At 51.7% G+C, this 546,419-nt stretch overlaps 23 protein-coding genes and 4 long non-coding RNA genes across 63 annotated transcripts; 10 read left to right on the forward strand and 17 right to left on the reverse strand.

The window, feature by feature from the left end:
• Window positions 1-11,856: 11,856 nt before the first annotated feature.
• LOC142823096 (killer cell lectin-like receptor subfamily B member 1B allele B) lies at window positions 11,857-28,652 on the forward strand. Its single transcript, XM_075913388.1, has 6 exons — window positions 11,857-12,709; window positions 14,844-14,939; window positions 24,388-24,576; window positions 26,433-26,587; window positions 27,505-27,617; window positions 28,529-28,652. The coding sequence occupies exons 1-6, from the start codon at window positions 12,625-12,627 to the stop codon at window positions 28,650-28,652; spliced, it is 762 nt and encodes a 253-aa protein (XP_075769503.1). The 5' UTR covers window positions 11,857-12,624.
• A 1,677-nt stretch (window positions 28,653-30,329) lies between these two features.
• Window positions 30,330-42,257, reverse strand: LOC142823126 (early activation antigen CD69-like). The gene is made up of 6 exons (XM_075913504.1): window positions 42,011-42,257; window positions 37,507-37,680; window positions 35,226-35,330; window positions 34,751-34,902; window positions 32,601-32,704; window positions 30,330-32,365 (listed from the first exon to the last, which is right to left on the reverse strand). Exons 2-6 carry the CDS (start codon window positions 37,508-37,510, stop codon window positions 32,260-32,262), a joined length of 471 nt encoding a protein of 156 aa, XP_075769619.1. The 5' UTR covers window positions 37,511-37,680; window positions 42,011-42,257; the 3' UTR covers window positions 30,330-32,259.
• LOC106732923 (early activation antigen CD69-like) lies at window positions 39,191-61,379 on the forward strand. Of its 4 annotated transcripts, XM_014580387.3 has the most exons (8): window positions 39,195-39,338; window positions 39,821-40,354; window positions 43,570-44,103; window positions 44,893-44,970; window positions 45,335-45,451; window positions 45,803-45,954; window positions 49,700-49,803; window positions 50,026-61,378. In XM_014580387.3, exons 3-8 carry the CDS (start codon window positions 43,944-43,946, stop codon window positions 50,129-50,131), a joined length of 717 nt encoding a protein of 238 aa, XP_014435873.3. In that variant the 5' UTR covers window positions 39,195-39,338; window positions 39,821-40,354; window positions 43,570-43,943; the 3' UTR covers window positions 50,132-61,378. The 4 variants fall into 4 exon arrangements, with proteins under 4 accessions (XP_075769600.1, XP_075769602.1, XP_075769603.1 ...); XM_075913485.1 differs by lacking the exon at window positions 39,821-40,354 and having other exon boundaries at window positions 39,191-39,338; XM_075913487.1 differs by lacking the exon at window positions 39,821-40,354 and having other exon boundaries at window positions 39,191-39,338; window positions 43,570-44,089; window positions 44,891-44,970.
• Window positions 61,380-73,337: 11,958 nt separating this feature from the next.
• On the reverse strand, window positions 73,338-89,767 carry LOC102463407 (E3 ubiquitin-protein ligase TRIM7-like). The gene is made up of 7 exons (XM_014576131.3): window positions 89,105-89,767; window positions 88,138-88,233; window positions 86,520-86,750; window positions 83,209-83,231; window positions 82,005-82,108; window positions 80,672-80,704; window positions 73,338-77,089 (listed from the first exon to the last, which is right to left on the reverse strand). The coding sequence occupies exons 1-7, from the start codon at window positions 89,273-89,275 to the stop codon at window positions 76,530-76,532; spliced, it is 1,218 nt and encodes a 405-aa protein (XP_014431617.2). The 5' UTR covers window positions 89,276-89,767; the 3' UTR covers window positions 73,338-76,529.
• Window positions 89,768-96,969: 7,202 nt separating this feature from the next.
• Window positions 96,970-107,058, reverse strand: LOC102462928 (zinc finger protein RFP-like). 4 transcript variants are annotated; one of them, XR_012898562.1, is made up of 8 exons: window positions 105,750-107,058; window positions 104,054-104,149; window positions 102,016-102,246; window positions 101,722-101,744; window positions 100,905-101,020; window positions 99,568-99,627; window positions 97,661-98,493; window positions 96,970-97,608 (listed from the first exon to the last, which is right to left on the reverse strand). XR_012898562.1 is itself a non-coding variant. In XM_075914224.1 (8 exons), exons 2-8 carry the CDS (start codon window positions 105,299-105,301, stop codon window positions 97,982-97,984), a joined length of 1,170 nt encoding a protein of 389 aa, XP_075770339.1. In that variant the 5' UTR covers window positions 105,302-105,303; window positions 105,750-105,885; the 3' UTR covers window positions 96,970-97,981. The 4 variants fall into 4 exon arrangements, 3 of the variants coding, with proteins under 3 accessions (XP_075770339.1, XP_006128365.1, XP_075770338.1); XM_075914224.1 differs by adding an exon at window positions 105,170-105,303 and having other exon boundaries at window positions 96,970-98,493; window positions 105,750-105,885; XM_075914223.1 differs by lacking the exon at window positions 96,970-97,608 and adding an exon at window positions 100,452-100,644 and having other exon boundaries at window positions 98,231-98,493.
• Window positions 107,059-109,789: 2,731 nt separating this feature from the next.
• On the reverse strand, window positions 109,790-134,526 carry LOC102463169 (nectin-3-like). Of its 4 annotated transcripts, none has more exons than XM_075913830.1 (8): window positions 134,266-134,526; window positions 129,616-129,954; window positions 127,597-127,893; window positions 123,898-124,015; window positions 120,862-120,953; window positions 115,142-115,259; window positions 113,271-113,422; window positions 109,790-111,491 (listed from the first exon to the last, which is right to left on the reverse strand). In XM_075913830.1, exons 1-8 carry the CDS (start codon window positions 134,372-134,374, stop codon window positions 110,887-110,889), a joined length of 1,830 nt encoding a protein of 609 aa, XP_075769945.1. In that variant the 5' UTR covers window positions 134,375-134,526; the 3' UTR covers window positions 109,790-110,886. The 4 variants fall into 4 exon arrangements, with proteins under 4 accessions (XP_075769945.1, XP_075769944.1, XP_075769948.1 ...); XM_075913829.1 differs by having other exon boundaries at window positions 120,862-121,013; XM_075913833.1 differs by lacking the exons at window positions 109,790-111,491; window positions 113,271-113,422; window positions 115,142-115,259 and adding an exon at window positions 117,124-118,846.
• A 10,743-nt stretch (window positions 134,527-145,269) lies between these two features.
• LOC142823133 (uncharacterized) lies at window positions 145,270-153,027 on the reverse strand. The gene is made up of 9 exons (XM_075913536.1): window positions 152,959-153,027; window positions 152,509-152,670; window positions 152,324-152,437; window positions 151,487-151,567; window positions 150,315-150,518; window positions 149,622-149,729; window positions 148,386-148,442; window positions 147,246-147,278; window positions 145,270-146,430 (listed from the first exon to the last, which is right to left on the reverse strand). Exons 1-8 carry the CDS (start codon window positions 152,966-152,968, stop codon window positions 147,271-147,273), a joined length of 744 nt encoding a protein of 247 aa, XP_075769651.1. The 5' UTR covers window positions 152,969-153,027; the 3' UTR covers window positions 145,270-146,430; window positions 147,246-147,270.
• Window positions 153,028-161,658: 8,631 nt separating this feature from the next.
• Window positions 161,659-169,044, forward strand: LOC142823297 (uncharacterized). Of its 3 annotated transcripts, none has more exons than XM_075914227.1 (9): window positions 161,659-161,693; window positions 161,917-162,012; window positions 162,084-162,197; window positions 163,015-163,095; window positions 164,174-164,377; window positions 164,962-165,069; window positions 166,222-166,302; window positions 167,399-167,431; window positions 168,252-169,044. In XM_075914227.1, exons 1-8 carry the CDS (start codon window positions 161,684-161,686, stop codon window positions 167,404-167,406), a joined length of 702 nt encoding a protein of 233 aa, XP_075770342.1. In that variant the 5' UTR covers window positions 161,659-161,683; the 3' UTR covers window positions 167,407-167,431; window positions 168,252-169,044. The 3 variants fall into 3 exon arrangements, with proteins under 3 accessions (XP_075770342.1, XP_075770343.1, XP_075770344.1); XM_075914228.1 differs by having other exon boundaries at window positions 166,222-166,278; XM_075914229.1 differs by lacking the exons at window positions 161,659-161,693; window positions 161,917-162,012 and having other exon boundaries at window positions 162,033-162,197.
• A 769-nt stretch (window positions 169,045-169,813) lies between these two features.
• On the reverse strand, window positions 169,814-180,777 carry LOC102453083 (zinc finger protein RFP-like). Of its 2 annotated transcripts, XM_075914225.1 has the most exons (7): window positions 180,135-180,777; window positions 178,484-178,579; window positions 176,140-176,370; window positions 175,826-175,848; window positions 174,718-174,833; window positions 172,892-172,939; window positions 169,814-172,135 (listed from the first exon to the last, which is right to left on the reverse strand). In XM_075914225.1, the coding sequence occupies exons 1-7, from the start codon at window positions 180,549-180,551 to the stop codon at window positions 171,624-171,626; spliced, it is 1,443 nt and encodes a 480-aa protein (XP_075770340.1). In that variant the 5' UTR covers window positions 180,552-180,777; the 3' UTR covers window positions 169,814-171,623. The 2 variants fall into 2 exon arrangements, with proteins under 2 accessions (XP_075770340.1, XP_075770341.1); XM_075914226.1 differs by lacking the exons at window positions 169,814-172,135; window positions 172,892-172,939 and adding an exon at window positions 172,947-173,104.
• Window positions 180,778-182,300: 1,523 nt separating this feature from the next.
• LOC102453344 (zinc finger protein RFP-like) lies at window positions 182,301-198,139 on the reverse strand. 3 transcript variants are annotated; one of them, XM_075914219.1, is made up of 8 exons: window positions 198,091-198,139; window positions 194,436-194,900; window positions 193,289-193,383; window positions 191,237-191,467; window positions 190,990-191,012; window positions 189,397-189,512; window positions 187,171-187,215; window positions 182,301-186,344 (listed from the first exon to the last, which is right to left on the reverse strand). In XM_075914219.1, the coding sequence occupies exons 1-8, from the start codon at window positions 198,122-198,124 to the stop codon at window positions 185,830-185,832; spliced, it is 1,524 nt and encodes a 507-aa protein (XP_075770334.1). In that variant the 5' UTR covers window positions 198,125-198,139; the 3' UTR covers window positions 182,301-185,829. The 3 variants fall into 3 exon arrangements, with proteins under 3 accessions (XP_075770334.1, XP_075770333.1, XP_075770332.1); XM_075914218.1 differs by lacking the exon at window positions 198,091-198,139 and having other exon boundaries at window positions 193,289-193,372; window positions 194,437-194,919; XM_075914217.1 differs by lacking the exon at window positions 198,091-198,139 and having other exon boundaries at window positions 193,289-193,378; window positions 194,437-194,919.
• Window positions 198,140-199,858: 1,719 nt separating this feature from the next.
• On the reverse strand, window positions 199,859-216,913 carry LOC142823296 (killer cell lectin-like receptor subfamily B member 1B allele B). 3 transcript variants are annotated; one of them, XM_075914220.1, is made up of 7 exons: window positions 216,115-216,913; window positions 214,150-214,263; window positions 213,969-214,064; window positions 205,374-205,550; window positions 203,649-203,803; window positions 201,638-201,750; window positions 199,859-201,133 (listed from the first exon to the last, which is right to left on the reverse strand). In XM_075914220.1, the coding sequence occupies exons 1-7, from the start codon at window positions 216,197-216,199 to the stop codon at window positions 201,010-201,012; spliced, it is 864 nt and encodes a 287-aa protein (XP_075770335.1). In that variant the 5' UTR covers window positions 216,200-216,913; the 3' UTR covers window positions 199,859-201,009. The 3 variants fall into 3 exon arrangements, with proteins under 3 accessions (XP_075770335.1, XP_075770337.1, XP_075770336.1); XM_075914221.1 differs by lacking the exon at window positions 214,150-214,263 and having other exon boundaries at window positions 199,860-201,133; window positions 216,115-216,907; XM_075914222.1 differs by lacking the exons at window positions 213,969-214,064; window positions 214,150-214,263 and having other exon boundaries at window positions 216,115-216,909.
• Window positions 216,914-223,680: 6,767 nt separating this feature from the next.
• On the forward strand, window positions 223,681-231,336 carry LOC142823212 (uncharacterized). The gene is made up of 3 exons (XR_012898506.1): window positions 223,681-226,647; window positions 230,164-230,267; window positions 230,503-231,336. It is a non-coding gene; the product is annotated as an uncharacterized LOC142823212 (long non-coding RNA).
• A 1,225-nt stretch (window positions 231,337-232,561) lies between these two features.
• Window positions 232,562-289,549, forward strand: LOC102463843 (C-type lectin domain family 2 member B-like). Of its 3 annotated transcripts, XM_075913827.1 has the most exons (11): window positions 251,705-252,076; window positions 256,127-256,428; window positions 258,265-258,527; window positions 259,575-259,778; window positions 260,109-260,410; window positions 278,137-278,224; window positions 279,204-279,398; window positions 282,102-282,200; window positions 284,686-284,858; window positions 286,302-286,405; window positions 287,528-289,549. In XM_075913827.1, exons 7-11 carry the CDS (start codon window positions 279,323-279,325, stop codon window positions 287,685-287,687), a joined length of 612 nt encoding a protein of 203 aa, XP_075769942.1. In that variant the 5' UTR covers window positions 251,705-252,076; window positions 256,127-256,428; window positions 258,265-258,527; window positions 259,575-259,778; window positions 260,109-260,410; window positions 278,137-278,224; window positions 279,204-279,322; the 3' UTR covers window positions 287,688-289,549. The 3 variants fall into 3 exon arrangements, 2 of the variants coding, with proteins under 2 accessions (XP_075769942.1, XP_075769943.1); XR_012898505.1 differs by lacking the exons at window positions 278,137-278,224; window positions 279,204-279,398; window positions 282,102-282,200; ... (1 more) ...; window positions 286,302-286,405; window positions 287,528-289,549 and adding exons at window positions 232,562-232,945; window positions 236,703-241,780; window positions 242,840-243,043; window positions 243,375-243,674; window positions 261,882-261,952 and having other exon boundaries at window positions 247,418-252,076; XM_075913828.1 differs by lacking the exon at window positions 278,137-278,224.
• On the reverse strand, window positions 235,689-240,125 carry LOC102445784 (early activation antigen CD69-like). Its single transcript, XM_075913825.1, has 5 exons — window positions 239,918-240,125; window positions 238,632-238,727; window positions 238,101-238,285; window positions 237,036-237,139; window positions 235,689-236,800 (listed from the first exon to the last, which is right to left on the reverse strand). Exons 1-5 carry the CDS (start codon window positions 240,123-240,125, stop codon window positions 236,671-236,673), a joined length of 723 nt encoding a protein of 240 aa, XP_075769940.1. The 3' UTR covers window positions 235,689-236,670.
• Window positions 251,230-262,530, reverse strand: LOC142823211 (early activation antigen CD69-like). The gene is made up of 6 exons (XM_075913826.1): window positions 262,400-262,530; window positions 255,097-255,622; window positions 253,171-253,266; window positions 252,652-252,821; window positions 251,604-251,707; window positions 251,230-251,368 (listed from the first exon to the last, which is right to left on the reverse strand). The coding sequence occupies exons 2-6, from the start codon at window positions 255,254-255,256 to the stop codon at window positions 251,239-251,241; spliced, it is 660 nt and encodes a 219-aa protein (XP_075769941.1). The 5' UTR covers window positions 255,257-255,622; window positions 262,400-262,530; the 3' UTR covers window positions 251,230-251,238.
• A 3,087-nt stretch (window positions 289,550-292,636) lies between the features above and the next one.
• LOC142823206 (uncharacterized) lies at window positions 292,637-299,796 on the reverse strand. Its single transcript, XR_012898501.1, has 3 exons — window positions 299,695-299,796; window positions 297,099-297,269; window positions 292,637-292,743 (listed from the first exon to the last, which is right to left on the reverse strand). It is a non-coding gene; the product is annotated as an uncharacterized LOC142823206 (long non-coding RNA).
• Window positions 299,797-314,720: 14,924 nt separating this feature from the next.
• Window positions 314,721-333,661, forward strand: LOC112546566 (killer cell lectin-like receptor subfamily B member 1B allele C). Of its 2 annotated transcripts, none has more exons than XM_075914168.1 (6): window positions 314,721-315,817; window positions 322,709-322,807; window positions 326,269-326,436; window positions 329,812-329,960; window positions 330,569-330,681; window positions 332,140-333,661. In XM_075914168.1, the coding sequence occupies exons 1-6, from the start codon at window positions 315,733-315,735 to the stop codon at window positions 332,261-332,263; spliced, it is 738 nt and encodes a 245-aa protein (XP_075770283.1). In that variant the 5' UTR covers window positions 314,721-315,732; the 3' UTR covers window positions 332,264-333,661. The 2 variants fall into 2 exon arrangements, with proteins under 2 accessions (XP_075770283.1, XP_075770282.1); XM_075914167.1 differs by having other exon boundaries at window positions 314,722-315,817; window positions 329,812-329,966.
• Window positions 333,662-341,387: 7,726 nt separating this feature from the next.
• On the reverse strand, window positions 341,388-365,543 carry LOC102458635 (C-type lectin domain family 2 member B-like). 2 transcript variants are annotated; one of them, XM_075914182.1, is made up of 6 exons: window positions 364,680-365,543; window positions 358,587-358,789; window positions 346,773-346,871; window positions 345,471-345,643; window positions 344,752-344,858; window positions 341,388-343,654 (listed from the first exon to the last, which is right to left on the reverse strand). In XM_075914182.1, exons 2-6 carry the CDS (start codon window positions 358,660-358,662, stop codon window positions 343,495-343,497), a joined length of 615 nt encoding a protein of 204 aa, XP_075770297.1. In that variant the 5' UTR covers window positions 358,663-358,789; window positions 364,680-365,543; the 3' UTR covers window positions 341,388-343,494. The 2 variants fall into 2 exon arrangements, with proteins under 2 accessions (XP_075770297.1, XP_075770298.1); XM_075914183.1 differs by lacking the exon at window positions 364,680-365,543 and having other exon boundaries at window positions 358,587-362,136.
• A 10,672-nt stretch (window positions 365,544-376,215) lies between these two features.
• LOC112544468 (killer cell lectin-like receptor subfamily F member 1) lies at window positions 376,216-389,699 on the forward strand. 4 transcript variants are annotated; one of them, XM_075913459.1, is made up of 7 exons: window positions 376,216-376,340; window positions 377,233-377,392; window positions 378,796-378,894; window positions 383,507-383,665; window positions 385,146-385,309; window positions 387,585-387,697; window positions 389,413-389,699. In XM_075913459.1, the coding sequence occupies exons 1-7, from the start codon at window positions 376,263-376,265 to the stop codon at window positions 389,534-389,536; spliced, it is 897 nt and encodes a 298-aa protein (XP_075769574.1). In that variant the 5' UTR covers window positions 376,216-376,262; the 3' UTR covers window positions 389,537-389,699. The 4 variants fall into 4 exon arrangements, with proteins under 4 accessions (XP_075769574.1, XP_025036391.2, XP_075769575.1 ...); XM_025180606.2 differs by having other exon boundaries at window positions 385,146-385,303; XM_075913460.1 differs by having other exon boundaries at window positions 385,149-385,309.
• On the reverse strand, window positions 377,349-383,881 carry LOC142823117 (uncharacterized). Its single transcript, XR_012898442.1, has 3 exons — window positions 383,620-383,881; window positions 383,014-383,148; window positions 377,349-378,004 (listed from the first exon to the last, which is right to left on the reverse strand). It is a non-coding gene; the product is annotated as an uncharacterized LOC142823117 (long non-coding RNA).
• Window positions 389,700-396,040: 6,341 nt separating the features above from the next.
• On the reverse strand, window positions 396,041-420,069 carry LOC102461104 (C-type lectin domain family 2 member B-like). 4 transcript variants are annotated; one of them, XM_075914180.1, is made up of 6 exons: window positions 419,934-420,069; window positions 402,613-402,781; window positions 401,034-401,132; window positions 397,713-397,936; window positions 397,466-397,569; window positions 396,041-396,975 (listed from the first exon to the last, which is right to left on the reverse strand). In XM_075914180.1, the coding sequence occupies exons 2-6, from the start codon at window positions 402,698-402,700 to the stop codon at window positions 396,855-396,857; spliced, it is 636 nt and encodes a 211-aa protein (XP_075770295.1). In that variant the 5' UTR covers window positions 402,701-402,781; window positions 419,934-420,069; the 3' UTR covers window positions 396,041-396,854. The 4 variants fall into 4 exon arrangements, with proteins under 4 accessions (XP_075770295.1, XP_075770296.1, XP_075770293.1 ...); XM_075914181.1 differs by lacking the exon at window positions 419,934-420,069 and adding an exon at window positions 410,178-412,091; XM_075914178.1 differs by lacking the exon at window positions 419,934-420,069 and adding an exon at window positions 409,991-410,169.
• A 65-nt stretch (window positions 420,070-420,134) lies between these two features.
• LOC102460371 (C-type lectin domain family 2 member B-like) lies at window positions 420,135-430,013 on the forward strand. 5 transcript variants are annotated; one of them, XM_006110608.4, is made up of 6 exons: window positions 420,135-420,294; window positions 423,867-424,116; window positions 424,588-424,680; window positions 425,547-425,731; window positions 427,758-427,861; window positions 428,386-430,013. In XM_006110608.4, the coding sequence occupies exons 2-6, from the start codon at window positions 424,071-424,073 to the stop codon at window positions 428,543-428,545; spliced, it is 588 nt and encodes a 195-aa protein (XP_006110670.1). In that variant the 5' UTR covers window positions 420,135-420,294; window positions 423,867-424,070; the 3' UTR covers window positions 428,546-430,013. The 5 variants fall into 5 exon arrangements, with proteins under 5 accessions (XP_006110670.1, XP_075770306.1, XP_006110669.1 ...); XM_075914191.1 differs by having other exon boundaries at window positions 424,591-424,680; XM_006110607.4 differs by having other exon boundaries at window positions 423,912-424,116.
• Window positions 430,014-432,012: 1,999 nt separating this feature from the next.
• Window positions 432,013-443,200, reverse strand: LOC112544462 (killer cell lectin-like receptor subfamily F member 1). Its single transcript, XM_075914177.1, has 6 exons — window positions 442,653-443,200; window positions 439,916-440,014; window positions 438,457-438,573; window positions 435,550-435,704; window positions 434,395-434,507; window positions 432,013-432,500 (listed from the first exon to the last, which is right to left on the reverse strand). Exons 1-6 carry the CDS (start codon window positions 442,759-442,761, stop codon window positions 432,377-432,379), a joined length of 717 nt encoding a protein of 238 aa, XP_075770292.1. The 5' UTR covers window positions 442,762-443,200; the 3' UTR covers window positions 432,013-432,376.
• A 4,180-nt stretch (window positions 443,201-447,380) lies between these two features.
• On the reverse strand, window positions 447,381-456,280 carry LOC142823287 (uncharacterized). The gene is made up of 5 exons (XR_012898556.1): window positions 455,849-456,280; window positions 453,153-453,251; window positions 451,124-451,274; window positions 450,303-450,457; window positions 447,381-447,495 (listed from the first exon to the last, which is right to left on the reverse strand). It is a non-coding gene; the product is annotated as an uncharacterized LOC142823287 (long non-coding RNA).
• A 2,031-nt stretch (window positions 456,281-458,311) lies between these two features.
• LOC102461309 (killer cell lectin-like receptor subfamily B member 1B allele B) lies at window positions 458,312-480,986 on the forward strand. Of its 4 annotated transcripts, XM_075914174.1 has the most exons (7): window positions 458,312-459,709; window positions 465,875-466,012; window positions 469,018-469,116; window positions 475,809-475,967; window positions 476,302-476,456; window positions 478,157-478,269; window positions 480,326-480,986. In XM_075914174.1, the coding sequence occupies exons 2-7, from the start codon at window positions 465,943-465,945 to the stop codon at window positions 480,447-480,449; spliced, it is 720 nt and encodes a 239-aa protein (XP_075770289.1). In that variant the 5' UTR covers window positions 458,312-459,709; window positions 465,875-465,942; the 3' UTR covers window positions 480,450-480,986. The 4 variants fall into 4 exon arrangements, with proteins under 4 accessions (XP_075770289.1, XP_075770288.1, XP_075770290.1 ...); XM_075914173.1 differs by lacking the exons at window positions 458,312-459,709; window positions 465,875-466,012 and adding an exon at window positions 466,020-467,154; XM_075914175.1 differs by lacking the exons at window positions 458,312-459,709; window positions 465,875-466,012 and adding an exon at window positions 466,020-467,154 and having other exon boundaries at window positions 476,305-476,456.
• A 444-nt stretch (window positions 480,987-481,430) lies between these two features.
• On the reverse strand, window positions 481,431-502,152 carry LOC102461547 (C-type lectin domain family 2 member B-like). Its single transcript, XM_025183792.2, has 6 exons — window positions 501,996-502,152; window positions 493,473-493,659; window positions 488,275-488,391; window positions 486,463-486,641; window positions 484,642-484,748; window positions 481,431-482,401 (listed from the first exon to the last, which is right to left on the reverse strand). Exons 2-6 carry the CDS (start codon window positions 493,552-493,554, stop codon window positions 482,278-482,280), a joined length of 609 nt encoding a protein of 202 aa, XP_025039577.2. The 5' UTR covers window positions 493,555-493,659; window positions 501,996-502,152; the 3' UTR covers window positions 481,431-482,277.
• Window positions 502,153-516,110: 13,958 nt separating this feature from the next.
• On the forward strand, window positions 516,111-530,490 carry LOC102461789 (C-type lectin domain family 2 member B-like). Of its 4 annotated transcripts, XM_075914188.1 has the most exons (7): window positions 516,193-516,268; window positions 516,723-516,800; window positions 519,667-519,873; window positions 524,712-524,825; window positions 526,271-526,434; window positions 527,557-527,663; window positions 529,035-530,490. In XM_075914188.1, the coding sequence occupies exons 3-7, from the start codon at window positions 519,771-519,773 to the stop codon at window positions 529,144-529,146; spliced, it is 600 nt and encodes a 199-aa protein (XP_075770303.1). In that variant the 5' UTR covers window positions 516,193-516,268; window positions 516,723-516,800; window positions 519,667-519,770; the 3' UTR covers window positions 529,147-530,490. The 4 variants fall into 4 exon arrangements, with proteins under 4 accessions (XP_075770302.1, XP_075770303.1, XP_075770304.1 ...); XM_075914187.1 differs by lacking the exon at window positions 516,723-516,800 and having other exon boundaries at window positions 516,111-516,268; XM_075914189.1 differs by lacking the exons at window positions 516,193-516,268; window positions 516,723-516,800 and adding an exon at window positions 516,848-516,985.
• The last annotated feature ends 15,929 nt before the right edge of the window (window positions 530,491-546,419 follow it).

Raw genomic sequence — 546,419 nt, forward strand, 5'->3', positions numbered from 1 at the left:
CTGGGCCTGGTGCGGGCTGGGGCGTTTGTGCAACTCAGCAGGATTCATTAGTCAGAATTTGCTGTCACTGGCATTTTTCTCCTCTTCGCCCTGCAGAGACAGCCCAGCTGAGGGAAGCGGTCGCCGGCTGCTGTGTTACCCCTGCTATGGCAAAGCCGGTAGCCCTGGGGTCTTGTGGATAAATCCCTGTAATATTATATTTTGTATTAAGATCTCGTCCTGTTCTAAGATTACTGATGTGCCACACAGACAGGTACACAGGAACATGGAGACCAACAGTTAACAGTGATAGAAATGTAGCCGTGTTAGTCTGGGGTAACTGAAGCAAAATGCAGGACAATGTAGCACTTTAAAGACTAACAAGATGGTTTATTAGATGATGAGCTTTCGTGGGCCAGACCCACTTCCTCAGTTAATAGTGTGTTTCTTGGAAGTCTACACTACCTCTCCATTGTCCTCCTACGTCCTGCCTCCTTCAGTCAGCCAGGAACTGGCAGGGTCCTTGCAGCCAACTCAGTACCAGAGGAGTTCAGACAAAACCAGTCTGTCTCTGAGGGTACGTCTAAACTACATGCCTCTGTCGGCAGAGGCATGTAGATTTGTTTGTTCAGCAAAGGTAAATGAAGCCGCCATTTAAATGATCGCGGCTTCATTTACATTTACATGGCTGCCGCGCTGAGCCGACAAACAGCTGATCAGATGTTTGTCGGCTCGCCGCTAGTCTGGACGTTCCCCCTGTCGACATCAAAGCCCTTTGTCGGCAGCCCCGGTAAACCTCATTCCATGAGGAATAACGGGGCTGCCGACAAAGGGCTTTGATGTCGACAGGGGGAACGTCCAGACTAGCGGCGAGCCGACAAACAGCTGATCAGCTGTTTGTCGGCCCAGCGCAGCAGCCATGTAAATGTAAATGAAGCCGCGATCATTTAAATCGCGGCTTCATTTGCCTTTGCTGATCTGTCTAATCTACATGCCTCTGCAGACAGAGGCATGTAGTCTAGACACAGCCTGAGAAGCCAGACAGTCACGCCCCCAACTTTGCGTTCCATCGGCTGGAATTCTGCCATCCTGGCAAGGAATTCAGATGAGAGCCAAGTGCAGTGACTCAGCACAGAGAGCGATGATCACACTCCACAAAACGTTCCACGTTGGTCTCTAATATTGGAACCGAAAGCGTCCAACCCAAATCAAGGATTCATTGGGCCAGATCCTATTTGTACAAGAAAATATGAAGGCAAAGCTGAACTCTTCTGGCCTGAAGAGTTTGCATCTCACGCCAAGTAAAACAAGAGGCTGTGTGGGTGGGTGTAGGGGGAATGAATTATCCCCATTTCTTTCTCTGCACGGCTGTTTAATCACAGTTGGTAGCAGACACCCAGGGTATGTCTACACTACAAAGTTAATTCGAACTAACAGACGTTAGGCGCTACACATACAAACCTCTAGTTCGAAGGTAATGCGAACTAGCGGAGCGCTTAATTCGAACTAGGGAAACCTCATTCCATGAGGACTAAGCCTAGTTTGAACTTACTAGTTGAATTAAGGGGTGTGTAGCCCCTTAATTCGAACTAGTGGGAGGCTAGCCCTCCCCAGCTTTCCCTGGTGGCCACTCTGGCCAACACCAAGGAAACTCTATTGCCCCCCTCCCGGCCCCGGAGCCCTTAAAGGGGCACAGTCTAGCTACGGTGCCCGTGCCAGGTGCAAACCTGCCAGCACCCAGCCAGCAGACCCTGCACCTGGCACAGCACGAGGCAGCCACCGGCTGCCACCCAGCCCACCGCCTCTTCCCGGGACCAGGCTGGCGGTTCCCAGGAGCCTGCCCGGGGCCACAAGAGGTGGGCGCCCGCCTGGTCTAGTGCGGACATCGTGGACCTCATTGAGGTTTGGGGGGAAGCCTCCAACGTCCACGACCTCCGCACTAGGCACAGGAAAGTGGCCGTCTAGGGCTGGATAGCAGCCAGCCTGGCCACCCAGGAGCAGGTTTGCATGAAAATCAAGGTGGTCGAGTGAGACCCCAACCCTGAGCCCTGATCTTAGAACATAAAAACATAAGAACGGTCCTACTGGGTCAGACCAAAGGTCCATCTAGCCCAGTAGCCTGTCTGCCGACAGCGGCCAACACTAGGTACCCTGGAGGGGATGGACTGAAGACAATGACCAAGCCATTTGTCTCGTGCCATCCATTTCCAGCCTTCCACAAACAGAGGCCAGGGACACCATTTCTACCCCCTGGCTAATACCACTCCATGGACCCAACCTCCATGACTTGATCTAACGTCTCTTTAAACTCTGCTATAGTTCTAGCCTTCACAGCCTCCTGCAGCAAGGAGTTCCACAGGTTGACTATTTGCTTTGTGAAGAAGAACTTTCTGTTATTAGTTTGAAGCCTGCTACCCATTCATTTCATCTGGTGTCCTCTAGTCCTTCTATTATGGGAACTAATGAAGAACTTTTCTTTATGCACCCCTCCACACCACTCATTCTTTTATAGACCTCCTCAGTTTCCTCTATTCTAAGCTGAAAAGTCCCAGTCTCTTTAGTCTCTCTTCATATGGGACCTGTTCCAAACCCCTGATCATTTTAGTTGCCCTCCCTCTCCCACCCTCTCTCTTCCCCTCTCCCACCTCCTTTTCCCTCTATCCCCCTTCTGTTCTGAAATTTGATTTGTCCTTTTCATATGTGTTCATTTTTTTAATTGTATCCTTTGGTATATATGGTTGTGACTACTTTCTTCCGCTATTTGATCTGAGGAAGTGGGTCTGGCCCACGAAAGCTCATCACCTAATAAACCATCTTGTTAGTCTTTAAAGTGCTGCACAGTCCTGTTTTTTGTTTCTGCCTCTTTGAGTATCTCTCACACATCTCCGTTTCCACGTGGCCCCCGCATTAACTCAGTGAGGTCTTTGTCTCCCTCTAGCGGCCAGTCCATGTCAAAGATACTTAAGTCAGCAGCTGCCTTCTGTAGCACGTTGGTTTTCAATTTTTTTCTCACGGGTGGCCCCCTAAAAAGTTTCAAATGGATGTGCTGCTGCCTTTGGAAATTTTAGACATAGTTTACGGGCTCCCAAGGGATCTTCAGAGCACAGGTTGAAAACCACTGTACCTTAGCCTTTCGCTCAGACAAGAACAATCTGTGCTGTTAGATCTGGATTCAAACCTGGCCTACTCACTCCGCTTCCTCCGTCAGTGCCAGGCAGGCTGGTCACATTTCCAGCAGTAGCAGCAACCGAGGGGGGAGGCAGCCTCATTGTGCCGGGCATCAGCTGTCTTGTCTATCTGGCAAACCTCATACACACCCCTTTGTCCGTCCATCTCTCCAGATTTCTCTCTCTCACACAGTCCCAGACCTTCTGTTCCAGCTGAGTTGTGTTTAGCACACACACAGGGCAGGCTCTAGGCACCAGCAAAACAAGCAGGTGCTTGGGGTGGCACATTGGCACAGGAGGAGCAGGGCTGAGGGGAGCCTCTTGGAGGTGCCCGGAGCTGGGATCCCCGCGCCCCGCTGCTCGGAGCCTGCGCCTGGCCCAAGGGCACTGGGAGGGGAGGGCAGGGCAGGCCGGGGTGCTGAGAGGGTGGGGCGCCTGGCACCACTGAGTGGTGGCTGCTCCCAGCAACCGGCTCCCTGGAGTGGTGGCGCTGGGGCTCAGCCACAGCCGGGCCCCATCCCCGGAGCCCCGTGCCCAGCTGCTCAGAGCCTGTGCCTGACCCCAGGGCGCTGGGAGCTCTGTGTGGGCAGCCCGGAGGCGTGGCCCCCGCTGGGATGGCGGCAAGAGGCCCCCTCCCGTGCACCCTCCTTCCCCCCGCCTGGCTTGTGTGCCCCAGCCCACTGTCCCGTGACTCTCCCCCACCCTTCGCCTCTGCCCAGCAACCCCTCCTCCTGGCCCACTGAAACCCTGCTGGGATCCTGTCTCCTCTTCTTCGCCCCCTTTCCCCCCCCCCTCCCGCCTCCCACCTGGATCCCCATCTCCTGTTTGGCTCTCTAAACAATCCACCCTCCCCTTACGCTTTGGGCCCTGATCCCTCCCTCCTCCCCCTTCCCAAACCTGCCCAGGAACCGAGCCCCCTTGTGCTGTGACCTGACAACTTCACACCTGCCTGGGACCCAGGGGATTCTCCCTCCCCCTTTGTCGGAGGAAGGGGAGCTCTGGTGTTCCCAGTGCCTGTGTCCCCAAGTCTCTTCCTGTCTGGGGCAGGAGAGCTTTATTAAAACTGGAATTGTGATCCCATTTAAATAGGCTTTGGTTTCAATAATTGACCATTCAAATTAAATTAAAAATTGTTATGGCCTCAATTGATCAGAACCTATTTAAATAACTTCTGAATTAAATTTAAAAATTAAATAGAACACGTCTCCTGTCAACTTTTCAAGACATTCTACCAGTTCACTCGTGTAAGTACCCAGTTCACTAGTGTAAGTACCCAGTTCACTAGTGTAAGTTTACAACAGGACTCCTTGTCGCTTGTGTCTTGTTCTGGACAGGTGACCTGGGGAGTTGAAACAAAAGTTCTCTTCATCCCTTTGAACTGTTTCATTGTATAGTGAGGCTGAGTCTTGTCCATGGACACCAAGAATTGGACAGCGTATGGGTTGGGGTTAGAGTCTGATTATAAGGCTTCTAATAATGAAATCCCTTTGCGGAGTGAGGAGTGGGACCGGGAGCCCCGCGCTAGGGGATGTGAACAGCTGCATGCTTTGAAAGTCTTTCACGGGCTTGCTGTGGATGAACCTGACCTCTCCTTGTCCTCACATGGAGAGTCCCTGGTGCTCTCCTAGGAGATGAAAATGCCCCAGGGTTTGGGCTCCCCCTGAAGCGCCCCCCCACTCCCTCCCCAGGAAGCTGCACACGCTGCATTTGCACACGCACCCCCAACAAGCCGTGCAAGCTGCATTTGTGCGTGGACTCTCCCCGGACAAAAAAGGTGGGGAGCAAAAAAACCTAGAGCCAGCCCTGCACACACAGGGCTAACAATGGCATAAAGTCGCCTTTGTCCCCGGTTTTGAGCCATTGAGGCTGGGACTATCAAAGCTGCCTAGGGGGATTGGACGCGCTATTATTAGCAATCAATGGGAATGGGTGTTCACGTCCCATAGGCAACTGGGAAACTCCTGGCCTTACCAGTATGAGCCCCTGGAACCGTGTACCTAGAATCCCAACCCCACAGGGGTTACTGTCCCCGTTACCAGCTCCTCCTGGTCCTGGACCACCAGCAGCTGGGAGCCCCTGGTTGTTCAGTTGCTGCAGCTCTTGTTCTATGTTATATTTTCTGTGGTAACCCAGTAGCACTCGTCCCCATGCAGAAGCCAGTCTGTGGGGCAGAGCTTGCACCCGGAGCCCCCTTCAGAGAGACGGGCACCATTAATGCTCTGAGCCCTCTGGCTCCTCCCTTCCTGGGGGCAGGGATGAGATTAAAAGGGTTGAAAATTCCCTTTGTGCTCCCTGAAACCTGGGCCCGGCTGCTCCTAGCGTCGGTTAGAGCAGCGTTTCTCAAGCTTTTTTTGCTCATGGTCCCCTTCTGAGCCTCGTTTACCTCCATGCCCCCTCCCCCATAGCCGCTGTGAGTGGGAAAAAGAGGTACATAATTTACCTAATGTTCCGTTTTTTCCATGTGCCCTCCTAGATCAGTGGTCCCCAACCATTTGAGGTTGCTGGGCGCCAGGGGGCATGGCCGTTCGCCCGTCGGGTGCCCGGGGGTGGGGCCCCCCCTTGTGCGCCCGGGGCGGGTCCCCCCTGGCAGGTCCTCCCCCATAGCCCCATAGCTGCATTCCCGGGAGCGGGCCCCCCCATAGCCGTGCGCCCAGGGCCGGGCCCCCCCCCCAAGCACTGCGCACCCGGGGCCGGGCCCCCCCCAAGCACAGCGTGCCCGGGGCCGGTCCCCCCCAAGCACCGCACGCCCAGGGCCGGGCCCCCCCCCAAGCGCCGCGCGCCCGGGGCCAGCGCTCCCCCAAGTCGCCGCGTGCCCAGAGCACCGGCGGCCAATCCGCGGCACCCCCAGGGCCGGTGCTCATCATGCGCCATGCGCCCAGGGCCGGCTCCGGCACCATGCACGTGCCACGTGCCTGGGGCCAGGCCAGCCCTGAGCACTTGGTGGGCGCACACAAATGCCCCCATGGGTGCCATGGTGCCCGCGGGTACCGTGTTGGGCACCACTGCCCTAGAGGTAGGGCGTTGCCCCTAGGGAGCCATATGGCCCACAGTTGAGAATCATTGGTTTAGAGCAGTCTTAGGGCCGCTCTGCCTTCTCCATTGCTCTCATAGGGGCCCTGCACTGCAGTGACTACCCACAGTGCATTGCACTCCAGCCACACCCCAATCTGCCACTTATTTTTGGGGTTGGGAACAGTGTGTGTCAGGGGCTGTTACCCCAGCACCACACAAACCAGAGCTGCCCCTTCCCCCGGGCAGGGTTGATTCTCAGGGCCAAAGCTTCCCACTTTAAGGCTCCTTTATGCTGCCAACATGGCCTAGAAGGGTCCTGGAATAACTGGGGATGGGGCAGGGGGTTAAACAAGGACCAGGATGGGGAGGTCTGGGACAGAGGGGTGGTGGGAGGGACACAGGGCCCGGATGACACCAAATGAAATTAATGGGTAGCAGGTTTAAAACTCATACGCGAAAGTTCTTCTTCACACAGCGCATAGTCAACCTGTGGAACTCCTTGCCAGAGGAGGCTGTGAAGGCTAGAACTAGAACAGAGTTTAAAGAGAAGCGAGATAAATTCATGGAGGTTAGGTCCATAAAAGGCTATTAGCTAGGGGGTAGGAATGGTGTCCTTGGAGACGGATGGCAGGAGACAAATCGCTTGATCGTTGTCTTCGGTCCACCCCGTCTGGGGCACCTGGTGCTGGCCACTGTCGGCAGACAGGATACTGGGCTAGATGGACCTTTGGTCTGACCCAGTACGGCCGTTCTTATGCGGAGGAGCAGGAAGGGGTGTTAGGAGAGATCACCCCCCCATCCCTATCCATAAGGAAAAGTTCAGACAGTCTCCTATGAAGCTGTTACTAACAGGCTGGGGGTTCCCCTGAACAGCCACTAGGTGTCGCTGCCCCACAGACGCATCAGAGGCCCCAGGCCCACCTGAGGCAGGTGCACACAGGTGGCTGGGGGGGAGGGGGCAGTGGGATGCAAAGGGAGGGGAGGGGCTGGGAGCCAGGAATCCTGGGTTCCCTGCATTTTAGTGGGGGGGGGGGAGGAGAGAGCAACACACACTGACACCCCCACAGGCAGCCCCTCCCCCATCGCTGCCACCCCCCCCCCTCCCCATTTAGCCCCGAAGGACCCTCCAGAGTGACGCAGGTCACGGCCTCTCCCCCACGAGGGAGCCGGGCCGGAGCTGGTGGGGGCGGGGCTTTTGGCGTCTGCCCACAGAGTCACCGCGTCGTGGGGCAGGGGCCTCACCGGGTCTCCCGCCCCAGCCCCACAGCAGCAGGGCTGGGACTGCCCCCGCCCCCGGCCCGAGCCGCGCGCAGCTCAGGCGCCCCCCCGCCATCTCCAGTCTCGAACTGAGGCTGTTCCCTGACACCTTGGGGCGCTGCGTGCCTCAGTTTCCCCACCTGTCCAAGGGGGAGAACAGCGCTGCCCTAACTCGCTCGCTCTGGGGGGGGGCTACGTGCCTCGGTTTCCCCACCTGTCCAAGGGGGAGAACAGCGCTGCCCTAACTCGCTCGCTCTGGGGGGGGGGGGAGCTGCGTGCCTCAGTTTCCCCACCTGTCCAAGAGGGAGAACAGCACTGCCCTAACTCGCTCGCTCTGGGGGGGGGCTACGTGCCTCGGTTTCCACACCTGTCCAAGGCGGAGAACAGCACTGCCCTAACTCGCTCGCTCTGGGGGGGGGAGGCTGCGTGCCTCAGTTTCCCCACCTGTCCAAGAGGGAGAACAGCACTGCCCTAACTCGCTCGCTCTGGGGGGGGGGGGGCCACATGCCTCAGTTTCCACACCTGTCCAAGGGGGAGAACAGCACTGCCCTAACTCGCTCGCTCGGGGGGGGGGGGGCTGCATGCCTCAGTTTCCCCAGCTGTCCAAGAGGGAGAACAGCACTGCCCTAACTCGCTCGCTCTGGGGGGGGGGGGCTACGTGCCTCAATTTCCACACCTGTCCAAGGGGGAGAACAGCACTGCCCTAACTTGCTCGCTCTGCTGGGGAGGGAGGGTTACGTGCCTCAGTTTCCACACCTGTCCAAGGGGGAGAACAGCGCTGCCCTCACTCACTCGCTCTGGCGGGGAGGGAGGGCTATGTGCCTCAGTTTCCCCACCTGTCCAAGAGGGAGCACAGCCCTGCCCTAACTTGCTCACTCTGGCAGGGGAGGGGTGTGTGTGCTGCGTGCCTCAGTTTCCCCACCTGTCCATGGGGGAGCACAGCCCTGCCCTGACTCGCTCTGGTGATGGGGGCTGGGTCACAGATGCCGACACTGGCTGGGTTTCCAAAGGGGTCCCAGTGATTTAGGCACAAGCCCCCCCACTGATTTTCAATCCCTGCCAGTTCTTTGGACCCAGGCCCTTTGGGGCTGGGCCGAAGCCCATTGAAGTGAGAGAAGAGGGGGCTGACCAGGCTTTGGATCAGGCTCTGTGTCTCCATGGGACTCTTTGCCTGTTCTTCCACCTAACAACATCCTGTCACACTGACAAGTCCCCTCACCCCCACCCACACTGCTTTGCCGTTTCCCACTTGGCGTCCGAGAAGGGACAGACCCTGGCAGCCCCTGGGAGCGACAGAGCTGGGAGCAGAGATGCAGCGACACCCCCTGGGAGCAAGGACCCGAGCACAGCAGCCTACAGCGCCCACCTGGAGTATGTCCGATCCCAGCTGTGCCCCGCAGGTAACTCCCGCTTGTGAGTGTCTGAGCCACCCTCCCGCGGGCACTGCCAGTGAGAACCCAGCTGCTGGGCCAGGTCGTGGGGATCCTGCAGGGCAGGGACACACCGCCCCCTGCTGGCTGCACTGATCTAGCCACCACCTCCACTCGGTGCCAGGCTGACGGGCCTGGGACTGGGGCCTCTGATGAGTCTGTGGGGCAGAGATATCTAGTGGCTATTCAGGGTATCACCCACCCGTGAAGATAAGAACATAATACAAAGCTGTCCATTTTTTCTTCTGGTTTGCAAAGGGATTACACGTCTCATTACAGAGATCTCTTCCCCTTCCTGTGGTGGGGGGCAGCACTGAAGCAGAGGGGATGGGGCTGTAGGTGGGACTGGCGACCTGCCTCTCCCATCCCTAGCTGCAACAACCACCCATGACAAAGGTGACCTTAAGACATGGTTTGCCTTCCCCATTTGCGTGTGTGCTCAGCTGGGCATTGGTGTGAGTGGCGTGTAGAGGGATACCTCACTCCGATACCTCCAGAGCTCAGAGAGACAGGGGCTGTGTCTAGACTGGCCAGTTTTTCCGGAAAACCAGCCGCTTTTCCGGAAAAACTTGCCAGCTGTCTACACTGGCCGCTTGAATTTCCGCAAAAGCACTGACTTCCTACTGTAAGAAATCGGTGCTTCTTGCGGAAATACTATGCTGCTCCCGTTCGGGCAAAAGTCCCTTTTGCGCAAAATTTTTTCGCGAAAATGGCGATCGGGGCTTTTTTGCGCAAAAGTGTGTCTAGATTGGCCACGGATGCTTTTCCACAAAAAGTGCTTTTGCGGAAAAGCGTCCATGCCAATCTAGACACTCTGGCTGTGTCTACACTGGCATGAATTTCCGGAAATGCTTAAAACAGAATAGTTTTCGTTATAAGTATTTCCGGAAAAAGAGCGTCTACATTGGCAGGCTGCTTTTCCGGAAAAGCCCTTTTTCCGGAAAAGCATCTGTGGCCAGTGTAGACGCGCTTTTCCGGAAAAGAGCCCCGATCGTCATTTTCACGATCGGGGCTTTTTTCTGGAAAAGACTACTGGGCTGTCTACACTGGCCCTTTTCCAGAACAGTGTTCCGGAATAAGGAGTTATGCCCGAGCGGGAGCAGAATAGTTTTTCTGGAATAGCGGCTGATTTTGTACAGTAGAGCATCGTTGCTTTTCCGGAAATTCAAGGGCCAGTGTAGACAGCTCGCAGCTTATTCCGGAAAAGCGGCTGATTTTCCGGAATAAGTGGCCCAGTGTAGACACAGCCTTTGGGTATGTCTACACTACCCCGCTAGTTCGAACTAGGAGGGTAATGTAGGCATACCGCACTTGCAAATGAAGCCCGGGATTTGAATTTCCCGGGCTTCATTTGCATAAGCGGGGAGCCGCCATTTTTAAAACCCCGCTGGTTCCACGAGGTGTACCGGTAGTTCGGAATAGGAACCTAGTCCGAACTACCTAGTTCGAGCCCCGTGTAGCCGCGCTGCACGGGGTTCGAACCAGCGGGGTTTTAAAAATGGCGGCTCCCCGCTTATGCAAATGAAGCCCGGGAAATTCAAATCCCGGGCTTCATTTGCAAGTGCGGTATGCCTACATTACCCTCCTAGTTCGAACTAGGGGGGTAGTGTAGACATACCCACTTTTCCAAAAATGCTTTTCATGGAAAACTTTTCTGTTAAAAGCATCTCCGGAAAATCATGCCAGTCCAGACGTAGCCAGTGAGCATGGTCAGGAAGGAGGTTATTGTGGGGAGAGACACTGGAGCACAGGTGTCAGTGATCCACCATTCCTTACAGGATCCCAAACTCATCAACCCAGGTGCCCAAGGAACCATTCAACCCTTCCAGGCAGGTTCTTTTACCCTGCCTACAGCCAAGTTGCCTGGTAAGTACAAGGCCTGGTAAGTAACTGGATTCCAGGAAACGCTCACAGCTCCTCACCCTCCGTTAACCTCTGGGACGGCTGCTCTGCACCGAGTGGCCGTTCTCAGACAACAATCCCTGGAGATGCCAAAATCTCACTCTGGGATGGCAGACGCCAGTTCTGACCCCATCATTGCATCTGTGTCACTGAGCTTGCTTTTCCCAGTGCGCATCACTTTGCACATTGCGAGACAAACTGCTTTGCACAGGCTGGGGCTGCAGCCCCCATTAATGCAACCGGAAACAGGGCCAATTCACAGCAGCTGGGGATCAGGCCCTAGCACCTTCTGAATGGCTGTTAACCACCGTCACAAGGCAGCCTTCTCACCTCATTCACTGTGGTCTGACAGTGACATTTTCTGATGCGAGCTCAGGTCCTGGTTGCAGAACAGACCATCCAAGATGTCAGCCAGTTATTACTCTGGCTAGTTGGTTCCTCCATCAGCTCCTCTGCTGAACTCTTGGAACCAGGGTAGTGCTGTGGATCCGCTCCGATCCTACATCTCAGTAACTCTTTCCTCAGCAACACGCCAGGCACCACAGCAGCTCCAGGCAAATAATTCCCGGATGGAACGAAAGTCCTTTCGTGGGGTGATAACGAGACTGAAGATGGTTCCTGGTTAACACACTGGACTGAGACCTGAGAGATTTGGGTTACAAAGTTCTGCCTCTAACTTAGTGTGTGACCTCAGCAAGTCACTTAGGGCCAGACCTTCGGAGGTATTTAGGAACCCAATTACAAACTGTTAGAGAAGTGATTATCCCTTTATTCGCCACTAGTGAGGCCACATCTGGAGTGTTGTGTCCAGTTCTGGGCCCCCCACTACAGAAAGGACGTGAATGCATTGGAGAGGGTCCAGCGGAGGGCGACCAAAATGATTAGGGGTCTGGAGCATTTGACCTACGAAGAGAGGCTGAGGGAGTTGGGTCTGTTTAGTCTGCAGAAGAGAAGAGTGAGGGGGGATTTGATAGCAGCCTTCAATTTCCCGAAGGGTGGTTCCAAAGAGAATGGAGAGAGGCTTTCTCAGTAGTGACGGATGGCAGAACAAGGAGCAGTGGTCTCAAGTTACAGTGCAGGAGGTTAAGGTTGGATATTAAGAAAAACTATTTCACTAGGAGGGTGGGGGAACACTGGAATTCGTTCCCTAAGGAGGGGTGGAATCTCCATCCCTAGAGGTATTTAAGTCCCGGGTTCACAAAACTCTGGCTGAGATGATTGAGTTGGGATTGGTCCTGCTTTGGGTAGGGGGCTGGACTCAATCTCTCCCGAGGTCTCTTCCAGCGCTAGGATTCTATGATTCTATGAAATGAAATGAAGATGATTCACAGCTGAGATCAGAGCCCCGTTGTGCTGGGCGCTGAACAGACACACAGTGAGAGACAGTCCCTGCCCCAGCTGGGATCAGGGCCCCATTGTGCTGGGTAGGGACCAGACACACAAGGAGTCTGTATCACAAATAGTTCACAATCTAAATAGAAATGAAGCAGGAGGAGAAACGTGCAGAGAAAAGAAGAGACCTGCGCAAATTCACACAGCAGGTCAGAACAGGGATTAAAAACCAGGTTTTTTCATTCCCAGGCCAGTTTAGCCCCTGTGACTAGCGTTTAAAACTGCAACGGTGCATCTGAAAGCCCTGGCCCAAGACTGCACCAGTCTCAGCATTTCAAGGCCTGTGACATGGGTTTAGGGCTGCACGACTTAATCTGCCATCGCTCTGAAGGGACCCTTTGCAGTCGCATGTGAGGTGTGGAATTCCGCTCTCTGAGAGGTGACATTTCCTGGTGTGGGAGTGAGGTCAATCTCATGCACGTACATGCTGCAGTCTGTCCTGCCAACACAGCCAGGTGTGTGAGCTCTTCTCAGCAGTTTGCACCATGGCAGGGGAGATCGTCTATGCGGATCTGAACCTCCCTTCTGGCTTTCCTGGCTCCAGGGCTCCCCTTTCCGCTCAGCCCCTTGGTAAGTGGCTTTTATTTCCCGAGGGATTCATGTTAAACCCAAAGGTGGATTTTGCTTGGCAGCCTGTTGCTCTCAGTGCCTGACCCAGAGCAGGGCTGTGCTGGGGAGACCCTCTGGCCTCTGGAGAGTAGCTGGGATACTCTGGATCAGCTTTCAGTCACAGCTCACTGTTGTGTGGGGATCTGTTGGTGCAGGAGCCTGGAGAGGGGAAAGTCCATGCACCATTCGCCAGTCAGGAGGTTGCAACAGACGAACCTTCTCCAGCTGCGCCCCATCGAGCTCTAGCTGGTGGCTTGTGGAGTTGTAGACGGTCGCAGGATGGACTCAGGTTCCAGGGCCCCTAAGAAGAATAAAAACCTGCCCAAACACCTCCATGGAGGCATTGTATGAATTTAGGGTTAGTGAGATCTTTTTGTCTTCTTCTCAAGACAGAAAAAAGTCTAGAAGAGGCTTTGAAAACATGACGTGCAAGGATAGGTTGAAAGAACTGGATGTGTCCCGGCTAGAGAAGAGATGGCCAGGGCAGGGGGGCATGATACCAGTTTTCCAATGTGGAAAAAGTTGTTACAAAGCAAATGTTGAGCAACTGGTCTCTGTGGCCGCTGGAGGAGGGATAAACAGTAACCTACTTAATTTGCAGCAGGGGAGATTTAGGTGACATTTTAGGGGAAACTTTCTAACTGTGAAGAGAGTTATGCACTGAAACACGTCAGCTAGAGAGATTGTAGACTCTCAGCCACTGGAGGATTTCAAGACTAGATTAAATAAAGACCAGTTCAATAAAGGCCGAGGCAAACTTGTTCCTGGCTCAGCATCGGTTGAGGGAGGGGAAGATGGACTAGATGAGTTCTCGAGGTCCCTTCCATCCCCACGCGTCTGTGACTCTGTGACTTCACGACTGAAAGGTCAGTTTGAAATGACCAATGAAACTCAGCCGTGCAACATCACCATTAAATTCTGACAGTGGGAACAGAAAGCACCAAACCAAAGGTGTTTACAAATGGGAAAAAGTTTCCAGACACTAATGTTGCAAATGGGAAACCTTTGGGAAAATCAAATCTGGGAAAGCAAAAATAATACTAGTGATGCCGAATCCTTCCCCTGTGGCTTAGGCTACGACACAGCCTCCTCCAGCTCTGGCTAACCTGGGCCTCCCTTTGCATGTCTTTTGGGTTGTCACACACCGTAAGTTTTCTCTCAGGACTGTTCACTGGAGGGAGTCTTTGCTAGGACCTTTTACATGTTCCTCTTGGTGCTCACAGCCAATGTTCTGTTTTATTCTTAACATGCCTCCTGGGACTCACCACATTCTGTTCTAGATAACTTTAGATCAGGTGTTGTTGGACTTTGACCCATCCCAGCATTTGTTACAGATTCATTCAATTTAATGTCCAGTAGCGTTCTAAGGCCTTTGCTTTCCAATGTATGTAGACACTTGTCTGTGCCTTTGGTGGATAGGAAGGTGGAAATAACAGTTGAGTTGAATGTTCATAGTTTGGACTCTAAACTGTAGATTTGCAATGGCCAAATTCCGTTTAAACCGGTGCATGCAATTTGTAACTTTATTTCCTCCTGGATACTCAGCTGGCTTGTGTGTGTTGGCTAGGGTATGAAAATTGATGTTACATACACTGGACACAAGACAATGGTTAAGAACAATGTGTTCAAACAGAAAGAGAATCTGAAAAACAAGAAACAAATATGGTGAGGGATTAAAAAAAAGGAAGAGAGGGGAAGGTTTCTTTTTAAAATGTGGGAAATGTAAAAAAATTGGGGGAAGTGCCAATATGAATCCCCATTTTCAAGAAAATGGCCCAAATTTCATCCCCGTTGCCTTTATAAAAAACAGGCAGCTCTCCAGCCATTCCAGACTGGTCTACAGAAAAAAAGCAAAGATGAGCAGGTGCGTTAGGGTTGCCAGATGTCCAGTATTGGTTTTCCTCCGCCATCTTCGGTATTTTTTGTGAAACTATCTGGCAACACAAAGGTGAGCGGATAGGCCCTAGTTATGTAACAAACTCCATATGGGCATAGGATTCCACCCACACTGTGAGCTCAGGGCCGTATTTTTCTTTGAAACAATATTTCATACATCAGATCCTGATTGTTTCTCACCTGACGTTGGTTCTTACAGGTGCCCGGAGTCCCCGGTGGCACCGCACTGCGCTGTGGGTCGGATGGATTGGAAACCTTGTCCTGGTGATCACTCTGCTAGCGCTGGGGATGTGGGGTGAGTAGCTGCTGGCACCATGTGTATTTGTGTGGATCCATCAGTGAATCGCCCGGACTGTCCCATCTCTGCAGAATTCCATTGTGGAAACCCTCCCCCTGGCTGGTGCACATCATGATACTGCAAAGCACTTGGCAGTAAGAGAGAAACAATTAGATAGGCAAAAAGAGGAGTGTGCATGCACGGGGATAGAGGGATAACAAGGCACACATAGGAACTGGTTATACGTAAGGGGGAAATTTATGGCCATATTAGAAAAAAACGTGCCCCCCTCTTTTCAAAATTGTAAATATTCCCTAAATTATGAAGTTCAGAATGTGAAAAGCACCACAGCTGGCTGAAAAATAGAAGGAGGTGGGGAGAATTAAGTGAACGTTTCAACTTTTTTCTATTTTTTCAAGCTTGAAAGTTACATTAACATTTTCAAATAGAAAATTTCACCCCAATATTTACACTGTCTCTCCCTCTCTCTCTCCCTCTCTTACACACTGAATGGCCAACCACACACTTCATTTGGAACTGGAAGTAGACAATTGGGCAGCAGTACAGAGGAGTAACGGTAGTTTGGAATAGGACCCTAGTCCGAACTACCTAGTTCGAGCCCCGTGTAGCCGCGCTGCACGGGGTTCGAAGCAGCGGGGATTTAAAAATGGCGGCTCCCCGCTTATGCTAATGAAGCCCGGGAAATTCAAATCCCGGGCTTCATTAGCAAGTGCGGTATGCATACATTACCCCGCTAGTTCGAACTAGCGGGGTAGTGTAGACATACCCTAGCTCTGCTCCTGCACAGGGAGGAGGTTTCATTTGTTGCCCCTGCCTTCAGTAAAATCTCTCAGCTCCTACTGGCCAGGCCAATGGGAGCGCGGAGATTTTGCTAGGGGGCGGGGACAGCGTGTAAAGCTTTCTTCTCCCTGCCCAGATTGCAAAGCAATTAGCAGCCTGCTGTTTAAAGTGGTTGCATTTGCTGTGTAGCGAGGGTGCTTGCGAGGCGACCGTGGGCTGCATCCGGCCTGCTAGCTGCCTCTTGCTCACCCCTGCAGTAGAGTGCAGATAAATAAAAGGAAGTGAAAACTCCATCTAGCCCCTGGCTTGTGCACAGAGGGAGAGAGCCAAGTAGACAGGGGCAATTCTACTGTGTGGTGGCTAGAAAACATCCCAGAGCAGTGACACTCATAGCTGTAGGCTTCCTGTGCAACGGGGGGTTGATCTCCTGGGGGAATTACTGCAGAAGATCCAAGGTGATTCTAGGAAAAAGAAGCCGGCCTTGTGGACTGGTCCTTGAGATCTGTCTCTGCTGCTGACTTCTGACGTGGCCTTGGGTGACTCTCTTCTTCATTCTATGCCTCAGTATCACCACATTGGGCTGCAGATCCTTCCCTCTGTATGTTACCATCTGGGAGGTAGTCAGGGATTTACAGGCTGTGCTCTATCTGCAAGTTTTCCCGCAGTCTCTGGCAGTGCTCCCTTTATGGGACTTCACTTTGCCATAGGTGAGCCCCATGGCCCTGGGACTCCAACACCGGGCCTTTGGGATCTAGCAACCCCTTTGTTCTTCTTTGAGATCAGTGTCCCCGGGGGTGCTCCACATTAGATTGGTGCGCCGCTGCCAAGCCTCAGAGCAGAGATTTTGTAGCCGTGTCCCTGGGCCAAGCAGGTGTGCACCAGCGGTCATGTGTTGTTCGGCTGCAGGCATCGCACATGCGCAGCCCTGCTGGCTGCTTCTTCAAATTGCACTCACACAACAATTCCTGCCGTTCTCTGTCAGTAACAAGACACCTATTCCGACACTTGGGCCTTCAGGTGAACGAAACCAAATCAATGCTCTCTCCTACACAACAGATACAGCTTATAGGAGCACGCCTCGATTCGACAACGAAGGGTACATTCCTCCGTGCCTGGCTGGGGGGAAGGGGCAGGATTTGATTGAGGGAGTGCTCCCCGCCCCCGCCACTGGGGGTGCCTTGCTCTGGGGGGAAGGTGGGAGGAATGCATGTGGGGGCTGGCTTTGGGGTAGGGATGAGGTGAATGTACTGGGATGGGGAGCACTGTCACTGTGGGGGGGCTGGCTCAGGGGAAGGGGTGTGAGTGCCTTTGGGATGGAGGGTATTGGGGGGCTGTCTCTGGGGCAGGGATGGTTGTGTTGTATTTAAAAGTACAGCATGGAATCTTTTTTAGGGAAAGGCAAAATGCCACATTTACACACACACACACACACACACATGCACGTGCGCGCGTCTTGCCAGATTAGTTAGGTGGGGGAGTGTTAGAGCTAGATCAATGCTCCCATGTTGACTGCAAGATGCATAGTGCAAGATGCAAGATGCATAGTGTTTTCCCTCTCATGCAGAGAATCATCATATGCATATGCAGTTATTCATCTATGGCACCTTCTTCTGGGTGTTGGGTTTTTTTTTTAATGCTCCCCCATTCACCTTCAAAAAGGGACCTTCCAAAAGCAGGCACATTCTGCTTACTCCCAAGGCATCCATAGATCCAACCTTCTTTCAATGAGCCCACGTCACAGGTCCCATTGTTCTTATTGGTCTCGAATCTGGCTTCCACCTTTCTCCAATCGTTTTCAATAGAAACCACAGTAAAGACTAGGCTGTCTCATCACAGAGGCTCTCCTACCGGATCTCGGATTGCACACTCAGCCGGAGCCGTGGCTACCTCGATAGCTTTCCTCCGTAAAGTACCCATGAGAGACATCAGCGCAGCTGCCACACGGTCCTCCAACCACACGTTTGCAAAGCACGATGCACTTACGCAGGGACCTCTCTCCAGCCGGAAACTAGCTAAGGCAGGTTTTTCCCACCACTTTTCTGCCAGATCTGAAGTCCCTACCTCCCTAAAAGGAAACTGCTTTGTAGTCACCTAGGCTGTGTCCAGACTCAGGGGTTTTTTCGGGAAAAGTAGCCTTTTCCCGAAAAAACTTCCCCTGCGTCCAGACTCAAGCCGCGTTCTTTCGAAATTAATTCGAAAGAACGCGGCTTTTCTTTCGATGGCGGTAAACCTCAATTCACGAGGAAGAACGCCTTCTTTCGAAAGTTCCTCTTTCGAAAGAAGGCGTTCTTCAATGTAAATAGGGCTTCTTCGAAAGAGAGCATCCAGACTCACTGGATGCTTTCTTTCGAAAAAGCAAGCCGCTTTTTCGAAAGTTCAACGTGCAGTCTAGACGCTCTCTTTCGAAAGAGGCTTGCAGTCTAGACATAGCCCTAATGTGGAGCACCCACGGGGACATCTCTCTGTTGAAGAGGAGCCTCTCCTTGATAGTAACTGGCATTCTCCGGGATGAGTGTCCCTGTGGGTGCCCCGCAACCCTCCCTTCCTCCCCTCTATTTCTGGATCTCGGCCTTCCCAAGCCATGGTTTCGGGTTAGAGAAGGAACTGAGGAGTGGGGGGCTCACATATGCGCAATGCCTGCAGTTTAACAGTGCGTGACTGCTGGTGCGCACCTGTATGGCCCCAGGGACACTGCTACAAAATGAGGCTCGGCACCGACGCACAGACATAATGTGGAGCACTCACGGGGACACTCTTCTTAACATCAGTTACTATCAAGGTGAGTAACCTCCTCATCACAGCCTGACTCCCCAGTGGGTCTAATGAGTTCAGTGCCTGGTCAACACTTCACCCCTGAAGGGAGCGATGCAGTCAGCTTTCCAAATCAAGCTGATGTCGATTAGCCAGCTGGGGGGCAGCCTTTGAGGGCCGTTTGGTTAGTCTGGGAAAGCAGAGCTGAGCTCTGTGTCCCTGCCGGCAAAAATCACCTGCCTCACACCTGCTGGGGCTCCAGCTCTCTCCCTACTGGGCAACCCAATTTGTATTTCCTGGAGCCAATATCTCTGGTGACTCCATGCTTCTGTCGGTCTGGCTGCTTGAGCTGTCTGTCCTTAAGACACAGTTGCTGACTCTCCATCCAAACTCGGATTGTTTTGGACGCTGCATTGCTATGGATCCGGACAGGTTCACTGGCTCATATGTCTACACTGCAAAGTTTTTTCAAAGAAACGGCCGTACTCCTGAAAAAGCTCCAGTTACATCCCCACTGCAGTCATGTTCTTTCGAAAGATAATCAAAAGAACAGAGGGTTTTTCCGACACTGGTAAACCTCTTTCTACGAGGAAGACGCCTTTTTCCGACAGAACTCTTTTGGGAAAAGGCGTGTGTGGACAGGGAAAGGGAGTTTTTTGAAAGAAGAGAAAAGAGGAAAAAGCACAGAATGGCCCTGGTAGCCATGCTGTGCACAGCAATAACAGCTCACATGCGAGAGAGCGTCCATTCAGTGTGGCACTATCTTTTGAAAAAGCAGATCGCTTTTTCAATGCACTTTAGCAGTACAGACACTCTCTTTCAGAAGATTTTTCAGATCTCTTCCGGAAAAGCTTCTTCCAAAAGAAGCCCGCAGTCTAGACATAGCCTCAGGGACTATCCCAAAGAGCAACTGAATTCTTTTGAAATCAGTGGGGAAACTGAGGCATGCCCCTTGTTCATCAAAATATGACAGCTTCCACATTGGCAGGCAGATGCTACAGTGACTGGGGCAGGTAAAAGCACCTCCACAAATGGGCTGTGCCCCTCACCCTGGTATCAGGGCACCTGCAGGCTGTCCCTATTGCCGCTGGGGATGAGCCCTTATATTAGGGTTGTTAGTGGCTAGTCAAATAATTATTCAACCAATAAACCGGTCCCTGCCTGCTTCCCTACATGCTGCTACCTCTGTATCAGCTGGCTGCCAGCTCCACTCCTGGGGAGGGGGAGAATTTTAGTAACCGTGTAACGGCTAAGAATTGTTGGGGCTACACGAGGCACCTTGTGCAGCAGCAAACAACCCCTCTGGCTGCAGGTCCTGTCCATCAGCCTGTCGCTACACAACTACAAACCATGGCTCAGTTCCTGTGCGGTCTCACACCCCCTCCCCATGCAGCTCGGAGAGGCTCCCAGCTGCACTGTCCCTGCCTCCACTCTCTGGGGGGCGAGCTGATGGAGGACGAGGAGGGCTACACGGTGCTGAACCTAAAGCCCAGGGGAGGCCACTCGGCCATGCCACCTCCAGCCAGGATCCAAGGTACAGATCACAAACCCTGCTCCCCACCTGCAGGCTCCATGTTCCAGCAGCCGGGTCAGGGCTTAGGCTGCCACTCCCAGGAGGGCTCACAGCACGGCAGGGGCAGGGGGTGAGTTTGCATTGCCTATCTCCTAGAACTGGAAGGGGCCTTGAAAGGTCATCAAGTCCAGTCCCCTGCCTTCACAGCAGGACCAAGTACTATCCCGGACAATTTTTTGCCCCAAATCCCTAAGCGGCCTCTGCAAGGATTGAACTCACCACCCTGGGTTGCACGAGGGCTGGATTAGCCATGTGGGCAGACAGCAGTGCAGGATTTGAGGTCTGATCCCTCAGCATCTACGCACACAACAGAGAAGGGAAACAGGAGTTTTGCGTCCCAGGATCTCCAAGGTGGGGGCAAGGGGAAAACTGAGGCCCAGACAAGGGAGAGAGTGGCCTGTGGACAAGGGGAAATGCAGGGGCATGGCTAGGAGAGGAACCCAGGAATCCTACTTCCCAGAATCAATTCTTTCCCCTACCTGCCCAGCCAAGGACCAGCCCCCAGAGTCCTCACAGAGCTGAGACTGGAAGCCCTGAACTCCAGACCCCATTGCCGGCCGTCGGGAAAGGAGAGAAACCAGAAATTCTAACGCCTAGTTGCTTGCTGCTCCTCCTCTCCTCTCCCCCAGAGCCAGGCACCACCAGCCCTCCTGCTAAACCCCCAATCCCTGTCCACCAGAGCCAGGCACCCTCAGCCCTCCGGCTCTAACCCCAGTGCCCCTCCCCCAGAGCCAGGCACCCCCCAGCCCGTCTGCTCTAACCGCAATGCTCCCCGCCTCCCTCCGAGTCAGCCTCCCTCCCAGTTCCTCCCCCATTCTAATTAGGGCAGCATCTCAGCAGAGGGAGGGAGAAGCTGCTGTTCCCACCTGGCGCATGCACAGAGCGACTGCTAATAGCCCTGGCACATGGCGCAGAACTTTCGGTAGGACCAGCACAAGCCACTGCCCCTAACCCTAACCCTAACCCTAACCCCACCTGCACCTTGCCCGTCCCGTGTGAGAGCAGGGGCGGAGGCTATTGGTTTTGCCCTTCTGGTTGGACTGAGCTATGGCTGCTCTCTGGACTGGCCTCCACCAAGAGCTGGGGATGAACCCCAGGATTTGCCCTCCCTGTAACTTGGGGCCGTGTGTCTCTCGATCACAGCGTCTCATGCCCTGGCTCCTGACACACTGAGCACAACAGATACCGGCTTAGAACAAGGCAGCCACGCACACAGAGAACCTGACCCACAAGACACACAGGTGGGGTGGGATTAAAAGGCTGGGGGGAGTTTCATTGAAAACTGTGGGGACTGTAAAAGATGGAGAGAGTGCCAATTCTACTGCGCAGTTTGAAGAAAATGGCCAAAATTACACACACAGAGACACATCCCTGTTGCCTTTGCAAACAACAGGCAGCACCCCAGCCTTCCCGGCCTGGGCTGCAGAGGAAAACAAGATGAGCGGGGAGCAGACGAGCCTTGCTCGTGTAATAATCGCCCCCATCGGGGCATGGGTTTCTGCCCCTACCATGAGATCAGGGCTGCATTTCTCTTGCAAACAGTGTTGCATGGTTGGGTCCCGATAGTCTGTCACCCATGGTTGGTTCCTGCAGGTGCCCAGAGCCCTCGGTGGCGCCACACGGTGCTGTGGGGCGGATGGGCTGGGAGCGCGGTGCTGTTGGTCGCTGTGATAACGCTGGGTGTGTGGGGTGAGTAGCTGCCAGCGCTGTATGTCTGTGTGAGTCTGTCAGTGAATAGTCCGGCCTGTCCTGTCCTTCCCGCTGGCTGATGGCCCTCCTGGTACCGCAACGTGCTTGGCTGTAAGAGAGACAAGTAGATATGCAGAGAGATGGGTGTGCATGCATAGAGCTTGAGGGATAACTAGACATATCCAGGCCCACACTGGAACTGGTTATAAATAAGGGGGGATTTTATGGATATATTAGAAAAATAATTGTCATATTCCTTGAATTATGAAGTTCAAAATATGAAAAGCTCCAGCTGGTTGAAGACATGGAAGAACATGTGGAAGATTAGGTGAAAGTTCCATCAATATTTTTCTGTTAAAAAAATAACTTCAAAGTTACGTTAATATTTTCAAATTAGAAACTTTCAGCAGAGATTTAAAAGCAAACACAGTACAGTTGTGTTAAATAAAAACTACTGAAAAAAGGGAAAGGTTTTTTTTGACAACTTCAGTGAGTGGTCTCCAACCTTTTATACCCAAGATCACTTTCTGAATCTAAGGGTGATCCCAAATGTAACCTGTGCACTCCCCCAAAGTCCCACCCTGCTCAGTTATTCCTAAGTAGGAATGAGGGATCTTCCGGAAAAGGGTTTATTTTCCGCAAGATCCTGTCTAGACTGGCGCTTTTCTCCGGCAAAACCCCGAGCCGGAAAAAAGCGGCAGCCGTGTTCATGCAAATACTGCGGGGGATATTTAAATCCCCCGTGGAATTTGCAATTCCGAATGGTCTCATTAGCATCCCTTTTCCGGAAAAGGGTGCCAATGTAGACACAGCCCCAGAGTCTGCATCATACAGAGCAATGGTACCACAAGGCACCAAACTACAGCTCCCATGAGGCATTGCAGCATCTCAGCCAATGCTGTCATTGATTTTTTTTCCCTCCACAAACAAGTTTTTGATACTTTGTTTTTGCCCTGAATTGGGATGAAAAGTCAATGGCTAAAATATTGGAATTTCAGTGATTTGTTTTACTCTAGCAAAGACACATCTCAGGGAGAGAGTGAGGGAGATGCACCAATGGAGACACAGTGAGGGTCCCTGACTGGTAAAAAGAGGGTTTTGTCCTTGTTGGGGTGGGAACAAGGGGGAGGGTCACCTCTCCCCACCTGCGAGCATGTCTGTGAGCAAAGCAATGTCTGTAGAGGCAGGGAGCCCCTGACGTGGGACACTCTGACCATCAGCCTGACACCCACACAGCTGCAGCCCAGCCCCTCAGCTTTCTGTGCGATCTCACCCCCCCCCCTCCCCACGTGCCTCACGATGACACAGGGTGAGGAGGGTTACACTGTACTGAAGCTACAGCCCCAGAGGGGCAACTCACATGGTCTGTCCCCAGCCTGGACTCCAGGCTGGTCCTTGCCACCTCGAGGCCCTCTGTTCCTCAGTTTCTCCACCCTTACAGTGGTGGTGACACCCTGTGCGGTGTCTCACATGGTGTTGGGAGGCTAAAGCAAGTCAGACTCTGAAGTGCTCTGGTACCGTGTCACAAGAGGGTGCTGCTGCTGCTGCTCGGGTGATCAAGCTAAGCAAACAAGAGCTCCTGACAGTGTATTATAACCAGCTCACAGAACAAGAGATCCACAGCAGACAGACTGTACCCTTGACAAGTTTATTGCAGGCAGTTCAGGGGGAAATTTTAAAAGCACTATATGTAAATGTATATTTAGTACTTAAACAATTAAAACAAACAGTGAAAGATATTAAAAGGCATTGCAGGCATAAAAAGGCATTAAAAGCAATAATTAAATGGAATATTAACAACTTAAATTTAATTTTTAACCCAATTTAGCAGTCTAATTCTTAATCCAATTTAACACACTCACACTTTCACACACACTCACTTTCTGGGGCTGGCCAAACCCCAGATAATGTTGGTTAATTTGGTTGAGGTGGAAGTCTAACATGCACATCACGCCAATATGCTGAATTGATGGACTCTCCCTCTTTGGGGAAAATGGTATGGTACATATCCCCTCAGCAGGGGCTAGTCCAGTGAGATGCCATCCACTGGTTACACGCAGTCCAGGTGGAGTGATGTCCATTAGTGACACCCCCTTCTTTTTACTGGTGTGTCCACAACCAATCCAGAAATATCACCACGAGTGTGAAACAATGATCTGTCATTGGTTAGATTCTTCCCTTGTTACTTTTTCTTATCTGGCAATGCTGGGAATGCTGCCTCAGCCACATACACAGTTCTTTTATTTCACAGTCCTTTTTCTTAAAGTTGTAAACAAATCCACAATCCTCTGGGGCTCTCCCCTGGACCTCAGCATGGCCTCTATTCAGCTAACCTACTGTAGATTCACTCATGCACTCGTACTAACCTTTCACACTACCCATGATTCGTGACAACTCTGTGAGTGGTGGGTAACAATTTAGACAACTGCAAACACAGGCTGGGTTTGCAAAAAGGCCCAAGGGTTTAGGCACCAACTTGAGCTGATTTTTCCTCCCCTCCATCAGGGCTGCCCAAAGCCAGTGGGAATCAAAGGAGATGGGGCTGAATTGGGCTTTGGATCAGGCTTTGTCTCCACAGGATTCTTTGCCTCTCCTTCCACCTAACAACCTCCTGTCACACTGACCATCATTCCCACACACGCTGCTTCGCAGTTTCCCAGTTGACGTCCGAGAAGGGACAGACCCCGGCAGCCCCTGGGAGCGACGGAGCTGGGAGCAGAGATACAGTGACACCTCCTGGGAGCGAGGACCCCAGCACAGAAGCCTGCAGCGCTCGCCTGGAACTTTTCCGATCCCAGCTGATCCAAAGTCTGTGCCACCCAACCAAGCTGGACCCACCAGGTATCTGTGTCTGAGCCGCCCACCCCTGGGCACTGCCAGTAGAAGTGAGGATCCTGCAGGGCAGGGGCACATGGGGATCCTGCAGGGCAGGGACACTCCGCCCCTGTTGGCTGCACCGATCTAGCCCCCAGCCCCGCTTTGTGCCAGGCAGGAAATGTACCTACCTCATCTGGGTCTTGTTGTGGGGCACCAACATTTAGTGGCCATTCAGGGTAAATCCCAGCCAGAAAGATTAAGAGCGTTAATTCGAACTACCTAACCCATGCCACGTGTAGCCACGGGCAAGTAGTTCGAACTATCCGGCATTTAAAAATGGTAGCGCCCAGCAGCATGCAAATGAAGCCCGGGATATTTAAATCTCGGGCTTCATTTGCAAGTTTGAATGACTACATTAGTCACCCTAGTTCAAACTAAGGTGGCTAGTGTAGACATACCCTGAGCTAGGAGCAAATCCGGTTGTATCTTAGGGCTTGGCTGTATACAGTAGATTTAGAAATGTGTCTGGTACGGAAGCTGGAGGCATGAAGGTAAGTGTAGTGGTTGGTGGGTTTCTGGTATAGGGTGGTAGAAATGTGTCCATTATTGAATTGTACTGAAGTGTCCAGGAAGTGGTTTTCTCATGTGGATTGGTCCAGGCTGAGGTTAATGGTGGGTGGAAGTTGTTGAAATCCTTGTGAAATTCTTTTCCGTGAGTCCATGTGATGAAGATGTCATCAATGTAACATAAGTAAAGTAGGAGTATTAAGGGGCAAGAGCCAAGTTGTTCAAGGTCAACTGTAAAGATCTTGGCTTATTGTGATGCCATGCAAATGCCCATGGCCCTGACTTGAAGATACAAATTGTCTGAATTGGAAGTAGTTGTGGGTGAGGACAAAATTGCAGAGCTCTGAAATCAGGTGTGCAGTGTTGGGGACGGTGTCCCTATGTTTTGTAATCTGTCTTCATGTGGAATGTTGGTGTAAAGGATTCTATGTCCATAGTGGCCAGGATGGCATTTTCTGGTAGATTGCTGATGTTTTGGAGTTTCCTCGGGAAGTCAGTGGTGTCGCAGAGGTAGCTGGGAGTGATGGTAGCATAAGGTCTGAGGAGGGAATCGATATAGCCAGATAATCCTGTGGTGAGTGTGCCAATGATTGAGATAATGGGCTGCCCGGGATTACTGGATTTGTCTATTTTGAGTAGCAGATAGAAAGTTCGTGGTCGGGTAGTAGTGGGGAGGGGGGATGGTGTTAGTGTAAATTTGATCCTGAGCAGCATCAGGGAATTTCATGAGAAGTTTTTTCATGTTTTTTTGATATTCCTTAGTGGGGTCATAGGAGAGAGACTTGTAGAATCTGGTGTTGGTGAGTTGTCTGTTTGCTTCCTGTTCATCATCTGTCCTGTTCATGATGTCCTTTGTCGGCCTCTTTGATTATGATAGTAGGATTGGTTTTGAGGCTGTGTATAGCATTGTGTTCCGCATGGCTCAGGTTGTGTGTTATATGTTGTTTGCTGATAATGTCAGTTCAAGCACATTGGAGGGAAGCGGTCTATGTAGAAATCAAGACTTTTGTTATGACCATTAGTGAGGGTCCACACAGAAGCCTTCCTCTTGTGGGATTTGCAGGCTGGGGTGGGGTGGGGGTGAGCAGTAAGGTCAGTCAGTGTGTTGCACATCGGCGTGTTGGAAGTATTCCTACAGGCAGAGGCAGCGAAAATAGGATTCCAGATCCCCACAGAACTGAATCATATTTGTGGGGGTGGTGGGGCAGGAGGAGAGTCCGCGAGCTAGGACAGATTCCTCTGCTGGGTTAGAGTGGTTAGATAGGTTGATGATGTTGTTGGGTGGATCAAAGTATCTGTTTGGCTCTCTGCAGGGGGCTCCGGGTGCAAACTCTGCCCCTCAGACTGGCGGCCGCACAGAGACAAGTGCTACTGGGTCTCCAGAGAAAATAAAATGTGGAACGAGAGCCGAAGCAACTGCGTAGAGCGGCACTCCCAGCTGCTGGTGATCGAGGACCAGGAGGAGCTGGTAAAGGGGCCAGTAACACCCGGCTGGAGCTGCCCATGCCGGGTTGGGCCCTAATACAGAGTCCAGGGGGCTCATTTAGATGCACTTTAGGCCTGGGAGTTTCACAGCTGTCATGGGGATTTGGATATCTTTGTTCCCATTAACAGCACAGGGGGGAGGAGGAGGAGTCCAAACTCCCAAGGCGGCTTTGACAGTCCCAGCCTCACTCACTAGCCCCAGGATCAGGGTGGAAGGACAGAGGCAGCTTTAAGCCATCCTTAGCCTCCCCTGTCTGTGTGTGCCACACCCAGCCCAGCTGGGACAGAGGGGCCGGGTGTGTGAGTGAGAAAGACGGGGCCGTCCCTATCAGTCGTGTGCCCTGCGTGGTGATGGTGGGATGGCTGCTTCATGGGGTGGGGGCTGTGCTCAAGAGCTGTGGGAGCAGGAGCTGTGCGGGGGCAGATCCAGGGCAGTGCGGGGGCAGAAGCAGGGCAGGGAGCCCCTGCTCTTCCCCCAGGCCGTGTCAGCTGTGGGACGGGTTGGGGGAAAAGGCTAGAATGGGGTGGCGAGGGTCCAAGTCCAGCACCCCTCAAGGATGGCCCTGCTGGGTGCAGCCTATAGGGGGACTAGCTCCAGCATGGGGCTGGCTACTGGAGCTGGTGCTTCTGCATATGCACCGCGCAGCTGCCCAGGGCACCAAGGGACAGGGGGCAATTTGGTTCCTCAAATTTCATGGTGCCCTTAATGGCTGCATAGTTTGTGTATTGACCTGGAGTAGGAGAGAGAGAGATGTGGGTGGATGTACTGACAGATGGATGTACGGATATACAATGGGGACTGCCAGACACACAGCCCGTAGTTCTGGTGCTGGAGTTGATGACGACTTGGGCATGCGAGAACATTCTGGTCCCCAGCTGCCTGTCACACTCTCCCTGCAGGAGGCCCTCCAGGACCTGACACAAGGCAGCGCTCAGCTCTGGGTGGGACTGTCCCATCCCTCCCCGGAGAACACCTGGACCTGGGTGAATGGCTCCCGGCTGGATCAGATCCTGTGAGTGATCCCATGCTGGGGACAAACCAGTGACCCCCTTTTTGGCCCGTGACCCACCCTGCTCAACACAGACCTTTCCTCGGACCCCCCAGCCAACCAGCTTGGCTTACAGGAAAGGGTGGGGATGGGGAGTGGGGGATCTGGGTGGGAGGTTGGGTGCAGAAGTGGGCTGAGGATGGGTGGTTTGGGCAGGAAGTGGAATGCAGGTGATGGTGTGAGGTCTGGGCATGAAGGAAATGGGGGGCACTTACATGGCTCCAAGCCCCCCTCCCCCCCATTAACCATGATTTCAGCCAATGGAAGAGTTTCCTACACTGGTGTTCCCCCAGATGGGGGGAGAGGTAGCATCAGCATGTTGAGCCACTGGCCCACATTGGGAAGCTGGTGTTAGTGCTCCAAACCTGCTGGGGGAGTGGGGGTGGACTACCAGCATGGGCTCCCCACTGCATGGGGGCAATGAGCCCCAAGCCTGCGGCCCACCTGCAAGATGGTCACAGATCACACTTGGAGAACCACTGGGACAGGGACTGGGTGGAGGGCAGAGGACGAGTGGGATGATCGGTGTGAGATGATGCTGAGGTTGTTCTTAGATGGGATGTGGAGGGAGCAGAGCAAAGAGGCCAGGCCAGAGTCCTGGCATCCCCCAGAGAGTGGTGCTGGGGAGAGGGAGACACAGAGCAGCATTGGCACTGCCTGGGGGGAGCCATGGAGCAAGTCCCTGGGCTCTGGGTAGGGAGAGGCAGCTAGAGTCCCTGGCCAGGGCCTGGTCATGGTAGGGAGGGGCAACCACAGGGCAGAGCTGGAGGGAGGACAGGGCGGACGCGGATCTCATTAGCATAGGGAAGAGCAGCCACTGTCTGTGTGTGATGGACCCACAGGCACTGACAAGGGCCCTCTCCTCTGTCCCGCAGGCTCCGGGTTCAAGGCCCAGCCCGAGGGAACAGCTGTGGAGCCCTGCAAGGGAATCAGATTCATTCACAAAGCTGCACCGCTGCATTAAAGTGGATTTGCCAGCGAGACGCCGTCCCGCTCTGAGCGGGGTGCCGAGGAGAGCTCAGAGTGCGGCTTTATTATCCCTGTCACACCTGGGGAAACTGAGTCACAGACACTCATCTGCTCAAATCACGCTGAAAACTGGTGGCAAAGTGAGACATGGAACCCAGCTGTCCCAGCTCGCAGCTCAGCCTCAGCCTGTAGATACGATTCCAAGTTCTGGCTCTGCCTATTGCAGCAGGGGTGGGAGAGCGCTGCAGGGGCAGGACTGGGCTGTTGGGTGTCAGGCTTTGCTCAGTCCTGGGGACATTTCTCCCTATCCCCCTGAGAGAAGAGTCTGTCCCAGAGTCCCAATTCACGTAAATCAGCCCAGATCCAGGGTGTCTGTATTTCGCTCCTGTTAATTTCCTGGCACCGCTGTCAGGTCTCACTCTCAGCTCTGTTCCCCGGCCCCTCCACTGCTCCTGTCTAGCCTGTGACCTGACGCCCCTGTGCCCCAATGGATCGTTAACTCCTGTCACTAATGATGGGATCTCGGCTGCTGCGGTCTCTTCCAGCTCAGAGATTCACCACATAGACATGCTGCCCAGCTGCCGCCTCTGGGGGAGCTTTACAAAGAACCTTCCTCTACCTGTGATCCCAAACAGAAGCTTTCCCTGTGTGTCTCCTGCTGCTCTCTGCTCTCGCCTCCCCTGCTGGAGGAGGCGAGTTGGGATGCTCTGTGGCAGTAAAGGGGACATGCTGGAGACCGCTGGAGGCTAATGAATTCAGTGGTCCAGCAGCCAAGGAGAGAATGAACATAAGAACGGCCAGACTGAGTCAGACCAAAGGTCCATCTAGTGTCCTGTCTTCCAAAAGTGGCCAGTGCCATGTGCCCCAGAGGGAGGGAACAGAACAGGGAACATCCAGTGACCTCTCCCCTGTTGCCCATTCCCAGCTTTGGCAAACAGCGGCTAGGGACACGCTCCCTGCCCATCCTGGCTAATAGCTGTCAAAGGACTTATCTGCCATGAATTTATCTAGCTCTTTTTGGAACCCTGTTAAAGCCCTGACCTTCACAACATCCTCTGGCAAGGAGTTCCACAGGTTGACTGTGCGCTGCATGAAGAAAAACTTCCTTTTGTTTGTTTTAAACCTGCTACTTATTAATTTCATTTGGTGATCCCTTGTTCTTGTGTTATGGGAGGAAGTAAATAACTTTTCCTTAGTCACTGTCTCAACATCAGTTATGATTTTATAGACCTCTTATCACATCCCCCCTTAGTTTTCTCTTTCCCAAGCTGAAAAGTCCTAGTCCTAGTAATCTCTCCTCATATGGCAGCTGTTCCAAATGGATTAGGAAAGCTGGAGGCAGATTGGCCTGAAAACTGACCTGACAAACAGATACGAGCAGCTGGGGAAGTTACCTGCCGAAAACAGCTAGGCTTGTGAGGGCAACACACCAGAACTGGTCTGGAGTGTGGAGAAGACAGGATTGGCAAGTGCTGGCCTGTTCAGGTGTTACCCATCCAAATTTCGCTATCCCTCCTACACTGTAGGGATGCACACCTTTACCCAGTTCCTAGGGCTCAAGGTGCAACCCTGTTAATTTCCACACCAACCCTTACCCAATTCCTAGGGCTCAGGACGCATCTTCCTGCGGGTTTTACAGGATTTTTAGCCACTGAAAGAGCCTCACACAGTAATATCCTTATCCTCTATTTATTGACAGTTCCCAAACAAGCAGAACACATGTGCTGAACACACAGTGTCATGCTCACCAATCCTGTAAAGGCAGGCAGAGTTTCCCTGTTGGCCAAGCAATATCAGTGTCTCTGGATCTTAGCTGCTGCTGCATGTCAGGGTTGTGCAGGAGAGCCCTGGAAGCTCTTATCTTAGGTTGGGTCTTGGAGGTGAGTTCTTCTTAGTGTCCCGGGCTTCATTTGCATCTTGCCGGGCGCTGCCATTTTAAAATCCCCCTTAGTGCGGACTCCGTGCCCGCGGCTACACGCGGCACGGAGTAGGTAGTTCGAATTAGGCTCTCTAATTCGAACTACCGTTACTCCTCATGGAACAAGATATACCGGTAGTTCGAATTAGAGAGCCTAATCCAGAGAACATGCTTCCGTGCTGAAACATTGGCTGAAGCCTGAAGGGGCATACAAATGCATATCTGGCCTATAAATACCTTGCAACACAAGCTGCAAAAATGCCCTGCAAACATCTGTTCTCATTTTCAGGTGACATAAATAATAAGCAAGCAGCATTATTTCCTGCAAATTGAAAGCAAAGTGGTTTGTCTTTGCAACTGGCTGACCAAGAAGCAGGACTGCGTGGAATTACAGGCTCTAAAGGTTGTATACTGTTTTGTTTCTGAGAACAATTATGTAACAAAAATAATTCTACATTGGTAAACAAGAATTTCACAATTCAGAGATTGCACCACAGGGCTTATGGGAATTGACAAATATTAGGATAAATCTTTTTTACAGTAATCAAAACTAATCCTAGAAAGTTAGCACTGGACCCTTCATATCCTGGCCTGTAAGAGAAAGCAAGATATTTGAGAATGCAGAAACACATCCAAAATGTCTCTAACACATGGAAATTAGTCATCCCTGCCTGTTTAATGGGGAGATTAAACCTGCTGTTAATTGTGATTCTTTTTCTAATCTAGCTAATCTAGTTCATGGCAATCACTTGTGTTAACTGCAGATAATTGACAGCCAAACCTGCAACCAATGAAGAACCAGAGTTAGTGTCTCGGGCCATTTCTATGGGGCTGAATGGAAAGTGCTGTGTGGAAAATGCAGAAACTCCCGAGGCCTTAGGTGCTGACTCTGTCGGGCTCCGGGGTTGGAGACCCACAGGGAAAAAATGGTGGTTGCTCAGCTTCCCTATCAGCTCCCTCCTCTTCTCCAGTGCTTTCTGCTGCCCTAGTCAGCTGTTCCTTGGTGTGCAGGGGAATGGGAGGAGGATCAAGGATGAGGTGCACTGAGGGGGAGTGGCTGGGCATTGGGGGCAGACAGAGGAGAGGGTGAGATGATGAGAAGAGGCCAGTTGGGCTTTGCAGGAGGGGCAGAGTGGCAGCAGCACCTGGGGATTCAGCACCTTCTGGCACATTGGAAAGTGGGTGCCTGGGCCACAGCCAGTTGGCCCAAAGGGAGACAGAACTTGTGCGGGACCCCAACTAGGTGACAGGCTGAAACTGCAGCCTCTGCCAGACCAGGGTCCCTCTCAGTCTTCCCTGGAATCCAGGCGCTTGTGCAGCTGCTCAGGAGAGATTTCAATGCTGCTCGGCTGATTAGCAGAGCACCCAAAGCCAGGTCTCTGGTTTTGCTAGTGGTGCACATTCACACATGCCTTGCTGCACACAAAAAAATTTATTCTGCACATGGATGGAAGCGATTAGAGGGAACATTCATGGTGGACGGGCTGTTAGAATGGAGCCAAAACAGACCTCCACGTTACAGCCCTGGAGCCCCAAACAGGCCAATGGGTGGCAGAGACTCCCGGGGGGGCTCTGTGCTGTCCTTCAGTGAGCGTCTCTCTTCCTTGCTGCTGCAGTGGGGTTGAGTTCCCCATGTGCTGAAGCCGCTTGGCACAGCCCCACTGACAGGACTAGGCAGCCCTCATCCTGTTACAGTCACGTGGCTCCACCTTCTGGTTTCTAGGCTGGTTTGCTGCAGATCCATGGTAGACTGCTCCAGCAGCCTGAACTGGCAACGCTGTTGTGGCTCAGAAAAGCGCATTGTTCTCTGCCTGCGACTGTAAACCTGCAACAGCAACAAACCATAAACAACCCTCCAAAGCTGCTCAAGCAACTTCCCCAGCAGTGAAAATCCAGCCCCAAGCAAGTCACCCCAGGTCACACTGTGAATGTAGGGGGAAGCCAGTCACTCAACCCCCATTGCCCAAATCACAGGCCCAGGCTGTAACCACAAGGCCAGTCTCTTGTTTTAAATACAAGCCGCAACATTTACTGATTTGACAAAAGAAAAGGGGACTCACCAGTTGTTGAATTCGGTGCCATTTGCCCATTTCCAGGCCTGGCCCCCTTCCCTCCAGAGCCCGATCCAGTGGTCTAAGGATCCTTTATTGCGCACCAGGAAATCCTTTGTTCAAAACATAAAAGGCAATGTGCATCAGACAGCTGCATCTCGGGGTTCTCTGCAACCTACCCAGGCCACTGGGTCCAGGAGCTGGAATTCTGCACCAAGAAATGACACCCACATGCAGTGGGAAGTTTGCATGTTGCCCTGATCCAGAATAGGGACAAAATGATCAGAATTTCCCCACCAATGCAAATTCTGATTTTCAACCAGCTCTGATAATCAGCAGCTTCTGGCTCAGCTTCTCAACTGCATCCAGATCTTCAACACTCCTCCGTCCTGACCAAATCCTATGATTTTCCTGGGAGTCTCCTGTGGTTTGAGTCTTTTAACTCTCCAGCTCCTGGAGTCAGGGGATTACAAGAGACTGTCGTCGTTCATTTTAAAGGTGAGTTTCTAGCCCTTGTGGCTGCAGAGAAAACTTCTCAATGTGACCCCCTAAAAGCTGCGACACCTGGAACCAAACACTCTCAGAGCTGTTACCTTAAAGTCAACCTCATGGTTTTGAAGATCCTGATTCATGGTTTTTGAACACCTGGTTAGCAAGGCTGCTCCTATCACACAAAAGGGGCTGGGGAGCATCTGGATTCCCCCGCTGGGAATTCCCCGGGAGCAGAGAGTTGGCACATTAGCCCCACACGGCTCCAATTCAGTGCCCAGCGTGTGGGCAAGCTGGAGCGTGGGCAGAGCACTTGGAGTTCTAGCTCTTCTGGGCTGGGGGAAGTTGGATTAAATCAGTGGACTCCAACCTTTTTAACCACAAGATCATTTTTTCAATGTAAGTGCAACGTAAGATCCACCTCAAACCCAAACATCCTCGCCTCATTTCCTTCCCCCACCTTCTTTGAGGCCCTGCCGCACCTCTTCTCCGAGGCCTCATCCAGCTCATTTCATCCCCCTTCTCCCAGAACCTCACTCACTTTCAGCAGGCTGGGATACGGGGGGGGGGGGGGGTGCAGGCTCTGGTCTTGGGCCAAGGGATTTGGAATGTGGGAGGGGTCCGGGCTTAGCTCAGGGCAGGGGATTGGGGTCCAGAAGGGGGTTCAAGGTACAAGCTCTGGGAAGGAGTTTGGATACAGGGCGACTCTGATCTGGGGCAGGTCTGGGACAGGGGTTGAGGAAGCAGGCTCTGGCTGGGCATCGCTAAACTGAGATGGCTTCCGGATGGTGAAGCAGTGGGGTTGAGGTGTCTTATTCCTGCACCGCTCCTCAGAACAGCTGGCATGTACAGCAGTGGCTCCATGGCGCCATGTGCTGCCCCGCAGTTACAGGCACAGACCACAGCTTCTACCGGCCACGGTTCCCCATCACTGATCAATGGGAGCTGCAGGAGCAGTGTCTGCAGGCTCTGCCTTTCTCCGGGGCTGCAGGGATGTGCCCGTCGCTTCCAGGAGCAGCAATTCCCACAGGGATAATGACTCCAGCCACGACAGGTTCGGCAGGTTAGGACTCGCCGCTCAAAGAATGACATTGAAGCGTAAGGGAAATGAAAATGATGAAATGCACAAACCAGACCACCCCACAAAACTAACCCACTTTGCAAGCAGTAAAAGGAGCAATAACAACAACCCCCCCTATGTATGTGTTGGGTCTGGAGAGGAGAGTGAAGGGCTGCGTGTTTGTAAGAATGACAGACACACACGCATTGTGTGTGACAGAAATTTGCACTGCCACGCTCCCCCCATCCTCTTCTCTCTGTGTGGAGATGGGGTACAGGAGAGTGGGGAGGAGGGACACCCTGAAATTAGCACACCCCCTTCTCCCTCCCACACCCTGCACAGCAAACAGGAGGTTCCTACAGGGCAGCTCCAAGGCAGATGGCAGGAGCAGCATGACAGTGGTGGGAAGGGGCAACTGAAGGGTCAGCGCTCGGTAGCTTCTTGGTAAAACCAGTCAGGATCCCCTGTCAGAGGCTTTAAGATCTACCAGTAGATACCGATCAACTCCTTGGTGATCAATGGACTAAATTCAAGCAGCATCCAGGGCCAGGTCAGCCTCAGGACAAGCCCAGCCTAGAGCTGCCTTTGCTACCCCGACTCCATCTCTCACCATCTCCTGCTGCGAGTCAATCCCAGCCAGGGAGGCGCCGTGGGCTGAGCAGTTCTTCTGGCTGTCGGTCCAGTTGGCTCTAGGCTCTGAGAAATAGTAACACTTCCCCAGGTACCCGACCCAGCCATCGGGGCAGGCGGCCACTAGATAGGCTGGAGATGAGAAAGTAACAGGGTGAGAGATTTGCCCGTCTCCTGCTGTAATCAATGGCACAACCCATTAGAGACACCATAAGAAGCAACAGCCCCCCTCCTCCACTCTCTAGACCTGGGCAAGCTCAGCCTAGACACACTCCCCTTTGCAAGAGACAGGCCAGCATCTTCCCCTTCTCCCATCAGCTCCCAAAGCGATACCAGCTGTGAATTTGGAGCCAATTTCCAGCAGCTTGAATTTTGCCCCCTGCAGATGCAGATGCTGCCTGTGAGATCCTGACCGTGCAGTGCAAAGACGAGGTCAGTGCGGGCTCCACACTCACCTGGGCGGGTGCTGAGGATGATGATGACGATGATGAAAATGAGGTTGAGAACCAGGCTCAGCACGGCCAGGGGAAGTGCTCGGGTTTTCAACGCAGAGAGCCAACCTGTAACAGATGGAGCCGTTAGTGCTCCCACTGCTGCTGGGGCAGGGAGCCGGTCCCTGCATTTACCAGCAGCATCAGCTAGAACCGGCTTGTGAAGGGGGATAGTTTGCAACGAGAGGGAAAAGCTGAGAGTGAACATTTTGATTCCATATGGGAGGGAAAAGGCGTTTTGGGAGGGAAAACGCCCCTGGAAACATTGGCTTCAATTTAAGATTTTCAGAGATGTCTCCTGAGAATGTGTCCAGGGGAAAATGAGTTTGTGAAAGGAGAGACTGAGGGGAAGGAGATGGCAAATGTCCAAATCCCCAACTGATCCTTTTCCTATTTCAAAACACAAAGATTCTCCCCTCCCCCCAAACCAAAACCATGTCCCTGTGAAGGGCAGACTGGCCTTGTTTCCATCTGAGACCCTGAGAGCTTCGTTATTTTTCTAAAGGCTTTTGGAAAAGCAGTTTCCACCCTGGGGACATGAATGGGAACTTGACCAGCCTGTCGCACATGGAAGCAGGAAGCAGCGTGAACAGATTCAGCAGGGACCTCGGCTCTAAAGACACAGGCTGAGCCAGGCAGTCGACTGAAGGCCCTAGCTGATTTAAGTGTTTTGTCTTTTGAGGACTGGCCACCACGGGGAGATAAAGGCCTCACCGGGTTCCTGCCAGTTCCCCTGGGGCAGGGGACATTGTAAGAAGGCCCCAGAGAGGCAGTGGTGGTACCTGTGCTTCTCTCTCCACGTGGGGCTCTTCTGTTTGGTCTCAGGTGACTTTCCTGGGAACTCAGGAGTGGCTCCGACCTCTCAGCAGGAGGTGACCCATTCCCCATCTCTTTTCCTTGTGGAAGACGTGTGGCTCTGAAGGCGGAGACATGCTCCCTGGAACCCCCTTTCTGCAGCCAGAGGTAGCTACGGCCTGGTCACTGTGGGTCTGGCAGGGCCGGCAGAGACCCTTTTAAGGGCAGTTTCAAAGCAGCTCCCTTGTTTACAGCTCAGGCGCGGTTTGGTTACATTTGGTGATCGGGGAACCCCCCTTCCCAATATCATTTGTTGGCGAGTTTTTCCCAGATACCCTGACCAGCAAGGCTGGGTCTGAGCCGTGGTCCAACGAGCTGTTCCAAAGCTCCCCTGGGTGCTGCTTTTATCCCCAGGGCCAGCCCGGCCTTGGCAGGTGCCAACCAAACCAGCTCCACACAGAGCTGTCCTTAGGCTTTATGGTGCCCTAAGCGGGATTATTAAACTGGTGGTTATGTCTAGACTGGTGGGTTATTGCGCAAAAATGTCTGTTCTTCCGGAAAGCGTCCACACTCTCTTGCACAATAGCTACACGCTTTTTTAACCGGTGTAAGCCCTCTTGGCAGGGGCTCTTGCGCAAGAGGGCAGTGTGGACGCTCGGCAGGGATTTCTTGCGCAAGAAAGCCCTTTGGCTAAAATGGCCATCGGAGCTTTCTTGCGCAGGAGAGCATCCACACGGCCATGGATGCTCTTGCGCAAAAGCACAGCGCGCACATGGCAGTGTGGACGTGTTCTTGTGCAAGAGTTCTTGCACGAGAACCCTTGTGCAAGATGTTCTTGCGCAAGAAGCTGCCAGTGTAGACAAAGGCTTAGTGATTTCAACTCTTTAGCCCTCACCTAGGCTGGCAAAAGATTCCAGCTTCCACTGGACTAGCAAAAAGACTCCTCATAGAATCTACTTTAGGTCTGTCCTTAAAGCAGAGGGAAGGGGACAGGTGGAGCCAGTCTTTCAGCACCCCCATGGCACGCATGAAGCAGGCCGACTCAGCCATTAGGCCCTTTCCACCCCAACTCAGTTCACTCAACTCTGCCAAGGGGGAGGCTTGTTCCTCTGAGACCTCTCACAATGATGGTGTCTCTCCTGCAAGCACTGGTGTCAGATTTTACAGTTCCCACATTTAGGGGTAGCATGATTTGTGTCCCCCACAACAGCCCAAATTAGTTACAATACATCACATTCCATTCCAACAACCGATCCTCCATCAGCCCTGGCTGAACTGGATTTACAGACCCACAGGTCCGACTCCTTCCCTCTCCCTGCATGAGCTGTATTTACACATCAACAGTTAATTATCTGGCAGAGCTAAACAATTGGAAGGAGCACACCCACCCCCAGGGCAGCTCTCTCCTTTTAGCTGGCTGATAGCAAGCAGTAGTTTAGACCTTGCTTACCCATGCTCCACTTCTTCCCGTCTGTCCCGGCAGAGTGGTGCCCCAGAAATACTGGTGCCCTACACAACTGCCTATTCTGCGTATGCCTAAGGACGGTCCTGACTCCACATCACGGAATCGTCCTGTCTCTGTGTCTCTTCGCTGGTGCCTGGCGGTGGCTGGGTTGGAGGCTTCCTGTGAAGAGAATTGCTGGGTCACTCGGAGTGGCTGGGGCAGGTGGAGCCGACGGAGCTGGGGCTGCCCTGGTCTCTCTGCAGCCACTGTCGGCTGAAGGCTCCCAAAGCCCCCGACAAACACAGAGAGGCACCTGCTGGACGAGCCAGTTCCATGGGCAGAGAGTGGGGCCAGGCCCCCGGCGGGTGTGACCTAAGGCAGCCCCACTGAAACCCCTGAGCTCTGCCCCCCAGCTGGTGAAATGAGCCAGCACCCCCAGTTCTTTTTTATTCATGTCTGTTTATACCAGAATTGAGTGACTGAGGAATCAAATTAGTGGCTTGCATGAACCAAAAGAGCCAGTCGTGTGAATTCATTGTGTCATTTACTATGCTAGTCATGTTTAAACAGCACGGTAGGAAAATATTTGATATAGACACATAGGCTGTGTCTACACTGGCATGAATTTCCGGAAATGCTTAAAATGGAATACTATTCCGTTTTCAGTTTTTCTGGAAAAGGAGCGTCTACATTGGCAGGCTGATTTTCCGGAAAAGCCCTTTTTCCGGAAAAGCGTCTGTGGCCAATGTAGACGCGCTTTTCCGGAAAAGAGCCCCAACTGCCATTTTCGCGATCGGGGCTTTTTTCCGGAAAAGACTACTGGGCTGTCTACACTGGGCCTTTTCCAGAACAGTGTTCCGGAATAAGGACTTATGCCCGAGCGAGAGCAGAATAGTTTTTCCGCAATAGCGGCTGATTTTGTACAGTAGAGCATCGTTGCTTTTCCGGAAATTCAAGGCCCAGTGTAGACACAGCCATACAGACACCCTGGCATCTGTTATCCTCAGAGCAAAAAAGTGAATGACTTATGCACGTTGAAACATAGAAACATAGAATCCTAGAATTGGAAGAGACTTTGAGAGGTCTTCGAATCCAGCTCCCCTGCCTTCACGGCAGGACCTAGCACCATCTAGACCACCCCTGCTCTTAAATACCTCCTGTGATGGAGATTCCACATCTTTCCTAAGCAATTTATTCCAGTGCTTAATCACCCCAACAAGAAGATTTTTCTAAAGTCCAACCTAAACCTCCCTTGCTGAAGTTTAAGCCCATTGCTTCTTGTCCTATTCTCAGAGGCCAAGGAGAACAATTTTTCTCCCTTCTCTTTGTAACACCTGCTTAGATACTTGAAAACTGCTCTCATGTCCCCTCAATTAGTTAACAACACAGTAAAAGCAGCCTGATTGGATCCTAGTTAAATCGCACTGTGTCAATGTCATGTTCCGTAAAGAATGGCAGCAGAGACATCACAGAGCCAGGTGTGTCTTGCAAACCCAGTCTGAGTATCACCGGTGTTACAGCTTAAGAGTTTTTGAACAGACAGATTCAAAGGTTCAGTTGATGTCACATTGTGGAGCCAAGCTGGGTGTGTAAATACCATTAAAATGTGTCAGGGCGGAGCTTCGAAAGAGCCTTAAGCCCCGCCTGAGTTTGCTGCCTGGGGGCGGGGTCCAGCTGTTAGTCAGTGTCACTAGCCCATACAGTCACAGCTGAGTCAGTGTTCCTCCTCCTTTAGTGAAGTCCAGTCAGCGACCGGCAACAGCTGTTCTGCCCTGTTACCAGCCGTGATCGGAAGACGCTGGGTCCACAAAGAATGTGTGTTGGACTTTAAATACATGGTAAGAGGTTTTAATGAGACTGTTATTTACTCCTCCTTTACTCCTGCTTTACTAATTGTCTGGATTCACTTATCGTTTAGTTTAATATAACATGATAGCGGTTTTCAAATATCTAAAAGGGTGTCACAAGGAGGAAGGAGAAAATTTGTTCCTCTTGGTTTCTGAGGACAGGACAAGGAGTAATGGGCTTAAAGTGCAGCAGGGGAGGTTTAGATTGGACATTAGGAAAAAATTCCTAACTGTCAGGGTGGTCAAATATTGGAATAAATTGCCAAGGGAGGTGGTGGAATCTCCCTCTCTGGAGATATTTAAGAACAGGTTAGATAGACATCTGTCAGGGATGGTGTAGACGGAGCTTGATCCTGCCTTGAGGGCAGGGGGCTGGCCTCGATGACCTCTCGAGGTCCCTTCCAGTCCTATGATTCTATGATTCTATGATTAATATTCTTCTTCACCATCAATGGTCTCTTTTGATCATTTAGGTGAAACACTTGCTGCACATTTCTCAGAAGATTCACAGCCTCGCAGATAAAGAGAAACTGTCTGGGGTGTGGCATAAAGAGAAGTTGAGGAGCTAAAAGAACAAGCAAAGCAAAAAAGTTCCTTCCTCCAATGTCTTCCATATGACGGAAGCAAGACAGGAGCAACTCGCAGCTCGCTACAAGATGAATTGGGGTGGGGGGGGGCTGAGGTTCTAGTTCCCACAGGCAGGGCTGGATTAACCATGAGGCTCATAAGGCTACAGCCTTAGCCCTGCTGCTGGTCAGGCAGGGGATCACCTGTTCTTACCTGGCCCTGCTGGAGCCTGGTTCGATCCTGCCAGCAGGAAAGGCAAAGCAGCCCCTGCGGCTACCCCAGCCTAGCAAACAAACACCAGTCCTGGTGGGGCTGGACTGTACATTTGAAAGGGCCTTACTGGTTGTTTTAAGATGCTGATTTTCCATTAATTCTTTTTGTTTGCTTAACCCTCATGCAGTGTGAGAGCTGCTGATCCCATTGCCTGGGATAGTCCTGTGGTGAGTGCAGATGGGAGCCAGGCCAGGCCAGACAACCTCTTGAGTCCCAGGACTCTATACTTTGGCTACCGTAGTGGAAGAGCTTGGTGGCCAGATAGCCTGTGGGGTGTATCAGTGGAGGTTCACTGCACAAACTGGGCATGATCCCACAAACAACACCTGGGTTGGGTGTGAGCACAGTCACTCCTTGTGCTGAGCCAGCGCTACACCGGGAGTCGGGGCTTTCAGAACAAGGCAGCCTAAACTACAATGTCACCCAGTGTAATTTTCCCACTATTAACTTCCACTACCTCAGGAGATTTTACACTAAGGACGTTACATTTAGATTAATCAGCTCATCGAATAGTCCATCTAATTTGCATCCAAACTATTCAGTGAGTCCATGAGGCTGCTTCTGCTTTTGAAATGTAGCAAGCTCTTGCTACATTTCAAAGGCAGACTTCCCCATGCTTCCCTGCCTCACTCCCATGGAGACAGTGTTGGGGGAAACCTGCTTTTAACCCAGCCCCCCGCCAGCACTGGCTCCTGCTCTCTCCCGCCTCCCCCCCCCTTGCTGTCTCTCTCTAATAGAGGCAGCAAAAGGGGAAGATAAGAGGGGAGTGGAAGAGCGAATAGTTGAGTTACTAGTTGACTATCTGATAAGCACAGAGGCTGTGTCTAGACTGGCCGCTTGAATTTCGCAAAAGCACTGACTTCCTACTGTCTGAAATCAGTGCTTCTCACGGAAATACTATGCTGCTCCCGTTGGGGCAAAAGTCCCTTTTGCGCAAAACTTTTGCACAAACGGGCCAGTGTAGACAGCTGAGATTTGTTTTGTGCAAAAAAGCCCCAAGCGCAAAAATGGCGATCGGGGCTTTTTTGAGCAAAAGCGCGTCTAGATTGGCCACGGACGCTTTTCCGCAAAAAGTCCTCTTGCGGAAAAGCGTCCTGCCAATCTAGATGCTCTTTTCCGCAAATACGTTTAACGGAAAACTTTTCCGTTAAACGTATTTGCGGAAAATCATGCCAGTCTAGACATAGCCTACAATTAACTTAACTCTGCAGCTTCAGAGCAGGAAAATTGGGTAGGGGGCAGACGTAGCCTGACTGATTGGATAGTCGACTGGGCGCTTACATCTCCATTGTACCTCTGAAGGGCTTATGTGAACCAAAAGCTCATCGTGGTCCTCAGAAGCCATAAGAAGTGTGGAGTGGGCTTAGGAGGGCACCTGTACCAGGACTTTTGCTTTGCACTGTGGGCCAGAGGAGAGCTGAGGGCCCTTCCCCCACACTGGGAATGGGCCCCTCTTAACTTTAATCTGGCCCTGCTTAGCCACACCCCATCCTGGGGCCCGCTTTCACAATGCGCAACTGGAGACCAGCCCACGCCCTTGGCCACGCGCCAGTGTCTGTGCCTCGTGGCTGCCCGGGCTGTTTGCAGGAGAGACCCGGGCCAAGTTCCGAGGGGTCCAGGGGTGGATGGATGCAGCAGCGCCCAAAGCATCCGGCCCTGCCCCGGGTGCGCTGCGGGGGGGGGAATGCAGCTGGCCTGGGTGTTGCGACATGGACACTTCCCCATTCAGGCCAGGCCGGACGCAACTCGCCTTGCGCAAGGAAAACTAGGCTGGAGAAAGCAGAACCAGCGGGTGCCCAGCAGCCTCCCCTCCCCCTGCTCACCCAGCTCCGGCCCGGAGGTCACAGGATCGGCTCCCGGCGCAGCGCGGCCCGAACCCAGTTTCGCTTTCATTTCTGCTGCGCTCCGCTTCCCTCCTGTCCCCATGGGCCGGCGCGCTCATTGGCTGCCCTGGACCCCACCGGGGCACAGCCCGGGGACTGGGAAGTGCCGAGTCTGCGGGGCTCCAACCTCTGAGCTGCTCTGGATTGTCCAGACCCCAAAAGCTGGTGATCCCATCCAGGTGTTTGGTTGTTTTTTAAAATGCTACCAAACCATTGGTTGTTTTTTAAGTGTCTCCTATACAGACTCTGCTTTACATTACAGCTACGTCTACACTGGCATGATTTTCCGGAAGTGCTTTTAACGGAAAAGTTTTCCGTTAAAAGCATTTTCGGAAAAGCACGTCTGGATTGGCAGAATGCTTTTCCGCAAAAGCACTTTTAGACGCAGTTTTCCGCAAAAAAGCCTCGACGGCCATTTTCGCAATCGGGGCTTTTTTGCGGAAAACAGTACTGTGCTGTTTACACTGGCCCTTTTGCGCAAAAGTCTTTCGGAAAAAGACTTTTGCCTGAATGGGAGCAGCATAGTTTTTCCGGAAAAGCACTGATGATTTTACATGAGATCGTCAGTGCTTTTCCAGAAATTCAAGGGGCCAGTGTAGACAGCTGGCAAGTTTTTCCGGAAAAGCGGCTGTGTCTAGACTGGCCAGTTTTTCCGGAAAATCAGCCGCTTTTCCGGAAAAACTTGCCAGCTGTCTACACTGGCCACTTGAATTGCTGCAAAAGCACTGACTTCCTACTGTAAGAAATCAGTGCTTCTTGCGGAAATACTAATGCTGCTCCCGTTTGGGTAAAAGTCGCTTTTGCGCAAAACTTTTGCGCAAAAGGGCCAGTGTAGACAGCTGAGATTTGTTTTGCGCAAAAAAGCCCCGATCGCGAAAATGGCGATCGGGGCTTTTTTTGCGCAACAGCGCATCTAGATTGGCCACGGACGCTTTTCCGCAAAAAGTCCTCTTGCGGAAAAGCGTCCGTGCCAATCTAGATGCTCATTTCCGAAAATGCTTTTAACGGAAAACTTTTCCGTTAAAAGCATTTCCGGAAAATCATGCCAGTCTAGACGTAGCCTACAATTAACTTAACTCTGCAGCTTCAGAGCAGGAAAATTGGGCAGGGGGCAGATTTTCAGCAGCCTCTGGGAGCAGGGGTCCTAAGGGCTGCGGCCACAATGCAAGGCAATTGGGCTTGAATCCAGGTCCCAGCCGGACTTCGGCTTTGGATCTCCATCCCCATACAAAGTGGGTGTAGGTGGAAGGGGACATTCAGCTTGAGCCAGGGTTCAAACTGTCCATGGAACCCTCTGTCCATGGAACTGGCCCTGTCCAGCAGGCATCTCCCTGTGTCTGTCAGGGGCTTTGGAAGCTTTCGGTCGACAGCAGCTGCAGAGAAACCAGGGCAGCCCCAGCTCTGTCGGCTCCACCTGCCCCGGCTGTGCAGGGCTGGGGCTGGGCAGATAAACCAGCGACACCAGCCAGCCCGAGTGACGTGGTCAATTCTCTCCACAGGGACTTGCCAGCCCAGCCCCCCGCTGGGCACCGGGGAAGAGACCTGGAGCCAGGATCCTTCAGCACCTGGAGCTGGTTTGGTCGGTGCCTGCCGAGGCCTGCTCGGCCCTGGGGATAAAAGCAGAGCTTTGGAACAGCTCATTGGAAACCAGCTGAGACCCAGCCCGGCTTGTCGGGGCATTGGTGAAAACTCACCAGCAAATGTTATTGAAGAGGGAAGTTCCCAGATCATCCCACAAAGCCAAACCGTGCCCGAGCTGTAATCGAGGGAGCTGCATTGAAACTGCCCTTAGGAAGGGCTCGGCCGGCCCTGCCAGACCCACAGTGACCAGGCCGTAGCTACCACTGGCTGAAGAAACGGGGTTCCAGGGAGTATGTCTCTGCCTTCGGAGCCCACACATCTTCCACAAGGAAAAGAGGTGGGGAATGGGTCACCTGCTGAGAGGTCGGAGCCACTGCTGAGTTCCCAGGAAAGTCACCTGAGACCAAACAGAAGAGCCCCGGATGGAGAGAGCAGCACAATCCATCCTACAGGTACCACTGCCTCTGTGGGGCCTTTTTGCAATGTCCTCTGCCCCGGATAACTTGCAGGAACCCAGTGAGGCCTGTATCTCCCTCTTGTGGCCAGTCCTCAAAAGACAAAACACTTAAATCAGCTAGGAGAATAGTGATAGAGATGTAGCCGTGTTAGTCTGGGGTAGCTGAAGCAAAATGCAGGACAATGTAGCACTTTAAGGACTAACAAGATGGTTTATTAGATGATGAGCTTTCGTGGGCCCGACCCACTTCCTCAGATCAAACAGTGGAAGAAAATAGTCACAACCATATATACCAAAGGATACAGTTAAAAAAAATGAACACATATGAAAAGGACAAATCACATTTCAGAACAGGAGGGGGATGCAGGGGGGGGGAGGAAGGAAGGTAAGTGTCTGTGAATTGACGATATTAGAGGTGGGGAGAGTGGGATGTTTGTGAGTTAATGGTATTAGAAGTGTATGAAGATGGTAAAAAAATAACAAAGCTCTCAGGGTCTCAGATAGAAACAAGGCTAGTCTGCACTTCACAGGGACATGGTTCAGGTTTTGGAGAGATCTTTGTGTTTTGAAATAGGAAAAGGATCAATTGTAGATTTGGAGGTTTGCCATCTCCTCCCCCCTAGTCTCTCTCTTTCACAAACTCATTTTCCATTGGACACATTCTCAGGAGACGTCTCTGACAATCTCAAATTGAAGCCAATGTCTCTGGGGGCATTTTCCCTCCTGAAACACCTTTTTGCTCCCACATGGAATCAAAATATTCACTCCAAGCTTCTCTCTCTAGTTGCAAACTACAGTGAGCCCTCGCTACTTCGCGGTTCGACCATCGCGGATTCACGACTTCGCGGACTTTTTTCATTACGTATGTATATATTATAAAAGAAATATATCGCGGATTTTTTTAATATTTGTGCCTGTTTTAGTTTAGGGTACTGTAGTACATGCATTAAGTGTTCTGTACATTAAAGGGTGGTTTGTTAACAGTACTACGTAAAGGGAGGGTTTTAAAAGTCTGAATATACATGTTAAATAAATACGTAAATATGGTGTCCCTACTTCGCGGATTTTCAGCTATCGCGGTCGGGTTTGGAACCTATCTACCGCGATAAACGAGGGTTCACTGTATCCCCCTTCACAAGCCAGTTCCAGCCAATACTGCTGGTAAATGCAGGGCCTGTCCCCTGCTGCAGGAGCAGTAGGAGCGCTAACGGCTCCGTCTGTTACAGGTTGGCTCTCTGCGTTGAAATCCCGGGCACTTCCCCTGGCCGTGCTGAGCCTGGTTCTCAACCTCATTTTAATCAGCGTCATCATCGTCATGCTCTGCAGCCTCAGCACCCCCGCAGGTGAGTGTGGAGCCCGCTCTGAGCCTGTCTTTGCGCCTTGTGCTCAGGATCTCACTGGCAGCGTCTGCGCTTGCAGGGGATAAAACAGGGGTTGCAGCAAAGGAGCCCAGAGCTGGAAACGTGGCTCCAAATTCAGAGCTGGTGTCGCTTTGAGGAGCTGATTGTGAGGGGGCAGGTGCTGGCCACTGTTGTTGCAAAAGGGAACGTGTCTAGGCACAAGCTCAGCTTGCCCTGGTCTAGAGGGTGCGGGGGGGGGAGGGGGTTGCTTCTTACACCGTCACTGGTGGGTTGTACCATTGATTACAGCAGGAGACAGGCAAATGTCTCACCCTGTTGCTTTCGCATCTCCAGCTGATCCAGTGGCTGCCTGCCCTGATGGCTGGGTCGGGTACCTGGGGAAGTGTTACTATTTCTCAGAGGCTGAAGCAAACTGGACCGACAGCCAGAAGAACTGCTCTGCCCTCGGTGCCTCCTTGCCTGGGATTGACACGCAGCAGGAAATGGTGAGATGGATTCTAGGCTGCACGGGGTAGGAGTGGCAAAGGCGGCTCTAGGCTGGGCTTGTCCTCAGGCTGTTGCTTGAATTTAGGGCAACTTCCCCCAGCCCAGATCAGCTAGAGCTCTGAATGCTCTGCCCACACCCCATTCTCCCCACATGCTGGGCGTGGAGTCAGAGCCGTGTGGGGCTCATGTGACAACCCTCTACCTACAGGGAATTCCCAGCAGGGGGATCCAGATGCTTCCCAGCCCCTCGTTTGTGACCGGAGCAGCCTTGCTAGCCCAGTGTTCAATAATCATGAGTTGGGCTCCTCCAGGCCATGAGACTGACTTTAAAATAACAGCTCTGAGGGTGTCTGGATTCAGGTGTAGCTTTTAGGGGGTCACATTGACAAGCTTTTCTCTGTAGTCACTAGGGCTAGAAACTCACTTTTTAGATGCGAAATAGTCACTCGCTGTTGTAACGGTTGTTTTTTGAGGTAGCGTGCTCCGATCTATTCCAAGATGAGGTGTTGCATGAGTGTTGGAAAGTTTTTACCCTAGCTCAGGGTTACTCAACTTTGGAAGCCCCGGAGGCCGCAGTGATACTCACAGCACATGCCGAGTGCTGTAATTTAAGTGCGGTTGCATATACATGCCAGTATATATGAAAATAGCTTCTTTCACACTGATGGGCATGAATACAAAGCACTTCCCACAATGCCCCAGCACTTCTGGCCCCTGGGGATTAGAAACACCCGACACCCTGTACCCGTCTGCTCCAGTCACCCCAATCGCTTGCGTCTTTCAATGCTCACCCCACCTGGGAGATACCTTGCAGGAGGCATAAGGGATCTGTCGAAAAAGGCTTTCTTTCTCGACCGATCCCCCTCTAGACGGCCACTTTTTGCAGACAAAGTGCTGAGTTGGCAAAAAGTGGTGGCCATTTTTATGCAAATGAAGGGTGGGATATTTAAATCCCCACTTCATTTGCCATGTTGACCTGCCTAATCTGCATCCTTCTGCTGACAGAGGGGTGCAGCCTAGACATATCCTCTGTGTTCCCATGGGGCTGGGAACCGAGGTCAAACTTGTTTTCTGCTCGGTAGTTTTCCCAGCTCAAGGCATGGGTTTAAGGCAGTGGTCCCCAACTGTTTGCGGTTGCTAGGCGCCCGGGCATCCGGGGGCGGGGCCACTCATGCGCTGGATGTCCGGGGGCAGGACCACACCTGTGCCGTGCGCCCAGGGAAGGGGCTGCCCACACGCCCTGCACCTGGCACCGTGTATGTGCTGCACACCGGGGGTAGGAGCCGCCCACGCACCCTGCATCTGGGGCCGGCCATGCGCATGCGCTGCGCACCCGGGGCAGGGGCCGCCCATGCGCCCTGCAGCCAGGGCAGGAGCCGCCCACGTGCCCTGCGCCCGGGGCCATCACCACGCGTGTGCTGCGCGTCAGGGGGCGGGGCCAGCCCAGATGTTTCGGCGGGCATACATAAATGCCCCGGCGGGCGCCATGGCACCTTCAGGCACCGCATTGGGGACCACTGGTTTAAGGTGATAAAGTCCAGCTGCTGTTTGCGTTTGCAAGGTTCTGGGTCATGCTAAGCTGTGTACTCCAGGGATGGAAACTTCCATCCTAACCTGCTGAGTTGCAGGCCACACATCTGACTTTTTATGTGACATTCCTGAAGGCTGGAGTCATGCCACCCATCTCAGGGCAATACTGAAGACTAAGACCCATGCCACCGAGTCCCTGTGTCTAATGAGGCTTGGATGCAAATACAGGAGACCACCTTTCCATCCTGGACAAGGGCTGTGAATTCATTATGGCTACGTCTACACTGGCATGATTTTCCGGAAATGCTTTTAACGGAAAAGTTTTCCGTTAAAAGCATTTTCAGAAAAGCGCGTCTAGATTGGCAGGATGCTTTTCCTGAAAAGCACTTTTTGCGGAAAAGCGTCCGTGGCCAATCTAGACGCGCTTTTCCGCAAAAAAGCCCCAATCGCCATTTTCGCGATCGGGGCTTTTTTGTGGAAAACAGTACTGTGCTGTCTACACGGGCCCTTTTGCGCAAAAGTCTTTCGGAAAAAGACTTTTCCCTGAACAGGAGCAGCATAGTTTTTCCGGAAAAGCACTGATGATTTTACATTAGATCGTCAGTGCTTCTCCGGAAATTCAAGCGGCCAGTGTAGACAGCTGGCAAGTTTTTCCAGAAAAGCGGCTGATTTTCCGGAATAACTTGCCAGTGTAGACACAGCCTATGAGAATCCTGGAGGAGCTGGTCCTAAAGCTTCAGGAGAGAAGACTAGGCATGAAAGTTATAACGGCTCAGGATAGCTTGCTGGTTGGCAAAATGGAGCAACAGCCACCCCACTCCCCACTCCACGTTAAAAAAGTGTCCTTAAACTTCAGGGCCGGAGCATGGTGGTCCTGTTGCTCCTTTTCATTAACCACCTTTGTGACTAGAGAGCACGGAGGGGAGTGGGAAAGAGATAGTCAAAGCCTATTACCAGCACAAAGCATTCACGCTCCACCCCTTCCACCGTGGGAGGGAGGGAGGTGAGTGTTTGCCACGTGGTCTTGGTGGAGCCACTCTGGAGGGGCTGTCTGTAGTCAGGACATCTATGCCCATGGAGGTTGTGGAATCTCCATCCCTGGAGATATTGAAGAGCAGGATGGACAGACACCTGTCAGGGATGGTCTAGACGGTGCTGGGTCCTGCCGTGAGGGGAGGGGATTGGACTCAATGACCTCTCGAGGTCCCTTCCCGTTCTACTGGTCTATGATTCTATGATGGGGTCATCCTGTTACACGTCCACCTCCTCCGCCTGTAGCTTTAGACTAGTGGCAGCTTTGCAAAGCAAGTCCGGAAGGGCCCTGTAGTCTGGGGGGGAGAGGGCTGAGAACGAGGTGCCCAGGCAAGAAAGCCACTGGGAGCCCCAGCTCCTGCTTCTCTACAGGTTGGTCGTATGCTTGGCCTGATGGACTGAGAGGGGCTGCGGGATGCATGGCAGGTGGGGCAGGATCTGTTGCTGGAGGCAGCTAACTGTTACCTCTAGGATCGTAGGTTTCGAAGGGACCAAGAGAGAATTTCGCTGGGAACGAACCCTGGGCCTGGTAGTTTTCCCATAGGGCCCAGAACTGCTACTGGGGGGCCCTGGTGGGATGAGTTGTTCTCCCAGAGGAGGAGCAGCCGGTGTGCATCTGTCCAAGGCCTCCGGGACCTGCCTCTGGGGTGATGCTGCAGAGACAGACTTGGAAGGCCATGACTGTGCCCATCTGGTAGTGACCAAGGGAACACTCGGTGCTGTATCCTGGCAGCCGGGCACCCGCAGCTGGACAGGGGCTAAGCCAGGATTGCCACAGCCGATCCCGCCTCCCCTTTTGGTCCTGCCAAGCGAGGAGCGAGATTAAGGGCTGCTGCCAACTTTTATGGCCAAATGGGGCCAGACTGAGGGGCCCTTTGATGTACCGTATTTTCCGGCGTATAAGGCTACTGGGCGTATAAGACGACCCCCTAATTTTTTAGGGGGACCGTCTCCAGCAGACCAGGGACACCAGGAGCAAAGCCTCTGAGGACGCCCCGGCAGCGGGACAGCCCCGGCGCGCCTGGGCTGCCCCACCACCGGAGCCCCTCTGCGGCTTTGCAAAGCCTCAGGGGAAGCCGGCGTATAAGACGATTCCCGATTTTTGGGGGATGTTTTTTAGCATCAAAAGTCGTCTTATACGCCGGAAAATACGGTATATTGACTTTTATGTTTTGAACAAAGGATTTTCTGGCACGTAATCAAGAATCCTTAGACCACTGGATCGGCCTCCACAGGGAACCGGACCAAGCCTGGAAATGGGCCAACGACACCGAATTCAACAACTGGTGGGTCCCCTTCTATTAATTCAATAAATATTTCAGTTTATAATGAGACTGGCCTTGTGGTTACAACCTGGGCCTGTGATTTGGGCAATGGGGGTTCAGTGCCGGGCTCCCCCACAGATTTGCAGTGTGACCTGGGGTGACTTGCTCAGGGCTGGATTTTCACTGCTGGGGAAGCTGCTCCGGCAGCCGTGGAAGGTTGTTGATGGTTTGTTGCTGTTGCAGGTTTCCAATCGTAGGAGGAGCACAATGCGCTTTTCTGAGTCACAACAGCGTCTCCAGTTCCGGCTGCTCAAACTGTCAACCTTGGATCTGCAGCAAACCGGCCTAGAAACCAGAAAGTGGAGCCAAGAGACTGTGACCTGGATGAGGTGACCTGGTCCTGTCCGTGGGGCTGTACCAAGCGGCCTCAACGTGTAGGGAATTGATGAGGCTGGTTAGAGACTCGGGGGCTTCTTGCGCAAGAATCCGCAGAGCGTCTACACTGCCCGCCCGCTCTTGCACAAGGAAATTGACAGTACGGCGTGGTAAGAGAAGGCTTCTTGCGCAAGAGCTACTCTCTTTTCTAAGCCCTCTTGCACAGGAGCTCTTGCCCAGCTGGGACACACTGGATCTTGGCTGATTTATGTGAGCTGGAGCTCTGGGGAAGACTCTTCTCTCCCCAGTACCAGGGGTGGGGGTTAGGGATAAATGTCCCCAAGGCTCAGCACAGCCTGACACCCCACAGCCCAGCCCCGCTGGAACAGCAAAACCGGAGCTTGGACTCGCTTCTACAGGCTGAGGGAGGGCTGGGAGCCAGGACTCCTGGGTTCCATTTCCCGCTTTGTCACCAATTCTCGGTGTGATCTTGGGCAGGTGAGTGTCTGTGACTCGGTTTCCCTAGGTGTGACACGGGGATAACGGAGCCGCACTCTGAGGTCTCCTCCATTCCCTGCTCAGAGGGGGACGGCGTCTCGCTGGCAAATCCACTGGTGTGCAGAGTTGCAGTCTTGTGAATGAATCCGATTCCCCTTCATCAACCCACAGCTGTTCCCCTCAGCTGGGCCTGACACCGGGAGCCTGTGGGACAAAGGAGAGCGCCTGTGGGTCCATCACACTCACTCGACAGCAGCTCTTCCCTGTGCTAACAGGATCCGCAGCTGCCCTATCCTCTCCCCCAGCTCTGCCCTGGGGCCTGCCCCTCCCCACCACTGCCAGGGCCTGGCCAGGGGCTCTAAGGGCCTCTCCCTGCCCCAAGCTCAGCTCCAGCCGCCTCCTCCCTCCTGCGCTAGCCCTACCCATCTCTCTCCTGCCCCATGGCTCCTCCTCACTGGGCTGTGCCAGTGATGCCCCTCCTGGTCCCCTCCTGCCTCTAGCTGGTCTATATCTGCCCCTCTCCCTTCCCCCTCACTGGGGATCCCCAAGGCTTTAGCTCACCCCTTTGTTCTGCTCCCTCCACACCCTGTCGATGGACAACCTTGTCATCACCTCATCCCTGTTCCTCCTCTGCCCTCCCCTGTCCCTGTCCCTGTCCCCAGCCCCTTCTGCCCACACAGGGGAGGGAAAGTGACTCAAGGAATCACTCACCAGGTCTGATCCAGCTGGGATCCATCCAGCCAGGTCCAGGCCTTCTCCGGGGAGGGGTGGGACAGTCCCACCCAGAGCTGAGTTTTGCTTTGTGTCAGGTTGTGGAGGGCCTCCTGCAGGAAGGGGGTGACAGGCACCTGGTGTCCAGAATGTTCTCTCGTGTCCAAGTCGTCATCAAGTCCAGCACCAGAAATATGGGGCTGTGTGCCTGGCAATCCCCATATAGACCGTCCCTCCAGCCGTCCCTCTACATCAGAGCTACTCAACTTTGGAAGCCTTGGGGGCCACAGTGATGCTCCTAGTACAGGGATTCCCAACTTTTTTCGGTCCCCGTACCTCCTTGGCTTTTAGTAAACCTTCCCGTACCCCCTATTCAATATGAAAGGTGATAAATTCTAGACTCTAGAATCCACGACCTTTTTCATTAAGGCCGTGTCCAGACTCAGGGGTTTTTTCGGGAAAAGTAGCCTTTTCCCGAAAAAACTTCCCCTGCGTCCAGACTCAAGCCGCGTTCTTTCGAAATTATTTCGAAAGAACGCGGCTTTTCTTTCGATGGCGGTAAACCTCGTTTCACGAGGAAGAACGCCTTCTTTCGAAAGTTCCTCTTTCGAAAGAAGGCGTTCTTCAATGTAAAGAGACCGTCTTCGAAAGAGAGCATCCAGACTCGCTGGGTGCTCTCTTTCGAAAAAGCGGATTTCTCTTTCGAAAGATCCGCCTGCAGTCTAGACGCGATCTTTTGAAAGAGGCTCTTTCGAAAGAAGCCTGCAGTCTAGACATAGCCTAAGGGTGTGTCTAGACAACAGGGGTTTGTCAACAAAAGTGGTCTTTTTTCAACAAAACTATACAGCTGTGTCTAGACTGGCTGCTTGAATTTCCGCAAAAGCACTGACGATCTCATGTAAGATTGTCAGTGCTTTTGCGGAAATACTATGCTGCTCCCATTCGGGCAAAAATCTTTTTCCGAAAAACTTTTGCGCAAAAGGGCCAGTGTAGACAGCTGAGATTTGTTTTCCGCAAAAAAGCCCCAATCGCAAAAATGGCGATGGGGGCTTTTTTGCGGAAAGGCACATGTAGATTGGCCATGGATGCTTTTCCGCAAAAAGTGCTTTTGCGGAAAAGCGTCCTGCCAATCTAGATGCGCTTTTCCGAAAATGCTTTAAACGGAAAACTTTTCTGTTAAAAGCATTTCTGGAAAATCATGCCAGTCTAGACGTAGCCTACCAGTATTTACACTGCTGCTGAGTTCTGTCTACATAATGTCGACAGAACTCAGCAGTTTTGTCGACAACGGTAAACCTCATTCTACGAGGAATAACGTCTTTTGTCAACAGAGTTCTGTCGACAGAAGGCGTTATTGCATGTAAACTGTCCTTTGCGTCTACGCTGCCATGTCGACAAAGCAGCTTGCTTTGTCGACAGAACTGGATGTAATCTAGACCCTCTTTGTCGACAGAAGGTTTGTTAACAGTATCTGTCGACAAAACTTCTGTCAACAAAACCCTGTAGTCTAGACGTATCCTAACACTACTACTTTTGGAATATTTCAATAGTTATTTACCAAATATTCCTTGTACCCCCTTGACAAGCTTCTCGTACCCCCTAGGGGTACGCGCATCCCAGGTTGGACACTCCTGTCCTAGCACATGCCGAGAACCGCAGCTTAAGTGTGGTTGCATATACATGCAAATATAAATGCAAAAATATGCAAATAGCTTATTTCACACTGACAGGCACGAATATAAAGACTACACAACACGCAGGCCCCATTTAAGTCAGTACTGCTGATATGAATAAAATGCAACAGTTACTCCATTTCCACCCCTATGACAACACTTTTACTGAACAATGACAGTCCAGGAAGTTAACTCCTAAAATGCATAGAACAGAAGACCATGACGTTGATGACTTTTTTGTTTTGGCTCCTACCTGTGGGCCACATGTTGAGCCCTGCGTAAACCCAAACTGCACCGCAGGCCTCAAACAAACAGGCCACAGGCCACATACGGCCTATGGGACGGGCGTGTGTTGAGTAGCTCTGTTCTACATCTCTCTCTCCCGCTCTCTCTGCCTCTCCCGGGCCACCCCTCCCAATATGCAAGATACACAGCCCTAGGCGGCACCAAATTACCCTGATTTCATGGTGCTCTAGGCAGCTGCGTGATATGTATGTGGCAGCCCCAGCTCCAGCAGCCAGCCCCGACGCCCAGCCAGCCCCTCTACAGGCTGCACCCAGCAGGGCCGTCCTTGAGGGATGCTGAGCTCCCTGCCATCTGGGCCCCATTTCCCCACCCCTTCCTGCCCCCATTTCACCACTTTTCCCCAAGTGACATGGCCTGGGGACTTAGAAGCGCTGGCGTGGGCAGCAGAAATCAAACCTTCCCCCTCAGTCATGGGCAGCAGCGAGAAGTGGAGTGACCCCTTCCCAGGACACATGGCTCTGCTGGTTCCCAGCTGCTTCCCGGTACCAGTGAATGTGGGGGCAGCTCTGCCCTTTCCCCATGTCCCTCTTCTAGGAGCCTGGTAAGCAGAGCTCGCTGGGGCCCCTGCTACCTGCCTGCTTTGCTACTGCCTCCCCCACAGCCCTGGGACTGCCCCCCGACTCTGGCCACCACAGCTCTTGAACACAGCCCCTACCCCAATAGAGGGGAGATGTAGGTAGGGATGGCCCTGTCTCTCTCAGGGTATGTCTACACTGCAGAGTTTTTTCGGAAAAATGGCTGCTTTTCTGAAAACATTTCACTTACATCCACATTGCGTTACAACACACTTTCAAAAGTTGTGCTCTTTGGAAAAAAAAATCCAAAGAATAGAAGGGTTTTTCCAACATTAGTAAACCTCTTTCTATGAGGAAGAAGCCCTTTTCCGAAAAGCTCTTTTGCAAAAAGGCATGTGTGGATGGGGAAGAGGGAGTTCTTTTGGAAGAGGAAAGAGGAAAAAGCCCAGGGCTACGTCTAGACTGGCATGGATTTCTGAAAATGCTTTTAGCGGAAAACTTTTCGGTTAAAAGCATTTTCGGAAAAGTACGTCTAGATTGGCAGGATGCTTTTCCGCAAAAGTACTTTTTGCGGAAAAGCATCCGTGGCCAATCTAGACGCGGTTTTCTGCAAAAAAGCCCCGATCGCCATTTTCGCCATCGGGGCTTTTTTGCGGAAAACAGTACTGTGCTGTCTACACTGGTCCTTTTGAGCAAAAGTCTTTCGGAAAAAGACTTTTGCTCAAACGGGAGCAGCATAGTTTTTCCGGAAAAGCACGGATGATTTCACATGAGATCGTCAGTGCTTTTCCGGAAATTCAAGCGGCCAGTGTAGACAGCTGGCAAGTTTTTTCGGAAAAGCTGCTGATTTTCCGGAAAAACTTGCCAGTCTAGACACAGCCCAGGGGTCCTGGTAGCCACTTCATCCATAACAATCCCAGCTTGCATGTGAGGTAGCGTCCATTCAGTGCGGACATTAGCTTTTCACTGACCACACAGCTCTCTTTGCTGTGTAGACGCTCTCTTTCGGACGACGTTATCCGGAAGATCTCGTCCAGAAAAGTTCCTTCTGAAAGAAGCCTGCAGTCTAGACACACCCCACTCGCACTCCCAGCTGAGCTGGGTTCGGCACACGCAGACAGGGGAGGCTAACAATGGCTTAGAGCTGCTTCTGTCACCTACCCTGATGCTGAGACTAGTGATTTCTGTGGGTATTGTCAAAGCTGCCTCAGGAGTTTGGACCCCCCTTAGTAATCAGTAATAGGAACAGGGACGTCCAAACCAAATCCTTAGGCAGCTGTGAAAATCCCAGCCCTAAAGTGCATCTGTACCCAGGCCCAGCCCAGCAAGGGCAGCTCCAGCCGGGTGTTATCGGCCCCTTTACCTGCTCCTCCCGGTCCCGGATCACCAGCAGCTGGGAGCCCCTCGCGGCGCAGTCGCTGCGGCTCTTGTTCCAGGTTTTATTTTCTGTGGAGACCCAGTAGCACTTGTCCCCGCGCAGCCGCCAGTCCGAGGGGCAGAGTTTGCACCCGGCGTCCCCTGCAGAGAAACAGGCGCCATTAGTGCTCTGAGACTCATCCCCGGCTACTCCCTTCCTGTGCCGGGCAAGGATGGGGATAAAGAGGGTTTGAGTTAGAGATGTTCAATATCGGTTAACTGAACAGTCGACTAACTGCATGAATTCGTATCCCTTACTCGACTGTTCTATCGTCCCCTGGGGGTGGGGCCAGCAGCCAGTGCGCTCTGGACCCACTCCCGAGGAGCCCTTTGCCAACCCACGCGGCTGCCTCTGTATCAGGATTCTTTGTAAGCTGAGCCTTTGAGTGAGCACCCAGGAGAGATTCAAATGCCAACCAGCTGATTAGCAGAGCGCACACAGACAGCAGCATGTGTTTCTATTGGTGGTGCTACCCATCCACACATGCCTCAGTGCACAGGGCATTCTGCACACGGCTGGACAACATTAGAGGGAACATTGGTGAGGGACCCTTATTCCAGCTCCACACCAGCAGGACTGGTCTATCCGGGACAGGGGAGAAACCCAGGAGCCTAGGTGCCCACAATAACACCCATTTCACAGCCAGAGTGGCCTAGAAGGACTTGGAGTAACTGTGGGGTAAACTCAGACTAGCAGGGGAGGCTGGGAGCAAGGGGTGATGTGAAATGGGAGGGGACATGGGTCCTGATGTCAGAGAATGGGGTGTGTGTGTGTGGAACCAGGAGACAATGTCTCTAATAATGAGTTTTGACCCCATCTCCCACTGGAAAAAACTCCTAGATCACTTTGTATTATTTATTTAAATTTTCCCAGGTATTACCCTACAAATGGCCACTAGGTGTCACTGCCTCCAGCCAGGCCCAACTGAGGCAGGTACATTCCTAACCTAGCACTGAGTGGGGCTGGGAACTAGATCGGTGCAGCCAGCAGGGGGCAGCGTGTTCCTGCCCTGCAGGATTCCCACGGCCTGGCCCAGCAGCTGGGTTCGGGAAGGGCGGCTCAGACGTTCTGGGGTTACCTGCTGGGCCGGGCTGGCCTGGGGGGCACAGCTGGGACCGGACACTGTCCAGGTGGGCGCTGTAGGCTGCTGTGCAGGGGTCCCTGCTCCCAGGGGGTGTCGCTGCATCTCTGCTCCCAGCTCCGTCGCTCCCAGGGGCTGCCGGGGTCTGTCCCTTCTCGGATGCCAAGTGGGAAACTGCAAAGCAGGATGGGGAGTGGGGGAGGAGAATGATGGTGACTGGTCAGTGTTACAGCAGGTTGTTAGACAGGAGGACTGACAAAGCCCTGTGGAGACCCCGGGCCTGGCCCAAAGTCTGTTCAGCTCCATCTCCTCTGACTCCCCTGGGCTACTGAGCAGCCCCAAAGGGTCAGGGTCTGAAAAAGTGGCTGGGACTGAAAAATCAGCTTGAGAGGTACCTAAATCCCTTGGGCCTTTTTGCAAACCCAGCCAGTGTTTGCAGCTCTCTCAGTTACTCACCGCGCAACTCCACAGTGTCAGGGCACCTCCGAGTCTGACCGGATTTAGCCTCCCCACCCCATGTGAGACACGGCACAGACCTGTTACTGCCACTGTACGGCTAGAGAAACTGAGGCACAGAGGGCCTGGAGGTGGGGAAGTCCAGCCTGAATCCTAGGCTGGGAACAGACCATGTGATCTGGCCCTCTGGGGCTACATGTTCAATATGGCGTCGTCCTCCTCACCCTGAGAACAGCGTCACTTCCTCAGCTGAAATTGTGGAAGAAAATTGGCACCTACTAAACCATCTTATTAGTCTTTAAAGTGCTACATAGTCCTGTGTTTTGTTTCAGCTACACCAGACTAACACGGCTACATCTCTATTACTGTTCACCCTGAGTGGTGCCTCAGAGGAGGAGCTGGGAGACATGTGGGCTGGGGTGTGAGATCGCACTGGAAGCCGAGGGGCTGGGCTGCAGCCGTGAGGGTGTCAGGCTGGCGGTCAGAGTGTCTGGGTCTCTTTGCTGCTACAGTCATGGCTTTGCTCACAGACTTTCTCCCAGGCGGGGATGGGTGCCCCTCCCCCTCTAATGCTCCCACTCCAATACCAAGGTGAGGGGCACAGCCTGCTTGCTTAGAACTTTATCTGGCATCTGTCACTTCCCCTCTGTGTCCCTTGCCCACGTTCCCTGTGACGCAGGGAGGATCATGGGATTATACAAGGGTTTTAGGCACCTAAAGCTGCAGAGAGGCCTGAGGGAGGTTTTCAGAAGCACCTCGGCCCAGCTCCTCAACAGTATCCAGGTGCCTAACTCCCTTGGGTGCTGGGCAGCTCAAAATGTTTGGGAACCTAGGCCTTAGGGGCCCAATTCCCATTTATTTCAATAGGCGTCAGATGCCTAGAACAACCCCCCGGGGCTACGTCTAGACTGGCATGATTTTCCGGAAATGCTTTTAACGGAAAACTTTTCTGTTAAAAGCATTTTCGGAACAGAGCGTCTAGATTGGCACGGACGCTTTTCCGCAAAAGCATTTTTTGCGGAAAAGCGTCCAATCTAGACGCGCTTTTCTGCAAAAAAAACCCCGATCGCCATTTTAGCGATCAGGGCTTTTATGCGCAAAACAAATCTGAGCTGTCTACACTGGCCCTTTTGCACAAAAGCTTTGCACAAAAGGACTTTTGCCCGAACGGGAGCAGCATAGTATTTCCGCAAGAAGCACTGACAATCTTACATGAGATCCTCAGTGCTTTTGCGGATATTCAAGCAGCCAGTGTAGACAGCTGGCAAGTTTTTCCGGAAAAGCGGCGGATTTTCCGGAAAAACTGGCCAGTCTAGACACAGCTTAGGGGTATGTTTACACAGCAGCATTATTTCTACACTTCAAGCAGTTATTTCGATATAATGCTGAAATAAAGTGCAAGCAGAGGATTGCTTACTCTGACTCCTATGATATTCATTTCACAAGGAGTAAGAGTATGTCTACACTGTACAACTATTTTGAGACATTGGACGTATCCTGAAATAGCTACCACAGGTCGTAACGAGCTGCCCATTATTTTGAAATATTTTTCAAAATAACAGGCGTGCTATTTCGGCATCCCGGTAACCCTCTTTCCATCAGGGTGAAGGGATGTCTCAAAATAGCGTGTTATTTTGAAATCTGGTGCTGTGTAGATGCACCAAATTTCAAAATAACCTATTTAGAAATTCAGTCAAAATCAGATACGCAATGTGCATAGCATAGATTGCGTATCGTATTTCGAGTTTAGGATGTTGTGTAGACGCACCCTAAGGGAAGTTGAAGGAAGAGTGCTCTTTCTTCGACTTCCTGCCGTGTAGACAGCGCCAAAAGCCAAAATAAGCTATTTCAACTTCAGCTACACAATTAGTGTAGCTTAAGCTAATTTTGGATTTAGCCCTCCTGTGTAGACGTGCCCTAGGTGCCTCGCTGTGGTGTTAAGCACCTAAACCCTGTGGAATCCCAGCCTTACGGGATCAGCCCAGGGTCACACGGGGAATCAGTGGCAGAACCTGGAACTGGTCCTAGAGATACTGAATCCGGATTAGGACCAAAACCACTGAGCCAGCCTCCTTGTCAGAGCACCTGTGAGCTCCCGCCCAGTCCTGCCATTTTGGTGCGATCAGCCAGCTCCCTCTGACATGTTGGCCTGGAGAGGGAATCACGACATTCAGGGTATGTCTAGACTACAGGGTTTTGTCAACAGAAGTTTTGTCGACAGATACTGTCGACAAAGCTTCTGTCGACAAAGAGCATCTAGACACATTCAGTTCTGTCGACAAAGCAAGCCGCTTTGTCGACATAACAGTGTGGACGCAAAGGACAGTGTAGATGCAATAACGCCTTCTATCGACAGAACTCTGTCGACAAAAGGCGTTATTCCTCGTAGAATGAGGTTTACATACGTCGACAACACTGCTGGGTTTTGTTGACGTTATGTCGACATAACTCAAAGGCAGTGTGGACGCAGGTATAGTTTTGTCGACAAAAGTCCACTTTTGTCGACAAAACCCTGTAGTCTAGACACACCCCCAGGGGGAAACATTCCCAGCTGGCTTTTGGTGATGTCCTTTCTCCATTTATCCCCTATTATTCAAAGACCCACAGTGAGAGATAGCTGTGATCAGGGCCCTGTTGGGCCGGGCGCTGCACAGACACAGTGAAAGACAGGCCTTGCCCCCAAAGAAGTTACAAATTGTACAGAGAAAGGTAGCATGATCTCCATTTTATATTTGGGAAACTAAGGCTCAGGGTAATTCAGTGACTTGCCCCCAGTCACAGAAGGAGTCTGCGGTAAAGACTAGAATGGATTCCCAAGCCCCAGAGTTAAGTGCTGACAGCCTAAGGGGGGAATATTCAACATCTGTATGAACATGGTGTTTCTGGGGCTTCTTAAAATCTCCCCTGAAATAAACAGGATGAAAACATTGGTTAGGGGAAGAAATAGAAGCATCAGAGCAAAGGACGTTTGGAAGGTCACGCCGCAGATCTGGGAGTAGAACTCTGGTCTCTTAGGGTTCGTCTACACAGCAGTCGCTACCACGGCTGCTATTCCAAAATAACAATGCGAGTGTCTGCACAGCAATTCTGTTATTTCTAAATACATTCAAAATAACGGACAGCTTCTGTAAACTTCATTCCACAAGGAATAACACTTATTTGGAAACAGCTATTTCGGAAAAGCGGTAGTGTGGACGCTTCACTGCTGCTAATTCGAAATAGCCCCTCCTTAGGGCCATTCCTAAGTCATTATTCCCCAGTGCCTCTTGGGTCTCTAAATTGAGATAGCGCATCTGCATTAGAGGTGCCTGCCTCGGACTAATTTTGAGGCTTCCCTGTAGTGTAGACGTGCTATTTCGATATAGATATTTCAGAATCTCTCTTCCGGAATAGCTTATTCCGAAATAAGTGTGCAGAGGAGACGTAGCCTTAAGGACAAAACTCTCTTTTCACAGGGTCTCTCACTAGGTCTCCCTTGGTTCATCTACCTCTCTCTCTTGTTCTGTGTGTCTTTGATAGAAAAAACAAAGAAACTGGTCGTTCCAATATTTCAGCATTTGGTTTTGCCCCAAATTGGGCAAACTCTGAAATGTTTGTGACTCTGATCAAAACTTTCGATCCGCGCCCTGAACCCCTGAATCCCCTCTCAGCACCTCTTGCTTTCCTGCATCCTGAACCCCCTCCTGTACTGCAAGCACCTGGCCTACCCCTGAGCTGCCTCCCAGAGCCAGCACCCTGCATCCCCTCCTGCATCCCAAACCCCTGTGCCAGCCCAGTGAAAGGGAGGGAGGAAGGATGGAATCCCACTTTCTTTTAGCCAGCTCTAGTGTGTGCCAGGATCTATCTAGTTATCCCTGCATCCCCATGCACACCCATCTACCTGGGTATCTGATTGTCTCTTTGTGTGACAGCCACGTGCTTTGCGATATTAGGGTCACCAGCAAGTAGGAGGGACGGGACAGTGCAGGTTGGTCAGTGACAGACCCGCAGTGACAAACCCAGTGCGGCAGCTACTCACCCCAAATCCCCAGAACAATCACAGCAAACAGCAGCACCGTGTTCCCAGCCCATCCGCCCCATAGCGCCGTGCGGTGCCACCAGGGACACTGGGCACCTGCAGAAACCAATATCTAATGAGAGACAATCGGGATCGGGTGCATGAAATACTGTTTCAGGGCTGCACTTTGCAACGGGAGAGGGGAGGGTTCAAAACTCAGAGCATCTGTCCCAGCTCCACTCCCATATGCTGTTCCCCTGTCAGCTGTAAGTACCATGGCTGGTGCTGCCTCCTGCCCTGTCCTATACAGGTGGGCTCGAGGCCAGGGGAGTTGGGGGGAGGAGGCAGTGGCATATGCTGGTCCCACCAAATGTTACGAGCCGCACGCCCAGACCGTTAACGGCCGCTCTGTGCATGTCCCCCAGCGCCTGGCGGAAAAAGAGGCAGGTGCATTGGGGTAGAACTGTGGTATGCAACCTTTTTTCAACCGCGATCCCCAGGGCTGGGCCCGGCCGTTGGTGGCCACATGGTGCAGCAACCCCCCCAGGAAGACATCTGAGACCCCCTTGGGAGTCGTGACCGACAGGTTGCGTACCACTTGGGGAGAGCATGGGGGTTGGGGGACGGGTACTGGGTTAGAGCAGTAGTATGTCGGGGGGGGGGGGGGTCCTGGCTCCGGGGGATGAGCAGATACATTGGATTAGAGCAAGGGGGGAAGGTGCCTGGCTCAAGGGGGGGGGGGGCATTGGGTTAGAGCAGTTGGCTGGAGGGTACCTGGCTCTGAGGAAGGGGCGGATGCATTGGGTTAGGGCAGGGAGCTGGGTGTTAGAACAACTCGTGTCTCTCCTTTCCCACAGGTGGGAAGTGGAGTCTAGTGGTTATATCTGGGAATCTGGGCTTGGGGGTTCCAGTCTCAGCTCTGTGGGAGCTGGCGCTGGGCAGGACAGGCGGGGGAAAGGACGGGATTCTGGGAAGCAGGATTCCCGGGTTCCTCTCCTAGCCATGCCCCTGACTTTGCTTTTGTCCGCAGGCCAGTCATTCCCCCGTGTGGGCCTAAATTTGTCTATTGCCTCCACCTTAGAGATGCCAGGACACCAAGCTCCTGTTTGCCTTCTCTGTTGTGTGCGTAGATACTGAAGGATCAGACCCCAAATCCTGCACTGCTGTCAATCCATATGTCCAACTCAGACTCACCCCAGCCCCTGCCACCCTATGAGCCCTCCCTGGGGTGGCAGCCCCAGCCCTCACCCTGCTGATGGCACATGGAGCCTGCAGGCGGGGAGCAGGGTTTGCAATCAGTACCTTGGATCCTGGCAGGCAATGGGACGGCCCAGCTGCCCTCCTTGGGCTTTCGGTTCATCACCATGTAGGCCTCCTCGTCCTCCATTAGCTCAGATATTGTCGCCCAGAAAGCGAAGGCAGTGACAGTGCAGCTGGGAGCTTCTCCGAGCTGCATGGGGAGGGGGTGTGAGACCACAGGAAACTGAGCCACGGCCTGTCGCTGGGTGAGTGACAGGTCGATGGACGGAACCTGCAGCCTGAGGGCTGTTTGCTGCTGCAGAAAGTGCCTCGTGCAGCCGCAACAATTCTTAGACGTTACAAAGATACGAAAATGCTCCTCCCCTTCCAGCAGAGGAACCTGCAGGCAGCTGATACAGAGTCAGCAGCATGTGGGCTGGAAGGTGGAAGCAGGTTCATCAGCTGTCTGACCAGCTGCTAACAACCCGAATATAAGGAGTCATCCTCAGCCACAACAGGGATAGCCTGCAGCTGCCCTGGTACCACAGTGAGGGGCACAGCCTATTGTTTTGGCATGTTTTGATAAAAGAGGTGCGTGCCTCAGTTTCCCTACTGGTTTCAAAAGGATTCTGTTTCTCTTTGGGACAGTGACTGATACACCGAACCTGCTTGGATCCATAGCACGGCATGATCCATGTCTGGATGGAGAGTCAGCAATTATGTCTTGGCGACAAGGAGTCCGGTAGCACTTTATAGACTAACAGATGTATTGGAGCATAAGCTTTTGTGGGCAAAGACCCACTTCGTCAGATGCATGTAGTGGAAATTTCCAGAGGCAGGTATAAATATGGAGGCAAGAATCAGGCTAGAGATAGGCACAATAGAATTCTGGAGGGACAGGACAGGCTATTCTCTGATGGACCCACACAAATCAATACAGTGCCAGCGGCTACTCACCCCACATCCCCAGCGCTAGCACAGCGATCACCAGGACAAGGTTTCCAATCCATCCGACCCACAGAGCTGTGCGGTGCCACCGGGGACTCCGAGCACCTGTAAGAACCAACCTCGGGTGAGAGACAGTTGGGATCTGGTGCATGAAATACTGTTTCAAAGAAAAATACGGCCCCGAGATCACAGTGTGGGTGGAATCCTATGCCCATATAGAGTTCGTTAAATGATTGGGGTCTATCCACTCACTTACTCATCTTGTTTTCCTCTGTAGACCAGTCTGGACTGGCTGGAGAGCTGCCCATTTTTATAAAGGGATGAAATTTTGGACATTTTATTGAAAATGAGGATTAATATTGGCACTTTCCCCAATGTTTAATATTTCCAACATTTTAAAATGAAACCTTTCCCCCTCTTTTTTAATCCCGCACCACATTTGCTTCTTGTTTTTCAGATTCTCTCTCTGTTCGAACACATTGTTCTAAACTATTTCTTGTGTTCAGTGTATGTCATGTCAATTTTCAGACCCTAACAGTCACGCAAAAGCCAGCTGAGTATCCAGGCAAAAATAGTTACAAATTGCATGTACCAATTAAAACAGAATTTGGCCATTGCAAATCTATAGTTTAGAGTCCACACTATGAACATCCAACTCAACTGTTATTTCTACCTTCCTGTCCACCAAGGGCAAGGACAGATATCTACGTACATTGGAAAGCAAAGGCCTTAGAACACAACTGGACATTAAATGGAATGAATCTGTAACAAATGCTGGGATTGGTCAAAGTCCAACAATACCTGATCTAACATTATCTAGAACAGAATTTGGTACATCCCAGGATGCATGTTAAGAATGAAACAGGAGATTGGCCCTGGGCATCTAGAGGAATATGGAAAAGGGCCTAGAAAAGACTCCCTCCAGCAAACAGTCCTGAGAGAAAAAACTGTGACAGCGCAAAAGACATGCAAAGAGAGGCTCAGGATAGCTAGAGGTGGTGGACGCTGAGTCACGCCCTGAGCAACAGGCGAAGGATTCAGGATCACTAGTGTTATTTTTGCTTTCCCAGATTTGCTTTTCCCAAAGGTTTTCCATTTGCAACATTAGTGTCTGGAAACTTTTCCCCATTTGTAAGCACCTTGGCTGCGTCTAGGTTGGCATGATTTTCCGCAAATGCTTTTAACGGAAAAGTTTTCTGTTAAAAGCATTTTCGGAACAGAGCGTTTAGATTGGCACGGACGCTTTTCCGCAAAAGCTCTTTTTGCGGAAAAGTGTCCGTGCTAATCTAGACGTGCTTTTCCGCAAAAAAGCCCCGATCGCCATTTTCGCGATCGGGGCTTTTTTGCGCAAAACAAATCTGTGTAGTCCTTTTGCGCAAAAGCTTTGCGCAAAAGGGACTTTTGCCCTAACGGGAGCAGCATAGTATTTCCGCAAAAAGCACTGATTTCTTACAGCAGGAAGTCAGTGCTTTTGCGGAAATTCAAGCGGCCAGTGTAGACAGCTGGCAAGTTTTTCCGGAAAAGCGGCTGATTTTCTGGAAAAACTGGCCAGTCTAGACACAGCCCTTTGGTTTATAAGCACCTTTGCTGTTTCCATTGTCAAAGTTTAATTGTGATGTTGCACAGCTGAGTTTTATTGGTCAGCTTACTCACAGGGCATTCTATTATTTCAAATTTACCTTCTTTCCATCTTGAAGTCAGACTCACAGAAGCATAGGGATGGAAGAGACCTCCAGTATTCATCTAATCCATCATCCCTTCCCTCACCCCGTGCTGAGCCAGGAACAAGGTTGCCTAGGGCTTTACTGAACTGATCTTTATTTTACCTAGTCCTGAAATCCTCCAGTTAAAGAGTCTACAAACTCTCTAACTGACCTTTTTCAACGCATAACTCTCTTCACTGTTAGAAAGTTTTCCCTTAAAATCTCCCCTGCTGCAAATTAAGTAGGTTACTGTTTATTCCCTCCTTTAGTGGCCACAGAGAGCATGTGCTCAACATCTGCTTTGTAACAACCTTTTCCACATTAGGAAACTGGTATCATGACCCCCTGCCCTGGCCATCTCTTCTCTAGCCAGAACACATCCGGTTCTTTCAACCTGTCCTCACGTCACATTTTCAAAGCCTCTTCTAGACTTTTTTCTCTCTTCAGAACAAGACAGTTCCCTCTTCCAAAAAGATCTCACTAATCCTACGTTCATACAGTGCCTTCAGGAAGGTGTCTGGGAAGGTTTTTATTCTTGTCAGGGCCCCAGGAGTCTGAGTCCATCCTGAAACAGTCTACAACCCCACAAACCACCAGCCAGAACTTGGTGGAATGTTGTTGGAGAAGGGCCGTCTGATGAACCTTCCCGACTGGGTGAATGTAGCCTGGACCTCCCTCTCCCCAGGATCCTACACCAACAGATCTCCTCACAACAGTGAGCTGTGACTGAAAGCTGATCCAAAGTATCCCAGCTACTTCCAAGAGGCCAGAGGGTCTCCCCGGCACAGCCCTGCTCTGGGGCAGGCACTGAGAGCAACAGGCTGCCAAGCAAAATCCATCCTGGGGTTTAACATGAATCCCTCGGGAAATAAAAGCCACTTACCAAAGGGCTGAGCTGAAAGGGGAGCCCTGGAGCCAGGAAAGCCAGAGGGGAGGTTCAGATCCGCATAGATGATCTCCCCAGCCATGGTGCAAGCAGCTGAGAAGAGCTCACACACTTGGCTGTGTTGGCCGTACAGACTGCAGCGCGTACGTGCATGAGATTGACCTCACTCCCACACCAGGAAATGTCACCTCTCAGAGAGCGGAATTCCACACCTCACATGCGACTGCAAAGGGTCCCTTCAGAGTGTCTGCAGCTTCAGTCGTGCAGCCCTAAACCCATGTCACAGGCCTTGAAATGCTGAGACTGGTGCAGCCTTGGGCCAGGGCTTTCAGATGCACCGTAGCTATTTTAAACTCTAGTCACAGGGGCTAAACTGGCCTGGGAATGAAAAAACCTGGTTTTTAATCTCTGTGCTGACCTGCTGTGTGAATTTGCGCCGGTCTCTTCTTTTCTCTGCATGTTTCTCCTCCTGCTTCATTTCTATTTAGATTGTGGACTATTTGTGATACAGACTCCTTGTGTGTTTGTGCCCTACCCAGCACAATGGGGCCCTGATCCCAGCTGGGGCAGGGCCTGTCTCTCGCTGTGTCTGTGCAGCGCCCGGCACAACAGAGCCCTGATCTCTCAGCTGTGAATCATCTCCACTTCATAGAATCATAAACTCCTAGGGCTCAGGAGGGATTGAGTCCAGCCCCCTGTCCAAAGCAGAACCAATCGCAACTCAATCATCCCAGCCAGGGCTTTGTCAAGCCGGGACTTAAACACCTCTAGGGATGGAGATTCCACCCCCTCCTTAGGGAACAAATTCCAGTGCTTTCCCATCCTCCTAGGCAAATAGTTTTTCCTAATATCCAACCTAGACCTCCCCCACTGTAACTTGAGACCATTGCTCCTTGTTCTGCCATCTGTCACTACTGAGAAAGCCTCTCTCCATCCTCTTTGGAACCTCCCTTCAGGAAGTTGCAGGCTGCTCTCAAATCCCCCCTCACTCTTCTCTTCTGCAGACTAAACAAGCCCAAATCCCTCAGCCTCTCCTCGTAGGTCATGTGCTCCAGCCCCCTAATCATTTTGGTCGCCCTCCGCTGGACCCTCTCCAGTGCGTCCACGTCCTTTCTGTAGTGGGGGGCCCAGAACTGGACACAACACTCCAGATGTGGCCTCACTAGTGGCGAATCAAGGGATAATCACTTCTCTCACAGTTTGTAATTGGGTTCCTAAATACCTCCGAAGGTCTGGCCCTAAGTGACTTGCTGAGGTCACACACTAAGTTAGAGGCAGAACTTTGTAACCCAAATCTCTCAGGTCCCAGTCCAGTGTGTTAACCAGGAACCATCTTCGGTCTCGTTATCACCCCACGAAAGGACTTTCGTTCCATCCGGGAATTATTTGCCTGGAGCTGCTGTGGTGCCTGGCGTGTTGCTGAGGAAAGAGTTACTGAGATGTAGGATCGGAACGGATCCACAGCACTACCCTGGTTCCAAGAGTTCAGCAGAGGAGCTGATGGAGGAACCAACTAGCCAGAGTAATAACTGGCTGACATCTCGGATGATCTGTTCTGCAACCAGGACCTGAGCTCGCATCAGAAAATGTCACTGTCAGACCACAGTGAACGAGGTGAGAAGGCTGCCTTGTGACAGTGGTTAACAAGCATTCGGAACGTGCTAGGGCCTGATCCCCAGCTGCTGTGAATAGGCCCTGTATCCGGTCCCATCAAAGGGGCTGCAGCCCCAGCCTGTGCACAGCAGTTTGTCTTCCAACGTGCATAGTGATGTGCACTGGGAAAAGCAATCCCCGCTACACAGACACAGTGATGGGGTCAGAACTGGCGTCTGCCATCCCAGAGGTAGATTTCGGCATGTCCAGGGATTGTTGTCTGAGAACAGCCACTCGCTGCAGAGCAGCCATCCCAGAGGTGAGGAGGGTGAGAGATTCCTGGAATCCAGTTCCTTACCAGGCCTCGTACTTAACAGGCAACATGGCTGTAGACAGGTCAAAAGAGTCTGCCCTAAAGGGTTGAATAGTTTCTTGGGCCCCTGGGTTGATGAGTTCGGGATCCACTAAGGAATGGTGGATCGCTGACACCTGTGATCCAGTCTCTTTCCCCACAATAACCTCCTTTCTGCCTGTACTCACAGGCTACGCCTACACTGGCATGATTTTCCGGAAATGCTTGTCATGATTATGAGGGTTAGCCAGCAGCCTGGGGATTAAGGGTTTAACTACACCTAGCCAGGTGGAGTGACCAATAGGAATGTAGGTGGGATTTTTCAAACTGGGACAAAGGAATGTGGGTTTTTTTTCCCTCCCTTTTGTCTCTTGGAGAGAGTTCTCTGCAGCTACAGAGAGGGACAAGCATGTCTCTCGCTCTCTCTCCAATACATCATTCTTCATTTTCTGTAAGTAGGGTAAAGTTTAGGTAGTTTCGTTAGGTTTTATTGTGTTATGGATTGGGTATGGGATCTGAGCTCTGGCACTGCTTAAAAGATGTTTTGGCTTTTCTTTGTAACTAAGTTCTAGGCCCATGGAGTTTCTCCATGAGTATATTTTGTTACCTACCTCTCTAGTCATTATACTTGCAACCAGAATATTGTTGTAATAATAAAAGTTCTTTCTTTTCTTTTATTAACCTGGCAGTGGTTAATGGTGTGCCCTGATTTTTATTTTAGGGGTGAGATTTCCCAAATGATCTTTCCCCTGGTTTCTTTAGCAACATTTGGGTGGTGGCAGCGGAAGTTTTATTCCCAAGATCTAGGTTTTTAAGATCTTGGGGGAAGTTTTATACCAAAGCCTGGTAGATAAGGCTTTGGGGTACACTTGCTGGCCCCCACTTCTGCATTTATCATGCCAGAGTGGGGAAGGAGCCATGACAATGCTTTTAACGGAAAAGTTTTCTGTTAAAAGCATTTTCGGAAAAGAGCGTCTAGATTGGCAGGATGCTTTTCCGCAGAAGTAGTTTTTGCGGAAAAGCGTCCGTGGCCAATCTAGACACGGTTTTCCGCAAAAAAAGCCCCGATCGCCATTTTCGCCATCAGGGCTTTTTTGCGGAAAACAGTACTATGCTGTCTACAATGGCCCTTTTGTGCAAAAGTCTTTTGGAAAAAGACTTTTGCCCGAACGGGAGCAGCATAGTATTTCCGGAAAAGCACTGATGATTTTACATGAGATCGTCAGTGCTTTTCTGGAAATTCAAGCGGCCAGTGTAGACAGCTGGCAAGTTTTTCCACAAAATCAGATGGAGCACAAACTTACAGGTAGTCAGCTATATGAGGGGGCTTGTTAGAGGAGGGCTCTGCCTCTGAGGGACAGACCCCAGCCTCAGCCTCCTTATTCCTATCTGTGTCCCCACCCTTGGAGACACAGCCGAGCTGGGGTTACCGGCTGGGTCAGGCTGGCACAGCTGGGATCGGACACGCTCCAGGCGGGTGCTGCAGGCTGCTGTGCTGGGGTCCCTGCTCCCAGGGGGTGTCGCTGCATCTCTGCTCCCAGCTCCACTGCTCCAGGGGCTGCTGGGGTCTGTCCCTTCTCGGACAGCAAGTGGGAAACAGCAAAGAAGCGTGGGTGGGGGTGTGGGGACCGGTCAGTGTGACGGGAGGTTGTTAGGTGGAAGGACGGGCAAAGAGTCCCATGGAGACACAGAGCCTGATCCAAAGCCTGGTCAGCCCCCTCTCCTCTCGCTCCAATGGGTTTCGAAGCAATCCCAAAGGTCAGGGATTGAAAATCAGTGGGGGGGGGGGGAGGGGTTGTGCCTAAATCACTGGGACCCCTTGGGAAACCCAGCCCGTGTTGGCATCTACCACCCAGCCCCCATCGCCGGAGCGGGCAGGGCTGCTTCCCCCATGGACAGGAAGGGGAAACTGAGGCACGCAGTGCCCCAAGGTGGCAGGGGACAGCCTCAATTCCAGGCTGGAGATGCGGGGGCGGGAGGGGGGGAGGCTCCGGCCAGGGGCGGGGGCAGTGCCAGTCCCAGCCCCACAGGTGTGGGCATGGAGGGGGGGGGGGGGGGCTGTTCCATGACGCGGTGACTCTGGGCAGAAGCCAAACGTCGCCTCCCCGAGGCGGCGTCAGCACCTGCCCTGGGGTGGGAGCACGCGACTCCCAATGTTTAGTGGGACCAGCATGTGCCTCCCCCCCCCCCCCCGCCCGCACCTCCTCTGCCCCCAGCCTCGCGCTTCAGCCTGGCTCCCTCGTGCTGGGAGGTGGGTGAGGGGCTGTGATCTGCGACACTCGGAGGGATGGGGGAAGCCTTCGGGGCTAAATGGGGCCCCTGTGGGGGCGTCAGTGTGTGTTGATCTCTACCCCCCTACCCCATGCTAAAATGCAGGGAACCCAGGAGTTCTGGCTCCCAGCCCCTCCCCCCACATTGTATCCCACTGCCCCCCCCCCCCCCAGCCACGTGTGTGCACCTGCCTCAGGTGGGCCTGGGGCCTCTGTGGGGGAGTGACACCTAGTGACTATTCTGGGGAGCCCCCAGCCTTGGAAATGTTCATAACAGCCCCATACAAAGCTGTCTGGATTTTTCCTTGTGTGGGGGGCGGGTGGGGGGGGGGGGGTGTGAACTCTCATTACACCCCTTCCCATTCCTCAACGTCTGGGCCCCGTGTCCCACCCACCCCTCCAACTTGGCCCCTTGCGCACACTGTTCCCAACCTCCAAAATAGGGGGCAGGTTGGGGTGTGTGGCTAGAGCGCAGTGCACTGGGGGTAAGCGCTGCTGTGCAGGGCCCGTATGGGAGCCATGGATAAGGCAGAGCAGCCCCAAGGCTGTTCTAACCGACACAAGGAGCAGACGGGCCCAGGTTGCAGGGAGCACAAAGGGGATTTTCAGCCCTTTTAATCTCATCCCTGCCCCCCCAGTTGCAGGAAGGGAGGCGCCGGGAAGAAGCCCCAGAACATGCACAGAGTTAATGGCGCCCATCTCTCTGCAGGGGGCGCCAGGTGCAAATTCTGCCCCATGGACTGGCGGCTTCATGGGGACAAGTGCTACTGGGTCTCCAGAGAATATAAAACCTGGAACGAGAGCCACAGCGACTGCATCACGAGGGGCTCCCAGCTGCTGGTGATGCAGGACCGGGAGGAGCTGGTAAAGGGGCCGGTAACACCCTGCTGGAGCTGCTCGTGCCGGGCTGGGCCTGGGTACAGAGTGTGGGGGCTTCTTAGAGACATGTCAGGGCTGGGTGTCTTATGGGATTTGGTACATTCCTATTTCTTATTAATAACAGGGTGTGCAAATCCCCTAGGCAGCTTTGACAATCCCAGCTTCAATCATACCCCCAGATCCGAGGCAGAGAGAGGCAGCTGAAAGCCCCAGTCCTCTCCCCCTTGGGGCGTGCCCAGCACAGCTCAGCTGGAGAAGAGGGGCTGGAGAGTGGGAGAAAGAGAGAAACGTGTGTGGTGAAGGAAGGTGCATGGGTCAGGGTGGGTAGGAAAACATTGGAAAGGGAGTGTCGGGAGAGGGACAGAACGGTGGACAGAAGGTGGTTGTGTGTGGACAGAGGGACAGGTTGTGGCTCGGTCTATGGGGGATGGACACAGGTGGGGATGGGGGGCTCAGGGACAGATGGGGAGAGGAACAGAGATGGGGAGGGGTGGCTGCATACAGAGGGAGGGCTGAGCATAGTGCAGGGCAGCTGTCGGTAACTGGCAATACCAGGGGCTAGACAGACAGACGGACATAAATTCTGTGGTGGCTGAAGTTGAGTTTGCAAGACAAGGGCCCAACAGCCGGGTCTGGTCCCCAGCTGCCTGTCACCCCCCTTCCCGCAGGAGGCCCTCCAGGACCTGACGCAAGGCAGAGCTCAGTTCTGGGTGGGACTGTCCTGCCCCTCCCCGGGAAAGGCCTGGACCTGGCTGGACGGCTCCCAGCTGGATCCGACGCCGTGAGCAATTCCTTGAGTCACTTGCTCTCCCTGCTGTGGGCACAAGGTTCTGGGACCAGGTGGGGGTGGGGGGGAAGGTCGGTGGTTCAGGGGCAGCTGAGTTCAGTGTCAGGTGATGCTGAGATGCCCCAAAGGGGAGGGCTGCCCAGCTGAGAGGGGGCCGGGTGGGAGCAGACGGGGCCATAGGGAAGGGAAGGATTGTGCATCCCCAGCACAGAGATGGCAGCTGGAGACCTGAGGAGGTGGCCCGGAGCCAAGGTGTGGAGGGAGCAGGGTAAATTTGCCCAGCCAGAGCCTTGGGGATTCCCAGAGAATGGGGTGGGGAAGAAGCTAACATGGAGCAGGCAGAGGCAGGAGGGAACCAGGGGGTCAGGGTGGGCACAGCCCGGTGGGCTGCAAGACAGGCAGGGCCTAGCTCAGCAGGGAGGAGGGGGTAAGAGCAGGTCTCTGAGCTCTGGGACAGGGCCTGGCATCAGAGCCCCTGGCCAGTCCCTGGCAGTGGTGGGGAGGAGCAGCCCCAGGGCAGAGCCGGAGGGGAGGACAGGGCAGCCGCGGATCCTGTTAGCCCAGGGAAGAGCCACCGCCGAGTGAGTGTGACCAACCGACAGGCGCTGACAGGGGCCCTCTCCTCTGTCCCGCAGGCTCCTGGTGCCACGCCTAGCCGAGGGGAACAGCTGTGGGGTGGTGAGGGGGAATCGGATCCATTCACAAAGCTGCAGCTCTGCACTCCAGTGGATTTGCCAGCGAGATGCCGTCCTCCTCTGAGCAGAGCGTCAATAACCCTTTCAAAAGGAAACTGAGCCTCAATGAAACCATCAGGAATGAAACTTTATATAGCGCCTGTCATGGGAGGCTCTCAAAGCTCATTCTAGAGCTGAGTAAGACTCATCATCCCCATTACATGTGTGGGGAAACTGAGGCAGAGGTACCGGAATTGACCTGCGGTGTCTGTGCAGCGCCCGGCACAACGGGGCCCTGTTCTGAGCTGGGGCAGGGACTGTCTCTCGTTGTGTCTGTGCAGCGCCCGGCACGACAGGGTCCTGATCTCTGTATGAGAGATTTGCCCATGGCCGAAAATAAACCCAGGTCACGCTGCTTGGATTTCCCCATACATTTATATGGGGCATCTGCCCCCTTGTGGCCTCAACATGCCCAGACGAAAGGGAGAACTTGTGGCCAGCAAGACACCAGTAAGAAACTGGCCGGTTTGGTTTCAGGACCCAGCTGTGTATCAGCTGCTCTACTGCCCTGCTCTCTGGATATGCAGGTACGGCAGCAGCCTGGTACCAGTGTGTGATTTCTCCCCTGATTCTGCTCTGATGGCCGTAGATTTGCATCTCTGCTCGGGAGCCAAAGCTTGGACTTAAGACATGTGACTTGGAGCAGTCCTAGGAATGGCTCTTTATTCACCCACCTCCGCCCTGAGTAGTAACACACCAACCACCTCAGCAGCTCCTGCACCGCACGGTCCTCCTGACAGCTGATAACCACACATGATCACAGAAACTCGGTCACACAAAGGCTGTCTCTACACTGGGCCACTTATTCCGGAAAAGCAGCCGCTTTTCCGGAATAAGCTGAGAGCTGTCTACACTGGCTCCTTGAATTTCCGGAAAAGCAGTGACAATTTACTGTAAGAAATCAGCTGCTTTTCCAGAAAAACTATGCTGCTCCCGCTCGGGCAAAAGTCCTTTTTCCGGAAAACTGTTCCAGAAAAGGCCCAGTGTAGACAGCCCAGTAGTCTTTTCTGCAAAAAAGCCCCGATCGCGAAAATGACGATCGGGGCTTTTTTTCCGGAAAAGCGTGTCTACATTGGCCACGGACGCTTTTCCGGAAAAAGGGCTTTTCCGGAAAAGCATCCTGCCAATGTAGACGTTCTTTTTCCGGAAATACTTATAACGGAAAACTGTTCCGTTTTAAGCATTTCCGGAAAAAGGTGCCTGTGTAGACACAGCCAAACTGTTACACGCCCTGTCTGTCACTCACCTGTTCTACCCACTCTGGGGGACACCCTCTCTGTCTCTCTCTCTTTCTTACACACACACAGGCAGACACACACATACACACAATAGCGCACATTTCACACCTCCCGACACAGACTTGTATTGTTTTTATTTGGAACTTCCGACAATGCACATCCGTTCTCTGTAATTCCTTCATCATATGTGAGTGTAGTATTGTGACTGGCCTATGCTTTTCCTAATGTTTGTATTTCTCGCTGACACTTTAATTGTTTGAGTTCTAACCTGTTCTAAGTTGAGTAATTATCTATGTGGTCATTTTAAATATATAATTATTATGAGACGGGTCCCAGTCCAAAGCCTGCACCCGCCCCCCCCCCCCCCCCCCCCCCCCCCCCACCACTCAATCCCCTACCCCAGCCCAGGGGAAGCAAGTGAGGATGGATGAGATTAAGTAGTTAACAGGAGCCGGAGTGAGTGGGGGCAGGGCCTTGGGGGGCAGGGTGGGGGCAGGGGCTTGCTCTCCGGGCAGGGCGAGGCTGTTCCGGTTTGTGCAATGAGAGAGAACAGCAGGTTTGTTACTAAGCGGTGCCTGCAATGTGGCTGTTGGTTAGCAAGTGGCTAGCAAGGGGAAGCTGTGGGTTTTTCTGGCTGGGCAGAGGATATCGGGGGTTCCTGGCACTTGGGAACAGTTTGGGATTGTGCAATAAATCATAATAGTTGGGGCTTTATACCAACACGCTCGGCTGTGAATTGATAAATAATGAATTGAACTCAGCACTCCTGAAAACTAGACCTGAAACAGGCACAGGACACGATTTACATTAAATAATTCAACTAGCTTCATTAGACTTAAAAATGGACCTTTTTATTGATATCCACCATTGTACTGCCAGCAAATTTAGTAATATGAACATACACCAGCAAACTCTGTATTTATCCACACGTAACAAGAACCAGTTTGTGGTTAACAGATCCAGTTAATTGTTTACAGCATAATCGTGGAGATCTCCACAGGAGAAAGAAAAATGAACTACATGTAGAACACATATGTCAATTTTTACACAGTGGCGACGTCTAGACTGGCATGATTTTCCGCAAATGCTTTTATCTGAAAAGTTTTTCCGTTAAAAGCATTTGCACAAGAGGGCTTATGCTACACTGGCCCTCTTGTGCAAAAACATTTGCACAAGAGGGCTTATCCCTGAGCAGGAGCATCATAGTATTTGCTCAAGAACACTGAAAATCTTATATGAGATCGTCAGTGTTCTTGCACAAATTCAAGCGGCCAGTGTAGACAGCTCGCAAGTTTTTCCACAAAAGCAGCCGCTTTTGAGGAAAAACTTGCCAGTCTAGATGCAGCCAGTGTGTAACTCATGCAAACATCTCTGATGTGACAAAGGCAGGACATTTCAATTTTAATTCAGTGCATCTCAAGGAGTTTTCCAGGTGATCTGTTCATAGTTCTGGCATTGTCCGAGTAATTCCCACCCTTCCAGTGAGATTATTTACCTGAGGGTGGAAGAGATGACGTACTGGAAAATCCAGCACATGACGGAATTTCATCTCTTTTGCCATGACATCTCATATTGGCCAGCAAGACAAGAGAGCAGACTGGGCTTTCAAAGCTCTGTTTGTTTTAAATTGATTTGGCAACAGCCATGAGGAAACCAATCTTTTGTTTCTGTCTCCAACTGCACCTCACACAGCAAACCAGAACATTCCAGAAAGTCATAACAGACAAACTGCCCTTGCATGTGCATCCATTGGGGACATTGATAAAGGGTGTGTCTAGACGACAGCGTTTTGTCCACAAAACTGGACTTTTGTCGACAAAACTATACCCACGTCTACACTACCGCCACGTTATGTCGACAGTAAGTTGACAGAACGTGGCAGTTTTGTCGACGGCGGTAAACCTAATTCTACGAGGAATAATGCCTTCTGTTGACAGAGTTCTATCGACAGAAGGCGTTATTACATCCACACTGTGCTTTTTCAAAAGAGAATGTCTACACTCTGTCGAAAAAGCGGCTTGCTTTGTTGACATAACTGGCTGTAGTCTAGACGCTCTTTGTTGACAGAGCCTCTGTCGACAAAAGCCTGTCATCTAGGGTGTGTCTAGACTACAGAGTTTTGTCGACAAAACTATACCTGCGTCTACACTACCGCTGAGTTCTGTCGACATAACATCAACAGAACTCAGCAGTTTTGTCGACGCTGGTAAACCTCATTTTACGAGGCATAACGCCTTCTGTCGACAGAAGGTGTTATTGCCTGTAGGGTTGTGTCTAGACTACAGGGTTTTGTCGACAAAGCAGCTTGCTTTGTTGACAGAACTGGATGTAGTCTAGACTCTCTTTGTCGACAGAAGCTTTGTCGACAGTATCTGTCGACAAAACTTCTGTCGACAAAACCCTGTAGTCTAGACGTACCCCTAGACGTAGCCAAAGAGAACAGAACACAAGCAGCTTGCCTGCACTGGGAGAAGGCATTATTCTAGAAAATACACTAGCACATCCAGTACATATAGGACACTGGTACATTTGAACATCCCACCCTAATTAGGGTATGTCTACACTGCCACCGTAGTTTGAACTAGGATGGCTAATGCAGGCTTCATTTGCAAGTTCGAATGCCTACAAGGAGGTTTAATGGTAGTTCGAATTAGGAGCTTTAATTCGAACTACCTAGTCTGTGCCGCGTGTAGCCGCGGGCAGGTAGTTTGAATTACGGAGCATTTAAAAATGGCGGTGCCCAGGAACATGCAAATGAAGCCCGGGATATTTAAATCCCAGGCTTCATTTGCAAGTTCGAATGCCTACATTAGCCACCCTCGTTCGAACTAGGGTGACAGTGTAGACATACCCTAAGTGACTTAGGAGCACAAGTTCCATTGAAAATCACGGGATCTTAAGTTGTTTTGGTTCCTTTCAAAATTCCAGCCTCGCATCTCGCACACACACGAACCGCTGTATTTAAACACGTATCGGCTGCATGTGGCTAAAACGATTTTAACCCTCCCCACGCGGCTCTTCCTCCAGGGTCATAGAGATGAGGAGGGAGGGGCAAGAGGAGCCCGTTTCATGGGGGCGGAGAGGGCACCTCAGGGGCACAGGATGAGCTGGCTGGGTGTGTGCCGGGAATGGGGAAAGAGCAAGTGATAGGAAACCCTGTGACCCACCCGGAAGATGGGGCGGATTCTCTCCCCGGAAAAAGCGGCCGGTGGGAACGTGACGATCGGGTCCTCGCTGCCAGCATCGTAAAGTGTCACCCGCCCCCCTTCGCAGTCCAGACACACCCGGAGCTTCTGTGCGTGGCTCAGGGTCAAGTCAGAGCGCTCCCCAGGGGCCGTAAGCGCCCAGTAGCAACCCTGCCTGCCTTGCACAGCCCAGACCCCCTGCTCAGGGCTAAAGTCGACCCATCCCTTCCGGCACACAGACTCTCTGGCCACCCCCACAGCCCAGATCCCCCATGGCTCCACCTCCACCTCCCAGTAATGTCTCCCCGAGGTGAAGCCCTCGCGGCCCAGCACGCAGAGCTCCGTGTCAAATCTCTCCGGGGTGTTGGGCCGGGGCTGCCACGTGCGTTCCCATCGCGCACGTCTCCCGTCCTCCGACAGGACGAGCCGGGAATGCGCCGTGTCTGGATCCAGAGTCACTTCGGCTGGGGAGAGAGAATCCGAGCGTCAGGGGCAGAGCCCGGCCCTGGGGGAGGATCCGAACCTGCCCAAGCTGGGGAGCGACTCAGGCCCTCCAGGTTTCCCCCGGCTCTGTCCGGGGAGCAGCACTGAGAGCTCAGCCCCGCACCAGGGGACTCACACAGATCGGGGACAGGGGCCGGATCAGCTCTGCTGAGCCAGCTCCCTTAACCCACAGTCTGACTGGCAGACTCACAGTTCCTCCATTTTTGGGCCTGGGGGAAAGACGGGTGGGGGGAGGGCAGGGGGAAGTGATTTGAAGCCTCCTTTGTCCTTCCTTTATTCTACCTGGCCCCGGGTGCAAAGTACAGGGGCTCAGGATGCAAAGCAGAGAGCACCCACAGTGCGGTGCAGCCGGCCTGTGCCCCCGGCATGTCCCCAGCCCCCTGCCGCACCAACCGCTGGGAGCAGGATCCCTGCAGCGCCTGGACGCAAACCACACACTGACTACACCCTCCCCGGGGTCGGAGCCGCTTTCTCTGCTCTGTTCCCAGGCGCGTTAAGGCTCCTTTGCAGCACAAAAGGCCCTGACAATGAGGCCCAGGGCGTCTTTCCTCCATCGACACCCTCTCCCGCCACCCAGATGTGAGCAGAGACTCTGGCACCGTGAGACGCTCCCAGCAGATCACAGAGAATCCAGAGTCCCCTTCTGCAATGCGACACATTTCCACACGCCCCTCTCCGTACCCAGCCCCCTCCTTCCTAAAGACCAGAGCTAGCCCAGCAACAGAAACACGGCTCCTCCAGAGACCGTGCTGGCCCTCCGTGCCTGGGTAGCTGGGGTGTGGGGGAGGGCCATGCGCACTTACCGTAGATAGGCACATCTCATGCTGGTCTATTGGGGGACTTTCCAGGGTCCCCCCTTTGCTGGCCCCAAGGCTAACACGGAATTGCCCGCTTCAGGAGCTCAAATCTCATGAGATTTGTGAAATGTCCCGTGTTTATGGCCAAAGGACGATCCTGTGGGTTTTAGGCCAGTCCCTTGGTTTTGAACAGCCCTTCCCCAGGGCGTGGGCGTGTGACAATCAGCCTGGCCCATTCTCCCATCCGTACCGGCTCCTGCAGCAGGTACCGCGGCTCAGGCCCCAGCTCTAGCAGCTTCCATGCGGCCCACCCCGGCTGCAGCTCCAGTCCTGAGGAAGGTCAGAAGCTAGGGTCAGGGCTTGTGGCGGCTGCCCTGCTGCTGCTGGGACGCGGCCGCCAGCCACCATACAGCCCTAGCCTAGAGCAGCTGGGCAGCCACTTTACGGCTCTGCTGAGGTGCGGGGGGGACTCAAATTCTTGGTGTGCACTCACACAGGTGTGCACTTTAGTGTCAACCTAGGGCCCCAGCCCTGCCCAGAACAGCTGACAGGATTTCGAAGTAAAAGGAAGCCTCACTATTAGGGTACGTCTAAACTACATGGCTCCGTCGACGGAGCCATGTAGTTTAGGGCTGTAGACACTGGAAAATGAAGCGGCGATTTAAATAATCGCCGCTTCATTGACATTAAAATGGCTGCCGCGCTGAGCCGATCAGCTGTTTGTCGGCACGGCACGGGAGTCTGGATGCTCCGCTGTCAACATCAAATGCCTTTGTCGACCGCCCTGTTATGCCTCGTGAGATGAGGTCGACAAAGGCTTTTTGATGAGCGTCCAGACTCCCGCGCTGTGCCGACAAACAGCTGATCGGCACAGCGCAGCAACCATTTTAATGTCAATGAAGCGGCGATTATTTAAATCGCCGCTTCATTTTCCTATGTCTACAGCCCTCATCTACATGGCTCCGTCGACGGAGCCATGTAGTTTAGACGTACCCTTAGAGCTCTCACCTGACACTGGAAAGTTCCATGGCGAGAGAATGAGTGAGGCTTCGTGTTACTCCGAAACCACGTCTCTCACATTCAGATCGTGAGGGCCGGTCTGTCTGCTACTGGCGGATGCCGGCCTAAGCCCTTTGGACATGATTAACATGGTTTGTCTTGACTTACAGGCATGCGCATGCTGGATTCCCCACTTCTGTATTGTACCACTGGTGCATTTGCTAACGGTAATAATACGGCCAGGGGATATGATGCATATGCAATGTAAGGCTACATCTAGATTCCACGCCTTTTTCGACAGAGGCTTTTTCGAAAGTATCTTTCGAAAAAGCCTCTGTTGAAAAAGCGTCTAGACCGATGGCTCTCAACCGTGGGCCATACGGCTCCCCAGGGTCCACGCTCTACTTCTAGGGGGCCATATGGAAAAGATGGAACATTAGGTAAATTATGTACCCTTTTTTCCAACTCACAGTGGCTATGAGGGGGGCCACAGAGGTAAACGAGGCTCAGAAGGGGGCCAAGAGCAAAAAAAATTGAGAAACACTGGTCCAGACTACAACCAGCTCTGTCGAAAAAGCCAGCTGCTTTTTTAATGAGCGTCTAGACGCTCTCTTTCGAAAAAACAGAGTTTGCATGCAATAGCACCTTTTTTCAAAAGAGTACTATCGAAAAAAGGCTGTATTCCTCGTAAAACGAGGTTTACTGTGGGCGACAAAACTGCCGCGGTCTGTCGACTTACTGTCCACAGAACATGGCGGTAGTATAGACGCAGATATCATTTTTTTTGAAAAAAGGCCACTTTTTTCGAAAAAACCCTATAGTCTAGACCAGGGGTGTCCAAACTTTTTTCAAAGAGGGCCAGATTTGATGAAGTGAACATGCGTGAGGGCCGACCATTTTGCCTGACATTCTTTGAACCATTAAAATTAAATGCAAATTAACTATTTTATGCAAAGTTTATTGCAAACGGCATACTTTTCATTTTGTCACATGGATGACAAATCTAAACAGGTGTTTAATCACTCTGCCTTTCATATCTGAAGGCCAGATGAAAAAAAATCCAGGAAGCTGAAATATGTCAGGAACATTGTAAAGTACATTACATACTATTGGTAATAAAGGTTGTCTGTCAACTTTTAAGTTCAAAAAATATGAACAGGAACATAACACCAAGTATACATGTTGTGTCCAAATATATTTATAACTGATTTAGACCAACTGACATTAACTGAGATTTTACAATGTATTCATCTCAATACATATGGATTCGTTGGGGGCCATAAAAGATAGATATTGCCAAACTACCTGGGGGGCCGTATTAAACCGGAACACGGGCCGCAATTGGCCCGGGGGCCGGACTTTGGACATGCCTGGTCTAGACACACCCTAAGTGAGGTGGGATGGTCTCCTCTGATTTTCCAAAAGACTCATTTTTAAACGTGTAGATTTCTACGGACATACCCTGCTCACCCCCTCTCCTCCGCCTCAGCTCCTCTGGTGAGCCCAGGCACTACATCGAAATTCTAACTTCTAATAAGATTATTCACTGCTTACGTTCTTTTTATAATAGCAAAAAGAATCGACTGCTCTGGTTTTAGGAAAGATCTGTGTAGCCACCGCTCATGTGGCATTCAGCTCCCATCTAACGCAAAACGGAAAGAAAAGCTGAGCTGTGGTGCTGCCGATGAGCCACCGTACTTCACAGGAAAGTTTTCACCCCCCCCCCCTTTGATCCCAGAAATGTACCTTTGTGGAACGGCAGTCTAGACGACAGTGTATCTACAAGAGGGAATGAGTGAAAAAGATTCAGTGTTGAGTTGATGAACAGTCTTGTTGTTAAATGTTCTAGCACCAAAGTGAAATGAAAAGAAAAACTTTATTAAGTTACTAGCACATTTCCCTGGCACTGCTCAGCTCCTTAAGGACAGGCTCCAACCAGTGGGCTGTGGGTAGGTGTGTGCGTGTCTGTGTGTGAACAGGGAGGCCACCGAGTCTCCTACTAGGGGCTGCTCACTCTTCCCCTTCCTGTCCCCGTCAGGGAGCGAGAGCAAAGTCTGCCTCCTGCGCTCTCCAGCTACCGAGAGGGATGCAGCCAACTGCATTTTCCCTGGCTCCATGAGGAAGGGAAACAGCCAGCAACGTCCCTGTCCAAATCGGATGGGAGGGGGCCAGCTTCAACCTCCTGCCCTCCCTAAAGGGCGCCTGTGGGGGGTGGGAGGCTCAGAGCTGGGGCAGCCCCAGATGTGGGGCTCACTCCCAGCTAACCCCTTCACCTGTCTAATGATGGTCTCTTTCCTGTATGGTTTTCTGAGACGCAGTCCCATTTCAGCCAACCAAACCCTGATCTTGCTTTAAGTCCTGGTAAGAGGGAGACTGGAAAAGGGCAAATCTAGCGCCCATCTATAAAAAGGGAAATAAGAACAGCCCAGGAAACTACAGACCAGTTAGTTTAACTTCTGGACCAGGGAAGATAATGGAGCAAAAAAGTCTGTGTATTGTGATGGCGCGGGGGGCGGGGGGGAGTTTTTGGTAACCAGTGCCTATAGAGGCAAAGGTTTCTCTTTTTTTCTTTTAAGCTCTTTGCAGCTCCCCATCTTTTGCACTCTGCCAGAGTGGGGTCCAACTCTGACATAAGGTTAATGGTCAGACCCGCTAAGAAAGGAAAACCTTTAGGGGGTCAATGTAGCACTTTAAAGACTAACAAGATGGTTTATTAGATGATGAGCTTTCGTGGGCCAGACCCACTTCCTCAGATCAGGTTTTTTGATGTGAGGAAGTGGGTCTGGCCCACGAAAGCTCATCATCTAATAAACCATCTTGTTAGTCTTTAAAGTGCTACATTGTCCTGCATTTTGCTTCAACTACCCCAGACTAACACGGCTACATTTCTATCACTATTTCAGGGGGTCAGAATTCAGTTCCCCAAACCAGTGTGTATGTGTTATATTGGGAGCCGAGAAGGGAATTCATAGGTTACAAATGATTTGTTGACTATTCTCCGTTCACAATTATGTTCCTTGCCTCTGTCAATTCTCAGTATAATATATGTGAGAAAATGCCCAAAGTGACCATTTATTACCTTTGAGTGTCTTCATGATGTCTTCCAGGAATTCAGTTTCTTGAGACGATTCCCATTTCAGATCAAAAGAAAACGCCAGGTTGTGAAACTTCTCTCTCTCACACCTGAAGAAGAACAACCCAGTGTGACTTGCGATGGAGTTCATTCGGATTTGTGTATCACGACAGGGAATGTTATCACAGTGAATGGCTGTAATTCTGCAGACCTTGGAGGATTAAATGCGCCGTTGGCCCATGAATAGGTTTACTACCAGCTGGGACACTACCGGCTTCCCCTTCATTTTGGTGAGACCAATACTGGAAAACTGCATCGAGTTCTGGTACTCAGATTTTAAAATGGACATTGAAAACTTGGAGATGGTGCAGAGAAGAGCCATGAAACTGACTGAGGGTTGGTTAAAAAAATGCTTTACACTGAGGCTACGTCTACACTGGCATGATTTTCCGGAAATGCTTAAAACGGAACAGTTTTCCGTTATAAGTATTTCTGGAAAAAGCGCGTCTACATTGGCAGGATGCTTTTCCGGAAAAGCCCTTTTTCCGGAAAAGCGTCTGTGCCAATGTAGACGCGCTTTTCCGCAAAAAAGCCCTGATCGTCATTTTCGCGATCGGGGCTTTTTTGCGGAAAACACTACTGTGCTGTCTACACTGGCCCTTTTCCAGAACAGTTTTCCAGAAAAGGACTTTTGCCTGAACAGGAGCAGCATAGTTTTTCCGGAAAAGCACTGATGATTTTACAGTAGATTGTCAGTGCTTTTCCGGAAATTCAAGGGGCCAGTGTAGACAGCTGGCAAGTTATTCCGGAAAAGCGGCTGATTTTCCGGAATACGTGGCCAGTGTAGACACAGCCGTTGAGTATGGCATACTACTAGTCTGAGTACGGCCCCATACTATGCTTCTGTGCAGTGGCCAGCATAAGCACCAACTAGATTTTGCCTCCGGGCATTACCGTAGTACTACTACTCAAAGTACACGCCAAAGGCCTTAGTGCAGGGCGTGTCTGCCAGGCAGACGGATAGAGATCGCTGGATGATAAGACACAAGAAATAAATTGCTTATTGAACAGTTACCAGTTGACACCAACTTTCTAGCTGGGAGCCTGTTCCACAGTCTGAACTGCTAGGCCTTGGGGAGCCATGTCACAGGTATAAAATCCCTTCCCTGCACAGGGAAGTGAAAGGAAGAGGGAGAAGGAAGCCACCTACCTGCGCAAGGTGTCTTTGATATCCTGGAATTGAAAAAGGAAAAGGAAATTCAGCCTTCTCTGTTGGAGGTTCACGGTGAAATTATTTATTATTTAGTAACACAAACAAACCCATGAAATGGAAAAGGGCAGCAAGTGCAGGATCTGGGCCCTAGGAGTTTGTCTATGGAGCTCACGAGCTTGGTGTGTAACCCCATTTGGCACACGGAATCAGAGGGCTCAGTCGTGTGACATGTGGAACAGAGATCTCCCGAACACCCCCAGCTTTGGGAATGTCGGCAGGGGATCCGGAGGGAAGGCTGCCCCAGGCTATGCTGCCCTCCCTCCTCCCCGAACCTCCCCGGCTTTAAAGTCTCTCCCCGATATCCCCCGATATACCCATGGCGAGTAGATTACAACCCAGAAGAGCCGGGTTCAGGCCATCTGCGCATGCGCAGAACACTGGACAGCGCGGCTGACGAGCCCTGGAAATAAGATATTCTGAAATAGCGTCTGGATGCAATTATGGAAATGAAGCGCAGGATATTTAAATCCCGGCTTCGTTTGCAATTTCGAAAGTCTGCATTTGCATCCCTTTCTTGAAAGAGAATGCAAGGCCCTTCCTGTGAGCTTCCTGGCGGCCACAGGAAGTCGGGGCTGGGGGAGAACAATGGGATTGGGGAGCAGAGTCACTATTTACACCCAGGCTCAAGGCAGGGGACACGAGGAGAGAAGAATGCTGTCCCCAGCAGATACTAGTTACAACAGAGAATTTGACCCGAGAGACCAACTGGAGCAGTCCAATAAGCTACATTTTCTTTTTCACCTTTTTTCCTGATGGCCACTTAGGGTATGTCTAGACTACAGGGTTTTGTCGACAGAAGTTTTGTCGACAGATACTGTTGACAAAGCTTCTGTTGACAAAGAGCGTCTAGACTACATCCAGTTCTGTCGACAAAACAAGCCGCTTTGTCGACATAACAGTGTGGACGCAAAGGACGATGTAGATGCAATAATGCCTTCTATCGACAGAACTCTGTCAACAAAAGGCGTTATTCCTCATAGAATGAGGTTTACATACATCGACAAAACTGCTGAGTTTTGTCAACGTTATGTCGTCATAACTCAAAGGCAGTGTGGACGCAGGTATAGTTTTGTCGACCAAAGTCCACTTTTGTGGACAAAACCCTGTAGTCTAGACATACCCTTAGAGGCACATTTAGAAAATGGAAATAATTAGCAGGCTTTGGGAATTCTAACAACAACTGACATGTTCAGGCTATCCTAAGTAACAAACAGCTTCCCTGGTAAATGTCCGTTCTGGCAGAAAAAAAAATGACCATAGTCAGAGAGCTCACATATCAATTTTAATTTTACCATTGAAGAGCAGCCAAATCAGTCATAAAAAGGAAACTTAGCTTCAATGTTAGCTATTTCCATAAGTAAGGATTGGTTCTATCTTTAAGCTTTTCTAGCTAGTGTTTAGAACATGGGATATGCCAGGCTGTACCAGACCTGAGCTCCTTCTCCTCACGACCATATCTCTAAAGATGGACAGTCCTAGGGTACATCTAGACTACAGGCTTCTGTCGACAGAAGCTTTGTCGACAGATACTGTCAACAAAACTTCTGTCGACAAAGAGCGTCTAGACTACATTGAGTTCTGTCGACAAAGCAAGCCGCTTTGTCGACATGGTAGTGTAGATGCAAAGGACAGTTTACATGCAATAACACCTTCTGTCGACAGAAACTCTGTCGACAGAAGGTGTTATGCCTCGTAAAATGAGGTTTACCAGCGTCGACAAAACTGCTGAGTTCTGTCGACGTTATGTCGACAGAACTCAGCGGTAGTGTAGACGCAGGTATAGTTTTGTCGACAAAAGTCCACTTTTGTCGACAAAACTCTGTAGTCTAGACACACCCCAAGAGGCTTCTGAGTAAGGTGTAAGATATTTGTCTCTAATAGTTTGTGACTGGCTGAAGCAATGAAGCATGAGATTTAATAACACTCTTGATCAGGAGTAAGCAAAAGGGATCTGTCCCGCCAAGCAGGTTGATCCGGTCCGCAGAGGCCCTGCTGGGCCAATTAGAGGCTGGGGGTGGGGGAGAGCACGGAACTTCCTCCCACACTGCAAGGACCACGCGGCACTTCAAAGTGCTACATGCTCCTTGCAGGGTGGGAGGAGACGTCATGTGCTCCCCCGCCTCCAAGCCCTGATTGGCCTGGGAGTTAGGGGGAGCTGTGCGAAGTTTCTTCTGCCCTGCAAGGAGCACACGGCACTTCAAAGCGCCGTACGCTTGCACAGGGCGGGGGTAGGGCAAAGGAAGCTTCATGCAGCTCCCCTGCCTCCAGGCCCTGATTGGCCTGGGGGTGGGGGCAGTGCGGGAAGCCTCCTCCGGCCCATAGAGACCCTTTTACTCACTTTGACGTGCCGCGTGCTCCTCACAGGGCAGAGGTATGGTGGGGGGAGGCTTTGCGCTCCCGCCACCCGCAGGCCAATCAGCAAAGCTGTTTTCACCCTGCTCTGGCCCTGAGAGGCGTCTGCGGCACTTCAAAGTGCCACATGCTCCTTTCAGGACGGGAGGAGGCTTCCGGTGCTCCCCCGTCCCTAGGCCTTGACTGGCCTGGGGATGGGGGAACATGGGAAGCCTCTTTCCACCCTGCCAGGGGCATGGGTGCCTTGTGGGAAGAGGGGGCAAAGGAGCTCCCATACCCCCGGACCAATCATGATAGTCCAGAAGCATCCTGGCCTCACCCCATTCTGGTTTAGGCCCCACCCCTTCCGGGCAGCCCGGGACCACTTCAAAAATTTTTGAAGTGGCCCTCAGCCCAAAATTATTGCCCACCCCTGCTCTAGATATTCCCGTTATCCATATAAATATCCAATCCCTTTTTTACTTTTGCAAAATGTTTGGCCTCAACAGCATCCAGTGTCAGTGAGTTCCACAGTCTAATCTGGTGATGTATGGAAAAGTGTGCATTTGGTTCAGCTTTGAATGTGTTATCTTCTAATTCTATTGAATTTCCCTTTGGTCTTGTATAATGAGACAGGGAAAACAGGTTGGAGTCTGCCATTTTGTGAGGAGTCTTTTCCAATAAGAATTCAAAATATTTTGTTTTTCATTTAGGGCTCGATCCAATGCCCACTGTAAACACAAGAAGTATATTTCCATTGACTTTAATGGGATTTTTATCAGGCCTTTAAGGAAAAATAATCTATATTTTAGCAATATCGTATGTTCTGAACTTTCACTATTGCTCTCCAAAAGTGAAGAATTAGACGATTTTCTTTCCCTGGGAAAGGCTCTGGGGTGTTTCGAACATGGTCTCACCTGTAGGAATTTGCTCGTTGGCTGCTGGCACTTCTGCTCCATCTCACTGATCAGGGAACTGAACGAGGACAGCTCCTCAGAGAGTTTGGCCACATACTCATCCCGCCTCTTCTCAATTTCCTTATTCACCTCTTCCAGCCGGGCCAGCAGGAGTCGCTCTTGTTCCTTCAGAAACTCGAACAGTTGCTCAAACTCAGACATAATCTTCTGCCTTTCCGTTTCTAGCTGTTTCTGAAATCACACCGTTGGAACAGGAAAAGCTCAGGACAGGAACAAGGAGTGAATTATGGGACTTTTTATGAAGATGCGTGTTTGCAGATGTGAACATGTCATTGCAAAGCCTCAGAATGTAACTGAAAGAATAGACTCATGCTGTTTCTGGAGCATTCTCTAGTCTATCATGCCATGAGCAAGGAAATCAGAGCAGATTTCAAATGCAGATCTTTTACATGGCAATGTCTATCAGTGATATCACTATCATGGATCTACTCCAGAACTTAAGTGGCATCTTTCCAATTACTACAATAGGCTTTTTAGGCCTAAGTGACCAGCTTTCTGGGGCAGCAGACTCAAATAGCAGCTGCACAAATTGTCCTGTTTCAGTGAGGTAGCTGTGCTAGGTGGTGTCAGTAAAAGCAACCAGGTGTTCACTGGTACCAAACCTACTAGTCTTTAGGGTGCCATCAGATTCCTGCTGTTTTTGTCCTGTGGGGGTTATCTCTGTTGAAAACCAAGCAGGCCAAAAGCTGGGGAGGTTAGGTGGCAAAAAAAAAAAAGAAAAAAAAAAGGGGGGGGGGATTTAAAAGGGGGAGGTGAATAAAGCAAATACTTGAAATTCAGAAAATGTTTCAACTTTTGAAAACTAAAATTAAAATTTCAATTTGAAATGACAACAATGTTTGCTTTGTTCCCTAAATAGAAGAACTAGAGGACACCAAATGAAATTAATGGGGAGCAGGTTTAAAACGAATAAAAGAAAGTTCTTCTTCACACAGCGTGTAGTCAACCTGTGGAACTCCTTGCCAGAGGAGGCTGTGAAGGCTAGGACTATAATAGAGTTTAACGAGAAGCTAGATAATTTCATGGAGGTTAGGTCCATAAAAGGCTATTAGCCAGGGGATAAAATGGTGTCCTTGGCCTCTGTTTGTCAGAGGCTGGAGACGGATGGCAGGAGACAAATCGCTTGATCATTGTCTTCGGTCCACCCTCTCTGGGGCACCTGGTGCTGGCCACTGTCGGTAGACAGGACACTGGGCTAGATGGACCTTTGGTCTGACCCAGTACGGCCGTTCTTATGTTCTTATGTTTTGAAATTTCCTCTCACATTTGGAAAGTTTTGTTGCAAATGACTTTCTCTTGAAAAAAAAGTTGCTTTCTACTAAGCCCCATTCATCTACACGAAGGGTTTTCTGGTTGATAAATTACTCTCCTGTTATCAGTGAAAATTTTTGGATTATTAAAACTTCGGAGAACAATTTCGTTTTACAGTGACAATGAATGAGGAATAGCCTTTCACAGAATGGAACATGTTTTTCACTATTTCTCTTATCAACTCAGTTTTAAGTAGTGTGTGGATAATCCCTGGGCACATTTGCATGTAAGTAACAATGGCACCTACTAGCAGTTCCTGGCTTTTCTTTTCCCCACTCAGTTTAAATGACTGAATCTCATCTCGTTCCTTCTTCAAAATCTTCATACAGCTCTGAATTTGATCCTACGCAAAAAACAAAAACAAACAACCAAATAAAAAAAAAAAAAAAACACCACCACCACGACAAAATAAGAAACTAGTTAGTTTGGGTTGCTTTGGAGGAATTTCCCTCTTTTTATATTTTCATGGTTACTTAATACATAATCAGTTACGTGTGTGGTCTAGCTACCTGGCTGGAGAATCATTCTTATGCTTATCTCTCTCAATCTCTCTCTCGCTATTCGGCCTAAATGGCTCTTTCGGCCTAAATGGCTCTTTCTCCCCATTGGCACAGCCATGAGAAGGCAGATGGAGAAGATCCAACACCACAATATCCCAGTCTATGGTTAGGGCACTCACCTAGGAAGCCCAGAATGGCTGTGATTAACCTGTTTTGGCCCAGAAAAATGTGGTTCCAAAGTGCCCCAGACAGCAAAATGTATATAAAATAGGGCACATTAGCTTGAGGACAATATTTCAGGACTGAGAACCAATTAACCCACTGCAGCCTAAAAACACTTTTGAACACTGTCAAATGTCATGGAGCAGAAACATTTAGACCTCCTTAATCATCCCCCGTGAAAAATAACAGATACTGATTTCTGACTTGCCCATGTGAGAGCGATTCTTCCCTAAAACATACAACAAATAAAAATAACAGAATCAACGACAATGGGTTATGTGGTGGGTACGACCTTCACCATGCCCTGGGCAGTTTGGATCCTCCAGAAATGACTCATACATTTTAAGAGGTGACAATGAAGCTGACTACGCTTATTTCATATGCCACGTTTCAGTGAGGAAACTTCGTAAGATCCTTCTACAGTATCTCTTGTTTTTTCAATCATTATTTTATTTAAACAGCCCTCCCTGACCATTCCCACCGGTTGCTTACCCTGTAAGCCTCGACAGCTTCATCTATAGGAAGCACGCAGTGTTCTTCGTGATATTGGGACAGGTGGCAAACCATGCAAATGGGGATTTGATCCACCTGACAGAAGACATCTAAAGCCCTCTTGTGTTTCTCACACACACTCGCCACTTCTGGTTCTTTCACTGACTCCATTGTCAGCGGTCTGGAGGCTTGCACAATATTCCTCAGCTGTCTGTTTGGTTTGAAGTTCCTTGGGAGAAAGTTCCTCTGCACTCCGGACAGTGGAAGTTTGTACTCCTTGCCAGCACTGAGCGATGCAGGCTTGGCAGAAATTGTGCCCGCAATCCACACACGTGGGATCTTCAAAATAATCGGTACACACTGAACAAGTCAGTTCACTTGGGAGCGTGTGTCCTGCCTTCACGGCTGCTGCTGCGGGGAGGGGAGGAATTTAGTTCCCTTTTCTCTTCTCAGAAACGGGTTGACTCTGAAATGTGAACACCCAACGCGCATTTCCTGGGTAGTCTCCTGTTACTCTTGCGAGGCCGGAAACACCTTGTGGTCTTAGATGGCAAAGGAAGGCTGTACCACAAACACTGCAAGGGCAGCACCTCGCACGGCTGGTCCCTGCCATGGCGCAGCATTGCCACTGCAGGACGGTTGTACGAACAACAGCACCTGCCACAGCCCCACACGGCTCCCTAGAGCATTTCTTCCCGCCATCGCTGTGTCACCGCAAGGTAGGACTCCAGAGGGGCCTAGGGCATCACTTCCTTTACAAATACATATCCCAACCCCTGCTCTGAGCCCCCCAAGCACCCCAGCTCTCTCCCTGCAGCCCCTCCTCACACACACAGCCCCCTGCCCTGAGCCCCCCAACCACACCACAATACCTTGTCCTGTGCCTCCCCCCAACTCCACCAGACACTAAATTTCTGACAGGTACTGTAGCATCAAATCCGCACACCCTGGCCTCTCTCCTGGAGGGAGAGGGGGGTGTATATGAAACCACAGTACCTGTCAGAAATTTAAGTTACTTTCAGCTGTGGCTGCCAGTCGTATTCCAGCCTTTAGTAGGGGAACATCTCAGAGCAAAGTTTCCCAATTTTATTTGGCCACGGAACCCTTTTAAACTCGAAATAATTTTACGGAACCCCTAATAACAGTCTAATATATGGAGCTGAAAATGTAGACCACAAATAAGCAAGGATAATAATAAACTAATGCTAAACAAGGTCCTGAGATCAACATTGAGTTTAATTGCACCTATTTAAAAACAAAAATCACATCATATGAATTATTATTATTTTTACAATCATAAAATGTGATTGTAATGGAATTTTCTCACGGAAACTTTATTTTCGCTTGGCGGAACCCCGGAGTTCCTCAGAACACCAATTGGGAAACACTGGCTTAGAGTCAACCCCCTCCCAACCCAGCACTGGAGGCAGTAACCGTCTTCTTTTCTGCTTCCTGTTTGCCCTCTGCAATTGGTACAACCATTTCTCATCGCTGTCTTCCTAGCCGTGTCCCCACAGGGCAGCAGGGCAACTGGGAAGAGGGAAAGCAGGTGGCTGGGAGAACACATTCGGCTCACTTGTGCCAAGAGCTTTGCACGAGGTCTCTACTTAACCCCTTCAGTGTCCTGACTGGCAAAGCTACTCCGAGTGACACAAAGCCCGGGTGGGTCTGTGTTGTTTTTGAGTGAGGTATGAAATAGGAGAGTTACTCACTCTGTACAGTAAAGGTGGCTTTTCGAGACATGTCTCCCCACGGGTGCTCCACTCTGGGTACTGGTGCATCCACGTACCGGCCACCAGAGATTTCTCTAGCAGCCCCGTCCTTGCACCCTGATCGTGCAATGGCAGAGGGAAGCATGTAGTGTTTTGCAAACGTGGGGACGGATGACCAGATGGCTGCCTTGCAAATGCCCTTTAGAGGCACATTTTTGAGAACAGCAGTCGTGGCGGCCACGGCTCAGGTTAAGTGAGCTGTGATAGTGTCTAGTGGTTGTTTATTGTGGATGGTGTAACATGCGTGGATACGTGATAAGATCCACTTTGAAATCCTCTGGGAGGAGACCGCTTGGCCCTTGGAACGCTTGGCAAAGGATAGGAAGAGTCTGGATGATTTTCTCCACAATTTTGTTCATAGATTGCAAGCACTCTGCGGATGTCAAGGGTTTGCCACGCTGCTTGGGCTGGAACCGTGTGTGGCTTAGGGAAATAATGCAGGTAAGTGTATGGGTTCGTTAACATGGAAGGGAGCAGGGTCCTTCAGGAGGAATTTAGGGTGCATCCAAAGGGTCACTGTGTCCTTAGTGAAAATTTTTATAAGCGGGGTCTGCCATTAGTGCGGTGAGCTCCCCCACTCTCCTGCTGGAGGTTATGGCCACCAGAAAGGTGACTTTCATGGATAGGTGCGACCAGTGATTCTTTTCTAAGAAAAAAGGTGCTGGTACTCCGGGGGGAAAGTTGTTGAGAAAAAAAAAAGCCATGCTGGGGGCCAAAATGCCAGAGAGCGACGAGCAGGAGGCTGGCCAGTGACCAGTGGCCAGCAGGGGGCGCCAGAGAGCAGCGAGCAGGAGGCTGGCAAGTGACCAATGGGCAGCAGGGGGCACCAGAGACCAGCGAGCAGGAGGCTGGCAAGTGACCAATGGGCAGCAGGGGGCGCCAGAGAGCAGCGAGCAGGAGGCTGGCAAGTGACCAATGGGCAGCAGGGGGCGCCAGAGAGCAGCGAGCAGGCGGCTGGCGAGTGACCAATGGGCAGCAGGGGGTGCCAGAGAGCAGCGAGCAGGCGGCTGGCAAGTGACCAATGGGCAGCAGGAGGCGCCAGAGAGCAGCGAGCAGGCGGCTGGCAAGTGACCAATGGGCAGCAGGGGGCGCCAGAGAGCAGCGAGCAGGCGGCTGGCGAGTGACCAATGGGCAGCAGGGGGCGTCAGAGAGCAGCGAGCAGGCGGCTGGCGAGTGACCAATGGGAGCAGGGGGTGCCAGAGAGCAGCGAGCAGGCAGCTGGCGAGTGACCAATGGGCAGCAGGAGGCGCCAGAGAGCAGCGAGGAGGCAGCTGGCGAGTGACCAATGGGCAGCAGGGGGCGCCAGAGAGCAGCGATCAGGAGGCTGGCGAGTGACCAATGGGCAGCAGGGGGCGCCAGAGAGCAGCGAGCAGGCGGCTGGCGAGTGACCAATGGCCAGCAGGAGGCGCCAGAGAGCAGCGAGGAGGCAGCTGGCGAGTGACCAATGGGCAGCAGGGGGCGCCAGAGAGCAGCGAGCAGGCGGCTGGCGAGTGACCAATGGGCAGCAGGAGGCGCCAGAGAGCAGTGAGCAGGCGGCTGGCGAGTGACCAATGGGCAGCAGGAGGCGCCAGAGAGCAGCGAGCAGGCGGCTGGCGAGTGACCAATGGGCAGCAGGAGGCGCCAGAGAGCAGCGAGCAGGCAGCTGGCGAGTGACCAATGGGCAGCAGGGGGCGCCAGAGAGCAGCGAGCAGGCGGCTGGCGAGTGACCAATGGGCAGCAGGAGGCGCCAGAGAGCAGCGAGCAGGCAGCTGGTAAGTGACCAATGGGCAGCAGGGGGCGCCAGAGAGCAGCGAGCAAGCAGCTGGCGAGTGACCAATGGGCAGCAGGGGGCGCCAGAGAGCAGCGAGCAGGCAGCTGGCGAGTGACCAATGGGAGCAGGGGGTGCCAGAGAGCAGCGAGCAGGCAGCTGGTAAGTGACCAATGGGCAGCAGGGGGCGCCAGAGAGCAGCGAGCAAGCAGCTGGCGAGTGACCAATGGGCAGCAGGGGGCGCCAGAGAGCAGCGAGCAGGCAGCTGGCGAGTGACCAATGGGAGCAGGGGGTGCCAGAGAGCAGCGAGCAGGCAGCTGGTGAGTGACCAATGGGAGCAGGGGGTGCCAGAGAGCAGCGAGCAGGCGGCTGGCGAGTGACCAATGGGAGCAGGGGGCGCCAGAGAGCAGCGAGCAGGCGGCTGGCGAGTGACCAATGGGCAGCAGGGGGCGCCAGAGAGCAGCGAGCAGGCAGCTGGCGAGTGACCAATGGGCAGCAGGGGGCGCCAGAGAGCAGCGAGCAGGCAGCTGGCGAGTGACCAATGGGAGCAGGGGGTGACAGAGAGCAGCGAGCAGGCAGCTGGTGAGTGAGCAGTGGAGGGAGTAAGCTGCCTCTTTACCTGCCCCCCACTCAGGAGGGGAATTCTGTAGCTGCACCTCCAAACTCTGGGTCTGTCCTGAGCAACTGGGAGTGGGGTGCAGAGATGGGCTGGGCATATGAAAGGGACATTTACATTACTGGATTTAAGAACCTGAGAGGAAAAGGATGTTGCCCAACCTACTCAGGATGGGATGTTGACTCATGGGTTTGGTTATGAACTCTGCGGTGTTTTTCCCGCACTAACGTCACGTCACTTCCCTCCCTTTTACTAAAACTAGCATTACCCAGCCTGTTGTGACAGCAGACGCACACTCAGGTTGGCCTGGTTTGGTACTGCAACTTCAGTTGCAAGAGCTGTGTTCAGGTATTATCCTGGGCAGTGCTTGCATAGCAGGGTAACACGTCAATGAATGTCAAGACGTATATACATATGGCATCAACTTATTTATTTCTTCCCAGATACTTGTGGAGACAAATTGGCTCCGGCACTTTGCAGACCACAAAATACATCTTCTAAATCACCTCTCTATAAACAACATCCCTGACAATCACTTCATTTGAGGTAATCCATTACCTGTTGATTAGAGTACACCCTGATATTTTGTGGGTGTCCAACTATGCCACTGGGCAGATTTGAACCTGGGACCTCTGGAAATTAGCATAGGAGCAGCTACAGCTGAAACTATAAAACCAACTGGCTCTCAGCTTAGGCTGTAGAGTTCCCTTTTCCTTATCTCTCGCTATAAGTGGTCTAAATGCCTCTCCATAGGACAGTGACCCACACTAGGGGAACATCTACACTGCAGACTTCTTGCACAAGAACTTTTTGTGCAAGAGACGTGCTTTTGTGCAACAGAGCATCCACACTGCCATGGATGCTTTCATGAGCAAGAAAGCTCTGACTGACATTCATAGAATGGCCATCAGAGCACCTGTGCTTATTCCGCACAAGAGCTCTTGTGTAAAAAGGCTTATTCCTCGTAGAAAGAGGAATCACTCTTGTGCAGAAAGCCCTGTCTTCTGACGATCTACTCTACTTTTTCGCGTGCAAAAACATTCTTGTAGTGTGGCTGCTCTGCAAGTTTTTGCACAAAAACTCTATAGTGTAGACGTAGCCTGAGGTACCAAAGGGTTACTCATTGTTTTTAAAGTTATAGACGAACACAGCTACCCCTCTGAGACTTTTACACATATTTTTGAGTCTCCAGGGCCCCACAGGACTACTTGTTTCTAGGCTGGTGTCTCTCCACCTTCCCAGATGACTCTGCCCCTTTCAGGAGGCGGATTTCTCTTGCTTACCTCCAAGTTTCACCTCACATAAAAATTACTTGCTTATACAATCAGACATAACGATACCAAGGTGTCACAGACACACTAGACCTCCAAAATGGCTGCCTGTCTCAAGTTCAGCAGACAATTATAAAATAAATCACATGGAATATAAATATTGTATGTCCATGCCAGTGCCTGGCATATAGAGCGGTATAAACAAGTCAGAGTCTGTATGAACCATTGCTTGGTGCTGACTCGGTTAGTGTTTTTTTATGGAGCCTGTTGTAAAACTAGGCTCATAGCTAGTTGAGCTGATATATCCTCCAGAAGACCGCTCTGTTTGCCCCTGCAGCAACAACCTGAAGACACCGCAGCTGGAAGGAAAAGCATCAGCAGTAGCAGGTCTCTGCTCCTTTCCTCTCCTTTCAGAAGAGAGTCAGGGCTGTTTCCCAGGTGGGCAAAGCTGAGAAGCAGGTGGTGGCTTGGTTGTTATTTATAACTGCTGCAGAAGGGGAATCTTGACCCTTTCTGCATGCACAGTGGTATCCAAACCTGAGCAGGGTAGGGCTGCTCTAGGAAATATTCAAGGGCAGCTGCCTGGCAATGTTCCCTCTAATCTTTTCCACCCCTTTGTGGATGTCCCCCCCACCCATGTGCAGAATAAATTTTGTTACACGCGCTGAGGCCTGTGTGAATGTGCACCACCAGAAGAAATTAAAAAACCTAGCGGTGGGCTATGGATGCTACTCAGCGGGGCAGCATTGAAATCTCTCCTGCGTGACTGCACAAGTGCCCAGCTTCCAGGGAGCACCAGTCTCTGGCTGGCACCAGATTAGATAGCCATCATGCTCGAGCTATTACAGTCCTGCCTGTACAGCAGGTTCCCACACTGAGGGGGCGTGAAGAAATTCCAAGGGGGGGTGCGAGACAACCCAGCCCCCCGTCATTCCCCCCCCCCAAGAAAGAGCCCAGGCGGGCGCTACCTCCTGTGAAAATGGAGGTAGCGCCGGCTTCCTGCGGCATGGGTGGGGGGAAGTCCCATGGGAGGAGGGGAGCTTCCTGAGACTCGGACCTGGCGCATAGCTGTGGGATCCCGGGTACCAGCCGAGCTGTCCCTGTCCCCTCCCCCCGCCAAGACCCCCATGAGTATCCTGCCCCCTGCCCAGATCCCCATGTGTACCCTGTCTCCCTTTCCCCCTCTGCCCAGACCCCCATGAGTCCTGCTCCTCTGCCCTCCCTGCCCAAATCCCCATGAGTACCCTGCCCCAGGCCCCACCAGCACCCTGCCCCCTGCCCAGACTCCCACCTGTCCCCTCCCCTGGGCCCCACCAGCACCCTGCCCCCTGCCCAGACTCCCACCTGTCCCCTCCCCTGGGCCCCACCAGCACCTTGTCTCCTGTCCCCTACTCAGGCCCCACTTACACCCTGCTCCTGTCCCCTAGCCAGACCCCATCCAGCTCCCTGCCCAGACGCACCTGCCCCTGCCTTGGGGCCAGACACCCACCAGCACTCCGCCCCTGCCTCCTAGCCAGATAACCACCGGCATTGTGCTCCTACCCCCTCCCTCCTGGCCAGACACAGCTTGCTCCTGTACCCTATTTTCCACCCAGACTTTGCACCCCATCCCTATCCCATTCACTGGCACACTGGATCCCTCATTTTCGGCTCTACCTCAGAATGTAGAGGGGCCCACAAATTTCTCTAACCCTGGAACCCCAGAAGAGTTAATCTGGCTGGAGGCTTTGAACCTCAGTCCTACGTACCCTCCCCGACATGGGGCTGGGATGCCAGGGGAGGGAGGTGTCTCAGTTGGGGCCACATCAATGAGGCTTGGAGGGGTTGGGTTTTTTTTTAATCTCACTTGTGTGGTCCCTGACTGATTTTTCTGTGGGTCAGTGACCCCTGACTCAAAACAGGTTCCCTGCCCCTCCTGTAAATAGAGACAATGCTGAAACGTTTGTGTCGGACATTACATTTTAAAAAATGAAGCCAGGCCAACAAGCCCCCAAGTGGGGCCAAACCCCCATCAGGCTACAACAACAACATAACACCCCTGCATCCCCGCACAAACCCAACCCTGAGCCCTATCACACACCGGAATCCCCCGTCCTGAGCCTCGCACATCCCCAGTCTTCTGCCACAACACTCCTGCACCATCCACACACTGCAAATGTGTCCTGAGCCCATCCTACTCCCAGCCCCCCTGCCCTGAGCCTCTCACACACCTCCAACCTGAACTCCTACACCCTCATGTCCACAAGCCTGTTTGCTCAGCACCCCAACCCTCCACCTGACCCCAACACTCCCCATCCTGGAGCCCTCTCTCTGAGCCAGCATCCCCTTCTCCACCTCCTTCTGCACCCAAATTCCCTCCCAGGGCTTGCACCTTTCATCCCTTCCCACACCCAAATCCCTCCCTCCCTCATTTCAAACCTAGGATGTCCCAACTCGCGAAGAACACGCAGCATCCTCTGTCCCATGAAATGTGTTTAGTTTCTGCGATTTCTCATGTTACATTAGATTTTTACTCAAGTTTTGTGCCAAGAAAACCTATTTGTGCGTATTTTTAATTTTAAATCAAATTCTGTATACCAAGTGCTTGTGTTGATTTTTAATTACAAATTGATTTTTTTGTTAAGGGGGGGAGGGTTGGATGATGGTAAAGAAGAGGTGGTGAGGCAAGAGAGTTTCTCAAACGTCAAAAAGGGCGAGTGATGCTGAAAAGTTTGGGAACCACTGAGCCACAGTCTCCTTTGCAGTTACATTGAATGAACCTCCTTCTTTCCCATGCTGCCTGGTCTGTCCTTTGCACTCGGCATTTCTCTGCCGTGCCCTGTTTATTTTCATGGGACTCTCCCACTCTCCGGCCTTCCCTGTCACAGACCATCCCACGCAGCTGCTCCCTTGAATATATCCCTTCCTCTCCGGCTGCCCCAGGGTGGTTTTCCTGCCATAGACACTGGACGGCCTGGCTTTCCTTCCCTGTGTGGCAACATTTCACCAGGACTCGCCCTTTAGTCTGGTTTTATTGTTTACTGCCCGGCACTAGCCTGACCCCCACCTCTGCCTGTCCCCAGCCCAGCTGTGAATTCTGTCCCCTGCCCAGCTCCTACCTCTACCTGTCCCCAGCCCGGCTGTGAATTCTGTCCCCTGCCCAACCCCTACCTCTACCTCTCCCCAGCCCGACTGTTAGTTCTGTGCCTGGCTGACTCTCACCTCTACCTGTCCCCAGCCCGGCTGTGAAATCTGTCCCCTGCCCAGCCACCACCTCTGCCTGTACCCAGCCCGGCTGTTAGATTTTTCCCTGCCCAGCCCCCACCTCTGCCCCTCCTGCAGACCCAGGGGTTCTTCCCCCATGCGCCCCTCCATCCCTGGGGCTGCAGGGAAGGAGGTTTCAGGGATCATAGAGATGAGGAGCCAGGGGCTGAGTAGAGGGGAGTCCTCCACGGTCATAGATCCTGGTGTGCGTGATGCCAGAGGCTGATTTCAGGGGCACAGGTTGAGCTGGGATCCTGACCCCACCCAGACCCAGGGTCGGATTCTCTCCCCAGGGAGGGAGCCCGGCGGGAAAGTGAAGATCGGGGCCTTGGAACCAGCATCGATAAATGTCACCTGCCCCCGGTCACAGTCCAGGCAAACCCGGATCCTGTCGTTGAGACTCGGGGACAGGGGGGTCGCAGGATCTGTCAGAGCCTGGAACTCTTCCCCCCACCACCGCACAGCCCAGATCCCGCCCCGGGGGCCCAGGATGATCCCTCCCTTTCTGCCCACAGACTCTCTGGCCACCCCCACAGCCCAGAATCGCCCGTCCCCCACCTCCACCTCCCAGCAATGTCGCCCCGAGGTGAAGCCCTCCCGGCCCAGCACACAGAACACAGAGTCAAATCTCTCCGGGGGGTCGGGCCGTGGCTGCCGTCTCTGTTCCCATCTCACACGTTTCCCGTCCCTGTGCAGGAGGAGCTGGGGATGCGCCGTGTCTGGATCCAGAGTCACGTTGGCTGGGGGAGAATCGGAGCGTGAGGGGCAGAGCTCGGCCCTGGGGGGGTCGATGGTGCTAGGGACAGAATCTGCCCCAGCTGGGCCGTGACTCAGGGACTCTCCTGCCTCCCAGGGTGCTCTGCTCTGAGTGGGGAGCAGCGGCCCAGCCCAAGGGGCAGCTCACTCCCCGGCAGGGAGGGGCCGTGGCAGAGAGAAGGGGTCAGAGGGGCCCTGACACTGGGAATCTGCCCCCCTCTCCCTGGGCCGGGACCCCAGAGGGACGGATGGAAACTGCCTGGTCAGGGCTGGCTGAATCCAGGCCCCGCCCTCGGCTGGGCCCCCCCATTGAAATGCCCCTGGGTCCCAGCTGATCTGGGCAGGGTTTGTGATTCCCCCTGGGACACGTCTCCCCCCCACGGCCCGTCTGGGCTCGGCTCCTTTCCCGCCGCACTGGGGCTCTGGGCCGAGCTCCGACCTGCCCCCACCAGGCTGCTCAGCCTCCGGCCCGGCGCCCGGACCCCACAGAGCCAGCAGGGAGGGGCAGGGACCGGCCCCAGCTGGGCGGGGCGGGAAGAGGCTGAACAAGGCGAGTCCTGCCCTGGGGGTGCCCAGGCGCCGTGCGGAGGGAACGGGGGGGTCTCTGTCCCGGCCATGGCAGGAGGCTGACTTAGGGGTGACAGAAGGAAGAGGGGCCCCAGGGAGCTGAGGGGGGTCCCAGCAGGGGCTGGGCGGAGGGAGAGAGAAGCTGAGCTCACGCGGGGGGAGAGGAAAAGGGAAACAGGACCAGAGCTCTGCTCTCAGCAGCTCCCCAGCTGCCTGCCATGGGCCCAGGGCTGCCCCTGTCTGTGCCCCGTGTCCTGGTGCTCTGGGGTCTGATCCATCCCTTCCCCTAGCAGAACAGGGACCCTCCCATGGACTCCTGGGTCCTCTGCCGGGGGCAGGAGAAAGAGCAACGTCCCTGCGTGCCCCAGAGTCCACGCTGGGCACAGCCCGATAGTCACGGGGGGGAAGTGAAACTCCCCTCTTGGCCCCCCTGCACCAGAGAACGAGGGGAGCCCAAGGCAGGTTCCGCATGCGACACTGAGGCAGCTCACCTGGTCCGTGCGCTCTTAGGGGTTCCCCACTTTGCGCCCCCAGGGCAGCCGGCAGCGTGCCTGGAGGGGAAGGCAGGAAGGGGAGATTCAGGTTTGCACAGGGAGACGAGAGCTGGGTTGTCACGTGACAGACACACTCAGGCCTCCTTCACTTCCCGCCTTTTGTCGTTCCCTAGGCCCAGGTCCTGCAGAGCCGTTGGCATCAAAGACACTTTGGTCCCTGTGAGGCTCACGGGAGGCGAGGGATTGTGTGTGAACTCCTGGCTCTGGCCGGGAGCTGCGGGGCTGTTTGCTCAGCGTCTCCACACAGAGCAGCACGACGGGGCCTCCAGAGGCAGCAATCGGAACCAGGAGAAAATCACTTTATCCCAGGGGAAACTGAGGCAGGGGGCGGTGGGCTCCGTGGGCCAGAATCACCCTGTGCCGGCAGAGCAGGGCAGGGAGGCCGGAGCCAGGTCTGGCTAGGGCAGAGTTGCAGCCCAGTTACAATGGCCCCAGGTGCCTGGGCCAGGGAGCAGAGAGCCAGGGACGCAGTGTTGCACGTCCCATGTCCCACGTCTCTCTGTCCTTCCTCCCCCACCTCTTCCACTCACCCTCCCCATCCCTGTTCCATCCCCAGCCCTCTCAGGAACACCTCTCTGTCTCTCAGTCCCTCTTCCCCATACCCTGCCCAGTCCCCCATCCTCAGCTCTCTCAGTCTATGTCTATGCTATGGGGGTTTTCCAGGATAAATTAAATTAATGGAGATGCCTATCTCCTAGAACTGGAAGGGACCTTGAAAGGTCATCGAGTCCAGTCCCCTGCCTTCACAGCAGGACCAAGTACCATCCCTGACAAATTTTTGCCCCAAATCCCTAAATGGCCTCTGCAAGGATTGAACTCACAACCCTGGGTTTAGCAGGAGATATCCCGGATAAACCCAGCCGTGTCCAGGGAACGCGTTCATTCTTCCGCTTTTCTTCGCGGAAGAGCAGAGATTCCCTTTCGGGGAGCCCTGTATATTTCGTTCTGCGAGACATAAGGGCTTTTCTGGGTTGTTTCTCACTGTCACCGTCACTGTCATTGCAAAGGCTGCTTCTGAACACACAAGGGTTTGAATTAATCAACCTGAGGAGACTCAAATACTCACTAACCAGAACTTAAGAACTGAGTCACTCAAGGCAGGATCACAGCGGGTCCCAACCTGTGGGGCACAGACCCCCATCTTGGAACCCAAGTCTGTGCCATTCACCCCCCCCCCCCAGATACATGGAAGCATCATCTAATAATGAACCAATTGACCAGCACCATTCTCCTTCCAGGGTCTCACTTTCCTCTCCTCCATCCCCCCTCGGTACCTTTGAACTCCCTCAGCGTCTCCGACAGCACAATCACTTTCTGGGAGAAACCACGGACTTGTTCTTCCAATTCAGGAGCCATCTCCTCCGGCTGCTGGGCCTGCCTCTCCTCACACCTGGGGAGAAACGACGTTCCATGGTGACCCTGCAGTGGTTCCCAGCCTTTGGACCCCTTTTCCATCTATGAAAATTTCACGGACTCCCGCGCCTCCGTGGGGGAGAAAAAAAAGAAAAGGGAAAGTAAGAAAAGAAAAAGAAGGATCGGGCCCACCGCCATGGGCCCCATCCTTACTTTTAAACTTTCCACAGACCCCCTGCAGTACCGTGGTGGACCACCAGGGATCTGTGCCTCACAGGTGGGGAACCGCTGTGATCCTGCCTTGATTGACTCAGTTCTTAAATTCTGGTTCGTGGGTATTTGGGTCTCCGCGGCCAACTCCCTCCTGGGCCTCCAGGCGCTGAGGGACGGGAGGTTCCCAGGGGAAGGGCTGTAAAATCTGCCCACTAGGAATGAAACTGAGACACAAACTCCCTCTCCCCAGCTCATCCCGCACAGGTCTCCAAACAGCCTTTGGGCGGGAAAAACCCTGGATTTCTGCTGCCCTGGACTGAATGGTGCCCAGCGCCCAGCAGGGACAGGCCCATGTCCCACCCCTCAGTCCTGGGGCAGCCAGTCCCCAGGGAGGGGGCATGGGTGGAATATACCACAGGCCAGTCTGCGTCTTTCCCTGAGTAATTCCAGAGTCGTCTCTAAAAGGGCGAGGGCCTCAGGATTCCCCGGCGTTGTGCCGTGTGAGGGGGTGAGAGAGCCACCTACCTGTTCAAAGTGCTTCTGATGTTCTAGAGAGAGAGAGAGAGAGAGTTTCAGTCCCACCTGACACACACTGTGAATTGGAAGGGAGGGATTTGGCGAGTGAGGGGGAACTAGGCTTTGCCTGGCCCCAGGGCCATGGATCCCTGAGCGAATGGGGCGTTGCCATCTCAAAACAACAATTCGCATGCCGGGAAGGCACCCACGGAGCTGCCCTGCGACCTCTGACTCCTGTGCCCACCTGTTAGGAGCTGTCCTGTCTCTGTGGTGGGAGCTGGGGGATTTCCCCCTCCGCCTCACCTGCAGGAATTCACTCGCTGGCTTCTGATAAGTCTTCTCCAGCTTCCCGATCAGCTCGCTAAGTTGGAAAATCTGCTCTGAGAGTTTGGTGACAGTGTCAGTCTGTGCCTTCACGATCATCTCGTCCAGCTTCTGCAGCTGGGCCAGCAGGAGTCGCTCTTGTTCCTTCAGGAACTGCCGCAGCTGCTGAAACTCGGCCACAATCTTCTGCCGCTCGGCTCGTGTCCGTTTCTGGAAGAAAAAGAACCAAAGGATGAACATCGCCACCGCTAGGGGGATATGGATGGAGCCTGGGGCCCTTCACAGAGCGCTGAGTGTGCAGGAGAATCTCTGCAAATTCTAAGTCAGACAGTGAACAGTCTCCTGCGGTTACTAGCGAGAATTTTCTCAAGGTTTCCCCGTTTGGCCCCAGAATTTCATAAAGGACGTTTCCGTAGCTGACGTGCGTTGGATCACGAGTGGCTCATGGCCTCAGCGATGCCGATCCAAAGCAGCAGGGAGCAGGACTTGGCACCACACCTTGGTGACATTTTCTGTCTTACATTTTTTTCTGGGAAAATGCAGATTTGCTGCCAAAGAAACATTTCATGAATTACTGACAACATCAACGCGGTGTTGTGCTACAGAAATAAATACATGATAAATCAAAATATTTTCTTAATTGTTTCTAGATTTTAAAGTCTGACTTCTTTTTGCAACTGTCCTTCTGTTTTATAAAAATTATTTTTTAAGCAAAGGCTCAAGTTGAAACAAAGCATTTTGATTTTTGCCCCCCAAAAATAAATCATTTGACGAAGCAAAAAAATCAAATTTGTGACTTGCTAATAATTTTAAAAATAGATAATGTTTGGTTCAAACAATGTTTTTAATATCCTGCCAGTGAAGAAGACCTGGCATTTGCACAACTCTACTCAGAGGCTATGTCTACACTTATGCAAATGAGGCTAGGAGTGGAATATCGCCACATCTCATTTGCATAATTAATGAGGCTCCAGTTTTGCACAAGAGGCTTTTCCACAAAAAGGAGCCGTCTACATGGCTCCTTTTTGCACAAAACCCCCCTCTTGAGCAAGAGCTGTTCTGCATTTTTCCCCCAGAAGAACAGATCTTGTGCAAGAGGGGGTTTTTTCTGTGCAAAACTGGAACCTCATTAATTATGCAAATGAGGCACAGCGATATTCCACGCGTAGCCTCATTTGCATATGTTTTTCCGCAAGAAAGGGGCAGTGTAGACATAGCCAGAATCACGTTCACAGAGACAGGCGAGAAGAAACAAACAAATGAAACAGTGAGAGAAAAAGCAGACACCCACGGTGAACGGCAGGAATGGAGAAATTGTTGGGGCACAAAGGGACTACACCAGAAAGGAGAGGAGGGACAGGACTCACCACGGGACAGCCAGGAACCTGGGCTTTGATTTAGTTATTGAAGATAGAACTGACAACAGCAAACAGAGATTGCACAAGACGACTCCTCCGGATGTAACTTAACGTCCTGCAAACTCTGGCCTGAGGGAGGCTGGGAACGGAGAAGTGACTGTGTTTCGCTGGGGCTTTTGGGTTAGGGCATGGCACTATCTAATTCCGAATTCTGTCTGTTCGTTAATATCAATTCTTGCTTGTGAAGTGAGTTTAATTAAGCTAATCGTAGTTAACAGACTGTAGATCAGAATACCAGTTGACAGAAGAGTGAGACAGTGGTTTCCGACCTGTGGTCTTCGCGCCCCGGGGGGCTATGGACCATGCCAGCAAAAGACTTAGACTGGACGGAATTCAGCTGTTCACACAGACAATCGATTTTCAAAGGGGTCACAGAACCTCCCTTTGACATTTCTAAAGGGGTCCACAAATGCACAGAGGTTGGAAGCGGCTGGTTTAGGGCCCAACCCTAAAGAGGGATTCTAGGTGCTCTTTCCCCAGCTAATCAAGAGAAACCGTAATCCAGTCCCTAGATTGTCCTGGCTGCTCCTTAGTGTCTGATTCAGAATCAGCTGCTTCCAGCTTGCTACAACGGCAGGGTAATAACGCCGGGCACCTACCAGGTACTCCTGGCTGGTCTTCTCTCTGCTCCCTTTCAGTCCCAGCAGCTTTTCTCGCTCGGCTCTCAGCGTCTTCAGATGGGCCTGGAGCCTTTCCTGGAGACGCAGAAATACGTCATGGCTACGTCTACATTGGCACCCTTTTCTGGAAATGCTTATAACGGAAAAGTTTTCCGTTAAAAGCATTTTCGGAAAAAGCGCGTCTAGATTGGCAGGATCGGGGCTTTTTCACGATCGGGGCTTTTTTTGCGGAAAAGAAATCTGTGTTGTCTACACTGGCCCTTTTTCGGAACAGTTTTCTGGAAAAGGACTTTTGCCCAAACAGGAGCAGCATAGTTTTTCCGGAAAAACACTGACGATTTTACATTAGATCGTCAGTGCTTTTCCAGAAATTCAAGGGGGCCAGTGTAGACAGCTGGCAAGTTATTCCGGAAAAGCGGCTGATTTTCCGGAATAAGTGGCCAGTGTAAACACAGCCCATGTGACTAAGCAAAAAATCCAATGTGAGATTTGCTAATCATTTTAAAAATAGATCATTTTTGGTTCAACCCGTTTCTTTACTGTCCTGCCAGCAAAGCTAGGGGACAGCTGGCCCAGCACAACCACACACTGTACTCACGACTACAGGGCCCGGCAGGTTTATGGGGTCAGACACCAAGGAGTGTTTTCAGGGGGGTTGAAATTGTCAGACCATGTTACAGTAGGGAGCTGGGGTCACATACTCAGAGGCTGCATGCGCAGGGGTACCAGGGGGGAGACTCGCAGGGGAGGGAGCTGGAGGAGAGGAGGGAAACGGCGAGCATCGGGGACCTCCAGAGAGGCCGGGGCGTGGGAGGAAAGAGGGTGTATGGAGGAGGGACTGAGCCAGGCAGGCAGACACTGTGGAAATCTGGCCTGGCAGCCACCCATGATGACCTAGCTCTGGCGATTGTAGGTGTTTGCAAACACCCCTCAGTATCCCTCCCCCGTTCCCACCCCTGGTTCTTTCTTTATCTGCCAGCTGCATGTCGTGTTCATGAGGCTGCGGCTGGGACTCTCTCCCTGTGGCTCAGTAGAGGTGGGTGGGGAGGAGGCTGGGCACAGGCTGGCTGGTCCTTTCAAGGGAGGAGCTCTCACCAGGGTCCCTGTAAGCCGGGTGCTTGGGCAGCCGGCCAGGAGAGATTCCAGTGCTGTCCAGCTGATTAGCAGAGCACCCAGTCGCCCACAGCTGGCAGCAGGTGTTTCTACGGGTGGTGCACAGACACACATGCCTTGGCGCACAGAACAAAATTTATTCCACACACAGATGGAAAATATTAGAAGGCACATTGGTTGTCAGCCCCGCTTGTGACGTAGTCAATTCTCCTCCCCAGGAAGGGACAAGGAAGGGCAGGGTGAGGGGTTGTGGGATCCAACCCAGCCTGGGGTAGATAAAACAGAAGCCCAGGGAAGGCCAGAGGGAGGAGGACCCTGAGGCAGGCAGAAGAGACCCGGGATATTGTTCAGGATGATAAGACCAAACTCCAGACTCAAAGTCGTGAGAGTCCCGGCTGGGAGAGCCCTGGGAGTCCCCTGCTGCGGTGCCCTATCACCAGGCCGTCCCTGCTTCCTGTAGTCCCAGCCCTGATCCTATCGGCTAGATTCCCAGGGCGGGAGCTGCTCCCCAGTGCTCCCCTCAGTCCCACGAGGGCAGGGATCGCAGTCGGCATTTCCCTACCTGGAATTCTTCGGCAGCTTCCTCGGCAGGAATCACGGTGTGACCTCGGTGCCCCTTGGATCTGTCGCACACCAGGCAGATGGGGATTTCATCCTCCCTGCAGAAGAGTTTGAGAGGCTCCTGGTGTTTCTCACACAGTCTCTCTGCGGCACGTTCCCTCCCTGCCTGCAACCTGAGTTCTCTGGCTGCCTCCACAATACTCCTCAGCTGCCTGTTCGGCCTGAGGTTCCCCTGGGGAAAGGCCCGTCTGCACTGAGGGCAGGAGACGTCTGCAGTGAGCCCCCCCCAGGACTGCGTGATGCAGGCTTGGCAGAAGTTGTGATCACAGTCAAGAGACACCGGATCGTTGAAATAATCCAGGCAAATGGGACAGGTCACTTCATCCTGGAGCGTCTTTGCTGGATTCACAGCAGCCATGGCTTCTGGTGCAAAGTCCAGAGAGTTTAGTTTCACTTCCTTCTGCTGGGAAATGGGCGGATTGCACTTTGTATCAATCAGTGCTGCCTTTCTGGGTGTGTTCTCCTGCTCTTTCCTTTTTCTGACTCTACTCTGACTCTTTGAATGAATGAGGCCAAACTGACCGTCACTCCTCCCACACAGCTGCCAGGCAAACTTGGGACTAGGCCCTCAGGGTGCCTCTACACGGCCCCGTTACTTCAGAATACCCGCTGTTATTCTGAGATAACAATGCGAGCGTCTACACAGCCATTCTGTTATTTCGAAATGACACCAAAATAATGGGCGGCTTATTCCGACGTCTGTAAACCTCATTCCACGAGGAATAACGCCTCTTCTGGAACCGCTCTTTTGGAATACCCGCCGTGTGGATGTGCTACTGCTGCTATTTCGAAAGAGCCCCTCCCCAGGGCTATTCAAAGTCACTGCGCCCCTGGAGGATTCTGGCCTGCAGGGAGGGGTGTAGGAGGAGGTACAGGCTCTGGGAGGGCGTTGTCACCTGGGGTAGAGGTGCAAAGGGTTTGGAGGGTGACCTGGGGGGAGGAGTTGGGGTGCAGGAGGGGCCAGGGTGCAGGAGAGAGGTGCATGCTGGGAGGAGGTTATCTAAGTGTCTCCAGACCAGCAGGCTGCAGCACCTCCAAGGCAGGCTGGGCTCCCTGTTTGCTGCAGCCCCATCCTGCTGGCTCTCGACTCATCCTGGGGGAAGAGAATTGCATTGCCCCCGTCACTCAGGCCAATCGCTCAGTTCCGATTGGCTGGTTGTTTCCAGCCAATAGGAGCCGAGAGATTGCTGGAGGTCAGTTCTTATTGGCCAGCAGTTTTTGGCCACTTGGAGCTGAGTATCAGGCTGGGGGGGGGGGGGGGGGGGGACCACATGAAGCCTCCCCCTCCATGCAGAGCAGAGAGATGCAGGGACTGTGGTTAAAACCGTGGCAGCTGCGTGTGCCTGAGGGTCCCAGCAGGGGAGGGTCCGTGGGCCGGATCCGGCCAGGCCGTATTTTGCCCAGGTCTGTGCTAGATTCTTTGCTATGAGGCAAGCGGCTCGTTCTCACTTCCCAGGGGCTCTGGACCTGCAAGGGAATCACAAAATCTGACTGTGGCATGAACACAGAGCACGTTGTCCCCAGCCCCTTTCTGCCGGAGGCCCCACGACCAGCACTGCCAGCCCCAGGCCAATCAAGACCTGGGGGCAGAGGAGGGGGTAAAGTCGTTCGCTGTTCAAAGCGGCTGGTGTCTCCCTCCAGGTGCCGCGCACCCCAGGGGATGGGAGGGACCCACCAGCCGCTTTGAACAGCGGATGAATTTGCATGTTCGTCTGACCCCAGGTCTGGACTGGCTTTGAGGAGGGGGAGAGGTAGGGAGGCCATGGGCCGGATCAAACGACTTGGCCGGCCGTACCTTGCCCATTCCTGGACTATGGACATAGAATCATAGGGCTAGGCGAAACCTCAGGAGTCATCGAAACCAGCCCCCTGCCTGAAACAGGACCAACCTCAACTCAAGCATCCCAGCCAGGGCTTTGTCAAACCGGGACTTAGAAACCTCTAGGGATGGAGATTCCACCCCTTCCTTAGGGAACCCATCCCAGCGCTTCTCCACCCTCCTAGGCTATGTCTAGACTGCAAGCCTCTTTCGAAAGAGAGCGTCTAGACTGCACGTTGAACTTTCGAAAAAGCGGCTTGCTTTTTCGAAAGAAAGCATCCAGTGAGTCTGGATGCTCTCTTTCGAAGAAGCCCTATTTACATTGAAGAACGCCTTCTTTCGAAAGAGGAACTTTCGAAAGAAGGCGTTCTTCCTCGTGAAATGAGGTTTACCGCCATCGAAAGAAAAGCCGCGTTCTTTCGATTTAATTTCGAAAGAACGCGGCTTGAGTCTGGACGCAGGGGAAGTTTTTTCGGAAAAAGGCTACTTTTCCCGAAAAAACCCTTGAGTCTGGACACAGCCCTAGGGAAATAGCACACATCACCTGAGGACAGGATGCAGATAAAATGTCCTGACACCTTCAGTGACTGCGTCATGGGCCAGCTGGTTCTAGAACCCACAAGATTCAGTTCTTGATTTGAACCCACAAGAGGCCATTCTTGATATAGTCCTAAGTGGAGCACAGGATCTGGTCCAAGAGATGAATGCAGCCGGACCACTTGAAAGTAGTGTCCATAAAACAATTACATTTAACATCCCTGCAGTGGGGAAAAAACCCTCAGCTGCCCAAGAGCGTAGCATTTAATTGCAGAGAGGGGAACTACAGAAAAATAAGGAAGTTAGTTCAACAGAAATAAAAAGGCAGAGAGCCAAAACTTAAGTCCCTGCAGGAAACTTTTCGAAGACACCTTACTAGAGGCTCAACTGAAACGAACACCCCAAATTAAAAACCACAGTCGGAGGAGAACCAAAAAAAGGTGCCACAGTGACTTAACAACCAAATAAGAAAAAGAAGCAGAGAGAGATAAAAAGGCGTTTTTTAAAAAGTGGAAGTCAAATCCTAGTGAGGAAAATCGAAAGGAGCTTAAACTTGAGCAAGCAGAGCCAAGGGAAGTTCATTGTAACACCAGGCCGAGCCCGGCCACTACACGGCCTCTGCTGCCATCGTGTGGCGACCTCACCTGTAGCCGGTGGAAGAACCCCTGGGACAAAATTTCTCTTCTGGTTCCCCTGCCTTTAACAGCGAGATTCCTGCAGAGGGTCTAGGGGTGTGAGGAGGACACTGGCCAGTCACTGGGCACCCAAATCCCCCCACAGACACCCCATGCAGCCCCCTGTAAATCGCTCCCATGCCCTCAGTTTCTCCAATATAGAACTGTCCCTATGAACTCTGAGCTAAAGCAAACCCTTCATGGTACAAAGAACCAGGAGTCCGGACTCCTTGTTTCTGCTGAAGCAGACTGACCCAGCTCCGTGGCAAAAACTTTCTGATGCATTTCCCAAGGAGGTTAACTATCCTCGCACCTCTCCCACAAATCTGCTCTTCCCTGTTTCACAGGTGCCCGTTTTCTCTTGGCTTTTCCTTCTCCAGTGCCACTTTCGAAAGTGCACTTGAAAGAAGATATGCAAATTCCCATGGAATTTGCATATCCTCTTTCAAAAGTCTAGCGTAGTCTAGATACACCCACACATGCTTTTACAATTTATATCTCAATTGAGACATAACCTTGTATTTTCCATTTCCAATCAAAGCTTTCCAAGCGTCCTTTCGTATCCCATTTACATTTCTTTTTCTTTTAATTTAGATAACCAGTTTTGATCTCATGGGAAGTACAGTACTATAATGCTGTACACAGACTGTAACAGTCCTTTTTGGAAATAATTTTAGTGTAAAACTGGTTCTCAAAATCAGCTACAAGACAAACTTTCACATATTTATTCTGTTATTCCCCTAAAAATTTGTTCACTGAGAATTCTAACTTTCAATGTTTTCTTTAAAAAACCACTGACTATAACACATCTTATTGCTGAAAGGCTCGATTAAAAAAGAAAGGTATTCATTTTTGCCTATAAAAGAAAAATAAATCTTTGAAAACAAAGCTTTACGTAAATCAATGTTTTTATAGAGCAAAAATTACTTTGAAGAATTGAATTTACCCCAGACAAAGATCAGCTGTGAAACTAATTCACTTGTTTTGATCTTTAATTTGTATGCAAAAATGTACGCTTGACAAAGAAACTTCATCATAGTCTCTGGTAAACATTTTTTAATCACAAAGCCAAGACAATTGTTTTTAACTGAAACATTTTTGTATGCTAACTTCACTTTAGCTCTTGGTTCTTACATGTGTCACGGATAAAGCATTACGTATTAACATTCTGGTATTCTCAAAGACAGTAGTACAGCATTGAAAAAAGTATAAAGCAGCTCAGATACATTTAACCCAGCTTTTACAATATCAAAAGCTTGAAAATCAATTTCAAAAAAGCTTGTTTCTCCTCAAGTACAAATATAAACAACCTGAAAGTGATCAACTAATGCAATGCTTCCCATCTTACTTGACCATAGAACTCTTAAAATAAAAAAAAACACCAGGGAAAACTGGTTGACCCCTTGAAAATAGCAACCCTGGACGATCACCCGGCTCGCCCGCCCCTAAGACCAGCTCGGAGGGCGGGGTGCCTTTAATTTGTATACAAAAATGTACGTTTAACAAAGAAACTTCAGCATAGTCTCTGGTAAACTTTTTTAAATCCCAAAGCCAAAATTGTTGCTTTTAACTGCAACATTTTTGTATGGTAACTTAATTTAGCACTTGGTTCATATATGTGCCATGGATAAAGCATTATGCATTAACATTCCAATATTCTCAAAAACAGTTGTACAACTTTGAAAAAATTATAAAGCAGGTCAGATATATTTAACCCAGATTTTACAAAAGCTTGAAAATCAACTTCAAAAAGCTTGTTCCGCCTCAAGTAAAAATATAAACAACCTGAAAGTGATCAACTAATGCAGCGTTTCGCAACTTCATGTAGCCACAGAACCCTTTAAAAAAAAAACATCGGGGAAAACTGGACGACAAAAAAACAACAACAAAAGAACCAACCAACCAACCAACCAACAACAACAACACACGTGCCTGCCTCTAAGACCGTAGAGGCCAGCGGCCCCTTGAAAAATCCTGGGGCTCCGTGGCATACTATTTGGGAAACACTGAACGGAACTGTATATACCAAGTTAAGGTATCAGTGATTGCTACAAATAACGCTCCCTCCGGGATATTATTGAACCATCTATATGTAACACAAAGTCTTCTTCACTGTCATCATAACATTCACTACCCATGTGCTTCATTCCCAGGGCTCCACCTTCATAATTATCCACTGGTCTTTCATACTCTTCTTGGTATCTGTTAATATTGTTTGCATTGTTCCATTGTGGTTCGTCTGGGTCTTCTAAATCATCTATTGATATTAAACTGTTCACTGGATGTTTTATTTCTTTTTTTATAATATCAGGAGCAGAATCCACATCATCTAGTTGGAGAACATCTATTTGAGACTCTTTTTGCGTTTCTGATGGTGAAATGTAGTTCATAGTAATGGAGTCAACACGGAATATCAGTCTTCTCCTATAGCAGATAATTCCAACCAAAACACTTAAAAGTATCAGAAACAGAGCCCCACCCACTGCACTACTGATGATGGGACCCCAGTTTTCTTCCTGAATTGATGTTGGAAAATGCATTAGTTTTGGTTCTGTTGCTAAACCTGCGATGCCATCAGTTGAAGGATGCCATGGAACCGTAGGTGGTCGTGTAGTAGCAGTAGTAGCAGTAGTAGGATTTGATGGAAAGAGGACTGGGGTAGACAAGAAACAGAAAAGGCAAAGAATGTCAATGCAAGCTAAATCAGTAGAAGATTTATAAGAAAGCCAAGCTGATGAATATGTAAATGTGTTTTCTAACAACAGACAATAGCTTTTCATTTTTAAATACTAAGAAGTTTGAGCAATTATGATTTTTTAAAAATATATGTAATAGTTTTTCAATAATTCTGAATTGATTTATTTGGGGCTATAGGATAACCGGTATGGGTAAATGCTTTTATAGCACAAAAGCAATCATTGTCAATTTTTTAAAATAACCATGAATTCTCCTGAAAGAATGGAGAAGTTCCTTTTCAGTTTATGTACATTTTCTAGTTCACTATTTCCAACCAGTTTTATCTCATCAATGGAAGATATTATGTATGGCAAAGAAATACTGTTTGAAAGACTAATACTGGCAAAAGGACAAATAGCATCTTTACCATTAACTTAAACTTATATTAATCGTTTTAAATTTTGAAGTTTTCCAATGTGCCAAAACAAACTCTTAAAGAATGAAAAACATTGGGTGGTTAAGTTAACAGTAAGTAAAGTACTGATTTTAACTATTCTCCCTCAAACATTGGCTGTTTCAACAGAATCTCAAAAGCCTAAGTGGGGAACAATGAAGGAACTCAAAGGTAACTTATGTTATGGAGTTCTCTATGAATTTTTTCAAGACAATGTCAGTGTAATAATGCAACTTTAAATTTTAACCACTACTTCAGAGAAAACAATTGAACAAAGTCACTAAAAATCACTTGCTACAGAATGTCATAAATACGACATTTCCAGAATGCCATTTGGTTTTACTCTGTTTTAAGTGGTCTTTAAAAAAGTTTAAGTTTCTTCTCCCCTTCCTAATGGCATACATGATAAGTTTTATCTTGCTCTCTGAAGTTATGCGCAGAAGCCTAACATGGAATCTGCTTTTCGGGTCATCTTAGACCTTTATTTTCCTTCTGATTTTTTAAAGATGGCCTAATATGTGCAAATGGTTTAAAACAAAGTGGTTTCATGATCTCAAATTACAAAATTATACAAAGTATGTTTTTTTAAGTGCTGCATGAATTAGTGGATTCTTACCAGCTGCAAGCTTACTTAAAAATTTTCAGTTGTAAGAACTTTTATCAATTGACTCTGACTTTGGTTTACATTTTAGAGAGAATATTAAAAAAAAACCTACTTACACAATAGAAACCCAAGTATCCAGCTATCTTTAATTCATTTTTAACAGTTTGTTACTAATGAGGCAACTAAACACTGACAGTGAAACTGATGGGAATGGTTAAAGTAGCATTTAAGCTAAACAGCCTGAAATGGTAGTAACTGATCAAACAAAACTAAAAGTAAGATCCAAAAACTTCAGTGCTTCTTACAAAGCGGTATTCTAACAATTGTGTAGAATCTGTTATAAAAGTCTTTCACTAAATTAAAGAATTTATTTTCAGTACACACTTGCTCTAGAATGGTAGAGTTTACTTCTTTATCTTTAGTATGATTACTTAGAACTGGTATAGAATCTCTGATGGATTTTTTAAGTACTATGATTGACACTATCTCCTGGAAATGGTATCAGTGCTATTAATGTAATGTTCACTTCCTTTTGTTCTTCCCAGTTTTATGGTAACTTTAATTGAAGACTGAGTTTTAAACAATCCATTCTATAACATGGCTTAAAAAAGCAATATTCAATTAGACACCTGGTACAATTTTTGACACAATAATTTAACAACGCATGCTTGGATAAGTAGGGAGAAACAACAACTCACCTAATATGTAGATTGTCTTTTGATCACTTTTTTCTCCAATGGAATCGGTCACCTTACACATGTAAGTCCCGATATAATTGTAAGTCAGTGGACTGTTGAAATGCAGAGTATTGTTAAAAGACATTAAACCTTCATGCCATTGCCCATCCAACCTAAATTAGACAATATTTTGAGGCAGTTTAAGTGCTCAGAATGTACATATTAAGTTTTATATGCAAACTGTATTACCGGAATCTGGGAATTGGTTCAAGGATTACCAAAAACACCTACTACTAAGGTTAAGATAATTTAATTATCTAATTTCGAAAGTACTTGACATTTTTAATCTGCACCATAACATAATGAAGAGGAGACAATGAGCCACGTTACAGGTATCATTTTGAAAAGCAGCTTGTATAGTCTTTGTAATTATGGTTTTATATTGTTTCCATGTTGAGCAGTTTAGTCAAGCTAAAACTTGAATGTTACTGAGTTAATCTCCAATTAAATTTCATTAACATCCACTTCATTGGATGTTACAGTCTGCATTAGGTGGGGTTTTTTTAAGATCACATAAGGCCAGGTTGATTAAATTAAGCCTACTTAAAATTAAGAGCATTTACTAACTGGGTAGCATATTTTATTTTGAGTTTAGAAGATTCCAGTGAAGAAATCTGGACTTTTTAAAATTTATTTTATCATTATTAACCATACATTTCAAACAAACAATTTTAAAGATTAAACTACTGGTCTTTTTTTCTTCTTAGTGGTCCAGGAAGCAACTTGAGGATACAAGATTGTATTAAGACTGATCTGTAACGATCATGTCAATGATTATCACAACACTATTTTGGTTTATTGGAGATGCTTAAACACTTACATAATAGTTATTTTCTTTGTTTTAAACAGACCAACCATGTGAAGTTACTTTAAGTTCTTCTTTAAGAGGAAAAAAGGCAAGTTATACATTGGCCCATATGGGCTTCAGGTATCTCCCTCCAAGGGAACATACTTAACATGCAAGACTGCACATAGCAGGCAGGAGGACTCACAATAAAGCCACCCATTTCATAGGACATTCACAAAATGCATGTTTAATCACACACCAGAAAGCTACACAAAATATCACATTGCAACACAAATTGACTTACATTTTGAGTCAGGAAGCAAACCATCTTATGCATCTTATTTCCAGGAAGACACATTGCCGAACATAAGAACGGCCAGACTGGGTCAGACCAAATGTCCATCTAGCCCAGTCTCCCATCTGCTGACAGTGGCCAATGCCAGGTGCCCCTGTGCCTTATCTTTAGGACATGGTAAATTTGATAACTGAAATGACACTTCATGTTTTAGATCATTTCATTCAACAAAGATCCGGTCTTTTTGCCTCTCTATTTTAAATGTACACCCGACTAACAGAGGAGGAAGGACAGACAAGAGACACTGTCAATATCTTACACTAAGCTCAAGAAATTCAATATCACAATCAGCTGCCAAAGACGTTGTTCCATTTATGAAAATGGATTTATCCTAAAGAACTGTAATTGTTCAGGCTTCAAGAGTAAAAATTATTGTTTGTACTTTCCCACCCCACTTGCTCCTCCTGTTCCCTTTTCCTTAGGAGGGAAACTGTACAGGGCCAATATTTTTCTTTAAAACGTCCACAAATATGAATGCATCTGTCTGATTCACCAATGTGCGACATATCAATAGCAGTCATTGCTAAACAGCATTAGTCATGTGTTGAAACCAGACAAATTATCAGAAATAAAAGGGCTTTGTTTTCACTTTGTCTTACACTTTGCACACCCTTCAAAACTCTGCATTACTCAAACGATAAATGTGTACATAACCAGCAAAATTCATCTTCAGTTTTCATATACACTTACCTGGTGCATGTAATTGCCATGGACAGTGGATATGCATCAGCACTGCAGCGGAGCTGAATATGCTCTCTTCCAATAAACCCGTTTCCATCATACCCGCTTTGTGAAACTTCAGGGGCATCTATAAAATATGTGCAATTTCACATGCAAATACTCCAATGCAGTCTTTAAAAAACATGTGTGCACTGTTTGGAATGATAAGTTTACATGCTGTATTTAACTAACAGTATAGCAGTACTGAATATCCAATGAGTGGTGGGAATTCTACCCGGAAAGCTTAGTAAATTACGTACACAGGTGTCGGTCAGAGCTTTAATGTAAAGCAAACCAGTAGGCTCCATTAATTTTTAGTTATGTAACTGAAACAAGCTGAAATAATTATGTAGTCCTAGCACCAACAATGCCAGGTTTTAGTATAATACAGTTTTAACTTCAAGGCTGTGTCTACACTGGCATGAATTTCCGGAACTGCTTAAAATGGAATACTATTCCGTTTTCAGTTTTTCCTGAAAAGGAGCGTCTACATTGGCAGGCTGCTTTTCCGAAAAAGCCCTTTTTCCGGAAAAGCGTCTGTGGCCAATGTAGACGCGCTTTTCCGGAAAAGAGCCCCGATCGCCATTTTCACGACCGGGGCTTTTTTCCGGAAAAGACTACTGGGCTGTCTACACTGGCCCTTTTCCGGAACAGTGTTCCGGAATAAGGACTTATGCCCGAGCGGGAGCAGAATAGTTTTTCCGGAATAGCGGCTGATTTTGTACAGTAGAGCGTCGTTGCTTTTCCGGAAATTCAAGGGCCAGTGTAGACAGCTCGCAGCTTATTCCGGAAAAGCGGCTGATTTTCCGGAATAAGTGGCCCAGTGTAGACACAGCCCAAGTGTCCAAATACAGTGAAAGCTTTGTTAACCAAAAGTGGACTTTTGTCGACAAAACTATACCAGCGTCCACACTGCCCTTTTAAAAAGTGGAAGTCAAATCCTAGTGAGGAAAATCGAAAGGAGCTTAAACTTGAGCAAGCAGAGCCAAGGGAAGTTCATTGTAACACCAGGCCGAGCCCGGCCACTACACGGCCTCTGCTGCCATCGTGTGGCGACCTCACCTGTAGCCGGGGGAAGAACCCCTGGGACAAAATGTCTCTTCTGGTTCCCCTGCCTTTAACAGCGAGATTCCTGCAGAGGGTCTAGGGGTGTGAGGAGGACACTGGCCAGTCACTGGGCACCCAAATCCCCCCACAGACACCCCATGCAGCCCCCTGTAAATCGCTCCTGTGCCCTCAGTTTCTCCAATATACAACTGTCCCTATGAACTCTGAGCTAAAGCAAACCCTTCATGGTACAAAGAACCAGGAGTCCGGAGTCCTTGTTTCTGCTGAAGCAGACTGACCCAGCTCCGTGGCAGAAACTTTCTGATGCATTTCCCAAGGGGGTTAACTATCCTCACACCTCTCCCACAAATCTGCTCTTCCCTGCTTCACAGGTGCCTGTTTTCTCTTGGCTTTTCCTTCTCCAGTGCCATTTTCGAAAGTGCACTTGAAAGAAGATATGCAAATTCCCATGGAATTTGCATATCCTCTTTCAAAAGTCTAGCGTAGTCTAGATACGCCCACACATACTTTTACAATTTATATCTCAATTGAGACATAACCTTGTATTTCCCATTTCCAATCAAAGCTTTCCAAGCGTCCTTTTGTATCCCATTTACATTTCTTTTTCTTTTAATTTAGATAACCAGTTTTGATCTCATGGGAAGTACAGTACTATAATGCTGTACACAGACTGTAACAGTCCTTTTTGGAAATAATTTTAGTGTAAAACTAGTTCTCAAAATCAGCTACAAGACAAACTTTCACATATTTATTCTGTTATTCCCTTAAAAATTTGTTCACTGAGAATTCTAACTTTCAATGTTTTCTTTAAAAAACCACTGACTATAATACATCTTATTGCTGAAAGGCTCGATTAAAAAAGAGAGGTATTCATTTTTGCCTATAAAAGAAAAATAAATCTTTGAAAACAAAGCTTTACGTAAATCCATGTTTTTGTAGAGCAAAAATCACTTTAAAGAATTGAATTTACCCCAGACAAAGATCAGCTGTGAAACTAATTCACTTGTTTTGATCTTTAATTTGTATGCAAAAATGTACGCTTGACAAAGAAACTTCATCATAGTCTCTGGTAAACATTTTTTAATCACAAAGCCAAGACAATTGTTTTTAACTGAAACATTTTTGTATGCTAACTTCACTTTAGCTCTTGGTTCTTACATGTGTCGTGGATAAAGCATTACGTATTAACATTCCGGTATTCTCAAAGACAGTAGTACAGCATTGAAAAAAGTATAAAGCAGCTCAGATACATTTAACCCAGCTTTTACAATATCAAAAGCTTGAAAATCAATTTCAAAAAAGCTTGTTTCTCCTCAAGTAAAAATATAAACAACCTGAAAGTGATCAACTAATGCAATGCTTCCCATCTTACTTGACCATAGAACTCTTAAAATAAAAAAAAACACCAGGGAAAACTGGTTGAGCCCTTGAAAATAGCAACCCTGGCCGATCACCCAGCTCGCCCGCCCCTAAGACCAGCTCGGAGGGCGGGGTGCCTTTAATTTGTATACAAAAATGTACGTTTAACAAAGAAACTTCAGCATAGTCTCTGGTAAACTTTTTTAAATCCCAAAGCCAAAATTGTTGCTTTTAACTGCAACTTTTTTGTATGGTAACTTAATTTAGCACTCGGTTCATACATGTGCCATGGATAAAGCATTATGCATTAACATTCCAATATTCTCAAAAAGAGTTGTACAACTTTGAAAAAATTATAAAGCAGGTCAGATATATTTAACCCAGATTTTACACTATCAAAAGCTTGAAAATCAACTTCAAAAAGCTTGTTCCGCCTCAAGTAAAAATATAAACAACCTGAAAGTGATCAACTAATGCAGTGTTTCGCAACTTCATGTAGCCACGGAACCCTTTAAAAAAAAAACATCGGGGAAAACTGGACGACAAAAAAAAACAACAACAAAAGAACCAACCAACCAACCAACCAACCAACAACAACAACACATGTGCCCGCCTCTAAGACCGTAGAGGCCAGCGGCCCCTTGAAAAATCCTGGGGCTCCGTGGCATACTATTTGGGAAACACTGAACTAATGAATGGAACCATATATACCAAGTTAAGGTATCAGTGATTCTTACAAATACCACTCCCTCCGGGATATTATTGAACCATCTATATGTAACACAAAGTCTTCTTCACTGTCATCATAACATTCACTGCCCATGTGCTTCATTCCCAGGGCTCCTCCTTCATAATTATCCACTGGTCTTTCATACTCTTCTTGGCATCTGTTAATATTGTTTGCATTGTTCCATTGTGGTTCGTCTGGGTCTTCTAAATCATCTATTGATATTAAACTGTTCACTGGATGTTTTATTTCTTTTTTTATAATATCAGGATCAGAATCCACATCATCTAGTTGGAGAACATCTATTCGAGACTCTTTTTGCGTTTCTGATGGTGAAATGTAGTTCTTAGTAAAGGAGTCAACACGGAACGTCAGTCTTCTTCTATAGCATATAATTCCAACCAAAACACTTAAAAGTATCAGAAAGAGAGCCCCACCCACTGCACTACTGATGATGGTACCCCAGTTTTCTTCCTGAATTGATGTTGGAAAATGCATTAATTTTGGTTCTGTTGCTAAACCTGCGATGCCATCAGTTGAAGGATGCCATAGAACCGTAGGTGGTCGTGTAGTAGCAGTAGTAGCAGTAGTAGGATTTAATGGAAAGAGGAATGGGGTAGACAAGACACAGAAAAGGCAAAGAATGTCAATGCAAGCTAAATCAGTAGAAGGTTTATAAGAAAGCCAAGTTGATGAATATGTAAATGTGTTTTCTAACAACAGACAATAGTTTTTCATTCTTAAATACTAAGAAGTTCGAGCAATTATGATTTTTTTTAAATATATGTAATAGTTTTTCAATAATTCTGAATTGATTTATGTTTATTTGGGTCTATAGGATAACCAGTATGGGTAAATGCTTTTATAGCACAAAAGCAATCATTGTCAATTTTTTAAAATAACCATGAATTCTCCTGAAAGAATGGAGAAGTTCCTTTTCAGTTTATGTACATTTTATAGTTCACTATTTACAACTAGTTTTATCTCATCCATGGAAGATATTATGTATGGCAAAGAAATACTGTTTGAAAGACTAATACTGGCAAAAGGACAAATAGCATCTTTACCTTTAACTTAAACTTATATTAATCGTTTTAAATTTTGAAGTTGTCCAATGTGCCAAAACAAACTCTTAAAGAATGAAAAACATTGGGTGGTTAAGTTAACAGTAAGTAAAGTACTGATTTTAACTATTCTCCCTCAAACGTGGGCTGTTTCAACAGAATCTCAAAAGCCTAAGTGGGGAACAATGAAGGAACTCAAAGTTAACTTATGTTATGGAGTTCTCTATGAATTTTTTCAAGACATCAGTGTAATAATGCAACTTTAAATTTTAACCACTACTTCAGAGAAAACAATTGAACAAAGTCACTAAAAATCACTTGCTACAGAATGTCATAAATATGACATTTCCAGAATGCCATTTGGTTTTACTCTGTTTTAAGTGGTCTTTAAAAAAGTTTAAGTTCCTTCTCCCCTTCCTAATGGCATACATGATGGGTTTTATCTTGCTCTCTGAAGTTATGCGCAGAAGCCTAACATGGAATCTGCTTCTTGGGTCATCTTAGACCTTTATTTTCCTTCTGATTTTTTAAAGATGGCCTAATATGTGCAAATGGTTTAAAACAAAGTGGCTTCATGATCTCAAATTACAAAATTATACAAAGTATGTTTTTTTAAGTGCTGCATGAATTAGTGGATTCTTACCAGCTGCAAGCTTACTTAAAAATTTTCAGTTGTAAGAACTTTTATCAATTGACTCTGACTTTGGTTTACATTTTAGAGAGAATATTAAAAAAAAACCTACTTACACAATAGAAACCCAAGTATCCAGCTATCTTTAATTCATTTTTAACAGTTTGTTACTAATGAGGCAACTGAACACTGACAGTGAAACTGATGGGAATGGTTAAAGTAGCATTTAAGCTAAACAGCCTGAAATGGTAGTTACATGGCACTTCTCTTTGCTACGTAGATTCTTTACCATAGCAAGGACTATTACAGTAAGTGCTTTTCTGATTGAATTACTAACTGAAAGTCTGCCAACAATTGTGGCAATACCCCACCCACAAGAGACCACCACAGACATGGAACCCCTCAAACAAAGCAATTTTATTTTACTCCTTACCAGCTGACATTTCTGCAGTATGTCAACCCATGTCAAATTAGGTAGCATGGAAGTTGCCAATAATGCTGTCTTCAGCACAAAGGAAGGCAAAAACTTGCTCTAGAATGGTAGAGTTTACTTCTTTATCTTTAGTATGATTACTTAGAACTGGTATAGAATCTCTGATGAATTTTTTAAGTACTATGATTGACACTATCTCCTGGAAATGGTATCAGTGCTATTAATGTAATGTTCACTTCCTTTTGTTCTTCCCAGTTTTATTGTAACTTTAATTGAAGACTGAGTTTTAAACAACCCATTCTATAACGTGGCTTAGAAAAGCAATATTCAATTAGACACCTGGTACAATTTTTGACACAATAATTTAACAACGCATGCTTGGATAAGTAGGGAGAAACAACAACTCACCTAATATGTAGATTGTCTTTTGATCACTTTTTTCTCCAATGGAATCGGTCACCTTACACATGTAAGTCCCGATATAATTGTAAGTCAGTGGACTGTTGAAATGCAGAGTATTGTTTAAAGACATTAAACCTTCATGCCTTTGCCCATCCAACCTAAATTAGACAATATTTTGAGGCAATTTAAGCGCTCAGAATGTACATATTAAGTTTTACAGGCAGTCCCCGGGTTACGTACAAGATAGGGACTGTAGGTTTGTTCTTAAGTTGAATTTGTATGTAAGTCGGAACTGGTACATATTGTAGGGGAAACTCTAGCCAAACATTTCTCCAGAGCTCAGTTTTATTCTCCCACACCTCACTTCCTTCAGTCCTTTATTCTCAAGCTGAGGTGTCTGCTGAGAAAAGCCGCTCAGCGTCTGCTGGGGTGGGGGCGCTAGCTTCGCGTCTCCCTGGTCTGCTGGGGGGGGCGCTAGCTTCCCGTCTCTCTGGTCTGCTGGGGGGAAGCAGCTAGTGCGGGGTTGCCTCACCCCGTTTGTAAGTAGGGATCCGATGTAAGTCGGATCCATGTAACCCGGGGACTGCCTGTATATGCAAACTGTATTACCTGAAAAAAGTTAAATTATCTTATGTTTACTTTGATGAATGTAACTTATGTTACATGATTAAAGTTCTTTCAGTTAAAGCAGCAATATCAATGTTAAGTCTCTGGGTGCAGATCTGGGTCCCCTTTTCACTTGTTCTGTCAGAGATGGAAAACCAACGAGAAAATTAAAACACAAGCCCGCTTCTGTCAAGCCAAGTGCTCTAAGTGTCCAGTGTACAGTGGCTCGCTTATTCTACAGAAGAATGAGGCCTGGGATGCAATACTAATAGGTTAATCTCCTGCTTGGTATGAATTCAAAAGAGACTTAGGAAGAAAACCAAGCTGACTTTTTTGTATGCCCTCATGCATTCTTGATAGTGGACCCACCAAATAGTGTTCTACTGAGATACGCAAGTTCTTACTGCCCATACTGAAATAATAGTTACAAAATCTTAATGGCCAAATGAAAGAAGGAACAAATAAATGTCTGAAGGCTCAAAGTGGAAGTTTTTCAAAGAAATGAGAACTAAAGTGAGGTCCCACGGCTGCTGTTTGTTCCTAGATAGGAAAAAAAGGTTGACTAGGTTCCTGATCAATTTGCAGTGCAGAAGCTTTGTGTAGGAAGATGACCCTTGACTACCACAAAGCATAGAGAATTTCAGCTGTGTTGACATACTCTCCCCCCCCCCACTCCTGACTTCTCTCAAGTACTCCTAAGGGTACTCATCATACCACCGGTTGAGAAACACTGATCTAGTTAACTTAGAACTATCTCTATACCGGGAAGGTTCGGTGACAGAAGTGCTGTGGACATGCAAAAGTTGAAGAAAGTGAAAATCAGTCAAACTGGTTTCTTGTCCTCCCATGGTCAACAATTCATGGCCACATTGCTAGCTCCCTACTCTACACTACAAAGTTAATTCGAACTAACGGACGTTAGTTCGAATTAACTTTGATAGGCGCTACACATACAAACCGCTAGTTCGAACTTAATTCGAACTAGCGGAGTGCTTAGTTCGAACTAAGTAAACCTCATTCTACGAGGACTAAGCCTAGTTCGAACTTGTAGCCCCTTAATTCGAACTAGTGGGAGACTAGCCCTCCCCAGCTTTCCCTGGTGGCCACTCTGGCCAACACCAGGGAAACTCTATTGCCCCCCTCCCGGCTCCGGACCCCTTAAAGGGGCACGGGCTGGCTACGGTGCCCGTGCCAGGTGCAAGCCTGCCAGCACCCAGCTAGCAGACCCTGCACCTGGCACGGCTCGAGCCAGCCACCCAATGCCCCCCAGCCCTCCCCCTCTTCCCGGGACCAGGCTCGCGGCTCCCGGGAGCTTGCCCGGGACCACAAGAGGCGGGCACCCGCCTGGTCTAGTGCGGACATCGTGGACCTCGTCCACGACCACCGCACTAGGCACAGGAAAGTGGCCGTCTAGGGCAGGAGAGCTGCCAGCCTGGCCACCCAGGAGCAGGTGTGCATGAAAATCAAGGTGGTCCACTGAGACCCCCGACCCTGAGCCCTGAGCTTACAATGGCCATACTGGGTCAGATCAAAGGTACATCTAGCCCAGTAGCCTGTCTGCCGACAGCGGCCAACACTAGGGACCCTGGAGGGGATGGACCGAAGACAGTGACCAAGCCATTTGTCTCGTGCCATCCCTCTCCAGCCTGCCACAAACTTTGGGCAGGGACACCACTCCTACCCCCTGGCTAATACCACTCCATGAACCCAACCTCCATCACTTTATCTCACTTCCCTTTAAACTCTGTTCTAGTTCTAGCCTTCACAGCCTCCTGCAGCAAGGAGTTCCACAGGTTGACTCTTTGCTTTGTGAAGAACAACTTTCTGTTACTAGTTTGAAGCCTGCTACCCATTCCTTTCCTTTGGTATCCTCTAGTCCTTCTATTATGGGAACTAATGAAGAACTTTTCTTTATGCACCCTCTCCACCTTTTTGCCTCTCTATTTTAAATGTACACACGACTAACAGAGGAGGAAGGACAGACAAGAGACACTGTCAATATCTTACACTAAGCTCAAGAAATTCAATATCACAATCAGCTGCCAAAGACGTGAAAATGGATTTATCCTAAAGAACTGTAATTGTTCAGGCTTCAAGAGTAAAAAGTATTGTTTGTACTTTCCCACCCCACTTGCTCCTCCTGTTCCCTTTTCCTTAGGAGGGAAACTGTACAGGGCCAATATTTTTCTTTAAAACATCCACAAATATGAATGCATCTGTCTGATTCACCAATGTGCGACATATCAATAGCAGTCATTGCTAAACACACATACTGAGCATTAGTCATGTGTTGAAACCAGACAAACTGTCAGAAATAAAAGGGCTTTGTTTTCACTTTGTCTTACACTTTGCACACCCTTCAAAACTCTGCATTACTCAAACGATAAATGTGTACCTAACCAGCAAAATTCATCTTCAGTTTTCATCTACACTTACCTGGTGCATGTAATTGCCATGGACAGTGGATATGCATCAGCACTGCAGCGGAGCTGAATATGCTCTCTTCCAATAAACCCGTTTCCATCATACTCGCTTTGTGAAACTTCAGGGGCATCTATAAAATATGTGCAATTTCACATGCAAATACTCCAATGCAGTCTTTAAAAAACATGTGTGCACTGTTTAGAATGATAAGTTTACATGCTGTATTTAACTAACAGTATGGCAGTACTGAATATCCAATGAGTGGTGGGAATTCTACCCGGAAAGCTTAGTAAATTACGTACACAGGTGTCGGTCAGAGCTTTAATGTAAAGCAAACCAGTAGGCTCCATTAATTTTTAGTTACGTAACTGAAACAAGCTGAAATAATTATGTAGTCCTAGCACCAACAATGCCAGGTTTTAGTATAATACAGTTTTAACTTCAAGTGTCCAAATACAGTGAAAGCTTTGTTAACCGGCACTCTGTTAACCAGAAAACTTTGTTAACCGGCATTGCCCCCAGACACAATACTGTAACGTCTTCAGGCGCACAGGCCTGGCTTAATTTACCATGATCGGCTTAACAATTTTTTATGTAAGAAGTACTAATCATCTCTAACTTAAAATAGAAATGTGAGACCAACAGCCTCACATTACAAAATTACCAATATTAAAAACTTGAGTCACTTCGTTTTTCCTAAGTTGATGGGACTCTCAGATAACTGGAAGTTTTAGATAACGGGAACACCACAATCCCCAAGCGTTCCAGATAACACAGGTTTTGCAGCATATCTAATTCAGTGAAATCGAGAAATTATACAGTGTTAAGCGACGAATCGTACGTATGACATGAGAAACTTTTAGCTAATGATTTATGATGTAGTAAGTATATGCACTGTGCTTATGTAATGCTTTTAAACAAGAAACTTGAGTTTATTTTTTTTTTTTTATTTCTTTTCAAAGTGATAATGGTACCAATTGGAATCCCATCTTCCCAACTTTTCAGCCCTTCAGTATTAGTGATCTTATCCCCAGAATCTCATCTTAGCCAGCTGCAGAAAATCGGAGAGTTTTAAAAACACACTTATTATAATTCTTCTATAGCTATCCTTGGGGCAAATTCACAGTGTATTACAAAATGGGAATGCTGAAATATAATTGACACACCAATAGAAAAGCTCTCCTACAGTAAAAAGTAAAGGTAGAGAAGAGTCAGACTCAGAGTAGGACAGTTAGGGTGAGTCCAGGACATCAGGCACAATTACCTCCTCCAAACACAGGTGGCAAAAATGGGGGCGGGGGGTGGCGAGCAAAACTTGAAACTCATCTCTCTTCTCACAGAAGCCAAATCTTTCCAACTTTTACTTTAGTGTTAAGTTATGTTTGAGGCGTATTATGAATACTTATTATTGCTAGCCCAAAAAGGTTATGCTACCAGAGAGACAGACAATTTTTTTGTTATGACCATCTCTCTTCAGCACTATCAATATTGAATGTCACTATCAATATTGTTAGGATAAAGTTTTTTTCATCCCTCTCCAGACTGTGCACTAGTGGAAATCACATGTAGGTAGTAGCAGTACAAAAACTTGTCGTCTTCTCTCAACAGAATTGCCTTATAGTCAAAATTCACTGAATACTATTTACACTTTTTTTTAAAAAAAGTCATGATCATTTATTTCATTATTTATGTATCAAAGCACAGGGTTTGGAAAGAGTATTTACAGTTCTCACAACTTGCTTTTTTTATATTTATGAATATTCCATTCAAATAAATCAGATTCAAGTGTAGAAAATCCAGGACTCAGTTTAAGCTGGTTATTACAACAAAGCACCAAGCAAAACTGCTTCTCTATTCACACTCAGCACAATTTTATAAGACTACTAAGGAAGTTGTCATGAGTATGAAGCCCATACCTTTTTTATAATTTGTTTGGAAGGTGTTAAAGTTAATTTATTTCTAACTAGTATTGGAGACAAGATGTGTAACATTCTATTTTTTTCTAATACAATTACACACATTCTAATCAGCCAACCCTCTAATATAATATAGACTGCTCTGAAATTGTTGAAAGTTCATCAATTCAATGGAAGATATTTGTAAAGAACATTTTTTGATAGACAGTTCTTTAAAAGTAGAGGGTTTATCTGATGGAAAATTATTTATTGCTTGGAATAGTGGATCATAAATGTAGTCCTTTAATATTTCAAATATTTCCTGATTCCAAGTTAACAATATAACTATCAATGTCATTCTCAGATCTTAAACTTATTAAAGTATTTCTCAAGATGGCAAGAAAGTATTTCTCAAGATGGCACGAGGGCAAAAATCAGTAATTAAACTTAAGTTTAATGTTTCTTCCTGCAAGCCACGAATATACCACATTGATTACAAGTGGGAAAGCATAAAAAGAAGAAATTCTTTAAATTACTCAACATTCTATTTCTGTCAAGTGTTCACGTTATCAATTACTGACAGATGATAAATATTTTTGATAGAACAGATTACTGCAGGAGGCCTAATGTTCAGTGTGAGGGAACAAAAGAACATATCACCCTCTCCTGTGCATGCCTTAGTATACTGTGTAGGTAGCAACTGAAAATGGATGCCTAAAGTTAAATTCTGAATCTATAGGAACATAACTAAGATTCCAGGATTTTACAAAACTCAGGGCCACATAGTTCAACTTCAGGCATCCATTTTGGGGTACGCAGTCTAAAATTTGCAGCATCATATCAAAATGACAAAGTAACATACAATGTAAAGTTTTAAGAAATGAAGAATGGTAAACTAAAGTTAATCTTCTACGGAGAGAAAGTGACTGGAATTGATTTTGGGAGCAGCTCTTGTCAAAGGCAGGGGGACACTAGAGCCCATTACTACTGCGAAGTCTAAGGAGAAGCTTTAGCATATGTCTTTGAACTGTAGTTCAGATCATGGAAGAGTGAATAAAGCCACAAATGAGGAGATGCTGCGGGTGTGAACTAAAGGTTCTAAATATGCGTGACTGCATATAGGCTTCTAAGTGGAGGGACTCAGTTATCTACTCTCTCTAATACTATTAGCGTAGCGAGCGTGTGATCTGGTAAAGAGTTATCCTATAAGAGTTTTCATCACTCAAGTTCTTGGGAAATATGCTTTGTATTACCCTAACTGTGGAATGACAACCACCATTTCAAGTATTTTAAAACATTCTAGTTCTTGTTGAATGGGAAAATACATTTTGCCTACATGAAGTCCCTGGAAAGCTGATGAAGAATTAGGCTTGCCAGATGCTTTCAATCAAAAAAACCCGAACATGGTTTACATGTCTGGTATTTTCTGTTTTTTGTTTTTTGTTTTTTTTTACCGGACAGGGGCCAGAAATAACGGACTATCCAGGTGAAACCGGACACCTGGTAACCCTATGAAGAATTCAATCCTTTTGTTTTCAACATCCCAGTATGTGTCACATTTCTTAAAAAGTAAGAGTCCATGAAGAAACATGTGAGGTACATCAGCTGGTAATTATATCAAGTTAATCAGAAATTAAGATCCAATATGTCTTGGAGAATAGGGCAATAGATTGGGTCTCAGAAGATCTGGGGTCTACACCTAGGTTGACCAATGGCCTGCTGAGAATCCTTGGTCAACTCACTTCAACTCTTCATGGACTAGCTCTAATGTGACAGAACAGTTGCGAAAGCAGTAGCTAATGTGCTGTACACTTACATTGTACGTCCAACATGTAACGATATCTCATCTCCTTTTCCAAAGCTGGGTGTCTCACAACACAAGTTATGCGTCTTCCTCTGGCAAGTTTGGTGGGTTTTAGTTTGTACTGACTGACAACGGTCACAGTTTCATTGGGAAATGAAGTAGAACTGGATTCCATTTCTCCCAAATCTCCTTCCCAATCAATATCTGCAGCAGGTTTTCCAGTGGCTGCTGTACAAATGGCTACTACTGTCTGACTTTCTCCATCTATTAGAGAGTTCGGTCCCTTTGTTAGGCTCACAGTGGGTTCAACTATTGAAACAAAAAGTTATTAAGTAAGTTTTCAGTCAAGATCGGAAATGTTCATTTAACTTCATTTTCTACATTCTATCTGAATAGCTTACCACTACTAACACTTTCTCAAGAGTCCCAGGAGCTCATGATCAGCTGGGGAGTCCCCAGCTGACCCTACACTCCCTGCAACTGCCCCGTTGAATCGCTCAGAAGCACAGTTTAAGGGACAGCAGGAATCCCCTGCTGATCCAGGGCTCCATGGCTGGGGACTCTTGTGCATTTCAAAGAAGGCCCCCACGTGCAGTCCGGAGTCAGGAGAACTTCCCTCTGGCCCCAGGCTGCACGCGGAGTTCCTCTGTACAAGAGCCCTCGCTGGAGCTCTTGTACATTTCAAAGGAGGAATGCGGAAATGCTTATCGACTAGTCAAAAAGCTAGTCGGCTAGTCTTTAACATCCTTACTTTGTAGATGAATTCTTTAATTACCTGCTCCGTTATCTTTCCTGACACATAAGTGAGACTGACTGCTCTGTAGTTTCCTGGGCTTTTCTTATTTCTTTTTTTTTATAGATGAGCATTATATTTGCCCTTTTCCAGTCTTCTGGAATCTCTCCCAACTTCCATGATTTTTCAACTATGATAGCTAAAGATTCAGTTACCTCCTGGGTCAGCTCCTTGAGTATTCTAGGATGCATTTCAGGTGACCTGCAGACATCTAGCTTTTCTAAGGCTACTTCTACTCTATGAGTTTTTGCAGCAGAAAATATGCTAACGAGGAACGTATTTGCATGAGTCGTGATATCATTAGCGTATTTTCTGCTGTTTCTTTTTGCACAAAGGGTTTTTGTGCAAAAAGAAGCAGTGTGGACGTTTCCTTTTTGTGCAAAAAAAACATTTTATGCAAGATCCTTATGCCTCTCCTGGGCTTGTTGGGCTGGGAGAGGAAGACGGGGGAGTATTTTGTCAACAAAAGAGCCAGCAAACAGTGGCTACGCTGCCTGGCTTGAAGTGTACGTCTAGACTTGCTTTTACTTTCAAAAGAAGATATTCAAATTTGGCATGAATTTGCATATCTTCTTCTGACTGCTTTTTCAAAAGAGGTTCTTTCAAAGAAGAAAGCAGTCTAGATGTCGTTCTTTCGAAAAAAAAACTTTTCAAAAGAACTGTTCTTCCTAAAAAAGTGAGGTTTTCACGGTTCTTTAAAAAAAAAGGTTTTTTTGTTTTTTTTTTTAAAAGAACTGAATCTAGACTACTTTCTTTTTCGAAGAAGTTCTTTCAAAAAAGCAATCAGAAGAAGATATGCAAATTCGCACCGAATCTGCATATCTTCTTTCAAAAGTAAAAGCAAGTCTAGACGTACCCTTCGTGACAAGGCTATGCTGATACAGACGTGTTGCTAAAAGCTGCATTAGATGAACCCCATGTCAGCCAAGAGGATTTATCAAGTAAACTTGAGCCTGCAGACTAAGTTAATGCTGTTACTCCCAAAAGGCTATAAGATGCCTGAAGACTTGGTTAAGAAGCTGGAACCCACTACCAGAATTTCAAATAGCCATTTGTCAAACCACACTACCGAATTTTCAGTGTACTGTAGGAAGGTGAAAACAGCCAATAAGTATGTGGCAAAAAAGTGCATGTTAAGTAGGCATGTTGCCAAGCCCTATAAAGTTTGTTTTCCTTTTTTTTCGGAGGGTGGGGGGGGCCTGTAAAAAGTGAAAAATAAAATTCACACACATACATACCTAATACGGTTACAGTTGTTGATGCCTGAACATTTCCTAGTGGGAATGTAACTGCTTTGCATACATACTCTCCTGAATCAGAGAAGCTTATATTATTTAGGATGATAGTTGCATTGGTACGAGAGTAGTTCTTAAATGACACTCTTCCTTGGTATTCTCCTTGAACAGAAAACCCATATTCAGGATGAAGAACAGCAATGGTCCGTGTGCTTTTACCGTGTACCTTCTCCCATGAGGTTTGTATTATCTTTCCATTTATTTCAATGATGCATTTCAATGTGACATTCTTCCCCCAAACTGCTGTTACATGTGGATCAACAATTGGTCCAGCCAAGACACCTAAAAACCAGAAATGCTGTGTTAACTGAATTTCATCAAACACAAGAATCAAATCTAGAGGCTGTTGTTTTTGCATTTCATTTAAAACTTCAGTTTATTCCTCTATTGCAGGGGAGAGGAATAAAACGGCAGTGGGTTACCAGGGTTAAGCCACCGTGGGCAGCTGCTGCTATATTTAGCTGCACCTTTGCACAAACAGCTCTCAGCTCCTCGTGGCTAGGAATGGCAATGCAGCTTCAATCCACCATACCTGCAGAGGCACAGGTAAATATGGCTGTGTGGGGGGTGCAAAGGACTAGCCCTAGTGAACCGGATCTGCCACATGGGCCAGCATTTATCCACTCCTGTTCTATTGCACTGTGCTTCCCTAGAGGCAGGATTTTGGGACCAATGCACAGAAGAGTAAAATCAGTCCCTGGGTTCCTATTCTAAGCAATGTAATTCTGTGCCAATGCCCGTCACTTCCTTTGGCAGACAGTGATTTTTATGGCTTTTTATTATTGAATAATGATTTTTTAAAATACTCAAGAGCAATTTTATGGTATTAAAGGAGGTGTCAGGGCAATTACATAACGGAACAGATGTTGAAATCAGGGATATTCAATATCGGTTACTTGAATAGTTGATTAACCTCATTAATTCTTATTGATTAGTTAGCTATTCTATAGTCCCCAAGCAGGCCCTATCCGGGAGGCGGAGAGGGCTCTGAGCTCCCGGACCCAGGACGAGCTGGAACCGAGCCGGGCTGCCTGCCTGGCTCCTAACACACTTTAACAGTGAAACATTTCAACTATCAAAAGAGGCTGAAGAGAAATAAAGCACTCCTTTTATAAGTGGCTTGTGTGAAGGCTTGAGAATAATCCACTGAATGAGGCTCACTACAATAACAGGTGATTTAAAAAGCCTTTCCTCATCAACTGGTAACAAAGCCAGGCAACCGGCATGGAAATTTTCGACTCTGATGCAGATATGAACAGCAAGTGGTGCTGCTCCATAAGTTGAGCTGTCAGTATTAATACTGGCACTAGCAGCACTAAAACTGGAAGAACCAGAGCAGATACATTACAAGCAGCAGCAGGTATAAACCCAGAATATATAAACCCAGAATACATAAGTCCAGATATAAGCCCAAAACAGCAGCTTCTCTAATGATGCATTAAGCAATTCAGAGGGCTGTTAAAGACAGACTATAACAAATGGTCTGGTAGCACTTTATAGACCAGTGATTCCCAAATGGGGTTCCGTGGAACCCCGGGGTTCCGCAAAGTGATAATAAGGATTCCGCGAGAAAATTCCCTCACAATAACATTTTATGATTTAAAAAAATAATTATGATGATATTTTTGTTTTTAAATAGGTGCAATTAAACTAAATCTTGATCTCATGATCTTGTTTAGCAGTTGTTTATTATTTTCCTTACTTATTGGTGGTCTACTTTTTCAGCTCCATATATTAGTCTGTTATGAGGGGTTCTGCAAAATTCCTTTGAGTTGAAAAGGGTTCCGTGGCCAAATAAAATTGGGAAACACTGTTATAGACTAACAAAACATGAGAGGGTATCATGAGCTTTTGTGGCCACGGCCCACTTCTACAGATGACCGGAAGAAGTGGGCCGTGCCCACGAAAGCTCATGATCCCATCTCCATGTTTTGTTAGTCTATAAAGTGCTACCAGACCATTTGCTGTTTTTTAAGTTTTTCCTGTACAGACTACTCAGCTACCCCGAATCTTCCAACCTACTACAGATCAAGCTAATGCTGCAGGCAGTTGAGAGAACTGACCCAATGCCAAAAGCAAAGGAGCTAGCAGCAGACTAGCAGTTGTAATGTAGATTGTGATGCAATGTCAAGTGTGGCCAGTAGTTTTGCTGAAATCATCTGGCAACCCTAGCAATTAGTCAACTATCCGATAAGCATTTGCTTATCAGATAGCTGATTAGTCCTTTACATCCCTACTACATATTGCTCTTGACAGCTGGTAGGTGCCTATTATGTTAGGGGATTGAGGGAGAACAGACATCTCTTGGAAAGCATCCCAGAAGCAGCTAACCCTAATGATTCCCTCCTAACACTAAGGCTTAAATTCTAGTTTTGATAGAGCCTCCATTAACAGTAACTGCAAAACCACTCACCAAAAGCATATGCCATAAATTGCATTTAGAAGATGTATATGTAGAAAGGAATAAATTCTGATTTGCACTGAACTCTTTGGTAGTTTCCACAATTATAGAGCAAAAAACAGGCATTCAACGTATTCTCTCTCTTGTCCCCAGGATTTGAAGCAACAGGAAATAACACTAACAAGTAATGCCACTGTATAATTCCTCATGCTACACTTAGGTGTAAAGCTACATCCTAGCAGATTCACCTTCTGCCTCGCTTTCTGCTATTGATTTAGGACAGTGTTTCTCAACCAGTGGTACAAGTACCCGTAGGGGTATTTGAGAGACGTCTGGGAAGTACGTCAACACAACTGAAAATTGGAGAAAACTGAATTTTTGTTTTAAGTTTTACAGCACTTTATTATTTTGTACTTTTTACACCCAAAAATTTTCATCACTCACCCACTACAATTAACTTGTTTAAACAAATGTGTTGCAATGGTAGAAAAAAACCTGTGTCTCTGAAAACTGTAGGTCCTGGGAGTACTTATACTTTTTTTTTAAGAAAAAAAGGTTGAGAAACACCAATTGAGGACACCTCAGATCTTCCTCCATTCCAAGGAAGTAAGTCTTTCAATTACTCTATCATTCTAGGGAAATTATTGGCTTTATATTACAATTTTTAAATTAGTCATATTCTGGCCTTCTAGAATTTTGGCTCTGTTTCTTCCCTTGAGGGATGAAGTCCCATAACATAAGACTATCAACCACCTGTTTAAGAAATTGTAAACTGTTGACTCTCTTTGCTCAGGATGTGGAAATCCAGATTTGTAACCAGAAGACAACAGCTGTTTCTCCATCACCCAATGCCTCAACCCATATTTCTTGTTACAGACACATTCCCTTATCAACTCTGAGCTTTTCAGAACCAGATGCCATGCTTCCTAATACATTTTTTATTTCATGTCAATAATTCTAGGCTACGTCTACACTGGCATGATTTTGCATAAGAACTCTTTTGCAGAAGAGTTCTTGTGTAAAAACTCTTCCAGAAGAGAGCGTCTACATTGGCATGTGCCTTTGCACAAGAGATGTGCTTTTGTGCAAGAGCATCCTTGCCAGTGAGGACACCTTCTTGTGCAAGAAAGCTCTGATGGCCATTTTAACCATAAGGCTTTCTTGCGCAAGTCATTCATGTTGCCTGTTTACACTGGCCTCTTGCACAAGAACAGTTGCACAAGAGGGCTTATTTCTGACCGGGAGCATCCTAGTTCTGGCGCAAGAAGCCCTGATTTCACACATGAGAACGTCAGCGTTCTTGCGCAAGAACTCGCGGCCATTGTAGACAGGCAGCACGTTTGGGCGCAAAAAGCGGTCGTGTTTGCGCAAGATCGCGCCAATGTAGACACAGCCCTAGAAAGCCCCAAAGTCCTATTTGAGAACTCTTGGACACACATCCTTGAAACAAAATCAGTGAAGGCATCACCTTACAAGGGTGGGCAATACATTTTGCCCGGGGGAGGGGCCACTTCAAAAAATTTTGAAGTCGCCCCCGGCCACCCCAGAGGGGGCTGTTCCCAAACAGAAAGGAGTGGGGCTACCCCACCCCTAGATCATGATAGGTCTAGTCATAGGGGAGACCCTTTGCCCCCTCTTCCCATTAGGCCCCCCCAGGCCCTGGAAGAGACTTGGCATGCTCCCCCAGCCTCAGGCCCAGGAAATCAGGACCTGGGGGGGCAGGGGAGTGCAGGAAGCCTCCTCCTCCCCCTGCCAGGAGCACGTGGCACTTTAAAGGAAGCTTCCAGCAGCTCCCCCCTACTAGAGGTGGGGGGAGGGGGGGGGAACAAGGGAATCCTCCTCCTCCGCGCTTCCCCTCCCCCGCCCTGCGAGGAGCGCGGCGCTTCAAAGCGCCACGTGCTCCAGGCAGGGCGCTCCAGGGCCGGAGCCACCCGCTGGGGCCCTTTTGCTCTCCCCCCCCCCCCCCCATGCACGTGCAAACCCACCCCCCAGGCAGCGGGCCACGCGCAGCTCGCAGTGCAAAGGGGGGGGGCGAAAATTTTGCAGCCCCCCCCCTCCCCTGGCCGAGGCGGGACCCGAACCCCGCAGGCAGCCGGGGTGTGTGTGTGGGGGGGGGGATCCTAGCTGGGCTCTGCCCCCCCCCCAGCCAGGAGTCTCCACCCCCCCCCAAACTTTCGCCCCACTCCGCTCACCGCAGCGCAGGAGCAGCCACAGCCCCAGCAGAGCCGGGGAGGGGGCGCCGCCCGCGGAAAGCCCCCCCCGGGCTGGAGGGGGGGCGGCCGCCTGCATCCCCGCCTGCATGCTCCGGACTCCCCGACCGGCCGCCGCCTCTGTCTGTCCCCGGGGCTGCTTCGTGCGTCCAGCCCCTCCCTGCCGCCCCAGGAGGGGTGGGGGGGAGAAATCAGAGCGGTGCCCTCTCCGGGCTCCTCTTCTCTCCGCAGCCCCTCTGCTGCTCCCCCTGCTCTCTGGCCTCCCCCCCTCTGCTTCCCCCTCTGTCCTCCTTGCCCCCTTGCTGCCCCCCGGATTATTCTGCGGCTTGGACAGAGGGCGACTGCACATTGCCAAAGCCTCCCCCTCCCCCCCACATTACTAAAATAGCTTCCCCAATTATCACCTCTAATACCATTAGCTCACAGACATCTACCTTTCCCCACCTGTAATATCACTAACTCACAGACACTTACCTTCCCCCCCCCCCATCCCCCTTCTGTTCTGAAATGTGATTTGTCCTTTTCATAGGTGTTCATTTTTTTAATTGTATCCTTTGGTATCTATGGTTGTGACTATTTTCTTCCACTATTTGATCTGAGGAAGTGGGTCTGGCCCACGAAAGCTCATCACCTAATAAACCATCTTGTTAGTCTTTAAAGTGCTGCATAGTCCTGCATTTTGCTTCATCCCCCCCCCCCCCCACCCCACACACACACACACACAGAGGCAGGAGGACTCATGGGCCAGCTGAGTGACAGCCCTGTTTCCCCTGGGAGAGGGAAGGGATTCCCTAAGGCAGGGGTGCCCAAACGTTTTTCAAAGAGGGCCAGATTTTATGAAGTGAACAGGCGTGAGGGCCGACCATTTTGCCTGACATTCTTTGAACCATTAAAATTAAACGCAAATTAACTATTTTATGCAAAGTTTATTGCAAACGGCATACTTTTCATTTCGTCACATGGATGACAAATCTAAACAGGTGTTAAATCACTCTGCCTTTCATATCTGAAGGCCAGATGAAAAAAAAATCCAGGAAGCTGAAATATGTCAGGAACATTGTAAAGTACATTACATATTATTGGTAATAAAGGTTGTCTGTCAACTTTTAAGTTCAAAAAATATGAACAGGAACATAACACCAAGTATACATGTTGTGTCCAAATATATTTATAACTGATTTAGACCAACTGACATTAACTGAGATTTTACAATGTATTCATCTCAATACATACGGATTCGTTGGGGGCCATAAAAGATAGATATTGCCAAATTACCTGTGGGGCCGTATTAAACCGGAACACGGGCCGCAATTGGCCCGCGGGCCGGACTTTGGACATGCCTGCCCTAAGGCTATGTCTAGACTGCAAGCCTCTTTCGAAAGAGGCTCTTTCGAAAGATACTTTCGAAAGAGAGCGTCTAGACTGCACGTTGAACTTTCGAAAAAGTGGCTTGCTTTTTCGAAAGAAAGCATCCAGTGAGTCTGGATGCTCTCTTTCGAAGAAGCCCTATTTACATTGAAGAACACCTTCTTTCGAAAGAGGAACTTTCGAAAGAAGGCGTTCTTCCTCGTGAAATGAGGTTTTACCGCCATCGAAAGAAAAGCCGCGTTCTTTCGATTTAATTTCGAAAGAACGCGGCTTGAGTCTGGATACAAGGGAAGTTTTTTCGGAAAAAGGCTACTTTTCCCGAAAAAAACCCTGAGTCTGGACACAGCCTAGGAGAGGTGCTGACAGAAGCACCTGTACATCCAGAAACATGGTAGGCCAGAAAATGTGTCGGCTGTGTCTACACTGGCACCCTTTCCCGGAAAAGGGATGCAGATGAGGCAAGTCGGAATTGCAAATGCAGCGGGGATTTAAATTTTCCCCGCTGCACGTGCATGAACATGGCTGCCGCTTTTCCCTGTCTAGACTGGCGCTTTTCTCCGACAAAGCCCCGAGCCGGAAAAAAGCAGCAGTCATGTTCATGCAAATACAGCGGGGAATATTTAAATCCCCGCTGCATTTGCAATTCCGACTTGCCTCATCTGCATCCCTTTTCCGGAAAAGGGTGCCAGTGTAGACACAGCCGTAGTGTACAGCTCTTCACGTTGGGGGAGGGAGGGGGTATGTGGACAGGGAGAGGTCTAGTGGGTTATTAGGAAAACTATTTCCCTAGGAGGGTGATGAAGCACTGGGATGAGTTCCCTAGGGAGGGGGTGGAATCTTCATCCCTATAAGTCTTTAAGTCTCAGCTTGACAATGCCCTGGCTGGGTTGATTGAGTTGAGATTGGTCCTGCTTGGAGTAGCGGGCTGGACTTGATGACCTCCTGAGGTCTCTTCCAGCTCTATGATTCTTGGACAGATCAGCTGTGTGACAAGGGGGCTTCCTCATTCCTAAATCCTGACATGGCTCCAAATAATCCATCTGAGATCAGCAGCAGCACAACCATGCAGCAAGTGCCCATACTGCTAAGAAATGTGTTTTCTCTTTGGAAATGCTGCTAGAAGCTGGCATAAAAAACCATGTAAGTATAGTGTTTTCAGTTATTTTGTTGGGGGAGGGAAGATAAAGAGCAAAGGAAAAAAGGATGCAGTCAATGTAATAAAGTCAGGGGAACAGATGCTTACCAGATCACCAAATATTTATTTTTGTGGGGTATCACTGTATTAGGAGGATGCCAATTTTTTGGGCTGCTTTATGGTCTATTTACACAAAGATTCATGAAGTGTGGCAGCAGTGCAAGCTTTTCATATACGTCGCCTTCAGTGCGTCTAAACTTTTATCAGGGGCAAAGCTTCTAGAGATGAAGAGAATTTATTCTCCTTTTTCCATTTTTTAGTTGGCATCTCTGCTCAGCACACCAACCAGGATACAAATTTGTGCCCGTTGTAAGTGTGGTTTTGTGATGCGTCTGCCCTCCACAAAGTGGTCTGAACCTAAACTCGTTTCACATAGCCCATCAAAGACATCAAATGATACCAAGTTTCATTCATTGCTGTTCTGGGGAAACCGATTAGAACGGACATCCGTGAAAGGCATTGTATCATGTTTCCAATCCCATTAGCCATCCAGATTGCTTAACAAATAATGTTTTTGCGGAGACGCCTGTGGCTTAAAGATGAAGTAATGATATTTATAAAGTACAATATATAAACAACTCTTATGTTCCTCATATGGATGCTATAGCTGCTTTTAAATTTTGGCTTTGTTATTTGCTTTCGTGAGCCTGATCCTGCTAGGTAGCCTTTAGTTCTGTTGACTGCAGAATTTAAGGTGCTTATTGTTGCTTATATTGTATGACCCTTTGAGAAAAAGTACTTACAATAGAGAATGCTTTACATATGAGGTGTAGAATAGTTTACGAATGAACTTAATGCTTGATGATTCAAGCATTAGAGGAACCAGCGTGCAACTTTTCTGCATGCATTTATTATACCATGTAAGTAAAAGCTCACAAAGCTAAATAAAGTTTATATTGCAGAAACATAAAGATTATTAAGGTTCCTTCTTCAGACATCTGTATAGTGTCAAAATAAGATGAAGTATTAATTATTAGTTTAATGAAAGTATTATTTATCTTGTCTATCTGGCCACTGTCGGTAGACAGGATACTGGGCTAGATGGACCTTTGGTCTGACCCAGTACGGCCATTCTTATGTTCTTATATGTTCTTATGTCTAGACGTTTTTATTTGGCTAGTTATTTTTACTATAGAATCATAGAATTATAGAGCTGGAAGAGACCTCAGGAGGTCAGCAAGTCCAGCCCCCTGCCTAAAGCAGGACCAATCCCAACTAAATCAACACAGCCAGGGCTTGGTCGAGCCAGGACTTGAAAACCTCTAGGGATGGAGAGTCCACCACCTCCCTAGGTGACCCATTCCAGTACTTGACCACCCTCCTAGTGAAATAGTTTTCCCTAATATCTAACCTAGACCTCCCCCACTGTAACACTATTTGTATGTAAGTTAATCACCAATTTTCTCTTCAGACTTAAATCATATAGCTTTCCCCATTATTGAATGTTATATATTATTGGAGCATCAGATATACACTTTACTATATATCTGTTATACCTACAGTTCATCAACACATTTACTGTGCTGCACATCAAACGTGTTGATGAATTGTAGGTAAAACATATAGTACAGGCAGTCCCCAGGTTACATACAAGATAGGGACTGTAGGTTTGTTCTTAAGTTGAATTTGTATGTAAGTCGGAACTGGTACATATTGTAGGGGAAACTCTAGCCAAACATTTCTCCAGAGCTCAGTTTTATTCTCCCACACCTCACTTCCCTCAGTCCTTTATTCTCAAACTGAGGTGTCTGCTGAGAAAAGCCGCTCCGCGTCTCCCTGGTCTGCCGGGGGGGGGGGGGGGGGGGGTCGCTAGCTTCGCGTCTCCCTGGTGTGCTGGGGGGAAGCAGCTAGTGCGAGGTTGCCTCACCCCGTTTGTAAGTAGGGATCCGATGTAAGTCGGATCCATGTAACCCGGGGACTGCCTGTACACTTATCCATACAGATATTCGCCTCAAAAACTTTAGAAAAAGGCACAAATAGAGAAAAAAACACAGTCGGGCTGCGTCTAGACTGGCAAGTTTTTCCGCAAAAGCAGATGCTTTTGCAGAAAAACTTGCCAACTGTCTACACTGGCCGCTTGAATTTGCGCAAGAACACTGACGATCTAATGTAAGATTGTCAGTGTTTGTGCGCAAATACTGTGCTGCTCCCAATTGGGAAAAAGCCCTCTTGCGCAAATGTATTTGCTAAAAAGTGTTTTGCGCAAAAAAGCCCCGATGGCGAAAATGACGATCGGGGCTTTCTTGCGCAAAACCGCGTCTAGATTGGCATGGACGCTTTTCCGCAAAAAGTGCTTTTGCGCCAAAGCGTCCGTGCCAATCTAGACGCTCTTTTCCACAAATGCTTTTAACGGAAAAACTTTTCCGTTAAAAGCATTTGCGGAAAATCATGCCAGTCTAAATGTAGCCTCGTTGTCTTAAGTTTGCAAGCAATACACACAGAACACTTTGGGATTGATTTTGGCAATGCATAGGGGCCGTAGGGACTGTAACCACTTGCAGAAAAATTCCCTGCACGGAAGTCAGTTCAGACCACAATGCAACCCACTGCAACAAATCATAGCACTCAGGAAGAATCCGTGTTAGAGCATGAGACAAGAAGAAGGGTGCTAGGAGTAGAAACCATAAAGTATCTGCAGCACTAAGGCTGTGTCCAGACTCAGGGGGTTTTTCGGGAAAAGTAGCCTTTTCCCGAAAAAACTTCCCCTGCGTCCAGACTCAAGCCGCGTTCTTTCGAAATAATTTTGAAAGAACGCAGCTTTTCTTTCGATGGCGGTAAACCTCGTTTCACGAGGAAGAACGCCTTCTTTCGAAAGTTCCTCTTTCGAAAGAAGGCGTTCTTCAATGTAAATAGGGCTTCCTCGAAAGAGAGCATCCAGACTCGCTGGGTGCTCTCTTTCGAAAAAGCGGATTGCTCTTTCGAAAGATCCGCCTGCAGTCTAGACGCGATCTTTCGAAAGAGGCTCTTTCGAAAGATGCTTTCGAAAGAGCCTCTTTCGAAAGAAGCCTGCAGTCTAGACATAGCCTTAGTGCTACTGAGGTTCTTGGCAATGGCACAGCTCATAGGTTATCTGACTAAAACTGTCATAAATTAGAGCAGATTCCACCCAACGCAGAATCCAGACAGTGCTAAGGCTGCACCTTCTGTGCCTTGGTACAAAATTGTCCCATTGATCTGAATGTGACTTCTGCATACAGGTCAGATTCAGATAAAAATACGTGCATTTATAACACACAGCTTGAAAGTCCAGTTTCTTTGAGGTCTGCATTTGTTTTCTTCATCTGTTTCTTGTGGATTGCCATTAAAATGTTCCATGGAAAATACAACAAGGTTATCATACACATATAAGCACCTATGTAGTTGACAATTGTGGGGAAAATATTTCTTTCATTTAATTTTCTAGTGTAGGTTAGATATAGGCTTTCTACATTGTGTACAATATAGTGTAACATTAATCAATGGTGAAAATTACCTGTCATGTTTCTCTAAAATGTACTCATGGGTTATTCATACCCACTCAAGGAAACTGTGTTCATCCAATCTTCAACTACATTGAATGCTCACTAATTAAGAGGCCTCCCTAATTTGTAACTGAAAAATAAAACAAAGATCAGACAAAAAGTCGCTGGTGGTAAATTATTAGCAGCAATGGATATTCTACATTCAACTAAATGTGGGTGTGTATATTTGCATAACAGATGGGGGTCATTGTCAGTCTTTAAAAGTTTTGCTATATCATTTTACTTCTCTAGGAGGAATCCTTGGCTGATGTAAAGCGCATAGGCTGCATCTAGACTGGCAAGATTTTGCGCAAAAGCAGCTGCTTTTGTGCAAAAACTTGCCAGCTGTCTACACTGGCCGCTTGAATTTGTGCAACACTGATGATCTAAATGTATGATTGTCAGTGTTCTTGCGCAAATACACTGATGCTCCCGCTGGGGAAAAAGCCCTCTTGTGCAAATGCTTTAGCGCAAGAGGGCCAGTGTAGACAGGTAAAAACTGTTTTGCACAAAAAAGCCCAGATAGCAAAAATGACCACTGGAGCTTTCTTGCGCAAAACCGCGTCTAGATTGGCATGGATGCTTTTGTGCAAAAGCACTTTTCCGTTAAAAGCATTTGCGGAAAATCATGCCAGTCTAGACGCAGCCATATTGTTTTATTTTACCCCAAAACTGAGTGCATGGAAATCAGGAGAGCTCACTTAAGTGAAAGAATCTAGCCCAAATATGTGCAAACAAGATTGAAGTCTATTTCATTAAAAATAAAATGAATATTTTAAAAAAATCAGCCTAGATTTATTCTAAACTTTAGTGCCTGATTCTTCATTGTATTACTGATGCTTTTGCTACTGTAATTTAACTGAAATCAGTGTCATCTAGTACTGTACTAAAACTGGAGTAATGCCAGCTGCGAATTAGGCACACATGGTCTGATTCTTATTTACACTAAGGGCTCTTCTACCCAAGGAAATTGACTGGAATAGCTACCGTAGAATGACTGTACTGCTGTAACTTTGTATAACTCCACATTTTCAGAGCTAGCTCTAGGCATAAGCATACTAAGAAATTGCTTAGGGCCCCAAATGGCTCCAGTAGCCCCCTATTAATTATTATGATTTGTTGTGGGAAGGGGGAAATATTCTTGCTTAGGGAATCCAACAGGCTAACACTAGCATTTCTATTTGATAATTTATTCTTGTATAATTGTATAACGTTATTTTCGACTCTACTATCTTTACTCATAGGCTACGTCTACCCTGTGCATTCTTGCGCAAGAAGATATGCAAATGAGATGCAGCAATAAATATCGCCACGCCTCATTTGCATACTAATGAGCCGCCATTGTGCGCAAGGGGCTTTTGCACAAGAAGGAGCCATGTAGTGCAAAACCCCTTTCTTGCACAAGAGGGGAAAATAAGCAGTAGAAAGGCTCTTGTGCAAGGGGGGGAGAGTTGCACAAGAAGGTGCAGTATAGACGTCTCCTTGTGCAAAAGCTCCTTGCACAAAAATGGTGGCTCATTAAATATGCAAAAGTATGCGATATTCATTGCCGTACCTCATTTGCATATGTTCACCAGAATTAACAATCCACTTCAGGGTTACATTCAAGGGCTATGTCTATACTACAAGATTTTTGTGCAAAAACCGGCGGAGCATCCCCACCTCAAGCGCGCTTTTGCACAAGAAAATTGACAGAACAGAGGACTTTTGCTGGTAGAGTTATTCCTCTCCCCACAAGGAATAACTCCTTTTTTGCACTACAGCTCTTGCACAAAAGGCAGGTGTAAATGCTCTGCAGGGGTTTTTGCACAAGAAACTCCTATCAGAAAAAGCACAGGTTCTCTGATGCCCATTTTGTAAATGACAATCAGAGCTTTCTTATGCAAAAGTATCCATGCAGTGTGGACACTCCCTTGTGCAAAAGCACATTGCATTTGCAATGCACTTTGAAGTCTGGATGCACTTTTGCACAAGAAGTCTTTGCACGAGAACTCTTCCACAAAAGGCTTCTTCTGCAAAAACCCTGCAGTGTAGACTAATCCAAGGGGATTGAGCTGTCATTGATTGCCACTCTTGGATTAAACCGAAGGGGAATGAACTATCTCTCTCACCCACACAAACACAGAGGCTGTGTCTAGACTGGCAAGTTTTTCCGGAAAATCATCTGCTTTTCCGGAAAAGCTTGCCAGCTGTCTACACTGGCCGTTTGAATTTCCGGAAAAGCACTGACGATCTCATGTAAAATCTTCAGTGCTTTTCCGAAAAAACTATGCTGCTCCCGTTCGGGCAAAAGTCTTTTTCCGAAAGACTTTTGCGCAAAAGGGCCAGTGTAAACAGCATAGGACTGTTTTCCACAAAAAAGCCCCGATCGTGAAAATGGCGATCGGGGCTTTTTTGCGGAAAACCGCGTCTAGATTGGCCACGGACGCTTTTCCACAAAAAGTGCTTTTGCGGAAAAGCATCCTGCCAATCTAGACGTGCTTTTCCGAAAATGCTTTTAACCGAAAACTTTTCCGTTAAAAGCATTTTCGGAAATTCATGCCAGTGTAGACGTAGCCAGACTGCGATGGGACTGGACTTATGGACATGAATATACATAACTCAAAGGTGGTTTGAGCAAATTATTTCATGTAACCCATCCATCTTCATGTCATGATCCACTGGTTCTGTTTATCTTACGCTGTAGTATGTATCATTTGAATGTGTAAAATTAGACAGGTGGAGTGGGGAATGCTTTGTGAGTTTCAAATGTGTGAATGGGAGACATGGAGGGTGTTACCTGAAACTTCCTGATGAGACACCTAAAACAATCTTTTGTCCTTAAGGCTGAGCAGTGGTTGGAAGGGAGCAGCCTCAACTCCTTAACAAAAAGAGTAGGAAAGCAAAGGGTCTTTTGGCTGGGCTGTACCTGAAGGAAGAAGCCAGGCTCCATAGAGTGGAAGAGAGCCCTGGTTTAGAGTGGGAGCTGGAAAAGAGGTTTTAGGGTGAGTTCGTGCTGAGGTGTCAGTGTAGAAACAGCCAAGCATTTTTGTCTCTTTTGATTTGTAACTTACTTTGCTCTGCCCTTTGTAACTTACTTTGCTCACTTATTACTACTTTCATCCGACTGCTTCCACTTAATACAATACTTTTTGTTTTCTATCAAACCCAGTGTGAGCAATTGTTACCTGGGGGGGACAACCAGTGTGCACATTCCCACCCACATCCCCACCACGAACAGTGCAGCATGTCGGGGAAACTGAGGCAGACACCATCCTCCAGGAAACTATTACAGCAAATTCCCACCCTACCCCCACCACGAACAGTGGTGCATGCTGGGGAAACTGAGGCAGACACCATCTTCCTGGAAACTATTACAGCAAATTCCCACCCCCACCACGAACAGTGCAGCATGGTGGGGAAACTGAGGCACACCGTGCCTGGAAACTATCAAGAAAATTCAGGCCCAGAAGCCGCCTTCTGTGCCTCACGTCCCAGGGCAGCCATCGCATTGGCAACACCCCATGCCCAGGCAGCGCGTGGGGAAGGGCTGGGCCCAGGACTGACCTTGCCAGGCCCCTCTGGGAGACACTGGCAGGTCCTGCACCCTGGGGAGAAAAAGGCTGAGCAGCATCCTCCGTGTGCCCCCAGCCATGCCTGGTCTCTGGACCTCCAGGACTCCAGTTCCTCTTGCTGATGGAGGCTGCTGTGGCTCCGTCTGGTTTGGCACAAGCCAGGGCCCCGTGTGCAGCAGCAATGGCCCCAGCTGCTGATGCAGAACAGACAACACCCACACCCGGGCCCCTCCTGCCCAGCTGGGTCCTGTTACCAGTGGGGCCAGGACCCCCTGCACTTCCCTTCCCAAACTGCTGTGCCGTGAGTCCAGGAGGTGGCTGCTGCGCTGCACCCCAGCTACAGCTGCATTTGGCACCAGCCCAGGGGGTCCCTGCACCAACAGCCCCGCCCCGCCCCAGCGGTGGCTGCATCTCTGTCCCAGGTGAGCGACGCTGGCTAAAAAGCCCCACACCTGCCCCCATGGGATGGCTGCCTCTCAGTGCTGGGCGAGGGAGCCCGGTACGAACGGCCCCACCTCTTCCCCAGAGGTGGCTGCATCTCCGCGTGCAGGTTGTGGGGAGCAGCTGGCAGCCGATGGAGGCCTGGGTCACAGAGGGCTCTGGGGCGGGCAGCTGTCCAGAGGGGTCAGGGGCAGGAATAGGAGGGGAGTGAGAGGGCAGGTGCAGTGAGGATCTTTGGCCACCAGGTGGCGGCAGGACCCTGCGGGGGGGTCAGGCTGGAGTTCGGGGCTCATGACTGATTTTGCTGCCTGCTTGAAGACCCCCGCGCCCCCAGCTGGCTGGGCACAGGGAGGGGGCACAGTTAGGCTAAGGGACTGGCTGTCCTGCCCCCAATGACATGCTCACTGCTGCAATGAGTGTGTCCGTTCTCCGCACCCCCGGTGGGTGGGTGGGCGTGGACCAGAGACGGGCGGACGTCCTGCTTCCTGCAGGCAGGGCTCCATGAGAGCAAGACGTGGGCAGTGTGATGAGTACCCCACCCCGTTCTGGGGCTGCGGGGGTTCACCCTGGCTCCCTGAGCGAGGGTCCCCGCCCGAGATCCCTACTGGGCACGCTCCAGCTGAAGGCAGCTATAAAAGCAGGGGGAGGGGGAGCAGTTCAGCCAGGCTGGTGTTGGCTGGACTTTGTGTCCGGGAAGGGCTCTCAGGTGGAAGGGCAGGGGGGGTCTGCCGGAGGGGTCAGTACCAAAGAGGGCCGCTTGCTTTTCTCTCGCCTCTCTCAAGCTCTTTGGGGGACACAGAGCTTGGGGTGCCCTGGGGTTGGTTTCAAGTGTCTGCCCCACTTGTGGGTTCCAAGCACTTGATGGTGGCAGCGGGTCCCCCAAAATGTGGGTATTGGGATTTGGGGAAGTCTGCAGAGCCAAGGGCTGGGGTGCTCTTTCTGGCCCCCAACTTCTGTATTTATTGTGCCAAAGTGGGGCATAGCCCTGACAGGGGCTCCTGGAGGTGGGCCAGGCTGGAGATGCCAGATCTGTTAGCTCCCGGGCTGGGGGTAGCCCCTTGTTGGCCGGTGTCCCCTCCTGTCACTATCTCGTGTCCCGGGATGGGTTTGGAGGTGCTGAAGCTGGAACACTGTGGAGGGCTGGACGTGTTTGCCCAGGGCTGGGGGGTGCGGGTGTCATAGGCTCCTTCCCCACTCTGACACGATAAATGCGGAAGTGGAGACCTGCAAAAACACCCAAAACCTGATCTCTCCAGGCTGTGGTAAAAACGTCCCCCCGAAATCTTAACCTAGATTTGGGGGATAAAATCCGCTGCCACCACCCAAGTGATGAGAAGAAAACCAGGGACAGAGCACTTGGGAAATCTCCCCCCTAAGGAAAAAACCAGGACACAACAATTAACCGATGCCAGGTTAATACAAAGAAACGAGAAAACGTTTATTGTGGTGACGGCGTGTGGGGGTTCCCGATTCTGCCCCCCCGTAGCAGCGGGAACAGGCTCCACCAGCCAGTAGAACAGGGGGGTTTATTGCTTCTCCAGGGTACAGCCCAGCACAGACGTGATGTGGCGACAGGAGTCAGGGCCAGGCAGCCTCAGACCCTCGGGGTGGGGGGTCAATCGTCCCTGGACCCTCGCCCTCAGCTTCCGTTGTTCCCTTCATGTTTCCCAGCCAGCAACTGCCCCTTCCCCCCAAAATCTCCCTCCTTTGTCCCCTCCCTGCCCTCCACCGGTCGGACAGGTTGGGTCTTGGCCTAGGACGGTGACCGTAGGCAGCCGGGCTGCTGGGCCGTGCTACCGACACCGGCCAGTAGGGGTCACCCCAGCCCACACCGCCACCAGTGGATGTCCCAAGGGTACCACAGTCATCACCACAACACTCCTGTTGCAAGCAGAGCGACCAGCTAGAAAAGTCCCCCAGTGATGTCCCCGAGGGGGGACCCGCCCCGGGCCAGGGCTGGGTTACAAAGGCGAGCGCGGAGCTTTGGCGCTGAGCAGGCTGGAGCGAGGGGAGAGTCCACAGCCTGGCAGGAGATTCAGTCGGGACCCTCCGCGGCTGCAGGGCCCACGGCTCCGTCAGACATTAGGAGCTGGGCAGGGAGAGGCAGGGTCAGGCGGGCAGGGCCGGTCACACTGTACGGCTCACGGGTGCTCGGGGGAGGGGGGCTCTGACCGGGGCCCACGTGGAGGGGAACGGACCCAGCAAGCCGGTCACCCACCCCCGTGCGGCAGCCAGCCTGCTTGGGACCCGCCTTTGTGGGCGACCAGGGGTTGGCTCCCCAGCCGGCAGGTCAGAGGGGCAGGGCCTGGGGGACTCGGGAAAGGGACCCGGGCTCTCCCTGAACCTCCCCCCTCCGTTCCCCCCTCACTTCCCCTGGGTGCTGGGGTTGCACCCTGGTTGCTGCCTGGAGGGCGAAGGACAAGGCGGGGTTAGAGACTCTGTTCCTGACCCCCCCGGTCCCTCGTGCCAGCATCCCCCTGCTTCAGGTGGGTATGAGGCTGCCCCAGGTGAGAGGCTGCACTTAGCCCTGAGGTGTGGGGCGATGCAGGGAGTTGGCGGGAGTTGGGGGAGTTACACATGGGGCTGGTACCTGCTCCCTGGGCTAAGACCCTGCTCCGCCCCAAGCCTGGGCACACGGGGATGGGGCTTTCAGAAGCACCTTGGGGACTCAGGAGCCCAAACCCCAGTTAATCAGTGGGGCTGAGGCTCCTGCTTCCCCCCTCCGCCCCCTGTCAGTGTAGGACACGTCCCACCAGCCCCCAGCCGCAAGGCCAGGAGCCAGGCTAGACACCCCCAGAGCCACAGCTGGCCAGATGCAGCTGACGGGAGGGGCGGGGGGCAGACTGCTGAGCCCCAGGGGGCACAGTGAGCGGCACAGGGATGGGGGAAGGACTCAGCACTCACCCGCGGCTTGTCTGTGGTGACATCGCTACTTCCCTGCAGGGGAGACAAGGCAGAGCATGAGCGCAGTGGCTCCTGGGGTAGGACCTGGCTCCAGCCCATCCCCACGGCCCATCCCGGGGTGAGGTGACTGCCGAGTGCTCTGGAAGCTGCACGGCCCCAGCTGTTTAGTGAGCCCCGCCCAGAGGCTCAGAGCACCCACACAGGCAGGGAGCTCAGCTGACCGGCTGGGCCGTGGGGCGCCTGAGCAGCCCCACACCAAGAGCTCGTAGGGAGGGGAGATGAGGAGGGAATACGTGGGGTGGGGGGAGCTGTAGGGGAGTTTGGGGAGTCCCACCCCGCAGCATTTCAGGGGCCTGCTGCAAACGGAGACGTGTTCAGCACCATCCCCAGGGCGCAGGAATGGGGCGGGTCCAGGGGCCACGGAACAGACAGCAAGGCCTGTCCAGCCATTCTGCCTTGGGGGGTCCTGTCTGCGTGGCTGGGTCCCGCTCCCCGCTCTGAGCCCTACGACTGGGCACAACAGGGAGAGGAGAAAGAGCCTGAAGCAGGGGACTGGGGTGAGGCCTGAACCCAAGTGAGCAGGAATTGCGCCAGGAGCAGCAAGTCGGCGCCTGGGACGTGAACTCGGCACTAGCCCGGCTAAACCGCGCGGACGTGCAAACGCCTCCCGCCAAGAAGGGCCCCGTGAGAGAGAGGAAACGCTGGGGGGGGGGGGTCTCCCCTGGGCCTACAACTTCTCCCCGGGGAGTCCTGGGCCAGTGCTGGGGACGTTGCTGTGGGCTCAGGCCCTGGCCCGACTACAGAGCTCGGTGGGAAACGCCACGCCAGGGCCCCCTGCCACTCCTGCATCTGCAGCCGCTTTGTTGCGGAAAACGTGGCCCGTGTACACGGGGCCAAAGTTTGGGAAAACTTGCTCTGTTGGAGGAGTGAAACCAGGCACAGCAACTCCCCTTCCCCAGCCCCTCTGAGCCCCCCACATCCCTCCCCATGGGCACCGCACCCTCGGTCCGGTCCAATGTTCATACCACCAAACCCTACCACCCCTTGAGCCCTCTGCTAGCCCTGCACGCAGCCCCCCTGCACAGCCGGTGCCCCACTCAGACCCCCACTAGAAGGCCCCGCTCTGGCTGAGGGGCTTACCCCCGGTCTTTGGGTCACAGTCCACTTTGGGCTCGTCCTGGAAGAGTTTGCAGATCCCTGTGGCGAGAATGCAGGAGGGTATCAGGAGGGCGAAAGCGCAATTGGAAGTGCAGTTAGCAAGGGAAGTGAAGGGGAACAAGAAAGGTTTCGACAGGCGTGTCAGCAAGAAGAGGGGGATCAGAGAGGGGTTGGGCCCTTCCTGGATGAGGGAGGAAACCTAGTGACAGACGAGGTGGGGAAAGCTGAAGGACTCAAGGCTTCCTTTGCCTCTGTCTTCACGGACATGATCAGCTCCCAGACTAAGGCACTAGGCAGCGCAGTATGGGAAGGAGGTGGGCGGCCCTTGGCGGGGAAAGATCAGCTCAGGAACTATTTAGAAGAGCTAAACATACACAAGTGCATGGGCCCGGATTTAATGCACCCGAGGGTGCTGAGGGAGCTGGCCAATGCCATTGGTCACAGCTGGCAGCCAGGCAGCCCATGAATGCTGATTGGGGGAGAAAGTTTGAGGGCAGGGTCAGACCTCCCCCCCACTCTCCATCCTCTGGCTCCCCACATCCCCTCCCCCCAGTGCTGAGCATCAGGTGGGTGAGGGGCACAAGGCAGGCGGCTCAGGCCCAGGGGCTGGAAGGGGACACCAGACCTACCCTTGCCAGGCACAGGGGGGCAGCCGAGCAGGGCTATTAATGCCCAAGCCATTAACACCCTGCCCGGACACCACACACCAGAGCATTCGCTGTGTGGGCAGGGGCCCCAGGGTCCTGTCTGTGCCCTGCTGAACCTAGGACGGAAACCTGCCCCCCGCGTGGTCACGGCCCCCCTCACCCACAGGCAGGGAAAGACCCCGGGGATCCTGGCTCCCAGCCCCCCTGCTCTAACCACTAGTCCCGCTCCCAGCCTGGCACACAGCCGTGCCCTGACCCCAGTGTGTTGCTTCCCAAGCCCCAGGGCTGTTTGCACCATTTCTGGGAACTATTTGGGCTGGTCCCCCTTGGGGGCGACTCTGGGCCCGGGGCTGTTTGCCCCGTGCGGCGGCTCAGGCAGGGGGGCTACTGGCAGACCCCAGGTCCCGCGCGTCCCCTGCCGGGCGTGCACCAGCAGCTCGTGGGTGGGGGGAGAGGCGCCAGGCAGCCGCAGCGGGCGCCGTTTTGCCTGAGCCACCATCACCCTGCCCCCACGCGCTCTGTTCTGTGTCCATGTCCCTGGTCCCGCTGTGCCCCGGGGCCCTGCCCTCACCTGCGCTCTCCAGAGCATCCAGGAAGAGCTCCATGTCTTCAGGTGACCAGCTGTCCTCCCCGGCTCTGCGCTGCCTGCACAGGAGCTCTGCCGCGGCCTTGTGTTTGGCTGAAGGGAGACGGGGGGTCAGAGCCGCCTGCGCCAGGACCCCGCGTCCCTTCCCCCCCATCCTGCGCTGCTCCCAGCTCACCAGCATCGCCCCTGCACCGCCCGGGCCACGGGCCTGGCCCCAGGACAGACCCCTCCTGTCTGGAGGGAACCCGGCAGAGTCTGGAATCCCGAGACCAGCTGCTCCGCGCACACGGACCCGCCCCCTTTTTCCACCGGGCCCCGCCCCCGAGCAGCCATTGTACACTGATTGGGGGAGAAAGTTGGAGGGCAGGGCCGGACCTCCCCCCCCAGGCCCTGGCTCCCCACACTCCTCCCCCCAGCAGTGCCCTCGCCAGGCACAGGAGCTGGTCCCAGCCACTAATGCCCAAAAAATTAACACCCTGCTGGGCCTGCCCCCCCCACTGACCAGTGGGTCTAGTGTGTGGGCAGGGACCCCATGGTCCTGTCTATGCCTGGTCCGGAGACCTGCCACCCCCATGTGGTCACTGCCCCCCACAGCCAGAGGCAGGGAAAGACCCCAGGAATCCTGGCTCCCAGCCCCCTGCTCTAACCACTGGCCCCCACCCCCGGGCCTGCTCTCACCCCCGCTCTGGCCGACCCGCTCCCACAGCTCCTCCAGGGGGTGCTCGTTGTCCAGGGACTTCAGGACCGAGGCGACAGCCTTCAGGGTGGCCTCGTCCGGCAGCGGGAAGATGAACCGGAACCGGGGTTGCTGCTCCCCGCGCTGCTCCGCTCCGCCCTCCCCACCAGCAGGCCGCCGGTACAGACAGCCCGGCTTGAGCGTCACTGGAGAGATGGGGGGGTCAGAGTCACCGGCCCCCCACGTCCCTTCCCCCTGCACCTCATGTCCCTCCCTACGCTGCCCCGATTCATGGGCGTAGCCCCCCCGCAGCGCCAGGGCCATGTGGCTGCCAGCACCAGACGCTCGTAGCTGGCAGCCGGGAAGGCCACGAACGCAGATTTGGGGAGGAAGTTGGAGGGCAGGGACCAATCCCCCCCCCTCCAGCTCCTGGCTCCCCACAGCCTCCCCCCAGCGCTGCCCTGGCCAGGCACAGGGGTGGCAGCTGGTCATGGCCATTAACATCCAAGCAATTAATGCCCTGTCCGGCCTCCCCGCCCCCCCGGAAACCGGTGGATTTTCTGTGTGGGCAGGGGCCCCGCAGTCCTTTCTGTGTCCCGACGCCTCCGTGCTGGACGCCTGCCACCCGTGTGGCCTCTGGCCCCCCCATCCCAGAGCCAGAGGAAGAACGCAGGAGTCTCTCTCCCAACCTACTTGCTCTAACCACTGGCCTCCACTCCCCTCCCAGACCCCAGGAGTCGCGCTCCCAGCCTAGCCGACAGCCCTGCCCTGACCCCAGTGTTCAGCTTTCCAAGCCCCAGGGCTGTTTGCGAAGTTTCTGGGAACTATTTGGGCTGGTCCGCCCTGGGGAGCAGCCGGCCCCGCCGGCGAGGGGAGGGATCCAGGCCTGGGCGGGTTCGGCAGGGCCGGGAGGTCCCTCCCATTGGCACGATGGGCCCACGCACCAGAGCTGGCCCAGGGCACCGCTGGGGGGAGAGTCCAGCAGCGCAGGGGTGAGGACGCACCTGCCCCACGGCTCCCACCCGGCTAGATCCGGAAGGGACTGAGCTCAGGGCCCAGGAGCAGCTGGGGCAGGATTTGGGATCTTACAGCCCTGGGGGAGCGAAGGGGAGGCTGCTGGGGATGGGGGGCTGCCAAGAAGGGCCCCGTGATGCGCTCTGGCAGAACTGCTCACCCGTCTCCGTCACGGTGCTCTCGGGGCACTGGACCTCTTGATCCGCAGGCAGCCGGTACAGGGATCCCGGCTTGAGCGTCACTGGGGGGGGGGGGGGTCAGAGTCACCGGCTCCGGGACCCCACGTCCCTTCCCCCCTGCACCTCACGTCCCTCCCCGCGCTGCCCCCGACTCACCGGCGTAGCCCCCCCGCAGCGCCAGGGCCATGTGGCTGCCAGCACCAGACGCTCGCCGGTTCCCTCCAGTGCTGCCCTGGCCAGGCACAGGGGCAGCAGCCTGGCACAGCCATTAACGCCCAAGCAATTAACCCCCTGCCCAGCCTGCCCCCGCATCCCCGAGCTGTGTATTTCCTGGGTGGGTAGGGCCCCCACAGTCCTTTCTGCGCCCTGCCACCCGCATGCTGGACAGCTGCCCCCCCTGCTCAGGCCGGGGGGGGATGCGGGTCTCCCAGGCTCCGTCTGCCCTGCAGACTTTCTCCGGGGGCTCTCCGCTGTGTCTAGGGAACTCAGCTGCCCCCGACTTGTCAGGGGAGGGGCGGGCCAGGCCTGGATCCAGGCAGCGACGGGGGGGAGGGGAGGGGGCAGGGGACATGTCACAGGGCAGAGGAGGAGGCAGGGCTCCCCCCCCCCCCAACCCCCTGTGTGGGGAGAGAAGGGGATGCTTCTGCTGCCGGGCAGTGCACCACAGCAGGGGTGGGGGGGGCAAGTGATGTCAGGAAGCGGAGCAGAGCCCCTGCCCACACACATGCTGCCCCGTCTGGCGGGAGGGGGGAGCCGGGCCCCAAAGGCCATTTCCCTGTCCCACCTGCACCCCCCCCCCCCCAAGGTCCTGCACTCACCCGAGTCTTTGCTGCAGGACTGGGACTGCAGGACCCACGTCCCCTCTGGGCCGCTCCAAGACGCGAGTTGCTCCGGGTCGGCCGCCAGCCCCGGGCGGGAAGAGCCCAGGAACACTGCGGAGAGCCGGGGAGTCAGCAGCGCCTCCGGAGACCCCCCCATCACCTCCCCGCCCCCCGCTACTCACAGCTGGGGCGCGGCGCCGCCAGGACCACGATGTTCTTGTCGTCGGTGCTGCCGTCGTCGATGATGCGGCTGCCGATGATGATGCCAGTGTTGCTGATTCCTGCAGGGATGCTGCCGTCGTCGATGATGCGGCTGCCGATAATGATGCCGCTGTTGCTGATTCCTGGAGGGGAGGGACAAGAGGTTGGAATCACATGGGACCCCCTCGGCAGCCATTGGCCGGGAAACTCCCCGCTCCCCTGCTCTAAACACTGTTCCCCCCCCTGCCCCCGAGCAAGGAGAGACCCCAGGAGTCCTGGCTCCCAGCTCCCCCTGCTCTAACCACTGCACCCCACTCTCCTTCCCGAGCCAGGGGGAGGGTCCAGGAGTCCTGGCTCCCAGCCTGTCCTGCTCCCCCCCCCTTGGAACCTCCTTATGCCCCCTCCTCCTGCCACCCCCCAAGTCCTCCTACTTTGCCCCATCACTGCACACAGATGCACTTGTCCAAGCTGCACCCTAAGATGAGTGGAGGTGCTGCTGTTTATAGGGCCCTGGCTAAAGCATGGGGCGGGCGCTGGGTGGGGCAATCAGGTGGCGGGTGGAGCAGCCCCCACAACCACTTCCTCAGGGCAGTGCACCTCTGCTTCCCCTCCCCCGGGAGAGCCTCCCCGGCCCCATAAACCTGCCGTCCCTCTCTGCTGAGAGCATGGAGCCAGGCACACAGGGATGGCGAGGGAGGGAGAGGCTGAGGAAAGGGGGGCGAGAAAGGTAGCGCAGGGAGAAAGGGGGAAATGTACGAGAGAGACACCAGAGGGACTCCAGTTCCTCCTGAGTCTGCACAAAGCAGCAATGGGGTGTGTGTGTGTGCAGGGCCGGCCCGTGCATATAGGCGAACTAGGGTGCCAAGTTAAATGGGGCGCCCAACGGTGGTGCAACATCATTGAGGGGTTAGAAGGTGGGGGCGCCGATTGCATGATTCGCCTAGGGTGCCAGTTGCTGGCAGCTTGTCTAGGGCCACCCGTGTGTGTGTGTGTGTGTGTGTGTGTGTGTGTGTGTGTGTGTGTGTGTGTGTGTGTGATCCTGTGACTCACACCTGCTCGCTCTTGCCCTCCAGGCAACCCTCCAGGGGCAACCACTCGGACTGGATAAAAAGTCTTAGAAAGACTTTGTCCATGAAACTGGCATGTGCTAAGCAGTGACTCGTGTCACATATGTGGAGAGAGCGAGCCGGCCTTCCTCCCTCACCTAATAACCAGGCCTGACTTCTCATCAGCTCCTTGCAGGACTTCATGGTGCTGCCTTCCACCGGGGAGGCCGATCGGTATTGTTATCTCCATGTTACTGATGGGGAAACTGAGGCAGGGTATAATAGAAAGACTTGCCCTAGGTCCTATTAGCTTCCCTTGTTTGTCTTGGCTGTGATTCCTGGCCCTCTCTGCTTTCCTTCGGCGTTGGCTCCCTGGCCCTCCACTATATATGCTTGGAAACTTTTCCATGGAACTTTTTTTTTGGTTGGACAGAAAATGTCAGTGCGTTGAGATGGTGTCTTGGGTCCACGATGACATTCCTGGATACAGAGAACATGCCTTGGAGCACTCAGCCTGGCTGTGGGAGACATGGGTTTAAATCCCTGCTCCCCTGGCATTTTTTTGAGGTGCCTTTGGTTGGGTCTCTCTCGCACTGGTGCCTTCTTCTCGACGGAGCCATGTAGATGAGGCAGGTAGGCATAGCAAAATGAAGCGGTGATTTAAATAATTTCCACTTCATTTACATCAAAATGGCTGCTGCCCTGTGCCAATCAGCTGCTTGTCGACATAGCGCGGCGGTCTAGACAGGGATCTGTCGGCAGGAGAAGCCTTTGCCGACAGATCCTTTATGCCTCGTGAAATGAGGTTTACAGGATCTGTCGGCAAAGGCTTCCCCTGCAGACAGATCCTGCCGCGCTGTGCCGATGACCAGCTCATTGGCACAGCGCAGCGGCCATTTTGATGTAAATGAAGCGGCGTTTATTTAAATCGCCACTTCATTTCCCTTTTTCGAGTAAACTCATCTACATGGCTCGTCGACAGAGCCATGTAGTCTAGATATATGCTTGGTGTTCACACCTTCACATCAGCTGCTAGAAGTGGGCCACATCCTCTCTGATTGAATTAACCTCCTTATCTCTAGCCTGATTCTGGCCTGCATATTTATACCTGCCTCTGGAAATTCCCACTCCATCCATCTGACCAAGTAGGGCTGTGCCCACGAAAGCTGATGCTCCAATAGATCTGTTAGTCTACAAGGTGCCACAGGACTCCTCGTCGCTTTCACCTTAGTGCCTGCACCAGGTTGAGGTTGGCGCAGGAGTGGCATTCCACAAAGGATCGGCAGGTTCCTCGGATCTCTGCTCGAGTGGGAGGAGAGAAGGGGTCCTGTTGACACAGTGGTGTGCCTGATGCTGGCGAGGTAGAGGCCGACACGAGCAGACCAGTTGCTCATGATGGGGGAAGAAAAGATCCTCTCCCCTGCAGAGTCCAGAGTGGGGACGTCATAATCAGGAGTACTGACCAGCACCCGTTGACGAAAAGTTTAGCTAGTACGTCAGCATTTGTTGTTTTCCTTGTTTGGGGACTTGGAACTAATGTCTGAGCTGGCTAACTGTTCCTTTTTTCTCTTTTGTAACTAAGCCTTCGGCCCAGGGACTCTCCCTGAGTATCTTTATCAATGGTGGCTCCTTCCATCTAGCCACTGTTCTAGGCTTGTAATCATGGCTTTCTTTTGATAATAAATTATTGTTTCTTTTTTCGAATTAACCACTATTGGTTGATTTTTGTGTCATGGAAAGTCTGTCTGTGTGTGACTGCCTGAGAGGGCATCTACCAGAGACGGCTGCTTCCTTTTCTCTCTCCTTTCTCAAGCTTTTTGGGGGAAACAGAGCTTGGGGTGCCCCTGGGGTTGGTTTCAAATGTGGCAACAGATGGTGCCGGTGAAGGCTGACGGGTGCAAAGCGGCAGGAGAGGAGAGGCGCTATCGATAGAAGGCAGCTTATAGGGGGGGAGAAAGGGAGGTTTCGTCTCATCCACATGGGAGACCCCCCCCCACTGACCTCACCTGGCCAGTGCAGTGAGGGGGAGCGACAGTGGGTAACAAAGATGTGTGTGTGGGGGGGGGGGAGGAGCGTGCTATATCACCTGCACACAAGAAGTGTTCCTGCTCTGTGTCCCCCCCCAGAAAAGTGGCGTTTTCCCTTCCCCCCGAGAAGGCCCCGGGCAGGACTTTCCAGCATGATCCAGTGACCGGTCAGGGGCTGCGTTTGGCACAAGGCAAATCTGAGTTAGGCAGAGTCAGACTCAGAAACGGCTCCCCCAAGCCAAGGGGGGCATGTCACAAGAGGCCGGGGAAGGAGGCCAGGCTGGTAGCTCTGGGGCTGCAGGCAGGGTCAGGGAGCTCCCAGCACCCTCTGTGCAGGCCCCACCCCAGGGTCATCCGGCACCTCCGGTCCTTGTGCACCCAGCGCAGCTCACATTTTGCAGGCAAGGTTTTATCTTGAGAAAGAGCCGTTATTTCTTTTAACACAATTGCATTATAGGGGTCATCCGTTTTGCATGCGGGTTGTTATCTCTTTTTTCCTGTTGCTGCATAAGGAGAGGCTGAACGTTTTAAAAAAAAGGGGCCACTCGTTGAACTGATGTTTTTCACTATGGTACAAAAAATAAGTGCTTGAGTTGCCCATGGCTGGGGTCCATTTTTGTAATGGACTTTAAAATGTTTCATGCCCACAGAAATTGGGATCCAATTTTAGGTTTCTCTGAAACACACTTGTCTATGCACAGCCTTGTGTTTTGCTAATTTTATGTTTTAAGACACTCTGACTTAATACTAATACTTAGAGAACGTCCATGCATACATCCTAACGGCCAAGGTCTTCAAAAGTACTGGGATTTGGTATGCTCAACTAGAGACTCCCATAACAGCCTGATTTCTGGAGTGTGGATACAAGGTGTCTGAAACTGGTGGAGGCCAGATAGCTGAGGGCCCTCAAATCATTAGACTTTTTAAAAAACAGCCAAAGTGCTTCAAAAAGGATGGAAGCCCTATTAGATACATCTTATTAATGGGGAAACTGAAACCTGGTCAAGCAAGATATGTACAAAAAGGTTTGTGCCCATGCAGTTAGGTCAACCTAGGTTCCTAGGTAGATGTGGCTAAATCAATGAAAGATTTCTGTGATCTACTCTGTCATACAACATAGCAAATGGTACAGGCTATTACTTAACAATGTGCAAATGTGATACCTTTCTTTGATAGGATAACGAGTCTTATGAATAAGGGAGAAGCGGTGGATGTGGTATACCTAGACTTTTGTAAGGCATTTGATATGGTCTTGCATGATATTCTTATCAATAAATTAGGCAAATACATCTTAGATGGGGCTACTATAAGATGGGTGCAGAATTCGCTGGATAACTGTACTCAGAGAGTAGTTATTAATGGTTCACAATCCTGCTGGAAAGGCATAACAAGCGGGGTTCTGCAGGGGTCTGTTTTGGGACTGGCTCTGTTCAATATCTTCATCAATGGTTTAGATATTGGCATAGAAAGTTTGCTTATTAAGTTTGCAGATGATAGCAAGCTGGGAGGGGTTGCAACTTCTCTGGAGGATAGGGTCAGAATTCAATATGATCTGAACAAATTGGAGAAATGGTCGGAGGTAAACAGGATGAAGTTTAATAAAGACAAATGCAAAGTGCTCCACTTAGGAAGGAACAATCAGTTTCACACATACAGACTGGGAAGCGACTGTCTAGGAAGGAGTCCGGCGGAAAGGGATCTAGGGGTTATAGTGGACCACAAGCTGAATATGAGTCAGCAGTGTGATGCTGTTGCAAAAAAAGCCAACATGATTCTGGGATGCATGAACAGGATTGTTGCGAGGAAGACATGAGAAGTCATTTGTCCACTCTACTCTGCTCTGATTAGGCCTCAGCTGGAGTATTGTGTTCAGTTCTGGGCACCGCATTTCAAGAAAGATGTGGGAAGTTGGAGAAGGTCCAGGGAAGAGCAACAAGAATGATGAAAGGTCTGGAGAACATGAGCTCGGAGGGAAGAATTGGGCTTGTCTAGTTTAGAAAAGAGAAGATTATTGCACAAAATGTTGCAGTCCCCAAGCTGTTATGAAACATTGCACAGTGGTCACAACAGGAAGTACAATCAACAGTGAATAAATAAAGCCACTGCTTTCTATTCTACTGATTTCAGAACTTCCTTATCCTGCAGTTCCAAGTCCTCTTACAGCTGCTGCTTTTATTTATTTATGCGGGGAGGGGAGGCTGGTTTTGTGTTTTCCATGAGCTGCTTTAATGGGACCATCACCTGTTCCTTCTTTCTGGCATCTTCATTTTGCATGCAGGAAAATAAGTCACCGCTGAATCAGTCTCCAGGAAGACAGTGAAGCCATTGGCCAAAGGTCTGCAAACTGCATTTAGGTGCTTTCCTCTCCCAACTCTGCAGGAACTAATGTTGGGGTTTTCCCTCCCCCTAAATATTATTAGAAATGATTTTTTTTCTATTAAAAGGTTCACTAGCAACTCATACCTGGTGCTGTGGCTTATAACAGGCAATAATCACATAGCCTGTACCTGTTAATTCCATTATAGCAATGTAATCCGAATTTGATAGATTTGGAGGCAATCTGTTTGTTTAGAAGCAGAATGAGTAAATCCTGAGAAACTGTTTCCAAAACTCAGAAGACAAATTGTTTGTGCCCATGCCACATCAACAGCCGAAGCAAAGGAAGAGTCATTAATTACATTAATTACATTATTTGCAGATACTGACAAATTGTGTTAGATCCTGTTCACTTTATTTGGATGAGAAGTCCCAGTCAAATTAATGCAATTACTCCTCTAAGTAAGACAAGCACGGTGGGGCATATATTATTTACAACTCATTCAATATTCCAGCCCTGATTCAGCAAATGTACTTGTGCATTTTAAGCAGGTTTACATTTAAGCAGCAAATGAAGCGCGCAGAATTCTTTAATTGATTTAGTGACATCTACCTAGGATCCTAGGTTGACCTAACTGCATGGGCACAAACCTTTTTGTACATAGCTCGCTTGATCCAATTTTTAAGTGTAGACCAGGCTTCAGTTTCCCCATTAATAAGATGTATCTAATAGGGCTTCCATCCTTTTTGAAGCACTTTGGCTGTTTTTTAAAAAGTCTAATGATTTGAGGGCCCTCAGCTATCTGGCCTCCACCAGTTTGAGACACCTTGTATCCACACTCCTGAAATCAGGCTGTTATGGGAGTCTCTAGTTGAGCATACCAAATCCCAGTACTTTTGAAGACCTTGGCCGTTAGGATGTATGCATGGACGTTCTCTAAGTACTAGTATTAAGTCAGAGTGCTTTAAAAAATAAAATTAGCAAAACACAAGGCTGTGCATAGACAAGTGTGTTGCAGAGAAACCTAAAATTGGATCCCAATTTCTGTGGGCATGAAACATTTTAAAGTCCATTACAAAAATGGACCCCAGCCATGGGGAACTCAAGCACTTATTTTTTTGTACCATAGTGAAAAACATCAGTTCAACGAGTGGCCCGTTTTTTTTTAAACGTTCAGCCTCTCCTTATGCAGCAACACGGAAAAAGAGATAACAACCCGCATGCAAAACGGATGACCCCTATAATGCAATTGTGTTAAAAGAAATAACGGCTCTTTCTCAAGATAAAACTTTGCCTGCAAAATGTGAGCTGCGCTGGGTGCACAAGGACCGGAGGTGCCGGATGGCCCGGGGGTGGGGCCTGCACAGAGGGTGCTGGGAGCTCCCTGACCCTGCCTGCAGCCCCAGAGCTACCAGCCTGGCCTCCTTCCCCGGCCTCTTGTGACGTGCCCCCCTTGGCTTGGGGGAGCCGTTTCTGAGTCTGACTCTGCCTAACTCAGATTCGCCTTGTGCCAAACGCAGCCCCTGACTGGTCACTGGATCATGCTGGAAAGTCCTGCCCGGGGCCTTCTCGGGGGGAAGGGAAAACGCCACTTTTCTGGGGGGGGACACAGAGCAGGAACACTTCTTGTGTGCAGGTGATATAGCACACTCCCCCCCACACACACATCTTTGTCACTCCCCCTCATTGCCCTGGCCAGGTGAGGTCGGTGGGGGGGGGGGTCTCCCATGTGGACGAGACAAAAACTCGCCCCCCCCCCTCGCCCCCACAAGCTGCCTTGGATCGATAGCGCCTCCCCTCTCCTGCCGCTCTGCACCCGTCAGCCGTCACCATCTTTGAGAGTCACTGTGTGCACTGTCACTGAGACACCGGGGACGCCTGTTTCTGGGTGTGTCTCAACACTGCCTCTTTCCCCTCCGAAGAGGGGCCCATACACAGGCCCTTGCTGCCGACTCCCAAGGCCCCACGTGTCCAGTCTGCTCTCAATGAGACCACTTCCCGGGTCCCCTTGTTCTTTTCCGTGTTCTCGAATCCGGCTTCCACCCCTCCCCAATCCTTGCAAGGGCCCGGAGGTGCTGGCCTGTCACCCCTTCTCCATTCACCCCTCACCCACAGGCCAACCAATGAAGCAAACAGAGCACAAAGTCTCCACGATCCAAGGTTTTGATGCGAAGAGACGTTCGGCGAAGTCGTTGGGATCGCCAGGAAAGGGCACAAAGTTTCCCTATCAAAGGACGTAACACAACAAAGCTCCAGACCTGCTGCCATGTTACAAGGACCCGACACAACGTGACAATGAGCGTTCCCACCGAAAACGACCACACGGGGGGAGTGAGACGGCTCTTCAGAGGGACCTGCCTGAGTTCTGGTGGCTTTTCACTGTCACCTCCTGCTCTCCCAGACCCTAGAAAGCGGCCCTTTCCGAGTCGTCCGCACCCCCCGGCCCTGGGCAAGCACGTCCAGCCCTCCACAGTGCTCCAGCTTCAGCACCCCTGTCCCCACCCCAGGACACGAGACAGCGACAGTAGGGGACACTGGCCAGCAAGGGGGAGACACCCCCCGGGTGTCCCAGACCAGCACCACCAACAGGAGCCCCTGTCAGAGCTGTGCCCCATGTTGGCACAATGAATACAGAAATTGGGGGCCCATAGGAGCACCCCAAAACCTGCCTCTACAGGCTTCCCCCAAATCACAATACCCAGATTTTGGGGGACCTGCTGCCACCATCAAGTGCTTTGAACCCACATCTGGGGCAGACACTTGAAACCAACCCCAGGGGCACCCCAAGCTCTGTTTCCCCAAAAAAGCTTGAGAAAGGAGAGAGAAAAGGAAGCAGCAGTCTCTGGTAGATGCCCCCTCAGGCAGGCACACACGGACAGACTTTCCACAACACAAAAATCCAAGACACCACCTCAACGCACTGACATTTTCCGTCAAAAAAAAAATACCATGGAAAAGTTTCCAAGCATATATAGTGGAGGGCCAGGGAGCCAACTCCGAAGGAAAAAAGAGAGGGTCAGGAATCACAGCCAAGACAAACAAGGGAAGCTAATAGGACCCAGAGCAAACAAATAACATAGGGCAGGTCATTCAATCGTACCCTGCCTCAGTTTCCCCATCAGTAACATGGAGATAACAATACCGATCGGCCTCCCCAGTGGGAGGCAGCACCATGAAATCCTGCAAGGAGCTGATGGGAAGTCAGGCCTGGTTATTAGGTGAGGGAGGAAGGCCGGCTCGCTCTCTCTCTCCACACATGTTCCGTGAGTCACTGCTTAGCACATGCCAGTTTCATGGACAAAGTCTTTCTAAGACTTTCTACCCAGCCCGAGTGGTTGCCCCTGCAAGGTGGCCTGGAGGGCAAGAGAGAGCAGGTGTGAGTCACGGAATCACACACACACACCCTATTGCTGCTTTGTGCAGACTCAGGAGGAACTGGAGTGCCTCTGGTGCCTCTCTCGTACATTTCCCCCTTTCTCCCGGTGCTACCTTTCTCGCCCCCTTTTCCACAGCCTCTCCCTCCCTCGCCATCCCTGTGTGCCTGGCTCCATCCTCTCAGCAGAGAGGGACGGCAGGTTTATGGGGCCGGGGAGGCTCTCCCGGGGGAGGGGAAGCAGAGGTGCACTGCCCCCCGCCGCCTGCCCCAGCCTGTGACGACGGTTGCCCCACCCAGCGCCCGCCCAGTGCTTCGGGCAGGGGCACTATAAACGGAGGCACCGCTGCTCATCTCAGGGTGCAGCTTGGACACGTGCATCTGTCTGCAGTGATGGGGCAAAGTAGGAGGAGTCGGGGGGTGGCAGGAGGAGGGGGCATAAGGGAGTTCCAAGGGGGGGGAGCAGGGCAGGCTTGGAGCTGGGACTCCTGGGTTCTCTTCCAGCTCAGGAAAGGGGGTGATGGCCAGTGGTTAGAGTGGGGGGGGGGGGGCGAGGTGGGAGCTTCCCAGCCAATGGCTGCCGACTGGGTCCCGTGTGATTCCAACCGCTTGTCCCTCCCCTCCAGGAATCAGCAACACCGGCATCATCGTCGGCAGCCGCATCTTCGATGACGGCACCGACGACAAGAACATCGTGGTCCTGGCGGCGCCGCGTCCCAGCTGTGAGTAGCGGGGGGCGGGGAGGTGATGGGGGTGTCTCCGGCGGCGCTGCTGACTCCCCGGCTCTCCGCAGTGTTCCTGGGCTCTTCCCGCCCGGGGCTGGCGGCCGACCCGGAGCAACTCGCGTCTTGGAGCGGCCCAGAGGGGACGTGGGTCCTGCAGTCCCAGTCCTGCAGGAAAGATTCGGGTGAGTGCAGGACCTTGGGGGGGGGGGGGGTGGGACAGGGAAATGGCCCTTTGAGGGGGGGCAGGTGCATCCTCACCCCCACGCTGCCGGACTCTCCCTCCACCGGTGCTGTGGGCCAGCTCTGGCGCATGGGCCCCTCGTGCCGGGGTGAGGGGTCCCCTGCCCGTGTCTGGCCCCCTCCCCTCGCCGGCAGGGCCAGCTGCTCCCCGGGCTGGGACACCCCTCGCTCAGCGGGCGCCCGGCCCCACCCCTCCCCTGACAAGTCGGGGGCAGCCACGTTCCCTGGACACGGCAGAGACCCCCCGGAGAAAGTCTGCAGGGCAGAAGGCGCCTGGGAGACCCGCATCCCCCCCGGCCTGAGCTGCCACTCCGGGCTAGTGGTTAGAGCAGGGGGGCTGGGAGCCAGGACTTGTTCCCTGGCTGTAAGTGAGGGGGCAGTGCCCACATAGGGACAGCTGTCCAGCATGCAGGTGGCAGAGCACAGAAAGGTCCGTGGGGGCCCTACCCACCCAGGAAATACACAGCTCGGGGATGCGGGGGCAGGCTGGGCAGGGGGTTAATTGCTTGGGCGCTAATGGCTGTGCCAGGCTGCTGCCCCTGTGCCTGGCCAGGGCAGCACTGGAGCGGGAGGGGGGGGGGGAGCCAGGGGCTGGAGGTTGGGGGGATTCGGCGAGTGTCTGGTGCTGGCAGCCACATGGCCCTGGCGCTGCGGGGGGGGGCTACGCCGGTGAGTCGGGGGCAGCGCGGGGAGGGACGTGAGGTGCAGGGGGAAGGGACGTGGGGTCCCGGAGCCGGTGACTCTGACCCCCCCCTCCAGTGATGCTCAAGCCGGGATCCCTGTACCGGCTGCCTGCGGATCAAGAGGTCCAGTGCCCCGAGAGCACCGTGACGGAGACGGGTGAGCAGTTCTGCCAGAGCGCAGAGGAGAGCGGCCCCGGGGGGAGCAGGGAGGTGGGGCAGGGAAATTGACTTTGGGGCCTGGACGTTTTCCCAAGCCCCCTCCCCAGCCCTGCCTGGTCCTTCTCCTCCAACCTGGGACGTGTCCCCTGGGCCCTCGCGCCTGGATCCAGGCCCATCTGGCCCGGGGGAGAGGCCTCCGCCTTCCCTCTGCATCACGGGGCCCTTCTTGAGAGCCCCCCTCCCCGGCAGCCTCCCCTCCGCCCCGGGTGGGGGCCGTGGGGCAGGTGCGTCCTCACCCCCGCGCTGCTGGACTCTCCCCCCAGCGGTGCCCTGGGCCAGCTCTGGTGCGTGGGCCCATCGTGCCAACGGGAGGGTCTCCCCAGCCCTGCCGAATCCGCCCAGGCCTGGATCCCTCCCCTCGCCGGCGGGGCCGGCTGCTCCCCAGGGCGGACCAGCCCAAATAGTTCCCCAAAACTTCGCAAACAGCCCTGGGGTTTGGGAAGCAAAACACTGGGGTCAGGGCAGGGCTGACGGCCAGGCAGGGAGCGCGACTCCTGGGGTCTCCCCCTGGCTCTGGGAGGGAAGTGGAGGCCAGTGGTTAGAGCAGGGGGGTCTGGGAGAGGGACACCTGCGTTCTTCCTCTGGCTCTGGAGTGGGGGGGCAGAGGCCACACGGGGGCGTCGGGACACAGAAAGGACTGGGGGACCCCTTCCCACACAGAAAATCCACCAGTTTCTGGGGGTTGGGGGGAGGCCGGACAGGGCATTAATTGCTTGGATGTTAATGGCCATGACCAGCTGCCACCCCTGTGCCTGGCCAGGGCAGCGCTGGGGGGAGGCTGTGGGGAGCCAGGGGCTGGAGGGGGGGGGATTCGTCCCTGCCCTCCAACTTTCTCCCCCAATCTGCGTTCGTGGCCTTCCCGGCTGCCAGCTACGAGCGTCTGGTGCTGGCAGCCACATGCCCTGGCGCTGCGGGGGGGCTGCGCCGGTGCGTCGGGGCAGCGTGGGGAGGGACATGAGGTGCAGGGGGAAGGGTCGTGGGGGGCCGGTGATTCTGACCCCCCCATCTCTCTCCAGTGACGCTCAAGCCGGGCTGTCTGTGCCGGCGGCCTGCTGGTGGGGAGGGCGGAGCGGAGCAGCGCGGGGAGCAGGAACCCCGGTTCCGGTTCATCTTCCCGCTGCCGGACGAGGCCACCCTGAAGGCTGTCGCCTCGGTCCTGAAGTCCCTGGACAACGAGCACCCCCTGGAGGAGCTGTGGGAGCGGGTCGGCCAGAGCGGGGGTGAGAGCAGGCCCGGGGGTGGGGGCCAGTGGTTAGAGCAGGGGGCTGGGAGCCAGGATTCCTGGGGTCTTTCCCTGCCTCTGGCTGTGGGGGGCAGTGACCACACGGGGGTGACAGGTCTCTGGACCAGGCGTAGACAGGACCATGGGGTCCCTGCCCACACACTAGACCCACTGGTCAGTGGGGGGGGGCAGGCCCAGCAGGGTGTTAATTGCTTGGGCATTAGTGGCTGGGACCAGCTCCTGTGCCTGGCGAGGGCACTGCTGGGGGGAGGAGTGTGGGGAGCCAGGGCCTGGGGGGGGAGGTCCGGCCCTGCCCTCCAACTTTCTCCCCCAATCAGTGTACAATGGCTGCTTGGGGGCGGGGCCGGTGGAAAAAGGGGGCGGGTCCGTGTGCGCGGAGCAGCTGGTCTCGGGATTCCAGACTCTGCCGGGTTCCCTCCAGACAGGAGGGGTCTGTCCTGGGGCCAGGCCCGTGGCCCGGGCGGTGCAGGGGCGATGCTGGTGAGCTGGGAGCAGCGCAGGATGGGGGGGAAGGGACGCGGGTCCTGGCGCAGGCGGCTCTGACCCCCCGTCTCCCTTCAGCCAAACGCAAGGCCGCGGCAGAGCTCCTGTGCAGGCAGCCTAGAGCCGGGGAGGACAGCTGGTCACCTGAAGACATGGAGCTCTTCCTGGATGCTCTGGAGAGCGCAGGTGAGGGCAGGGCCCCGGGGCACAGAGGGACCAGGGACATGGACACAGAACAGAGCGCGTGGGGGCAGGGTGATGGCGGCTCAGGCAAAACGGCGCCCGCTGCGACTGCCTGGCGCCTCTCCCCCCACCCACGAGCTGCTGGTGCACGCCCGGCAGGGGACGCGCGGGACCTGGGGTCTGCCAGTAGCCCCCCTGCCTGAGCCGCCGCACGGGGCAAACAGCCCCGGGCCCAGAGTCGCCCCCAGGGGGGACCAGCCCAAATAGTTCCCAGAAATGGTGCAAACAGCCCTGGGGCTTGGGAAGCAACACACTGGGGTCAGGGCACGGCTGTGTGCCAGGCTGGGAGCGGGACTAGTGGTTAGAGCAGGGGGGCTGGGAGCCAGGATCCCCGGGGTCTTTCCCTGCCTGTGGGTGAGGGGGGCCGTGACCACGCGGGGGGCAGGTTTCCGTCCTAGGTTCAGCAGGGCACAGACAGGACCCTGGGGCCCCTGCCCACACAGCGAATGCTCTGGTGTGTGGTGTCCGGGCAGGGTGTTAATGGCTTGGGCGTTAATAGCCCTGCTCGGCTGCCCCCCTGTGCCTGGCAAGGGTGTGCCTGGTGTCCCCTTCCAGCCCCTGGGCCTGAGCCGCCTGCCTTGTGCCCCTCACCCACCTGATGCTCAGCACTGGGGGAGGGGATGTGGGGAGCCAGAGGATGGAGAGTGGGGGGGAGGTCTGACCCTGCCCTCAAACTTTCTCCCCCAATCAGCATTCATGGGCTGCCTGGCTGCCAGCTGTGACCAATGGCATTGGCCAGCTCCCTCAGCACCCTCGGGTGCATTAAATCCGGGCCCATGCACTTGTGTATGTTTAGCTCTTCTAAATAGTTCCTGACCTGATCTTTCCCCGCCAAGGGCCGCCCACCTCCTTCCCATACTGCGCTGCCTAGTGCCTTAGTCTGGGAGCTGATCATGTCCGTGAAGACAGAGGCAAAGGAAGCCTTGAGTCCTTCAGCTTTCCCCACCTCGTCTGTCACTAGGTTTCCTCCCTCATCCAGGAAGGGCCCAACCCCTCTCTGATCCCCCTCTTCTTGTTCCCTTTCACATCCCTTGCTAACTGCACTTCCAATTGCACTTTCGCCCTCCTGATACCCCCCCGGCATTCTCGCCACAGGGCTCTGCAAACTCTTCCAGGACGAGCCCAAAGTGGACAGTGACCCAAAGACCGGGGGTAAGCCCCTCAGCCAGAGCGGGGGTGAGTGCGGGGCCTTCTAGTGGGGGTCTGAGTGGGGCACCGGCTGTGCAGGGGGGCTGCGTGCAGGGCTAGCAGAGGGCTCAAGGGGTGGTAGGGTGTGGTGGTATGAACATTGGACCGGACCGAGGGTGCGGTGCCCATGGGGAGGGATGTGGGGGTTCAGAGGGGCTGGGGAAGGGGAGCTGCTGTGCCTGGTTTCACTCCTCCAACAGAGCAAGTTTTCCCAAACTTTGGCCCCGTGTACACGGGCCACGTTTTCCGCAACAAAGCGGCCGCAGATGCAGGAGTGGCAGGGGGCCCTGGTGTGGCGTTTCCCACCGAGCTCTGCAGTCGGGCCAGGGCCTGAGCCCACAGCAACGTCCCCAGCACTGGCCCAGGACTCCCTGGGGAGAAGTTGTAGGCCCAGGGGAGACCCCCCCCCCCCAGCGTTTCCTCTCCCTCACGGGGCCCTTCTTGGCGGGAGGCGTTTGCACGTCCGCGCGGTTTAGCCGGGCTAGTGCCGAGTTCACGTCCCAGGCGCCGACTTGCTGCTCCTGGCGCAATTCCTGCTCACTTGGGTTCAGGCCTCACCCCAGTCCCCTGCTTCAGGCTCTTTCTCCTCTCCCTGTTGTGCCCAGTCGTAGGGGTCAGAGCGGGGAGCGGGACCCAGCCACGCAGACAGGACCCCCCAAGGCAGAATGGCTGGACAGGCCTTGCTGTCTGTTCCGTGGCCCCTGGACCCGCCCCCGGCTTCCTGCGCCCTGGGGATGGTGCTGAACACGTCTCCGTTTGCAGCAGGCCCCTGAAATGCTGCGGGGTGGGACTCCCCAAACTCCCCTACAGCTCCCCCCACCCCACGTATTCTCTCCTCATCTCCCCTCCCTACGAGCTCTTAGTCTGGGGCTGCTCAGGCGCCCCACGGCCCAGCCGGTCAGCTGAGCTCCCTGCCTGTGTGGGTGCTCTGAGCCTCTGGGCGGGGCTCACTAAACAGCTGAGGGCGCGCAGCTTCCAGGGCACTTGGCTGTCACCTCCCCCGGGATGGGCCGTGGGGATGGGCTGGAGCCAGGTCCTACCCCAGGAGCCACCGCGCTCATGCTCTGCCTTGTCTCCCCTGCAGGGAAGTAGCGATGTCACCACAGACAAGCCACGGGTGAGTGCTGAGTCCTTCCCCCGTCCCTGTGCCGCTCACTGTGCCCCCTGGGGCTCAGCAGTCTGCCCCCCACCCCTCCCGTCAGCTGCATCTGGCCAGCTGTGGCTCTGGGGGTGTCTAGCCTGGCTCCTGGCCTTGCGGCTGGGGGCTGGTGGGACGTGTCCTACACTGACAGGGGGGCAGAGGGAGGAGGCAGGAGCGTCAGCCCCACTGATTAACTGGGGTTTGGGCTCCTGAGTCCCCAAGGTGCTTCTGAAAGCCCCACCCCTGTGTGCCCAGTCTTGGGGCGGAGCAGGGTCTTAGCCCAGGGAGCAGGTACCAGCCCCACGTGTAACTCCCCCGACTCCCGCCAACTCCCTGCGTCGCCCCACACCTCAGGGCTAAGTGCAGCCTCTCACCTGGGGCAGCCTCATACCCACCTGAAGCAGGGGGATGCTGGCATGAGGCACCGGGGTGGGGGGTCAGGGACAGAGTCTCTAACCCCCCCTTGTCCTTCGCCCTCCAGGCAGCAACCAGGGTGCAACCCCAGCACCCAGGGGAAGTGAGGGGGGAACGGAGGGGGGAGGTTCAGGGAGAGCCCGGGTCCCTTTCCAGAGTCCCCCAGGCCCTGCCCCTCTGACCTGCCGGCTGGGGAGCCAACCCCTGGTCGCCCACAAAGGCAGGTCCCAAGCAGGCTGGCTGCCGCACGGGGGTGGGTGACCGGCTTGCTGGGTCCGTTCCCCTCCACGTGGGCCCCGGTCAGAGCCCCCCTCCCCCGAGCACCCGTGAGCCGTCCAGTGTGACCGGCCCTGCCCGCCTGACCCTGCCTCTCCCTGCCCAGCTCCTAATGTCTGGCGGAGCCGTGGGCCCTGCAGCCGCGGAGGGACCCGACTGAATCTCCTGCCGGGCTCTGGACTCTCCCCTCGCTCCAGCCTGCTCAGCGCCAAAGCTCCGCGCTCGCCTTTGTAACCCAGCCCTGGCCCGGGGCGGGTCCCCCCACGGGGACATCACTGGGGGACTTTTCTAGCTGGTCGCTCTGCTTGCAACAGGAGTGTTGTGGTGATGACTGTGGTACCCTTGGGACATCCACTGGTGGCGGTGTGGGCTGGGGTGACCCCTACTGGCCGGTGTCGGTAGCACGGCCCAGCAGCCCGGCTGCCTACGGTCACCGTCCTAGGCCAAGACCCAACCTGTCCGACCGGTGGAGGGCAGGGAGGGGACAAAGGAGGGAGGTTTTGGGGGGAAGGGGCAGTTGCTGGCTGGGAAACATGAAGGGAACAACCGAAGCTGAGGGCGAGGGTCCAGGGACGATTGACCCCCCACCCCGAGGGTCTGAGGCTGCCTGGCCCTGACTCCTGTAGCCACATCACGTCTGTGCTGGGCTGTACCCTGGAGAAGCAATAAACCCCCCTGTTCTACTGGCTGGTGGAGCCTGTTCCCGCTGCTAGGAGGGGGCAGAATCGGGAACCCCCACGGGCCATCACCACAATAAACGTTTTCTCGTTTCTTTGTATTAACCTGGCATCGGTTAATTGTTGTGTCCTGGTGTTTTCCTTAGGGGGGAGATTCCCAAGTGCTCTCCCCGTGGGTTTTTTCTCATCACTTGGGGTATGTCTACACTACCACCCTAGTTCGACGAGGAGTACAGGTAGTTCGGAATAGGAAGCCTAGTCCGAGCTACCTAGTCCGTGCCGCGTGTAGCCGCGGGCACGGAGTCCGAACTAGCCGGCATTTAAAAATGGCGGCGCCCAGCAACAAGCAAATAAATCCCGGGAAATTCAAATCCCGGGCTTCATTTGCAACTCCGGTTGCCTACATTAACCACCCTAGTTCAAACTAGAGTGGGGGTATGTCAACACTACAGAGCTAATTCGAACTAACTTGGTTCGAATTAGCTAATTTGAATTAGCACATCCAGACTTAAAAACTAGTTCGAATTAGCGTTTTGCTAATTTGAACTAGCATGTCCACACCGAGTGGACCCAGAACCGAGGTTAAGGCTGGCTGGAAGCAGTGCCAGCAGGGCATCAGATTAGGACTTAGAGCGTGGAGATGCTGTCTCAGGCTAGCCAAGGGCTGTGCTTAAAGGGACCCGACCCCCACCCCGGACAGACAGTTCTCAGGGGTTCCCCGCTTGCAAAGCAGTCCTGGCTTGGAGTGCCCTGAGTGCCGACACTCGGCACATCACAGCACTCGGCCATCAGCCCGGCTGCATTTGCCGCAGGCTGCCATCCGGGGCGGGGGGCACTCGGGGGGCTGCAGGAGAGCTTCCACCCCGAGGAGCCTGCAGAGCCAGCCCAGTCCTCCCCATCGGGGGCTCGTACCCCATTCCACCTTCATCTCCTTCCACTTACCCCTCCCTAGCCCCCCTTCCTGATGTACAAAATAAAGGACACGTGTTCAAAAATAGAAACTCTCTTTATTGAACAAAACTGGGGGAGACTGGGAAAAGGAGGTGGGAGAGGGGAAGAGAGAGGGTGGGAGAGGGGAGGGCAACTAAAATGATCAGGGGTTTGGAACAGGTCCCATACGAAGAGAGGCTAAAGAGACTGGGACTTTTCAGCTTAAAAAGAGGAGACTGAGGGGGGATATGATAGAGGTCTATAAAAGAATGAGTGGTGTGGAGAAGGTGCATACAGAAAAGTTCTTCATTAGTTCCCATAATAGAAGGACTAGAGGACACCAAATGAAATGAATGGGTAGCAGGCTTCAAACTAACAACAGAAAGTTCTTCTTCACAAAGCAAATAGTCAACCTGTGGAACTCCTTGCTGCAGGAGGCTGTGAAGGCTAGAACTAGAACAGAGTTTAAAGAGAAGTGAGATCAAGTCATGGAGGTTGAGTCCATGGAGTGGTATTAGCCAGGGGGTAGAAATGGTGTCCCTGGTGTCTGTTTGTGGAAGGCTGGAGATGGATGGCGCGAGACAAATGGCTTGGTCATTGTCTTCGGTCCATCCCCTCCAGGGTACCTAGTGTTGGCCGCTGTCGGCAGACAGGCTACTGGGCTAGATGGACCTTTGGTCTGACCCAGTATGGCCATTCTTATGTTTTTATGTTCTACGCTCAGGGCTCAGGGTCGGGGATCTCACTGGACCACCTTGATTTTCATGCAAACCTGCTCCTGGGTGGCCAGGCTGGCAGCTCTCCTGCCCTAGACAGTCACTTTCCTGTGCCTAGTGAGGAGGTCGTGGATGAGGTCCACGGTGTCTGCACTAGACCAGGCGGGCGCCCGCCTCTTGCGGACCTGGGCAGGCTCCCGGGAGCCGCCAACCTGGTCCCGGGAAGAGGCGGAGGGCTGGGTGGCAGCAGGTGGCTGGCTCGTGCCGTGCCAGGTGCAGGGTCTGCTGGCTGGGTGCTGGCAGGCTTGCACCTGGCACGGGCACCGTAGCCAGCCTGTGCCCCTTTAAGGGCTCCGGGGCCGGGAGGGGGGCAGAAGAGTTTCCCTGGTGGTGCCCAGAGTGGCCACCAGGGAAAGCTGGGGAGGGCTAGCCTCCCACTAGTTCGAATTAAGGGGCTACACAGCCCTTAATTCGAACTACTTAATTCGAACTAGGCGTTAGTCCTCGTACAATGAGGTTTACCTAGTTCGAATTAAGTTCGAACTAGCGGTTTGTATGTGTAGACGTTATGAAAGTTAATTCGAACTAACGGCTGTGAGTTCCAATTCACTTTGTAGTGTAGACATACCCTGGCTGTCCCAATGGACCCAGATCTCTGCAAATCACCAGGGCTCGACAATTAGGCTAATCTACTCGCCCGCGGCGAGTAGATTAGAGCCCGGTGCGGCCGCGCAGTGCACTCAGTGCATGTGCAGCGCGCGGAACCGCACGGCTGGCGAGCAGGGCTCACCACCGCTCGCCGAGCCCTGCAAATCACCTCCTGCTGCTGCAGAGCTTCCAGCTTCTCCACAAGCCTGATGGGTTAACTCTGTCTCCTGCCACCCCCACCTCCGCCTGTCTCCAGCCCAACCCCCTGCTCTGCCTGTCCCCAGCCCGGCCCCCACCCGTGTCTGTTCCCAGCCCGGTTGTTAGATCTGCCCAGCTCCCAGCTCTGCCTGTCCTTAGCCCTGCCCTACCCTCAACTCTGCTCCTTCTGCTGCTCCAGGGAGGGGGAGGAGGTTTCAGGAACCGTAGAGAGGAGGACCCAGGGAAGGGGTACAGGGGAGTCCTTCAGGGTCACAGACATTGGGGTGTGTAAGGCTAGAGGGGCTGTTGTCATGGAGACAGTCGGAGCGTGGTGCCCCACCCCGCCCAGATCCAGGGTCGGATTCTCTCCCCAGGGAGGGATCCCGGCGGGAAAGTGAAGATCGGGGCCTCGGTTCCAGCATCGATAAATGTCACCTGCCCCCGGCCACAGTCCAGGCAAACCCGGATCCTGCTGGGGGGGTCCAGAGGCAGGGCAGTCACAGAGTCAGAGAGAGCCCAGAACTCTTCCCCCCACCACCCCACAGCCCAGATCCCGCCCTCGGGGCTCAGGCTGTACCCTCCCTTCCTGCGCACAGACTCTCTGGCCACCCCCACAGCCCAGCATCGCCCGTCCCCCACCTCCACCTCCCAGCAATGTCGCCCCGAGGTGAAGCCCTCCCGGCCCAGCACATATTCCAAAGTGTCAAATCTCTCCGGGGGATCGGGCAGTGGCTGCCGTGTCCGTTCCCATGTCACACGTTTCCCGTCCTCCGACAGGACGAGCTGGGGATGCGCCGTGTCTGGATCCAGAGTCACGTTGGCTGGGGGGGGGGAGAATCAGAGCGTGAGGGGCAGAGCTCGGCCCTGGGGGGGGTCGATGGCGTCAGGGACAGAATCTGCCCCAGCTGGGCCGTGACTCAGGGACTCTCCTGCCTCCAGGGGCGCCCGGCTCTGAGTGGGGAGCAGCCCTGAGGTCTCGGCCCAGCCCAAGGGCAGCTCGCTCCCCGGCAGGGAGGGGCCGTGGCAGAGAAGGGGTCAGAGGGGCCCTGACACTGGGAATCTGCCCCCCTCTCCCTGGGCCGGGGACAAGCGACTCTGGGCCAGGGACCCCAGAGGGAAGGATGGAAACTGCCTGGTCAGGGCTGGCTGAATCCAGGCCCTGCCCTCGGCTGGGCCCTCCCCATTGAAATGTCCCTGGGTCCCAGCTGATCTGGGCAGGGTTTGTGATTCCCCCGGGACACGTCTCCCCCCCACGGCCCGTCTGGGCTCGGCTCCTTTCCCGCCGCACTGGGGCTCCGGGCCGAGCTCCGACCTGCCCCCCACCAGGCTGCTCCGCCTCCGGCCCGGCGCCCGGACCCCGCAGAGCCAGCAGGGAGGGGCAGGGACCGGCCCCAGCTGGGCGGGGCGGGAAGAGGCTGACGAAGGCGAGTGCTGCCCTGGGGGTGCCCAGGCGCCGTGCAGACGGAATGGGGGTGTCTCTGTCCCAGCCATGGCAGGAGGTGTCCCCTGGGCTGGAGGAGGCTGGGGAGGGGCGTGTGTGGGGCTCCGAGGGGGGCATGAGGCCCGAGGCAGCTCACCTGGTCTGTGCGCTCTTGGGGCTTTCTCCAGTGCATCCGGCAGAGAGTCTGGGGGAGGGGAGGGGGAGATTCAGGTTTGCACGGGGAGCCCAGAGCCGGGTTGTCGTGTGGCAGACACACTCAGGCCTCGCTCGCTTCCAGTCTTTTGTCAGTACCTAGGTCCTGCAGAGCCTTTGGCATCAAAGCCGCTTTCGGCACTTAGGTCCCTTGGTGCTAAAGGGAGGTTCAGAGAGTGTGAGATCCTGGCTCTCACTGGGAGCTGTTTATCCCTGGGGAAACTGAGGCAGGGGGTGGTGGGCTCCATGGGCCAGATTCACCCTGTGCCGGCAGAGCAGGGCGGGGAGGCCACTTGTGACCCGCTGCTCAGTGGCTGCCAGGGCTGGGGCTGGGCTTGGCTCAATCTCAGGCAGAGTCTCCTCCTGGTTACAAGGCTCCGTGTGCCTGGGCCACGGAGCAGAGAGCCAGGGGCCCAGTGTTACACGTCCCACGTCCCTCTGTCCCTCCCCGCCCCCACTGAATCAGGCCACCGAATCCCCCACCCCCTCTGCCGGGACCCTCAGGCACATGCAGCTCTGGGCTCTGCAGCGAGGGGGGGGGGGGCTTCATTTGATCTCCCCGCCCCCAGCCCAATCCTCAGCTCCGATTGGCTGGAAACAACCGACCAATAGGAACTGAGAGATTGGCCTGCGGGAGGGGGGCAGCACAAGCCTCTTCCCCCTCCCAGAGCTGAGAGCCACATGGAGGGAGCAGCCTGCAATTTTAGGGATGTGGGGCTGCAGCAGGCAGGGAGCCCAACTTGCCTTGGGGGTGCTGCAGGGCTGCTGGCTGGGAGCTACTTAGAGCCTGCCTCTGGCACCCCAGCCCTTCCTGCGTCCCAGCTGAATTCCCTAGGTCACCCTCCAAGCCCTGTGTACCCCCTGCCCCAGGTCACAGCTCCCTCCCAGACCCTGCACCCCAATTCCCAGACCCAGGTCACCACCCCAAACTCCCTGTCAGACCCCACCCCATCTCCTGCAGCCCAGTCCCTTACCCCGTGTGCCCTTCTGCACCCAACCTCCAACCTAGACCCTGCATCCCCACCACAGCAAAGTGTGGCCCTTGGCCACTTTCCAAAATCTTGGAGCGGGCCCCACCAATAATTATTGTCCCCCTCGCCCCCATTGATGGTGATTGGCTCGGATTGAGCCTGGCGAGCCGTGTGCTGGCCATAAGGGAAATGTTTCCTACAGGGACCTTGCTCTTAAAGTGCCACGTTCCTGAGTTGCTCTGCAGGACACAGGTGTGTTGCCCACACAAGGTGTTTGCAGAGACACCCAGAGTGACCTGCCCAGGCCAGGGAGAGACGTCCAGATCCCCCCTGTGGAGAAGTGACCCCTGCACATCAGACAAGAGAGGAACTTGAAAATTGCTTGGAGAAGCAAAAACCCTCCAGCAATTGAAAGTTCCTGAGTGTGCCGTGTACAAGTCACACAAAGGGGATTGGAACAGAACTCATCCGGGTATAATCTGGATGATTATAACCAATCAGATATGGTCAGTGGTACTCCTACTATCTCAGGAGAAATGCACCATGATCCGCCTGTGCCCCAAGAGAAGGGAACTGGGCGTGTTTCTCTCTGTCATTTCTCACTCTCACTGTCACTGTCATCGCAAAGGCTACTTCTGAACAAACAAGGGTTTGAATTAATCAACCTGAGTGTCTTGGAACCCAAGTCTGGGCCATTCACCCCCAATTATATGGAAGCCTCATCTAATTATGAACCAATTGACCAGCACCATTCTCCTTCCACGGTCTCATTTTCCCCTCCTCCATCCCCCCCAGGTACCTTTGAACTCCCTCAGCGTCTCCGACAGCACAATCACTTTCTGGGAGAAACCACGGACTTGTTCTTCCAATTCAGGAGCCATCTCCTCCGGCTGCTGGGTCTGCCTCTCCTCACACCTGGGGAGACACAACGTCCCATGGTGACCCTGCAGTGGTTCCCAGCCTTTTCGACCATATGGGCCCCTTTTTAATCTATGAAAATTTCACAGACCCCCCCCCCCCCGGGTATAAAAAAAGAAAAGGAAAAGAAAAAGAAGCATTGGGTTCACTGTCACTAGCCCAATCCTTACTTTTGGACTTTCCCCAGATCCCCTGCAGTACCATCATGGGCCACAAAGGGTCGAGAGTCTTCACAAAAAACCTACCCCTCACATGGTGGGTGCAAAAAAACCCCACAACCACAACCCAAAAAAGTGTCACTGTGCCTTTAAGTCCCCAGGCTCCCTGCTCTCCACGCCCCCACCAGACGGGGCAGGAGGAAAATGGCCCAAGCGCCCTTCCGACCAAGAGAAACAGAAAATATTGGACATTTTACCGGACTGAGGCCGCAAATACCGGACACTTGGCAACCCTATAGGGGGTCTGTGGCCCACAGGTCGGGAGCTGCTGTGATCCAGCCTTGAGTGACTCAGTTCTTAACTTCTGGTTAGTGAGTATTTGAGTCTCCGCGGCCAGCTCACTTCTGGGCCTCCAGGCGCTGAGGGACGGGAGGTTCCCAGGGGAAGGGCTGTAGAATCTGCCCACTAGGGACTAGACTGAGACCCCAGCTCATCCCACACAGGTCTCCAAACAGCCCTCGGGCAGGAAAGACGCTGGATCCCTGCTGCCCTGGACAGCAGGGACAGGCCCATGTCCCACCCCTCAGTCCTGGGGCAGCCAGTCCCCAGGGCGGTGACATGGTAGAATGTACCACAGGCCAGTCTGCGCCTTCCCCTGGGGAGTTGCAGAGTCGTCTCTAAAAGGCCGAGGGCCTCAGGGTTAAATGGGTCAGAGATCTGAATCCCAAATGTGACCTTCCCGCACGTTCTGCTGTGGAGCCCTGGGGAGAGGCAGCGACAACTTCACTGCCCAGTGTTTCCCCAGCGCTGTGAGGTGTGAGAGCCACTGACCTGCTCAAGGTGCTTCTGATGTCCTGTGAGAAAGAGAGAGAGAGAGAGAGAGAGAGAGTTTCAGTCCTGACACACACTGTGAATTCCAAGGGAGGGATTTTTCGAGTGAAGGGAAACTAGGCTTTGGATCCCCTGAGCAAATGGGACTTCCCCTTCTCTAACAGCTCTGTGCCTGCGGGTCTGCACAAAACAACAATTCCCATGTCAGGAAGGTGCACACAGAGCTGCCCTGTGACCTCTGACTCCTGTGCCCACCTGCTAGGGGCTGTCCTGTCTCTGTGGTGGGAGCTGGGGGATTTCCCCCGCAGCCTCACCTGCAGGAATTCACTCGCTGGCTTCTGACACTTCCCCTCCAACTCCCGGATCCGCTCGCTGAGACGGCAAATCTGCTCCGAGAGTTTGGTGACAGTGTCAGTCCGGAGCCTCACAAGCTCCTCGTCCAGCTTCTGCAGCTGGGCCAGCAGGAGTCGCTCTTGTTCCTCCAGGAACTGCCGCAGCTGCTGAAACTCGGCCACGATCTTCTGCCGCTCGGCTCGTGTCTGTTTCTGGAAGAAGAACCAAAGGAAGAACATCACCACCGCTAGGGGGACATGGATGGAGCCTGGGGCCCTTCACAGAGCGCTGAGTGTGCAGGAGAATCTCTGCAAATTCTAAGTCACCCGACAGTGAACAGTCTCCTGCAGTTACTAGAGAGAATTTTCTCACGTCTTCCCGTTTGGCCCCAGACTCTCATAAAGGACGTGGCCATGTCTGACGTGCTTTGGATCGTGAGTGGCTCATGGCCTCAGCGATGCTGATCCAAAGCAGCAGGGAGCAGGGAGCAGGACTCGGCACTAGCCCTTGGTGATGTTTTCTGCATTACATTTTTTTCCTGGGAAAATGCAGATTTGTCACCAAAGACACATTTCACGAATCACTGGCGATGTCACCTGTTGTTATGCTGCAGAAAGAAATCCACGGCAAATCCAAACTTATTTTTGAAACTGTCCTTGTGCTTTCTAAAATTATTTTTGAGGAAATGGTCAAGTTGAAACAAAACATTTTGATTTTTGCCAAAAATAGTTAATTGGACCGAGCAAAAAATCAAATTTGTGCTTCTGTCAGTTTGTTAATATCAGTTGTTGCTTATTGTTGTCTCATGCAAGCAAGGTAGTAACAAACTTCAACAGGCCTTTATTTCCCAAAGGTGAAACCTCTTTATAAAGCTGCTGCTGCTCCCCTCTGTAGCTCTCTCAGCCCTGGACCATCTCCTCCCCCCTCCTTCCTGTTTCCTGTGCTTCCAGAATCCCAAAAGCCAGTGCTCCCAGTTCTAATAATGACAAGCAGCATCTAAAACACCACATTCCCTCCTCTCTTAGGAAGCTCTCCCAATTATAAAATAAACATTGTTCTTCTAACCACACAACAAATATGGAACAAGACACTATACTGTTGGCAGAAATATTACCCTGAAAACACTGTAAATACTACATTCCACGAGGAGTAACGGTAGTTCGGAATAGGAAGTCTAGTTCGAACTACCTAGTTCGTGCCCTGTGTAGCCGCACTGCACGGGGTTCGAACGAGCGGGGTTTTAAAAATGGCGGCGCCCCGCTTATGCAAATGAAGCCCGGGAAATTCAAATCCCGGGCTTCATTTGCAAGTGCGGTATGCCTACATTACCCCACTAGTTCGAACGAGCGGGGTAGTGTAGACATACCCTATGATTTTAAGAGATGTGAATGTATGGTCCCCTTTGCGTAAAATTCCAGGTTTTCTTGCTCTAACGAAGGAACCACACTCAGACTTAGGTTCCTTAGCACCCTGCCATTTGTCTGTGAAAGCCTTATACTTTGCTTGCTTCTGTTCAAATCAGGGTATGTCTAGACTACATGCCTCTGTCACCAGAGGCATGTAGATTAGGCTACCCGGCATAGGCAAAGAAGCAGAGATTTAAATAATCCCCGCTTCATTAAAATAAACATGGCCCCCACGCTGTGCCGACAATCAGCTGATCCGGCACAGCGTGGTAGTCTAGACGCGGGAAGCCTTTGCTGACCGATTCTGTAAGCCTCAGCTGATCGTCGGCACAGCACAGTGGCCATGTTTATTTTAATAAAGTGGGAATTATTTAAATCCCTGCTTCTTTGCCTATGCCGGGTAGCCTAATTGACATGCCTCTGTCGCCAGAGGCATGTAGTCTAGACATACCCTCAATTTTCAAAAGGGTCATAAGAACATAAGAACGGCCGTACTGGGTCAGACCAAGGGTCCTTTAGCGCAGTATCCTGTCTGCCGACAGTGGCCAGCACCAGGTGCCCCAGAGGGGGTGGACTGAAGACAATAATCAAGCAATTTGTCTCCTGCCATCCCTCTCCAGCCTCTGACAACCAGAGGCCACGGACACCATTTTATCCCCTGGCTAATAGCACTCAGAAGGCAGAACCTCCCTTTGACATTTCTAAAGGGGTCCACAAATGCACAGAGGGTGGAAGTGGCTGGTTTAGGGCCCAACCCTAAAGAGATTCTGCTAAAGCAATGAATTGTGATTTCCGGGTGCTCATTCCCTGCCTGATGAAGAGAAACCGTAATCCAGTCTAGGGCTGCTCCTTAATGTCGGATTTAGGATCAGCTCCCTCCGGCTCATACAACAGCAGGGTAATAACGCCGGGCACCTACCAGATACTCCTGGCTGGTCTCCTCCTTGCTCCCTTTCAGTCCCAGCAGCTTTTCTCTCTCGGCTCTCAGAGTTTTCAGCTGGGCCTGGAGCCTTTCCTGGAGACGCAGAAACATTTCATGTGACTAAGCAAAACATCAAATGTGAGATTTGCTAATCATTTAATATTAGATCATTTTTGGTTCAACCCTTTTTCTTAATGTCCTGCCAGTGAAGATTTTAATTATATTTCTGTTATTGTTAGTCTAAGGACTAAAGGGAGGGGAGCTGGCCTAGCACAACCACGCACTGTACTCGCCACTGCAGGGTCCGGCAGGTTTATGGGATCGGAGACACAGAGTCACAGTAATAGACCCTGGAAGTGTTTTCAGAGGGTTTGAAATTGTCGGACCTTGTTACAGTAGGGAGCTGGGGTCACATCCTCAGAGGCTGCATGCGCGGGGGCAGGGGGAGATCGCAGGGGAGGGTGCTGGAGGAGAGGAGGGACACCGCGAGCATCGGGGACCTGCAGAGAGGCCGGGGCACTTGGACGGGGGGGGACAGAGGGAGGGACTCAGCCAGGCAGACACTGTGGAAATCTGGCCTGGCAGCCACCCGTGATGACCTAGCTCTGGCAATTACAGGTGTTTGCAAACAATCCTCAATGCCCCCGGTTCTTTCTTTACCCGCCTGCTGCGGCTCATGTTCATGATGTTGTGGCTCTGGCTAGGAGCTCTCGCTGGCTGGCTTGTCCGTAGGGTGCCTGGCCCCACGGGGCTCCAATTGCTCCCTGGGGCCCAGAGAGGCCGGTGCTATAGACAAACGTGTATTCTACTAACTACCAATCATTGCCATTGCCATTAACATCAGCATGGGCACGTGGTGGGCCCACTAAATCTACAGAGAGAAATCCCAAAGAGAAACCTGCATGACTGGGACTCTCCCAGTGGCTCAGGAGAGGTAGGTGGGGGCACAGGCTGGCTGGCCCTTTCAAAGAGGAGATCTCAGTAGGGTCCCTGTAAGCCGGGCTCTTGTGCAGCACCCAGGAGAGATTCCAGTGCTGCCCAGCTGATTAGCAGCACGCCCAGTCCCCCACAACTGGCAATAGGTGTTTCTACGAGTGGTGCACAGCCACACATGCTTTGGCGCACAGAACAAAAATGATTCCACACACAGATGGAAAATATTAGAAGGAACATTGGTTGTCAGCCCCACCTGAGACATAATCAATTCTCCTCCCCAGGAAGGGACAAGGAAGGGCAGGGTGAGGGGTTCTGGGATCCAACCCAGCCTGGGGTAGGTCAAACAGAAGCCCAGGGAAAGCCAGAGGGAGGAGGCCCCTAGAGCATACAGAGGAGACCTGGGATCTTGTGAGGATGATAAGAGCAAACTCCAGACTCAAAGTCCTGAGAGTCCCGTCTGGGAGAGCAGGGCTGTGACTGGCCACATAAAATGCCACTGTGGGTCTTTTTTGGGAAACTGAGGCAGGGCTACCCCATGCCACGAGGGGCACTCAGAAGGCAGTGACCCTGCTGCGGTGCCCTATCCCCAGGCCGTCCCTGCTTCCTGCAGTCCCAGCCCTGATCCTATTGGCTAGATTCCCAGGGCGGGAGCTGCTCCCCAGTGCTCCCCTCCGTCCCACGAGGGCAGGGATCCCAGTCGGCATTTCCCTACCTGGAATTCTTCGGCAGCTTCCTCGGCAGGAATCACAGTGTGAGCTCGGTGCCCCTTGGATCTGTCGCACACCAGGCAGATGGGGATTTCATCCTCCCTGCAGAAGAGTTTGAGAGGCTCCTGGTGTTTCTCACACAGTCTCTCTGCAGCTGGTTCCTTCTCTGCCAGCAACCTGAGTTCTCTGGCTGCCTCCACAATACTCCTCAGCTGCCTGTTCGGCCTGAAGTTCCCCTGGGGAAAGGCCCGTCTGCACTGGGGGCAGGAGACGTCTGCGGTGGGTCCCCCCCAGGACTGCGTGATGCAGGCTCGGCAGTAGCTGTGATCACAGTCCAGAGCCACCGGATCGTTGAAATACTCCAGGCAAATGGGACAGGTCACTTCATCCTGGAGCATTTTTGCTGGATTCGCAGCAGCCATGGCTTCTGGTGCAGGGGAGACCAGAGAGTTTAGTCTCACTTCCTTCTGCTGAGAAAAGGGCGGGTTGCACTTTGAATCAGTCAGTGCCGCCTTTCTGGGCGTGTTCTCCTGCTCTTTCCCTTTACAGACTCTACGGCGCCTTTACATGACGTGTGACGAGTCCAGACTGACAGGGACTCCTCCAACACATCTGCCTGGCCCCAAACTTCAGCCTGGGCACTCAGGGTGCATCTACACTGCCTGCTTATTTCGGAATAAAAAAAAAAGCAGCAAAGAGGTGGCTGGACCCTCTTGCCGCCGGGTTCTCACTGCCCCTCCTCTTCCTCCCTTCCCCCCCCCTCTCCCCTCTTCCCTGTCCCCGCAGCCGCAGCCCCTGTCGGCCACCGGCACATAAGAACATAAGAACGGCCGTACTGGGTCAGACCAAAGGTCCTTCTAGCCCAGTATCCTGTCTGCCGACAGTGGCCAGCACCAGGTACCCCAGAGAGGGTGGACCGAAGACAATGATCAAGCGATTTGTCTCCTGCCATCCCTCTCCAGCCTCTGACAAACAGAGGCCAAGGACACCATTTTATCCCCTGGCTAATAGCCTTTTATGGACCTAACCTCCATGAATTTATCCAGCTTCTCTTTAAACTCTATTATAGTCCTAGCCTTCACAGCCTCCTCTGGCAAGGAGTTCCACAGGTTGACAACACGCTGTGTGAAGAAGAACTTCCTTTTATTAGTTTTAAACCTGCTCCCCATTAATTTCATTTGGTGTCCTCTAGTTCTTCTATTATGGGAACTAATAAATAACTTTTCTTTATCAGCCCTCTCCACACCACTCATGATTTTATAGACCTCTCTCCTATCCCCCCTCAGTCTCCTCTTTTCTAAACTGAAAAGTCCCAGTCGCTTTAACCTCTCCTCATATGGGACCCGTTCCAAACCCCTAATCGGGGGCACAGCCCGGGCAGGGAGGCAGGAAAGGGGTCAAGTAGCGAGTCAGGCTGAGGGGGGCAGGCCAAGCTCTTCCTGCCTTGCAGGGGCCCTGGCAACAGCTTCTCGCTTGTGCGCCGCTGCTGAAGTGGAGGAGCTGGGAGAGCGCGAGGTCTATAAAATCATGACGGGTGTGGAAAAAATGAATAAGGAATGCAGACACACTTGGGGTGCTGCAGGGTGGGGGCTCTTTAATGACATAAGAACTTGAGAGTGGCCATATAGAGTCAGACCAAAGGTCCATTCAGCCCAGTGTTCTGCCTGCTGACAGTGGCCAATACCAGGTGCCCCAGAAGGAGTGAACAGAACAAGGAATCATTAAGAGATCCCTCCCCTGTTACCCATTCCCACCCCTGGCAAACAGAGTCACCATCCCTACCCATCCTGGCTAATAAGTACTGAAGGACCTAACCTCCATGAATTTATCCAGCTCTTTCTTGAACCCCGTTAGGGTGCGTCTCCACAACAGGGCTTAACTCAAAATAAGTGAGGTACGTCAACTGCATATCTCATTTTGAAATACAGCTCTCGTCCTACAACTTCCCCTATTCCTCATACAGTGAGAGTTACAGGAGTCAGAGTAAGAAGTCCTCCAGCTTGACAGTATTTTGAAACAATTTTGAAATAACTACCTGCTGCTCGGAAGAAGTCCTCGAGGTGTCACAAGAGGGCGCTGCTGCTGCTCGGGTGATCAAGCCAAGCAAACAGAGCTCCTGACCGTGTATTATACTCGGCTCACCGAACAAGAGAGCCACAGTAGACAGAGTGTACTCTTGACAAGTTTATTGCAAGCAATTCAGGAGGAAATTTTAAAAGCACTATATGTATATGGATATTTAGTACTTAAACAATTAAAACAAACCGTGAGATACATTAAAAGGAATAATTAAATGGAATACTTAATTTAAATCTAATTCTTAACCCAATTTAACACACACACTCATACACACACCCTCTGGGGCTGGCCAGACCCCAGTAATGTTGGTTAATTTGGTTGAGGCAGAAGTCCGATGTGCACGTCACCCCAATATACTGAATCGATGGACTCCAATTCGTGGGGGGAAACGGTGTGGTACATATCCCCTCGATAGGGGCCAGGCTGGTACGATGCCATCCACTGGTTGCACACAGTCCAAGTGGGGTGATATCCATCAGTGACACCCCCTTCTTACTGGTGTGTCCACGACCGATCCAGAAATATCGTTTTTTTCACCGCTTGCCTCAGCACGAGTAAGAAACAATGGTCCGTCCTTCGTTAGATTCTTCCCTTGTTACTTTTTCTTATCTGGCAAAGCTGGAAACGCTGCCTCAGCCACATACACAGTTCTTTTATTTCACAGTCCTTTCTCTTAAAGTTGTAAACAAGCCATAATCCTCCGGGGTTCTTGCCTGGGCCTCAACATAGCCTCTCCTCAGCTCACTTACTGATGATTCACCCATGCTAACCATTCACACTACCCATGATTCGTGACAGAGGTGTCGCTCCAATTGTCCCACTAACCCAAACTTTTCTCCCTTATTCATCCATTAGTATTACAATAATATGTCATTCAGACGTGTCAGGCAAGCACTTTTTAAAGGTTAGGCAAGAGGTTTTCATCTAATCATCACTTTCAGCAGATGCGTTTTTTCTTTTTCAGAGACTCCATGCCCGGGGCCCTGACAGGTCTCTGTCCTGGGGCATTTAGACAAGCTTCCTGTTTTTCTAAATTTATACCTCAGGGATTTCACTAGAGCAGCGGTCACCAACCAGTCGATCGGGATCTACTGGTCGATCTTGGAGCCTCTGACAGGTGATCCTGACTAGTCTGGCCAAGAGGCTGTCAAGTGCCAGCACTTCAGATGCCCCTTCCCTACACTGCTGTTCATCTCCTGCCCTTTGCCTTGTAACTGCCCCTCCCGCTGGGGAGCCTCCTGCTTTCTGTGCAGGGCAGCGGAGAGAGAGGAGGGGTGCTGATGTCAAGGGGCCCCTTCAAATCTGTATCCTTTCTCCACAGAGCAGAGAGGGGGGCACAGCAGGACGTGGGATGGAGTTTGCTGGCTGCTTTAGCCCCACCGCACCACCACCCAGAAACCACCAGCAGTGCCCAGCTGGAGCCCACATCCCAAACTCCTACCCCAGTCATGAACCCCCCTTCTGCCCCCCAAGTCCCTGCCCTAGCCCCAAGCACCCCTGCATCCAAACGCCATCCCAGAGCCTGCACCTAGAACCCCCAACTGCCTGCCTCAAGAGCAGCTCAGAGCCCGTCTTACACTCCAGATCCCTACATCCAAGACCAGATTCTGCACCCCAACCCTCTGCCCCAGCCTGATGAAAGTGAGTGAGGATGGGCAAGAGAGGGAGGATGAAGTGAGCAGGGGCAGAGCCTTGGAGAAGGGGCGGGAAGGAGGCAGGGGCAAGGGTATTTATATTTGAGGTAGATCTTGGATTGCACTTCAATTCAAAAAGTGATCTCATGCTCAAAAAGGTTGGAGACCCCTGCACTAGAGATTTGGGCCTCAGGAAGGACGTGGGGTCAAGCTGCCCTCTCTGTGGCACTCAACTCCCCCCCCCCCCCCCGACTGTGGTCATGCTGACGTGGCTGGCTAGGTGTATTTATGGGCCTGCGAGCTTGGTTGCTAAAATGTAAGCAGTAAGCAATAGTGGTTCAGGCTCATTACTTGATGTGCCGAGATCTCCCTGTACAGGGGAGTGGGGGGGGGAGCTGTCGCTGCTGGGCGGCGTGTCCTGGACCCCAGAGACCCAGGCCCGGTGGAACCGCAGTCCACGGACAGAATGAAGAAAGCTCCACAGGAGTCTCCTTGGGCTCAGAGCTTTCTGGTGCTGCTCTCACTTGTGGGGCCGTGTTTCTGCCCAGGCTGCTTCAGCAAGGACACCCCCCTCCCTCCAGCAAGAGAAACAGTCACTGGGACAGGGCAAGAGCCCGATCAAAGGAGGTTCCCATGGAGGAGCAGGCGACCGCTGGCCGGGGTCAGGGGTGCAGCAAGGAGGTAACTAGGGGTGGGAAATTTTGATGAATTCGCTAATCGACTAGGCGCTGGGATTTCCACCGACTCTTCGGTGAGTCGATGAGGGCACCCGCACCTGGGCACTGCTGGATGCTTCTGACGGGTCAAAGCGGAAGCCGTGCAGGGGGGGCATCCGGCTGGGGCTTTTGCCCATGTCAAAAGTAGAACGGCAGCCCAAGTGGTGCAGGCAGAGACGGATCCAGTCCCCACTCGTGACATTCCCTGCCGCGCCTCTATCTCCCCTGCGGAGACAGTGCTGGGGGGAACCGTCTTTGGCTGACTCCCCCCAGCACCAGCTCCTGCTCCCCCACCTTACTACCTCTCTCCAATAGAGGCAGCGAGAGGGAGAGTGACTAGTCACATCACTAGTCCACTAGCCACTAAGCTTCTGCTTATCGGAGAGTCGACTAGTCACTTCCATCCCTGGCAGTGACACCGGAGCAAGAGTGTGGACACTGCAGCAAGCTGGGGGCCTTTGTCCATCCCCCCGGCACCTCTGGCCCCCGAATCCTCGCCAACCAGAGATGCATAGGAGGGGGGGCAAGCTGAGGGGGGCGTGGAAGGGGCGTGGGGCTGTAGAACCCAAGGGTGCGAGATGGAGGCCCTGACCGCTGGTCTCTGGGAGCACGTTGGGCTCCCGGGTTTCTCTCTGGGAAAAGAGGCGACTCCCCCCTGCCACGGAAAGTCCCGTTTCCACCAGCAGCGCCAGCTCCGTGCGCGCTCCCGGGCTGCAGCGACACTCGACACAGAGCAGGTCCTCTGCACCCACCGGCTGCTCCCCACTCGGCCCCGCCCCTTGCCTGCACGTACCTGCCGCAGGTATGGCTGAGGGGAGGGGGACAAGTGAGAGTGGGACATGCTGAATAGGGTGGGGGATAGGAAGAAGAGAGGTGGGGCTGGGAAGAGGCAGGGCTGGGGGTTGGCTTTGGGGGGGCAGGGTGGGGTCTGGGGCAGAGCTAAGGCTGCGCACCCCTGGGGAAAGGAGGAAGCCAGGGTGGGTGCGATTTGCCCAGGAGCCGGTTCTGTGTTGCATTGTTGAAAGGGGACCCCCAGATATTGAACCCGGCCCCTCTTGCTGCCCCTCCCCCCGCCAGGTGAGCGACAGGTGCACGGGGAGCAGCCGGCCCCGTTCTCACTGTCAGTGTGCGGAGACTCCCAGTGTCGGCCCGAAGGAATGTGTGTGGCGGGGAGATTTCAGCAACCATAGAAATGAGGAGCTGGGGCCTGGGTACAGGGGAGTTCTCCAGGGTCCTAGACACTGGGGTGTGTGACGCTACAGGGTCTGATTTCAGGGGTGCAGTTTGAATGGGAATACTGCCCACCCCACCATGAGCCAGGGTCGGATTCTCTCCCCAGGGAGGGAGCCCGGCGGGAAGGTGAAGATCGGGGCCTCGGCTGTAGCATCGATAAATGTCACCTGCCCCCGGTCACAGTCCAGGCAAACCCGGATCCTGCTGGGGGCGGTCAGCTGTAGGGGGGTCTCAGGGTCAGTGAGAGCCAGGAACCGCTCATTATAGCGCCACACAGCCCAGATCCCGCCCTGGGGGCTGCGGCTGAACTCTCCCCTCCTGTTCATCGACTCTTTGGCCACCCCCACGCCCCAGTGTTCCCCATTCCTCAGCTCCACCTCCCAGCAATGTCTCCCCGCGGTGAAGCCCTCGCGGCCCAGCACACAGAACCAAGAGTCGAATCTCTCCGGGGTGTCGGGCAGCGGCTGCTCTGCGTGTTCCCATTTCACAGATTTCCCATCGTCCCACAAGACGAGGTTGGGATGCGCCGTGTCTGGATCCAGAGTCACGTCGGCTGGGGGGGGGAGAATCGGAGCGTGAGGGGCAGAGCTCGGCCCTGGGGGGGGGTCGATGGCGTCAGGGACAGAATCTGCCCCAGCTGGGCAGTGACTCAGGGACTCTCCTGCCTCCAGGGGCGCCCGGCTCTGAGTGGGGAGCAGCGGCCCAGCCCAAGGGGTTTAGCTCACTCCCCGGCAGGGAGGGGCCGTGGCACACGTGATGCGGGGCAATGCAATGTTCTTATGTGCCCTGTGGGGGGAAGGGCTGCACCGCGGGATGGAGCAGGCCCTGATGGAGGAAGCAGCTCAGGGTTGGTGCTGCCAAGGCTGAGGCCAGGGGCGGGCGCGTGCGAGGGGCTGCAGCAGCCCAATGGGCCTGTGGCGTGTCCCTGGGTTACTGCTCGGTGCCTCTTCCCTTTTCACAAGTGTCTTTTGTTCCGCTCAGACCCAGGGCTCCAGGCTGGGGGGAGGCCGAGGGTGTTGGATACCGGAGGGGGCTGCACACTCAGGCAGGGAGTTGGGGTGCTGGAGGGGCGGAGGGCTCTGGGGTAGCCCTGGGGATAAGGGTTTTGGGACGCAGAAGGGGGCTCCAGTTTGGGGGAAGGACTCTTGGCTGGGGGGTTGGGCTCTGGGCAGGGGATGTGGGGGGCTTGGGATGAGGAATTGGGTGCAGGAGGTGGCCCCTGGACTGGAGGAAACTCAGGTTTTGGGGAGGGGGGTAGTTTGGCTACAGCTTGGCCAGTGGTGCTAAGCATCCTGCCCGGTGCCTGCCTGTCCTGGGGGACCCCGCTGTGCCCAGCAGGCCTGGCTCCGACAGGGGAATGAGGCTCTGAGGCAGCTCACCTGGGTTGTACCCTCTTTGTGCCGCCAGTGCAGCCGGCAGAGTGTCTGGAAGGGGAAGGATAAAAGAGGCGAGATTTCAGGTTTGCAGGTTTCCCCCACTCTCCCCCAGCCCCATTTCCATCCCCAGCCCTCTCAGGGACACGCCTCTGTCCCTCCACCTGCGGCTGGGGGGGCTGCACAGCCCGGGGACACCCGCCCTGCAGCCCTCTGGCTGGGAGGGACGCAAGGGCCCAAACGAAGGGATCTGGGTAAATCTGAGCCTGAGTGTTGTGACCTTCAGTAACTTTGTGCTTCAAGTGCCGTGTTCCTGAGTTGCTCTGCGGGACACAGATGTGTTGCCCACACAAGGGCTGTGTCTACACTGGCATGAATTTCCGGAACTGCTTAAAACGGAATACTATTCCGTTTTCAGTTTTTCCAGAAAAGGAGCGTCTACATTGGCAGGCTGCTTTTCCGGAAAAACCCGTTTTGCGGAAAAGCGTCTGTGGCCAATGTAGACGCGCTTTTCCAGAAAAGAGCCCCGATCGCCATTTTCGCCATCAGGGCTTTTTTCCGGAAAAGACTACTGGGCTGTCGACACTGGCCCTTTTCCAGAACAGTGTTCCGGAATAAGGACTTATGCCCGAGCGGGAGCAGAATAGTTTTTCCGGAATAGCGGCTGATTTTGTACAGTAGAGCGTCGTTGCTTTTCCGGAAATTCAAGCGCCAGTGTAGACAGCTCGCAGCTTAGTCCGGAAAAGCGGCGGATTTTCCGGAATAAGTGGCCCAGTGTAGACACAGCCACGGGGCGTGCAGACAGACACCCAAAGTGACCTGCCCAGGAGCAGTTAGTGAAGTCCAGAGTCAGTGACCCGTGCACATCGGCCTGTGCTGGGTGGTGATGAGTGAATCAGAAAAGAGAATAACCTGAAAATCGCTGGCACAGCAAAAGCCCCGACAATGACAAGTCCCTGTGCGTGCGGCGTGGGAGTCACACCAGGCACTTACTGTTTCTAATACCACGGTGATTGGAGCAGATCTAATCCAGTACAGTCTGGCCGTGCATGTGTGTTGTTGTGGGGATTGTAGTAACTCCTGACCTCACCGTATCCAATCTGCTTTACAGCGACGCTCTTTGCTTTGTGTTCTCTATGCCTGTGCCCTTCTGTGGCAACTCTGTGGGTGCCTCGGTTTCCCTGGGCCCTGCAACACTGTCTGGGGGAGGGATGGCTGGCTGAAGACGTGTATACAGCTTCTCATACCCTACGGCCAGACAACAGGGGTGTGTCGAAACTACATCCCTTGTTTGAGAATGGCAAATGAAGCCGGGATTTAGATACCCCCGCGCTTCATTTTCATAATTCCTCAAAAAATGAGGTTTACAGAATCTTGCAAAAAAGGGTTAATGTTTGAAAGATCCCCGTCTACACTGCCATCTTTTCCTGAAAAAGCCGCGTTTTTGCAGCCGCCCATTATGCAAATGAAGCACTTTCTTGAAAAAGGGATGTAGTTTTGACGAACCCGAGGAGATCACAACGTCTGCCCCAGAAGGGAAACAAAGGGTAGGCGGGGCTGACTGTAAGATGGGGAGTAGGGCAGCCATGGCCAACCCAAGGCTTGTGAGCCATATCGTCACTCCCACCTCCCTGTGCTGGTCTGGGCAGGAGAGCCATCTGGCCTCTGTCTCTTTATGCCTTTTTCATAAGGCATAAAGGATCTGATGACAAAGGGTTCTGGGGTCAGCTGATCCCTGACTAGACTACCGCGCTGTGCCGACAATCAGCCGACCGGCCATTTTTATGTAAATGAAGCAGCGATTATTTAAATCGCCGCTTCATTTTGCTATGTCTAGTAAACTCATCTAGGCTATGTCTACACTAGCTCATTAATTCGAGCTAGGTAGAGTAATGAGGGCGACCGGAGTTGCAAATGAAGCCTGGGATTTAATTTAATTGTGGAATGAGGAGTAACAGTTAATCCAAACTAAGGATTTAGTTCGGATTAACTTTAAACTGCGTCTAGGTGCGGGCAGTTCGTTCGGAGTAAGGGGGATTTAAAAATGGCGGCGCCCGGGAACATGCAAATGAAGCCTGGGATATTTAAATCCTGGGCTTCATTTGCAACTCCAGTTGCCCTCATTACCCTACCTAGCTCAAATTAATGAGCTAGTGTAGACAGACCCCTACATGGCTCCATCGACCTGAATGTCCTGAACCCCCAGTCTGTGCCATGCACCCTGTTCGGTACCTCTGAACGCCCTCAGACTCTTGGACAGCACAGCAGTTTGCTGGGAGAAATCCCGGACTCGCTCCTCCAGGTCAGGAGCCATCTCCTCCGGCTGCTGGGCCTGCCCCTCCTCACGCCTGGGGAGACACAACGTCCCCTGGTGACCCTGCACCGAGTGACTCAGTTCTCACCCGCTGGCCAGCGAGTCGCTGCCCTGCTGGGGCTGGAGTTCGAATTTCTCTAGTTCTCCCAGCCTGAGAGCAGGGGCAGCGCAGGCTCGGCTGGGCAACCTTCCCCGCAGGGACTCAGGAATGTTCCCCACGTCCGGCCTCGGGAGACCAGCTCTGGGGACAAAGGGGAACTGAGTCCCCACGGCCAATTCACTCCCAGGCCTCCAGGCGCTGAGGGACGGGAGGTTCCCAGGGGCAGGGCTGTAGAATCTGCCCGCTGGGGACTGGACCAGTGATCACTGAGCAGTCGATGGGATTTGCCGGTCGATCTTGGAGCCTCTGACAGGGGATCGTGACGGGTTTGGCCAAGAGGCTGTCAAGTGCCAGCACTTCAGCTCCCCCCCAACACTGCTGGGCATCTCCTGCCCCTTGCCTCGGAGCTGTTTCCCCCAGGGGGGTCCTGCTTTCTGTGCCGGGCAGGGCAGGGCGAGGAGGGTGCTGATGTCAAGGTGCCTCTCTCCCACCCTGTATCCTGTCTCCACAGAGCAGAGGGAGTACAAGAGGACTAGGGATAGAGCAAGTTTGCTGGCTGCTTTTGGGAGTGGTGCATGGCCAGGTAGAGGTGAACCTGCCTTACCCCACTGCCCCACCACCCAGGAGCCACTTGAGGTGAGCAGGGCCCAGTCGGAGCCCACATCCTGAAACCCTACCCCAGTCATGTGTCCCCTCCTCCACCCCAAACACCTGCCCTAGCTCTGAGCACCCCTGCAATCCAAACCCCCCCCCCCCGGCAGCCCAACAGCCTCCCCCAAGCTCAGCTCAGAGCCCCTCTCACACTCCACATCCCTTAATCCCAAACCAGAACCTGCACCCCAACCCTCTGCCCCTGCCGGATGAAAGTGAGTGATGATGGGGGAGGGATGGAGTGAGAAGGGGCGGGACCTGAGAAGGAGGCGGGGCCAGGGTATTTAGGTTTGAGGTCGATCTTGGATTGCACTTAAATTCAAAAAGTGATCTCGTGCTTAAAAAGGTCAGAGACCCCTGGACTAGATCGAGACACCAGCTCCCCCTCCCCGGCTCATCCCACACAGGTCTCCAAACAGCCCTCGGGTGGGACAGACCCCGAGTCCCTGCTGCCCTGGGCTGAATGGTGCCCAGCGCCCAGAACGGACAGGCCCACGTCCCACCCCTCAGGCCTGGGGCAGCCGGTCCCCAGGGAGGTGGCAGCTCCAGGAAACACTTGAGGTCACTGAATGGAGAATTCCAGCATCTCTGCACAGTGTGAGACCTTCAAACTGAAGTTTCAGATAAATGTGTGTCCAGCCCGTGAGCTTCCCCAACCCCCTCCATTTGGCTGTGGAGCCCTGGGGAGTTGTGGTGCTCACATTATTTCCTCGCTCATCCCCTCATACCACACAGGGCTGGGAGAGCGAGAGCCACGTACCTGCTCAAGGTGCTTCCGATATCCTGGGGGAGAGAGAGAAAAGAGCGTCAGCCCCACGCGGCACACAGGGAATAACCCATCAGACAGACAAAGGGGGCCCCAGAGAAGGGATTTAGATGTAGCTCTGTGCCTGGGACTCTGCAAAGCCCAACAGCCGCTCACGTGTCAAAGCACCCGCCGAGTTACACCCAGACCTGACGGCTGGACCCCCTGGGTGGGGGGCTGGGCTGTTTCCCCTCCGTCTCACCTGCTGGGATTCACTCGCTGGCTTCTGACACTTCCCCTCCAACTCCCCGATCTGCTCGCTGAGACAGGAAATCTGCTCGGCGAGTTTCCTGCCCCTCTCGGTCTGGTGCGTCACAAGCTCCTCGTCCAGCTTCTGCAGCTGGGCCAGCAGGAGTCGCTCTTGTTCCTCCAGGAAGTGGCGCTGCTGCTGAAACTCGGCCACGATCTTCTGCCACGCGGCTCGTGTCTGTTTCTGTGCGAAAACGGGGAAAGGGCTGGTCAGGGGCAGGGGTGGAGCCCGGGGCCCTTTCGTGGGGAGCTGAGTGTGCAGCAGGGAGACTCAGATTTGTGACATTTGTCAGGGCCCTGTGGGCTCTAGGCGGAGGTGGCTCTCCCAGCTGCCCGAGTCCCTCTGCAAGGGACGGTTCCAGGCCTGCCCTAGGCTGCAGGTTCTGTTATTCACGGGCTCAGGGGATTCAGACCCAGAGCAGCAGGAGGTGGGACTCAGCCCCACCCTGACAGAGACGGGGGGGACAGAAACAAACATGAAATGACCGGACCCAGCCGACAACCCTTCATGGGGATATTTCATTCACTGCGGGAAGGTTTCCGGGGAGAACACAAGAGCTAGACAGTAACACAATCACAGAACACTAGAACTGGAAGGGACCTGGAGAGGGCATCGAGTCCAGCCCCCTGCCCTCATGGTGGACCTACCACCATCTAACCTGCTCTTAAATATCTCCGGTGATGGAGAATCCATATCCTCCCTGGGCAATTTATTCCAGTGTTTCACCACCCTGGCAGCCAGGAAGTTTTTCCTAATGTCCAACCTCAACCTCCCTTGCTGCAGTTTAAGCCCATTGTTGCTTGTCCTGTCCTCAGAGGCTGAGAACAATTTTTCTCCCTCCTCCTTGTGACACCCATTTAGGAAACCACTCTCATGGCCCCTCTCGGTCTCCTCCTTTCCAAACTAAACAAGCCCAATTTGTTCAGCCTTCCCTCACAGCTCATGTTCTCTAGACCTTTCATCATTCTTGCTGCTCTTCTCTGGACCTTTTCCAATTTCTCCACATCTCTCTTGAAATGTGGGGCCCAGAACTGGACACAATACTCCCAGCACAGAGCAGAGTGGAAGAACGACTTCTCGTGTCTTGCTCATAACACTCTTATTCACGCAGCCCAGAATCATGTTTACTTTATTTGTCACCGTGTCACACTGTTGACTCATATTTACCTTGTGATGCACTATCATCCCTAGTTCCCTTTCTGCAGGACTCCTTTCCATTCTGTATGCATGAAATGGATTGTTCCTTCTTAAGTGACGTACAGGCAGTCCCCGGGTTACATGGATCCGACTTACATCGGATCCCTACTTACAAACGGGGTGAGGCAACCCCGCACTAGCTGCTTCCCCCCAGCAGACCAGGGAGACGCGAAGCTAGCGCCCCCCCCCCAGCAGACCAGGGAGACGCGGAGCGGCTTCTCTCAGCAGACACCTCAGCTTGAGAATAAAGGACAGAGGGAAGTGAGGTGTGGGAGAATAAAACTGAGCTCTGGAGAAATGTTTGGCTAGAGTTTCCCCTACAATATGTACCAGTTTCGACTTACATACAAATTCAACTTAAGAACAAACCTACAGTCCCTATCTTGTACGTAACCCGGGGACTGCCTGTAGTTTGCATTTGTCCGTATTGAACTTTATCCTATTGACCTCAGACCATTTCTCCAGTTTGTGCAGATCAGTTTGAATTCTGACCTTTCCTCCAAAGCACGTGCCACCCCTCCCAGCTTGGGACCATCTGCAAACTTAATAAGTGTCCTCTCTATGCTATCACCTAGATCCTGATGACAATACTGAACAGAACCGGTCCCAAACAGACCCTCTGTACAGTGTCCATACCAATGGAAATGGAAGCTCAGGGCCTGTCTACACATGGATCTAACCCAGCAATCTAGGGTCATGAAGCAACCCTAACCCATCCCACCTTCCCCAAGGCCACACAGGAGTTTGCCCCCAAACACCCTCCCTCCCCCTGCCTGTCCCTTCCGGTTCATAACCGCAGGCACCTACCAGATACTCCTGGCTTTTCTCCTCTCCCGTCGCTTTCCATCCCAGCAGCTTTTCTCTCTCTTCCCTCAGCATCTTCACATGGGCCTCGAACTGTTCCCGAAGAAACAGAAATGAGCTGGGAGGTTTCCTTGGGAGGGCGGAGGGGGTGCGGAACGGGGCGTTTTCCCACCCAAAGCCGAGTAACTGGTGGTCCCAATCACTGTGTGACATCGGGCCCCCAAGGAGAGAACAGTGTATTAATGACAGACTGGGTGTGTCATACTCTAACTTGTTCCCAATTCAGGCTAAGTCTTTTTAGTCATTAGAGAGAGATCTCAATTACCACCAAGCTTGATTGGTTCTTGAGAATGAATTTGTGGTACGGCACGTCACAGAGCGAATCGATACATTTGTGTTTGAGACGATTGAACTAACAAAGTGATAGAAATTCCAGAAGCCCCCAGGGTTTAAAAATGGGCTGGAATTTCAGCCGTGGAGCCTTTAGGATTGCCCTGATCGGACTGGCCTGGGCTCAGAGAAATCAGGGAGGCCGTTTGTCTGGCTATAAAGCTGCGCAGTCCAAGTGTAGTGGTGCTCTGTCCCTGTGCAGTCGACACTCGGGACTGGAGGAGGCTTTGTCCAGTGACAAAGAAACAGGAGGAGACTGGTGACGCAGCGAGGGCAGGGGCAGAAGTGAACGTGGCACGTCCGTGCTTTGGGTGTGTAGGGTGGGGCCTGGGACAGAGGTAAGGTTGGGCAGCCCTGGGGAAAGGAGAAGCCAGCGCCTGTTTTTACACTCGGGCTCTGTGCTTGCGAGAGGTGACCAGGGTGGGGTGCGATGTGCCCAGGTGACCGGGTGGGGACGGGAGCCAGTTCTGTGTTGCATTGCTGAAAGGGAGCCCCCAGATACTGAACCTACCCCCGCCAGGCTGGTGACAGGCACACAGCAAGCAGCCGGGCCCGTTCTCGCCGTCAGAGACTCCCAGTGTCGACCCAAAGGAGTCTGGATCTTTCCCCATGGTCCCCGGAGCTCACCCCTCGGACACCAGCCCCTTCACGGAGCTTCCTCCCTTGGAGCAGCCGCCTGGGAACGGCTGGCCCGGCATTGGGCAGGGATAAACCTGGGGCCCTTAAGGGTTTCATGAGGCACAAGCAGCAGCATCCCCTACCTGGTCCTCCTGGGCCGCCGCCTCCTCCATGGGTACCACCCTGTGGGACTTGTGGTCCCGGGATTTCTCGCACACCAAGCAGACGGCGGCTCCATAGTCCTCATAGAAGAGTTTGAGTCGTTTCTGGTGTCCCTCGCACAGGCCCTCCCCTTGCCCGGGCCCCAGCTGCCGCAGCTTCTGCACGATGTTATTCAGCTGGGTGTTGGGCTTGAACTGCCCTTTCTGGAAGGGGGCCCGGCACTGGGGACAGGTCAGGCCCCCTGCTCCCCGTTCCTCGCAGTGCCCGGTGAGGCAGGCTCGGCAGAAGTTGTGCCCACAGGCTATAGTCACCGGCTCCATCAGATACCCCAGGCAGAGGGAGCAAGTGGCTTCCTCTTGCAATTCCCCAGGCGTGGCTCTGGAGGCCATGGCAGTCGGGTGTGTGTCTGCTCTCTGATCCTTGCTCGGCCAGGCCCGGGCTTGTGCTGACAGGCAGGGAGAAGAACAAAAAAGGAGGAGACAGGAAGGGGAGGGATGAAACCAAAGTGAAACTATACAGAGGGGGCAGGGCAGAGGGAAAGGGACGGAGGGAGGAACAGGGGAAATGGAGAGAGGGGGATGAAAAGGATCACTCGGATCTGTGCTGCTGCAAGTCTGGAAGGGACGGCATGTCCCCTGCTTGGCAGGCAGCTCTGCGTGGGCAACCCACTGATGTGGGACCCAACCGTGCTGAGCCCTGCAGCTGGAGGTAACTAGTCAGTCCGATTCAGGGTATGTCTAGACTGCAGAATTTTTCTGGGATATCCTGGAAAAGCTCTACCATGTCCAAGGAACGTGTCTGCTTTTCCAAACTTTTTTTTTTTTTGGAAAAACAGGCATATTTTCCACATCTCTGTAAACCTCGTGGTATGAGGAAGAACGGATGTTCCAAAAGAGGGTTTTTTTCTGACATTTGTCTGTGTGTCGACTGGCCAACTGTTGGAAAAGCCTCGTTCAGAAGAAAAGCAGGAAAGGATAAAAAAAATTGCGGTTTGCAATTTGTGTATCATTTTCGGAATGTTCTTTGTGGTGTAGACACAGCCCCTGAGGGGGAGCGGAGTTTGCCTGTAACTAGAAACTCTTCAGAAACAACGACCAGTCCTGCAGCACCTTAGAGACTGACCACACATGAGGCCGGGGTGACGAGCTCTCGTGGAGGAAGCGGGCTGTGCCCACGAGAGCTCATCGTACCATCGACGTGTGTTGTTAGCCCTGCCGCACCTGAGGGACTGCCGGCCTGGGAAGGTCAGAGCATCCAAATGCTGTGGGTCAGGCCTCAAGGGGTTTGCAACACCCCCGCCTGGAGATGACTGGTGCACCAAGGGGACCTTTCATGGTACTCCAACACTGCCCCCTGAAATTTCCCCCCCCACTCCTCCAGGCGAGCTTCTCAGGCTTGGGGACAGGCTCCACCCTGGCGCACAACACCCTGGGTGCACCCTGTGGGGGGGCATGTGCACTAGCTCCAGGCCTATGTTTTTACAGGGAACGTTTCCCCCGGGCCCGAGTCACTGCCTCCGGCCATGTGGGAGCTGCTCCCCTCCCCCAGTCCCCACACCGCTCTCCGGTCTGCACTCAGAGCTAGTCACAAGCCAGGGGCAGGTGCGTGGCTGGCAGCCGACTGAGCTGGGCCCCTCAGGCAGGGGTGCACCCCACGAGGTCTTTGCCCCAACCTGCAGCCAGGTGCTCTGGGACCTCACATGGGAACGGGGTGACCCCCAGTTCCAATCACCCTGGTGCACGAGGGGCAGAGGGGAGGTGACTTGGGACCTACCACCTGTTAGGGGAGAGCCTTACCCAGAGGGGCCACTGCAGATTTTGGTGGGGGGAGGGAAGGGAGGCAGCTTTAACCATGATTCCAAGCGTGGGCAGGGGGTGAAGCATCCACTTGGAGAGGCAGTAGCAACCTTGCCCAGACCCCACCCCCTTCCACTATCTCCCTCCTCTGTCCCCTCCCCTAATTGCCCCAGCCCAGAGCACTGCTCACCTGTGGGGATGCTCTGAAGGGCTCCGGCCCAGGTGCTCGGGGATCTGTTCCTCCTGGCTATTTCCCACCTGCCCATCTGGCCAATTGCTCCAGCACCACATGCAGGAGGAAGTTCCTCCCATAAACTCCCCGGCTGAAATTCTCTGGCAACCCAGACCCCAGGGAAGCCGGCAAACACAGTGACTATCCTTTTTTTTTTTTAAATCGGCAGAAAAACTCCCCTGGAGACCACGCCTTCCATGATGGGTCCAGCGTCCCACCAGCCGTCTGTGACAGGGAGACTATTGAGAAAACCTCTCGTCTTCCCATGTCTAGCAGAGGGGAGCACAGGCTGCTGGCTGCATGGGGGCGGGGGGAAGAATCTCCCTGAAACCCCAGTATAGCACCTGAGCAGTGAGGCTGCATTGCGCGATATACCGGTGTGCCATGGAGAACAACAGAGTTCAAAATAGCTGCCCTTAAAAGGGCAGGCAATTTTTTTTTCCCTCAGTAACTCCTCCCGCCTCCATACCCTTCTCCCCCCCCACCAAAAAATCCTTGGTGTTTCCTCATAAAAAAAAACTTAGTTTGGTTTTCCTTGGTCTTAAAAAGTTTAAGAAACACTGATTTATAAGACTCCAGCCTCTTCTCCAGGCTGCTCAACACACCACATGACAGGACACGGCAGGCTCTCCATCCCAGCAGCTGCATCCGTGTCTGGTGCCCGCCGAGTTCAACTGAGACTCCAACTTGGTCACTAAATCTCCCTGGGAGCTGGGCCGGCAGGTTTGCAGACACTCAGAATGCCCCACACCTATGCCCCTTCCCCAGCCTGACTCCCCCCACCCCCACAACTGCTGACAGCGCTGGGAGGGGGAGTTTGTTTAGCAGGCTTCGTTCTTCGATGCACTTTGAAAGAAATATCGCCATTGCTTTTAGAGTTTTGGGCCAGCTGCTCTTCCAATTGTTCGTCCACTCCCCTGAGTATATTTTTATATTTCATTGGCCAGAGTTTAGTCTTCTTTCGATTTTCCTCACTAGGGGTCCGGCTGCACTGTGTTTGTTTGTTTTTCAAAGACAGTATGCAAATTGTGCTGGCGTTTGTATATTCTTCCATTTTCTTTTTGCAGGAGGATTTTCTGATATTTGGCCCATCTACATGGGGCCAAATTTCAGGGGAAAAAACCCCCTCTTTCGGAAGCCTCCCATACACCTCGTTTTATAAGCGTAAGCGGGGGAATGGTCCCGCTATTGTGGGGATCTTTCCTGGCTTCTATACCACCCCAGTGAAATGGGCCAGCAATAGGATCCGAGTCCCCGCTCCTACTCCTTTTACCCAAAGGCCTCCCTGGCCCTGAGGGCTCCCCTTCCACTCTCCTGAGTAGCAGAGTCCTCGAAATCCCAACAAGACTGGGCCCAGGCTTCCTGGGGCTTAAGTCCCAAGTTTGTAGTTACTTAGGGCAGGGGCTAGGGTGTCCCCTCCCGCCTGAGTCCAGAAAACAGTTTGGGGTTGCAGCAGGGACACACCCCAGCTAGGGGGATCCTGGCCCAGGGCCCTGTGAGTGACCAGGTAGGGGGTCACCCCCTCAGCGGGGCAATCCGGCTGAAACACGCCGAGGATCGCGGGGCCGGAGAGGCAGCTCCCACTTCTGCCCTGGGCCACTTCCTACCTGGTTCCCTGCAGGTTGCTTCCACTATACCCATCCAGCCTGTGGCGGCATCGGGACCGGTGTATCCTCGTCCGACTGTCCCTAGGTTTCACCAGCTCACCTCCGCCCTCCCCTGGAGTCTCCGGCAACAGCAGTGCAGGAGCCCTCCTTGCAGGTCCTTCTCCTTCAGCTGTCTCCCCTGACTGAGTCCTTCCCCAGACTTTTATAGTTGAGCTACAGCCCGGGCATGCTCAGTAGGGCTGTGGGGAGGGGCCTCTGTAGCCAGGTAACCCTGGCTGGGCCCTGTAGGTTCAGTGCGGGGCTGCCTGGACTACGGGGTGCTCTCTTCACACTGCATGCATCCTTGACCCACTGATCGTTACATACAATTCAAAGCAAATACAATTTATTAAACAGCAGCTGAATAAAAAGAAAAGAATAAGGGGAAAATGAGAAAGGTTAAAAGAGATCACAGAGCCCCGCTCTGTAGCACGGGGACATGCTGCTGCCTTTACCAAAAGCCTAGCCACCCTCCCCAAGTGAACTGAAACTGTGTTTTCCCTACCAGGAGTCCTAGTTGATGTCCTTTGGGGTTTGGACTGCTCCTGAAGCACTTGATGGTCCTCGTGACCTCTCCAGTGATTTAGGCTCTGCACACCCTGTACTGTGTCAGTCATCATTGTGACTGGCGTAAATAGGAAGACTGAACTGAGGTGTTGAAAGGCAGAGACAGAGGGGCTATGTGTATGAAGAGAGGAGCCTAAGCAATAACTTTCATAGCTGGATTTTGAGCACTCGGTGACCACAGAGCCTCAGGCTGTAAGTGGCATGTCCCCTCCCAGTTGGAGTTACAATCCTTCTCCAAGTCTGGCCTGCAGGGCCTCTTGGCTGGTGGTGTCTCCCAGCCCAGAGCCTCTTCTCCCCCCTTTGCTGGTCCCAGCTGCTCACCACACCCAGCTCCAGACTATGCTGCTTTGCCAGCCTCCAGCTGCTTGTGTTGCTCCTCTGATTCCTTTGGCTCTCTGGTCTCCGCAGGTCTGCTCCTCAGCACAGAGTCTGCGCAGAGGCGTAGCGAAGGAGGGGTGGGGGGACAGTTGCCCCCAGGCGCCACGCTAGGGGGGCACTAGGCTGGGGTGGGAGCGAAGCGCAAACTACTCTGGCCCATGTGACACTTTTGAACAGAGACCCGGGAGTTGGCTAAGTGTTCCTGGCTCTACACGCTGCGAGCTGAGGTAGCAGGGCCGGGTGGCATCAGTGGCCACTTTAAAGGTTAGATTTCCTTACCTAGCCCTCAGATTCCTCTGGTGCCTGGCTCTGAGGGGGGGAAGGGATGGAGGATTTGATGGGAGGGCACTCCTGGTGCTGGGGGGGCCGGGTTCAGGGGGAGGGGTGAGTGCATTGGGATGGAGGGTGCTGGGGGGGGCTGGCTCAGGGGGAGGGATGAGTGTACTGGGATGCGGGTGCTGGGGGGGCCTGGCTTTGTGTGAGGGGTGAGTGCATCCGGATGGGGCGACACTGGGGAGGGGCCGGCTCTGGCGGAGAGGTGGGTGCATTGGGGTTACTTACAATGTTTTTAAAATAAAGGATACTTTATAACAAAAGGAAAAACGTTAAAAAATCATAGTCTGGTTACATTTTAAGACTAACAAACATGTAGATCAGGCACGTCCAGCTTGAAGCCCACTAAGAGCCACACAAATGAAAACTGACAGCTTTCAGGGACACCAAAGAAAATGTACTTCTATTGGAAAGTTGTCACTATTTATGATTATAGATTATGTTTTGGATATATTTTATAATATTTTTTTCAGGTCTTGTTTTAATATAATACAATAATTTGACGTGTAAAATTGTTATTTACTCATAAAATCATTTTTAATGTAATTATAAATGGAAGGTACTTTTAAATTTTTTATATGATACATAACTTGTTTTGTTGAAATAAAAACAAGTATAGACCATGGTCAGTCACACAGAACAGGTTTCTGTGAAAATTTCAGATACTTTGTAAGTTTGAGATTTTGCATAAACATATAATTAGTTGTTCAATTGCAAAAAAATTGACGTATGTTTGATATAAAATTAATATACATTTTGTGATTTTATTTGGAAATAAATAAAAACCAAAACATGAACAAAATATCCCCCTTCACTGCCCCAAAGCCAGGCACTCCCATATCCCCGTTCTAACCCAATTCTCCTCTGCTCCCTCAGAGCACTCCATCCCGCTCTGACCCAGTGCCTCTTCCCTCCCCCAGACCATACCTAATGCCTAGGTCCCAGAGCCAGTGTCATTGCCCCCACACATTTCTTCCTCAGGCACTGGGGAGGTGAGAGCACAGCAGCCAGCTGTAAGCAGGCACTTGATGCATGTGCAGGGCAACCCGGCCAGCCGTGATCTGCACTCGGCCACATGCTCCAAGTGGCCAGCAGGCCGCACTTTATTCTCTTATAAAATGTAGTGGCAGGCCACAAAAAATTTCGATTGGGCCGCATGCAACCCGCCAGAAGCCTGTTTGACGTTCCTGATGTAGATGGGATCATGAGCTCTTGTGGGACAACCCACTTCCCCCCGACGAAAGCTCACTCTCCCCGACGAAAGCTCATGATCCCATCTACAGAAGGGGTGGGCAATCATTTTTGCTAGGGGCCACTTAAAAATTTTTTGAAGTAGCTCTGGGTCACTGTGGAAGGGACGGGGCTTAAACAGGAAGGGGCAGGGTTACCTACAGCCCAGCCCTGCTGAAACCGCAAAACCGGAGCTTGGACTCGCTTCTACAGGCTGAGGGAGGGCTGGGAGCCAGGACTCCTGGGTTCCATTTCCCACTTTGTCACCAATTCTCGGTGTGATCTTGGGCAGGTGAGTGTCTGTGACTCGGTTTCCCCAGGTGTGACACTGGAATAACGGAGCCGCACTCTGAGGTCTCCTCCGTACCCTGCTCAGAGGGGGACGGCGTCTCGCTGGCAAATCCACTGGTGTGCAGAGCTGCAGCCTTGTGAATGAATCTGATTCCCCTTCATCATCCCACAGCTGTTCCCCTCAGCTGGGCCTGACACCGGGAGCCTGTGGGACAAAGGAGAGCGCCTGTGGGTCCATCACACTCACTCGACAGCAGCTCTTCCCTGTGCTAACAGGATCCGCAGCTGCCCTGTCCTCTCCCCCAGCTCTGCCCTGGGGCCTGCCCCTCCCCACCACTGCCAGGGCCTGGCCAGGGGCTCTAAGGGCCTCTCCCTGCCCCAAGCTCAGCTCCAGCCGCCTCCTCCCTCCTGCGCTAGCCCTACCCATCTCTCTTCTGCCCCATGGCTCCTCCTCACTGGGCTGTGCCAATGATGCCCCTCCTGGTCCCCTCCTGCCTCTAGCTGGTCTATATCTGCCCCTCTCCCGCCCCCCTCTCTGGGGATCCCCAAGGCTTTAGCTCACCCCTTTGCTCTGCTCCCTCCACAGACTGTCAATGGGCAACCTTGTCATCACCTCATCCCTGTTCCTCCTCCTCTGCCCTCCCCTGTCCCTGTCCCCAGCCCCTTCTGCCCACACAGGGGAGGGAAAGTGACTCAAGGAATCACTCACCGGGTCTGATCCAGCTGGGATCCATCCAGCCAGGTCCAGGCCTTCTCCGGGGAGGGGCGGGACAGTCCCACCCAGAGCTTAGATGGGCCTTGTGTCAGGTTGTGGAGGGCCTCCTGCAGGAAGGGGGTGAAGTGCAGCTGGTGAACAGAATGTTCTCTCATGTCCAAGTCGTCATCAAGTCTAACACCAAAATTATGGGGCTGTGTGCCTGGCAATCCCCACGTAGACCCTCCCTCCAGCCGTCCCTCTACATCAGAGCTACTCAACTTTGGAAGCCCTGGGGGCCACAGTGATGCTTCTAGCGCATGCTGAGGGCCACAACTTAAGTGTGGTTGCTTTCACACTGACAGGCATGAATACAAAAACTACACAACACGCAGGCCCCGTTTAAGTCAGTTCTGCTGCTATGAATACAATGCAATAGTTACTAGATTTCCACCCCTATGACAGCACTTTTACTGAGCAATGACAGTCCAGGAAGTTAACTCCTAAAATGCATAGAACAGAACACCGTTATATTGACGACTTTTTTGTTTTGGCTCCCACCTGTGGGCCACATGTTGAGCCCTGCGTAAACCCAAACTGCACCGCAGGCCTCAAACAAACAGGCCGCGGGCCACATGTGGCCTACGGGATGTGTGTTGAGTAGCTCTGTTCTACATCTCTCTCTCCCGCTTCCTCTGCCTCTCCCGGGCCACCCCTCCCAATATGCAAGCTACCTAGCCATATGGGGCACCATGAAACCTGCAGCACCAAATTGCCCCTGATTTCATGGTGCTCTAGGCAGCTGCGTGGTGCATATGTGACAGCCCCAGCTCCAGCAGCCAGCCCCGACGCCCAGCCAGCTCCCAAGCAGGGCCATCTTTGGGGGATGCTGAGCTCCCTGTCATCTGGGCCCCATTTCACCACTTTCCCCCAAGTGACACGGCCTGGGGGCTTAGCAGCGCTGGCTCAGGCAGCCAGGGTCAAACCTGCCCCCTTAGTCACCAATAGCAGCGGGAAATGAAGCGACTCCTCCCCAGACCACATGGCTCCACTGGTTCCCAGCTGCTTCCCAGCACCAGTGAATGTGGGGGCAGCTCTGCCCTTTCCCCAAGTCCCGCTTCTAAGAGCCTGGTAAGCAGAGCGGGCTGGGGCCCCTGGTACCTGCCTGCCCTGCTCCTGCCCCCCCCCTCCCCCCGGCTCTGACCCGCACAGCTCTTGAGCACAGCCCCTTCCCCAAGAGAGGGGAGGTGCAGGTAGGGAGGCACTGGTAGGGACGGCCCTGTCTGTCTCAGAGTATGTCTACACAGCAGAGTTTTTTTGGAAAAATGGCTGTTTTTCTGAAAAAATTTCACTTACAACCACATTGCAGTTGTGTTCTTTCGAAAAAAAAAATCTAAAGAACAGAAGGGTTTTTCCGACATTGGAAAATCTCTTTCTAGGAGGAAGAAGCCCTTTTCCGAAAGAGCTCTTTTGCAAAAAGGCATGTGAGAGCGGGGAAGAGGGAGTTCTTTTGGAAGAGGAAAGAGGATAAAGCACAGATGCCCTGGTGACCACTCCCACAGCAATCCCAGCTTGCATGTGAGGTAGCGTCCATTCAGTGCGGACGCTAGCTTTTCACTGACCACACAGCTCTCTTTGCTGTGTAGACGCTCTCTTTCGGACGACGTTATCCGGAAGATCTCGTCCAGAAAAGTTCCTTCTGAAAGAAGCCTGCAGTCTAGACACAGCCCACTCGCACTCCCAGCTGAGCTGGGTTCGGCACACGCAGACAGGGGGGGCTAACAATGGCTTAGAGCTGCCTCTGTCACCTACCCTGATCCTGAGACTAGTGATTTCTGCTGGGCCTGTCAAAGCTGCCTCAGGAGTTTGGCCCTCCCATTAGTAACAATTAATGGGAACAGGGACGTCCAAACCAAACCGCTGGGCAGCTGTGAAACTCCCAGTCCTCTAGTGCATCTAACCAGGCTCTGTACCCAGGCCCAGCCCAGCAAGGGCAGCTCCAGACGGGTGTTACCGGCCCCTTTACCAGCTCCTCCCGGTCCCGGATCACCAGCAGCTGGGAGCCCCTCGCGGCGCAGTCGCTGCGGCTCTTGTTCCAGGTTTTATTTTCTGTGGAGACCCAGTAGCACTTGTCCCCGCGCAGCCGCCAGTCCGAGGGGCAGAGTTTGCACCCGGCGTCCCCTGCAGAGAAACAGGCACCATTAGTGCTCTGAGACTCATCCCCGGCTACTCCCTTCCTGTGCCGGGCAAGGATGGGGATAAAGAGGGTGTGAGTTAGAGATGTTCAATATCGGTTAACTGAACAGTCGACTAACTGCATGAATTCGTATCCCTTACTCGACTGTTCTATAGTCCCCTGGGGGTGGGGCCAGCAGCCAGTGCGCTCCGGCCCCACTCCCGAGGAGCCCTTTGCCAACCCACGCTGCTGCCTCTGTATCAGAGGCAGCAGCAGAGGTGCCAGGCGGGAGCAGGTCTGCAAGGGGAACCAGTTTAAAAACCAGCTCTCCTCTTGGGATGGCAGCAGCCCCTGTCCAGGGGTTGGGGGCATGGCAGGAGTCTGAGCTCCTGGATCTGGTGCAAGCTGCCTGCAAACCCAGCTTCTAATACTCTTTAAATGCAGAATCGCAATGAGGATAGGTCCCGGACCCGGCATGAACCAGGACTGAGCCAGGTTGCTGGGCATCTGCTAAAAGATGTACTGGCAGAGGGAAGTGGGGAAATGCACGTAGTCTAGAGCACTAACCTGTAAGCTTTTGCTTATCAGTTTATCAACTAAACTCTTACACGTCCAGTACGTGCTTTTCCCCTGAATCCCCTCTGTACTCCCTACAATCTGGGGCTGGGCCCTGCCTGGCTCCAGGGGGGTAGTCAGAGGAGCCTTGTGTCTGCTCTGCCTAATCCATTGCTCCCATCTGGGCCCTGGAGAGCAGAGAATTCCCATGGTGCACTGTGCTCTAGCCACACACCCTGCTCTGCCCCTACTTTGGGAGTTGGGAAGAGGCTGTTGCGCAGGGTTCCTTGTAAGCTGAGCCTTTGGGTGAGCACCCAGGAGAGATTCAAATGCCGCCCAGCTGATTAGCAGAGCGCACACAGACAGCAGCATGTGTGTCTATTGGTGGTGCTACCCATCCACACATGCCTCAGTGCGCAGGGCATTCTGCACACGGCTGGACAACATTAGAGGGAACATTGGTGAGGGGCCCTTACTCCAGCTCCACACCAGCAGGACTGGTCTGTCCGGGACAGGGGAGATACCCAGGAGCCTAGATACCCACAAAAACACCCATTTCACAGCCAGAGTGGCCTAGAAGGACTTGGAGTAACTGTGGGGTAAACTCAGACTAGCAGGGGAGGCTGGGAGCAAGGGGTGATGTGAAATGGGAGGGGACATGGGTCCTGATGTCAGAGAATGGGGTGTGTGTGTGTGGAACCAGGAGACAATGTCTCTAATAACAAGTTTTGACCCCGCATCCCACTGAAAAAAACCCCAGGATCACTTTGTATTAGTTATTTAAATCTTCCCGGGTATTACCCTACAAATGGCCACTAGGTGTCACTGCCTCCAGCCAGGCCCAGCAGGGGCAGGTACATTCCCAGCCTGGCACTGAGCAGGACTGGGGGCTAGATCGGTGCAGCCAGCAGGGGGCAGCGTGTCCCTGCCCTGCTGGATCCCCATGACCTGGCCCTCTGCTGGGTTCCCACTGGCAGTGCCCGGGGGAGGGCGGCTCAGACACACACGCGCTGGGGTTACCTGCTGGGCTGGGCTGGCCTGGGGGGCACAGCTGGGATCGGACATACTCCAGGTGGGTGCTGTAGACTGCTGTGCTGGGGTCCTCGCTCCCAGGGGGTGTCGCTGTATCTCTGCTCCCAGCTCTGTCGCTCCCAGGGGCTGCCGGGGTCTGTCCCTTCTCGGACGCCAAGTGGGAAACTGCAGGGGGGGGGGGGGGAAATGATGGTGACTGGTCAGTGTTACAGCAGGTTGTTAGACAGGAGGACTGACAAAGCCCTGTGGAGACCCCGGGCCTGGCCCAAAGTCTGTTCAGCTCCATCTCCCCTGACTCCCCTGGGCTACTGAGCAGCCCCAAAGGGCCAGTGTCTGAAAAAGTGGCTGGGACTGAAAAATCAGCTTGAGAGGTACCTAAATCCCTTGGGCCTTTTTGCAAACCCAGCCAGTGTTTGCAGCTCTCTCAGTTACTCACCGCGCACCTCCACAGTGTCAGAGCACCTCCGAGTCTGACCGGATGTAGCCTCCCCACCCCATGTGAGACATGGCACAGGCTGGTTACCGCCACTGGACTGCTGGAGAAACTCAGGCACAGAGGGCCTGGAGGTGGGGAGAACCAGGCTGGATCCCAGGCTGGGGACAGACCATGTGATCTTCCCCCCCCCCCCGCCCGTGGCTGCATGTTCAATGCAATGTAGCCCTCCTCACCCTGTGTGGTGCCTCAGAGGAGGGGCAGGGAGACATGTGGGCTGGGGTGTGAGATCGCACAGGAAGCTGAGGGGCTGGGCTGCAGCTGTGTGGGTGCTGGGCTGGTGGTCAGAGTGTTTGGGGCTCTCTGCTGCTACAGTCGCAGACTTCCTCCCAGGTGGGGATGGGTGCCCCCCCTCTAATGCTCCCACCCCAATACCAAGGTGAGAGGCACAGCCTGCCTACGTAGGACCTTATCTGGCATCTGTCACTTCCCCTCTGTGCCCCGCACCCACATTCCCTGTGACGCAGGGAGGCTCATGGGATTATACAAGGGTTTTAGGCACCTAAAGCTGTAGAGAGGCCTGAGGGAGGTTTTCAGAAGCACCTTGGCCCAGCTCCTCAACAGTATCCCTTGGGTGCTGGGCAGCTCAATATGTTTGGGAACCTAGGCCTTAAGGGCCCAATTCCCATTTATTTCAATAGGCATGAGATGCCTAAAACAACCCCCTAGGGTTATGTTTACAGAGCAGCGTTATTTCTACACTTCAAGCAGTTATTTCGATATAATGCTGAAATAGCGTGCAACCGGAGGACTGCTTACTACTCCGACTCCTGTAACCCTCATTTCACGAGGAGTAAGAGTACGTCTACACTGTATAGCTATTTTGGGACACTGGACGTATCTTGAAATAGCTACCTCACGTCGTAACGAGCTGTCCATTATTTCAAAATATTTTTCAAAATAACAGGTGTGCTATTTCGGCATCCCGGTAACTCTTGTTCCATGGCGGTTAAGGGATGTCTCAAAATAGCGCATTATTTTGCAAAATGGTGCTGTATAGATGCAACAAATTTCAAAATAGCCTATTTTGAAATTCAATCAAAATAAGATATGCAATTTGCATAGCACAGATTACATATCATACTCGAGTTTAGGATGTTGTGTAGACGCACCCTAAGGGAAGTTGGAGGAAGAGTGTTCTTTCTTGGCTTTCCTGCCATGTAGACAGTGCCAAAAGCCAAAATAAGCTATTTCAACTTCAGCTACACAATTAGTGTAGCTGAAGTTTTGCAGCTAATTTTGGATTTAGCCCTCTTGTGTAGACGTGCTCTAGGTGCCTTGCTGTGGTGTTAAGCACCTACACTCTGTGGAATTCCAGCCTTAAGGAATCAGCCCAGGGTCACATGGGGAATCCGTGGCAGAACCTGGAACTGGTCCTAGAGCTCCTGAGTCCAGATTAGCACCAAAACCACTGAACCAGCCTCCTTGTCAGAGCACCTGTGAGTCCTGCCTAGTTCTGCCATCCTGCTGCGATCAGCCAGCTCCCTCTGACATGTCAGCCTGGAGAGGGAAATGCGACATTCAGGGGGAAACATTCCCAGCCGGCTTTTGGTGATGTCCTTTCTCCATTTATCCACTATTATGCAAAGACCCACAGCAAGAGATAGTCCCTGCCCCAGCTAAGATCAGAGGCCCATCGGGCGAGGCCCTGCACAGACAAAGCAAGAGGCAGTCCCTGCCCCAGCTGAGATCAGGGCTCTGTTGGGCCAGGCACTATGCAGACACACAGTGAAAGATAGGCCCTGCCCCCAAAGAATTTACAAACTGTATAGAGAAAGGAGGCATGATCTCCATTTTACATTTGGGGAAACTAAGGCTCAGGGTAATTCAGTGACTTGCCCACAGTCACAGAAGGAGTCTGTGGTAGAGACTAGAATGGATTCCGAAGCCCCAGAGTTAAGTGCTGACAGCCTAAGAGGGGATATTCAACATCAGTATGAACATGGTGTTTCTGGGGCTTCATAAAATCTCCCCTGAAATAAACAGAATGGAAACATTGGTTAGGGGAAGAAATAGAAGCATAAGGAAAAAGACATTTGGAAGGTCACGCCGCAGATCTGGGAGCAGAACTCTGGTCTTTTAGGGTTCGTCTACACAGCAGCCACTACCACGGCTGATATTCCAAAATAACAATGCGAGTGTCTGCACAGCAATTCTGTTATTTCTAAATACATTCAAAATAACGGACAGCTTCTTCTGACTTCTGTAAACTTCATTCCACGAGGAACAATAGCTATTTTGGAATAGCGGTAATGTGGACGCTCCACTGCTGCTAATTTGAAATAGCCCCTCCTTAGGGCCATTCAAAGTAATTACTCCCCAGTGCCTCCTAGGGCTCTAAATAGAGATAAAAGCGGCGAGGAGTCCTGTGGCACCTTATAGACTAGCATGCTTCAACACTTCAGTTAGTCTATAAGGTGCCACAGGGCTCCTCACTGCTTTTGCAGATTCAGACTAACACGGCTACCCCTCTGATACTTAAATAGAGATAGTGCATCCGCATTAGGGGAGCCTTCCTCGGACTAATTTTGAGGCTTCCCCATAGTGTAGACGTGCTATTCTGAAATAAGATACAGGCAGTCCCCGGGTTACGTACAAGATAGGGACTGTAGGTTTGTTCTTAAGTTGAATTTGTATGTAAGTCGGAACTGGTACATATTGTAGGGGAAACTCTAGCCAAACATTTCTCCAGAGCTCAGTTTTATTCTCCCACACCTCACTTCCCTCAGTCCTTTATTCTCAAGCTGAGGTGTCTGCTGAGAAAAGCCGCTCCGCGTCTCCCTGGTCTGCTGGGGGGGGGAGGGGGCGCTAGCTTCGCGTCTCCCTGGTCTGCTGGGGGGAAGCAGCTAGTGTGGGGTTGCCTCACCCCGTTTGTAAGTAGGGATTCGATGTAAGTCGGATCCATGTAACCCTGGGACTGCCTGTATTTTGGAATATCTCTTCCGGAATAGCTTATTCCAAAATAAGTGTGCAGTGTAGACGTAGCCTTAAAGACAAAACTCTCTTTTCACAGGGTCTCTCACTAGGTCTCTCTTGGTTCATCTACCTCTCTCTCTTGTTCTGTGTGTCTTTGATAGAAAAAACAAAGAAACTGGTCATTCCAATATTTCAACATTTGGTTTTCCCCAAATTGGGCAAACTCTGAAATGTTCGTAACTCTGATCAAAACTTTCTGTCACTGCCCTGAACCCCTGCCCCATCCCTGAATCCCTTCTCAGAGCCAGCACCTCCTATGTCCTCCTGGATCCTGAACCCCTCCTGTACTCCAAGCACCTGCCCTAGCCCTGAGCTGCCTCCCAGAGCCAGCACCCTGCATCCCAACCCCATGTGCCAGCCCAGTGAAAGGGAGGGAGGAAGGATGGAATCCAACTTCCTTTTAGCCAGCTCCAGTGTGTGCCAGGATCTATCTAGTTATCCCTCCATCCCCATGCACACCCATCTACCTGGGTATCTGATTGTCTCTCTGTATGACAGCCAAGTGCTTTGCAGTATGAGGGTCACCACTGGAGTAGAGCATGGGGGGCTGAGGGAGGGGCACTGGGTTAGAGCAGTGCTGGGGGGGGGGGCCTGGCTCCGGAGGAGGAGCTGGTACATTGGGTTAGAGCAGGTGGCCTGGGGGTACCTGGCTCTGAGGAAAGGGTGGATGCATTGTGTTAGGGCAGGCAACTGGGTGTTAGAACTATTAGTTTCTCTCCTTTCCCACAGGCAGGCAGTGGGGTCTAGTGGCTAGATCTGGGAATTTGGGCTTGGGGGTTCCAGTCTCAGCTCTGTGAGGACTGCGGGAGCTGGTGCTGGGTGGGGCGGGCAGGGGAGAGGAAGGGATTCTGGGAAGCAGGATTTCTGGGTTCCTCTCCTAGCCATGCCCCTGACTTTCCTCTTGTCCACAGGCCAGTCACTCCCCCGTGTGGGCCTAAATTTGCCTATTGCCTCCACCTTGGAGATGCCGGGACACCAAGCTCCTGTTTGCCTTCTCTGTTGTGTGCGTAGATACTGAAGGATCAGACTCCGAATCCTTCACTGCTGTCAATCCATATGGTGCCAATCCATATGTCCAACTCAGACTCACCCCAGCCCCTGCCACATTGTGAGCCCTCCCTGGGGTGGCAGCCCCAGCTCTCACCCTGCTGCTAGGATGTGGAGCCTGCAGGCGGGGAGCAGGGTTTGCAATCAGTGCCTTGGATCCTGGCAGGCAATGGGACGGCCAAGCTGCCCCTCTTGGGCTTTAGGCTCAGCACCATGTTCCCTTCCTCGTCCTCCATCAGCTCGGGTATTGTCACCCAAAGAGCGGAGGCAGTGGCAGTGCAGCTGGCAAGCTTTCCGAGCTGCATGGTGAGGGGGTGTGAGACGACAGGAAACTGAGCCATGGTCTGCCACTGGGTGAGTGACAGGTCGATGGACAGAATCTGCAGCCTGAGGGGCTGTTTGCTGCTGCAGAAAGTGCCTCGTGTAGCTGCAACAATTTTTAGTAGTTACACGGATACTAAAATGCGCCCCTCGCCCTCCAGGGCTATGTCTACACTGGTGCGAGCTTGCATCAGAAATATGCAAATGCGGCTAAGCGTGTAATATCACCGAGCCTCATTTGCAGATCTAATGAGCCGCCGCTTTGTGGAAGAGGCTCTGGCGCCAGAAGGAGCTGTCTACACTGCCCCTTCCTGCGCAAGAAAAACCCTCTTGTGCAATGCCGTTCGTCCTGAAACTAATCAGCGTAGCGGCATTGCACAAGAGGGTTTTTCTTGCACAAGGGGCAGTGTAGACAGCTCCTTGTGGTGCAAGAGCCTCTTCCGCAAAAATGGTGGCTCATTAGATCGGCAAATGAGGCTGGGCGATATTCCACGCTTAGCCTCATTTGCATATTTCTGGCGTAAGATCGCGCCGGTGTAGATATTGCCCAGGAGTGGAGCCTGCAGCCAGTTGAGACACAGGCAGCAGCATGCGGGGTGGCAGGTGGGAGCCGGTTCATCAGTTAAGCAGTTATCTGACCAGCTGCTAACAACCCTAATATAAGGAGTCATCCCCAACTGCAACAGGGACACCCTGCAGATGCCCTGATCCCAGAGTGAGGAACACACCAATTCATGCAGATGCTTTTGCCTGCCCCAGTCAGGCAAAAAGTCACTGTAGCCTCTGCTGGCCAGTGCAGAAGCTGTCATGTTTTGATAAACAAGGTGTGTGCCTCACAAGGATTCTGTTTCTCTTTGGGACAGTCACGGAGACAGTGAACCTGTCTGGATCCATAGCGCTGCAGTGTCCAAAACGATCCCTGTTTGGATGGAGAGTCAGCAATTATGTCTTAACGACTGGCAGCCCAAGCAGCCAGATCGACTGGGATACTGGCTTCAGGAAATACAAACTGGGCTGCCCAGCACAGAGAAAGCTGAAGCCCCGGCAGCTTTGAGGCAGGTGATTTTTGCCGGCAGGGACACAGAGCTCAGCTCTGCTTTCCCAGACTAACCTAATGGCCCCCAAAGGCTGCCCCCCAGCTGGCTAATCGACATCAGCTTGGTTTGGAAAGGTGGCAGCATCGCTCCCTATGGGGATGAAGTGTTTACCTGCCATCTGAACTCATTAGACCCACTGGGAAGCTAGGGTGTGACTAGGGGGGTTTCTAGATCCCAAAGGTCCAGTGTTGGAGTCCCAGGGCCGTGAGCCTCACCTATGGGAAAGTGAAGTCCCATAAAGGGGGCACTGTCAGAGACTGCGGGAAAACTTGCAGGCAGAGCACAATAAATCCCTGACTACCTCCCAGATGGTAACAATGAAGGAAGGATCTGCACCCAACGTGATGAAACTGAGGCATAGAATGTAGAAGAGACTCACCCAAGGCCACATCAGAAGTCAGCAGCAGAGACAGGTCTCAAGGACCAGTCCACAAGGCCGGCCTCTTTTCCCTAGAATCACCTTGGATCTCCTGCAGTAATGCTCCCGGCAGATCAACACCCTGTTGCACAGGAAGCCTACAGCTACGACAGTCACTGCTCTGGGTGGGATGTTTTCTAGCCACCACACAGTAGAATTGCCCCTCTCTCTCAGATCTCTCCCTCTGTGCACAAGCCAGGCGCTAGATGGAGTTTTTACCTCCTTTTATTTATCTGCACTCTTCTGCATGGATGGGCAAGAGGCAGCTAACGGGCTGGATCCGGCCCGTGGCTGCCTTCCTGGCAATCTCACTACATGCAAACGCAGCTGCTTTAAACAGCAGGCTGCTGATTGCTCTGCAAGCTGGGCACTGAGGAGAAAGCTTTGTGCACGGTCCCTGACACCGAGCAAAATCCTCCAGCTCCCATTGGTCAATTTCCAGCCAATAGGAGCTGAGAAATTTTGCTGACAGCAGGGACAACGAATGAAACATCCTCATTCCCTCGCTCCCCTTACTATAACCCTCCCCCAGGCCAGAATCCTTTCCTATATCCATAACCCCTCCCAGACCCTGCACCCCATTCCCCTGACCCATGTCACCACTCAAACCCTCTGCACTCCCTAACCCCCTTCTCCCAGGACACTATACCCTACCAGACCTTGTACCCCCTCTTACACCCCTCCCCCAGACCAGAATCCTTTCCTGCACCCATAAGCCCTCCTGGACCCTGCACAGATCGTAACCCCCTCCATCACCCAAACTCCTTCTCAAACCCCACACTCCCTCCTGCACCCCAGTTCTCTATCCCAAGCTCCCTTCTAAACCCCACCCACTGTCCGAGACCCTGCACCCCTCCACAGAAGTGCAGCCTTTGACCACCTACCAAAATCTTGGAGTGCCTCCCCATTAAAAATTATTGCCCACCCCTGATGTAGACTCTCTGAGTTGACCACATCTCCCAGGCTACCCTGCAGATGTGGGACTCCCAAGATGCACTGCAGTCATGAGGACCCCCCCTTCCCCAGGATGCCCTGCAGGCACAGGACTCCCAAGATGCTCTGCAGCAAGGGAAGACTTTTGTCCAGCAGAACCTCAGAATTACAAATACTTTGATCATGATTGGCAGGCACCCTACATGCCCTCGCCCCACACCACCGGCCACTCCTGGGAGCTGACAGCATGGTCCCCTGGTCCAATGCATGTGTGGAGGGGAAGCCGGAGGGGGGCAGGTGTCTTGGTGAACTGCTCCAGCTGCAAGCACCTCCCCCTCAGCTCCCATTGGCTGGGAATGGGGAACTGAGGCCAGGGGGAACTGAGGGGACGGTGCTGGCAAAGAGGAGCAGCATGCAGAGGCACGTGACCTCCCAACCCTGGAGCCACAGGAGCACCCTGCACTCCAGTCCACTGCAGATCCAGAACCCTGCACCGCTCCTGCACTTCTGCCCCAATTCCGCCCCTCCTCCCAGAGCCAGCACCCCATTCCTCTTCTAGCCCCCTGCCTCAGCCCAGTAAATGTTTGGGAGGGAGACAGGGAGATAGAGTGGGTGGAGTGGTGTTTTGGGGAAGGGGCAGGGTAGATTTTGGGTTGCTCTTAAATAAAACAAGTGATCTTGGGTATAAAAAGGTTGGAGAACACTGCCTGACCTTGTCAAAAAAATAACTGTCCCTTTTTTATAGCAGTTTATATTTGTATGTGTTTGCTTTTTTAATCTGTGCTGCTGCCCAATTGCCCACTTCCAGTTCCAAATGAAGTGTGTGGTTGGCCATTCAGTACATGAGAGAGAGAGTGTACATTTTCTAATTTGAAAATGTTAATATAACTTTCAAGTTTGAAAAAAACAGAAAAAAGTTGAAACGTTCACTTAATTCTCCCCACCTCCTTCCATTTTTTGGCCAGCTGTGGTGCTTTTCACATTCTGAACTTCATAATTTAGGGAATATTTACTAATTTGAAAAGAAGGCCACAAGTTTTTTTTCTAATATAGCCATAAATGTCCCCTTTATTTATAACCAGTTCCTGTTTGCGCCGTGTTATCCCTCTATCCCCCTGTGTGCGCACCCATCTCTCTGCCTATCTAATTGTCTCTCTCTTAGAGCCAAGCACTTGGCAGTATCAAGATGTTCACCAGCTAATGGAAGGGGCTGCACAATGGAATTCTGCAGAGATGGGACAGTCGGGGCTATTCACTGATGGATCCGCACAAATAAACATGAGCCAGTAGCTACTCACCCCATATCCCCAGCACTATCACAGCAATCACTAGGACAATGTTTCCAATCCAGCCGACCCACAGAGCAGTGCGGTGCCACTGGGGACTCTGGGCACCTGTAAGAACCAACTTCAGGTGAGAGACAATCAGGATCTTGTGTATGAAATACTGTTTCAAAGAAAAATACGGCCTCAAACTCACAGTTTGGGTAGAATCCTATGCCCATATGGAGTTTGTTAAATAATTGGGGCCTATCCATTCTCCTGCTCATCTTGTTTTCCTCTGTAGACCAGTCTGGTATGGCTGGAGAGCTGCCTGTTTTTTTAAAGGCAACAGGGGTGACATTTTGGCCACTTTCATGAATATTGGCACTTTCTCCAATTTTTTTACATTTCCCACATTTTAAAATGAAACCTTTCTCTCTCTTTTTTTTTATCCCTCACCACATTTGTTTCTTGTTTTACAGAGTCTCTTTTTGTTTGAACACATTGTTCTTAACATTGCCTTGTGTTCAGTGTATGTAACGTCAATTTGCATACCCTGGCAGTCACACACAAGTCAGCTGAGTATCCGGGAGAAAATAGTTACAAATTGCATGTACCAGTTTATACAGAATTTGGCCATTGCAAATCTACAGTTTAGAGTCCAAACTATGAACATTCAACTCAACTGTTATTTCCACCTTCCAGTCCACCAAAGGCATGGACAAGTGTCTAGATACATTGGAAAGCAAAGGCCTTAGAACACTACTAGACATTAAATGGAATGAATTTGTAACAAATGCCGGGATGGGTCAAAGTCCAACAACACCTGATCTAAAGTTATCTAGAACAGAAACTGTTAAGTCCCAGGACGCAAGTTAAGAACGAAACAGAACATTGGCCCTGGGCATCTAGAGAAACATGCAAAAGAGCCTAGCAAAGACTCCCTCCAGCAAACAGTCCTGAGAGAGAGAAAACTTACAGAGTGTGATAACCCACATGATGTACAAAGGGAGGCCCAAGTTAACCAGAGCTGGTGGAGGCTTGTTCATGCCATGAGCAACAGGGAAGGATTTGGCATCACTCGTGTTATTTTTGCTTTCCCAGTTGATTTTCCCAAAAGTTTACCATTTGCAACGTTAGTGTCTGGAAATTTTTCCCATTTGTAAACAACTTTGGTTTTATGCTTGCTGTTTCCATTGTCAAAGTTTAATTGTGATGTTGCACAGCTGAATTTTATTGGACAGCTTAGTCATATGGCATTCTATTATTTGTAACTGACCTTCTTTCAGTCTTGAAGTCACAGACTCACAGAAATGTAGTGCTGGAAGGGACCTCAAGAAGTCATCTAGTCCATCTTCCCCTCCCTCACCCCGCACTGAGCCACGAACAAGTTTGCCTATGCCTTTATTGAACGGGTCTTTATTTTACCTAGTCTCGAAATCCTCCAGTGACTGAGAGTCTACAACCTCTCCAGCTGACCTGTTTCAATGCATAACTCTCTTCACAGTTAGAAAGTTTTCCCCTAAACTCTCACCTAAATTTAAGTAGGTTACTGTTTATCCCTCCTCCAGAGCCACAGGGAGCATTTGTTCAACACTTCCTTAGTAACAACCTTTTCCATACTGGAAAACTGGTATCATGACCCCCTGCCCTGGCCATCTCTTCTCTAGCCGGAACACATCCAGTTCTTTCAACCTATCCTTACACGTCATGTTTTCAAAGCCTCTTCTAGACTTTTTTCTATCTTGAGAACAAGACAGTTCCCTCTTTCAAAAAGATCTCACTAATCCTAAGTTCAAACAATTCTCCAGGGAGGTGTCTGGCCAGGGTTTTATTCTTCTCAGGACCCAAGGAGCCTGAGTCCATCCTGTGATCATCTACGACTCCACAAGCCACCAGCCAGAGCTTGGTGGGATGTTATTGGAGAAGGGCCGTCTGATGCACCCTCCCGACTGGTGAATGGTGCCTGGACTTCCCTCTCTCCAGGCTCCTGCACCAACAGACCCCACACACAGCAGTGAGCTGTGACTGAAAACTGATCCAAAGTATCCCAGCTACTCCCCGGAGACCAGAGGGTCTCCCCTGCACAGTGCACTGGGTCAGGCACTGAGAGCAACAGGCTGCCAAGCAAAATCCACCACGGGGTTTAACATGAATCCCCCAGGAAATAAAAGCCACTTACCAAGGGGCTGAGTGGAAAGGGGAGCCCTGGAGCCAGGAAAGCCAGAGGAGAGGTTCAGATCCGCATAGACGATCTCCCCTGCCATGGTGCAAGCAGCTGAGAAGAGCTCACACACCTGGCTGTGTTGGCAGGACAGACTGCAGCGCGTAGGTGCTTGAAATTGACTTCACTCCCACACCAGGAAGTGCCACCTCTCAGAGAGGAGAATTCCACTCCTCACATGTGACTGCAAAGGGTCCCTTCAAAGTGCAGATTAACTCGTGCAGCCCTAAACCCATGTCACTGGCCTTAAAATGCTGAGACTGGTGCAGTCTTGGGCCAGGGCTTTCAGATGCACCGTAACTATTTTAAACGCTATTCACAGGGGCTAAACTGGCCTGGGAATGAAAAAAACTGGTTTTTAATCCCTGTTCTGACCTGCTGTGTGAATTTCCGTAGGTCACTTCTTTTCTCTGCATGTTTCCCTTTCTACTACATTTCTATTTAGATTGTGAACTATTTGTGATACAGACTCCCTGTGTGTCTGTGCCGTATCCAGCACAATGGGGCCCTGATCTCAGCCGGGCCAGGGACTGTCTCTTGCTGTGTGTCTGTGCAGCACCTGGCACAATAGGGCCCTGATCTCAGCTGTGAATCATCTCCATTTCATAGAATCGCAGAATCCTAGGGCTGGAAAAGACTTCAGGAGGGATTGAGTCCAGCCCCCTGCCCAAGGCAGGACCAATCCCAACTAAATCAACCCAGCCAGGGCTTTGTCAAGCCAGGACTTAAACACCTCTAGGGATGGAGATTCCACCCCTTCCTTACGGAACCCATCCAAGTGCTTCCCCACACTCCTAGGGAAATCGTTTTTCCTAATATCCAACCTCGACCTCCCCCACTGTAACTTGAGACCATTGCTCCTTGTTCTGCCATCCGTCACTACTGAGAACAGCCTCTCTCCATCCTCTTTGGTACCTCCCTTCAGGAAGTTGAAGGCTGCTCTCAAATCCCCCCTCACTCTTCTCGTCTGCAGACTAAATAAGCCCAAACCCCTCAGCCTCTCCTCATAGGTCAAGTGCTCCCGCCCCCTAATCATTTTGGTTGCTCTCAGCTGGACCCTTTCCAGTGTGTCCACATCCTTTCTATAGTGGGGGCCCCAGAACTGGATGCAATACTCCAGATGTGGCCTCACTAGTGGCAAATAAAGGGATAATCACTGCTCTAACAGTTTGTAATTGGGTTCCTAAATACCTCCGAAGGTCTGGTCCTAAGTGATTTGCCGAGGTCACGCACTAAGTTAGAGGCAGAACTTTGTAACCCAGATCTCCCAGGTCTCAGTACAGAGTGTTACCAGAAACCATCTTCAGTCTCGTTATCACACCACGTGAGGGCATTCGTTCCACCAGGGAATTATTTGCCTGGAGCTGCTGTTGTGCCCGGTGTGTTGCTGAGGAAAGCATTACTGTGATGTAGGATTGGAATGGATCCAAGAGTTCAGCAGAGGAGCTGATGGAGGAACCAACTAGCCACACTAGTTACTGACTGACGTCTTGGATGATCTGTTTTGCAACCAGGACCTGAGCTCGCATCAGAAAATGTCACCATCAAACCACAATGAACTAGGTGAGAAGGCTGCCTTGTGACAGTGGTTAACAAGCATTCGGAAGGTGGTAGGGCCTGATGCCCAGCTGCTGTGAATTGGCCCTGTTTACGGTTGCATCAAAGGGGCTGCAGCCCTAGCTTGTGCAAAGCAGAAACAAAAAACAGGACTATGTAGCACTTTAAAGACCAACAAGATGGTTTATTGGGTGATGAGCTTTCGTGGTCCAGACCCACTTCCTCGGATCAAAGCAGTTTGTCTTCTAATGTGCAAAGTGATGCGCACTGGGAAAAGCACCCCAGCTACACAGACGCAATGATGGGGTCGGCACTGGCTTCTGCCACCCCAGAGTGAGATTTTGGCATTTCCAGGGATTGCACTCAATGCCCAGCAGCCGTCTCAGAGGTTAACAGAGGGTGAGGCGCTGTGAGAGTTTCCTGGAATCCAGTTCCTTACCAGGCCTCGTACTTAATAAGCAACTTGGCTGTAGCCAGGCGAAAAGAGTCTGCCTTGAAGCATTGAATGTTTCCTCGAGCCCCTGGGTTGATGAGTTTGGGATCCACAGGGATTTGAGAGCAGCCTTCAATTTCCTGAAGGGAGGTTCCAAAGAGAATGGAGAGAGGCTGTTCTCAGTAGTGATGGATGGCAGAACAAGGAGCAATGGTCTCAAGTTACAGTGCAGGAGGTCGAGATTGGATATTAGGAAAAACAATTTTCCCTAGGAGGGTGGGGAAGCACTGGGATGGATTCCCTAGGGAGGGGGTGGAAATTACATCCCTATAGGTTTTTAAGTCCCAGCTTGTTGAAACCCTGGCTGGGATGATCTAGCTGGGGTTGGTCCTGCTTTGGACAGGGAGCTGGATTCAATGACCTCCTGAAGTCTCTTCCAGCCCTGCTGCGACTCTGCATTTTGTAGAAGAAGAGGTGGTATTAAATTGGGAACAGGAGGGGAGCCTGGGACCCAGCAGTGAGAGGAAATGAGAGAGGTAATGGGAGCCTGTTATGGGGCAACGGGGATGGAAATAGAACATAGATATTGAAGAATAAGACAATCTGTGTAATGAGACGTGGACCCCCCCCCCCACACACACACATACACACACACTGGGAAAAAATGGACAGCTTTGGATTACATTCTTATGAAAATCTTCAAGGCTCGTTATTACCCTGAATAGCCCCTAAATGTCACTGCCCCACAGACTCATCAAAGGCCCCAGTCCCAGATCTAGCACTGAGCAGGACTGAGGGCTAGATCGGCGCAGCCAGCAAAGGGTGGCATGTCCCTGCCCTGCAGGATCCCAATGGCCTGGCCCAGCAGCTGGGTTCCCACTGGCAGTGCCCAGGGGAGGGCAGCTCAGACACACAAGAGATGGGGATTACCTGCTGGGCCAGGAGGCACAGCTGGGATCGGTCACACTCCAGGCGGGCGCTGCTGTGCTGGGGTCCCTGCTCACAGAGGCTGTCACCGTATCTCTGCTCCCAGCTCCGTCGCTCCCAGCGGCTGCCGGGGTCTGTCCTTTCTCAGACGCCAAGGGGGAAACAGCAAAGCAGCGTGGGTGGGGGTGTGGGGACCGGTCAGTGTGACGGGAGGTTGTTAGGTGGAAAGACGGGCAAAGAGTCCCATGGAGACACAGAGCCTGATCCAAAGCCTGGTCAGCCCCATGTCCTCTTGCTCCAATGGGCTTCGGAGCAGCCCTGAAGGGCCTGGGTCCAAAAAACTGGCAGGGATCGAAAATCAGTGGGAGATTGTGGCTCAATCACAGGGACCCCTTTGGAACCCAGCCCGTGTTTGCATCCATCACCAGAGTGAGTTAGGGCAGGGCTGTTCTCCCCAATGGGCAGGTGGGGAAACTGAGGCACAAAGCCCCCTCCCTTTCCCCCCATCTCCAGAGCAAGTCAGGGCAGGGCTGTGCTCCCCAATAGACAGGTGGGGAAACTGAGGCACACTATCCTCATTGCAAGAGCAAGTGAAGGCAGGGCTGTCCTCCCCAATGGGCAGGTGGGGAAACTGAGGCACGACCCCCCCTCCCTTCCCCCCATCGCCAGAGCAAGTCAGGGCAGGACTGTGCTCCCCAATAGACAGGTGGGGAAACTGAGGCACACTGTCCTCATTGCAAGAGCAAGTCAAGGGAGGGCTCTTCTCCCCAATGGGCAGGTGGGGAAACTGAGGCACGCTGCCCTCATTGCAAGAGCAAGTCAAGGCAGGGCTGTGCTCCCCAATAGACAGGTGGGGAAACTGAGGCACGCTGCCCTCATTGCAAGAGCAAGTCAAGGGAGGGCTCTTCTCCCCAATGGGCAGGTGGGGAAACTGAGGCACGCTGTCCTCATTGCAAGAGCAAGTCAAGGGAGGGCTCTTCTCCCCAATGGGCAGGTGGGGAAACTGAGGCACGCTGCCCTCATTGCAAGAGCAAGTCAAGGCAGGGCTCTTCTCCCCAATGGGCAGGTGGGGAAACTGAGGCACAAAGCCCCCTCCCTTTCCCCCCATCTCCAGAGCAAGTCAGGGCAGGGCTGTGCTCCCCAATAGACAGGTGGGGAAACTGAGGCACACTATCCTCATTGCAAGAGCAAGTGAAGGCAGGGCTGTCCTCCCCAATGGGCAGGTGGGGAAACTGAGGCACGACCCCCCCTCCCTTCCCCCCATCGCCAGAGCAAGTCAGGGCAGGACTGTGCTCCCCAATAGACAGGTGGGGAAACTGAGGCACACTGTCCTCATTGCAAGAGCAAGTCAAGGGAGGGCTCTTCTCCCCAATGGGCAGGTGGGGAAACTGAGGCACGCTGCCCTCATTGCAAGAGCAAGTCAAGGCAGGGCTGTGCTCCCCAATAGACAGGTGGGGAAACTGAGGCACGCTGCCCTCATTGCAAGAGCAAGTCAAGGGAGGGCTCTTCTCCCCAATGGGCAGGTGGGGAAACTGAGGCACGCTGTCCTCATTGCAAGAGCAAGTCAAGGGAGGGCTCTTCTCCCCAATGGGCAGGTGGGGAAACTGAGGCACGCTGCCCTCATTGCAAGAGCAAGTCAAGGCAGGGCTCTTCTCCCCAATGGGCAGGTGGGGAAACTGAGGCACGCTGTCCTCATTGCAAGAGCAAGTCAAGGCAGGGCTCTTCTCCCCAATGGGCAGGTGGGGAAACTGAGGCACGCTGTCCTCATTGCAAGAGCAAGTCAAGGGAGGGCTCTTCTCCCCGATGGGCAGGTGGGGAAACTGAGGCACGCTGTCCTCATTGCAAGAGCAAGTCAAGGCAGGGCTCTTCTCCCCAATGGGCAGGTGGGGAAACTGAGGCACACTGCCCTCATTGCAAGAGCAAGTCAAGGGAGGGCTCTTCTCCCCGATGGGCAGGCGGGGAAACTGAGGCACACTGCCCTCATTGCAAGAGCAAGTCAAGGGAGGGCTCTTCTCCCCGATGGGCAGGCGGGGAAACTGAGGCACGCTGTCCTCATTGCAAGAGCAAGTCAAGGGAGGGCTCTTCTCTCCAATGGGCAGGTGGGGAAACTGAGGCACGCTGTCCTCATTGCAAGAGCAAGTCAAGGGAGGGCTCTTCTCTCCAATGGGCAGGCGGGGAAACTGAGGCACGCTGTCCTCATTGCAAGAGCAAGTCAAGGGAGGGCTCTTCTCTCCAATGGGCAGGTGGGGAAACTGAGGCACGCTGTCCTCATTGCAAGAGCAAGTCAAGGCAGGGCTCTTCTCCCCAATGGGCAGGTGGGGAAACTGAGGCACGCTGTCCTCATTGCAAGAGCAAGTCAAGGGAGGGCTCTTCTCTCCAATGGGCAGGTGGGGAAACTGAGGCACGCTGTCCTCATTGCAAGAGCAAGTCAAGGGAGGGCTCTTCTCCCCAATGGGCAGGTGGGGAAACTGAGGCACGCTGTCCTCATTGCAAGAGCAAGTCAAGGGAGGGCTCTTCTCCCCAATGGGCAGGTGGGGAAACTGAGGCACGCTGTCCTCATTGCAAGAGCAAGTCAAGGCAGGGCTCTTCTCCCCAATGGGCAGGTGGGGAAACTGAGGCACGCTGTCCTCATTGCAAGAGCAAGTCAAGGCAGGGCTCTTCTCCCCGATGGGCAGGTGGGGAAACTGAGGCACGCTGTCCTCATTGCAAGAGCAAGTCAAGGCAGGGCTCTTCTCCCCAATGGGCAGGTGGGGAAACTGAGGCACGCTGTCCTCATTGCAAGAGCAAGTCAAGGCAGGGCTCTTCTCCCCGATGGGCAGGTGGGGAAACTGAGGCACGCTGTCCTCATTGCAAGAGCAAGTCAAGGGAGGGCTCTTCTCCCCGATGGGCAGGTGGGGAAACTGAGGCACACAGCACCTCAAGGCGGCCGGGGACACCCTCAGTTCCAGGCTGGAGATGAGGGGGGGGGGCGGGGCACGCGAGCTGCCAGAGGCTCGGGCCGGGGGTGGGGGTAGGGGCGGGGCCGGGGGCGGGGCCAGTCCCAATGCGGCTGCTGCGGGCGGGAGACCCGAGAGGCCCATGACGCGGTGACAGTGCGGGCAGGCGCCCAAGCCCCGCCCCCACCACGCGCCACCGTCTCCTCGCGCTTTTCCCGCCCGGCGCTCGGGCGCGTGCCCAGAGCGGCCGTTAACGGCTGCCGGCGGCCGTTCGGTGCGACTGGCACGTGCGCCCGACCTCCCCCCTCCAGGTCTCGCGCTTTTCCCGCCCGGCGCTCGGGCGCGTGCCCAGAGCGGCCGTTAACGGCTGCCGGCGGCCGTTCGGTGCGACTGGCACGTGCGCCAGACCTCCCCCTCCCCCCCCCCCCCCAGGTCTCGCGCTTCCCGCCCGCTGCTGCTGTTACGCCGCCTCGCGCTCCGGCCCGGCTCCCACATACTGGGAGGCCTCTCCGGGGGGGGGGGGGGGCTGCCTGGGGGGGGGGGGACCCCCCCAACCCCTTCTGGCCGATCTCCCTCAGATCTGAATTCAAGTGGGTCGGGTATTTTTTTCACCCCCCCCCCCCCCCCCGCCATGTGTGTGCACCTGCCTCAGGTGGGCCTGGGGCCTCCCATGAGTCTGTGGGGCAGCGACACCTCGTGGCTGTACAATGGGCTTCGCCTCCTAGGGAGCCGTGGATGTCCTATCCCTAGACTGTAGTAAGGCATTTGATACGGTCTCGCATGATATTCTTATTGATAAACTAGGCAAATATAACTTAGATAGGGCCACGATAAGGTGGGTGCATAATTGGCTGGATAACCGTAGTCAGAGAGTTGTTGTTAACGGTTCTAAATCCTGCTGGAAAGGGATAACAAGTGGAGTTCCTCAAGGGTCTGTTTTGGGACCCGTACTGTTCAATATCTTCATCAATGATGTAGATATTGGGATAGAGAGTACGCTTATTAAGTTTGCAGATGATACCAAACTGGGTGGGGTGGCAACGTCTTTGGAGGATAGGGACATAATTCAAAATGACCTTAGCAAGTTAGAGAAATGGTCAGAGGTAAACAGGATGAGGTTTAATGAAGAGAAATGCAAAGTGCTCCACTTAGGAAGGAACAATCAGTTCCATACATACAAGATGGGAAGCGACTGTCTAGGAAGGAGCATGGCGGAAAGGGATCTAGGGGTCATAGTGGACCACAAGTTGAATATGAGTCCACAGGGTGATGCTGTTGCAAAAAAAGCAAATAGGATTCTAGGTTGTCTCAACAGGTGTGTTGTAAGCAAAACTCGTGAAGTCGTTCTGCCGCTCTACTCTGCGCTCGTTCGGCCTCAGCTGGAGTACTGTGTCCAGTTCTGGGCGCCACATTTCAAGAAAGAGGTGGAGAAATTGGAAAGGGTACAGAGAAGAGCGACAAGAATGATGAAAGGTCTAGAGAACATGACCTATGAAGCCAGGCTTCATGAACAGGGCTTGTTTAGTTTGGAAAAAAGAAGATGAAGGGGGGACATGATAGCGGTTTTCAAATATCTAAAAGGGTGTCACAAGGAGGAAGGAGAAAATTTGTTCCTCTTGGTTTCTGAGGACAGGACAAGGAGTAATGGGCTTAAAGTGCAGCAGGGGAGGTTTAGGTTGGACATTAGGAAAAAATTCCTAACTGTCAGGGTGGTCAAATATTGGAATAAATTGCCAAGGGAGGTGGTGGAATCTCCCTCTCTGGAGATATTTAAGAACAGGTTAGATAGACATCTGTCAGGGATGGTGTAGACGGAGGTTGGTCCCGCCTTGAGGGCGGGGGGCTGGACTCGATGACCTCTCGAGGTCCCTTCCAGTCCTATTATTCTATGATTCTATGCAAAGGGCGCTGGGACTTGGGGCTGCACCGGACAGAGCAACCACGTGCAGGGTGCAGGGGCTGGCAGGGGCGGGGGCCACAGTCTGGCTACCCGGCCTGGGTTCACCTGCCCCCGGGAGGTCTGGCTCTGAGCAGAGGTGGGGGACAGGACTCTTGGGTTCTTTGCCCGACTTTGGGAGAGAAGTGGAGTGGAGTGGTTAGTGTGTGTGGGGGGGAAGGGGAGCCAGGGACATCTGGAATCTCTCCTAGCTGTGGGGTATAGTGGTTAGAGCAGGAGGGGGGGGGCAGCTCCATCCTGAGCTCTGAGAGAGGAGTGGGGGCTAGTGGTTAGAGCAGAAAGGGACTGTACTCCAGGACTCCTGGCTTCTCTCTCCAGCTATGGGAGGAGAGTGGCAGGTAGTGGTCACAGTTGGGGGGCCCGGGGAGGCAGGACTCTTGGATTGTTTCCCAGCTGTGGGAGGGGAGTAGTGGTTAGAATTAGTATTACGGGGGTGGATTAGGAGCCAGGACTTTGGGGATCTCTCCCATCTCTGGGAGGGTAGTGGAGGCAAGTGGTTGGAGCAGGGAGTGGGGGTGGAGTCAGGACTCCTGGAATTTCTCCCGGCTCAGGAGGGGACTGGGGTGCAGTGGTTAGGACCAGGCAAGGATTGAATGTTAGGATGACAGATAGAGGAGGTAGAATCACACCTGCTGTGGGGGGAGGAGAGACCAGAGCGCATTCAGGAACAGACCCAAATGCAGGCTGGGAATCCAGTCAATCAAGCACCAAGTGCAACAGTTGACCCCTCCTCTGGCTGGTGACCCCTCCCTCCCGCTAGATTCTTTGTGCCTTGCCCTGTCCCTCCTGCCAGCTGGGACTGGCACAGCCGAGGGGCTGGTGGGGATTTACGCTGGTGCAGCAGAGCAAGTTTGGATCATGCCCCTCAGCCAGGATCTGCCCTGGGAGGCCCCCCTCACCCATGTCCATGCGGAAGCCACGCTGCCAGCAGTGAAAGAAACTTAAAATGTCTGACAGGTCCTGTCCCATTGCACCTTGGGGTCCTGCCAGCTATGTAAATAGCTCCCTGCTGGTTTTTGTCGCAGCTCAGAACGAGAGAGAGGCTGGAGAACCTGTACGAGCCCATCAGGGAGATAGAGCTGTCGGTTTTCCCATTCCGTGATTTCTCTGCAGGAGTTTCCATATGGCCTGTCAGGGCAATGGACACATCCACCCCTAGGGAACTCCCGCTCTGCTCCTAGCCAGAGAGCTGGGCCTGGGAATGTTAAACTCTTATATAACAGCGAGGTCAAATATATTTATAGTGCAAAAGATTAGAAACTTACCAGGAACTCTTGCTTTCACCATGAACACCCTGGTTACGTTTACACTGCAGGCTTTTTGCGCAAGAACAATTGTTCTTGCGCAAAAACTTGCTGAGCATCTACACTACACGCGTGTTCTTGCACAAGTAAATTTACAGTAAAGTGTCGGAACAGAGGGATTCTTGCGCAAGAGTTATTCCTCTCCCCATGAGGAATAAGCCCTTTTGCGCAAGGAGGCAGTGTGGATGGGCAATAGGAGTTTCTTGCACAAGAAACTCCTATGGCTAAAATGGCCATCAGAGCTTTCTTGCCAACAGAGCGTCCACACTGCCATGGATACTCTTGTGCAAAATCACATGGCAGTGTGGACACGCTCTTGCACAAAACAGTTATTGTACAAGAAGCTAGGAGTGTAGACTTAGCCACAAAGTGGCGAAAACCACACTGATATCTCTAATAGCAGACACACATAGCTAGGCAAAGGCAGCAAAGCAGCACTTAAGAACTGATTTGTGCTTGGCGAAGACTAAAATTGCAACAGGATATGGGTAGTTAGAGATGTAACTTTTGGGCACCGGCTGACACGCTTCCTGCTCCCACATTGTCTGCCCTTCTGAATTTCCCATTCCTGTGGAAATGTAAATAAGTATAATTAACTAGACATGTTCAAACTCCCACCCTTTTTGCACAACTGTAAACATTGAAAAAGATGAAAAAGGAAAAAAAGTTCTTAAAATGAACATTGATCTGATCCTTCAAAATGATAAAAAAATTAATTAAATTCTGCCCAAACTAAATATACTTCCGTGGGTTCTACAGCGTTTCCTATTTTAATACTAGAAGATCTTTGTTAATATCCCTGCAACAGGGAAACTTCTCTAGTGTAAATAACTCCTGCATGATCCAAAGCCATGTTACACAGACTGTGCACTGGGGATTTGTGTGGTTATCCTGGGCTGATTTGTTAGGGTATGTCTCCACTAGCCCCCTAGTTCGAACTAGGGAGGCTAATGTAGGCATTCGAAGTTGCAAATGATGCCCGGGATTTAAATATCCCGGGCTTTATTTGCATCTTCCCGTCCGGGCGCCATTTTTAAATCCCCTTAGTCCGAACTAACTGCCCGCGGCTACACGCGGCAGTCAGACATTAACTCGACCTAAATTCTTAGTTCAAGTTAATTGTTACTCCTCATTACCGCCACGGGGGAGCAAGCGGCCATTTGGGCCCCACACTCTCCATGCAGCACGGGCCACCCAGAGGGAACAGCCAGCATTTCAGGCAACAGCGCCGCCCAGAGGGAACAGCCAGCATTTCAGGCAACAGCGCCCCGCAGAGGGAACAGCCAGCATTTCAGCAACAGTGCCGCCCAGAGGGAACAGCCAGCACTTCAGCATTTCAGCGTTACAGACTCTCAGACATTTGGCTACTATATATGGGTATGTCTACACTACAAAGTTAATTCGAACTAACAGACGTTAGGCCAGGCATGTCCAAAGTCCGGCCCCCAGGCCAATTGCGGCCCGTGTTCCGGTTTAATACGGCCCCCCAGGTAATTTGGCAATATCTATCTTTTATGGCCCCCAACGAATCCATATGTATTGAGATGAATACATTGTAAAATCTCAGTTAATGTCAGTTGGTCTAAATCAGTTATAAATATATTTGGACACAACATGTATACTTGGTGTTATGTTCCTGTTCATATTTTTTTAACTTAAAAGTTGACAGACAACCTTTATTACCAATAATATGTAATGTATTTTACAATGTTCCTGACATATATTTCAGCTTCCTGGATTTTTTTTTCATCTCGCCTTCAGATATGAAAGGCAGAGTGATTTAACACCTGTTTAGATTTGTCATCCATGTGACGAAATGAAAAGTATGCCGTTTGCAATAAACTTTGCATAAAATAGTTAATTTGCATTTAATTTTAATGGTTCAAAGAATGTCAGGCAAAATGGTCGGCCCTCACGCATGCTCACTTCATCAAATCTGGCCCTCTTTGAAAAAAGTTTGGACACCCCTGCGTTAGGCGCTACACATAAAAACCGCTAGTTCGAACTTAATTCGAACTAGCGGAGCGCTTAATTCGAACTAGGTAAACCTCATTCCACAAGGACTAACGCCTAGTTCGAATTAAGTAGTTTGAATTAAGGGCTGTGTAGCCATTTAATTCGAACTAGTGGGAGGCTAGCCCTCCCCAGCTTTCCCTGGTGGCCACTCTGGACACCACCAGGGAAACTTCTGACCCTCTCCCAGCTCCGGAGCCCTTAAAGGGGCACGGGCTGGCTACGATGCCCGTGCCAGGTGCAAGCCTGCCAGCACCTAGCCAGCAGGCCCTGCACCTGGCACGGCTCGAGCCAGCCACCCGCCAGCACCCAGCCCTCCGCCTCTTCCCGGGACCAGGCTGGCGGCTCCCAGGAGCCTGCCCGGGTCCGCAAGAGGCGGGTGCCCGCCTGGTCTAGTGCAGACATCGTGGACCTCATCCACGACCTCCGCACTAGGCACAGGAAAGTGACTGTCTAGGGCAGAATAGCTGCCAGCCTGGCCACCCAGGAGCAGGTTTGCATGAAAATCAGGGTGGTCCAGTGAGACCCCCCGACCCTGAGCTTAGAATGGCCGTACTGGGTCAGACCAAAGGTCCATCTAGCCCAGTAGTCTGTCTGCCGACAGCGGCCAACACTAGGTACCCTGGAGGGGATGGACCGAAGACAATGACCAAGCCATTTGTCTCGTGCCATCAATCTCCAGCCTTCCACAAATAGAGGCCAGGGACACCATTTCTACCCCCTGGCTAATAGCACTCCATGGACCCAACCTCCATGAATTTATCTCTCTTCTCTTTAAACTCTGTTATAGTTCTAGCCTTCACAGCCTCCTGCAGCAAGGAGTTCCCTCACCTCCTTCCACTTACCCCTCCCTAGCCCCCCTTCCTGATGTGCAAAATAAAGGACACGTGTGTTCAAAAATAGAAACTCTCTTTATTGAACAGAACTCGGGGAGACTGGGAAAAGGAGGTGGGAGAGGGGAAGAGAGAGGGTGGGAGAGGGGAGGGCAACTGGGACTTTTCAGCTTAGAAAAGAGGAGATGGAGGGGGGACAGGATAGAGGTCTCTAAAAGCATGAGTGGGGTGGAGAGGGTGCATACAGAAAAGTTCTTCATTAGTTCCCATAAAGAAGGACTAGAGGACACCAAAGGAAAGGAATGGGTAGCAGGGTTCAAACTAATAACAGAAAGTTCTTCTTCACAAAGCAAAGAGTCAACCTGTGGAACTCCTTGCTGCAGGAGGCTGTGAAGGCTAGAACTGGAACAGAGTTTAAAGGGAAGTGAGATCAAGTCATGGAGGTTGGGTCCATGGAGTGGTATTAGCCAGGGAGTAGGAGTGGTGTCCCTGCCCAAGGTTTGTGGAAGGCTGGAGAGGGATGGCACGAGACAAATGGCTTGGTCACTGTCTTCGGTCCATCCCCTCCAGGGTCCCTAGGGTTGGCCGCTGTCGGCAGACAGGCTACTGGGCTAGATGGAGCTTTGGTCTGACCCAGGACGGCCATTGTAAGCTCAGGGCTCAGGGTCGGGGGTCTCAGTGGACCCCCTTGATTTTCATGCACACCTGCTCCTGGGTGGCCAGGCTGGCAGCTCTCCTGCCCTAGACGGCCACCTTCCTGTGCCTAGTGCGGAGGTCGTGGACGAGGTCCACGATGTCAGCACTAGCCCAGGCGGGTGCCCGCCTCTTGCGGTCCTGGGCAAGCTCCCGGGAGCCGCCAGCCTGGTCCCGGGAAGAGGCGGAGGGCTGGGGGGCATCGGGTGGGTGGCTTGATCCGTGCCAGGTGCAGGGTCTGCTGGCTGGGTGCTGGCAGGCTTGCACCTGGCATGGGCACCGTAGCCAGCCCGTGCCCCTTTAAGGGGTCCGGGGCCGGGAGGGGGGCAATAGAGTTTCCCTGGTGTTGGCCAGAGTGGCCAGCAGGGCAAGCTGGGGAGGGCTAGCCTCCCACTAGTTCGAATTAAGGGTCTACACAACCCTTAATTCGAACTAGTAAATTCGAACTAGGCTTAATCCTCGTGGAATGAGGATTACCTAGTTCGAACTAAGCGCTCGGTTAGTTCGAATTAAATTCGAACTAACAGAGCGCTAGTGTAGCGCCTATGAAAGGTAGTTCGAACTAACGTCTGTTAGTTCAAACTAACTTTGTAGTGTAGACATACCCTTAGGGTGCATCTTCACAGCAGGGCTTAACTCGAAATGAGCTTCGCCACTTGAGCTACGTAGCTTATTTCGAAATTGGGAGTGCCTACAAAGCTCTTATTTTGAAACAGAGCACTCTTCCTCCAACTTCCCTTACTCTTTGTACGATGAGGATTACAGGAGTCAGAGTAAGAAGTCCTTCAGCTTGGCAGTATTTTCACACACGTTCAAAATAACTGCCTGCTGTGTAGACGCAACTAAGTGATTTTGAAATAACACTAGTTATTTGAAAATGATGTCGCTGTATAAACTAAGGATGTTAAGGACTAGTCGACTAGTAACCCCTCCGCTACCTCTATCAGAGGCAGCAAAGGGGGAGGAATAAGGGGTACTTCAAAGTGGCAGTGCCGCATGGAGCCCGGGATCAGCTGTTCAGCGCTGCCCCTTTGAAACATCACCACAGAGTTTGAAAGAGAGAGCGCCACATGGAGCCCGGGGTCAGCTGGGGACTCCCTTGCTGACCCCCAACTCTGTGCAGCATTTCTGCAGAACCCAGAGTCAGCTGAGTCCCCAGCTAATCCCGGGCTCTAGTGACATTTGTTTCTCTCCTGAATCACGGCAAAATGCAAACTTCCCACTGTGTGTGGGTGTCATTTTTTGGTGCAGAATTCCCAGCCCCTGGGCCCCCTGCCCAGTGGCCTGGGTAGGTTACAGAGGACCCAAAGAGGCAGCTGTCTAATGTACATTGGCTTTTATGTTTTGAACAAAGGATTTCCTGGGGCGCAGTAAAGGAATCTTTGATCACTGGATCGGGCTCCACAGGAAACCGGGCTAGACCTGAAAATAGGCCAATGGCACCGACTTCAACAACTGGTGAGTCCCCTTTTCTTCTATTAACTCAGTAAATGTTGCGGCTTCTATTTAAAACAAGAGACTGGCCTTGTGGTTAAAACCCAGGCCTGTGATTTGGGCAATGGGGGTTCAGTGCCAGACTCTCCCCTACATTTGTAGTGTGACCTGGGGTGACTTGCTCAGGGCTGGATTGTCACTGCAGGGGAAGCTGCTCCAGCAGCCGTGGAGGGTTCTTCATGGTTTGTTGCTGTTGCAGGTTTCCAATCGCAGGCGGAGAACAATGCGCTTTTCTGAGCCGCAGTGGGGTTCTCAGTTCAGGCTGCTGGAACAGTGAACGCTGGATCTGCAGCAAACCAGCCCAGAAAGTGAAATGAAGTCACTGTTGCCTGAATGAGGTGGCCTGGTCCTGTCAGTGGGGCCGTCCCAAGCTGCATCAGCGTGTGCAGCACTCGATGTGCTGGCAAAGAGGGGCAGCCCCAGCATTAAGGAAGAGAGACGCTTGTTGAAGGACAGCACAGAGCTCCCCCGGGAGTCTCTGCCACCCATCGGCCTGGTTAGGGCGCCCGCCTACTTTCACCTCAGCTCCCACCATTTTTACCCTGTGGGTTTTCCAGTCCCAAGCCATCTGCCAGTACAGGCAGCCTGGCGGGACAGGTGGCAGCAGGGCCTGCTGGGAGTGGACGCAGGGGATAGAAGCCCAAGCTCTGACCTATGGTACAGGGAAGGGAGGGGAAGCTTTTGACTTGGAAACTAGCAGGGAGCAGCTGAGCCTGCAGTGTCCTTCCCAATCAGAGACCCGGGATGGGAGCCGCAGGGCTGGGCCAGTCACCAGTGATGTCGTGCGGGGCTGGCTGGAGATGTGCTGTCCCTGCAGCGGTGGAGCCAAGTGACTGGGTGAGTCCTGCAGCCTGGGGGAAGGACTCAAACTCCTGCAGATGGTTTGGAGTCCCTGCTGAGAGCTCTGGGGGAATATGGAAAGAAGCCCTGGGCATGAGGAGAACAATGGACTGTGCAAGGACAGACGGGTGTGTATGTACATAGCGTGTTTATATTTGTATAGCACTTGTAATTATGAACATGTGTATAGTAGAAAACAAAGTTTTCTAACGATATATTTTTATATATAATAAAAGCATCCCTGAGGGAAGCTGATTTAATTTCGTAAACCTTAAGTCCTTATAATGAATTCCAGTGGAAACGGGGTAGGTTTAGACAGGAAATAGTTAAAATAGGAAAAGTTAAAAATCACTTAGAAACGTTAGATGTCTGCAGGTCCCCAGGGCCTGAAGAAATGCATCCTAGACCAGTGTTACGAGTACCCTGAGGGGTACACCAGAGAAGTCTGGGGGGGTACATCAACAGAAGTGAAATTTGGCAAAAAATGTCTGGGATTTTGCCCTAAAAAGTTGATCAGGGAGGGGGCGGCAGCACATGTCTGTCCAAATGAACAGGAGTGGTGCAGCTGGACATTAACAACCTCTCTGCACATGCACTCCAGTGCCTGGTGGAAAAAGCATGTGGATCTCACCAGAGCTACCACCACTGCAGCCAGGGCAGTTCCAAGCTGAGAGGCCGGGGTTCAGTGGGGAGGAAAAAAAAGTCACTTCCACGGCTGCCTCCCCTCGTTTGGTTCCTCTCTGGCAGCCTCCCCAGAGTGCTCTAGAAGCGAGGGCGGCTGAACCTGGAGATGCGCGTTACCCCAACTCTCACCCCCACCAGCAGCTAAGTACCACGCATCCTCCTGGCCCCTTCTTCTTGGCGCTGTGGAGAGGAGCGCAAAGACGGTGGCGCTGCACAATAAGCTTTGTTCCACGTCAGTGGCATAGAAAGGGGGTGGGGTGGCCAGTTGCCCCCAGGCACCACGCGAGGGGCACCGGGCTGGGGTGGGAACATTCAGCCCCACGTGGTGAGCCCGGCACTGGCAGGCCACTTGCTCCTTGCAGACAAGCCAGGGAGGCAGGGCTGGGCAGCAGGAGCAGACGCTTCAATGGTGACTGGCTTTGGGGGAGGGGAGGCAAATTGGGTTAGAGCAGGGGGGCTGGAGGTGCCTGGTTCTGGAGGAGGGGTGGGTGCATTGGGTTAGAGCGGAAGGGGAGGGGAGGGGAGGGGAGGGTTCAGTGCACTTTTTTTTTTTTGAAAAAGTGATACTTTATTTAAAAAAAGGTTGAGAAACACTATCCTAGAATACTCAGGGAGCTGATTGAGGGAGGTATCTGAGCTCTTAGCTCTCCTCTTCCAAAAGTCAGGGGCGTGGGGAGAGATTCCAGGAGCCTGGAGAAGGGCAAATCTAGTGCCCATCTCTAAAAAGGGAAATGAGAACAGGTAGCAGCCTTGTTATTTATGATCTTCCTTCCTTCCTTGCACTTTCTGGCTTCCAGTGAAGAGCCCTGGGCTGTTTGCCCTCCTCCTCTCTTCTTGGCACACGCCTGTCCACTGGCGTCTGTAGCAGCCTGTCTCGCTGCCAGGCCTGACTCAAGCTCCAGCCCGGGGGGGGGCTGGTCGGTGGAAGGGGCAACGCCCGCTGATTGTCAAACCATCTCCCAGCCACAGAAACTGCATCGCCCCACTCAGCGCAGCAGCAGCCGCTGCATCAGGCGCAGTGGTGGCGGGTTTGCAGTGAAACGGAGTTTCTTATCCGCCTTTCCACTGCCAGGACTCAGGCTAGGCCCGGAGGGTCCGTCCGTGCTGCCGAGGCGCTGGTGAGCGCGGCTTGGGGGGCGGTGGGAGCGGTACCCGGGCTGCAGGGCGCTGTCGGGGGAAAGGAGGGAACTGGGGCTGGAAGACGCGCGGCACTGGGAGCTGGATCATTCGAGGGAGGGCGTGTTGTTGGGTGGGGGAGGGGAAGGGGACTCACCCCATGGGGGGGGGGTCACACAGAGCCCAGGATAATGGGGGGGGGGGGGAGAATTTGCTTCTCTGCAGGGCTGGGACGGAGCTCCGCTTGGGGCGGGCATGAACTTGTGGGAGGTACATCTCCCACAGCAGGGAGAGGGTGAGACATACACGGAGCCTGGGGCTGTATGGGGAGGGCGGGTCGCAGGGCACTGGGCCCGGCCCCAGCTGCCTCCCCCCAAGGCGGGATGAGCGCTGCTCGGAGCTGGGTCTGTGAGAGCGGTGATCTCATGCAAACGGGCTGCCCTGGGGCTGCTCTCGTTGCGCTGTTCCGAGCCAGGGGAGCTGGAGCAGGAATGGAAAGAGAACGGTTGTGCTGCGATCTGAGGTCCCTGTCTCTTAGTCAGTGTACTGGGGTCAGGGAAGGAACCGGAGCATCCCTGTGTGTGTGTGGGGGGGGGGGGGGGGTGCACAGATCTCAGCTCCCTGCCCGCCCTTCTGGCTGCACCCTCCTCCCACCTGGGTCTGGCTGAGACACTGGACCCCCAGCTCAGCAGCTTCAGAGGGGTAGCCCAGTTAGTCTGTACAGCATAAAATCAAAAAAACAGCAAATAGTCTGGCGCTCAGATCAGCACCAGAGAGAAACCGGGCATCGCCTTTTCCTCCCCCAACATAGGGGGAGGCAGCCAACTGGACTAGAGGGAAGCGCTCTTACAAATGTGTATTACAGGCTTCCCCCTGCCCCCTCCACGGATGCCATAAACCATAGATGCCTGTTCCTACACCTGCCACTGAACTGTGGGAACGGGGCAGCTGTTGGGTATCCCCTGCTTCTGCCTTAATTCCATCCTCTCTGTGATTAGTGTGAACAAGTTCACCCGTAGAGTTCTGTGGAGATCAGGTTCTGTGCAAGTGCAAAGACTTGATAGTCCATTAGGGTTTGCAAAGTCCTTGGAATTACATACACAATTCTAAACTCAAAACTCTGGTCATCTGAAGAAGTGGGCTGTGCCCGCAAAAGTTCATGATCCCATCTACATGTTCAGTTAGTCTATAAAGTGCCACCAGACCATTTCTTGTCTTTTAAGTTTATACATAAATCTACTTGATTGAGGGGATGCAGTGGCACCCAGTGGAGACTCTGGGGGGAGTATTGACCTAGGGGTTGCAAAATCCTTGGGATATGATGTGTCATCCTAAACCAAAAGGAAAAGTTATGCAGCACTTTAAAGACTAATCTATTCTTTAAAATGCTGCATAGTTTTTCCTTTTGTTTTAGCAAGATCAGACATAGGGTACATCTAGACTACATGCCTCTGGCGATAGAGGCATATAGATTAGGCTACCTGGCATAGGAAAATGAAGCGCGGATTTAAATAATCGCTGCTTCATTTCAATTTAAATGGCTGCTGTGCTGTGCCGATCAGCTGTTTGTCAGCACAGCAGGGCAGTCTGGACGCTCCACGGTCGACATCAAAGGCATTTGTCGATTGCCCTGGTAAACCACATCCCACGAGGCAAACTGCTACACACGCAGTGGCGGGGCGTGTGCCAAGAAGGGAGGAGGGAGGGGAACAGCCCAGGGCTTTGCACTGGAAGCCAGCAAATGCAAGAAGGAAGGAAGGTCACAAATAACATGACTGCTACCCATTCTGATTTCCCCTTTTAGAGATGGGCACTAGATTTGCCCTTCCCCAGGCTTCTGGAATCTCTCCCCACGCCCCTGACTTTTCGAAGATGAGAGCTAAAGGCTCAGCTAGCTCCTGCATCAGCTCCGCGAGAATTCTACGCCAGTGCTTCTCAAACTTTTTTTTAAATAAAGTATCACTTAAAAAAAAAAAGTGCCCCCAGCCCCTCCCTCCCACTCTAACCCAATGCACCCACCTCTCCTCCAGAACCAGGCACCTTCAGCCCCCTGCTCTAACCCAATTTGCCTCCCCTCCCCCAGAGCCAGTCACCTTTGAAGCGCCTGCTCCTGCTGCCCAGCCCTGCCTCCCTGGCTTGTCTGCAAGGAGCAAGTGGCCTGCCAGTGCCGGGCTCGCCACGTGGGGCTGAATGTTCCCACCCCAGCCCGGTGCCCCTCGCGTGGTGCCAGGGGACAACTGCCCACCCCACCCCCTTTCTATGCCACTGACGTGGAACAAAGCTTATTGTGCAGCGACACCGTCTTTGCGCTCCTCTCCACAGCGCCACGAAGAAGGGGCCAGGAGGATGCCTGGTACTGAGCTGCTGGTGGGGGTGGGAGTAGGGGTAACGCGCATCTCCAGGTTCAGCCGCCCTCGCTTCTAGAGCACCCTGGGGAGGCTGCCAGAGAGGAACCGAATGAGGGGAGGCAGCCGTGGAAGTGACTTTTTTTTTCTCCCCACCAAAATCCGTCCTCTCAGCTTGGAACTGCCCTGGCTGCAGTGATGGTAGCTCAGGTGAGACCCACCTGCCTTTTCCACCAGGAACTGGGCTGCATGTGCAGAGAGGCTGTTAGTGTCCAGCTGCGCGACTCCAACTGTACATTTGGACAGACACGTGCTGCTGCCCCCTCCCTGATCAACTTTTCAGGGCAAAATCCCAGACATTTTTTGCGAAATTTCACATCTGTTGATGTACCCCCCCCCTCAGACTTCTCTGGTGTACCCCTCAGGGTACTTGTAACACTGGTCTAGGATGCATTTCTTCAGGCCCAGGGGACCTGCAGACATCTAACGTTTCTAAGTGATTTTTAACTTCTTGTTTTCCTATTTTAACTATTTCCTGTCTAAACCTACCCTGTTTCCACTGGAATTCACTATAAGGACTTAAGGTTTACGAAATTAAATCAGCTTCCCTCAGGGATGTTTTTATTTTATATAAAAATATATCGTTAGAAAACTTTACATGTTTTCTACTATACACATGTTCATAATTACAAGTTCCATACAAATATAAACACGCTATGTACATACACACCCGTCTGTCCTTGCACAGTCCAGTGCTCTCATGCCCACAGCTTCTTTCCATGCTCCCCCAGAGCTCTCAGCAGGGCCTCCAAAGCAGCTGCAGGAGTTTGAGTCCTTCCTGCAGGCTGCAGGACTCACCCAGTCACTTGGCTTCACGGCTGCAGGGACAGCGCATCTCCAGCCAGCCCCGCACGACATCACTGGTGACTGGCCCAGCCCTGCGGCTCCCACCCCGGGTCTCTGATTGGGAAGGACACTGCAGGCTCAGCTGCTCCCTGCTAGTTTCCAAGTCAAAAGCTTCCCCTCCCTTCCCTGTGCCATAGGCCAGAGCTTGGGCTTCTATCCCGTGTCCACTCCCAGCAGGCCTTGCTGGCACCTGTCCCACCAGGCTGCCTGTACTGGCTGATGGCTTTGGGACTGGAAAACCCACAGGGTTGAAATGGTGGGTGCTGAGAAGAGGTGAAAGTAGGTGGGCACCCCAAACGGGCCGATGGGTGGCAGAGACTCCCGGGGGGGGGGAGCTCTGCGCTGTCCTTCAAAGAGCGTCTCTCTTCCTTGCTGCTGGGGCTGCCCCTCTTTGTCAGCACATCGAGTGCTGCACACGCTGAGGCAGCTTGGGACAGCCCCAATGACAGGACCAGGCTGCCTCTTCCAGGCCATGGTCACTTCATTTTGCCTTCTGGTTTCTGGGCAGGTTTGCTGCAGATCCAGCGTTCACTGTTCTGGCAGCTTGAACTCGCAACCCCTCTGTGGCTCAGAAAAGCGCATTGTTCTCCACCTGTGATTGGAAACCTGCAACAGCAACAAACCATGAACAACCCTGCACGGGTGCAGGAGCAGCTTCCCCAGCAGTGAAAATCCAGCCCTGAGCAATTCACCTCAGGTCACACTGCAAATATAGGGGGAAATCAGGCACTGAACCCCCATTGTCCAAATCACAGGCCCAGGCTGTAACCACAAGGCCAGTCTCTTGTTTTAAATAGAAGCCGCAACATTTACTGAGTTAATAGAAGAAAAGGGGACTCACCAGTTGTTGAAGTCAGTGCCATTGGCCCATTTCCAGATCTGGCCCGGTTCCCTGTGGAGCCCGATCCACTGGTCAAAGAATCCTTTACTGCGCCCCAGGAAATCCTTTATTCAAAACATAAAAGCCAATGTACATTAGACAGCTGCCTCTCTGGGTTCTCTGCAACCTACCCAGGCCACTGGGCCAGGGGGGCCAGGGGCTGGGAATTTTGCATCAAGAAATGACAGCCACACGCAGTGGGAAGTTTGCATTTTGCCCTGATTCAGGAGAGAAACAAATGTCAAATGATCGGAATTTCCCGCTGACGCAATTTCCGACTTTCAATGAGCTCCGTTATTAAGCATCTCAGCTTCTTAGCAGCATCTAGACCCTGAGCACACCTGTGTTCTTAGCAACTTCTCCCGATTTTACCGAGAATCTCCTGCTGTTTGGTTCTTTTCTTAACACCCAGCTCCTGGAGATTACAAGAGTCTCGTCTTTCATTTAAAAGGTGAGTTTCTAGCCCTTGTGGCTGCAGAGAAAATGTGACCCCCTAAAAGCTACAACACGGGAACATAGCACTCTCAGAGCTCATGGAAGAAGTGGGCTGTGCCCATGAAGGCTCATGGTCCCATCTGCATGTTTCATTAGTCTTTAAGGTGCTACTAGACTATTTGTTGTTTAAGTTTTTCCAATTACAGACCAACTCGCTCTCCCCTGAAACGCTCAGAGCTGTTGTTCTAAAGTCAGTCACATGCTTTTGAAGAGCCCCATGCACAGTTACCAAATGCTGGTCTGGCAAGGCTGCTCCTGTCACATAAAAGGGGCTGGGAAGCATCTGTAATCCCCCGCTGGGAATTCCCTAGGAGCAGGGGGTTGGCACACGAGCCCCACGTAGCTCCGATTCCCTGCCCAGCGTCTGGGGAGGATCGGGGGTGGGCGGAGCACTTAGAGCTCCAGCTTTTGTGGACTGGGAGAAGTTGCCCTAAACACAAGCAGCATCTGGGGCCAGGCCAGCCCCAGGACAAACCCAGCCTAGAGCCGCCTTTGCCACCCCTACCCCGTGCAGCCCAGAATCTGTCTCACCATTTCCTGCTGCGAGTCAATCCCCACCAGGGAAGCACCGAGGGCAGAGCAGTTCTTCTGGCTGTCGGTCCAGTTTGCTTCCAGCTCTGAGAAATAGTAACACTTCCCCAGGTACCCGACCCAGCCGTCGGGACAGGCGGCCACTGGGCAGACAGCACCAGCTGAACACGGCTCACATGTCTTGGCTGGAGATGAGAAAGCAGCAGGGTGAGAGATTTTCCCGTTTCCCTCTGTAGCCAAGGGACTAAGTCTCCAGTGACACTAACAAGGAACCGACCCTGGCCCTCCACACACACACACTCTACCCCAAGGTTAGCTGAGCTTGTGCCAAGACATGTTCCCCTTTGCAACAGGGAGAGGACAGTGCCTCCCTCCTCACCCCCTACCGCCGCATGCTCTGGGTTGGAGCCACATTTCCTGCTTGGGCTCCTTTGCTGCAGCCCCAGTTTTGCCCCCTGCAGGTGCAGATGCTTCCAGTGAGACCCTGAGCACCAGGTGCAGCGATATGGACAGTGCAGGCTCCACACTCACCTGGGCGGGCAATGAGGACGCTGATAAAAATGAGGTTGAGAACCAGGCTCAGCACGGCCAGGGGAAGTGCCCAGGCCTTCAACACAGAGAGCCAACCTGTAACAGACGGAGCCGTTAGCGCTCACAGCATCCGCTCACAGGGCCAGTTCACAGACATCAATGTGGGCTGGTCGGGCAAGGCACACGACACAGGGGTATACCGCAACTCCTCCGTGTGCCAGAGGCTGCACGCCAGGACTTTCTTCCCCGACTGTCACATCAGGATCAGGGACGTGGACATGCTAGTGTCCCTGGTGGATGATGCGGCCTGGCTCATGAAGCCCTACGTGGGACACCTCAGCCCCTCCTGGCAAGCTTTCAATGCCAGGCTCAGCAGGGCTCGCATCATGGTTGAGGGGGCCTTCGGCCGACTGAAAGCCCAATTTAGATGCCTCCTCACCCACCTCGACCTCTCCCAGCACAATATTCCTCCTGTGGTGACAGCGTGCTGTCTATCTGAGGGCCTTTAAAAGCCTAAATATTTGGTGGCTGGAGGGGAGAGTGAGAGGATGAAAGAATGGTGGTGGAGACAGAGAGGAAGAAATTGGAGAGAACAATTTTGACTAGCATTAGGTAAAGGCAGCTAGGGAGGGAACCAGCCTATCGTAGGCTCCCTACCATTGAGACCTGCTGCAAAACCCCTAAATTTGGGGACTAAGGGGAGGATGCATACTCGGTGGAGGCTTGGGGAAGAGGGGCCCTTGCCACAGGCTGATATTTGGAATTAACTTTGTTGTATAAACATACTCTTTCAGAGATTTCCCCCTTCCGTGAGAACGTTATCAGTAGGGATATGAAAGTGTGAACTTGAACACGGTAACATTCACAGTTACATGCAGCGCTGTCCTTCCAGGGCTGCTGCCTCTACATCAGAGGCAGCAGCATGGCGGGAGAAGGGGTGCAGGCAGAAGCTGGTGTCCGCAGGCAGCCACCACTCCCCCTGCATATAAATGTGTAACCGGAGACCTGGGGGGTGTTTATTGGTTAGAGCGAAGCGGCTGTGTCAGTGGGAGAAGTTCCCCGCCCACCCACACTGTAACACGGTGGACATGGCCTGGCCAGAGCAGCCCACAGCTCTCCAGCCTGGCTGGCCCATTGCGCCATGCCTGCCCGTTTAAGCAGTTAACTCATTGAAGAGGGGTCTATATCTCAGATCTAAGGTCACAGGCTGCAGCAGTCTGACCTAATGGTCTGTTGAGGCCTTGGGAAGGGGACGTTGTAAGAAGGCCCCAGAAAGGTCACGGTACCTGTAGGATGGATCGTGCTGCTCTCTTCACCCGTCGGAGGGATGCTCACAGAAGCTTCTGGCTCCACCCTCTCAGCAGCACATGACTCGTTTCCCACCTCTGCTCTCTCTGACAGACGTGGGGGCTCCAAAAGTGGAGACATGGGCACTTGAACCTCCATTCTGCAGCCAGTGGTAGCTACGGCCTGTTCCCGCTGGGTCTGGCCCATTTAAAAATTTAAGCCCATTGCTTCTTGTCCTGTCCTGTCAGAGGCCAAGAAGAACAATTTTTCTCCCTCCTCCTTGTGATACCCTTTTAGATATTTGAAAACCGCTATCATGTCCCCTCTCAGTCGTCTCTTTTCCAAACTAAACAAGCCGATGGTTGCCAGGTATCCAGACAGTCCAATATTTGAGCTTTCTGTTCAGAAAACAAATTGAGAAAATAGAAATGTCCGGTATTTTCTAAATAAGATGTAATGTAGATTGTGATGTGATGTCAAGTGTGTCTGGTATTTTTGTTGAAACCCTCTGGCAACCCTAGAGAAGCCCAGTTCTTTCAGTATTCCCTCATAGCTCATGTTCTCTGCACCTTTAACCATTCTTGTTGTTCTGCACCTTTAATCATTCTTGTTGTTCTGCTCTGGACCATCTCTAATTTCTCCATCTTTTTCTTGAAATGCGGTGCCCACAACTGGACATAATACACCAACTGAGACCTAATCAGCTCACAGTAGAGGGGGAAAATGATTTACTGTGTCTTGCTCACAATACTCCTGTTAATGCATCCCAGGATCATGTTTGCTTTTTTGCAACAGCATCACACTGTTAACTACCATTTAACTTGTGGTCAACTATGGATCCCTACATCCCTTTCTGCAGTACTGCCCCCTAGACAGTCACTTCCCGTTCTGTTTGTGTGAAACTGATTGTTCCTTCCTAAGTGGAGCACTTTGCATTTGTCCCTATTAAACTTCATTCTATTGAGCTCAGACCATTCCTGCAGTTGGTCCAGATCACTTTAAATTAGGACCCTATCCTCAAAAGCACTAGTCACCAGACCCAGCTTGGTATCATCTGCAAACTTAATAAGCGTCCTCTCTAGGCCAATATCTAAATCGTTGATGAAGATATTGAACAGAACTGGTCCCAAAACAGACCCCTGCAGAACCCCACTTGTTATGCCCTTCCAGCAGGGTTGTGAACAATTAATAACTACTCTCTGAGTGGTTATCCAGCCAGTTATGCACCCACCTTATAGTAGCCCCATCTAAGTTGTATTTGCCTCGTTTATTGTTAAGAAGATCACGCGAGACCATGTAAAATGCCTTACTAAATTCTGATTTAGAAAATAGCCGACATTTCTATTTTCTCTATTTCTTTTCTGAAGAGAAAGCTCAACTACTGGGCCCCTGGCAATCCTATGGAGGCGGGGAGTTGGGCTTGAGCCAGGGTTCAAACCCTGGGGGGCTGGGGCTGCAGCAGAGACCTCCCCTGAGGGTCTTTCGGGTCAGACCCTGCTGCAAAAGTCCAGAAGTTAGAGCTGGGCAGGAAGCAGCGTTTTCAATGTTGACATGAAAATCCACAAGTTCATGTCCCTCTCCCCCGCCCCCGTTCTGATAGAAAACAGATGAGAATCCTGCTCTGCACAGTGAGATTCCAAGGGAGTTTCAGGCGGAGCTAGTGAGTCTGGAACAGGCGACGCTGACAGAACAGCCAAGGGGCTGCCAGCACCGTGGAGACAAAGACCAGGGAGCTGGGATCGGGAACTGGGCACCGCCCGCTGCTGCAGACACGGCCGGAGGCGCAGCTCCATTGACCAGCGAGGCGGGGTGCGCGGAAGAGACCCGCGGAAGCCCCGCTCGGAATTAGGCCTGTGGCCCAGGTAAGGGGGGGGCTACTCTGCCCCTCACTCCTTCCTCTACCCCCCCGCTTCATCCCCCCACGCAACCCCTTTTGCTTTTGGCCGCCTGTGCGCAGCCCTTCAGGGTCGGGTCCCTGTGGGCGCTGCCAGGACCGCCGCTGCCGGATCTCTTCCCCCCTCCCCCCACGGGGTCCCGCTCACAGCTTTCCCAGCGGCCTGGCCCTGCCCCCTGCAAAAAGCCCGGGAGTGGCTGCTCCCTCCCCTGTGAGACATGGAGATGTGCACAGGCCGCTGCCCGGGCTGGACACCGCGTAGCGAGTGTGAACCTGCCGCCCCCCCCCGTGTGTGTGTGTGTGTGTATGGAATGGGGGGAGAGTGTGCAATGTAGAAAACACCTTCCCCAGGGATTGTGTGTTGTCATGGAGCATGGGCAGCAGTAACTCGACAAGGGTGTGGTGCAGAGATGCAGGCGGGGTCAGAATCATTCGGTGGTTCCCACTTTTCGGCATCACGCCCCCTCCGCCCTTAATTTGTTTTTTTAACCCCCTCTCCTCCAACTAAAAAAAAAAAAGCAGCAACACCGAGAGGAAAGCCGGCACATGCCTCTTGCGGGTTCCGACTCCCCGCCCCCTCCGCCCCCACGGCACGTAGAAACCTTGCGTGTTCCTACCCTGGGGCCAACCCCTGGCCGGAGCCTGTCCCAGGGGGAAACACCCCACCCCTCCTGCAGCAGGGTCAAACCCCCACAGCTGCCTGCCCCGCGGCCAAACCCCCTCCACAGCACGGCATGGCCCAGCCAACCCCCCCACTCCCGCAGCGCAGCCAACCCCCACAGGCGCCTGCCCCGGGACCAAACCCCCTTCTGTGGCGCGGCCTGGCCCAGCCCGGCCAGGCCAACACCTCTGCTCCCGCGGCACGGCCAAGCCCCGGGGCCGACCAACACTCCCGCGGCACAGGGAAACCTCTGTGCTCGACTTAACCCTCCCTTACTTCACCCGTCGGAGGGATGCCCCCAGAATCTTCTGGCTCCACCCTCTCAGCAGCACACGACACATTTCCCCCCTCTGCTCTCTCTGTCAGATGTGGGGGCTCCAAAAGCGGAGACATGGGCACTTGAACCTCCATTCTGCAGCCAGTGGTAGCTATGGCCTGTTCACACTGGGTCTGGCAGGGCCGGCAGAGCCCTTCCTAAGGGCAATTTCAAAGCAGCTCCCTCGACTACATCTGAGATGGAGTTTGGATACATGGGGTGATCAGGGAACCTCTTTCAAGTAGAGCTTGATGGTGAGTTTGGCCTGAATACACTGACCAGCCAAGCTGGGTCTGAGTCCTGGTCCAACCGACTTGGGGCATCTGCACTGAAATCCCCTAGCCCAGCCCCCCAGCTGGTGAAATGACCTAGCGCCCCACTGGGGTCAGATCCCCAGCTCTGATTGATTGGCTGTGTCTGTTCTTACCAGTGATACTCAGATAATGTTAGATAATAACATGCATTCTGGCCTTGTGTTTAATTTCTAAATAGGTTTTTATGTGAATGTTGAAATGAGAAAAGAAATTAAATTAACCAGATTTGATGCTATTGGACACCCAGTAACTCAGAGAAATGTTTCAACAGGATGTGTGACGGAGCGAGGCAGCCCCGCACTGAACCTGCAGAGCCCAGCCAGGTTACCTGGCTACAGAGGCTCCTCCCTCGCAGCCCTACCGAGAATGCCCAGGCTGTAGCTCCACTATAAAAGCCTGGGGAAGGACTCACTCTGGAGAGACAGCCGGAGGAGAAGGACCTGTGAAGGGGGCTCCTGCACAGCTGTTGCCAGAGACTCCAGGACAGGCCGGAGGGGACACGTAGGCGAGCTGGTACGACCCAGGAGCTGCCTGCCGAGGAGACGCCGGCCCAGAGAGCGCAGCAAGCTGGGTGAGTACAGGGGAAGGAACCCCAGGGAACCCGGTAGGAGGTGGCCCAGGGCAGCAGCAGGAGTGGGAGTAGCCTCTGCTGCCCAGAGAACCGAGGCGCATTTTGGCTGGATTGCCTTGCTGAGGGAGTGACCTGCTACCCGGTCACTCTCAGGGCCCTGGGCCAGGACCTGGTGGAGTAGGGTGGGCCCAGGTCCCCCTACTTGGGGTGTGTCCCCGCTACAACCCTAAACTGTTCTGGACTCAGATCGGAGGTCCTTGGCCATGTCTTAAAGGGCCAGCGTTAAACCGTGTTGTGGACTCAGGCCAGAGAGCCGTGGACTTAAGAGGGTAGGTGGGAGTGGCCCGCCACAGGGTGAGAGTGACATATTGTGTTGTGCTGTGGCATTATAAAAGCCTAATTTTTCTCTTTCTATGTGTCATTCACACCACCTTTTAATGATGCTCAGTAATCATCTGGATTCACTTATCTTTTAGTTGAACTAATATTCTACTTTACTAGAGAAGCTGTGTTAGTCTGTAACTTAAAAAAATCTTAAACAACGGTCCAACGACCATCCCAGATAGATGTCTGTCTAACCTGCCCTTAAATATCTCCCGCAATGGAGAGTCCACAACCTCCCTAGGCAACTTATTTCAGCACCCTGACAGTTACTACATTTTCCTAATGTCCAACCTAAACCTCCCTTGCTGAAATTTAAGCCCATAGCGTCTTGTCCTGTCAGAGGCCAAGAAGAACAATTTTTCCCCCTCCTCCTCGTGAAACCCTTTTAGATACTTGAAAACCACTATCATGTCCCCTCTCAGTCATCTCTTTTCCAAACTAAACAAGCCAATGGTTGCCAGGTATCCAGTTTTGCACCAGACAGTCCAGTATTTGAGCTTTCTGTTAAGAAAACAAATTGAGAAAATAGAAATGTCCGGTATTTTCTAAATAAGATGTAATGTAGATTGTGATGTGATGTTAAGTGTGTCCGGTATTTTTGTTGAAACCATCTAGCAACCCTAAAGAAGCCCAGTTCTTTCAGTATTCCCTCATAGCTCATGTTCTCTGCACCTTTAATCATTCTTGTTGCTCTGCTCTGGACCATCTCAAGCAGAGAATACAAGCAGAGAGAGGGTAAGTTTAGAAGATAGGATACACAAAGAACAAGTTAAAAATCACTTAGGAAAGTTAGATGTCAGCAGGTCACCAGGTCCTGATGAAATGCATCCCAGGATACTCAAGGAGCTGACAGAGGAGGAATCTGAGCCTTTAGCTATGATTTTTGAAAAATCATGGCAGACGGGAGATTCCAGAAGACTAGAAAAGGGCAAATATTGTGCCCATCTATAAAAAGGGGAATAAGAACCACCCAGGAAACTACAGACCGGTCAGTTTAACGTCTGTTCCAGGGAAGATAATGGAGCAGGTAATTAAGGAAATCATATGCAAACACTTGGAAAGTAATAAAGTGATAGGGAATAGCCAGCATGGGTTTGTGAAGAACAAGTCATGCCACACTAATCTGATAGCTTTCTTTGATAGGATAACGAGCCTTGTGGATAAGGGAGAAGCGGTGGATGTCATATACCTAGACTTTAGTAAGGCATTTGATACGGTCTCGCATGATATTCTTATTGATAAACTAGGCAAATATAACTTAGATAGGGCCACGATAAGGTGGGTGCATAATTGGTTGGATAACGGTAGTCAGAGTTGTTGTTAACGGTGCTAAATCCTGCTGGAAAGGGATAACAAGTGGAGTTCCGCAAGGGTCTCTTTTGGGACCCGTACTGTTCAAGATCTTCATCAATGATGTAGATATTGGGATAGAGAGTACGCTTATTAAGTTTGCAGATGATACCAAACTGGGTGGGGTTGCAACTTCTTTGGAGGATAGGGACATAATTCAAAATGACCTTAGCAAGTTAGAGAAATGGTCAGAGGTAAACAGGATGAAGTTTAATAAAGAGAAATGCAAAGTGCTCCACTTAGGAAGGAACAATCAGTTCCATACATACAAGATGAGAAGCGACTGTCTAGGAAGGAGCATGGCGGAAAGGGATCTAGGGGTCATAGTGGACCACAAGTTGAATATGAGTCAACAGTGTGATGCTGTTGCAAAAAAAGCAAATATGATTCTAGGTTGTTTCAACAGGTGTGTTGTAAGCAAAACTCGTGAAGTCATTCTGCCGCTCTACTCTGTACTAGTTAGGCCTCAGCTGGAGTACTGTGTCCAGTTCTGGGCGCCACATTTCAAGAAAGATGTGGAGAAATTGGAAAGGGTACAGAGAAGAGCGACAAGAATGATTAAAGGTTTAGAGAACATAACCTATGAAGCCAGGCTTCATGAACTGGGCTTGTTTAGTTTGGAAAAAAGAAGATTAAGGGGGGACATGATAGCGGTTTTCAAATATCTAAAAGGGTGTCACAAGGAGGAAGGAGAAAATTTGTTCCTCTTGGTTTCTGAGGACAGGACAAGGAGTAATGGGCTTAAAGTGCAGCAGGGGAGGTTTAGATTAGACATTAGGAAAAAATTCCTAACTGTCAGGGTGGTCAAATATTGGAATAAATTGCCAAGGGAGGTGGTGGAATCTCCCTCTCTGGAGATATTTAAGAACAGGTTAGATAGACATCTGTCAGGGATGGTGTAGACGGAGCTTGGCCCTGCCTTGAGGGCGGGGGGCTGGACTCGATGACCTCTCGAGGTCCCTTCCAGTCCTATGATTCTATCTCCAATTTCTCCACATTTTTCTTGAAATGTGGTGCCCAGAACTGGACATAATACTCCAACTGAGACCTAATCAGCTCACAGTAGAGGGGGAAAATGATTTATTGTATTGTGAGCAAGACCCTCCTGTTAATGCATCCCAGGATCATGTTTGCTTTTTTTGAAACAGCATCACACTGTTAACTAACATTTAACTTGTGGTCAACTATGGATCCCTACATCCCTTTCTGCAGTACTGCCCCCTAGACAGTCCCTTCCTGTTCTGTTTGTGTGAAACTGATTGTTCCTTCCTAAGTGGAGCACTTTGCATTTGTCCCTATTAAACTTCATTCTATTGAGCTCAGACCATTCCTGCAGTTGGTCCAGATCATTTTAAATTAGGACCCTATCCTCAAAAGCACTAGTCACCCCACCCAGCTTGGTATCATCTGCAAACTTAATAAGCGTCCTCTCTAGGCCAATATCTAAATCGTTGATGAAGATATGGAACAGAACTGGTTCCAAAACAGACCTCTGCAGAACCCCACTTAAGCCCTTCCAGCAGGGTTGTGAACCATTAATAACTACTCTCTGAGGGTATGTCTACACTACCCCGCTAGTTCGAACTAGGAGGGTAATGTAGGCATACTGCACTTGCAAATGAAGCCCGGGATTTGAATTTCCCGGGCTTCATTTGCATAAGCGGGGAGCCGCCATGTTTAAAACCCCGCTGGTTCAAACCCCGTGCAGCGCAGCTACATGGGGCTCGAACTAGGTAGTTCGGACTAGGGTGCCTATTCCGAACTACCAGTACACCTCGTGTAGTTCGAACTAGCGGGGTAGTGTAGACATACCCTGAGTGGTTATCCAGCCAGTTATGCACCCACCTTATAGTAGCCCCATCTAAGTTGTATTTGCCTCGTTTATTGGTAAGATTATGCGAGACCATGTAAAATGCCTTACTAAATTCTGGGGTTGTGTCTACGCTGGTAGACACCGGACTGTCTGCTTCAAAACTGGACACCTAGGAACGCTACTTCTATCCCCACAGGACTCTGGGACCAGGCCCTGGAGAAGCACAACACGGGTGTAGGCAGAGGACAGGCTTGACAGATGCTTTCAACAAAAATACCAGACACATGTGACGTGACATCACAACCTATCTTCTATCTGATTTAGAAAACAGCCGACATTTCTATTTCCTCAATTTGTTTTCTGAACAGAAAGCTCAACTACTGGACCCCTGGCTACCCCCCGGAGGCGGGGCGTTGGGCTTGAGCCGGGGTTCAAACCCTGGGGGGCTGGGGCTGCAGCAGAGACCTCCCCTGAGGGTCTTTCGGGTCAGACCCTGCTGGAAAAGGCCGGAAATTAGCGCTGGGCAGGAAGCAGCATTTTCAATGTTGACATGAAAATCCACAAGTTCATCTCCCTCTCCCCCGCCCCCGTTCTGATAGAAACCCCCCTGCCCCGCACAGTGAAGTTCCCAGGGAGGAGCCAGTGAGTCTGGAAGAGGAGACGTTTGAAGAACAGCTAAGGGGCTGGTAGCGCTTTGGAGACAGAGACCGGGGAACAGGAACTGTGCTCCGCCCGCTGCTGCGGACACGGCTGGAGGCGCAGCTCCATTGAGCAATGAGGCGGGGTGCGCAGAGAGACCCACGGAAACACCCCGCTTGGAATTAGGCCTGTGGCCCAGGTATTGGGGGGGGCTACTCTGCCCCTCACCCCTTCTCCTCCCCCCCTTTCATCCCCCCACGCAACCCCTTTCGCTTTCGGCCGCCTGCGTGCAGCCCTTTGCTGCCCGGGCTGAACGCCACTTACCTAGTGTGAACCCACGGCCCCACCTTTGGGAAGGGAGTGTGGGGGGGTGCAGTGTAGAAAGCGCCTTCCCCAGGAATTGTGTTGTCGGGGTTCAATGAGCATGCGGAGTAATTCGCCACGGGATTGGCGCAGAGATACAGGCGGGTGAGGATTATTTGCTGGTTCGCACTTTTCGGCATCACGCTCCTCCCCCTTTGATTTTTTTTTGAACCCCTTTCTCCCGCCCCCACAACAACACTCGAGGGGAAAAAAACTGACCAGGGCAGCAAAACTTGATGGGAGGGGGGAGGCTGGGTCCCCCTGGAATTTCTGCACGCCCCCCCCATTTGGGACCCCTGATCAAACTCTGCTCTGGTGGGCGAGGGGTACCAGGGAAAATCCACAGCACCGAGCGCAAAGGCCCAGCGCCGGCCGGGCAGGGTCCGATTTGCAGCAAGGGGACTAGCGCGTTCTAAGGCCGTGTCTATGGGTCCCCGCCGTTCCTCCTGGGACGAGCACGTAGAAAGCCCTGCAGCAGAGCTGCACTGAACTCCTTGGCACGAAGGAAGCACTACCTGATGGCAAATTCCTGCTCCTCAGGTTAATCGCTCCTCCCCTACCTGTACCCAGCTCTTAAGTATCAGGCCAATTCTAGGAAAGGCCTGTAACTCTGGCTTTCAAAAATACTGAATATGGCTAATTGAATAAGATCTCCTTAAGGCAGAGACTGAGAAACAATCGCCTGGAGACTGTGATGCTTTGGATTCCCTCTCCCCCCCCTCCCCCCCCAACAAGGCAGCTTGGCTGGTGCTCTAGCCAGGTGGTGGAGTGGCTTCAAGGTTTCTTTCCCCCTCTTCTACACATCACTGGAGCAGGGGGGAAGAGGTCCAGGTTGGATATTAGGAAAAACTATTTCCTAGGCGAGTGGGGAAACACTGGGATGGGCTCCCTAGGCAGGGGGTAGAATCTCTATCCCTAGAGGTTTTTAAGTCTTGGCTGGGTTGATTTAGTTGGGGCAGCTCTGCTCCTCACCCCGCCCCTGGAGCTACTTTCGCTGTCGGCCCAGGCCCTGGCTGCAGGGTGGTGTCTAGGGCCTGCACTGCCCCCCCTTTTTCTCGCCCCCCCCCCCCTCCCCGTTTCTTAACCTGTCTTCCAATCACGGCTCATAACAGGGCAGAACAGCTGTTGCAGGTCGCTGACCAGCCACACTGATTTAGCTGACTGGCCAGACCCTGCTCCTCAGATGGGGCTTGGGATTCTTTCAAAGCTCTGCCGGACACATTTTAGCTGTCACACACCCAGCTGTGCTCCACTAAGTGACCTCAGCTCTACATTTGAGAGACTCTAGGAGTTTTTGAACAAACAGTAAGAGCTGTAACACCAGTGGCACTCACAAGTGAACAACATCAGAATGGCCACACTGGGGAGACAAAAGGTCCATCCAACCCAGTGGCCAATGCCAGGTGCCTAAGAGGGAGTGAACAGAACAGGGAATCATCTTGTGATCCCTCCCGTCGCCCATTCCCAGCTTCTGACAAACAGAGGCTGGGGACACCATCCCTGCCCAGCCTGGCCACTAGCCATTCATGACAAGCAGTGTGATTTAATTATTACCCAACTAGCCAATTAGCCTGTCATAACACGGGATTTCCAGGTCTCTCCTCCACATAGGTCTTCTCTCCTGAGCCTGCGGTCTCTCTTCCCTCCATCTCTCTCTCTCTCCCTCTCCCTCCTCCTACAGCCTCCCCCCCCCCCTCAGCTTTCCTCCCCCTCCTGCCTCTCACTTGAGGGACGGCGGAGCCCAAATGGCCATTCGAGCTACGCACTCCCCATGCTGCATGGGGGAGGCGGAGCCCAAACGGTCTCTTGCGCCTCTTGCTCCCACACGGCGGCCTGGCTGAGCAGCGCCGAAGTCAGCCGAGCGCCACGGCAGGAGGCGAAGGGGAGCAGGACGGTGATGTAAATGGGCACATGCTTTTTCCACCAGGCACTGGGCTGCATGCGCAGAGAGGCTGTTAGTGTCCAGCTGCGCGACTCCAACTGTACATTTGGACAGACATGTGCTGCCGCCCCCTGCCTGATCAACTTTTCAGGGCAAAATCCCAGACGTTTTTTGCCAAATTTCACATCTGTTGATGTACCCCCCCAGGCTTCTCTGGTGTACCCCTCAGGGTACTTGTAACACTGGTCTAGGATGCATTTCTTCAGGCCTTGGGGACCTGCAGACATCTAACGTTTCTAAGTGATTTTTAACTTATCCTATTTTAACTATTTCCTGTCTAAACCTACCCCGTTTCCACTGGAATTCATAAGGACTTAAGGTTTACAAAATTAAATCAGCTTCCCTCAGGGATGCTACCCTCAGTTTTCTACTATACACATGTTCTTTAAAAATATAAACACGCTATTTACATACACACCCATCTGTCCTCACAGTCCAGTGTTCTCCTCATGCCCACGGCTTCTTTCCATGCTCCCCCATCTTTCTCAGCAGGGCCTCCAAACCAGCTGCAGGAGTTTGAATCCTTCTCCCAGGCTGCAGGGCTCACCCAGTCACTTTGTTCCACAGCTGAAGTGACAGCACGTCTCCAGTCAGCCCCGCAGGACACCACTGGTGACTGGCCCAGCCCTGCGGCTCCCACCCAGGTCTCTGATTGGGAAGGACACTGCAGGTTCAGCTGCTCTTTGCTAGTTTCCAAGTCAGAAGCTTCCCCTCCCTTCCCTGTGCCATAGGCTTGAGCTTGGGCTTCTATCCCCTGCGTCCACTCCCAGCAGGCCTTGCTGGCATCTGTCCCACCAGGCTGCCTGTACTGGCTGATGGCTTTGGGACTGGAAAACCCCCAGGGTTGAAATGGTGGGTGCTGAGAAGAGGTGAAAGTAGGTGGGCACCCCAAACGGGCCGATGGGTGGCAGAGACTCCCGGGGGGGGGGGAGCTCTGCGCTGTCCTTCAACGAGCGTCTCTCTTCCTTGCTGCTGGGGCTGCCCCTCTTCGTCAGCACATGGAGTGCCGCACACGCTGAGGCAGCTTGGGACAGCCCCAATGACAGGACCAGGCTGCCTCTTCCAGGCCATGGTCACTTCATTTTGCCTTCTGGATTCTGGGCAGGTTTGCTGCAGATCCAGCGTTCACTGTTCTGGCAGCTTGAACTGGCAACCCCTCTCTGGCTCAGAAAACCGCATTGTTCTCCGCCTGCGATTGGAAACCTGCAACAGCAACAAACCATAAACAACCCTGCACGGGTGCAAGAGCAGCTTCCCCAGCAGTGAAAATCCAGCCCTGAGCAATTCACCTCAGGTCACACTGCAAATATAGGGGGAAATCAGGCACTGAACCCCCATTGCCCAAATCACAGGCCCAGGCTGTAACCACAAGGCCAGTCTCTTGTTTTAAATAGAAGCCGCAACATTTACTGAGTTAATAGAAGAAAAGGGGACTCACCAGTTGTTGAAGTCGGTGCCATTGGCCCATTTCCAGATCTGGCCTGGTTCCCTGTGGAGCCCGATCCACTGGTCAAAGATTCCTTTACTGCGCCCCAGGAAATCCTTTATTCAAAACATAAAAGCCAATGTACATTAGACAGCTGCCTCTCTGGGTTCTCTGCAACCTACCCAGGCCACTGGGCAGGGGGGCCAGAGGCTGGGAATTTTGCATCACGCAGTGGGAAGTTTGCATTTTGCCCTGATTCAGGAGAGAAACAAATGTCAAATGATCGGAATTTCCCGCTGATGCAATTTCCGACTTTCAATCAGCTCCGTTATTTAGCAGCTCAGCTTCTTAGCAGCATCTAGACCCTGAGCACACCTGTGTTCTTAGCAACTTCTCTCGATTTTACCGAGAATCTCCTGCTGTTTGGTTCTTTTCTTAACACCCAGCGCCTGGAGATTACAAGAGTCTCGTCTTTCATTTAAAAGGTGAGTTTCTAGCCCTTGTGGCTGCAGAGAAAATGTGACCCCCTAAAAGCTACAACATGGAAACATAGCACTCTCAGAGCTCATGGAAGAAGGGGGCTGTGCCCATGAAGGCTCATGGTCCCATCTGCATGTTTCATTAGTCTTTAAGGTGCTACTAGACTATTTGTTGTTTAAGTTTTTCCAATTACAGACCAACTCGCTCTCCCCTGAAACGCTCAGAGCGGTTGTTCTAAAGTCAGTCACATGGTTTTGAAGAGCCCCATGCACAGTTACCAAATGCTGGTCTGGCAAGGCTGCTCCTGACACATAAAAGGGGCTGGGAAGCATCTGTATTCCCCCGCTGGGAATTCCCTAGGAGCAGAGGGTTGGCACACGAGCCCCACGTAGCTCCGACTCCCTGCCCAGCGTCTGGGGAGGATCGGGGGTGGGCGGAGCACTTAGAGCTCCAGCTTTTGTGGACTGGGAGAAGTTGCCCTAAACACAAGCAGCATCTGGGGCCAGGCCAACCCCAGGACAAGCCCAGCCTAGAGCCGCCTTTGCCACCCCTACCCCGTGCAGCCCAGAATCTGTCTCACCATCTCCTGCTGCGAGTCAATCCCCACCAGGGAAGCACCGAGGGCAGAGCAGTTCTTCTGGCTGTCGGTCCAGTTTGCTTCCAGCTCTGAGAAATAGTAACACTTCCCCAGGTACCCGACCCAGCCGTCGGGACAGGCAGCTCCAGCCGGGCACGGCTCACGTGTCTTGGCTGGAGATGAGAAAGCAGCAGGGTGAGAGATTTTCCCGTTTCCCTCTGTAGCCAAGGGACTAAGTCTCCAGTGACACTAACAAGGAACCGACCCTGACCCTCCACACACACACACACTCTACCCCAAGGTTAGCTGAGCTTGTGCCAAGACATTTTCCCCTTTGCAACAGGGAGAGGACAGTGCCTCCCTCCTCACTCCCTACCGCCGCATGCTCTGGGTTGGAGCCACATTTCCTGCTTGGGCTCCTTTGCTGCAGCCCCAGTTTTGCCCCCCTGCAGGTGCAGATGCTGCCAGTGAGACCCTGAGCACCAGGTGCAGAGAGATGGTCAGTGCAGGCTCCACACTCACCTGTGCAGGCAATGAGGACGCTGATAAAAATGAGGTTGAGAACCAGGCTCAGCACGGCCAGGGGAAGTGCCCGGGCCTTCAATGCAGAGAGCCAACCTGTAACAGACGGAGCCGTTAGCGCTCACAGCATCCGCTGGAAGTTGCCTGTGAAGGGGGATAGTTTGCAACTAGAGGGAAAAGCTCGAGGAGTCGATGGAATTTCCATTAACTACTTCACTAGTCGATAGGCACTTCCGCATTCCTCCCCATTGGGGCTCTTGTGCATTTCAAAGTGGAAGCACTCCTCAGAATCCCCCGCTGACGCCAGGCTCCATGTGGAGCTGCCGCATTGAAATGCCGCACCACATGCAGCTGGGGTCAGCTGGGGACTGATTCTGGGCTCTGCATGGCATCTTCAGAGAACCCAGAGTCAGCGGGGGACCTCTGCCTGCTGATTCCAGGGCTCTGCGTGCTTTGAAATGCCGCGCTGGAGTCCGGAATCAGCTGGGGACTCAGCTGATCTCAGGTTCTGCAGAAATGCTGCACAGAGTTGGGGGTCAGCTAGGGAGTCCCCAGCTGACCCCGGGCTCCATGTGGCACTACTGCTTTGAAACACTGTGGAGATGTTTCAAAGGAGCAGCGCTGCACAGCTGATCCTGGGCTCCATGCAGCACTGCCACTTTGAAGTACCCCTTATTACTAGTCCTTCACGTCCTTAGTTTATACAGCAAAATCATTCTCAAATAACTAGTGTTATTTCAAAATAACTTTGGGTATGTCTACACTACGTCAACAGGAAGAGGTACTTCTCGGTGATCCTGCAGGCCGTGTCTGACCACCAGGGCCAGTTTACAGACATCAATGTGGTCTGGTCCGGCAAGGCACACGACACGGGGGTATACCGCAACTCCTCCGTGTGCCAGAGGCTGCACGCCGGGACTTTCTTCCCCGACTGTCACATCAGGGTCAGGGACGTGGACATGCCAGTGTCCCTGGTGGGGGATGTGACCTACCCCCTACAGCCCTGGCTCATGAAGCCCTACGTGGGACACCTCAGCCCCTCCTGGCAGGCTTTCAATCCCAGGCTCAGCAGGGCTCGTATCATGGTTGAGGGGGTCTTCGGCCGACTGAAAGCCCAATTTAGATGCCTCCTCACCCACCTCGACCTCTCCCAGCACAATATTCCTCCCGTGGTGACAGCGTGCTGTCTATCTGAGGGCCTTTAAAAGCCTAAATATTTGGAGGCTGGAAGGGAGAGTGAGAGGATGAAAGAAAGGCAGCTAGGGAGGGAGCCAGCCTATCGAAGGCTCCCTATCATTGAGACCTGCTGCAAAACCCCCAGATTTGGGGACTAAGGGGAGGATGCATACTCGGTGGAGGCTTGGGGAAGAGGGGCCCTTGCCACAGGCTGTTATTTGGGATTAACTTTGTTGTATAAACATAATCTTTCAGAGATTTCCCCCTTCCGTGAGAACGTTATCAGTAGGGATATGAAAGTGTGAACGTGAACACTGTTAACCTTCACAGTTACATGCAGCGCTGTCCTTCCAGGGCTGCTGCCTCTAGATCAGAGGCAGCAGCATGGGGGGGGTGGGAGAGTGCAGGCAGAAGCTGGTGTCCGCAGGCAGCCACCACTCCCCCTGCATATAAATGTGTAACCGGAGACCTGGGGGGTGTTTATTGGTTAGAGCGAAGCGGCTGTGTCGGTGGGAGCCGTTCCCTGCCCACCCACACTGTAACACGGTGGACGTGGCCTGGCCAGAGCAGCCCACAGCTCTCCAGCCTGGCTGGCCCATTGTGCCATGCCTGCCCGTTTAAGCAGTTAACTCATTGAAAAGGGGCTTATAGCTCAGATCTAAGGCCACAGACTGCAGCAGTCTGACCTAATGGTCTGTTGAGGCCTTGGGAAGGGGACGTTGTAAGAAGGCCCCAGAGAGGTCACGGTACCCGTGGGACAGACTGTGCTGCTCTCTTCACCCGTCGGAGGGATTCTCACAGAAGCTTCTGGCTCCATCCTCTCAGCAGCACACGACTCGTTTCCCACCTCTGCTCTCTCTGACAGATGTGGGGGCTCCAAAAGCGGAGACATGGGCACTTGAACCTCCATTCTGCAGCCAGTGGTAGCTACGGCCTGTTCCCGCTGGGTCTGGCAGGGCCGGCAGAGCCCTTCCTAAGGGCAATTTCAAAGCAGCTCCCTCAATTACAGTGCAGGCGCGGGTTGGCTACGTGGGGTGATCAGTGAACCCCTCTTTCAAATATAGTTTGCTGGTGAATTTGGCCCGAATACGTCGATCAGCCAAGCTGGGTCTGTGCCCTGGTCCAACGAGCTGCTCCAAAGCTCTCCTGGGCGCTGCTTCTATCCTCAGGACCAGCCCGGCCTCGGCAGTTGCCGACCAAAACACCCTCAGGTGCTGAAGGATCCTGGCTCCAAGTCTCTTCCCTGGCACCCGGCGGGGGCTTACCTGGCGGGTTCCTGTGGAGAGAATTGCCGGGTCACTCGTGCTGGCTGGTGTCGCTGGTTTATTTGCCAAGCCTCAGCCCTGCACATCCAGGGGTGGTGGAGCCAACAGAGCTGGGGCTGCCCTGGTCTCTCTTTAGCCGCTGTCAGCTGAAGGCTCCCAAAGCCCCCGACAGACACAGAGAGGTGAGTGCTGGATGGGCCAGTTCCATGGACAGAGAGTGGGGCCAGGCCCCAGGCTGGTGTGACTTGGGGCATCTGCACTGAAATCCCCTAGCCCAGCCCCCCAGCTGGTGAAATGACCTAGCGCCCCACTGGGGTCAGATCCCCAGCTCTGATTGATTGGCTGTGTCTGTTCCTACCAGTGATACTCAGATAATGTTAGATAATAACATGCATTCTGGCCTTGTGTTTAATTTCTAAATAGGTTTCTATGTGAATGTTGAAATGAGAAAATAAATTAAATTAACCAGATTTGATGCTATTGGACACCCAATAACTCAGGAAATGTTTCAACAGGGTGTGTGACGGGGCGAGGCAGCCCCACACTGAACCTGCAGAGCCCAGCCAGGGTTACCTGGCTGCAGAGTCCTCTCCCTCGCAGCCCTACTGAGCATGCCCGGGCTGTAGCTCCACTATAAAAGCCTGGGGAAGGACTCACGCTGGAGAGACAGCCGGAGGAGAAGGACCTGTGAAGGGGGCTCCTGCACAGCTGTTGCCAGAGTCTCCAGGACAGGCAGGTGGGGACACGGAGTTGATCTGGTACGACCCAGGGGATAGCCTGCTGAGGAGATGCTGGCCCGGAAGTTGCAGCAAGCTGGGTGAGTACAGGGGAAGGAACCCCAGGGAACCAGGTAGTAAGTTGCCCAGGGCAGGAGCGGGAGCCACCTCTGCCACCCAGAGAACCTTGGTGTGTTTTGGCCGGATTGCCCTGCCGAGGGTGTGACCTGCTACCTGGTCACTCTCCGGCCCTGGGCCAGGATCCGGTGGAGTAGGGTGGGCCTGGGTCCCCCTACCTGGGGTGTGTCCCTGCTACAACCCTAAACTGTTCTGGACTCAGGCCGGAGGGCCTTGGACTTAAGAGGGTAGGCGAGAGTGACCTGCCACAGGGTGAGAGTGACATATTGTGTTGAGCTGTGGCATTATAAAAGCCTCATTTTTCTCTTTCTATGTGTCATTCACACCACCTTTTAATGATGCTCAGTAATAATTTGGATTCACTTATCTTTTAGTTGAACTAATCTTCTGCTTTACTAGTGGCAGAGAGGGAGCCATGTTAGTCTGTAACTTAAAAAAATCTTAAATAACGGTCCAACGACCATCCCAGATAGATGTCTGTCTAACCTGCCCTTAAATATCTCACACAATGGAGAGTCCACAACCTCCCTAGGCAACTTATTTCAGCACTCTGACAGTTACTCCATTTTTCCTAATGTCCAACCTAAACCTCCCTTGCTGAAATTTAAGCCCATTGCTTCTTGTCCTGTCCTGTCAGAGGCCAAGAAGAACAATTTTTCTCCCTCCTCCTCGTGATACCCTTTTAGATACTTGAAAACTGCTATCATGTGCCCTCTCAGTCGTCTCTTTTGCAAACTAAACAAGCCGATGGTTGCCAGGTATCCGATTTTGAACCAGACAGTCCAGTATTTGAGCTTTCTGTTCAGAAAACAAATTGAGAAAATAGAAATGTCCGGTATTTTCTAAATAAGATATAATGTAGATTGTGATGTTATGTCAAGTGTGTCCATTATTTTCGTTGAAACCATCTGGCAACCCTAGAGAAGCCCAGTTCTTTCAGTATTCCCTCTTCGCTCATGTTCTCTGCACCTTGTTGCTCTGCTCTGGACCATCTCCAATTTCTCCACATTTTTCTTGAAATGTGGTGCCAAGAACTGGACATAATACTCCAACTGAGACCTAATCAGCTCACAGAGGGAGAAAATGATTTATTGTATTGTGAGCAAGACCCTCCTGTTAATGCATCCCAGGATCATGTTTGCTTTTTTGCAACAGCATCACACTGTTAACTAACGTTTAACATTGGTCCAGATCACTTTAAATTAGGACCCTATCCTCAAAAGCACTAGTCACCCCACCCAGCTTGGTATCATCTGCAAACTTAATAAGCGTCCTCTCTAGGCCAATATCTAAATCGTTGATGAAGATATTGAACAGAACTGGTTCCAAAACAGACCTCTGCAGAACCCCACTTGTTATGCCCTTCCAGCAGGGTTGTGAACCATTAATAACTACTCTCTGAGTGGTTATCCAGCCAGTTATGCACCCCCCTTATAGTAGCCCCATCTAAGTTGTATTTGCCTCGTTTATTGATAAGAAGATCACGCGAGACCATGTCAAATGCCTTACTAAATTCTGATTTAGAAAATAGCCGACACTTCTATTTTCTCAATTTGTTTTCTGAACAGAAAGCTCAACTACTGGGCCCTTGGCCACCCTGTGGAGGCGGGACGTTGGGCTTGAGCCAGGGTTCAAACCCTGGGGGGCTGGGGCTGCAGCAGAGACCTCCCCTGAGGGTCTTTCGGGTCAGACCCTGCTGCAAAAGGCCAGAAGTTAGAGCTGGGCAGGAAGCAGCATTTTCAATGTTGACATGAAAATCCACAAGTTCATGTCCCTCTCCCCCGCCCCCGTTCTGATAGAAAACAGATGAGAATCCTGCTCTGCACAGTGAGATTCCAAGGGCGATTCAGGCGGGGCCAGTGAGTCTGGAACAGGCGACGCTGACAGAACAGCCAAGGGGCTGCCAGCACCGTGGAGACAAAGACCAGGGAGCTGGGATCGGGAACTGGGCACCGCCCGCTGCTGCGGACACGGCCGGAGGCGCAGCTCCATTGACCAGCGAGGCGGGGTGTGCAGAGAGACCCGCGGAAGCCCCGCGCTCGGAATTAGGCCTGTGGCCCAGGTAAGGGGGGGGCTACTCTGCCCCTCACTCCTTCCTCTACCCCCCGCTTCATCCCCCCACGCAACCCCTTTTGCTTTTGGCCGCCTGTGCGCAGCCCTTCAGGGTCGGGTCCCTGTGGGCGCTGCCAGGACCGCCGCTGCCGGATCTCTTCCCCCCTCCCCCCACGGGGTCCCGCTCACAGCTTTCCCAGTGGCCTGGCCCTGCCCCCTGCAAAAAGCCCAGGCAGCGCCTGCTGCCCCCCGTGAGACACGGAGATGTGCACAGGCCGCTGCCTGGGCTGGACACCGCTTAGCGAGTGTGAACCTGCTGCCCCCCCCCGTGTGTGTGTGTGAGATGGGGGGGGGAGTGTGCAATGTAGAAAGCACCTTCCCCAGGGATTGTGTGTTGTCACGGAGCATGGGCAGCAGTAACTCGACAAGGGTGTGATGCAGAGATGCAGGCGGGGTCAGAATCATTCGGTGGTTCCCACTTTTCGGCATCACGCCCCCTCCGCCCTTTATTTTTTTTTTAACCCCCTCTCCTCCAACCAAAACAAAAAAGCAGCAACACCGAGAGGAAAGCCAGCACGTGCCTCTTGCGGGTTCCGACTCGCCCCTCCTCCGCCCCCACGGCACGTAGAAACCTTGCGTGTGCCTACCCTGGGGCCAACCCCTGGCCGGAGCCTGTCCCAGGGGGAAACACCCCACCCCTCCTGCAGCAGGGCCAAACCCCCACAGCTGCCTGCCCCGTGGCCAAACCCCCTCCACAGCACGGCACGGCCCAGCCAACCCCCCCACTCCCGCAGCGCAGCCAACCCCCACAGGCGCCTGCCCTGGGACCAAACCCCCTTCTGTGGCGCGGCCTGGCCCAGCCCGGCCAGGCCAACACCTCTGCTCCCGCGCCACGGCCAAACCCCGGGGCCAACCAACACTCCTGCGGCACAGGGAAACCTCTGTGCTCGACTTAACCCTCCCTTACTTCACCCGCTGGAGGGATGCCCCCAGAATCTTCTGGCTCCACCCTCTCAGCAGCAAACGACACATTTCCCCCCTCTGGTCTCTCTGACAGACGTGGGGGCTCCAAAAGCGGAGACATGGGCACTTGAACCTCCATTCTGCAGCCAGCGGTAGCTATGGCCTGTTCCCGCTGGGTCTGGCAGGGCCGGCAGAGCCCTTCCTAAGGGCAATTTCAAAGCAGCTCCCTCGACTACATCTGAGATGGAGTTTGGATACGTGGGGTGATCAGGGAACCTCTTTCAAGTATACCTTGATGGTGAGTTTGGCCTGAATACACTGACCAGCCAAGCTGGGTCTGAGTCCTGGTCCAACCGACTTGGGGCATCTGCACTGAAATCCCCTAGCCCAGCCCCCCAGCTGGTGAAATGACCTAGCGCCCCACTGGGGTCAGATCCCCAGCTCTGATTGATTGGCTGTGTCTGTTCTTACCAGTGATGCTCAGATAATGTTAGATAATAACATGCATTCTGGCCTTGTGTTTAATTTCTAAATAGGTTTCTTTGTGAATGTTGAAATGAGAAAATAAATTAAATTAACCAGATTTGACGCTATTGGACACCCAGTAACTCAGGAAATGTTTCAACAGGATGTGTGACGGAGCGAGGCAGCCCCACACTGAACCTGCAGAGCCCAGACGGGGTTACCTGGCTGCAGAGGCTCCTCCCTCACAGCCCTACCGAGAATGCCCGGGCTGTAGCTCCACTATAAAAGCCTGGGGAAGGACTCACTCTGGAGAGACAGCCGGAGGAGAAGGACCTGTGAAGGGGGCTCCTGCACAGCTGTTGCCAGAGACTCCAGGACAGGCAGGTGGGGACACTGAGGCGAGCTGGTACGACCCAGGGGATAGCCTGCCGAGGAGATGCTGGCCCGGTGGTCGCAGCAAGCTGGGTGAGTACAGGGGAAGGAACCCCAGGGAACCCTGTAGGAGGTGGCCCAGGGCAGGAGCCACCTCTCCCGCCCGAGGACCTCGGCCCGTTTTGGCCGGATTGCCCTGCCGAGGGAGTGACCCGCTACCCGGTCACTCTCAGGGCCCTGGGCCAGGATCTGGTGGAGTAGGGTGGGCCCGGGTGTCCCTACGTGGGGTGTGTCCCCGCTACAACCCTAAACTGTTCTGGACTCAGGCCGGAGGGCCTTGGACTTAAGAGGGTAGGTGGGAGTGGCCCACCACAGGGTGAGAGTGACATATTGTGTTGTGCTGTGGCATTATAAAAGCCTCATTTTTCTCTTTCTATGTGTCATTCACACCACCTTTTAATGATGCTCAGTAATCATCTGGATTCACTTATCTTTTAGTTGAACTAATATTCTACTTTACTAGTGGCAGAGAGGGAGCCGTGTTAGTCGGTAATTTAAAAAAATCTTAAACAACCGTCACTGTTCTGAAGTAACAATCATAGACTCACAGAACGCTAGAACTGGAAGGGCTCTCGAGAGGTCATCGAGTCCAGTCCCCTCACAGCAGGACCAAGCACTGTCTAGACCATCCCTGATAGACGTCCATCCCTGTGTTCCTTGCTGGCAGCCCTTAGGTGTCCGCCCTCACTCTTTAGGTGTGTCCTTGGCCCACTGAGTGCCATTGTCCCACAGGGCCTCGCTAACTAGCATGACCATAGGCCGGGCTCTGCCCAATGCTCAACCACATGCACTGAGTGGATGTCTTCAGAGAAACATTCACAATGACTCCAAGATCTTGCTGTTGACTAGTTGTAGCCAAATTAGTTCCCATCTTATTGTACTGACTTAGGCATGTGACTAGGGTTACCAGGTGGCTTTAAAAAAAACCCTGGACTCCCTAGATCTCAGTGGGGGGCGCACAGCTGGCAGGGGAGTGGGGCTGGCTGGTGGGGGAGGGAGGGGGAAAGGAGAGAACTGGCCAGCAGGAAGGAAGACTGGCAGGGGAGTGGGGTTGGGAGGTAGTGGGGCTGACCAGGAGGGAATTGGGGGCAGCAGGGCTGGCTGTGGGGGCAGTAGGGCTTGCTGGGAGGAATTTGGGAGGAGGAGGGGAGAACTGGCTGGCAGAAAGCAGGGCTGGTTGGTGGCAGTGGGGCTGGGTGGGGAAAATGGAGGAGGGTACCAGCCAGTGGGAAGCGGAGCAGGCAGGGAGGGGATATTGGGGGGGGGGGGAAGTGGGGTGAGAGAATCAGCTGGTGGGGAGTGGGACTGACCCGGGTGCACGGAGATCCCAGGGTGCTGCCTGTTCCCCACACTGTCCCGGGGAAGCAGGAGATAGTCCAGCCCTGGGGAATCCCTCCTGCCCCAGCCCCCCCCCCCCCATGTAATTGTGCACTGCCTGGCTGGTAGACACCGGACTGTCTGCTTCAAAACTGGACCCCTGGGAACCCTACTTCTATCCCCACAGGACTCTGGGACCAAGCCCTGGAGAAGCACAACACGGGAGCAGGCAGAGGACAGGTTTGCCAGACTGTTTTACCGGATGCACTTGACGTGACATCACAAGCTACGTTCCATCCGATTTAGAAAACAGCTGACACTTCTATTTCCTCAATTTGTTTTCTAAACAGAAAGCTCAACTACCGGACCCCTGGGCACCCCCCGGAGGCGGGGCGTTGGGCTTGAGCCGGGGTTCAAACCCTGGGGGGCTGCGGCTGCAGCGGAGACCTCCCCTGAGGCTCTTTCGGGTCAGACCCTGCTGCAAAAGGCCAGAAGTTAGAGGCGCAGCTCCACTGACCGAGGCGGGGCGCGCAAAGTGACCCGCGGAAACCCCCCGCTCGGAATTAGGCCTATGGCCCAGGTATGGGGGGGGCTACTCTGCCCCTCCCCCCTTTTCCTCCCCCCTTCTCCTCCCCCCCACGCAACCCCTTTCGCTTTCGGCCGCCTGCGCGCTGCCCTTTGCTGCCCTGGCTGAACGCCACTTACCTAGTGTGAACCCACGACCCCTGCTTTGGGAACGGGGCGTGTGTGGGGGGGGGGGGTGCAGTGTAGAAAGCCCCTTCCCCAGGAATTGTGTTTTCCGCGGTCACCGAGCATGCGGAGTAACTCGCCACGGGATTGGCGCAGAGACACAGGCGGGGTGCGGGTCATGCGCTGGTTCGCACTTTTCGGCATGACGCTCCTCACCCCTTTTTTGATTTTTTTTGAACCCCTTTCTCCCCCCCCCCCCCCCAAAAAAAAAACAACACTCGAGGGGGAAAAACTGACCAGGGCAGTGAAACTTGATGGGAGGGGGGGGAGGCTGGGTGCCCCTGGAATTTCTGCACCCCCCCCCCCCATTTGGGAACCCCTGATCAAACTCCGCTCTGGTGGGCGAGGGGCACCAGGGAAAATCCACAGCACCGAGCGCAAAGGCCCAGCGCCGGTGTAGCGAGCAAAAACACTAACTTCTCAGGATTTGCTACTTTGGGTAGCAAACCCGAACTGAGCAAACTCAGTGTCCCTCGCTGTAGCCGCTGCCCTCTCTCTGCCCTCACTGCCTCCTCAGATTTGCTTCCTCCTCTTTGGAGGTGTTTAAAATGATGAAGGGGGGCAAATTGCAGGGGGGGTAGTGTCTGGTTCTGAGCATGGGGCAGAAAATTACCGGCTGGAGGCATCAATCTTCTTTTTTTAGCTGCAGAAGAGGGGCGAAATTTGAAAAATCAGGGGGGTGGGGGGTGGTAGCCTTGGTTAAGCCCGGGTGGGGGGACACTGCCAGACACTGTGCATGGAGAAAACCCCCGTTTACGGAGGGGGACAGGTGGGAACAGTCACCCAGCAGGACAAGCCACCTGATGTCCTTGAAAATATCAGTTTTCCAGGGGCAAAGTCTTTTTTTTCTTTATTTTCCCTGGACGCTGCCTGTCAGCCCCCGAGCAGGGGGTGGGCTCCTGGGCTTGAGTTCTTAAAGGCACAGGCCTCCCAATTCCTAGACGGTCAATGCTTAGACACCACCGTTCCTCTGTAGGTGTACAAGTGTGAAATATTCTACATACAGTTCCTGTCTCAAACTCCACCTCTCACTTTTTTAGTATTTAATAGTTTTCTCTTTGTTTCTCTATCAGAAGTCACTGCATCTCCTTTCTCTTGTGTACTATGCTGATATGCTAAAGTCCCTCCCATCCACACCCTCTCCTGTACTGCAATCCCCTGACCCATGGCAGATCCCACACCTGTCCCCCAAACTCCCCCTAGCAAGCACCCCTCATGCACCCAAACTCCGTCCCAGATCCTCATCACCAAACAAGGGCAAGTATCGGAGGGGTAGCCGTGTTAGTCTGAATATGAAGAATCGTTGAGGAGTCCTGTGGCACTATCTTCAGTTCGTCTATAAGGTGCCACAGGATTCCTCGCCAACATGGCCAAGTGAAATTTTAGTGATTCCTCCCATAGTCAATGGGGACATGGGTCAGAGAACTCAGAGCAGGGGGCTCCAACATTTTGAAAGTGCAATCCAATATATACCTTATATATAAATACCCTTTTCCCGCTTCCTTCTTACCCCTTCTCCAAGTCCCAGATCCTGCACCCTCTATCCTCCCTCTCTTGCCCATCCTCAATCTCTTTCATCAGCCTGGGACAGACGGTTGGGTGCACATGCTCTGGTCTTTGCTTAAGGGATCTGGAGTGCGAGAAGGGCTCTGATCAGCTCTTGGAGCATGCATTTACTGTGGTGTTCTAGGTGCAGGCTTTGGCAGGGTATTTGGATGCATGGGTGCTCAGAGCAATGATAAGGGCTTGGATACAGGACTGGGTTCATGCCAGGGGTAGGAGTTAGTTATGTATGCTCCATTTTGTCACTGCTGGTGACTCCTAGATGGTGGTGGAGTGTGCCTAAGGCAGGCTCACCCATGGCCTTGCCCTGTAACACTACCTAAAGCTGCAAGAAAACTCCATCCCTGGTCCTGTGTTGAAAGGATACAGAATGGTATATGTTGAACCCTGACATCAGCACCCCTCTTTTTCCTCCCCTGCCGTGCACACAAAGCAGCAGACTCCCAGGCGTGGTATCAGCTGCAAGGCAAAGTGCAGGACATCCACAGCAGTGGGGGGAGGGGCATTTAAGTGCTGGCACTTGATATCCTCTTGCCCACACCAGTCAGGATCACCTGACAGAGGATACAAGATCTACCAGTATATCCCTATCTACTGGTTGGTGACCACTGCCTCATAGCGACTGTCTGTCCAGGGTCAATGTGTCATATCATAAGAACATAAGAACGGCCGTACTGGGTCAGACCAAAGGTCCATCTAGCCCAGTATCCTGTCTACCGACTGGCCAGCACCAGGTGCCCCAGAGAGGGTGGACCGAAGACAATGATCAAGCGATTTGTCTCCTGCCATCCCTCTCCAGCCTCTGACAAACAGAGGCCAAGGACACCATTTTATCCCCTGGCTAATAGCCTTTTACGGACCTAACCTCCATGAATTTATCCAGCTTCTCTTTAAACTCTATTATAGTCCTAGCCTTCACAGCCTCCTCTGGCAAGGAGTTCCACAGGTTGACAACACGCTGTGTGAAGAAGAACTTCCTTTATTAGTTTTAAACCTGCTACCCATTAATTTCATTTGGTGTCCTCTAGTTCTTCTATTATGGGAACTAATAAATAACTTTTCTTTATCGGCCCTCTCCACACCACTCATGATTTTATAGACCTCTATCATATCCCCCCTCAGTCTCCTCTTTTTCTAAACTGAAAAGTCCCAGTCTCTTTAGCCTCCCCTCATATGGGACTCGTTCCAAACCCCTAATCATTTTAGTTGCCCTTTTCTGAACCCTTTCCAAGGCCAAAATATCTTTTTTTAGGTGAGGAGACCACATCTGTACACAGTATTCAAGATGTGGGCGTACCATAGTTTTATACAGGGGCAGTAAGATATTCTGGGTCTTATTTTCTATCCCTTTCCTAATAATTTCTAGCATCCTATTTGCCTTTTTGACCGCCGCTGCACACGGTGTGGAAGTTTTCAGAGAACTGTCCACGATAACTCCAAGATCTCTTTCCTGATTTGTCGTAGCCAAATTAGCCCCCGTCATACTGTACGTATAGTTGGGGTTATTTTTCCCGATGTGCATTACTTTACACTTATCCACATTAAATTTCATTTGCCATTTTGTTGCCCAATCACTCAGTTTGGTGAGATCTTCTTGGAGTCCCTCACAGTCTGCTTCTGACTTGACTATCCTAAACAGTTTGGTATCATCTGCAAACTTTACTACCTCACTGCTTACCCCTTTCTCCAGATCATTTATGAAGAAGTTGAAAAGGATTGGTCCCAGGACTGACCCTTGGGGTACACCACTAGTTACCCCTCTCCAATCTGAAAATTTACCATTTATTCCTACCTGTCTTTGTTTCCTATCTTTTAACCAGTTCTCAATCCAAGAAAGGACCTTCCCTCTTATCCCATGGCCATGTAATTTACACAAGTATACTATAATCCAAGTATACTATATCTACTGGATCCCCCTTGTCCGCATGTTTGTTAACCCCTTCAAAGAACTCTAATAGATTAGTAAGACAGGATTTCCTTTTACAGAAACCATGTTGACTTTTGTCCAACAAATTATGTTCTTCTACATGCTTCACTATTTTATTCTTTACTATTGTTTCGACTAGTTTGCCCGGTACTGAAGTTAGACTTACCGGTCTGTAATTGCCAGGATCGCCTCTAGAGCCCTTTTTAAATATTGGTGTCACGTTGGCTACCTTCCAGTCATTAGGTACGGAAGCCGATTTAAAGGATAGGTTACAAACCACAGATCATAGCTCAGCAATTTCCCATTTAAGTTCTTTTAGAACCCTTGGATGAATGCCATCTGGTCCCGGAGATTTGTTAACATTAAGTTTTTCTATTTGTTCCAAAACCTCCTCTAATAACACTTCAATCCGGGACAGTTCCTCAGATTCATCACCCACAAAGGACGGTGCAGATTCAGGAATCTCCCCAATGTCCTCAGCCGTGAAGACTGAAGCAAAGAAATCATTTAGTTTCTCCGCAATGGCTTTATCATCCTTGATTGCTCCTTTTATAGCTTGATCATCTAGGGGACCCACAGGCTTTTTAGCAGGCTTCCTGCTTCTAATGTACTTAAAAAACATTTTGTTATTTCTTTTTGAGTTTTTGGCTAGCTGTTCCTCAAAATCTTTTTTTGCTTTTCTTATTACATGTTTACACTTGATTTGACAGTGTTTCTGTTCCTTTCTATTTATCTCACTAGGATTGGACTACCACTTCTTAAAAGATACCTTTTTGTCCCTCACTGCTTCTTTTACATGGTGGTTAAGCCACGGTGACTCTTTTTTAGGTCTCTTGCTATGTTTTTTAATTTGGGGTAGACATTTAAGTTGAGCCTCTATTATGGTGTCTTTAAAAAGTTTCCATGCAGCTTTCAGGGATTTGGCTCTAGTCACTGTGCCTTTTAATTTCTGTTTAACTAACCTCCTCATTTTTGCATAATTCCCCTTTTTGAAATTAAATGCCAGGGTGCTGGACTGCTGAGGTGTTCTTCCCACCACAGGAATGTTGAATGTTATTATATTATGGTCACTATTCCAAAGCGGTCCTGTAACGGTTATATCCTGGACCTGATCCTGCACTCCACTCAGAACTAAATCGAGAATTGCCTCTCCCCTTGTGGGTTCCTGCACCAGCTGCTCCAAGAAGCAGTCATTTAAGCCATTGAGAAATTTGATCTCCACTTCTCTTCCAGAGGTGACATGTATTCAGTCAATATAGGGGTAATTAGAATCACCCATTATTATAGAGTTCTTTATTTTGGTAGCCTCTCTAATCTCCCTCAGCATTTCTATGTCAGTATCGCTGTCCTGGTCAGGTGGTCGGTAATATATCCCTACTGATAATTTCTTATTATTATATCACCGCAGGTCCAGCCCTGCTCCACCCAGCCTCGTACAAGGGCACTGCTTACAAACTGACATACAGTAGCCCTCCTGGCACTGAGCTGATGCCATCATGCTTCTTCTTATTGTGGGCAGGCCCATGCCGCACTGTGCTACCCTGCCTAGCACCCCTCTAGCCCCCTAAACCCAATGCCACAGCACCCAGAGACCCCCACAAATTACTACGCCTATTGCCCTCCCACAGACCGCTATGCCCTGTGCCCCCACATAATCCCCCACCAATATTCATTAACTGTTCAGTTCCCCCCATATTCCCACCAGCACAACTGCAGTGCTCCTCAGACCCCCCACGCTTCACAGTGCACTGACACCCATAGATCTATCTCCCCCACTGCACATCCCCCCTTCACTTCCCACCACCTCACCAGTCCACTGTCCACAATACCAAGCCTTGATAACAGGCGAGGGTCCAGACCCATCTGTGTTACTGTGCCTGCTGCCACAGTGCCATTGTATTTCCCTTAATAAAACTCAGTTGTGGTGTTTGGCTTGGCTATTTCACAACACCAACAGAAAGTGGAGGGTTGAATCTGAAATCATTGCCTTGATACTGACAGTCCCCTTGAAAAACGGTTAGAGTCCAATCGTCTAGGCTATCCACATTAACAGGGTGGTCAGGCTAATCAGGGAGCAAGGATGCTCTTAGTTTCCTGTGCTCTGTGTGTGCTTGATTACCCTTGTTCAGACACATTTGGCCCCAGCTTAGCATAGAGCTAGTCTTGCCAGATGTTTTCACCAATACTGCGCACACTTCCCATTACGTCACAATGGACATTCCATCGTCCTGATCACATGCTGAAGACAGTGCTATTGAATCAATAATACTTTATAAATTGTTTTCGAAAATAGAAAGTTAAAATAATGGACTGACTGCCTGTCTGTTCAAAACTGTACACCTGGGAACCCTACATAGAGCATTTCTCAGAGCTGAGCTGTGGATCTGAGCAGGGCCAGAGACACAGGTGCCACAAAATCAGCACAGGAAGCATGTCAGTGTTCGTAGCAGAGTCACAGAAGCAGGCCACAGAGCAGACTTGTGCTGTATTCAAAGCTGCAACAACCAGAGCCAGGGTGGCCAGACAATCATCCATGTGAACTAGACGCAGATTAGAATCATTTCTAAGGAACAGTGAAACTGGAGATGAGTCATAGGGGTGGAGCTGGAACCATCTGGAGCCAGTTTCATTCAGGGGGACACTGGGCAGTAGTCCTAGTGTACTGAGATTCCCCCAGGCAAGAGTACAGCTGCAACATGAGAGGATTTTTCCAGCGCCAGAGCACGTGTCTGAGCCACATCATGTCCGCACTACAGCCAGGTCCTGAGATGGGGCCTGTGACTTGTGATGAACAGAAATAACTTCCCTTGCATTCCTCATACACTGTGATATCCCAGGGTATGTCTACACTACAAAGTTAGTTCGAACTAACTTTCATAGCTGCTACACGAGCGCTCTGTTAGTTCGAATTTAATTCGAACTAACGGAGCGCTTAGTTCGAACTAGGTAATCCTCATTCCACGAGGATTAAGCCTAGTTCGAACTTACTAGTTTGAATTAAGGGCTGTGTAGACCCTTAATTCGAACTAGTGGGAGGCTAGCCCTCCCCAGGTTTCCCTGGTGGCCACTCTGGCCAACACCAGGGAAACTCTATTGCCCCCCTCCCAGCCCCGGAGCCCTTAAAGGGGCACGGGCTGGCTACGGTGCCCGTGCCAGGTGCAAGTCTGCCAGCACCCAGACAGCAGACCCTGCACCTGGCACAGATCAAGCCACCCACCCGATACCCCCCAGCCCTCCCCCTCTTCCCGGGACCAGGCTGGCGGCTCCTGGGAGTTTGCCCGGGACCGCAAGAGGCGGGCACCCGCCTGGTCTAGTGCGGACATCGTGGACCTTGTCCACAATCTCCGCACTAGGCACAGGAAAGTGGCCGGCTAGGGCAGGAGAGCTGCCAGCCTGGACACCCAGGAGCAGGAGTGCATGAAAATCAGAGTGGTCCAGTGAGACCCCTGTGCCATCCCTCTCCAGCGTTCCACAAACCTTGGCCAGGGACACCACTCCTACCCCCTGGCTAATAGCACTCCATGGACCCAACCTCCATGACTTGATCTCACTTCCCTTTAAACTCTGTTCTAGTTGTAGCCTTCACAGCCTCCTGCAGCAAGGAGTTCCACAGGTTGACTCTTTGCTTTGTGAAGAACAACTTTCTGTTACTAGTTTGAAGCCTGCTACCCATTCCTTTCCTTTGGTGTCCTCTAGTCCTTCTTTATGGGAACTAATGAAGAACTTTTCTGTATGCACCCTCTCCACCCAACTCCTGCTTTTAGAGACCTCTATCCTGTCCCCCCTCCGTCTCCTCTTTTCTAAGCTGAAAAGTCCCAGTCTCTTTAGCCTCTCTTCATATGGGACCTGTTCCCAACCCCTGATCATTTTAGTTGCCCTCCCCTCTCCCAGCCTCTCTCTTCCCCTCTCCCACCTCCTTTTCCCAGTCTCCCCCAGTTTTGTTCAACAAAGACAGATTCCGTTTTTGAACACAATTGTCCTTTATTTTGTACATCAAGAAGAGGGGCTAGGGAAGGGTAAGTGGAAGAAGGTGAGGGAGGAATGGGGCACGAGCCCTCGATGGGGAGGACTGGGCTGGCTCTGCGGGCTTTTGGGGTGGAAGCTCTCCTGCAGCCCCCCCGATTGCCCCTTCTCCCCAGATGGCAGCCTGCGGCAAGTGCAGTCGGGCTGATGGCCGAGTGGTGTGATGTGCCCAGTGTGGGTACTCTGGGCACTCCAAGCCAGGACTGCTTTGCAAGCGGGGCACCCCTGAGAACTGTCTGTCCGGGGTGGGGGTGGGGTCCCTTTAAGCACAGCCCTCGGCTAGCCTGAGACAGCATCTCCACGCTCTAAGTCCTCCTCTGATGCCTTGCCGGCACTGCTTCCGGCCATCCTTAACCACAGTTCAGGGTCCACTTAATGTGGACATGCTAGTTTGAATTAGCAAAACGCTAATTCGAACTAGTTTTTAGTTCTAGACGCGTTAGTTCGAATTAGCTTAGTTCGAATTAACTAATTCGAACTAAGTTAGTTGGAACTAACTCTGTAGTGTAGACGTACCCCCAGAGAGCAGAGCCTCTGAGAGACAAGAGATGGATACAACCCGACCGACGGGGAGCACAAGGAAACAATCTCACGCTCGCTCGCGGTGAGCGTGACTGGCCGTGGTTACCACACTCTCTCTCTCACACACACGCTCTCTCTCTCTCTTTCATACGGGGATGGGGGTGGCCGACTGACCTGACCCACCCCTCCCTGCCCTTTGCTCTCCGCCCTCCGTGCCTGGCTGGGCCCCTAGGACGGACTCTCCTCTCCTGGTACCCAGTCCTCTGGAGGCAGTGGATGGAGAGTACTTGGGGTTACAGGCCCCACCTCCAGTTTTCTGAGGGGGTTCCCACCAGAAGGGGGCCAGCAGCAGCCTTTGGCACCGGGCAGGAGGAAAGGGACGGGAGCTGCTTCCCGCCATGGGGGTGAGGGGCAATGGACGATAGAGAAGGCTTGACTTGGGTCTTTGCAGGGATCGTCTCTTCCTCCCCTGCGGACGGAGGCCGCTTCTCCCTTCCTGCCCAAGGAAAGGCAGCGAACTCCTCCAAGCTGCTGCTGGCCAGAGACACAACCCAGCCACCTCCTACGTGGGCAGGGAGGGGCTAAGCCCTGAGGCTGCCTTGTGCACCAGAGTCCGGGGGCCCTGAGTGCCGAGGTCGGCCACGGGACCCCACCACTGAGCCCCCTCAGAGAGCCAGCCAGAGAGGTGGCAGCACTGGGGAGGGTGCCTGGGGCACAGAACAGCCCTGCACTGCCTGGGGGCAGGGCATAGGGAGGGGGGGGGAGTGTGTAAAGAGGCTGCCAAGCCACTGCCTGGTGGGCCGCTGCTGTGATGCTTGCAAGGTCGGGACACAGCAAGGCTGGAAATGCTTCCTCCTGCCGCTTTGCTGAGGTGTGGAGAATCTCCCTGGTGCCAGCGCTGTGCGGGGGCTTTGACTCATACAGGGCTTGGCTTTTCCTTTCCACTGACCTTGCCTAGAGCTTGAGCTTCTCCAGTGCAGCCAGAGGCAGGGGGCGGGGGAGGAAGGCGTCTGCTGGCAAGGATGTGGGTGAACTGAGGGCTCCAACCAAGTCTGGGTCCCCGCACAGCGCTGGGAGCAGGATGCACCCTGCTGGGGGAGGGGCTGTGGAGGAGCAGCAGGACTGTGGGGGTGAAGGGGCACAGCCGGGAGAGGACAGCGGGGGGTGGGGGAGAAGATGGTTGAGCCACAGGGTGACACGTATCCAGTCATTGCAGGGAGCAGCCCGTGCAGGTGAGGAGCGAGGGGGCTGCTGGCCAAGAGGAGGCACCGTGGCAGGGACGGTGCCCACAGACCAGGAAGGGGAGCAGCCGCCCCTGCACCCTGCAGCTTCGCCCGACTCCTGCCTTGCTCCCCCACCCTATCGCCAGCCTCTGGACCCCCCCACCCCCATTGCTGGGGGGTGGGCAAGCAGGGATCTGGCAGCTGCAGGACCCGCCAGTCCTGGTGGGAGAGGAGAGGCAGAAAATACAGGACAGTTTGCTGCTTTGTTAAAAATAGGTGCGGCGCTTGAGGAACGTACAGGCCTCGACACGGGGCCGCCCCTTTGGAACCAGAACCACAAAGCAGCCGCCCGCCTTGGAAATGGCGAGTAAATGCCTAAGCGTGTTCCAGAGCTGAGTCACACAGAAAGATCCCCACGCGCACAGCAGCGAATAACTTAACATTGTCCTCCTGCGCCCCTGTCCGACCGCCTCCTCTAACCGCGCCCAGCCACTGAGTTACGTCTTATTCTTGTATTCGACCCGGCAGTTCTCAGCCTGCGGGTCGCAACCAGCACTGGGCGGTGGGACGTCTGGGTCTCGTGGCTGCAGGGGGCTCAGGTGAGCAGTGGGGGGGGCTAAGGCAGCTCCCTGCCTGGCCTAGAACCTCAGGCTGCCCTGTCCCCCCAGAAGCGGCCGGCAGCAGGCCCGGCTCCTAGGTGTGTGGAGCGCCCAGGGCTCTGTGCCCTGCCCCTGCCTTGAGCACTCGCTCTGCACTCCCATGGGCTGGGAACCTGCTGCTGGCTACTTCTGGGAGCAGCCTGGTCTATAGTGCCCCCTCCCCCCCTGCACTGCTGCCTGGGAGCTGCTGGAGATAAACCCCTCCTGTCCCAACTCTGCCCCCCCAAGCCGGAGTTCCCTCTTACACCCCAAAGCTCCCCTCCTCAGCCCACCCTGCAGCCCACCCTCCAGTCCCGTTGTGTTGGGTCACGGCATCAACCGTTGTCTTCCCCGGGACATGAGAAAAAAAGTCTGAAACCCGCTGGGTCAGGAGCAGGATCCACTGGCTCTGCGTTTGCCCAGCCCAGCACAAGGGGGCAGAGAGGGGCCAGCGCCAGGAGCACCCCGGGGCTCACATGCCCGGGACAGGGCAGGGGCAATGGGGGGGGGATGTCAGGGGACGGGCGATGGAGCGAGGTAGGAAGCAGAGATGTCGAAGGTTAATGGGTTAACTGGTGAGCACTCGGCTTCCTGGTTAACTCATGTTAATCCGGAGCCCCGCTGGCTGAACCCCATGTGCCAGACAGACCCCAATCCCTCCATATTGGCTCTTGGATTCTGGCCCTCCCAGCCAGACTTATTGACACCCCCCAAGGCATCCATCTGTCCCCTGCCCCACCTCTCGCCGGCCAGCCCCACCCTGCACCTGGACAGCCAGAACGATACTGCCCCTCCCCCTTTAATTCGTTATCGATTTAAACAATTGATTTGTAAAAATAATTGAAACAGTTGACTGTTTAAATGGGATTTATGTTTAACACCATTAAACCTAACGGGAAGAGGTGGACCCGGGAAAGGCCTCAGAGAAAGGGGCAGAGAAGGGGTGGGGATTTGGGGTGGAGCGAGGCTGGAGCATCCACCAGGACAAACAAACTTAATGCACATGCTACAGATGACTGTGCACCCAGCGGCGGATACGGAAGACAGTCGCTCTGTTCCCTGGTATCCTCCCCCCGTCTGCCTGCTCCCACCTGTTGTCTCTCGTCATACACAGGTTGGACCTCCCTGGTCCAGCACCTGAGCCGTCCCGGATTAGGGAGTTTGTTGGATCAGGGGAGGTCAATGCTCCCCTGCTGGCTGCCCCGCTGCCGGTTCCTCTCCCTGGGGCTCTCGAGGCCGGGGCTCCCCACCCTGCTGTGGCCTGGCTAGTGCTGGCCCAGCCGAGACTCCCTGCCCTGCTGCTCTCTCCCAACCAGGCTTCCCAGGGGCTCCCAACTCAGGGCTTCTTCACTACTGCCAGCCCCACTGAGCCGCTGCCCTGCACTCCACAGACCCTGCACTCTCCAGCTGGTTCCCGCTCTAGGGGCTCTTTGGTCCAGCCCCATTCATCACCTTGCTGGACCACAGATGATGCCAGAGCAGAGTCCTGGATTTGGGAGGTTGAACCTGCACTTGGATTAGACCCCTGGATCCTCTTGTTCTGTGTGTGACCAGCACCCAGCTCCAGGGGGTTCTGGGCCTGGCTGTGACTCCTAGTGGCTTCTGCAACTGGCATAAAAACAAAGACACCGGGGGGAGGGAGGGGGCTGCATGGAGAAAAAGAACTGAAACTGAGTTAAAAGTCACTCCAGTTGGACTAAATGGAAACATGCGATTGCTGGCACTTATCAGAGCGCGAGTGGCAGATTCCAGTTTGACTGATTTCAGCTAAACCAGAATGAATTAATTTGGGACTGGGTCTGTCCCGGGGCCCACTCCCTGCCAAGGCGCCTCCTCCTGGTTGCTCTGGGAATTCGTTCTGTCCAGGTCCCATGTTCCCGTCTGCCTCTTGCTGAGCATCTCACCACCTCCCTCCCTCCTGCTCTGAGCTGCCTGGCACTCGCCAGGGGAGGTGTGTTAGCCAAGGGGCTCTGGGCCTGGCTGTGACTCCTAGTGGCTTCTGTAACGGGGGAGTGGCACTGAACTCAGGTTATGAGTCACTGCAGTTTCACTGGTTGCTGGCGCTTTTCAGAATGTAAGTTTAGAAAGTGACTTAAATGAGTTGCAGGTTTGGGTTCGTCTACACTAGAGAGTTAGGTGGCTGGAGCTATGTCACTCAGAGGTGTGAAAAATTCACACCCCAAGGTACAGTGAACCCAGCCTTACTTCCGCTGTCGATAGCCTGAGGCCAATGGATGAACACTTCCCTCGAACCTAGTGACCCTCTCTCGGAGAGTGGACGATCAACAGCCATGGAAGAGCCACTTTCCCTGCTATGGTGTCTACAGTACAGTCTGCACTGTTGTAGTGTTTCTTTGTGGACGCGCCCTTCCCTCCATGAGAAAGTGTGCTCTTCATTCAGCCTCCAGAGACGAGGTGGGGCTGAGTTGGGCTGCTGTTCTTGCAGGATGACGTCCCTGTAATCAGGATCTCCGGTGCTGTTGGTGGTGGGGTTTCTGCACGCTGCTGCTGTATCTCGAGGATCCTGTGTTACATTTGGCGGCTGGTGGTTTTCTCTGTTTATGTTACCATGTGACGCCGATTTGGCAGGTCTGTGAGCATTGTGGCTCTTCCTATTTGTGTTTAATAAACCCACAGCATCTGTCCCACAGTTCTTTGATATGTGTTTGCCATACATCAGCGTACATCTAGGTGCGGCAAAGCCAGAGAGCTGCTGGTTCAGTGACCGTTTGGCTTGTTTGAACCCTAAACTGGGCCTGTCCCGGGGCCCACTCCCTGCCAAGGCGCCTCCTCCTGGTTGCTCTGGGAATTCGCTCTGTCCAGGTCCCAGGTTCCCGTCTGCCTCTCGCTGAGCATCTCGCCGCCTCCCTCCCTCCCGCTCTGAGCTGCCCGACACTCGCCACGCCTGCTCCATCCTCCAGCCAGGCCACTGTGTTCCCCTTCCAAGACAGCTGAGTCTTTGCCTGGGACACGCTCTGTGGAGTCTGTTCATTCGCTGCCCAGACAACGTCACTTCCCCTGGGAGGGAGGGGAGCCCGGGCCCACCCACTAACCAGCAGCCAAGGGGGGGCTCCATCTTCAACCTTCCCCTCAGCCTTTTCCTGCTCCCTCTCCCCGGGTTTCCTTCCTTCCCTCTCTGATGTCCACAGGGTGGCTACAGGTTTCTCCGCTGCAGCCGCCTTCTGCTGCCAGTGTCCTGGCTTCCCCCAGCCCTGCTGTTCCTTCTGTGCTGGCTCCATTCTCTTTCAGGGGTGGCTTAGCCGCCCAGTTCCCTCAGCTGTGGCCTGCCCCTTCTCAGCCTCACGAGCCCCCTTCTAAGCTAGCCTGGGGGTGAGCAGGGCCCCAGTCCTGCAAGGAGCTTTGCCTGTCCAGGACCGGCTGGAGAACTTGGGTTTCTCAGTCTAAGACTGACGCCCTGCAGCTCAGCTGCATGGAAACACGATGAGGGAATTTCTCCTTTCTCTGCAGCATTTCGGTTTGGTAGGAGCCAGGTCGGCAGCCTCCTTTGGGCCGCTCAGACTGGGAATAACGACTCCCTGCACCAAAGGGCAGGAATTAGCTACACGTCTGCAGACACTTCTGATCCTAGGGCATCCGATGTAAGCGAGGAGCTGATATTAGAATCATAGAAACGTGGGGCAGGAGGGGACCTTGAGTGGTCGTCCAGTGGCTGGTCCAGCAACCTCTCTAGTCCGGCACTCTCTGGCCCAGCAACCTCTCTAGTCCGGCGTGATTGTAGGTAGCTGTATGTGCACATATCCTGGGCGTGACCAAGTTTCCCACAGTCCCATAAGGTTTTTTTGCAGTCTTGACTTTGTGTTGTGTGCTGTTCTTTAGCTCTAATTTACCCCACAATGTCTTCTCAACGCCCACCATCCACTTGTTCCCATTTCCCCTCCCTGCTCCCCTCCCCGTCTCACCTTTCCCCAATTACTCTCCTGTTCCCCTGCCCCCCATTACCCTGACATACTTCCTCCCTTGCCCCCCACTGCCCTCCTGTCCCCCTTCTCTCCTCCTCCTCCAGTGGCTAGATTGGAGGAAGGGGGGAGACCAGCCAACCCCCCCCCTCCCCCACTACTCAAGCCCCACAAGACCTCACTTCACTGTTGCCTTATGATGGTACATGGCGATGGGTCGGCTTCACCTTTGCAAAGGGGCGGGGTCTGGGGCAAAGGGGCGGGGCTAGTGACTGGCCTCCCCAGAGTTGTCTGGGGCTGGAGGCTTTGAATTAACAACATGATGGGGGCTAATTTGGCTACAACAAACCAGGAAAGAGATCTTGGAGTTATCGTGGACAGTTCTCTGAAAACTTCCACGCAGTGTGCAGCGGCGGTCACAAAGGCAAATAGGATGCTAGGAATGATTAAGAAAGGGATAGAGAATAAGCCACAGAATATCTTACTGCCCCTGTATAAAACTATGGTACGCCCACATCTTGAATACTGTGTACAGATGTGGTCTCCTCACCTCAAAAAGGATTGGAAAGGGTTCAGAAAAGGGCAACTAAAATGATTAGGGGTTTGGAACGGGTCCCATATGAGGAGAGGTGAAAGCGACTGGGACTTTTCAGTTTAGAAAAGAGGAGACCGAGGGGGGATATGATAGAGGTCTATAAAATCATGAGTGGTGTGGAGAGGGCAAATAAAGAAAAGTTATTTATTAGTTCCCATAATAGAAGAAATAGAGGACACCAAATGAAATTAATGGGGAGCAGGTTTAAAACTAATAAAAGAAAGTTCTTCTTCACACGGCGTGTAGTCAACCTGTGGAACTCCTTGCCAGAGGAGGCTGTGAAGGCTAGGACTAGAACAGAGTTTAAAGAGAAGCTAGATAATTTCCTGGAGGTTAGGTCCATAAAAGGCTATTAGCCAGGGGATAAAATGGGGTCCTTGGCCTCTGTCTGTCGGAGGCTGGAGAGGGATGGCAGGAGACAAATCGCTTGATCATTGTCTTCGGTCCACCCTCTCTGGGGCACCTGGTGCTGGCCACTGTCGGCAGACAGGCTACTGGGCTAGATGGACCTTTGGTCTGACCCAGTACGGCCGTTCTTATCTTCTTAACATGGCAAAGGGCTGGCGGCTCCCGGCCCTGGTGCTGCTACGTTGCCGGATGCCAACCCGGGGTTGCCGTGGCGATTTGAAGGGCTCCCGACTCTGGCCTTTGCCAGGGTAGCTATTGGGAGCCGGGAGCCGTTTAACCGGCATCCTGCTGCCTGAGCCCCTGCCTGGGAATTCAGTGGTGGGGGCAGCAGGATCGACATCGAAAGGGGCCGGATCTGGCCCCAGGGCCGCCCCTCGCCCGGCCCTGCGCTAGGCGCTGTACAAACACACAGCACAAAGTACAAGCTGCTCAGTGAGACTCAGGGGGCATCGTCCCCCCTCCCCGCCCGTCTCCCCTGCCCCCCAAGAGGGGGGCACCCCTGTGCTGAGGCAGGCAGCCTGTGGGGTGGCAGGACCAGTGGCTCTGGGGTGAGGGTCTCTCTCAGCAAGCGCGGGGCTGCCAGCCCGTGGGGCAGGCGTTGGTCTCCAGCCAGGGACATGCCGGGGGGGAGGTCCCAATTCCTGGGGAAGGGCTGGAGGCCCCTGGGGACTGAGAGGTGCAGGGCGCGGGGCCCGTCGCACCTGGGAATGAACCGGGGACCCCAGAGCTGGGAACAGCAGCTGCTGCTGCAGGAACCGAACTTCCCCTCCCCCAGCCTGGTCCCTCCCCCCCCCCCCCACCCTCCCCCCCCCCTCTGGCTCTGTGACTAAGGCAGGGCGGGGAATGAGTTAGTTTCTCTTTCTATCCCCATGGGAGGCCGAGTCCGTCTCCCCTGCAGACAGTGCGAGAGCATCTCCAGCGCCAGAACGTCCCCTGGACCAGCTGCTGTGAGAGCCGCTCCCAGGTGAGAGGGCTGGGGCTGGGATTGGGAGAAGAGAGCCCCAGTTGTGTGTGTGTGAAGGGGGGTGTCTGGGCCTGGGCTGCCCAGGCTGGGGGGAGGCAGCTGGGGCCAGGACCCCGCTGGGGCTGGTGAAGACAAGCAGAGTTCCTGGGAGTGGGGGAGAGGGAAAGGGAGAGAGAAGAATGTGTGTCTGTGTGAGTGTGAGACTCTCTGTGTGTCTGTGTGTGTCTCCGTGTGACTGTGTCAGTGTGTGAGTGTGAGAGTGAGAGTGTCTCTCTGTGTGTTGTGAGAGTGTCTCTGTGTGTCTCTCTGCGTGAGTGTGTCTGTGTGAGTGTGAGACTGAGAGTGTGTCTCTGTGTGTCTGTGTGTCTCTGTGTGAGTGTGTCTGTGTGAGTGTGAGACTCTGTGTGTCTGTGTGTGTCTCCGTGTGAGTGTGTCAGTGTGTGAGTGTCTCTCTGTGTGTTGTGAGAGTGTCTCTGTGTGTCTCTCTGTGTGAGTGTGTCTGTGTGAGTGTGAGACTGAGTGTCTCTCTGTGTGTCTGTGTGTCTCCGTGTGAGTGTGTCTGTGTGTGTGTGTGTGTCTCTGTGTGAGTGTGAGACTCTGTGTATCTGTGTCTGTGTGTGTCTCTCTGTGTGAGTGTGAGAGTGTCTCTTTGTGTGTCTGTGTGTGTCTCTGTGTGTGTGAGAGTGAGTGTCTCTCTTGCCCGTGAAACGGGAGTTCGAAGTAAAGCCCTAACTCGAATTAGCTGTTATTCCCCCTGCCATGTGTCTGAGGCAGCAGCACTTTGGGGAGCAGTTTCTACCTTGCCAGGGGTTTCTGAACCCTTTTAAGAACTGGGAAGGTGGGATCTAGTCATGTATCAGTGAGAACTTCCCATGCCCTGTGTTCCACGTGGACAACAGGGATGTCTCTGTGACCTTCCAAGTGGTTGTCCACAGAAACTGCCCTTTACACATTCTGGCTGTTCCCTCTTGCACTGCAGATCTGCTAATCGCTGGAGAAGATCTAGAGAGATTCCTGGCCCCGGCTGACCAGAGCTGACTGCCTGCGCTGGTTAGAGCGAGGAGACCCGCACACGTCCCACTGAGATGAGAGGAAAGAATGGATCCTGCTAGGGAAACACTGCGCACCGGCATTTATCCCAGTATCCCTGGACACCCCGAGGGAGCCAGGCCAGGTAACACAAGCCGGGTTCTCAGCACGTCCATGGGGGTCTCTGGCTTCGTGGATTGTCAGGCCAGAAGGGACCAATGTGATTTCTTGTTCTGACCCCTCCCGCTGCCACGCACCCACCGCCTGCTGCTGGGCAGAGCCCAGGCTAGTAAATCTCACCCACTGCTCCCTGCAGCCTGGGGGAGCCAGAGTTTGCAAAGAAGGTGCCAGTTTCTGTCTTGGTGCAGACAGGGTGTTGCAAATACCACAGTGCAGGTGTTGGAGGAGTTTGGGTGACGTCAGTTGCTGTCACTGGAACACCTGTGAGTGTGAGGGCAGGTGTTAAGGTGTTTGTGGTGCCTTAAATACAACTGAAAAATACAGGGAAACCAAACCTGTTCTCAGCCCCAGCTAGCCTGGGGACTGGGGTGAATCCCCCCAGGGTTAGCAGTTGGCATGCCAGGCCAGCCCACACCCCCAAAATCCAGGGGAGCAGGGCTCCTTCCTATGGAGAAAATCCGGGAATGCATGTGGGGATAGGAGCACGAAAAAGCAGGGGCCCTGGTACACACACATCCCTCCCCTCCAGCCCACTGCGAGTCTCAAGAAGCCGGCCTGCCTCTAGCAAGCGACGGCTGCATAGCCAGGTGTCTCAGAAGGGAGCCGTGTTTGTCTGTATCTGCAAAAACCACCACGAGACCTCAGCACCTTAGGGCAGGGCTGGGCGAGATGCACCAGAGGGATCCATCAGCTGTTCAAAATGCATGGTGGTCCATAGATGTTACCGTAGAACACTAGAACCGGAAGGGACCTTGAGATATCATTGAGTCCAGACCCCTGCCCTCATGGCAGGACCCAGCACTATCTAGATCAGGGTGGGCAATTATTTTTGGTGTGGGGGGGCACTTCAAGGTTTTGGATGTCACCAAGGGCTGCAATTTCCTGTGAAGGAGATGTGAGGTCTAGGGTGCAGTCTGGGTACAGAAGGGTGCATGGGATAAGGGACTGGGGTACAGGAGACGACTTGAGGTCTGAGAGGGCATTTGGGTGGCTGTGACTCAAAGCAGGAGAATGGGGTGCAGGATCTGGGAGGGTGTTTGGGTGCAGGAGAGGCTATAGGATCTGGGAGGGAGTTGTGACCTGGGGCAGGACGGTGCAGAGAATTTGGAAAGTGAGCTGGGGAAGGGAGTTGGGGTGTGGGAATGCCTGGGGTGACAGAGGCAGGGTTTGGCTGGGAAGTGCTTAACTAGATGTCTCCCAGCCACCAGCCCTGCAGCACCCCCAAGGCTAAGCGTGGGATATCTACACTGCCCCTTCTCGCATAACAAAAACCCTCTTGGCAATGCCGTTACACCAATTATTTTCAGGAATAACGACATTGTGCAAGAGGGTTTTTCTCGCGCAAGAAGGGGCCGTGTAGATGCTCCTTCTGGCGCAAGAGCCTCTTCTGAAAAAAATGGCAGCTCATTAGGTATGCAAATGAGGCTGGGTGATATTCCACACTTAGATTCATTTGCATATTTCTAATGCAAGAAGCTGTGAGTGTAGACACAGCCTAGGAGGATACATCTGCTGCTGCCTGATATTTGGGACACTGCAGAGGAATGTGCATCTGTCACATCTACACCACGGTCTTCTTTCTCTGCACGGGACTCCAGTGCACCTCCAAATGAGATTTGTGGAGGGGTGCGGTAGGGATAAGCATGGTGGTTTTTTGGTTTGTTTGTTTGTTTGGGGTTTCTTCCACAGGGCTGTGGAAGCTGAGTGTGGGGGCCGGAAATGAATCTATAGCAGGGCAGCCAAGCAAGGGGGATGACATGAACTTCCCCATCTAGCAGACAAAGCCAAAACTGATCTTCAGCCACCTGCAACAGCTCTGGGTTGTGGGTTTTTCTTTTTTAATTAGAGGTTCTTTCTGTAAACATCCTCTGAAGAATTTTTGCCCAACGATAATCTGAGATCAGACAGCAAAGCGCTCCTGGCACCCAGGTAGCGCAGACCCTGATGTAGCCACTGACCAGGGATCTACAAAGGGATCTAGGGGTCAGAGTGGACCACAAGTTGAATATGAGTCAACAGGGTGATGCTGTTGCCAAAAAAGCAAATATGATTCTAGGATGTATCAACAGGTGTGTTGTAAGCAAAACTCGTGAAGTCATTCTGCCGCTCTACTCTGCACTAGTTAGGCCTCAGCTGGAGTACTGTGTCCAGTTCTGGGCGCCACATTTCAAGAAAGATGTGGAGAAATTGGAAAGGGTTCAGAGAAGAGCGACAAGAATGATTAAAGGTTTAGAGAACATGACCTATGAAGCCAGGCTTCATGAACTGGGCTTGTTTAGTTTGGAAAAAAGAAGATTAAGGGGGGGACATGATAGCGGTTTTCAAATATCTAAGAGGGTGTCACAAGGAGGAAGGAGAAAATTTGTTCCTCTTGGTTTCTGAGGACAGGACAAGGAGTAATGGGCTTAAAGTGCAGCAGGGGAGGTTTGGATTGGACATTAGGAAAAAATTCCTCACTGTCGGGGTGGTCAAATATTGGAATAAATTGCCAAGGGAGGTGGTGGAATCTCCCTCTCTGGAGATATTTAAGAACAGGTTAGATAGACATCTGTCAGGGATGGTGTAGACGGAGCTTGGTCCTGCCTTGAGGGCGGGGGGCTGGACTCGATGACCTCTCGAGGTCCCTTCCAGTCCTATGATTCTATGATTCTATGACTTTCTCTTTCAGGCAACTGCCATGGCTGCCAGCTCAGGAAACAGGTGGCATGTACAGTCGCATTGGCGGTTGTACTTGTCGGTCTCATTGTTCCGATTGCAGTTCTGTCAGGTGAGTGGCTAATCCCGGTGTGTGTGTGATTGGTTTACACCAAGGCAGCTGCATCGCGCAGGGCAGAGAAAAATTCCATGCTTAGGTCACGCCGATCCCCGGTGTAGACTCAGGCTGCGAATGGTATGTGTGTGATACGTTTACATTTAGCTGATTGCATGGCTCAGGGCAGAGAAAAATCCCATGCTCAGAGCAAGGTGGTGAGGTCACGCCGACCCCGGTGTAGATTCGGGCTGTGAATGGTTAACCGGTTAACCAGCAAAGATCACCCACTGGTTATGGTGAACGGGCAGCCTGGCCAGGCCCGGCTGGGCTGGAACAGCTCCCCACCTGCCCACAGTGAGGCACCGTGGGCCTGTCCTGTCCCAAGCAGCCCTTGGCCACAGAACAGGGACCACTCTACATAATGGTTAACTAGTTAACTGATTAAATGGGATTTTACATGCCTCATGTAGACACGGCTGGATCAACTGAAGGATCCTTCCGCTGACCTAGCTACGGCCTCTGGGATGGGGGGATTAACTGCAGCGACAGGGAAAAACCCTTCTGTGGAGATAGGAAGTGTCTACACTCTGTCACTATAGGGGTCCGGCTGCAGAATTTCAGGGCCCCCGTGATGTAGAGATTCCCATAGTCACTGGCCCTCACCGTGTGGGTATTTGCTGTGCAGGAGGGGAATGCATCTTCCGCCTGCTCCCCCCCATAGTCTGCAATGACAAAACGGGCCCTTGGCGCGGTAGTTACCACGGCAACCCACAGCATCCCCCTCAGTGCCGTGGGACACGCACGTGAATGGAATTTTGCCTCCCAAGCCCCGCGGAGACTCCCCTGGCCTGGCCGTGTGGCTGTGCCAGTGTTATATAGACTCAGCCTTTGCAAGACTTTTCTGTCCGTGTTGGAACGCCACCTCCCTGAGCCAAATCCATCCCTAGCAGAGCCTGAGACAACCCCCCCTTTCTGCCCCAGGCCCTGCACTTGCTCTGCCTCTCCCTGGCCCCACGTTGCTGAGGTGAGGGAGGGCCAGGGTGGTCCTCTCTCCCTAGAGCAGCCTGAAAGCTGCCCTCCTCCTCCCCAGCCCCACCCCAGAGCAAAGATCTAAATACAGGAAAACAAAAAATGAATGAAGTTAAGGATCCGAGTAATGAGGTGTCAATCTCCTAGGCTGTGTCTACACTGGCCACTTATTCCGGAAAATCAGCCGCTTTTCCGGAATAACTTGCCAGCTATACTGGCCGCTTGAATTTCCGGAAAAGCAATGACGATCTACTGTAAGAAATCAGCCGCTTTTCCAGAATAACTTGCCAGCTGTCTACACACTGGCTGCTTGAATTTCCGGAAAAGCACTGACGATCTACTATAAGAAATCAGCCGCTTTTCAAGGAAATACTATGCTGCTCCCATTAGGGCAAAAGTCCTTTTTCTGGAAAACTGTTCCGGAAAAGGGCCAGTGTAGACAGCACAGTACTGTTTTCTGAAAAAAAGCCCTGATCGCGAAAATGACGATCGGGGCTTTTTTGCGGAAAAGCGCGTCTAGATTGGCCACGGACGCTTTTCCACAAAAAGTGCTTTTCCGGAAAAGCATCCTGCCAATGTAGACGCGCTTTTATAACGGAAAACTGTTGCGTTTTAAGCATTTCCGGAAAAGGGTGCCAGTGTAGACATAGTCCTAGTGTTTTATAAATATCAAAAGTAGCTACATTTCTGATAGTCCGAAGCCTGGGACAAGCCACGAGTCTCGCTTCCAAAATCATGAGATTGACTTTGGAAATCAGGTGTCTTTAAAGAGAGGACTTCAGTGCTGGTTATAACCCTGCAGCCCAAGCCTCATGAACCTGAATCAGTTGACACAGGCCAGCCTTGAGTGCCTGATTGCTGTATAGATGTGCTCTGGGAGACGCAGTGTAGGCTGTCTCCTTGGCGTCCGCATGAAATAGCCCTGTCTTTAGGCTGGTTACATTGATTCTGGGTTTGACCTACACGTGCGGTAACAGTGGCTGCTTAGAGTAAAGATCATATTGTAACTTGGGCCTAACAAATTCACCCTTACTTCCGTGCTGCTGGGCTCCCAGCTGGCAGCAACTGCTCTCCGGCTGCCCAGCTCTGAAGGCAGTGCAGAGATAAGGGCGGCTGTATCGTAACCTCCCTGCAATAGCTTTGCGGTGCCTTTTTGTGTCAGGGTCCCCCAGTTTGTGAAACGCTGAGTCTTAAGGGTTTTATGTGTTTATATTTTGACATGTTTGGCTGCAACGCCGTGACATGTAAGATTGCAATATCTTCATCCGAGAAAGACTCGATTTTTTAAAAATGTGATGACTGTGAAATTTAGGAAAATGGACTGAGAATTTGGTAGGGCCCGAATCCCAACGGATATGTGGATGAAGAAGTTTAGAGCTCTTGGCTTATTTCCATCGGGGGGGGAGGCATTTGTGTCAGGGCGCGGAGAGAATAATTCACTCTGAACCATGTGTTTCTCGCTCTCTTTCAGTGCTAGTATCTAAAACCCCGCCCCGGCTCATGCCCTGGTGCCCGGACGGCTGGCTCGGATACCAAGGGAAGTGCTACTATTTCTCCGAGGCTGAACTGAGCTGGAATGACAGCCGGATGAACTGCTCTGCCTTCGGCGCGTCGCTGGCTGGGATTGACAGCAAGCAGCAGCTGGTGAGAAGAGACAGACAGACGCAGAGTCTGTTGGTGACAGGGGCTTTGCCAGAGTGATGGCCAAGGTCTGCAAAGGACTCCGGGGCTTTGGCCCCAGGTGTCTAAAAGAGCCTGAAGCTGCAGGATGAGGACCCTGGTTGGCATCTGTGCTCCTCAGGCGCCATTTAAGAGCAAGGCCTCTCGGAGAGGGAGCTGGAGTTTCCATGGTGCCTGGGCCTAGACTGTGGAGTGGACTCGCCTGGGAGCTCAGGACCGTCCAGACCCTCCCCACCTGCTGCTCCACGAGCGAGGGGCATGTCTGTGGGCTGGCTGCTCGGGTATCAGTGTAACCCACGGAAGAGGAGACCGCGGGTTCCATGCTGTGGTGGCCCACAGTGGATCTGAGCCCTCACAGCCCCTGACTGGAGAGGATTGGTGCTTCAGCTCCCGCCAGCAGGACTAGTGATTTCTGGCTAGGGAGGTTCCCGGCGGACATCCCCGTTGTGTCAGCCAAGATGGCGGCCTGCACACACGCACGTAGCGTGAGCACCTCCAATAACAAACCCTACCAAAACAAACCACTCCACTGACACCTGCACACAAGGCCGCCCTCCCATGGGAGAGAGAAGGAATCACCTGGCTTCCTTCATGAATGGCAGATGCTCTGCTACCTGGGGAAATGGGAGACGCCCTTCCGTAGACCAGTGTGGGCACCTAGGATGGAGACTGAAAGGGGACATGTTGGCAGTTTTCCCATGCCTAAAGGGGTGTGACGAAGAAGAGGGAGAAAAATTGTTCTCCTTGGCCTCTGAGGACAGGACAAGAAGCAATGGGCTTAAACTGCAGCAAGGGAGGTTTAGGTTGGACATTAGGAAAAATTTTCTACCTGTCAGAGAGGTTAAACACTGGAATAAATTGCCTAGGGAGGTTGTGGAGTCTCCATCTCTGGAGATATTGAAGAGCAGGTTGGACAGACTAGGGATGCTAGAATGAGATTAATCAACGAATTGAATAGTTGATGGGATTTCCATGAACTATTTGATTAATCAATAATGGCACTTCCTCTTTGAAATGCACAAGAGCCCCTGCGGAGACTCTTGTGTGTTTCCAAGGTGGAACACCGCCACTGTGCCCCTGTGATTCCCTGCAAGGTTTTCCCCCAGAGCCCCTGCCTCATTCATCGTGCACAGAATGAGGCAGGGCTGTGTTGGGGATTTTCTCTGGGGTTCTCCAGCGTCTTGCTACATTCCCTGGGCAATTTTTGCACGGTGCTGTGACTGAGGAGCATTGAAGGGATGGTCTTGAGGTGAAGATGCTAAAGAGGAACCCAGGATGTTGGGTTTAAATGGCAACCTTGGCTTTAAAGATCTCAGGGAAAATTCTGTACCCACATGACTCTGACCTGCCTAGATCCCTGTGAGCAGCCCATGTGGAATCAAACTCTGTCCTTTCTTTCGGTTACAGATGTTCATGATGCGATACAACGGCGACTTAGAGCATTGGATCGGCCTCTGGAGAGGGAATCAGCAGTGGACATGGGTGAATGGCTCCAATTTCAACAGCCCGTCGTGAGTCCTTCTTTTCAGGCTGTTTTGATGGCTGTGGTGCTGAACTGAGACAGAGCCGAATTTTTCCATGTATGTAGTGAGGGGGGAGCGAGGGAAATCTGTATTAAGCACCCTGCGTGGATCCAAAAGTGGGATCTGGAAAAAAAAGGGATATGAGGATATCCATCTCCAGAGCTGGGGATGTGGCGTCTTGGGGATAGAACATGGATTTCTGTGTTAGTGGGCGGTGCCTGCTTTGCACCACTCAGCGTCACCTCGCACGGTTGTCTCCTCACACGATGCTCAGAGGACGCCATTTTTTTCTCCAAAATGGCATCCTCCTTGCCACTGGACCTCGCTTCACACCCTGTGGATGAGGCTGCGCTGTGCGGCGAAGGCTATTTTGGAGAGCAAAATGGCGTCCTCTTTGTAGGGTTGCCAGATAGTTTCACAAAAAATACAGAACATGACAGAGAAAAAATTGGTTGATCAGCAAAAAAAAAAAAAAAAGGCACCAAAGTTGTTGAGAAAAAAAAAGGTCACTGTGCCTTTAAATCCCCACACTCTCCCCACCCCCACCAGAGGTGGCAGGGGAAGAATATCCCAAGCAACCTTCCATCCGAGAAAAACAGAAAATACCGGACATTTTACATCTCTGGTATTTTCCGGGTTTTTTACCTGACACAATCTGCAAGTACCGGACACCTGGCAACCCTTCCTCCATGTACATTCAGTGCACTGGAAACCATACTGCATCATGGGAGCTGGCTTAATCTGAGCCAGGGGGAGGGGGATGCTAGATCCCTGCTCTGCCCCAAGTCCACCCTCTCTCTCCCTCAAAGCCCCCCACTCTGCTTCTTCCTCCCTCACCCTATTTTGCTCCCTCCCCCACCTCTTCGGGATACTCCCCCACTGCACCCTGCGTACCCCGGAACAGCTGCTCCAAAGCTGATCCTGGGGGCCTCCAGCGGGCGCGAGGTGCGGTGTGGAGGCCGGGCGTCCTCCATGCTGCCTGGGTGGAAATAATTCATTATAAGGGGGTCACGCTGACAAAGCTTTGGGGAGCCCCTGCCTCAGTGACGGGCAGTGGCAGGAAAGGCCTGTTGGTGGGGCTGACGACGGCTTCGTGCTCTCTCCTTGCAGGCTGCTGATAAGAGGAGGAGGGGACTGCGCCTACCTCAGCGCCAAGTCGATCAGCTCCTCGCGGTGCACCACTGAGAGAAACTGGGTCTGCAGCAAGCCCGATGCCCACACAGTCCAGCAAAGCGTGATGCTGAGGAGTCAGGAGCTACAACATCCCTGAGAGAGGCTCGTGAGGGGCTGGTAACCTGTTTGCATCCCGTGCGGCTGGCCCACCGCCGAGGTCATGTGCAGGGCTCGAAGAGTAAAGAAGTCCACACTGAATGAATAACAAGAAGTCCTGTGGCGCCTTACAGACTAATGGATGTACTGGAGCGTAAGCTTTCGTGGGCAAAGACCCACTTCGTCAGATGCATGAATGGACGCTCTCTCACATATAAACTGTGACGACTGTGGACAAAGTGACCACCAGGGCACCTGTGTTAGTTTCTGGAGGCCTCATCTTCCGAAAGAACTCCCTCTTCTGCAGCCACACGTGCCTTTTTCCGAAAAAGCTTTTTTGGGAAAAGGCTTCTTCCTCGTAGAAAGAGGTTTACTGCCATTGGAAAAACCCCTCGGTTCTTTGAATTTTCCATCCAAAGAACTCACTGGCAGTGTGGATGCAAACATTGATTTTCCGGAAATACAGCCGTCGTCAACTTTACTGTGCCACCGGACGCCTCGCTGATCACAGTGGTTCCTTCTGACCTTGAAATCTGCAAACCAGAGTCCTGACTTAAAATCCATAAGCACGGCCACACTGGGTCAGACCAATAGTCCATCCAGCCCAGCATCCTGTCTGCTGAGAGTGGCTAGCACCAGGTGCCCCAGAGAGGGTGGACCGAAGATAATGATCCAGCGATTTGTCTCCTGCCAACCCTCTCCAGCCTCTGACAAACAGAGGCCACGGACACTATTTCTATCCCCTGGCTAATAGCCATAATTTATTCTCATTCTCTAGCTTCTCTTTAAACTCTGTTATAGTCCTAGCCTTCACAGTCTCCTCTGGCAAGGAGTTCCACAGGTTGACTACGCGCTGTGTGAAGAACTTTCTTTTATTAGTTTTAAACCTGCTACCCATTAACTTTGTTTGGTGTCCTCTAGTTCTTCTATTATGGGAAATAATAAATAACTTCTTTATTTGCCCTCTCCACACCACTCATGATTTTATAGACCTCTATCCTATCCCCCCTCAGCCTCCTCTTTTCTAAATTGAAAAGTCCCAGTCTCTTTAACCTCTCTTCATATGGGACCCGTTCCAAACCCCTAATCATTTTAGTTGTCCTTTTCTGAACCCTTTCCAAGGCCAAAATATCTTTTTTGAGGTGAGGAGACCACATCTGTACACAGTATTCCAGATGTGGGCATACCATAGTTTTATGCAGGGGCAGTAAGATATTCTGTGTCTTATTTTCTATCCCTTTCTTAATAATTCCTAGCATCCTATTTGCCTTTTTGACCGCCGCTGCACACTGTGTGGAAGTTTTCAGAGAACTGTCCACGATAACTCCAAGATCTCTTTCCTGATTTGTCGTAGCCAAATTAGCCCCCATCATACTGTACGTATAGTTGGGGTTATTTTTCCCGATGTGCATTACTTTACACTTATCCACATTAAATTTCATTTGCCATTTTGTTGCCCAATCACTCAGCTTGGTGAGAAATTTTTGGAGTCCCTCACAGTCTGCTTCTGTCTTGACTATCTTAAACAGTTTAGTATCATCCGCAAACTTTACCACCTCACTGCTTACCCCTTTCTCCAGATCATTTATGAATAAGTTGAACAGGATTGGTCACAGGACTGACCCTTGGGGGACACCACTAGTTACCCCTCTCCATTCTGAAAATTTACCATTTATTCCTACCCTTTGTTTCCTGTCTTTTAACCAGTTCTCAATCCAAGAAAGGACCTTCCCTCTTATTCCATGGCAATGCAATTTACGCAAGAACCTTTGGTGAGGGACCTTGTCAAAGGCTTTCTGAAAGTCTAAATATACTATATCTACTGGATTCCCCCTTCAAAGAACTCTAAGGGTATGTCTACACTACCCTCCTAGTTCGAACTAGGAGGGTAATGTAGGCATACTGCACTTGCAAATGAAGCCCGGGATTTGAATTTCCCGGGCTTCATTTGCTTAAGCGGGGAGCCGCCATTTTTAAAACCCCGCTGGTTTGAACCCCGTGCAGCGCGGCTACACGGGGCTCGAACTAGGTAGTTCGAACTAGGATTCCTATTCCGAACTACCGGTACACCTTGAGAGGTCGAACCAGCGGGGTTTTAAAAATGGCGGCTCCCCGCTTATGCAAATGAAGCCCGGGAAATTCAAATCCCGGGCTTCATTTGCAAGTGCGGTATGCCTACATTACCCCGCTAGTTCGAAATAGCGGGGTAGTGTAGACATACCCTAATAGATTAGTAAGACAGGATTTCCCTTTACAGAAACCATGTTGCCTTTTATCCAACAAATTATGTTCTTCTACATGCCTGACAATTTAATTCTTTTTATTCTCAATTTTATTCTCAATTTGTTTCCTAAACAGAAAGCTCAAATACTGAACTGCCCGGTTCAAAACTGGACACCTGGAAACCCTATTCAATAGTGCCTTTTTTTTCCCGAAAGATGAATTTCAAAAAAAGTCATTATTCCTTGTTGAATGAGGTTTTCCGGAGTCGAAAAAACTGCCATGTTCTTTCAATGTACTTTCAAAAGAATGGGGTGGCAGTCTAGATGCAGTTAAAGTTTTTTCGAAAAACCCCCTGTCGTCTAGACACACCCCTGGAGACACAACCACATTCCCATCCTCCTCCTCCACATGAGACGTCCAGCTCTCAAAAGTGTAAAATGTTTTGAGCTGTAGCCCACACAGCTCTGTGTTGCAGCTTGAATTTATTTTCCCTCCTAATGCCACTTCATGGCTATTTTCCCATTTATATTAAGACAGGCAAGTGTTGCATTGTGAGCACAGTGACATCTGGTGGCCATGCACAGTACAGCAGGGTATAAAATGCACTAAAATAAGTCTGTTTGCTGATTTGTGACTTTATGATGCCACACACCAAGTTAAAGACTTGGTGGTTTTTAAATGTTAATTTCTCCTGCTTTGCCTCAGACAGATCAGTAACATCCACTGATGTACTTTTAAAAAACTTTTATTTGGGCGATGTTTTGGGAACGTGAGTTAGTTTGAGGGATTTTTAGGTGGTAAAAAATGATCTTTTCGTTTTTTTATTTAAAATCATTTCTTTTGAAAACGGTGCCACTATTTGTAGCAAATTTTCCCTTGAACATGTCTTGCTTTCCTTTTGTAAAATATTTTTAAAATGAAATAATTACATAAAAGTCCGTCCTGTGACTAACCTGACAAAACATTAGAATATATTTATTCTGAACCATGATTACAAATGAAGGCAATAATACAATTATTGCTTAATAAAATGAGAATTGAAGAGAGGGGGTGAGAAATTAGAGAGGAAGCAACAATCACAAAAATATGAGCAGCACAGATTCGCGGCCAGCAATTTTCTGATTTCTTTTTGGTCAGAAAAGGCCATCACGCCTGAAAGAGTTCAGGGACTGTGGTCAGCTTCCATGCCAAGAAGCAACTGCAGACCTGTCCTTGTGGGCCCTGGGTGGGGTGTGTGTGTGTGTGTGTGTGTGTGTGTGTGTCTCCACATGCTGCCCTGCCCTGAGCTCCCATGTGGCCAATAGGATCTGTAGGGGTAGTGCCTGTGGCCAGCGACACGTGGAGACCCCCGCCCTCCTCAGCTAAGGATCACTGCCAGAAGGGGGGCAGGTCATGTGTGGGAGCCCTCCAGGTAAGTGCTGCACCCCTCATTCCTTCCTGCATCCCCACCTGCTCCTCCTGTATCCTCTTCTGCCCCCAAACTCCCTCCTAGCACCTGCACCCCCTCCCCCTCCTGCACCCCAATCACTGCCCCCAGCCCAGATCCTGCACCCCACACACAAACTCCAGTCCAAAGCCTGCAACCCAAACCCCCTCCTGCACCCACACTCATTCTGCGCATCACCAAAAATTCTACCAATCCGCCATCCCTGCAAGGAAAGGACACAGCCAGAGAGTCAGTGATGGAGGAAGGGGACGCAGGAGGAAGAAGGGGGGTGTCCTTGCTACACCAGCGTCAGCAGTGCAGTGCGTTTGTCCATCAGCTTCGCCTTTGCCCTTGAGTCTCACTTGCACGTGCATTTCCCTGATTTGCACGTGCAAAGGGCGGGTCTGGGGATGCACACGCATGTCTCCGCAGGCACAGGCGTGTGGCCCAGAAACCACAACACAAGGCAGGGCACTGGCCTGTTGCAGGAATGAGTGTCTCTAAGGGCGCTATAGCGACACGGCTTCCTTCTGGCAAATCCATATGAATTCAGCAGTGCACGTTTCAGAGTGAATCCGATTGCCTTTGATCATCCCACACATGTTCATGTCAGCAGCGCCTGAAACAGGGAACCTGTTTGAGAGGAGAAAGGAAGTTGGTGAGCTGAGATCAGAACCCTGTGACTCTTCCAAAATCAGGGGAGAGGACACAATTACATCAGGGGCACCTAGATTCAGTGAAAGGAACCGAATTTTTCCTTCTCGTCCAGTTTGAGCGAATCCTTCCAGGAGCCGGGTTTAAGGTGGCTTTGTGTCGCCATCTGGTGGCTACACCATGGGCTAGACAGAGGCTTGTGAGAGCTAAGCAAATTGTTTTTTTTTTTTGCTCAAGAGTTGAACCCAAACTAAAATACAATATAAAACTGGAACAGCCGGTCGGAGTAGTGGTGGGAGAAGCTTCACCACACGTTCCCTAGCTGGGGGAAGCAGGAGGGGAAGTAGCGGTGTGTGGCGCTTGCCCGCCCGCCCCGGCTAGACATAGACTGGGAACTGATCCTGGCTCAGGTTTGCCTGACTCTGCCCAGCGAGTTTTGGGACTTCCCCCATCCAGCAGCAGGGAGCAGGTGCTGGGGGTCAGCAGAGGGGCCACAGGGCTGTGTGGGGACGGAGGACTAAACCCAGGCTGGGCCAGAGCCATCCCTGGGCTGTCGGTTCCCCACCCCTGGATGAGCTTTGCGGATCCATGTGTTCAAGCCCTAGATATATATGAAATAGGAAGCACCAGGCATCACTCACAGAGTTTGGTTCCACGTGGAATTGTCCACCCAGGTCCAGTTTTTCTCTGGGGATGTCACCCTGAGCCCAAGCCAGGCGGGGTACTGGCCCTGCGAGAAGTTGTACAGGAACTCCTGGGGGGTGAAGAGAAAAGGGGGTGGGTGAGTGACACCTGCCAACGTTCTAAGAATCTTTGCTTCAGCTGGGCAACCTGGCGCACTGTTCTCAAAACAGGCGCCTGAGTGTGTAGGGCTCAGCGACACTCGGTTCTGCTGTTACAACCCCCCAGCATTTCTCCCAACAGGGCAGCAGCACCAGTGGGGGCGCTGATGTACGCAGGGCTCAGGGCTAGGTGACACAGTGAAGTGTCTAGGGGAATTAGGAGCACATGTCCCTGCTCACCCCATTGTGTTATGCTGCCAGCTCCCTTCCTGCTTTGGGGAATCCCACCCGGAGCGGTTCATGTGCCCCTCGGCCTCACGTCTTGCTATTCGCCACGCTTGTATCCTGGTGGGGAAGGAGCATCCATGCATACAAGGCAGGAGGAGGAATAAGCCGAGGCGGGGTTGGGGGAACAGGTTCCAGGCTCTGCATCCCTGCAGCTCTCCTGGCTCTCCCCTCCCTGTGCTCCCACAAAGTGTGTGGGCGCTGATCCCACCCTTACGCTGCATTAGCATCCTAGGAGAGAAATCTTCTTCCCCTCTTGCACAGCAGGTACCACAGAACCAGTCATCACATCCAGCCCCTTCTGTTTTACTTTACCATCTCCTCCCAGTTCTGGAGCACCAGCATGAGAGCGCCCTTGGCTGAGCAGTCATCCCAGCTCGCGTTCCAGCCGGTGTTCTCTTTAGAGACCCAGTAGCATTTTCCCCGGTGTGACAGCCAGTTGATGGGGCAGAGTTTGCAGCTGAAGCCGCCTGGCGAGAGACATGGAGAGACCCTTCTGAGCCTTGTTGAACATGCTAACCACAGGTCCGAGCAAGCACGGATCCCAGTGAGATGGGGACTTGCCTTAACACCATCTGGAGCCTTTAGACTCGAGGTCTAACATTGAGCACCAGTCAGAATGTTTCCCTCTGCAACCGTTTTTCACTAGAAAAGCTGGTTCAACACAATGTTCCTTGGGAATGGTCAGTCCCAGAGCTGAGCTGGTCCAGCATCTGTTTTACTCTGCTAGGGGGAAGTTACCCCAACCCTGCGCCTTGGCGGGAGGAGACCAGCAGCACAGGGAGGTGGGGAGCACCAGAGGGCGGGTAAGCGGGCACAGTGGTACAATTAACACTCCAAAGGACAGCCTCAAGAGGACAGACCTCTGGCTATGTCTACAACTGCAGGTTTTTTGCAGAAGAGGATATGCAAATGATGCACTCATTTGCATATCATGCACGGTCATTTGCATATCTTTTTCCAATCCTTTTTGTGGTTAAAAAGCGCCATGTAGACAGGGCCATTTGTTGGACAAAAACCGTTTTGCGCAAGATCCCGTGTTCCTCAAAAATCAAGGGTTACAGGATCTTGTGCAAAAGAGGGTTTGTCTGACAAATGGCCCCATCTGCTTGGGGCTTTTTAATGGCAAAACCTCTTCCACAAAAAGGACTGGGCAAGGATATGCAAATGAGTGCACAATATATGCAAATGAGCATGTCATTTGCATATCCTCTTCTGCAAAAAAACCTGCAGTGTAGATATAGTTTCTGTGACCCAACCCAGGTCAGAGAACTACCGAGGTCCCTGCTTAGGCTGTTGTGTATGAGAGAGAGGTGGCTGACTTTGGGATTCATAGTATTATCTGGTATCAATTGGAGCTGGGTGAGAAGGCCATACAGACCACTGGACTGTGATCCTCAATGTCTGATAATATCTGTCACTAAATACAGTCTTTGTTGGAGTCCATTATACGAGTATTTTTAAGACACAGTGTCTTGGTAATTAGAGCTGGGGATAAAATAAAATAAAATAAAATAAAATAAAATAAAATAAAATATCAGCATATAGCAAATTTGCTAACTAATGCACTTTTTGGCACTCAAAAGCATTGTAATTTTGAATGGAATGTAATAAATAGTTTGGGGCCCAATTTTTATTTTTTCTGAAAAAAAAAAAGGTTAAATGGTTCATTTCAGCATGTTTCGTTTCAGCTCCTCATCTTGAAACAATATTTCAACTTCCAGTTTCACTATTATAGAAATAAATAAATTTGAAAAGGGCAGAAGGCACCTTAAAATAAAATAAAATAAAATAATAGGTTTAGGTTAAAACACTGAGCAGTCCTGTGGCACCTTAAAAGCTAACAATTTTATGTGGGTATAAACTTTCGTGGGCTTGAGCCCACTTCATCAGGAACATTGGAAGGTTCAATTTGGCAGGGCTTTATACATGCACACAAAGATGAGAGCATCACATCACTCTGGGGAAGATCAGTGTGAACCAGCTAATTAATTCAATCCAGTTAGCTGTGGCCCACGCCCAGAAGTTGATGAGAAGTTGGAAACACCTAAAGAGTGAACATTTGCCTTTTTGGGTTGACCATCACTGTCTGCTTATCCCAAAATGCAGCCACCATATTTTCAATTAATTTAAATATTTTTTTTAAAAAAATGCCCAGTTTTGATTTGAACTGTTGTTAATGTTTCTGTCTCCCACCCGTTTTTCGACTCCACCCTAGAAAGGACCAATCAATTACTCCTTCAGCAATCCTGCTCCCCATGAGAATTACCCAGTCTAACCACCGGAGGTCACTGTGCCCCACAATCCCCACGGAGAGGTGTGGATGCTGATTGGCCAGCAACCATTGTCCAAAAACTTGTCTGTCCCTAGCCCATCCCACTTCCATGGATGCCACCAGACTAGGAATTCAGGCTCCAGGATCTGCCCCACCTCCACCATGCTTGTTCAGCATCTCCCACTCACAGCTCCACCGGGATGGCTAGGAATGGTCACCCCAGCCTCTGTTTCTCTGGAGGTGGGTGACAAGGGAGGGATCACGTGAGGATTCCTGTTGTCCCCCCTCCATCTGGGGCACCTGGTGCTGGCCACTGTCGGCAGACAGGATACTGGGCTAGATGGACCTTTGGTCTGACTCAGTCTGGCTGCTGTGATGTTCACTGCAGCTGACCTGCACCCCACTCTGCCCCAGTGCCCCAACACACAGACCCCCCCCCACCCCCACTGCCCAGTGTCCTTCCCCATAGCTCCCCCCAACCACACAGGGCCTCACTGCCCAGCACCCAAACACACTCAGACCCACCCAGTGCCCTACCAACAACCCCCGCACCGCTCAGCCCCCCAAAACACACAAACCTCCCCTCCTTGTCCCCTCCCCCCCAGCCCAGCGCCTCTCTGAGGCTGTGTCTAGACTACATGCCTCTGTTGGCAGAGGCATGTAAATTAGGGTTGTAGGCAAAGGGAAATGAAGCCGCGATTTAAATGACCGCGGCTTCATTTACATTTACATGGCTGCCGCGCTGAGCCGACAAACAGCTGATCAGTTGTTTGTCGGCTCGCGCGCTAGTCTGGACGTTCCCCCTGCCGACATCAAAGCCCTTTGTCGACATCAAAGCCCATCATGGAATGAGGTTTACCGGGGCTGCCGATAAAGTGCTTTGATGTCGACAGGGGGAACGTCCAGACTAGCGGCGAGCCGACAAACAGCTGATCAGCTGTTTGTCGGCTCAGCGCGGCAGCCATGTAAATGTAAATGAAGCCGCGATCATTTAAATCGCGGCTTCATTTCCCTTTTCCAAAACAACAAATCTACATGGCTCCGTCGACGGAGCCATGTCGTCTAGACGTACCCTGAGAGACACACTCCCCGTGCCCTGCCACCGCATCAGCCCTATGGGAAGGAGGCTGTGTCTCTAGGCATGACCGGGGCTGGTGTCAGGGCAGGGAATCCTCCAATTGGCCCCTTGGGAGCAGCATGATCTGCCAGGCCAGAAGAGGGGTCTGGCTACCTGGGTTGGGTTCCCTCAGGACCTGCTTGCTGGTGATGGCTTAGCCAAACCCCATCTTCCCCCTGCCCAGCCTTCCCCATCTGCCAAGACCAGCAAGGCCTCTGCACCAGAGCCAGGCGGCCCATTGGAGGGCAGGAGAGACGGCTTGGAGCCGGAGCTGCCCTGGAATCCATCCAGGGGACAGAGAGGAGCTGGCGGGTGAGCTGAGAGGTGGGAGGGGGAGAAGGAGGAGCCAGTGGGCAGGTGGCTTCTGCTGCTTCTCTTGCTTGTTTTTTAACAGGCTTCCCGCTTGCTCTGCTGAGGTGTCGGCCTCCTCATGCTGCCCACGCACAGGGAGGAGGATGCCGGGGGCGTAGACACATGGCCGGCCCATCCGGAACAGATCACGGAGTCAGAGCATGGTGCAAGCAGAACCATCCGGGGCCCCTTCCGAACATGGGCCTGGTGCCATGGCCTGAGCGGGCCCATTGGACCCGCTCCAGCTAAGCGGTGCATGGAACCTGCCATGGGGCTCGGACTCAGTGGGCCGTGAGTACCTGTTGAAGGCCTGTGGACCACACAGTACAGGCTCTGGTTCAGGAGAGACATCAACTCCTCCAGGCTCCTGTCGGGTTCGCAGGCTGGGGATTGTCTCTGAGTAACACTGCTGCTCCCGGGCACCGATGAGGCTGCGGCGGGGGCCGTCAGTGGCGGGCAGCCCTGAAAAACTGCCAAGCAGCAATAGAGTCTCCAGCTCTCGAACTGCACAAAAATGAACCCCGTGCCCTGTCCCCTGCCTCTTCCCCAAAGGCCTCCCCCGCCCTCCTCTGGCTCGCTCCGTCTCCTCTCTCTCCGGCCACCCTCATTCGCTTGCACCAGGCTGAGGTGAGGGTTCCGGCTGGGGGAGCAGGCACTGGAGTGGGCCTGGAGATGTGGGGGTTGGGGTGCAGGAGTGGAGTGAGGACTAGTTTGGTGTGTGTGTGTGAGGGAGGTGATGGATGCAGGCTCCAGGAAGGACTTTGGTTGCAGGGGGATGGATGCGACAGGCGTGATTTGGTGGCACTGACCATAGCTCAGAGGAAGTCAACCTTGGCACTAGACCTGTTTCATGCTGATTTCTCCTGATGGCAACAGCCCGGTAAGGCTGTGAATCGTGGCAAACTATTTGGGCCAAAGGGCACCAATATTTGACAGCGGTGAAGTCCCTCCGCCCACCGGATGCCCTGAGTTTCAGGAGCCAAGCTCAGACTGGACTGTGTTCTTCTAAAGGGTACGTCTACATTGCAAGGGTATGTCTACGCTACCACCCTAGTTCGAACTAGGGTGGTTAATGTAGGCAACCGAAGTTGCAAATGAAGTTGCAAATATTTAAACCCCGGGCTTCATTTGCAACTTCGAATGCCTACATTAACCACCCTAGTTCGAACTACGGTGGTAGTGTAGACATACCCCAAATCTATTTCAGGATACCAGAGATATCCCAAAATAGCTACCCTGCATCTTTTGAATGCATCTCCTATTGTGAAATAGAGCGGACCTACTATTTTGGCATGCCCGTAAACCTCGTTCCACAAGGGATAAGGGATGTCTCGAAATTGTACATTATTTGTACAAAATGTGGTGCTGTGTAGAGACGCCAAATTTCAAAATATCCCCCTTTCGAAATAGAATTGAAATAAGATACACAATTTGTGTAGCGCCTATTTGCGTATCTTATTTCAGGCTCAGGGTGTAGTGTAGACACACCCTAACACTTTGCCCTGGAGGCATGAAGCAACCAGTCAACTACTGACAAGTGGCGCAAACTCTCAATGTTGGGCCCGATTTGGGGTTACGTCTCTGGAGAGTCAGTCAAAAAATGGAATTGGTTTTTGTTCCAATCTGGAATGAAAAGTTGCAATTTTGATTTCTCCCCAAAATGGAAATTCTGAGCAAAAGTTCTCTTCTGAACCACCCCACCAGTTGTTTTTGATAAGGCCAGAAGATTACAATGTGCTAAACGAAGAAGGCATTTTGAGAAGTCAAAACATTTTCATGAAGATTAAACACAGTGTTCAATGGCAAACATGTAACAGACTAGTGATAGAAATGTAGCCGTGTTAGTCTGGGGTAGTTGAAGCAAAATGCAGGACAATGTAGCACTTTAAAGACTAACAAGATGGTTTATTAGATGATGAGCTTTCGTGGGCCAGACCCACTTCCTCAGATCAAATAGTGGAAGAAAGTAGTCACAACCATATATACCAAAGGATACAATTTAAAAAAATGAACAAATATGAAAAGGACAAATCACATTGCAGAACAGAAGGGGGATGCGGGGGGGTGGGAAGGGGGAGGAAGGAAGGTAAGTGTCTGTGAATTGATGATATTAGAGGTGGGGAGAGTGGGATGTTTGTGAGTTAATGGTATTACAGGTGATAATTGGGGAAACTGTCTTGGTAATGGGTGAGAAAGTTCAAAGACTTGTTAAGTCCTTGTTGGTAAGTGTCGAATTTTAACATGAATGACAGTTCAGAGGATTCCCTTTCAAGTGCAGATGTAAAAGGTCTTTGTAGCAGAATGCAGGTGGCTAAGTCATTTAGAGAGTGTCCTTTCTGGTTAAAGTGGCAAGAAACTGTTTTCTCTTTGTGAGCATGTAACAGACTGCGATATAACTATAATAGCATGTTAACATGTATCTTAGTTGTGTATTTAAGAGAAAGTCTCTTATATCAGCAAAAGCGGCGAGGAGTCCGGTGGCACCTTATAGACTAACAGAAGTGTTGGAGCATCAGCTTTCGTGGGCAAAGACCCACTTTGTCAGATGCATGTCATGCCAAAGTGGGTCTTTGCCCACGAAAGCTGATGCTCCAACACTTCTGTTAGTCTGTAAGGTGCCACAGGACTCCTCGCCGCTTTTGCAGATTCAGACTAACATGGCTACCTCTCTGATCTCTTATATCAGGGCAGTCTGATAAAATCAGGACATCTGGTCAGCCTGTTTACATCCCTGAAAGGAGTGTGCATGTAGCTGGACCTTTAGATGTGGACTGTGTTGTGAAAAAGCTTGAGAATTCCTAGTCAATGAGTAGACAACATCTACGGTGAATTTCTATGGCATTAGAAACTTCACAACTTGTGTACTTCCAGAACAAACAGGATCCACACACTTACCCTGCACAGACAGACGGATCACGGCTAATGTCAGAATGCTGCAAACAGCCCCCAGAATTCCTAGCAGGAGTTTGTAGCGCTGCGAACTCGAAGGAGAATCTGTCAAAAACACAATGTTCGGGGAGAGGCTTCAATCTGATTTTTGCCTGTCGAAATACAGTCTCATGCTGTGTCTTTAGAAAGGGTTAGTTCAATAATATGTGTAGCTAGAAGGCTGACCTGGCGTTGCTCGAGTCCTTATCTCCGTTTATTTTTTGGAAAAGAAAATGCAAGTGCCCAAACTTCATTTAAATCATCGCTCTGGGGTGGGGCTGGAGAGGAGGGGGGCAGTTTGCAAGCTGCCCCAGGGAGAGAGGACAGTTCCAGCCCTCGGTCACTGCAATAGCTTGGGGCCAGTGAGATGCGCTTCTCTATGGCTGCTGTAGCTCTAGTGGGTCCAAATTCGTCTACCCCCCACGCTCCTCAGCCAGAGTGAGGAATGCAGCAAACCAAGCACTTTCCCCTCACTCCCTGACAAAGAGGAACAACCACCATTGTTCCTGTATGAATCATGGGGGGGTTGGAATTTCATCCCCCCCCAACACCTGCAGAGTGGTAGGATCCGAGCTGGGGCAATCCCAAACAGGTGCCCCCCAATCAGACCCTTTCACCCATTGTTTTCTGAGAAGCAATCCCATTCGAAGCACACCCCTTTGTCCTGGCCCAACCAAGTCCTGACCTTGCTTTACGTTATGGTCAGAGGAAGTTGCCTGCCAGATTTGGTGATTCTAGTTCTTACGTTCTTGAACAAACAGCCAAACACACAGACAGACGGAGAGAAATTAAAATTTAAATTAATTCTAATTAAATTTAAATTCTCTCAAATATATAGTAGATGGGCTACAAACTGACAGTTCAACCCTGCCTGGGATATTCACAGTACAGTGTCATGGGCAGTCTTGGGTTACGGGGTACCCAAATGTAGAGACCTTAAAGGGGCCTGATTTTCAGAAAGCACGGAGCACCTGCCTTCCGAAACCTCTCCCATTAATTCAGATCCTTCTTGAATTGTAGATACCAGAATTGGACACAGTGTTCTAGCAATAGTTGCACCAGCGCCGAATACAGAGGTTAAAATCCCTCCCTCGTTCACCTACCCAATATTCTCCTGTGTATGGCCCCTAGAATCACGTTGGCATTGCACTGAAGGATCAAAATGGAAGCTCGTGCTCAGCCGTTTGGAAACCTGTCCTCATAAAGTCTCTGTCGGGAAATGCTGATGGATCAACATTTATTATGGAAGTGTCTCAGCATTCCCTGTAAGCTGGGTACATGTGTGGCTACTCAATAGAGATTCAAATGCTGCCCCACTGATTAGCAAGGTACCCATAGCTAGGGTTTTGTGCTTTTACAGGCGGTGCACATTGGCACATGCCACATGGATGGAAAAGATGAGAGCGAACATTGGAGTTCGTCAGTTTCGTCAAAGCTAAATGAGGTTCAGGTGAGGTTCACCGGCTTTGTGGAAAACCCGGCTCAAATCTTTGCTATAGAGAAGGATTTAATTTTTGTTCTGCTGCAGAATTAAAACAAATGTGGAGAATTAAAACTATAGAAATTGTGTTGTCCAGCCAGCCCCCAAAATAAGCAGCTTTGAAAGCCTGAGCCTTTGGGAATTAAATGTCCAAATCCCATTGATTTTGATGGGATTTGGGTGTCTATATCTCTTAGCCCTGGGCGCCATTTCGAAAGAACCCCCTTAAGTTGAATTTATAACAAAGCCCGTTATTTCGAAATGACAGGCCTCTTATTTCAAAATCTGTACTCATGCTTTCCGCGGGGAATAACGCTAATTTCAAAATAACAACTTCCCAGAACAGATCAAATGAATTACTCCCCGGTACTTCCTGGAGCTCTAAGTCCAGGTAGTGTGTCTACATTAACAGAGCCTGCCTTGGACTCATTTGGAGGCTTCTTTGTAGTGGGAACCTGCAACTTGGATTTTGTAACAACTTAATCAGGAGTTATTAAGTCGAATTTAGTTACAGGCAGTCCCCAGGTTACGTACAAGATAGGAACTGTAGGTTTGTTCTTAAGTTGAATTTGTATGTAAGTCGGAACTGGCATCCAGATTCAGCTGCTACTGAAACTGACCAGCAGCGGCTGAATCAGGACGCCTGAGGCAGAGCAGCTGGGGTGCTGCCGGGTTGGTCCAGTAGCGCCGAGGAGCCGCGCTGCGGGACCAACCCGGCAGCGCCCCAGCTGCTCTACCCCAGGCATTGGCGGCGAGAAAAGCCTGGTCTGCTGGGGGGGGGGGAGGGCGCACTAGCTCTGCCCCCCCCCAGCAGACCAGGGAGACTTGGGCGGTGGGACCACCCAGACGTGCCACGGTACCGCCCGCATCCTCCGCATCTTTGCTCCGCATCTCCCTGGTCTGCTGGGGGGGAGCCCCAGCAGACCAGGGAGACGCGGAGCAGCTTTTCTCGCCCCGGAGGACTCGGGCTGTGGGACCGCAGTGCGTCTGGGCAGTCCTGCCACCCGTGTCCTCCGGGGCGAGAAAAGCCCCGTTCGTAACTGCGGATCTGACATAAGTCGGATCCGCATAACTCGGGGACTGCCTGTATTTTGAAATAATTTTCTTGTGTAGACACACCCAATGAAAAATGAATCTGTCAAGTCCAAATATTATTTTCTGAACAGGAACGGGGAAGGCCTGGTCATAGGGTCCAAAAAAAGCCAGTCTGGATAATAGCACTCAACATCTGTGCTCGTCACTCATTCTCTCCTCGAGACTTTCTAATATCCCTACCTTGGAGCCTTCCTGGGGTCCAGCACATGGCGGTTTTCTCCCGGGGTTGGAGGTTTAATACCGTGTAGCTGTCACGTTGCTGAATTGGAGGGAAGCAGCCAGATCGCTGCTGCACCCCTAGGTGGGGGTGTTGGCCCCAGAAATTGGTGTGGGGGGAGCCATGTGGGGTATTGAATAGGAGATTATTGTTTGTTGATCTTATGTACACTATTTATGTGAGTGTATAATGTCTGTGTGTGTAGGTAGGAATCTGTAATCTGTGTGGAAGCTGAATATTTCTGTGAATGTGGTTAAGCATGGCTATGGACAGGCTGAGTAGCAAAGCCCTGTGGAACAATGGTTCTCAATGGGCTATGGACACACCCAAAGAATGGGATTTGTCACCTGAGGGCAGCCAGCAGGAAACATAGAGATTGGCCTCTGACCAGGTGACTTGCTGCAGACTAGAAGAGGCCAGGAAGGAGTATAAAGAGGCCATGTGGTCGATGCCATTTTGTTCTCAGCTCAGCACTTCATCCCAGAGGCAGCATTGCAGGGATTGAAGAGCCCGGAAGACCTGTGAACCCATCCTGATTGCAGGATGTGCAATAAGAACTTTTAAACCAGCAGCTGCAACATCTCTGCTAGAGCCTGCATCGAGGACTGGGAGATTCGGTGCATGTAACGTACTGTACTTTAATAACCTTACTCTCGTGCTTTTCTTTCTTGTGATAATAAACCTTTAGATATAGATTCTAAAGGATTGGCCCAGCGTGATTTGTGGGTAAGGTCCAGAGGGTAAATTGACCAGGGATCTGTGGCTGGTTTCTTGGAACCGGACAGAACTTGTTCGGGGTAGGTGGGATTGGGTGCTAGGACCCCCCACCTGTGTATAGGCCCGGGGCCATCTGGGGCACGGATATTGCTGGGGTGTCGGAGGGGTTTTGCTCGGGAGGCTTCAGGCAGGCAGCTGAAGCGCTCTGTGAGACTGGTTTGTGGCCTGTGTGGAGAGGTCGCCAGTCAGGGGGACTGTAAAGAGCCCCGGATTTGAGCAACTCGCCCTGAGCGGACGCCCTAAGCTGTGCCCAGACACGGCCTGGTCTGTCAGAGGGTAAATTGACCAGGGATCTGTGGCTGGTTTCTTGGAACCGGACAGAACTTGTTCGGGGTAGGTGGGATTGGGTGCTAGGACCCCCCACCTGTGTATAGGCCCGGGGCCATCTGGGGCACGGATATTGCTGGGGTGTCGGAGGGGTTTTGCTCAGGAGGCTTCAGGCAGGCAGCTGAAGCGCTCTGTGAGACTGGTTTGTGGCCTGTGTGGAGAGGTCGCCAGTCAGGGGGACTGTAAAGAGCCCCGGATTTGAGCAACTCGCCCTGAGCGGACGCCCTAAGCTGTGCCCAGACACGGCCTGGTCTGTCACAATAGCCTTCATCATCCTGCATCTTCCGAGCTTGCCCAGAAAATGATGAGAACAGGCAAATGATCAGCCACTCGCTCGCCCTGTCTGGCTGCAGAGGGAGTGGTCGTGCGACGGAGGAAGTGCTGGTTCGGTCTCAAACGGTCACGCGGCCCAATGCCGCATCTTTAGGCTCCTCAATCACTTTGGAAAAGCTGCCCGCTCTGTCCCAATGACTAGCAACAAGGCCCCTTTGGGAAGGAGAGCGGGGTTCCTATCTCGCTCGGGCGGTGTCTTTTCCTTCGTCCACTGTTAACATCACAGTATGAAGTGGAATAGCGGAGTCGAACAGGAAGTGGTCTCTCTGTTGCTAGGGTTACTGAGAGTTTGTAGTAGCCTCTCTGAGTATGGTCAATCAATACCAGGCCTAGAACTATGGGGTGTGAGGATGGTTTGCTCTCTCAGACATTGCGTTGCTTGGAGACAGGGGCGGGGCGGTTTGCATACTTCCTGGCAGGAAGCCAGGCAACCACTGGGGTAAAAAAATCAAACTGGGGTCGCCTGGCTTCTCCCCACCTCAATCTTGCTAGTCCCCCAGGCCACCTCCGTAGAGGGAAGACATGGGGCAGGGCGAGGATGGAGCGAGGGCCGGGGAGAGTCAAGGAGAAGGTGGGGAAGAGCTGAAACGGGGGCGGAGCAAATCTGAGGGGGTGGAGCCTGGAACTGAGGGGGTTGTTCCGGTCTTTCCCCAGGCTGGGAGGAGGACACCCGGCCTATAGCCCCGTGACTCCTCCTTCACCAGTTGCCTCCGGCTGGATTGGGGGCTGGGCTCAAACACCCTGGCTGCTTCTGAGGTCACAGGAAACCATGAAATCTGTGGCTCCCACAACATCTGTGACAGACCCGGAGCCCTGTTTATTCGGCAGGCGCTGAACTCGCTGCTTGAGTTATATCGGGAGGCCCTTTTGCTCGGACTAATTTCGCTTTTCCATTTCCCTTGCTTATCTTTCTCCCGTCCGTGGTGTTACACGAGACTGAGACATTTGTAAGAACTTTTTTTGACAGCTAAGGAGGAATTAGGCTACATTTCTGGGCCCAGTGATTACTCCACTTTCAGTGGGCTGGATCAGAGGGCGTGAGCTGAAACTGGATTTACCTGTCCTGCTGTAGTGTAGACATACCCTCAGGGAGATGTCCCCCTCTCCCCGCTCCTTAGTGGAACAAAAAGCAGAAAATTCCCGCATGGCTACTCTATATCATAGAATCATAGAATCATAGGACTGGAAGGGACCTCGAGAGGTCATCGAGTCCAGCCCCCTGCCCTCAAGGCAGGATCAAGCTCCGTCTACACCATCCCTGACAGATGTCTATCTAACCTGTTCTTAAATATCTCCAGAGAGGGAGATTCCACCACCTCCCTTGGCAATTTATTCCAATATTTGACCACCCTGACAGTTAGGAATTTTTTCCTAATGTCCAATCTAAACCTCCCCTGCTGCACTTTAAGCCCATTACTCCTTGTCCTGTCCTCAGAAACCAAGAGGAACAAATTTTCTTCTTCCTCCTTGTGACACCCTTTTAGATATTTGAAAACCGCTATCATGTCCCCCCTTAATCTTCTTTTTTCCAAACTAAACAAGCCCAGTTCATGAAGCCTGGCTTCATAGGTCATGTTCTCTAGACCTTTCATCATTCTTGTCGCTCTTCTCTGTACCCTCTCCTCCATATGTCATGAAGCTGTTTTAAATTGGCCCGTAGAGCAGCAAGCACCACCCCCTTCACTCCTGTTTGAAACCCCCCCTCCCCCAGGACATAGCTCCCCAAGTGGGAGAAAATGTGGGCGGGATAAGCGAGCTGTAGGCGGGGCTAAAAACAGAGCCAAGGCTAGGGGGCGGGGCCAGGTGTGCGGCTGTGGGAGCTGGGCTACACCCCTCCAAAAACCCTGGAATGTTCCTCTGCACCCCCTGCAATTTCAGGACCTCTGCCTTGGGGTCTCTCCTTGAGACAGAGGTTTGGGGTTCTCCTGTGTCCATCAGACATTCGCCCCCAGGTATCGCTCTGCCTCCAAAGCTCGCCGGAGTTTTTCTGTAATCACACACTGAAAAGCAGACTGTGAAAGTATCTCTGTCCTAGGGCCGGTCTGATTTAGGGCTGAAGCCCACAGAACTCACCACAGCACCTCCAGGCTTGTGACTGACACCACACAGGAAGCTCAGAAGATGGGCAAACAGGAAGGGCAAGAGAAAGCGAGACGCAGCCGCTTTTAAACCGGGCCTCTCAACTCTGTAAAACAAGTGAATCACAGAGTCCTAGAACACTAGAGCTGGAAGGGACCTCGAGAGGGCATCGAGTCCAGCCCCCTGCCCTCACGGCAGGACCAAATACTGTCTAGACCAGGGGTCTCCAAACTACGGCCCGGGAGCCGGATGCGGCCCGCGAGGCCCTCTCATCCGGCCCGTGGAGACCTTTTTGGATTCAAAGGCAGAAGAAGTGAGATTGTTTCAAAACCCATTTGAAGCAGATGTGGCCAGTTGCCCAGATGAACTGCAGCTGGAAGTCATTGAGTTGCAAGCAAATGACCTCCTTAGGGACAAGTTCAAAATAGGACTGGTGGGTTTTTACCAGTTTTTGCCCAAGGAAGACTTTCCTAATGTCAAAACTTTTGCATCAAGGTACCTTTCAATCTTTGGAACAACATACCTGTGTGAACAAACATTTTCAAGAATGAAATACGTGAAGAACAATTTGAGAACAAACTTGTCCGATGATAATCTCAGGTCACTGTTGATGTTAGGGACAACAAATCTAAAGCCAGAAATGTCTGCTATTTTGGCATCCAGGAAACAATTTCACCATTCACACTAATACAGGTGTTCATGTGTAGTGTATGAATGTGTTATTAAATAATAACTGAATAAAATAATATTAAATAAATAATTAAAAACAACATCCATGTTTTGATTGTTTTTTATTTGGACCTCAAGTGTGTAGTCGGCCCCCGAACTGCTGTTTGATAGTTAATGCGGCCCTCGGGCTGAAAAGTTTGGAGACCCCTGGTCTAGACCATCCCTGATAGATGTCTGTACAACCTGCTCTTAAATATCTCCAGAGATGGAGATTCCTAAACCTCCCCCAGAAATTTATTCCAGGCTACAACTAGACTGACACAATTTTCCGGAAATGCTTTTAACGGAAAAGTTTTCCGTTAAAAGCATTTTCGGAAAAGAGCGTCTAGATTGGCACTTTTTGCGGAAAAGCGTCCGTGGCCAATCTAGACGCGCTTTTCCGCAAAAAAGCCCCGATTGCCATTTTCGCGATCTGAGCTTTTTTGCAGAAAACAAATCTGAGCTGTCTACACTGGCCCTTTTGCGCAAAACTTTGGCGGAAAAGGACTTTTGCCTGAATGGGAGCAGCAAAGTATTTCCGCAAAAAGCGGACTTTCTTACAGTAGAAAGTCAGTGCTTTTGCGGAAATTCAAGCGGCCAGTGTAGACAGCTGGCAAGTTTTTCCGGAAAAGCGGCTGATTTTCCAGAAAAACTGGCCAGTCTAGACACAGACCCAGTGTTTAACCACCCTGACAGTTGGGAAGTTTTTCCTAATGTCCAACCTCAATCTCCCTTGCTGCAGTTTAAGCCCATTGCTTCTTGTTCTGTCCTCAGACATTAAGGAGAATATTTTTTCCCCCTTCTTTCTTGGAACACCCTTTTAGGTACTTTAAAACTGCTATCGTGTCCGTTCTTAGTCTTCTCTTTTCTAAACTAAACAAACCCAATTCTTTCAGTCTTCCCTTCTAGGTCATGTTCATTCTTGTTGCGCTTCTCTGGACTTTCTCCAGTTTTCCACGTCTTTCCTGAAATGCGGTGCCCAGAACTGGACACAAGACTCCAACTGAGGCCTAATCAGTGCAGAGTAGAACAAAAGAATGGCTTCCTGTGTCTTACTTAATGATGCTTCCCCCACTTCAAAGAAAGAGTTGTTTCTGTGAGGTGGAAGAAAAAAATGAATCAAAAAATTGATCACAGGACAAAAATGATCCTAAAATCTGTTCCAGAGCTGATTCCCGGATGGGCACTTCTAGGCTTGGTAGTTCATAGCCATGTCTCCTTTGGCCTTGTTGCATCCATTATGGATGTAAAAAAAAAAATGCTTTAGCCCATGACACTGTTTCTTGCAAATTAAGCACTGCCTAGAACTTTATGAAGTCGTCCCCTGAGGCTTTGTCTATATTTACTCGAAAGATTAACGCTCCGGAGATTGATCTTCTGGGGTTTGATTTACCAGGTCTAGCAAGGACCCACTAAATCAAGCTCTGAAGGTGTCTCGAAGAGTAAGGGAAGTCAATGAGAGAGTTTCTCCCTTTGATCTCCTGCAGATGGGGCTTCCCCAGAAATTCTCTAGGAGTTACGTTGACTCCTTAGCTGGCGTTGTGTATCTTAAATCAAATGTCTCCCCCAGTGTAGACCTGGCCAGTGACCTACGACTAGAGCTTAGTGGACAGCCAAGTCTTTGCTGCAAGAGCAGTTCCAAATAATAATATTTTAAACAAATGGTTGGATATTAAACTATTTCAATGGATTTTTGAATTATTTTTATAACACTGAAAAAACTCGTTCTACCAAAAAGCCCTTTGAAAACAAAACATCGCAATGATTCATTTAAAAACCATCGAAACAAAGTATTTTCGGAGTTGGGCACAGGTGGGCGTTGATGGAAATAATGTGTTGAAATTTGACATGCAAGGTTTCAGAACATCTTTCTGTTGAATCTGGAGGAGCATCGTTTTCACCAAAACATATGACACTCGAAAAACGTTGCTCATCTCTCTCGGGGAGCAAACACCGTGTTGAAATGCCTTGGGACGGGCGGCGCCTACGTTGTTTGAGACTCTTTCGAAAAACACACGCCACGTAGTAATGACTTTCAAAAGTGGCGCGTGAATTCTGAGAGGCCAGGCTGTAACCCCTTTGGGTCTGAGGCCCAACGAGACCCCTTTGAAGTATTTCAGATTGGCCACTGGTCAGGTGTGAGGATCGCCGCCTAGATCTAAATAACACCGTGGGCTTGTCTGTACGGTGCAACAATGCACGTTACGGTGTGTGTGTGTGTGATTTCTACAGCATACTAACGGGTCACACACCGACTGATCTGTGTAGACCAGCCTGGTGCACATTAACGGTTTCTAGTGTGCAGGAGCAACGGGAGAAGGAGAACTGGGGTGTAGGGGGGGGAGCACCAGCCACATGACACCCCCCCCCCCAGCTTCAGCAATGGCTGGGACAACCCCCCTCCACCTCCAGGCCTCGCTACTCCCCACTTCCCGCTCTGTTCTGCTGCCTCCCCACTTCAGCTCTGCCCTCTCCCCTCCTCTTCCCTGCCCTGGCTCCGCCTCTTCCCTCCTCCTCCTCCCTTGAGCAATGCAGCCAGGGGGAATGCTGGGGCCAGGCACCTGTCATTGGAAGTGGTGGGGGGCTGACCCCCCAAACTCACCCACAGGGGAATCAGAGCAACAAGACCCCTGCTCACTCTGCTTTCCTGGCAGCATCCCTCCCGTTGGTGGGTCCCGGGGCAGTACCACCCCCTCTCCCGAGCAACTGGGAGCATAGAGCAAGCTGGGGCCACATTGCTCCACTTCCCCCACCTCCACCGGTGAGTGTGGGAGGCCAGAGTCCTGCAGCGAGGACTCTGGCTCCTCCGGCTGCCGGCCTGTAGTCCTATCTGCCCCATGGTGTGTGGGGGCCCCCCCCATGTGTCGCCCCTGCTAGTGCATTCGAATGTAGCCAGTGCAAGGTCACAACACACTCCGGAACTTTAGTGTGCACCAGCAGGGCCTGCGGGGACAACTTAGCATGTCACACGTTCACGGGCTTCACATGCCCGTACGGGCGCATTATTCCAAGGTGTAGACAAGCCCTGAGAGCAATTTTCCTTTTATCTTCCAGTCCTGCTGCCTGCTCTTCATCATGGCAAATGCTGCCAGCTGACCGTCCGGGCTAGACGAAAACGCCAACTTTCTTGGAACCCGTTTCCTGAGAAGGTTTTAATGCCGGACACAGGATTGTTGGGCGGTGAAGGCGGAGAGTGGCGAGTCGCACCTCTTGGCGATGAATACCTCACGCCTCTTCAGTGCATGGCGGAAGCAGTGCATCGACAGATTCTGTCGACAAAGCCTCTGTCGAAAAAGAGCATCTAGACTTCAACCAGTTCTGTCAAAAAAGCAAGCCGCTTTTTCGAAAGACAGTGTAGACGCTCTCTTTTGAAAAAGCACAGCATGAAGGCAATAGCGCCTTTTTTCAACAGAACTCTGTCGACAAAAGGCGTTCTTCCTCGTAAAACGAGGTTTACCACCCTCGACAAAACTTGACAGAACGCGGCGGTAGTGTAGACGCACCTATAGTTTTGTCGACCAAAATCCACTTTTGTCGACAAAACCCTGTCGTCTAGGCACACCTGCTTTAAGGAAATTATGGGTATGTCTACACTGCAGAGTTGTTTAGGAAAAAACGGCTGCTTTTCCGAAAACCCTTCACTTACGTGCACATGGCAATGACGTTCGTTCGAGGAAAAAAAAATCGAAAGAATTGAGGGTTTTTTCCGACATGGGTAAACCTCTTTCTATGAGGAAGAAGCCTTTTTTGGAAAAAGGCGTGTGTAGACGGGAAGAGGGAGTTTTTTCTGAAAGAAGGAGAAAGAGGGAAAAGCACAGGTGCCCTGGTGGCCGTTCCATCCATAGCAATCACAGCTTACTTGCGAGAGAGCGTCCATTCAGTGTGGACACTCTGTCGAAAAAGCAGGTGGCTTTTTCGATGCGCTTTGGCAGTGGGGACGCTCTCTTTGGGAAGAAGTTTTTTTGAAAGATCTCTTCCGGAAAATCTTTCTCCAAAAGAAGCTTGAAGTCTAGACGCAGCCTGAGGTGATGTGCCTTCATGAATTTTGTATCTTGCTGATTTTTGATAAAGAACGCACCTTTCCATCCCTACCATTTGCTTTCTGTAGTGCTAGAGAACGTGTCTCCGATATGCTCTGAAAGAAGGAAAGATTGGTCATTATTGCTTAAAAAATCCTTCATATTTGAGTGATAGGATTCCACATTCAGTGGGCCTGGAACCTTTACCTGCCGACCAGGAAATGGATCCCAAGTGTCTTCCCACTAGGCTTCACTGCCAGAGAATTACATTATTAATTATTACTAGAAGATTTTCCCAGTGTTGCTTAAATTAATTTTTTATATTCTTCATGTGAATCATTGCTCCGGGAGTGGGGCTGGGGAGGAGGGCCAGTTTGCAGGCCACCCCATGGAGACAGAACCGTAGGTCTCTGACACTGCAGCAGCTTGGGGGCCAGGTGAGAAACGCCTCTCCCTGACCGTGGCAGCTCCAGCGGGCACAGCCGGAGAGGGGTGCAAGTCGGAGAGGGGTGCAGACAGAGCGAGGAATGCAGCAAACGGGGCAACTTCCCCTCTTTCCTTAATGACGAACAGGAATCAACATTCCCAGACCAATTAGAGGGACGGCGGGAGCATCAGTCTGCCCCCCTGCCCTCCCTAAAGGGCTCCCAGGGGGTGGAAGGCTCAGGGCGGGAGCAGTCCCAGATAGGGGGTACCCCCAGATACCCCTTTTCACCTGCCTGGCGATTCTGCCTCTTTCCTGTTTGGCTGAATGAGAAACAGTCTCATGCCAGGCATGTCCCATTGTCCTGGCACAACCCAACCCTGGCCCGGCTGTAAGTGATGATCAGAGGAAGCGACACAGTAGATTTGGTGATTCTAGCTCTGTTTAGGAATTCTACGGATCAACAGAGAAACACACAGACGGAGAGAGAGAAAAACTCTCTCAAATAGATCGTGGATTATATACAGTGGGGCCGACAGCCACCGCGGAGCCCCACCCCTGTGCCAGGAAAGAGGCGGGGCCTCAGGCAGAAGAGGCGGAGTCAGGGCAGTCAGCCCTCAGTGCCTCTCAGAGGGTGGAACTGGGACCCCTTCCAGCCCCGAGGGCCCACCCCCCTGGGAGCGCTTAGTGCAGCACTCCAGTGCTTTGACGGCGATTCTAAGGAGCCACCACCAGGCCCGGGAGCAAGGGCTCCTTTTGCCCCCACCCCCTGTCGCAAAACGAGAGTAAAAACGAGAAAGGCGGCAATTTTTCAGCACTGGTGGTTGTGACACTTTCCTGTGTTTTTTTTCGTCTGATTTTGTCAGCGCGTCATTCGTAAGCGAGGAGTCACTTGCGGAGGGGGCGGGGGGTGCACAAGACAAATTAGACTCCTGAAAGGGGGATGGGTGCCTGACAAGGTTAGGAGACACTGGGGTAGGACCCTCCCACACACAAACACGGTCCCTTCTGATTGTAGGATGCTAAGACAAGCGCGAACAGCTGGCCCAGACCAACAGGTGGGTGCGTGTTAAGTGCCAGGGAAGCAAAAGGACAGCATTAGTCAGTTACTACGAGACACCCACCGCTTCCTGCTTCACACCCCTGTTGACATGCTGATACAATCTCCTGGATGCCCTGCTAAATATTAACACTACCCACGTACCACAGCGCTTAGCGATCAAAGGGGGCTTCCTGCCTCGCCTTGACGCTCAAAGTGCCTCAGAAATGCGAAGCCATCCCCGTAGGTTGAAGAAATCAAGCCTGGAGGATAAGATGGAGGCTTTGTTCTGGAACTCTGAAGAGTCTTGGTCTTCACAACTTCCAACGACAGGGAGTTCCACAGGTTGACTATAGGCTGTGTGAAGAATTACTGCCTTTTGTTTGTTTGGAGCCACCTGCTTCTTAATTTCATTTGGGGGTCTCCTAGTCCTGGTGTTATGAGAGGAAGTAAATAACACTGCCTTGTTTACTTTCTACACCAGGCATGCTGTTATAGACTTTTCTCCACTTCATTGTCTCTTTTCCGAGCTGAAAAGTCCCTGATTTTTTAATCTCTTCTCATAAGGAAGCCGTTCCATACTCCTCATCCTTTTTGTTCTTAACCTTTTCCAGTGCCAGTGTAAATCATTATTACCTGAGGGTATGTCTACACTAGCACCCTAGTTCGAACTAGGGAGGCTAATGTAGGCATTCAAAATTGCAAATCAAGCCCGGGATTTAAATATTCCACGCTTGATTTGCATGATCCCGGCCGGTTGCCATTTTTGAAATTTACAAGCCCGGACTACCTGCCCATGTCTACACGCGGCAGGGAAACGGGCTTTGCAGGAGGAATAACAGGTAGTTCGAGTTAGGACTTTATTTTGAATGCCCATTTCCCTGCCACGTGTAGATGCAGGCAGGTAGTCTGGGCTTGTACATTTAAAAAATGGCGACCAGCTGGGATCATGCAAATCAAACACGGGATATTTAAATCCCAGGCGTGATTTGCAATTTCAGATGCCAACATTAACCTCCCTAGTTCGAACTAGGGGGCTAGTGTAGACATACCCTGAGGGAGCAACCACTGTGCATATCTCTCTTTCATTGATAAAGAAAGTGACCAGATCCGCATGCCACATCCATTAATGTATATAATAGCAATAAGATATTTTCTGTCTTATCCTCTATTTCTTTCCTAATGATTCTTGACAGTCTGTTTGCTTTTTTGACAGCATGGAGTGGATATTTTCGGGGAGCTACCCACAGTGACTCCAAGATCTCTCTGTCCTGAGCGGTAACAGCTGATTTAGCCCCTACCATTTGATATGTATACTTGGGATTACATTTTCCATTCGGCATTTCTCAACATTGAATTTCATCTGCCATTTGATTGCCCATAAGTAGCATAGTTAGCAGACACCGAATAGGATTATTCAAGGTGGACTGGCCTGTTCATTCCTCTACAGTCGCAAGATAAAAAAAGACAGTTGTGGGGTTAGGGGGAGAGCCCTGTGCAGATACAAAATGTGTATCCACATGTGTACACACACAAATGAGCTGCTGATATTCACATTGATGGATGCCCGCAGCTATAAAGCAGAGAGCTGCAAATTTGCAGGGTTCTAGGTACAAAATTTGTATCGTCATCCATACTCACAAAAATGAGCTGTAGATAGCCGCAACCACATCTGCGGATGTGAAAACTATTTTTTTTTCAACACGCAGTCTTCACCAATGTTCTCTAACCTTTTTCCTCCTTGTGTGGAATTTTTCCATCAGCGTGCAGAATAATTGTATTATGCGCACGGAGACATGGGCGGATGTGCACCACCAGGAGAAGCTGTGGGTGTCCTGCTAATCCGCTTGGGCAGCATTTGGATCTCTGCTGAGTGGCTCCCCATGGTCACAGCTTACAGGGAACGCTAGTTTTCACCCCCAAGAGTGGAAATCGAGCGCGGACGCAGAGTAACAGCGATCTGAGGTGGGGTTCAGATCGCAAGGGAGGGCCTTCCAGTCAAGGAGCTGGCTGCACAAGCTAGCTCTGTGTGCTGGCAGCTTTCGTCACCTCCTGCAAGCATGGAAAGATGCACAGAGCCCACATAGGAGGTTAAAAAACCAGCAACCCCAAACCATAAGGTCAGTTATGGTTTAGGTGAAGTTACTCGCTGCTGTTGCAATGCTTGTGGCAAGGTGATTTCCAGTCAAGACGCCGGCAGCTGACCAACACCTGCCCAGAAACAGGCCTTGAAGTGGAGCATCTGAGTCTGCTTTAAAACTGCCTCCTGCTCTGAGTCCCGGGGAACTGGCCAGTGTGCAGGAATAAGAATGAACTCAGTCACTCACCGCTGTGCACGCCGAGCCCCTCACGTAGTCTTTGACACTTTTCATCCACAGAGCTCTTTACAAAGGAACACCAGCATCATTATCCCCCTCTTACAGCTGGGGAAACTGAGTCACGGGGTGGTGCCCACGGTCACCTCTCTCCCAACCACCGCCTCCTGAGTCTTTCTGTAGCCATGGGTTGCCCTGCCTTTCAGCGTCTACAGCAGGGAAACTGAGGCACGAGGGCTGAGGAGGATTTTTTTTGTACTGATGCTGCCTCTGTAAGTGACACACCCAAGGACACAAAGAAAGCCTGTGGCAGAGGCTGGAACCTAAGCCTTCCTGACAGCTCGCTCGGCTGTCGTTTGCGTAACTCATGACCTTTACACTTTGATCGTACAGCTGTGGGAACCGGTTAGTGTTACCCTCATCCTTCCTCCTGAGCCGGTAGGCGCCCCTGTCTCGGTACGTCACAGCTGAGTGCTCGTGGCCAGCCCTTATTTCTGAGGCACACTAGGGACTTGGGGAAACAAATTGCAATTGTTCTCCTCACAGGCAGGGCCCAGCTGCTGTCTCCTCTTCACTTCGAGCAGTGGATGGGCTTGGTAGCATGCTGAGAGGAGCCAAGTGGGCTGTCGAGCCCTCGGGGGCATTTAAAGGCGAGACGGACCCCCTCAAAACTCAGGTCCTGTGGCATGCGGCGACGGAAGAGCTGTTTCTACGCAGCCGGTTCCACTCCCTGTAACAGGGGCCCGCAGGAATAGACGATCCACCCCCAGTGGCCCTCGAGCGCATGAAGGCGTGAGAACATCGGGCCGGGCCATCCCGAAACTGTTGGGAAAGACCGGGGCGCCGTGTCCGGATTCAAGATGGCCGCCCCCAGCGGGAAACGGCAGCTTCACCGTTGACTGCTGCATCGCCCCGCCCACTTGGAAGGTAGAATATCTCCTGTCAAGACGGGCCTGGCCATAGGACAGTTCCCTGTCAGAGTACTGCGCCCCCCCTTGCTTCTGGTGTCAAATGCCTTTGAGTAGGGGATGTGAGACCAGTTAGTGAAGGAAATCCCCAGCACAGAGGTAGGAAAGAAAGTCACCAACCCACTTCCTGATTCAGGAGGCATTCGCTTGCCTCGAATTGAGATCAGCTGCTGCCCTTCCACCGTGGCCCTGGCCGGGTGCTGTCTCCCGTCGCCCCACGGACCATGCCTGAAGAAATTGTCTACGCTGATTTGGACATCCTCAAAGACTCATCCCCCGCCAGCCAACCTTCTCCCCTTAAGCACCACGGTAAGCGTCTCTGAGTTTCTCTCTCCGATGGGTGCCGAATCCGGGACTCCGCTTTCCACACCTTTTATTCCAAATTTCGCCGCCAGGGTCCACCGAGCAGTGTGGTGGGTGGCCCTCGGCACCCTGGAAAATTTGCCTGGGGGTCTGCAGGTTGTCAGTATGATGCATCCCCCTTGCTTTCTCTTTGTAGCTGCTTCCCTTTTTCTAGCCAGGGGAGCCGGGTCCCATCGCTTTACACTCCCCAGCCAGGGCAGCGAAATGCTGTGGCGGCGTGTCGGGGTTTCCCCAATCCTGCACCCCGTCTACAGCAAGAACCGATTCCGCCAGCCTGTAGAATAGAGAAGGGTTTATTGCCTCTCCAAGTTACAGCACAGCACAGACGTGGCGTGGTTATAGGAGTCAGGGAGAGATGCCTCAGCCTCTTTGGGTTAGGGGTTCATTCTCCCTAGCCCTCAGCTTACCCTGTTCCCCTCCTGAATCCCAGCCAGTCTCCTTAGTCTGTCTCCTTCATCGGTCCAGCCCAAGACTGACCTTTCCCCCAACACACCCTTCCTTTGTCTCTCCCCCGGGAGGCTGAACCTAGGTGCCTGGGTTAATACACATGTGGGTGAGTCAGTAGGACACATCACAGCGTAGGGGAACCCCGGGTTACAGAGCAGACAGCACCCCCACTATGCCACAAATGCCTGAGGCAGCGTTTATACATCATAGAAGCAGACCGTGGGGTTGGGAGTGACCTCCGGAGGTCCTCGTCTGGGACCAGCATGCGAGAGGGAAAAAAAAATAAATCGGGGACTCCGTGAGTAGAATTTGATGGTTGGATTCAGAAGGGGGAACCAAGATACTGGAGTTTGTCGGCCCAGTGTAAACCCGGTGGCCCCCGTCCTGTGCCCATCCATCTGGATTTTGATCCTAGAGACTTCGGCATAAATCCAGACTCGGGCCCATGTTCCTCGCTTCTCGTGGGGAATCCAGCGAGCCTGTCACGGCAGGTTGCACCCGCACTTGGCCGTATGGTCCCCAGCGGGTCCTTCTCGGGGGACCACGCTCTCTCGGAGGGTGTCAGCCGACGGTCAGGGCAGTGAGTGGTGTGTGTGTGTGCTATACACCCGAGACTTCGACTGCTGAGACCGGGGTCCCTTCACAGCGGGCAACCTGGAGGAGGTTGACGGGCGCCCCAACAAGTTTACAGGGAGAGCTTATTACACCTCAGATTTTTACTGCTAGGATACACGATCCCTTCACAGCAGGCAGCCTGGGGAGGCTGAGAGATGCCCCAACGGATCTGTCCCCTGAAAGCGACACGATCCAACACTCAAGCTCTCCCTATATCTGTCCCTTATGACCGGCTGAAGTTCTTTTAAATTGTGCTTGGTTCTGTTACAGCAACTGAAGGAGTCAGGTTAAAGCTTAAACAGCTACTATTTTATTGTTACAGGGTAAACTTAGCTGTTAAATGCTACTGCTGTGTTACTGATAACACAGCCACTACAAAGGACAGGACAGAAATTACACTAATAAGTCACTTACAGGTACCATGAGACCCTTTTGGTTCTCTGAGCTCTTATTAAATGCATGCAAATAGACACCTAGCAGGTATATATTCTCACCCCTGCGTTCCAGACTTGGCGTGGCCAGCGTCTTTCTCTCAATCCCTCAGGAAGAAGTAGGACGAGGCTGGGCGTCCCACAGATCTCGGGAGACAATCAATACCTGCCAGCAGGTATAGATGATAGGAGCTCAAATGGGGTGGGCTACTGAACCCCTCTTTATACCCCTTGGGTCGTGTAGGCTTCTTCCTGGTCTCAAGCGGCCAATTAGGAAAAATGGCTTTGGACGGCAAGTTTCCCACGAAGGGTGCAAAGCATAATTCACACCTGGGAAAAGGCAGATAATGGGCACCTCTGGTATGTGATGGGCGAAGATTCCTCTCCTGGGACAGTGCAGGCGTGTCAATTACTGGTACTAGCCATCAGGGCAGCGGGAGGCCCCGGGTTGTCAGCTGGCCCATTTACTGTCTGGTTTCTGTTTATGGTAGAGTCAGGGACAGGCAGCGCACCTGCGTTCCCAGGGCATCAAAGGCTGACTGCCTTTCTCTTGCTCTCTGGGGGGGCGGAAACCAAGATGGGGTTCATGTCTGGCTACAGAGGGGTTAAGCCTCTCCACCTCCTGGGACTACAGCTTTCTGGGCCTCCGGCAGGCTTGGCTGTGCCGTGGGCCCCCTCGGGGAGGCCACTCGCTCTGGGCCTGCACATCCTAAAGCAGCCTTGTTCTCTAAACAGGAGCAGCCCTGAGCCAACGTAAAACAAGAGGGTTTACTGAGCCTTGGAACATTCAGGCCTATAGGCCTGGCCTTCCTCGGCCTAGCATGTCTGAGTCTGCCCTGCAGCCTGGCGGGCCCTGACTCGTCTCTCTCTGCCCATCCCCGCCGTCCCCTCCTCCTGGCTGAGCCTCCCATAGCCCTTTCCCCCTTAACCCTTTGTCTTTTGTCCGATGAAGAGCAAAGGAAATGAATAGGCGGCAGGTTTAAAACAAGCAAAAGGGCGGTTTTCATCCCTCAGTCAACCTGTGGAACTCCTTGCTAGGGGATGTGGCTAGGACTTTAACAGGGTTCAAAAAAGCGCTGGGTAGATTCATGGAGAATAGTTCTCTCAATGGCTATTAGCCAGGGTGTCCCTAGCCTTTAGGTAGGTGGGTGACGGGAGGGATCACGTGCGGCTGACCTGTTGTGTTCCCTCCCTCTGGGGCACCTGGTGTTAGCCACTGTGAGCAGACAGGATATTGTGCTGGATGGACTGTTGGTCTGACCCAGTCGGGCCATTCTTATGTTCTGTCCAGGTAACCAGGGTCGCCTGGGGTGCTCTTTTCTCCGCCTCTCCTCTCCGCCGTCTTTTGCTGCTCCCTGCCTGGAGCCAGCTAGTCTCCGGGGGCCTCTCTCTGGCCAGACCTGGCTGTGCTCTCCACGCCGGGTCTCCCGGTTGCAAGGGGCTTCATGCTCCAGGCCGCTGGCCGGGGGCCTGAATTCTGCGCCGGTCCCCTGCAGTAACAAGCTCCCTCGCCCCTCCCCTCGTTCAGCCAGGGACACCCTGCGCCCCTTTGAAGCCCCCTCATATCCCCCCTGCCTCGCAGAGCCCCCAGAGCCGGGGGGGCGCAGGGAGACGGGCCCTGAAGCGGCACACGACGCGAGAGGGAGGCGGGCGGGTGCTGGGATGGAGGGAAGGTGGGTGAGAGCAACAGAAGGACCAAAGGAGGAGAACCCAGAGGGCTGCCAGCAGGCACCCTCCCATCGGCACAGTCTGAAGAGGAATGTCTCCCTGGCTCTTTACTGGAAGGTGAAAAGGCACCGTCAGGAGCAGCTGCGGCGTTCTCCCGGCTCAAAGGCACACGGAAAATCTGGCGTGTGAATCATCTGGCCAATCCTGGGGCACGTTCCTGGCTGTGGGGCGGGGTGTTCTAAAGTGTCTTTCTCCTGGCCATTGTGTGCAGGCGAGTGTATGCATATGTGTGTGTATGCGTATGTGCGGCATGTGTGCACATATGGGTGAGCACACGTATGTAGAGGCACACACATGTGTGGAGGCATGTATGTGCATGTTTGTGTACGCGTGTGTGCATGTGCACGTGTGGTACACACCCGCATGCGTGTGCCGATGCATGCACACATGTGGGGTTTGCACATGTGTGTGAGTGCATGCGTGCACTCCTATATATGTGTCTGTGCATGTGTGGGCATACGTGTGGTGTGTCTGTTCACATGGGTGTGTCGGTGTGCACACATGGGTGTCTGCACACGTGTGTATGCACCTGTGGGGTGGGTGTGAATATGAGCATGTATGCGTGCATTCACCCCTTCACACCAGCAGGGCAGGATGTTTTGTTCCGCTGCCCTCTGTACCAACAGCAGAATTTCCAGCAGGGTTCACACTGACAGAAACGGACGAAAACCCGCAACGAACTTAGCCCAGTGTCTGTACAGGAGTCGCTGTCACACCTGCCAGCGCAGATCTCACCTCCGAACCAAACTGCGATGTTCAGCCTCATGAGAGATCACACGTCATGCCAGCGCATAGGACGTGAGAAAGCTGAAAAGAGGCTTCTGCTGCTTAGCCTGATCTATGCTGGGTACAAGACAGACCGAGAATCTTTGAAGTACAATTCAAGGCCTAGAAGACCTGGCCTTTGAAGGAAGACTGAAAGAACTGGGTTTGTTTAGTTTGGAAAGGAGAAGACTGAGGGTATGTCTACACTTGCAGCCTAATTCGAATTAGGGCTGCAAATGTAGACATTCACAATTGCAAATCAAGCTTGGGATTTAAATATTCCACGCTTGATTTGCATGTTCCCAGCCGGGTGCCATTTTTGAAATTTACAAGCCCCGACTAACTGCCCACCTCTACACGTGGCAGGGAAATGAGTGTTCAAAATAAAGCCCCTAAATCAAACTACTTGTTATTCCTCCTGCAATGAGGTTTAACAGGTAGTTCAATTTAGGGGCTTTATTTCGAACACCTGTTTCCCTGCCATGTGTAGACGCGGGCAGTTAGCCTGGGCTTGTAAATTTCAAAAAAAAAAAAAAAAAAAAAATTGGCGCCCGGCTGGGAACATGCAAATCAAGCGCGGGATATTTCACTCCTGGGCTTGATTTGCAATTCCGAATGCCTACATTTGCAGCCCTACTTCGAATTAGGCTGCAAGTGTAGATATATCCTGAGAGGGGAAATGAGAGCGATTTTTCAAGTATCAAAAAGGGTGTCACATGGAGGAGGAAGGAAAATACTTCTTCTTAGCCTCTGAGGACAGGACAAGAAGCAATGGGCTTAAATTGCAGCCAGGGAGGTTTAGGTTGGACATTAGGAAAAACTTCCTGCCTGTCAGGATGGTTAAAAGCTGGTATAAAGTTTGTAGAATCTCCCTCACTGGAGATATTGAAGAGCAGGTTGGACAGACACCTGTCAGGGATGCTTCTAGATGGTACTTGGTCCTGTCATGAGAGCAGGGGACTTCTTGAGGTCTCTTCCCCTGCTAGTGTTCTATGATTCCGTGTTTAGATACAATTAACATCTGGCAGCTAACTGCAATTCCTGGCAGATAGCCGCTGGCTGCTTTTCTCATAGACAGGACTACTGAAATCAGAGCCACTTTTCTAATAGGTCCACTGATCCGGAAATACCAAACACCTTGGCTAGACAGTCAGTAAGGGCTGAGCTATCCTTCGGATCTAGGGGGCTCTGTGCAGTATTGTTAAACCGGTGTCACTTGCAGAGGGGAGACCGATGTTTTAGAGGTGTGAGTTTATCCTCAGCAGCATGCTAATATTTTTAAAACACATTTTAAACTGCGGCCCCATCTTCTGAGTAAACACTCGATCTGAGCCTGGAGTCGGCTGACAGTAATGAACAAGAGCGAGGGGGGTTTTGAGAGCAGCCTTCAGCTTCCTGAAGGGGGGTTCCAAAGAGGCTGGAGAGAGGCTGTTCTCAGTGGTGACAGATGGCAGAACAAGGAGTAACGGTCTCAAGTTGTAGTGGGGGAGGTCGAGGTTGAATATGAGGAAAAACGATTTCCCTAGGCAGGTGGGGAAGCGCTGGGATGGGTTCCCTAGGGAAGAGGGTGGAATCTCCATCCCTAGAGATGTTTAAGTCCTGGCGTGACCAAGCCCTGGCTGGGTTGATTGAGTTGGGATTGGTCCTGCTTTGGGCAGGGGGCTGGACTCGATGTCTCCTGAGGTCCCTGCCAGCCCTGGGATTCTATGAACTTTTTTTGTCAGTAAATTCAGAAACTCGCAGGATGCACCTGGGGGCTGCAAAATGCCCATTAAAAGGCCTCATGGCCACTTAAACCGCTCTTTAATAGTTTCAGGGTTGTGCTAATAGGTCTGGCAGGCTTTTTCACTTTTACGTTAATGAGAGCCCCGCCGGAAAAAAAAGACTCAGCAGGCTGCAGCCGCCACAAAGCCAGGGATAGGAAGAGGCGGGAGGGTGGACATTAAGACCCAGGGGTGCCACAAATTTTCAGGTGCCCTACGCAGCCATGTGTTCTGCAGATGCCTGAGGACAGTCCAGAGTGGGAGATGCCTAAGAATGGTATCCCTGTCTGACGGCTTTATGACTGGCTACGCTATCACCCTGCCTTGATTGCCGGGAGTATGGCTCTAGAAGGGTGTCACAAGGAGGAGGGAGAAAAATTGTTCTCCTTGGCCTCTGAGGACAGGACACGAAGCAATGGGCTTAAACTGCAGCAAGGGAGGATTAGGTTGGACGTTAGGAAACACTTCCAGCCTGTCAGGGTGGGGAAACACTGGAATACATTGCCTGGGGGGTTATGGAGTCTCCATCTCTGGAGATATTTAAGAGCAGGTTGGACAGACACCTGTCAGGGATGGTCTAGACCAGGAGTAGGCAACCCATTATAGGCAAAGAGCCAAGATAGCAGTGTGTCCAGTGTGTCCAGAGCTGGGGCAAAAATATTGAGCAAAAAAAAAAAAGAACTGCCCCTTTAAAAGGAGCCCCCAGTCTCATTTGGTCAAGCAAAAAATAAAAAATAATAAAAAAAAAAAAAAAAAAAAACAACCCACCTCTTCCCCTTTAAGAAAACAAATTTAAACGCTCGATGCCATCTTTAATTCTACATTTTTCATGGCTGTGCCAGATGGCTCCCTTGCCCAGGTCAGCACAGAGCCAGGAGGAGAGAGCCATTTTTGGAGCTGTGGTGGGGGGGGGGACTTCGTGAGCTGCACCCAGGTTGGGGGGACAGCCGTTTTTGGAGCCCGGGGGGAGGGGGGGAGAGGAGGGGGAGGGGCAGGCTTCGTGAGCCAAAAATCCAGCAAAGCACCTAAGTCTTTAACGCGGCCTGTAGTAATTGAACTTGTTTCACTGACTCTTTTGCATCTCACAGCTCCCCGGGAATTGGCACGCCGGCACAGACTCTCTCTGTGGATTGCTTTGGCTGGCAACATGATCTTGGCTACAACAGTAATTGCTCTGGCCACTCAAGGTGAGTAGCTCAAGACTTGCTCTCCAGGGAAACAGGACGGTCATGGTCAATGTTCCCTCTAATCTTTCCCACCCATCTGTGGAATAAATTGAGTTGTGTGCACCGAGGCGCATGAGAACGTGCACCACCACTAGAAACAAAACCCATCTGGACAGCACTCGAATCTCCCTTGGGCAGCCGCACAGGCGCTCGGCTTACAGGGAACCCTGCTTATGGCCACAGCTGACAGAAATTGTCAGCGGAGCAGTTTTTAATTGGAAATGGCTGTTTTATGAGAATAAAAGGCTCCAAGGCAAAATGAGTCAATTTCAAGGAAATTGTCACCAGAATAAAGCTCGGTTTCACTTTCCCACTTCGTTCCGCCGGCACATTTTGTTTTGATGCAGTAAACATGTTTCGCTTCTCATTTTGCTTCAATAAAGTCAAAACACTTCACCGCATAAGGGAAGACGCTTTGTTTTGCTTCCCACCCCACGTTGATTGTTTTGGTTTCGACATTGATATTGTACAAAAAGCAAAATGTGCAAATATTTCATCCTAAAGAATAATTTATTATTAAGAAATATTTAATCATAAAAAGTATAATAGAAAGAAACTATAGAAATATAAATAACAGTACAGATATTTACACTTCAGTATGTTACACACTGAATATCCTATTGAATATGTTATAAAAATGTTTTGGCTACTGTAGTCATAAGAATATCAGAGCGTCCATACTGGGTCAGATCAAAGGGCTCAGTGTCCTGTCTTCCAATAGTGACCAATGCCAGCTGCCCCCAGAACGGGATCATCAAGTGATCCATTCCCAGCCCCGGACAAACAGAGACCAGAAACACCATTCCTACCCATCCTGGCTACTAGCTGTTGATGGATCTTTCCTCCATGAAATGTATCTAATTTCTTTTTCACCCTGTTAAAGTCTTGGCCTTCACAACCTCCTCTGGCAAGGAGTTCCACAAGTGGACTGTGCGTTGCATAAGGAAAAATTCCTTTTGTTTCTTTTAAACCTGATACCTATTCATTTCATTGGGTGACCCCTAGCTCTTATGCTATGGGAACAAGTAAATAACTATTCCTTATTCACTTTTTTCACACCAGTCATGATTTTATAGACCTCTATCCTACCCCACCTTAGTCTCCTCTTTTCTAAGGTGAAAAGTCCAAGTCTTTTTAATCTCCCCTCTTACGGGACCCATTCCAAAACCCTAATAATTTTTGTTGCTCTTTTCTGAACCTTTTCCAATGCCAATATATCTTTTTTGAGATGAGGTGACCACATCTGTATACAGTATTCAAGATGTGCTCGTCCCATGGGTTTACACAGAGGCAATAAGATATTCTCTGTCTTATTCTCTATCCCTTTTTTAATGATTCCTAACATTCTGTAGTCATAAAAACATGCCTTTTTACCCTATCCCAGTGAAAGCTTTTGACATTAGCAAAACAATCTGTTCGATATTTCTGAATAGAAATTTTGTTCAGAGTTTTCTTTTGGTGAGAAATGTCAACATTTCACCTTCTCATCCCAATTCAGAATGAAAACCACTATCTAAAAAACGTTGGAAATGGAAATTCTGTTTTCCGACTCACTTTCCAGCCATGTTCCCTGGAAGCTGGGTGCTTGTGCGGCCACTCAGGAAAGATTCAAATGCCGCCCAGCTGATTAGTAGGGTGCCCACAGCTAGGGTTTTGTGTTTCTATTGGTGGTGCACCGTGGCACATGCCTGGGTGCAAAAAAATATTCCGCACATGCCTGGAAAAGATTAGAGGGAGCATTGCTCTCCAGTGATGTAGCCCCGAATTACCTGGCCTGGCGCTGTCTGCTTGAGATTTTGCTCCACTTGTTAGCAGACGACTAGATGCTTCATCCGTACCAGGGCAAAGTTTTACAAGAAAATGGTCCAGTCTGAGCTTGGAACCTGACAGGCCTTCCAAGGGGGGGGGAGGTTTTATCTTTGTCAAATATCGTTGCCCTTTTGTGGTTATTCACAGCCTTGCAGGGCTGCTGCTGTTAGGAGAAATCAACAGGAGGCAGTTCTAGTTTTGGTTTCATCTGGTTTATTAACCAAAGAAACCGCACATCCTCCTGTTTCTCTGATCGCAGGAGAAACGAACAGCAGCAAGAAGTCTCCTCGCTCAGAAATCCCCAAGCCTGCCTCTCCACGGGGCTCTGTGCCCAAGAAGTTCTGTCCCGGTGCTTCCCCTCTGGAATTCTGCCTCCCCATTGCTTCCCCTGGCTTCCCCCCAACACACCCGGGGGACAACAGAGAACCCGGCCGCTGCGTTTCCAACCAGGAAACCTCTCAGCCCGCCTGGCTTAGCTCTGATCTGCCAGACGGCCTGTTGCAGTGTGGGGTAACTTCTGCCTCCTGCAGCTGTCTCTGCCACAGAAGGGGGCTTAGCACCAACTTTTGTTGAGTGGAGGAGGGTGCTTGGCTCCCGCTGGCTTTCCTTAGCCCCGCGATTGTCTATGGATCAAACATCCCCTTGATGGGAGTTTCCAGCATCACAGTATGAGGGAAAACATTGAATGGATTGAAATATTCATCATGAACGAGGCCCTCAATTAATTAATTAATTACTTAATTAACTAATTAATTAATTAATTCCTTCCTTCCTTCCATCCTTCCATACTTCCACCTCCCTACCTTTCCTCCCCTTCTTTCCTTCCTTCCTCTTTGTCCCCACCAACAGATGCCCCTTGGTGATTTTTCACACCATCGCATTCTCACTGTTTTGACACCTAAAGAATGGTGACCATTCCAATTCCTTGTCCCTTTGCCAGGCAGTAGCAGATTTCAGAGTCTGGCAGGTCAGTTTCCTGTCCAGAGGAGAAATCGGTAAAGCAGATCTCAGGGTATTTCTCAGTGTGATTTGCTTAGTTTCAAGATAGACAGATGGAAGGGATGGGGGTGGATGTAGATAGATAGATAGATAGATAGATAGATAGATAGATAGATAGATAGATAGATAGATAGCGTGGATGGAGATAGATAGATAGATAGATAGATAGATAGATAGATAGATAGATAGATAGCGTGGATGGAGATAGATAGATAGATAGATAGATAGATAGATAGATGTGTGTGTGGGAATAGATAGATAGATAGATAGATAGATAGAGTGAATGGGGAGAGATAGATAGATAGATAGATAGAGTGAATGGGGAGAGATAGATAGATAGATAGATGTGTGTGTGAATAGATAGATAGAGGGGGTGGATGGAGAGAGATAAATAGACAGACAGACAGACAGGGGGTGCCCTGGCCATTAGGCACCCCTAGGGGTAGCTGCCTGGGGGACCTGGGGAAAGGCCTCAGAGCCCAGACACAGGCGGGATCTCACCCTGCAAGGACTGTCCGGCAGCAGCGAGTATCACCCGGGGCTCAAAACCCAGTGACCGTGATGCCCATGACATGAGCCCCTGCCACCCCCCTCACCCGGCTGCTGCTTGGCAGTTTTCCAGAGCTGCTCACCGCAGACAGCCCCCAACGCAGTCTCATCGGTGCCCGAGAGCGGCAGCGTCGCTGAGAGACTCTTCCCCAGCTGCAAACCCGACAGGAACCTGGAGGAGTTGGTGTCTCGCCTGAACCAGAGCCTGTGCCATGCGGCCCAGAGGCCTTCAGGTACCTGTAGCCCGCTCGGTACACTGCAGGGGGCTGGGTGGACAGAGGGGCTGTGTGGGGCTGGGTGGATAGAAGGGCTGGAGGGGGCTGTGTGGGGCTGGGTGGATAGAGGGGCTGGAGGGGGCTGTGTGGGGCTGGGTGGATAGAGGGGGTGGAGGGGGCTGTGTGGGGCTGGGTGGATAGAGGGGCTGGAGGGGGCTGTGTGGGGTTGGGTGGATAGAGGGGCTGGAGGGGGCTGTGTGGGGCTGGGTGGATAGAGGGGCTGGAGGGGGCTGTGTGGGGCTGGGTGGACAGAGGATATATGTGGAAAGGCGTCCATGGCCAATCTAGATGTGTTTTTCTGCAAAAAAGCCCCGATTGCCATTTTCGCGATCAGGGCTTTTTTGCGCAAAACAAATCTGAGCTGTCTACACTGGCCCTTTTGCGGAAAAGCTTTCACGCAAAAGGACTTTTGCGCAAACGGGAGCAGCATAGTATTTCCACAAGAAGCACTGATTTCTTACAGTAGGAAGTCAGTGTTCTTGAGGAAATTCAAGCGGCCAGTGTAGACAGCTGGCAAGTTTTTCTGCAAAAGCAGCTGCTTTTGAGGAAAAACTTGCTAGTCTAGACACAGCACAGAGGTTTTTTTTTTCAGAAAAAAAGACCGTTTTTCCAACAAAACTTCACTTACATTCACACTGCAATCACATTATTTTAAAAGGAAATTGAAAGAAGAGAGGGGTTTTTCCGACCTTGGTCAACCTCTTTCTATGAGGAAGAAGCCTTTTTGCAAAAGAGCTTTCGGAAAAAGGCGTGTGTGGACGGGGAAGAGGGCATTCCTTCGGTAGAAGAGGAAAAAGCACAGGTGCCCTGGTGGCCACTCTGTCCACAATAATCACAGCTTACATGCGAGAGAGCGTCTAGTCAGTGTGGACGCTATCTGTCGAAAAAGCAGATCGCTTTTCCGATGCGCTTTTGCTGGGTAGACACTATTTCGGAAGAAGTTTTTTCAGAAGATCTCTTCTGGAAAAGCTTCTTCTGAAAGAAACCTGCAGTCTAGATGTAGCCTCTGGAAAGTTAAGCTCTGGCACAGGTTTCCGAGTGGTTGTGGAAATCCCTCACCACTGGACCAACACCTGTCAGGGACGGTGTAGGTTAACTCGGCCCTGCCTCAGTGCAGGAGGCTGGACTGGACAGCCGCGGGAGGTCCCTTACAGCCCCACATTGCTGTGAGAAGTGGCCTCAGGCCAGGAGAAGATGGAGCCAGAAGCATTTATCCCACCAACGGGGAGGTCGGTCAGAAGTGGAGCAGGGAGGAGAGAGTAAAAACATGGTTCATGCCTGTGGCACCGGATCCGAGCTATCGGAGAAAGCACCAGCCAAGGGTTGGAGACACGGCCTCTTCCATCCACGTGGCCATGGAAGAAGGACATTTCTTTCCAACTCTCCCCAATGCCAGCAGTGGCTGGAAGTAGGGCAGACACTGGGTGCCTGAAGTTCTAGCCCCGGTGGGTCTGTCTACGTACAGACAAGCAAATATTTTTGTGATCTAATTTGAACACAGTTTGCTGGGCAGCCAAGGCTGATCAGAGGGGATTGTGGGACACAGCGACCTCCAGTGGTTAGCCAGGATAATTCTCAGGGTGAGCAGGTTTGCTGAGCAAGTCCGGGAAACTCTTGTCAGTTACGGTGGGTACGTTCCTCACACCACCAGGAAAGGTGAAATCCAAGAATGCTGGGGGCAGGGGACATGATATACTGGCATTGGAAAAGGTTCAGAAAAGGGCTACAAACATGATGAGGGGTTTGGAACGGGTCCCATATGAAGAGAGATGAAAAAGATTTTTCATCTTAGAAAAGAGGAGACTAAGGGGGGATATGATAGAGGTCTATAAAATCATGAGTAGTGGGGGAAAAAAGTGAATAAGGAAAAGTTATATACACATTCCCACAATATAAGAGTGAGGGGGTCACCAAATGAAATCAATAGGCAGCAGTTTTAAAACAAACAGAAATAAGTTTTTCTTAACTCGGTGCACAGTCAACCTGTGGAACTCCTTGCCAGAGGATGTGGCGAAAGGCTAGGATTTTAACAGGGTTCAAAAAAGAGCTAGATAGATGCATGGTGGTTAGGTCCATTAATGGCTATTAGCCAGGCTGGGCAGGGGTAGTGTCCCTAGCCTCAGTTTCTCTGGAAGTGGGTGACAGGGGAGGGATCACGTGAGGATTACCTATTGTGATCCCTCCCTCTGGGGCATCTGGCATTGGCCACTGTCAGCAGACAGGATACTGGGCTAGATAGACCTTTGGTCTGACCCAGTGTGGCCGTTCTTATGTTCATAAGTTCTTAATTGGAGCGAGTGCTCTATTTCCCTGCACTTCCCAGACACTGTGAGGAGCGCCTATGGCTCCCGGTTGCTGCAGTGGGTGCAGGGAGAGCAGCTCTAATTCCTTCTGCTCCACCAGCCACATCCCCCATAGGCAATTGGGGGCCCAGGGCAGGGTGGTGGCAGGAAGGGGGTGGAGCTTGGGGACTGGAGAGACTCATGAATATGCAAAATCATGCATAGTGAATCCATGAATCGCGAGGGTCTCCTGTAATTGATTTTTTGTTTCAGGGTCTGAAAAAAAGGGGGGGGGCTGGGGAGAGCAGGGAAGGCAGGAGCAAAAATAAACCGTTCAATTCAAACCAAAAATGGAGTTTTTTGAAAAATTTCAATATAGCGAGAAAAAAAATTAAAAGTTTCATTTTGGGTTGACCAAAATATTTTTATCAAACTACTTTTTAAAAATTTGTATTTCATTTTAATTTATAATTTTTATTTTGTATTTTAAGTTTTTAATTTTTTCAGGGTCCCCCCCCTTTTAAAATGTGTTTATTTTTATAATAGCCAAACTGGAAGCTGAAATACAGGTAAAAACTCTCAGCTACATCTAGACTGGCATGATTTTCCGGAAATGCTTTTAACGGAAAAGTTTTCCGTTAAAAGCATTTTCAGAACAGAGCGTCTAGATTGGCACGGACGCTTTTCCGCAAAAAAAGGGTGTGGCTCTCAGGGTTCCGTGCTGTTCTTTAGTGCTAATTTACCCCAAAATGTCTTCTAAGAGCCCAGTAAGCAGTGGAAGTGTTGGTAGACAACATTGACCTCCCGTGGTCCAGCAAATTCTCTGGTGCTGGACTAGAGAGGTTTCTGGACTAGAGAGGTTGCTGGACTAGGGAGGTTCAACCTGTATTGGAAAAAAAAATGAAACAGCTTCATTTTGGCTTAACCAAAATATTTTTATCAACCAAAAACATGATTGCAAGTGCCTGCCTCAGTGAGACTTGTGCCCTCTCGGAGCTGTGGTGAGCATGTTCGTGAAGGCTCAGAACTGTCTCTCCCCGTCTCTTGCCAGGCAGCTCTGAGTGCAAACTCTGCCCCATGGACTGGCTGTCGCACCGGGGAAAGTGCTACTGGGTCTCTAAAGAGAACGCCGGCTGGAACGCGAGCTGGGATGACTGCTCAGCCAAAGGCGCTCACTTGCTGGTGATCCAGGACTGGGAGGTGATGGTAAAGTAAAACAAGGGACTGGACAGCCCCAGGAGCGGGTGACTGGTTCTGTGGTACCTGCTGTGCAAAAGGGGAAGGAGATTTCTCTCCTAGGATGCTAATGCAGCGTAAGGATGGGAGCAGCGCCCACACACTTTGTGGGAGCATGGGGATGGGAGAGCCAGGAGAGCTGCAGGGACTAGAGAGCCTGGAACCTGTTCCCCCAACCCCACCTCGGCTTATTCCTCCTCCTGCCTTGTATGCATGGATGGGGAACAAAGGTGGGAGGCCGAGGGGCGCATGAACCACTCCGGGTGGGATTCTCAAAAGCAGGAAGGGAGCGGGCAGCATAACGCAATGGGGTGAGCAGGGACATGTGCTCCTAATTCCCCGAGACACTTCACTGTGTCAGCTAGCCCTGAGGCCTGTGTACGTCAGCGCCCCCACTGGTGCTGCTGCCCTGTTGGGAGAAATGCTGGGAGGTTGTAACAGCAGAACCGAGTGTAGCTACACGCTCAGGCGCCTGTTTTGAGAACAGTGCGCCAGGTTGCCCAGCTGAAGCAAAGATTCTTAGAACATTGGCAGGTGTCACTCACCTGCTGCCCTTTCTCTTCACCCCCCAGGAGTTCCTGCACAACTTCACGCAGGGCCAAATCCCCGCCTGGCTTGGGCTCAGGGTGACATCCCCAGAGAAAAACTGGACCTGGGTGGACAATTCCACGTGGAACCAAACTCTGTGAGTGACGACAAGCGGTTGCCTCTTTAAAAAGATCTCTCAGCATTGAGAAAAGTTCAGAAAGGGCAACCAAAATTATGAGGGGCCTGGCAGGGCTGCCATATGAGGAGAGGTTAAAAAACCCGGGACTTTTCAGCTTAGAAAAGAGGAGACTAAGGGGGGATAGGATAGAGGTCATAAAATCATGGGTGGTGTAGAGGAAATGACTATGGAAGTGCTATTGACTCCTTTCCATAACACAAGGAAAAGGGGTCACCCAATGAAATGAATAGGTAGCAGGTTTAAAACAAACAGAAGAAAGTTTTTCTTCGTACAGTGCACAGTCAACCTGCGGAACTCCTTGCTAGAGGATATTATGAAGACCAGGACTTTAACAGAGTTCAAAAAAACACTAGATAAATTCATAGAGGTTAGGTCCATCTATAACTATTACTAGCCAGCATGGCTAAGAATGGTGTCTCTAGCCTCTGTTTGTTAGAAGCTGGGAACAGGAGACAGGAGAGGGATCGCTGAATGGTTTCCTGTTCTGTTCACTCCCTACATCTGGCACAGGCCACGGTTGGAAGACAGAATACAAGGCCAGATGGACCTTTGGTTTGATACAGTATGGCCATGCTTATGTTCTATTTTATAAAAATGATATGTAACAACACCCACTGGTTTAGCTGTGCACAGTACTTGAACACACGGATCCATGTGTTTAAACAAACCACGCTACAAGGTTTCCTGAGTTACAAACTCCACTCTGTGCATTTAGACTCTAACAGCTACAACTGAGTGATTTTTTTTTGTGTGACTAGTGAATTCACTGAAAAAATAGCATTTTTTCAGGGTGACGTGAAGTCAATACAAATAAACAAATAATTGTAGCTGCCCATTTTTCTCCCCCGCCAAATTCACAATGGGCTGCTTGACTGTTTGAAATGCAGTGTTTCGGCTTTTCCTTTTAAAATGATCCTTTCTTTCAACGTGTAGCTACGTGACTTTTTAAAAAAAGATGAAAAACTGCCCAAAACAAAACAAAAATGATATATTTCATTTCATTTTGTATAGGAATGTTTTTCAATGATTATTGTATTCCTATCAGTTTCTCATTCTAGCAAGAAAAGCTGGGGGAATCAGTTTTGGTTTGAATCAAAACCATTTTTTTTATATCCAGCACTTGAACTGAATGGAAAAACCCCCCAATTATTTGCTTAGCTGTAGTAGCTCTCTCATAAGCTTCTATCCATGGTATATCTATGGGGACAAAAGTGACCCTGTGGGTTCCACGCAGCTCATGAAAGAATCCAGTCCCACTGCCCACTGGATTAGAATAGAGAACCAGTTAATCTCGTTTCCTTCACTGAATCTAGGAGCATAAGGAGAAATGTGTCCCCGATGCAATCAACTCCATTCACTTTGGCAGAGTTACACGGATCTGATCTTGGCTCACCAACTTCCCTTCTTTTTTTACAGGTTCCCTGTTTCAGGCGCTGCTGACGTGAACAGCTGTGGGATGATCAAAGGCAATCGGATTCGCTCTGAAACGTGCACTGCTGAATTCAGATGGATTTGCCAGAAGGAAGCTGTGTCTCTATAACATTAGAGACACTCATTCCTGCAACAAGCCACTGCCCTGCCTTGTGTTGTGGTCTCTGGGCCACACGCCCAGGAGGGGCTGTGCCTGTGGAGACATGCACGTCAACCCCAGACCAGCCCTTTGCACGTGCAAGTCAGGTAAATGCACGTGCAAGTCAGGTAAATGCACGTGCAAGTCAAGTAAATGCACGTGCAAGTCAGGCAAATGCGTGTGCAAGTCAGACTCTAGGGCAAAGGCGAAGCTGATGGACAAACACACTGCATTGCCGATGCGTCTAGCAAGGACACCCCTCGTCTTGCCCCTGTGTCCCCTTCCTCCATCACAGATTTTCTAGCTGCACCCCTTCGCCATGGGCGCAGCAGGTTGGTAGAATTTTTAGTGGCGCCCAGAACAAATTTGGGTGCAGGAGGGGGTTTGGGCTGCAGGCTCTGAGATGTAGTTTGTGTGCGAGGCGCAGGCTCTGGGCTGGGGCAAGGGACTGGGGCGTAGGAGGGGGTGGAGGTGCAAGACCTGTGCTGGAGTTTGAGAGCAGAATCCTAGAACACTAGAACTGGAAGGGACCTTGAGAGTCATTAAATCCAGTCCCCTGCCCTCACGGCAGGACCAAGCACCGTCTACAGCAGTGTTTCTCAACCAGACATACGAGTACCCTCAGGGGTACCCGAGAGAAGTCTGGGGGGTACATCAACACAACTGAAATGTGGAGAAAACTGAATTTTTGTTTGAAGTTTTACAGCGCTTTATTATTTTTGTGCTTTTTACACCCAAAAATGTCATTGCCTGCCTGGCTACGATTAAGTTGTTTAAACGAATGTGTTGCAATGATAAAAAAAATTGTGTGTCTGAAAACTGTAGGTACTGGGGGTATTTATAATTTTTTTAAAAGGGGTACTTTATAGAAAAAAGATTGAAAAACACTGATCTAGACTATTCCTGACAGGTGTCTGTCCAACTTGGTCTTAAATATCTCCAGAGATGGAGATTCCACAACCTCCCTAGGCAACAGCAGTGGAAAAAGTACCCCAAAAGTTACTTGAGTAAAAGTACTGCTACTTTGAAAAAAATATAATTAAGTCAAAGTCAAAGTAACTTTGGCTACGTCTAGATTGCAAACCTCTTTCGAAAGAGGCTTTTTCAAAAGATACTTTCCAAAAAGCCTATTTCGAAAAAGAGCATCTAGACTACAACCAGTACTTTCGAAAAAGCAAGCCGCTTTTTCGAAAGAGAGCAACCAGCCAGTCTGGATGCTCTCTTTCAAAAAAGCACAGTTTGCATGACATAGCGCCTTTTTTGAAAGAGCACTTTCGAAAACAGGTGTTATTCATTGTAAAATGAGGTTTTCCACGGTCGAAAAAACTGATGCGTTCTTTCGATTTACTTTTGTGCAAGAGGGCCAGTGTCGACAGCACAGTACTGTTTTCTGCAAAAAAGCCCCGATTGTGAAAATGGCGATCGGGGCTTTTTTGCGGAAAACCGCGTCTAGATTGGCCACGGACGCTTTTCCGGAAAAAGTGCTTTTGTGGGAAAGTAGCCTGCCAATCTAGACGCGCTTTTCCGAAAATGCTTTTAACAGAAAACTTTTCCGTTAAAAGCATTTCCGGAAAATCGTGCCAGTGTAGACGTAGCTTAGGAGCCCCAGGATCCACTGGAGCAGGGAGCTTAATAAATATGGGAACTTCCCGGTCAGGGAGGTGGACAGTTGCTGCTTGAGGCCTGGCCCTTGTGTTTGTCCTGAGAAGGACCCCCAGTTGAGCAGGAAGGAGGCCAAGTCCTGACCCAGCGCTGTGAGGGAGCCCACATCCGCAGGGGCTCCGTTGCAGAAGCCGGAGGTCGGGATGCAGGCAGTTGGCTGCGCCGGCGACTGGCGCGATTCCAGGTTGAACAAAGAGCGCACGAGAAGGCAGGCGAAATGCCCCGCTATCCCCACGGTGGCTGCTGCTGCCCTGCAAGGCCCACCACACGGCGAGGAGGAAGAGAACGATTCCCCTGAAGAGAACGAGGCTTTGGGGGGGCCTGTTTCACAGGCAGACGGAACGCCCCTCGGGAAAGGACCGAATTTCACAGGAGGGGCCAGAAACAAGAGGGCGCAGCCGGGGCCTTTCTCGCTGTGCTTGCCGGATGCTCCAGACACGCCGCGAGGCTGCTACAAGGGCCAGCGCTGAGAACTGACAAACTCACGGCTGGAAAGCAGGGGCCCTGGTCTCTTTCAAAGCAACCGAGGCAGGGCCGGGAGAGAGACCAGGCCCTAAACTTTGATGGCACCGGGCCCCCCTGCTCTCGTATTGGTGGAGCACGGACACCATGGGCCCCTACAGCTCCCAGCCCTGGCTTCCCCCTCACCCCTGATCCCTCGTCTGCTCTCCACCTCACGCCCAACACCTCAGCGCCCTTCTGCTTCCCTCAGACACAGCACCTGGCTCGGTGGGAGGAGCCTTTCCTCCTCCTCCATCTGCCCTCCCAGCCACCTCCACCGCAGTCTGCTTCTCTCCTCTCCTGACTCTGCTCCCACTTTTCTGCCTGTTCCTCCTTCTGCCACTCCTCGACAACCTAGAAACGTTTACACCCGGGGTTTCCCTCATCAGGTGTGGCACGGAAGCTGAGCACAGTCCTTGAATCCTTTCAGGCGTGGTGGCCTTTTCTGACCAAAAAGAAATCAGAAAATTGCTGGCCATGAATTTGTGTTGCTCATATTTTTATGACTGTTGCTTCCTCTCTAATTTCTCACCCCCTCGCTTCACTTCTCATTGTAATAAGTAATAATTTGTATTATTGCCTTCATTTTTAATCATGTTTCAGAATAAATATATTTGAATGGTTTTTTCAGATTGGTCACAGAGGACTTTTAGATAATTATTTCAATTTAAAAAATATTTTACAAAAGGAAAGTAAGAAACAACAAATATTCAAGGAAAATTTGATAAAAAATGGTGGCACCATTTTCAAAATAAATGATTTTAAATTAAAAAAAAACTGATGTTGAGAGAAGGTCATTTTTGGTGTCCCCTCCCCCAAATTCCTCAAACTAACTCACGTTTTCAAAATATTGACCAAATAAAAGTTTTTTAAAAGTACATCAGTGGATGTTACTGACCTCACTGAGGCAAAGCAGGAGAAAATAACATTTAAAAACCACCAAGTCTTTAACTTAATGTGTGGTATCATAAAGCCACAAATTAGCAAATAGACTTTAGTGCATTTGATACCCTACAGTACTGTGCATGGCCACCAGATATCACTGTGCTCACAATGCAACAAAACTTGCCTGTCTCAATATAAATGGGAAAATAGCCATAAAAAGTGGCATTAGGTGGAAAAATAAATTCAAGCTGCAACACAGAGCTGTGTGGGCTACTGCTCAAACCATGTTACACTTTTGAGAGCTGGACGTCTCATGGGGAGGAGGAGGATGGGACTGTGGTTGTGTCTCCAGGTGTCAATATAACCTGGCACAACGGGGCCCTGATCTCAGCTGGGACAGGGACTGTCTCTCGCTGTGTCTGTGCAGCGCCCGGCACAACGGGGCCCTGATCTCAGCTGGGACAGGGACTGTCTCTCGCTGTGTCTGTGCAGCGCCCGGCACAACAGGGCCCTGATCCCAGCTGGGGCAGGGTCTGTCTCTCACTGTGTCTGTGCAGCGCCCGGCACAACGGGGCCCTGATCTCAGCTGGGGCAGGGACTGTCTCTCGCTGTGTCTGTGCAGCGCCCAGCACAACGGGGCCCTGATCCCAGCTGGGGCAGAGACAGGTCTAGAGACAGTAACGATGTTCTCAGTGTGACAGTGAATCCGGCTTTACTCACAACTCCCCTGTCCATTTTGAATAACCGGGTTTCATTTTATTTCATTTCAAGGAGGTAACTGAAGGCTATAGCCACGGGAATACAGTGAGGCAAAGACACGTCAGTCTACAGATAAAGGATGTGAACAGTAAATAACATTGGGCCAATGTAACCCAGCTCTCCACTTCTTACATTTCAAAATCCAACCAGCACGTAGTGCCCTGAGGACAATATATCAAGATACATTTGGGTGAACTCAGACTAGAAATAATGTGCAAATATTTAACTGGGGGTATGTCTACACTTGCAGCCTATTTTGGAATAGGGCTGCAAATGTAGGCATTCGGAATCGCAAATCAAGCCCAGGATTTAAATATCCCACGCTTGATTTGCATTTTCCTGTCCGGTCGCCATTTTTGAAATGTACAAGCCCGAAGTAACTGCCCGAATCTTAAAAACGATTCCTCCTGCAATGAGGTTTATCAGATATTTCGGAACAGTGCTTTATTTTGAACACCCGTTTCCCTGCCACATGTAGACGCGGGCAGTTACTTAAGGCTTGTAAATTTCAAAAAAAAAAAAAAAAAAAAAAGGCGGCCGTCCGGGAAGATGCAAATCAAGCATGGGTTATTTAAATCCCGGACTTGATTTGCGATTCCGAATGCCTACATTTGCAGACCCATTCCGAAGTAAGCTGCAAGTGTAGACATACCCTAGGAGGAGCGTTAACTCTTGGAACCATTTCCCAAGGGTTGTGGTGGCTTCTCCATCATGGACAATTTTTAAAATCAAGCTGAGATGTTCTTCTACAGATTTGCTCTCCCTGGTCCAGCACCCTGGGGACCTGAGTGATCCTGAACGAGGGTATTTGCTTTAGGGGAGCTCAAGCCTTGGGCTCTCGGGGGGCTCCCCTCCTGGCCCCAGTGTGCTGCCACCAGCCTGGTGGTGGGGCTCCTTTCTGGGCCACCGGCGGGGCTTCTGTCTTGCTGCTGGTTTCCCTCTGGCTAGTAGGGCTCCGCGCTCTCAGCCAGCAGGACTCCCTGCTCCCAGCTATCGGGGCTCCGCACCCCCAACCCTACTCTGGCCGTCAGGGCTCCACGCTCCGGGCTGGGCTCCTCACCAGCCTTCGGCCTCGCTCCGGCCACTGGAGCTCCATGCCCCAGCTGACAGGACTCCCTGCTCCTAGCCGCTGGCCCACTGTTAATGGTGAGATTGAGAAATGTTGGGTTCTTTGTCGTTGCCTTCTGCTTTCTTTTCTTTAGGGAACAACCATTCTAAGCTTTTCACCGGGAGGCTGTGAACCGGAAACGTGCTTAAAAACGATCCACAATATAAAGCTGAGACATCATGTGTCTCTGGCAACCCCGGTACTTTGGAGTTTGGATTAGGGTTCAAAAAAGAGCTAGATAGATTCATGGAGCCAGGATGGGCAGGAATGGTGTTCCCAGCCTCTGTTCACCAGAAGCTGGGAATGGGCAACAGGGGAGGGATCACTAGATTATTCCCTATTCCGTTCGTTTCCTCTGGGGCACCTGGCCTTGGCCACTGTGGGCAGACAGGATGCTGGGCTGAATGGACCATTGGTCTGACCCAGTGTGGCCGTGCTTATGGATTTTAAGTCAGGACTCTGGTTTGCAGATTTCAAGGTCAGAAGGAACCACTGTGATCAGCGAGGCATCCGGTGGCACAGTAAAGATGACGACATTTATTAGGGCATAAGCTTTCGTGGGCTGGAGCCCACCTGTTTCTCTATGCTAGACTGGAAGAGTAAGGGTCTGTCTACACTACAGCGCTAATTCGAACTAACTTAGTTTGAATTAGTTAATTCGAACTAAGCTAATTCGAACTAACGTGTCTAGAACTAAAAACTAGTTCGAATTAGCGTTTTGCTAATTCGAACTAGCAAGTCCACATTAAGTGGACCCTGAACAGGGCTTAAGGATGGCCGGAAGCAGTGCCGGCAGGGCATCAGAGGAAGACTTAGAGCGTGGAGCTGCTGTCTCAGGCTAGCCGAGGGCTGCGCTTAAAGGGTCCTGATCCCCACCCTGGACAGACAGTTCTCAGGGGTGCCCCGCTTGCAGAGCAGTCCTGGCTTGGATTGCCCGGACTACCCACACTGGGCACATCACACCACTCGGCCATCAGCCCGGCTGCACTTGCCGCAGGCTGCGATCTGGGGAGAGGGGGCAATTGGGGGGCTGCAGGAGAGCTTCCACCCCCAGAAGCCCGCAGAGCCAGCCCAGTCCTCCCCATTGGGGGATCGTGCCCCATTCCTCCCTCACCTCCACTTACCCTTCCCTAGCCCCTTTTCTTGATGTACAAAATAAAGGACAATTGTGTTCAAAAATGGAATCTGTCTTTATTGAACAAAACTGGGGGAGACTGGGAAAAGGAGGTGGGAGAGGGGAAGAGAGAGGCTGGGAGAGGGGAGGGCAACTACAATGATCAGGGGTTGGGAACAGGTCCCAGATGAAGAGAGGCTAAAGAGACTGGGACTTTTCAGCTTAGAAAAGAGGAGATGGAGGGGGGACAGGATAGAGGTCTCTAAAAGCATGAGTGGGGTGGAGAGGGTGCATACAGAAAAGTTCTTCATTAGTTCCCATAAAGAAGGACTAGAGGACACCAAAGGAAAGGAATGGGTAGCAGGCTTCAAACTAATAACAGAAAGTTCTTCTTCACAAAGCAAAGAGTCAACCTGTGGAACTCCTTGCTGCAGGAGGCTGTGAAGGCTAGAACTAGAACAGAGTTTAAAGGGACGTGAGATCAAGTCATGGAGGTTGGGTCCATGGAGTGCTATTAGCCAGGGGGTAGGAGTGGTGTCCCTGCCCAAGGTTTGTGGAAGGCTGGAGAGGGATGGCACGAGACAAATGGCTTGGTCACTGTCTTCGGTCCATCCCCTCCAGGGTCCCTAGGGTTGGCCGCTGTCGGCAGACAGGCTACTGGGCTAGATGGACCTTTGGTCTGACCCAGGACGGCCATTGTAAGCTCAGGGCTCAGGGTTGGGGGTCTCAGTGGACCCCCTTGATTTTCATGCACACCTGCTCCTGGGTGGCCAGGCTGGCAGCTCTCCTGCCCTAGACGGCCACTTTCCTGTGCCTAGTGCGGAGATCGTGGATGAAGTCCACGATGTCCGCACTAGCCCAGGCGGGTGCCTGCCTCCTGCGGTCCCGGGCAAGCTCCCGGGAGCCGCCAGCCTGGTCCCGGGAAGAGGGGGATGGCTGGGGGGCATCGGGTGGCTGGCTCGAGCCGTGCCAGGTACAGGGTCTGCTGGCTGAGTGCTGGCAGGCTTGCACCTGGCACGGGCACCGTAGCCAGCCCGTGCCCCTTTAAGGGGTCCGGGGCCGGGAGGGGGGCAGACGAGTTTTCCTGGTGTTGGCCAGAGTGGCCACCAGGGAAACCTGGGGAGGGCTAGCCTCCCACTAGTTCGAATTAAGGGTCTACACACCCCTCAATTCGAACTAGCTAGTTCGAACTAGGCTTAATCCTCGTAAAATGAGGATTACCTAATTCGAACTAAGCGCTCCGCTAGTTCGAATTAAGTTCGAACTAGCGGAGCGCTAGTGTAGCGCCTATGAAAGTTAGTTCGAACTAACGTCCGTTAGTCCGAACTAACTCTGTAGTGTAGACATACCCTAAGGGAAGTCAATGGGAGAAACTTCCAGTCACCCCCCCCCCTTGCAGTGTAGACCCCTCCATAACTCAGCCTAAGGTACGTTGACTCCAGCTATGACAGTGCCATAGCTAGAGTTGGGTGCGTTAGGTCAGCTCTCTGTAGTACTGCAATTGGCTTGCTTACGGCTACAGCTAATGTGCCTTGTGCTTTGCCATAGAGCTTAAAACATCCTAGAATTGCAGGACTGGAAGGGACTTGAGAGTCTGGCCCCTGGCTCCCTGCCTGCTGTGAAGAGATGACCATTCATGACCAGCGGTGCGTCTACACTGCAGCGTTTTTCTGGAAACGCGGCTGTATTTCCGGAAAATCAATGCTTGCATCCACACTGCCAATGAGTTTTGATCGAAAATCGAAAGAACGGAGGGGTTTTTCTGATGGCAGTAAACCTCTTTCTATGAGGAAGAAGCCTTTTTCCAAAAAAGCTTTTTCGGAAAAAGTCACGTGTGGATGTGTAAGAGCGAGTTCTTTCGAAAGAAGAGACCTCCAGAAAATAACACAGGTGCCCTGGTGGTCACTCTGTCCACTGTCATCACAGCTTGTATGTGAGAAAGCGTCCATTCATGCATCTGACGAAGTGGGTCTTTGCCCACGAAAGCTTATGCTCCAATAAGTCTGTTAGTCTATAGGGGTACATCTAGACTACAGGCTTTTGTCGACAGATGCTTTGTCGACAGATACTTTCAACAAAGCTTCTGTCGACAAAGAGCATCTAGACCAAAGCAAGCCACTTTGTCGACATTAGAGTGTAGACACAAAGGACAGAGTAGATGCAATAACGCCTTCCGTCGACAGAACTCTGTTGACAAAAGGCGTTATGCCTCATAAAATGAGGTTTACCGCATCAACAAAACTGCCGAGTTCTGTCGACATTATGTCGACAGAACTTGGCGGTAGTGTAGACACAGGTATAGTTTTGTCAACAAAAGTCCACTTTTGTCAACAAAACCCTGTAGTCTAGACACACCCTAAGGTGCCACAGGACTTCTCGGTGTCCATTCAGTGTGGATGCTCTCTGTCGAAAAAGCAGATCCCTTTTTTGTGGCACTTTTGCAGTGCGGACGCTCTCTTTCGGAAGAAGTTTTTTTGGAAGATCTGTTCCGGAAAAGCTTCTTCCGAAAGAAGCCGGCAGTCTAGATGTAGGCAGGGAGACATTCTGCTACTACAGACATCAGGGCCAGGTGAGTAGAGGGACTGAACTGGGATTGAGCTGTTTGACTGGGAGATGGGTTGGAAGTAGGGGGGACTACGGCCTATAATGGCAAGGAGAAAGGAGGGTCAGGGCACAACAGGGAGGCAAGATCAAATCAGTATCTTAGATGCCTATATACAAATGCGAGAAGTATGGGTAATAAGCAGGAAGAACTGGAATTGCTAACCAATAAATACAACTATGATATCATTGGTATTACAGAAACCTGGTGGGATGGGACGCATGATTGGAATGTTGGTATGGAAGGGTACGGCTTGCTCAGGAAGGACAGACAGGGAAAAAAGGGAGGAGGGGTTGCCTTGTATATTAAAAATGTACACACTTGGACTGAAGTGGAGATGAACGTAGGAGATAGCTGTGTAGAGAGTCTCTGGGTTAAGCTAAAAGGGGTAAAAAACGAGGGTGATATCATGCTAGGAGTCTACTACAGGCCACCTAGCCAGGTGGAAGAGGTGGATGAGGCCTTTTTTAAACAATTAACAAAACTATCCAAAGCCCAAGATTTGGTGGTGATGGGGGACTTCAACTATCCAGACATATGTTGGGAAACTAACACAGCGAGGCACAGGCTATCCAATAAGTTTCTGGACTGCATTGGAGACAACTTTCTGTTTCAGAAGGTTGAAAAAGCTACCAGAGGAGAAGCTGTTCTGGATTTGGTTTTAACAAATAGGGAGGAACTAGTTGAGAACTTGAAAGTGGAAGACAGTATAGGGGACAGTGATCACGAAATAATAGAGTTCATGATCTTAAGGAAAGGTAGAAGGGAGACCAGCACAATTGAGGTAATGGATTTCAGGAAGGCAGATTTTGATAAGCTCAGAGAACTTGTAGGTAAGGTCCCATGGGAAGCAAGACTGAAGGGAAAAACAACTGAGGAGAGTTGGAAGTATTTCAAAGGGACGTTGTTAAGGGCCCAAAAGCAAACAATTCCGCTGTGTAGGAAAGATAGAAAATATGGCAAAAGACCAGCTTGGCTTAACAAGGAGATCTTGCACGATCTCAAAATAAAAAAGGAGTCGTATAAAGGATTTAAGCTCTGGATCTAGAGAGAGCCGGCTCAAGGGCGCTCAGCCAGGCTGGCTTCCCATTTCTCTGGGATGTCATAACAGCGTCAAAGCCCCCTGCCTGCACCCCCGCTTAAAGAAGGCGCGCGGGAGAGAAGGTTGTTCGAATGGCCCCTAGCAGCTGACTTAGTAGCTACTCAGAACTGGCGTCCTACAAAATAAATAAATAAATAAATCGGTGAAATGAGATCAAACGAATCAGTCCCACATTGCATCATCTAAATGCTCCTTCCTGCACGCTGAGCAGTTCCAGCAGGAAACAGCTGCCCTGGAACCGATCCCAAGGGCTGGAGCTTGGTTCAGAAAGGTAGCCGGAGCGGGCTTAGGAGGCCCTAAGGATGTGCCACTGTCCCACCGCCCTTCCTGGGGGGAAAATCCACCCGGCCCAGGCGCAATGTCCCAGATCCAAGCAGGCTGGGTTCTCCAGAGTAACAGCGAAAGAAATCCAGGCCTGTCGTGCATTCTTCGATGAGAGCAATGGCCTCACTAGAAGGGGCCAAGAAGTCCCCTAGTGGACAGCGATGGAACAACCAACCAGCTGGAGAAGACTCTTCCAGACCTTTAGATGATGCTTCATGCCCTGAAGTAAGAAAGTTTGGATACCAGCGAACCTCCTGTTCATTTCCTCTCTCCTATGAAGAATAGCCTCTAAGTTCCCTGTGTGCTTTTTTTTTTTTTTTTTTTTTTTTTTTTTTAAATAAAAAAGCCCTGCTGGCTGTTGGCTTCACAGCCATCTTGCGGCAGGGAGTTCCACTGAGTAATTGTGCGTTGTGTGAAAACACGGCTCCTTTGATCCATTTCTAGTTGTCTGATTTTCTGTTTTGTCAAGCACCCCTGTTGTTCTTGTAGCCGCAGGTGGAGTGAAAAGCAGCTCCCCAGTCGACCTTCCCCGTCCCAGTCTTTCTTCCTCCTCTCGTTCCTGTCCCGATTATCTGGCACAAAAAGCCCCAAACTCAGCCCTTGAGAGTCGCGTCTCGCCTCACATCTTTCTTGTTCCCAGTCCTTGAACCAACTCTAGCTCTGCATTGGATATAGTTGACCTGCGCTGTCCTTCTGTTAGCATGTGCCTTTTAATTGCGCAGCGACATCCGTGTTTTCTGTATTATCCCGTAGCCCGTTCCTTAAACATGCCTGTGTCTTCTTTGCTTTCCTGTCACCTACTGCATCCTCAAGAGAGGTTTTGCACCCAGCCATTTACCATGACAGTGACTGCATGCAAGGGGCTGACCTCTCTGAATGGGAAATGTGCTTGGATTTGAATGGAGGCAGCAAATCACCCTCTCTCCTCCTGAGCAGCGATAGTTAGGTGAGCCTCTAGATGAATGATCCTCATTTGTTCCTGCACGGGGCCCTATCTGCGATTGTCCCGCTGTATTTCGCTTTTCATTGGGTGGCCTGTTCCTGGTCTTGTTTTTCAGTCCGAAAGAATTGGTTTGTTTACGTTTCAGCCCCGGTGCACTGGATGCGAAAGACGCCTTCTCTAGTAGCCCCCTGTGAGCCTTTGTCAGAGATTTTTTCGTTCCTGACTCCTCTGCGTCGTGCTTTGCTGGACTGTGTAGGCATCGGGCTGGCTGCAGACCCAGTTTCTCTCAGTGGTGCACCGCGAGGAGCTGACCGACTTGTCATTGAGGTAGGCGCAGTCCCCTCCTCCTCTTATCAGCAGCCTGCAAGGAGAGAGCATGAAGCCGTCGTCAGCCCCACCGACCGGCCTTTCCCGCCACTGCCCGTCACTGAGGCAGGGGCTCCCCAAAGCTCTGTCAGCATGACCCCCTTATAATAAATTATTTCCTCCCAGGAGCCCAGGTAGCATGGAGGACGCCCGGCCTCCACACCGCACCCTGTGCCCCTGGGCTCAGCTTCTGTGCATCCCACCTCTTGAGGAGCAGCTGTTCCGGGGCACGCAGGGTACAATGGTGGAGTGGCTGAAGAGGTAGGGGAGGGGGTGGAATGGGGTGGGGCAGGAAGAGGCAGGATGGGGGGATTTCAGGGGAGAGGGAGGGTGGACTTGGGGCACAGCAGGGGCCACACATCCTCCAGGCTCAGATTAGGCCAGCTCCCATGATGCAGTGTGGTTTCCCGTGCACTGAATGTGCATAGAGGAAGGGTTGCCAGGTAAAACCCCCAGAAAATACCGGACGTGTAAAATGTCTGGTATTTTGTTTTTCTCTGACAGAAGGCTTGTTGGGGTATTCTTCCCCTGCTGCATCTGGTAGGGGCAGGGAGAGCATGGGGATTTAAAGGCACAGTGACCATTTTTTTTTCTCAATAACTTTGGTGCCTTTTTTTTTTTTTGGCTGCTCAACCAATTTTTTTCCCCGCCATGTTCTGTGTTTTTTGTGAAACTAGCTGGCAACCCTACATAGAGGACGCCATTTTGCTCTCCAAAACGGCCTCCGCCACTCAGCGCAGCCTCGTCCACAGGGTGCGAGGCGAGGTCCGGTGGCGAGGAGGACGCCATTTTGTAGAACAAAATGGCATCCTGTGGGCATCGTGTGAGGAAACAACCGTGCGAGGTGACATTGAGTGGCGCAAACCAGGCACCACCCGCTAACACAGATATCCACATTCTCTATCCCTGAGCCACCACATCCCTGGCTCTGGAGATGGATATCCGCAGATCCTTTTTTTCCTTTGGATCCCAGTTTTGGATCCTCTCAATACAGATTTCCCTTGCTTCTCCTTCAGTATGTACATGGCAAAACTTGGCTCTGTCTCGATTCAGCACCACAGCCACCAAAACAGACAGAAAAGAAAGACTCACGGGCTGTCGAAATCAGACCCATTCACCCACTTCCACTGCTTCCCCTCCTGCTCTTTCCAGAGGCCGATCCAATGCTCGGAGATGCCTTTGTATCGCATCATGAAAGCCTGGAACCGAGAGAAAGGACAAAGTTTGGTTCCACATTTCCCCGGGTAGCAGAGCATCTGCCATTCATGAAGGACATGAGGCGATTCACATGTTACACGAGAGTCCTTCTCTCTCACACAGGGAGGGGGGGGCTTGTGTGTGGGTGTCAGTGGAGAGGTTTGTTTCGGTGGGGTTTGTTATTGGAGGTGTCCACACTGCGTGTGTGTGTGCAGTCAGGGGCTGTGAGGGCTCAGATCCACTGTGGGCCATCACAGTGTGGAAAGCGTGGTCCCCTCACCCGTGGGTTACACTGATACCCGAGCATGCAGGCCACAGACGTGCACCTTGCTCGTGGAGCAGCAGGTGGGGAGGGTCTGGACGGTCCTGAGCTCCCAGGCGAGTCCACTCAGCAGTCTAGGCCCAGGCACCATGGAAACTCCAGCTCCCTCTCCGAGAGGCCTTGCTCTTAAATGGCGCCTGAGGAGCACAGATGCCAACCAGGGTCCTCATCCTGCAGCTTCAGGCTCTTTTAGACACCTGGGGCCACAGCCCCGGAGTCCTTTGCAGACCTTGGCCATCACTCCGGCAAAGCCCCTGTCACCAACAGACTCTGCGTCTGTCTGTCTTCTCACCAGCTCCTGCTCGCTGTCAATCCCAGCCAGCGCCGCACCGAGGGCAGAGCAGTTCGTCCGGCTGTCGTTCCAGCTCAGTTCAGCCTCGGAGAAATAGTAACACTTCCCTTGGTATCCGAGCCAGCCGTCCGGGCACCAGGGCATGAACCGGGGCAGGGCTTTAGATACTAGCACTGAAAGAGAGAGAGAAAAACACACAGTTCAGAGCTCATAATCCTCTTCCCGCCCCCACGCAAATGACCCCCACTCCAAGACTTTGGCGAGTGGTCGAGGGCCGCGCTCTTCTGTGGAGGCAGTGCGGGGTGTGGGATGGACGTTGAGGGCAGAACAGAGCTTGGGGTGGGGGACGGCGCCTCTCCCCACCTGCCCCTGGCTCACAGTGGTGCACAGGGACATGCAGGCCCCTGGTGCCAGCCACTCTGAGCAGCATGCAGGGACCGGACAGGCCAGGAGCCTGCTGGAGGCTGCCGTTGGGCCGTGGGTTGGACTTTCCTCAGCCCTGGTCTATAATCTGGTAACAGCCACAGCCACACGGCCAGGCCAGGGGAGTCTCCGCGGGGCAAACACCTGAAACTGTCCAGGTTTGGGAGGCGAAATTCCATTCCCGTGCCTGTCCCTCTGCACTGCGGGGGATCCCGTGGGTCGCCATGGGAACTACGGTGTCAAGAAGACGGTTCCCAGGGCCCGTTTTGTCATCACCGGCTACAGGTGGGAGCAGGGAGAAGACGCCTTCCCCTCGCCCACGGCCGATACCTGCGCGGCGAGAGCCAGTGACTATGGGGATTGCTACATCACAGGGGCCCTGCCATGCTGCCGCAGCCGGGCCCCTGTAGTGCCGGAGTGTAGCTCCTTCCTGCATCGACGGAAGGGTGTTTCCCCTCGCTGCAGTTAATCCCCCCATCCCAGAGGCTGTAGCTAGATCAGCAAAAGGATCCTTCTGTCCATCCAACCGTGTCTACACGAGGGATGTAAAATCCCGGTTAATCAGTTCACTAGTTAACCATGATGTTTAACCAGTTAATTGCTTAAATGGGGGTGGTGTGGTCCCTGTTCTGTGGCCAAGGGCTGCTCGGGCCAGGCCAGGCCCACGGTGCCTCATTGCGGGCAGGCGGGAAGCTGTTCCAGCCCTGTTCACCATAACCGGCAGGTGATCCTTGCTGGTTAACCGGTTAACCATGCGCAGCCCGAGTCTATACCGGGGTCGGTGTGACCTAACCGTCTTGCTCTGAGCGTGGAATTTTTCTCTGCCCTGTGCGATGCAGCTGTAAACCAATCACACACACACCGGGATTAGCCACTCACCTGACAGAACCGCAATGGCAACAATGAGACCGACAAGTACAACCGCCAGTGCGACTGTATATGCCACCTGTTTCCTGTGCTGGCAGCCACGGCTGTTATCTGAAAGAGAGAAGAGGCCCTTAGTTCTCCTGAGACTGGGGCACTTGGAGTCAGTGGCTACACAGGGTCTGTGCTACCCTGGTGCTAGGAGCGGTTATTGATCTAGGGCAAAGGGTCCAGAATTGTCCCTCACTCTGGATCCTCCCGTGTCTACAGCGTCACTGCGAAGGGACGGTGGTAGCGACAAGCGGGGCGGAGAGAGGGTTTTGTTCCTTTATCGCCAAGATCCCTCACCCAAGTTTGAGACTGTAGGTCACTTACACTTAACAGACACCCCTGTGGTGCACAGCTACAATACGGGCTATATCCATGCCCTGCCGAGAACTACACCATTGTGATATCAGCGGCAACGCAGCCAATCAGCTGCCTTAATCTAGACCCGATTTGCATGCAACGGTTTCATTGGTCACAAGAGGGACGACAGCACCAATGGCGGCTTACGTCGCCCAGCCGCCGTACCCACCGTGAACGGGGCTGTTTCATTCCACTGATGGCGCCTTCCTGGACTCTCCCACAATTGACACGTCCCAAGGGCGAGCGGATCCCGGCTCACAGGGGAGAAGGGATGGGAATGTGGGACTCACCCTCATTCTTCAGTGTGGGCCCCCTGCCCAGCCTGCGCCCCTCCTCCCGACACTAAGTCTGCATGTGTGCTGATTCTCGCAAGGGAGGGTGGGTTGCTCCGGGGAGAGCAGTGACTGTCTTTTTCCATACAAGACACTTTTCTCAGGCTGCCTAGCTGTTAGTTTCTTTCTAGTTTCCTCAGTGTGCAAATTAGCTCTCATACATTATGGCTGAAACTGAGCATTTTAAACGTTCTTCCTGTGTGCAGCTACCTTGCTGAACCAGGTGTGTTCAGTGGAGGACCTGGGTGTGTTTCCTTATGTAATCTTTGGCACGTGGAAGTCTCTGCCTCAGTTTCCCATCTGGGCTATGGTCGGAGAACAGTAATTCCCTCTCGCACAAGGGTGCTGCAAGAGTAGACTCATTCCCAGGCTGTGATGGGCCCCCCCTTAATGGGGATAGGGCCCAGATACGAGTTTATCTGATAGCGTAGGAGATTGGTTTATGCTGAGGGCTGATTTAGTTCCACCAGATCCAGAGGGCTCCTCAAGGACTATCTGGGTTCGTTCTCTGGAGGAACATCCCGTCAGATCTCAGATGATCAGTGGGCAAAAATTCTTCAGCGGAAGTGAGTAAAGATGCTGGGAATTTTACAGCAAAGACCTTTAAAGCAAGTGGGGTGAGCTGCCAGTGTTCCCTGTAAGCCGTGCATCTGGGCGGGCAGTTGGGAGGATTCCAATGCCACGTGGCTGATTAGCAGAGCGCCCAGTGCAATATGTCTTTATATTGGTGGTGCACATCTGCCCGTGCACCAGTGCACAAAATAAAATTTATTCCATGCATGGATGGAGTAACTCAGAGGGAACATTGTTAGCTACTCGGGTCCAACCTCAGACTACATTTTATGTTTTAATGTGAGCTGGTAGCTCATCATGCTGGCTGTGTCTAGACTGGCAAGTTTTTCTGCAAAATCATTTGATTTTGCAGAAAAACTTGCCAGCTGTCTACACTGGCCGTTTGAATTTCTGCAAGAACACTGACGATCTCATATAAGATCATCAGTGTTCTTGCGGAAATACTGTGCTGTTCCCGTTCAGGCAAAAGCCTTCTTGCGCAAATCATTTGTGTAAGAGGGCCAGTGTAAACAGCATAGTACTGTTTTCCGCAAAAAAGCCCCGATGGCGAAAATGGCGATTGGGGCTTTTTTGCGGAAAACTGCGTCTAGATTGGCCACGGATGCTTTTCTGCAAAAAGTGCTTTTGCGGAAAAGCATCCTGCCAATCTAGACGTGCTTTTCCGAAAATGCTTTTAAAGGAAAACTTTTCCATTAAAAGCATTTTCGGAAAATCATGCCAGTGTAGCCGTAGCCGCTGTGTCTTCGCTGCTATTTCACCCAAGTCAGCTAATGGGGGTTATCCACCCCACCTGAGAACAGACCTTTTCCTGCAACGTGGACAGACGCTCTCTGTGACCAGACGTGACCAGAGAGCTGTGGACCTTGGAAACCTTCCAGTCAAAATTCACATAACTGGGCAAAATGTTTCAGACATATACTTTTATGGGAAAAATTCCCAGCAACTGACTCATTGCCTCTGAAGAATTTTTGCCCACTGATCATCTGAGATCTGACAGGATGTTCCTCCAGACAACCAACCTACATAGTCCTTGAGGAGAGGAACCCTCTGGGTCTGGTGGAATTAAATCAGCCCCCAATATAAACCAATCTCCTGTGTATCTACATAAGCTCTTATCTGGGAATTACTGTTCTTGCACCATGGTATAGATGGGAAACTGAGGCAGGGCGAGACTACCTTGTGCCAAAGTTTACGCAAGGAATCACACCCAGGTCCTCCGCTGCCCAGCCTGGCCCCCAAACCACTAGGCCATGCTTCCCTCAGAAGTCAGCTCCGAGAGTGAATGGAAAAAAATTCCTCCCTCCCCCAGAAGGGTGATTGAAAGCCACAAAAGTGCCAGGTGTGAGTAGTGAAACAGGGAGGGAGGAGGAGGTTGTATTCCCAGCCCAGCAGCTGACAGGATGCTGGCAGTTCACAGGGGAAGGGGGTGGGCGAATTTCCGCAGCCTGTGGGAGAAGGAAACATGCGGCCGGAACATGTGGGCCCTCGCCTCACCTTCCCACCGACAGGGGAAATCTGGCCTCACAGAACGGCGGGAGAAAGGGACGTGGGGTGCGGGGGAGGGAGAGACACGGGGCAGATCTGTAAATGGGGGTGCAATATGAGCCCCCTCAGGATACATCATCCCTCCTCCCCCCAGACTCCATAGTCAGGATCCCAGCTGGCAGTGAGGGCCTGTGGGGGCAGTTGGGGAGGGGGGGAAGAGTGAAAACCTCCCCTCAGCAACAGAAGGAAGAGGACAGAGAGGGCAGGTGAATAGAGGGGGGAGCAAGAGGCTTTTGCTCAGCCTCTCCCTCCCCCCCAGACCCAGCCTGGCTCCCAGCACAGCAAACCAGCCACCCTGCTCCCAGCCAGCGTTAGAGCCTCAGCCCCACACGTGCGAGCTGCAGTCACTCTCCAGCCAGGGCAGCACCAAGGGGCCGACCCCCCAGTGCGGCCTGGGTCCAGTGAGCTGCCCCCAAAGGCTGCTGCATCGCAGCCCCCGTCCCGTGGGGTCCTCCCCAGGCCGGCCGAGTATCACAGCTCCGCTCAGCCTGGGCCGCCCGCCCCGACACCAACACGGGGGCGTGGAAAGCCACAGAGGAGCTATAAATATCACAGCACGAGGGAGTGATGGCACCAGCCCCTGCAGGTCAGGCGTGGGCCTGCCCCCAGGTGACACGACGCCCCGTGACAGCTTTACGCACTAGTTACACAGCGCGGGGGTTTGCCCGCTGCGTCGCTCATGGGTTTAGAGGCCACCCAGATGACTGGGCGGGAAATTTTAGCCTTCAAAAGGAAACACCCGCCGTCGCTCTTCTGAGAATCCCCGCCCGCCAGCCCTCCTTTTCTGCACACGACAGCGGATTTCCTACTCGTCACGACGCCACCGCTCTTTCCACTTGCCCTTCCCTTCTTCCCCGGAGCACCGCTGGGGTTCCCCCACCATGGCCTGCGCCCCAACAGCTGCAGCAGGGAGCTGACCCCACGCAGGAGCCGGGCGGCTGCTGTACCCTGGGCTTGCCTCTGGGATCACAGCTGTGCCGGAATAGTGGGGGCTTGGCGATAGCCCCTTCCCCCCACCCGGCCCATTGCTGGACCCTTCCTTCCCCATACACCTTCCCCCCTGCTGCTGCTTCCGCACTGCCCCACAGCTGCCTCCGCTCCCTCCCCCCTGCTGGCTTCCTGCCCTTCTCATCTCTCCCTCCCATGGCTAACCCCTTCCTTCCTTAACCGCTCCTCATTCCTAGCTGCTGACTCCTTCTCCACTCCCTGCGACCGCTTCCTGCCCTTTTCCTTTCTTCCAGTGCCTGGCAGAATTGGGCATGGAACAGACTTGGAGGAGTGATGTCTAAACCTGCAGCTCCTGCAGCGGGGAAGTGGGGCCGCAGCTAGGGAAGAGGCTTGGATCAAGCTAGTGCCCCTAAACGAGCAGCAAAGCAGCATCAGGGGTTTGGCACGAGCTAGGAGGGCAGGTTCATACCTGCGGGGCTAAGGGGACACGCCGGGCCAGGCCACTGCTCCGCTGTGATTTGTAGCAGCTCCCTCGTGATCAATGCTGGCTCAGGCGTGAACCCCCAGCTGTCGACAGAGCTATGTCATTTCTAGAACTACAGTATGTCTGTCAGAGGCTGGAGAGTGATAGAAATGTAGCCGTGTTAGTCTGGGGTAGCTGAAGCAAAATGCAGGACAATGTAGCACTTTAAAGACTAACAAGATGGTTTATTAGATGATGAGCTTTTTGGTATATATGGTTGTGACTACTTTCTTCCACTATTTGATCAGAGGAAGTGGGTCTGGCCCACGAAAGCTCATCATCTAATAAACCATCTTGTTAGTCTTTAAAGTGCTACATTGTCCTGCATTTTGCAGAGGCTGGAGAGGGATGGCAGGAGACAATTCGCTGATCATTGTCTTCAGTCCACCCTCTCTGGGGCCCCTGGTGCTGGCCACTGTCGGCAGACAGGATACTGGGCTAGATGGACCTTTGGTCTGACCCAGTAAGGCCGTTCTTATGTTCTTATGACACACTTATATGGCAGGGGCTTTCTGTTCTCCTCTTGTGTTGGTTTGGCTCTCTGGCAAGTCTGTGCAGGGACAATCATAGCGTAGAGGTCAAGGCAAGTGTCTCGGTTTGATTTACCAAAAATAATCACATTAAAAAACCCCCAAACAAACAAAAAAAACCCCAATTCCTATTTAGATCACTCAAAATTGGGCATTTACAGTATGAGCAATCAGTGGGAGTGTAATAAATTCCCCTCCTTTTGCCAATTAAACTACTATTCAGTTAGGTTAAGCAAATATTAGTTGGGACCTGTCACGAGTTAGAGACGTCTCTTTTTTTTTTTAAATCCCCAGAGTCTACCTTGGAAGGGAGGCAGTTAAAGATCAGTTTTGGCTTCGTCTGTTGGACGGGGCATGTCAGGGCATCCCCCCCTTGCCTGGCTGCCCTGCTGTAGATACATTGCCAGCCCCTGTACCTGGCTTCCGCAGCTCTACTTGGGCGCATGCAGATGCTGGCTCTGCTGGAGGGGTCTGTGGAGGGCAGCTTGGCCATGGGGGGAAGGAGAGGGGAGCTGGGGGAAAGGGGCCAGAGAGAGGGAGGAGGCATAATGGGGGAACCAACCGGCCCCCTCCTGCAGACACATCTCTGCCCCCCTGTCCACTGGCTCCCCGGACACCTTCGAGGAGCAGCGGGTGTTATTACAAGTGATGTTGGGAGAGGGGGGGAGGTGACACCCCCAGATTCCAGGGAGCAGAAGGGGCAGGACCAAGCCTGGAAGGGATGGGACCAGCCCCTTCCGATTGCTGGAAAACCACCCTGCAGCATGGCGGGCTGGCAGCTGCTTGCAGGGGGGGCTAACAGGATTGCCGGGCCCCTGGGCAAGGTGTGTATGGGGGGGTCCTGGCTCCGTATTCCCAGAAGGGGCCTCAGCACGTTTCACTGGCAACCAAACTTGGGCAGGGAGCGAGTTGGGGGGGTGGTGGGAGAGGAGCTCCCTCCCCTGCAGGAAACATGTGGCCCTGCACTGGGTGGACAGCTGGGGCTGGTGGGGACAGGCACACGACTGGTCACATGATCTCCCCTTTAAATCATACCCCCAGTGTGGAAAAAACCAATCACCTGTGCAGGGGAGCCCGTAGGGTTGCCCGATGGTTTAAAAAAAAAAAAAACCTGGATAAAAATTTGTCAAGCAAAAAAAAACCCACCAGGGAAAATTTGTTGAGCAAAATAATAAAAAAAAGAGTCGGGAAATAACCAGGGGACACCTGAGGGCCACAACGTAAGTGTGGTTGCTTATACATGCAAATATATATGCAAATATATGCAAATCGCTTCTTTCACACTAATGGGCATGAATACAAAGATGAAGGCAAGACTACCCAACACGCAGGCCCCATTTAAAAGTCAGTTCTGCTGATATTAAGAAAATGCAGTAGTTACCCAGTTTTCACCCCTATTCACAGCACTTTTAACAAGCAAGGACAGTGCAGGAATTTAACGCCTAAAACGCATCTCAACAGAAGACCAGTCTATTGACTCCATTTCGGTTTGGGCTACTAAAACACAGATCCGGACAAACTGCACCATCACCCCAAACCACACTCCATGGGCCACAAACAAACAGGCCACGGGCCACGTGTTGAGTAGCCCCGGTCTAGACCATCCCTGACAGGTGTCTGTCTACCCAACATGGTGATTCCATGGCCGCCTCAGGCAATTTTCTTAGCTGCCTTGTATTTTCGTCCCAAACTGCAGTTCTAAGGAGCCTGTTCGTGCAACTTCAACTCCTACTTCTGGTGGTTCTGACCTTGGCCTGCTCATTTCAAACCCAACGTCTGGGCCCAACGAGGAAGGAGTGGAGGCAGATTGTCTGACACCTGGAGGCCTCCCCCCATCCAGCTTTTTCTACTTCTTCCTTCCCCAGGACGTAGTCACAAGCTCCAGATCCCAGTCAGTATCCGGTGCAGCACAGAGATCTAAGGTTGCCAGATGGTTTCAATAAAAATACCAGACACACTTGACATTACATCACAATCGACATTCCGTCTTATTTAGAAAATACCGGATATCTTAGAACATAAGAACATAAGAACGACTGTACTGGGTCAGACCAAAGGTCCATCTAGCCCAGTATCCTGTCTGCCGACAGTGGCCAGCACCAGGTGCCCCAGAAAGGGTGGACCGAAGACAATGATCAAGCGATTTGTCTCCTGCCATCCCTCTCCAGCCTCTGACAAACAGAGGCCAAGGACACCATTTTATCCCCTGCCTAATAGCCTTTTATGGACCTAACCTCCATGAAATTATCTAGCTTCACTTTAAACTCTGTTATAGTCCTAGCCTTCACAGCCTCCTCTGGCAAGGAGTTCCACAGGTTGACTACGCGCTGTGTGAAGAAGAACTTTCTTTTATTAGTTTTAAACCTGCTGCCCATTAATTTCATTTGGTGTCCTCTAGTTATCTTCTCATTTCTATTTTCTCAATTTGTTTCCTGAACAGAAAGCTCAAATATTGGATTGTCCAGTTCAAAACCGGACTAAGCAGCAGTTCTGCAGAAAAGGACCTGGGGATTACAGCTGAGAAGCTGGATATGAGTCAACAGGGTGCCCATATCGAAGAAGGCTAATGGCATATTAGGTGCAACTCCCTGAAGGGGGGTTCCAAAGAGGATGGAGAGAGGCTGTTCTCGGTGGGGACAGGGGGCAGAACGAGGAGCAGCGGGCTCAAGTTGCAGTGGGGGAGGTCTAGGTGGGATATTAGGAAAAGCTGTTGCTCTAGGAGGGCAGGAAAACACTGGGACGGGTTCCCTAGGCAGGGGGTGGAAGCTCCATCCCTAGAGGTGTTTAAGTCCCGGCTTGACAAAGCCCTGGCTGGGTTGATTGAGTTGGGGATGGTCCTGCCTTGGGCAGGGGGCTGGATTCGATGACTCCTGACGTCTCTTCCAGCCCTAGGATTCTATGATAGGGAGGAGATAGAATGAGAAATCAATCAACTCTCTCCTGAAGTTACCTCTCTGGGAAGAGTCCCTCTATCCTGCATCCACCTTTAAGGCAGATGCTTACCTTAGGTAGTTAATCCATTGACAGGAGAACATGACTCACAAAGCAGAAAATATTATGCTTGATTCAGTTATATTAGATTAAAAAACAAATTAAAAAAACCAGTTGAACTGAAAAATTTCCGCATTGACTTTCGGTGGAAACATCTTATTAATCTCTACTTTAGATCTTTGAAAAACAGGATTCGGAGAGCGGTAAAAAATGAGAAAAACATGCCAACCAAAAAACCAACTCCCATAGAAACCCTAAACAAACAAACCAAAAAACAACCGCGCCTATCCCTACCGCACCCCTTCACAAATCTCATTCGGGGGTGCGCTGCGGCCCTGTGCAGAGAAAGAAGACCGTGGTCTAGATGTGACAGACACAACTCCCACTGCGGTGTCCCAAATATCAGGGAGCAACAGACGTGGCCTCCGACTGTCATACGTCTCACTGAAAAGCATCCAGGGGAAAACGAGGTTGGCCCTGGAGATATTGGGCTAGACACAGGGCGACACCAGCTCGGGAGAGACAGCAGTGATAGCAGGGGAGCAACCCCCAAACGCAGCATGTGACCCCATCCTGGAAGGGGCAGAGCCGCCTCTGACAGGCACCTACAATCTGGTTTCTTCTAACACCTTGGCAACACAGGTCTGGCTTGTTCTGTGACAACCATCACCAAAAGGCAGCCTTGGTGGAGGCTCAACAGATACCCCAAAGAGATGTTATCATGTAGTTGGTGGCTGTTGTGGGGTTGTTGAAGCTAGCGGGTGTTAACCATCACCTTTCTTTACAACACATGGTCTGGTAGCGCTTTATAGACCAACAACACATGACCATGGGATCATGAGCTTTCGTGGGCACAGCCCACTTCTTCAGATGACTGGAGTCATGAGTTTAGGATGTGTAGATCCAAAATAAATAGGAGAGAAGTGGTGAGGGAGGGGGGTGAGGGGGAAAAAAGGAGGAGGGTGGGAGACAGAGTATAGAAAATCAGGAAGGTAGAGCTGGGAATCAGTAAGGGTATGTCTACACTACAGCGCTAATTCGAACTAACTTGGATACAATCAGCCAATAGGAGCTCAGAGATTAGCCTGAGGGAAGGAGGCAGCAGATGTGGGGCTGCAGCAGGCAGGGAGCCCAGCCTGCCTTAGGGATGCTGCAGGGCTGCTGGCCAGGAGATGCCTACGTAAGTGCGTCCCAGCCAGAGCCTGCCTCTGCTACCCCTGCTCTCCAACTCCCTCCCCCAGGTCACCATCCAAATCCTCTGCACCCCCGTGCCCCAGGTCACAACTCCCTCCCAGACCCTGTACTCCCTTCTACACCCCCTTCCCCAGGCCGGAATCCTCTCCTGCACCCAAACACCCTCCCAGATCCTGCACCCCATTCTCCTGCCCCTGATCACAACCCCCTCCTCCACCCAAACAAACACCCTCTCAGACCTTATGCCATCTCCTGCACCCCAGTCCCCATGCGCTGTTCTGTACCCAGCCTCCACCCTAGACCTCACATCTCCTCCACAGAGAAGTGTGGCCCTTGACCACTTTCCAAAATCTTGGAGTGCCCCCCCACCAAAAATTATTGCTCACCCCGGGTTAAACTCAGGTAGCTCAGGGTATGTCTACACCAGCCCCCTAGTTCGAACTAGGGAGGCTAATGTAGGCATTCAAAGTTGCAAATGAAGCCTGGGATTTAAATATCCCGGGCTTTCTTTGCATCTCCCCATCCGGTCGCCATTTTTAAATCCCCCTACTCTGAACTGACTGCCCGCAGCTACAGGAGGCAGTCAAACGTTAACTCGAACTAAGTCCTTAGTTCGAGTTAACTGTTACACCTCATTCCACGAGGTATTGAATCTGTTAAAAGGATGAACCCCCGGCAGGAAGGGGTTGTGCAGAGCAGAGATGAGATATCAGGAATAGCAGAGCGGAGATGAGCTATATCACGAATAGCTGAGCTGACACTATGAATTGCAGAGCAAGGAAAGCAATGCAGCATTGCCAGGGTCAGCCAAGTGGTGAGAGGGCGAGGCACCGCAGACCTGGGTCATTGGGCCCTCCTTGGGCTGGCAGCCTGAGAGCCCAGCTGGAGAACTGGACAGGACTGGTTTTGCAGCCCAGGATGACCCTGGGGCATTGGCCCAAAACTTTTCCCACTGGAGCTGGAATCCTGACAAGGGCAAACAATGCAGGACTGAGACAGCCTGAGGTAGGCCTGAGTGGGGTATTAGGACCCAGAAGCGGAGTCACCCTGCCACACTATTCTATATCCCTGGCTCTGTAATTTCCACTCCAACGCAGCTGATGAAGTGGCTTTTACCACAAAAATGGATGCCCCAATAAGTTTGTTAGTCTCTAAGGCAGGGAGGGGCAATTGTTTTTCAAGGGTGGGGGCACTTTGGGAATTTCTGAAGTGGTTGTGGGCTGCCCCAGAAAGGGTGGAGCCTTGGGCAGAAGGGGCAGGACCAGGAGGCTTTGTTGTCCACGGATCCTAATTGGCCTGCGGGTCAGGGAGTACGTGAAGTCTTAGCACCCTCCACCCCCCACTCGTTGTCTAGGAAGGAGTTCTGCAGAAAGGGATCTAGGGGTGATAGTGGACCACAAGCTAAATATGAGTCAGCAGTGTGACACTGTTGGGGGGGAAGGGAAGCCAACATGATACTGTGTTATCAGGAGAGTTGTGAGCAAGACACGAGAAGTCATTCTTCCGCTCTACTCTGCTCTGGTTAGGCCTCAGTTGGATGACTGTGTCCAATTCTGGGCTCCTCATTTCAGGAAAGTTGTGTAGAAATTGGAGAAGATCCAGAGAAGAGCAACAAAATGAGTCAAGGTCTAGAGAACAGGAGCTGTGAGGGAAGACTGAAAGAACTGGCCTTGTTTAGTTTGGAAAGGAGAAGACTGAGAGGGGACACAGGAGCGGTTTTCAAGTACCTAAAAGGGTGTCACAAGGAGGAGGGAGAAAAATTGTTCTCCTTGGCCTCTGAGGATAGAACAAGCAGCAATGGGCTTAAACTGCAGCAAGGGTGGTTTAGGTTGGAAGTTAGGAAAAAGTTCCTAACTATGATGAAACACTGGAATAAGTTGCCTGGGGGGGGGGTTGTGGAGTCTCCATCCCTGGAGATATTGAAGAGCAGGTTGGCCAGACACCTGTCAGGGATGGTCTTGACGGTGGTTGGTCCTGCCATGAGGGCAGGGGGCTGGTCTGGGTGGCCTCTCAAGGTCCCTTCCGGTTCTAGTGTTCTACGGTAACATCTATGGACCACTATGAATTTTGAACAGCTGGTGGTTCCCTCTGGTGCATCTTGCCCAGCCCTGCCCTAAGGTGCTGAGGTCTCGTGGTGGTTTTTGCAGACACAGACGAACACGGCTCCCCTCTGAGACACCTGGCTATGCAGCCGTCACTTGCTAGAGGCAGGCCGGCTTCTTGAGGCTCGCAGTGGGCTGGAGGGGAGGGATGTGTGTGTACCAGGGCCCCTGCTCTCCCATGCTCCTATCCCCACATGCATTCCTGGATTATCTCCATAGGAAGGAGCCCGGCTCCCCTGGATTTTGAGGGAGCAGGCTGGCCTGGCATGCCAACTGCTAACCCTGGGGGGATTCACCCCAGTCCCCAGGCTAGCTGGGGCTGAGAACAGGTTTGGTTTCCCTGTATTTTTCACAGTTGTATTTAAGGCACCACAAACACCTTACGCCTACCCTCGCACTTGCAGGTGTTCCAGTGCCAGCAACAGACACGTCACCCAAACTCCTCCGACACCTGCACTGTGGTCTTTGCAACACCCTGTCTGCACCAAAACAGAAACTGGCACCTTCTTTGCAAACTCAGGCTCCACCAAGCTGCAGGGAGCAGTGGGTGAGATTTACTAGCCTGGGCTCTGCACAGTAGCAGGGTGGGTGGATGGAGGAGAGGGGGTGTCAGAATAGGTCCCATTGACAATCCACAAAGCCAGAGACCCTCATGGACATGTTGAGAACCAGGCTTGTGTTACCTGGCTTGGCTCCCTCGGGGTGTCCAGGGATACTGGGATAAATGCCGTTGCATAGCGTTTCCCTAGCAAGATCCATTCTTTCCTCTCGTCTCAGCGGGACACGCACGAGGCTCCTCGATTTCACGCGCTAACCGGTGTAGGGAGTCAGTTCTGTTCAGCCGGGGCCAGGAGTCTCTGTGGATCTTCTCCAGCAATCAGCGGATCTGCAGCACAAGAGGGAACAGCCAAAATGTGTAAAGGGCTGTTTCTGTGGACCACCACTTGGAGAGTCACAGAGACATCCCTGTTGTCCACCTGGGATATGGGGCATGGGAAGTTCCCACGGGCAGATGACTGGATCCCACCTTCCCAGCTCTTAAAAGGGTTCAGAGACCCCCGGCGAGGTTGAAACTGCTCCCCAAAGTGCTGCTGCCTCAGACACATGGCAGGGGAAACTGAGGCAGGAGCCCATTGGCACTCTGATGAGGATCCCTGGATACAACTTCTCCCATGGCATGATAGCCTGGCTTTTCCCCCCAAGCACAGCCCGTCTCCCCACCAGGCCTGCCCTAGCCTCTCGTAGTCCTCTGATGCCTTCACACGCAGTCATTGCTCACCCCCCCACACTTTCTGGCGGGAGGGGGAAGTCAGGCTGCGGGGGAAGCTTTGGGGTGAGGAGGACTGTTTGCGGGAAGAGCTGGTACTCAAAAAGGGGGGACCCAAAGCACCAGGCTTGCCGTGCATTCCTGCCTCAGTTTCCCCACCTGTGCTGCCTCCGTGCACAATGGAGCCTTTACGCGCCGATGCCTCCGCAGAAGGGGACTGAACTCCCCACTCTGCACCCTCGCCCCGTGTGCAGCCCTGCGCCCTCCCACACAGCAGCCCCCTGCTCACAATCCTCCCCCAGGTATTCCCTCCCCAGGCACTGACACTGCCTTTAACACTCCTCTGATTCCTCCTAGGTCACTCTCTGACTTCCAGCCCTCCCAGAATTGTAATTTCCCAGAATTACAGCCCGCCTTTTTCTTTTGGTTTCTGAATGGCGAGGCAGGAAAAGGCGGGATGGGACTTGTCTTCCTGCTTTGGGCATTTCCAAATATAGCCTAGGAAATAATTTTGAAATAAGAGCCCCCAAGATAACTGTTTCGAAAGAGAGGTGTCCACACTACAGGGGAGACTCAAAAGTAGTCTGGGGCAGGCTCCCTCTGGCTGTGTCTACACAGCAAAGTTATAAGGGCTGTTATTCCGAAATGACTATGTGAGTGTCTACACAGCAATAGTGTTATTTTGGAATCATTTCAAAATAAGAGACAGATAATTCTGGCTTATGTGAACCTCATTCTATGAAGAGTAATGCCTCCTCCGAAACAGCTATTTTGGACTAGGGGCTGAGCAGACATCACTTCTGCTATTTCGAAATAGCCCATCCCCCGGGGCTCTAACTCAAGATAGCACGTCTACATTAGGGGAGCCTGCCTCGGATTAATTCTGAGGCTTCCCTGCAGTGTAGATGCTCTGTTTCAAAATAAGCTTCTTCGGAATAACTACTCCAGAATAGCTCATTCCAAAATAACTGTGCAGTGTAGACGTAGCCTGAGGGTACATCTGCATTGCAAGGTTCTTTCAGAATAACTGACGTCATTTCGAAATAACGTAGTGTAGTTCTACACTATAATATCGAGCTGGAGGACTTCATTTTCCAACTCCTGTAACCCTCATTTCACGAGGAATAAGGCACCTCAGAGGTAGTGTTCTCCCTTCCACTCCCTGTCGTACAGACAGTGCCAAAAGCCGAGTTAAGCTATTTCGACTTCAGCTACGCATTTGATGTAGCTGAAGTTGCTTCGCTTCATTCAACTTTTGACCTTCTGTGTAGACGTGCCCTTAATGTGGACACACTACCTCGACTTAGAGCCCCACGAAGCACCGGGTTGTAATTACTTTGAATGACTCTGGGGAGTCGTTATTTTGAAATAACAGCCCTGGGGTGTCCACATGACTGCTAGTTTGAAATAACTATTCCGAAATAAGCGTTATTCCTCGTGGGACGCAGGAGTTATTAGTTCGAAATAACCAGCCCCTCATTTCGAAATAGGGGGCTGGGTAGTGCGGACGCGCCGCTTGTTATTTCGAAATAACTACCTGGTGTAGCTCCAGGCTGAGACCAGCCATTCCCTCAGGGTGAGGAGAAGCACCAGACACTTCATTCTGGAATATTCCCTCCATGCACAAGGCACCAGGCCAAACACCCTTTCCAGGAAAAATGGTTGAAACTTTGTTGACCCTGGTGTTTTCCAGCCAAACAAAAAAAAGGGGAGGGGAAGGGGGTTGTCCAAACCTAAGGGGAGTTTTGGAAGAAAGAGTCATTTGGAGAAACACTTCCCAGCAGGAATTTTGAAAGCGCTTTCATTTGGGATTTAAAAAACCTCCTTTACTAAGATTTTGTGCTTCTACCCCTCACTGTTGGCACTGAAGGCAGGAGAACAAACAGCATCTTTGGATCCCCCCCACACATGCCTGAAATATATATAAAAAAATAACAGGGGGCAGCCGTGCAGAGCTGGGGTCTGACTTTGGAGGGTAGACAGGCTGCAGTCTCATTTGCGCTCCGGTCAGAGAGTGGCGAATGAGCTGCAGGTTTGAGTCCAGAGGTTGGCTGGAACTTGCTTTGGGAATGATGCTTTTTGTCATGTTCCCTCTCACCTGCCCCCTTCCTGGTGGCCTCAGGGTTAGAGATGTTCAATATCGGTTAATTGAACAGTCGATTAACCTCATGAATTCTTATCGGGTTAGTTGACTATTCTTTAGTCCCCAGGGGTAGGACCAGCAGCCAATACGATCCAGCCCCACTCCCGAGAAGCCCCCTACCACTCCACGCTGCTGCCGCTGTATCAGAGGCAGCAACGTGGGATGCCAGTTTAAAAACCAGCTCCCCTTGTGGACCAGCTGCCTGTCACCCCATGCTGCTGCCTCTGATAAAGAGGCAGCAGCACAGGGTGGCAGCAGCCCCTGTCTGGGGGAAGAGAGGGTCTGTGCTCCCAGAACTGGCATGAGCAGGAATTGAGCCGGGCTCCCTGTCTGCCTGGCTCCTAATACACTTTAAATGCAAAGCCGCAGTGGGAGTAGCTCCTGGACCCATCACAAGCCAGGACTGGGCTGGGCTGCTGGCCAGCCTGCTAAAAGATGTACTGGCTGGGGGAGGGAGGGAAATGCGGGTAGTCTAGAGCATTCACCTATACGCTTTTGCTTATCGGTTAATCGACTGCCCTCTTCCATCCCGACTCAGAGCAGCACAGCCCAGGGTACCATGTCTGGGGGACTAGGGGCGCAGTAACCCCCTTCCCAAGTTGGAGCCCCTGGATTTCATACGGATAGTGAGGCAGCAGCACGGAGGGTGACAGGGGAGGCTGGAACCAGTACACATGGGGAGTTAGCTTTTAAGCCGGCTCCTGAATGCCAGCTCTGTGGAGCCACCTGGCCCTCTTTGCTCCCCCCACAGAGGCAGGGGGTGGCAGGAGCCAGGGCTCAAGAGGCACCTCCCCACAAGCACTGGCTTTGTCGAGTTGTCTCCCCCTCCCACCGTGCTGCTGCCTCTGTATCAGAGGCAGCAGCACGGACGGAGGGGGCAGGTGGGATGCTGATGAAGTCTCTGTCTGCAGGGAGCTTAGGCCCCCTATGGACAGTGTGGGGCAGCAGGGGGCTCCTTGTGAGCGGGGCCAGGAGCACACTGGCTGCTGAGCCCCACCCCCAGGGACTATGGAATAGTCGTGTAACCACGATGATTGTGCGCAGTTACACAATTGCTGGATGAATCCACATCTCACACCCCTAGTTTTTGCAGCATTTTCAGGCCAATGGGGTGGAGGAGGATCCCTTCTTGTCGGTTTAGACAATAGATCTGGGGCCCAAAGCTTCTCTGGGTCACTTCTCATGCCAACTGCCCCCTGGCGTCCCCACGCACCCAGGCCAGGGCTCCTCGCCCCACCCACCCACACTCCACTGAGCACGTGATTCACCCAGGGACCCCCCCCACCCTGCCTGAGCAGTTACACTGTGACTCAGTGGGTCACCCCCATCTCCTGGTGTCTCATAGGGGGAGCCCCTTCCAACTCCTTGCCCTCCCATCCCCCAATCCAGCCACTCCTGGCAGGGGTGACTGGTGAGGGGTGACACAGAGGGCCACCAGCCATGTGACCCCCCCCCACACACACTCTGCTTCCCCTGATGCTGCCGGTGAGTGCAGGGGGCTGGACCCTGACTGTGGGCACCAGCCGCTGCCCCAGAGACTCCTGCCCATGGCGCTGGTGGGTGCACCTGCCCCCTTGGGCCCCCGTGTGCCCCCAGCAGTCCTGCCACCCATCCCCCAGGGCCCCAGCCTCAGACTGAGCGAGCTCCGAGGGCCGCCAGCCCCATGTGACCGGGGGGCGCAGGAACAATCGGCGCAGGGGGGCGCTGAGCCCAAAGCAAACCCCGGAGAGACGGGGACTCCTTCAGGCCAGGGGAGCTGCCAACACCAAGGCCAGTCCCAGCAGCAATGCTCCCCCACACACCACCCACCCACCGGCCGCTGCTCTCCTGTCTGGCTCTCGGCCAGCTCACCGTCCCCTCCAATGCACACACCAGGCCAGACCCTGCCAGCACGGTGCAGCAGAAAGAACGTGGATACAGCACACACACACACACACTGACACACACTCACATGTACACACAGACACTGACACACACAGACACCCCCACACACACAGAGACACACACACACACGCAGAGACACACAGACACAGACACACAGACACACACACACACTGACACACACTCACATGTACACACAGACACTGACACACACAGACACCCCCCCACACAGAGACACACACACACGCAGAGACACACAGAGACACAGACACACAGACACACACACACACTGACACACACTCACATGTACACACAGACACTGACACACACAGACACCCCCCCACACACAGAGACACACACATACACGCAGAGACACACAGAGACACAGACACACAGACACACACACACACTGACACACACTCACATGTACACACAGACACTGACACACACAGACACCCCCCCACACACAGAGACACACACACACACGCAGAGACACACAGAGACACAGACACACACACACACTGACACACACTCACATGTACACACAGACACTGACACACACAGACACCCCCCCACACACAGAGACACACACACACACGCAGAGACACACAGACACAGACACACAGACACACACACACACTGACACACACTCACATGTACACACAGAGACACACACACACACACACACAGAGAGACACACAGAGACACAGACACACAGACACACACACACACACACTGACACACACTCACATGTACACACAGACACTGACACACACAGACACCCCCCCACACACAGAGACACACACATACACGCAGAGACACACAGAGACACAGACACACAGACACACACACACACTGACACACACTCACATGTACACACAGACACTGACACACACAGACACCCCCACACACAGAGACACACACACACACACACACACACACACGCAGAGACACACAGAGGAGACACAGACACACACACTCACATGTACACACAGACACTGACACACACAGACACCCCCCCACACACAGAGACACACACACACGCAGAGACACACAGAGACACACACACACACTCTCACAGACACACTGAAACACACACACACAGACACACTCTCACAGACACACTAAAACACACACACACTCACAGACACACTGAAACACACACACTGCAACACACACACAGAAACACACACACACACAGACACACACACACTCAAACACACACACACACACACACAGACACACTGAAACACACACACTCAAACACACACACACACACACACTGGAACACACACAGAGAGACACACACACTCTCTTCTCTCCCTTTCCCTCTCTCCCACTCCCGGGAACTCTGCTTGTCTTTACCAGCCCCAGCGGGGTCCTGGCCCCAGCTGCCTCCCCCCAGCCAGGGCAGCCCAGGCCCAGACACCCCCCTTCACACACAACCAGGGCTCCCAATCCCAGCCCCAGTCCCAGCCCTCTCACCTGGGAGCGGCTCTCACAGCGGCTGGCGGAGGAGATGCTCTTGCACTGTCTGCAGGGAACCTGGCTCAGCCTCCCACTCGGCGATGAAGTGAAACTGACTCACTTCCTCCTGAGCTGGCAGAATCTCCGGGCCTGCGGTTCCCCAGCACGTCGGGCCAGTGGGCGGGCGCGGGGCCAGTCTGGCCAGGCCTGGGGTCCCTAGAGCCCCCAGAATGGTCCCTACAGCAGCAGCTGCTGCTCCCAGCTCTGGGGGCCCCATGTTCATTCCTAGGTGTGATGGGCCCCGCGCCCTGCACCTCTCGGTCCCCAGGGGCCTCCAGCCCTTCCCCAGGGATTGGGACCTCCCCCCCCCGCCATGTCCCTGGCTGGAGACCAACGCCTGCCCCACGGGCTGGCAGCCCCGCGCTTGCTGAGAGAGACCCTCACCCCAGAGCCACTAGTCCTGCCACCCCACAGGCTCCCTGCCTCAGCACAGGGGTGCCCCCCTCTTGGGGGGCAGGGGAGAGGGGCGGGGAGGGGGGACGATGCCCCCTGAGTCTCACTGAGCAGCTTGTACTTTGTGCTGTGTGTTTGTACAGCGCCTAGCGCAGGGCTGGGCGAGGGGCGGCCCTGGGACCAGATCCGGCCCCTTTCGATGTTGATCCTGCTGCCCCCGCCACCGAATTCCCAGGCAGGGGCTCAGGCAGCAGGATGCCGGTTAAACGGCTCCCGGCTCCCAATAGCTACCCTGGCAAAGGCCAGAGTCGGGAGCCCTTCAAATCGCCACGGCAACCCCGGGTTGGCATCCGGCAACGTAGCAGCACCAGGGCCGGGAGCCGCCAGCCCTTTGTCGTGTTAAGAACATAAGACCGGTCGTACTGGGTCAGACCAAAGGTCCATCTAGCCCAGTACCCTGTCTGCCGACAGTGGCCAGCACCAGGTGCCCCAGTGGACCGAAGACAATGATCAAGCGATTTGTCTCCTGCCATCCTTCTCCAGCCTCTGACAAACAGAGGCCAAGGACACCATTTTATCCCCTGGCTAATAGCCTTTTATGGACCTAACCTCCATGAATGTATCTAGCTTGTCTTTAAACTCTGTTATAGTCCTAGCTTTCACAGCCTCCTGTGGCAAGGAGTTCCACAGGTTGACTGTGCGCTGTGTGAAGAAGAATTTTCTTTCGTTAGTTTAAAACCTGCTACCCATTAACTTCATTTGGTGTCCTCTAGTTCTTACATTATGGGAACTAATAAATAAGGGTATGTCTACACTACAGCGCTAATTCGAACTAACTTAGTTCGAATTAGTTCATTCGAACTAAGCTAATTCGAACTAACGCATCTAGAACTAAAAACTAGTTCGAATTAGCATTTTGCTAATTCGAACTAGCATGTCCACATTAAGTGGACCCTGAACCGGGGTTAAGGATGGGCCCAGGTGGGGTGTTGCAGAGGGAAAAGTGGGAGACACAGATGATGGGCAGTGGGTGAAGGTAGGGCTGGGGGGGGGGGCAAACCCTCCACCATGTCCCCAAGCCCCACCCCTTCTGCCCAGGCCCCGCCCCCCTCAGGAGCCAAGCTGTCCCTGTTTCACTCCCAGTATCACAGGGTATGTCTACACTACCACCCTAGTTCGAACTAGGGTGGTTAATGTAGGCAACCGAAGTTGCGAACGAAGCCCGGGATTTGAATCCCTCTTGTTTTTATATAGTTCAGCAGGTGATGTTGACAATTTGTATTTTAAAGGTAACAGACTTTTAACTCTGCAGATTCAGCATCATAAATTGCTGTGGGACTCCCCCCAGCCTCTGTAACTTCCCACCACTGTACCCATCTAAATGAATAGTGCCAGAAAATGATACTTCACACCAGAACTGCGAAATGATTCCAAAAAAAGGACCTCTGTGACCAGAGAGATTACTAGGGAGGGATGAATGGGGCAGCCCCTGGAGAACCAGTCTCCTTGTCTCTCTGCCTACCCCCCCTGCGGGCGTCTCCGCTCCTCCTGCCCCTCCCTCCCTCCCGCCAGCAGAGTAGGGGTTCACCCTGGCCTCCCCCCAGCGTAGAGCAGCCAGCGGGCCCCTCTGGTCAGCTTGGGCTGGCTCCTGAACAACTTGGTGTCTCACATTTCCAAGTGGGAACATGGACAGGAGATCCTCGCCCACAGCTGTGCTGCCCCCCAGTGCCTCCCTCCCTGCCCCCCCACCATGGTCAGCCTGCCCCCCCACGCCACTCCTTGCCCCCCACGATCTGCCTGCTCTGCCCCCACTGTCCCCTCCTGTTCCCCTGCCCCAACCTCCCCGCTGTCCCTGTTCCCCATCATCCCACAACCCCCAATGTGCTTCTGTTCCCCTCCCTCCTCCTCCCTGTCACCCCTCCCACACACTGCCTGCCCTGCCCCCACTAACCCCTCTTGTTCCCCTGCCTCCCCTCCCCCCATTCTCCTCCTAGTCTCCTGCCCCCAACCTCCCCCGTCCCCTTCCCCTCTTGTCCCTCAGCCCCCATCATCCTCTTGTTCCCATTTCCCCTCCCTGCCCCTCATCTCACCTTCCCCCCAACTACCCTTCTGTTCCCCTTCCCCCCATTACTTCCTCCCTTCCCCCCCCCCCACGCCCTGTGCCCCTTCTCCCCTCCCCCTCCAGTGGCTAGATGGGAGTCAGAGGAGACCAGCCAAACCCCCCCCCCCCCCACTACTCAAGCCCCACAAGACCTCACTTCACTGTTGCCTTTTGATGGTACATGGCGATGGGTCGGCTTCACCTTTGCAAAGGGGCGGGGTCTGGGGCAAAGGGGCGGGGCTAGTGACTGGCCTCCCCAGAGTTGTCTGGGGCTGGAGGCTTTGAATTAACAACATGATGGGGGCTAATTTGGCTACAACAAACCAGGAAAGAGATCTTGGAGTTATCGGGGACAGTTCTCTGAAAACTTCCACACAGCGTGCAGCGTCAGTCAAAAAGGCAAATAGGATGCTAGGAATGATTAGGAAAGGGATAGAAAATAAGACCCAGAATATCTTATTGCCCCTGTACAGATGTGGTCTCCTCACCTCAAAAAAGATATTTTGGCCTTGGAAAGGGTTCAGAAAAAGGCAACTAAATTGATTAGGGGTTTGGAACGGGTCCCATATGAGGAGAGGTTAAAGCGACTGGGACTTTTCAGTTTAGAAAAGAGGAGACTGAGGGGGGATATGATAGAGGTCTATAAAATCATGAGTGGCGTGGAGAGGGTGAATAAAGAAGTTAGGGTATGTCTACACTACAAAGTTAGTTCGAACTAACTTTCCTAGGCGCTACACTAGCGCTCCGCTAGTTCGAATTTAATTCAAACTAACGGAGCGCTTAGTTCGAACTAGGTAAACCTCATTCTACGAGGATTAAGCCTAGTTCGAACTTACTAGTTCGAATTAAGGGCTGTGTAGACCCTTAATTCGAACTAGTGGGAGGCTAGCCCTCCCCAGCTTTCCCAGTCTCTTTAGCCTCTCTTCATATGGGACCTGTTCCCAACCCCTGATCATTTTAGTTGCCCTCCCCTCTCCCAGCCTCTCTCTTCCCCTCTCCCACCTCCTTTTCCCAGTCTCCCCCAGTTTTGTTCAATAAAGACAGATTCCATTTTTGAACACAATTGTCCTTTATTTTGTACATGAGGAAGGGGGGCTAGGGAAGGGTAAGTGGAAGGAGGTGAGGGAGGAATGGGGCACGAGCCCCCGATGGGGAGGACTGGGCTGGCTCTGTGGGCTTCTGGGGGTGGAAGCTCTCCTGCAGCCCCCCGATTGCCCCCTCTCCCCAGATCGCAGCCTGCGGCAAGTGCAGCCGGGCTGATGGCCGAGTGGTGTGATGTGCCCAGTGTGGGTACTCCGGGCACTCCAAGCCAGGACTGCTTTGCAAGCGGGGCACCCCTGAGAACTGTCTGTCCGGGGTGGGGGTCGGGACCCTTTAAGCACAGCCCTCGGCTAGCCTGAGACAGCATCTCCACGCTCTAAGTCCTCCTCTGATGCCCTGCCGGCACTGCTTCCGGCCAGCCTTAAGCCCGGTTCAGGGTCCACTTAATGTGGACATGCTAGTTCGAATTAGCAAAACGCTAATTCGAACTAGTTTTTTAGTCTGGATCCGTTAGTTCGAATTAGCTTAGTTCGAATTAACTAATTCAAACTAAGTTAGTTCGAATTAGCGCTGTAGTGTAGACGTACCCTCTTGTAGACAAACCTGAAACTGCACCTCATTTAAGTCACTTTCTAAACTGATTTGAATAATTCCCCCTGCATAGACATTCTTGTTTTGAGTCCCAAGTTGATTCATTCTGGTTTTTCTGAACCGAGTCAAACTGGAATCTGCCACTCGCATTCTGAGACACGCCTGCAACCACGGGTTTCCATTTAGTCAAACTGGAGTAACTTTTAACCCGATTTCAGTTCCATTTCTCCATTCAGCCCAGCTCCTGGTATCTTTGTTGTTATGACAGTTGCAGAAGCCAGTAGGAGTCAGAGCCAGGCCCAGAACCCCCTGGAGCTCGGTGCTGGACACACACAGAACAAAGAGGATCCAGGTGTCTAATCCAAGTGCAGGTTCAACCTCCCAAATCCAGGACCCTCTGCTCCGGCAACATCCGTGGTACAGCAAGGCCAGGGATGTTGCTGGACCGAAGAGTCCCCAGAGCGGGAGCCAGCTGGGAGAGCGCAGGGTCTGTGGAGTCCGGGCTGGGACAGCAGCCGCTGGGCAGGGGGAATCCTGGCGTCGGTGGGGGCAGGCAGCATGGGGGCCAGTGGGGTGAGGCCGGCTGGAGATCCCCTGGCTGCAGCCAGGCATCCCCGGCTGGGGAACCCCAGGAAACTTCAGAGAGCCAGTGGTGGTTGGCCACAGCCGGGGAATCCCCCGTGGCAGTGAAGCAGGCTTGGCAGCCCCGACTAGGGAACCCCGGCGGTAGCGGAGCAGGGCAGTGGCTCAGTGGGGCTGGCGGTAGCAGAGCAGCCCTGAGCCCCTGGGAAGCCTGGTTAGCAGTGGGCAGCAGGGCAGGGAGTCTCGGCTGGGCCAGCACTAGCCAGGCCACAGCAGGGTGGGGAGCCCCGGCCTTGAGAGCCCCAGGGAGAGGAACCGGCAGCGGGGTAGCCAGCAGGGGAGCATTGACCTCCCCTGATCCGGCAAACTCCCTAATCCGGGACGGCTCAGGTGCCGGATCAGGGAGGTCCAACCTGTGTATGACGAGAGACAACAGGTGGGAGCAGGCAGACAGGGGGAGGATACCAGGGAACAGAGCGACTGTCTTCGGTATCCGCCGCTGGGTGTACAGTCATCTGTAGAACGTGCACTGAGTTTGTCCTGGTGGACGCTCCACCCTCGCTCCACCCCAATCCCCACCCCTCTGCCTTTTCCTCTGAGGCCCTGCAGCTTCCACCTCTTCCTGTTGTGCTTAATGGTATTAAACGTAAATACGATTTAAACTGTCAACGGTTTCAATGATTAAACCATTAAACCCCTAAAGAGGGAGGGGCAGGGTCGTTCTGGCTGGCCAGGTGCAGGGTGGGGCTGGCCGGCGGGAGGAGGGGCAGGGGACAGATGGATGCCTTTGGGGGGGGGGTCAATCAGTCTGTCTGAGGGGGCCAGGATCTGGGGGCCAATGTGGTGGGATCAGGGTCGGTCCAGCACGCTAGGGTTCAGCTATCAGGTCTGGGGATTAATATGAGTTAACCAGGAAGCCGAGCGCTCACCAGTTAACCAATTAACCTTCGACATCCCTGCTTCCTACCTCGGTCCAACGCCGGTCTCCTGAGCCCACTCGCCTGCCCCCCATTGCCCCTGCCCTACCCCAGGCGTGTGAGCCCCGGGGTGCTCCTGGCGCTGGCCCCTCTCTGCCCCCTTGTGCCGGGCTGGGCAAATGCAGAGCCAGGCGGATCCTGCTCCCGACCCAGCGGGTTTCACACTTTTTTTTCTCATGACCCAGGTGAAGACAAAGGTTGATGCTCCTACCCGACCCAACAGGACTGGGATGCGGGCTGCAGGGTGGGCTGAGGAGGGGAGCTTTGGGGTGCAAGAGGGGCTCCGGCTTTTGGGGGGGGGAAGGAGGGGATTCCCTCAAGCGGCTTCCAGGCAGCTTCCTGCCTCTCCCGGCACCACAGACCAGGCTGCTCCTAGACGCAGCCAGCAGCAGGGTCCCAGCTCATGGGAGTGCGGAGCGAGTGCTCAGGGCACGGAGCCCTGGGCGCTTCCCTCACCTAGGAGCCGGGCCTGCTGCCGGCCGCTTCTGGGGGGACAGGGCAGCCTGAGGTTCTAGGCCAGGCAGGGAGCTGCCTTAGCCCCCCCCACTGCTCACCTGAGCCCCCTGCAGCCACGAGACCCGGACGTCCCACCGCCCAGTGCTGGTTGCGACCCGCAGGCTGAGAACCGCCGGGTCGAATACAAGAATAAGACGTAACTCAGTGGCTGGGCGCAGTTAGAGGAGGCGGTCGGACAGGGGCGCAGGAAAACAAGGTTAAGTTATTCGCTGCTGTGCGTGTGGGGATCTTTCGGTGTCACTCAGCTCTGGAACACGCTTAGTCATTTACTCACCGTTTCTGCCCAGAACCCTAAGGCTGGAGGCTGCTTTGTGGTTCTTGTTTTTAAAGAGGCGGCCCCGTATCGAGGCCTGTACGTTCTGCAGGTGCTGCAACTTTTTTTAAAAAAAAAGCCACAAACTTTTCCATATTTTCTGTCTCTCTCTTCCCACCAGGAGTGTGGGTCCTGCTGCTGCTGGATCCCTGCTCGCCTGCTGCCCGCCTCCCAGCAATGGGGGGGATCCAGTGGCTGGCGATGGGGGTGGGGGAGCAAGGCCGGAGTCGGGCGAAGCTGCAGGGTGCAGGGGCGGCTGCTCCCCTTCCTGGTCTGTGGGCACCGTCCCTGCCACGGTGCCTCCTCTTGGCCAGCAGCCCCCTCGCCCCCGGCTCGTTTCCAGCCTGGACTGGCTACTCCCTGCGATGGCTGGATACATGTCACCCCTACAGCTCATCCATCGGCCCTGTACATACCCCCGCTGTCCTCTCCCGGCTGTGCCCCTTCACCCCCTCAGTCCTGCTGCTCCTCTGCATCCCCTGCCCCTGAAGGACCTGGGAAAAAGAAAAGCCGGTAAATCTTCTAGTTACCTGCAAGACCTGCCACCAATTTCAGACCGTGCCTCCCGCCTACTCACGGAGAGAGCCCAGAGCAGCCGATTCATCCCCTGCCGACCGGCTCCCTCCCCAGCAGTTAGACACGACCCCAGGTACCAGCTCAGGGTTACTCGGCCATTGTCCAGAGCCATGCCGCCCCGCAGGCCTGGTCCCCTCCCCGCTGGAGGGAAGCGACAAAGCTCTGCTGAGAAAGAGCCCGGTTCAAGGAATCGGTAAGACCGAGAGCTGTGCAGCTTGTGTCATTTCCCTAGAACAAGTGGGGAATCTGAGAAACTCAGAGCACGAAGCCAAGTCTTAAAGGCTGGGACCTTTCTAAAAAGAGCAAAACAGAAACCAATAGAGAAACCAGAACACCCTTCTGTCAATCCCCTCAATGCTGACCCATAGACCCTACACCCCACTAACTCAGCGCAGGCCTCCCCTGACCCCTTGCAGCTCAGCCAGTACTCCATAATCCTGTCCCACAGCCCTCCTATTACCCTGGCCCTGGGCTCTCTGCCTTCTTCCCAACTCGGCCAATGCCCTTCAATCCCAACCCACAGCCCCCCATGGATGTTCCCTCTAATTGAGTTTCCATTCATGCGTGAAATAAATTTTGTTCCATGCACCAAGGCATGCACCGATGTGCACCACCCATCGAAATACTCGCTGCTGGCTGTGGGCACTCTGCCAATCAGCTGGGCAGTGTCTGACCTCTACCAGGCGGCTGCCCAAGTGCTCAGCTTACAGGGAACGCTGTGCCCCACTATCCCAACCCCTGACTCTTCACAGCCCTACCTCACAGCTCCGCCAGTGCCAGTGTTCCTTCTCACATTTTCTAGCCTTGGGCGGGTTGAATTTTCTTATGTGCTACATGAATATTGCAGTTGTGTGTCAATGCACACCACCACTACAAAGAAAACACACACTATATATATTTTACAACCCCCCCCCCCCACACACACACACATACATACATATATTTTAAGCAGTCCCTATGTTGGAATAAAATATTGAAACAAGACACTTGAGTCTGGTTGCTGTGAGATATCCTTAGGGTGTGTCTAGACTACACGCCGGGGGTCTATGGACCATACATTGGGAACCACTGGTCTATGTGGTCCCCCCTTCACATGTGCTGGGGTGTCACAGAAAAGGGTGGGACCGGGGAGGGAAGTGAAAGGCGGGAGGGCTCAGCCTGGCACTAGTGTGTTATGGGGAGGTGATGCCGGGAGCCAGCAGAGCCGGGCAGGCTGGGCTGGTTACTCAGGGTCCCCTGAAGGGTGGGGCTTGGAGGAGTCACCCCAATTCGCTGGACCCCAGGGAAGGCTTGGTCTGCACAGCACTGCCCACCTTCCTGCTTCTCTGCCTTTGCTTCCTGTTGGGGGTGCTGCAGAATCTCCCTCCCCCCCAGCCCTGCCCCGACCCTGATGCGCCAGCTGTGTGCCCCCCCCCCCCCCCGGGAAAACCTGCCAGAGGAACCCATCAGCTCCCTGCAACTGAGGCCCCGCCCCTTCCAGAAGGGCGGAGCCAGGCCTCTCTACCTTTCTTGGGGCCCATAGAGGCTGAAATCCCCCCTTCTGCAGGGGGTCAGAGTTAAGGGTATTGCGAAACCACAGGCATTTTTCTGCATTTGGTAACAGCAACATCTTCATGAGGTGGGCAAGCTACGATCCGCCAGGTCGTTAATTATGTATTTCCTACTCTGGTGGGCTGGAACAGATGCACATGCTGCGGGGGCTTAGCTGGTTTCAGTGGCATTGAAGACAAAAGGAAAATCAATGTGGGGGTCTCTGGGCTGTTTGGCTCCCAGGTTTCTCACTTCTAGCCTCATGCAGGCTCGATGACCTGCAGGTTGACTGGTGACGATGGGCCAAGAAATCACAGCGGTGGGAGAAAGGGAGGTCCAGACCCCTTGTGGGGGTGCAGGGGAGACGAGTGGGGGCTCCGCTGTGGGGGGAGGGGAAATTGAAGGGCGCCCAAAGCTCCTGCCATGGGGGGGTGGCAGGCAGAGCCCCAGTCGTGGGCAGGAGAACAGGGGCCACACACGGCCCATGGCATGCGGGACAGGAGGGAATGAGGTGATCAGAGCTCCTGTGTGACCCAGACACCCCTTGGCAAAAGGTGGGGGTGTGCTTAGGGCAGGGGGAGGAGGGAACGGGGGGGGGGGGACAGGGATCCTGGCATGGGGGGCAGGGCTGCAGGGAGTCCTGGACACAGACGGGTGGTGCAATAGGGTGGCTGGTTTTCGACAGGAACGCCTGGTCAAACAGGAGACCTGCTGGTGCCCATCAACACAACTGACAGGACACCCAAGGTGCAGCCGGGGTGGGGGGGGGGGGAGGCAGAGCAGTGGTGGGTCACCTCACACACCATCCCTCCACCAAGGCGGTGTCCCACCTGTCACCTATCCCAGGTGGCTGCAGCTCCCAGCCCCGGCCCTGCAGGCAAGTCCCTCCCAGCCAAGGCGGAAGTGGACGGGAGAAGGGAAAAGCAGCATGTGGCGGGGAGATGGGGGAAGAGGAATGAAGAGGGGAAGCATAGGGGCGGGGCCTCAGGGGAAGGGGCGGGGCCTATGGAGGAGAGGCGGGGCTTTGGGGAAGAGGTGGGGCAAGGGTGGGGTTTTGGGAGCAGAGACGATTCTGGCACCCCTGCGAGCGTGTTTGGTTTTTAAGTATTACCAAGTTGGCAGCTCCCAGCGCCTGCCCAACTCTCTGTCCAAATTCGCAATAAAGCATTGAAAGACGAGATCCTTGTCAGAACAGCCTCACGCTCTGTCATTTTAGGCCAGCTATTTAGGGACCCTCCCCACAGAACCTACTAGCAAGTGTAGCAGCCTACACCCCACCACATCCTGCCCGCACCTGTGTCTCCTCCCACGGGGACACCAATAACTGCCCTGCTGTGGTTTCTAAGTGCCGCGTGTGAAGTAGCCTCTCTTGGCTACACAACTCAGCAGGACCCACCTCAGAGCCACCGTCTCCTTTTCCAAAGGGACCCAGGAGCCTGTGGCTCAGAGCAAGTCACTGGGACGGAGGGGGCTGGTTTCCAAAGGGGTTTAGGCACCTAAAGATGCAGAGAGGAGCCTAGTGGGAGTTTCACAGGTACCTAAATACCTTAGGCGCTCCCAGCCCACAGCCCCTCCCTCCGCTATCTCAGCCCTGCCACCCTCCGCACACCCCGGCTCTGCTGGTGCCCCCCAGTCTCCATCCGCCACCTCCCCCCTGCTATACCAGCCATGGGCTCCCCCCACAGCACCCCCAGTCTCAGGCCTCTGCCCCCCGCACCTCCAGCCCTGGGATTCCCTCTGCCCCCAGCATGGCCAGTGCCCCCCAGCTGTCCCAGCCCTGGGCTCCCGATTCCCCGGCTCTGCCAGTGCCCCTCAGTCCTGATCGGCATGGACACGGAGCCAGAACTGGGCAATTGAGCGCAGGGGCGAGCAAGCGTGTGTGTGCCCCGACCCCCACCCTTGTCCTCCTCATTTCTTCATCCCCAAAGATTTGTGCCCCGGGCAATTCCCCTGCGTGTTGCACCCTTTGAAGCAGCTCCAGGCCCCTTTGAAGCGCCAGCTCTGTCCTGATTGGCTGGTGTCAGGGACTCTCTGTGAGGTCATCCCTGTCCTCCAATAAGCGAGGTCCGGCCACAGGCCTTTGTGATGTCATAGTCACCCCCACCCCTCCCTTGTTAGGCTGGTGTTCTGGCCCTGGCCGTCCCCTCTGGCTGTTTGAGGGGTTTCCCCTTGGAGCGCCCCACTGAACGGCAGCTGGGTCTGGGGGCTGAGCGGGCTGGGCCGTAATGCCCCAGGGGCTGCTCCCTTGGCCCCACCCAGCTTTTCATTCACTAGCAGAGTGTAAGGCCAGACTAGACCATTGGAGCATCAGATTTGCCCCCTGCACATCTCAGCCCCCGTGTCTCCCAGTAGTTACCCTGTCCTCCACCCCACACCAGACAGACCCCACTGGTCACAGCCCCTCACGGACGTGTGATCTGACCATCCTGGGTGCAACCTTCACCGCCGGCAGGGGACCGAAAACAGGCCTGAAAGTCTTGCCCAGCGCCTGGCGCTGGGGGGAAGTGACGCCGCACTAAGGACGGATCGGATATTTTGCCTAATTCGCCTGCCAAACTCCACCCTGAGCTTTGGCATATCGGGCCGTGTCCGGAAACCCGAGAGTCCAGAAATCACCGATCTTCATAATTCAGCTGGGCAATTTAAGCAGAAGCCACATCTTTAAGAGGCCCTAGCCTGGCAAATATGTATGCACAGGGTGAACCTGCCCCACATCACTAGCCCTGCTGGCTTCCCTGGCCCCATCATTTTGTGTGCATTATGGTAGCACCATCACACCAGGCCCATGCTACAAGACCGGGTCATAGCCGCCTCCTTTGTGCATGGCCCGGCCAAAGGGACACAGGGAAAACACGGCCCCTGAGAGCTCACGGTCCAAGCCGTCCCGGCCGACTACTCCCCTGCACGAAGCTAACGCTTCCATGTGTGCGAAGGCTGGGCCAAAGAGGTCATGGTCACCGTGGGGTTTTCAAACCAACACTTGTGGAGGCCAGATCTTGGTGGGGCTCAGTTGGACGCAGTTCCATTGGGGTCAGTGGGGCCAGATTCCCAGTGGCTGTCAATCGACTGTATCTCTATTGGGGTCAATGGGGCGACATTCCAGTTGGCTGTAGGTCAATTGGAATCAATGGGGCCGGATCACCCAACTGGTGAGACGCTTCGTTGACTTCAGAAGAGCTGTACCAATTCACACCAGGAGGGGACTGGCCTTTGATGTGTGTTGCACAGTTAGATACAGGCGATGGGTACTGTAGGCAAGGGAAGGCTTTGCCTTCCCAAAACCACCTGTGCCACTGGCTGTCTGGCTGCCCCAGTGGTCTGGCCACCTGGTGGGGCCATGGGGCTGGGGGCAGTAACTGGGAGCGGGGGCCAGACTTGATACCACCGGGGGAGGAGGTTGTGGAAGGGGCGGGGCCTGAGGCAGAAAGGGCGGGGCCTGAGGTGGAAGGGGCGGGGCCAGAGGTGGAAGGGCGGGGCCAGAGGTGGAAGGGGCGGGGCCAGAGGTGGAAAGGGCGGGGCCTAGGTTTTGCCTTCCCCACCTGCGCCTTCACCCACCGCCCATGTGGTGAGATCAGGGCTTCTGCCTGCTGGGAGGTGCAGGAGGGTGTGGGGACGGCATCAAGACCAGCCCCTCATTCCTTGGCTGCCCTCGGCCCTGCCTGCAGCTTGCGACTTCTGTGTCATTTATGTCAAGGCCTCAGGGTCAGTTTTGCCCCGTGCTGGCTCCTTTTGCCTGCCCCCTCACTGAGCTTTCTGCCCCGACCCATCCTCTACAAGTGCCGGGCCTTGCAGGGCGCCAGCAGGTTGGCTTGTTTTGTGCGACTGAGTTGAGCCTGTGGTTTGGCAGCTTGAGACCAGGCTGGTACTTCCTGTTTACCCTCATTCGGACAGGCCGAGGCTGTGGTGGAGGCAGCGGGGAGTCATTGGCTTCTTCTCTTCTCGTCATTCGCTGGGCAAGCTTGGAAGATGCAGGATGAGGAAGGTTACACAGTATTAAATCTCCAAGCCCAGGAGAACTCCACCGTCCGCCTGACCCCAGGCCAGATCCAAGGTACGGACTTTAACAAATTTCTCTTCACGAGCGTGTTGCAGGGAAAGAACGAGGGATGCGTATAGCTCTTGAGCGCTATTCTCCACACTGGCTTTTCTTTGGCCCCGCGACCAGACCTTCCTCGTTCCTGTCCAGAAATGGATATTCGTCTTTTGCAGTTGAGATTTTCAAAACTGCCTAAGAGATTTAGACACCCAGAATCCATCCCGATCAATGGGATTTGGACCTTCCATTCCAATCGGCGCCCGTTTTCCAAGCTGCTTCGTTTCTGGCCGGACAACGGGGCATTTCTGAAAAAGGTCGAGGTCTCCGCGTTTGTTTTAATTCTGCAGCAGAACAAAAAGCAAGATCCTTTGATAAGCCAGGGACTTGAGGCTGGTTCCCCCGTATCTCAGGGCCACGCTTCACACACTCCTGAATCCAGCGGTGAAAGGTAACGGTTCTTACAAGTACTGTCCTATCGCAATGCGGGGTCCTTGCCCCGGCTCAGCCGGCACCTGCCAGAGCTGCGCACTGCGGCGCACCCGCTTACTTTCACCTCTGCCTGATTCTTGACCAAGCTTTCATGAAACTGATTCTCTTTCATGAGATGTTTTGATGAATCGGCATTTTCTGATAAAAAAAAAAAAATCTGTTGGTAAATTCTTGACCAGCTGACTGTGAACCCCAAACAGCAGGAGAAAACCAAACAATAATTAGTCACAAGGGATCAGCTGTGTTAGTCTGTAACTTTAAAAACTATGAAGTGTCACCCTAGAGATTAACAAATATAGAGAGGATCATGATCTTTCGAGGGAGAAACCCACTTCGTCAGATGAGTCGGACTGGGAATAACCAAACACGAATGTGACTCTTGGATCCATGAACAAGAGCATATCGAGTAGGTGAAGGAGAGAGAGGGTTTTACCTCTGTATTTGGCACTGGTGGGCCTGCAGTGGAATTCTATGTCCAGTTCTTTTAACTTATCATTCAAGAGCAAACTGCATAAATTGGAGAGGGTTTGGCTAGCAGCGGGGCTCAGCGCTTTCTGAAATTCAGAGCCCTTGGTGGTGTCTAAATTTGGGTCCCCGGAATCCCTAGTCCCTTTTGAAAATCTGCACCCATCACTTGAAAACCTGCTGCCGCATTTTCTTCATTGGACTGTAGTAGAGTTCATTCGGGCTTTCGGGGGGAAAATATCAAGCCAAGATCAGTTGTGCAAACTGTACTGTACATTACCGCATGTAGGGCTGCATTAGAAATTTCAGTGTATAATGTTGTGAAACCAGGACTTTAATGGGCTAGCTGGACCTTTGGTCTGATGCCGTATGGCTGTTCTTACATTACATTACAGGTATTACTTAACAACGCCTATCGACATAACGTGAGCCCATAGTTTCTCACCAAACTGCATTTTTTACAGATTCCTCTTCAATGTCCCAGAGCTGCAAACTCCCACTAGGGATCCTGGGGGCTGTTTGCCTCATTTTGGCATTAGCCGTGATCCTTCTGTCAGTGCCAGGTGAGTGTCTAAATCTTGTCTGCTTTGTAAACACATGGGTGGGGGAGGAACACAGCTTCAGTGTTTTCTATGGAGCTACTGAGGTGACTCACATTTTTCCACAGCACAGAACATCTCTGAAGGCATCTCTACATACATACTCTTTTTTGGTGGTGTGTGGAATAGAACACTGACCGACCCAGGTTGTCTATGGGCAGAATCAAACCTGGGACCTCTGGAGCTCAGTGCATGAGCCTCTGTCTACAGCATGAGCTAAAACCCAGCTGGCTCTCAGCTAAGGCTGTAGGGCAGGCGTATGGTTTTCTCTGTAAATCTAGACTACCCTTGGCTTCTGAAAGAAGCTATGAAAATTAGGCATGAATTTGCATATCTTCTTCAAATCCCTTTTTCAGAAGAAGTTATTTTAAAAAAGCAGTCTAGATGAGGGGGTTTCATGCAAAAAAACCCTTTTTTGAACCCTTCTGCCTCAAAAAAATGAGATTTCTTTTTTAAAAAAAGGAGGGGGTGCGCGAAAAACCCCGTCTAAATGCTTTATAAAAAAAAAAAAAAAAAACCTCTCCCGAAAAAGAAATGGGAAGAAGATATGAAAATTCATGCCTAATTTGCATATCTAGACCGAAGGTAGTCTTCTTCTAGACCTAGCTTAAGTGGTCTTGGTGCCACTAGCCAGTGCAGGCGACTAGGGAGAAGACATGCTGAGCCTGGTGGGGACGTACCCAGGTGTACCCTCTCCACGGTTCCCAACTTGCCCTGGTGGTACCTCTCCCATAGACAAAGCTACAGCAGCAGTGTCGTGTGCCCCTGTCAGAGGCTTCGGAAGTGGGGAAAGACTCTGACATTGGGAAGGCAGCGGTGAAAAGCTCCGGCGGGAGCCTTCCCCGGTTGCTGGAAAAGACTCCAGTGGCGGGAAAAATCTCCAGAAATTTCCTGCTATGAGCCTCCGCCCACCACTTCCTCCCAGCCAGAACCGTTCCCTGACCTGCCGCTGTGCAAGCTAGCCTGGATACAGCTGCCTTTGGGTGTGTACACAAACCCGACGCACCGACATCGGTGTGCACAGGATAGACCTGCCCTCAGGGGTGTATTCGTGTGTAACCCGCCCCCTTCCCGTCTGGCACTTTGTCTCCCTCTAGTGGTGATGGGGAACATACCAAGCTCATGGGTCAGTCTCAAACGGTCTCTGTGCAACACAAATAAGCCACACTTTGATTAAAAAATAAGGAGTTTCCATCTGCACTAAGCAACACCTGCCTTGAAAGGTATTTTCAAAGGAAACTAAGATAAAATATACAGAATAATCAACTATTTTGACTATTGCATGGCTGTAATCTGACGTGTCAAATACGCACCACTGCCATGAACATGTCATGGGACAGGGTCAAAATAATAAACAGGAAAAAGCAAAATAAAGGTGTGAAACTAAAATTAAGGTTTGACACAACATGTCAATTTTTTGGAAAAATAAACTTTAATTTTGCGACGTTTTGTGCAAGCCATATTGTCAAAAATCAATAACATTTGGCAAAAACAAAGTGTCGAAAAAACGGCATTTTTTACAACAGAAAATTGTTTCCAAGAAAAGTTTCCAGCGAGTTTGGTTGATGACTCTGCTGCAGCCTTAGCTAGTCAAACTTGGACTCTTAGCTCAGGCAGGAGAGACTTCCTCTCTGTAGACCTAGATGTTCCAGGTTCGAGCCCTGCTACTGATGACCCACTTATGGGGCAGGGGTTACACACAGTCCCTTATGTTTATAATCCCTGTGGAATGCCAGACAGGCTGTGTCTAGACTGGCCAGTTTTTCCAGAAAATCAGCCGCTTTTCCAGAAAAACTTGTCAGCTGTCTACACTGGCTGCTTGAATTTCCACAAAAGCACTGTTTGAAATTTCCTACTGTAAGAAATCAGTGCTTTTTGCGGAAATACTATGCTGCTCCCATTCAGGCAAAAGTCCCTTTTGCGCAAAACTTTTGCGCAAAAGGGCCAGTGTAGACAGCTCAGATTTGTTTTCCGTGAAAAAGCCCCAATTGCGAAAATGGTGATTGGGGCTTTTTTGCGGAAAACCACGTCTAGATTGGCCACGGACGCTTTCCCGCAAAAAGTGCTTTTGCACAAAAGCGTCCGTGCCAATCTAGTCGCGCTTTTCCAAAAATGCTTTTAACGGAAAACTTTTCCGTTAAAAGCATTTCCAGAAAATCATGCCAGTCTAGCCACAGCCGTATTGTTTAAGTGGAAAGGGGAACATTAGGAAAATAATGTAATTTAGCATAGTAATTTAGCAGGTAGAAGCAAGCAGGTTTAGCCTTGAGTGTCTGGCTTTTCCTACCTCAATTACTCACTAATTCATGGGTTACAAATTGAAAAGTGCTATCCCATAAGAACATAAGAACATAAGAGCGGCCGTACTGGGTCAGACCAAAGGTCCATCTAGCCCAGTATCCTGTCTGCCGACAGTGGCCAGCACCAGGTACCCCAGAGAGGGTGGACCGAAGACAATGATCAAGCGATTTGTCTCCTGCCATCCCTCTCAAGCCTCTGACAAACAGAGGCCAAGGACACCATTTTATCCCCTGGCTAATAGCCTTTTATGGACCTAACCTCCATGAATTTATCCAGCTTCTCTTTAAACTCTATTATAGTCCTAGCCTTCACTGCCTCCTCTGGCAAGGAGTTCCACAGGTTGACAACACGCTGTGTGAAGAAGAACTTCCTTTTATTAGTTTTAAACCTGCTACCCATTAATTTCATTTGGTGTCCTCATATTCAGAGACTGCATCACTGGTAACATCATAGCCTCTGAACAGGAAATGGTTAGGCACCATTTCAGGTAAACACCTATGTCTGCTTTTAAAATCATGCTTCAAAGGTTTCCTGATTAGGGTCCTTAAAGAGACACTGTCACCTTTAAATTTCATCCATTTAAAAAAGGGAAAGTGAGTTAAATATACCACTGCTATTTGGTTCTCATGACAAACAAGACTTTTTACAGTTCATTAGTCAGAATGTTCAGATGGCTCCTTTTTGGACTTAGACTTGTTGCCTGCAAGTTGGCAGCTGTTAAATGGATGGGGAAGTTCATACACCAGGGCTGTTGAGTCAGGCTCTCAGAAGACTCAGGCACAAGTTATTGGATCCGTTCCAGTTGGGTCAAAGTTTTTAGAGGGCTCCCAACAACCATAATAGCTAGAGATGGACTGAGAAAATGCTCTGGAGAAAAACTCAGTGGCTATGTCTAGACTGGCACGATTTTCCGCAAATGTTTTTAACGGAAAAGTTTTCCGTTAAAAGCACGTGTGAAAAAGAGCTTCTAGATTGGCACGGACGCTTTTCCGCAAAAGCACTTTTTGCGGAAAAGCGTCTGTGCCAATCGAGACGTGGTTTTGCGCAAGAAAGCCCCAATCGCCATTTTCGTGATCGGGGCTTTTTTGCACAAAACAATACCGCGTTGTCTACACTGGCCCTCTTGCACAAAAGCATTTGTGCAAGAGGGCTTTTGCTTGAATGGGAGCAGCATAGCATTTCCGCAAGAAGCACTGATTTCTTACATGAGATCGTCAGTGTTCTTGCAGAAATTCAAGCGGCCAGTGTAGACAGCTGGCAAGTTTTTCCGCAAAAGCAGTTGCTTTTTGCGGAAAAACTTGCCAGTCTAGATGCTGCCAGTGGTCTGTCCATGCTCCCCTACTTTGGGAAGTCTTTACAATGTTCTTATGGTGAACAATACAGACCCTGATAGCTATGGAAGAACAAATTAACATCCTAGACTCCATTCCCAGAACTGGGCTGTGCGTGTTCGTTAAAAGATGGAATTCTGGTTCGGTGGGAAATTCCGAGAATTTGAACTGTTGATTCATTCCAAATTGGAATGACAAGCCAACATTTTGGAATTTTCCACGGGTAAAAATTCCATTTTTTTTGACTGAGAACTATCAAGTTGGTCTGAGTAGGCTGAAACATTATAAAGCAACATAAAATAAGAGATCAAGTACACTGAATATTTAGTATAAAATATAACATATTCACATTTACTGCAACGTAAACATCTAAATGAATCAAAAGTATAGTCATAACAAAATGCTTTTACCGGATGGAAAAATTGTGAAACAAAACCTGTCTAAACAATACCGTTAGACTTTTTCCGCTTCCAAAATTTCACCGAAACAGACGAAGTCTGCAATATGGTTCAATGTGGATGACACCGCATTTTCCTGCATTGTTCCATCTGGGTTCTTTGGACCCGCTCTGCTGAGAACAGAGATGCTAACACCAAAGAAAGAAATGAATGAGGTGCAGGCAAATTGGCAGGGGAGACCAGAGAAAATAATTTACAGCAAAACATTACAGAGCTAGCTGGAAATAGACAAGAGCAGACGAGAAAAACATGAAGGCGCTAAGAGATGACGACAGGTAATAGAAAAGGGAAACGGAAAAACGGACACACTCCAGTTTCACATTTCTATGTAAATAGGAACAAAATAGACTTTGCCTCTGCGCTTTTCACAGTTGCGTGTCTTTCTCCAAGGGGCGAGCTGGGCTTCATGTTCTTAGTGGTTTCTCCCACCTGCGATAAGGGAAGTCAGTTCTCTGTCCCCTGTTCACACGGATGCCGTGTGGGAAGTTTTCCAGGGCAGCTCTCACAACGGACAGACGGGACCCCCGCCAAGCACCCCTGTGGATGGGGAGTCGGGACAGAGAAGACCAAGCAGCAGCCCTGAGGGAGTCCTTGCTCACCTGAGACAGAATCTGTGCCAGTTCCAATCCCAGGACAGCGCAGCAGGTACCTCCAGCGCCTCTCGGGCCTGCGCCGTGCCCCTGCCTAGCTCCACCTCTGCTGCTGCCGTGCATCGCTCAGGGCTCCTCCTACACCAGTTCCGTCCTGCAGCCGGGCCCACGTGGGCCACCAGCCCCCTCCAGAGCTGCTCTGCCTTGGGGACCTGCAGCCCTGCTCCCCACAAGCATCTTCGCATGGGGTGGGAGGAGCAGCAGTGACACCTAGTGGCCAGCCAGGGTAGCTCATACAGTAATTCCTCACTTAACACTATCGATACGTTTCAGAAAATGATCGTGTTCAGTGAAAACGTGCTATGCGGGGTCAATTTTCCCACTGAAAATAATGGAAAAGATGGGGGTTGCGTGGTGTCTATTGGGACCGGGACATAAGGTTGGGGGAGACAGGGGACTGGGTTACAGCACGGAGGGGAGGTGTTTGGCTCTGGGGAAGGGAAGGGGAGGAGAGGGGAGGGGGATTGGGTTAGGAGGATGCCCCTGTGACGGGTCTGCCGGGACCCACACTGCGTCCGGTGAGGGGGGGTCGCCAGGGAACGGCGCGGCGAGTGGCGAACCCTCCGCCACTTTGCAGGGAGGCGGGGGAAGCCCTGAGCAGCCGCCGGCAACAGGCCAGCTGGGGAAATCATGTTTTTCCGGGGACGGTCGTGTAATTCAAAAAACGTTCCCTAAAAAAAAAATTGTGCCATCGTGAAAACGTGTCACACGGGCATGTGTTAAATGAGGAATTACCGTATAGTTCCACTCCTGGCCCACACCTCAGCCCCATGACCTCATAACCCACCCATGGCCTGGCTCCGGTTCCAGAGGGGGGTGCACAGAGGGTGGGAGTCTCCAAATTTTGAAGACTGCGTCTCTCCTCAGTGGTGAGGCTGGGATGTTTCAGAAAAGGGAGCAGGAACCCAGCCCCGTGTGGGCAATTTTGGGTTCCCCCCCTTCATCAGGCAGCTGGTGCAAATCGCTCATCGTTTCTGGAGCCTTTTTCTGATTTTTTTTCCAATGCTAAGATAAAGGTTGTTTTTTGTTTTTTTTCTTAAGAGGAAGCAACCTCATCTGTATGCAGAGTTCAAGACGTGGGCTTCCCATGGATTTATACAGAGGCAATAAGATATTCTCTGTCTTATTCTCCATCTTGAAGGCCCATCAAGCGTCTCCGTCATTCTACACACAGCGAGAGATAGGCCCTGATCCAGCAGGGATCAGGGCCCCGTTGAGCCAGGCACTGCACAGACACAATGAGACAGTCTCTGCCTCAAAGAGTTTGCAAGATAGATAAACAAAATAATACGACCCCTATATGACAGATGGGGAAACTGAGGCACGGGGGGAGTTGCCCTGCCTTTTCGCAGGTCACACGGCAGCAGGGAAGCCAGATTACCCGACCTGCAATCAAATCCCCAAACGTAGAGTTTGGGAAGCGTTGAACCAGGATGTGTCTTCACTCCCATTAATACTGCATTCCTTCCCCCCAGCAGGGGCCTCTGAGTGCAGACTCTGCCCCATGGACTGGCTGTCTCACAGCGGACAGTGCTATTGGTTCTCGAAAGGGAATCGGGACTGGAACGGGAGCAAGGAGGACTGCTCCAGGAAAAGGTCTCGCCTCCTGGTGATCCAGGACCAGGAGGAGATGGTAAATGTGAGAGAGAATGTGTACAACTTATACCTAAAGGCTGTGTCTAGACTGGCCACTTTTTCCGGAAAAGCAGCTGCTTTTCCAGAAAAATTTGCCAGCTGTCTACACCGGCGGCTTGAATTTCCACAAAAGCACTGACGATCTCATGTAAGATTGTCAGTGTTTTTGCGGAAATACTATGCTGCTCCCATTCGGGCAAAAGTCTTTTTCCGAAAAACTTTTGCGCAAAAGGGCCAGTGTAGACAGCAGAGATTTTCTTTTCGCCATTTTCGCGATCGGGGCTTTTTTGCGGAAAAGCGCGTCTAGATTGGCCACGGACGCTTTTCCACAAAAAGTGCTTTTGCGGAAAAGCATTCTGCCAATCTAGATGCTCTTTTCCAAAAATGCTTTTAACGGAAAACTTTTCCGTTAAAAGCATTTCCGGAAAATCATGCCAGTGTAGACGTAGACAAAGTGTTTGCTCCCCAGCTATGTTGCTCTGGGGTGTGAAAAATCTCTCTTGCGTTACACCTGATCTGAAAACTTATCGGTGGTGGAGAAGCCACAATAGCCATGGGCAAATAGTCCCACTGGTTAATTACCCTCAATTGTAACAATTTACACCGTATTTCCAGGGTGAGTTTGTCTAGCTTCGTAGAATCCTAGGGCGGGAAGAGACATCAGGAGGCATCAAGTCCAGCCCCCAGCCCAAAGCAGGACCAATCCCAACTCAATCATCCCAGCCAGAGCTTGGTCAAGCCGGGACTTAAACACTTCTCGAGAGGGAGTTTTCACCCCCTCCCTAGGGAACCCATCTCAGTGCTTCCCCACCTGCCTAGGGAAATCGTTTTTTCTCATATCCAACCTCCCCTTTCCCCCACTGCAACTTGAGACAATTCTCCTTGTCCTTCCATCTTCCACCACTGAGAACAGCTGAACTTCCCACCGCTGGAGTCCCACCTTTCTCTGCTAGGCTGAGGACCCCATTATTAAACATCTGTTTCTCAGGCAAGTCCTTCCAGACCGAAATTAAGTTACCTCTGAACCGTCCCTTTTTTAAGCTACATAATAGAACCATAGAACACTAGAACTGGAAGGGACCTCGAGAGGTCATCGAATCCAGTCCCCTGCCCTCATGGAAGGACCAAGCACCATCTGGACCATCCCTGTCAGGTGTCTGACAAAGAAGCCTTTCTTGACCGGCACAGGTAAACCTGGTTTCACGAGGCATACCTGTGCCGGTCAAGAAAGGCTTCTTTGTCGGCGCGGCGCGTCCAGACTGCCCCGATCTGCTGACAAACAGCTGATCGGCAGAGCGGGGCAGCCATTTAAATTTAAATGAAGCCGCGATTATTTTAATCGCGGCTTCATTTCCCTCTGCCGATCTGGCTAATCTACATGCCTCCATCGACGGAGGCATGTAGTTTAGACGTACCCTCAGTCTTCTTGTTTCCAAATGAAACAAGCCCAATTCTTTCAGTCTGCTTTCATAGCTCATGTTCTCTAGACCTTTCATCATTCTTGTTGCTCTTCTTTGGTCCAGTGGGCTTAAACTGCTGCAAAGGAGGTTTAGGTGGGACATTAGGAAAAACTTCCTGCCTGCCAGGGTGGTTAAACACTGGAATAAATTGCCTAGGGAGGTTGTGGAATCTCCATCTCTGGAGATATTTAAGAGCAAGCTAATCAGATATCTATCAGGGGGTACGTCTAAACTACATGCCTCCGTCGACGGAGGCATGTAGATTAGCCAGATCGGCAGAGGGAAATGAAGCCGCGATTAAAATAATCGCGGCTTCATTTAAATTTAAATGGCTGCCCCGCTCTGCCGATCAGCTGTTTGTCGGCAGATCGGGGCAGTCTGGATGCGCCGCGTCGACAAAGAAGCCTTTCTTGATCGGCACAGGTATGCCTCGTGAAACCAGGTTTACCTGTGCCGATCAAGAAAGGCTTCTTTGTCGGCGCGGCGCGTCCAGACTTCCCTGTTCTGCCGACAAACAGCTGATCGGCAGAGCGGGGCAGCCATTTAAATTTAAATGAAGCCGCGATTATTTTAATCGCGGCTTCATTTCCCTCTTCCGATCTGGCTAATCTACATGCCTCCGTCGACGCAGGCATGTAGTCTAGACACACCCAGGGATGTAGACAGTACTGAATTCTGCCATGAGGGCAGGGGGCTGGACTTGATAATCTCTCAAGGTCCCTTCCAGTTCTAGTGTTCAATGATTCTAAGTTCTAGGGTGTTCTTTGGGCCGATGGCTTTTACCGCAGGCTAAATTCATGCTCCTGCCTTTCTCCCCAGGAGTTCATACAGAAGGTCACACAAGGGAAATACCCTGTTTGGATTGGCCTTACCGTTACCTCCCCAGAGGGGAGATGGACCTGGGTGGATGGCTCCAGCTTAAACCCAAATCTGTAAGTGTTTCTTCCTGTTAAATATTTCATATGCGTCTTATGGAAAGCGTTTAACTAAGTAACTTGGGACATTTGTGGAGTTACTGGGGCTCAGACAATCTGGATTTACGAGCAGATGCCATTCATGACCTCGGCCAAGTCTTTTAAACTCTTTGGGCTTCCACGCCCCATCTGTAATAAGGACTAATCGTCCTTTGGTTGTTTTGTGTATTTAGACTACATGCCTCTACAGGAAAGAGCTGCCTCTTATTAAGTGTATAGCCAAAACACCCCGCACAATGAAATTCTGATCTGGGTTGAGGCCTCTAAGCATTACTAGAACACACATAATACAGAAAACCAGGGGGGTAAATCCCATAACTCTCTAGGAATGTCTAACTACAGCCGCTATAGTGTAGCGGTTATGATGGTGCGGTTCCAAATTGTAGGCACTTAATACACTGATGGAAGGGGGTTTCCCATCACTTTAGAGGGTCCGCTTCTCTGAAGAGTGAGTAGCTGGGTCTATGGAGGTCTATGGAGGTTTTATTTTATCAACCTAGATTGACTTAATGATGTTGCACTGGACGTGACATTGTTCACAGCCATGAGATGCATGGGTGAGTCAATCAACTTTTTTAAATGAAGACCAGGCCTCTTGAAACACAAATTCCATGAAATGGACACGTGGCAGGTGAATGAAAAGTGGGGGGTTTTCTCAGTTTTTGATGGAAAATTATCACAACATTTCATCTGAACGTCACTTTGATTTATATGATATATTGCGTTACAATATAACTGTCAAAAGATTTTGAAACATTTCAATAAGGGCTCTTTTAGATGGTTCCAAAAGGTGATTTTTGGAAACCTCATTTCGCAGTAAATTTCAGTGTTTCGTTCTGACTTAGAACAGTAACGAAAAACCCAACAACAAATTTATTGTGTGAATATCCCAAAATTCAGTTTTCTAGCCTCTTCTAGTAATGAAGCTGGATCTACACTATGACGGGAGACTGATATAAATTATGTAACTTCTGTTGTGTGAATAACTTAGCTGAAATTGACGTATTTAGATTTACTTACTGTGGTGTCTCTGCTACGGTGTGTCAACAGGAGACCTCCTGTTTATTCCTCTTGTGTTTCTTGGCCCAGGGAAGAATCGGTGTTGATATGAGAGTGATCAGCACTCAATTGATCAAGTCTATACTAGCCTCAATAAATCAACCACCACTGGATTGATCGCTGTCCTGTCAATCTGGTTGTTAGTGAAGACAAGCCCTAAGTAAAGTCCATTATCAGGAATTAAAGGTGATTTTGAATGTTAGGCAGGCAACTTCCTCTTGAGTCTCAGCTATTCCTGAGTCTTCTAGGTCTGAAAACAGGCACACAACTGAATGAACGAAAGGTCTGCATTTTACGCATTTTTCTGGTCCAGCCACTAGGAGGAGACAAAGAGCCACAATCAGCAGAAATCGTATAGTAAGCTATCTTCTGACACGTGCTTTCCCACCGCCACCTCTAGGGGACAGCCATGAATTCAGTCCCCAATTGCTCTCTTGGGAACCAGACATGATGGGAGATTTGGGACATTTGTAATCTTTTAGGGGAAATTGCAGAGATAATGGAAAACTGTACAGTGAGCTGTTCCTTAGATTTACAATCAAGAGAAGCTCCTTTGGGCCTTTGCTTGAGAAGTCTAAATTTCTAACAGGATTTTCCCGTCCTTTGTCCCGCAGGTTTCCGGTATCTGGCCTGGCTGTGAGGAACAGCTGCGGGGTGATCAAGGGGAACGAGATTCGTTCTGAGATGTGCAGTGCTGAATTTAAATGGATTTGTCAGAAGAAGGCTGTCCTGATCTAAGCAGCGACAGCAGGGAGCCAGTAGCCTTAAAAATAATAGATCCCTAGAGATAAAGGCCATTCTGTCTGCTCTGATCTCCTGCATAACAAAGGCCAGAGGATGTCACTCAGTAAAAAGCGGCTAAGGAGAAAGCCACATGCTCCTCCAAGTCCTCTGAAAGGTCCAGCTCCCCCCTGTGATCCAGGGAGAATTTTCTGTATTATTTGTATATTGTGTCTTTGTGTGCCTCAGTTTCCCCCTGTATGCTGCAGCGCCACCTAGGTGGTAGAAAAGGGCTAGCTACTCTGCAGGGCTGGCTGATCCCTGTCTCCAAAATGGGGGCCCATGTCATTGGAAAGCCCACAAAGACAACAGCAAAGCCAACCTTCAAGAGATTTGCTACCAAGCAACGTACGACCACGGACGGCCCATTCCACCCCAGGAAGCCAGCTATGGTTGACCAGCTGCACAACAAAAGACTGAGCTGGGGCCAGAGGGGACTGGCCTGAGAAACTGAATGAAGAGGGTGTGGTGGGGTCAATCCCACTGCTGACATCACGTGTGGCAGGGTCAATCCCACTCCTGACACCACGTGTGGGAGGGTCAATCCCACTGCTGACACCACGTGTGGCGGGGTCAATCCCACTGCTGACACCACGTGTGGCAGGATCAATCCCACTGCTAACACCACATGTGGTAGGGTCAATTCCACTTCTGACACCACGTGTGGTGGGGTCAATTCCACTGCTAACACCACGTGTGGCAGGGTTAATCCCACTGCTGACACCATGTGTGGCAGGGTCAATTCCACTACTAACACCACATGTGGTGGGGTCAATCCCACTTTTGACACCACGTGTGGCAGGGTCAATCCCATTCCTGACACCACGTGTGGCGGGGTCAATCCCACTGCTGACACCACATGTGGTGGGGTCAATCCCACTGCTGACACCACATGTGGGAGGGTCAATCCCACTGCTGGACTCCAGATCCCCGCTCAGTGCACAGACTGGCAGCCTTGGTACTGTGGCACTTCTCCTGCTTGCTCTTGCCGAGGTTTGAGCTTTTGTCCTTCGGCTACAAAGGGTTTGGGGGGCAGGCGCCCCCTGGTCAGCTTGGGCTGGGTAACCAGTTCTTTCCAGCTATCAGCTGGATTCTCAGGTTGCTGCGGGGGGCGGGGGGAGAAGTGGGGGAGGAAGGGAGCCCCAAAATCCCTCACTGGAGCTCCTCACCCCCCTCGCTGTCTCTGGCAATGCTGGTTTTCTTTTTTCTTTTTCAGTTTTTCTGGTTCTTCCCTTATCTGTTGTGGTCTCCTCTCCCTCCAACTCCCCCCCACCCCTCCCAGCAGGGAGCGCTTCTTTTTAAAAGGCTCCATGTCAGCCTGGAGTGAGATCAGTTCCTGATAAGCCAGGTGCTTGCTGCCTTTCTCTCTCTCTAACCTAGCCCTCTCTGGCCTGACCCTGTCACGAGGGACAGAGCCGGAGCCAGTGGCTGGGACTCCTAGCCAATCAGAGCATGGACCATGCTGGAACTTTCTTTTCTCTAGGTTGACCATTGACTCAACACGGTGTCCCAGGCATCTAATAAACCCTCCAGCTCTTGCCACACTGGCTGAGTCACGGCAGGTGTTCCCTTGAGGGCTACAAGTCATATGAACATAAGAACGGCCGTACTGGGTCAGACCAAAGGCCCATCTAGCCCCGTATCCTGTCTGCCGACAGTGGCCAGCACCAGATGCCCCAGAGGGGGTGGACTGAAGACAATGAGTCTTCCTCGGGTGCCCGTCTTGGGTGATTGTGGGGGAGGAAGCTCCCAGCATGAACTGGGGGTGACTTCAAGGTTCAATCCTAGGAAGTGGAGAAGGCAAAGAGCTTACCTTGGGACGGAGTGAGACCCTCTGGGACTCTGGCAGGCTGAAGGGGTCCTCCCTGCACTATTCCAAAAATACTGAATGGAGAATTGTCTTTGGAGGGCTGTGGGACCCCGAACAACCCTCCACTCCGTCTGCCCCAAGCCGTGCCCCTTCCTGACCCTGCTCTGCCCTTTCCCCGATCACCCATCTCCTTTCCTCATGAATAACACTGGGAGTCGGCGAGGCAGGGCAGAGTGGGACTGGTGGTCTGGCTAGCAGCTCCCTACACTGCCCAGACCCCACATCCCCAGAAGTGTGGGGCCTCCGAAAACCCAGAAAAATGACCATCCTGAACTGTCCAATGGATGGGAGGGGCCTGACTGCATGTGTGGATCCATGACAGCCCTCCATAACCACCATCCAGCACACAGTCAACCTGTGGAACTCCTTGCCAGAGGATGTGGTGAAGGCCAGGACTTTAACAGGCTTCAAAAAAGATCTAGTAGATTCATGGAGGTTAGGTCCATCGATGGCTATTAGCCAGGATGGGTAGTAATGGTGTCTCTAGCCTCTGTTTCTCTGGAAATGGATGACAGAGGAGGGATCACATGAGGATTACCTGTTGTGTTCCCTCCCTCTGGGGCACCTGACACTGGCCACTGTGGGCAGACAGGTCTAAGCTAAATCCGCCTATTTTGTTTTCAGTCAATAGCACATAATACGGAGTCCTCTTTGCCTCGGTTGCTAGCTTTAACGTATTTCTCCTCCTACCTCTGCCCGGCCTGTCATCTAAGGCAGCTGCCTCCACTCAAACGTTGAGCTGGCTCATTGCCCATTGCTAAGGTCCAGGGGTGAGTGTTGAACGGAAACACGGGACTCCCCCAGAGCGGGGAAGGGCGGGGGCAACCTCCCTTTGCGCCCTGCTCTGCCCCCCGCTCTCCCGAGCAATGCATCCTGGGGGGATTAGTGGTGGGGGGAGGCAGAGCAGAGGAATGCACCCCCCAGTTCGGTCTGCTCCCCCCGAGCAATGCATCCTGGGGGGATTAGTGGTGGGGGGAGGCAGAGCAGAGCAATGCACCCCCCAGTTTGGTCTGCTCCCCCTGAGCAATGCATCCTGGGGGGATTAGTGGTGGGGGGAGGCAGAGCAGAGCAATGCACCCCCCAGTTTGGTCTGCTCCCCCCGAGCAATGCATCCTGGGGGGATTAGTGGTGGAGGGAGGCAGAGCAGAGCAATGCACCCCCAGTTTGGTCTGCTCCCCCCGAGCAATGCATCCTGGGGGGATTAGTGGTGGGGGGAGGCAGAGCAGAGCAATGCACCCCCAGTTTGGTCTGCTCCCCCCGAGCAATGCATCCTGGGGGGATTAGTGGTGGGGGGAGGCAGAGCAGAGCAATTCACCTCCCAGTTCGGTCTGCTCCACCCGAGCAATGCATCCTGGGGGGATTAGTGGGGGGGGGAGGCAGAGCAGAGCAATGCACCCCCAGTTTGGTCTGCTCCCCCCGAGCAATGCATCCTGGGGGGATTAGTGGTGGGGGGAGGCAGAGCAGAGCAATGCACCCCCAGTTTGGTCTGCTCCCCCCGAGCAATGCATCCTGGGGGGATTAGTGATGGGGGGAGGCAGAGCAGAGCAATGCACCCCCAGTTTGGTCTGCTCCCCCCGAGCAATGCATCCTGGGGGGATTAGTGGTGGGGGGAGGCAGAGCAGAGCAATGCACCCCCCAGTTCGGTCTGCTCCCCCCGAGCAATGCATCCTGGGGGGATTAGTGGGGGGGGGGAGGCAGAGCAGAGCAATGCACCCCCTAGTTTGGTCTGCTCCCCCCGAGCAATGCATCCTGGGGGGATTAGTGGTGGGGGGAGGCAGAGCAGAGCAATGCACCCCCAGTTTGGTCTGCTCCCGACTCCATCGCTCTGTTCCCTGCCAGTGAGTGCAGGCACCCGGCTGGGAGAGCAGAGATGTTGCTTCCCTTCCTACGCTGCTACCGGTGAGTACAGGGGGGCCGTGGTCCCCAGCTCCTCCACCCTGGTTAGTTTCCAGCCCTTTACCCCCTCACCCATCGCAGTTGGGGGCACGCCCCCTGCCTCCCACACTCCAGGGGAGGAGGCAAAGGCTGCATGGGGCTAGCTCCTTTGGGCAACTTAAATTCCCCCAAACCTGCCCACACCAATGATTTGGCCAGCTGCTAGGAAAATCCCCCTCTTCCTTCCAGCGGGACACAGCCCTGCACAACGGGACGAGGCAAGGAAGCGGACGCCGGGCAGGAAAAGAAACCAAAGCCAAGAACCAACATAAAGATTATTTATCTACATAAAGTGCTGGGGGAGGGGGGTAACAAAAACCACTGAAGGGTTCAGGAGCCGCTATGGTTTGTCACAAGTCCACGAGTGAATTCACTGAGCCAGGGCGAAATAGGGAAAAGTCTCCCCAAGTCCCTCTCAAGATAGCAGCTTGCGGGTGGCTGGCTGGGACAAGAGGGTGCAATTAAGCCGGGCCTGTTGCCTGTTCACAGTTTGGTCTGGGTGCCATCGCAAACACAGGGCCTGAGTCGCCGTTTCCTGAAACAGCTAGTTGACAGCACTGCAGATGGGATGTAAGATTTGGTTTGTACCTAAAAATCAGACCGACCTAGCTGCACCTCTTCGGGCTCGGAAAAATGCTACACCCCATGCAGTAAGGCACCATCGATGATAGATGTAGATCGAGAGAAGAATTCTCTGAGGGTACATCTAGACTGTGTTGCTTTTTTGGGATACCGAAAGCAGGGCTTTTTTTATGATGGTACTGCCCAGTACACAGTACCGGCACCTCCAGACAGAACTCAACAACTTTTCCCCTGGGCTGTGTCTAGACTGGCAAGTTTTTCCGCAAAATCATCCGCTTTTGCGGAAAAACTTGCCAGCTGTCTACACTGGCCGCTTGAATTTCCGGAAAAGCACTGACGATCTCATGTAAAATCATCAGCGCTTTTCCAGAAATACTATGCTGCTCCCGTTCGGGCAAAAGTCTTTTCCGAAAGACTTTTGCGCAAAAGAGCCAGTGTAGACAGCACAGGACTGTTTTCCGCAAAAAAAGCCCCGATCGCGAAAATGGCGATCGGGGCTTTTTTGCGGAAAACTGCGTTTAGATTGGCCACGGACGCTTTTCCACAAAAAGTGCTTTTGCGGAAAAGCATCCTGCCAATCTAGACGCGATTTTTCCGAAAATGCTTTTAATGGAAAACTTTTCCGTTAAAAGCATTTCCGGAAAATCATGCCAGTGTAGACGTAGCCCTGGAGTACCAGCACCTTTTTTCTTTTTCTTTTTTTTACAAAAAAAGCACTGACTCGTAGTATCCCGAAATAGCAATGTAGCATCTTTAAAAGCACCCGCTATTTCCCGAAATAGCAGGCACGCTATTCCAGCATTCCTGTCACCCTCGGGGTTACGAGATTTGTCAGACTAGTGCCTTATTTTGAAGTGTGGCCCTGTGGAGACAGAGCCAAATTTCAAAATAAGCTCTTTCGGTTTAGACTCGGAATAAGTTGCGCAATTTGCGGAGCGTGAATTGCGTAGCTTCTTCCGACAGAAGGGTGCTGTCTAGACGCACCCTCAGAGAGGTGGATTAAATACACGACAGTGGTCCCTGAAAGCTGAGCGCTTGGGCGGCCTCTCAGGAGAGATTCCAGTACCACCCAGTTGATTAGTTTAGCGCTCACAGTGAGCTGCCTGTGTTTCTACTGGTGGTGCACATCTGCACATGCCTCTGTGCAAAGAACAAAATTTATTCCCCATGAGTCTGGAAAAAAAATTTAGAGGGCACATTGGTACACGGACGGCAAAATCTGAAGGAGGTGTCTATGCTGCAGTGCTGTATCTGAGTCACGTAATGTAGCCATACGTGGAGTTCTGCTGAAAGTCCAAGAGACTCAAGCCAGCGGAATGGGGCCTATGACTGTAGCCAGACAGGAATCCCCTTGTAACATCCATTTTTGCTTGCCTGGAGCATACAGGGCACACAGAGCAGAAGGCCCAGGCTGTGTGACCGTGAATGGCTATAAACAGAGATATGCCAATTGCTGACCAAGAGGCTGCCAAGGAGTGCCCTTGACTTAACCCATATTGATACGAACACACATCCATCCGCGGGGGGAGGAATCTCTCGCCCAGTAAAAAAATGTCTAGTGCTCACAATTTAGTTATCTCTCTTGCAAGTGTAAATTAACTTGAAACTTGCTTGTAAGAACTGGCGCCACAAAACGGACCAGTAGAATTCGGCATCTTAGATAAGAAAGAGAATACGGGCCCCCAGGGGTATAAAGATAGGTCCAGCAGCGCATTCTCTTTGAGTGTCAATCTACCATCTATCTGCTGGTCGGATTAGGTGTTTGATCTCCCGAGGTTCCAAGGGGACGCCCACCTCGTATTCGTCTTTCCTAGGAATTGAGAGACCGGCCCTGGCCTGACACGCTGGAGTCGAGAGGCACAGAAAGGGGTAAAAATTGTACCTGGATGTGGTCCTTTGTTTAAGTATATATATACATAGACTTAGAGCTCTTTAAAGATTAAGCTGTCACTTGGTACCATTATTTCTATTTTCTACCATTATTTCTATTTTCTATCTTTATTTTCTTTGTAACCATTTTTAAAATCTGTATTTGTTAGCATTTAAGAAATAGAGCAATAGCCATTGTAACCATATGCTTTTATAAGTCTTTTAATAAACCTGTAACTGTTTAAGCTTTAACCTGACTCCTTCAGTTGCTGTAACAGAACCAAGCACAATTTAAAAGAACTTCAGCCGGTCATAAAAGGACAGACATAGGGAGAGCTTGGGCGTTTGGATCTGTGTCACTCCCAGGTGACAAGATCCGTTGGGGCACCTTTCCAGCCTTTCCCAGGCTGCCCGCTGCGAAGGAACCCCTGTGTTCTAGCAGTTAAAATCTAAGGTGTAATAAGCTCTTTCTATATAACGGGGCGTCTGTTGGCCTGCTGGCCACCCTCTGCGACGGGACCCCGGTCCTAGCAGTAAAGACACGGACGTTAAACCTTTTCTCGGAAGCATACACACACACACTGCCCTGACCGTCGGCTGACAATGACCTTGATTGGCGCCTCCCTGTGACTGCTGTAAATATCCTCATAGGAGGGAACAAGTCCATGTGACTCGGCAGTCCCGTTTGCACCCTCTTCCGAAATAAGCTAAAACGGCCAGCCAGCCATCACCGCCCAACATAGCACCAGAGAGTCGCCTCGGTATTGCTCTTCTCAGAGATAGTCTTTGTTTACACAGCAGCCCGGAGTCTGGACAGCTACAATGATGTTATCAGTGTCCTGCAGGGGGCGCTGTAACATTACAATAGTGCAAATTATTGTACTCGTGACTGGCCTGCTCTTGCATATGCAGCTAGCACCACTGCAAAAGCAGATACCAATTTAACCATAGCCTGACCTTGGTCCCCCTTCAACCCTCCCATCGCTGCAAAGCACTAGGCTGCAGCACGCCGGCTGTTTCCTAGCCCTTCGCGTACGCGTCGGGGTAGGTGCAGATCCAGTTGCGTCGTGTGTGGCACCACGAGGAGCCGACGGCGTCGTCATTCAAATAGGCACAGTGGCCGTCCGCTCGGACTTCAAACCTGCAACACAAGCACAGGTTGTGAGTCCCGGCCTGACATATGGCATGGCATTAAAGCAAGCTGCTGCCTTCCCAACATCCTCCAGCAAGGAGTTCCACAGGTGGGTTGTGCATCTGGGCCCAGCATGCCTTTGTTATTCATTTTAATATCAAATTCAGCTCATTTCATGATGCCCTCCCATGCTGGCAGCCCTGGTATTTTTCTAAGGAGGGCAAATCTTCAGGCTGAATGGGAATTAGACTAATGGCAAGATATTTGCAGGCCTTGATCTCAGCTGGGGCAGGAACCGTCTCTCTGTGTCTGTGCAGCGCCCAGCACAATGGGGCCCTGAGCTCAGCTGGGGCAGGGACTGTCTCTCGCTGTCTCTGTGCAGCGCCCGGCACAACGGGGCCTGATCTCAGCTGGGGCAGGGTCTGTCTCTCGCTGTCTCTGTGCAGCGCCCGGCACAACGGGGCCCTGATCTCAACCCTTAGAAAGAGAGCAGACTCACAGGGTGTTGAATTCTGTCCCATCCACCCATCTCCAGGGTTGCCCCTCTTCCCTCCACAGGCCGATCCAGTGCTCGGAAAGGCCTTTATAGCGCAGCAGGAAAGCCTTTGTAGGAAAGAAAAAGGAAGGCGTTATTCCTGGATGGGTCCCTCTTACTCTCTGCTGCAGAAGCTTTCCACATAGTACAGGACTGTCTCTACGACACTGAGACTGACTGTGCATGCCCCTGGGAAGAGACCCACATTCACCTGCCTGCACCCGGGCCGTTCTGTCGTCTGGGGGCATCTCACCTTCTCCTGGGCGGTGTTGATCACAGCCAGGTTGGCCCCAAAGGAGGAGCAGTTGCTCTGGCCGGTGTCCCAGGTTGCTTCGGCCTCTGAGAAATAGTAGCATCTCCCTTGGTACCCGATCCAGCCGTCCTGGCACCAAGGCCCAGCAGGGGAGGCCGCAGGAGCAAAGTGAAGTATCAGTGCTTGGGGGGGGGGGGGGGGGAGAGAAAGTTATAAACACAGTGGGGACAGAGACTCATCAATTATATGCAAAGGGAAGAATTTCACCCCCACACTTTCATAGAACCAGAGAAAATTCAGGTTGCAAGAGACCAGCCCTCGGCCAAGGGAGCCCATAACACCACGCCTCTTTATGGGGGGGGGGGGGGGACTGTGTGCTCCCAAAGGGGCGGGACCTTGAGGGGAAGGGGCGGGGCCAACAGCAGCCAGCCTTTAGCATGGCCTGGAGTGTACCATTCCAGACCCCCAGACCTCAGTCCTTAGAGCTATTTGAAGCATACCACGAGGCGTTCTTGCAATTTAAAGAGTATGGGGCCCTATGGGGAGTTGCCTCCTTCCTCTCCCCATTGGTGGGCCTGCCCAGTGCTCATATCTCTCTCTCTATATATTTTTTTAAAGGAAAGGATCTTATTTTTAAGTGGGAAAAAAACGCATCTGAGTGAACGTTGCGGCTTAAGAACAAAGGATTAGCCTCACTGAATCAGCTAGCCCAGTATCCTCTCTTTTGACAGCAGCCAAGGGCCAGGTGCTCCGGCGGGAATGAATAAAACAGGGAATCATCATGATCCATCCCCTGTCACTCATTCTCAGCTCCTGGCGGGTGGATGGTTAGGGAGCGCATGAATTTTCATCCTTGATTATCATGGCTAATAGCCATGGATGAGCCTATCCTCCATGAACTTAGCTAATTCCTTTTGAACTCACTTATATTTTTGGCCTTGATAACATTACAACATCCTCTGGCAAGGAGTTCCACAGGTTGGCTACATCGCATGAAGAAGTACTTCCTTTTGTTTGTTTTAAACCTGCTGCCAATTCATTGCATCACATTACCCTTAGTTCTTGTGTTATGTGATGGGGTAAATTATACTTCCCTATCTACGTTCTCCACACTAGTTGTCATTTTATAGATCTCTGTCATATCCACACCTTAGCTATCTCTTTTCTAAATTGAGCAGTACCGGTCTTTTTATTCTTCCTTGTATGGAAGCTGCTCTATACCCCAAATATTTTTTGTCCTCGTTGTCTGCACCCTTTTCCAATTCTACAGCATCTTTTTTGAGTTGAGATGACCAAGACTGCATGAAATATACCACAGATTTATTTAGTTTCAATATGAGATATAATAAGACAGAAACTCTCTTTCCTAATGGCTCCTAATTTTCTGTGCTATTTTTTTGACACATGGAACAGCTATTTTCAGAGAACAAGCCAATAGGACTCCAAGGTTGACAGCATGTAGTCAATCTGTGGAACTCCTTGCCAGAGGAGGCTGTGAAGGCTAGGATTATAATAGAGTTTAAAGAGAAGCTAGATAATTTCATGGAGGTTAGGTCCATAAAAGGCGATTAGCCAGGGGATAAAATGGTGTCCTTGGCCTCTGTTTGTCAGAGGCTGAAGAGGGACGGCAGGAGACAAATTGCTTGATCATTGTCTTCGGTCCACCCTCTCTGGGGCACCTGGTGCTGGCCGCTTTCGGCAGACAGGCTACTGGTCTAGATGGACCTTTGGTCTGACCCAGTACGGCCGTTCTTATGTTCTTATGTAAGATCTCTTTCTTGAGTGGCAACAGCTAATTTAGATATATAATTTGGGATGTATAATTGGGATTTTTTTTCTAATGTGCATTTATTTTGTATTAATCAATGTTGTTTACTACATGCCTGTCTCCTGTATTATTACAAAAATAAAGCTTCAAAGGGGTAGCTGAGTTAGTCCGGAACAGGAAAAATAACGAATAATCTTGCAGCCCCTCAGACTAGCAAAACATGTAGATGGTATCATGAGCATCCGTGGGCACAGCCCACTTCTTCAGATGAAAAAATAAAGTCCAGCCACAAGATGGCCCCAGAGCCTCATCGCAAAATTGCACTAACTATATCCAAGAAAAAGCTTCAGATGGGTAGTCGAATTAGTCTATACAGGAAACATTTAAAAACCAACAGATGGTCTGGTAGCACTTTAAAGATTAACCAAACACGTAGATGGGATCATGAGCTTCTTCAGATGACCCACAAAAGCTCATGATCCCATCTACATGTTTTGTTAGTCTTTATATTGCTATTAGACTATTTGTTGTTTTTTAAATATAGATCTAATAAGAACGGCCATGCTAAGTGAGAACCAATGGCCCCTCTAACCCAGTAACCTGTCTTCTGACAGGAGCCAGTGCCAGGTGGCCAAGATGGAATGAACAGAACAGGTGACCGTCAAGGGTGTGTTTAGACTACACCTCTCGGTTGCTAGAGAGATATAGATTAGGCACATCGAAATTGCTAATGAAGCAGGGATTTAAATATCCCACGCTTCATTAGCATAAACATGGCCACCGTGTTTTTTTCAACACGGAGTTTTGTGGACAAAAAACGGCCGTCTAGACGTGGCTCCGTCGACAATAAACCCTTTTTCGACAGATCCTGTAAACCTCATTTTTGGAGTCTTAGAGGATCTGTCGAAAAAGGGTTTATTGTCAACAGATCTGCATCTAGATGGCCGTTTTTTGTCGACAAAGCTCCATGTTGAAAAAAAGTGGTGGCCATGTTTATGCTAATGAAGTGTGGGATATTTAAATTCCCCGCTTCATTTGCAAGTTCGACGTGCCTAATCTACATCTCTCTGTTGACAGAGAGGTGAAGTCTTGACACACCCCAAGTGACCCACGGTTTTAATTCATGCCACTTCCCACTTAGCAGTCTTCCTATCTCAGCACCAATACTCCCTCTAATCTTTCCCGTCCACACAGATTTTTTTCTGTCCATTTGTGGAATAATTGTATGTGCACTGAGGCAGGTGTGAATGGGCACCACCACTACACACACACAACCTGGTAGTCGGGCAGCACTGGCATTTCTCCTGAGTGGCTGCACAAGCACCCAACATGCAGGGAACACTGCTGAGGACTGGCGCCCATGGAGAATAGCACAGAGCTGGCATGAAAGGCAACAGCTGGCGCAAGTCTCTTATATAACTCCACTATAGCCCAGAAGAGAGAAAACCATGTGATTGAGACACCTGGGCTGAACGGACAACAGAAAGGAGAGAGGGGCGCTGAATTCTCACCAAATAAAACCACAGTGATGATGACAGCAGCAACGACCAGGAGGATAATGAGGAATTTACGCGAACAGTGTTTCCAGGGCTCCGCCCAGCGCCAACCATCTGAAAGAGAGAAAGTGTCCCCCGGAGGAGGCGGATGTCAAGACCCAGCAGGACAAATGCCAGCATTTCAGCTGCCAGAGAGGGCCTTTAGTTCAATAGCTCATTGTTCTGGCCCAGGGTCTCTTGGAGCTGTGACCCCGAGTGTCCCAGGAGTGATAAGCTCCCAACTATAACGGGAGGAAAATGTGTCTTGTGGTCTCTGCCTTATGCCCTACTACCAGCTGGCCAGATTCTCTCAAGCCAGGTCTACACTAAAAGGGAAGGTTGAATCAAGATACACAACTCCAACTACATTAATTAAGAAGCTGGAGTCAACATACCTTGTTTTGAGTTTCCCCACCATGCCCACAGTAGAAAGCCAATGGGAACAAATGCTTCCATCAGTTTTCCTTACTCCTTGCAGAAGCAGGAGTTCCAGCCACTGACAGGGCATACTCTGAGTTTGATTTAGCAGGTCTTGACTAGACCCACTAAATCAAACTCCAGAAGATTGATCATGACAGTGTTGATCTTCCATTCAGTGAAGACGTGGCCTTGGACACTGAGCCCACAAACCTAGTGGCACTACTTTGTCAGAATGCTTTGAGACGAGCCATGGGGGGAGAGAGATGTTGGAAAAATGACTCCCTTAGGAGAAGAAGCAGAACACATTCGATATTTAGTGTCCCTAAAGAGCAGAGACATTTCCACAAGACGGACAATATTCCCTTTGCATATTACAGGCCAGTCATGTGGGCAACGTTGATTTACACCTATATGGCACTAGAAGGAATTACACAATAGACCAGAACCACCACAATAGACCAGGAACACCACTGCCAAATAGAGGGGCGGAATAACGTCTTGTGTCCTACATGATATTCCCTAGTTTATTCATCCTAGAATCTCATCAGCCCTTTTAGCCACGGTGTTGTATGGGCAGCTCAAAGAATCATAGAACACTAGAACTGGAAGGGACCTTGAAAAGTCCAGTCCCCTGCCCTCACGGCAGGACCAAGCACCATCTCGATCATCCCTGATAGATGTCTATGCAACTGCTCTTAAAAATCTCCAGGGCTGGGGGGGGGGGGGGGAGGTTGGGTGCAACGGGGCTGGCTGGGGGAGATCGGGAGGAGGAGGGGAGAACTGGCCACTGGAAACAGGGCTGGTGGGGGCAGCGGGGCTGGCCGGGGGAGATCGGGAGGAGGAGGGGAGAACTGGCCTCCGGAAGCAGGACTGGCGGGGCTGGCTGAGGAAGATCGGGGGGAGAAGTGGGGGAAAACCAGCTGGCCGGGAGGCGGTCGGGGGAGTGGCGGGGGGAATGAATTGGCCGGTGGACTTGATGACCTCCTGAGCTCTCTTCCAGCTCTCTGGTGCTATGATTCTCCAACGTCAGCCATTTTTTATGTTTCAGGTTTCTGTCTCACCATAGTTATTTTCTTGGTAGAGATGGGTCTTCAATTTGCCTCTCCCTCCAGTCTTTACCCGACCAGCTGTTTACCTGGTTTTCCTGTCTGCTCTTGATCTCCATTGCGATTAAGATGCTCCTCAGTGGAATTATCCCAGGGTCTTCTCTGACCGAGACCCATAGCCTATGAATACTGTGCTCTGGTCAGCTCTCTGTCAGGCCGACGCTGTGTTTAGAAGACACACGTCAGTGATCTGAAGACCTGAAAAGCAAGATTTAAGAGTTGAAGCAAACTGTTTTGACAGTACCTCTGACCGCTGGGGCAACTCAGCCCTCAGAACCACCTTCCAGCCCTCAAAACCGCCCGGAACACACGGTGAAGTGCTCCAGCGGCGATGTAAAAGGCTCCGGGCTCTGTGCCGCTGCTGCTCTTTCGAATTCTGGGTCCTAGAGCAACTGCTGCCTTGGTCTCCCACTCCCGCAAGAGTGTGATGCAGTTGCAAAAAAAAGCAAACATGATTCTGGGAGGCATTCACGGGAGCGCTGTGAGTCAGACAGGAGAAGTCACTCTTCCACTCTACTCTGTGCTGATTAGGCGTATTGTCATGAATCATGAATGGTTAGCATGAGTGAATCATAGAACCATAGAGCTGGAAGAGACCTGAGAAGGCCATCAAGTCCAGCCACCTGCCCAAGGCAGGACCAATCCCCATTAAATCAACCCAGTCAGGGCTTTGTCAAGCCAGGACTTAAACACCTCTAGGGATGGAGACTCCACTACTTCCCTAGGGAACCCATTCCAGTGCTTCACCACTCTGCTAGGGAAATAGTTTTTCCTAATATCCAACCTGGACCTCTCCCACCACAACTTGAGCCCATTGCTCCTTGTTCTGCCATCTGTCCCCACTGAGAACAGCCTCTCTCCATCCTCTTTAGAACCTCCCTTCAGGAAGTTGAAGGCTGCTCTCAAATCCCCCCTCGCTCTTCTCTTCTGCAGACTAAATAGACCAGTGGTCCCCAACCTTTCGTGGCTGCCGGGTGTCCAGGGGCAGAGCCATTCACATGCTGTGCTTCCAGGAGTGGTGCCACGCATGCGCCACGCGCCTAGGGAATGGGCCGCCCATGCGCCCTGAGCCCAGGACCGGCACCACGCATGTGCCACGCACAGGGACCGGGGCCAGCCCAGATGTTTCGGTGGGCGCACATAAATGCCCCGGCGGGTGCCATGGCGCCTGCGGGCACCACGTTGGGGACCATTGAAATAGACCCAACTCCGTCAGCCTCTCCTCGTAGGTCATAGGCTCCAGCCCCCTAATCATTTTGGTTGCCCTCCGCTGGACCCTCTCCAACGCATCCACATCCTTCCTGAATCAACAGTAAATAAACTGAAGAGAGGCCATGCTGAGGTCCAGGCAAGAGTCCTGAAGGATTATGGTCTTGTTTACAACTTTAAGAAAAAGGACTGGATGAAAGAGAAGAACTGTGTATGTGGCTGAGGCAGCATTTCCAGATAAAAACAAGTAACAAGGGAAGAATGTAACCGAAACAAACCATTGTTTCTTACTCGTGGTAAGGTTAACAAAACGGGGTGGTGAAAAGACACCCGGTCTTCTGGATCACTCGTGGACACACCAGTAAGAAGAAGGGGTTGTCACTAACAGACATCACCCCACCTGGACTGTGTGCCGCCAGTAAATGGCATCTCACCGGACTGGCCCCTGCCGAGGGGATATATACCACACCATTTTTCCCCACGAGTTGGAGTCCAACAATTCGGCATATTGGGGTGACGTGCACATCAGACTTCCATCTCAGCCAAATTAACCAACATTACCTGGGGTCTGGCCAGCTCTAGAGGGTGTGTGTGTGAATGTGTTAAATTGGATTAAGAATTAGGCAGCTAAATTGGGTTAAGGATTAGATTTAGACTGTTAACTATTCCATTTAAACATTGTTTGTAATGCCTTTTAATGCTTGTAATGCCTTTTAATGTCTTTTAATGCTGTTTTAATTGCTTAGTATTAAATATACATACACATATAGTGTTTTTAAAACTGCTCCTGAATTGTGTGCAATGAAACTTGTTAGAGGGATGTTTAAGATACTGTGGAAGACTCTTTTGTTCTGTGAATGCTGAACCGAATGCGTATTATGATACGGTTTCATCAACCAGATCACAGCGCCCTCTTGTGACAATGTTGTGTCCAGTTTTGGGGACTACGTTTCAAGAAAGATGGAGAAACTGGAGAACGTCCAGAGAAGAGCAACAAGAATGATGAAAGGTCTAGAGAACATGAGCTATGAAGGAAGACTGAAAGAATTGGGCTTGTTTAGTTTGGAAAGCAGAAGACATGATAGCAGTTTTCAAGTATCTAAAAGGGTGTTGCAAGGAGGAGGGAGAAAAATTGTTCTCCTTGGCCTCTGATATAAGAAGCAATGGGCTTAAACTGCAGCAAGGGAGGTTTAGGTTGCACAGTAGGAAAAACTTCCTGCCTGTCAGGGTGGTTAAACACTGGAATAAATTGCCCAGGGAGGTTGTGGAATCTTCATCTCTGGAGATATTTAAGAACAGGTTGGATAGACATCTATCAGAGATAGTCTAGACGATACTGGGTCCTGCCATGAGGGCAGGGGGCTGAACTTGATGACTTCTTGAGGTCCCTTCCAGTTCTAGTGTTTATGATTCTGAGTTGAACAGCCCTGTAGGTGCGGAGGAACTTCAGGGCCTGATCTCACTCAGCAACTCTCTGCTGAGCCAGGGCAGCTGCGAGCAAGGTTCAGAGCACACAAATCTTTGCACAACATCTGTGCCACGGAGATACCCTGCCTAAGGAGGGACCAGAGGCTACGGGGGTGGGGAAAAAGTGTACTCTGCATCCAGTGCCCTGTGTTCTGGAGGAGGGTTCGAACCCCAACCAGTCCTGGACAGATCTTGTTGTGCCCTGTCTCTGGATGCTACTTTAACAGTAGCTTGTGGAAGTCACATCTGGCATGTCACATAGCGATCTCCCTCTCGCTGTTCTCAGGCTGTTCTGCTCGACAGCCTTCAACTTACCACAATTTAAAGCTAAGACCAAGAACTAGCGTCACAGCTATCACCTCCAGAATAAGGCCCTGTCTATGTTAGAGATATTTTATTTGCACTAGTCCAGCTACATTTGCAAATCCCTCCGAAACCTGCTGCTTTGGTGCAATTTATCTACTGTTACAGCAGAGGAAGGCCTTGTCCACAGATGGCATTGCAGAATATATTAAAAAAATAATTGCAAACGAGTTATTCATTTGCGCTTTAAACCATTGTGCTATAAAGTGAAACAGCAGCCCACAAAAGGGTCTGCACTTGTTTATTTGATGGTTGGTCTATGATTTAGGCTTATGAGGCTATTATTATACAAGTAATCAGAGCAGATGGAAAATTTTCAATGGGAGAATTTTCCTTCTGATCATATTGATTCAGTAAAAATCAAACTGTGCTGCAGGAACATGTCAATTTCAAGGAAAAAAAATTAGGAAAAAAATCAAAATGATTCTTTTGGACAAGGCCATGTTTTATTTCAATTTTTGATTTTGAAATCATTTTTTGTTTCAAAATCTCAGATTCTGATCTAAGTTATATTAAGAAATACAGCTGAAATTGAAACATTTCTATTGGTTCAAAATGTTTTGATGGATGGAAAATTTAGAGTGTGAAATTTACATCCCATTTTGGAATGAAAACACTTTTCTAACTACTGCACAGCTCTGCAAATAATAATAAATGGTTCAGCTTAAAGGGACAAAGCCTTGTGTGTAAGACACTGTAAGACAAGTTTAAACTAAATTACTTGTCCATATAGGGATTTTTACATTATTCTGTAGCAGCTCTGAGAAATTAACAAAATTTAAAGGAGGAAAAGAGTGATCACCCTAAGGAAAAAAGGAAAAACAATGCTGAAGACAGGAAGATATTTCCAACTGCACTCCTAGGACATAAAATGCAATATTAGACCACTCTTTTAATATTCACTCTCAATCCTATTAGGGATTAATTATTGTAATCAATAAGTAGTCCTGTGTCACCTTAGGGCATGTCTATACAGCAGGGCTAAAGCCAAAATAATCTACACAACTTCAGCTATGTCAATTGCAGAGCTTAAGTCTTGTCTACACAGCACTGCCTTTGACTTTCCTTACTCTTCCTAAAATGAGGGTTACAGGCGTTGGAGTAAGCAATCCTACAGCTTAACATTATTTTGACATTATGTCAAAATAACTGCCTGCAGTATAGATGTGGACTAAGTTATTTCAGAATAACATCAGTTAATAACATCACTTCCTCAGATACTTGAAGGGAAAGGCAGGCAGGGATACAGAGATAGGAGAGTAACATCAGGGCTAATTAAATCAGGGTGGATATGGTCCACTTCTAACAGCAATGAGAAGGTGAGAGTCCCGGAAGGGGGAATTATTTATTGCAACGAGGCAACTGTTACGGTGTCAAAATTGCACATGAACTCCCGTTTCACACTGTAGCATGTTTTCGGTGTGTGTGCGTTTGTTTTGTTTGTTTGCCTAAGAAGCTTAGGTTGGTTTAAGGACATTGCCCCGGGGCATGACATTTTGTACAGCCTTGAGTGACATCGTTCAGGGAGCCAACATTTGTAATGGGGGCCTGGGACGTGATACTGACTTAGCTACCTGCACAAGAAGTGTGTGTGTGTGGGGGGGGAACCTCCAAACATCCCTGCCTGAATAATGCAGCCAGGCCAGTGCAACACTGGGGGTGGACGCTATGTCCGCAGAAAAATGCACCCTTTAACAGAGCTGCCATCATTGGGGGGGGGGGGGGGGGCTCCTCTGAGCCCTATTGCCTCCCCCGACTGCCCCATTAGCAGTCACCCTTTGATTTTCTCCCCTTAGGAGTCTTCCATTGGCCTCCCATTTACTGCCCTCCCCTTGGGGAGCTCCCATTGACCCCCCCCTTACCAGCCCCCCCACTGGGGATGTTCCCTCTAGCCCCCATTAGCAGCCCCCCTTTAGGAGGGAGCCTGCCCCATTAGCAACCCCCCATTAGGAGCACCCCCTTGGCAGACCCCTTAACAGCCCCCCCAAGTGTCCCCCCTTGGCAGCCCCCTTAACAGCCCCCCCAAGTGTCCCCCCTTAACAGCCCCCCAAGTGTCCCCCCTTAACAGCCCCCCCAAGTGTCCCCCCTTGGCAGCCCCCTTAACAGCCCCCCCAAGTGTCCCCCTTTGGGAGCCCCCTTAACAGCCCCCCCAAGTGTCCCCCCTTGGCAGCCCCCTTAGCAGCCCCCCCAAGTGTCCCCCCTTGGCAGCCCCCTTAGCAGCCCCCACAAGTGTCCCCCCTTTGGGAGTCCCCTTAACAGCCCCCCCAAGTGTCCCCCCTTGGCAGCCCCCTTAACAGCCCCCCCAAGTGTCCCCCCTTTGGGAGTCCCCTTAACAGCCCCCCCCAAGTGTCCCCCCTTGGCAGCCCCCTTAACAGCCCCCCAAGTGTCCCTCCTTGGGAGCCCCCTTAACAGCCCCCCAAGTGTCCCCCCTTGGGAGCCCCCTTAACAGCCCCCCAAGTGTCCCTCCTTGGGAGCCCCCTTAACAGCCCCCCAAGTGTCCCTCCTTGGCAGCCCCCTTAACAGCCCCCCAAGTGTCCCTCCTTGGGAGCCCCCTTAACAGCCCCCCAAGTGTCCCCCCTTGGCAGCCCCCTTAACAGCCCCCCCCAGTGTCCCCCCTTGGCAGCCCCCTTAACAGCCCCCCCAAGTGTCCCCCCTTGGGAGCCCCCTTAACAGCCCCCCAAGTGTCCCTCCTTGGGAGCCCCCTTAACAGCCCCCCCCAGTGTCCCCCCTTGGGAGCCCCCTTAACAGCCCCCCCAAGTGTCCCTCCTTGGGGGCCCCCTTAACAGCCCCCCCAAGTGTCCCCCCCTTAGCAGCCCCCCCCCTTGGAAGCCCCTCCCTTTGGGAGGCTCCCTCACTGATTCTGTCACCCCCTCCCCCACGCACACACTTGGTACGCTCCCGCACTACCCCTCCCCCAATGGAACGCTCCAAGTCGGTTCGAAGACGGGGAGAGAGAACAACGCCCGCTCGCCTGCCCTCGCCCCCGGGTCCCGCTTTTTTTCTCCTGCGCATGCGCACTAGGCCGGCTCTGCGCGGGAAATGTATTTAAGCCAGCGCCATCTTGGCGCGCGCGCGCGCGCTTTCCTAGTGGGGGGGGGGGGGAGCGATCGAGGGGGGAATCCTCCAGTGACGTAACGTGACGCACCCAATCCCTCCTTCTCAAGGAGAGGGGGCACCTAGGACCCGCCCTTGCTCCGCCCCCTCCCCACGTGCCTCTGTCCCCCCCCCCCGCATGGGGCGTGCCCCCACAAAGCACCCCCCTATCTGGCTGCACCCCCTCCTGCATTGGGGCGTGCCCCTCAAGCACCCCCCCCATCTGGCTGCACCCCCTCCTGCATTGGGGCGTGCCCCTCAAGCACCCCCCCCATCTGGCTGCACCCCCTCCTGCATTGGGGCGTGCCCCTCAAGCACCCCCCCATCTGGCTGCACCCCCTCCTGCATTGGGCCGTGCCCCTCAAGCACCCCCCCCATCTGGCTGCACCCCCTCCTGCATTGGGCCGTGCCCCTCAAGCACCCCCCCCATCTGGCTGCACCCCCTCCTGCATTGGGGCGTGCCCCTCAAGCACCCCCCCATCTGGCTGCACCCCCTCCTGCATTGGGGCGTGCCCCTCAAGCACCCCCCCATCTGGCTGCACCCCCTCCTGCATTGGGCCGTGCCCCCACAAAGCACCCCCCCATCTGGCTGCACCCCCTCCTGCATTGGGACGTGCCCCCACAAAGCAACCCCCCCATCTAGCTGCACCCCCTCCTGCATTGGGGCGTGCCTCTCAAGCACCCCCCCATCTGGCTGCACCCCCTCCTGCATTGGGGCGTGCCCCTCAAGTACCCCCCCATCTGGCTGCACCCCCTCCTGCATTGGGCCGTGCCCCTCAAGCACCCCCCCATCTGGCTGCACCCCCTCCTGCATTGGGCCGTGCCCCTCAAGCACCCCCCCCATCTGGCTGCACCCCCTCCTGCATTGGGCCGTGCCCCTCAAGCACCCCCCCATCTGGCTGCACCCCCTCCTGCATTGGGGCGTGCCCCTCAAGTACCCCCCTCCATCTGGCTGCACCCCCTCCTGCATTGGGGCGTGCCCCTCAAGCACCCCCCTCCATCTGGCTGCACCCCCTCCTGCATTGGGGCGTGCCCCTCAAGCACCCCCCTCCATCTGGCTGCATTCCCCTCCTGCATTGTGGTGTGCCCCTCAAGCGCCCCCCCATCCAGCTGCATCCTCACTGCATTGGTGCATGACCCACAAAGCACCCCCCCATCATCTTGCACCCCTCTTCATCGGGGAGTGCCGCACAAAATGCCTCCCCCCCCCATCAGGATGCATTCCACATGCGCCATGAATGACCCCTCTGTCAGGAGGCACCCCGCTTCTCTCACCTCCCAAATCAGAGCAAGAAGCAGGGCAGGTTCTGTAGGAGCCCCCCCTTGCAAGTCACGGATCCCAGGGTATCTTCACTCCCAGGCATTCGCGAAATATACGACAAGTCCCGTGCGCTGCGCACGCTGCCCGGGCTCCCCTCCTGCAGCCTGAGACACACTGAATGCAGCTGGCCTCTCTGCCTACCTTTAAACTCTCTGTCACACCCATATATTTCTGCTGGCATGAGTCAATCGCAAACTTCTTAGAAACTTTGTCTAACAGTGTCAAGAAAGAGGAAAAGGGTTAAAGAAAGAACCGCCGGTGTAATGACAAAACAAAACCAAACTGAAAGATTCAACCTGTGCTTAACAAATGAGGGATCTAAAATCCTTGCTTCCCCTCCGGAAGCTATTCACCAGTATAAGCCTGTGATCCCACCTACGTGTTTTTGTTAATCTTTAAGGCGCTACTAGGCTGGTGGTTTTAAGTTTTTCCTGTTACAGACTAACTTGGCTACACCTCTGAAGCTCCTCGCCGCTTTGGCTACACCTCTGAAGCTTTTGCCCATTTATAAGGTAATACAGAAATCCCAAGAATGTGTCTACAGCACATACCGAGGGCTGCAGCTTACCTGTGGGTGCCTATACATACAAATGTATATGCAAGTGTGGAAGCAGGCTCCTAACATAAGTGGAGGCAGGTCAAAGGGGAATACTGAGTGGGGGCAGGATAAGCATGTTTAGGTGGGAAAAGAAAAAACTGTAACATGTTTGGCTCTTAGCCAAACATGATAGCTGCTGTATCCTGCCCAGCAACAAGTTTGGGCATGTCAAGTAGTGGTTGTTTACTGCGCTGTATAAAAGAGTTCACCTGGCTCTGTCCAGTAGCAATCCCCTTGTCATTTCTCCACAGCACTGTGTAATAAAGTTCGGTTCATCGGGTCTTCGGCCTCTTGACTTTTCTCCAACACAAGTATATGCAAATAGTTTCTTTCACACTGATGAGCACTAATACACAGATCAACCCAAGACTATACCACACACAGGCCCGATTTAAGTCAGTTCCAATGATAATAATACAATGAAATATGTATCCGACTTCCACCCATATGACAGTCCAGACATTTAACTACTAAAACGCAGATCAACAGACGATCATTATATTGACTAGTTTTTTGGTTTGGCTCCCTCCTGTGTGCCACAAGTTGAACCACGTATAAATCGAAATCACCCTATGGGCTGCAAATAAATAGGGGTGGGGTCCACAAGCCACGTGTTGAGTAGCCCTGATCTACCTGAGTGACCTGAGTGGATGATTTTTTTGTCTAACTTGCTCTTAACTATCTCCAAGGATGGTGCCACGGCGCATGTGCCTTGTCAAAGGGGGGGGGCACGAAATTTCACTGCCCAGGGCCCCGTAGCACTCTTATCTGCCCCGTCTACAGCCCTTATCTACATGGCTCCGTCGACGGAGTGTAGACATACCCATAGTGTCCAAGTTATTAGCGAGCAAACTTACAAACCTTCTTTTTTATATAGTAGATTTTCTCTGATTTCCATCAGGAGCAGCTGACATATCTATGACAGTGACATGTTATTGAATTAGACGGCACTGAACTGAAATAGACGATTACACTGAAAGCTGATCATCGTTTGTGGCACAGTCTTAAGGAGCAGGTCCCGTCTCTAGGCGAAGGCTAGCCAGAAATGGCTGTCTCCTGGCTCTCATCCTATCCGCTGGGTGAAGAGAGCTATTTACCCACCCTTAGTGCTTTGAGTGTACCTCCCATCTGAGGCTGCTAGCACTGTTGCTGTCTGATGGGGTAGGCAGGGGGATTTCTACACGTTCAAGTTTCAAGCTGTTGCTGCGAAGTGCTTTAATGCAGCAGTGTGGTCACATGGCAGGATGCTGGGCGAGAGCTCTCCCATCCCTCATGGTAAACCACTTTCACAAGGGGAGTCGTTTCCACAGGCTCTTCTCAGCACTGGTTTTTCACACCCCCTGAGACAGAAAGTTCTTATGCAGTACCTTGTTGGTATGGAAAACCCCTGACATGCACAGGCTGTCTCTCTTCCATTGAAACAAAAGACAAGACTATGCAGCACTTTAAAGACTAACAAGTTGGTTTAGTAGGTGACGAGCTTTCGTGGGCCAGACCTACTTCCTCAGATCAAATAGCGGAAGAAAATTGGCACAACCAGTATCACTTTGATATATATGGTTGTGCCAATATTCTTCCACATATTGATCTGAGGAAGTGGGTCGGGCCCACGAAAGCTCGTCACCTAATAAACCATCTTGTTAGTCTTTAAAGTGCTACACAGTCCTGTCTTTCGTTTCAGCTACACCAGACTAACACGGCTGCATCTCTATCACTATTCTTCCATTGGAGACATTTGAGAACCTCTTTAAAGACTATGGGTGAGAAATGAGAGGGTGTGTGTGTGCACAGAACAGTATAGACAGCTCTCCGGCTGCCCTGCCACAATGCAGTAAGATCCCCGACATGGGGGGATTCGCATATCCCATAGCTGAGGGGCAGGAAGGAGCTGCTAATCACAGTCCTCCGTACAGCCCTGTTAGCCAACACAACTTCATGCTCAAGCTAGGGCCTCCAGGGTTCTCCAGTGACCTCAGGAAGCAGCGGTTCCTTTTCCAGCCGTGGTGGGAAATTCTAGGAGGAGCAAAAGCCCCCTCTGTCCTCCCTAAGTGGCTTCCTACTCCCTCCGCCCTGAGAAAAGGCCACATTTATATGCATTGGGAGCCAGGAAAGGCATTACATGTTACCAAAGAGTTCATCTGCCAGCAGCTGTCTGCTGTGGGCTGGAAACCGTTAATCCTGCTGCCCAGGAAAGTTTGAGGCAGGCCCAGCATGCACAAGAGTTGATTTGTGGCTGTCACAGCTAGGGTTGCCAGGTGTCTGATATTCACCTGGACAGTCCAGATTTTCATCTCCTGTCCGCTAAAAAAAATCAGAAAATACCGGATACGTAAGATGTCTGGTATTTTCTGATTTTTTTCCCTGTCCAGGAAGCAAAAATGCCAGGCACCTGGCAATCCTACCAACAGTCAGCGCCCGGCCTCCCCCTCGACCCCCAAAACCCCCAGTCCCCCGACTCCATGCTTACCTGGTTCTGCAAGGCTGCCGGCACCAAATGGCTGCCAGCAAAAAGACCAAGGGGAAGCAATGACTCCCCTGGGTCTTAGTGCTCAACTTGTCCCCTGTTCCTATCCCTGCACTCACTCTTAAAGGGGACATGCTGTTTTATTTTAATTTTTTTTTTTTGCGCTTAATAAGTCTTGGGAGTCCTTTTTTTTGCTCAACAACTTTGGTTTCTTCTCCCCCTTTTTTTTTCTTCAACAGAATTTTTTTCCCAGTGGTTTTTTTTTTTGGGTGGGGGGCGGGTGTTTGGTATTTTTGTTTCAATCATCAGGCAACCCTAGTCACAGCTGATTATCCTAGTCCTATGCACCCATTTTTCTTTCTGAGGCTCAAGGAGCAGCTAGGATGGGTTGCACTCAGGGAGGGGGTAAGAAGAGGTGGAGCCAGGGCAGGAAAAGGCAGGGATGAATTGGAGTGGGGGAAGTGCCGGACCAAGCCATACTTGCACCCTGGGCAGTGGGCGCACAGTGGATGTGCAACCCTGCCCTCGGGCGCCAACCTATGGGGGACACCTGATTGACATGGTAAGGGGCACCGTGCATGCATGGCGTATGTGCAGCCCCGCCCTCTGGCGTGCAGCACCCAATAGCACTTCAATCAGGCACCCCCCATAGCTTGGTGCCCCGGGCAGCTGCCCATCTAGCCCGCCCCCACTTAGTCCAGCCCTGAGTGGGGGCAGGGCCTAGGGTGGAGATGTGTGTGTGTTTGTGTTTCAAGTATAAACTAAGGCAGCCATTTCTTCACCCAGAAGATAACAGAGTTATTCAGAACTTTGTGTAAACACCACAAAACCACAAAAAGAAAAACCCCATAAAAACTTCTTCCATTCAGCCCATTCACAAATGAGTAATCAGCTGAGGAAGTCAAAGAACAGCCTCCCATATCAAAAACAGCCTTTCTAGATGGTAAACAGCTTGAAACTGAGATTTCTTTTTTCTCTTGTTTGCTAATGCGATAAAGTCCTAGTGTGGGTACTTGGTGGTTTTCACACATGTTAACAGTATGGTGAGGGGAGGGATAGCTCAGTGGTTTTCAGCATTGGCCTGCTAAACTTAGGTTCTAATAGAGATGTTGCCGTGTTAGTCTGATCTTGCTGAAATAAAAGAAAGGACCATGCAGCACTTTAAAGACTAACAAGATGGTTTATTAGGTGATAAGCTTTCGTGGGCCAGACCCACTTCCTCAGCTCAAATTCTGGAAGGCTACGTCTACACTGGCATGATTTTCCGGAAATGCTGAAAACGGAACAGTTTTCCGTTATAAGTATTTCCGGAAAAAGAGCGTCAACATTGGCAGGATGCTTTTCCGGAAAAGCACTTTTTCTGGAAAAGCGTCCGTGGCCAATGTAGATGCGCTCCGATCGGGGCTTTTTTGCGGAAAAGACTACTGGGCTGTCTAAACTGGCCCTTTTCTGGAACAGTTTTCCGGAAAAAGGACTTTTGCCCGAACGGGAGCAGCATAGTATTTCTGGAAAAGCAGCTGATTTCTTACAGTAGATCGTCAGTGCTTTTCCAGAAATTCAAGGGGCCAGTGTAGACAGCTGGCAAGTTATTCCTGAAAAGCGGCTGATTTTCCGGAATAAGTGGCCAGTGTAGACACAGCCGAAGAGAATTGGCATGACCATATATACCAAAGGAATACAATGAAAAAAGTAAACACGTTATTAAACTGACAAATCAGATTTAGAACAGAAGGGGGGTAAGGGGAAGGAATAGTATCTATGAGTCAATGAATAATCAGGGGTGATAATTGGGGAAGCTATCTTTGTAATGGGTAAGATAATTAGCATCTTTGTTAAGGCCCATTCGTAAAGTGTCAAATTTAAGCATGAATGACACCTAATAAACCATCTTGTTAGTCTTTAAAGTGCTACATAGTCCTGTTTTTTGTTTCAGCAAGACTAGACTAACACGGCTACATCTCTATTACAGTTCTGAAGTTTCTCTTTGAAGTCTGGTGTTAAAGTCTCTTTGAAGTAAGATACATGTAGTGAGATTGTTAAGACTATGCTCACCTTGGCCAAAATGAAAAGAAACTGCTTTTTCCTTGTGACGGTGTCTGATGTCTGATTTGTAGGCATTCATTCCTTGTGAAGATAGTCCTTTCTTTTCTTTCAAACTTAGGGTTGTGAGTTCAATCTTTGAAAAGGCCATTTAGGGATTTGGGGCAAAACTGTCAGGGATGGTACCTGGTCCTGCTGTGAGGGCAGGGAACCAGACTTGATGACCTTTCAAGGTTCCTTCCAATTCTAGGAGATAGGTTCATTTCATTTCAAGTGCATGACCAGTTCATATATACGAACTGTCTTGGCCACTTTGGGATGTTACCATATGTTTGCCAGTTTGGTAACAAATCCTTTTTTCCTGATGAAGACAATGTCATACGTGAAAGCATTAGCAATGAAAGGGCTGAAAGTGACCTTGAGACATTTGCGGGCCCACTCCCCTCTCCCCCAGCGGGAGGCAGGATCAGGTAAAACCAGACCATCCCTGACAGGTGTTTGTCCAACCTGTCCTTAAACATCTTCCCCCGTTGGGGATTCCACAACTTCGCATGGAAACTTGTTCCAGAGTTTTGCTACCCTCAGAGTTAGAAAATGTTCCTTAATATCCAACCGAAATCTCCCTTGCTGCAGAGAAAACCGATGTCTTTTTATTTGGCCTTCAGAGGACATGGAGAGCAGTGGATCGCCGGGATCTTGATATAACAGCCCTTCACATATTGAGGGTCTCTTTCCCCTCCAGCTTCTTCTCTAATGATGATGAGCCATGCCCAGGTTTTTATCCATCAGCAAGGTTCCGCTTGCAAAGGACTCTCCTCCCAACTCCTAGCCACCATCCTGTCATCAGCTGGAGCAGAGAGGGAACCCAGACACGACAGCACTCTGCCGGCAGCATAAGCAACACATGATGAGGGAAATAATAGGCAGCGGGGGTCGGGCGTCTCCAGCGGGAGTCTGCCTCCCCCTCCCAGCATTCGCTGGCCGTGGCTAAAAAGATATACTGTCATTAGAAAGGGTTCAGAGAAGGTCAACTAAAATGATTAGGGGTTAGGAACTGGAGAGATTAAAGAGACTAGGACTTTTCCTCTTGGAAAAGAGGAGACTAAGAGGGGAATCTGATAGAGGTCTATAAAGTCAGGGCTGGTGTGGAGAAAGTGAATAAGGCAAAGTTATTGACTTGTTCCCATAATATAAGAACTAGAGGCCACCAAATGAAATGAATGGGCAGCAGGTTTAAAACTAATAAAAGGAAGTTCTTCTTCACACAGCGCACAGTCAACCTGTGGAACTCCTTGCCGGAGGAGGTTGTGAAAGGTAGGAATATAACAGGGTTTAAAAGAGAACTAGATAAATTAATGGAGGGTAAAAACGTGAATGGCTATTAGCCAGGATGGGTAAGGAATGGTGTCCCTAGACTCCTGTTTGTCAGAGGGTAGAGATGGATGGCAAGAGAGAGACAGGACACTGGGCAGGATGGACCTTTGGTCTGACCCAGCATGGCTGTTCTTATGTGGTGGGCAAGTGGAGCAAGGGCCTTGGCTTGCTGTGATCATTGGGCCGCATTGCTCGGGGAAGGAGCTATGCCATCCCACACTCATCCACAGGAAGTGGAGTGATGCAGCCACGGGAGCACAGTGGAGCTGCTGCCAGTGTGTATGGAGGGCAGGGGGCAGACCCCTGTGGCTAGTGCTGGCCACCAGCCCCACTAGTCCCCCCGGCCACATCATTCAGGGGTGAGAGAAGAGGTGAGGTGGGGTTAGAGCAAGAGTGAGGGAGAGGGATGGAATAGGGGCAGGAAGAGGCGGAGCCTGGGGCAGAGGGGCGTGGCCTTCACACCTTCCCCTTTATAAGTCACCCCTGGCTGACAAGAAAGGAAACCCCTGAAAGAGGAAGATAATTGTGGTTACAGATGAAGTGAAGGGCAAATGTTTAGGATTGCCAGGTGTCCGGTATTGGCCCGGACAGTACAGTATTTGCGGCTTCTGTCCGGTGAAAAAGCAGAAAGTACCGGCAAAAAAAAAAAAAAAATGCTAACGAGGGACTCATTTGCATGCGTCACAATCTCATTTACATATTTTCTGATGATCCTTTTTTGCGCTAGGGGTTTTTGTGCAAAAACAAGCAGTGTGGATGTTTTCGTTTTGCGCAAAAAAAATGTTTTCTGCAAGACCCTCATGCCCCAAAAAAGAAGGCATACTGGTCTGGTGGCCGCAGAACACACTTAAGAAATGCTGGTCTAGAGAACAAAAGCTGTGAGGGAAGGCTGAAAGAAATGGGCTTGTTCAGGTTGGAAAGAAGAAGACTGAGAAGGGACATGATAGCAGTTTTCAGGTATCGAAAAAGGTGGGAAAATTGTTGAGCAAAAAGAAAAAAGAAAAGGAGGCTTGTTCCTTTAAGGGCGTCCATTTTGAATTCTGTTCTCTCCCCGGCACGTGGGACTGCCGCAGAACACACTTTACAAGCTGGTATAAAAGCTGAATCAGAGATAGGCAACTGTCTTTTCAATGCACCAACAGTGTACAATTAGCATGATAGCCTGTCTCTACACACTGCAAAAATAATACTGTTTAAACACGAGTGTGGCCCAACAGTATCATGTCCTGCGGTTTTTTTATTTTCGGTGTGGAGCAAAACCACGTGTGTTGAGGAAGTGATGTTAATTCTCGAATCCCTGGCTTACACTGGAGAACTGACCAGTGACAAACCCAGCTGCTGCATCCAACCAGGGCTTGGTCTGTATTTAATCCAGCACCTGTGATGTCTCCTGCCTGCATTGTTCCCTACCCCACCTCTGCTTTGTTCCAGCCCTGCGCCCATAGGCTTCAGCCTTGCCCCTCCTGCTTGGTTCCTGGATCTAGCTCTGATCTTTGGCCCTTCTCCAGCTATAACCTCAGCTCAGGGCCTTGGCTAGGGGAGATCAGAGGAGCTGGGGCAGCAGGACCAGGCAGTGAGAAGCCCTAGACAGCAGGAAAGTGGGTGGCAAAGGCCTTGGGAAGTCCCCTTGTGATGTGGTGGGGGATTTTTTCCACTCTGGTCCTGAGTTCATTCTGGTTTTGCAATCACTGGTTGGTTTGTGGTGCTGTGTGTGATTCCTACTGACCTGCCCTGCTCTGCAGTGACTGTGTGTGTGCACGTGCCTCAGTTTCCCTGGGGCACTGCAGCACTCTCTGGATGAGGAGGGGGAGGTTGGGTATGACTCACTGGGGAAGCGGGTTCAGTCTATCATGTCCTGAGGACCATGTGACAGCAGATACACCTTGGGCCTGGAAGCAGGACAAAGCAGGAGGTGGGGCCACCTGGGGACAGTGGCTGAGAGTGAGTTCATTTTTTCCCCCTGGCTTAGGGGGAAGGGAGCCTAACTGGCCTGGGGGGGCCAGGACAGGGGCTCTGGGCCTCCCTTTCCCCAAGATGAATTGTACTAACTGTTCCTGGTTCCCGTAACAACTTCCTGTAACAAGGCTGTGCTATGCTGCGTCCCTGTGGACCAATACACCTATTCTGTTTGCTGGCTCAGAGTCACATGGGACTGCGGATGGGGGTGCAGGGGTCTGGTGACTCCCCCACACTCCGTGACACCCCCCAAGGGGGTCTTCTGTGACCTCACCCCCTCACAATGTGATCTGCCTGCACAGCAGTCTAGGCATGCATTGAAGAAGAATGGCTGTCACCAATCAGTCTTTTTTGTGGCTGCTCGGGGGTGTGACCCTGTTTGGTTTTGGGTTTTTTTGCATGAATTTAAAAGCACACAGCTAAATAAATGTGCAACAGTCAGGTTGCATTCTTCTTCAGCTTCATATTCTGCGTATGGGTACGGCCAGCTCAGGGAGCGGGCTACCTACACCGAGAAAAACCCCTTCTATCAACGTAAGAAGTGTCTTCAGTGCCAAGGTATAGTTACAGTACCATCGCTGTGCTGCTGACGGGTAGACACATCCTACAACTACACCAGCCTTATTCTGGAGTCAGAGTATCTACAATGGGAACGGTACCTGTATCAGTTGAACTGTACAGGTAGGACCCAGAACATTGTAGATGAGAGCCTTGTTGACAATACAGACCTTTACCAGTATAGCCCTGTTGTTTGGTTTGGGGGTGCATAGATAAACCAAACTGTGCTTTCATTGATGCTGTCTGGTTTGCTCCTGTGGAACGGAAAAAGCTAATAGCTAGAAAGCTGTGCCTTTAAGGGGGAGCTGTTGTTTTCATCCACAAAAAATACAACCCCCAAACATTTTGTGACTTTGCATCAGTTTAGCCGAATTGGTTTAGTGGGGGAGGAGGGGTAACTCCCCTCCCTTGCAGTATTCCCTGTTAGCTGGGAGCTTGCATAGATTCCAGTATTACCCAGCTGATTAGCAGACCCTATAGCTAATTTTTTTTGTTTCTACTGGTGGTGCATATTCACACATGTCATGGTGCACACACAAGTTTTTTCTGCACACAGATGGAAATGATTGGAGGGGGCATTCCCCCCCCCCCCGCCCCGCCAACATTCCAAAACAAACCAAAAGTTTAATTCCAAACATTCTGATTTTTTTTTAAACATTGTTGGCGTTGTTTCAAAATGCCCTTACGGTTTTTTTAAAAGACATCCATCAAATGTAGAGAAAAATATTCAACGCTAAAACCAACCGAGCCGAAGAAAAAGCAGTTCACTTTCTGCGGGTTCTCCAGCCTGTTTTATAGCGGAGACCAGATCCTATTGCTCACTTCCGGCCTCGGAAGCTATTAAATTGCTCCCTTCCCCCCGTTTTTTCCAGAAATGCCAGTAAACCCGAAAAACCTGTAGCAGTACTTGGTTGCTGTGGATTTCAACCAGCGTTTCCGGTCCAGTGTCGCTCAAGCTCAGAAAGTTTCTTTCAATTTCTGCCTTTGTGATTTTATCTGTCTGGAAGTTCTCTTTCCTCTGCTCTCAAACAGACAAGGAAGTGGGAACGCATTTATCACACCACTAGGGTTCCTGATTTGATGGCAGTTTGCTGTGTTGCTTAATGCTTTCTTCACGGATTTCTCACCCAATTATAGTCATCATGGTAACTCCACCCCCAGGAATGTATTTCACCCCGTTATCAAACAGGAACAGAACATCTGTTGCAAGGGTCTCTCTCTCAGCCGACCGGTGACTTTGCATTCAGAGTTGATGCTGCAGGAAAAGGGTGAGTTTATGATTTTTATCTCAGGGGCCTAATGAGGTGGGTACTTGAGGGGAAGGTGGATACTTGGCCCAAGCAGGCAGGGGATGGGGTGAAAAGAAGCACTCTGAAAAGGAAATGCAGGGGACGGAGGGGGATGAGGTGGGAAAGATGGTGTCTCATCGAAAAAAGAGGTGTGAGAAAAGAAATTTGGGGTAGGAGAATGTCAGATCTTTGCACTTAGGGCAGTTACGGAAGTGTGGTTTGGGGAGAATGGCAATTCATTTTTGTTTGGTCCAAAAAACCCTCCGTTTTCCAGACGGGGGAAAGAGTTCAGATGGGGAAGATTCGACTGACTTGCTGGAATGTTCTGGCACATTCTCCTTTAACCGGGGAGACTTGGTGGCTCAATGCTGACACGCAGTGGTGATCTTCAGCACTGCAGCCCGGCGATAAGGCCGTGTGTTCAGGGCTAACCTGCCCCCAAGGAGAGAATGCTGGTTTGGGGGAAGAAAGAGTCCAGCCTTGACAAAATGGGGCAGTGAGGCCCAGTGAGCATTGAAGTGGGTTGGCATTCTACGCCCAGCTCTGCTGGTGGCCACTGGGTGACCTCAGGTCAGTCACTGCCTCGGTTTCCCCCTCTGTACAGTGGCAGTAGTGATAGTGAGCTCCTTTGGGAAGTGCTTTGAGATCTTCTGAAGGTAACAACTAACTGTGATAAGGTGGCTACGACTGAGAGCCGATGTTCAATTCTTAACTCTGTCTTAAACTCCATGGCTGTGTCTAGACCGGCCAGTTTTTCCGGAAAATTAGCCACTTTTCTGGAAAAACTTGCCAGCTGTCTATACTGGCTGCTTGAATTTCTGCAAAAGCACTGACTTCCTACTGTAAGAAATCAGTGCTTTTTGCGGAAATACTATGCTGCTCCCGTTCGGGCAAAAGTCCCTTTTGCGCAAAAGGGCCAGTGTAGACAGCAGAGATTTGTTTTCCGCAAAAAAGCCCTGATCGCAAAAATGGCGATCGGGGCTTTTTTTTACCGGAAAAGCGGGTCTAGATTGGCCACGGACGCTTTTCCGCAAAAAGTGTTTTTGCGGAAAAGCGTCCGTGCCAATCTAGACGCTCTGTTCCAAAAATGCTTTTAACGGAAAACTTTTCCGTTAAAAGCATTTCCGGAAAATCATGCCAGTCTAGACATAGCCCATGTGGGCTCTTCAGCCAGTCATGTAGAGCTGTATTTCTCAACCTTTTTTTATAAAGTACCCCTTTAAAAAAAATAAGTACCCCCCCCCCCCCCGTACCTACAGTTTTCAGACACAAAAATGTTTTTCTACCATTGCTACACATTTGTTTAAACATCTTAATTGTAGCTGGGCAGGCAATGATATTTTTGGGGAGTAAAAAGTACAAAAATAATAAAACGCTGTAAAACAAAAATTCATTTTTCTCCAAATTTGAGTTGTGTTGATGTATCTCTCAGATGTCTCTTGAGTACCCCTGAGGGTGAGAAACACTGATTTAGAGAAACAATGACACATGCCCCAATTTTCAGAGGTATTAAGACACCTGCAGATGCAAATACCTGTAAAATCTCTAATATAATGCACACCACTGTATAATGTGCACCCTGACTTTTGAATTTTATCATCATGAAAAAATCTATACTCCTATATATAATGCACACCCCAACTATTGATTTACTTACTTTTTTGAAAGTCTATATCATGGCGTGCCCCTTTGGGGGGGTGTGAAAAAATTCCAGGGGGGGCACGAAGTGACCCAGCCGTTCCCCGCTCCCCCGTCAATCTCCTCCCTTAAGTTTTGCTCCAATTTCTGTTTTTTGGCCTCAGTCAGTTCCTTTTTTTTTTACTCAACAAGTTTTGCTTCGGGGGGGAGGGGAGAGCATGAGAGTTTCTCAAAAATCAAAAAGGGGGCGTGATGCCAAAAAAGGTTTGGAATCGCTTGTCTATATGCTTGCTAGTCTATGGGAATAAAATTCAACTTCACATCCATTTATGTGTCCATGTTCATAATTTATTTTCATAAAAGTCAGCAATTAATTAACTATAAACTATTTCATATGACAAGTAAGACATAAATTTCATATTATGTATTGTTTTTAAATATTTTAAAGCATTCTAAGAATCTCTGCCATTTCAGTTGATGTTGATTTCATGTTTACTGCGTCGGCATAGCGGAGGTTTGTCGTCTTTGATACGGAACTGCCAAAATAAAACTTTAAACAATAACTCCTATATATAACATACACCCTGACTTTGACCCAAAAAAATTTGGAAAAAAAGTGTGCATTATATTAGAAATTTTACAGTAGGTGCCTAGTGGTATTTTCAAATGCAGGTTTGAAACTTCCATTGCCTTGGGCTTCAAGTCTCCAATTCCTAGCCAACTCTCTCTGAAATCCTTACATGACTTACGCACCTACATCCCTTTGAAGAGCCGGGCTTCTGAGAACAACTAAAGTGTTTTCACGTTACCCAAAGCACATGTTTGTTCTTCTCAGTTACAGATTGCGGGGGTACGGGAAAATTTCAACACTCACAATGGACATTTCTGAAAGTTACAAATGACTGAAAAGGGTCAGGGAAAGGTGACTCGAATGGAAACAGGCTTGCGACCACAGTTCACAACAGTGCTCAGAAATATTCCCCGAGGTCTCGTCTACACTAACTCCCACCGTCAGTCTAATCTGCGTGACTTGAAGTTGATGTACTTACCATGCAGTAAGGTCATGGGGGCTGCTCTCCTGTTGACACCAGCTACCCTTCTCGTCCTAGTGGAGTACCTGCATCGACTGGAAAGCATTCAGAGATTGATTTATCGTGCCTAATCAGACATGATAAATCAATAACCGATGGATCGATCGCTGCAGCATCGATCCACCATGTAGTAGAGACCAGCCTAGAAACAGAATATTGTTGCGGGACAAATCTGTTTTTCTTTAAACCCCAGCCCTGGAATCTTCCTTCTGCTACATGTGGCAGTGTGGGCCACAGAATGACTCCATTTTTGGGGTCTATTAACATAATTCTGGGGTGTATTAACAAAAGTGTTATTTTAAACATGCAGGATAAATATATGGGAATGTTTTCTTCCGCATTGGAGTATTCTGTCCAGTTTTAGCCATCACACTTTACGAAAAAAGGGGGAGAATCCAGAGAAAGCAACACACATGATCAGAGGTTTAGAAAACAGGATATGCAAGGAAATGTTGAAAGAACTGGGCATATTTACTCTAGAGAAGAGAAAGCGGAGTCATCAAATCTGTAAATAAAAGATTATTATAATGAGGATGGAGATCAATTGGTCTCAAGGCCTTCCAGAGGTTGGACATAATCTTCAGAAAATTTAGGTTGGCTCTTAGAAAGCACTTTCTAATTATAGTCAAGCACTGGAACATTTTGTGGAATCTCCAGGTTTTTAAGAATAGGTTAGACAAACACCTGTCCGGGATGGTCTAGGTTTACATATTCCTGCCTAACATATGGGCGTGGACTTGGTGACCTCTTGAAGTTCCTTCCAGCCCTTTACTTCTATGATTTTACACCGCTTAACCCATTTCCATGTATTTGTCCTGAAAGGTCAAATTAATTTCAGCCAGAGAACTTGTGTCTGGTCTCTTGTAGTCTCTGGTATAAGAACAAAGCAGACGGTAACTCAAGGGACGAAACCTCAGGAAACTGAAGAACATCACACTGGGACTGTCACAGCTGACCAGAAGTAATTCTGTAGCAGTGGAAGAGTTGGTTGGACACTCGGGCAGCTCGGTTCCCAGCTAGTTCCAGATGGAGAGGAAAGATGAACATGGGAAGCATTACTCAACTGGAAAAGGTAACCCGACGGCCACTCCTTCCTCCTTCTTTCAGGGGGCTCGGGGAGTGAAGCGTGTTGAAAAGCATTACACCTCAAGGCCTGGTTTGCACTACGCAGGCCCTGGGCCATCCCTAGAGAGGTGCAGAGCCTGGAGCAACTCCCCCTTCAGTGCCCCAAGTGTGGGGCTCGAAGCAGCTCCACTCCTGCAGACAACAGCAAGTGCCGTCAGACCAAAATTTGACACCCACCTGGCTGAGGGTTGGGTCCTGGAAGATCTTAGAATTGGGAAGGGCAAGAGGTTAGCAGCTATCCAGATGAGATCAGAAATAAATATCACCCTATAGAACCCTGCCCAAACCTTTGAACTTTCATTCCCTTTTTTAAAGGACGTGAGGGACATGGTACATTAACTTTGCCGGCTAACTTTGTTTGGGACAAGCCTGATGCCTGGCTAACTCCATTAGATACTAATGGCCTTTTCTCTTTCAGAAGATAGGTGTTCATGTGGCAAAATTCTTAGACACAAGTCGAAAATTGCAGCTGGAGTTTTCTTTCTTGCTGGAGTTTTCAGTTGTTGGACCGGTGAGTAAACAGCCTTTTAGTTAACCTGGTATTTGTTCCTTTCAGACCTGCACCCTGTCTTCCCAGTAGCGATGTGTCTAAACCTCATCACGGCTACCTCCCTCTCCACTTCCCTTCTCAGTTAGAGCAGCATTATAATTCCCAGAGCAGTGTTGGCCTGGAAACCGAATTGAATTTCCCTGAGAAACATCGAGTGTTTTGAATTTTTGCCCTCCCCGGTCACAGACAAACACAATCGTCTGGTAGATGGGGAACCAAGTTTAACATCCCCCTCTGACTGATTCTGAGCAAAGACTCAAACCCAGGTTTCACACCTCCCAGATGACTGAGGCATGGCACAGCCTTATGGAACCCTGCCTCGTTTTGCCTTCTCTCAGGGATCCTTACATAGTCCAAAGGAGGATGAGGCAAAATTTCCCTACTGGGGTTCTACTTCATTACTTCCAAAGAAACTTGAAATAAAGTTTCTCCCCTTGGGTTCTGGGGGTTGCACAACCCTTGTTCTTGAGGGGTGTGTTTCCCAGTCCCGGCCAGGAGACCCTGGAGCTCTTTGCTTGTAGAAGAGCTTCTCTTTCTATGAGCACTTCCCTGCAATAGCGCACAAGAGGCCTTTTATTCCATTAGGTGCCTGTGAGTGGCCTGGATTTAAAAGGGGACAGCAGCTCCCCTTAGAGCTCCCCTGAGAGCTGCTCTGGGGTGTCTTTGGCTCTTGTTTTGATCAGAAATACACCCCCCTCTCCCAGATCCACAGAGAGCAACAAAAGCAAAAAGTCTAAGTATGGGGAGGGAGGGTTCTTCTTTCGCTTCCTGCTCCTGTGACACAGAGAAGTGGGACAGGAGAGAACTAGTTTCTTTCTTCTTTTCAGTGATGGCATTTAAAACCCAGCAGTCATGCCCGCCCCCTAGACCTGACTCGTGTGCGGATGGCTGGATCGGGTACAAAGGGAAATGCTACTATTTCACAGAGGCCGAAGGGAACTGGACCTACAGCCGGAGCCGCTGCTCTGCCCTGGGTGCCTCCCTGGCTGGGATCGACACCAAGCAGGACCTGGTAAGGAAGACACTAGTTTCTTGTTCTCGATGGCAAGCTCCATAACCTAGGACGGCAGTGCTGAAGACTGACTCGTTTTAGAGTTCTAGGCCTGGAATGCTAGTCAGTTCCAGGGTTCTGGGTTTGGAATGCTAGTCAGCTGTTCCAGGGTTCTGGGTTTGGAATGCTAGTCAGCTGTTCTAGGGTTCTGGGTTTGGAATGCTAGTCAGCTGTTCTAGGGTTCTGGGTTTGGAATGCTAGTCAGCTGTTCTAGGGTTCTGGGTTTGGAATGCTAGTGACTGACTCATTCAAGGGTTCTAGATTTGGAATGCTAGTCCGTTATTCTAGGGTTCCGGGTTTGGAATGTTAGCGACTGACTAGTTCCAGGGTTCTGAGTTCTGAGTACTGGTGCCTGGCTCATTCCAGGGTTCTAGATTTGGAATGCTAGTGACTGGCTATTTCCAGGGTTCTAGATCTGGAATGCCAGGGTTCTAGATCTGGAATGCCAGTCATTCCGTTATTCTAAGGTTCTGGTTTCGGAGTGCTGATTACTGACTTACGCCAGGGTTCCAGGTTTGGAATGTGAGTGACTGACTAGCTCCGGGACTCTGAATTCAGAGTACTGGGGACAGGCTCATTCCGGGGTTCTAGATTTGGAATGCTAGTCAGTTGTTCTAAGGTTCTGGGTTTGGAATGCTGGTGACTGGTGTACGCCAGGGTTCCAGGTTTGGAATGTGAGTGACTGACTAGCTCCGGGGTTCTGAATTCAGAGAACTGGCGACCAGCTCATTTCTGGGTTCTAGATTTGGAACGTGAGTGGCTGGCCCATTCCAGGGTTCCAGCCCTGAAGAAACAGTCTCTGGTCCTTGTGGTGGTAAAGAAGCCAAATGGCATGGAAGTTTCAGTAGCTCATCAGAGCTGTCAGCTTTGCCGGACCCCCAGGAAAGGTGTATGTGTGTGGGGGGCAACTCCCTGCTCTGGAAGGGGCGGGGCTGAAGGTGGAAGAAGTGGGAGCAAGAACAGTCAGTTCTTAGAGTCACCTGCCCCAGCACTCGCAGCCGAGCTGAGCAGAGCTACGGCAGCAATTCTAAAGGGTCCAAAGGGCTCTGGCCACCACCTAAGTAGTAGCAATGGCTCAGTGCCCCTTATAACAGCTGGGACACAGGGCAATGGGTCTCTTTGCCCTCCCCTCCCCACCCATTGGCAGGCCTGGGGTAGCTAGATTCAAACTTGGCATGGATGAGATCACAGAGAGTGTACATGGAATGGCAGCTCCCATTATAAGCCTATTGCATTTTTCAAAGGGACAAGTAATTTTGGGGTGACCAATATCAGATGCCCACAAGGGGCCTGAACTTGAGAAATTGCTAAATTCCCACCCTCTTAAAAATCAGAGCTTGCCAAGGCTTCTGACAAGGGCCCCCCCAAAATCACGAGCTACCTTTGCAAATCTTGATTTCTCTTTGAGGCCTCAGTTTTCCCATCTGTAAAATGGGGTTAATAATCCTCGTAGTTGTCTGTCTTGTGGCTGAGCCCTTGGGGCAGCAACTGTCTCTCAGTGTAGGGACATCAGATGAGCAAAGTCACCAAGTTCAGTACCTTCTCTCACAAGCAATCTCAACTTCTCACACTCCACCTTCAAATTAGTTAGGGTGTTTGCCGATTGGTCAGCTATTCCAGACCTTCTCTCCCTTGGAAACTTCTAATTTCCAGCTCTATGATTATCTGTTAGTGTCTAGAGCCCCTCGTAGATATCAGGGCCTCTGTGCGCTGCACAGACACAGCGAGAGACAGTCCCTGCCCCAGCTGAGATCAGGGCAGTGAACCAGCCGGGATGTGCCTTACCCATGCCACAGCATGATGGAGTAACATGAAGGAGTGACGGAAAGCCAGATTTTTGTGACATTGTGCCATGTCCCACAGAACCAGACCTCTTCCTGCACCAGCTTGGCCATGCACACCGCGCCAGATCAATGCTCTCCGTTAGCCCAGTCGCTAACGGCCGTGGCTCACAACAGCTCCCTCTTGGCTTCTTTATCCACACCAGGATTTCATGCTGCGGTACAAAGGCACCACAGACCCGTGGATAGGACTCCAGAGGGGCACTGATCGTGAGTGGAAATGGGTGAACGGCACCAAATTCAACCTCCTGTGAGTTTCTTTGTTCCCCTGGGACGCCGCATCAAGCCGAGCCGGGTTTATAGCTGGAACTCAGGAGGTTTCCAGGCCTGGCTTGTTGATCGGGGCTTGCCTTGTAGAATAAGGCTTTGGCCAAATTGCTAGGGGGACGTCATGGAATCGATCAGGGCAAGGCTTTGGATACATCAGAGGCTGAGCTGCTGAGGAAGAGCATTCAGCCAGTACCTGGTCCCTGAGGGCTATGAAGCCCTGGTCTAAAGGGGAGAACGTGTTCAGGCTGGAGGGACCAGGACTTGAACCACACGGTCCCAGGAAAGAGGGCCGTGGAAACCCTAAACCTAGGTGGGCGGATGAAAGGAGGCTTGGGAGCCAGACCCTGTTCCATATTTTAGACCCCAAGAGAAGGGTGATCCGGTTTTAAAGCCCTTTGCGCTGAGTGGCTGGTTTCCAGGCACCTCGGAGGGAGACGGAGGCAGGGGAAACTGAGGCAGGGCCAAACTGGGTGCTTTCAAATCCCCTCTTGCTTTTCTGCCCAGGTTTGAAGTCAGGGGGGATGCAGACTGTGCGTATCTGAAGGAGACTGCAGTCAGCGCTTCGCGGTGCTACATCATGAGAAGCTGGATCTGCAACAAACCCTATGCCTCGTCAACGGAGGGAAGGTTCACGCAGACACACCAGGGAGATGCCAGAGCTTAAGGACTTAAATCGGTTCGACTCTGAAAACTGAGAGCAAACCGCTGCACTGTGGGAGCACCGATGTGTCCTTTCTTGGGGTCTCGACATCAAACGGGCTCTGTTTAACAGTGAACAGATGCTGCTGGGGTTTCTCCCCCTCCTTTGCAATCAGACCCACCAGCTTATCTCTGAAATCTGAGACTCAAATTGGGTTTTCCATGACTCTCACAGTGTCCCTCTCCTCACCTTCTCCAGCCCTTCAGAGACCCTCTTGACGGCCCCCCAGCTCACAGTGAATTCCATAGGAGCGCACAGTCAACCTGTGGAACTCCTTGCCAGAGGATGTGGTGAAGACTGGGACTTTAACAGAGTTCAAAAAGGAGCTAGATAGATTTATAGAGATTAGGGCCATCAATGGCTATTAGCCAGGATGGGTAGGAATGGTGTTTCTCTGTTTCTCTGTAAATGGATGACAGGGGAGGGATCACGTGAGGATTACCTGTTGTGTTTTCTCCGTCTGAGGCATCTGGCATTGGCCACTGTCGGCAGACAGGATACTGGGCTGGATGGACCTTTGGTCTGACCCAATATGGCCATTCTGATGTTCTTCTTGGCACGTCTAGAAACCAAACACCTAAAGAATTGTCTGATTTTAGGCACCCACCTTCGACAAAGAGCTTGGCTTTAGCCTCTCTGGGCCTCAGTTTCTCCCAGTCGGAGCGATGCGGCCTGCTGATTCAGGCACCTGGGTGCTATCAGGCTGAGGCGTGTAGTGCCTTTTAGTGCTGGCCTGCTGCTAGGTCACGTGGTTTTTATTTCTCTTTTATAGTCTCCGTCTAGGAGAGATACATTGTCCCTTTCACTGTTTATACGGCCCTGGGGGCAGGTAAATCCTAAATACAGATTAAATTCTATTATCAGTGACGCTTCTGCCATCGATTCGCTCGGAGCTCTTGAACAAGAACCGTTTGCCAGAGTGCTGGAGGTTCACAGCCTCTTTTGCTGCCTAGAATATCGAGTCAGGAGTTTGCAAATTTGAGAACTTAACGCAGCAGAGAAGCACCTTATAGAGCAGATTTCGGTGAGTCATTTGCTGCCCTCTGCCTCAGTTTCCCCATTTGCAAAACAGGGCTAACAATGCTGACCTCCTGTGTGAAGTGCCTTGTGGTCTACTGAGGAGAGGCAGAGTGTGATTGTTACATTATCGATGGATTTTCTTTTCACACGTTATTTCACATAGGGTCCGTGCGGCCGATGGGAGCTCTGTTGTGTCATTCTGGGTCAGCTCACGCTCGCAGTCGGGTTTCCAAGTTCACATTATCTCAGACTAAACTGCAAGCCACCGTTTTGCTTCCTTCTGAACTTATAGCTGCATTTCAAGGAGTTTTTGTATGACCTGGAGTTCCGTTATATGTTCTTCATGGAGTGTGGGGGGGTTCCGTTGTTTGATAATGTGAATTGTGTAATAAATGTGAGCATTTTATCTGTGTATAGAAGATGTGTGTTGTCAAGCGGTGATAGTTCCCTTGGGATTGTAGAATGATGGATACAGCCTTGCCTGGGTACAGATTTCTATCTGCAAATATCCACTGATAGAAACAGGCCTCTACAGATGGACAGCCAACCAACTCTGATTAAGGATCGTCCCAGTGGCAAATACACAAAGCCAGTCTTCTGCAGCCACACAGCATAGTCCTGACTAGTGCCAGGTGACATTTTTTAGATGAACTTTATTTTTCAACAAATAAATGCAGATTTGCCGGCAGTGAACCCTATTCTGCATTTGGATTGGTTTCACCAAATTGTTTGGGGCAGAAAAAACAAACCCTCTAAGAACGTCAAATCAAATCTAAATGTTTCGTTTCAACCTTTCTGCATTTTGATTTTCAGTTCGGAACGACCCGGCTGCCCGATTTCAGTCAAAACCCCTTTGGTAAGAGTTACTCACAGTGAAGCATTTCCGTTTTGCCAACACATTGTATAGCCTGGCACTTTCTAGTTTTAATGTGTCAAAATTTTTAGTGAGGCCCCAAATATAGATTTTTTCCAGAATTGCCAGAGAGCTGAATAAATCTATTATTTGTGTAGCTCTAATCCTGAACACCTGACCTTTTAACTGAACTGAAAGCTGACAGTGTCTCCCAGAGCATAATAATGCCCTGTCTTAATGCTTGGGTACCACCCTGCCCGCTTACTACTTCTGTCTCCGATATAGCGTTCTTACCAGCCAATGGATAATATACTGGGCTGGGTTTTATCATAGGATCATGAAACTTTGGAACTGGAAGAGACTGGAGAGGTCATCAAGTCCAGTCCACTGCCCTCACAGAAGGACCAAGCACCATCTTGATCATCCTTGAGAGAGGTCTGTCCAACCTGCTCTTAAATATCTCCAGTGATGGCGATTCCACATCCCCCCTGGGCAATTTATTCCAGTGTTTAACCACCCTGAGAGGCAGGAAGTTTTTCCTAATGTCCAACCTATGTCTCCTTTGCTTCTTGTCCAGTTTAAGCCCATTGCTTCTTGTCCTGTCCTCAGAGGCCAAGGAGAACAATTTTTCTTCCTCCATGTTGTAACACCCTTTTAGATACTTAGATATTTAGGAGCTCTAAAGTTTATTCCCAACTCTAACACTGATTTTGTGCCAGTGTCTTCCTTCTCTATAAAGGGACTGTGATGAGACTATATTTCCTTCATCTATGGAGGAAAAACATGATATAACGTCCAAATATTAATGCCAGCCCTTCCCGGGACATCTAGAGCAAGGTGAGATGTCAAGTTATGTTTGTGACAAAATGTAATAATGTTTATTCGTTACTTATTGGAGCCCTGGTCTACACTACAATTTAAAGTGCTATGAATCTCACAGGGTTCATCTGTATCTGCAAACAACGAGGACTCTGCGGGAGTCTGTGTCTGGGTGCCTCTTCTGGGGTACACATCTAACAGGGGCCCATCTTGGCGCCCTCTGCTAGTGTCTCTCAGCCTGTTTCCTCACTCTGAAGAGAGCAGGCACCCCAGGGCAACCTTTCCTAGAGGCAGCGTCCTTGTCCTTGCCTCTGGACTTTACTTCAGGCCACATCTATACTTGTCACACTGGAGATCGATCTTCTGGTATTTGATTTAGTGGGTCTAACAAAGACCCACTAAATGGAACGCTGAGGGCATCTCCCCTTCCAGTGGACATTGCTCCTCAATTTGCAAGGCATAGGAGAAGTCAATGCAAGCGTTTGCTCCCATCAACCTCCCGCTGTGGAGATGGTACCAAGCTCGGCTTACTGGATGTCAACACCAGCTACCTTATTTTATGTGGCTGGAGTTGTGTACCTTAAGTCAACCTACAAGATGCAGTATAGACCTGGCCTTAGACTCCCAACATTGTTCATTAGTTGCCCAACGGAGCTCTCCGTGATGCTGCCGCTCACTCTCTGCCAGTCAGTCTTCCAGCCCGCACACCTTGAAGACTTCAGAGACACTGACTGCGTTTCCGTTTCTCAGCTCCTTTTATAAGCCTTTCTGGCCCCTGATTGGCTGCTTCCCTAGCAGCCACTCTAGCCTTCTTGGAGGACCTCTCTATAGGTTTTCTTCTGGGATGGAGTGTGGCAAAGCCACAAGACTCCAGCAGGAGGCTTTGGTGCCTGGTCTACCCCGTCACACCACCCCACAAACCAGCCCTCCTCAAAAGAAAACAATTTAATCCTCTTATATTTGGAAATATTTTTCTTCCTCTCTTTTCAAAATCATGTGGTGATCAAGCCGTGGGCTAAAAATATATACATTCCTCTTGTAAATTACAGCTCATATAATAAAATGCAAGGCTTTCATCTCCAGCAGGAAGGGGACCACTGGGTTTAGAGCAGGATGGCTCCCGTCTGACAAATCCACTTGAATTCTGTGTTGCAAGACTCAGAATTAATCCGATTCCTTCTGATCATGCCACAGCTGGTTCCTTCAGCAGAGCCCGTTACTGGGAACCTGCAAAAGAGCTGTGATTTAACATGTGATATATTACTAGCGATAAAAGAAGATTTCAGGGGTATCCCCTGTTTGTCACTTCAAAGTCTAAAATTTCTGTGGTGGAATCAGTGTGAAATTTTGTTCAGAATGTCAGCAAATGTAGTCATCAAGCACCGGACAACTGATCATGTCTAGATAATGACTCCGAAACCGGTTGCAATTGGCACTGGGTGAATAATGGTTTTCCGGTTTGTCAGTAATTTAGAAAAGTCTGTGAAAAATGTGTTTCTTGGTGGGCCACAACTTGCTGACATTTTTGGAGAATCATAAAATAAAATTAAAAAATAAAGTCAGTTTGGGATCAAACTAAACATTTGGACCAAATGAAAATGTTTGTTTCGATGTTAATCTTAAAAATAACAAATAGTCGGGTAGCACTTTCTAGACCAGTGGTTCCCAAACTTTTCGGCATCACACCCCCTTTTTGATTTTTTAAAAATCCTCGCCCCTGCCCGCACCCAGCAAAAAAGAAGGAACTGACTGGGGTAGCAAAATTTGATGGGGCTGGGTTGCCTCGCACCCCTCCTGGAATTTCTTCATGCTCCCCCCCAGGGAGTCACGCCCCCCAGTTTGGGAACCCATGTTATAGACTAACAAAACATGTAGCTGGTATCATGAGCTCTCATGGGGACAGCTCACTTCTTCCGATGACCGGAGATGTTGGTTGATCATTTAAAAACTCTTTTTGATTTTTAAAAAAGAAAGACCAATTTGAAATGACATTTCCACCAAAAAAATAAAATAAAATATGGATCTATTGGGTTTTCATAGATTTCACAGGCAGAAAGAACCATTGTGATCATCTTAGTCTGACCTCCTGGATAACACAAACCAGAGACTTGCCCCGAAATAGTTCCTAGAACAGATTTTTTAGAAGAGCAGCTCATCTTCATTTAAAAATTGCCTGACATGGAGTCTCAGTGGGGGAGCTGTGTTAGTCTGTAACTTTAAAAACAATGAGTAGTCCTTTGGCATCTTAGGGTGTGTCTACGCAGCAGCGTTATTTCGGAATAAGGGCCGTTATTCTGAAATAACAATGCGAGCGTCTACACAGCAACTCTGTTATTGTGAAACAATTTTGAAATAACGGATGGCGTATTCCGATTTCTGTAAACCTCATTCCACAAGGAATAACAAAATGGCTATTTTGAAATAGAAATAGTGTGGACGCTTCACGCTTCTTGGTGCCATGAGATGGAATAGCGCACCCAGAAAGTGTGTGGTTACATAGGCATAAAAGTGGAATGAGTTTAGGACAACAATCAGGAACATAGGCTAATGAGTGGGCCACATGTGTGGCCCCTCTTCATCTCAATTGCCAACAAAATTATTGTAATCAAGATGGTCTCCCGTGATAGGATGAAACTTAAAAAACAACGAATAGTCCTGCAGCACGGTAGTGACTAAGAAAATATGTAGCTGGTATCATGAGCTTTCGTGGGCACAGCCCACTTCTTCAGATGGTAGGACAGGCGAGTGATAGGATAGTTTTGCTAACTATGCTTGCATAGATAGAATTTGCGGCGTGTGTCAATTGAACCATAGCAGGTCTTGTAACTGGATGCAGAGGAAGCGCTCGGCTCTTACGATCAATGCATAATGGAAACCAGCCGAACGTGGCAACCCGGCATGAGGGCAAAAGTAAACACAATGTTGTGTGGGTCACACACAAAGCCACAATGGGTTGCAAGTTGCACACCATAGGGTTTGGTAATACTTGGGGATGAGGAAGAGCTTTCGTCAACAGAAGATGGTCCAATGAAAGTTATTATCTCATCCATCTCGTGGAGCCAACATGTCTATTGCAATTTTTCCACCTCCTGTAAAACCGTAACCACTTACGAACACTCACAGACTTTGATCTAATGGGGAACCGTCCACCCAGATCCATTTCTGCTCTGGCGATTGAATGGTGAGTCCAATCCAAACCAGGTTTGTTCCTTGAGTAATGTTGTGTATGAATTCCTGCGAAGAGTGAGACAGATGTACCGGGGTGAATATAATTCTCTGGTTTCTTGGCTCTCAGCCCAAGTGAATCTACAGAACATGGGGGTCTAAAATGCTCAAATACATCTGACACTGCATTATTTTTATGACACTTATGTGAGAGGCCAAAATCGGTAATCGGCCGTTGAATTATTTGCCAACAGAAAATGCACCTTTAATCTCGAGTTTGTCAATTTTTGTCCCTTCTCTTTCGGCACAACTGAAATGTAATCTGCCGATTTGGGTTGGTTCAACCCAAATCAATTTCCCCTCGTGGAACTGAGCTGAAACATTTCCCCGTGAGTCAGCCCAACATGAAATTGCCTTTCACTCTGACACCGCAATGCAACACGGACTGAGCTGTGGGGTGTATCATGGGAGATGTAGTCTGGCTAGCGAGCCTGACTCGTAGAGGAGGGTGGATGGGTAAAGAGCCTCCACCTCCCAAGGAACACCATGTGGTTGAGAGTCCCCTGGGACTGGGGAGAGGTAGCTGGATGCTGAGGCGGAGCAGAGCACCCTACCCTGGCATCTGCACAATATAACAGGACAGCGTTAACTCCAACAAGTTCCCTACCTGTGCCCTCTAGATGGAGGGGAAAGCACAGGGATAGGCCCGGAGGCCGTACTAGTGACTAGCCCCTGAGGGTGCCATGCAGAAGCAGAGCAGGGATGGGATGGAGGTGCCATTTTCCTACGGCTCTTGAGACCAACACTCTGGAGCTGGGCCATGCTCTTTGCCCTCCCTCTTACTCGCAAGCCCCTTCCCTTCCACACGCGACTCCATAGGGCTGCCTCTGATGCCTACGGCAGAGCTGCACTGATTTCAGCCAGCAGGGGGCAGGCCCATGGAGTTTTCTGTTGAGGGTGCTGGGTTATATTGGGACTCTGCAGAGTAGCTTGTTCAGCCACATATGGAACCTCCAAGAGTCACCCTCCTCCCTCTGCGTGAGTCACGTCCACTGTATTATGCAGCCAAATCTCCCCAGACAAAGTTTAGCTCCCAGCGTTGCTCCTTTACCATCTCCTCCCTGTCCTGGATCACCAGCATCTGAGACGTCCTCGTTTCACAGTCGTTGCTGCTCTCGCTCCAGAACTTGCTCTCTTTAGACATCCAGTAGCATGTGTTCCTATAGGAGAGCCAGTCCCGGGGGCAGACTTTGCACCTGGAGCCCTCTGGGGAGAGAAACACAAACAGGGACTATGTCAGTGGAGTTGAGAATTCTAAATATTGCTGAATTCCTTCCCTGTACTGTGATTACTCTCCCCTACTACTAGTATTACACCATACCTATAGTACTATGTCTGTGCTATACTTAGAGTTTATCACTATCTGGTCATATACTTACAGATCTATTACTACTGTATGTCTATATACTATGATATCTATGGTATTATTACTATCCCATACCATGCCTATACTACTGTATCTTTAGTAGTATTACTATCTATGCTCTACCAATAGTACTGTTCCTGTAGTAATATTACTATCCTATGCTATTGCTATAGTACTTTTTTCTATAGTATTGTTACTATTCTATGCTCTACCAATAGCACTATACTTTTTTTCTGTAGTATTGTTACTATCCTATGCTCTACCAATAGGTACTATGCCTGTAGTAGTATTACTATCCTATGCTATTCCTATAGTACTTTTTTCTATAGTTTTGTTACTATCCTATGCTCTACCAATAGGTACTATATCTATAGCAATATTACTATCCTATGCTATTACCATAGTACTTTTTTCTATAGTATTGTTACTATTTTATGCTCTGCCAATAGCACTATACTTTTTTCTGTAGTATTGTTACTATCCTATGCTCTACCAATAGTTACTATGCCTGTAGTAATATTACTATCCTATGCTATTCCTACAGTACTTTTTTCTATAGTATTGTTACTATCCTATGCTGTACCAATAGTACTATACCTGTAGAATTGTTACTATCCTATGCTATAGCTATGGTACTATATCTGCAGTATTATATTGCTATCCTATGCTATCTCTATAGTACTATATCTGTAGTATTACTACTATCTTATCTCTATCTATAATACTATATCTGTGGTAGTATTACTATCCTATGTTATACCTATAGTACTATAGCTGTAGTATTATTTCTAGCCTATATCTATATTACTAAAAGTGTAGTATTATTACTAGCCTATACTCTACCTGTGGCACTATGCCTGTAGCATTGTTACTATCTCATGTTATACCAATCACACTATACCTGTAATATTGTTACTATCCTATGCTATAGTGCAGTGGTGCACAACTCTTTTTTCAGGCATAACCCACAGGTTGCACACCACTGCTGTAGTGCTATGCCTATAGTATTATTACTAGCCTATACTCTACCTATAGTACTATACCTGTTGTGTTATTACTATCCTATCCCTATATACTATATCTATACTATTACTAGTCAATACCTGTTGTACTATCACATCCCATTGTACAGGAGCTTTCTTGTGAAATCTCCTAGTTTACATATTTTGGCTTTCTCTATTTGTAATGGTGTTGTGGGGAGGGTTTCATTTGATTTTCAGCATGAGTAAACTAGCATCGGGGCAGGAGCAGAGCTGTGTTCCTGGGCAGCTCCAGGCTGTGGGTTGGGATTGAGGGGAAGTGGCAGACCTGGGAAGTGGGAGGAAGCCCAGGCGGGGATAGCAGGGAGCCGCAGGTTCAGACTGAGGGGCATTGGCAGAGTTGGAAGGAGAGGGGGAATCCAGAGCTAGGAGAGCAGGGAACTTCGGGTCAGGACTGAGCTCAAAACAAAACAAAAAATTGAGTCGAGGCTGAGAAATACCCTGAGTGACCACTAGGTGTCTTAGCTGATCTACAAAACTGGCCCAGCGCCTGCACCAAGCCAATCACTGGAGGTGGTAGAGGAAGACAGAATTATGAGCCCAGGGCATATTTCTCCTGGACACGTCACCTTTCCACACAGCCAAACATCAACAGAAACTTTCCAAGGAATCGGTTCGAACCTGCCAGTGACTTGACACTAGCAAAGTGTGTGCCGCATCCCCCTCCAGGAGCACATCCTGGAAAAGGAGAATAGCTTTCTCCTAGCACCAGCTATGGGAGTTACTCTTTTAGCTCAGCCTGTGGGAATCTGGGTGATAGGATCTGGGGTTCAAACCTCACTGATAAGCTTTGTACCCTCTAATTTTTCCCATCCCCGTGCGGAACAAATTTTGTTGTATGCATAACGCTGACCAGCGGACTCAAACCTGGGACCTGGTTAGTGCCTGAGCTCCCACAACATGAGCTAAAAGCCAGCTGCTTCTTAGGACAGTTCCACACTAGACCTGGCAGCTCGGCTTCAGGTACACAATGTAAAATATGAGCTGAAGTCAGCTTATCTTAAGCTGAGCTTGGCAGCATTCCCACAATGGGAGGCCGATGGGGGCAAATGCACCAATCGACTTCCCTTACTCTATGCAAGAGCAAGAGTACCGCTCACTGGCAGGAACACCTTCTGAGTTTGATTTAGCGAGTCTTAACCAGACCTGCTAAATCAAACTCCGAAAGATCAACGGCGGCAGCACCCATCTTCACAGAGTGAAGATGTGGCTTTAACTCAGGCTGTAGAGAGGACTCATTATGCTCTCTGTCAGTGGTCTCAGTGCCACTAAATGGGACAATATACCCCACCCAGAGGGTGTGTGGGTTACATGTGCAACGAAGCAGGGGCAGATGTGCACCACCAATAGAAACACAGCTTGCCGCTGCTGGGCGCTCTGTTAATCAGCTGGGAAGCACTTGAATTTCTCCTGGGTGGCCGCCCAAGTGCTTAGCTTACAGAGGACACTGTGGACAGCTGACCCTGCCACAGGATGTTGGGAAGGGCAGACATTTCTTCCCAGAAGTGCAACGTGCGCGTAGCCGGCCGGGATCCCAAGGAGGCGGGGTTACCTGCAGAGCGGCTGGGTGCTGTGTCACACAGATGCTGCCTCAGGTGAGACACCAGCTCCTCCAGGGATGTGTCCTCTGCTGCTCCAGTCTGGCCGTCATGAGCTGGGCCCTGGAAAACTTAACAGCGGCAGAGAGCAAAGCTGGGTTAGGGAGCAGCTTGGCCGAGTCTGATTGTAAAAAAGTGTCAGGCAACGTGGATCTGGCAAAGGGAGGAGACCAAATGTTCAGCGTTTTACTGTGGGGGGGATCTATAGCTCTCCTGTCTTATAGGAGATGGTTGGTTCCAATCTCGATATCAAATTAAAATTGTAAAGGGCTCATGCATGGGGTTTTCCGTCAGGGAGTTGGGACCGGTTAAAGCTGGTAGGGCAAAGGGAAGGGTGGTTTGAGGCTCAGATGTATGGAAAAATTCCAATTATCTTGATGGTTAAGGAAGTGGATGGAGGTGAAGAATCAGTTCCCAGTTCTGCCACAGACCCAGTGTGTGGCCATGAGCAAGTCACCCCATCTCCGTGTGCCTTAGTTTCCCGCCTGTGATATGGGGGCACAGAGACTTTTTTTGTCTTGAATTCATTGGGGGCAGGAACTGTTTTTCTCTGTGGGTGTGTCTAGACTAAGTGGACTTTTGTCGACAAAACTATATCTGCGTCGACACTACCACCGAGTTCTGTGGACATAACGTCGACAGAACGCGGCAGTTTTGTCGATGGTGGTAAACCTCATTCTACGAGGAATAACGCCTTTTGTCGAGAGAGTTCTGTCGACAAACGGCATTATGGCATCTACACTGTCCTTTGCATCTACACTCTCATGTCGACAAAGCGACTTGCTTTGTCGACAGAACTGGATGTAGTCTAGACGCTGTTTGTCGACAGTATCTGTCAACAAAACCTCTGTCGACAAAAGCCTGTAGTCTAGACGGACCCTGTGTGTCTTTGCAGTTCCCAGCACAATAGGGCCCCGATCTTAGCTGGAGCAGGGACTGTTAGAGAAAAATTTGCAGTACATAGAATTGGAAGAATTTGATTTTTATCAGTAAACTTTAGTTTCACCAAACAGAGACAAAATAGTGAAACCCTTTTTATGGATAATAATCTAGTTTTCCTTGTGACACTGACAATTTCTGTTTACATGGTTCTAAAGCTTTAACTTTTAAAATAAGAACAGCTGCTCTGATTAAATCATTTTCATCTGACCCCACTGCTGTGCTACCCTCTGATAATTTCCCAATAGTCTGAAAATCTAAATAGATGAAAATACAGAAACCCTTCCCTTTTCACAATTTAATTTGAGAAAAATTGAAACAAGGGCTCAAAAATAAATACATGGATGCTCTCGATTTAAACGATAAAAATCAATTGGAATCTGCCTCGTTATGCTGTTACTTTGCTCCAGACCATAGAAATCTGTCTGCTGCATTTGGTAGATTTCAAAACTAGGTCGGTTCCTAGACACTTACCCCAGACACCCAGTGCAATTCCTGCTAATGTCAGAATCAGAAACCAGGCCCCCAAAGCTCCTAGGGCGATTTTGTAGCAACGGGACCTCGTAGGAGGCTCTGGAAGATGAAAGATTTAGTGAAACATTGTCTTAGAATCATAGAATACTAGGACTGGAAGGGACCTTGAGAGGTCATCGAGTCCAGTCCCCTGCCCTCATGGCAGGACCAAATACTGTCTAGACCATCCCTGATAGACATTTATCTAACCTACTCTTCAATATCTCCACAGATGGGGATTCCACAACCTCCCTAGGCAATTTATTCCAGTGTTTGACCACCCGGACAGGTAGGAGCTTTTTCCTAATGTCCAACCTAAACCTCCCTTGCTGCAGTTTAAGCCCATTGCTTCTTGTTCTATCCTCAGAGGCCAAGATGAACAAGTTTTCTCCCTCCTCCTTGTGACACCCTTTTAGATACCTGAAAACTGCTTTCATGCCTCCCTATGTCTTTTGTTAGTCAACTACAGCAACGTGCTTTGAACAGGAAAGATGCTAAGGCAGAAGTAAACCTTGTTATCGGCCCTGAATCTTAGGTCCAAAGTTCTCCCTGAAGTCAATCAGAGTATGTCTATAAAGCAGTTTTTGGGGAAAAATGGACATTTTTCCAAAAAAGTCACTTAACATCCACATGGCAATCACGTTTTTTCGGGAAAAAATTGAAAGAACAGAGGGGTTTTTCCAACACTGGTAAACTTCTTGCTATGAGGAAGAAGCCTTTTTCCGAAAGAGCTCTTTCGGAAAAAGGTGTGTGTGGACGGGGAAGAGGGAGTTTTTTTGCAAGAAGAAGAAAGAGGAAAAAGCACAGGTGCCCTGTTGGCCACTCCATCCATAGTAATTCAACGCGAGATAGATAGCGTCCACGCTGAGTGGATGCTGTCGAAAAAGCAGATCACTTTTTTCAGTGTGCTTTTGCTGTGCGGATGCTCTTTTTTAAAAAGTTTTTCTGGGAAATCCTACACCAAGGGGATAAAATGGTGTCCTTGGCCTCTGTTTGTCAGAAGCTGGAGAGGGATGGCAGGAGACAAATCCCTTGATCATTGTCTTCGGTCCACCCCCTCTGGGGCACCTGGTGCTGGCCACTGTCGGCAGACAGGATACTGGGCTAGGTGGACCTTTGGTCTGACTCAGTATGGCCGTTCTTATGTTCTTATGTTCCAAAAGAAGCCTGCCATCTAAACCTTGTTTCTCAATTTTTTTTATAAAGTACTCGTTTAAAAAAAAAAAAAAAAAAAAAAGTACCCCCAGTACCTGCAGTTTTCAGACACACAACATTTTTTTTTAATATCATTGCAACACATTTGTGTAAACCACATAAACATAGCCGGGCAGGTGGTGAAAATTGTTGGGTGTAAAAAGTACAAAAATAATAAAGCGCTATGAAACTGAAAACAAAAATGCCGTTTTCTCCACATTTCAGCTGTGTTGACGTACCCCTCCCCCCCAGACGTCTCTCGAGTACCCCAGAGGGTACTTGCACCACTTGTCCAGAAACACTGCTCTAGACATAGGCTCAGCGTGTTGCCGGAGGATGCCTGCGGATTAGGGTTTAATTCCTCAGTGTGCCCCAGATCTTGGGGAAGTTTAGTCTCGGATACGGCAGTAGTGAGCGCAGAAGTAGAACTGGGTCCTGTATCTCATTGTTCCGCATCTGTAAAATGGGGCTAAGAAGTCTCTCTTTAGGCTGTGGATTCTTTAGGGCAGGCAGGTGTGCTGACAGGGGGAGGCAAGAGGGTGAGTTGCCCAGGGCCCGGCAATTCAAAAGGACCTGGGATTCCTGGCCCACTACCCCAGGAGTTGCTGCGGCTCTTTAAATTGCCTCCCGAGTGTCGTGTGATACGCTCCGGGCAGTATGGTGCATTCGGGGTGCCATTAAAGGCTGCTTCCCCAGCTCCATTCCTTTCACCCATGGCCCCTGCCACTTTTGGGGGTATAGAGCTGCCCCCCCAAGGGCCTGTGCCCCTCCCCCCATGAGGGAAGGGGCTTTATTCTGTACAGCACCTAGCACGAAAGCTCATGGATGGGGGCTCTAGGTGCTATTGTAAAGCAGAGACAGAATAATAATAATAAATGCTTTGGTCAGCCCCAGCGACAGGTCGGTAAGACTCTCATTTAAATCGAGATTTAATTTTAAAAAATTAGCCTGCAAAATTATTTCAGCAGGAAATGGCGGACGTCCACCAACCTAATCCTCCCTACCCCCACCGAGAAGAGGCTGCCGTCAATACCAGAAAACGAGCCCCATCTAGCAGGGCAAAAGCAGAGTCCAGATTTGAGTAAGAATTTTATCCAGACGAGGCCTCTTTCTGCTCCAGAGAGTTGTCCATATGGCCAGCAGCCCCCAGCTCCGTCCTCACTACCACGGCAGCTGTGAATTGGGGTAATGGTGTGGTTGCCCCAACAGGTTCCCACACAAAATGGGGCCCGAATTGCGCTGCGCCCTGTACACGTGCCTTGTGAGAGCCCACCCCTGCCTGCAAAGTGCTTATAAAATAGACAAGAGAGAGAAATGGTGGGAGAGGAAAGCGAATGCCCAAGATTGGTTAGGCAGGATGAGAACCCAGATCTCGCTACTAGAGCACCCCTGGTCTCATGCCCGTGGGAGATGCTTTCTACTCATCTCCTGCTTGAACCCTCTGGCATAAAACCCGGCTCTCCATGGCGGTATGTCGCAAACTGAAGATAACCTACGTCAATACCTCGGTGTCCATCTGGAGAGAGACGCGCCGAGTTTCCCCTCTTCGGCCGGAGGTTGAGTGCCGTGTAACCTTCCTCGTCTTCCATCTCCCCCAGCCTCAGCAGAGTCATGTCCTCAAGCCAACCCGTCAGACTGAAAACAAGTGCCCACAAGAGTGCCACTGACCAGAGTAGGGTAGCACATTTTACAAGAAGCGCTGGCAGCTTCTCGGGGCTGTGAGACCACACAGGAAATGTAGATGTGAGAGTGGAAACATTCAACCCAATTCTCCGGTCCGGTTAAGCGGGGCTTTGGTGGCGGAAGGACTTGGTGCTGCTCTTGCGCTTGGTACTGCTGTTTTTTCATTCGGAAACATTTTCGAACAGCAAATATATATTTTTTTTAGATGAGAATGTGCAGTTCTTTGACCCGTCAGTTTTTAAATCCTAAATCATGGGTGGGGGAGGAAGAGGGTTCTTTGCCTTTTAGTTGCAAGCCTCCAGAGGTCTTTTTTCAAAGGTTTATTCCATAATTAGGAAAAGTAAAATCTTACATTTTTTTTAAAGGAAAATTGAGGTGGTCAATTGATTCCATGAGTGGGGCTAATCAGAGAACACACCCGCTAGCCTGAGACGCATGATACAGTGAGAGCGAGCAGCACTGGCATTTCAGGGCAGAATGTTCAAGGCGGACGCATGCGGCCCATCACCAGCTGTGACCGTGAGCAGCGCATACAGCCGTGGATTATGGGCTGTGCGCAGTCACTGTTCCTTCTCAGACATACTACGACGGCAAGGGTTGAACTTCCTTTACAAAAGTGTTAAGATGGTTTTGGGGTGTTTGGGGTGTTTGCACCCCACTGTCAGCTTTGGCTTATTAAATCTGGCATTTTACTACTCGTTTATTACATAGGCATTTTATTTAGTTGTGAGCTTGCAATCAGGAAAGTGTGCACTCAACGCTAAGCAGGTGTGTATCTGTTCGCATGGTCCGCATTTTGAACAGCAAACTCTTTTAGGCAGAAACTGTCTCTTGCTGTGTGTCTGTGCAGCACCTGGCACAACGGGGCCCTGATCTCAGCTGGGGCAGGGACTGTCTCTCGCTGTGTCTGTGCAGCGCCCGGCACAACGGGGCCCTGATCTCAGCTGGGGCAGGGACTGTGTGCAACACAACGGGGCCCTGATCTCAGCTGGGGCAGGGACTGTGTGCAACACAACGGGGCCCTGATCTCAGCTGGGGCAGGGACTGTGTGCAACACAATGAGGCCCTGATCTCAGATGGGGCAGGACTTGTCTCTCGTTGTGTGTCTGTGCAGCGCCCGGCACAACGGGGCCCTGATCTCAGCTGGGGCAGGGACTGTGTGCAACACAACGGGGCCTTGATCTCAGTTGGGGCAGGGACTGTGTGCAACACAACGAGGCCCTGATCTCAGCTGGGGCAGGGACTGTGTGCAACACAACGAGGCCCTGATCTCAGATGGGGCAGGACTTGTCTCTCGTTGTGTGTCTGTGCAGCGCCCGGCACAACGGGGCCCTGATCTCAGCTGGGGCAGGGACTGTGTGCAACACAATGGGGCCTTGATCTCAGTTGGGGCAGGGACTGTGTGCAACACAACAGGGCCCTGATCTCAGCTGGGGCAGGGACTGTGTGTAACACAACGGGGCCCTGATCTCAGCTGGGGCAGGGACTGTGTGCAACACAACGGGGCCTTGATCTCAGTAGGGGCAGGGACTGTGTGCAACACAACGGGGCCCTGATCTCAGCTGGGGCAGGGACTGTGTGCAACACAATGGGGCCCTGATCTCAGCTGGGGCAGGGACTGTGTGCAACACAACGGGGCCCTGATCTCAGCTGGGGCAGGGACTGTGTGCAACACAACGGGGCCCTGATCTCAGCTGGGGCAGGGACTGTGTGCAACACAATGGGGCCCTGATCTCAGCTGGGGCAGGGACTGTGTGCAACACAACGGGGCCCTGATCTCAGCTGGGGCAGGGACTGTGTGCAACACAATGGGGCCCTGATCTCAGTTGGGGCAGGACTTGTCTCTTGTTGTGTGTCTGTGCAGCACCCAACACAATTAAGCCCTAATCTCAGTTGGGGCAGGGACTGTCTCTCCCTATGTCTGTGCAGTGCCCAGCTTACAATATTGACAATACATAAATAAGACTCTTGAAAGCAACACATTTTTAGAGTTATTTTCTCAAAAACGTGAACAGGCTTCACAATGCACCCAGGACAGGCAGACAGGGTCTGAAAAAGGAAAAGGCACTGCAGCCTGTAAGGGGTTAACAGGTCATATGGCCAGTTGGGGCATCATATAAAGGAAGTTGGGCTAAAGGGGAAGAGGTGAGGGTGGAAGTGGAGGTTCCCTGGTAATGGGGGCAGGTAGCGAAAAGGGAATTGTGGTGGAGGGAGGAACCACTGGGGTGGGAGTAGGAGGTTCAGGGGAAGGAGGTTTCAAACTGGGAGGGCTGGTCCCTACCTCTTCCCAGGGCAGTTCGATCCACCTGGGTCCCCCTCTTGCCCTCCACTCCCCAAACTGTGCGCCAGTTATGCAATGTGGCGATATTTCTATTGTAGGGGCATTAGCACCCTGGAGGGAGGGATATGTTTTCTGTAATGCTGGAGAGATGGAATGGGGAAAACCTGTGGGAATTATAGCCCAGTGGGTCACTGAGGTTGTGTCTTTTTAGTGGCCAAGAAAAGCATTGAATTCAAAGGTGCAGACCAGTGTTCTCTGTATTTTTTCGTGTGCTGAATAAATTTTATGTCTATTGAGGCATGTGCAGATGTGCACCACCCGTCGAAACACAGGCTGTGGGCCTTCTGCTAATCAGCAGGGCAGCACCTGAATCTTTCCTGGGCGTTCTGCCCAAGTGCTCAGCTTCCAGGGAACATTAGAGGAATTGTACATGAGGATTTGGCTCCTTTGATTCCAGTGTGGTGGATTCACCTCAGACAGGGATCTGGCCCCTGATGTGACGTTGAGCCGTAACCCTCTAACAGGCAGCGAGGTTTCATTCAGAGACTGGAGACTCTTTCTTCTCCCCATCGGCCCTGTCGCAGGCTAGAGTGGGAAGGCGTCTTTCTGGCAGAGCCACTTTGATTCAGAGCTGCAGGCTTCTAAATCAGTCTTAGTCCTTGTTAACACTCCACAGCTGTTCTGCTCAGCCTGATTTATCCCGGGGAGCCTGTGAAATGAAGCAGAAAACCAGTTTGTTTAGCTGGAGTAAAGAGCTGGTGGCAGCTGGTGGGGCGCTAGGTGGTGGTGTCTTCTTCCTCTCTGTATTCACCCCTCCCCAGCTCCGACTCAGCCCCGTGCGTTGGTAGGGTTGCCAGATGGTTTCAACAAAAATACCGGACACACTCGGCATGACATCACCATCGACATTCCATCTTACTTAGAAATTCCCGGACGTTTCTATTGTCTCATTTCTATTGTCTCAGTTTGTTTCCCGAACAGAAAGCTCAAATACTGGACTGCCCGGTTCAAAATCGGCCACTTGGCAACCCTATGTGTGGGGCCATTGGGGGCCCCGGAGCAGCCGTGTCCAGGCCACACACACTTAAATCAGGGTGGGGGCGGAACCAAAGGCCTGGGGTTGGATGCAGCCCCCAGCCCTCCTGGAGCTGGCCCATGAGACCCAGGGGGCTGGAGCCCACGAAATCCATGAGCCTGAGCCCCCCTGGGTATGCTCCCCCCCTCCACCATGGATTTTCCCATTGGAGGAAGAGGATCCCCCCACCTCTGGTTCAAATTGCTGCTGGTGGCCCCATGGAGGGGGGTGATGTGGGGTGTGGAGGCCACACAAGCCCCTCCTGGCCCCCAGGAGAATGGGGTGACTCTGACTCCCATGACAGACAGTAGGAGCCGGGGGAGGGGCGGCACAGGATGTGAAATGTGGGGTCCACTTCCTGTTTCTTGCTCCCAGTATTCCTGTTAATGCCTCCCAGAATCATGTTTGCATTTTTTTACAACAGTGTCACACGGTTGACTCATATTTAGCTTGTGTTTCTCCGAGCCCCCCAGATCCCTTTCTGACAGTCACTTCCCATTTTGTATGAATAAAACTCAGGCTATGTCTACACTGTGGAGTTTTTCCGGGATACCAGAGGATCCCAGAAAAACTCAGCCGCGTCCAGGGAATGCTTTTTTTTTTTTTGTGGAAGTGCAAATGTGCTCTTTTGAAAGCCCTGTCTTCCTCATTCCATGAGGCAGAAGGGATCTTCCGAAAGAGGAGGAGTTTCCGAAATTTGCCCCAATGTAGACGGGCCAAATTTCGGGAAAGCCTCTTTCAAAAGAAAATTGGAAAAAGATACGCAATTTGCATACCGCAAATTGCGTATCTTTTTCCAGTTTAACTCTGCAGTCTAGACGTAGCCAAAGTCATTTTTTAACTTGTTCTTTTCCTGTTTTAACTTCTGAACCTACCCCAGTTTGCAGCTTGGTAAGCTACCAGGAGGCTTTGTAGTCTTGCTCTAATTCCTAAATCGGACAGAGGGATTCCATAAAGTGTGCCCAGTGAAAGGCTAAAGTGAGGAGCAGTTTGAGGAGAGGGCCTGTAAAGCAGGTTTAGGTGATCATGACAGCTGAGTCGCATGTGAAGTCTTTTCTGGTGACCTACGTTGTGACTGTCAACTACTGGAGGCCCAGAGCTGCTGGTGTGGGGCACCCTGCAGGTCCTGACACAGCACATGACACGACAAGGCATCTTCCGCGCATGCAAATAGTAACACTCAGGAGACACTCACAGTTCTCTATGGACAGGGGCACCATCCAGCCAGGTCCACCTCCCTTGGGAAGCGTTAAATGCTAATCCAATCCAAACATGATCTATCTCTGGTAGGGCCGACTGCAGGTGACCCTGCAACAGAAGTGTCTGTGTGAAGGTTTGGCTCTAGACGTCTTTTATTTCTTCCCCAGCATTAGCCGCACACAGTGTTAGACAGACCCCTGTTCGACAGATGCATGAATGCAGAAAGCCCTCCCAGCAATAATCTGACATAACACACTTGACTTTTCTGGGCCTCAGTTTCCCCCTTTTTCCAAGGCGAAACACAAGCCAATGTCTGACTACTCCCTTTGGATTGTAAACCCTCTGGGTGCGTCGACACTGCACTGAAGGTCAAAGTAAGAGACGCAACTTGAGCTATGAAAATTGTATGTCTTATTTCGATCTTATTTCAAAATAGCTCGTTTTGTACTTTGGTGTCTTTGTAGGACACTTTAACCTGCCTGGGCACTCGTTAATGCATCTGAAAGCCACCGTGTTGTTTCCGGCCAATTCCATAAGCCAAATACACAGGAAGGGTTGGAACTAAACTTCATTTACAAGTTTGATTCCTATCATAAGGTACGTCTACACTGCAGAGTGTTTTCAGAAAAACTTCACTGACGTCCACACTGCAATCGTGTTCTTTTGGGAAAAAATCAAAAGAATTGAGAGGTTTTTCCGACATCGGTAAACCTCTTTCTACAAGGAAGAAGCCTTTTCCCAAAAGAGCTCTTTCCGAAAAAGGCATGTGTAGACGGGGAAGAGGGAATTCTTTTGCAAGAAGAGGAAAGAGGAAAAAGCACAGGTGCCCTGGTGACCACTCTGTCCATAGTAATCACAGCTTCAATGAGAGAGCATCCATTCTGTGTGGACACTATCTTTTGAAAAAACAGATCGTTTTTCGATGCACTTTTGCTGTGTAGACGCTCTCTTTCAGAAGAAGTTTTTTCAAGATCTCTTCCGGAAAAGCTTCTTCCGAAAGAAACCTGCAGTCTTGACATAGCCATAGAGGTATGAATAAAGACATTATCTGGCTAGCACACTACTTTCCATATTCTAACGACTTAACCAACTACGCAGGGGGTACTTAGAGAAGGAGCAAATTGTTCTTATCAGCTTCTTGTAACTTGAACACTCTAATTCACTCCCCCCCCCCCCCCTCCTTCCCCTTTCCCTTATTTAATTTTGGACTTTTAATGCTCCAGTCATCTGAAGAAGTGGGTTGTGCCCACGAAAGCTCATGATCCTATCAACGTGTTTTGTTGGTCTTTAAGGTGCTGCTAGACTAATCAATGTTTTAAAGTTTTTCCATCTAGCCGAGGGCCCTGTATCCAATAGTGGTTGACACTAGCTCTTTCTCAATGTGTCAGAACCAAGCTGTCAGGTCTGAACTTAGGACTTATGGGGTGTGTCTAGACAACTGAGTTTTGTCGACAAAAGTGGACTTTTGTCGACAAAACTATACCAGCGTCTACACTACCGCTGAGTTCTGTTGACATAACGTCGACAGAACTCAGCGGTAGTGTAGACGCTGGTATACCTCATTTTACGAGGAATAACACCTTCTGTTGACAGAGTTCTGTCGACAGAAGGTGTTATTGCCTGTAGGGTTGCGACTAGACTACAGGGTTCTGTTGACAAAGCAGCTTGCTTTGTCGACAGAACTGAATGTGTCTAGACGCTCTTTGTCAACAGAAGTTTTGTCGACAGATACTGTAGACAAAACTATGGAGTCCTATTGTACTATTTAACTGGTGCCCTTATGCCTGAAGGCAGCCCTGGGAGAAGATGAAGACTTGTAGAGTGGTGGTTTTATAATCTTCAGCAACGCACTAAAGAAATATCTTAAACAGGTCCTGTCGACTCGCACAGTAAATTCAGAAACGGGCAGGATAGACCTGGGGTTGGAAAGACCTGTGAAAAGGCTTCCCTGCCGCTTGCATGGCTTTGCCACGGGTTCTGCTCAGAGCTCTGTCCGATTTTATCACTTTGAAGCTAATTGGATCCTCTCCTGAGGAGCCAGAGCTACCCAACAGGAAGAGGAAGTGGGCGGACACTAAGACCCAGATTTTCAGGTGCCCTACGGAAGCATGTTTTCTGTGTATCAGTAAGAACAGCCTTGCTTGCAGTAGCGGGCGTAGGATGATTTTGACCTACATTGGTTCCCATCCCGATCTCTGGCAGATAGAGTCTCGGTCTCCACAGATCAGTGGCATAAGACTCATAGTGGGAAGTTTAATACCCTGTGCAAAGCTCTTGCAGCATTAACCGCGATCGCGCTGGACGGTCTCATTATCCACATTAGTGTCCAAGCCCCCTTTTGACTCCTGTGTTTGCGCCCCAGTCGGTCACCTGGGCCCCGTTGTGCACAGGCTATAGAACAGGGGTTCTCAAGGTGAGAGAAGCCCTTTGCTGCACCCATCTCCCCCCGAAAAACCGACACCACCACCTCCCGTACTATACCACCCTCAGGCGAGCGGACAACCTGCTGGGGTCCTTGGGCCAGGTGGGCGGAGTCATCCCCTGGCTCGCGGAAGAGGCGGAGCCTTGGACTGAAGGGGAGGGGCCAGCCCTCAGCACTGCATGGAGAGCAGCATGTACCTGCCCCCAGAGCCATCCCGAGGGGGTGGTGCTCCAGTGGCTATTTAAAGGGCCCAAGCTCCCGTCCGACACTTCCTTTGAATTGCTGCACCCAGGGAAATTGCCCCCTTTAGCTCCTCCCTGTCAGCAGTCCTTGCAGGGTGCTTGTCCTTGCTGGTGTATTGCCTGCCCATTGCGCGCGATCTCCATCCAATAGTGTTTTGTGTCGGGACAATTGCTATAGAGATGTGTAAAACAAAGCGAGCAGCAATATGATGAACGGCGCTCGCTGTGCCCCGGCAGACAATGCACGTTACCATCTGTTCCCGGTCCTGGATCACCGGCATTTCAGATCCCTTCCTGGCACAGTCGTCACGGCTCTTGCTCCAGGTATTAGTCTCTTTCGACAGCCAGTAGCACATGTTCCCACGCCGGAGCCAGTCTTGGGGGCAGAGTTTGCACCTGGCGTCCCCTGCGGGGACAGTGAGAAGTGGCAAAGGGCGTTAGTGATTCTTTCTCTCCTGTCCACTGCGGAGCCAGATGAATTTCTCAGAGCTAGACACGGCAGACTTTCCTGTGGCCGGCTGCTGTCCCCTCCCGGCTCCTCTGAGCTGAGAGCAGCTGGCAAACCCCCTCTCCTCCCGGCTCCTCTGAGCTGAGGGCAGCTGGCAAACCCCCTCTCCTCCCGATTGCCTGAGCTGAAAAGGGGATTTGTCAGTAAACCACGGTATTAAAGAGATGCTGCACCTCAGCTGCTGAAACTGAACTCCTCCTTAATGCTCGGTGCAACGGGATGAAGTGCAGGGAAGCACTGTTGACTAGACCAGTGTAACACCCCCCACATTCGTCCTCAACAGAAATTAAAGCACAGAACTTCAACACTGAAAACACACCTCACGTGGACCAAAGAAGCAGCTCCCTCAGCCAGTAGCTATAGTAGGCTTGTATCCTTATATGTGGAGCAGCACTACAGAGAGACACGCACCGCTCACACCAAACCGGTGCATTATGCCATCGACAGGAATGCCGACATGGGGAATGTTCTCATACCTAGGTCTCCCACAGCACAGCGGGGATTCGGACAGACCGCACCCTGTGGAGATGCGGATGGGTTTGCCTCACAACGAGCGGTGGTTACCTGAGTTTATCTGGGCCGGATCGCACACGCTCTGCTTCAGGCGAGAAACCCAGTCCTCCAGGCTGGTGTTGCATTCTCGTCTGCTTCCGTTGCTTAGAGCAACACCATCACTTTCAGGGGGGGTTTCCTTGTAGATGGGGACTCTGACAAACTTTGAAACAACATCCTGTAAAAGATGGGGATGAGGACACAGAAAGCCCAGCCCTGTGCTAAATCCCTTGATAGAGGAGTGACTCTGGCCTGGCTCATACCCAGTTAAACTTCAATCAGTTTTTATATCCGTGCCAAAGGCTTCAGAGCGGCTTATCTTGGGGTTTGATGAAATCTCTTTTAACGCCGTGTGGCCCAGTGTGTTCTACTGACCTAGCAGTGTTTGTATCAGTTAATTCACCACAACACGAACACTTCTATCGGGGCATGTACTGCAGCCGCAGTAGAAAGCTAAGTGCAGACTCAGCAGTGAAAAGCAGGGGGAAAACAGCGCAGGCCCACAAGCTGTTTCCATAGGATCTGTTTATTCCGCAAGGTCACTGCATCAGGCTGCATGTATACTGTTTGTTTTGTGCGGAAGAGGAAATGCAAATGAAGAGCTCGTTTGCAAATCTTGCACTCTCATTTGCATATTCTCTTCCGATCCTTTTTGCAGAAGAGGATTTTGCGAAAAAAAAATCCACCGTATAGACTGGGCTATTTTTGGGGAAAAAAACCCTTATATGCAAGATCATAAGAACGTAAGAACAGCCGTACTGGGTCAGACCAAAGGTCCTTCTAGCCCAGTATCCTGTCTGCCGACAGTGGCCAGCACCAGGTGCCCCAGAGAGGGTGGACCGAAGACAATGATCAAGCGATTTGTCTCCTGCCATCTCTCTGACAAACAGAGGCCAAGGACACCATTTTATCCCCTGGCTAATAGCCTTTTATGGACCTAACCTCCATGAAATTATCTAGCTTCTCTTTAAACTCTATTATAGTCCTATCCTTCACAGCCTCCTCTGGCAAGGAGTTCCACAGGTTGACTACACGCTGTGTGAAGAAGAACTTTCTTTTATTAGTTTTACACCTGCTACCCTTATTCCTCAAAAAAAAAAAAAAAAAAAAAAAAGAGGTTTACAAGGATCTTGTGCAAAAGGGCTTTTTTTTTTTTTCCAGAAAAAGGCCCCGTCTATACTGCAAACACCTCTTCATTGAGAGAGTGTCCTTTCTGGTTAAAATGGCAAGAAACTGTTTTTTCTTTGTGATCTTGTCTGATATCTGTTTTGTGGGCATTAATCCTTTGGCGAAGTGTCTGAGACGTTTGTCCAATGTACATAGCAGACGGACACTTTCGGCACATGATAGCATAGATTATATTTCTGGATGCGCAGGAATATGTGTTCTTGATCTAATATCAATTCACAGACACTTACCTTCCTTCCTTTCCCACCCTCCCCGCATCCCCCTCCTGTTCTGAAACGTGATTTGTCCTTTTCATATGTGTTCATTTTTTTAATTGTATCCTTTGGTATATATGGTTGTGACTATTTTCTTCCACTATTTGATCTGAGGAAGTGGGTCTGGCCCACGAAAGCTCATCATCTAATAAACCATCTTGTTAGTCTTTAAAGTGCTACATTGTCCTGCATTTTGCTTCAGCTACCCCAGACTAACACGGCTACATTTCTATCACTATAATTAGAAAGTTAATTCTGAAAGTTTAGCTTGGTAAAAATAGAACAAAAAGTGCTTAAAAATAGTAATAGAGATGTAGCCGTGTTAGTTTGGTCTAGCTGAAACAAAAGACAGGACTATGCAGGTCTGGTCTATGAAAACTCATCACCTAATAAACCATCTTGTTAGTCTTTAAAGTGCTGCATAATCCTGTCTTTTGCTTAAAAATAAACACTCTTATTGGTGGAAATTACTGAACTAGTACATTGAAATCTGTCCAGCCGAGTTATACCGGTGCTTAGGTAAGGGCATCTTAGAAAGTCACGGAGAACAAGAATAGATTTGAGAGATTTAAAAGATTAGCAGGATCCCAGACACTTACCCCAGGCACCCAGCACAATCCCTGCTATGGTCACGACGATACACCACGCCCCCAAAGCTCCCAGGGCGATTTTGTAACAACAGACACTCATCAGTGGCTCTGGAAGATGAAACGGTTAGTGAAACACCCTCGTTCGTGGGTTAACACCAGCAAAGTGCTTTTCCTTGGGCAGGAGTAAATATTGTATTGGGCTTGAAACTTAGTTCTATAATTCTCCCGGAGCCCAATCAGCAAGTGGTCAGTGGGTACCCGGGCTTGTGGTTAAAATGCTGGAGCTCAGGGTTTCATTCCTTTCTATGCCACAGATTCCTTGCCTGATCCTGGGTAAATTCATTCCATCTCAGACACTGCGGTGACGAGTGTGGGTTGAGGATTGAGTAGAACTTCATGGGTCTCATTCCCCCCATCTAGATAGTTACATAAGAACATAAGAACGGCCGTACTGGGTCAGATCAAAGGTCCATCCAGCCCAGTATCCTGCCTGCCGACAGTGGCTAATGTCCCAGGTGTCAGAGGGAGTGAATCAAACAGGGAATGATCAAGCAACCTCTCTCCTGCCATCCATCTCCACCCTCTGACAAACAGAGGCAAGGGACACCATTCCTTACCCATCCTAGCTAATAGCCATTAATGGACTTAACCTCCATGAATCTTTTTTGAGCCCTTTTATAGTCCTAGCCATCACAACCTCCTCTGGCAAGGAGTTCCACAGGTTGACAGTGCGCTGTGTGAAGAAGAACTTCCTTTTGTTTGTTTTAAACCTGCTGCCCATTAATTTCATTTGGTGGCCCTAGTTCTTATATTATGAGAACAAGTTAATAACTTTTCCTTATTCACTTTCTCCACATCGTTCATGATTTTATAGACCTCTGTCAGATTCCCCCTTCGTCTCCTCTTTTCTAAAACGAAAAGTCCTAGTCTCTTTAATCTCTCTTCATATTGGATCTGTTCCAAGCCCCTAATTATTTTAGTTGTCCTTTTCTGAACTGAACTTTTTCTAATACCAGTATAACTTTTTTGAGATGAAGAGACCACATCTGTACACAGTATTCAAGATGTGGGCGTACCATGGATTTATATAAAGGCAATAAGATATTCTTCGTCTTACTCTCTATCCCTTTTTTAATGATTCCTAACATCCTTTTTGCTTTTTTGACTGCCGTTGCACACTGCTTTAACATCACTCTCTTTGGGCTATTAATTCCTGAGGGCGGGGGCTGTTTCACTTAGCACAAAAGAGTCCTACTGCTGGATGGCATCTCTGTAGTCGTAGAACACGAGAACGGTAAGGAATCTCGAGGGCAATGCATCCAGTTCCCCTGCCCTTCTGGCAGGACCCAGCACTGTCTAGATCTGTGGTGTCCAAAAGTCTAGCCACTAGCCACACAAGGCACTTTGATTGGTTGAGTGAGGCTTAATAGCTATAGCCGGAGCCACTAGCATAGCGACTAAGGATGCTAAGAAGTGGGTAATTGACTAAGTGTGTACTTGGTACCATTTGTATTGAGTACACGATTAGTCAACAAGGATCCCCGCTGTAGTTTAAATGTAGTAGGAGCTGGGTGTGCAGGCAGCCTGGTTCCTACAACGTTTCAACTGCAGAGCCGCAGCGGGGTAGGTCCGGGACCCTTTGCAAGCTACCTCTGCCGTCCTTGCACCCTACCTCTGCATTTCCTGCTTCCACCCCCCTCCCCCATGGCCTCTATATCAGAGGATAGGCGAGGCAGTAGGGCGAGGAAGCAGGAAATGCGAGTAGTTGACTCAACTACTCTTTTACATCCCTAGTGGCTACTGCTTCAGACACCATGGATCCGATCATCCCTGACAGGTGTCTGTCTAACCTGCTCTCTTCAATATCTCCAGGGATGAGATTCCACAATGTCCCTAGGCAACTTATTCCAGTGTTTAACCACCCTGACAGGTAGGAAGTTTTTCCTAATGTCCAACCTAAACCTCCCTTGTTGCAGTTTAAGCCCATTGCTTCTTGTTCTATCCTCAGAGGCCAAGGAAAACAATTTTTCTCCCTCCTCCTCGAGACACCCTTTTAGATACTTGAAAACCGATCTCATGTCCCCCCTCAATCTTCTCTTTTCTAAACTAAACAAACCCAATTCTTTCAGTCTTCCCGCATCACTCATGTTCTCTAGACCTTTCCTCATTCTTGTTGCTCTTCTCGGGACCTTCTCCAATTTCTCCACATCTTTCTTGAAATGTGGTGCCTAGAACTAGACACAATATTCCAACTGAGGCCTAAGCAGCACAGAGTAGAGCGGAAGAATGACTTCTCCTGTCTTGCTCACAACACTCCTGTTCATGCAGCCCAGAATCAGGTTTGCTTTTTTTGCAACAGTGTCACACTGTTGACTCATATTAGGTTGTGAACCACTATTACCCCTAGATCATAGATTGAGCTTCTTGGGTCTATTACGATTATACACGTTTCTTGTAGGAGACTATCCCTGCCCCAGAATGCTTATAAAATAAATAGACAAGAGAGAAAAATGGTGGGAGGGAGAAAGCAGATGCCCAAGGTCAGTTAGCCAGGATTAGAACCCAGATCTTCCACCCACTAGACCACACCTGATCTCGTACCCATGGGAAATGCTTTCTACTCATCTCCTGCTTAAAACCCCTGGCATAAAAACCCAGCTCTCCATGGCGATATGTTGCAAACTGAAGACAACCTACGTCAATACCTTGGTGTCCTGCTGGAGAGAGACGCGCTGAGTTTCCCACCTTCGGCCGGAGGTTCAGTACCGTGTAACCTTCCTCGTCTTCCATCTTGCCTGAATTTTTCAGTGCTGAGCAAGCAAATGGAGCAGAAGAAGAACTAAGTGCCCACAAGAGTGAAACTGACCAGCTGCAGCGTTTACAAGAAGTCCTGACAGCTTCTTGGGCCTGCGAGACCACACAGGAAATGTAGATATATGGGTAGAAACCTGCGGCCTGGTTCTTTGATCCAGTTTGGCAGTGGTCTGCTGAGGGGTGTTCTCAGTTCCCTTGTTTGTGGCTCAGAAACACTTTTCAATACAAAGTGGCTTTTGTTTTCTAGCAGCAAATCTTCACCAAACACGTTCATCTCTTCGAAAATGTTTGCTGTTATTTGACCAATAAAAGGTGCTTGTTGCTTTCCCCACATCCATTTCTATCTCATTAACCTTTTTTTTTGGGGGGGGGGGGTATTTTTTATCATTTTGCCTGTATAAAAGAGAAGTGGAGGAAGCTAGTGAAAGAGGGGGTGCACCCAAAGCCATTTTCCCCTCTTATAAAATGTATTAATATTTTCTGGAAAAGAGCTGGAAAAATATTTTTAAAAATCTGCAAACATGCCACTGTTTTACCCTATGGACCCAGAGCCTGTGTTTCCCAAGTTTTTTTCTTTGGGAGAGTTACAAGCCTTTGGTCAGGGTATTCCTCTAATACAGGAAACAGAGGTCACTATGAAATTAATAGATAGCAGGTTAAAAAGAAAAGGAAGGATTTCTTCTCACAATGCACAGTCAACCTGTGGAACTCCCTGCCAGAGGATGTTGTGAAAGCCAACAAGGTTTAAAAAAAGAACTACAGGCTGTCTTCACTATAAGTCCAAGATATGTTCCAAAAACCTTGGACTTACAGCGAAACAACTTAAAGCAGAGAATTTTTCCCCCGCAGCTGATTTCCATTTGCTCAATTCTTTTTGCGCAGCTTAAGCACAGGGAATGGGAGGATTTATAATGCATCAGTTCCTGCAAGCATCAACGACTTTAGTGTGGAACCGATGTAGACTCGAACTGCTTAGAGCAGGGATGCCCTGTAGATCAATTCATGGAGGGTAGGTGCTTCAATGGATGCTAGCCAGGATAGGCAGGGATGGGCTACCTAGTTCAGTCGCAGGGGAACATTTTTAAGAGTGATGGTACTGAAATCTGGTCAGTGTGTCCACTCTCATGTTCAAGTAAAACTTAAAATCAAGCAGCAAATGGGACCCAAGAAGCCGTTAGATCAGCTGCGGGTCACCACAACACAGCGGTTCTCTGGCCACATCTGCGTTGCAACGCTGGCGACAGCAGGAGCAGTTCCTCTGTCACAGAGACGTCGTCTCCGGCGCTCAGGCAGATGCACTCGGGTCACTTTCTCAAGCTTGTCTCCCAGCCATGGGAGTTAGAGATCTGCCGGATTTGAAATGAAGGCTGAGATTGTGCGGGAATCACATGACTCCAGAAGCTCATCTTGGGCCTGGGTTTTAATAATGCTCAGTGGGTCCTCCAGTTCTCACTCATGTTTCCTCCGATTCAGCCCCTCTCTGTCACTGTCCCATGCTGAGACTGTAAATTTCTCTCACATAACACCACCCTTGGTCTATGGCATAGATGCCGGATGACTTAGATCCCACGGGTGCTCTGACCAAGCCCTGCCCCCACTCCACCCCTTCCTACAATCCCCCCCACCTCATCTCTTCCTGCCCCTAGGCTCCACCCCCAATCCATCCCTTCCTACAATCCCCCCCACCTCATCTCTTCCTGCCCCTAGGCTCCACCCCCAATCCATCCCTTCCTACAATCCCCCCCAACTCATCTCTTCCTGCCCCTAGGCTCCACCCCCAATCCATCCCTTCCTACAATCCCCCCCAACTCATCTCTTCCTGCCCCTAGGCTCCACCCCCAATCCATCCCTTCCTGCAATCCCCCCCACCTCATCTCTTCCTGCCCCTAGGCTCTGCCCCCAATCCATCCCTTCCTACAATCCCCCCTGCCTCATCTCTTCCTGCCCCTAGGCTCCGCCCCCAATCCATCCCTTCCTATAATCCCCCCCAACTCATCTCTTCCTGCCCCTAGGCTCCACCCCCAATCCATCCCTTCCTGCAATCCCCCCCACCTCATCTCTTCCTGCCCCTAGGCTCTGCCCCCAATCCATCCCTTCCTACAATCCCCCCTGCCTCATCTCTTCCTGCCCCTAGGCTCCGCCCCCAATCCATCCCTTCCTACAATCCCCCTGCCTCATCTCTTCCTGCCCCTAGGCTCCGCCCCCAATCCATCCCTTCCTACAATCCCCCCCACCTCATCTCTTCCTGCCCCTAGGCTCCGCCCCCAATCCATCCCTTCCTACAATCCCCCCCCCCACCTCATCTCTTCCGGCTCCTAGGCTCCGCCCCCAATCTATCCCTTCCTACAATCCCCCCCCACCTCATCTCTTCCGGCTCCTAGGCTCCGCCCCCAATCTATCCCTTCCTACAATCCCCCTCGCCTCATCTCTTCCTGCCCCTAGGCTCCGCCCCCAATCCATCCCTTCCTTCTTGCTCCACTCCCACCACTTCCTGCCTCCAGCACACTCGGCCTCTTCCTGCCCCTATTCTGCCCCAGGAACACACGCCCCTCTCTCCAATTCCCTTCTCCCAAGTCCCTTCCCCAAATCCACCCCTTCTTCCAAGCCCCTCCCCGAACTCCATGCCTTCTCCCAAGCCCCTCCTCTTTTCCTCCTCTTCTTTCCCCCTTTCCCTGTGTCTTTCTGCCCCTACTCCTCCCCCTCATTGCCTCCTGAACACTGAACACTGAGCTATTATTTTCCCATGGGTATACCACCCAAAAGTCGGCGCTTATGGCCTATATCACAATGGCTCTGTTCATCACACGTACTCAGAGTACAGGGGGCCCTTTGCCAAGTGGCTCTGAAACCAGAGCGATTTTGACACTTTTGGCAAGCAGATAGAACAACAGCGGCTTGTGATCACACAGGAAAAGAAAGAGCAGAGGCAACCAATGGTCTGCTCAGTGTTTCATCGCTTCTGCAGCTTGTGCGGTGCAGATTTTCCATTAGACAAGCAGGTGTAAAGCCGGAGAGCTTGGGGCTGCATTTAAAAAAAATCCTTCCTGATTAAAAAAAAAATCCTACCAGTTCACATGCGTCTGGGGGAGAGGAGAGGAAAATCTGTGTTACATGTTATTCTTCTGCTCTACTGTGAGCTGGTTAGGCCTCAGTTGGAGTAACATGTTGAGTTCTGGGCACCGTATTTAAGGAAAATGTGGAGAAATTGGAGAGGGTCTAGAGAAGAGCAAAGAAAATGATGAAAGGTCTAGAGAACATGAGCTATGAGGGAAGATTGGAAGAATTGGGTTTGTTTAGTCTGGAGAAGAGAAGACAAACTACATCTAGAATGAAGGCTTCTTTCAGAAGAAGGTTTTCCAGAAGAGATCTGCAAAAACTTCTGAAAGAGAGCATCCACACTCAATGGACACTCTCTCTCATTTAAGTTGTGATTACTATGGATGGAGTGGCCACCAGGGCACCTCTGCTTTTTCCTCTTTCCTCTTCTTTTGAAAAAAGCCCTCCTTCCCTGTCCACACACATGCTTTCCCGAAAGAGCTCTGTTGTGATTATGAGGATTAGCCAGCAGCCTGGGGATTAAGGGGTTAACTACACCTAGCCAGGTGGAGTGGCCAATAGGAATGTAGGTAGAAATTTCTAACTGGGACAAAGGAATTTGGGTTTTCCCCTCCTTGGGCTCTGTGAGTTCCTCTGCAGCTACAGAGAGGGACAAACATCTCTCTCTCTCTCCAAGAAACAATTCTTCACTTTCTGTAAGTAGGGTAAAGTTTAGATAAACCCGTTAGGTTTCCTTGTTTTAAGGTTTGGGTATGGGATCTGAGATCTGGCACTGTTTAAAAGTTATTTTGGCTTTTTTTTTGTAACTAAGGTCTAGGCCCATGGAGTTTCTTCATGAGAATATTTTGTTACCTTTCCATCTAGTCATTATGCTTGCAGCAGGAATATTGTTGTAATAATAAAAGTTTTCTCTTTTCTTTTTATTAACCTGGCATTGGTTACTTGTGTGCCCTGATTTTTATTTTAGGGGTGAGATTTCCCAAATTATCTTTCCCCTGATTTCGTTATTAATATTTGGGTGGTGGCAACGGAAGTTTTATTCGCAAAATCTAGAGTTTTAAGATTTTGGGGGAAGTTTTATACTAAAGCTTGGTAGATACGGTTTTCGAGTACACTTACTGGCCCCCACTTCTGCATTTATCATGCCAGAGTGGGGAAGGAGCCATGACATGAGCTCTTTCAGAAAAAGGCTTTTTCCTCGTACAAAGAGGTTTACCAATGCCGGGAAAACCCCTCTGCTCTTTTGATTTTTTGTCAAAAGAACGCTCTTGGGCTGCGTCTAGACTGGCAAGATTTTGCGCAAATACTTTTAACGGAAAAGTTTTTCCGTTAAAAGTATTTGCACAAGAGAGTGTCTACACTGGCATGGATGCTTTTGCGCAAAAGACATCTTTTCGCAAAAGCATCCGTACCAGTGTAGACACTCTCTTGCACAAGAAAGCTCCGATGGCCATTTTAGCCATCGGGCTTTCTTGCGCAAGAAATTAATGTTCCCATCTACACTGGCCCTCTTGCGCAAGAATACTTGCAGAAGAGGGCTTATGCCTGAGCGGGAGCCTCATAGTATTTGCGCATGAAGCACTGATTTTGTACATTACGACGTCAGTGTTCTTGCGCAAATACTTGCGGCCAGTGTAGACAGGCAGCAAGATTTTGCACAAAAGTGGCCACTTTTGCGCAAAAACTTGCCAGTCTAGACACAGCCTTGCAGTGTGGACCCAAGTGAAGTTTTTTTCCGAAAAATGGCCATCTTTCAAAAAAAACAACCTGCAGTGTCTGAGAGGGTACATGATAGCAGCTTTCAAGTACCTAAAATGGTGTTACAAGGAAAAAGGAGATAAATTGTAGATCTTAACCTCTGATGATAGGACAAAAAGCAATGGGCTTAAATTGCAGCAATGGAGGTTTAAGTTGGACATTCAGAAAAACTTTGTAACTGTCAAACACTGGAATAAATTGCCAAGGAAGGTTGTGGAGTTTCCACCACTGGAGAAATTTAAGAGCAGGTTGGATAGACACCTACCAGGGATGATCTAGATGGTGCTTGGTCCTGTTGTGCAGGCAGGGACTGGACTTGGTGACCTCTCGAGGTCCCTTCCAGGCCTATGTCTCTATGGGACTAGAAATTCTGATCTCTTCTATATAGCTTCTTCTACCACGCTCACCACCTTGATATCGGAGCTCTTCCCAGTCACAAATTAAGCAATGAGATTATCGTCCCACACATGTTTTTTCTCTTGCCATGTCCCTAGGGGGGAAAGTGTGTGCAGTGGAGTCATGTATTTAAATTAGATTACGCTGGCCAAAGAAGTACAGGCAGTCCCCGGGTTATGTACAAGATAGGGACTGTAGGTTTGTTCTTAAGTTGAATTTGTATGTAAGTCGGAACTGGTACATGTTGTAGGGGAAACTCTAGCCAAACATTTCTCCAGAGCTCAGTTTTATTCTCCCACACCTCACTTCCCTCAGTCCTTTATTCTCAAGCTGAGGGGTCTGCTGAGAAAAGCCGCTCCGCGTCTCCCTGGTCTGCTGGGGGGGGCGCTAGCTTCGCGTCTCCCTGGTCTGCTGGGCGGGGGCGCTAGCTTCGCGTCTCCCTGGTCTGCTGGGGGGGGGGGGCCCTAGCTTCGCGTCTCCCTGGTCTGCTGGGGGAAGCAGCTAGTGCGGGGTTGCCTCACCCCGTTTGTAAGTAGGGATCCCATGTAAGTCGGATCCATGTAACCCGGGGACTGCCTGTACTCCTCGACCTTGCGGCAGAAGGGGAAGTGGATTGGAAGGATCTGTAGTCCCTGGGAGAATTCACTGCAGCCTGGAGAAAGTTTTATCTCTTGTGCAGAAGAGCTTTCTCCTTCTTTTAGAATCTGACTGGGACCAAAGTTATCCCAGAGGGTTTTCACCCCAGAGGCTTACACGCAGGTGGAGATCCTGGGCCCAGGCCACAGAGAGCCTGAAAGGTGAGGACGTGAAATGGTTTTGGCTTCCTCAAAGACTGGATGCAGCTTTGTCAGTCAGGCACAGAGGAATCTAAGCTGGGTTTGTGGATGAACTGAATGCTACCTCCTGGGTCAGGCATCATCTGCTGCTCTCCTGTGGCGTGTCAGATGCGTAGATTGCATGACCACTGTGGTCACCAGTCAGTAGATCAGGATCTACTGGTAGATTTTAGAGCCTCTTGATGGGTGATCCTGACTGGTTTGGTCTAGATGTTGTGCCTAAGAGAAGCACCCGGGATCTTTTTCAGGGGGATAAGGCAACACGCCACATTTATTGAACATACATAGATCAATCAATACTTTATCATATGCACATGATATATTACACTCATGCACTCTCTCACACACACACAAGCACACTCCGTCTTGTTGTTACCAATAGTTGCTTTCCTAACTGCACTGGCCAGGTGAGCTAGATGGGGGGGGGGGGGGGGGGGGGAAGCCGGGCTTCTGCCAATCTGGATTGATGCTCCGATGTTGACAAGATGAAAAACCTGGGGTCCCTCTGCAAGATGCCTCCTATTTATCCCTCTTTTGCAGCCACTTAGTCATCACCTCGCCTTTGTAATGCTTCAAAGAGAGTTCTTTCAAGGGCAGGCACTTGCTGCTAGACTCCCAAGTCTTCCTTTCAATGAGCTCACTTCACAGGTCTTGTCTTACATCTGGCTCCCAGCCTCTCTCCACCCTGGCAACTGCTGCTGGAGTTGCTCACCTTTCATTCTCCATTCACACCTCATTCGTTTCAACAGGACAATCCAGGGAAGGGGAGAGATCTCAAAAGACATTTTTCTTTACCTTAACTATTCCTAAGACCTATAGTATAAAGAGCATGATACAAAGTTTCTATGGAAAAGATTGATGCTCCTGAGAGGAGAAAAGCTACAGTAGCAACCACACCAACAGAGCCGGGACAATTCCCTGGCCCCCACTGTGAACGACAATGCCGTTCAAGGCTTGGATTCCTTAGCCACATGCGAGTCCACAACCGATGAGCCTATGCAAGTTCAAGACGTCATCGTTGGACACGACAGACTACTATATATATATGGCTTGACAAGCGGCAGCGAGCCTCGCTCGCCAGCCACGCGGTTTGGCACGCTGCGCATGCGCAGACCACACTGAGCATGCGCTTATCACGCTGTGGCGCCATGCCGGACTAAAATCAACTCACCACGGGTGAGTAGATTGCCCTAATTGTCAAGCGAGTAGATTACAACCCGGAAGAGCCGGCGCAGAGCGATCTGCGCATGCAAAGAACGATTTGCGCATGTGCAGAGCACAGAAATGCATGAAACCGTGCGGCTGGCAAGCAGGTCTCAGGGGGCTTGCCGCTGCTTGGGGAGCCCTGTGTGTGTGTGTGTGTGTATATATATATATATATATATATATATATATATATATATATATATATATATTTGGAAAAGACTGGATACAAGGTTTCTCTTAATACAAGGATTCTATAAGAAAGCTTAACACAAAGATATATCTAAAAGAATAAGTTATGTATATATAACATCTGTAGGAGAATGATACGTGGGTATATGCAAATGTTACAGAGACTTATCCACATAGAGGCTATCAAGTGCTGGTATCTGGACGCCCCAGTCATGGATCACACACTGTTGTGTTGGTCACTGAATATTAGGTGTTTTACGGAACCCCCCTTCCCCCCCCGATGCGTCTACACTGAAAAAAAGAAAAGAAAAAAAAGACCCAGAACTGTGAGTCTCAGAGCCAGGGCTCATGGTGTACTAGATAGGGGGCTAAAAATAGCCTGGTGGATTTGGGGACTCAGGATGGAACAAGCTGGAGTCCTGGAGCCTGGATTCTATCTTGAGTTGGGCTCTGCAACTCACTGGTGTTTTTTTGGTTTGCTGGGTAGGCATACTCCCTCTCCTCCCGCCCTCCCCCCCCCACACCTCAGTCATGGAGGAGGAGTGGTTGGGCCAGGCACTGTAGAAGCAGAAGCACAGACCAAAAGATGACCTGTGCGTGACCTAGATGGCACTGAGAGGGGAAGAATTAAAAAAAACACAATAACGTGTCGATCTGGTTTTTTTCCCCTTCTGGCTATTTATCTTGGAGCATTTAGGGGTCTCCAAGTTTTTCTCTCCATACGTAAGGGCTACGGACTTGCTATATATATTTTTTTTCAAAAGGGAGATGATGGTCTTAAGGAGTAACATGACTACTGGTGTCGGGGCTTCATGAAGCACACTAAATATTGCATCGTTACTTCATAAGCTGGCAGTGCCGAGTTTCTAAAATGTTAGAGATTCAGAGATGATCAGAGCAGAGTGGACCATTAGGATGGTCCAGTCTGACATCCTGCATCTTTCAGGCCATAGGACTCCCTCAAAATAATTCCAATCTTGATTTAAAAAATTACCAACGATGGAGAATCCACCACGGCCCCTTGATAAACTGATCCAGTGTTAAAAAAACATACCTTATTTTCCATCTGAATTTGTACTGTTTCAACTTCCAGCCATTGGATACTGTTTGGAGGGTGGGTGGATGAAACCTCGTTGAAATTAGTGGGCATCCTTCATTCAGAATAAAAGTAAAAAGCAACTAAGCTTCTTCTTGGAATGAGGTAGCTGAGGGTATGTCTACACAAGTAAGATTTTTTCAGAAAAATGCGTTTTTTTTCCGAAAAAACTTTGCTTACGTCCACACTGCAATCACTGTATTTAAAAAAAAATGGAAGGAACAGAGAGGTTTTTCTGACATTGGTAAACCTCTTTCTATGAGGAAGAAGCCTTTTTGAGAAAGAGCTCTTTCATAAAAAGGCATGTGTGGGAAAAAAGCACAGGTGTCCATAGTAATCACAGTTGACATGCGAGAGAGCGTCCATTGAGTGTGGACGCTCTCTGTCAAAAAAGCAGATTGCTTTTTCGATGCACTTTGACAGTGTGGATGCTCTCTTTGGCTGTGTCCAGACTCAGGGGTTTTTTCGGGAAAAGTAGCCTTTTTCCGAAAAAACTTCACCTGCGTCTAGACTGCAGCCGCGTTCTTTCAAAATTAAATCGAAAGAACGCGGCTTTTCTTTCGACGGCGGTAAACCTCATTTCACGAGGAAGAACGCCTTCTTTCGAAAGTGCTTCTTTCGAAAGAAGGCGTTCTTGAATGTAAATAGGGTTTCTTCGAAAGAGAGCATCCAGACACGCTGGGTGCTTTCTTTCGAAAAAGCGGCTTGCTCTTTCGAAAGTTCCGCATGCAGTCGAGACGCTCTCTTTCGAAAGAGGCTCGCAGTCTAGACATAGCCTTTGGGAAGAAGTTTTTTTGGAAGATCTCTTCCAGAAAAGCTTCTTCCGAAAGAAGCCTTCTATCTAGACATAGCCTGAAACAGTGGAAGCCACTACCGAAAACACAGACTGCATGCATGGCCTCTCCTAAACTGAGCTATGTGTGTAGACGGGATTCACCGAATGTTGGCTGATAGAGAGATGTGTCCAGGAGAAATATGCAGAAAGAAGCAGCCATAAATCCAAGCAGACAGCCAGACTGGACTGGAAATGTGTCCCTGAAAACAAGCAAAGTGAGAGCATTTTGGGGCAGATGCTGAAAAAGAGGCTTGGATCTGGGCAGTAAATTCTTGCTGTGTTCGGGGAAAACAAGTATCATGTCTAATCTGTGTAAATACAGAGGTCTGAATCAAAGACATCCCTCACTCTTCATCAGTCTCTTTTAACGGAAACAACCTTCAAAGTCTTGAATATAGGGTAACCACTCAGGCTAAAAGAAGTGCCGTATTCTCGCTTTCTTCATCTGATTTTGCTGGTTTTGCTACTAAGATTATTTAGTTCTGTTAAAGCATTTGTAGGAAAAACAACGTCTAAAATATATTGTTTCCTATCTTCTTATCAGAGAAGGTCAAACCCACAGATATCCGGTCGATAGCTGAGTTGAAGATCAAGCTAGCTTTGCGGCCATGAATGAAAAACTCAGCTCCTGTTTTGTTCTTTGTCTGTTTTTGCAACCAACTGGCCAACAATTCATCAAGAGGTTTGTAACCTGTTCTGAGGAAAGACGGTCTGCGTGAGCTTCAAACTTGGATAACCAGAGTCCAAGGCTTTTCTCTGCTATGGCAAGTCATTTGGCCTCAGTTTCCCATCTGTGTAATGGGTTCATGGTACAGCCCTATTTCAGAAGGACAGTAAGGAGCTCAGATACTATAGTGATGGGGGCATTGAGGTATACAGAGGTCACAGAATCTATTACTCATTGGGAAAGGCAAATTCACCAATGTTCTTCCATTGATACACATCTGGGCCAGTGTAACCCACTGTGACATCCTGGGGATTGTATTCACTCTTGTACTCACTGTATTCACTCTGTTTGCTTTGTTGTGTTGTGTGTGCTTCCACTGTCCAGTGCTGTTCTATAGAACCTCTGTGTGTGTGTGCGTGCCTCAGTTTCCCTGAGCACTGCAACACTACCAGGATGAGGAGGGGAAGGTGAGGCATGACTCACTGTGGAAGAATGTGCAGTCTCTTACTGTCCTTCACTGTCCCATCTAGTGGCTCGGAGACCACTTATATAGAAAACAACGAGTCTGCTTTAGAGCCTTCACTGAGAGCCAGCGGGCTTTTAGCTCATGCGGGAGCAACCCAGTGGCCCCAGGTTGCTTGGCATTACACAAGGCTCCCAAAACTGTGGGGCAAACGGGTAGGCGGCCATGTCTAGATTCAAGATGGCCGTCCCTTGCTGACATCACTCCCCGCTGAAAACTTGATGGACCCACCTGATTTTTTGGCCGTTGACCATTCGGCCCTGCTTCTGCCCGCACAGTTTGGGGCAGGACCGGCAAATACATCCGTGTGCTCATCAGAACCCCAGTTCCCAAAGTCTTCTGGGTGTGTAGCATGTGAAGTTCCCTTGGCTTGAGAACACTCAGCCAGCAGCGTTAATTTATGAGGGAAGATCACAGAGCAGCAATAGGGAAGAAATTCAGCAGCCCCTTGAATGACGCTACTTCCTGATGCTGACTGACTGACTTAGCTCATATATAAATAGTCCGTTGTCCTTGCACAACACCATTGGCTGGGTGGTTTCGCCTGCCCTGGTACATGCCATGGCTGGGGATGTGATCTATGCTGATTTAAATCTTGCTGAAGGCAGGGGACCGCCTTCCTCTAATGCTCACAGTAAGTGGGGATGTGAGGGGAGGGTTGCCTAGTTTGCTGCCAATTTTGTGAGGGTTTCAGCTGGGATCCCAGGGAATGTAGAGAGACATTTCAAGTCTGACTCGGGACCTGTGTCGGAGTAGCCTCTTGTGGAGGCTTTGATGGAGCACATTGATGGAAGAAGCACTGGCAGCTTCATAGCAAATTAGAGTCGATTCTCGTAACGATATGTTCTGGGCTTCTTTTGCATGCATCTGGGAAGGATACAGGACAGCAAAAGGGCTGAAGGGGCATTGGGATGGATTTTTAAAGCTATTTAGCTGTCTATGGGGATTTTCTAAAACACCTAGACTCTTACCACTCCTTAATTTCACTGGGTCTTAAAAGCAAAAGCTGCTTTTGAATATCCCACAAGGCTTCTAAATACCTTTGGCCCGTAGAGACCAAAGTCTCACTGATTTTTAATTCAAAAGACAGGACTATGCAGCACTTTAAAGACTACCAAGATGGTTTATTAGGTGATGAGCTTTCATGGGCCAGACCCACTTCCTCAGATCAAATTATGGAAGAAAATTGGCAAGAGCATATATACCAAAGGGATACAATAAAAAAATGAACACATATACAATGTCTTTTTTGCACTTGGATAGAAAGATGATGTCTGCCTAGATCTATGCAAGGTTTTTCATATGGTTGATGGATTTCCATTCCAAACGGTTAAATATAGTGCCTTTTAATTCGGTAGAGATGCCCGTCTCTCTTAGGCACTTTTGAAAACTTCCCCCAGTTGATGAGCAGGCTGCTGGCAGGTTTGCTGTTTGTCTCTCATGGGCAGTCTCTGTTTGATCTGTGGTGTTTTCCTGCAATCACAAATTGAAGCGCTCTAGAGAAATGGGGCAAACTGTATTGTTTGGGTTTGGAAAACCTGACTATGGAGTTGTTGGCCTGATGTAGTTTCCGAAAGGAAAGCTGGTCTGGTGCCTAAGATTCTGGAGTGAGACTTGAGACTAGACCCCTTCACCCCCACACACACCCTGTGAAACCTGTGCAAGGTGTGTGTGGCAAAGTTTTCAAAAATGCCAATACATCACATTTTCCAAGTGACTTATAATTATTTCTGGAAAAAGAGCGTCTACATTGGCAGGATGCTTTTCCAGAAAAGCTCTTTTTTCCAGAAAAGAGTCCGTGTCAATGTAGACGCGCTTTTCCGCAAAAAAGCCCCGATTGTCATTTTTGCGATCGGGGCTTTTTGGCGGAAAACACTACTGTGCTGTCTACACTGGCCCTTTTCCGGAACAGTTTTCCGGAAAAGGACTTTTGCCCGAATGGGAGCAGCATCGTTTTTCCGGAAAAACACTGATCATTTTACATTAGATCGTCAGTGCTTTTCCGGAAATTCAAGGGGCAAGTATAGACAGCTGGCAAGTTATTCCGGAAAAGCGGCTGATTTTCCGGAATAAGTGGCCAGTGTAGACACAGCCCTGTTGATTACAATAAGGCTTCAGCTCCTACCTCACTTTGAAAGTCCATGCGACTTAGACTCCAAAGCCACATGAGAGCCTGCAAAAACTTTACCCTTCCTCAGTCTCTGCCTCAGTTTCTTCATCTGTAAAATGCGGCGGGAGGGGAATTGACAAGCGATAACACTGGATGAGACGTAACAGGTGAATGAGAAAATGAAGCTGCTTGGGGTGGAGTTGATGGGGTACTAAATATACTATAGGGGAGTCATAAAGACACTATTCTGCATGGGTAATTGAAACTGCAATTAATGTGACTACGTAAGCACCATGAGAGCCAGGAGTGTCACCTGAGTGTGAGCTCTTAGAAGACACAACAACCAGACAACCCCCCCAGTTCCTCATATTTAATCCCATCTCCTAGAGTCCCCGCCCTGCCCGCGCTGGCACGGGGTCGCTCTGAAGGCAGGAAGCGCCGGGCTCCTCCTCCTGCTGGTGACGGTCACAGGGCTCAGTGTTTCGGGTAAGTGGCTCAGAGACGTTTATTCAGTGGCTGTCACCCAGAGAGCTAGCTTCGATTTTTATTACATTCACCAGCAATGCAAGGAACCTACAGGCCTGTCCCCAGTCAGACAGGGGCATGGGTGATGGGTGAATCACAGAGTTTGGGAGGCTAGCCCCTGGCCTGGCCCATCCCTTCTGCTTGAAGCCCCACCTCTCCTGGACCCCCTGTCCTCACCGTGGAAGTCCAGAAGGTCCCAACCAATGTTCCCTTTATTTTTTTCCATGTGTGTGCAGATTTTTGTCTAGCCATATGCAGAATAAATTTTATGTGCACAGAGGCATGTGCGGATGTGCACCACCAGTAGAAGCACAAACCTAGCTGGGAGCGCTCTGCTGATCAGCTGGGCAGCACTGGAATCTCTCCCGAGTGGCCACACAAGCACCCGGCTTACAGGGAACCCTGGTCCTGACCCGCAGCCATCAACCCTCACCCCTGGAGCACCTCCCCCCCCGCCCAATCCTGGAACACCACCTGGGGTTGGTGGGGGGTTGGTGGGCTCCTCCAACCTCAGAGCATTGGATGGGTGATGCACCTTCCCCACCCCAGCCCCAGATTACCAAAAGCATGGGCCCTGTTCCCCCAGCCGTGGGTCACCCCATGTTCCTGCCACCCAATCTCCAGCCCTTTCAAGCTTCCCAGAAAAGCATCAGCTTGATGAGGCTAAGGCCCACTGGGGCAAGCCGGAGGGAGTCATGGTGCTGAGCAGAACAGGGTCATGCGGTGCTGTTTGGAGAGGCACAGCCTGCCCCTGCCGATGCCGTCCAGTGCCCACGGATGTAAGGGGTGTTCGGTAGGTTAGCATCAGTCCAGTAGAGCTGGCCTGCAGCCCTTGGCATAGATCAGTGTTTCCCAATTTTATTTGGCCACAGAACCCTCTTAAACTCGAAAGAATTTCAAGGAACCCCCTAATACAGTGGTGCACCAGCCGGGCCTAGGATAGCCAGGGGAAAAATGTGTCAAATGTGGGCCAGGAGGGAAGGTAGAGGAGAGGTCTTGGGGTAGGGTGTCTGGCCAGGAGGGAAGGTACAGGAGGGGTCTTGGGGCAGGGTGTCTGGCCAGGAGGGAAGGTAGAGGAGGGGTCTTGGGGCAGGGTGTCTGGCCAGGAGGGAAGGTAGAGGAGGGGTCTTGGGGCAGGGTGTCAGGCCAGGAGGGAAGGTAGAGGAGGGGTCTTGGGGCAGGGTGTCTGGCCAGGAGGGAAGGTAGAGGAGGGGTCTTGGGGCAGGGTGTCAGGCCAGGAGGGAAGGTAGAGGAGGGGTCTTGGGGCAGGGTGTCAGGCCAGGAGGGAAGGTAGAGGAGGGGTCTTGGGGCAGGGTGTCTGGCCAGGAGGGAAGGTAGAAGAGGGGTCTTGGGGCAGGGTGTCTGGCCAGGAGGGAAGGTAGAGGAGGGGTCTTGGGGCAGGGTGTCAGGCCAGGAGGGAAGGTAGAGGAGGGGTCTTGGGGCAGGGTGTCAGGCCAGGAGGGAAGGTAGAGGAGGGGTCTTGGGGCAGGGTGTCAGGCCAGGAGGGAAGGTAGAGGAGGGGTCTTGGGGCAGGGTGTCTGGCCAGGAGGGAAGGTAGAGGAGGGGTCTTGGGGCAGGGTGTCTGGCCAGGAGGGAAGGTAGAAGAGGGGTCTTGGGGCAGGGTGTCTGGCCAGGAGGGAAGGTAGAGGAGGGGTCTTGGGGCAGGGTGTCAGGCCAGGAGGGAAGGTAGAGGAGGGGTCTTGGGGCAGGGTGTCAGGCCAGGAGGGAAGGTAGAGGAGGGGTCTTGGGGCAGGGTGTCTGGCCAGGAGGGAAGGTAGAAGAGGGGTCTTGGGGCAGGGTGTCTGGCCAGGAGGGAAGGTAGAGGAGGGGTCTTGGGGCAGGGTGTCAGGCCAGGAGGGAAGGTAGAGGAGGGGTCTTGGGGCAGGGTGTCTGGCCAGGAGGGAAGGTAGAGGAGGGGTCTTGGGGCAGGGTGTCTGGCCAGGAGGGAAGGTAGAAGAGGGGTCTTGGGGCAGGGTGTCTGGCCAGGAGGGAAGGTAGAGGAGGGGTCTTGGGGCAGGGTGTCTGGCCAGGAGGGAAGGTAGAGGAGGGGTCTTGGGGCAGGGTGTCAGGCCAGGAGGGAAGGTAGAGGAGGGGTCTTGGGGCAGGGTGTCTGGCCAGGAGGGAAGGTAGAGGAGGGGTCTTGGGGCAGGGTGTCAGGCCAGGAGGGAAGGTAGAGGAGGGGTCTTGGGGCAGGGTGTCTGGCCAGGAGGGAAGGTAGTGGAGGGGTCTTGGGGCAGGGTGTCTGGCCAGGAGGGAAGGTACAGGAGGGGTCTTGGGACAGGGTGTCAGGCCAGGAGGGAAGGTAGAGGAGGGGTCTTGGGGCAGGGTGTCTGGCCAGGAGGGAAGGTAGTGGAGGGGTCTTGGGGCAGGGTGTCAGGCCAGGAGGGAAGGTAGAGGAGGGGTCTTGGGGCAGGGTGTCAGGCCAGGAGGGAAGGTAGAGGAGGGGTCTTGGGGCAGGGTGTCTGGCCAGGAGGGAAGGTAGAGGAGGGGTCTTGGGGCAGGGTGTCTGGCCAGGAGGGAAGGTAGAGGAGGGGTCTTGGGGCAGGGTGTCTGGCCAGGAGGGAAGGTAGTGGAGGGGTCTTGGGGCAGGGTGTCAGGCCAGGAGGGAAGGTAGAGGAGGGGTCTTGGGGCAGGGTGTCAGGCCAGGAGGGAAGGTAGTGGAGGGGTCTTGGGGCAGGGTGTCTGGCCAGGAGGGAAGGTACAGGAGGGGTCTTGGGACAGGGTGTCAGGCCAGGAGGGAAGGTAGAGGAGGGGTCTTGGGGCAGGGTGTCAGGCCAGGAGGGAAGGTAGAGGAGGGGTCTTGGGGCAGGGTGTCTGGCCAGGAGGGAAGGTAGTGGAGGGGTCTTGGGGCAGGGTGTCAGGCCAGGAGGAAAGGTAGTGGAGGGGTCTTGGGGCAGGGTGTCAGGCCAGGAGGAAAGGTAGTGGAGGGGTCTTGGGGCAGGGTGTCAGGCCAGGAGGAAGGGTAAAGGAGGGGTCTTGGGGCAGGGTGTCTGAACAGGAGGGAGGGTACAGGAGGAGTCTTGGGGCAGGGTGTCAGAGCATGCTGGGAATACAGGGTCTTGGTAGGGAGAAGGGGGTGAATGAGCGGGATTTGGGTGCGGGCTCTGGGTATGGAGGTGACGCTTATGTGTCTTGGGTGGTGTCGAGGGTGGTGGAGCGGCCAGAGCCGCACGCCACCAGAAGCCCAGGCCCACTGGCACAGCTCCAATGGGAGCTGCCTACGGGCTCTGCAGGGGGCGGGGGAGTAGAATTTTTTTGCAGAACCCCGGGGTTCCTTGAAGCATAATTTGGGAAACCCTTGGCCTAGATGAAAGGGGAACTGGGACTAGCTTGCACAACAGCAGGGGCTGGAACGCAACACTGAAGTGATACCGGGGCAGAGATATTTTAGGACGGGATCCTGGGCAGCTGTCTCACCACTCACCTGCTCGAGCAATGGGGGACGTACGTGGGAATGAGGTCAGTGGCACGAAGAGGCTAAGCGATAGAGCCCCCTAGGGCTGGCAGAGACCTCAAGGGGCACCGAGTCCAGCCCCCTGCCCAAAGCAGGACCAACCCAATCAAATCATCCCAGCCAGGGCTTGGTCAAGCCAGGAGTTAAACACCTCTAGGGATGGAGACTCCACCCCCTCCCTAGGGAACCCATCCCAGCGCTTCCCCACCCGCCTAGGGAAAGAGCACCCCAATATTATGAGGGTAAGGAAGTTAGATTTGGACATGGAGGGCTGGGCATTAGAATGAATATTCATGATGCTGCCCAGCCTTGTGTGCCCATGACTTCCCGTAATGTCTCAATCTGGTGCCCTGTCTCCGTGCTTCACCATGCTAGCAGGGCCTAGCATGATACCTTGATTAGCCGCGGCTTCTCCTGGGTTAATTACCACGACATGTCTGCTACGGAGCACAGCGCCAGAGCCCCTGCCTGGTGGCTTTTGGCTACGTAGCAAGCCCTCCTGGCCAGCTGAGGCAGTAGGTCAGTTGCCCATTCCATGGCTAACACGGATTAATCGAATGCCGGCCCTCCCCGTGCCTCAGTTTCCCCTTGACTGTGTGATCTCGAGCAACTCATTTCCCTTTTTTCTGCCTCCCTTCCCCACCCATCCTCCCTTTGTCTGGTCTTTTTACTGCTGGGCGTTTGTCTGCACAGCTGGGCATCATGCAGTGCCAATCTGAGTGCTACCGAAACACAAATGTTTTCTTGTTCAGCTGTCACATGTCTGCCATTTAAACTGCATGATACTTCCTCAGCCCCAACAGGATAGCAAAGTGTTACTCACCCAGGCACAGCTGAGGGGTAGATGTGTGAATCACACCTGGTCTTCTAGAAAGAAGGAAGCAGATCAAAACTTTTTTTATATCAAAAGGATTTTATTCAAACATAGTTTTTTTTCCTTTTTTGAAACACTTTTTGACAAAATTGAAAAAAAAACCCAAAATATCCTTTTTTCCTCTTTATGTTTGGGTTCTTTGTTTTTTCCCCTCATCCCTCTCTTTATTCTTTTATCATTTATCCATTTGCTGATTTTTTTCATGAAATTTTTCAGATATATTTTTTTTACTTTTGACATTTATCATTTTTATGGTGATTTTCCCATCTTTCCTCTTTCTCTTTCTTTTTCCATTCAATCTCAAATAGAGGCCCGGGGTGTTGAAGGTTTGTTTGGGGTTTTTTCTTCCATTTTTCATTTATTTCCACATTGCAGCTTCTGAACACTTGCAGAGTGGCCAAAGGAAAAATGAGAAAACCTGGGCTATCGTTCCTTCCCTCGCATTCAGTGGCAAAACAAGAGGAAAGGCAAATGGGGGAAGGAGGAAAAAAATAAAAACAAAAAATGGAACAGGGAATGAAAAATTTGAAAAGCAAACATTTTCATGGAAAACATTCAAAAATGACAATTTTTTTCATTTAGAAACCTGAAGAAACCAAACTTTGATGGAGTTTTTTTCCCCATTTTTCAACAAGCTTTCTTTCTCTCCCATCCTCTTCTTACTCAATCTCCTATAAATTTACAGGGACAAGCTATGCACTTTGATACCAGCCTCACTGTATCTACACTAGGGAGTTTGAGTTCTTTAACTAGAACAGTTTCTAACCCTGGATAAAAGCTCTTTGTGCTGACAGGTGGAATTGAATCAGAGACCTCTGGAGCTTAGTGCTTGGGTCTCTCCAGCTTGAGCTAAAAGCCAGCTGGCTCTCAGCTAAGGCTGTAGAGCTCACTCATTCTTTGGCCAACTCTATATTATGCCCAGATGGTTGGCTTAAGATACGCAATTCCAGCTATGTAAATAATGTAACTGGAGTCGACATACCTTAAGCAAAGCTTGTTGCCGTCTCTACAGCAGGAGGTTTGACAGCTTCCCTAACTCCTCACAAATCAAGGAGTACTGGTGCTGATGGGGGCACCATCAGCATTCCATTTAGAGGGTCTTTACTAGACCCACTAAAACGAACCCCCAAAAATTGATCTTTGGCCCATATAGATGTGGCCTCACTGTAAGTGATCTAAGTGGGACAGTGAACCCCACCCAGAAGGTGTGTGAGTTACAGATGCAGACTGACATTGTGTTTCCCATTATTGAGGCTCTTTAATTCTTTCCACTTCTCTGAGTCAGTGTGGCTACCACCAGCTTGGTTTTTCACAGGGGAAACTGAAGCCTCGAGATCTTTACAGGGGGAACAGAAGCCTGTGGTACAGGAAGGAAACAAATCCCCTTTGTGTTTGAGTCACTGCTGAGCCCTCTTCTCTAGTCAGAAGGCGATGTCATTTTTCTTCTCTTCGCTGTGTGAACACTTCCAGACTCAGCATAGCTAAGCTCAATCGAGCTCCGTTCGGTTTGCTCCAGACAATAACGAAATTGACCTTGTCCTCTTCGGGTGGGCCTCGTTATTTCGGAATGGAAGATGCTACAATCTGCTTAGTAAACATTGGTGCCCACTTGAACTCAGATTAATTGTAGTACTGTGCCTGGGCACCGCATTTCAAGAAAGATGTGGAGAAATTGGAGAGGGTCCAGAGAAGAGCAACAAGAATGATTACAGGTCTAGAGAACATGAGCTATGAAGGAGGACTGAAAGAATTGGGCTTGTTTAGTTTGGAAAAGAGAAGCTTAAGGGAGGACATGAGAGCAGTTTTCAGGTATCTAAAAGGGCGTCATAAGGAGGAGGGAGAAAACGTATGGATCTTGGCCTCTGAAAATAGAACAAGAAGCAATGGGCTTAAACTGAAACAAGGGAGGTTTGGGTTGGACATTAGGAAAAAGTTCCTAACTGTCAGGGTGGTCAAACACTGGAATAAATTGCCCAGGGAGGTTGTGGAATCCCCATCTCTGGAGATATTTCAGAGTAGGTTAGATAAATGTCTATCAGGGATGGTTTAGACAGTATTTGGTCCTGCCATGAGGGCAGGGGACTGGACACGACCTCTCGAGTTCCCTTCCAGTCCTAGCATTCTACGATTCTATGATTCATCGACTTCTGCTGCTTCTGTTTTGAACTAAGCACGTTCCAGTGGTGTTCCCACAAGACTTTCGTTATGTCAGTGCATGTCCAGCTGCCGCCCAGGCCGGAGCCACTGGCCCATCGCCGCCCCGCACGCCGTCTCTCCTCAGCCACAAGCAGTGACCACCCTTCCCACACAAGTTCTATTCTGAAGTTTTGCAGGGCTTCCTGAGTAAAGCGGAGAAGGGGACGGCCCAGACGGGTGACGGTGGGACTCCGAGCACCAGTAATGGAAGTGCATGCAACGCCAGCCTGGAGGACTTGGTTTCTCGTCTGAAGCAGAGCCTGTGCAATCAGACCGAGATAAAACTAGGTAACCCTCAGTTCACGGTTGCCCACGTCACAGCTGTTGTCCCCGCCGTGCTGTGCATAGGAGGGTAGGGGGCATTTCCCCCTCCCTTCTCCATGCACTGTGCTGATTTAATGCGATAGTTCAGCGTGAACGATGCTCATCTGTTCAGTGGCGGGAGAGACAAGGTCAGCGAGAGAACATGACTTCCTTGTGTTCCCATTTCAGCTCAAGGAATTGTGGGTCTACTTCCAAGAGATTTGTCTGGCTCTGCAGCTGACTGGAGGGAAAGAATCCCTCTGGGTTGAAAAGTGTCAGAACCATTAATGCCCTTTGCCTCTTTCCATTGTCCCTGCAGGAGGTGCCAGGTGCAAACTCTGCCCCCAAGACTGGCTGATGCGTGGGGACACATGCTACTGGCTGTCAAAAGAGAGTAACACCTGGAGCAAGAGCCGGGATGACTGTGCACAGAAGGGATCTCAAATGCTGGTGATCCAGGACCAGGAACACATGGTAACGTGCTTTGTGTGTTGGAGAACAAAGAGAGCCATTCCTCGTGTCTCCGTTCTCTGCTACATGTCTCTATACAGGGATCCCCAAACTGTTGCCCCATAACCTTCTTCTGACACTGAAAATTACTCCGTGACCCCAGGTAGAGGCGTGGGGATAGAGCTGGACCCCAAATCCACCCCCACCCCAGGCTGAAGCCTTCAAGTGTGGGAGAAGGGAGGCAGCCCTCAGATTTTGGCTTCACCTCAGACCCGAGTGAATCTAATCAGGTCACAACCCACTTTGGGATCCCAACCAATGTTCCCTCCAATCTTTTCCATCCCTGTGGGATTTTTTTCCCATCCATGCACTGAATACATTTTTATGTACACCTGCAAATGTGTCCCACCAGTAGAAAAACCAAGACTGCTGATCAGTGGGGCAGCATTTGAGTTTCTCCCGAGCAGCTGCACAAAGGCACAGCTTGCAAGGAACACTGGCTCCAACCCATAGCTCGAGTCCCACTGCATGAACTAGCACAGTAGGGCCCAGGTAAGTGAGAGGAGCTCAGAAAACGAGACTGAAAACCAGACCGGCCGATAAGGAAGATAATAAGTGTAAGCGGGGTCAGGGTAAACTCTGTCCTGACATCTGGTGGTGAACTGTGGCAAGAGGTGCAAAGAGACTTCAGGGGCTGAGCCCAATTTGCATAGACACACCACCATATGTCAGGATAGAGTTTACCCTGACCCCGCTTACATAAGCTTATCCAGAGCTATCACTGTTCATGTCAGCAGAGCTTTGTACAGAGTATTCAATCTCCCACTGTGAAGTTTAAGCCACTGATCTGTTGGAGACCTAGAATCTACTAGGAACCAGCGTGGGGGTGAGATCCTTCTATACCTGCGGCTGCGGGGTACTTACACCTTCTTCTGAATCAGACAGTGCCGGCCTCTATGGCAGACAGGGACACAGCTACATGGGCCAAGGTCCTGCACTTCCTGTGTGCCTAAATTCTACCAGAGCACAGATAACAGGAACTCTTTAGGCAGCTGCTGTGCACCCCCATAATAAACTAACTGGTGAGAACATGGTTCCAGCTCAGGCAGTGAGTTACAGACATTTTGTTTCCAGGCCCAGTGTGCTACGATTCTAGACCTCTGATTAGTGGTAATGACATAACAATCCTAAACATTAATAATAATGAAAAACTTAAAAACCAACCAATGGTCTAGTAGCACTTTAAAGACTAACAAAAATACCATCTACATGTTTGTGTTAGTCTTTAAAGTGCTACTAGTCTGTTTGTTGTTTTTAAAGTTTTTCCTGGTTACCGACTGACTCGGCTACTCCTCTGAATCAATAATAATGATTATGTATTTTATATGATGGTAGCACAACTAGTGGACCCAGTTAGGATGGGACCTCATTCCAGGGGTTGAGGCTGCCCCCATTGGGAGACACGGTCTTTGAGATAAAAAGTTTACAATCCAAATGACCAGGTAGTCAAACATCGGGGCATTATCCCCACTTTACGAAGGGGAAACTGCGACTCGGAAGTCGAGTGACTTTCTCCAGCGCAGCGTGTGGTGTCGGATTATTGCTGGGAGGGTTTTCCAGCACTGGAGCATCTCGGGGTCTGTCTGACACTGTGTGCTGCTAACACTGGGGCAGAAATAAAAGACGTCTAGAGCCAAACTTTCATGCAGGTATTTCTGTTGCAGGGTCACCTGCAGTTGGCCCTACCAGAGGTAGATCCTGTTTGGATTGGATTAGCATTTAACTCATCCCAGGGGAGGTGGACCTGGCTGGACAGTGCCCCTGTCCATAAAGAACTGTGAGTGTCTCCTGAGTGTTACTATTTCATGCATGGAAGTTGTCTTGCTGTGTCATTTGCTGGATCAGGGCCTGCAGGGTTCCCCACACCAGCTGCTCTGGGCTTCCTAGTAGTTGAGAATCACAATGTAGGTCACTGGAAAAGATTTCACTTGCGACTCAGCTGTCATGTTCATCGAAGCCTGCTTTACAGGCCCGCTTCTCAAACCGCTCCTCACTTAAGTCTTGCCCTGGGGACGCTTTGTGGAATCCCTCCATCCGATTTAGGAATTTAAGTAAAACTAGAACCCTGTGTAAAAAGCTGCAAAATGTATTTTGGATGGGGGCAGGGACCAGCTGTCTTCTTAGCTGTGCATCTGACTCCAGGTTGAACTTGAGTGCCAGTGCACAGTACCAAATAAAGGGGAATAATCACTTCTCTAGATCTGCTGGCAATGCTCCTCCTAATGTACCTAATATGCCATTAGCCTTGGCTACAAGGGCGCCCTGTTGACTCATCTCCAGCTTCTCATCCCCTGTAACCCCCAGGGCCTTTTCTGCTGAACTGCTGCTTAGCCAGTCAGACCCCAGCCTGTAACAATACTTGGGATTCTTCCGTCCCAAGGGCAGGACTCTACACTTGTCCTTGTTAAACCTCATCAGATTTCTTTTGGCCAAACCCTCTAATCTGTCTAAGTCACTCTGGTCCCTATCCCTGCCCTCCAGCGTATCTACCTCTCCCCCTAGCTTAGTGTCATCCACAAATTTGCTGAGGGTGCCATCCATCTAGGTCATTAACAATGACGTTGAACAAAACCGGCCCTAGAGCTGATCCTAGAGGCACTCTGCTAGAAACTGACCGCCAACCTGACATTGAGCCCTTGATCACTACCCATTGGGGCCAACAATCTAGCCAGCTTTCTATCCACTTTACTTCCTGGCAAGAACATTGTGGGAGACCGTATCAAAAGCCTTGCTAAAGTCAAGGTATATCACATCCACTGACTTCCCCATGTCCACAGAGCCAGTTGCCTCATCATAGAAGCTAATCAGATTGGTCAGGCATAACTTGCCCTTGGTGAATCCATATTGACTATTCCTGTGATCACTTTCCTCTCTTCCAAGTGCTTCAGAATGGATTCCCTAAGGATCTCCTCCATGATTTTTCCAGGGACTAAGGCGAGGCTGACCGGTCTATAGTTGCCTGGATCTACGAGAATCCACTGGGTGTGTGTTTAAATTGATTGCACAGTGCAGCATTCCTAGGTTAGGTGTAGGTATTCAACTCTTGACCTATGTGCTTAAAAAGCACAGGTCTTGCGTGGATCTAATTGGAAGGGTGGCATCTAGATTAGTTTAAACTTAAAGCCAGTAGCAGACTTTTCATAGCTCTCATTCAGCCACTAGATGGAGCGAGAGCTACACCATAAATGTGGTTAACAGTTTCGGTATGTCTATATTACATTCCTCTTTCGAGAGAGGAATGCAAAGTAGGCCTACCGAAGTTGCAAATGAGGCGAGGATTTAAATATCCCACGCTACATTTGCATACTCTCTCCCCTGCGCCCTTTCGAAACACAGCTGTTTCGAAAGTGAAAGTGTGCTCCAGGCCGCGTTAGTTCGAAACAAACCCCTTGGTCCGAACTAACGTTACTCCTCATTTTAACGCAGCCTGGAGCGCACTTTCACTTTCGAAACAGCTGTGCTTTGAAAGAGCGCGCAGATGAGAGTATGCAAATGAAGCATGGGATATTTAAATCCCCGTTTCATTTGCAACTCCGGTATGCCTACTTTGCATTCTTCTGTGGAAAGAGGAATGCAGTGTAGACATATCTTTGACTTTTGTGGCCAGAGCAAAAAGCCACACCTGAAATGGTCTCAGTAATATGGACAAGGGGTTACACCTGTAATGGAGGTTTGGTCACCTGGACAAGGCTTCCCAGTGGACCACTGCATTTCCTGCAACAGGGCTGTGCATGGGGAAATGCAGAGGGGAAAGAAGAAACCTTATGAGGAAGAGCTGCAACAGGCGCTTTGATCACACTAAACTGACAGCGACTTTCTGTTTCATCTGGCAGGTTCCCCGGGATAAATTGGGCTGAACAGAACAGCTGTGGAGTGTTAACAAGGACTAAGATTGATTTAGAAACCTGCCGTGTTCAATCGAAGTGGCTCTGCCAGAAAGATGCCTTTCTGCTCTAGCCTGCGACAAGACGGATGGGGAAAGAGCATCTTCAGACTCTGAAACCTCTGCAGCGTGTAAGAGGGCTACAGACAACATCACGTCAGACAGCGGCACGTCGGGGGTCAGCTCCCCAACCAGTGTGAATCAGCCAAAGCAGCCCCAGAGTTGTGGGACCCAGAACCCCGGCTGATGCTTATCCCCACTTTTGATGTCAGTGGTTTTATTGGCTACTGAAGGAAAGAAAAGTTAGTGCCCCCTCCCCCGACCGGGCCATCCAGGAGCTGCCAGCCTGGCCACCCAGGAGCAGGTGTGCAAGAGAATCAAGGGGGTCCACTGAGACCCCTGACCCTGAGCCCTGAGCTTACAATGGCCGTCCTGGGTCAGACCAAAGGTCCATCTAGCCCAGTAGCCTGTCTGCCGACAGCGACCAACTCTAGGGACCCTGGAGGGGATGGACCAAAGACAGTGACCAAGCCATTTGTCTCGTGCCATCCCTCTCCAGCCTTCCACAAACCTTGGCCAGGGACACCACTCCCACCCCCTGGCTAATACCACTCCATGGACCCAACCTCCATGACTTGATCTCACTTCCCTTTAAACTCTGTTCTAGTTCTAGTCTTCACAGCCTCCTGCAGCAAGGAGTTCCACAGGTTGACTCTTTGCTTTGTGAAGAACAACTTTCTGTTACTAGTTTGAAGCCTGCTACCCATTCCTTTCCTTTGGTGTCCTCTAGTCCTTCTTTATGGGAACTAATGAAGAACTTTTCTGTATGCACCCTCTCCACCCAACTCCTGCTTTTAGAGACCTCTATCCTGTCCCCCCTCCGTCTCCTCTTTTCTAAGCTGAAAAGTCCCAGTCTCTTTAGCCTCCCTTCATATGGGACCTGTTCCCAACCCCTGATCATTTTAGTTGCCCTCCCCTCTCCCAGCCTCTCTCTTCCCCTCTCCCACCTCCTTTTCCCAGTCTCTCCCAGTTTTGTTCAATAAAGACAGATTCCATTTTTGAACACACGTGTCCTTTATTTTGTACATCAAGAAGAGGGGCTAGGGAAGGGTAAGTGGAAGGAGGTGAGGGAGGAATGGGGCACGAGCCCTCGATGGGGAGGACTGGGCTGGCTCTGTGGATGCAAGCTCTCCTGCAGCCCCCCGATTGCCCCCTCTCCCCAGATGGCAGCCTGCGGCAAGTGCAGCCGGGCTGATGGCCAAGTGGTGTGATGTGCCCAGTGTGGGTACTCCGGGCAATCCAAGCCAGGACTGCTTTGCAAGTGGGGCACCCCTGAGAACTGTCTGTCCGGGGTGGGGGTCGGGTCCCTTTAAGCACAGCCCTTGGCTAGCCTGAGACAGCAGCTCCACGCTCTAAGTCCTCCTCTGATGCCCTGCCGGCACTGCTTCCGGCCAGCCTTAAGCCTGGTTCAGGGTCCACTTAATGTGGACATGCTAGTTCGAATTAGCAAAACGCTAATTCGAACTAGTTTTTAGTTTTAGATGCGTTAGTTCGAATGAGCTTCGTTCGAATTAAGTAATTCGAACTAAGTTAGTTCGAATTAGTGCTGTAGTATAGACGTACCCTAAGTTCCCTTGGCCACATGCAGAGTCAGGGTAACACTTAAATTGTGCTGGGAGGCACCAGCAACTCTGGGCTTGCAGCATCCACTACCAAAGTAAAATAACTGGGATGGGGCCTGGCGCCTGCCATTGCAAATTGAGCCCCGAGACAGCACACGTGTGTGGGACTGAGGGTGCCCTGTACGTGCCAACAACGCAGCCAGTGTAGGAGGAAAGGCAACTGACTGACATGGGATCTGCTCCTGTCAGATGTGTTCAGTCTTTTCTATTCCATCCCCTACTATTCCTTCCTCAGGTGCAGGCTGGGCTTGCTGCAGACCCACTTCTTCATAGATGAGCACTTGGAGGAGTAGACAGCAACGTCGTTCAGGTATGCACAGTTTTCGCCTTCTGTCACATGAAACCTGCAAAGGGGAGACCAGCGGGGGGCAGAGTCAGTTGGTGCTGGGCTGGGCAGAGTGGGGACGTCGGACACAGCTCAGGGGCTGACGGGATTTCCCTTTCCTGAACCAATACAAGGGGGAAGGGAATCCAGAGGGGGAGCTTTAACATGGGCCACAATGGGAGCCGAGGGAGAAAGAGGCCGGGGCTGGTGTCAGGATCTGGGGCAAACACAGGCAGCAGCGGTGGCAGGAGCTTGGCAGCCAGGGACTGAAGCCGGGGGCCAGAGCCAGTAGCTGGGTGAAGAGTCAAGGTGAGGGTGAAGCCTGACTCCGAATTTGGGCCACATTGCCATTAGAATCCAAATCAGAGCCAAGCCCCATACCAAGCAGAGCAGCTGCCTGCACACTTCTTGCTGCCCCTTCAAGGGCTTCTATAGGATCAAGGAGCCAAACAGGGACTGTGAAAACAACAGTCAGGTCACTTGAGGCAGGACTTCCTGTGCTGAGAGTAGGTCACAGGAAATATCTGGGGTACAGCATGTGACAGGCTGGGGATAGGGATTCCTTTGTGTGCCTGGGTTCGAGTCTTACTGCCTCTTACTTCAGGCCTCTTCCCGGAGGCTTTATACTGGGCTGATATTTTCACTCCCCACCTATATTTGAGGTTTTCCCTCAGCCCCATTCTTCCCTCTGATCTCACCCGGCGTGGATTACGAGTCCAAGCACATGCCTGTGAGACCGTGGGCAAATCTGCCTCTATTTCCTCTCCAACCTTGGGTCTTTCAAGCTGTTTCTCTCTCACACTCTGGGTGTGTCTAGACTACCTAGTTTTGTCGACAAAAGTGGACTTTTGTCGACAAAACTATACCTGCGTCCACACTACCGCTGAGTTCTGTCGACATAACGTCGACAGAACTCAGCAGTTTTGTTGACGCTGGTATACCTCATTTTACGAGGCATAACACCTTCTGTAGACAGAACTTTGTTGACAGAAGGTGTTATTGCCTGTAACGTTGCGTCCAGACTACGGGGTTCTGTCGACAAAGCAGCTTGCTTTGTCGACGGAACTCAATGTGTCTGGACGCTCTTTCTCGACGGAAGTTTTGTCGACAGTATCTGTCGACAAAACTTCCATCGACAAAACGCGGTAGTCTAGACATACCCTCTGTGGGTGCCCAACAGAGCCAGCCCAAGCTACTGGCTGACAGAAAGAGGTTGCGGGGGATTCGGCTGGAGTTGCTCCCCAGGAGAAAGGTGACTTGAAGGGCTATAGAGCCAGAGTAGTCTGCAGGCACTGGGAGGAGGGAATTTGGGCTAACAGCCCCAGAAGAAAGCGGGGGAGGATAAGGACAAGGCCACAGAATCTAGGAGGCAACAGGCCATGGCTGAGGAGGAGTAGAGGGTCCATGGAACTGCTGGACAGAGCTAATCCCCCAGCGCCATGTGGTGATGACTAGAGCTCCAATTACAACAGCCTAGAGAACAGCCTGTATTACATTACATTAGTCCAAGAATGGGGAACTCCAGGCCTGGGGGCAAGAAGCAGTCCTTGGCTTGCCTAGATCTGCCCCCCAAAGGCATTGGGAAGCCCCCTCTGGTGCTCCAGCCCCCTTGCTGCCCCACAGTGGCGCTGGAGAAAACAGAGCACCGGCCCTCCAGAGCAGCCCCCGAAGAAAGTGGGGGAGGATTCAGGACAAGGCCACAGGTTCCTCACCCCTGCTTTACTCTAGGTATAACCGCCACCTCTTCTAGCGGTGACTAGGCCAGCTAGAGAGTCACAAATCCACTACATCCCTGCTAACGGAGATGTAGTTTGTGCATTGACCTTAGGGTTGCCAGGTGTCTGGAATCCTACTGGACAGTCCAGTATTTGAGCCCTCCACCCGGTAAAAAAAAAATCAGACAATACCAGACATATGCAGTGTCCAGTATTCTCTGATTTTTCCGGCTGGGCACCGGATGGAAGCCTGACATGGAGAAGCCCCACCCCCGCCAGGCTTCTGCTCAATAACAGGCTCCCAGACTCAGCCCGGGTGTCCGGTATTTTCTGGGTCATCTGGCAACCCTCATTGACCTCCATATGTTCCCCGTTCGATTCCTGGCTGCCGACGCTCCTGGGCGAGTCGGGGTTACAGGTGAAAAGCCAGAACTCTGTTACTTTAATACAATGTCTGGTTGTTCTGAGCATGTTTAGCGCATATTGAGCAAATTAACTCTGGTGAACTAACATGGAGACTTCCCAGACAGAAAGCAGGACTCACAGGTTGTTGAATTCTGTCCCATTCGCCCACTTCCAGGGCTGGGCTTCGTCTTCCCTCCGCAGGCCGATCCAGTGGTAATCACGTCCCTTATGACGCATGAGGAAAACCTTTAAAAGAAGTAGGTTGTGTTAATTTGGCCTGGTTAGAAGCATTTCCAGGGGGCCCATCCCCCAAGTATGTAGCTCTGCTAAACCTCCCTCCGCAGGCCACATGGAACTGTGGAATCAGGCTCCGTGCAGAGAGCAGTTTTATAGGGAAAAGAGAGAATGGTCTGCAGAGCTCAGAGGCTGAGCTCTGCAAAGCTTTTCATACAGAAGGGACTTTTTTCCCCACATTGAAAAATGCTGATCGGTGACACTGAAACATTTGACAAATGCGACAATTTCACCAAATTGCCATTATGCAAAAAGATGCCCTAAAACTACATTGCTATAAACTGTTGCAATTTTTGGGATGTGAACATTTTGTTTCAAAATTTCTTGTGTGTGGTTTTTTTTTTAATGTTATTGATTTTGAAATGAAAAGAAAATTTCAAATGAAAAAATTGCAACAGGAGATTTTTTTTTAATAAAAGATGGCTTTAAAATGCTCAGCCTCTAAAAGAAACATTTTGTTTGACCTGGAATGACTTTCAGCTTTTTTTTATTCACTGAAAGTGTTTCATTTGCAGTCTGACCTGAAACGAGAGGTGTTTTTAATCAGTTTTTTTTACGTGGCTGATACACTCAAAACACGGTCGTTCCCCATCTCTATCTGCCCATACAAAGGTTAAGGTGTAAATCAAGTCACCATAGTCTAATTGAATCATAGAACACTAGAACCGGAAGGGACTTTGAGAGGCCATCGAGTCCAGTCCCCTTCCTTACGGCAGGACCAAGCACTTTCCAGACCAGTGGTTCGTAACCTGGGGTGCACACGAGATGCCCTTTCAGGGGGTGCGAGACATGCCAGATTTGTATGATATATCTTAGGTTTAAAGAACGGACTTACTTCAATGACTTTTAATAAGGGGTGTGAGAACATATTTTGAGAACCAAAGGGATGCAGGCTGCAGTAAGGCTAAGGTGTCTGTCCAACCTGCTCTTAAATATCTCCAGTGCTGTAGAATCCACAATCCACCTAGGCAACTTATTCCAGTGTTTCACCACCCTGACAGGCTGGAAGTGTTTCCTGATGTCCAACCTCAACCTCCCTTGCTGCAGTTTAAGCCCATTGCTTCTTGTCCTGTCCTCAGAAATCAAGGAGAACAAATTGTCTACCTCCTCTTTGTGACACCCTCTTAGATGCTTGAAAGCTGGTCTCATGTCCCCTCTCTGTCTTTTCCTTTCCACACTAAACAAGTCCAATTCTTTCAGTCTTCCCTCATAGCTCATGTTCTCCAAACCAGCATTTCTCAAACTGAGGGTCCCAAGGCCCCGGGGGGGGGGGGGGGGGGGGGGGTGTCGCGAACAACTGAGAGGGGAGTTGCAGCAAATGAGAGGGGGGTCACGGTATTACAAGTTTGAGAACCTCTGCTCTAGACCTTTCATCATTCTTGTTGCTCTTCTCTGGACCCTCCCCAATTTCTCCCCACCTTTCCTGAAATGTGCCCAGAACTGGACACAATACTCCAGCTGAGGCCTAATCAGCTCTGGAGCCCAGGACCTAGGCCTGATGAAGCTGGTCTCAGAGTGGCAGCAGAGCCGGCTCCTGGATATGCGGGACCTGGGTGCAAAGCTGGAGGGGCTGCAGCACCCTGCACCCCTACTTCCCGTGCTTGGGATACTGGACTTGCCGGCAACCAAACCAACCCCAAACATGTTATTTCCCCCAGTCTCTTACCAGGTCCTTCAGGGTATCAATCCCAGCCAGGGAGGCGCCCAGGGCAGAGCAGTGGCTCCGGCTGGAGTCCCAAGTCTCTTCGGCCTCAGAGAAATAGTAACATTTCCCTCGGTAGCCGACCCAGTCGTCGGGGCAGGTGAGCTTGACAAGAAGAGGCTCAGGAACACGAGACGCTACCACTGCAAACAAGACAGCACCGTCGGGTGAGAGATCTGCCCCTATTGGTCTCAGGGCCTGGCTCTACACAGCTGGGCAGTGGGAAACCCCCAAGTGTGAAGGCCGGCATCTTTCACACCCTCAGTGCCTGCACAAGGCAGCTTCCCGGGGGACGGGCCCTGCTGTGTCCAAGGGGAACATGTGGGAACAATCCCCTCAGAGCCAGGCCTCGCTCAGAGCTCGGGAAATGGCTTGGAGGGCAGAGGGGTTAGAAATGAAGCCTCTGAGTGGGCATCCCTGCCCTTGATTTCAGGGGTGCTCTGGGAGGGGAGTGGGACTCCTGATTCTAATCCCGGCTTTGGGATCGGAGTGGGGTCTAGTGGTTGGAGCAGGGGGCTGGATGCCTCAGGCCTTAGAGGGCAATGGGGTGTAGTGAGTTAGACAGGGGGAAGCTGGGAATCGGGACTCCTAGATTCTCTCCCAGCCTGGCTTCACATCACTTGAATCAGTGGCGGAGGGGCTCCTTCCGTGCCTCAGTTTCCCTTTCTATAAAATGGGATAATGACGCCCGCCGTTCTAAGCCTGCGATGGGGGATGTGCAGGCCCCATGCTGTAACCACTAGGGAAAGTTTTAACGGACAAAGGGGCCAGTTCACAACAGCTTCTGTAGAAGGCTGTGAGGAGCAGTGGCAGCGGGGGAAGTTTCTGCCAGACCCCAGAGGGAAAAGGCGGAAGGAGGGTGAGGTGGGGGTAGGAAGGAGCGGGGGGCGGGGGGTTGAGCTGCTTAAACACAGGGGGTCTGGGCTGGAGCCCAGAGGAGAAGAGATGGCAGGGTCCCCCCCCACAAAGGAGGGCGCACTAGGAAAACCTCCCTGAGATGGAACAGGAGGCTGGTGCCCTGTGAGGGTGCTGGGCCCTTTTGTGGGAGGGGAGATGTATAAGGGGTGAGATTTCAAATGACCCATAGCGCAGCAATGAGTCCCAGAGGGAGGCTTAGGGGGCCGGGCCATTAGACTTTGAGATGCTGCGGGGAGGGGAGGAATTGTTTTCCTGGAGGTGGGCATTGACTGGGGGACGTTAGCGTGTGGTTCTTTACATGATTCATGTAAAGCCTGGGCCGATGGGTTAATCCCAACAACTACACACACAACCCCTTGCTGCCTCTGTATCAGAGGCAGCGGGGGGGAGCCAGTGTCTCTGGGGAGCTGGTCTTTAAGCTGGCTCCCCATATGCACCAGCTCCTGCCTCCCTCCCCCCGCCACATGTAAATGTGTATCTGATGACACTTTCAGCAGAGCCATGTGTACACCATTAAATGCATTTTAACAGCCCTGGACTGGCCAGAGGTGACTTGGCTGACAGAAGCTGCCAACGGTGGCAGAACCCAGAGGCAGACACACGGACGGTCCCCCCCCCCCCCCCCCCCCCCGTTCCCGCCTCTCACCATCTCTGGCACGAGGGGGAGCTGCAGCCGGGAGCTCTCAGGATTCAGCTTTAGGGGCTGGCTCAAAAGGGGCTGATTGTCCCAGGACCCCTCCCCCCATTGCTCCTGGGCATTGCAGGATGTGGGAGCTCTAGGGCTGGGACTGTGATCCTGACAATTCCCCAGGGGGAGGGGAAACCTGGAGACCGAAGCCGGCAGGGCTGGAAACTCACCTGCCAGAGATATCACCAGGACTAGGATGATGAGGAGGAGGATACACACTGAAAGTATGACTGCAGCTGTGCCTTTAGGGGATGAGGAAGTTCTGTAAAAGATGTGGAAGGCAGGCTCTGGAAGGGAAAAGGCCGTTGTTAGTGCTGGGCTGCCCTGGGAATCCCTCTCTCTGCCTCACACAGCGCCCGGGGAGAATTGTTGGCAGGGTTTGAACTTAGGATTTCAGCTCCTGTCTCTCCTGCTTGAGCTGCAGAGCTCAGGTGTCTTAGCTCAGACTCCTGCCTGCACCTTAGCCAGCTACCAGGGGCCCCTGCGTTAGCACAGCTGTGCTTAGTAGGCTACATTGTGACACCAATTCCTCTTCTGGCTCCTGCCCCACCTGAAGCCATGGCTAGAGCAGGGGCAACAGGCTGCCAGCAGGGAATGCGTCTCCCGCTTCCCTTCCCTCTGCCGGCATCACGCTAGCGCCTGGTGAGACCAGCTATAGAGAACACACATGCTCATTTCTACTAGGGACGTCATAGCGTAAATGAAGTGAGCCTGTGTTACTGGAGCCCCCCTGCACTGTTGCCACTTTAAAGACTAACAAGATGGTTTAATAGGTGATGAACTTTCACAGGCCAGACCCACTTCCTCAGATCGTATTCACATCCCTAGTGTCTAGCCTCATGTCGTGAGTAGGGGTTGAACCTGAGACCTCTGGCTCTACAGGCATGAGCTGTTGTGGTTTGAGCTCAAGTAGACCGGCTAACATGAGAAGCAGTTGCAGACTCGTCCATCTTTGATACAGCCCTGCCCCTACAGACGCCACAGTGCATCGTCTTGGTACAACCGGTGCTCTCAGGCTGGATGAGTTAGAACAGGGGCACCCAACTTTTACAGCCTGACATCGAACGAATTTCCAAACGTCCTCCTTTGCCCTGTACTCCCTTAGCAGTGTAGCACCTTCCCCACTCCTTGCAATGCCACCAGCAGCCAGTAGGGGGTGCTCCACACCAGTAGGGAAAACATCCCTTAAGAATTCTTTTGATATCAGAATTTCTTTAGATGTCTAAGAGGCCTGGCTGGTGTATCCTTCTCTCATGCTCTGGAGGATCAGATCTGGGGTCAGGAAGGAATTTTCCCTCCATCAGTTCTCCCACTGGGACTGGTTGCAATTTCCAAATTTCTGCTGGAAAATCCTGATTTGATGCAGATGAAGCAATCTGGAAGGAACATATTGGCTTTGTTGAAATTGTCTAGGGGGAATGATCAACGTGTATCATTTTCACTCTGTTGTTTTTGGTGGAAAGTTATGAAAGCGGAACGTTTTCAGGATTATCTAGTCAAGTAATCGATTGTAAACCACGTTAATAAGGTCTGCGCTATTCAAAGCAGGTTTTTACCCCATGCTCATCATGGTATCTGAGCGGCCTTTTGTTTTCTCTGTCTCCCCCTCCCCCACGCCCGAGGGGGAAACATGTGCAGTGCCGGTGCAGCGTTGTAACAGGATGTGGCTTATTTTATTATGAATAGATCTGTTGCTCCGTGGTGTTTTATATATATTGGGCCCACGCCCCAGAGTGCTTTGAAGATAAGCTAAGAGGCCTTGAACATGATTTGAAATCCCATGAGAAGCCAGCAGAGTCCTTCTGTGGGGGAATTTCCATTTTTTCTTTCCCTGTGGGACCAAAGGGCATTTCAAAACTTCGGCATTTGCTACAGCACGGCCATTCCAAGCTCAGTGACGCTTGAGAACCACAGTTTAGAGTGACTATGGGGACTGCCCCTGCAACTAGAAAATAAACCTTCATCCTCTCCCCCCACCCACAGCCCTCTCATTTGCAGTTCAGAGATCTGCTGCTTTTTCAGCGTCACAAAACCAGTGGTTTCGTTGACTCAACGCCAGCCATTTCATCTGCCCAATCAAGTTCCGCCAGCTAGTTTTGGTAGCTTCCTCTCTGACTTTCCAGCATTACTGTTATGGGCCCGGGGCAAGCCCCGAACTATTTTGGGCAGCAGTCCAGAGACAAGCACAGCAGGCAAGCAAAGGGTATTTGGGAACGGAGATGGGAGACAGCGTGTGAGCCAGCCTCAGTGCTGCCTAACTTACAGCATCTAAATCCAGAGGGCCCATTCTAACCCGCTGCCAGAGGATACCACTCCCTGAGCTCAGAACGGCTCCCTAAGTGGGAGCAGAGATGTTGTAGAAACATCCATGGTGCTCCAGGCCCTTGTGGACCACCGCGGCTGCTTCACAGACATCTATGTGGGGTGGTCGGGCAGGGCACATGACGCCCGCATCCTCTGAAACTCCAGCCCATTTCACAGTCTGGAGGTGGGCACTGTCTTCCCCCAGTGGGAATTGACTGTTGGACATCCGCATGTATCTGTGTATTGTAAGGGACATGGCCTTCCCCCTCATGCTGCGGCTGATGCAGCCGTACACCGGACGCATGGATTCTGAACGATTCAACCAGCACCTGAACCGGGCCCACAACCAGATGGCAAGCGCCTTCGGACGGCTCAAGGGGATAGTCCATTGTCTGCTCAGCCATCTCGAAATGGAACATTGTGGAGGTCATGGCAGCATGTTGCGTGCTGCACAACGAAGTGGAGCAGAAGTGGGAGGTCTTCCTCCCAGCATGGATGGAAGCCGAGGGGCGGGCACTTGAGCAGCCCTGTATAGCCGCCAGCCGGCAGGCGCACCACGATGGAGTGCGCATTCAGGAGGCCTTCAAAGAGATGTTCTCCCAGGCCCCACACTAGGGTTGCTTCTGTCTGGTGTCCGCATCTCCCTCCCATCCTCAGTCCTTCCCTCCCCCCATTCCCTCTCCTCCCAATCAACACAACTGTTTTTTTGTAAACAAACCAAAAACTGTATTATTTACCTGGGGACAGAGGGTGGGAAGCAAGAGGACACTCTCAATTGGGAGGGGGAGGAGGAAGGGGCTCTCCACTGGGAGAGGGAGCTCCTGCCAGTGCCTCCGCAGATGCTGAGGCCTTGGCGCTCTTCAGGCCAGCATGCAGCTCAAACTGCCTGAGTGACACACACCCCTGGGCACCCGCCTCCCCTGCCCGTGCGAGGGAGAAGCGCGATACTCACCGGCGGATCCGTCGCCAGCCTCAGACGAGGCCCGGGAGGCGTCCCGGCTGCTGGGCACTGGCTCGAGGTGCGGGGTGACGGTGGTGCTGCAGTCTTCTCCCTTGTCTTCGGAGCCACTGGTCAGGTCACCCTCGTCCTCCAGGCCAGGTCCACCGCCGGTGAGGGCCCTTGTATCACCGTGTCGCCCAGAATGGCATGCAGCCCGTCATAGTGGGGGCAGGTGTCGGTTCCTGCTCCTCCCGCCCTCAGTGGCCCTGACATAGACCAGGTGCAACTCTTTGACCTTGGCCCAGACCTGTGCAAGGATCCGGGCGGGATCCGGGCTGGGTCATGTGGGCGAAGATGTCGGCATTTCGGCACCGGGCACGGGGGTCATGGAGGGCTTCCTCCTGCACCCACACGTCCAGGAGGGCCTCCGCCCCAGTCCCGGACCAGCAAGGGGCACACCACTTTGTGCCCCTCCGTGGTTGCTGGGAGGCCTGGGGTGGCTGCTGGGAGGAGGGTGCAGGTTCTCAGGGTGCCTCTGGAGCAGACATGTGGGCTCCTGGGTGCAGCAGGGCAGAGCCGGATGGCGGCGTCTGCAGGGTGCCTATGCCTTTAAGGGAAGGGAGGGTCTAGCAAGCAGGAAGTAGCGAGCTGTGAGTGCAGGTATGGAGCATCCAAGCGGCCACCTGCGTTTTTTCCTGGGAGGCCAGTTCTTGCATAAAAGCTCTTGGCTGCCTGTCCTCACCGTCCTCTTGTGCAAGAAGGCGTCTTCCTCGTACGGAGCATCAGAGCTCTTGTGCAAGAAGGCTTCTTCCTCGTACGGAGCATCAGAGCTCTTGTGCAAGAAGGCTTCTTCCTTGTACGGAGCATCAGAGCTCTTGTGCAAGAAGGCTTCTTCTTCCAACGCTGTCCTGTCAATTTACTTGCACAAGAACGCGTGTGCCGTGTAGACGGCCCGCAAGCTTTTGCGCCAGAACAGTCATTCTGATGCTAAACGCCTGTAGTGTGGACGAAGCCTGAATGTCTCCCGATGTGCCAACATCCTGTTTTGAAGTGTGGCTAGATCCATCAATGGCTATTAAATAGGATGGTGTCCCTCCCTTCTGTCAGAGGCTGGGAATGGGCGAGAGGGGAGGGATCACTTGAGGATTTCCTGTGCTGTTCACTCCCTCTGGGGCACTTGGCGTTGGCCACTGCCAGCAGACAGGTTACTGGGCTGGATGGACCTTTGGTCTGACCCAGTCTGGCCGCTCTTACGTTCTTATGACATCAGAAGTGGACACTGAATCCAGTGATGCTTTCATCAGTGATGTACACACAGAGGTGACGCCACCTCTCCACTTCATTCTCTACACTCCAGTGTCGTTGTAGGAGCACCTTTCCGTTGGGTCCCAGCTCTGGCCCCAAAGTCTTTTCTAGGTCTGTTCTTTCCATGGCACTCGTGAGCAGCTCTGCACTTTGCAACGACACCCCTTCGGGCAGATCTTGTTTCCCACCCTAAGCAGAGACGCTGTCTAGAAGACGCCCTTCCCCTGGTCTTCGGGCCCACATTTCTAGACGGTGGAAAGGTTGCACGAGCCAAAACCCAAGGCATGCTCCTGTGTGGCACCCACAGACATCCCCGAGGGCAAGAACCAGTCGGGCAGCCCTGGGCTCCAGTTACTCAGCTGGCCCCACCCACTGTGCAGTTGCACACACGTGAGGTTGGGGGTGTACACAATCGTTGCCCAGACAGGTTTCAGGGTGTGTGCCAGCTGGTTTTAAAGCTCAACGAACTTGGCCCTCAGCTTTACTCCTATCACCCTGCCTGGGAGGGGGCTTGATCTCCCACGTTTTAAGTATCTTCACCTATGTCCCACCATCTGATCCCAAGAGGTACCACTGATCTCAGTGGTATTGCAGCAACACTGGGAGGTTGCACGTAAATTGGGTGTGAATGCAGCGGATCCTGTGGTGGTGACCAAGACCCTCGCTCCACAACAGAATTTCTGCGGCTAACTTCCATGGATCTGGGCCCAAACACTTTTTCTCTCCCCTTCCCTCCCTCTTTGGAAAGTCTGGTTCCCTCACTGTGACTCAGTGACGCACCCCAACTACTCCCCGGGGCATTTGTACTCAGGTTCTTACTTGACTTTGCTCCTTTCTCCACGTCTCCTGGGACTGGAAGCAGATTATCCGGCTTGTCTGTCTTCTGCTCGCCTTTCCCCATATTTTCCCAGGCTCTCTGGGACCCTTTGGCACTGGGTGCTGCTTTATTCCACACTGGAGGCCCAGTCAGCCAGCCAAAGGGTCCCAGAGATTGCAGCCTGAAGTTCTGTAACAAAAAACCAAAAGTTTTTACTTCTGCAAAAAGGTTGTTTCTGGTGACCTCTCTTCAACCCCATCACATTGGTCTCTTTTGGCAACTGCTTGCATCCTGCCGGACCCCCAGATGGCAAGCCCTCCGGAGTAAATGTAACCACCACCAGTAGAATTTGAACCCGGGGCCTCTGGAACTTAGTGTAGGAACCTTTCCAGCTTGAGATAAAAGCCAGCTGCTTCTCAGCCTCGGTTGTAGAGCCACTTATCACTCGCTGTAAGGGGTATAAGTGCATCTCCACGGGACAATGACCCACACTAGGGCTATGTCTACACTGGCGGGTTCTTGCGCAGGAACGGCCGTTCTTCCCCAGAGCATCCACACTGTCCACCCACTCTTGTGCAACAAGAGTTACAGTAAAGCATGGGAAGAGTGGGCTTCCTGTGCAAGAGCTACGCTCTTTCTAACAAGTGTAAGCCTTCTTACCCAAGAGGGCAGTGTGGACCATTGGAGCTTTCTTGCGCAAGAGCGCGTCTACACTGCCATGGGTGCTCTTGCGCAAAAGCACATGGCCATGTGGACGTGTTCTTGTGCAAGAGTTCTTGCACAGGAATTCTTGCACAAGATGTTCTTGTGCAAGAACCTGCCAGTGTGGACACAGCCTAGGTGTGTGTGGTTACATAGACTATCAGCATCATGACTGGCAGGTACAGCACGTAGCACAATCGGGACCTAGACCTTGATTGGACTTCCTGGACTTTGCCATAACATGAACCAGTAATGATCATTGAAGACAAAGCTGGACAATATGCAGCCCAGGAGCCGGATGTGGCCTGTTGACAGGCTGCATTTGGCAGACTTCTAATTACATCCTGCTGCCTGTGCCATTGAATTTCCAAGGGGTGGCTCAGGCAGCAGGATCCTATTTAAATGACTTACAGCTCCTAGCTGCAGTGCTACATTCTCAGTGGCCAGTTCTGCGAGACCTTTAAATCATGTCAGTAGTTCCGGGCGGCCGCTAGGCAACACCATAGCAACTGGGTTGGGAGTCACTAGCCTTTTGCTGTATTTTCAATTCTAAGCCTCAGGCCCCAGACAACTCTGTATGGGAGGCTGTCTGTCACAGTGTCTGTGCAGCGCCCGGCACAACAGGGCCTGATCTCAGCTGGGGCAGGGTCTGTCTCTCGCTGTGTCTGTGCAGCGCCCGGCATGACAGGGCCTGATCTCAGCTGGGGCAGGGACTGTCTCTCGCTGTGTCTGTGCAGCGCCCGGCACAACGGGGCTCTGATCTCAGCTGGGACAGGGACTGTCTCTCGCTGTGTCTGTGCAGCGCCCGGCACAACGGGGCCCTGATCCCAGCTGGGGTAGGGTCTGTCTCTCGCTATGTCTGTGCAGCGCCCGGCACAACGGGGCCCTGATCTCAGCTGGGGCAGGGACTGTCTCTCGCTGTGTCTGTGCAGCGCCCGGCATGACAGGGCCTGATCTCAGCTGGGGCAGGGACTGTCTCTCGCTGTGTTTGTACGACGGGGCTCTGGTCTAAGAGGGATAGCATAGCAATCCCACTTCTCATTATTTGATATTGTATCTAGTATTTATTATTACGTCCCCTTAGGTCTTTATTTTTAAAAAACAGACTTTCTTTAGCAGCTCCTTGGTCACATTTTGGAGAAACGCACTAAAATATTAACACCTTGTGAATTTTAGTAGATCAGAATGTACTTGAGAAAGGAAGGCAAGATAATGACCCCATATTACAGGTGGGGAAACTGAGGCATGGAACCTGAAAATGACTTACTCAAGGTCACCCCGCAGACTAGGGACAGAGATTGAGGCATATAGGCCAGTATCCACCAGGTCAACCTGTCTCGTCAGCTGCCAAGAGTTAGCTTTAGGACCTGTCTACTCTGGAAAAAGCCAGTGGCTTTAACAACCAGGTTTTGATGCAAAGCAGACAGGTCTGCATGGGGTAGGTTTGCCCACACCAGGGCTAAATCAGACTTGTCTGGTCTGGTTTGGCAAGGAGCTTTCTCTGCCGTGCCGGGGTAATTCAACGGCGTTCCTGGAACAGCTACTGCCACAGGTATTAACAACGCCCATAGAGGGTTGCTGCCAAAAAACACAATGTCACTGGTGCCATAGAAACAGCAGGGACTAAACAATGCTCCCAGCTCTTATTATGCCCGCCCTCCTGGTGGGATGAACCGTGGGGCACAGCGAAGCTGTTTCAAAGGGACTCAGCGCCCACAAGAGTAACCAAGAGCAGAAATGAAATGCCCCCCGTTTTGCTTTTTTCAGACAGGCTCAGCAGCAGCCCCTCATACCAGGCTGCAGAGAGACGCTGCCAGGGGAGGCACAATGCAAGGGGCGGGGAGAGGGGCAACTCCAGGCAAAGGCCTAGGAGCTGTGGGGCCTGGCCCGGCCCATGGGAACGTGGAGCCCAGAGCAGGAGGGAAAGGGTGTAGAAGTCAGAGAAAGGCATTAGGTGGGAGAGGGTGAAAGCAAGGCTGAGAGGATCCTGTGGGAGGCAGGAGCCCATCAGCATGCAAATTATATGCAGTGAGACCCCCTCTCTCCACTCCCTCGCCATGTATAGCATGGGTCTGAGGTAATTTTGGAAGAGCGTGTGGCCAAAGGCTGGTCGGCACTAGAGATGCAGGACTGGGCTACAGAATCCTAGCACTCGAAAATGGGAAGGGACCTCAAGAGGCCATTCAGTCCCGTCCCTGGCCCTCACGGCAGGATCCAGCACCATCTCAACCAAAGGTTCCCAACCTTCCTCATATTGCGGACCAGCAAACTCATCCACCAACTTTTGGCAACATTTTATTGCATATTTTGTTATTTAAGAACATAAGAGCGGCCACACTGGGTCAGACCAAAGGTCGATCCAGCCCAGTAGCCTGTCTGCCCACAGTGGCCAATGCCAGGTGCCCCAGAGGGAGGGATCACAACAAGTAATGCTCATGTGATAACTCCCCTTTCTCCCACTTCCAGAGAAACAGAGGCTAGAGACACCATTCCTACCCACTCTGGCTAATAGCCATTGATAGACCTAACCTCCATGAATCTATCTAGCTCTTTTTTGAACCCTGTTAAAGTTCTAGCCTTTGCCGCATCCTCTAGCAAGGAGTTCCACAGGTTGACTGTGCGCTAAATGAAGAAAAACTTCTTTTTGTTTGTTTTAAACCTTCCATTTGGTGACCCCTAGTTCTTACTTTGTGGGAATAAGTAAATAACTTTTTCTTATTCACTTTTTCCATACCAGTCATGATTTTATAGATCTCTGTCCTCTCCCTCCTTAGTCTCCTCTTTTCTAAGATGAAAAGTCCAAGTCTTTTTCATTTTTCTTCATATGGGACCCATTCCAAACCCTAATAATTTTTGTTGCCCTCTTCTGAACCTTTTCCAATGCCAATATATCTTTTTTGAGATGAGGTGACCACATCTATACGCAGTATTCGTGTGAATGAATAATGAATATGCAAATATGCAAATGAAAGTTTGCCTATCCACCTGCCCCCAAACCAGCCCCTTGATCCCCAGTGCCTAACAGCCTTTGACCCCATCCCTATGCCCGGTGCCCTTTGACCCCAGCAGGAAACTCTCCAACAGACTTACCCAGCCTCCAGACTTTTCTTTTCACAAAAGCCATATGGAGTGTGCTGGGGGGGGGTGTGTGGTGGGGAGAGGGGAGCAGAAAGGCGGGGAGCAAGTCTCCTGCTCCACCTCCTCAACCCCAGTGCTGGGCAAAATCAGCCCTCATGCCTGTTCCAGGATCTGCCATGGCGCAGCAGTTGGGAACTACTGACCTAGACTATCCCTGACAAGTGTGTGTCCAACCTGCTCTTACATATCTCCAGTGACGGAGATTCCGCAACCTCCCTCGGCAATTTATTCCTATGTTTCACCACCTTGACAAGCAGGAAGTTTTTCCTAATGTCCAACCTAAACCTCCCTTGCTGCTTTTAAGCCCATTGCTGCTTGTCGGGTCCTCAGAGGCCGAGGAGGACAATTTTTCTCCCTCCTTCTCCTTGTGACACCCTTTTAGACACTTGAAAACTGCTATCACTTCCCCTCTCAGTCTTCTCTTTCCCAAACTAAACAAGCCCAATTCTTTCAGGCTTCCCTCATTGCTCATGTTCTCTAGACCTTTCCTCATTTATGTTGCTCTTCTCTGGACTGGCCACTCATGGGAACAGGACCTAACAGCCTTGTGAATTCGCTTCAAAACAGAGTCACTTAGGGCTCAATAGTTGCTTTTCTTAATCTCACTACATCACTACTGTTAGTGGCTTAATACTGCCAGAAGGTGACACAGCTACTGAAAAGTAATGCACCAAAAAGCACACGCAGAACAATGCATTTGGAAATGCTCACACCCCTTCAATCTGGGGGGAGTCCCATTTCGGTCACCTTGTACCCAGCCACTGTGGACGTGGTTCCAACTAGGGGGATCCAGGGCACCCTCCGAGGTATAGGTCCCTGGTGAGACTCAGTGGACAAGGAACTTCCTACACTAGTTATACTACATGCATCTGACGAAGTGGGTCTTTGCCAACACTTCAGTTAGTCTATAAGGTGCCATAGGACTCCTCGCCGCTTTTAGTTATACTACAGTTATTTACCGGATGTGCATGTATCTGGCTCAACACCTTTCTTATGAGGTCAGATTTCTTTACTGCTCAATAGTTTCCCAGCTCAAGGCATGGCTTAAAGCTAAGAAAGCCCAGCTGCGGTTTGGGCTTGCAGAGTCCCAGGCTATGCTAAGTTGGGTACAGCAGGGATGGAAACTTCCATCCAAGCCCTGCTAAGCTGCAGGACCCACATATGACTTTCATATGACATGGACCATCTCCAGTTTCTCTGCATCTTTCCTGAAATGTAGGGCCCAGAACGGGACACAAGACTCCAGCCTGTTCCTTCATATCCACACTTCATATCCATCCATGTTTTATGGCACCTCCATCCATCCATCCTTGCACGACCCCCCAAGTACAAGCAGAGGGAAGCATCGGATGTTCTGGTGGTTATAGCATCAGGGCAAACCACCCTTCGCACGCTGCCGCCCCACAGGGCCAGAGCCATCGCAGAGCGGGCCTGTAAAATTACCCAGAATGCAGCATGCCAGGAATTCCGGGAGTCGGACAGAGCTAAAAAACCAAAAGGGCTGTACTAGACTCATATTCTCTAGATCAGGGGTGGGCAGACCATCTGGCCACGACCCTCAGGCCCAGAGCAGCCCCATGCCATGTTAAGCAGCTGTCTGCTGTCTCAGGCTCTCTGCTCTGGGGGAAGAGAGGGGCTTTGTGTGCTTCCCCCAGCCCAACCGCTCAGCTCCTATTGGCTGGAAACAACTAGACAGTTGGACCTGAGAGATCGGGCTGGGGGCAGCCCATGAAGCCTCCTGCCCCTCACCCCTGTGCATTCAGAGCAGAGGGCCACATGGAGGGAGCAGCTAGTCGTTTTAAGTGTTCTGGGGCTGCAGCAGGCGGGGGGGGGCTGCTTTGGGGTGCTGCAGGGCTGCTGGCCAGGAGACACCTAGTTTAGTGCCTCCCAGCCACAGCCTGGCACCCTACACCAGGGGTCTCCAACCTTTTTAAGCAGGAGATCCCTTTTTGAATTGAAGTGCAACCTAAGATCTACCTCAAAAATAAATCCCCTTGCCCCGCCTCCTTTGTGCCCCTTCTCTGAGGCCCTGCCCCTGCTCACTCCATGCTCCCTGCCTTCCCCACCTACCCTCCCTTTCATCAGGCAGGGACTGCAGGTTGGAGTGCAGGCTCTGGTCTTGGATCAAGGGATCTGGAGTCTGAGGGGGGGCTCTGAGCTGCTCTTGGGGCAGGCAGTCGGGGTGCTGGAGGGGGTTCTAGGTGCAGGCTCCGGGGGCGTGTTTGGATGCAGGGTTGCTCAGGGCTACGGCAGGTGCTTGGGGTGCAGGAAAGGCTTTGTGACTGGGGTAGGGTTTCAGGATGTGGGCTCCGACTGAGCACTGCTCATCTCAGGTGGCTCCTGGGTGGGGGTGCAGTGGGGCTAAGGCAGGCTCACCCCTGCACCACTCCCTAAAGCAGCCAGCAAACTCCCTCCCAAGTCCTGTTGTGCCCCCTCTCTTCCCCGTGGAGATGGGATACAAAGTGGGAGAAGGGGGCACCTTGACATCCGTACCCTCCTCTCCCTCCTCTGCCTTGCACGGCAAGCAGAAGGCTCTTGGGGATGGGAGGAGGCAGTTCAAATGCAAAGGGCAGGAGATGAGCCGCAATAGGGGGACAGGCAGCTGCTGTCAAAACACTGGATGCTAGCTTCTTGGTCAAACCAGTCAGGGTCGCCTGTCAGGGGCTCCAAGATCTACCAGTAGAACCCGATCTACATCCTCTCTCCCCACAACTACCTGCCCTAGCTCACCGCCTAAACCCTCTGCACCCCCGCCTCCCTCAGGTCACAACACCCACCCAGACCCTCTACCTCTCTCCCAGACCAGAATCCTTTCCTGCACCCATATCCCCTCCTAGACTGCATCCCATTCCCCTGCCCCATGTCACACCCAAACTCCTTCTCACACCCCCCAACCTCTCCTGCACCCTAATCCCCTACCCTGAGCCCTCTTCTGCACCCAACCTCCGTCTCAGACCCCGTACTCCTTCCCTAGAAATGTCTGGTCCTTGCCCAAAACTTGGGATACGCCCCCATCATTAATTATTACCCACCCCTGCTCTAGATCATCAGAGAGGAGCGTAACATACGTTCATCAGCAGGTGACAGACATATCAACCCTTTGACCCCTTTGGATTCAGCCTGCGATCTCTGCCCCAAGGAGGCACCAGTAACTCGTGCTCTTATCTGGGCTGACTACAGCCACATTTGCCAAATTTGGTTGTGCAATTGGCTTGTTTTAGTTCCTCTTGCAGAGGGCCGGGGAGTGAACGAAGCCTCCTGGCGTCAAATAAGAAGGAAGTGGAGCTGTGGGCCATATTGCATGGGGGATTTCAACTCCCTGTGGGGGCAGCTGTGTTTTTTTGTTCTCTGTCTGTACAGCGCCTGGCACAAAGAGGGTCTGCCCCAGGTTTGTGGCTCCTGGCACGGCCGCGATATAAAGAATTCATAATAAGGATGGAACTGAGAGAGCTGAGTTAGTGGCAGTGGAAAAAGGAGGCTTTGAAGGGTCTAGAAGGGGTGTGGGACTGACACTCGAGGGCCAAATCTGGCCCCCGGCTTGCTTGGATCTGGCCCCTGAGGTTCAGGGCTGCCCCCCTGCCTCCCCAGGATCAAGGAGCTGGAGCTGATGCTCCAGGCCTGCAGTCCCTTCCTAGCCAGTCCCCACACTCTCCTCCGCTCCTGCCTGGCCCTCCCACCCCAAGTCCACTCCTGAACCCACCCATCCAGCCCCCATACCCCAAACCTGCTTTCCAGCAGCCTCCTTCCACACACCGAACCCCTCATTTTTGGTCCCCCTCCAGAGTGTAGGGGGGCCCATAGAATCTACTAGCCTGCCTCCCCCCAGGCTCTGATGTGCGAGGAGAATGTGGGACATGTCTTTCTCCTCAGGGTTTTTGGGATGTTTGGTTGTTTTTTGCTTCTCTGTGGCCTCCCACCCACCCCCCAAAAACAAGTTCCCCACCCTAAAGTGGCGCAAAATGTCAGACGGGAAACTGAACGTTGCACACGAACCCAAGATTAAACATCAACAGAAACTAAACTCAAGCCCGTACAACCAATGAGAGTCCAGATTCCCCTGCGTCTGCTCCCAGGACTCTTCCTCCGACTAGCCTTTGTGCCTCCCAGCCAGCAAACAATGACAACTCAGCGCTTGCTTTCTTCCTGCTCTGTGACCCTGGCTGAATTTCAGAGCCAGGCTAAGGGCAGGGAGAGAGGGGGACTTTCCTCACTGCAGAGATTTGAAATACAAGAAGACACACACTAATCCAGAGCTTCAGAGGGGGAGCTGAATTAGTCTGTCACTGGAAAAACTTAAAAAACCAGCAAATCCTCCGACCGCACCTTAGAACTAACAAAACACAGAGCTGGCTTCATGTGCATTCGTTGGCACCACCCTCAACTAACCCAGGGTTGAATCAAGAGGCTCCCACCACCCACTGGTCCCACCCACCCCTCTTGCTCCAGGGGTCTCTCCACCAGCCTGCCCCGCTCCTTTGGCCCTGGGTTACAGACAGCCCCTCTTCCACTATTTGATGTGAGGAAGTGGGTCTGGCCCACGAAAGCTCATCATCTAATAAACCATCTTGTTAATCTTTAAAGTGCTACATTGTCCTGCATTTTGCTTCGGCTACCCCAGACTAACACGGCTACATTTCTATCCCTCTTCTTGAGGCTGCTGCCACCCGCCAGGTTCCCTCGCTTACCAGAATTTCTTCTGACTGGAGAATGAGCAGCTTCCTGCTTGCAGTTGCATTTCTCAGAAATCAGGCTCAGCCTACCACTGTGACCCAACCCCTATGGGAAGTTCAATGCCAGAGTCTGTTTCATGCTGATTATAATCTAGCTGGGCTGCACGCCAGTCCCCTGGGGACTGTTTCCGTGTGTCTGGTTATTTGCATGCAGGAAGGACCCTCGGCCACGGTTTAGACCCCAACCACTCTGGCCCCGGCATGCCCAGCTCTGGAGCCGGTCCCTGCTTTGGAAGCCGCTCTTAGTGCATTTAAAAAAAATTGTTTTTATAGGACCTGAACCCGACTGCGCAGCAGGGGGTCTCTCACAGCCCTGCATCGCAACTTCCTTCTGACAGCAAAACATTGCTCCATCTGTCACTGGGCAGATTTGAACCTCCAGAGTTTAGCGGAGGAGCCTCTACAGCAGGGATGGGCAATAATTTTTTTCTGGGAGCCACTTCAGAAATTTTTAAGTTTTGGACACACACCCCTGCCATGCTAGGAATTGCATGTTATTTATTAGGTGTATTACGGTAGTGTCTAGCAGCCCCAGTTTTGGCCCATGGACCTCCCCGTGCTAGGTGCTGTCTGTTATTTATTAGATATATTACGGTAGCGTCTAGCAGCCCCAATTTTGGACCATGGACCTCCCCGTGCTAGGTACTGTATTTTATTTATTAGGTGTATTATGGTAGTGTCTAACAGCCCCAGTTTTGGCCCATGGACCTCCTCATACTAGACGTTGTACGTTGTTTATTAGGTGTAATACGGTAGTGGACAGTAGCCCCAGTTTTGGACCTGGAACTCCTCCCCGCACGCTAAGAGCTATACTTTATTTCTTATGTGTTCAGTAATTACTCATTTAACATGTTCCCGCTTAACACATTTTCGCAATAGCACGATTTTTTTTTAGGGAATGTTTTTTGAATAACATGACTGTCCCCGAAATACAGCCTCTTCCCGACTTACGAACCAGTTACGGACCAAGCAATTGGTCCGTAACTCGGTTTGTTCATAAGTCGGATCCCATAGAGTTGCACATGACTGCGCTGTTCGGAAGCGCGGATCACGTTCATAACTCGGGATCCGCCATTTACAACAGCTTCGGTCATAAATGCGAACGGTCGTAAGTTGACCGTTCGCAACTCGGGGACTGGCTGTTACACAAAAATAATCAAGTGGCAGACTACTTCGCGCGGCGGTATAAGTTGGTGAAAACAGTGGTAATACGCATGAGGGGATGAATACACGTGGTCACAGCGCTCCTCTGCTCACTCACGTGTTTATCTTGTGTTACTTGTGTTGCTAGTTATCTTGTATTGCTAGATATCTAATACTGACGTCGACAACCCAGCACCCACAAAAAACTGACTTTGCCATCACCACCTGATACACAAACTTCATCTTTTCCATTATTTTTAATGGGAAAATTGACCCCACATAGCATGTTTTCGCTTAGCAGGAACATTTTCAGAAACGCATCTATAGTGTTAAATGAGGAATTACTGTATTATGGTAGCGGCGAGCTTATGCTCCTACACTTCAGTTAGTCTATAAGGTGCCACAGGACTCCTCGCTGCTTTTGCAGATTCAGACTAACACGGCTACCCCTCTGATACTTGTATTATGGTAGTGTATAGAAGCCCCAGTCTTGGACCATGAACCTCCCTGTGCTAGGTGCTGTACGTTATTTATTAGGTGTATTACAGGAGTGTCTACTAGCCTCAGTTTTGAACCAGGAATTCCCTCATGCTAGGTGCTATACGTTATTAATTAGGTGTGTTACGGTTGTGGCTAGCAGGCCCAGTCTTGGGCCACGGACTTCCCTGCGCTAGGTGCTGTACAAATAACTCTTTTGCTTTAAAGTATCTCACGATTTTTAAATGTGTCCTGTGATTTTTCTCTGTGGGAGAGGGGAGCGTTGGGGAGCTTATGACCAGCAGAGTGTTCAGGGGAAAACCCTAAATAGTTCAACGGCTGGTTTGTAATGTTGGCTATTATAAGGGTATGCCTGTAAAAAATCAAAATGGAGGAACTGTCATCCATTTTGTAAAACAAAATGGAAGACAAGCCGCCTGCCCGGAATCTGATTTTCCCGCCTTTGGCAGAAAACAGGTAAACAGGTTCCAGTTCAAACTGGATTTACCTCAGGAGGACATCACACAGGGTCTCCCGAGCAGGGGCGGATGCTACGGGGTCTCCCGAGCAGGGGCAGAATCTGTGGGGTCCCCCTAACAGGGGCGGATGCTATGAGGTCTGACTCTATGGGGTCTCCTGTGCAGGGGCAGACTTTGCAGGGTCTCCCTAGCAGTGGTGGATGCTGCGGGGTCTCCCTAGCAGGGGCAGACTTTGTGGGGTCTCCCTAGCAGAGGTGGATGCTGCGGGGTCTCCCTAGCAGGGGCAGAATCTGTGGGGTCTCCTGAGCAGGGGAAGATGCTATGGGGTCTCTGCAGCGTGTGAGGGGAGGGGGCTGCTCAGAAAGAAAAGGGTTGAAAACCCCGTCCCTGGGCACAGGGGGTATCTCCTCCCCTCAGGGGGACAGGCTCCCCGCCAGCCCACACAGCACAGGAAGGGGGAGTCATGTCCCAATCTGCAATCCCTTTGCTCTGCACGCCTTGGAAAAAGGCCAGGCTGGCAGCAGTGACCGGATGGGAGGGGACACAGGGCTGGAGACACGTGATTTCTGGGAAAGGGCTCCAGATGGATTTCGTTGTGGGAGGTGCAGCCTGAGGCCAGGGAGGGACTAAGCGAGGCGTCTGAGCTGGCTGGTGCAGAGGGGACGAGCAGGCAATACCAGGCCTCCTGTATTCTCCTCCCATGTAAACACACTGTGGAGGGATGTGGAGTTTTAACAGCTCCCCCGCTGAACTGGCCTTGAGTACAAGGTGAACCCAGAGAGCACATTATTGGGGACGCACGGAAGTACCTTGCGTGGCTTGGGGGGAGGTCTAGGTTGGATATTAGGAAAAACGATTTCCCTAGGCGGGTGGGGAAGCACGGGGATGGGTTCCCTAGGGCGGGGGTGGACTCTCCACCCGTAGAGGTTTTTCAGTCCCGGCTGGACAAAGCCCTGGCTGGGATAACTGAGTTGGGGTTGGTCCTGCTTTGGGCAGGGGTTGGACTCGATGACTCCTGAGGTCGCTGCCAGCCCTAGGGCTCTAGGACAAGCCATACCAACGCTGCCACTGTGGGACAGACCAACCCCCCTGAGCCGCCTAGGGTGGGTCTGTGCCGGCTGCTGTCTTATCCCCGGTCCATGCCTCATGCCCGGACCACCCCGATCTGGCAGCAGCTTTCTCCATAGCTCAGCCCGTTCTTCTCCCGGCTGCTCTGCGTCAGCTCCTGGGTGATAGTTGCACTCGGATGCCAGAAAGTTTGAGGCAATTTCTGTGTCTCACGCCCCCTTGGGTTTGTGGCACTGTAGAGGCTCTGTCTACACATGGGGCTTCCTGAGAAGTGCTCAGGCCTGGCCCGGCCCTGCTTCCCACCCAAGCGGCTCAAATTGTGTGTGAGGCCTGAGCCTGGACCAGCAAGTCCCCAGGTGCCTGCCTCTATGGGCTCAGCCTGGTGCGGACTGCTAGGCTCTGCCATGGGTCTCTGGCTGCCTGTGACCCATGGGGTTGCCGTGGCAACGAGCCATCTTTCTGCCACTCACTGCAGGTTGAACCTGCCTGGTCCCTCGGGACCTGACGATTTCCGGATGAGGGATCTTGCCAGACCGGGGGGGGTCATTTCTGTCCCCCTGCCCTCTTCCCCCCCCCACCTCTCTCTGTGCCCTATCCACCCAGCAGGCTTCCTGGCTCCCCCTGTAGCATCACAGACACCCCCTGTTGCACCGAGCTCCCCCCCCCCAGCAACAAATCGGGGTTCTCTAATCCTGGCACATCCGTGGTTTATAGAGATGTGACCTGGACCACCCTGGCCCCCGGAATACCTGGCCTTCTCCACCTCGCACCACAGTGCCTACAGCGAGGGGCTGGGGTGGGGGGCTGGCAGGCATCTGCCACTGTGCTGACCTCCTGGGGGGAAGGGATCAGACACTCTCCGACCTGAACCCAAGCTGAGGGATCATTTGACTAAGGAGCCTGAGAGGAAACGGTGTGTAATATGAGTGATGAGCATGTGAGGGTGTCATCGGAACAAGGGCCAGGACTGAGGGGCGGGATGCGGGAGAAAATCTCCAAACAATTAGGTGATCTGTCACCCTGGGCCGCCTTCTCCCCAGGGACAGCCATGGAAACCCTATGACTGCAATGGCTTAATTGGGACCGGGCAAAACCCTGGAGAATCGGCTACAGGGAACGTTCTTGCATTGCTTGGAGAGTGACAAGGCAGGATCAAACCCAGGTTCTTGTCTGGCTGATTTCTAACGTCTGCACTCAGCTTCCTCGTTCTGTGGCCAGCTGCAGATCCGGCGAGTTCTGGGGAACAGCTCCAAGCTGCCCCGCTCAAAAAGCAATTTCCTTCCTCATCTCTTTGCAAAGCTGAAAAAGAAAATAGAATTCAGTTTTGCATTTTGATGCACATTGTAGGGCTTTACTGTCCATGGCCCTGATCTCAGCTGGGGCAGGGACTGTCTCTCGCTGTGTCTGTGCAGCGCCCGGTACAACGGGGCCCTGATCTCAGCCGGGGCAGGGACTGTCTCTCGCTGTGTCTGTGCAGCGCCCGGCACAACGGGGCCCTGATCCCAGCTGGGGCAGGGACTGTCTCTCGCTGTGTCTGTGCAGCGCCCGGTACAACGGGGCCCTGATCCCAGCTGGGGCAGGGTCTGTCTCTCGCTGTGTCTGTGCAGCGCCTGGCACAACAGGGCCTGATCTCAGCTGGGGCAGGGTCTGTCTCTCGCTGTGTCTGTGCAGCGCCCGGCACAACGGGGCCCTGATCTCAGCTGGGGCAGGGACTGTCTCTCGCTGTGTCTGTGCAGCGCCCGGCACAACGGGGCTCTGATCTCAGCTGGGACAGGGACTGTCTCTCGCTGTGTCTGTGCAGCGCCCGGCACAACGGGGCCCTGATCCCAGCTGGGGCAGGGTCTGTCTCTCGCTGTGTCTGTGCAGCACCCGGCCCAACAGGGCCTGATCTCAGCTGGGGCAGGGTCTGTCTCTCGCTGTGTCTGTGCAGCGCCCGGCACAACGGGGCCCTGATCCCAGCTGGGGCAGGGACTGTCTCTCACTGTGTCTGTGCAGCACCCGGCACGACGGGCCCTGATCTCAGCTGGGGCAGGGTCTGTCTCTCGCTGTGTCTGTGCAGCGCCCGGCACAACGGGGCCCTGATCTCAGCTGGGGCAGGGACTGTCTCTTGCTGTGTCTGTGCAGCGCCTGGCACAACGGGGCCCTGATCCCAGCTGGGGCAGGGACTGTCTCTCACTGTGTCTGTGCACCTGGCGGTCACCCGGTGGTCCCATGACAGAGCTGACAATAGAGCCCAAGTCTCCAGAACCAAAAGGCTCGGCAGAGGCATGCATGTAGTCGGCAGAGGCATGCATGTAGTCTAGACATGCCCCCGGTGTTGGAGCTCATGGGAAGGATGTCCTGCCCTCCTGCTCAGCCGCTGGGGAGGGGCCATGCCAGGAGGGGGCGAGGCCACAGTGCTGCTCTAACTTGCACTGGGATGTGCACCTGCCCCCCAGAGCAGCCCAGACCTGGGAGGTGCAAGCTAAGCCTGGCCCAGGCACTCACCTTCCTTCTCCTAAACAGCCAGGGACCGGTTTGTTCCCTTTCCCAGTCTAGGGCCACCTCAATTTGCACCTTTTCTGGGCTAGCACAGGGGGGCAGGAGCAAAATCACCTTTGCCCCTCCCACATCCAACCTTCCCTGCCCCTGCACCAATCCCTGCTGTACCCCATGGCCACGCCCCCTCTAGCTCCGCCCTCCTTCTGCCCTGCTCCCCCACATTCCCCATAGCCAGGTCCCTCCCTCTTCCCCCTTCCCCACCCCAAGCTGGGGTGTTCCTCCGGGCTCTGGGCTGACTCCTGGGCCAGAACAGCTGGTGCTGAGGGGAGGCAGGACCCCAGGGAGCCCAGCCCTATGGTGGATGGGAGCCAGGCCACCCTCCACAGCAGGATCCTGCGGGAAGAGACTCCAGGGAGGATGCTGCTCCCACCCCCTCCTCACTGTCCAGCAGGGGCCCCTTGCTGCAGGCACCCCAGGAGGGGGGTATAAATGCAGCGGGCGAGGATCCTGTGTACTCCTGGGATGCAGAGCAGTGATGCTTCAGGACCGGTCCATGGTCTGGGTGCCGGGTCCTGTGATCTCCCTGGCATAGCTGAGGGGGGCAGCCAGCCACCCCCGGTATCCCCAGGCCTGTCCCATAGGGATGGGAGGCCCTTTAAGAGCGGGGCTTGCTGGAGGGTGAAGGGAGGGCTGGGATGACACATGGCCCCAGCCATTGGGTAGCTGCGAACACGCCCCCAGCTGAGTCAGCTGCTGGAGAAGGGGGGGGGGGGGTGAAGAGAAATCCACCAGCCCAGGCTCACATCCTGCTGCATCTCTTGGGGACAGGACTCTCTCTGCAGCACCTCACGGGCCGGGCTGGGGCTGGGGCTTTTCCCCCGGTGGGGGCTTTGATCTGAGGAAGAAGAGTCTGGGCAGGTTTCTATTTTCATGTGCAGAAGAGGAAGATCAGGAGATCACTGCTCGGCCAGCCTGGGGAATATTTGCATTGGAGTTTCCAGCTGGTGTAAACAGGCCCAAGTGGAGTCACACCTGATTGACAACCCGCCGGGGATCTGGACTGACTTTCATGGACCTGCGCTGAATTTCCGCTGAGCCTGGCCCTTCGACTCCCCCGGAGCTGGGGCTGTGGATTATTTTACTCCTATGATGCTGCTGCAGCTGCTGGTGGTTTGGGTGGGGAATGAGGACGAGGGAGGGGAGGGGAGAGACCCGATGGCTATAGCTGGGATTCTGGACCCGAAGGGGAGGGCAGGGTGGGGAGGAGACCAGGCGGGTGTCTCTGCCTGGAACTGGACCCCTGGATCAGACGCGGTGACATCCAATCGGAAGGGGGCTGGGGAGAGACCAGCATCTGGGCTGCAGGGGAGGGGAGTGAACCCTTTGAAGGGAAAAAAAGTCTCTTTGCAATGAAGACACAATGTGACCATCGGCTCCTTGCTTGTGGGGACCAGGCTACAGGGAGCCACGGAGCCGGTAACACCCCCCTGCCTCCTGTCTGCCCCCCTCTTTCTCTCGCTATTCCTCTTAGGGCCCCAAACCTCCTCCTGGGGCCCGGTGGCCTTGTGGGGGGTTGGCGGGGGACCTGGGTTTCAAACACCAGCTGTGCCAGAGAACCCTTGTGTGACTTTGGGCAAGGTCACTGACACTCAGCCGGGCCCAGGTCTCCCCCCGCCTTGCTCTGAGACAATCCCGCCTTTGTCTCACCGGGCTCTCATCCCACATATAATTTACACTCGCTGGCCACAGGGATTCCTGCGGCGTTAGGGGGGAAATCATGGATTGGAACAGGATCTGCAATTTCAAGGGCCTTAGCCTGTTAACTCTGTCTGTAGCCTTGCCCAACGGCTTCCCATTCCCAGCTGCAATATAATAATTCCTCTTACGATATGAATAATTGAAGGATGTCTGCACTGCTTCTCCATCCCGCCGAGGTTAAGTAGACACTCCGATATTTGGGGCTTTGCCTTATTGAGGCAACTCTACCCTCCCCCTCACAAACACCCCCTTAAAAAAACCTGTCCTGATTTTTCATACTTGGAATTTGGGCACCTGAGTCTGGGCACTGAGAAGGTTAAATTTTGGGGGACTCCTCAGAAGTCTCCTTTAAATCGGCCTCCTGCTGCACTGGGGGAACCAAATGCCTCTTTCAAGGATCAAGCTTCAGCTCTTCTCATTGTGCACCTGGGGGGCCATTTCTGTGCATCCGGCGCCACCGTGTGGACGCTGGTTGAAGACGCTGTTCTGAACTGTGCACCGAAGGGCCCTGATCTCAGCCGGGGGTTTCTAGACACTGGGGCGGAGCAGATCTCACCGGACCAAGGGCCTCTTTCTATGGGGCACTGGTCTCCTGCCAGGTGCAGTGACACCCACCATGTGTGTCAAAAAGCAAAACTGGGGGAAGGAGCAAAGCCACTTTGCCAGGCGTTGCCTGAGGCAGCGGGACAGAGCCAGCCTCTCAGTTGGATCGAGCTGTGGCTGGGTCCATCATCCTAGTGCTGCTGATCTCGGAGCAACATTTCACCCGCTTGCATGCTGACCCTGGGACAGTGGGCTAAGTCGGTGCCGACCCAGCTGAGCTGGGCTTGCCCATGTGTTAGCCACATCCATGCAGAATTCCAGCTAGTAGCAGGAACTGGAGCGAGGCAGCTTCTGAGCTAGAGGCTCTTCCCCTACCAGTGAAACTCCTCTGCTTCCTGCTTTACCCCTAATGTAAATGGATGGAAAACCAGCCGCCTCTGGTCCTCACTAGAAAACTCCCTGCTGCTTCCCGTCCATCTCCCCGCCCCATTCCAACTCCATCCTTTGTCCTCTCCTGAGTTTTTACCCCTTGGATGTTCCCCTTTGGTTTGTTCCATTGCTAGCAGGAGAGAACTTAGGTGCCAAAGCTATTGCTGGTTTACAAAAGGAAATCTGGAGCCCTGGGTTTATGTAAAACCCGATCCTCAGCTGCTACAAATCCGCATTAGCCTCACTGGCGCAACACCATTTTACACCAGCCGAGCACCCTTCCCCCCTTCTTACTGTGGCCTTGTGTTTGAGGGCCTCTCGCTCTGTGACTATATAGGGACACTGAATTCTGCTTTTGTTTTCAGATTTGCGATAAGAGACGAGGAAAGAAACTGCTTTTTGGGCGGGGTGGCTGAGAGCTGCTGCCCAGAGCTTGCTGGATCTGCAGCTGGCCCCAGGAAGAGGAAGCAGAGTGCAAATGTTAGAAATCAGCCACACACATTGTAAATTTGATCCTGTCTCACCCTACAAGAACATTCCCTGTAGCTGATTCTCCAGAGCTTTGCCCCGTCCTGGTTAAGCTGATCCACTCATGGGCTTTCCATTGCTTCCTCCAAGGGGAAATACGGCCCGGCATGATGGATCATCTCATTGTTTGAGCCAAAGGGAAAATGTCCTATCTCGCCCGTGTGAGCTTTCCCTGCCCACTCCATCCTGTCCCTCACGGGCTGTTTGCTCACATCACACACTGTTTCCTCTCAGTCTCATAAGTCAAATGGTCCCTGAAGCAGTCTCTTAGAGGGACAGCTCATTGCTCGCCCACCCAAGTGCCTACAACGATGGCTCCAGTCTACCAGCTCAGACCCCAGTGTGAATACTTGTGTGAGATGTAGACAGACCAGGTTCAATTCCTTCCTCTGCAAGGGAGGGGGAAAAGATTTGAAGGGAGCTTCCCCACCTCTCCCATGAATGCACTGAGCTCGGGGATGTGCTGACATGGGTCTTCCCCAGCGCTGTGCCACTGGGGGTAAATACCCACAAAACAGAGGGTGAGGAAGAGAGCAAATGACTCTAAAGCAGAGGAGGTGAACCTAAGACCCAGGGACCAAATATGGCCTGTGCCCCCTGGCTTGCCTCAATATTCCCCCTGAGGCTTGGTGCTCCCCCCCCCCCCCCAATCTATTTGCCTGGGCCACCCTAGGCTCTGGCGTGCAACTGGAATGTGGGGAGAGTTTCTCCTCAGTCAATGAAGGTTTTTTACTTCTAACTTGTCCCCCCCACTCCAATTTTTCTATGGGTCAGTGGTCTCTGACCTTAAAAAGGTTCCGCGCTCCTGCTCTAAATCCCTAAGGAGATGGGAGATGGCAGATTCGGACCTCTTGCCTCCAAACTTTTCTACAAAGTGGAACTGACTCTGCACACCCCAAGCGTTACAGATTGAATCTGACCCTCCAAGTTGTAAATCAAACCTTCCAAACAAGAACCGAGCCCACATTCAGCGCTGATGGCTGCCTGGGTCAGCAAACAGCTGGCCAGGCCGTATTTCTAATTTGAAATGGTCTGGCTTCATCTCCAGCCACTGGTTGAGTTCTGCCTCCTGCCACTAAATTCAAGAGTTAGCTCCCAGTCGTTTCTCTCTGTGATTGCGATCATGTCATATCTTAAGGCAGGGCCACTTAACTTTGGAAGCCCTGGGGACCACAATGATACTCACAACACATGCCAGGGGCCACAATGTAAGTGTGGCTGTATATACAGGCAGTCCCCGGGTTACGTACAAGATAGGGACTGTAGGTTTGTTCTTAAGTTGAATTTGTATGTAAGTCAGAACTGGTACATATTGTAGGGGAAACTCTAGCCAAACATTTCTCCAGAGCTCAGTTTTATTCTCCCACACCTCACTTCCCTCAGTCCTTTATTCTCAAGCTGAGGTGTCTGCTGAGAAAAGCCGCTCTGCGTCTCCCTGGTCTGCTGGGGGGGGGGGGGGGGGGGCGCTAGCTCCGCGTCTCCCTGGTCTGCTGGGGGGGGGGGGCGCTAGCTTTGCGTCTCCCTGGTCTGCTGGGGGGGGCGCTAGCTTCGCGTCTCCCTGGTCTGCTGGGGGGAAGCAGCTAGTGCGGGGTTGCCTCACCCCGTTTGTAAGTAGGGATCCGATGTAAGTTGGATCCACGTAACCCGGGGACTGCCTGTACATGTAAATATATGTGCAAATATATGCAAATGGATTCTTTCACACTGACCAGGCATGAATACAAAGATGAAGGCAAGACTGTACAACACGCAGGCCCCATTTAAGTCAGTTCTACTGATATGAATAAAATGCAGTAGTTACCCAATTTCCACCCATGTGACAGCACTTTTAAAGAGCAATGACAGTTCAGGAATGTAACCACTAAAACGCACAGCAACAGAAGACCATTGAATTGACTCCTTTTTTGTTTTGGCTTCACAACAGTCCAGAAATTTAACTGCTAACACACAGATCAACCCAAACTGCACCGTAAACCTGATCTGCAACACGGGCCGCAAAGAAATGGGTCACATGTTCAATAGCCCTGTCTTAAGGTGAACAAACTGCGCCCTCAGTCTTTCACCCGAAGGCATTTCTGGCTAACCTCTGCACTCTCTCCAATTTTTCAACGTCCTTTAAAAGATGTCATCCCCACAACTGGCCGTAACACTCACTGCAGTTGTGTATTGGTGCATTCTCAGCTGGAATCAGCTACCGGTAGAAGCTGGGGGGCAGACAAATTTGCTGCAGGTCTGGAGGAACAGGTGGGACTGAAGGTGGCCACCCCTCAGCGCCACACCGCAGCCCCTCCTCCTCGCCCCTCAAACCTCTGGAGCGTGCCTCAGGGTGCTCTAGGAGCAATTTATAAAGGACCAGGGGCTCCAGCCACCATCACTGCCACAGTCGCAGTGGCAGCAGCCAGAAGCTGCTGGTCCTCTTGAATCACCAGACCCTGGGTGTGATGACGTGTCAAGGTTCCCCCCGATCCTGCACCCCCGTAGCAGCCAGAACAGACTCTGCCAGCCAGTAGAATAGAGAAGGGTTTATTGCTTCTCCAGGATACAGCACAGCATAGACGTGATGTGGCTACAGGAGTCAGGGCCAGACAGCCGCAGACCCTTGGGGTGGGGTGCCTAGGCCACTAGACTCCCAACCCTCTGCTTAGTCTAACCCCTTCATGGTTTCCCTCTAGCCGAAACTGCCTTGCTTCCAGACTCTGCCCTCCCCCCACCTTCCCCCAGCCAGGTGTTTGTTTCCATCTCCCTTCCTTTGTCTCTCCCCCTGGGAAGATCTTTGTTAACTACTCAGGCTGGGACTAGGTGTCTGGGCTAATACACATGTGGGTGAGTCAATGGAAATCACACAGCACAGCACAAGGGAACCCCGGGTTACAGAGTAGACAGCAACCCCACTACTCTACACCGGGACAACTGGCCCTCTGCCAGTCACACCCACCCCCTTGCTGCGAGTGCTGTGGTGCGAGGTAGTGGAGGCCGTGCATGCTGGGGGTCGGGGTGGTCCAGGTCACATCTCTATAAACTAAACTCTCGAGTCCAGACCACAGATGTTCCAGGATCAGAGAGCCCCGATTTGGTGCGGTGAGGATGGGGGGCCAAGAGCCCAGTGCAATGTGGGGAGGCAGGTGTGATGCTGGTCTCCAGGGGGCAGGGCCAGGAAGCATGGTAGGTGGGTGGGGGGCAGGAGGGAGCCAGAAATGACCTCCCTTGGTCTGGCAAAATCCCTCATCCGGGACCAGTCAGGTCCCAAGGGTGCGGGACCAGGCAGGTCCAACCCATAGCGAGTGGCAGAAAGATGCTCATTGCCACGGCAACCCCATGGACCGCAGGAGGCCAGAGACCGATGGCAGGGCCAGGCAGCCCCCACGTGTAGGCAGAGCCTCCGCCACCCTCTCCTTGCCGTGCCCGAGGGGGTGTGAGACCCAGAAACTGCCTCAAACTCTCTGGCCACGACCACCCGGGAGACCCAGAGCCGGACACCAAGTGGCCGGGGGAGACCGGGCCAAGCTATAGAGAAAGCTGCTGCTGGATCGGGGAAGCCGGGGCCTGGCTCATGGACAGGGGATAAGGGAGCAGCCTGCGCAGACCCCCCCCAGGCAGCTGGTCCGAGGGGGTGGGTCTGTCCCACGGTGGCAGCGTTGGTCCGGCCTGTCCTGCCTCGCAAGGGACTTTGTCCCCAGCAACGCGCCCTCAGCGCTTGCCTTGTCCCCAAGGCTGGGTCGGGGGGAGCTGTGGAAACCCCATTTCCCTCCACAGTGTGTTTATATGGGAGAGGGATTCAGGGGCCTGGGATCTCCTGCTCCTCCCCTCTGCACCAGCCAGTTCAGACGCCTCCCTTAGTCCCTCCCCGTCCTCAGCCAGCGCCTCTCACAACAACCCCAAACGGTTTCCTGTTCTGGGCAGAGCCATTTACAAGAAATCACGTGTCTCCCGCGCTGTTTCCCCTCCTCCACACCCAGCTGCTGCTGCCTGTGGGGCCTTTCCAGGGTGTGCAGAGCAAAGGGATTGCAGACTGGGACATGACTCCCCCTTCCTGTGCTGTGTGGGCTGGCGGGGAGCCTGTCCCCCTGAGGGGAGGAGATACCCCCTGTGCCCAGGGACGGGGTTTTCAACCCTTTTCTTTCTGAGCCGCCCCCTTCCCTCACACGCTGCACAAACCCCAGGGTGGGCGCTGGGCGACAGACACCAGATGGGCGGGTGGGAAACGAGACTTTAGCCCTGCAGGGCTGGGGGCTTCTTCCCGATGCTCAGAGCTTCCCCCTGCCCTGGGCTTTAGGCTTGCAGGGTCGGTGGCTCTCGGATCCCGTCCTGCAGCGCTGGCGGGTGGGGAGGAAGCAGGACTCAGGGTTTAACTCCATGGGGCACCAGGGATCCCCCCAGGCCATGCTCCCCATAAGCTGAGCGCTCGCGCAGCCACCCAGGAGAGGTGCAGGTGCCCCCATCGGATTAGCCAAGTGCCCGCAGGGGGCAGCCTGCGTTTCTACTGGTGGTGCACGTTCACACCTGTCTCTGTGCACAGAACAAAATGTATTCTCCCGAGGGAACCGCAGCAGCGGCTGTGACACTGACACAGACTCTTTGTCTCTCCCAGGGGGAAGGTTTGTGCCTCTCTCCGAAGGGCTGCAGCTGAGTTAGCTCCTGTGACATCCCCAAGTGCTGCCCTGAACTCAAGTCCCGCCCACGCTCACCTCACCCCCCCTCCCCCCCCCCCGCTCTGGGCAGCGTGTCAGGCGCAGGGCTCAAAATCACGAGGGCTGTTGGCTAGGGGACCGGGCCGTGCTGGGGGACACTGTTGCACTCGCTGGCTTGAAGCAGTTCCCATCATAGACACACGGTTGCAGATTAGCCACTGGGCCGATGGGGCCCCAGCAAACTGGAGGATCCCTGGAGAAATGGGCACCCGGTGCCCCAACTCCTTCACCAGCTGGGCATGGAGGTTTCTTCACTCAGCCTGCCTGGCACCTTTGGCAGAGACCCCTGCGCCCCCCAATCCATTTCCCCAGCAGAACCTCCAGGAGGAGACTGCAGCAGGGGGGTTACACAGGGCCCCCCACTTGCTCTGGCCCAGAGCCCCCAAATCCTTAATCCCCTTCTGCACACAGGGCTCATTTCCAGTGTGGTTCAGTGGCCCTCAGCATCCGCACGCTCCAGACTGTTGGAGGGCCCCGCATCCCAGGGAGGAGTCAAGTCACAGACCGATTCAGCCCTGGTATTTTTATTGCTTTCAGTTTGCACACGAGACTAACTGCTCTTTGCTCTGAGTGAATTAGGTCCCTGCTGGAAAAAACAGTCGCTACCAGGAAGGGCTGGTTTGCTGCAGCAAATGTAAGTTGGTGCCTGGCTTGGGGGAGGGAGGACAGTTTGTATCTTCCTCTGTAAGCCAGGGCTTGGGGCAGCACTAAGATCAGGGGCTCCATCGCTGCTCAGAGGGGTCAGGGCTGGGTGGAGGCCCCACACTTCGCGAATGAAGGGCCAGCCGAGGCCACGAGAGGAGAATAAACGGGAGGGAGCCACTAAGGGCAGACTGGGTTCTGTTTCAAAAACAAGCAAAGGTCTGGTAGCGCTTAATAAACAAACGTAGCTGGGATCATGAGCTTTCGTGGGCACAGCTCACTTCTTTGGATGACCGGAGTGTTGGAAGTTCAGAACCAAGAATAATTAACAGAAGGTGGGAGCGGGGGGGGGGGGGGGGGGGGAGGAGTGGAGGGGGGAGAGGGCATTTTGTAGATAAGTTTCTGTTTGACTCTTCCCTCATTACACGCTGCTGAATTTTCCAAAGTCGGGCAGGTGCCAGAAATGACACTGTCAGGAGCAGAGATGGACAAAACCAGACAGCAAGTGTGAAAAATCGAGTCAGGTGACTGGGAGAGGGAGGGTTGGAGGCATCTGTACAAGACAAAGAAACGCCCGAATATTGGGTATAAAGTCGGAACATCTCATCCCCTGTGGCGTGGGAAACGCGGCAGAGTGAGTGAGAGAATGAATGTTGGGCCTTTTCCTTCCCTTTTTGAGCTTCCGTCTCTTCAAGCTCCAACTACAAAGGTGAAAAACGTTTTCTTTTCCCTAGCAAAACCCCTGCGGTTCCCTGGCCGTTGTTGCTGTCGTACGACATTTATAGTGCCCTAGCATCTACCAGCCAGTCGGGGCTTTGAGGGGGGATGAAAAGGTCTTTAACTATCACCAGCCTTGGGACAGATTCATGAGAATCGGCAGCACTGACAAATTCCCCGCCCTGTCCCCTTTTTTGCTTCAGAGCAGGATTCCCAGGGAGGGCTATGACTCCACTTTCTCCATTGCATGGGTTGCTGTAGGCTCACAGGACTGGAAGGGGCCTTGAGAGATGTGGAGCAAAATGCTGGGGGAAGAAGAGATCGTTGTTCCTCGTCTCTTTCTAGTCCTGGCCTTCCTGCAACACGGGGCTACCAGACTCTTTCTAATTTGCCTGCTTGGGAGAGGAAGTGAGAATGTAAAACAAGATGGAGGCAGCTTTCATGTCTGTGTTCTTGCAGCCTCTTCCGGCTCCTTGCCGGGTAACTGGTGGCTGCCCCCTACGTCGGTTCATGTGCCTTCCCTAGGACCCACCCACAGAGAAACCAGGACCATCTAGAGTCTCTCCCAGGGGTGAAAGAAAGTAACTTACATGTCGTACAGATACAGTTGTGTTGCAAACTCCCTGTAAAAGGGAGGGGCACTCAGGACAGCTGGCGGTCTGTGATATGACAAATAAGAAAGGGATGGGGTGCAGGTGCCTCCGAGCAGGAGTTGGGGTGGCTGTGGGGGCTCAGGAAGGGGATGGGGGGGTGCAGACATCAGGGCAGGGGGAGGAGAACTCAAGGCAGCAGTGTGAGGGATATAGGGATGCAGAAGTCAGGGCAGGGAGTTTTGTGGTGTGTTGGGGGGCTCAGGTCAGGGGGCTAGGACAGGGGTGGGCAATCATTTTAATGCGGGGGCCCCTCCAAGATTTTGGCAAGTGCTCAAGGGCCACATTTCCACTGAGGGGGTTTTGGGTCTGGGATAGAAGTTGTGTGCTGTAGGGAGCTTGGGGTAGGAGTCTGGGGTGCAAGAGGAGGTGTGGGGTTTGGGTAAAGGAGGGGGTTGTGATCTGGGACAGTGGATTAGGGTGCAGAGTCTGAGGCGGGGGGATATGGGTGCAGGAGAGGATTGTGGTCAGGGGGAAGGGCTCTAGGAGGGGGTGCAGGATCTGGGACAGAGCTGTGACCTGGCTAAAGGGGGTGCAGAGGGTTTGGGTGATGGCCCAGGGCTTCTGCCTGCATTATTTTTACTCTTGGGGTGTTTTGTTTGTTTGTTCCTGTGCATGGCTGGAGGTGGCGGGGGCCAGGAACAACCTTTGTCTAGAGAGCTTGGGTGCATCTGGATTTCACATCACCTCCCCTGGTTTGCTAGCTTCTCTGGCCACTTGGGAGCTGGCTTTTTAAATCCAGGGCGCAGGGTGAAGGAGGTGATCTCATCTCTATAAAACCATGCTAGGCCCACAGATGTCACCTCACCCCAAAAAAGATCTATTGACATTGGGAAAGGTTCAGAAAAGGGCAACAAAAATGATGAGGGGTTTGGAATGCCACATGAAGAGACATGAAAAAGACTGGAACTTTTCCACTTAGGAAAGAGGAGACTAAGGGGGAATATGATAGAGGTCTATAAAATCATGAGTGGTGTGGAAAAAGGGAATAAGGAAAAGTTATTTATTCCCACAATATATGAACCAGGGGACACAAAATGAAATTAATAGGTAGCAGGTTTCAAACAAACAAAAGGAAGTTTTTCTTCATGCAGCACACAGTGAAACTGCGGAACTCCTTGCCGGAAGATGTTGTACAGACCAGGATTTAACAGGGTTCAAAAGAGAACTAGATACGTTCATAGAGGTTAGGTCTATTGATGACTATTAGCCAGGATGGGTAGGGATGTCCCTGGCCTCTCTTTGTCTGGAAATGGGTGACAAGGGAAGGGTCACGTGATGATTACCTGTTGTGTTCACTCCCTCTGGGGCATCTGGCATTGGCCACTATAAGATGACAGGACGCTGGGCTATAAGGACCTTTGGTCTGATCCAGTGTGGCCGTTCTTATGTGAAAAGGCAGTCCCTGCCCCAAAGAGCTTACAATCTAAATTGACAACACGGGGGAGAAAGGAAGGTTTATTAGTAATTTACGCATCGTTCAGAGTGATGTAGCCATGAACCAGAGGATGAATGACAAACGATCCCCATAATGCTCGTTAGCTCTTCAATCACATTGTTACTGATTTATCTTAGGAATCCAATCAAAGGCCTGGGCCCCATTGTGCTAGGCTCTGTAAGTATACGAATGGCCACGCTGGGTGAGACCAAAGGTCCATCCAGCCCAGTATCCTCTCTGCTGACAGAGGCCAATGCCAAATGCCCCAGGGAGTGAACATCATCAAGTGACCCCCTGTCGCCCATTTCCAGACAAACGGGCTAAGGACACCATCCCTGCCTATGCTGGCTAATAGCCATTGATGGAATGACCCTTCATAGATTTATCTAATTCAGTGATTGGTTGAAGTAGCAATGCTACAGACAGACCTCTCTCCATAGTGCCCATCGTCTAGGGGCCCAGCAGGATGCAAGCAGTTGCTGAAAGGGACGAATGTGGAGGGGGTGAGTGGGGCGGAGGAAGGGTCACAGAACAAACCTTTTTGCGGAAGTCACCACCTGTAAAACTCTTGGCTGTTTTGTACAGAGCCCCAGGCTGCTGCTGCCGGGACACTTTGATGGGCTGACTGGACGGGCGCCCAGTCTGGGATAAGGCTGCACCCAGTGCTGAAGAACTCATCAGATTGAACCATGTCCCAGAGCTCCCCTGGAGGGTCAGAGACAGAGAAGCGGAAGAAAGACAGTCAGGAGGAGTGGCTTTCACTCGAAGATGCAGAGAAAGGAGCAAAGCCGGGTAACCACCAAGTACAAATGCCACGAGGAAAGGTTGAAGGGGGAGGATCATTGAGTCACAGAGAGGGACCCAAACTTTCCAAAGAGGGTGGGGAGGAGAAAAGGTGGTTGGTCCCAGATCCAGCCTCAGTTCCATCGTGCTGGGTCTTGGTCACCACAACAGGGTCCTCTGCATTCGCCCCTAATTTCTGTACCACCCGCCACTGGTACCGCAATGCCACTGAGAGCAGGAGAAGACTTGGGTTTGGATGGAGGGAGATAGATGAGTCATTGGCACCGGGAGGACACTTGACCCCATGGGAGATGGCACCTCGGGCAGGGTGAAGGGGGAAAAGCCGAGGGCCAAGTTTGTTTAGCTTTAAAGCCCAGCTGGCAACTCCCCCAAAACCTGTCTGGGCAATGGTTGTGCCTGCCCTCAACCTCGCGTGTGTACATGTGATGGCACAGTGGGTGGGGCCAGCTGAGTAACTGGAGCTTGGAGCTGCCCGACTGGTTCTTGCACATGGGGATGGCTGTGGGTGTAACATAGAAGCGTGCCTTGGGTTTTGGCTCCTGCAACCTTTCCACCCTCTGGCAATGTGGGCCCGAAGGCCAGGGGAAGGGCATTTCTAGACAGCGTCTCTGCTCCAGGTGGGAACAAGATCTGCCCGAAGGGGCCTTATTACCAAGCGCAGAGCCACTCATGAGCATCATAGAAAATGCAAATTCTGGAAGGGGCTTTGGGGCCAGAGCTGAACTCTCACAACGACGCTGGGGCAAGGGGAGTTGAGTGGAGAGGTGGTGTCTCTGGGTGCACATCACTGATGTCATAAGAACGGCCACACTGGGTCAGACCAAAGATCCATCCAGCCCAGAGTCCTGTCTGCCATCAGTGGCCAATATCAGGTGCCCCAGTGTGGCTGTTTTTACCTTCTTCTATTCACTGCTTGTAACAAAGTTCCTGGTTGGATTACTGGGACTGAACCCAATATCTCCAGCTCTAATAGCATAAGTGGGTGTTACCTGCCTAGAGCGCTGCCCGTACCCAGTGGTTCTCAAACTGCGATCTGCAGATCGCACTCATGGTCCGTGTCTGCCTTCTAGGTGGTTTATGGCTCAAGCTCAGCCCCATTTCTCCCTCCGTCCCTCTACCCACAGCAGGGAGCTTGTCCTAGTGTTCCAGCCTCATTTCTCCCCACCACCACAAACTGGGGGAGGGGGAGAAAGTCCCAAGCCTCAATGTACGATCTGGCTCATGGGGAAGAAACGGAGCCAGAAGCAGCTCTATGTGCTGCCGTTTCCCCTCCCCAAGCTGGAGGAACTACAGTGCATGGACGCACTGTCTGGAGACTTTCCCCGCTGTTCCCATTGGCTGGATTCCAATGGGAACAGCATGGTGCCTAGGAGTGGCAGGGCATGTGATGACAAGTAAATGTCCCCCCAGCCCTTCATGCCCAAACCCCGCACGCCCAGCTCGAGTGCAGCACACGTTATTGGCTCTCGTGTAGGACACTGTGGATGAGGGCCTGGTCTGTGAGGTACAGATTAGACTAAATGCTGTGAGGGCTCCTTCTGGCCTCAGCTCCATGAGTCTCTCTCACCAGGTCACAGACTTATGGCCTGTTTGTACAAAGTGCCTTGGCAGGGACCATTCTGAAAGGTCCGATGTGTGGAACATGAATATCCTGCTGGACTGTAAATGCTGTCACTGAGCGGGAGGTTATGGAGTTTTTCGTTGAGTGTGTTACTGGAATATGGAGTGAAGTTGGGAAAACCCACAAGCAGCATTTCAGGGGCAGCAATGGGGCAGCCATTTATCAGGGTCAGACACCGGCTCCGTCTCATTTATAGAACTCAGGTTTTGGGTTCACTTATATTTCCCAGGTGACCAAATTGGCTCTTTCCACTTGCTACTTATAAGCAGGTGAAATTCGTCTTTCTGTAGTTACAATTCTTTTTTATTTCCCTAAAACGGTGAGTTTTCATTGCAGTGCTCAGGACGTTCCAGCTCAGGTTACCAATGTCCTCTCCACACTGAGGGAGGGGCAGGCTGGGGAATGAACTCTCATGGCTCAGGCGCCCAACTAGGGAAAGATGGTGCAGCCCTGGAGTCTCACAGTTAGTTCAGTGTTAAAATCCAGCTGGAAAACCCCCCAAAACCTGTCTGGGCAACGGTTGTGCAGACTCACAGACCTCACAGAATAGTGGGAGAACTGGTTGGTGCCTGTATATTGCTGGCTCGTGAGTGTCTGGTGAAAACATTCCTGTCACTGCAGCTGGGCGTGTCCCTGCCTTTGGATGGCTGTAAGTGCAGGGCCTGGAGAGGTTTGCAGCTTGTCCAAGCATCACTGAGCTGAGAGGGAGCCCGGGTGAGGAAGGCAGAGGGCTCAGTGGTACCCTAGTTTCAGGCTGTCCACCTGGAAACCCATCTCCCCTTTGTCTTCTGCAACACCAGAGAGCTTGGAGTTCCCTCGGTTTTCCAGACTAATTGTCTCCCAATAAAACGGTCACTCGTCACAGGTGGATCTGCAGGGAGCTAATGATGCAAATCCAAGACCCACAATTCTTGTCCCAGTGGGGCCAATGGAAGAGGAGGATGCGGATTGTTGGGTTGGGCTGTGGAGTCTTCTTGTCTCCTTTCCCCTTTCTCCATTTCTGCTGCTGGATCTCGACAAACCGGCCTCCTTTTTCCATTCGGATTGATCAAGGGCTTTGTTTTTGCATGGGTGTGTCAACATCACACTCTTCATGTGGGATTGGAGGGCATCTGTGAAGGATTTTTTGGGTTTTTTACTGGCCTCTTTACCGCTGGCCATGTCTCAGGTGTGAGAATGTGACCTGCATCAAGAGCTGATTTTCTGACATTTGAAGAATCGGCCCAGTGGAGTGGGTGGGGGATGATCTTAGTGTCAGTGCTGGGGGTTTGGGGTCAGACAGGACACTGCCATTGGGGCATCGGGCAGCGCACTAGATTCAGAAGATCTCATGGTGGCACCATTGAACCTTGTGAAATGTGTTGAGAGGGTCCCAACAGGCCCCACACAGCCCATGTGCACAGGGAGACACGACCTACCTCCCCCAAGGCACCTGGCCTGATGGAAAATTCCTTCCTGACCCCAGATCTGATCATCATTTACACCCGGAGCATGTGAGAAGGACGCTCCAGCCAGGCATCTTGGACATCTAAAGCCCTTCTCATGTCACATGCATCTTAAAGGGATGTTTTCCTTTCTGGCCTGCAGCGCCCCCCACTGGCTGCTGGCAGCATTGCAAGGGGTGGGGGAGGTGCTACCTTGCAGCCTCTCTGCCTGAGTCTACAGGAGTGCTGAGTGAAGGAGGACGTTTGGATAGGTTGGGTGCCCCTGTTCTAACTCGTCTGGCCTGAGATAGCCGGTTGTACTGACTCGACCCACTGCAGAGTCTGTAGGGGCGGGGTTGTGTCCAAGATGGACGAGTCTGCTACTGCTTTCTCTGCTAGTGGTTCTACCCCTATAACTCAGGCTGTGGCACCTGTAGAGCCAGAGGTCCCAGGTTCAACCCCCACGCATGGCGGGAGGACGGACATTAGGGCAGGCCTGCACAACTCGTAAAACAGCAAGGGCCATATTACTCCAAAGAAAACAGCTGCGGGCCACAAGGCTCGGTTTGTGAGGTGGGGGTTGATACTTTATTTAAAAAATTTCAATTAATTCAAACAAATAATTTTTAAAATTATTTTAATTTTTATTTATGAATCATGGAAAAAACATCTGTTCCGTTGAAAGAAAACATTTGTACTTTTCCTAATTACTTTGCAAACTTAATGAGAGATATTACATCGCTTTTCGGCAACAAGCTTGTTGTATTCGGGGGTCATATTTGAAGTGGATATTTTCATAATGTCTTCCAAATGATCATCAGTCAGGGAAGAACATTGCTTGTTTTTATTCAGATTATGCCCCTGTGATGGGTCTGCCAGGACCCGCACTGCATCCATGGGGAGGAGGGTCAGCAGGGAACGGTGTGGTGAGTGGTGAACCCTCCACCATTTTGCAGGAAGGCAGCCACCAGCGATAAGCCAGCTGGGGAAACCCAGCCGCTGGCCTGCAAGTGACAGCGGAGGAGAGGGGGTGAGAGCTTCTCTTTCTCCTCCTCTTCACTCTCTCTCTCTCTCTCTCTCTCTGGTGTATGTGTAATTTGCATCTCTAGCCTAAAAAGGCAGGAAAACCAGGGGAAGGCAGCTGTTTAAAGAAGTGCTGTTGTGTTGTTAGTCAATTACCTCCGTGTGGATCTGCAGGTGACAGGCTGCTGCTGAAACTGACGAGATCTTCTCCCCTCCCTGTCCCTGCTGCTTTTAAAAATGCGATGTGTTTTAGTATTCACATTCACACGGGCCGCACACTGAGCCCCTGCAGGTCACATGTGGCCCGCAGACCATAGGTTGTGCAGGCCTGCAATAGGGTGTTTCTGTGGATGCCGATTTCAAAACCGTTCATGTGACACTTTCTTCATGGGTCTAGGACAGAGGATCCAGAGGGCAGAGGCTGCAGAGAGAAGGCAAGTGGGAGACATTTTCCCTGCTGGGAGCCCCTTGCCCCTGCTCACGGGGGCGGGGGAGGGAGGGCTACAGAGGGAGCAGGGGCTGGAGGAATTCAGTAGCCTGTTACCCCAAGCCCAGCCAGGCTAACACAGGCCCTCTAGTGGCCGGGTGAGGTGTAGACATGAGTCTGCTGCAGCTTCTGGGCTGGAAGCAAGCCAGGGAGATGAGCTGAAACCGAGAGTTCAAGCCCCACTGCCAACGACTCTCCCCCTGGTGCTGTGTGAGGCAGACAGAGGGATTCCCAGGGCAGCCTGGCACTAACAACGGTCTTTCCCTTCCAGGGTCTGCCCATGATGCTTTTCGCTCTCTCTTACCCTGTAAAGTCACAGTCAAATGCTTGATGTGTAGCGTCCTCCTTGTCGCCCTCATCCTCTCCCTGGTGGTAGCTCTGGCAGGTGAGTTTCCAGCCCTGCCGGCCTTGGTCTCTGGGTTTCCCCTTCCCCGGGAGCTGTCACAGCCCAGCCCTAGAGTTCCCGCCCCCTGCAACGCTCGGGGCAATGGGGGGGAGGGAGATCCTGGGACAATTTGCCACATTAAGCAGCCCCTCAGCCAGCCCATAAAGCTGGATCCCCAGAGCTCCTGGCCGCAGCTCCCCCTCGTGCCGGGGGGCACCGCAAGGGTCCGTCTGTTTCTCTGCCACCGTTGCCAGCTTCTGGGGTCGGCTGGGTCACCTCCGTCCTGCCCCCTTCCAGGGTGAGCTGAAAGGTGCTGAACAAACCTCCCCATGTAAGGGCCCAGCCCCCTAAGCTCCCTGTGGGACTCCCTGCTGTGTCCTCCCGCAGCTCCAGATCACGTGTCATCTCACCCCCTGTGCGTCCCGCTCCCCAAAGGGCCTCTGCCTCAGTTCCCTCACTCTCAGATGTGTGTGTGTGGGGGAGGGGGTTCCTAGTGATCCCGCCATGAGGGAGGGGCCCACATCCCCTCTCCTCTGGGCTCTGGCCCAGGGCCCCTCTGTTTAAGCAGCTTAAACCCACCTGCTCCTCCCTACCCCCACCTTCCCCTCCTCCTGCCTTTTCCCTCTGGGGGTCTGGCAGAAACCTCCCCCACAGTGAGTGCTCTCCACATCCTACTACAGCAGCTGCTGCCAACTGGCCTCTTCACTACAGCCAAGGGAACGACTGGTCCCTCTGTTAAATCTTTGCCCGGCTGGCACAGCAGGGGGTCTGCACCCTCCTTGCAGCCCTATTAATGCTGGGGTCATTGTCCCGCCATTGTATAGAAGGGGAAACTGAGGCACCGGGGAGTCACTTTGCCACTGGCTCGACTGAAATCAAGCGAACTGGGGATAGAACCCATCAGTCCTGACTCCCAGACCACATCCCCGTCCCCGCCCAACCCAGGGCATCCCGGTCCTCTCCCAGAGCTAGGGAAAGAAAATAGGACTCCTGACTCCAAGCCACCCCGCCTCGCCCCCAGGCCCCTCACACCTCCTGAGGCTGCAGACAGACCCAGGAGTCCTGCCTTCCAGCCCCCTGACTCTAGCCACTAGTCCCCACTGTCATCCTAAAACCAGGGTTAGAACCAGGAGTCCCAGCTCCCCTCCCAGAGCACCCCTGAAATCAGGGGCAGGGATACCCATTCAAAGGTTTCATTTTTAACCACCCCTCACCCCCCTCCAGCAATTGCCCAAGCTCTGAATGAGGCCTGGCTCTGAGGGGATTGTTTCTCCATGTTCCCCTTGGACACAGCAGGGCCAGTCCCTGGGGACCTTCCTTGAGCAGGCCCCAAGGAAGGCACCGGCCTTTACACTTGGGGGTTTCCTGCTGCCTGGCTGTGGAGCCCCAGCCCCCGAGGACAGTGGGGACAGATCCCTCACCCCACGGTGCTTTCTTGTTTGCAGTGGTAGCGTCTCGTCGCTATACGCCCAGCTGCCCCGACAGCTGGGTTGGCTACCAGCGGAAATGCTACTATTTCTCTGAGACCGAAGGGAACTGGGACTTCAGTCGGAGCCAGTGCTTGGCCCTGGGCACCTCCGTGACTGGGATCGATTCCCTGCAGGAGCTGGTGAGGTTTGCTGGCAAGTGTGGAAAAAAATGGTTTTGCGGTGGTGATGGGAGGGGCTGGGCCAGGGAGAAGGCACAGCGGCGAGAGGGCTCCTGGCCGCATGTCCGAGGGGCAGGACACAACAAGGGAGGGGGCAAGGGCTGTGCATTTGAAGGCTTCTTTGAATCTTTATTGGGCCTTGTTCACACTGCCCCTGGAAGGGGTTTAACCCTGGATGTGCCTTGGTTAGGCAGCCAAGGGGGAGCCAGGAGGACATGTGGGCCCAGAGAGGCAGCTGCCAGCATGACCAAAGGGGAAGTGCCTGCAATGTCATGTTTGGACAGGAGGGGGCGCCCCAGATGGGAGGACGTGCAGCTCGGGGTCAAACCCAATCAGTTTGAAACAAAATGTTCAGATCCCCAAATCACAGCAGGAGACTGGGGGGGTTTTTTGGGAGGACGGGTTTGCAAAATGGTCAATTTGTTGAAACTGCTCAATTTGGAAAATGTTTCAGTGTCACTAAGGTGGCATTTTCCAATGGGGGCAAAAAGCCCATTTGGTGTGGAAACTTTTGCACGGACCATCCTCTGGGCTGTACAGAGCTTCTCCCCTTTCCCTATGGAGTTTCTCTCTACTGCTCCCACGGTTCCAGGTAGCATGCGGGGAGAAGTTTAGCAGAGCTGAATCATCGGGAAATGGGCCCCCTGGAAATTAGGGTTGCCATGTGTCCGGTATTGAACTGGACAGTCCGGTATTTTTGCCTCTGGTCCAGTAAAAACATTCACCTAAAATGTCCAGTACTTCCATTTTTTTGTCTTCCCCAGCCAAGGGGCAAAAATCCCGCGCTTACCGGGCTCTGCAGAGTAGCTGTCCGGCCCGGCACAGGGAGGCAAGATGGCAGGAAGCCACTGGCAGCCTGTGAGGGCCAAAAAGCCTCAAAAATGTTTCTTAAAGGGTCAGGCTGGGGGCTCAACAACTTTGGTCTGCCCCCCCCTTTTTTTCCCTCAACAGAATTCCCCCCCCCCCCCCCCCGGTGGTCTTTTTTGGAGGGGGTGGGTTTGGTATTTTTGGTTATATCATCTGGCAACCCTACTGGAAATGCTTCTAACCAGGCCAAACTCATGTAATCTCCTTGTTTTAAAGACTTTCCTGAAGCGCCATAAGGGACCCAACAGCCACTGGATCGGCCTGCGGAAGGAAGGAGAAGGCCAGCCCTGGAAGTGGGTGAATGGGACAGAATTCAACAAGCTGTGAGTCCTGCTTTCTGTCTGGGACGTCTCCATGTTAGTTCTCACTGACTCTAAATCTGCTTCCTGGGCAACTAGACACGCTCAGAACAAACAAGCGTTGTACTAAAAAAATCCTGTTTGTACTTTTCACCTGTAACACTGACCCACCCAGGACAGCTGCAGCAGCAACCACACTGCGCTAAGCCTCCAGGGCATAAGCGAAGAGACACCCCCCTTTAGCCAGGTTGTGCAGGCGCGGAAATGCCTAGTTCGGGGATCCACAACCTTTGGCTCCCAAGCCAAACATGGCTCAGTAGGGAGCCAGATGGGCACTTTTGAAGCTCTAGTCCAGCTCGCCCCTTAGCCCCCCCACCCTGCAGCAGGCCTGGGCAAAACACCCTGCGTGGTCCACGCCACCAGATCCAGCCTGCGGGGGCAGAGGAAGCTTCAGGCATCGTCCCCTGCTTGCCGTACCCCCACACGCCGCTCATAAAAGCAGCAGTGGGACCATTTGTTTTTCACAAACTGAGCCAGGAGGGAAGGGGAGTGGTGCTTCGTGACTGCTCCCGCCCCCATCACAATCCTATTGGCCAGTTTCTGGCCAATGGGAGCTGCCTTTTTTAAAAACTGGCAGTGCACAAACCATTACTCCTCACACCCATCGGGCTCTTAGTCACAGAGCACAGGGCCACGCAGCCTGTGTGGGGGCAGGGCAGGCTCCTGAGAAACATGCTGGGCTACTGGCCGGGAGTCTGGCTGGTAAGTGTCCTGGCCAGAGCCTGCCTCTGGCACCCCAGCCCCTCCCTCCCCTTACACCTGTCTGCCTTCCTACTCCAATCCCTGCCCCACTACTGAACCCAAACCCCCTCCCAGACCCTGCCCCAGAGCACAACCCACTCCAGCCCTAGGTCACAATCCAAACTCCTGTACCCCAGGTCCCAGCTGCCTCCTTCACCCAAACTCAGTGGCCCCCAACCCAAAAAAGGTTCCCCACCCCTGCCATAAATAAAAATAACATTGAAACCTTTTTGTTGGATGTCACATGTTACTTGATTTAAAAATGACGCCTGGCCAACAAGGCCCCAGTTGGGGCCCAGCTCCCATCTGGCTGCAGCATCATAACACTCCTGCACCCCTCACACAGCAACCCTGAGCCTGTCATCAATCTTATCCCCCTGACCTGAGCCCCTGTTATCCGCAAATCCCCAGACTCATACCCATTGGGGCCCATGTTAAAGCTCCCCCTCTAGATTCTCTCCCTCCAGGGCGGAGACTTGTGTTGGGCCAGGAAAGGGAAATCTCGTCAGCCCCTGAGCTGTGTCCGACGTCCCTGCTCTCTGCCCAGCCCAGCACCAACTGACTCGCTGCCCCCCGCTGGTCTCCCTTTTGCAGGTTTAATGTGACAGAAGGCGCAGACTGTGCATATATGGACAGCATACAAGTCTCATCCTCGAGTTGCCTGACAACGAAGAAGTGGATCTGCAGCAAGCCTAGTGTGCACTGAGGAAGGGCCAGGAAGGGAGTGACCAGAAGAGGCCGCACGCAGCCAACAGGAGCAGATCCCACGACAGTCACCAGTTTCCTGCTACATTCGCTGCGCCATCGGCATGGACACCTGTAACATACTGGGTTGGTCCAGGTACTGCTGTGAGGGTCAGATCAGAGCAAATTGCCCAGAGCCAGGGCTACTTACAGCCCAAAACTGGAGTCTCTCAAAAAATGAAGAGTACAGGATCTTCCAAAAAAGCTGCCTCCTGTCAGCAGAGCCACGGCTAGACTTCACTTTTACTTTCAGAAGGACGCTTGATTGGCACAGTGTCCCAACGTGACTATGCAAATGAAGCCTGGGATATTTAAATCCCAGGCTTACTTGCACTTCCAAAGTGCTTGATTTGCATCCCTCTGTTGGCAGGGGGATGAAGTCTAGACACAGCCTAAGGCACCAACCAGTCACACGGACACCTCAACAGCCACTCAGGCCAGCAAGAAGTCTCCCAAGCAAAACCCCTTAGACATCCCAGCGTTCCCTGTGCCACAGTCAAAGACCCCCAACTTACACAGGTGAGACGTTATAAACCACCAGCTCTCAACCCAAGACCCTGAGAGTAGCAGCACTGCTACCACTCCCATTGGTGGGGAATCCAGTCAAAACACACCAAGGATACCTGGGTGGCAGAAATCACTCCTGCGCCCTCCCTGGGGGTATGTCTACACTGCCACCCTAGTTCGAACTAAGGTGGTTAATGTGGGCAACCGGAGTTGCAAATGAAGCCCGGGATTTGAATTTCCCGGGCTTCATTTGCATCTTGCCGGGTGCCGCCATTTTTAAATCCCCACTAGTTCGGACTCCGTGCCCATGGCTACACGCGGCACAGACTAGGTAGTTCGGATTAGGTTTCCTATTCTGAACTACCTGTACACCTCGTGGATGCTGCAAGCCCAGAGGTGCTGGTGCCTCCCAACACAAACTAAGCACTGCCCTGACTCTGCATGCGGCCCAGTGTCCTGTCGGCACACACTGGCCAATGGCAGGTGCCCCAGAGGGAGTGAACAGCACAGGGAATCATCAAGTGATCCCTCTCCTGTTGTCTATTCCTAGCCCCTGACAGACAGAGTCCAGGGATACTCTGGGCTCATCTACACTGTTGTACTGAAAACCTGCTTCTGGAATCTGCAGCTTTAAGAAGATCAGGGGTTCAAACTTGGGGACTTGCCACACATGCCTTATGTGCTGTGAACTCCCTCCTTGTGTGCGTGCGCATCCAGGCACAAGGTGACCCTGATCTCAGGCAGGTGGTTATATCTCACTATATGATATGAAATAAAAATTTTCTTTGCAGCAACACAACATTTTCACGGAAGTTTTATTTCCCCAAAGCCATGTCCAGGCTCACATCCAGGCCACACAGCTGGGGTGTGCAACAGGGAAAAGATGCCATAGCCAGGAAAGGGTTAACAGGACATATGGCCAGGGGCAGCAGGGTATAAAAGGAAGAGGGGGTTGGAAACAGGGACAAGGAGAGGCTGGAAGTGTAGAAGTTGCCTTGGAATAGAGGGCAGAGAGATAAGAGGGAACTTGGTGAGAGGGATGGGGCAGGAGAGGGGCCTCCAAGCGTGGAAAGGCTGGTCCCTACCTGCCCCCAGGCCTGTTCTAACTCTCCGGATGCTGCTCTTGCCCTCAACCCATGTGACAGACCGGGCCGTGTCTGGGCACAGCTGAGGGCGTCCGCTCAGGGCGAATTGCTCAAATCCGGGGCTCCTTACAGTCCCCAGACTGGTGACCTCTCCAAACAGGCCACAAACCAGTCTCACAGAGCGCTTCAGCTGCCTGCCTGAAGCCTCACGAGCAAAACCCCTCTGACACCCCAGCAATATCTGTGCCCCAGATGGCCCCGGGCCTCATACACAAGTGGGGGGTCCTAGCACCCAATCCCACCTACCCCGAACAAGTTCTGTCCGGTTCCAAGAAACCAGCCACAGATCCCTGGTCAATTTACCCTCTGGATCTTACCCACAAATCACCTTTAGAATATATATCTAAAGGTTTATTATTACAATAAAGAAAAGCATGAGAGTAAGGTTGTTAAAGAATAGTACGTTACATGCACCGAATCTCCCAGTCCTCGATGCAGGCTCTAGCAGAGATGTTACAGCTGCTGGTTTAAAAGTCCTTGTTGCACATCCTACGATCAGGATGGGTTCACAGGTCTTCCGGGCTCTTCAATCCCTGCAATGCTGCCTCTGGGATGAAGTGCTGAGCTGAGAACAAAATGGCATCGACCACATGGCCTCTTTATACCTCCTTCCTGGCCTCTTCTGGTATGCAGCAAGTCACCTGGTCAGAGGCCAATCTCTATGTTCCCTGCTGGCTGCTCTCAGATGACAGCCCCCATTCTTTGGGTGTGTCCATAGCCCATTGAGAGCCATTGTTCCACAGGGCTTCACTACTCAGCCTGTCCATAGCCATGCTTAACCACATTCAGAGAAATATTCAGCTTCCACACAGATTACAGATTCCTACCTACACACATAGACATTATACACTCACATAAATAGCGTACATAAGATCAACAAACAATAAGCTCCCATTCAATACACCACATGGCTCCCCCCACACCAATTTCTGGGGCCAACACCCCCACCTAGGGGTGAAGCAGCGATCTGGTTGCTTCCCTCCAATTCGGTAATGTGACAACCCGCCAGCCGTGTGCCAATGATGTGGACTCACAATATTTCCATTTTGTGGGCACTAGCTCCATGGCTTTACCACCCTGGGGGAGATGTGTGTCCCTCTTTATTCCGGTGGTCTGGAACGAAGAAAAGGGCGGCACTGATGGGCCATGGGGGTCACCGAGTTTGCTTCTCTCCAGTGGCCAGTAAAACCACAGATGTCAACAGTGCAGATCAACATCAGCTGGGGATCTCGCCCTGTAGACTCCGGAGCTGCTATGGCTGATGCACCCAGCCAGGGATCGGCAGCTTTGTGAGCCCGTAACACACGGCAGAGGTTTCAGAGACGTTGGGCTCTTCGATCTCCCCAGTGGTGGTGCCACCGTCTATAGCGGGAAGGCGGCTTTTTGGCAGAGCCATTGCAATGGAACGCTGCAGGTGTCAAAACCAACCTTACTCTTTCTTAGAACTCCACAGCTGTTCGCTTCCCCCTGACCCAACACTGGGAACCTGCCAGGTGAAGGAGACAGTCGTCATCAGTTTAGTGTGATTAAGGAGCCTGTTGCAGCTCTTCCATGTGGGACTTTTTTTTTCCTTTCTAGACACGGGTCATGAGTTCAATACACTCCACCTAGGAAGGTTGCCCTGTGCAATCCATTCAAATAGACGAGTGGGGACCAGTAGATCATGGCCCTTTCTACAGGCAGAAAAAAACCCAGCACGAGGTTAGTTCCAGATACATTCTAGCCCTGCCTGCCTCCTGTAAGGGACCTTTTACTCCCCCCCACGTCAGGATGGGTCTGTGTGAGTTTGGAAGGCAGGATCCCTCTGCCCCACGTGCAAATGGCCTCAGCTTGTCCAGATCTGAACCCTAGGGCTGTAGAACTGGAAGGGGCTTTGAGATGATACCTGATCCCCCCGTCCCGAGACAAGCAAAACGGAACATCTAGACGGGCTGAGGAGAACAAGAGGTCAGCTTCTGTCCTGTCCTCCAAGCCCCACAGGTGGTCTCATTGGTTGGGAGCCTCTCCCCTGCTAAACTAGCTTCTCTGGGCAGGGGCGGCCTTTTGTCAGAGCGAGTAGAGTTCAGTGGCCAGGACTCCAGTGAGTCTGTGTCGCCTCCCTTGGGAATCCAGGCCAGCCTGGAGACAGATGCCCAGCAAAGACGAAAACTAGTCCTCCCTCTCCCCCTCCAAGAAGGCCCAGAACAGCTGGTATGGGTCACCCTGCAGGCCCTAAACCATCAAATGACATGGCCAGGCATCTTCCACACATGCAATAGTAACACTCAGGAGACACTCACAGTTCTTTATGGACAGGGGCACCGTCCAGCCAAGTCCACATCCCCTGGGAAGAGTTAAATGCTAATCCAATCCAAACAGGATCTGCCTCTGACAGGGATGCCTGCAGGTGACCCTGCAACAGAAGTATCCACATGAAGGTTTGGCTCTAGACGTCTTTTACTTCCGACACAGCGTTAGCAGCACCTGGTGTTAGACAGACCCCGAGATGCTCCCATGCAGAAAACCCTCCCAACAAGAATCCAACACCACACGCTGCGCTGCAGAAAGTCACTCGACTTCCGAGTTGCAGTTTCCTCTTTGTAAAGTGGAAATAATGCCCCGATGTTGGACTATCTGATCATTTAGATTGTAAACGCTTTGTCTCAAGGATGGTCTCCCCCAATGGGCACAACCTATCCCACCTCTCCTTTCTCTTTGTCTATCTATCCCCATACACCTCCTCTATCTATCTGGAATCTGTCTACCTGAACTTCTGTGAGTCCCTTTGTTCAGTAACTCCTCCTAAACCATAAGAGCTACAGCACCAAATTTAGTTGCAGCTTCCTCTCACCCTAACATAAACCAAGGTCAGAGTTTGGTTGTGCCTGGACAACTGGGAGTGCTAGGAATGGGAGTGTTTGCCATATCATGGAAAGGGAGGGAGCAGAGAGACACAAAAGGAAGGAGCACAGGCAGGAGGGACGCATTCCTGAGGAGCTATGTCTACACTGGCATGATTTTGCAGAAGAACTCTTTTGCAGAAGAGTTCGTGTGCAAAAATTCTTCCAGAAGAGAGAGTCTACACTGGCATGTGATTTTGTGGAAGAGCACCCATGCCAGTGTAGATGCTCTCTTGCACAAGGAAGCTCCGATGGCCATTTTAATCATCGGGCTTTCCTGCGCAAGAAACTCATGTTGCCTGTCTGCACTAGCCTCTTGCACAAGAACAGTTGCACAAGAGGGCTTATTCCTGAGCGGGAGCATCAGAGTTCTGGTGCAAAAAGCCCTGATTTCACACATTAGAACGTCAGTTTACTTGCGCAAGAACTCGCGGCCAGTGTAGACAGGCAGCAAGTTTTTGCTTGCGCCAATGTAGACAGCCAGAGTGGCCACTTGGGAAAGCTGAAGAGGAGAAGTCCCCAGAGCCCTCCCCCCCACACACACAAAAGAGGAGGCTGAGGGGGGATATGATAGAGGTATATAAAATCATGAGAGTTCTGGAGAGGGTGAATAAAGAAGTTATTCACTTGTTCCCATAATATAAGAACTAGAAGACACCAAATTAAATTAATGGGCAGCAAGTTTAAAACAAATAAAAGAAAGTTCTTCACACCGTGCACAGTCAACCTGTGGAACTCCTTGCCAGAGGAGGCTGTGAAGGCTAGGACTATAACAGAGTTTTAAAAAGAGCTAGATAAATTCAGGAAGTTTTTCCTAATATCCAACCTAAACCTCCCTTGCTGCAGTTTAAGCCCCTTGCTTCTCATCCTAACCTCAGAGGCCAAGGAGAACAAATTTTCTCCCTCATTCTTGTAACACCCATTTAGATACTTGAAAACTGCTCTCGTGTCCCCCCTCAATCTTCTCTTTTCCAAACTCAACAAGCCCAGTTCTTTCAGTCTTCCCTTATAGCTCATGTTCTCTACACCTTTCATCATTCTTGTTGCTCTTCTCTGGACCTTCTCCAATTTCTCCACATCTTCCCCGAAATGTTGTGCCCAGAACTAGACACAAGACCAATTAAGGGTATGTCTACACTGCTGAGCTTTTCTGGAAAAATGGCCATTTTTTCGAAAAAAAAAAAAAAAACCTTCCCTTACGTCCACACCTCAACCACGTTTTTTCGGGGAAAAAAATTGAAAGAGCAGGGTTTTTTTTCTGGCATTGGCAATCCTCTGTGTACGAGGAAGAAGCCTTTCTGCAAAAGAGCTCTTTCGGAAAAGCAGGTGTGTAGATGGGGAAAAGGGAGTTATTTTGCAAGAAGAGGAAAGAGGGAAAAGCACAGGTGCGCTAGCGGCCACTCCATCCATAGCAATCACAGCTTACATCAGACACACCGTCCATTAAGTGTGGACGCTGTCTTTCAAAAACGCAGATCGCTTTTTCAATGAGTTTTTGCTGTGTAGACACTCTCTTCCAGAAAAGTTTCTTCTGAAAGAAGTCTGCAGTCTAAACATAGCCTGAGGCCTGATTAGTGCAGAGCAGAGCGGAAAAATTACTTTTCATGTCTTGTTCAGAGCGCTCCTGTTAATGCCTCCCAGAATCAGGTTTGCTTTTCTTGCAACAGCGTCACACTGTTGACTCCTATTTAGCTTGTGGTCCACTCTGACCCCTAGATCCCTTTCTGCAGTACTCCTTCCTAGAAAGTCACTTCCCATTCTGTGTGTGTGAAACTGATTGTTCCTTCCTAAGTGGAGCACTTTGCAGTTGTCATTGTACTACATCCTATTTAGCTCAGACCATTTCTCCAGTTTGTCCAGATCAGCTTGAATCCTGACCCGTCCTCCGAAGCACTTACAACCCCTCCCAGCTTGCTATCATCTTCAGCCTTAATAAGCACCATTTTAAGACAAAGATGAAAAAATAAGAAGAAATACTGTTGTCAGCTCCAGTGGTAAGTGGGTGAGACTCTCATTTAAACTGATATTTTAAAAAATTAGCCTGCAGAGCTAGAATTAGTGGCCACCCACAAACCTAACCCCAGCCTGTGAAGAAGCTGCTGACAATACCAGAATAAAAACTGCCCAACTAGCACTGTCAATAGTAGAGTCCAGATTTGAGTAACAATTTTTTTCCAGACGACTCCTCTTTCTCTAGAGTACTATCCGTACAGCCAGCAGCCCCAAGCTCAGTCCTCACTACCACTGCAGCTGTGAATTGAGTTAGTTGCATAGTTGCACCAAGAGGTTCCAATTGAAAATGGGGCCCGAATTCCGCTATACCCTGCGTCCTTGAGAGAGCCCATCCCTGCCTGCAAAGTGCTTATAAAACAAATAGACAAGACAGAGCAATGGTGGGAGGGGAAAGCAGATGCCCCAGGTTACTTAGCTAAGATTAGAACCCAGATCTACCCATTTAACCACCCCTGATCTACTCATCTCCTCCTTGAAACCTCTGGCATAAAAACCCGGCTCTCAATGGCAGTATGTCAAATTAAAGATGATCTACGTCAATACCTCGGTGTCCATCTGGAGAGAGATGCGCTGAGTTTCCCCACTTCGGCCGGAGGTTCAGTACCGTGTAACCTTCCTCGTCTTCCATCTTGCCTGAATTTTTCGGCGCTGAGCGAGCAAATGGAGCAGACAGAGAGCTAAGCGCCTACAAGAGTGAACCGGATCAACTGCAGCCTTTATGAGAAGTCTTTGCAGCTTCTTGGGTCTGCGAGACCACACAGGAAATGTTGGTATCTGGGTGGAAAACTACATCCCAGTTCTCCGGTCCACCTGGGCAGTGGTCTGCTGAGGGCAGTTCTCAGGTCTTTTGTTTGTGGCTCAGAAACACTTTTGAACTCAAAGTGGCTTTGGTTTTCTAGCTGCAAAGCTTCACCAAACACGTTCCTCTCTTCAAAAACGTTTGCTGTTATTTGACCAATAAAAGGTGCTTGTCTGTCTCCTCCCCCATCCCTCTCTGTCTCATTTCACCTCATTTCACCATTTAATAATGTTATAAAACATTATTATTAATTTATTTTGTGAAAAGATCTGGTAAATTTTTTTTTAGAAAAAATCTTCTGTAAACAGGCCACCGTTTTACTTTGTGGCTCCAGAGTCTCTCTTTCCCAAATAGTTTTCATTAGGCCAGCTACAAGCCTGAGTTCAGGCTATTCCCTTAATACAGGAACCAGGGATCAGCCAATGAAATGAATAGGTAGCAGGTTTAAAGCAGTAAAAGGCAGTATTTCTTCACACAGCACACCTGTCAACCTGTGGAACTCCCTGCCAGAGGATGTTGTGAAGACCAACAAGGTTCAAAAAAGAGCTAGATCCATTCATGGCAGTTAGGTCCCTCAATGGCTGTTAGCCAAGATGGGCAGGGATGGTTTCCCTAACCCAGTGGGACAGGCACATATTTAAGATTGGGGGAGCTGAAATCCAGCCACTTTAAACCTGTTCACCCTCTCCCCAAGATGAGGCTGTGAGCAAAGCCCTAGTGCATGGGGCAGGCAGCCAGAACTCTTGGACTGTGGCCAGAATCAGAGCTCCCTGGTGTGCAGGGCCTGCTGGCATCCTCCCTCCTTGCAGCATACAGGGCAGCTGTTGGGACCCCGGGGATTAGGCCAGGAGTCAAAGGATGCTGCAGCAACACCTCTATTTCCCATGCTGTGCCCTGGCCTCTGTTTAGCTGAATCTGGGATTGGGCAACAGAGGAAGGATCATGTCCTGTGCCAAGAGAAATATACAGACATCCAAGTGACCTCTGCTGACAGCACTTTCAGGGGTATCTCACAATCTCGATTGTATTTTTCCTTGCAGCACCCCTGTGATGTAGGACGATGCTGTTATCTCCATTGTACAGATTGGAAATGAAGGAGGTTTTTGCACAAAAAGGAGATGTCCACACTGCTTGTTTTTGCACAAGCACCCCTAGCACAAAAATGGATCAGCAAATTAGATCATGCTTATTAATGAGTCCCTCATTAGCATATTTTCTTCTGGAAAAACTCGCAATGAAGACATAGCCTCAGAGTGAAGGGCAGAGCAGGCTAACATGGTGTTAAACTCAGTGCAGATCCTCCTCTTCCAGAGAAATTGGCTCAGGTTTTCTGCTCGTTCGGGCAGATGTTGCAACATGGCCTATACCTGGGGCAGTTCCTCTGTCACAGAGCAGTTGTCTCAGGTGCTTGGAGACTCATGGCATGTCTAGACTGCAGGCTTCTTTCGAAAGAAGCTTTTTCAGAAGAAATCGTCCAAAAAAACTTCTTCAAAATGATAGCGCCCACACTTCCAAAGCGCATCAAAAAAGCGACCTGCTTTTTCGACAGATAGTGTCCACACTCTTTGGACGCTCTCTCTCATGTAAGCTGCGATTGCCGTGGACGGAGTGGTCACCAGGGCACCTGTGCTTTTTCCTGGAGACCTCTTCTTTCGAAAAAACTCCCTCTTCTGTGTCCACACACGCCTTTTTCCAGAAGGCATCTTTCAGAAAAGTTGTTCTTCCTCATAGAATGAGATTTACCAATGTCGGAAAATCTTCTGTGTTCTTTCGATTTTCTTTCGAAAATAGCAGTGTGCACGTAAGTGACGTTTTTTCAGAAAAACAGCCGTTTTTTCAAACACCCCCCCACCGCAGTCTAGATGCAGCTTCAGGCAGATGCCACTCTGGTCACCTTTTCAAGCTTGTTTCCCAGCTGTGGGAGTTAGAAATCTGCTTGTTTTGAAATGAAGGCCAAGATCGTGCAGGAATCACATGACTCCAGAAGCAGAAGCCCTCATCTTGGGCCTGGGTTTTAATAATGCTCAGTGGGTCCTCCAGTTCTCGCTCATATCTCCTCCGATCCAGCCCTCCCACCCCTCTCTGTCACACTGTCCCATGCTGAGACTCTGTGTAAATTTCCCTCCCATAACATCATCCTGGGTCTACGGCATAGATGCTGGCTGACTTGGATCGAAGGAGTGCTCTGACCGAGCCCTACCCCCACTCTACCCCTTTCTACAATCCCCCCCACCTCATCTCTTCCTGCCCCTAGTCTCCACCCCCACTTCAACCCTTCCTCCTTGCTCCACCCCAACCACTTCCTGCCTCCACCCCACTCGGCCTCTTCCTGCCCCCATTCTGCCCCAGGAACACACATCCCTCCCCCAACTCCACCCCTTCTCCCAAGCTCCTCCCCTCCCCTACCTCCTCCTTTCCCCTCCCCCCAAGTCTTCCTGCCCCCACTCTTCCCTCTCCCCCTCAGTGCCTCCTGAACACCACTGAGCCATGGCAGGGGGTGGAAAATGCTGAGAGGGAAGAGGGGCACAGATCCATGGGGATACCGCTGGGTGCTGAGCTATTTTTTCCCCCTCATGGGTGCTGCTCCAGCCCCAGAGCACCCAAAAGTCGGCGCTTATGGCCTATACCACAATGGTTCTGTTCATCATGTGTACTCAGAGTACAGGGGGCCCTTTGCATAGCGGCTCTAAAACCAGAGTGATTTTGACACTTTATGCAAGCAGACAGAACAACAGCAGTTTGTGATCACACAGGAAAAGAAAGAACCAAGCCAACCACCGGTCAGGGCAGCGTTTCATCACTTCTGCAGCTTCTGCGTTACAGATTTTCCATTAGACAAACAGGTGTAAACCACACAATTTGAGGCTTTGCTAAAAATAAATCCTCCCTACTTAAAAAAAATCTGCCAGGTCACATTTATCTGTTGGGAGATGAGAGGAAGTCCAGAGGTTTTGATAATTCTTCTGCTCTATTCTGCACGGATTCGGCCTCAGTTGGAGTATTGTGTCCAGTTTTGGGCACCACATTTCAGGGAAAAGATGGAGAAATTGGAGAGGGTCCAGAGAAGAGCAACAAGAATGATGAAAAGTCTAGAGAACATGAGCTATGAGGGAAGACCAACCCCTCTATCCAAATGCCTCTTCCCTCCCCCAGAACTAAGCGCTCCCAGCCCCCCTAAGCTAATGCCTCCCCCTCTCCCCCAGAGCCAGGCACTTCCAGCCCCCCAAAACCTAATTCCTGGGTCCTGGAGCTGCTGCCACCATGACACTCTCTGGAGAGGGTCCAGAGAAGAGTGACAAGAATGATGAAAGGTCTAGAGAATATGAGCTATGTGGGAAGGCTGGAAGAATTGGGTTTGTTTAGTTTGGAAAAGAAAACTAAAAGGGTGTTACAAGGAGGAGGCAGAAAACTTGTTCATCTTGGCCTCTGAGGACAGGACAAGAAGCAATGGGCTTAAACTGCAGCAAGGGAGGTTGAGGTTGGACATTAGGAAAAACTTCTCACCTGCCAGGGTGGTGAAACACTGGAATAAATTGCCCAGGGAGGTTGTGGAGTTTCCATCCCTGGAGATATTTAAGATCAGCTGGACAGACACCTGTCAGGGATGATCTAGATGGTGCTTTTCCTGCCGGGAAAGCAGGGGACTGGACTCAATGACTTCTCGAGGTCCCTTCCAGACCTATGGTTCTATGGGACTAGAAATTCTGATCTCTTCTGCACAGCTTCTTTTGCCAGGCTCACACCTTGGCCTCCAAATAAGAATGTTAGGAACAGGGCTGGCTCTAGGTTTTTTGCTCCCCCCCCCGCACTTTGACCCTCTGCTGCAGGACAGGCACTGAGGAGGAAAGCCCCCTTTCACCTTGCGGGTCTTTGACTCTCACTATGCCCTCCCAAACCCAGCCTACGCCCTGTCTCCCCTCCACTCACATCCCCATCCCCACACATCTCGACCCCCCCCCCCGCCACTCATGAAACCCAGTCCTTCCTTCCTTTCTCCCTCACCTAATCCACCCTGCGCCCTCTCTTCCCTCCCAGCTAAACCCGACTCCCACCCTTCCCGACCGGAACCAGTCCGCTCCCCTCTCCCACCTCTCCCCACTGACCGAACTCCGTCTCCTTTCTCTCTCCCCGCCAAACCCACATGTCCCCTCCCCACAACACACACGGAAACGTCGTCGCGCCCTGGGGGAGGGGTGAAAGTGGCATGGGTTCCCCGACTTCCCTTTCTCTGCAGCTGTAAACATGACTTCTGAGGCAATTGTAAAACAAATTAGGGAAGTTCATGTTGTTTCCCTTTCTGTTTGCACCACTTTATTATAATTACAGATGAAATTCATGAATCGTACACAGAGCCCAGACATTTGGATTTTCTGAGAACTGCCTGAGAATTACAAAGAATCTGTTCCCTCAGGCTGCATAGTTGTAAAGCCAATTTATGAGCTGGGCCAGTTACCATTACCGCAAGTCCACATTCCCAAACTGCATCAGACTATTTGGGGCTGCAGTGGAGTCCACCTATACAGCACACAAGAACTTGCAGAAATGTTCCTGGGCAGGGGCGGCAGGTTTGTATAATTTTTGGTGGTGCCCCATTAGCCATACCCCGACCCCTGTTAACCATGCCCCAACCCCCATTAGCCACACCCCGACCCCTGTTAACCATGCCCCGACCCCCATTAGCCACACCCCTGACCCCTGTTAACCACGCCCCCGACTCCCTTTAACCATGCCCCGACCCCCATTAGCCACACCCCTGACCCCTGTTAACCACGCCCCCGACTCCCTTTAACCATGCCCCGACCCCCATTAGCCACACCCCTGACCCCTGTTAACCATGCCCCGACCCCCATTAGCCACACCCCTGACCCCTGTTAACCACGCCCCCGACTCCCTTTAACCATGCCCCGACCCCCATTAGCCACACCCCTGACCCCTGTTAACCATGCCCCGACCCCCATTAGCCACACCCCTGACCCCTGTTAACCACGCCCCCGACTCCCTTTAACCATGCCCCGACCCCCATTAGCCACACCCCTGACTCCAGTTAACCATGCCCCCGACTGTAGCCAGACATCCATTTAACATCCATCTTTGTCTGCTTGAAAGCATGCAGGGCACATAAGAGCAGGAAAACAACATATTCTTTGAAAACCTTGGAGCAGGAGGTTTAGATATGCTGGCTCAGTGACCATGGACAACTGTAAGCAGAGATAAGAGGGCGGGGTAACTAATTGCTGACCAAGAGGCTGCAGAGGAGTGCCCTTGACTTAACCCATATTGATACGAACACACAGCCGTCCACGGGGGGAGGTATCTCCCGCCCAACAAGAACATCCGGCACTCCTAATTTAGCTATCTTCCTCTCTTACAAGTGTAAATTATTTTGAAACTCCCTTGTAAGAACTGGCGCCACAAACGGACCAGTACAATTTGGCATCTTAAGATAAGAAAGAGAATACGGGCCCCCAGGGGTATAAAGATGAGTCCAGCAGCACTCTTACTCTGTGTGTCAATCTACCACCTATCTGCTGGTCAGGTTTGGTGTTTGACCTCCCGAGGTTCCAGAGGGGACGCCCACCTCGTATTCGTCTTTCCGAGGAATTGAGGGACCGACCCTGGCCTGACACGCTGGAGTCGAGAGGCACAGAAGGGGGTAAAAATTGTACCTGGATGTGGTCCTTTGTTTAAGTATATATATACGTAGTGTTAGAGCTCTTTAAAGATTAAGCTGTCACTTGGTACCATTATTTCTATTTTCTAACTTTACCTTTTTCCTGTAACCATTTTTAAGATCTATATATTTGCTAGCATTTAAGAAATAGAGCAATAGCCATTGTAACCATATGATTTATAAGCTTCTTTAATAAACCTGTAACTGTTTAAGCTTTAACCTGACTCCTTCAGTTGCTGTAATAGAACCAAGCACAATTTAAACGAACTTCAGCCGGTCATAAGGGACAGATATAGGAAGAGCTTGGGCGTTTGGATCTGTGTCACTCCCAGGTGACAGGTCCGTTGGGGGCTCCTTTCAGCCTTTCCTAGGCTGCCCACTGCGAAGGAACTCCTGTGTTCTAGCAGCTAAAATCTAAGGTGTAATAAGCTCTTCCTATATAACGGGGCGTCTGTTGGCCTGCTGGCCACCCTCTGCGATGGGACCCTGGTCCTAGTAGTAAAGACACAGACGTTAAACCTTTTCTCAGAAACACACACATCGGCTGACACCGACCCCCGTTAACCAGGCCTCTGGAGGTAACACGCTCGGGGCAAGATGGACACATGACCAAAAGTAAAAGGTGTCATGTGACCCCTCTCAAAGGACTTTTCCCACCATCCTCATACCAACATGCAACTATCCTGCAACTGCATGAACCCAATGTGTGTCCCATTAACTCGGGGGCACAGAGGCTCGGGGAAGGGTTCCCTCTAAGGCTATGTCTACACTCGCGGCTTCTTGTGCAAGTACAGCATTGTGTTCTTGCGCAAGAACCCACAGGGTATCCACACTTCCCATCTGCTCTTGCGCAAGGACATTTCCAGTACAGCGTGGTAAGAGAGGGCGTCTTGCACAAGAGCTACGCTCTTTTCTAACAGGTTAGAAATATCTCTGGAGATATTTAAGAACAGGTTAGATAGACATCTGTCAGGGATGGTGTAGTCGGAGCTTGGTCCTGGCTTGAGGGCGGGGGGCTGGACTCGATGACCTCTCGAGGTCCCTTCCAGTCCTATGATTCTATGATTCTAGGTGTAAGCTCTCTTGCGCAAGAGGGCAGTATGGATGCTCGGCAGGGATTTCTTGCTCAAGAAAAAAGCACAGCGCAAAAGCACAGCACGCATATGGCGGTGTGGATGTGTTCTTGCACAAGACTTCTTGCACAAGAACCCTTGTGCAAGATGTTCTTGAGCAAGAAGCCACCAGTGTAGACATAGCCTAAGAGTTTCCTTCCATGAGCAGAATGAATTTTGTGTTGTGCACCAGTACTGAGTTCATGTGGCTTGTTTGGATGTGCCACTGTGGCACCCAAGTTATTAATAAATATTTTATAAACCTCTACCTTTTCCCTCTGCTGCCAGGTCTCCTCCCCTTGTTCCATCAGCTTCCCTGGTGCCTGCTGCCCTCAACCCCCCACCCTCCTCTGCTGTCCTGACTCCTGCCTTTCTCACTTCCTTCAGCCCTCCTGTGACCTGCCCCCCTCCACCAGCCCTTTTATCCCCTCTGTGCCCACTCCTCCAGTAGCCCCACTCTGATCATGTGAGCTACCCCTCCTCATCCCCTCTCCTAACACCTCCCTCTACACACCTGCCCTGCCTCTCTCCTCTGGTGCTGGTCCCTCCCCGGCAGGTGTCTGCCCTTCTGCTTCACCCCCAGAATCCCCTGGCACCTGCACCTTCCCTTAGCCCTGCACCCTGCTGGTGCCTCCCCCTTCCCTCACTGCCCCGTCCCCTTTTTCCCTGATGCCCACCCCCTCACTACTCTTTGCCCCCATTCCCGTCATGCCCCTCTGTGCCCTCACACATGCCTTGCTCCATCCCCACCTTCCTCATGCCCACCCCTTCTTTCAAGCCTTCTCCCAGCACCTTCCCCTCCACCCTCCAATGCTCTTCCCCTCTTCTCTCCCAGCATCACCCTGTCCCCCCTCCCACTGACACCTCCCCTCCTGCCCTTTTCCTCATTGTCTGCACTTGGCCCCCTGGCATTTGTCTTTCCTACACCCTGTCCATTGCTGCCTTCCCCTTTCTTCCCCCTCCACCTCCACACAAGCCCCTTCCTCTCCCACCCTTTCCCCCTAGTTTTCCCCCTTCCCCTCTCCTGCCCTCCCCTACCTTCTGCCTCCCACTTTGTGGAGCTGGAGTCCATGCTTAGGTGCTAGAAGTTCCTGGACTCCGAACCCGGAGCTAGGCTGTGTGGTTTAACGCTGCACCGAGCAGTTTTAAAGTCCCGGGCCGTTACGTCACGTCATGCCCAGGCATCTCCCCGGTCACCTGTAAACGCCGTGCATAGTAGCAGCAGCTGGCAAGGGAGAGCCAGACTGAAAGCTGCACACGGCAGGGATGGTCCGGGGCTGGGGTGGAAGGATGCGTTGGAGGCCCAGCAGGTGGGGGCCGTGGCCTGCTCCAGGCAGGGCTGGGAGAGAGACCCAGCTCCAAATATTGGTGGAGCAGGGCCCCCGGCTCTTAATATTCCTGGAGCATGGGCACTACGAGCCCATATAACTCACCGCCCATGTTCCTGGGTACCTGCTCTATCTGCAGTCTTCCAGGCACCATCACAAGTTTATGAGCTGCTGAAAATACCACACTGGCCTGATGCAATGAAATTACTTCCACCCTATTTGAATCTCTCTCAATACTATTTGGTTAGAAAATAGGCCACTCTTTTTAAACTTCTCTTTTCCCTTTCCACAAAACCTCCACCCCGCGTAGGCTCCTGCTGCGCACTTCCCCCTCCCCTAGCCATAAAGCCAGGTCCCTCGTGCCTTTCCCCAGTGTGAAGTGGGATGCCACGGGCTCCCCTCCCCTGCACGAGGAGAGAGAGGAGCTGCCAGGCCAAGGCTCGCCTGCAGCTGTCGCGAGGGACTCTGTGACCAGTGGCTCCTGGAAGTGCCACAGAAGTGCTGAGGGGCCGGCGTGGTAGCGCAGCTGGCTGGCTGCCCCGGGCAAACACCTGGGAGCAGGAGGAAGGCAGAACACTGGGTGGGGCGCTGGTTGCATGCCAGGGTCTAAACTCCATGCGGAGCAGGAGGAGGGTAGGGGAGGGGGGTCTTGCCAGTTCGGGGCGAGGGGCCGGGGCTGCTTCTGCAGTCATCAAGAAGGGGCTGCTGCAGCTCTGCAGTTTAAATGCAGTAGGAGCTGGGTGTGCAGGCAGCCTGGCTCCTACTACAGTTAAACTGCAGAGCCGCAGCAGGATTAAGTCCGGAGCCCAGCACAAGCCAGGACTGCTTCAGTCCCACAGGTCTGGACAGGCTGCGACTCTGCCTTTGAACTGTGGCAACGTGGCTGTGACTAAATTTAAAAGGTGGAGCCACAGTCTGTCCTGACCCAGCACGAGCCAGGATTGCTTCCGTCCCTGTGCTGTGCCTTTGCCTCCCCCACACCTAATGTGTCCATTAGACAATTAGGTGTAAAGCTGGACACTTCCGGGCTTTCCTAAAAATATATCCCTCCTCCTTAAAAAAAAAAAAGCTGCCAGGTCACATTCATCTGTGGGAGACGAGAGGAAAGCCAGGGGTATTGATCATTCTTCTGCTCTACTCTGTGCTGATTAGGCCTTAATTGGAGTATTGTGTCCAGTCCTGGGCACTGCATTTCAGGGAAGAGATGAAAAAATTGGAGAGGGTCCAGAGAAGAGCAACAAGTATGATGGAAGGTCTAGAGAACATGAGCTATGAAGGAAGACTGAAAGAGTGGGGCTTGTTTAGTTTGGAAAAGAGAAGATTTAGGGGGGGACATGATTGCGGTTTTCAAGTATATAAAAGGGTGTCACAAGAAGAAGGGAGAAAAATTGTTCTCCTTGGCCTCTGCGGACAGGACAAGAAGCAATGGGCTTAAACTGCAGCCAGGGAGGTTTAGGTTGGACATTAGGAAAAACTTCCTGCCTGTCAGGGTGGTGAAACACTGGAATAAATTGCCCAGGGAGGTTTTGGAATCTCCATCTCTGGAGATATTTAAAAGCAGGTTGGACAGACGCTGCTTTTTTTGTAAAAAATTGGTGCCGGTACTGTAGGGCTACGTCTAGACTGGCATGATTTTCCGGAAATGCTTTTAGCGGAAAAGTTTTCCGTTAAAAGCATTTTTGGAAAAGCACGTCTAGATTGGAAAGATGCTTTTCCACAAAAGCACTTTTTGCGGAAAAGCGTCCGTGGCCAATCTAGACGTGCTTTTCCGCAACAAAGCC

The sequence above is a fragment of the Pelodiscus sinensis genome, chromosome 32 (assembly GCF_049634645.1).
Source record: "Pelodiscus sinensis isolate JC-2024 chromosome 32, ASM4963464v1, whole genome shotgun sequence".
NCBI classification, from domain to species: Eukaryota; Metazoa; Chordata; order Testudines; family Trionychidae; genus Pelodiscus; species Pelodiscus sinensis.

Coding starts and splice junctions, on each gene's coding strand:
- LOC142823096 (XM_075913388.1), top strand. CDS start 12,625: ATGGCAGGGGAGATCGTCTATGCGGATCTGAACCTCCCTTCTGGCTTT. Junction 12,710..14,843: donor CCTTTCCGCTCAGCCCCTTG/GTAAGTGGCTTT, acceptor TGGTTCTTACAG/GTGCCCGGAGTCCCCGGTGG. Junction 26,588..27,504: donor TCGAGGACCAGGAGGAGCTG/GTAAAGGGGCCA, acceptor CTCTCCCTGCAG/GAGGCCCTCCAGGACCTGAC.
- LOC142823126 (XM_075913504.1), bottom strand. Junction 34,903..35,225: donor CATCCTCAGCACCCGCCCAG/GTGAGTGTGGAG, acceptor TCTCATCTCCAG/CCTATCTAGTGGCCGCCTGC. Junction 32,366..32,600: donor GGCACCGAATTCAACAACTG/GTGAGTCCCCTT, acceptor TTGCTGTTGCAG/GTTTACAGTCGCAGGCAGAG.
- LOC106732923 (XM_075913485.1), top strand. CDS start 43,944: ATGTCTCTGCCTTCGGAGCCCACACATCTTCCACAAGGAAAAGAGGTG. Junction 44,104..44,892: donor CAGCACAATCCATCCTACAG/GTACCACTGCCT, acceptor TTCTCTCTCTAG/TTGCAAACTACAGTGAGCCC. Junction 49,804..50,025: donor GACACCGAATTCAACAACTG/GTGGGTCCCCTT, acceptor TTGCTGTTGCAG/GTTTCCAATCGTAGGAGGAG.
- LOC102463407 (XM_014576131.3), bottom strand. CDS start 89,275: ATGGAGTCAGTGAAAGAACCAGAAGTGGCGAGTGTGTGTGAGAAACAC. Junction 80,705..82,004: donor CATCATGAAGACACTCAAAG/GTAATAAATGGT, acceptor TCCCTCTTGTAG/ATACACTGTCGTCTAGACTG. Junction 77,090..80,671: donor TAGACTGCCGTTCCACAAAG/GTACATTTCTGG, acceptor CTCTCTCCCCAG/CCGAAGTGACTCTGGATCCA.
- LOC102462928 (XM_006128303.4), bottom strand. CDS start 106,166: ATGGCTGCTGTGAATCCAGCAAAGACGCTCCAGGATGAAGTGACCTGT. Junction 104,150..105,749: donor AAGCTGCCGAAGAATTCCAG/GTAGGGAAATGC, acceptor CTGCGTCTCCAG/GAAAGGCTCCAGGCCCATCT. Junction 101,021..101,721: donor ATCAGAAGCACTTTGAACAG/GTAGGTGGCTCT, acceptor GTTTCTCCCCAG/GTGTGAGGAGAGGCAGGCCC.
- LOC102463169 (XM_075913829.1), bottom strand. CDS start 134,374: ATGCAGGCGGGGATGCAGGCGGCCGCCCCCCCTCCAGCCCGGGGGGGG. Junction 129,955..134,265: donor GTGGCTGCTCCTGCGCTGCG/GTGAGCGGAGTG, acceptor TCTGGTTTTTAG/GTGTCTTGGCTGGACCAATT. Junction 111,492..113,270: donor AAAGACAATCTACATATTAG/GTGAGTTGTTGT, acceptor TGTCTACCCCAG/TCCTCTTTCCATCAAATCCT.
- LOC142823133 (XM_075913536.1), bottom strand. Junction 152,438..152,508: donor GGCGGCGCCGCGCCCCAGCT/GTGAGTAGCGGG, acceptor GGCTCTCCGCAG/TGTTCCTGGGCTCTTCCCGC. Junction 150,519..151,486: donor GAGCACCGTGACGGAGACGG/GTGAGCAGTTCT, acceptor CCATCTCTCCAG/TGACGCTCAAGCCGGGCTGT.
- LOC142823297 (XM_075914227.1), top strand. Junction 163,096..164,173: donor GAGCACCGTGACGGAGACGG/GTGAGCAGTTCT, acceptor ATCTCTCTCCAG/TGACGCTCAAGCCGGGCTGT. Junction 165,070..166,221: donor GGATGCTCTGGAGAGCGCAG/GTGAGGGCAGGG, acceptor TTCTCGCCACAG/GGCTCTGCAAACTCTTCCAG.
- LOC102453083 (XM_075914225.1), bottom strand. CDS start 180,551: ATGGCTGCTGCGAATCCAGCAAAAATGCTCCAGGATGAAGTGACCTGT. Junction 178,580..180,134: donor AAGCTGCCGAAGAATTCCAG/GTAGGGAAATGC, acceptor CTGCGTCTCCAG/GAAAGGCTCCAGGCCCAGCT. Junction 172,940..174,717: donor GACGCTGAGGGAGTTCAAAG/GTACCTGGGGGG, acceptor CCCCTCCCCCAG/ACTCTCTGCCGGATGCACTG.
- LOC102453344 (XM_075914219.1), bottom strand. CDS start 198,124: ATGGGTATAGTGGAAGCAACCTGCAGGGAACCAG. Junction 194,901..198,090: donor AGCAACCTGCAGGGAACCAG/GTAGGAAGTGGC, acceptor CCTGCCTGTCAG/CACAAGCCCGGGCCTGGCCG. Junction 189,513..190,989: donor ATCGGAAGCACCTTGAGCAG/GTACGTGGCTCT, acceptor GTGTCTCCCCAG/GCGTGAGGAGGGGCAGGCCC.
- LOC142823296 (XM_075914220.1), bottom strand. CDS start 216,199: ATGGCAGGGGAGATCGTCTATGCGGATCTGAACCTCTCCTCTGGCTTT. Junction 214,264..216,114: donor CCTTTCCACTCAGCCCCTTG/GTAAGTGGCTTT, acceptor TTAAAAAAACAG/GCAGCTCTCCAGCCATACCA. Junction 201,134..201,637: donor TCCCAGCTGGATCAGACCCG/GTGAGTGATTCC, acceptor TTTGTCCCACAG/GCTCCCGGTGTCAGGCCCAG.
- LOC102445784 (XM_075913825.1), bottom strand. CDS start 240,125: ATGGGCCAGACCCAGCGGGAACAGGCCGTAGCTACCACTGGCTGCAGA. Junction 238,728..239,917: donor CAGCACGATCCATCCTACAG/GTACCGTGACCT, acceptor CGTCTGTTACAG/GTTGGCTCTCTGTGTTGAAG. Junction 237,140..238,100: donor TTGACTCGCAGCAGGAAATG/GTGAGACAGATT, acceptor TTTTGAATAAAG/GATTTCCTGGGGCGCAGTAA.
- LOC142823211 (XM_075913826.1), bottom strand. CDS start 255,256: ATGGAGGTTCAAGTGCCCATGTCTCCGCTTTTGGAGCCCCCACATCTG. Junction 252,822..253,170: donor CGTCCTCATTGCCTGCACAG/GTGAGTGTGGAG, acceptor TCTCATCTCCAG/CCAAGACACGTGAGCCGTGC. Junction 251,369..251,603: donor GGCACCGACTTCAACAACTG/GTGAGTCCCCTT, acceptor TTGCTGTTGCAG/GTTTCCAATCGCAGGCGGAG.
- LOC102463843 (XM_075913827.1), top strand. CDS start 279,323: ATGGATCCTGCTAGGGAAACACTGCGCACCGGCATTTATCCCAGTATC. Junction 284,859..286,301: donor TTGACAGCAAGCAGCAGCTG/GTGAGAAGAGAC, acceptor TTTCGGTTACAG/ATGTTCATGATGCGATACAA. Junction 286,406..287,527: donor TCCAATTTCAACAGCCCGTC/GTGAGTCCTTCT, acceptor CTCTCCTTGCAG/GCTGCTGATAAGAGGAGGAG.
- LOC112546566 (XM_075914167.1), top strand. CDS start 315,733: ATGCCTGAAGAAATTGTCTACGCTGATTTGGACATCCTCAAAGACTCA. Junction 322,808..326,268: donor AATTGCTCTGGCCACTCAAG/GTGAGTAGCTCA, acceptor GCTGCTTGGCAG/TTTTCCAGAGCTGCTCACCG. Junction 330,682..332,139: donor TCCACGTGGAACCAAACTCT/GTGAGTGACGAC, acceptor CTTTTTTTACAG/GTTCCCTGTTTCAGGCGCTG.
- LOC102458635 (XM_075914182.1), bottom strand. CDS start 358,662: ATGGATCTTGCTAGGGAAACGCTATGCAACGGCATTTATCCCAGTATC. Junction 346,872..358,586: donor CCCCGAGGGAGCCAAGCCAG/GTAACACAAGCC, acceptor TCTCTCTTTCAG/ATAACAGCCGTGGCTGCCAG. Junction 345,644..346,772: donor TGCCATTGCGGTTCTGTCAG/GTGAGTGGCTAA, acceptor TCTCTCTTTCAG/TGCTAGTATCTAAAGCCCTG.
- LOC112544468 (XM_075913459.1), top strand. CDS start 376,263: ATGTGTGCGAAGGCTGGGCCAAAGAGGTCATGGTCACCGTGGGGTTTT. Junction 377,393..378,795: donor GACCCCAGGCCAGATCCAAG/GTACGGACTTTA, acceptor CATTTTTTACAG/ATTCCTCTTCAATGTCCCAG. Junction 378,895..383,506: donor GATCCTTCTGTCAGTGCCAG/GTGAGTGTCTAA, acceptor CCGTGTGGGAAG/TTTTCCAGGGCAGCTCTCAC.
- LOC102461104 (XM_075914180.1), bottom strand. CDS start 402,700: ATGGGTCTCGGTCAGAGAAGACCCTGGGATAATTCCACTGAGGAGCAT. Junction 397,570..397,712: donor AACGGCCCGGGTGCAGGCAG/GTGAATGTGGGT, acceptor TTTCCTACAAAG/GCTTTCCTGCTGCGCTATAA. Junction 396,976..397,465: donor GGGACAGAATTCAACACCCT/GTGAGTCTGCTC, acceptor CTTGTGTTGCAG/GTTTGAAGTCCGAGCGGACG.
- LOC102460371 (XM_006110608.4), top strand. CDS start 424,071: ATGGAGAGGAAAGATGAACATGGGAAGCATTACTCAACTGGAAAAG. Junction 424,117..424,587: donor GCATTACTCAACTGGAAAAG/GTAACCCGACGG, acceptor TTTCTCTTTCAG/AAGATAGGTGTTCATGTGGC. Junction 424,681..425,546: donor AGTTTTCAGTTGTTGGACCG/GTGAGTAAACAG, acceptor TCTTCTTTTCAG/TGATGGCATTTAAAACCCAG.
- LOC112544462 (XM_075914177.1), bottom strand. CDS start 442,761: ATGACTCTGCTGAGGCTGGGGGAGATGGAAGACGAGGAAGGTTACACG. Junction 438,574..439,915: donor AATTGCACTGGGTGTCTGGG/GTAAGTGTCTAG, acceptor GCCGCTGTTAAG/TTTTCCAGGGCCCAGCTCAT. Junction 435,705..438,456: donor AGCACCCAGCCGCTCTGCAG/GTAACCCCGCCT, acceptor TTCTCTCCCCAG/AGGGCTCCAGGTGCAAAGTC.
- LOC102461309 (XM_075914173.1), top strand. CDS start 467,082: ATGGCTGGGGATGTGATCTATGCTGATTTAAATCTTGCTGAAGGCAGG. Junction 467,155..469,017: donor GCCTTCCTCTAATGCTCACA/GTAAGTGGGGAT, acceptor CCCATCTCCTAG/AGTCCCCGCCCTGCCCGCGC. Junction 469,117..475,808: donor CACAGGGCTCAGTGTTTCGG/GTAAGTGGCTCA, acceptor TCTATTCTGAAG/TTTTGCAGGGCTTCCTGAGT.
- LOC102461547 (XM_025183792.2), bottom strand. CDS start 493,554: ATGGGGAAAGGCGAGCAGAAGACAGACAAGCCGGATAATCTGCTTCCA. Junction 488,392..493,472: donor GGAGAAAGGAGCAAAGTCAA/GTAAGAACCTGA, acceptor TTTCCCTTCCAG/AGCCTGCCTTCCACATCTTT. Junction 484,749..486,462: donor TTGATACCCTGAAGGACCTG/GTAAGAGACTGG, acceptor CTTCTTTTAAAG/GTTTTCCTCATGCGTCATAA.
- LOC102461789 (XM_075914187.1), top strand. CDS start 519,771: ATGTCCCAGAGCTCCCCTGGAGGGTCAGAGACAGAGAAGCGGAAGAAA. Junction 519,874..524,711: donor AGAGAAAGGAGCAAAGCCGG/GTAACCACCAAG, acceptor TTTCCCTTCCAG/GGTCTGCCCATGATGCTTTT. Junction 526,435..527,556: donor TCGATTCCCTGCAGGAGCTG/GTGAGGTTTGCT, acceptor CTTGTTTTAAAG/ACTTTCCTGAAGCGCCATAA.